Here is a 551,798-nt window from a genome sequence, read left to right as displayed (position 1 = left end):
ATGGTGTGGTCAAAGATTGCACACAGGTTGAGAAGAACGAGGAGGAATGATATGCCATTGTCACAGGCATCTAGCTTGCCATTTGTGACTTTGACAAGAGCTTTTCAAGACTGAGGCACTGTACCGTCCTCATGGGCAGTAGATTCCCGCAACTTTCTGCATTTTAAACAAAGATGCTTTCTTCTTATTGCTTCTAGACATTTCGCTGATCCCATCTTAAATTAGTGCTCACTGGTTCTTGACCTTTATGTCATGAGATGAACTGTCTAGATCCCTCAGCATTTTGCACACTTCTCAATTCACCTCTCAGCCTTCTCTGGAATGAAAAACTCTGATTGCTATTGCTTCACACGAACCACAGCAAAGCACAGGCCAGTGCTGGTATTTTTGTGTATATCCATGCTCAAGAAAATGGACCATTTAACTTTCAGGTTGTGGCATGCCTTTGAAGATAGTATACTGGCCTTTCTTGTTTCTGGGATGGTGAGGACGGGCTTCATGTTGTGGATGAGATTTGGCAACAAGTGTCCATGCCACCAGGACCTGGGCAGGCACTGCAATGTACAAATACCCCTGCAATAGCAAAATACTGTGGGATATGAAAGTTTGAAGTAAAAACTGGAAATACTGAGGTCTGGCAGCATCTGGATAGAAATATGGAAATAAACCTTTTTCCTGATGAAAGGTTAACACCGACTTCAAATATGTCTCATCTGGCAGAATAGTTGGACTCTTTTACACTGTGGTAGAACATTTGTTTTAAATTGCGAACTTACTCAACGTATACAAAGTTGTTTCATTGCCATGGTTGAGAACAGAACTCCAAAAATCTGCCCTGATGCCTGAGCCAAGGTTGAAGTACAAAGAAATTGAAATAAAATGCAAATTAGGTACTTCAGCATATTTAAGAAAAGGGCTAGTTAAAATTTGAATATTGATCCTTGGAACTATACATGGGAAGTTCTAATTTTTGGCACAATATTCGATTCTACAAACTTGCTTTAAAACTTAGCTGGACCTTCTCAGAGAAAATAACACATTTTACAATTTCGTTATTTTTAGTATGCATGCCTTTTGTAAATTAATTTAAGAGGTTTTATTTTGTCTCCATCCCTGTCATTGAAAAACAAATCTGTGGAGACTAACATGTGAAGGCAATATAAAGTTTCTATATTGTCTTCATTTTGGCATTTGATTTTGTCCAAATACCATATAATTGAGGAAGCTACATTTGTTGGCAGCTTTCCCACTTAGTCTGAAGTTTGCAGGTTCAAGTCCTGTTCCAGAGACTCCAGCACAGAAATTCAATTTGACACTCCAACGAAGTACTGAGGTAGTGCTGCACAGACATAATTTGGATAAGGTGTAAACTGAGGCCCCAATTGCCTTTTCTGGTGGGGATGACCAATTCCATAGCACTATTTCTAAGAGCAGCAGGTGCATTCTCCCCATTGTCCTGATCAATATATATCTTGAATATGGCTGAAGGTAGAGGCATGTTGATGAAGCTTTTCATCTTGCATTCTTGTACAACTACAAAAATGCCCAGTTGGCAAATTGTTTCTGGCCAAGGTGTTGCCATGAAGAAAACAACAGGGATTGATGGGCTTCCCTGGCTCCCACGTCATTCAAATAAGGTGCAAAGCTTCAACATTTTTTTTATTTGCAGAGAACAAGAGTCACTGTGTGAATGTATGTCACTTGTCACAAATGTAAATGAGCCATATTATGATCTCAATTATCAGAGCTTGGGGACCCTGCAGTTCTGTGCTAAATGGGATTTCAAACAGATCCAGCAACTCAAAACTGAGCATCCATGAGGCACTGTGCACCATCAACAGCAGCATTGTGTTTGAAAGCAATGGTCCAGCATATCCTCCACTCTACCATTACCATCAAACCAGGAGATCAACCCAAGTTCAACGACGTGTGTACACTGAAAAATGAGATATCAACCTGGTGAAGCTATAACACTTGTGTGCCAAAGAGTGCAAGCAGCGTACAATAGACAGATCTAAGCAATCTGGCAACCAGCAGATTGGATCTAAGCTCAGGTCCTGCCACATCCAGTCGTGAATGGTGGTGGACAATTAAACAACTAACTGGAGGAGGAGGCGCCACAAATATCCCCATCTTCAAAGATGGGGGAGTCCAGCACATAGTTCAAAAGATAAGGCTAAAGATTTTGCTTATTTGCGAGTGAATGATCTATCTTGGCTTCCTTTTGAGATCCCAGTGTAACAGACACCAGTCTTCAGTGATTTCAATACACTCCATCTGATATCAAGTAACTGTTGCAGGCACACCATACTGAAATGACCCAGGCCCAATCAACAATCTAGCAATAGGACTGAAGACGTGCTCCAGAACTAGCTGTGCCCCAACCAAGCTGTCCCAGTACAGCCATAATACTGACATTTGCGCCACAATGTGAAAAAAATGCTCAGCTATGTCCTGCCCACAAAAAGCAGGACCAATCCAACCCAACCAATTACTACCCCATCAGCCTACTGCAATGTGATGGGAAATGTCATCGATAGTGCTATCAAGCGGCACTCCCTCAGCGATAGCCTGCTCGTTGATGCTAAGTTTGAGTTCCACCAGGGCCAATCAGCTCCTAACCTCATTACAGCCCTGGTTCAAACATGGACAAAAGAGCTGAACCTGAGGTGAGATTGACTGCCCTTGACACCATGGCAGCATTTGACCAAGTATGGTATACCAAGATGTCCTAGCAAAACTAAAGTCAGTGGTAATCAGGGGGGAAACTCTCCACTGGTTGGCATCATACTTGGTACAAAGGAAGATGATTGCAGTTGTTAAAGGTCAATCATCTCAGTCCCAAGACATCACTTCAGTAGTTCATCAGGCTAGTTTCTCAGGCCCAACTATCTTCAACTGTTTCATCAATGAACTTCCCTCCATCATAAGGTCATAAGTGGGGATGTTCACAGATGATTGCACAATGTTTAGCACCGTTTGTGACTCTTCAGACACTGAAGCAGTCCATATACAAATGCAGCAACACCAAGACAATATTGAGACTTGGGCTGAGAAGTGGCAAGTAATATTTGTGCCCCCAGCCCCCTTACAATCAGTGGTATCATTGCTGAATTTCCCAATGTCAACGTTCTATGGGTTACCATTGACCAGAAACTGAACTGGACCAACCATATAAATACTGTGACTAGAAGAGCAGATTAGAGGCTAGGAATTCTGCAGAGAGTAACTCACCTTCTGATTCCCCTAAGACTGTCCATCTACAAGGCAAAGACAAATCCAACCTAGCCAGTTACTTGCCTATCCGTCTACTCTCAATCATCAGTAACGTGATGGAAGGAGCCATTAATTGTGCTATCAAGCAGCACTTACTCAGCAATACCTGCTCAGAATGCTCAGTTTGGGTTCTGCCAGGGTCACTCAGCTCCTGACCATATTACAGCCTTGGTTCAAACATGGGCAAAAGAGCTGAATTCTAGAGGTGAGGGGACAGTGACTGCCCGTGACATTAAGGCAGCATTTGACCATATATAGCATCAAGGAGCCCTAGCAAAACGAGTCAGTTGGAATCGGGGAAAGCCCCCACCGGTTGGAGTGATACCTAGCACAAAGGAAGATGGTCGTGGTCGTTGGAGGCCTATCCAAGGTAGGTGGTGTTGTGGATAGTTTGGAGGGATGTCAGAAGTTGCAGCGAGACATAGATAGAATGCAAGACTGGGCGGAGAAGTGGCAGATGGACTTCAACCCGGATAAGTGTGTGGTGATCCATTTTGGCAGATCCAATGGGATGAAGCAGCAGTATAATATGAAGGGTACCATTCTTAGCAGTGTAGAGGATCAGAAGGACCTTGGGGTCCGGGTCCATAGGACTCTTAAATCGGCCTCGCAGGTGGAGGATGCGGTCAAGAAGGCGTACGGCGTACTGGCCTTCATTAATCGAGGGATTGAGTTTAGGAGTCGGGAGATAATGCTGCAGCTTTATAGGACCCTGGTTAGACCCCACTTGGAGTACTGCGCGCAGTTCTGGTCACCTCATTACAGGAAAGATGTTGAAGCCATTGAAAGGGTGCAGAGGAGATTTACAAGGATGTTGCCTGGATTGGGGGGCATGCCTTATGAGGATAGGTTGAGGGAGCTTGGTCTCTTCTCCCTGGAGAGACGAAGGATGAGAGGTGACCTGATAGAGGTTTACAAGATGTTGAGAGGTCTGGATAGGGTAGACTCTCAGAGGCTATTTCCAAGGGCTGAAATGGTTGCTACGAGAGGACACAGGTTTAAGGTGCTGGGGGGTAGGTACAGAGGAGATGTCAGGGGTAAGTTTTTCACTCAGAGGGTGGTGGGTGAGTGGAATCGGCTGACGTCGGTGGTGGTGGAGGCAAACTCGTTGGGGTCTTTTAAGAGACTTCTGGATGAGTACATGGGATTTAATGGGATTGAGGGCTATAGATAGGCCTAGAGGTGGGGATGTGATCGGCGCAACTTGTGGGCCGAAGGGCCTGTTTGTGCTGTGGCTTTCTATGTTCTATGTTCTATCATTTTGGTTCCAGGAATCACTGCAGGAGTTCCTCGGGGTGGTGTCTTAGGCCGAACCATCTTCAGCTGCTTCATCGATGACTAATATCATGAGGTCTGAAGTGGGGATGTTTGCTGATTACACAATGTTCAGCACCATTCGCGACTCCTTCACTGAAACAATTCTGTCCAAATGCAGCAAGACCTGGATGATATCCAGGCTTGAGCTAATAAGTGGCAAATAACATTTGCGCCACACAAGTGCTAGGTAATGACCATCTCCAACCATTGTCCCTTGACATTCTATGCCTTATTGTTGCTGAATCCCTCTGTAATGACCTAGGAATGGAAAGAAACATAGTTTATTACAGAATGCAAAGTAAAACCACTACCATGGTGTACAAAATTAGTCTTGGACTGCACTTCAGTAGGCCCAGTCCTGGGCCTGCCTTATAAAAGGCTCAGGTAATTAGTTCCAGCTGGACAAGTCACTGCCTGTTCCAGGGAATTCAAACTCAATGTGCCCCACAGGGAGATCAATTAGTGATTCCACGTGGACCATGTCAGGTTATCACACCCCTACTTTGGACTAGCCATATAAATACAGTTGCTGCAAAAGCAGGTCAGAGGCTAAGAATCATGCAGTGAGTGACTCACCACCTAACTCACCAAAACCTGTCCACCATCTACTAGGCACAAGTAAGGAGTGTGATGGAATACTCTGCACTTGTCTAGATCAGTGCAGCTCCAACAACACTCGTGAAGCTTGATGCCATCCAGGACAAAGCAGTTCATGTAAGTGGTACCCATTCCACAAACATTCAATCCCTCCACTATCGTGGAACTGTGGGAGCAGTGTGTACCATTTACAAGATGCACTATAGAAACTCACCAAGGTTTCTTCAACAGCACTTTCCAACCCCATAAAGGCTATCATCTAGAGGAACAAGGCAGCAGATGCATGGGAATACCATATTACCATATGCAAGTTCCCCTTCAAGTCGCACACCATCCATCCTGACTTGGAACTGTACTGCTGATCCTTCACTGTCACAAAATCTCTTCCTATCAGCATTTGGATGTACCTGCCACAAATGAACTGCAGCAGTTCAAGAAGGCACTTCACTACCACCTTCTGAAGGGCAGTTAGAGACCGGCAATAAATGCTGGCTTACCCACCCCGTGAATGATATTTTTTAAAAAACTATCCGTCAATCAACTTCACAAAAGTGATCATCTGGTTATTATAACATCGCTGTTTGTAAATTGGTTACTATTGTTCTTACATTACAATAGTGACTACATTTCTCTGTAAAGTGCTTTGGGAGATCCTGATGTTAAAGGTAAGCCTTTCTAAGTAATAGGATCATAATCTAGCAAGATTTAATGTAGTAGGCTTTGTTAGTACAAATTTTAAATATGCATTACAGTTAATAGTTACAAATAGCAAAAATCAATTTGTTTCATAATTAAATTGAACCACTAAACTCAGAAACTAATTTAAAAGTTTAAAAATGTGCATATGAAATAAGTGCATTAGAGTGCACATAGAATTGACACTGAAGCAAGCAAAAAGTTGGTGGAGAGACTAGGATTCTGTGTGCTTTTTTCCAAGAAGGTATAAATGACTGGAACTGCAAAATGTTACAAAATATCATGGATGTACGACTGCTTAGATTTTGCAGTACAAGCAAGGGATGTGCTGTTCTAATGTGTAGAAAAGACAGTCCTCAATGAAATAAAGTGTATAGATAAATTCCATTTCAATTTATAGTTTATGTGGAAATGTATTTCAAATGCTTGTTCATTAAAAATGCATAGAAATGAATCACCATTGATTTATTTGTATAAATATACTATTCCAGTACTTTAAAATATTCAGTCAGGGAGTCCTATCATGAGTACATATCCCTCATATATTCATCAAACCTCTGTTAAAAGTTCTTAGAGGAGACCATGAACGAGTTCAAGAACTGATTTGTCATCTTTCTAAGGGGGTTGCGTCCTTTTTCCTAAACTCATCCAACAGTAATACCAATACAAGGGGTGATTTTCACTATACATAATACTTTTTTTTGTCAATAAAAATCTGTTCACCAAATATCCTCGCCTGGTTTAATAAGAGTCTACTTTCTAAAGATCTAGCAGAGACATCCAAAAAGTATAGCAACCTCAGCTACAGATGTGTAGTATAATTGTGTGTGTTCCTTGGCCACCTGTTCCTTTCACAATTCAACTTTCATACCTGTAACGATGACTACTTCAACATCCACTTTATGAACATTCGTTGGAGCTTTAACATTTTTTCCCCTAAAGTCTATAACTTGTTCATTTGACTTGTTTTCATTCCATTTAAGTCATTGCACTATATTATGAACCTCTCCACCGAGTCCCTTCTAGTTTACTTGTTGTTCCTGATGAGAGGGTTGGTTTAGCTCAGTTGGTTGGATGGCTAGTTTGTGATGAGGAGTGACGCAACAGCACTGATTCCCAATATTCATGAAGGCCTGCCTTTTCAACCTTGCCTCTTACCTGAGGTGTGGTGACCTTCAGATTAATTCACCACCAACCGATGATCATCTGGGATTCTGGCGACTTTATTCCTGATGAGACCCAGAGTACCGTATCAAATCGGCATTGTTCAGAATCGTTATCATTCTCTGACATTTGTGTAGAAGATGAAAAGCAAAGGTGAAAGTACACAACCCTGAAGAGATATAGTTTTCCTTAGGTTCTTGATTGGTCAGGGGATCAAAGGTTATGGGGAAAAGGCAGGAGAATGGGTTTGAGAAACCTACCAGCCTAAAATGGCCTAATTCCGCTCCGATATCTTATGGTCTTAACATGGGCTCCAAGTAGCTACTCTTACTCTTGCAACTCCCCCAACGTTGTCTACCTGATACGCTGCAGGAAAGGATGTCCCGAGGCATGGTACATTGGGGAAACCATGCAGACGCTACGACAACGGATGAATGAACACCGCTCGACAATCACCAGGCAAGACTGTTCTCTTCCTGTGGGGGAGCACTTCAGCAGTCACAGGCATTCAGCCTTAGATCTTCAGGTAAGCGTTCTCCAAGGCGGCCTTCACGACACACAACAGCGCAGAGTCGCTGAGCAGAAACTGATAGCCAAGTTCCGCACACATGAGGATGGCCTAAACCAGGATGTTGGATTTATGTCACATTATCAGTAATCCCCACAGCTTGCCTCCTGGGCTTGCAGAATCTCACTAGCTGTTCTGTCTGGAGACAATACACATCTCTTTAACCTGTGTTGAATGCTCCCTCCACCCACATTGTCTGTACCTTTAAGACCTGGCTGGCTGTAGAGATTTGCATTCTAATTAGTATTCTGTAACTTGATTTCTGTATCTGTGCACTGTTGGAGAACAGATATCCACTCCATCTGACGAAGGAGCTGTGCTCCGAAAGCTTATGGTATTTGCTACCAAATAAACCTGTTGGACTTTAACCTGGTGTTGTGAGACTTCTTACTCCAAGTAGAAGCCAGGGATTAACATCGGTTGGGTCCTGTTGTGAAGGAAATCACTGATCCAAAGTAACAAAGTAGGATTAACATCAAGGTTTTTCAATTTCTCAATAAGCTTAAAGAAGATGGTATTAGAAACTTGAAGAGAAATCAACAAAGGTGACGCAGATAGATTCTTGATTTAGTAAGGAGTTGGAAGGTTATGTGAAGTTGAGGTTAAAATCAGATCAGCCATGATCTTATTGAATTGTAGAGCAGGTTCAAGAGGCCGAGTGGGGTACTCCTGTTCCTAATTCATGTGTTTGTATGAGTATTGTTACCTAATCCATCCCTGTGCTGTTGGATTAAATGGATCGAGTCAGTGTAGCATCGTCCATGGACTTGAGGTTGAAATGCAGACTGTAAATGATTGATATGTGGAACAAGAGGATCTAAAATATGTTTTGACACAATACACTCAACACGCTTCTAGGGTATTGAGCAACTAATTGGTAATCATTTAGCCCAACAGGCCGCCACTTCTGAGCAACTGGAATAGCGATGGTGGATCTTCAATAGGAAAGAACAGTATATATGTCGAACAATTTCTGAAAGACAAGGGAGAAAGGAACTGCCAACTGATGAGCACGTTCCTTAAGAATTTTTCTGTTGGTCTGGAAGCATGCTTTCTGTGAACTCACTCATTTCAATTGCTTCTCTACCTGCCATTTTGTTGATAATAACATAAGAGCCTTCTAATTCACAAAGTGAAGCTTGCTGCAAAATCACATATTCTTCTAATTATTTTCAAACCAGCTAAAAATCCATTTAATGCATCCACAACATCACAAGGGTTGAGAGGGAAGTGGGGGGGGGGGGGGGGGCTGCATTAAGATTGATGAAAGGATATATCAAAAATGAGTACTGAGCAATCAGACACAATTCTGGAAAAGATGTTTCAGTGATAAGCAGAAATTACTAGATTGGACAGTAATGTAACTGAATTAGAGCATATGAAATTGGGCAACTGGGACAATATTACAGCACGGAAAATGAACAAAACCAAAAGATTCTGTACCAGCAATGGTGTTGTTATGGCCAGGAGAGAGAGACAAACTAAGCCTCTTCCTGTAAGCAAAGGTGTTCTGAATTATTGTTAAAGTAGATAATGATGTGTTTCCCCAGGCATTCAGTTTGTGTAGTCCACATTTACAAGTAACATGCAGCTAGCTCAGCACTTTATGATAAACTTAGAAGGTTAGTTTATTTCATATTCAAATCCAGGGAGGGGCGTTGATAACTTCTCTCTCTCACACTCACACACACAAGGCAGAAAGAAAAGAGGGGATGTTTTTACAATTATGGATAACACCAGTAAAAGAACCACAGAAATGAATATTCGATATTAATTCACACAGTTTCAAGAGCCCAGAAAGTTAAAGTCCAGAAGGTGTTTCCTTCGGGGTGCAGTTAAGTTCATATGAGTTTCCTGACTGGAGACAGCAGCACATAAGCACATGCGTGTGCAGCATGATGTGGTTTCTATGTCTATACTGCTTGACAGGCGAAGATCAGATGCTTTGAAAATAAATTAGGCTTTGAGGAGTTGAGAAATGGTGGCCAGAAGCCTGGTTGCTCTTTTTATATTGGAAGTAACCAGCAGTCTGATCTAGGAGGCTAGGAATGTAACATTAGCACTGTTCAAGAAGCTGGAAGCATAGGGCCACGTGATGTGTCCTATTCATGAGACATATGCAGCTTCACAAACAGTTTATATGCCTTTGGCCATTGTTTCCTTTAGGAGTACAGTGAGAAGGGGGGTGAGAACCAAAGCAAAGGTGAATTAACTGAAGGGGAACCAGAGAGTAGGGCCAGTAAGATTCAGAAAGAGCAGACAGGGTGTGGTTGCTAATCAAAGAGGATCTGGTGGACTGAAGGGCATTTGTTTCAATGCGAGAAGTGTAACAGGTATGGCAGATGAACTTAGAGCTTGGATTAATACTTGGAACTATGATGTTGTTGCCATTATAGAGACTTAGTTAAGGGAAGGACAGGATTGGCAGCTTAACATTCCAGGATACAGATGTTTCAGGCGGGATAGAGGGAGATGTAAAAGGGGTTGGGCGAGTTGCACTACGGTAAGGAGAATAACACAGCTGTACTGCAGGAGGACACCTCAGAGGGCTCATACAGCGAGGCAATATGGGTAGAGTTCAGGAACAGGGAGGGTGTAGTCACAATGTTCAGGGTTTGCTACAGGCTTCCCAACAGCCAGCGGAAGATAGAGGAACAGATTATGTCGGCAAATTTTGTCAATGTGTAAAAGTAACAGGGTTGTTGTGGTGGGAGATTTTAACTTCCCCTATATTGATTGGGACTCACTTAGTGTTAGGGGCGGAATATGTAAGGAGCATCCAGGAGGGCTTCTTGAAACGGTATGTAGATAGTCCAACTAGGGAAGGGGCCGTACTGGACCTGGTATTCGGGAATGAGCCCAGCCAGGTGGTCGACGTTTCAGTAGGGGAGCAGTGACCACAATTCAGTAAGCTTTAAGGTACTGATAGATAAGGACAAGTGTAGTCCTCAAGTGAAGGTACTAAATTGGGGGAAGGCTGATTACAACAATATTAGGCAAGAACGAAGAATGTAGATTGGGGGCAGATGTTTGAGGGCAAATCAACATCTGGCATGTGCAAGGCTTTCAAGTGCAAGTTGATAGGAATTCAGAACTGAAACATTCCTGTAAGGATGAAGGATACGCATGGCAAGTTTTGGGAACCTTGGATAACGAGAGATATTGTGAGCCTAGTCAAAGAGAAAAATAAAGCATTTATCAAGGCTAGGAGGTTGAGAACACACAAAGTAACTGTGGAATACAAGGAAAGTAGAAAGAAACTTAAGCAAGGAGTAAGGATGGTTAAAAGGGGTCACAAAAAGTCATTGGCCAGTGGGATTAAGGAAAATCCCAAGGATTTTTATGCATATATGAAGTGCAAGAGGGTAGCCAGGGAGAGGGGAGGGAATCTATGCATGGAGCCAGAGGAAATGGGCGAGGTATTAAATGAGTACATTGCATCAGAGAAGGACTTGGTGGATAATGAGTCTGGGGAAGAATGTGGAGATAGTTTGGATCATGTTGAGATCACAAAGGAGCAGGCATTGGGTTCTTCAGAAACATTAAGGTAGACAAGTCCCCAGGGCCTGATGGGATACACCCCAGAATACTGAGAGAGGAAAGGGAGGAGATTGCTGGGGCCTTGAGAGAAATCTTTGTATCCTCACTGGCTACAGCGGAGGTCCCAGAGGATTGGAGAATAGCCAATGTTGTTCCTTTGTTTAAGAAGGATAGCAAGGAAAATCCAGGTAATTATAGGCTGGTGAGTCTTACATCAGTGGTAGGGAAATTATTGGAGAGGATTCTTCGAGACAGGATTTATTCCCACTTGGAAATAAGTGGAAGTATTAGCGAGAGGCAACATGGTTTTGTGAAGGGGAGGTTGAGTCTCACGAACTTGATCGAGTTTTTCGAGGAAGTGATGAAGATGATTGATGAGGGTAGGGCAGTGGATGTTGTCTACATGGACTTCAGTAAGGCCTTTGACAAGGTCCCTCATGGCAGACTGGTACAGAAGGTGAAGTCGCATGGGATCAGAGGTGAGCTGGCAAGATGGATGCAGAACTGGCTCGGTCTTGGAAGACAGAGGGTAGCAGTGTAAGGGTGCGTTTCTGAATGGAGGGCTGTGACAAGAAGCGTTCCTCAGGATCAGTGCTGGGACCTTTGCTGTTTGCGATATATATATATAAATGATTTGGAGGAAAATGTAACTGGTTTGATTAGTAAGTTTGCGGACGACACAAAGGTTGGTGGATTTGCGGATAGTGATGAGGATAGCCAGAGGACACAGCAGGATATAGTTTGGTGGAGGCTTGGGCGGAGAGATGGCAGATGGAGTTTAATCCAGACAAATGGGTTCATGAAGGGCAGGTCATGTTTGACTAATTTGGTGGAATTTTTTGAGAACATTACATGTGCAGTGGACAATGGGGAACCTTTGGATGTGATGTATCTGGATTTCCAGAAGGCATTTGACAAGGTGCCGCACCAAAGACTGTTACATGAGATAAAGATGCATGGTGTTACGGGTAATGTATTAGCATGGATAGAGGATTGGTTAACTAACAGAAAGCAAAGAGTGGGGGTAAATGGGTGTTTTTCTGGTTGGCGATCAGTGACTAATGGTGTGCCTCAGTGATCAGTGTTGGAACCGCAATTGTTTATGATTTACATAGATGATTTGGAGTTGGGGACCAAGTGTAGTGTGTCAAAATTCGCAGATGACACTAAGATGGGTGGAAGAGCAAAGTGTGCAGAGGATGCTGAAAGTCTACAAAGGGATATAGATAGTCTAAGTGAGTGGGCGAGGGTCTGGCAGATGGAGTACAATGTCGGTAAATGTGAGGTCATCCATTTTGGTAGGAATAAAAGCAAAATGGACTATTATTTAAATGGTAAAAAATTGCAGCATGCTGCTGTGCAGAGGGACCTGGGTGTCCTTGTGCAGGAATCTCAAGGAGTTGGTTTACAGGTGTAGCAGGTAATTAAGAAGGCAAATGGAATTTTGTCCTTCATTGCTAGAGGGATGGAGTTTAAAAACAGCGAGGTTATGTTGCAGCTGTATAAGGTGCTGGTGAGGCCACACCTGAAGTATTGTGTACAGTGCAGTTCGGGGGGGTTTAAACTAGTATGGCAGGGGGGTGGGGATCAAACTATTAGGTCTATAAGTGTGGAGGCTGGGGACGAGTTTGGGGCTGGGACAAGGCTGGCAAAGAAGAAGAGCACTCTGGGGGAGGACGACCTCACTGAGCCTGGAGGTCTGGAGTGCTTATACTTCAATGCAAGGAGCGTAGCAGGTAAGACAGACGAACTTGGGGCCTTAATGCGCACGAGGAACTTGGATGTGGTTGCGGTGACAGAGACTTGGTTGAAAGAGGGACAGGACTGGCAGCTGAATATTCCAGGGTACAAGTGTTTTAGGCGAGACAGAGGAGGGGCCAAAAGAGGTGGGGGAGTAGCGGTATTAGTTGGAGAGCATATTACAGCGGTGCAGAGGGAGGACAATTCAGAGGGGTCGTGTAACGAGTCACTCTGGGTGGAGCTTAGAAACAGGAAAGGCGCAGTCACTATGTTGGGGGTGTACTACAGGCCCCCCAACAGCCCAAGGGAAGTGGAAGAATGGATATGTCAGGAGATACTGGATAGGTGCAGGAAATATAGGATTGTTGTAGTGGGAGACTTCAATTTCCCTGGTATAGACTGGAAATCGCTGAGGGCAGGGACTCTGGATGGGGAGGAATTTGTAACATGTGTACAGGAGGGTTCGTTGGAACAATATGTAGACAGCCCGACGAGAGAGGGGGCTATACTGGACCTGGTACTGGGGAATGAGCCCGGTCAGGTCTTCAAAGTTTTGGTAGGGGAACATGTGGCAAATAGTGACCACAATTCTGTTAGCTTTAGGATAGTGATGGAAAAGAATGAGTGGTGTCCCAAGGGTAAGGTGTTGGATTGGGGGAAGGCTAACTTTATTGGGATCAGGCAGAAATTGGCAGCTCTTGATTGGGAGAGGCTGTTTGAGGGAAAATCCACATCTGGTATGTGGCAGTCTTTTAAGGAACGTTTGTTAGGGCTACAGGACAAGCATGTGCCTGTAAAAAAGGATAGGAAGGGTAGGATTAGAGAACCGTGGATAACCAGGGAAATTGAGGGACTGGTCAAAAAGGAAAGAGAGGCGTATGTTAGGTCCAAGCAGCTAAAAACGGAGGGAGCTCTGGAGGTGTACAAAGAAAGTAGGAAAGTACTCAAACGGGGAATTAGAAGAGCAAAAAGGGGTCACGAAATGTTCTTGGCAGACAGGATTAAGGAGAATCCCAAGGCATTTTATTCATACATTAGGAACAAAAGGGTTGTTAGGGAAAAAATCGGACCTCTCAGGGACAAAAGTGGGGACTTATGCTTGGAGCCCAAAGAAGTAGGGGAGATCCTAAATGAATACTTTGCGTCGGTATTCACAAAGGAGAGGGATGTGTTGACTGGGAGTGTCTCTGAGGGGAGTGTTGAACCGTTGGAGAAAATCTCCATTACAAAGGAGGAAGTGTTAGGTTTGTTAGAGAATATAAAGACTGACAAATCCCCAGGGCCTGATGGAATCTATCCAAGGCTGCTCAGGGAGACGAGAGGTGAAATCGTTGGGCCTCTGACGCAAATCTTTGTCTCGTCACTGGACGCAGGTGAGGTCCCAGAGGATTGGAGGATAGCCAATGTGGTCCCGTTATTTAAGAAGGGTAGGAAGGATAACCCGGGTAATTATAGGCCGGTGAGCTTGACGTCCGTGGTGGGGAAGTTGTTGGAGAAGATTCTTAGAGATAGGATGTATGCGCATTTAGAAAGGAATAAACTCATTAACGATAGTCAGCATGGTTTTGTGAGAGGGAGGTCATGCCTCACTAACCTGGTGGTGTTTTTTGAAGAAGTGACCAAAATGGTTGACGAAGGAAGGGCCGTGGATGTTGTCTATATGGACTTTAGTAAAGCGTTTGACAAAGTCCCTCATGGTAGGCTAGTGAAAAAGGTTGGATCTCATGGGATAAAGGGGGAGGTGGCTAGATGGGTGGAGAACTGGCTTGGTCATAGAAGACAGAGGGTGGTAGTGGAAGGGTCTTTTTCCGGCTGGAGGCCTGTGACTAGTGGTGTACCGCAGGGCTCTGTATTGGGACCTCTGCTGTTTGTGATTTATATAAATGATCTGGAAGAAGGAGTAACTGGGGTGATCAGTAAGTTTGCGGACGACACAAAACTGGCAGGACTTGCAGATAGTGAGGAACATTGTCAGAGGCTACAGAAGGATATAGATAGGCTGGAAATTTGGGCAAGGAAATGGCAGATGGAGTTCAATCCTGATAAATGCGAAGTGATGCATTTTGGTGGGAAAAAAATTGTAGGGAGGAGCTACACGATAAATGGAAGAACCATAAAGGGTGTAGAGACGCAGAGGGACCTGGGTGTGCAAGTCCACAGATCTTTGAAGGTGACGTCACAGGTGGAGAAGGTGGTGAAGAAGGCATATGGCATGCTTGCCTTTATAGGACGGGGCATAGAGTACAAAAGTTGGGGTCTGATGTTGCAGATGTATAGAACGTTGGTTCGGCCGCATTTGGAATACTGCATCCAGTTCTGGTCGCCACACTACCAGAAGGACGTGGAGGCTTTGGAGAGAGTACAGAGGAGGTTTACCAGGATGTTGCCTGGTATGGAGGGGCTTGGTTATGAGGAGAGATTGGGGAAACTGGGGTTGTTCTCCTTGGAAAGACAGAGGATGAGGGGAGACTTAATAGAGGTGTATAAAATTATGAAAGGCATAGATAGGGTGAACAGTAGGAAGCTTTTCCCCAGGTCGGTGGTGACGTTCACGAGGAGTCATAGGTTCAAGGTGAAGCGGGGGAGGTTTAACACAGATATCAGAAGGACATATTTTACACAGAGGGTCGTGGGGGCCTGGAATGTGTTGCCGGGCAAGGTGGTGGAGGCGGACACACTGGGAACGTTTAAGACTTATCTAGACAGCTATATGAACGGAGTGGGAATGGAGGGATACAAAAGAGTGGTCTAGTTTGGACCAGGGAGCGGCGCGGGCTAATTGTTCTTTGTTTCTCGTTTCAAGGCTTCATTCTATGATCATCTTGCTGGTGCCAGTACAGAGCGAGACTGCGGACAGTTGGGAACCTGTCTCGGGGGCAGGGAATTCATATGGTGTTCGTGGAAGTGGAAATGAATAGGGTTGGGAAGCATTTTCCGATCAGGGCCAGTGTGATCTCCTGGACTCGTTTCGATCGCCTCAGGGGATCGGAGAGGAATTTCCCAGTTTTTTTTCCCCATATTGGCCCTGGGGTTTTCACTCTGGGTTTTCGCCTCTCCCTGGATATCACATGGTCTGGAATGGGGGGGTGGGGGTGAGTTAATAGGTTGTGATGAACAAAGCATCGTAGCTGTGAGGGACAGTTCGGTGGATAGGATTGGTATGTAGATAGGCTGGAAAATTGGGCGGGGATCCTGGATTCAGGATTCAATCCTGGACCGGGGAGCGGCGCGGGCTTGGAGGGCCGAAGGGCCTGTTCCTGTGCTGTATTGTTCTTTGTTCTTTGTTTTGGTCTCCTTACTTGAGAAAGGATGTACTGGCACTGGAGGGGGTGCAGAGGAGATTCACTGGGTTGATTCCGGAGTTGAGAGGGTTGGCTTATGAAGAGAGACTGAGTAGACTGGGGCTATACTCATTGGAATTCAGAAGAATGAGGGGAGATCTTATAGAAACATATAAGATTATGAAGGGAATAGATAAGATAGAAGCAGGAAAGTTGTTTCCATTGGCGGGTGAAACTAGAACTAGGGGGCATAGTCTCAAAATAAGGGGAGGCAGATTTAGGACTGAGTTGAGGAGGAACTTCTTCACACAAAGGGTTGTGAATCTGTGGAATTCCCTGCCCAGTGAAGCAGTTGAGGCTACCTCATTGAATGTTTTTAAGGCAAGGGTAGATAAATTTTTGATCAGTAAAGGAATTAATGGTTATGGTGAGCGGGCGGGTAAGTGGAGCTGAGTCCACAAAAAGATCAGCCATGATCTTATTGAATGGCAGAGCAGGCTCAAGGGGCCAGATGGCCTACTCCTGCTCCTAGTTTTTATATTCTTATTAAATGTGAGGCAATGCATTTTGGAAGGTCTAATACAGATGGGAAATGTACAGTAAATGGCAGAACCCTTAAGTGTATTGATAGGCAGAGGGATCTGGGTGTACAGGTACACAGGTCACTGAAAGTTGCAACGCAGGTGGAGAATGTAGTCAAGAAGGCATGCGGCATGCTTGCCTTCATTAGCTGGGGCACTGAGTTTAAAAATTGGCAAGTCTATAGAACCTTAGGTCGCACTTGGAATATAGTGTTCAATTCTGGTCGCCACACTACCAGAAGGATGTGGAGGCTTTGGACAGGGTACAGAAAAGATTTACCACGATATTGCCTGGTATGGAGGGCATTAGCTATGAGGAGAGGTTGGAGAAACTTCGTTTGTTCTCACTGGAATGACGGAGGTTAAGGGGCGATCTGATTGAAGTTTACAATATTATGAGTGGCATGGACAGAGTGGATAGTCAGAAGCTTTTTCCCAGGGTGGAAGAGTCAATTACTAGGAGGCACAGGTTTAAGGTGCAAGGGGTAAGGTTCAAAGGAGATGTACGAGGCAAGTTTTTTACACAGAGGGTAGTGGGTGCCTGGAACCCGCTACTGGGAGAGGTAGTGGAAGCAGATATGATGGTGAGTTTTAAGCGGCATGAATAGGATGGGAATAGAGGGATATGGTCCCCAGAAGGGTAAGGGGTTTTAGTTCAGTCGGTGCCGGGTTGGAGGGCCAAAGGGCCTATTCCTGTGCTGTAATTTGCTTTGTTCTTTGTAAACTTGTTGGACTTTAACCTGGTGTTGTGAGACTTCTTACTGTGCCCACCCCAATCCAACGCCGGCATCTCCACATCATCCCTTTGGAATGAAACGGTTGCTGTTAATGCCTCTTCAGCTCTAACGAGTTTCAGTCTTTGTTACCACCCCAGCTGGGGAGCCAGTTTACCAGTTCGTCTTCTCGTTTCTTGATTATAATGTGGTCTTACAATGGGGTGTGAGATTCTACAAGAATTAGAGGGCAACATTATTTATTCTTGTAATCTCTGAAAGTTTCCAGAACAGAAGGTCAATGTCATGAGTCATGAGACTTGTAGCAGCCTTGGTTCAGCAAAAGTCTATACCCAGCATAAATGAATAAAGTTTTAATGTGCACAGTTTTGATTTCTTTTCCTGTCATAATCACAAAAACATCAATTGTTTTTATTGTTTTCATTGATACTTGTAAGAGAGACATACTTCAATCTGAGCCATTGCAATCTCAGGATGTCCAAATGTACATTGCAGCCAATTATGTACTTTTGAAGTATCATCATTTATAACACCTGAGCATTGTTATGTACTGTATTCTGTTGAGAAAGTAGCAAAATTAAAATCATTATTTATAAACATTGTTCTTTATTTTCTCTTTTCTTTGATATACCATGAGATATTTTATCTTTGTACTATTTTCAACCTGTCTTATTTCTAACCAGTGCTGACCATGTGCCTATGCTTGGCAATTTTTTAACCGAACTGAAAAGAGGGCTCTTTTACCGTATTGTTATTGCAAATACAAGGTTTATAAAATTGTGTTCTTGCAGGACTGTCATTTTAGGGTAAAATGGAAGAGCGAAGCGTGTCATGTACCCTCGTCTGAATCTCTCAATAGCAAACTTGTCTGTTAAAGATTAAAGATGTGGAGATGCCGGCGTTGGACTGGGGTAAACCCTGTAAGAAGTTTAACAACACCAGGTTAAAGTCCAACAAGTTTATTTGGTAGCAAAAGCCACAAGCTTTCGGAGCCTCAAGCTCCTTCTTCAGGTGAGTGGGAGTTCTGTTCACAAACAGGGCATATAAAGACACAAACTCAATTTGCAGAATAATGGTTGGAATACGAACCCTTGCAGCTAATCAAGTCTTAAAGGTACAAATAATGTGAGTGGAGAGAGCATTAAGACAGGTTAAAGAGATGTGTATTGTCTGCAGACAGGACCCTGTCTGGAGACAATACACATCTCTTTAACCTGTCTTAATTCACCTAGTAAGCAAGTTCTAATTCATTGATCACCATGCAAGTCAATTCTGGGATTAGGAGTTACCTGACTGGGAAAAGGAAAAAAGTAAGCCCTCAGAACTGGTTCTGTGAAAATAGAGTGTCTATTTAAGGGACAGAGTAAAGTAAACCACGAAGGGAGATTTTCAATCATTCTAAATATTAAGTGAGGGATCTATTCCGTAGTTTAGGGGGTACGTTGCCTAATAAAATAGTGTTTAGCCGATGTTGCTTTTAGTTTGCTTATTGCCGTAAAAGTCTTGAATCATGAACTCCTGTTGCGTGACCTTTCCAGTTAGCCACTGGAAATTCAAATATCTTTCTGAGAGTTAGCAGTTTTTAGGGGATCATCATCTCATGTCTTTAGACTAAGAAGATTAATATAATAGTTGATAGCTATTTCGCTATGCTGTAGAACCGTGTCACACAGGATGGTTCTGGAACTGTTGTACCTCAACTAATTCAGAATCATACCATACCATCATCTTTTTAAAAAATTCATTTCTGGAATGTGGATGTCATTTATTGCCCATCCATAATCTCACTTGAGGTGGTGAATGGCCTTTTTGAACCACTGTAGTCCCTGTGGTGTAGGTAGATCTACAATGCTGTTAGTGAGGGGGTTCCAGGATTTTGAACCAGCAACAGTGAGGGAACAATGATATATTTCCATTAATGTGTTTGGAAGGTGCTGACAAAGGAGCTTTGGTGAGTCCCTGCAGTGTGTCTTGCAGGTGGTACATACTGCTGACACTGTTCTTTGCTGGTGGAAAGAGTGAATGTTCATGGAAGGGGTGCCAATCAAGTGGGCTGCTTTTTCCTGAATGGTGTTGAGCTTCTTGTGTTGTTGGAGCTGCGCTCATCCAGGCAAGTATTTGATCAAATGCCTGACTTGTGCTTTGTCGACGATGGAAATGCTCTGGGGAGTCAGGAGGTGAGTTTACTCGCTGCTGGATTCCTTGCCTTTGACCTGCTCAGGTAGCTACAGTATTTATAAGGCTGGTCCAGTTCAGTTCTGGTCATTGGTAACCCCCAGGATGTTGATAGTGACATGTTCAGTAATGGTAATGCCATTGAAGAAGAAATGGTTATTGACTGACCTAAGTGATCCTACAACCAATGGATAAGATCTAAGCTCTATAATCCTGCCACATTCAGTCATGAATGGTGGTGGACAATTAAACAAATAAATGGAAGAGGAGGCTCCATCAATATTAACATCCTCAGTGCAAAAGTCAAGGCTGAAATATTTCCAACCATCCTCCACCGCAAATGCTCAGTAGATGATCCATCTTGGCCTCTTCCTGAGGCCCCCAACATTACAGAAACCAGTCTTCAACCAATCCGGTTCACTCCATGTGATAGCAAGAAGCAGCTAAAGGTACTGCAAAGGCTATGGGTCCTGACAAAATCCAGGCAACTATACTTGAGACTTATGTTCCAGAACTAGCCATGCACTACACGAGCTGTTCCAATGCAGTTACAACACTGGCATCTATCCAACAATATGGAAAATTACCCAGATGTGTTCTGTCCACAAAAAGCAGGACTAATCCAACCCAGCAAATTACCTCCCCATAAGCTTCCTCTCAATCATCAGCAAAGTGATGTAAGGTGTCATCAACAGTGCTATTACCAGTACTTACACAGTAATAACCTGCTCACTGATGTTCTGTTGGAGCGGGGGCAGTGCCACTGGGCTCCTGACCTCATTACAGCCTTGATCCAAACATGGACAAAAGAGCTGAATTTCTGAGTTGAGGTGAAAGTTTTACACAAGGCTGCATTTGATCAAGTGTGGCATCAAGGAGTCCTGGCAAAATTTAAGTTAATGTGAATCTGTTTGGAGTCATACCTAGCACAAAGGAATATGGCTGGGGTTGTTGGAGGCCAGTCAGCTCCGACCCAAGTTCTTCCTCAACAACTTGTATTTATATCATGCCTTTAATGCAGTAATTTATTTTATTCATTCATGAGGTGAGAGTGAAACAACGCAGTCCCAAGGCCCCCCCTCCCCAGCTTACTCCTTGCAAATGACCAGTCTCTGGAAAACAAGCTAGATGAACTTAGAGCCAGACTCACTTTCCAAAGAGAACTGAGGGACTCCTGTGTACTCTGTTTCACGGAGACGTGGCACACTCCTGCTTCACCAGACAGTGCCCTACAACCAGAGGGTTTCTCAATCCATCGAATGGACTATGCAGCGGCCTCAGGCAAGGCTATGGGAGGTGGGGTCTGCTTCCTAATCAACACCTCATGGTGCCTAGATGTAGCAACACTGGCAACTTTCTGCTCCCCAGACCTAGAATACCTGACGCTAAAATGCTGCCCCTACTACCTTCCACGGGAGATCACCTCCGTTATCCTGATGGTAGTTTACATCCCACCCCATGCGGACGTGAAGATCATGCTGGACGAAATGTACACCACTACGAATAGCCTTGAGACAAAACATCCTGAGGCCTTGTTCATCGTGGCCGGGGACTTCAATCAGGCCAAGCTCAAGAGCGTACTACCAAGTTACCACCAACACATCTCCTGTTCCACCAGAGGCCCCAACATCCTAGACCACTGCTGCACAAATATCAAACATGCCTACTGCTCTATCACCCGCCCACACTTTGGCAAATCAGACCACAAGGCTGTGCTCCTGCTCCCAGCTTACAAGCAAAAACTGAAGCAGGAGAATCCGTAAAGAGAGTCGTGCAATGTTGGTTGAAAGAATCGGATGATCTCCTACGAGGCTGCTTGGAGTTAGTGAACTGGTCAGTATTTAAAAACTCTGCGGCCAGCCTGAACGAGTACGCCACTACAGTAAATGACTTCATTAGTAAGTGTGTAGAAGCCTGTGTGCCAAAGAAGCAAATCTGTGTGTTCCCCATCTGGAAACCATGGATGGACAGGGATATCCACTGCTTGCTGAAGTCCAAGTCTGAGGCGTTCAAGTCAGGCGACACTGACCTATGCAAGAAAGGTACTGTCTTTTGGCATCTTTGATGGATCTCCATCTAAAGGAGATCCATCAAAGATGCCAAAAGACAGTACCGGGCCAAGCTAGAGTCCCAGGCTAGCCACACCAACCCCCGCCGACTATGGCAAGGTCTGCAAGACATAACAGACTACGAGATGAAGGCACATAAAATCGCCAGCTTCAACGCACCTCTTCCTGATGATCTCAATGCATTCTACACCCGTTTTGAGCAAGAGGTCAGCGAGAGCATGCCCTCTACCCTGGAAGCCCTGGGTGAACCTGTATCTGGGGTCACCATTGCAGACCTCAGAGCCGCTTTCTTGAAGGTCAACCCACAGAAAGCAACTGGCCCGAATGGGAGACCCAGACGTGCACTCAGATCCTGAGCGGAACAGCTGGCAGAGGTATTCACAGACATCTTCAAACTCTGTTTACAACAATCTGAGGTCCCTATCTGCTTCAAGAAGATGACCATCATCCCGGTACCTAAGAAAAACTAACTAATGTGCCTTAATGACTATCAGCCGGTGACTCTGACATCCACGAATCAATTCCAGCCTCCTGGACTACCTGGATCCACTACAATTTGCCTACTGCCGCAACAGGTCCACAGCAGGCGCCATTTCATTGGCCCTGCACTCAACCCTGGAACACCTAGATAACAAGGACACTGATGTCGGACTCCTATTGACTACAGCTCAGCCTCCAACAATATTTTTCTCACAAAACTCATCTCCAAACTCCGTGGCTTGGGTCTCGGCTCCTCCCTCTGCGACTGGATCCTGAACTTCCTAACTCACAGACCACAATCAGTAAGGATAGGCAACAACACCTCCTCCACGATCACCCTCAACACCGGTGCCCCACAAGGCTGTGTTCTCAGCCCCTTGCTATACTCCTTGTACACCTATGACTGTGCGGCCAAATTCCCCTCCAATTCGATTTTCAATTTTGCTGACGACACCAATGTAGTGGGTCAGACCTCAAACAATGATGAGACAGAGTACAGGAATGAGGTAGAGAATCTGGTGAACTGGTGTGGCAACAATAATCTCTCTGTCAATGTCAACAAAATGAAGGAGATTGTCATCGACTTCAGGAAGCGTAAAGGAGAACATACCCCTGTCTACATCAATGGGGACGAAGTAGGAAGGGTCGAGAGCTTCAAGTTTTTAGGTGTCCAGATCACCAACAACCTGTCCTGGTCCCCCCATGCCGACACTATAGTTAAGAAAGCCCACCAACGCCTCTACTTTCTCAGAAGACTAAGGAAATTTGGCACGTCCGCGATGACTCTCAGCAACTTTTACAGATGCACCATAGAAAGCATTCTTTCTGGTTGTATCACAGCTTGGTATGGCTCCTGCTCTGCCCAAGACCGCAAGAAACTACAAAAGGTTGTGAATGTAGCCCAATCCATCACACAAACCAGCCTCCCATCCATTGACTCTGTCTGCACTTTCCGCTGCCTCAGCAAAGCAGCCAGCATAATTAAGGACCCCACACACCCCGGACATTCTCTCTTCCACCTTCTTCCTTCGGGAAAAAGATACAAAAGTCTGAGGTCACGTACCAACTGACTCAAGAACAGCTTCTTCCCTGGACTTACCTTGCATTAAGTTGATCTTTCTCTCCACCCTAGCTATGACTGTAAACTACATTCTGCACTCTCTCGTTTCCTTCTCTATGAGTGGTATGTTTTGTCTGTATAGTGTAGGTTTTAGGGCAAATCCTCCATGATTAAAGAACCCAGGGATAAGGAAAATGGCCGACTGGCTGTCAGGAACCTTTACAGCCACATGAATATGCAAGAGGCTGGGAATAATGAGAAGGTCGAGACAGGGATAATCTAATCAACAGGAAACAAAGGAGAAACCTTGGCCAGCAGACAAGGAGTAAATCGCCCAGCAGCAAGACAATGAGAACAGAGATCATTCCATGCACAGACAATACCAAGACTCAGCTCGCTGATGGGATTCCAATCAGGATGACTCAGAGAACATTTAAAAGACATTAAAATATCAATTAAGGGCGGTCCCGACAGTTCCGGCCCTTTTTGTTCCAGTCAATCGAAACTATCAATGATCAGAAACTGTTTTGTGTGAGAGAATCACTGGTTTAGGTTTTAAAAAGGGACAAGCAAGCTCTGGTCTCTCTCCACTCTCTTCTCCTGTTCCTGCCTGCCTCTCGTTCGTCTCCAGCACGCAGCCCGAAGCCCACTGAGCAATTTAAACTAGGATTGTGAGTATCCTCTGGTAATTCGCGAAGTTCCCGAGATCATCATAGTGGATGAGGCTTTGGGGAAAGGGGGGGGCTTTTGCATGCACCTTTCATAGTTTAAGACACTGGTAAACTTGTGTAAAGTAAGCATTCCCGTTGTGCCCGTTTTAGTATTCCTTCCATAGCTATAGTCTTATAGAGCATAAGGCATTGTGTGTTGTTTTCCTGGTGTTTGGTGATCTTGACCTTGATGTTTTAACAAATATATATATATCTTTGACTTCCATTGGAGTCTGTTTTGATCTTTTCAATTTCTCACCAACGATCTCTGACCAAGTCACAATATTAAATATCCCTTACCATAACTCCGGAGTCTAGAACTGAGGGTACTCTGGGCGCTTCGAAACTGCCCACTCAGGAAAGGCTGCCAGGTAGTGGATAGGCAGCAGTTTCCTTTTCTCTCTCTTGGGAGCGCTACTCTAGTGAAGTAGGCGCAAGGTGGCCGTTGTTCCATCGGCGAGAGAGAGAATCTCTCGGGCATTGGTGGGGTTTGGGTAACAGAGAAACAAACCTGAGATAAGCCCACGAGTGGAGTTAAAAAGAGGGATCCCGCTACAATACGCGCAGGAAACAATACTTTTCACTGTATCCTAATACATGTGACAATAATAAATCAAATCAAACCAAATCAAACATGTATTTGGTCAATCTGGTCAAAAGGAAAAGAGAGGCGTATGTTAGGTCCAAGCAGCTAAAAACGGAGGGAGCTCTGGAGGAGTACAATGAAAGTAGGAAAGTACTCAAACGGGGAATTAGAAGAGCAAAAAGGGGTCACGAAATGTTCTTGGCAGACAGGATTAAGGAGAATCCCAAGGCATTTTATTCATACGTTAGGAACAAAAGGGTTGTTAGGGAAAAAATCGGACCTCTCAGGGACAAAAGTGGGGACTTATGCTTGGAGCCCAAAGATGTAGGGGAGATCCTAAATGAATACTTTGCGTCGGTATTCACAAAGGAGAGGGATGTGTTGACTGGGAGTGTCTCGGAGGGGAGTGTTGAACCGTTGGAGAAAATCTCCATTACAAAGGAGGAAGTGTTAGGTTTGTTAGAGAATATAAAGACTGACAAATCCCCAGGGCCTGATGGAATCTATCCAAGGCTGCTCAGGGAGACGAGAGGTGAAATCGTTGGGCCTCTGACGCAAATCTTTGTCTCGTCACTGGACGCAGGTGAGGTCCCAGAGGATTGGAGGATAGCCAATGTGGTCCCGTTATTTAAGAAGGGTAGGAAGGATAACCCGGGTAATTATAGGCCGGTGAGCTTGACGTCCGTGGTGGGGAAGTTGTTGGAGAAGATTCTTAGAGATAGGATGTATGCGCATTTAGAGAGGAACAAACTCATTAACGATAGTCAGCATGGTTTTGTGAGAGGGAGGTCATGCCTCACTAACCTGGTGGTGTTTTTTGAAGAAGTGACCAAAATGGTTGACGAAGGAAGGGCCGTGGATGTTGTCTATATGGACTTTAGTAAAGCGTTTGACAAAGTCCCTCATGGTAGGCTAGTGAAAAAGGTTGGATCCCATGGGATAAAGGGGGAGGTGGCTAGATGGGTGGAGAACTGGCTTGGTCACAGAAGACAGAGGGTGGTAGTGGAAGGGTCTTTTTCCGGCTGGAGGCCTGTGACTAGTGGTGTACCGCAGGGCTCTGTATTGGGACCTCTGCTGTTTGTGATTTATATAAATGATCTGGAAGAAGGAGTAACTGGGGTGATCAGTAAGTTTGCGGACGACACAAAACTGGCAGGACTTGCAGATAGTGAGGAACATTGTCAGAGGCTACAGAAGGATGTAGATAGGCTGGAAATTTGGGCAAGGAAATGGCAGATGGAGTTCAATCCTGATAAATGCGAAGTGATGCATTTTGGTGGGAATAATGTAGGGAGGAGCTACACGATAAATGGAAGAACCATAAAGGATGTAGAGACGCAGAGGGACCTGGGTGTGCAAGTCCACAGATCTTTGAAGGTGACGTCACAGGTGGAGAAGGTGGTGAAGAAGGCATATGGCATGCTTGCCTTTATAGGACGGGGCATAGAGTATAAGAGTTGGGGTCTGATGTTGCAGATGTATAGAACGTTGGTTCGGCCTCATTTGGAATACTGCGTCCAGTTCTGGTCGCCACACTACCAGAAGGACGTGGAGGCTTTGGAGAGAGTACAGAGGAGGTTTACCAGGATGTTGCCTGGTATGGAGGGGCTTGGTTATGAGGAGAGATTGGGGAAACTGGGGTTGTTCTCCTTGGAAAGACGGAGGATGAGGGGAGACTTAATAGAGGTGTATAAAATTATGAAAGGCATAGATAGGGTGAACGGTGGGAAGCTTTTCCCCGGGTCGGTGGTGACGTTCACGAGGGGTCATAGGTTCAAGGTGAAGGGGGGGAGGTTTAACACAGATATCAGAAGGACATATTTTACACAGAGGGTCGTGGGGGCCTGGAATGTGTTGCCGGGCAAGGTGGTGGAGGCGGACACACTGGGAACGTTTAAGACTTATCTAGACAGCTATATGAACGGAGTGGGAATGGAGGGATACAAAAGAGTGGTCTAGTTTGGACCAGGGAGCGGCGCGGGCTAATTGTTCCTTGTTTCTCGTTTCAAGGCTTCATTCTATGATCATCTTGCTGGTGCCAGTACGGAGCGAGACTGCGGATAGTTGGGAACCTGTCTCGGGGGCAGGGAATTCATATGGTGTTCGTGGAAGTGGAAATGACTAGGGTTGGGAAGCATTTTCCGATCAGGGCCATTGTGATCTCCTGGACTCGTTTCGATCGCCTCAGGGGGTCGGAGAGGAATTTCCCAGATTTTTTTTCCCCATATTGGCCCTGGGGTTTTCACTCTGGGTTTTCGCCTCTCCCTGGAGATCACATGGTCTGGAATGGGGGGGTGGGGGTGAGTTAATAGGTTGTGGTGAACAAAGCATCGTGTCTGTGAGGGACAGCTCGGTGGATAGGATTGGTATGTAGATAGGCTGGAAAATTGGGTGGGGATCCTGGATTCAGGATTCAATCCTGGACCGGGGAGCGGCGCGGGCTTGGAGGGCCGAAGGGCCTGTTCCTGTGCTGTATTGTTCTTTGTTCTTTGTATGCATCGCTGGCTGGGCCAGCATTTATTGCCCATCCCTGAGGGCAATCCCGTGGATCTGGAGTCACATGTCGGCCAGACTGGGTAAGGATGGCTGATTTCCTTACCGAAAAGGACACTCATGAACCAGATGGGTTTTTACGAGAATGGTTTCATGATCATCATTAGACTCTGAATTCCAGATTTGTATTGAATTCAAATTTCACGATCTGCCATGGTGCGATTCGAACCTGGGTCCCCAAAGCTCTATCCTGGATATCTGGATTACTAGTTCAGTGACAATACCACTCTGCCACTACCTCCTTCTGTGTTTCACAGAAACACTAGTAATCAGAATTTGATGCTGAGCACTTTATTAGAGCAGGCAATCTGAAGCATAGTCAAAGAGTTTTACAAAGCATTTTATTAAAGGAGGAGCGAGGCAAAGAGGTTCTGGGAAAGAAATTCAGAGCTTAGGACCTTGGCAACTGAAAGCAATGAAAAACTGGGAATGTATAAGAGGCCAAAATTAGAGTCCTGACAAGTTGTAGGGCCGCCAGAGATTACAGAGATAGGGAATGTGAGGAGTCCATGATGCGATTTGAAAGCAAAGATGAGACTTTTAATTGCCAAACCATGTGCCATTGTAGGTTAGCATGCACCGGGGTAATGGGTGCCCGGGACTTGGCATAATCAGCAATAATGAGATAGAGAAAATGTGTGTAATATCTTATGATGTGGGGAAGTAGCAGTGTTTGCATGCTGTAAGAGTCCTGATTAATTGGAAATGGACCAGCACTGCATGCAATAGACTTTTGTATTGAATGGTGGCCTCTTGTTGATATTCTCCAAATTGAAACCCTCTTTAATGTTTTCATTTTGCGCAAGAAAATGTATTTATCTGCTGATCATTGATGTCATATCTATGTTTACTTTAGTCCAAAGGTTAGTCCAAAACTTGTAAATATGTATATGTCCATTCTGCCAAACGTGTCTTTATGCTACTCTGAACTGTTGAACTTGAAGCAGGGAAAGCCACATTTCCATCGGGATCTGGGAGATTCATTTCCGCCACGTCAAATGCACTTTGAAATGGTCAGCACCAATTTCTGTGTGCACACCAAACTCATTCCACAGAAACCACTTTACTGCGGTGGCGAAGTTGGTGCGCAAATGCATCTCTACATCAAAGAACGAGTGATATTCAGCTTTAATTCATTCCACTTTTAAAGCATTCATGCAACGGTAGCCCAGTTTCAGTGAACTGCAACTCCTTGCAGCAGCTCTACCAAAAGCTGATACATATGGCATATACCAACAGTGTAGCAAAGAATTCTGAATCTGGAGCACAGCTGAACATCTTGGCATTTGTGCAACTCTTCCAGCAGTTGAATGAAGCTGTATAATCAACACAGCAAAAGTACTGTGAGATCAGATGTTGGCTCCTCAAACGCATCTTCTGATTGCTAAAATTCATTCTGCATATGAAAATGATAGCTGATTGCTTCAGTGTATGAATTTTCTTGGACGTTTTCAAACAAATTCATTGTACAGTTTCAGTTATTTCCCTTGAACTCTGTATAATATTATAAAGTGTTTTGATCAATCAAAATAATAGTTAACTTGATACAGCTGTGTTCACTTCATTCAGCAAAGTTAATCATGAACTACTGAGAAAAGGTTGTCTTTGGAACATGGCCAGAAAAGAATGTTTAAGTTTTGATCTTTGACAATAGAAACAGCAAAGGCCATGCTATTTTCAAAAAAAGCATACGATGACCAAAAAAAGAAAATGGTGCACATAGAAATTTACAAATTTAGAATAAACCCATTTTATACATCTGACCAGTAGGAATAAAAGTAGACCTGTTCTGCACTTCAGTGAGATCCTAGCAAATCTGTGACCTAACTCCACATACTTGCCCTGGTCCCGCATCTTGCAGTAAATTTTGGTTACCAAAAATCCAACTTTTTTTTTACAATGAACGATTGATCTAGAACAGAGCTCCAAATTCCTACCAGCTATTATGTTGAAGAGTGTTTCCTGATTTCACTCCTGGCTCTGATTTTTGGGCTATGCTTCCTAGTCTTAGATGCTTCGACCAAAGCATATAATTTATCTACTTATCCTATCTGTTCCCATTAATATCCTGGGAAGTGTACTTAAATCACCCCTTAATCTTCTAAATTCTAGGAAATACTACTTCAATTTGTGTAATCTCTTCTCATAACTCTTGGAGTCCAGATATCATTCTGGTAAATCTATGCTGCACTCCGTTCAATACCAAAAGTCTTCCTAAGCTGTCGTGTCTAGGACTGCGCACAGTACACCAGATGTGCTCTAGACATGACTTTGTATCGTTGAAGCATGACTTCTATTCCCTTATGTTCTGGTTTTCTATATCTAAAGACCAGTATTCCATTAACTGTATCAATCGCGTTGCCCAGAAAATATACTTCAAACTACCTTTTTAAACAATATTTAAGCTTTTGTCAATAATTTACCAAATTTTCACTAGTTTGTACCAATGCCTCCTTTTGAGGCCTATTCCATGTGTATGCTATACTGTGCACCTTGTAATTAATTTTAAACTAAGTTTTCACCCTTTCTGTTTTGTAGAAACTGTGACTGTTAAACATGCTGGTGTTTATCCTCTTTATTACAATGTTGGATCCTTCTTTGTGAGCATTCCTAGTTCTGCAGACTTCCCTCATAACTCAATGCTCGCTATCAATTTATTTGTTCTTTGCTGCACCCTCTCCAGTGCCGACATGTCTGTCTCATAATACAATAACCAGAATTGTACACAGAATGCCAGACTGAGCTGGATCAGTGTTCTGTGTAAACTTTGAATCACTTCCCAAGATTTGTGCCTTTTTTTCTTCTGGCACCTAACACCCTATATTCTATTTACTGCTGCTATATGCTGTGCTGCTGATCAGCAATATACCCAAATTACTTTCATTGTCATGCAGAGTATTACCATTTATGGAATAGAACAGCACAGTACAGAAGGGGGCCATTTGGCCTATTGAGTCTGTGCCAGTTCTTTTGAAGAGCTAGTCCCACCCCACATTCTCCAAATCCCTACAATATTTTTCTTTATTAATTCTTGATACTAATTATTTCTTATTTGTCCAATTCCCTTTTAGAAAGCTGCTATTGAATCTGTATTTAATGCCCAAACAGGTAGTCCATTCCAAATCCTAACTACGTGGCCGAGGAACTGGTGTAGGGGGCAGGGTTTCAGATTTCTAGATCATTGGGACCTCTTCTGGGGCAGGTGGGACCTGTACAAGAGAGACGGGTTACACCTGAACTACAAGGGGACCAATATACTTGCAGGGAGGTTTCCTAGTGTTATTGGGGAGGGTTTAAACTAGATTTGCAGGGGGGATGGGAACCAGAGTGCCAGAGCAGATAGTGGAGTGGGGGTGAAAATAAATGATGTTAATAGTTCATGCAAAATCACAAATAGAAGGGTTGTGTGTGGTGGTAATAATCTTCTGAGGTGTGTCTATTTCAATGCCAGGAGTATTGTGGGGAAGGCAGATGAGCTGAGGGCATGGATTGACACATGGAATTATGACATTATAGCCATTAGTGAAACTTGGCTACAGGAGGGGCAGGACTGACAGCTCAATGTTCCAGGGTTCCGATGTTTCAGACGTAACAGGGGCAGAGGGATGAAGGGTGGGGGGGTGGCATTGTTCATCGGGGAAAATGTTACAGCAGTGCTCAGGCAGGACAGATTAGAGGACTTGTCTACCGAGGCCAAATGGGTGGAGCTGAGAAACAGGAAAGGTATGACCACATTAGTGGGGGTGTATTATAGACCACCCAATAGTCAGCGAGAATTGGAGGAGCAAATCTGCAGAGAGATAGCAGACAACTGCAGGAAACATAAAGTTGTGATAGTAGGGGATTTTAATTTTCCACATATAGATTGGGACTCCCATACTGTTAAAGGTCTAGGCGGGTTAGAGTTTGTAAAATGTGTTCAGGAAAATTTTCTAAATCAATATATAGAGGTACCAACCAGAGAGGATGCAATATTAGACCTCCTATTAGGAAACGAGTTAGGACAAGTGATGGAAGTGTGTGTAGGGGAACACTTTGGTTCCAGTGATCATAATGCCATTAATTTCAACTTGATCATGGATAATGATAGATCTGAGTTGGGGCTAAAGTGTTAGCATGGATTGAGGATTGGCTATCTAACAGAAAGCAGAGAGTCAGAATAAATGGGTGCTTTTCCGGTTGGCAATCAGTGACTAGTGGCGTGCCGCAGGGATCGGTGCTGGGGCCTCAACTATTTACCATATACATAGACGATCTGGAGGAGGGGACCGAGTGTAGGGTAACAAAGTTTGCGGATGACACAAAGATGAGTGGGAAAGCAAATTGCGTGGAGGACACAGAGAGTCTGCAGAGAGATTTGGATAGGCTAAGTGAGTGGGCAAGGATCTGGCAGATGGAGTATAACGTTGGTAAGTGTGAGGTTATCCACTTTGGAAGGAATAATAGTAAAATGGACTATTATTTAAACGGTGAAAAATTACAACATGCTACTGTGCAGAGGGACCTGGCGGTCCTTGTGCATGAATCACAAAAACTCAGTTTGCAGGTGCAGCAGGTAATCAAGAAGGCAAATGGAATGTTGGCCTTTATCGCGAGAGGGATGGAGTATAAAAGCTGCAACTGTACAAGGTACTGGTGAGGCCGCACCTAGAATACTGTGTACAATTTTGGTCCCCTTATTTAAGAAAGGATATATTAGCTTTGGAGGGGGTACAGAGAAGGTTCACCAGGTTGATTCCAGAGATGAGGGGGTTAGCTGATGAGGAAAGATTGAGTAGACTGGGCCTGTACTCATTGGAGTTTAGAAGGTTGAGTGGAGATCTTATAGAGACATATAAGATAATGAAGGGGCTAGACAGGGTAGAAGCAGCAAGGTTATTTCCACTTACAATGGAAACAAGAACTGGGGGCATAGCCTCAAAATACAGGGGGAGTCAATTTAGAACAGAGTTGAGGAGGAACTTCTTCTCCCAGAGGGTAGTGAATCTTTGGAATTCTCTGCCCAATGAAGCAGTAGAGGCTACCTCGTTAATGTGTTTAAGTCACAGATAGATAGATTTTTAACCATTAAGGGAATTAATGATTATGGGGAGCGGGCGGGTAAGTGGAACTGAACCCACTATCAGATCAGCCTGGATCTTATTGAATGGCGGAGCAGGCCTGAGGGGCTAGATGGCCTACTCCTGCTCCTATTTCTTATGTTCTTATGTTCTTATCTGGTCCTCGGGTTGAGGTTCTAAACTGTAAAAAGGCCAAATTTGAAGAAATGAGAAAGGATCTAAAAAGTGTGGATTGGGACAGGCTGTTCTCTGGCAAGGATGTGATTGGTATGTGGGAGGCCTTCAAAAGAGAAATTTTGAGAGTGCAGAGTTTGTATGTTCCTGTCAGGATTAAAGGCAAAGTGAATAAGAATAAAGAACCTTGGTTCTTGAGGGATATTGGAACTCTGATAAAGAAGAAGAGAGAAATGTATGACACGTATAGGCAACAGGGAGCAATTAAATGCTTGAGGAGTATAAAAAGTGCAAGAAACTACTTAAGAAAGAAATCAGGCGGGCTAAAAGAAGACATGAGGTTGCTTTGGCAGACAAGGTGAAGGATAATCCTAAGAGCTTCTACAGGTATATTAAGAGCAAAAGGATAGTAAGGGATAAAATTGGTCCTCTTGAAGATCAAAGTGGTCGGCTATGTATGGAACCAAAAGAAATGGGGAAGATATTAAATGAGTTTTTTGCATCCGTATTTACTAAGGAAACTGGCATGGAGTCTATGGAAATAAGGCAAACAAGTAGGGAGGTTATGGAACCTATACAGATTAAAGGGGAGGAAGTGCTTGCTGTCTTGAGGCAAATCAGAGTAGATAAATCCCCAGGACCGGACAGGGTATTCCCTCGGACCTTGAAGGAGACTAGTGTTGAAATTGCAGGGGCCCTGGCAGATATATTTAAAATGTCGGTATCCATGGGTGAAGTGCCAGATGATTGGAGGATAGCTCATGTTGTTCCGTTGTTTAAAAAAGGCCCAAAAAGTAATGCAGGAAATTATAGGCCGGTAGGTTTGATGTCAGTAGCAGGTAAATTATTGGAAGGAGTACTAAGAGATAGGATCTACAAATATTTGGATAGACAGGGACTTATTAGGGAGAGTCAACATGGCTTTGTGCGTGGTAGATCATGTTTAACCAATCTATTAGATTTTCGAGGCGGTTACCAGGAAAGTGGATGAAGGGAAGGCAGTGGATGTTGTCTACATGGATTTCAGTAAGGCCTTTGACAAGGTCCCGCATGGGAGGTTAGTTAGGAAGGTTCAGTCGCTAGGTATACATGGAGAGGTAGTAAATTGGATTAGACATTGGCTCAATGGAAGAAACCAGAGAGTGGTAGTGGAGGATTGCTTCTCTGAGTAGAGGCCTGTGACTAGTGGTGTGTCACAGGGATCAGTGCTGGGTCTATTGTTGTTTGTCATCTATATCAATGATCTGGATGATAATGTGGTAAATTGGATTAGCAAATTTGCTGATGATACAAAGATTGGAAGTGTAGTGGACAGTGAGGAAGGTTTTCAAAGCTTGCAGAGGGATTTGGACCAGCTAGAAAAATGGGCTGAAAAATGACAGATGGAGTTTAATGCAGACAAGTGTGAGGTATTGCACTTTGGAAGGACAAACCAAGGTAGAACATACAAGGTAAATGGTAGGACACTGAAGAGTGCAGTAGAACAGAGGGATCTGGGAATACAGATACATAATTCCCTAAAAGTGGCGTCACAAGTAGATAGGGTCGTAAAGAGGGCTTTTGGTACATTGGCCTTTATAAGTCAAAGTATTGAGTATAAGAGTTGGAATGTTATGGTGAGGTTGTATAAGACATTGGTGAGGCCGAATTTAGAGTATTGTGTGCAGTTTTGGTCACCTAATTACAGGAAGGATATTAATAAGGTTGAAAGAGTGCAGAGAAGGTTTACAAGGATGTTGCCAGGACTTGAGAAACTGAGTTACAGAGAAAGGTTGAATAGGTTAGGACTTTATTCCCTGGAGCGAAGAAGAATGAGGGGAGATATGATAGAGATGTATAAAATTATGATGGGTATAGATAGAGTGAATGCAAGCAGGCTTTTTCCACTGAGGCGAGGGGAGAAAAAAACTAGAGGACATGGGTTAAGGGTGAAGGGGGAAAAGTTTAAAGGAAATATTAGCGGGGGGGTGCTTCTTCACACAGAGAGTGGTGGGAGTGTGGAATGAGCTGCCAGATGAAGTGGTGAATGCAGGCTCACTTTTAACATTTAAGAAAAACTTGGACAGGTACATGGATGAGAAGGGTGTAGAGGGATATGGTCCAGGTGCAGGTCAGTGGGACTAGGCAGAAAAATGGTTCGGCACAGCCAAGAAGGGCCAACAGACCTGTTTCTGTGCTGTAATGTTCTCCGGTTCTATGGTTCTACTTGTTATATAACAAAGGTTTTCCCTCATATGAAAGCAAAGTACAGTTATGCTGAAAAGTCATTGGTCTGGAACATTAATTCTGTTTCCTTCTCCGTGCTTTCTGTCAGACTTACTGAGTATTTCCAGCATTTATTTTCATTTCAGATTCTCTCTCATGCTTTTGCCAGTCACCTTAAACCTTTGGTTATTGACCATCCAGCCATTGGAAATTGTTTCTCTTTAAAAACTTTTCTTTATTTTTCATGGGATGTTAGCATCGCTGGCAAGGCCAGCATTTGTTGCTGATCCTTAATTGCCCTTGAATTGAGTGGCTTCGTAGGTCATTTCAAAAGGAAATTAAGAGTCAACTGCATTGCTGAGAGTCTGGAGTCACATGTAGACCAGAACAGATAAGGTAAGGGTGGCAACCTTCCTTCCCTAAATGGCATTATTTGATTTGATTTATTATTGTCACATGTATTAGTGTACAGTGAAAAGTATTGTTTCTTGCACGCCATACAGACAAAGCATACCGTACCCAGAGAAGGAAAGGAGAGGGTGCAGAATGTAGTGTTGCAGTCATAGCTAGGGTGTAGAGAAAGTTCAACTTAATACTCGGTAGATCCATTCAAAAGTCTGATGGCAGCAGGGAAGAAGCTGTTCTTGACTCTGTACGTGACCTCAGACTTTTGTATCTTTATCCCAATGGAAGAAGGTGGAAAAGTGAATGGGGTCCTTGATTATGATTTTCCAAGACAGTGGGAAGTGTAGACAGAGTCAATGGATGGGAGGCTGGTTTACGTGATGGACTGGGCTTCGTTCTCGACCCTTTGTAGTTTCTTGCGGTCTTGGACAGAGGAGGAACAATACCAAGCTGTGATACAACCAGAAAGAATACTTTCTATGGCGCATCTGTAAAAGTTGGTGAGAGCCATAGTGCACGTGCCAATTTTCCTTAGCCTCCTGAGGAAGTAGAGGCATTGGTGGGCTTTCTTAACTATAGCATTGGCATGGAGGGATCAGGACAGGGTGTTGGTGATCTGGAAATCTAGAAGCTTGAAGCTTGAAGCTCTCCACCATTTCCACTTCATTTCTGTTGATGTAGACAGGGCCATATCCTTTTGATTTGATTTGATTTATTATTGTCACATGTACTAACATACAGTGAAAAGTATTGGTTCTTGTGTGCTATACAGACAGAGCATACCATTCATAGAGAAGGAAACGAGAGAGTGCAGAATGTAGTGTTACAGTCATAGCTAGGGCGTAGAGAAAAATCAACTTACTGCAAGGTAGGCCCATTCAAAAGTCGGTCAGTAGCAGGGAAGAAGCTGTTCTTAAGTCGGTTGGTATGTGACCTCAGACTTTTGTATCTTTTTCCCAACGAAGAAGGTGGAAGAGAGAATGTCCAGGGTGCGTGGGGTCCTTAGTTTTGCTGGCTGCTTTGCCGAGGCAGTGGGAAATGTAGACAATGGAGGGGAGGCTGGTTTACGTGATGGATTGGGCTACATTCAGGATCTTTTGTAGTTTCTTGCGGTCTTGGGCAGAGCAGGAGCCATACCAAGCTGTGCTACACGGGCGGCACGGTAGCACAGTGGTTAGCACTGCTGCTTCACAGCTCCAAGGACCTGGTTCAAATCCCGGCTCGGCTCACTGTCTGTGTGGAGTTTGCACATTCTCCCTGTGTCTGCGTGGGTTTCCTCCGGGTGCTCCGGTTTCCTCCCACAGTCCAAAGATGTGCGGGCTAGGTTGATTGGCCATTCTAAATTGCCCTTAGTGTCCCGGGATGCATAGATTAGAGGGATTAGTGGGTAAATATGTGGGGATATGGGGATAGGGCCTGGGTGGGATTGTGGTTGGTGCAGACTTGATGGGCCGAATGGCCTCTTTCTGCACTGTAGATTCTATGATTTCTATACAGCTAGAAAGAATGCTTTCTATGCATGCATCCGTAAAGGTTGATGAGAGTTGTAGCTGACATGCCAAATTTCCTTCGTCTTCTGAGAAAGTAGAGGTGTTGGTGGACTTTCTTAACTATAGTGTCGGCATGGGGGGACCAGGACAGGTTGTTGTTTTTCTGGACACCTAAAAACTTGAAGCTCTCGACCCTTTCCACTTCGTCCCCGTTGATGTAGACAGGGGCATGTTCTCCTCTACGTTTCCTGAAGTTGATGACAATATCCTTCATTTTGTTGACTTTGAGGGAGAAACGATTGTTGCCACACTAGTTCACCAGATTCTCTATCTCATTCCTATACTCTGTCTTGATATTCGGGTAAGCGTTCTCCAAGGCGGCCTTCGCGACACACGACAGCGCAGAGTCGCGGAGCAGAAACTGATAGCCAAGTTCCGCACACACAAGGACGGCCTCAACCGGGATATTGGGTTTATGTCACACTATTTCACATAAATATTTCTGCTTTTTTCCTCCTGAGTCTTTATCATGCGATCCTAGAATCAGAATTTATGTCACACTATTTGTAACTCCCACAGTTGCGTGGACCTGCAGAGTTTCACTGGCTGTCTTGTCTGGAGACAATACACATCTTTTTAGCCTGTCTTGATGCTCTCTCCACTCCCATTGTTTTGTTTCTTAAAGACTGGATTAGTTGTAAGTATTCGCATTCCAACCATTATTCATGTAAATTGAGTCTGTGTCTTATAAGTTCTGTTTGTGAACAGAATTCCCACTCACCTGAAGAAGGGGCTCAGAGCCTCGAAAGCTTGTGTGGCTTTTGCTACCAAATAAACCTGTTGGACTTTAACCTGGTGTTGTTAAACTTCTTATTGTCATTGTTTGACATCCTATCACTACGGTGGTGTCGTTGGCAAACTTGAAAATCGAAGTGGAGGGGAATTTGGCCACACAGTCATAGGTGTATAAGGAGTATAGTAGGGGGCTGAAAACACACCAGTGTTGAGGATGATCGTGGAGGAGGTGTTGTTGCCTATCCTTACTTATTGTGGTCTCTGAGTTAGGAAGTTCTGGATCCAGTTGTAGAAGGAGGAGCCGAGGCCCAGGCCACGGAGTTTGGAGATGAGTTTCTTAGGAATAATGGTGTCGAAGGCTGAACTATAGTCAATAAATAGAGCCTGACATAGGTGTCTTTTTTATCTAGGTGTTCCAGGGTTGAGTGCAGGGCCAGGGAGATGGCGTCTACTGTGGACCTGTTGCGGCGGTAGGCAAACTGTGGTGGATCCAGGTAGTCTGGGAGGCTGGAATTGATTCGTGCCATGACTGGCCTCTCGAAGCATTTCATAATGATGGATGTCAGAGCCATCGGACGATAGTCATTAAGGCACGCTGCTTGGCTTTTCTTTGGTACCGGGATGATGGTCGTCTTCTTGAAGGAGATAGGGACTTCAGATTGTTGTAAAGAGAGGTTGAAGATGTCTGCGAATACCCCCTCTACTACACTTCCTGAAGTCAATGACTATCTCCTTTGTTTTGCTGACAGTGAGGGAGAGATTATTGTCGCCGCACCAGTTCACTAGATTCTCTATCTCATTCCTGTACTCTGTCTCATCATTGTTTGAGATCCGACCCATTACGGTGGTGTCGTCAGCAAACTTGAAAATCAAGTTGGAGGGGAACTTGGCCATACAGTCATAGGTGAACCAGATAGGTTTTTACAATAATTGGTGATAGCTTCATTAACGAGACTAATATTATATTCCAACTTTTATCAATTGGATTTGAACTCATGTGCCCAGAGCATTAACCTGAACCTTCAGATCACTAATCCAGTGGCAATACCACTTTGCACTGTCTCCCCATGCTTACACTATCTAGACACTTTATGATTTTGAAAACCTCTACCAAATCTGCTCCTGACCTTCCCTACTGAAACGGTCAGGTAATTGTAATTCCTTATCCCTGGAATCATTCTAGTGAATCAGAACAAAAGAATAACCAAGTGGCTAATAAATAGTGAGGAGCTTAAAGCCGTCAATGTTAGCAGAGAAAACATATTAGAGAAACTTAAGATGCAAAAAGCCATCCAATCCTCACAAACAGATGTCCTATCTCCCTATGATTCTAAAAGAAGTGGCTGCAGAGATGATCTGGTCTTGATTTTTTGTCATTACCTAGATTCTAGAATGGTCCAACCAAATTGGGATTTACCAAATGTTCAAGAAAAAAGGGTGATAGAAAACAGGATGCCTGTTAGCCAGACATTAATCATCAGGAAAAAGCTGGAAAATTGTATTAAGGAAGTCCCAACAATGCCTTTTGACAATCACAGTATGATCAGACAGGGCCAACACAGTCGGGACGTTTTCCCGCCCGTTTTTTGGGCACACCTCGTGGGATGGATTTCTGGCACTCTGTGCATCACTCTGTGCCTCATCCTGCCCAACAGGCTGGCATCAGCACACTGAGCGGGCCACTGTGCATGTGTCAATCTGTCAGAAGGGAGATTAGCACATATGCACTGCCCCTTTCCCCCCCCATCACCCGCCTCCTGATCGCTAGCTTCCCCCACCCCGATCACTGGCCTCCATGACCCCAACACCACTCCGCCCCCCCCCCCCCCCCCCACCACCCCGATCGCCAGCTTCCCTGCCCCCCCTCCCCCCGGGGTCAGTCCCGATCACCAGCCCGAACCCCCCATGGCCAACCTGACCCCCACTCCATGGTCAGCTCCAATCACCCTCTTCTCGCCCAACCCCACCAATCCCTAATGCAAAGTGTGCAGAGGTCCCCCCCTCCCCCCCACCGCCACCATCGATCACACACCCCCACTCCAGTAGGCCCCAGACCCTTAGCCCCTTGGTGCCTGGTGGATAGTGCCAGGCTGGCATTGCCAGGGTGCCAGATTGGCACTGCCCAAGGGGCATCCCCTGCCCCCAATCTCCTGGGGGGCCCTCAATGGCCTCTGTCACCACCAGTGGGTTGAACATGTCTGATCTCCATTGATGGGGACCAGCTTTGATCCCCACTGGTGGGAACGTCTCCTGGTGAGGGTGGGGAGAGAAACATTAACGAGCCCAGACAATACCGTCCCAGTCCCGCTAATGATATGGAAATTGAGATTTCCATATTGTAATCAGCCTTGCACTGATTTCTGGCGCAAAGCTGATTACGTTGTGAAAATGAGCCTGAAAAAGTCACGATCCACTGGACGCCAGTCAGGACTCCCACTTCAGTCCCTCCGCTGACATTTCCCTGCCCGCTGGGCTAATCAAGCCCATCATGTTTGGCAAATTTATTAGCATTTTTCAGAATGTAATTGGTAGGGTAGATATAGGGGACCAATAGATGTAGTATACTTGGATTTCCAAAAGACATTTGATAATGAGCCACATAAAAGATTAAAGGCTTATTGATAGGGTACCTTTTTTCTTTAATTGGATGTGAGCCTTTGCTGACAAGGTTGCCTATCCCTGATTACTTGTGAGAAAGTGGTGGTGGGTTGCTTTTTTGGACTGTTGCCCTCCTTTATAGGTAGCCCAGTGTTAGGAAGGAAGTTCCAGATTTTTGGCCCAGTGACAATGAAGAAACAGTTATATAGTTCCAAGTCAATAAGGTATGTGCCTAAGAGGGGAACTTGCATGTGGTGGTTTTCCTATGTATTTGCTGTCCTTATCCTTCTAGGTGGTAGAGATTGTAGGTTTGGAAGGTGCTTTTCCAGGAGGCTTAGCAAGTTGCACATTAGCGTGATTGGAGGATTGATCAACGAAATGAAGCAGAAAGTGAGTAAATGGGTTGTTTTACCAATAGGCAGATTGTGGAGTGTCACAAGGATCAGTGCGGGAACTTAGCTATTTATAATTAAGGTGGAGAGTCCAAGGGTAATGTATCTAGTTTGTTGACAGTACTAAAATGGAAATGTGAGCTGCATGGAGATGGGAAGGTGGCAGTAAAATGATGGTGGAACACAAGAGGACACCAACATCTTCTTAGATCCAGGAATATGCAGGACAGTGATAGATAGGCAATGTAGACTCTGAATCAATTAATTTTTAACTGAATTTTAAATTTTCTGTGGGGTGCTCGGGTTCAATGATGCATCAGCAGCCTGTCTGCTCATAGAAGACAAGAGCTCAATGGCAGTTGAGTATTGGCTGAAAGTGGCAGCCGTTGAGTACAGCAGTTAAACCCATAACATGGCTCATTTAGAAATGGTAAGACGTCTCACAACACCAGGTTAAAGTCCAACAGGTTTACTTGGTAGCCCAAGCTTTTGGAGTGTCGCTCCTTCTTCAGGTGAGTGAAGAGTTGTGACACAACTCCTCACTCATCTGATGAAGGAGCAGCGTTCCGAAAGCTTGTGCTACCAAATAAACCTGCTGACCTTTAACCTGGTGTTGTGAGACTTCTTACTGTGCTTACCCCAGTCCAATGCCGGCATCTCCACATCATTTAGAAATTACATACATTCATAACAGGAACATGTTGTCTACAAACAAAAGGAATATTTTCAAGCCTTGCACCCATTTTTGAATTTCACGGGAGTTTGAAGTGACTATGGTTTCCCCATTACTTTCTCCATGGCGATGCCTTGGAACCAATCAGCACCCTTTTCTCTTGTCATATAGCTCGTGATTGGTTGAAATTTGGAGTTTATGTGTTTGTCCTGATGAGTACAAAAATAAAAACTTCAGCATCATGTCTCTTTTCAGCAATTATGATATTTGCATTGATTGACTTAAATGCAAAAGACATGAACAGTATTTTAAAATCATGTTGAAGTAGTAGAATGCATATCTACCCCTGCAACCCTTACACTGTGGCTTCTTTGATTGTGCCTTCAGTAGAAGGCATGGAACAGAAATTAAAGGCATAAAATTGGACATCAGATCAATGTGTGACGCTTTCAACAATTGCCTGCAGCCAGATGTGAAACAGTATACCAAGTGCATCTTGGCTAACTGTTCAGCTGGGGAATGGTCAACCTTTAAAACCAAAAATAGATCATTACAATACAGTTTGTGTACCAAACTTAATAAGCAATTACCACTTTAGTCTGCCTTTACCATAAGTAGAAATACAATAAAAATATCAAAGTGAAAATTGAAGCCTGTCCTTTTGAAGCCCCGATACATCAATAGTATTGATGCTCTTTAAAACAAAAGTTGCAGTTGGAAAGCTGTGTTATATTTGGAAAATATAAAGAGAACAGTTAACTTCTATCAGTGCCAGATGTGCTTTAACAGATGGAAAGCTAGTTCATAAGCACTAAAAGTAGTACATCTATATATTTTTGAAACATAATATACTGCAAGTGAAGTACCCTGAATATACATTTATGGAAGTTTAAAATCAGCAGTAATATGGCTTGTGATTTCTTTAGATATATAAACCTATGATCAGAAAACTTAAGATTACTTTAAAGACTAAACAGTGTCACTAATGAAGTCTTTCAAATACTGACAGTCTAAGTGGATGCCTTCTGATTTAAACCCCTGTGAAGTACGATTACAGATGTCATGATTGTTATATCATGGGACATGTAGGAGCAGTGTTTCCACTTTGGGCGTAATCGTGAAATTGCATCCAAAATGCACTCGAAATTGCACTGGTTTTTAAATGGCCACTAAAATTCATTTGCATAATCGCAAACACAGAATCATCCATGATCCAGCACGATCAAGCAACAATGTTTTTCCTCTTCCCATTAATAAGTATTCCTTGCTGCATTTAAGAGCAGTCATCCAACGCAGTTTTATTGATACAGTTGAAATTGGACTGATTGGCAAAAGTAGGAATTTAAAGTTGTCCATTGATCAATCCTCTAGTTGATTTAAAGTCATTTTACTGATTTTTTAAAAATATCATATAACAATATTTAGCAGTTTCGCTAGTGTTTCCTATTCAGTTTCTCAGTAAATTAATTCTTTCTCTGAAAAGCATTTTAAAATGCACCGACCAGCGCCGAAGAGAATGAGCACAAACTGAAAAGCCTTGATCAGAATGTCGCAATTTCAACCGGGGACAGTTTAGTGGGTGGGCGAATTTAATCTTAAACCAGTGTAAAAGATCACGGAAAACATAGACACAAACAAATTTGGACGTAACGCATTTGCATTTCAAATTGTCTAAATTTTGGACTGGTTCAGCCAATTCCGCTGGAATCTGGTGGAAGTATCAGCAATACAACCACGCGTTGTTCACAAAGCAAGTCATATGGAAAATTATTTGTGTCACGGTGGAGGGGGGGTGGGGGAATAGAGAGGTGCTTTTTTATGGAAGGGAATGCAAGTCAGATGAAGAACAATTAATAGTAGTTGAGAAAAATAGTTGGAATAATTAATTACGTAACAGTGTGATGTAAAATATTATATTTGGGGAATCACCTTAAGAAGATCCAGAACTTTTTTTTAGCTCTCCTTTAAATGGTAATTTTCCTGGGACCACCGAACCATCTTTATGTCCCGGGGCATAAGCTACAAGTGGCACAACTATGCTGACTTGAAAGTAAAACCACCTCCTTCCTCCTTCTGTCCTTCCCCACACTGGGATAATTGGGAGCCACTGATTTACATTGACAGAACAAATCAATTGGGCGGCATGGTAGCACAGTGGTTAGCACTGCTGCTTCAAAGCGCCAGGAACCCAGGTCCGATTACTGGCTTGGGTCACTGTGTGGAGTTTGCACATTCTCCCTGTGTTTGCTCCGGATGCTCTGGTTTTCTCCCACAGTCCAAAGACCATAAGACATGCTGGTTAGGTGCATTGGCAGTGCTAAATTCTCCCTCAGTGTACCCGAATAGATGCTGAAGTGTGGCAACTAGGGGATTTTCACAGTAACTTCATTACAGTGTGAATGTAAGCCTACTTGTGACACTAATAAATAAACTTTTACTTTACTTTTCCTTCCACAGTCTGAAGATGTGCAGGTTAGGTTAATTGGCCATGCTAAATTGCCCCTGGTTTCATGGGGATTAGTCGGGTAAATATGTGGGGTTGCGGGGATAGGATGGGATTGCTGTCAACCTCTTTCTGTACTGTAAGGATTCTATGAAATTCCATTTCATTAAAAGACTGGGATTTTATTGATGCTTTGGAGCTTGAATTCCATGGCTCTGTCCATGAATGAGTGGTGGTTACAGTGTATATCTTTACTTTTTCCTGTCACTTTAATTTATATCTCTTAACATTTCTGAAGCTGAAGATATAAAGGAAGATGGTAAGCACGATGCACCAATTGGGGGTAACAAGTATTTAACAGTAATAGGAATTTGCTGTATTGTTGAGAGAGATTGAGACCTTCGAGCAAAATCATTTGTAATGGAACTGAGAATGTAAACTCACCACACTGCAATTACACCCTAACACCAGTGGCGGGACTGCAGCCTCTCAGTTTGGTATCTCCAAACTAATGTTTATTTATTAGTCACAAGAAAGGCTTACATTAACACTGCAATGAAGTTACTGTGAAATTCTCCTTGTCACCACACTATGGCACCTGTTCGGGTCAATGCACCTAACCAGCATGTCTTTCAGACTGTGGGAGGAAACCGGAGCACCCGAAGAAAACCCACACAGACACAGGGAGAATGTACAAACTCCACACAGACAGTGACCCAAGCCGAAAATCGAACTTGGGTTCCTGGCACTGTGAGGCAGCAGTGCTAACCCACTGTGCCACCCTGCTTGTCCTGTATTCCAGAAAACCGTGCTCCAACATATTTGAAGTAAATTAAATTCAAAATGGAAGGAAGAGAAAAGCAGTCATTTAACATCTGTTTTTCTGACGTGGAACAGATTAACAAACACCTGTTGCAATCGGTAATTTTTCCATGCTAACAGAGATGATCAGCAAAAACAAAATCAAATCCCATGCAAATGATTGATAACAAAAATGAAAATTAGAGCGGCATGGTGGCACAATGGTTAACACTGCTGCCTCACAACCCCAGGGACTTGGGTTCAATTCCTGGCTTGGATCACTGTCTGTGTGGAGTTTGCACATTCTCCCCGTATCTGCATGGGTTTCCTCCGGATGCTCCGGTTTCCTCCCACACTCCAAAGATGTGCAGGTTAGATGGATTGGCCATGCAAAATTGTCAGGGGGACTAGCTAGGGTAAATGCATGGGGTTATGGGGATAGGGCCAGGGTGGGATTGTGGTCGGTGCAGACTTGATGGGCTGAATGGCCTCCTTCTGCACTGTAGGATTCTATGGGTTAAGCTTCTGACATGAGTTAGCAATTGATTGGGAGATGGGAGGCAGACTGTAGGGAGTTAAGGGAATGTTCTCTGATTGCTGATTGTGACATGTGCTGCCTCCCAAAGGCAATTGGAATTTTCAAGTGAGGTAAATAAATTGTTATAATGTAAGAATATCAAGGGGTATGGAGCAATAACAATTAAATGATGTTGGGCAACTGATCAGTCATAATCAGACTGAATACTAGAAGAGGCTGAAGGACTCCTGCTCACTTGTAAAAGCATGTCATCTTATTTGAAAGAATTAGTGAGCAGGTTCCATCATGGCTAAGTCACAAAACTTCAGCAGCAGTAGAATATAATCAGCAGCATATATTGCAATACCCCTCTCAGTCTCAAAGATCCTATCATGCAATTTATTTATTCACTCATGGGATGAGGGTGTCGCTGCCTAGGCCAGCATTTATTGCCCTCCCTAATTGTCCTTGAGCAGGTGGTAGTGCGTTTTCTTCAACTTCTGCAGTCCATATGGTGTAGGAACATCCACAGTTAGGGAGGGAGTTCCAAGATTTTGACCCAATGGCAGTGAAGGAATTGTAATATATTTACAAGTCACAACGGTGAGTGACTTGGAGGGGAACATCCAAGTGATGGTGTTCCCATGTGTTCGCTGCCCTTGACATTGCAGGTGGTAGAAGCCATGAGTTTAGAAGGAGCTGTAGAAGAAGCCTCAATGAGTTCCTGCAGTGCTGTTTGTAGATGGTACACACTGCTGCCATTTTGTGTCAGTGGTGGAAGGAGTGAATGGTTGCAGATGGGTTGCCAATCAAGTGGGCTGTTTTGTCCTAGATGGTGTTGAGCTCCTTGAGTGTTGTTGGAGCTGCATCCATTCAGTCAAGTGGAGAGTATTCCATCACACTCCTGACTTGTGACTTGTAGATGGTGGACAGGCTTTGGGGACTCAATAGGTGAGGTGCTCACCACAGGATTCTGAGCCCCTGACCTACTCTCACAGCCATAGTATTTTTATGGCTAGTCCAGTTAAGTTTTTGGTCAATGGTAACTCCCAGGATGTTAACAGTGTAGGATTCAGTGATACTAATGCCATCTTGTTGGAGATGGTCATTGCCTGGTACATGTGTGGCTTGAATGTCACTTGCCACTTGTCAGTCCAAGCCTGGATATTGTCTATGCCTTGCTGCATTTGGACATGGACTGCATCAGTGTCTGAGGAGTCACGAATGTTGTTGATCATTATGCAATCATCAGCAAACATTCCTAAGTCTGACTTTATACAAACATACAAAATAGGAGCAGAAGTAGGCCATTTGGCCCCTCAAACCTGCTCCACCATTCAATAAGATCAAAACTGATCTGTTCGTGTTTCTAATTCCACATTCCCAACTACCCTGATAATTTTCAATTCCCTTGCCTAACAAGAATCTATCTACCTCAGTCTTAAAAATATTCAATGAGCCCATCTGCACTGCCTTCAGAGGCAGAGTTCCAAAGTCTCTCAACCCACTGAGAGAGAAAAAAATCTCCTCATCTCTGTCAGGCCTCAACTACAAGAGGAAATAATGTTTTCCACCTTGTCAATCCTGTTCAGCATCTTATATATTTGAATCAAGTCACTCCTCACTCTTCGAAATTCCAGTGGAAACAAACCCTGTCTGTCTAACCTTAAGGCTCATTCCAGATATCAATCAAATAAACCTCCTCTGAAATGTCTCCAATGTATTTACATCCTTCCTTAACAAAAGGACCAAAACAGCACACAGTATGCGAGATGAGAGATCACATGACACCAGGTTATAGTCCAACAGGTTTATTTGAAATCACAAGCTTTCGAAGTGCTGCTCCTTCGTCAGGTGAAGTGGAGCGAGGTATGCAGGCACAGAATATATAGGCGGAGTGACGATAGACCGACGCTAACAGATAATCAAGAGTGTCAAAGGATAAGTACAGATAGTGAAGGCTGGCTGAATAACAGATCTTTACAAGGAGTCACGAATGCTAATAGGCAAATGCAAGCAGTTAAGTATAGTCAGTATGTGTGAAGTATCGACAGGCTGTATAACAAGTGAAGGGATGACCTAAGAACCGATAGTTTAAGGCAGAGAGATAATTACAGACAATCAAAAAGTAAGATACAAAAGGGTCCAGAGTGACAATTTTTTTTCACACAGAGGGTGGTGAGTGTCTGGAACAAGCTACCAGAGGTAGTATTAGAGGCGGTTACAATTTTGTCTTTTAAAAAACATTTAGACAGTTACATGTGTAAGATGGGTATAGAGGGATATGGGCCAAATGCGGGCAATTGGAACTAGCTGAGGGGTTAAAAAAAAGGGGTGGCGTGACAAGTTGGGCCGAAGGGCCAGTTTCCATGCATGACTCTAAGATGGTGCTAAACACTATGCAGCCTGATTCAGGCAGAGAGATCATCACCCGCAATCAAGGTATGCATGGTGTCAAAACAGGACAGTCAGGGAGATTGCTAGAACCATTCAAAATCTATCCCATTTAGCACGGTGGTAGTGCCACACAACATGATAGAAGCTATCCTCCTCTCCATAAGGCTGTGCGGTGGTCACTGTTATTAATACGTGCATCTGCAGCAGGCAGGTTGATGAAGTTGAGGTTAAATATATTTTTCCCACTTGTTGGTTCCCTCAACACCTGTTGCAGTCCCAGTGTGATGTGGAGATGCAGTCTAGCAGTTATGGCCTTCAGAACCCGACCAACGTGAGTTGTAGTGGTACTAGCAAGCCACTCTTGGTAATGGAAAGGAAGCCCCACCACCCCCCACCCCCCCCTTCCAGAGTATATTCTGCTGTGCCACCATCTCTGCTGGGTCTGCCCTGCCAGCGGGACAGGTCATACCCAGGAATGGTGATGGTGATGTCTGGAACAAAATCTATAAGGTAGGTGTTTGTGAGTATGACTACATCAGGCTGCTGCTTGACTGCTCTGTGAGACAGCTATCCCAATGTTGGCACAAGTCTCCACATCCAGGAGGACTTCGCAGGGTCGATAGGACTAATGTTTCCAGTGCGTAGACTGATGCCAGGTAGTCTGTCCATTTTAATTCCTTATCCAATTTTCAGTGGCTTTCTCAGGCATTACAGCAGACATTTAAGAGTCAAGCGCATTGCTGAGTTTGGAGTTACATGTAGGCCAGATCAGGTAAGGATAGCAGATTTCCTTCCTGAAAGGACATTAGTGAACTAGATGGTACACAGCAATCTTTTAGTATTTAGTTTAAAGCTTGAAATGTTGGATTTTTAAATACATTTTCACTACATTAGGCTGCATTGTAATTACAAGCATCTAAGCATGTATCTGTGTAACCTTTACTTCAAATCACAGTTTAATTTGGCATTTGTGCTGTGCCTTCCCCTCGGGTCACAGCTGTTCTCTGGGAGAATGAGTGGGAAGGAAAAGTGACTCTCCATATTGGCACCATTTATGAAGGTTTATGGAGTTGGTCGCCTGCCCTCTGAGCCAAAGAGGAGTGCATGAATACTAATGCTAATGAATTGGAAGCAGGGAGGAAACACAGCATAAGTTTAAAAAGATGTGTCCCTAATGACATCTCCTATATCAGTACTATGCACACCACATCAGGCAAATCAAATGAATTCACTAATTGACAACAGGTATGACCTACCACAAATGTATTTTTTGGAAATGAAATATCACCAGCCTCCGGCTAAGGAGTTGGCCAAAGGTTGTTTATTTAAAACAAACTAAGAGAAAAATGAAGAAAAATTGGAAAAATGTGTTCAAAGCAAGTGTTGATCGGGCACAGTGCACGTTGATAAGCTCCTCTGCTATTCTTAGACTATGCGTATTATTCTCTGAGCCACTAAACACAAACTTGGTGCCCACACTTTTGTTCTTCAAGAGCAACGTTGTGATATATAATGCAGCAACGCAATGGGTGACAGAACTGTCTTTTGCTTCAAGGATCAAGATCAAACTTTGCATGAACTGATATAAATCTCATTCCTCGGATAACTGATGTTACATAAAAGTGGAAAACAGTTATATCTAGGCTAACTCAGGTCCTGGTGGCTGAAGCTTTACTGCACAAATGCATTGGAATTGGCACTAACATGAAGCAAACTCCGAAAGTGTATCTGGCTCATGTCATTGGTAATTAGGAATTAAAGATTTGACAGCTTATAATGCCAAACAAGTCAAATTTCAAAACAAATCTGGACTTTATTTGTTGTTATAAACAGTGATGCCGGGTAGTTTTGTTACAAATTAAATAACTGTGTTCGCCTGTTATTTTTATGGAACCTAACCAAAGAGTGCATGAATATTACACAGAAGAGGATGGGGGTGCAGGGTCACTCGTTAATTTCCCACGTGGTGAATTTTCAACTATAATGCTGTAGATGGCAAGCAAAGGAAATTAGGATCTTCAATTATAGAAAAGGAAAAGCAGTGGCAGTAATCCCAGCCACTGTCTTGCAACTCTGAGTCAAATAACATTGGCAGAGGCTGTGGAACAGGTGTCCAATCCAAACTCAAAACAAAACTCTCCTTGCAGCAGAGAAGGTTAAGGGGAAAATTCATAGAAGTGTTCAAAATCACAAAGCATTTTGATAGCGTAAATATGGAGAAACTGTTCCTACTGACTGGAGGGTTGCTATAAACAGGGATTGAAGATAATTTGCAAAATAATGAGAGGTGAGATAAGAAATATTTTGACACCGTGCGTTGTTCTGTTCTGGGATGCACGACCTGCAGGTGTGGTGGAAGCAGATTCGATAGTAAATTTCAGAAGGGAATTGGATGAATAGCTGAACTGAAAAATTCTATAGGGCAAAAGGGGAAAGAACATGGGAATGGGGCCAATTAGATATCTTTTCATAGAGCCAGCATAGACACCATGGGACAAATGACTTCCTTCTGTGCTGTATCATTCCATGATTCTAAGAACATCTACCTGAAGTATTAACTCTTTTCTCTGTGCTGCCTGACAGGTTTATTGTTTCAAGATTTTTTATATACTTCAAATAAAAAAAATTTTTGATCAATTTCAAAGAAATGTCCAACATTACACAATAATACAACTTTTATCATCTCCATTATGAATTTTGATGTTAATATTTAGTCAAAGATTACAATGATGTGAGTTTACATAATAACACTCATGAAGCATAGTATCTCAAAATGTTTGCAGAAAGGTGAACACTAAACATGATACGATCCAGAAATCTATCTTGCAATTTCCAAACTTTAAAACCTTTTATTTCCACTTTCTTCCTCTCTACTGAATGAAATGCCTATTGTTTGAAGATGTGTCCAGACCACTGGTGTGGTGTGCCCATTGGCTTCCTGACTATCTCTCAGGGTTAGAGGGCTTGGGGCTGCAGAGAGGGGTGAGAAATTATGAAGGCTCTAGATAAAGTGATTAAGAGGGACTGATTCTTCTAGCAGAGAGGTCAATAACCAGGGGCATAGATTTAAAGTAATTGATAGAAGGATTAGAGGAGATTTAAGATTTTTTTTTCAACCAGAGAGTGGTGGGAGTCTGGAACTCACCGGCTGAAAGGATGGTAGAAGAAAAATGCTCAGCGTGTTTAAAAACACTTGGATGTGCACTTGAAGTGCCGTAACCTACAAGACTACAGACCACGAGCTGGAAAGTAGGATTAGGTAGAATAAATCTTTTTCAGTCAACTCAAACAGAGTGAATTGAACAGTCTCTTTTGCGCAATAAATTTGTTATGTTTCCATGAGACCAGACCAGGCCTAGACTTTCCCCTTTTACTTTTATTGTTGTGAGAATTAGCATTGATCTGTTCAGAGTCAAAAATTGGAAAAGGGCTGTTTACATTTAATTTTGCTAGATCAACTCATTCACAGGTGTAAATTTGGATGGCTCTAAAGAGCACAAAAGTGGTCCAGTGATAATTGTGTAAACAACAAATTTAAAATGTAAAATTAAAATGGAGTTTCACAATAAAGGGACAAAAGTTCTGGTAGTTTTTGAACAGCATCAGAAGGCATGGTGACTCAAAGACAAGATTGCTATCCACTGGCCCATGCCTGACACCTGGTAGCATCCTCTATACTCTGTACTATTCCATTTCTGAATCCTTCCTATAGTCGAAAGCCCTCTCTACACTTATTTATGTAGTGTCTTTAATATAACGAAAGGTTCCAAGACTTCAAAGGAGCATTGTAAATCAAAAATAACACCTAGCCAAAAGGGGATAATAGGTTAGATGGGCAAAAAGGTAGATTTTTAAAAGTGTCTTAAAGGAGAAAGGCAAGATTGAGAGATGGAAAGGAGCAGGAAGGGAATTTCAGAGATTGAAGCTTAGATAACTGAAAGTATGGCCACCAATGGTGGAGCAATTATGATTGGGAATGCACAAGAAATCAGAATGAAAAGAGGGCAGATATCTCAAAGCACCTGGTAGTGTTTTAAGTGGCCCAGGCAGATCTGGCAGTGGATGGCTAAACCAGTTGTCAGCCATCTTAAGTGAGTGGAAATGAGGGTCAGACTAGGGGAGACAGCCATAATGAGATAGAGAAATCGTCTTATTGGGAACTAGAACATCAAAGGTGGAGGTGAGGGTGTGATTAACTAGATCAACTTCAGAAAGCATAGTGGAGGTCATGACCCTGTCTACATCAATGGGGACGAAGTAGAAATGGATGAGTGCTTCAAGATTTTAGGTGTCCAGGTCACCAGCAACCTACTTTCTCAGAAGACTAAGGAAATTTGGCATGTCCGCTACGACTGTCACCGACCTTTACAGATGCACCATAGAAAGCATTCTTTCTGGTTGTATCACAGCTTGGTATGGCTCCTGCTCTGCCCAAGACCGCAAGAAACTACAAAGGGTCGTGAATGAACTCAAACCAGCCTCCCACCCATTGACACTGTCTACACTTCTTGCTGCCTCGGAAAAGCAGCCAACATAATTAAGGACCCCACACACCCCAGACATGCACTCTTCCACATTCTTCCATTGGGAAAGAGATACAAAAGTCTGAGGACACGTACCAACCGACTGAAGAACAGCTTCTTCCCTGCTGCTGTCAGACTTTTGAATGGACCTACCTTGCATTAAGTTGATCTTTCTTTACACCCTAGCTATGACTGTAACACTACATTCTGCACCCCCTCCTTTCTTTCTCTATGTATGGTATGCTTTGCCTATATAGCGGGCAATAGACAATACTTTTCACTGTATACATGTGACAATAATAAATAAAATTAAAGTGTGCCTTTAAGAAATGTATTTTTTAAAATCATATTCTCTGCAGTTATAAGCAGTTTTGGTTTTCTTCATTGTTGCCAAGCTTTCAGCTTAGAAGTTCTTTCATTGCTGCTTCAATGGTTTAAATGGGTTTCTGTTTATTTTTACTCTAGGCTTCTTGCAGTGTCTGGGATTTTATGACCTTTTGCATTGTTAAGGGGAAGAATGATTGATAGGTCAGGTGACAGAAGTTCTTTCATTTTCCGTTTTGGATTGCTGGCTGCTGTTTTAGTTTAGATGGTGTTTGGACATCAGACTGAAAAGCAGTGTTCTGTCTCTCCCTGGTATTTTAAATTCTGCTGGCTAGCTGGAAGTTGGTCTTCCTGCCTTTCTGGAGTGAGAACCCTGTCTCTTGCAGTGACTCGCTGGCTAAAAGCTAGAGACCAGCAGTGGCATTATCACTAGCTCGAGGGCTACTGGATGTTACAAGGCTGGGAAGTCAGAGTTTTAATTCTCCAACCAAAGGAATAAGTTCCAGCATCACATGAGCATTCTTATTTTCTGTGTTAAACCTGTGGCAGGTGTATGTTTGTAGGGAATTTTGTTTGGTTGGAACATTTCACATAGGTGTTAACGTTTATAAAATATCATGGTTGTTCTTTTTCTTGTGTGTACTTGGTAAAAGCTATTGTTAAATATTAACTGTATTCTTAAATAAACTTTGTTTGATAAAAGTTCCCTAGTGAGTCATTTGAATCATGCCTGAAGTGGAATATCTCATGCTCAGCCTAGCCAAATTCAAATTGCAAACCTTATGATCCAAGCAGACTTCATAAAAGGCTTTGGAGTTTCTGACCTGAATTTTAACAGTGCAGAAATGTGTTGCACAGAGGGCCAAAAGCAAATGGTCCAAATCTTGAATACACAGTTGTAAATTAACTGGGGGTAAATGTCTTCAAGAAAGAAGAAGGTAGAGTTGGGGCATGGAAGTGGGAGTTGAATGGTGAGAGATACACTTAGGTGATCAGAGATAGCCTACTTGGTGATTAAATCTACAGGTGTAGCGAGCTGAGATAGTGAGGTCCAGGGGATGGCTGTGTATTTGAGTTGGGAAGCTTACATTGAGGAAGAGATAAAGAGAGCATACAATGGAAGTGGAATCATGGAAAAAAAAGCACGTTGAGTTGATATGAAGGTTGTCATCAACAAGGATGATAACTCATAGGGTGCAAAGATTGGCTGGAAAGCACTGAAGAAATAACATTTTTATTGTGCTTTGAAAGAGGTGAGAGGGTGGAACAAGGTGAGATGTTCAGTGAAGGAGAAAATGCCATAGCAGTAGGCGGTCAGACCAAGGTGTGATCTTGTCATAAGCTCCACAACATCATTATGCCAGTCATGACGGGTGAGTGTGGAAGATGTAGCCAGGTGAGAAGGCTTCATTAAAGGGGAAGGTGTCATGACCTTTCTGTTAAGACTGCAACATTGTGCAATCATCCAGAATTAGTTCATGGATGGCAAGGGCCTTGTTCACAAGTGCACATTCTGGAAGGAGTTGGGAAGAGGGGATGGTGAAAGTTGATCTATCTTGCAGAGTCCGTAAGGTCGTCAGTGGGAAGTGGTGAGTTGGAGTGGAAGATAATTGGCAAGGTCAGCCCCCAATGGGTGCAGTGGTTGGGAAGATCAACAAGAGAATGGAGATGGGGAAATTGTGATTGCTGCTCATAATGAGCCAGTGCTGAATGCCTTGATGAGCCTATCAGAGGATTCCAAGAAATGGACAGAGAGAAGCTGGAGGCTAATCTAACACAGAGTCAAACCAGGAACAGCGACAAGAGAACAGGAAGGTTGAGCAATACTAAAGGGTTGGTTTGGGCAATTGGAAGGGCAGAGTTTCCATGAAAGTGGACAAGTGAAATACTCTAAATTAGATCTTACACAGGCTCATCATTACCTGTTGGTTATTCTACCTTTAGTTCAAGATAAAACCCAAAATTCTGTTATCTTCTTTCTACAGCCTTACCCTTAACTGAGCCAAAAAACAAAGATGCATTTAAGGGAAAGCTGGGTAAGCACATGAGGAAGGAAGGAATAGGAGAATATAATGAAGCAGTTAGATGAAGACGGGTGGGAGGAGGCTTTTGCAAAGCATTATAACTAGATTGGACCTGTTGGGCTGACTGATTGTGTCCGGCTGTAACAGTCTGTACAACGAGGGGAGACGATGGCCTAGTAGTATTATCATTAGATTCTTAATCCAGAAACTCAGCTAAATTCCGGGTTCGAATCCTGCCATGGCAGATGGTGGAATTTGAATTCAATAAAAATAATCTATAATTAAGAATCTACTGATGACCATGAAACCAAGGTCAATTGTTGGAAAAACCCATCTGGTTCACTAATGTCCTTTAGGGAAGGAAATCTGCCATTTTTACCTGGCTTTGGCCTACATGTGACTCCAGAGCTACAGAAATGTGGTTGAATCTCAACTACCCTCTGAAATGGCCTTGCAAGCATCTCATTTCAAGAGCAACTAGGGATGGGCAATAAATGCTGGCCCAGCCAGCAGCACCCACCTCCCACGAATGAATAAAAAAGAAAATTTATACTGCTTCCTCAAAATTACTATCTGATTTTCAGTATGTTTTGCTTTTTTTTTGCCATGTATATATACATCTGCTCAGCATTATGTCAGGTTGGAAGCAAGCAAACCATAAGCAACTGCACTGAACTACAATAATGTTAAGGAGCTTCTGCAAGATCAGTCTTTCAGATCATAAACAAAGTGATTATTTGACAAAGAAGGATGGTATCAACTCTTGTTCATATTCTACAAATGTGTATGAGATCAACTACAATTGAGTTATCTTCCAACTTGCAAAAACTGCCCCTTGCAATACAACAAAGCTCAGCAGTAACATCTGTCATAGGTTTGCACTTTGCAACTTCTGCAAATGTCAGCCCCACCATGTTTGCACCAAGTCCCATTCACTCATCACCATGTGCTTGCTGAATTACATTGGCTCCCGTTTAGGCAACATTGATTTTTATAACTCTCATCTATTTTGAAATCGCTCTGTAGCCTTGCCCCTCCTTATTTCTATAACCTCCTCCAGCCCTACAACCTCCCTCAATCTCTGAGCTCCTCCAATTCTGCCCCCTTGCCCATTCCCGACTTTTGTAGTTCACCCTTAGAAGCCTTACCTTCATCTGCTTAGGCCCCCAAGCTCTGAAATTCCCTCCCTCCACCTATTTACTTCTCTTTCTTTTTTAAAAACACTCCATAATACCTACCTCTTTGACTAAGTTTCAGGTCACCTGTCCCAATCTCTCCTTATTTGGTTTGGTGTCATATTTTGTTTGCTATTGCCCCTGTGAAGCACCTTGGAACATTTTATTACATTAAAAGTGCTGTATAAATGTAAGTTGTTGTTGTTGTGTTTATATTTTTGTTGTTGTTTCCTGCCTCTCAAGTTGTATTTACATCATCTTTCGAGAGTTAATGGCCTTTTTCCCCAAATAAAACGTTGTCAAAACTAATCTGTGTTTAAAATTTTACAGTAATTCATGAAATATTTTTGAGTTGGACAAACTCAAGTTGTGCTTCTGTTCATAGAAACCCTACAGTGCAGAAGGAGGCCATTCGGCCCATCGAGTCTGCACCGACCACAATCCCACCCAGGCCCTACCCCCACACATTTACCCGCTAATCCCTCTAACCTACGCATCTTAGGATTCTAAGGGGCAATTTTTAACCTGGCCAATCAACCTAACCCGCACATCTTTGGACTGTGGGAGGAAACCGGAGCACCCGGAGGAAACCCACGCAGACACGAGGAGAATGTGCAAACTCCACACAGACAGTGACCCGAGCCGGGAATCGAACCCGGGACCCTGGAGCTGTGAAGCAGCAGTGCTAACCACTGCGCTACCGTGCCGCCCGTTTACTACATTTGTCCTCTATAAAAACAGAGCTATATTTAAATAGACAGCATTTATCTTTATGTTACAACTGTAGAAATTCATCTATGGACATGTTTACAGGTTTAAATAAGGTAGAAAAAGTAAAGCTGTTCCCATTAGCTGATGGTGCAAGGACAATGGGGCACAGATTTAAAGTTATGGAGGAGAGATACAGGGGGGATGTATGGAAGATTTTTTATGCAGTAACTGGTAATAACTTGGAATCCACTGCTTCCAAGAGTAGTGGGAGTCAAGACAATGCATAACTTCAAAAGGATATTGGATGGCCACTTGAGGGAAATAAGCTTGTAGGGCTACAGGGATAGAGCAAGAAAATAGGAGTGACTGGATTGATCTGCAGAGAATGGCATCGACTCAATAGGCTAAACTGCCTCCTTCTGTGCCATAATTACTCTCTGGGTGAATTTTACAACACTCAGGCTGGCGTATTTTCAGATGGAGGGACACGTAAAATAGGACCAGATGCGAGTCCCCCACTTTCCCGCCCACCCCTGAGCTGTCTTCTATATTTCAGTAGGTGGGAAAAGCATCAGCAAGCCTGTCCAGCCTTAGGTCTATTGAGGCCTTTAACTGGCCCAGTTAATGGCCATTTAAATACCTGTTTTCACCCCAAAGCAATGAATGATACATGCAGCTGGGAAAGGTGGAATGGCACCCGGTGGGAAGAGGGATGAGGAAAGAGGAGGACCCCCTCCTGAACCTGCTCCTAGGCCTGGCCAAGCTTAACATCAACAGGTCCAGGCAACGGTTATCAAGGGGGTTGTTCGATCTGGCTGTCTGCCCCTCTATGGTGACTAAATTTGCAGCCAGATGTCCCTGGAGAGGGAGCACGCAGTGTCCACGGACATCATCGAGGCCTTCCATGCTTGTTGGGCACCACAGGGACTGTGTGTTTGTTAAACAGGAAGGAAGGATGGGAGCTGCTTTCTTTGAGGGTTACACTGCACTCATTGTGGGGATAGCCCTCACACCCTTGTCCCAGCCCCGGTATGTCCTCTCCCCCATTGTGACATCTCCCTGGTCTCTAAAACCTGACCACCCACCCTCTTCGATAAGAACCCTTGACTAATCAGTTCCTGTACCTCAGAACTGCTTGTCATTGCCCCAGGGGCCAGTACTGAGTTCTGGAGGGATTTCTCTTGAGGATGGGGCTTCCTTTTGCAGATGGACTGGAGTCCCACAATCACCGTGCTTAAGCACCCTCAGATCAGGGCTGGTGAGGGGGTCGGGAAGACTGGCGATCGGGAGAGGGACGTCAGCGATCAGGATGTGGTTCGGGAATAAACAGGAGGCCAACGATCGGAAGGCTGGTGATGCAGGTCCAGTGCATATGTGCCAATCTCCCCACTGACAGATCGGTGCATGCGCAGTGGCCCGCTCAGCACTATGCTGTTGGCCTCTCTGGTGGGATGAGCGCCCCCCCCCCCCCCCCCCCCCCGCCCCCCCCCACCCCACCAACCTATTGGTGTGAATCTCTCTGAGGCACTATAATGACAGAGTGTCAGAGATTCGTTCAGGTAAGTACGCCCAAAGATCGGGCGGGAAATCCTCCCATTTTCCCACCCGTTGGGAACTTAGTTTTTTGGGGGGAGAATCCCAGCCTATATAACAGTTTGATGTAGCTGCAAACTAAACTTGCTATCTTAATCAAGGCAATTTATGGTACCCTTTTTACTTTGAAATCCAAGTAAGGTGCCTGGACATTGCCCATTTCGGATGTGGAAGAATGGCCAGGTGATTACAGTGATACAGGTAACTACATGTGGGTACTCTGTAGGAAATTCAAGACTTTGATCTCCTGATGATAAAGGAGCGGTGACACATGTTTAAACTGGGAACCCTGGAGGAGAACTCAGAGGTTATTGTCTTCTTGTGATATTGCTAGTTTGGGCTTTTTGCAGATTTGAAGTCTGCATTTACAGCGAGTTTTAGAAATCTGTTCTCATTTTCTTATTCTCACTGCTTGTTCGAGCCATCTGCGATTCAGGCATTGACACCTTGTTAACAAAAGCAAAATACTGCGGGTGCTGGAATTCTGAAATAAAAACAGAAAATGCTGGGTAAACTCAGCAAGTCTGGTGGCATCGGTGGAGAGAGAAATGCAGTTAACTTCTGAGTCCATATGCCCTTTCTACAAAACCACCTTACAAAGCTACCCATAAGCAGAAGAGTCAATCGATAACCGTACCAGCTACTGCATGACTTATTTTCACTGTTCTCAGAAATGATGATAGGTGGTAACTTCTCAATTCTAACTCCACTGAGGGGGGAGTCAATTTGCAGTGAGACATAACTGCCAACATGTTGAATGCATCCAAGGTAAACTTAATGGCTGCAGAATAAAGCGTCAATTCTGGATAGTTTCACACTGGAAGCCGAAACAAAAAACCCTCCAATGGTTTGGAAGAATTTCAGTGCCCAGGCTGGAGTTGCTTCAATGCTAAACATTGTGGCAGGAACAGAACATTAGCAAGATGAGAAACAACTTCGAAATTGTAAAAGTAAAGTAAAGTTTATTTGTTAGTCACAAGTAGACTTACATTAACACTGCAATGAAGTTACTGTGAAAATCCCCTAGTCGCCACACTCCGGCACCTGTTTGGGTATGCTGAGGGATAATTTAGCACGGCCAATGCAGCCAACCAGCACATCTTTCAGACAGTGGGAGGAGCACCCGGAGGAAACCCACACAGACATGGGGAGAACATGCAGACTCTGCACAGACAGTGACCCAAGCCAGGAATCGAACCCAGATCCCTGGCACAGTGTGCCACCATGCCGCCCCAACTTCAATCAACTCCTCCACGCAAGTAGTCAGCCCCAGAGCTAATGACCTTAGTGCCCACTATTCTAAATCTAGTGGAACCATTTCAGGATAAACGTGTGCTGAGCTGGTGAAGGCCAGAGACAGGGAACGTTTTATATCCTGTTTTCTTCTATGTACTCTTCTTTAACTCTTCTCCCAGTATTTTGTAACTGGTGGCATCTGGAGATCCAATTGGGGGTTTCGTAGGTTTGTGTCCTGGAATAATGTGGTGCTTTCCAGCTATAGGTTGCCAGTTACCCGACGCATTCATCAGAAAATCTTAGTACATGTGTTGTTTGTCAACATCTCCACTCGGCTATAATTCTCATCCACACAGATATTTCCCAGAGTGAATAAAAAGCAGCATTGCCGGGGTAGCTAATGTGATACAAATGATAAGTTCATCAACTCTTCCACAGAAGAGTCACATTGACTCGAAGCGTTAACTTAATCTCTCTCTCCACAGATGCTGCCAGACCTGCTGAGTTTATCCAGCATTTTCCGCTTTTATCCCATCCAATAATATTTGTTTTACTCCTTTAATGATAAGACGCATCTCTTTTTTTTCCCCCTGTTGCAGCTGTTTGATAGACATGGCTTTTAATTTCTGAGGAGGTTTATTTGACCTGGACTAATCTTCAATCTCACAATAATCTTTGTGTGCATTGTTCATTGTTGCACCAAGAATTTCCCTAAAGGCTTGTTCTCAGTAATGCACCTTGAAGGTTACTTGGAAGTTCTTGCTCTTCATCCTTAGTGCCAATGCTTATCAGATGAAAACAATAGACCCTGTTGGACTGTCAGGTACTCCTCAGAGTTGGCCTTTTCCTAATATTTGAAAAGGTAACCCTCAGCAATGATATTTGGAACACGTTAGGCTTCCTTGGAAGTTTGCTTTTTATAGTGTGGATTTTGGTCAGAATTTATTTTGCAACAAAAGATGAAAAGAGGGTGGAGTGAAAGATATTTCAGTCCAGATTTCTTGCACTAAATACTGGCATTGAAACAAGATTGTCATTTCCTCAGTTTTGTAATTCAAGATTGGGAAAACAATATTACGTCATAGATTGGTTCTCAACCCTATCTCGTAACAATTAGCGACCAGAATCACACACTCACACAGCACATAGCAAAGCCATTCGGCCCATTGTGTCAGTATACCAACTTTTGTTTCATTTATTAGTGTCACAAGTAGGCTTACATTAACACTGCAATGAAGCAACTGTGAAAACCTCCTAGTCGCCACACTCCGGCGCCTGTTCGGATACACTGAGGGAGAATTTAGCATAGCTAATGCGCTTAACAGGTGCATCTTTCGTATTGTGGGAGGAAACCGGAGTACCTGGAGGAAACCCATGCAGACGCAGGGAGAACGTGCAGACTCCGCACAGACAGTGACCCAAGCTGGGAATCAAACCCGGGTCCCCGACGCTGTGAGGCAGCAGTGCTAACCACTGTGCCACCTTGCCGCTCCACTCCTCAGTCCTTTACCTGTAACCCTGCCTGCTCCCTACCCTGCCACACCCCCCCCCCCCCCCCCCCGCCGCAGCCATAAGCAGAGATCTAATTCTCATTTGAAAATTGCGATCGGATTGTCCCCCACCTTTCATGCAGCACATTCCAGAGCATAATAACTTGCTGCATTAAAAAATGTTGCCTCATCTCTCCTTTTTTCTAATTATTTCTAATCTGCTCTAATCTCTGGAGCTGAGAAATATGAGGGGTCATTTCTTTGAATTGTATGAAATTCCTCGAGGTTGACAGGGTGAACTCTGAGAGGCTGTTTCCCCTGGATGGCCAGTCCGGAACTCGGTAGCATGCTCTCCGGATGAGGGGTTGGTCATTTGGGATTGGGCTGAGGAGAAAACTCTTCCGTCAGAAGGTTGTGAATCTTTGAAACTCTATCAGAGAGCTTTGCTTGTTCAATGTTTGCATATGTTCAAAGCTGGAATGAATGAATTTGTGGATAGTACTGGAATCGATCGGATTACAAAAGGGCAGAAAAGTGTAATTGAGGTCAAAGATAAGCCATTATAAGACCATAAGACATAGGAGCAGAATTAGGCACTCGGCCCATTGAGTCTGCTCCGCCATTCAATCATCCCCATTCTCCTGCCTTTCCCCATAACCCTTATCCCCTTATTAATCAAGAACTTATCTATCTCTGTCTTAAAGACACTCAATGACCTGGCCTCCACAGCCTTCTGCGGCAAAGAGTTCCACAAATTCACCACTCTGGCTGAAGAAATTCCTCCTCATCTCTGTTTTAAAGGATTGTCCCTTAAGCCTGAGGTTGTGCACTTTGGTTCTAGTTTTTCCTACTAGTGGAAACATCGTCTCCACATCCACTCTATCCAGGCCTCGCAGTATCCTGTAAGTTTCAATAAGATCCCCCATCATCCTTCTAAACTCCAACGAGTACAGACCCAGAGTCCTCAATCATTCCTCATACAATAAGCTCTTCATTCCAGGGATCATTCTTGTGAACCTCCTCTGGACCCTTTCCAAGGCCAGCACATCCTTCCTTAGATATGGGGCCATTATCTTATTTTGAATGCTGAATCTGGCTTGAGGTGCCATCCAACTTATTGGTGCTATTTCTTATGGCCTTGAGCATTCATGTGTTCCTGACTCTGATTTCTCCCTAGTTACTCTGTCAAGGCCACTCAGAATTTCAAACACGTCAGTTAAATTTCCCCTGAACCTTGCCCGATCTCCGAAGAACAATCTGAATGTCTCTAGTCTCTCCTCATAATTGATACCCCCACATCCCTGGTACCATTCTAGTGAATAAAAGGCAGAAAATGGGTGGCACGGTGGTTAGCACTGCTGCCTCACAGCGCTAGGGACGCGGGTTCCATTACTGGCATGGGTGCCTGTCTGTGCGGAGTTTGCACCTTCTCCCCGTGTCTGCATGGGTTTCCTCCAGGTGCTCCAGTTTCCTTCCACAGTCCAAAAGACGTGCTGGTTAGGTGCATTGGCCATGCTAAATTCTCCCTCAGTGTACCAGAACAGGCGCCGGAGTGTGGTGACTAGGGGATTTTCACAATAACTTCATTGCAGTGTTAATGTACTCCACGCAGACATGGGGAGAACGTGCAAACTCCACACAAATAGTGACCCAAACCGGGAATCGAACCCCGGTACCCGATACTGTGATACAGCAGTGCTAACCACCGTGCCACCCCAGTGCATTTAGGGATGAACAATAAATGCTGGCCAGCCAGCGACGCCCATGTCCCACGAATGAGTAATAAAGTAACTTCGCTGATCCCAGTATCATTGGCCATTGGGGTATGTTTCACAATGCAGGTTTTTAAATGCCGTGGGATAATGTGATGTGTGTGTGGGAGAAAGAGTTGTGTTTGAAGCAAGCTTCCTTGTCAAAGCGTGTGAAACAGTCAAGTGGGAAGCCTCCAGCTTTGCCTTCACATCTCTCGTACCATTTGCAGCCGCTTAAACTCTTGCACACGTCGATTTTTATAAAGCGGGCTCTTCTGATGAACTTTGATGGTATTCTCGCCTGCAGTGGGTCGATTTAATGTGGCCATTTGCAAGAATTACCCCAAGCTTTAAAGCAGATTTTGTTCCAACGCGGCCAAATTCCGTCGCTGTGCATAAGTAATTCCAAGAGGAATGAAATTCACTCGTAATTTGGCCCCCTCTTAATGAGCAACAGACTCCCTGGGTTTGATCCCAGCGGCAAATTAAGTTGAAATCTAAAACGGTTCAGCCAGTTAAGCTGCAGCATCAGAAAGTGCCAATCTCCCGGAGCCACAGTCAAACTTGCATCAGCGAAGCGAACCAGGCTTTAGCTGCGATTTGAGATTTCTTCCACGTTACCCTGGTACAAGCGGCGGAGGATTGGGAGAGGCGGCGGCTCAGTTAAATCTGGCAGCTCCCTGATGTTGGTGGCCACACAAATGCACCATTCCAGAAACTCTTATACCTTGCACTTGTAACAAAATAGTAGTTTGCGCTTGTAACAATATGTATAAGGTGCTGGTGAGGCCACACCTGGAGTACTGTGTACAGTTTTGGTCTCCTTACTTGAGAAAGGATATACTGGCACTGGAGGGAGTGCAGAGGAGATTCACGAGGTTGAGAGGGTTGGCTTATGAGGAGAGACTGGGTGGACAGGGGCTATACTCATTGGAATTCAGAAGAATGAGGGGAGATCGTATAGAAAGATTATGAAGGGAATAGATAAGATAGAAGCAGGGAAGTTGTTTCCCGGGCAGGTAAAACTGGCTTCAAAATAAGGGGAAGCAGATTTAGGGCTGAGTTGAGGAGGAACTTCTTCACACAAAGGGTTGTGAATCTGTGGAATTCCCTGCCCAGTGAAGCAGTTGAGACTACCTCATTGAATGTTTTTAAGGCAACGATAGATAAATTTTTGAACAGTAAAGGAATTAAGGGTTATGATGAGCGGGCGGGTAAGTGGAGCTGAGTCCACAAAAGATCAGCCATGATCTTATTGAATGGCGGAGCAGGCTCCAGGGGCCAGATGGCCTATTCCAGCTCGTAGTTCTTATGTTCTTATGTTCTAATATAGCGCCTTCCCCCACAACAACATCCTCCCAAAGCCTTTTCCACAATGCTTTTGAAGTCGAATCAGTGTTGTAATATAGGAAACACAGCAAGATCCCACAAACAGCGGTGAGATAAACCGATCATCTATCACTTAGCAGCATTGATTGGGGGAGAAATACCAGCCAGGACCCCCTCCCCCAGGAATCCGGCCACTGGGCCTTCATACATCCCCTGGTTGGGTGTCTCTCAGCCCAAAGTAGGTGCCCGTGACAGTGCGGCACTGCCTCAGTGCTCCCCTGGGAGTGTCAGTCCAGCTCTGGAGAATCAAGGTCCTGAAATTGGGAATCACTGTGTACTAATACATGTGACAATAATAAATCAAATCAAATCAAATATTTCTTGTCCTTAGAGGCAAGACAGCTACACTGAGCCAGACTGACAGTGAAAAGCCAAAGTGTGTCACACGCCAGGAAGGGTAACACTGGAATTCATATCTGATATTTTAAAATGTTGCATCACTTCATACCCCTGAGTGCAGTTTCCACATCGGAAAATTGGATTTTAGTTTGTGGACGGAATTGGTGAATCGACCCTGGGGTTAATGCATGGTATTAAGGGCTTTTTAAAAATTCAGTGCAACATTTCAGCATCTTTCAAGCCTCTAGGGAAATTGTGTGGGTTTCCCGCGTGAAATGGAAACACTCTTTGAAATCCCCGAAATGTTGGTTTGGGCGGTGAGAAAGCTACTTGGGTCCTTAATGTCCTGAATCTGTGGCCAGGAATTGGCTTGGACACTGAACATCAGCAAGATCCACAACCCAACTCCAAGATGACACCAAAGTCGGTGGTGTGGTGGACAGTGAGGAAGGGTGTCGTAGTTTGCAGGAAGACTTAGACAGGTTGCAAAGTTGGGCCGAGAGGTGGCGGATGGAGTTTAATGCGGAGAAGTGTGAGGTAATTCACTTTGGTAGGAATAACAGATGTGTTGAGTATAGGGCTAACGGGAGGACTTTGAATAGTGTGGAGGAGCAGAGGGATCTAGGTGTATGTGTGCATAGATCCCTGAAAGTTGGGAATCAAGTAGATAAGGTTGTTAAGAAGGCATATGGTGTCTTGGCGTTTATTGGTAGGGGGATTGAATTTAGGAGTCGTAGCGTTATGTTGCAACTGTACACAACTCTGGTGCGGCCGCACTTGGAGTACTGTGTGCAGTTCTGGTCCCCACATTACAGGAAGGATGTGGAGGCTTTGGAGAGGGTGCAGAGGAGGTTTACCAGGATGTTGCCTGGTATGGAGGGGAGATCCTATGAGGAGAGGCTGAGGGATTTGGGATTGTTTTCGCTGGAAAGGCGGCGGCTAAGAGGGGATCTTATTGAAACATATAAGATGATTAGAGGTTTAGATAGGGTGGATAGTGATAGCCTTTTTCCTCTGATGGAGAAATCCAGCACGAGGGGGCATGGCTTTAAATTGAGGGGGGGTAGTTATAGAACCGATGTCAGGGGTAGGTTCTTTACCCAGAGGGTGGTGAGGGATTGGAATGCCCTGCCAGCATCAGTAGTAAATGCGCCTAGTTTGGGGGCGTTTAAGAGATCCGTAGATAGGTTCATGGACGAAAAGAAATTGGTTTCGGTTGGAGGGTCACAGTTTTTTTTTAACTGGTCGGTGCAACATCGTGGGCCGAAGGGCCTGTTCTGCGCTGTAATGTTCTATGTTCTATGTTCTATAAGTGCTCTGATCTCTCTGGAGATTTCAAATGGGGAGTGCGGGGGGAATGAATAAAAAGCGAGTCAAATATTTCCTTTGCTTTCACGTTTTGAGTGCCACTCCTGCTCATGAACTGAGTTCCAAAATGTGTTCCAAAAGTATTAATGAGACTAATAAAGATATGAGACAAAGATACTAGAATGTTATTTATTATTTCATGGGATGTGGGTGTCGCTGTCAAGGCCAGCATTTATTGCCCATTCCTAATTGCCCTTGAGCTGAAGGGCTTGCTAGGCCATCCCGGATCAGCCCAGAAACTTTGGCCAAGGTGGGATTGTGGTCGGTGCAGACTCGATGAGCCGAATGGCCTCTTTCTGCACTGTAGGGATTCTATGCTTATTTTATATTTTTAAAACAAAAAGGGCAGCACAGTGCTGCTGCCTTACAGCACCAAGGACCCGGGTTCAATTCTGGCCTCGGGTCACTGTCCGTGTGGAGTTTACACATTCTCCCTGTGTCTGCGTGGATTTCCTCCAGGTGCTCTGGTTTCCTCCCACAGTCCAAAGATGTGCAGGTTAGGTGGATTGGCCATGGTAAATTGATCCTAGCATCAGGGGGACTAGCAGGGTCAATACGTAGAGTTATCCAAAGATGTGCGGGTTAGGTTGATTGGCCAGGTTAAAAATTGCCCCTTAGAGTCCGGAGATGCGTAAGTTAGAGGGATTAGTGGGTAAATATGTGGGGGCAGGGCCTGGGTGGGATTGTGGTCGGTGCAGACTCGATGGGCCGAATGGCCTCCTTCTGCACTGTAGGGTTTCTATGATTTCTATGATTCTATGATGGGGATAGGTTCTGGGTGGGATTGTGGTCAGTGCAGACTCGATGGACCAAATGGCCTTTTTCTGCATTGTAGGGATTCTATCTATGATTTTAAGAGTTATTTTAAGAGTCACAGGTAGGCCAGACCAAGTAAGGATGGCAGATTTCCTTCCATTCGGGGAGATGATAATCCCGTGGTATTATCGCTAGATTATTAATCCAGAAACTCAACTAATGTTCTGGGGACCCCAGTTCGAATCCCAGCACAGCAGATGGTGGAATTTGAATTCCATTAAAAAATCTGGAATTTAAGAATCTACTAATGAACTTGAAAGCATTGTTGATTGTTGGAAAAACCCATCTGATTCACTAATGTCCTTTAGGGAAGGAAATCTGCCATCCTTACCTGGTCTGGCCAATGTGTGACTCTCGAGTCACAGCAATGTGGTTGACTCTTAACTGCCTTCCAAAGGCAACTAGAGACGGGCAATAAATGCTGACCAGCCAGGGACACTCATGTCCCACAAATGAATAAAAAAAAGTGAAGCAGATGGGTTATTACAATGATACATTATTATAATAATGAACCCGGGACCCTAGAACATTACACCAGGTTTCTGGATTGCTAGCCCTGTGCCAATGCCACTACACCACCACCACTCTCCCCAGTAATACCAATTATAAGACAACAACAGTGTCACTTGATATCTGAAATGCGGGAGGGATGGTAGCAGACAGTTTGATGTGAATGATCAGGGGTCAGATTTACCCGCGTTTCCCAACCCGTCCTTGCTTTTTAGTTTGTAGATTTGGCCACTTTAGCCAGCCACGTAAAAAATCCCTGAAAGTTGCTTTGAGTGGGTCAAACCTGGTGCCTGTGATCCTGGATGGCCCCGTCCATTAATTTATAATCTAAACTGTGTTGATGAAACAAATAAAGGAGCATTTCCCAGAAATAAAAAAACAAACGATGCGACAGAGAGAAGATCTATCTGGGGCCCCCTCGCTGACAGCTGCTGTAATCTCTAAATCCTTGAAGATGGGAATTGAGCAGCGACTCAACATTACCCCTTCACCCGTGACAATTCGGCAGATTTAAGATTCACCCCGGCTTCAGCAGTGGTCAGTGAGCTAGTCTTTACACAGTCTGGCTGCATCGAGTTATAGATTATATTTACAAAGCGGGGGCGCGGGGGGGGGGGGGTCTGGAATTCACTGCCTGAAAGGCTGGTTGACTTAGAAATTCTGCTAACATTTCAGGGGGATTTAAATGTTCACTTTTCCAAAAGCTGGAAAATGGGATTAGTGCAGTCAGACCTTTTTCTGACCAGCATGGACACGATGGACCAAATGGCCTCCTTCTGTGCTATAAATCTAGGAATCAGGTTCGCCCGAATGTACAACTCCGGGAGAACGGCTCCTCAAAGCTCAGACTTCGATTTACATTCAGCCTAGTTTGACTAACGTTTCCCCCATCCGACGGTGAAGTGGTTAATAAGATGTGAGGCTCCAGTATTCTGGCACTCGGCTGCTCTGGGTTCAGAATCCAGGGCTCAGTTTGCACCTTTCCACTTGGGTAAAATGCTGAAAGATGTCTAAAGCTGTCCCAGGCGATAGCCGAGTTGTCCCTTTTTCCAGCCGGATTCTGTCTCACCGAGAACCCACATTTATTCTGTGACTCGAGCGAGCGACTGGCTGCGATCAAAAAAAATCCAATCGCAGGGCGGTAGCACAGTCGAGGGTGGCTATTCGGGCGGTCGCGTTCCTGCCTTGCTCTCTGTAGGAGCCATTCATCCCCTGCTATCCCCCCGCACACACACACACACACATACAGACAGTGGTCCTGCTATTCCAGTCCTTCAAGTAATTGTCCAATTCTCCTATGAACAGCCACGATTGAATCTCCTTCCACTCGCCCAGGACATAGCAAATCCCCATGTTTGATAACTCCGAGGATTGTCAGAGTTCAGATACATTCAGTTATTTTTGTTTAAAACCCAGAGATGGTACATCTCCATCCACTCTGCAAGGTTGTTAAGAAATACTCGACAGGAGGTCCTAATTTAGCATTCTGTTAATACAGCAGGGCTAGGGCTGGATGTGATTGCATGCACCTCTTGAGGATTCATCTGTTATCATTGCTAGGCTGCCTTACAGGTGAGTTTCTCTTTCTCGCTCCAGTGTTTCAACCATGGGGCGAATTCATCCCAAAACACACTCGTGAAAGCAGTGTGACCGATTGGTGCGGTCAACTCGTCAGAAACAAAACTGCGAGGATTCCGCGCGAAATATTTAAAAACAGGGCAAGGAATTATTTCAAAACTGACTCTGCATTTGTCCCTTTTGACCAGTATATAGTCTGCATAGCGCAAGAAACAATACTTTCCGCTGTATGTGACGATAATAAATCAAATCAAATCAAACAGACTCGACATTAAATATGTTTTTTTATATATTTTGCAACTAGTACCCATTCAAAATGAGAATGAGCCCCGCAGACTGTACGACTCAATTTGACGCTGTGTTTGCAGGTTAATTCTGAGCGATAACAATGATACGGTCAGATTATGATAAACCAGTTTGCCAAGACAAGATATCTCAGAATTAGATCAGGGTATCAGAGTTAAGGAGTCATGTCGGAATGTGATCATTGGCTTTGATCGGATGTGTAATTGAATGGAAGATGTGCAGGTTAGGTGGATTGACCATGCTAAATTGTCCCCAGATGCGTAGGTTAGAGGGGGATTAGCAAGGTAAATATGTGGGGTTACGGGGGGATCAGGTCTGGGTGGGATGCTCTGTCAGAGAGTTAGTGCGGACTCGATGGGCCGAATGGCCTTCTGCGCGGTAGGGATTATCTGATTTTCCTTTATCTTGGCTTCACAGAGGCAAAAGAAGTGAGAATCCTCACCACGAGATACAGAGAAGATGAAAGATTGCAACACATGTTATAGGAAAATATAGGAGCTTAAATTTTGAACATTTAAAAAGTTTTGTTGAAGTTTCTACAAAGCGGAATGCTGGCAGCGGGGAAGATCCATCAAAGCATTGAGACAATACAACCTGATGAATTGAATTTGCAAACTCTAAGGTGCCGTTAAAACGCCCATCACGGTTTATGCTTTACTGGATTATTTGATTGTTTGAATGTCTTCAGTAAACTCGCCTGAATTTCGTAAACGTTTCTATTTGACTTTAATAAAAAGAGAATAAGAACACCCCTGTTCCCTATTTAAATGTCTCCTTGGAAAAAAATTCCTCTATTCGGTACTGGTAGGAAAATCGCCAACCCCTTCCAGAAATTGGGATTTAATAAAAACATAAACATCATCAATGCTTTTGGGATTATTCTGCAAAACCCGGGAAATTGTTAGTCCGTTGCGATTAGATTTCAATCTAGTTCCATATTATAGAGTGATATTTACAAGGCAAACATAATCACTTTCCGTTCATTATCGCCATTAAGCACTAACCTTGGCAGCAGATGACAGTCCAGACTTAGTCTCCATGTCTGATATGGGAAAAACAGGGAAAGGGTACAGAGCCATTATGGGCACTATTTTTAACGAAACGGTAACCCGCCGGTAATAAAGACACCTTTACGACTTTTAGTACCGGGGAGTAGCATTGTCACTGGACGAGTAATTCTGAGGCCCTGGGTTCAAATCCAACCATGGCATCTGGTGGAATTTAAATTCAGTTAATATAGGGAATAGAAATAGCAATAATAACATAAATCGGTCAACATTTGTTGTAAAAACCCATCTGAGTCACTCATGTCTCAAAGACAGTGCATTGGCCATGCTAATTTCTCCCTCAGTGTCGCCGAACAGTAGTAGAGTGGCGACTAGGAAATTTTCACAGTAACTTCATTGCTGTGTTAATGTAAGCTTACTTATGACACTAATAAATAAACTTTTACTTTTAATGTCCTTTAGGGAAGGAAATCTGCCGCCCTTACCTAGTCTGGCCTACTGTGACTCCAGACCCACAGTAATGTGATTGACGCTTAACTGCCCCTCTGGAATAGTCGAGCAAACCGTTAAGTTCAAGGGCAATTAGGGATGGGCAATAAATCCTGGCCTTGCCCACGAAAGTACTTTTTTAAAAAACATCTTAGCCCCTGAAGATTCGGGGCAATTAGATCAATGTAAAACCACAAATGAACTTTAATGACAAGATACTTGAAGATTGGAACTTGACTATGGTGTATGATAAAGTCCGACCCCCCTTGTTTCGGCTACAATGCGTTTCACTGCCCAAGAAAATGTCCTTTTAAAGTGTTTGAAAGTTGCCAGGAACCCTGTATCCCCCTCAGTAAAAGCAGAAAGTGAATCGTCTCCTAACTAACCGACTGTTAAGAGTGTAACAGGCAGAGATTTTGCGAGAGCGTTTTTTCTAATTCGGGGAAATGTGAAGCGCATTCTTTAGGAGGAGATATACAGTTTCGATACACAGAGCTTACACAGACACCATCTAAAGCGAAAGAGAATCCACAAAGAGGGGGAATCTAACCCGTGGGCGTATTTACCGATCATACAAGAAAAAAATCCATTCGGGACTGTCATCTTATTTTAACATCACAACAATTTGACATGAATTGCTGATTTCGCACCATTCACTTGAGCATTTATAATTTAAGGAAATATCTGATACTAAATACGCTTCGACCCGGAAAAGGGTCTGTTCTTGTCTGCAGTGGAGTTTAGCATTGCAATCTCCGTTGCTCAGATTAACATTGGGACCGAACTCCCTTTTCGTTCCTCTGTCCAGCCACAATTCCCTGTCGCCTGTGCCCTGATACCTGGTCCGGCTCTCTTGTAAAGTGACTTTACCACATTGCACGTTCATTAAATTGACTTCAAACTGCAAGAGTCTCACACACACACACACACACACAAAACAACTTTCCGCCTGTATAAAATACACAACGTGGAGCATAAACCTATTGTAGATTTATTGCAACTTTTGAGACGTAACATCCTGGAGCGCAAGTGAAAACCGCCGAGGTTTCTCCAGAATAGACACAGAACAGTTTTCAAGATCCTCCGCTTTTGAGACAAAACTGAACCACTTCTGGCGCCGTGCATCAATGTATATGTGGCGTCTCGAATGCCAACTGTTCTGTCCCTTTAACTTCAGCGCCTTTGTACCACAGTCTCCAGAGTGTCCTCATGACAACTTTTAGACATTGTTGGTCCGCTCTCCAGTCAATGAGAATGGTCGTATTTATAACGAGGTACATAATTACTGCCTGAGGATGCAACCGCCAGGACCTCTGCAACAGAAAGCCATGTCAGAAATATGAACCTGTTCTTTATTTCTTCCAGGAATTCGCTCAGACTGTTTTAGAACTGCTTATTAAATAAACAAGTGAAATATTGAAAGCTATACTCGCATGGCCCTCTGGACTAAGTATACTTACTTACTTTTTCAAGGGTGATTGATTAATAATTAAATGAAATGAAGCCAAAACTGTTTGTGTTTTTCAGCAGGTGATCGAATCATTTCCAATCCTGTCACTGTGTTTATTCAAACATTCTTTACTTCATCAATCAAGCTAAAATTAAAGTTTATTTATTAGTCATTAATAAATTGACACTGCAATTAAGTTACGGTGAAAATCCCCTGGTTGCCACACTCCGATTCGGGTACACTGAGGGAGAATTTAGCATGGCCGATGCACATCTTTGGACTGTGGGAGGAAACCGGAGGATACCCATGCAGACACGGGGAGAACATGCAAACTGCACACAGACAGTGACATAAGCCGGGAATCGAACCCGGTCCTTGGCGCTGTGAGGCAGCAGTGCTAACCACTGTGCCACTCTTTTTGTGCTGTCCCATTTACTAAAGGTATATTTTTTGTCCTATATCCCAGGTTAATATTTATGATTGAAAATTGTATTCTAGATCAATGTCCACATTAAGTTGCAACAATGCGAACGGGAAAAATAACCTGTCCATATTTTGCGTAAGATGGGAGCATCTGCGTGTGTGGAATGTAAGAAAATAATTAATTTAGACAATTGATTGAGACTGTACCATTCTCAACTCATTTATTTCCTTTTCTCCTGACCTTTCACCGAAGAACGAATCATGATACATGTGATATACACCAGCGGAAGCCTGGAAAAGAGGATTTTTTTTTAACTGCACAGTTATCTGAATATGCGTAGCAATGCTGGTGTTTGTATCTTGATACTCGATATTTAGAAAGTCAAAACTTTACTGTTATAAATCTGTGACTGATAACTGGCCAATCAGCCCCGGGCCGATACATGCAGTTCATGTATCGTTTCATAACTGTATAATGTCCTGTATTTAGTTCTTTAACCTCAGCAAGTAATGCCCTCAAACAACAGCTGGATGTAATTCAGGACATGGTAACTGCACATGGATTTTCCCCGGCCGCTTGAATTGGTCTGTTTCTGCTGAACTCTTGTGTTTCCCCTTCATACTGGAGTGTGTACATTTGCGTGTGTATGAAATGTATGCACCTACCCATTGTGTTATCTATATGTGTGTGTGTGTGTGGACACGTACTCGGTACATGCGCCAGACTTCCCGTTAGATAAACCCAACATAAGAATCGGTTTATTCCTCCATATTTTTACCGAAGTTCCATAACACGGTGGGTTTGCCTACACCTGACGGGCTGCAGCGTTTCAAGAAGGCGGCTCACCACCACCTTCTCAAGGGCAACTAGATGGGCAATAAATGCTGGACTTGCCAGCGACGATTACACGAAGGTGGGGGAGGGCGGGGGGGGAGAGAAAGGTTTAAGGGGCACAGTGAAAAATTCCTACCAGACGACATTTCAAGAAAATTAATTGCGAACAAACAAATACTGAGTGTTTAACAATTAAATAATTTGCGGGATACAATAAGATTATTAAAAGCCTGGCAGTATTTTGGCATCTTCAAAAATATATTAATTCTCCTGTAACTGTGGGTCGTTTTACTTCATACTGTATATCTGAATGTTTAAAACCAGCGTTACTAATGGACCAAATATGAAAATAATCTCAATATAAATGCAGACTTGGGTTTTTACATCCATACCTTGAAAGTACACAACATCCCTTTAAAAACAAGAGGTCACAAAGAAACAAAGATTACAGGCATCGTAATCCCGTAGTTACAGTACACAGTAAATAAATGTGATTTAATCCAGGGATTTAGGTCAAGAACTCATGAATAATTGGATAGGTATGAACTACATTATGCGTGCCTGTTGATATAACAATATCGGAGCAGGTATTCGTCAAAAGCGACCATCATCCAAATCTCCCTGTAAAATTATTCAGTTAAATCCACCCAGCAGGATTTGTACAGTGCTTATTCAGCCTATAAGGTGGCAGGCATGCCCATTTTAATTCAGTCCAAATGTTACCGGGGTGAAGGTGGCAAAGGGTATTCAGGGCACTGCAGAATTCGTGCACCCCCCGCCCTCCTCCCCCCCCCCCCCCCCCCATAACTTTCTATTCTCTCTGAAGAGTGTGAGAGTGGGCAGGGGGCTGGGATGTACATTACGAAACGCAGAGACCACACGCCCAGGCCAGGCTAGGTCCACAACACCATTCAACATGCAAATAGTCGGCTCTTAATCCCAAGTAAACTTCACTTTCCCGGCAACACCTTTTGAACACGGTGTGTCTCCTTATCATTACACTCCTCCCCAATTCCCCACCAACCCCGCGCTTCACTCCACCGACGCCTCCCCCAATCTCCACTCACTCCTCCTTTAGCCGCCGGTAAACTGAAATAAAATTCAATAAAAACTGAGAGGCGGATGAAAGATGTTAACGGAAACCTCCGTCTATTTTGTATGTAACTCCCTGACAGGGTTGAATATATTGAAGTTTTAACTGGGGAGCCTCATTCATCAAATGGTTCGCGGAATTGCAGCATTTGTTTTTAGAGTATTGCCGAGTTTCTAATTTAAACAACTTGCACCATTGTTTTGGTTCCATGATATAGAATGATTTATAGAGGATTCGAGCGCTCTGAAGTATGAAGAACCCCTTTGCTCCACTCAATCTTTTAGCCTTCCAAACCAATTATGGTATCGAATCACCAAAGTTGGGCATATTTATATTCCAGTTGTTGTAAGGGGCTGTTCCTTGGGCGAAGGCGTTTTTGTCATTCAATTCTTTCATGTGCATCTTGCTGTAATTACCGCCGACAGTTACAGCATGAATTGTGGAAACAAGTATACTGGATATCACCAAGAGGATTAAATGGAAAAAACACATACACGGGTGAGAAGAAAATGCGGGGATTGGGACGGGATGTGAGTGTAAAGGTCTTGGAAATCAGGACGCTTGGGTAGTGTATAAACAGCGTATAGGAGCGTGATAAATATTACAAAGAAAAGAACAAAGAAATGTACAGCACAGCAACAGGCCCTTCGGCCCTCCAAGCCTGTGCCGATCATGATGCCCTAACTAAACTAAAAAAAAACCTTACTCGGTCCGTATCCCTCTATTCCCTTCCTATTCATTCATTCCAGATGCCTCTTAAATGTTGCTAATGTGCCTGCTTCCACCACCTCCTCTGGCAGCGCGTTCCAGACACCCAACACTGCGTGAAAAACTTCCCCCGCACATCTCCCTTAAACTTTCCCCCTCTCACCTTGAACCTGTGCACAATTAGAGCTAAAATGTTAGACTTTGGGTTTAGTGCGCATGTGTCCTCTTTTCCTTTATTTTAATTTTACCTTCGCGATTTTAATATAATAAACGGTTTCTATCCTCCAGGAGACTGAGTTGCAGAGTTATTTCCCTTCTGTGTTTGAGTTGAGTCTCAATGTGGTCTGATGACTGAAAAATGTCTAAAAGTCTAATTGGTTAAAACTGCAACAGAAATGGGTATTAGTTAAGACTCCAAATGAAGATTGCATCATAATGTTGAGGAATCATCAGCCGATGGCTAATATTCAATGTAAATTTGGTAGTGGAAACAGGATATCGTGGATATTGACAGGGTGGCACAGTGGTTAGCACTGCTGCCTCGTAGCACCAGGGACGTGAGTTCGATTCCCGGCTTGGGTCACTGTATGTGCGGAGTCTACACGTTCTCCCCGTGTGTGCGTGGGTTTCCTCCGGGTGCTCCGGTTTCCTCTCACAGTCTGAAAGATATGCTTGTTAGGTGCATTGGCCGTGCTAAATTCTCCCTTGGTGTACCCGAACAGGCGTTGGAGTGTGGTCACTAGGGGATTTTTACAGTAACTTCATTGCGGTGTTAATGTAAGCCTACTTGTGACACTAATCATTAAATTTAAACTCTGGAAGGGACACAGTGACATTAGAAACTGTCTGACTGGGGGGGGGGGGGGGGGCACGTTTGTGTTTTCTCAACGATCTTCTGCCCGTAATAGAGGAAAAAAAAAACAACTTTAAAAAAACTCACTTCATTAGCCCGAGGATGGATTGGGAGAGAAAATCGCAGTCTCCTACAATATCCGTCAAGCTCTTGAACGTGAGAACGAATGCAGAATTCCATTCCGCCGTTTCACAGCGCTTCTGGCACCGTCAGTCCCTGGGAGGATGGCCGAGTTTAGGGTGGGGGGATTTAAAACCAGGAGTGTGGGCGGTTATGAGAACGGCCTCTTGTTTTTCCATCAGTGATAACTGGGTCAGAAATGTAACAGTCTTGTAACCTTCCCTCTCAAAAAAGATTAAGGGTCCAGCATTTTTAGCAATAAGGAGAATGCACCCCCAACCCAGTAAAAAAATCATTCAGGGGTGAGGAGAAATCCGTTAATAGTCGCGACAGAAGCCCAGTGGAAAATAAATCTCAGCAAGCCCCTCAAGAATGTTTTGATTGAGAACAATATTGTTACTTAATTTCTCTCTTTTGTTGTGTATTTATCTTTCGGAACAGGTGCTGTTTAGTTTGTAAATGTCGGGGGTCCATTGAACCTAACTGGGACACAAAGTGCAAAAGGTGAAATGATAAAAGGCATTTTTTTATTATCATTATCCACATGCTTCCAATCTCTCCCATTTAGTTGATTGGAAATAGAACAATATTAAAAAAACATTTTCTGTACATGAAAAAGCTTTGATTTTGGACAGGACTATGTATAAAAACGGTTTGAATTACATGGATGTGTATATTGTCTGTACTTTTTTTTCTGGTTATTTGTTTTTATTTTACACAAATATTCACAGCAAATTCAAGTAACGCGGAGTGGCTTCGCTGCAGATTCGCTCAATATTCCGCCCGGGGAGTGTGAGTTAAGCTGTGTCGCCGCAGGTCACAGTTACGTCGGAACACTTTGCCGCACTGTTCACAATTGTAGGGCTTGATGTCTGTATGGGTAAGAAGGTGAGTTTTCAGATTACTTCTTTGATTAAAGGTTCTTCCGCATGTGGGACATTTGTGAGGAGATTCCTGTTCAGATTTGAAGCAAGCAAAGGATTAATTCCCTTTTTTAAAAAAATAGGAAAATAAAATGAAAAATAAACCCCACTGTGACCTCCTTCTGTCTTACTGAAACCGTGAATCAATTGTGTGTTGTCTACATAACTTTTCCATGTGGCGTTTGAAAAGTCAATAATAATAAGTGTCAATTAGAAGGTCGCTATTAAAGGCGAGATTGTGGATTTTCCGGCCGCGCTCGCCCCAAAGACGGAAAATCTCGCCTTTCCATGGTCCGCCCCCCTTCCCCTTGCCCGCAACGATTCCCGTGACGGGCGGAACGGGAAAATTCCTGGGTCCAAAGACATGGATGACATGCACTTCCCCCAGTGTGAGTCAATTTTTCTGTGTAAGTTAGTGGAGGTCGGTGCAAAATTCCTAATCTTCCTCACCTCCCCCCCTTTCCAAAAATAACCCCTCACACACCCCCCGGTCACAGTTGAGCCTGAAATGAGAGGGAAACTTGCTGTTGCCCCTTACCTGCATATGTAGCGTTTTATGGACGGCTAAAGTCCTGGACTGACAGAATCCTTTGCCACACTCCTGACACTTGAAAGGTTTCTCTTTGGAATGAATATATCTGCAAATCAACGCAGTGGCAATTCTCAGTAATGCGTTCTGTAAAGCATGCGGCGTGGCCTGTTAAACTGTGTGTCGATCACGCTGGGCTGTGTGTTATTGTTGCTCAGTGAGTCTTGTCGCTGGTGAAGGATCCGCGGGTTTTCCGGCCGTTCCTGCGGCAGGCGCTGTGACAGCGCCCCCGTCAGTCGGAGCAGCGCAGCCCAGGGACCGACTGGCTTCGGGAGAGGGGCTCAATCATACCGGCTTTGTGTTAAGAGTAAACCCTGTCTAATTTCACACCCTCACCCACCTCACATCTTTCAGGGCCGTGTGCAGAAATTACTCTGGGGGTGGGTAAGGTGTAACAATCACACACAACACACACACACACACCAGGATGTTGCATTTGTGACCAACTTATCAAATCCAGCCAAAATTTCACTCGTTTCTCCTTGTTTGGAGGTTCAGGATCCCGTTGATTGATTTGTTTAAAATAAAACAACGGGGGCGGGCAGCAAATTAGGGGATGAATTACAAAAACATGTTCCTCTTTAAAAAAAAGATCTCCCATTCATGCAAAATCTACTGTATGTCAGCAATGATCTCCCCAATAGCTCCCACACACAAATCCTGATATAAACTCGCAATGTTATTGCTATGTACGAAATAACATCACCGTTCCCCGTGTGTGAAATATAGCCGGCACCAGGGAATGATTTAGTAAGGACTAGCTGAGTTTATTACCAGGATAGTGTGTGGTTTGAGTGAAGTCCCCGCTTGGCTACCAACCTGTGGTCCCTCAGGTGATCTTGTCTTCTGAACGCCTTGTGGCAGATGTCGCATGTGTAGGGTCTCTCGTCTGTGTGGGTCCTCTCGTGAATGAGCAGGTTGTAGGATTTTGTGAAATGCCGGCCACAGAACTTGCAGATGAACTCCTTTTTGGTCTTGGAGGGCAGCCTCCCCCTGGAGGGTTTCCTGTCCAGGGACAGTTTCCCAATCTCCCCGTGGGAGCCCCCCACCCCGCCGCCGCTGAGCTTCGGAAAGTCCCCCAGCTTTGGCGGGTCCTCTTGGGTGGCCGCCAGCGCCAGGTTGGCAAAGTCAAAGCGGGGCCTGTCCTTCTGCAGCGCCGGGATAACGTGGGCGACCGTCCCTTGCTTCGGGTGGAAGACGTGAGCGCTGAAGGGCAGGGCGGGGAATGGGAACCTGCCGTCCACGAAGCCTTGAGCTGCAGCCATCTCGGTGAAGGTGGACCTGGCGATGCCGTGCAGGTGAGGGTAACCCAGCGTCCACTGGTTCATGTGCATGGTCTGAACAGTACTCAGTCCGTACAAACCCTGCAGGTGGTCCACGGCGGATGGGAACGTGTTGACGGCCCGCAGGAAGGAATAGTTTGTCAGCTGCAGCGGCGGGTGCAGAGGGATTGGAGCGGGTAAAGTCTTGCTTCCCATATCGCTCGAATAACCAACACTCTGAGGTCTTGGCAGCTGCTGAACAATTCCTCCGCCAAGGTCTGGGAAGAACACAGAGAGAGAGAATGTAATCAGTGAAGGAGAGGGAGGCAGGCCTCAGAACCATTTCTAACAAGGAAGATTCAGGCTTGGAGAACTGAAATCGATTGTTGAAACCTTTTAATAGCCAGCAAAAAGAATGTCCTAGAATCACCGACACTTTATAACCCCCGATCATTAATTATTTTTATTCCAACGTAATGTTATTTACAATCCAATGTTTAGTTATTTACAATCCAAAGTTTAGCTATTTTCTATTCAATTTTCAACCCAATTTATACTTATTTTCAATCCATCTCTGTGACATGATCAAAACTATTCTCCCAGAGAGAATCATAGCAGAAAATGTAATCAAAACCATTTAACATTAAACAAGCCGGGACTGGATTAGTGTAACATACTCCAGAAATTCCAAAGAGATGGTTCATTGTTTATCAATATTGTGGTGTGTAAGTTACCTATCATTCCTCTCCGTGCCTAATGCGCTGAAGACATTTGAATGCTTGAAACTAAGATATCGTTTAAAGACCAATGATGTCTATCGAATAGCTTTTTTTTAAAAAAAAGCGACACATTCTATAATGTGAGTCCCCTGGCTTTGAAAGTGTGTTTTCTGGAGAGACGGGGGAATGCAAGCATTTCTCTATAATAACCCGGTTTCTCTCTCCACAGATGCTGTCAGACTTGTTGAGTATTTCCAGCAGCTTCTGTTCTAATTTCAGAGAGCCAGCATCCGCGGTATTTTGCTGTAAAAGTATTGGCTGCGTCACTAAAAGGAAAAGCCCCAAAAACAAAAGGTAACCGACTTGCAGATGGCAACTGAATATCTTGCGAGTCCCCGTGCTAACCCCACAGGCCCGCCCTGCATGCTGGAGAGATCTGAGGCCTCGCCACTTTAACTTTACGAGCAGTTTCGAAGAGTCCATAAACACGCTACGAACACAAATAAAATGAGACATTTCGAAAATGCAGGGAGGCAAATAAAAAAGATCTTTGTCCATCAGCATCTCGGGTGGGAGGAGATGGGAGGGGGGGACGGGACTCCTACCCCATTATATTAATGAAGACACGAGTTGGGCACTAAAACACTTCCTTACTCACACTCACACACACAGATCTCTTTCGCTGCAGCTTTGATGGACTCTCACCTTGCTCCCCCCCCCCCCCTCCCCGTGCGGTGTGTGTGTGTGTGTGTGTGAGAGACAGAGAATGTTTGAGGTTAATGCCATCCCCGGAGACACATCTCCGGGCGGTGGGAGGTGGCGGTCTCGGGCTGACGGGGGTGCTGAACTGAGCTGGTTATTTTTCTCCATTCAACAACAACTCATTCATCAAGATAATTGAAGACAAGGGAAAGAAGAAAGCACCACTTCACCAGCGCTTCACCACTTAACAACCCCACTTCCAGACTGAGAGTGAAGCTCGTGTGTCTGTTGTTTTGAGAGAGAGAGAGAGAATTTAACCTTTTGGAAAACTAAAATATATTTTATATGTATTTTAAAAGGCAGATTTTAAAAATAGTTCTGCATTGGAAATGCTTGATGGGATATTATCTGGGAATTACCTGCATTAACACGAGGACAATTTTAAATGTTAAACATTTCAGGTTTTTTTTTAAACAAGAGCAATATGTATTACTGCATATTCACCTCGTCCAAGTTGAACGGCGCTTAAACCTAATAATTCAGGTGACGATTGAAGCAATTATTTGACAGATTAATGTTGAAACCAGAAGCCAGAGCGATGTTTAGACGGCGAGCTAGGTTTCAGGATTCAGCAACCCGCTTTAAATATTGACACTGTGAATCTTCGCAAACCCCAGTCTTTTTACTTTTTAAAAACTGTTTGGGGATTCTGGCCGTCCAGATGCTGAGTTAGCTCCATTACCGAAAACTTGGTGTCCTCTGAAACGGCGTCAGAGTAACACCCTTCATTTTTTTTTAGAAAAAGGATATATTGTTACACGGTTTGGCCGTGTACTATCAGATAAATGTAACAGGCCGTCACCAGAATCGATGGCCTTTGAGGTTTTTTTTTCTGTCTCTTTTTCCAATCACATTCTGTCTGATCGTGATTTAGATCTGCCTCCCCCCCCCCAACCTCCAACCCCCCCCCCCCCCCCCCACTTCCCCTTCTAAACACAAGCAGTTCACTTCGAGTTTAGCCTGAATTCCTCTGCATTGACCTGGAAGAACCGAGCTGATAATATCGCCCTTGTCAACTTTCCATTTACAGAGTCATCCTGACTCCTACGGGGATCGGAGAGGGGAAGGGAGGGAGAGGGGGTAGAGGTTCTGCTATCTGTCCCAGCTCGTCTCCTGCTCATCAATTTGCCAGCGCCTAGTAACTTTTATCAACCCAATTTATTAAAGCCTATTGCCAATTGATTTCGACACGTCGATAAAATCAGCTCCTCGGGAATGCTAATCCCACTGTATTTACAGAGGCTCTCTAAACCCACTTTAATCTGACAACTCGCCGACACCTAAAAGGTCATTTAAATGAAATTAATTTCTACATTGTGTATTCGGGGGTAATTCGCCAGTAGGTTATTTCTTTACGAATCAGATTGCGTTATGGTGTGAAACCGAAGAAGTTTCAGTGGAGAAAAGTTTGTTCACTTCGTTTAAACGCTAAATTCAAATATGAGCCAACCCCAAAATATTGGGCTTGCCTCACCTGACTGTATTTTAAAAATACATTCCATCTCATCAACAGTAACTTACTCTGCTCTCTACTTTATATAATAAATATATACGTGGGTGAAACTCTTGTCTATTGTTTTCTGCTAAACATGTTTCACATAGAAAATCTGCTATTGTGCATATTTGGGCTGGTGTCAGTTGTACGGATGTCCCCCACATCAGGGTAAGGACTAAAGCCAATCCTTTCCTCCTTGGTTAATGCAACATCTGAGTGGGGACGAGTTGTTTTTTCTCTCTCTCGGTAAAGCCTGGGGAATATCTTCTTGTTCTGAAGTTAAGGAGAGGTGTGTGTGTGTGAGACTGTCAGCGGTTTCGTTCTAAGCATTGGAGCGAAACTGGGAAGTGTTTTTTAAAATCTGTTTAAGAATATTCCCAGCGAATGAATCTCTCACACACTAGTGCCTCCAGCTAAAAGCGATCGCACCCGTTCTATTCCCGTGATACAGAACTCGCAGCAAACGCACTCACTCCTTCTCCCTCATTGCAGTCCCCAACCTCCTGAACCTTGGGGCTTCAAATAACGTGTTTCAAATTTCACTAGTTTGAACTCATCCCCAACCCAAAAAACATGACAATCTGGGTCAGGCATGCTTCTACAGACTGCATATCGCAGAGCCACGAGGGGAAAGGGCGAAGAGAGTTGGGGAACATCATACAACTAAAGAGTCACTTTATCCAGAGGCCTTAACAACCGTGATCTAAAATCACCTAAACTTAATCAAGCCGCGACTGAATGAGGTGTCACAAATTTCATAAATTCCAAAGTTACCAGCAAGGTGATTTATTGTTCCCTAATATTGTGATGTGTGAGTGTGTTATTTCCCCTTGAGGTTTGTCAGTGTTAGGTGGGAAACAAGTAAGTGACACTCTCGTGTGGCTGGATCTACACTGGCCCACTCACTGAAGAGGGCCCACAATCGGTGCTGTGAAATTGTACTTTCTGTTGCAATCTAGGTCGTTTTACTTAATGTAACGCGATGTTACAATGTCAGTATTAATGGCACATTTAGATACAAGCTTGCATCGCGGTTTCATGTATATAATTTTGAAAAAAAAATTACCGATTTCTCTCACTCTGCGGTTACACTCAGACGGGAAATAACACGCAGCCGTTCTTACCAGTTCCAATTTAAATGCTTTCAGTTAAAAAAAACCATCCAGACTGCAAATACATTGCAAGGCATGCTCTCCAGAGTGTTTTAACTTCAGTCATTTTGTTTTCTGTGGGAAGTATTGTAGTGTAATGCAATCCCTAAAACAGCTGTAACTGCGAGGCAGATTCACTTAATAGTTACAATGAGATCTCGGCAGTTCCCCTCGCCTCCCCTGAGGCTGCACCGGGTTAAAGTCTCCGGATCGTCAATTTCCCATTCTTCCTGCTGGTGTGTGGGATTTGCGGGGTCCCCCCCCCCTTTTTTTTATACCTGCCAGGGTCCCCAAGAGCTTTACAGCTTCTCCCCGCCACTCCTACCGTTACTAACTGCGAAACGCCAAGTTCGCCTTACAGGCACTCAATCAAATGTGTTCAAATGCAAACTCAACTTCACACTTTAAACCGAGTTAAGGTACTTTTAATTTTCTCCCCTCCCCCCCTCCCTGTCAGGGCCAGGTCAACAGTCACCATGCACCCCTTTCCCTTAAACCTGGGTTATTTAACAATTATGCTACATAATTTACACACCGCAACAAAAGACCAGATTAAAAGTATAAAGTTTGAAAAAGGGCAAGAATAATTTCTCCAGACAGCTTCCTAAAATAACCAACCCATAATAATTTAAATACTTGATAATTAATGTCTTCGTTATAGAGAAATGATACAATGAGCAAGTCCTTATTCATAATTGAATATGGCTCTGCATTGAGAGGAAGGTTCTGGACTTTCAGGGAATAGTTTAACAAGCTATTTCTTGCACTCTGGCCTGGCTCGCTTAAGGAGATCGGTGCTGGCGGGCGAAGCCCATCTCGCTAAATGAGAATATTCGGCCTGCCTTTCAAGAATAGGAATTATCTCCAGAAAAATACCTCTCCCCAACTTCTCCAACCCGCTGGAGAATTAGCATAACATTATCCCCCTACTGTTGTCAGATTGACTGGGTGAATGAAAGGGGGAGAGAGAGAGAGAGACTGAGAGCGTGGGTGATGGGGCGAGGGACACTGGACGCGGCGATTTTCTCAATTCTTGGGGTTTCCAGTGTTAACCGTGTGAGATCACAACCCTGTCACTGCACCCAAATAACATCTCCACCCCCACACACACCCCCCCCCCCCCCACCCCGCTCTCCTTATCTGTGTAATCCCAACGCCTGAATTCAGAGAGTCAGCATAGCAGGGAAGAGTGCTTGGGAACATCTTCCACTCCATCCCAGTAACACTGCTGTAGGACTTTCAATCCTGAATCGTTTCACGGGGAAAAGTGTTTTTTTTAAAGAAAGGGAATGAAAGTCAGATACAAATGTGGTCGAGGGAGCGGTTTTCATATCGGGGGCAAACAGCCATCATCCCAGTTTCTGCGCAGCATTGTAGACTTTTCAATGATGCGGGGGGAGGGGGGAGGGGACCCCCCCCCCACCCCCCCCCCTAGGCTGCCAATATAAACACACACTCCGAAAATAACTTTTACAATAATTCATCAGCAGAAATGGCAAATAAACTTTACAATAAGAAGGGGCTGGGGTGCCATTTCTTATCATTACATTCCGAAATGGGACAAATCAGTGTTGGTTAGGGAAAGCAGATGCAAGGTGTGTGTGTGTGTGTCCCACTTTGACATGTCCTGCTTTGAGACTACCCCATGATCTCATCCACATACACACTCACCCGAGCCTCAGTTCAGTGTCACTGTAATAAATGACCAATTAATACAGTGACAGACACCTTCCCGTTTCCTATTGTTGGTGATTGAACAGAACTATCCCACTGTCACACACACACACACACACGGTACCAGTGCAGCGCTCCCCGCCGCAGCTATTAGCTGCTCTGGGCTGTACAATGTTTATTGGTCGTGGGGTCCTGGACTGACCAGAGTCCTTGGCCTCAGAGGCGAAAGCGAAAACAAAAAAAATGAAGCTTCAACCTTCCACGCCCATCTTTGATGTGAATAAACCCAGCAGTCCAGACACACTGTTGGAATTGTGCAAATAAATAAATGTTTCAATCTCGATAAAGCTCTCACTTCAAAACGTCATTGCAAACACGAAGGAATCTTAATTTATTGCAAAGGGTTTTGCCTCGGAATTTCTGATCCGTCCGGCAGCTTTCATTCCCAGGACTGTGTCCAAACAAAATCTTCCAGGTTGTTTTCATTGTTACAATATTTCAACACACACATAGAAACACACACACACACAAATACACAGAAACTCTCACACACAAACACACAGAAACTCTCACACACAGAAATACACAGAAACTCTCACACACAGAAATACACACACACACAAATACACAGAAACACTCATAGAAACACACACATAGAAACACTCACACATACACAGAAATACATCCACAATCCTTACCCGGTGACACAGACGATCCCCCAAAGTTTCCAACTCTTTCAGCAATGGGCAAAGACTGTGGACTTTAAACAGAATTGAAAAGGAAAATCAGTATTCTCTTTAATCCAGAGCAGCGTCAAGGGTGCGACATCCAGCCGACTTTAGTCAAAAGTTCTCCAACTTGTCCCTGCTGGGCGACTGCATTCTCAGCCAAGGAAGGGCTTGTCCTACAGGAGCTGTGGGAGTGTGTGGAGGTTTGTGAGGAGGCAGCCGGCTGACGGGCTGTGTGGATCGGGGCTGACGGTCTGTAGCTCTCCGATTTCCCTCTGAACACAACCTCGAACTTCCATCACATTTCACTGCAGCTCAGCGCCTGCGCACAGCCGGGGGGATGATTAACTCCAGCAGTGGTTCTGACATGGGTTCAATGTATCTGCGGCGTGTTTACTTGCTGTTTGGATAGCAACACATCCTTAAAGGGACGCCGTTCTTTTTTTAAAACACGATTTGTCTATAGGGGTCAAGACAAGTGTGTGTGTGTGTGTTGGGGGGGGGGGCGGAATATGAGGGGAGGAAAGGTAGAGAGGAGGAGGGGGAGGGAAATCTGTGCGAAATCTGAGCCAAAATAAAATCAACTCAATTAACAAGGGCGATCAAAAGATGTGAGGGGTGGGGGGGGGGGGGATGAAACACACACCAATTCACAGCCCCGATATTTTAGAATACAAATTGGGAAATATAAATCATTTGGAAATGATTTCAACAATGTATATATTTTAAAAACAATGTTAATCTCACATATAGAATATGTGGGCATGTACCCCCCCCCCCCCCCCCCCCACCCCCGGGGATATTCCTGTTCGGCAACAAGGAGAGGGATAACTTGTCAAAATCATCTGTTTAAACATTTCAGCTCACCACCTAACACACCCCCCCCCCTCTTCTCCTTCCCTCCACCCTGCCAACCTCCACCCTTCCCCGGGATCCCCCCCCACCCCCCAGGAGAAACTGACCTCGCCATTTGGACAAATACATTTCATCCCTTGTCGATTTCAGTTCCATTTACCTGCACACAATTACATTCATTCGGTATCTTTCCCTGTCTTCTTGCTATTCAGTCGAATCCAAATGTGCCTTAACACAGATAAAACCTTTTGAAACTTCCATTTAAAGTTCAGGTGGGCGCCTTAAAAACAAATTTTAAGAAGATATCAGCTCGAATTTCCTTGCGAATTTACAATTTTTTCATTGTTTTTAAGAAAGGACTCCAAGTGTTTGATTGGACCGATTCTCTGTTGGATTACAAAATATTGCAAGCAATGGATATGTTTGTGCAGAGCCGGCGCCGACACATTCAGAAAGAAATTGCTCCTTTTAGAACATTTCTATTTCCCACCAACTCTCCTCGTTGTGGTAAAATGGTACCAGTACTTTTATGTGTGGGGTACTTTTCACCCCACTGCCCGAAGATACAATGCAACTTATGCAGACCCACAGAACACACGCGTGGTGGTTACAAGAATAATAGATGTTAATGTTTATGAATTGGTAACAAAATAGGGTGGATTCAGTTGAAGCGACTGTATGTCAGTATCACGGCCGGAATAATAAGGGTTTGAGTTATTCTTATAGAAAGTAAAATTGTACCAACTCACGACATTTTAAATTATTTTCTGTATATTCATTTTGGGGAATTTGTTGGAGCGAATGGCTCTGGCGAAGCGGGCTGTTTCAGGTAAAAATCTCACAAATTACAAAACATCCTATCCCCCCTCCTCCCCCGCCCCCACACTCGCTTCCTCAAATGACCCATTAACCCTTTATTTCCAAAAAGATCCAGTTAGCTCTATTAAAGTTGTGCATTAATACTCTGAATAACTTTCTCTGATGATGGTAACCTTTTCCTAATGTTGCACTCTGCTGTACTGTTACATTTAATAGCCGAGGTTTCACTGGCGAATTGAACTTGCCTTGCGGTTAGTACGGCGCGCAGGTCAAAGGCATCTCGTTTTGACACAAGCTCCTGATATTGTGATTCACTCAGTGTACCCCCACCCCTCTCCCTCCCCAACACACACACACACACACAGAGGAATTTCGCACCACGTTAACGCAAGGGCGTAACGAAGTCACTGCATGTTTAGCGCGAAGGCTGCGAAACTTGAAAAAATGAAAGTGACCTTACCGAGTACATCATCTGGTGAGGTGGGTAAAGATTTGACATTAACCATGTATTTTTGTTCTGCGCCTGGATTTTTTTTAACACTAGTATTTGGGCCGCTAGTTTTTTTTTCTATTGGGGAGATTGAACATCAAGAAGCCCAGGCTGTAAATCTATCTTGAGAACTTAAAACTGCGATATGTGTGAGTATGTTTGGAAGTGAATGCTCGAATGTTCTTGATATGTCCTTGTAACTCCACACAGAGAGCATTGACATCCCACCCCCCACCCCCAGCACCTTACGTTTACACCTCCCTCAATGATAGCGAAATGTTTTTTTTCATTCCCCCTTCATTTCCCAAATACCTGTCAATTTTAGATCAGTAAGAGTTTTAACAACACCAGGTTAAAGTCCAACAGGTTTATTTGGTAGCAAATGCCATTAGCTTTCGGAGCGCTGCTCTTTCGTCAGATGAAGTGGATATCTGCTCTCAAACAGGGCATTCAGAGACACAAAATCAAGTTACAGAATACTGATTAGAAATTTTAGATCAATCAGGGACTCCCCAGTGAACTGATTTGATTTGATTTATTATTGTTACATGTATTAGTATAAAATGAAAAGTATTCTTGCGCGCTATACAGACAAAGCATACCGTTCATAGAGAAGGAAAGGAGAGGGTGCAGAATGTAGAGTTAGTCACAGCTAGGATGTAGAGAAAGATCAACTTAATGTAAGGTCGGTCCATTCAAAAGTCCAATGGGCGCATCTCCCACTGATTAGCAACGAGATGGAAACTATTCGTTTGCGATATCCACTGGGGTTAAGACTTATCGAGTAAATTCGACGGGGACAATGGAGCTCCAACAAGACCCCCTTGTAATCTTTATTCCCATCCAGTTTGGCGTTTTGCTTTGGAATCTAAGATGTGCCCAATGAGAACCAACGTAGATATTTCCGGAAATTTGGGTATTGAACCGAAACTGCTTTATTGGGCTTGGTCTTCGCCAAGAACCCCTGAACATTTCAATATTGTGCCTCTCTCCCCCCCCCCCCCCCACCCCCAACCCATTAAGGGCTGCATGAATTGCAGGCAGCCAAGCGTCAAACCTGACTTGCAATCAATTTAATAGAATTCTAACCTCAGCACACCACGAGCATCTTAATTCAGCATTAGCTAAGGGAAATTAGTTTAAAAAATAATCGAATAGCCCGATTACCAGGCTTTTCCAGTTCAAAAGTCTAAAGCATTTTATTTGTTTGTGGTTTAATACCGCCACAGTCATTAACATGTGAAAGTTAAAGCAATCTGCAATTTAAAACAATGTGGTTTAAATGCCATCCAAATGATTTTCGTTTTTGCAAATATACAAAGTATAACAAAATATCGCAAATTAGGGCTAAATGTCTATAAATATTTATAATTCATTTAAATATTTTCAGCTGTTTACTGCTTGCGCGGTTTTAGAATAGAATTAACCACATGAATTCCAAATCAATCAGTATCCGAATGTATCAGATTTATGATTGTGGTTTCGAAGGCGCAAAGACATTTCCCTCGGTGTTAATGCAACGCAAGTTTTGTTAATCAGAACAAGCGATTGTTTCTTAAAAGAAAGACAGTGAGAGTGATTGCTCATGTACCCACAGCAGTCCGTGCCTCTCACAATGCCAAGTGTCGGCAGACTTGAGATGGTCGGGGTTTCTCTCTAAAACTTAAAGGATGTAATTCTCTTGTCCCAGTAAACGAGTTGCCTTTTTGCTGACCCACCCGCCTTTCCCTTCCTCCCAACTCCAGCCATCGGAACCAATCTGCAAAAAAAAACCTGGTGAAATTCAGTGGCGAGGAAATGCCTTTTAACAGGCAAACTCGGTCTTAAATCGCGGGCGGAAGGCGCACAGTTGATTAAAGCTATTGCGGACCGTGGAAACTGTATCGAAAGCACATTTGGTGATTTATATTTTGGACGACTTCCTAAATTGAGAAACATTTTGATCTTTAAAAAGCACGGGGATTTAGCACTCTTTGTGAGGTAATATCCCTCATATATAATCTGAGCACCTAAAGCAGCCTATTTCTGAATATGTTGAAATAGACAAAAAGGTCCAGTGTTTCTGGGAGAGCCACAATGGCAGCATTTACTCTGTAGCGACAGTTCACTGTCTAAACAGAGTGGGATGAGAATGATTTCTTTATGGATTACCCTGTATTGGTCCCGGGGTCACTTCCATTTATTAGAGCCACCGCGAAAGGCTGTGTTTGAAGTGATTGTTTTTGATTCAAAGGCAATTATAAGATTCATTCTCCGTGGTTCCCTGCACCCCAGCCCAATCTTTAAGGGATACGGCTCACTTTCCTTTCTTGTGTCCCCCTTGTTCCCCAACCAGCTCGCAATAGAAGGTCGACACCAGTGCCAATTTGCAACCAGCAGGATCGAAACAAATACAAACATCGATCTGCGCACCGATTAAACGATTAGTGGAGACACAGAACCCTGAGATTATGTCAACTGTCAAGAAATGACATGAAACAACGAGCAGGTCTTTTGAAGCTACAACCTGCAGTGCAATTGCAGAATAATGTTTCAGAAGGCTCTTGCTCTGAGGGTTGGCTGCCAGGCATTATTCCCCCCCCCTCCTGAGGCAGAGTCTCTGGGTGTTGCAGTTGGATGTCCTGAGTCAGGACCTGTCACAAACCCGGCCTGGAGCGCCGCCCAGCGGCCAGTCTCTGACACTAAAGGGCGGGAGCGGAGGGAACCATAAAGTCTCTCCCCAAAAAGGTTGTTAACTTTAATATTTTCCACCGACTAATGCATGCCAGATTAAGAAAATCAATGATCTAAAAGGAAAAATATGAGCAAATTTGAACCAGAGCGAAATCTAACACGTGATTGCCCAGCGAAGCCTATCCTCTTCATATTTTACCTAAGGTTTGTGTTGGGTGGAATAACATTGGTCATGACATCGTGCGGACTCAGTGACAATCTGGTTACTTTAAAAGTTGTTAATTTTAAACAACACACGTTAGGACAACAAAGACATCAGATTATTGTATCAGGAGGAATGAAAAAGGCAGATGGCTTTCGGCATCGCTTAGTTTTTATTCTGACTATAACACATCTCTTTATTAATAAATGATTGTTTTTTAAAAAAACAGAATAAAATGTTGCATTTCGGCTGCACTGTTCGTTTCTGAATCTCCACTGTTACGGAATATTTTTCTTTGTGTGTAAGCAGGGTTTAATCCAGATGTAAAGAAATTCATTTGCCCCGTAAACCTGGTGTTAACGAAGTGTCAAAACGTGCCAAGCTGCAATTTCACTGAGCTCCCGTTACATCGCCCGAACGATGATAATTACTTATTAAGCAGGCGCGGGTTGCGTTGAAAAGACACAGTGGTTGCTTTACAAAACGATTTCGTTCCTAAAGTTTTTTTGCGATTGTGTCGAGGCAAAGGACATAAATGACCCAATCTGTGTCTCGTCACTGAACGCCTTAAAGGACGTGATTTAATGAACACAATAAAGAATTGGTGCACATCAAATGATGCCTCCCGCATGAAAAGAAACGAAATATCAGCGCCCAGTTGCGATTTGTCAATCGATGGTTTTCATTTTCAATATGAAATGCACCCTGGAGTCATTCCGACATTGTTAGAATCGCAGAGACAGCGACAGATGCTGACAATGTCGTGGTCCAACCTCTGCAGCCACGCGGCTGAGTGTCAGCTTTTGCCCGTCTCAAGTCCCCCTTTGAACCTTGCTGAAGGTGCTTCATAAATGCAAGTTGATGTTTTATTTTACACCTGTCCATTCCCGACCGCTGCGCCCCAGGGTGACTACTTTGGTTGCAATGAGACCCTGGTGAGGACCCAGTGAAGGGGGAGAAGGAGAAATTGTGGGGCGAGGGGCAGGCGAACCTCAAAATCCAACGCCAAACAAGAAAAAAGCAACATGTATGTTTTTTGAAGCGTGTTAACCAGTATGCAGGGGAGCTTCGCTGCGCTCAATTTCAGCATCCTCATTTTTAAAAGAAGGAATCAGACTTTATTCATCGCTAAACCATGTAGCAGACATTCAGGTGAACCTACAAGTGATTTTGTTTTCATCGACTAGTTTATTTGCACATGTTTTGCCAAACAAAGACGGATGCCAGGGAATTAAAATCAATAACCTCTTGACAATTTACGAATGTTATGTTGTTTTTTCTATATGATTGGTTTATAACCGATCTTTATCATTGAGGCTTATCCTATATTTTCAAGAGAGTTGAAAGACTGATATCCTAACCCTTAAAAGGCGAATCATCTCCTGTGGAGACAATAGGTATGTTTAGCTTTTCAGATGCAGCTCTTGCTCACGGAACTCACTCACAAAGCAAGAAGGAGGCAAATGTGTCTGGTGTTGGTCACCGGGCTAGCAATCCTTGGGGGTACCCAGGTTCGAATCCCAGCACGGTAGATGTTAAAATTTGAATTCAACTAAATCTGGTACTAAAAATGTAACAATGGCCATGAAACCCGTCAATTGTCATTACATTAAAAAAGGCTTGTTCACATTTGTCGTCCTTACCTGGTCTAGAACTAAAAGTGACTCCAGGCCCCACAGCAATTGTGGTTGTCTAAAATGGTCGAGCAAGCCACTGAGTTTAAGGGGCAATTAGGGATGGAGAACAAATGCTGGCCCAGCCAGCGACACCCACATCCCAGGAACGAATAAAGAAAAAACAATCAGTTACAACCGCACTAACGGCGCTATATGAATGCAAGTTGTTGTTGAAACGTTATCTTGTATTTTCCTTCCACGGATGACTTGTCAAGTGTATCTTTAATTCCCCCCCCCCCCCACCTCCAGTCAGATTTCAAACATTTATTTTGTGGCTTTAAACTTTAATGGTTGGTTTTAAGAACGCGTTCGTTAGACAGGCCCTCTGTGTTGTAGCTTCTAGCGGCAGCAATGTCACAGGTACAGTGAGTATATAAAGCACTTGCACCTTAATGTCAAACAAAATTACCAAACGAGATTCGGATTCTGCCTTTCGATGCATCAGGAATTTTAAGGTACTGGGCGAATTGGGAAGCCTCTGGGGCCAATTCCCATTCTGGCAAATACATTTCCTTCAACCGGCCACCTCAGTGAAACCATTAGTTTGTGTAGAAATCCAAATACTTCAGACCTGGGATTGCTTAGGAAAGTTCCAACGTTCCCTAATGTGCAATTCTCAACACGGCGCTTGTTTTGGCAAAATAGCGTGTCAAATATTTGTCAGTGAGATAATTCCCCCCTGGGTGCCGACACTTCGGGAAACGATCTGTTCCGCAACATAGCATTCCATCCTGCTGTTATCAACAACGTCAATCAACCCTTTTAATAACTTTACCAGGAACAGATGAATTACCCTGATGCAAGGGGTGGACGATGCTGAAGTTTTTTTTTAGCACACATGGCAGGTCATGTTTTAAATAATTTCACCGTTAAAGCCAAAAGGAAAGGAGGGTGAGGGATGAGGTGGAGAGTTCACACTCAAATCTTTGGGGAAAAAGTTTCATTCTGTGCCCCAGCAATAAGGACAGTCCCTTGTTACAAAAACAAATGTGAAGAATTGGTTTTTCTGGCCACTCTGTAACCTGTTTCGCTGTACTCGCAATTAGAAATAGCTCCATCAGTAACAAACAAAATTATTAAATTGTTTTTCATATCCCAGTTTTTCATTGGTTACTTTCCGATTGGAAATTCGTCCAAATGACTCCGATTTCAGGATTTTCCAGACTTTAGTGCACATGTTCAGTTACAATGGTGCAAAATAAACTCTGTTTTCTATTTTTTCTTTAACGAAAGGTATTGGTTTGAGGATGAGCATCGCCCTTGGTGATATCACTCACTGTACAGCATCCAGAGCGCTGAGCGTGAAAGGTCTAAACGCTGAACATGCTGAAAGCATTGTACAATCAACCTACATTACAGTTGATTGGAAAGAATGAGCCGCATATTTTGTTTTTCATAAATAAACTCCAAACTTTACTTTGTCTCGGTGGAAACTGCTCCACAGCAATGCCATGACAACACATAAACAACCAATCAAAACACAATGGACAATCCACTCCACCCCCCCCCCCCCCCCTGCCACACCCCAGGGAGGTCAACAACTCCAACTTGCATTGGGACAGCACTCAAAGTGGTTTAAGGGTAAAACAGTCAAAATACATGGAAAGACAAACTGGATGTTAATTTACAAAACACATAGGATGCACAACGGCGGCATGGTTTAGAATTTAGAACATAGTTTGCAACGTGGAATATTATTTTCCAACTGCAATCTGTCGGAAGGCACGAGTAAGTATGGAGGCTGTGTTATTGTTACTGGACTTATCAATAAAAACAAACTACCAAAGTATCGTGGCAAACCGTGTGCAAACAAATTGTACCAGGCAAAACAAATAGCGTTCAGAACGAGACTTCAAGGCAAGTGTCTCTGTAAGAGAGATCGAATAGATTGGGATCAGTCTTGCAGTGTAGCAATACAGCAAACTGTCGGGTAATAAGAAAAAAGATAGACTAAAGATAACCATAGACTAAAGACTATGTCGTCTTTCATGGCCACAGGGTATCCCAAAGCGATCTACAGCTAATCATGTGATTCTGAAATGCAGCCACTGTCACATAGCATTGTATATCTCCCACCTCCAATAACTCCGATTGAAAGCTGGAGAATACACCACACAACTTGGAAATAAATAGCTGGAATAGAAGCACATACCAGTCAGAAACGTATCTATCAAAAGAACATTAAAACAATTCAACCCATTTGCGGTACAGCGCAGTACATCAAAACAAAAGGCGAGAAGAAAGGTGGGTTTAACTGAAGAATAAACGGCACCAACTAATAGCATCCTTAGCGAAATTAAGGTACAGAACCAAACTATCACATAAATTAATGGACACACTGTATGATTTACAGAAGCTAGGTCCGTCTACCCCTTAGTCCAGAATCAATTGATAATGCCACCACACCATCATACCGGAGGACTGCCCAATTTGATTTACTCCTTTTAAAATTCAGCGAAAATAGATTAATTAAATATATTTCAAAATAAGGCGTTTTGTAAACTCTTCCAAATTCTAATTAAAAAAAGAAAGGTTTATTGAATAAGACAGCCTTCCAGAATAGAGTCTTACATATTATATAAATTGTAATCAGACTGTGTGTGCACACCCAGCACATTGATGTCAGGGTTTATCCATTCAATAAATCTGTCAGCTCAAAGAGATAATTCTATTAATGTTCTATTCTACTTTGCTATTTAAAAGTCGGAGATATTGTTGTATAACAGTGAGTGGTTCCGTTAGCTGTAGTTCGCTTTGTGCCGTCCTGTGGTCATGAAGTATTCTTGATTTTCTCATCAATCTTCAGTTTGCCGCAGTGTTATACTGCAATGTTAATTCCAGCCTGTTATTACGTTTTTTTTTATGTCCCCTTACCTCTCTGTCCCTGAAATTAATGGGTCTTGACCTCCCTTCATTCTCAGCGCTGCTTGTTACAATTTGTCCTCTTTTTAGGTCAAACCAAACCAAGTAAACAAACTCAGATTAAATCAGGACAAAGTAAAAGGGGCATCTCCCCAAAAAGGAGGGGGAACAGCCTGAACAGAAATCAAAGTACAAAGGAAACTTAAAAACATCAAATTAAAATGTGATTATTAGGGTCAATAATGCACCCCAGCCCCTGCGGTGCCCAGCGGGCGCAGAAAGCGTCAACCTTGCCCGTGGACACCGCATGCTCCCTCTCCAGGGACACCTGGCCGCGAACGTAGCCGCGGTAGAGGGGAAGACAGTCAGGATGGACGGCCCCCTCGATCGCCCGCAGCCTGGACCGGTAAATGGCGCGTTTTGCCAGGCCCAGGAGCAGGTTCACGAGGAGGTCGCCATCCCGACCCTCCCCTCTCCGCACCGGGTGTCCGTAGATCAGGAGCGTGGGACTGAAGTGCATACAATTTGTAACAAACATGGTTTGCCATTATCCTTTAGTATGCCTGTTTCTATCGATATATATTCAGTAGCAATGATGCAGTCAACAGGTTATTTGTGACTTCAGGTACATTATATTGTTCACAATGTTTCAACTAATTACTTTTGAAATAGTCACTTGTTCTATCTTCAACTCTTGTCAACAATGTGCTAAATTCTAAACTAAAGGCAAAATGCTGTTGGATGCTGGAATCTGAAACAAAAACAAAAAATGCTGGAAAATCTCAGCAGGTCTGACAGCATTTGTGGAAAGAGAACAGAAACAATGTCGTCTCTTTCCACAAATGCCATCAGACTTGCTTAGATTTTCTAGCATTTTCTGTTTTTGTACTAAATTCTAAACTATGTTTCTGTTATGCATGTGGAATGTTTTGTTTTGTTCCCAAATTAATATCTCCTTTGGATACCACTTTGTATAAATTGATTCATCTTGTACCATAAGGATCTTATTAATAAAAAAAACAGAAAATGCTGGAAATACTTAGTCTGGTGGTCTGGCGGCATCTGCGGAGACACTTGCTAACATTCCAGGTTAGTGACCTTTCATCAGACCTGGAAGGCCAGGAGAGTGGAAATGGTCAAGAGCGTCAAGTTTTTAGGTATCCAGATCACCAACAACCTGTCCTGTCCTTCCATGCTGCCGTTATAGTTAAGGAAGCCCGCCAACACCTCTACTTTCTCAGGAGGCTAAGAAAATTTGACATGTCCTATGACTCTCAGCAACTTTTACAGATGCATTATAGAAAGCATTCTTTCTGGTTATATCACAGCTTGGTATGGCTCCTGCTCTGCCTAAGACTTCAAAAAACTACAAAGGATCGTGAATGAAGCTCAGTCCATCAAGCAAACCAGCCTCCCATCCATTGACTTTATCTACACTTCCAGCTGCCTCGGAAAAGCAGCCAGCATAATCAAGGATCCCACGCTACCCGACATACCAACTTCCATCTTCTTCCACCTGGAAAAAGGACACGTACCAACTGACTCAAGAACAGCTTCTTCCCTGCTACCATCAGACTTTTGAAAGGACTGATCTTGTATTAAGTTGATCTTTCTCTACACCCGAGCTATGACTATAACACTAAAGTCTGCACTCTCTCCTTCTCTATGCATGGTATGCTTTGCCTGTATAGCGGGCAAGAAACAATATTTTTCACTGTATACTAATACATGTGACAATAATAAATCAAATCAAACGAAGAGGGTGGAGTAGGGCAGATGGGAAGGGAACAAATACAAAAGGGAAGATCTGTGAAGGCAGGAGAGATTAAATAACAAGGGGATGCTGGTGCGAGGCAAAAAGAGATGGAATGGGACAAGTAAAGAAATGGAAGATATGTCAGGGGACATTCAAATGGGGAAAGGAGACACAGCGCAATGTATATGCTTCATATAATCAATATCTGATGTTGAATAAGTTAATGTCATGCTGCAAATTTTTATAATATGAATCAGATAGAATCACATCACAGGTTAAATCTCATGGGATTCAGGATGAGGTATCTAAATGGATACAAAATTGGCTTCTTGACAAAATAAGAGTTTTAACAACACCAGGTTCTTGACAGAAGCCAGAGGGTGGTTGTAGAGAGTTGTTTTTCAAACTGGAGGCCTGTGACCAGCGGTGTGCCTCAGGGATCAGTGCTGGGTCCACTGTTATTTGTCATTTATATTAATGATTTGGATGAGAATATAAGAGGCATGGTTAGTAAATTTGCAGATGACACTAAGGTTGGTGGCATAGTGGACAGTGAAGAAAGTTATCTTCAATTGCAATGAGATCTTGATCAATTGGGCCAGTGGACTGACGAATGGCAGGTGGAGTTTAATTTAGGCAAATGCCAGGTGATGCATTTTGGTAGGTTGAACCAAGGCAGGACTTACTCAGTTAATGGTAGGGCATTGGGGAGAGTTACAGAACAAAGAGATCTAGGGGTACATGTTCATAGCTCCTTGAAAGTGGAGTCACAGGTGGACAGAGTGGTGAAGAAGGCATTCGGCATGCTTGGCTTCATCGGTCAGAACATTGAATACAGGAGTTGGAATGTCTTGTTGAAGTTGTACAAGACATTGGTAAAGCCACACTTGGAATACTGCGTGCAATTCTGGTCACCCTATTATAGAAAGCATATTATTAAACTAGAAAGAGTGCAGAAAAGATTTACTAGGATGTTACCGGGCCTTGATGGATTGAGTTATAAGGAGCGACTGGATAGGCTGGGACTTTCTTCTCTGAAGCGTAGGAGGCTGAGGGGTGATCTTATAGAGGTCTATAAAATAATGAGGGGCACAGATCAGCTCGATAGTCAATATCTTTTCCCAAAGGTAGGGGAGTCTAAAACTAGAGGGCATAGGTTTAAGGTGAGAGGGGAGAGATACAAAAGTGTCCAGAAGGGCAATTGTTTCACACAAAGGGTGGTGAGTGCCTGGAACAAGCTGCCAGAGGTAGTAGTAGAGGCGGGTACAATTTTGTTTTTTAAAAAGCATTTAGATAGTTACATGGGTAAGATGGGTATAGAGGGATATGGGCCAAATGTGGGCAATTGGGATTAGTTTACGGGTTTAAAAAAAAAGGGCAGCATGGACAAGTTGGGTCGAAGGGCCTTTTTCCATGCTGTAGACCTCTATGACTCTATGACATAATATGGCATATGAGTCAATCAGTTTTAATGAGGACATTATAATACAATGACAGTTAATTCATTTCCATACAAACATGTTGAGACTGCTGCCAATTCTCTCGATGACCTCAACAAGCTTATGTGCCAACAACATTAAAGTTAAATCTTTCAGTACAAAAATAAACTATCTTGTGCACATTGCCTAAAGCTTAAAAAAAATGAAACAACTCCCATCCACATGCTCGGGACTGTGACTTCCCTGCTAACCCCAGTCCTGTTTTAAAATGTAACTTTTGTCTACACAAAATGAAATCCTATTCATGGGACAGCAGTGGTGGATTGGACAAAGGTAGCTAACTGATTTTATGAACTTTCAGATACCATTGAGCTTCTATCAGGATACAGTGGCATTTATGAGGTGGTTATTAAAGGTGAAATTATCTGTGTTGTAAAAACACACGCTCTGCTATAAAAGAAACGTCACTACAATTATGATGGGAATAGATTTGCCATAATTACAGAGGTAACTAAAGGTGATGTGCAACCATAGAAAGCTCTTCTCTTCTGCAGTGGCATTCAAATTTTATGTGCATTTTCAAACTGTAATTCACTTCATAAATATTAACAAAGAAATGTCTTCAAAGATGCAAAAATTCGCCATGTAGTTGAACATTCTGGAGCTGGACTTAATGAATAATATGGAACACTCTCAACACCAGTCTAAATTCTAACTTTGTAAGAATAACAAATGTTATCGAATTGACAGTCCCATCAACAGCCTTTTTTGAAAAAATATTTCATGGGATGTGGGCATCACTGGCAAGACTGGCAATTTTTGCCCATCCCTAACTACCCTTGAAATGAGTGGCTTGCCAGGCCATTTCAGAGGGCAGTTACAAATGAATCATACTTCTGTGGTTCAGACCGGGTGTAGACCAGATCGGGTAAGGATGGCAGATTTCTTTCCCTAAGGGACATTCGTGAAACAGACGAGAGTTTACAACAATCGATGGTAGCTGCATGGTCACCATTATTGAGACTAGCATTCAATTCCCGATTTATTAATTAATTGAACTTAAATTCCACCAGAGGCCATGGTGGGATTTGGACCCTAACCTCTGGATTACTAGTCCAATGACATTACCATAATGTCACCACCTTCATCATAGTAAAGGGTACCATTTGTTATATAATTGCCTCTACCCAATCAATTTCATCTCTGGTGAAGACTTCTGAAACTTTTCTCCTTGTCTCCCTAAAAATGAATCAAGCAAAACTCCAGAATATTTACACAACCTGATAAAATTCCACGTTGTAACTTGTCCAAAGATGTGCGGGTTAGGTTGATTGGCCAGGTTAAAAATTGCCCCTTAGAGTCCTGAGATGCGTAGGTTAGAGGGATTAGTGGGTAAAATATGTGGGGGTAGGGCCTGGGTGGGATTGTGGTCGGTGTAGACTCGATGGGCCGAATGGCCTCCTTCTGCACTGTAGGGTTTCTATGATTTCTATGATTCTAAATGCATGGTAGCTTATCTTTTCATCACAACAACACACATTATCTGGCAATATTAAAGCAAAGTAAAATTATGAAGGAATTTGACAAGAAAGATGGAAGAAGATTGCTTCTGGAAATTGAAGGATCAATGTGGTGGATCAAGATTAAGAACAACTAATTTAGGACAAAGGCTGAGTAGATCTGAAACATTGTCACACACAGAGTTATGAAGCTGTGGAATTAATTTGCAAGGTTAATGGCTGTGACAGAAACATCTTGATATTGAATAGGTGGATGGAGGGATATAGGAAAGTACTTATAATAAAAACAAAATACCATGGATGCTGGAATCTGAAACAAAAACAGAAAATGTTGGAAAATCTCAACAGATCTGACAGCGCCTGTAGAGAGAGAATAGAGCCAATGTTTCGAGTCTGGATCAGAGCTGAAAGGCGTTTGTTCATATGGAGGATAAATACCAGCATGGATTGGCTGGATTGAATGAGCAGATTCCACGTTGTAACTTAAATGTACTTCTATGTAATTTCATGGCGAAATATCTGACTTTACATGATACATCCATGTTTAAGATCCTCACTCCTATTCTTAATTGGATAGTCATCTCATTCTATTCAAAGGTGTTAACTGTTTTATCTGGGAGTTCATAATCACATATCCATGATCCTACAGATGTAAATAAAACACTGGGAGAGTTTTTAGCGTGGGTATAAGGAGAAAGAAAACTGATGATTGAATATTAGTCATTGTTGCTTGTCTTGCTCGAGGGTGCAAAGTGGGCATTCAATTCACATCCATCAATTGTCAGCTTGAGTCAAAATTGAAAATTATTCCTGTTCTTTCTGATTTCAAGTCAATTGTAGCACTTTTAATATAGCAAAATCCAAGGCACTTCATAGGAACGTTATCAAACAAAATTTAACAATGAACTAGATAGGGAACTGTTATAGCAGGTAGATTTTAAGGCGAGTCTTAAAGGAGGAAGGAGGTTTGCGGAGGTGGAGAGGTTTTGGGAGGGTATTGCAGAGCTTCGGGAATTGGCAACGGAGGAGCGATGGAAATGGAGGTTGCTCAAAAGGCCAGAATCAGAGGATTGTAGTTATTCGGAGGGTAACAGGGTTGGAGGAGATTACAGTAATAGGGAGGAGCAAGACCATGGAGAGAATTGAAAACAAGGATGTGAATTTTAAAATTGGGATGTTGTTTAACCATGGGCCAATGTTGGTCAGTGAGCACAGGGGTGATGGGCAAAGAGACAGCAGAGTTTTGGATGAGTTTATCATCATGGGGGAAGATGGGAGACTGGCCGGGAGTGCATTTGAATAGTCAAGTCTGGAAGTAATAAAGGAGTGACCAACATTACTAAGAACAGATTATCTGATGGTTATCAAATAGCTGTTTCTGGAATCTTGCTGTCCACAAATTGGCTCCCCTATTTCCTACATTACACAGCTTCAAAAAAGCACTTAATTGGCCATAAAACACTTTGGGGCCTGTGGTCATTAAAGGCACTGTACAAATGTAAATTAATTCTTTGTTTCTTTCCTTCCTAATGTACTCCAGCTATGTGCTCACAGTTTAAGTTAAATATTTTTCTTTTACCTCTTATTATTCATTCTTTTCAGCATTTAAAAAATCTGGAATTTGTCTCCTTTTACTCGGTGTAATAAAAAACGTTTGGTCTATCAGTTTTTCTTCATTAGAAATTGTTATCTCATTGGTTATCCATTGTTGCACAGAAATCTCTAGTTTCCATAATATTACTAATTTAGCTGGTTAAGGAAGCAGTATTGACTGAAATGAAGACCTCAGGGGTCTCCTAGTCTGAGGAAGGACATTCTTGCTATTGAGAGAGTCCAGGGAAAGTTCACCAGACTGATTCCTGGAATGGCAGAACTGACACATGAAAATAAACTGGATCGACTGGGCTTGTACTCACTGGAACTTAGAAGAATGAGTGGGGATCTCATAGAAATGTATAAAACCCTGATGGGACTGGACAGGCTAGATGTGGGAAGAATGTTCCCGATGTTTGGGAAGTCCAGAACTAGGGGTCACAGTCTAAGAATAAGGGGAAAGCCATTCGGGACTCAGTGGAAAGGGAACTTCTTCACTCAGAGAGTTATCAACCTGTGGAATTCTCTACCACAGAAAGCTGTTGGGGCCAGTTCATTAGGTATGTTCAAGAGGGAGATGGGCATGGCCCTTGCAGCTAAAGGGATCAATGGGTATGGAGAGAAAGTGGGAGTGGGATACTGAAAGTGCACAATCAGCCATCATCATATTGAATGGTGGTGCAGGCTTGAAGGGACAAATGGCCTACTCCTGCACCTATTTTCTATGTTTCCTATTTGCTATGTTTCTACATTTTGCAACATTACCACATGGCCCTGATGAAACAGTGCATTCATGGAAGCATGAGACTATTCATTTACAATACTAGGAAAAAAAACAATCAGTCATCATGTAGGGGGTGAAAGATTCCTAGATCAGCATAAGGAATGAAGTGCAAATCAATCGATAGTGAGGAAGATAGGTAACATTACCTTGAATTGGTATAATAAGATCTTATGCCCTTATGTCATCAGAAGAAATTGGAGCGAGAGTATGCCATTTGGCCCATGTAAAGATGAAATGACTTTAAGCTTTTAGCAAGAACTGTTCTGAAAATTCCACAATTTTCAAACTCTCAGAATGATAAGTGATCTTGTTATTGCAAAATTTAATTGATATTGCTAGATTAAAGAAAACATGACTTGCATTAATATAGCATCTTTCATGAGTACAGGATATCTCATGGCACTTTACAGCTACTTAAGTACAATCATTCCTGTAATCTAATTCCTTGTCACTAATAGTGATAAGCTCTCCTGCAAGCTCCAGTGCCCACTCCTCAAAAGGGTGAGGACCCAGATTTCAGGCACACTACCCCCTGTCTTGGCCCTCTCCCAGCGGTTATGGCCAGATCTAATGTCGAGGGGTGGAGTTAAGAAGACTTTGTTCTTGTGTCATGTTCAGGCTGTTGAAGTGATTCCAGCACAAGGCCCACATACTGAGGATCATGGTGCAAGCATTGCCATTGTTCTCCCTCTAGGCCTGCTGCAAATTCTGTCTGGGAGTCTCCCTGTCACCCAAAGGAAACAGCATCTGCTTGCTTGCCCACACTTGCTCCACAAGCATCTGCATTGGAGAATTGGCGTACTTCTTCCTGAGACATTTGTAAGTGCACAATTGTCCCAGGTATTGATTTTCTTTCACCCGCCCCCACCCCACCACCACCCCCTCCAGAAGTCTTCAATCTCTTTTTCTGGAGAATACATGGCTGCTCAGGTGAGAATGGAAGGGTAGGAATGTTCACAAGTCACACATTGATGGACCAGTTAGTCTTTTCCTTCCTATCATTTTGTATATTGGTCAGCTGCTGCCACTTAGTGAATTTGAACCATTTTCTATTCTCTGGATGCTATTCCACACCTTGTTGCATCCACGCATGACAAATCGTGTGTCAGATGTGACTCCGTTGGCCTCTGAGTGCTACACTGCTGGATGTGATGCCTTTTGACTGAGGTGGGCATGAAAGGTCCCCTGACACTGTTTCCAAAAAGGGTGGGGGTGGGGGGACATAGATTGGGATCTGAATGTTGAAGGGTAGGTGACTTTAGGACCAATATTTATCCCTCAATAAACCTCATGTAAAAATAATTTATCTGCTCATCATCACAATGCAGTTTGTGGGAGTTTCCTGTAGGCAAATTGGCTGCTGCATTTCCTCCATTACAATAGCCACTACTCTTGGAAGTAGGCCATTGGCTGGAAAGCAGAAGGCACTATATAAATGCATTTTATTCAGGTGCAGGAGAGGGTTGGGAACTTGAGTTGGTCAGGTGTCCCTTAAACTTGTTGTCCTTTTTCTTTCCCAGGTGAAAATTGGACCTGAATTAGTTGAAGCAAAGATTACCAGATGTCCCAATTATGCTTCTTATAGTATCACCCTCCAATTATATGAGTGAGGCACAGTTTCATAGGGATTGAGCCCAGGTCCCCACTATAATTTTAGTTTTCTGATGCGGATCATGGATTGTCTCTGTTAAGACAGACCACAACCTTTTTCTTCAAAATACATCATTAAATTTGGATTCTAAAAAGGACAGTTGTACACATGGCAACATGTCCTATTAGTTTAAATCCCCATTATTCCATGCAAAGAACATTTTTGCAAAATGCTCCATTGATAGCTATGACAAATATTTGAAGCACATTTGTGAAACAGTCCAATCCAAACCGCAGGCTGCATTAATTTGTAAATTATGATAGCAAGTCCCACAATATATATATATAAAAAAACAACACGCCCAGAGCGGATGGACAATTCCAGGGAATTTTAAACAACCACACATCTGTTTTCACAGCCAAGTTGGAGACTCGTCTGCATCTTGTATATGAACTGTGTAGGAAAGTTACCGTGGTCACGAACTGAAAAGGACATTGGACAAGAAAATGATTAATTTGATTCCAAACCACATAGAAAGTTTTGTTTTGATTAGATGGAAAATTTATTGATTGTAAGTTAACAAAAAAAAGAAGAAAGCTGTGTGCCTTTATTGACTTCTCAATTTAAAACATATCCTCATTAGGACATCAAATGCAGGCTGCATGCAGCGAGTCAATTGAATTTTATCACAAAATGGGGATAATCTCTGCACACGAATCACAAATATTAAAATAACGCAGAAACTGAATATCTCAACTGGCAACTTTATTAAGTATGTTATTCTACATTGATTATAGGGCCGTACAATTTAATTGTAATCCTTTAGATCACAGAAACGCGCTTGCTCAATAGCACAATACTGCAAAACACCGATCTAAATTCATCCTAAGTTGCCCCTATTTCGAGGCCAAACACCTTTTATATCATCCCGGCTTGCTTGATATATTGCACTCTTCACATATCTTGTCCAGCTACAGGAATGCCGATCTCAATACTAAGTGAAAGCAAAATACTGCAGATGCTGGAATTTGAAATAAAAGAACAGAAAATGCTGGAAAATCTCAGCAGGTCTGGCAGCATCTGTGGAGAGAGAATAGAGCCAATGTTTTGAGTCTGATCCAGACTTGACACATTCACTGGAATTCCAACGCCCCGTCCGCCACGGAATCGGAGAGGGCGAGGGGTGGACAATGGAAATATTTGTTGACCTCGGGTGGGATTTTCCAATTGCGGGTCGAGTGAGGCCATAAAATCCCACCTGTTAGCTCTATTCTCTCTCCATAGATGCTGTCAGACTTGCTGAGATTTTCCAGCATTATCTGTTTTTGTTTTGGATCAAAGTACATTTGTTTTTCTGGAAACTTGGTTGGAAGCCTGCCAAAAATTCCCATCACCTCCAATCCAATTGAGACGTTGCTAGTCACATCCCCTCTGCTCACAGCAAATATTTTACCCTTCAGCAATGAGAAATAGTATGGTCAGCCACACCAGGACTTGATTCACCTGAATATTCTTGACCCCCTATGTCTTCTCCGTGCTTCCCCCGATGCCTCATTGTCCTTTTTATAACATGGCGATCAGAACTGCACACAGTATTTACAAAACTTCAATGTATGTTTAATAAAACTTCCCTACTTTTCAATTCTATCCCTAGTGCCTAGTGCTTGGTCTGATTTTCTTAAATGGAATTGGGAACTCCCTGTGCTTTTAAAGAAGTGTTTTCCAATATGGTGTGGACTATGAGACTATTAGAGTCATAGAGGTTTAAGAACATAAGAACATAAGAACATAAGAAATAGGAGCAGGAGTAGGCCATCTAGCCCCTCGAGCCTGCCCCGCCATTCAGTAAGATCATGGCTGATCTGACGTGGATCAGTACCACTTACCCGCCTGATCCCCATAACCCTTAATTCCCTTACCGATCAGGAATCCATCCATCCGCGCTTTAAACATATTCAGCGAGGTAGCCTCCACCACTTCAGTGGGCAGAGAATTCCAGAGATTCACCACCCTCTGGGAGAAGAAGTTCCTCCTCAACTCTGTCTTAAACCGACCCCCCTTTATTTTGAGGCTGTGTCCTCTAGTTTTAACTTCCTTACTAAGTGGAAAGAATCTCTCCGCCTCCACCCTATCCAGCCCCCGCATTATCTTATAAGTCTCCATAAGATCCCCCCTCATCCTTCTAAACTCCAACGAGTACAAACCCAATCTCCTCAGCCTCTCCTCATAATCCAAACCCCTCATCTCCGGTATCAACCTGGTGAACCTTCTCTGCACTCCCTCCAATGCCAATATATCCTTCCTCATATAAGGGGACCAATACTGCACACAGTATTCCAGCTGCGGCCTCACCAATGCCCTGTACAGGTGCATCAAGACATCCCTGCTTTTATATTCTATCCCCCTCGCGATATAGGCCAACATCCCATTTGCCTTCTTGATCACCTGTTGTACCTGCAGACTGGGCTTTTGCGTCTCATGCACAAGGACCCCCAGGTCCCTTTGCACGGTAGCATGTTTTAATTTGTTTCCATTGAGATAGTAATCCCATTTGTTATTATTTCCTCCAAAGTGTATAACCTCGCATTTATCAACGTTATACTCCATTTGCCATATCCTCGCCCACTCACTCAGCCTGTCCAAATCTCTCTGCAGATCTTCTCCGTCCTCCACACGATTCACTTTTCCACTTACCTTTGTGTCGTCTGCAAACTTCGTTACCCTACACTCCGTCCCCTCCTCCAGATCATCTATATAAATGGTAAATAGTTGCGGCCCGAGTACCGATCCCTGCGGCACGCCACTAGTTACCTTCCTCCAACCGGAAAAACACCCATTTATTCCGACTCTTTGCTTCCTGTCGGATAGCCAGTCCCCAATCCACTTTAACACACTACCCCCAACTCCGTGTGCCCTAATCTTCTTCAGCAGCCTTTTATGGGGCACCTTATCAAACGCCTTTTGGAAATCCAAAAACACCGCATCCACCGGTTCTCCTCCATCAACCGCCCTAGTCACATCTTCATAAAAATCCAACATGTTCGTCAAGCACGACTTTCCCCTCATGAATCCATGCTGCGTCTGATTGATCAAACCATTTCTATCCAGATGCCCTGCTATCTCCTCTTTAATAATGGATTCCAGCATTTTCCCTACTACAGACGTTAAGCTGACCGGCCTATAGTTACCCGCCTTTTGTCTCCTTCCTTTTTTAAACAGCGGCGTAACATTAGCCGTTTTCCAATCAACCGGCACTACCCCAGAATGCAACGAGTTTTGATAAATAATCACTAACGCATCCACTATTACCTCTGACATTTCTTTCAATACCCTGGGATGCATTCCATCCGGACCCGGGGACTTGTCCACCTTCAGTCCCATTAGTCTACCCAGCACTGCCTCTCTGGTAACATTAATTGTATTAAGTATTTCTCCTGCTGCCAACCCTCTATCGTTAATATTTGGCAAACTATTTGTGTCCTCCACCGTGAAGACCGACACAAAAAACTTACTTAAAGACTCAGCCATATCCTCATTTCCCACTATTAACTCCCCCCTCTCGTCCTCCAAGGGTCCAACATTCACTCTAGCCACTCTATTCCTTTTTATATATTTATAAGCATGTTTACAGCATGGAAACAGGCCCTTCGGCCCAACTTGTCCATGCCGCCCTTTTTTAACCACTAACCTAATCCCAATTGCCCGCATTTGGCCCATGTCCCTCTATACCCATCTTACCCATGTAACTGTTTAAACGCTTTTTAAAAGACAAGATTGTACCCGCCTCTACTACTACCTCTGGCAGCTTGTTCCAGACACTCACCACCCTCTGTGTGAACAAATTGCCCCTATGGACCCTTCTGTATCTCTCCCCTCTCACCATAAACCTATGCCCTCTAGTTTTAGACTCCCCTACCTTTGAGAAAAGATATTGACTATCTAGCTGATCTATGCCTCTCATTATTTTATAGACCTCTATAAGATCACCCCTCAGCCTTCTACGCTCCAGAGAAAAAAGTCCCAATCTATCCAGCTTCTCCTTATAACTCAAACCATCAAGTCCCAGTAGCATCCTAGTAAATCTTTTCTGCACTCTAGTTTAATAATATCCTTTCTATAATAGGGTGACCAGAACTGTACACAGTATTCCAAGTGTGGCTTTACCAATGTCTTGTACAACTTCAACAAGACGTCCCAACTCCTGTTTTCAATGTTCTGACCAAAGAAACCAAGCATGCCTAATGCCTTCTTCACCACTCTGTCCACCTGTGACTCCACCTTCAAGGAGGTATGAACCTGTACCCCTAGATCTCTTTGTTCTGTAACTCTCCCCAGTGCCCTACCATTAACTGAGTAAATCCTGCCCTGGTTCCATCGACCAAAATGCATCACCTTGCATTTATCTAAATTAAACTCCATCTGCCATTCGTCAACCCACTGGTCCAATTGATCAAGATCCATTTGCAATCCTAGATAACCTTCTTCACTGTCCACTATGCCACCAATCTTAGTGTCATCTGCAACTTACTAACCATGCCTCCTATATTCTCATCCAAATCATTAATATAAATGACAAATAACAGTGGACCCAGCACTGATCCCTGAGGCACGCCACTGGTCACAGGCCTCCAATTTGAAAAACAACCCTCCACAACCACCCTCTGTCTTCTGTCATCAAGCCAATTTTGTATCTATTTGCCTACCTCACCCTGGATCCTGTGAGATTTAACCTTATTGCCTCAGCTGAGGGAACAGATCCCATGGGCATCATTTCAAAGAAGAGTGGGGGAGTTATCCCTGGTGTTTTGACCTATTTTGATCTCTGGAACACCATCACCAAAGACAGATCGTTGGGACGTTATTTCAGTGCTGGTTGTGGGACAGTGCTGTGTGCAAATTTCCTTCTTTACTATTGCTACAAGCAGGATTTTCTATGTCCCCACCCCGGCGTGTTTTGCGGCAGTGTAGGTGGCCCACCATTGTTTAAGTTTATTTCTTAGTGTCACAAGTCGGCTGACATTAACACTGCAATGAAGTTATTGTGAAAATCCCCGAGTTGCCACACTCCGGCACCTGTTCGGGTACACTGAGGGAGAATTTAGCATGGCCAATGCACCTAACCAGCACGTCTTTCGGACTGTGGGATGAAACTGGAGCACCCGGAGAAAACCCATGCAGACACTGGGAGAACGTGCAGACTCCTCACAGACAGTCACCCAAGCCGGGAATCAAACCCGGGCCCCTGATACTGTGAGGCAGTAGTGCTAATCACTGTGCCACCCTGCCACCCAAGCTGGCGGCATCTTTTGATCTCATCGCTTTCAACAGGGTTTCCCGTTCTGTGCACCCTCCTCCTCTGGTTTGCCATCAGCGGGACCGAAGGATCCTGCCAGTGAGAACAGCCAGAAAACGCTGACCTACCTTTCAAAAGTACTTAATCAGTTGTAAAGCATTTTGTGATATATTGAGTTTGTGTAAGAAATTATATAAATGCAAGATATTTTTATTTTAAGCTGCTTCACAAGAGTGTAAAAAATGACAGTGAGTCAAATCTATAAATTCAAAACTTCCAATATTTCTTTCTGACCCAGCCAGACTAAATGGACTGGCATTGTATATCCATTTTAGAGGTTTGTATTGGAATAAAGTTCAGAGCGATAGGATGAAAGTTTGTGTGAAAATGAAAGACAAAGTAGCCTCCTGTATTAAAGCAAATAAATCCATGGAAATATCAGGAATGGGATAAAAGGATCAATCAAAAATGTGTTGACGAGAAGGAAAAGCCAACAAAAAATGTGAAAGAATAGGAAAACATAAAAGCAGTCTCAAGAGCAATGCATAAAGACTTTAGGGAAATCACAAAAAAAGTTGGATATGTAACTGGCAGATGCATCAAAGGAAAGAAATGGGAAGTCATGATGGAAAGGGACAAGTGTTTGCAAGATGGACTGAATACATACAAAACATATTTGAGGACAACATACAAAAGAAAAAGCCAACAATTAAGAAAAACATGAATGGTCCAAAAATCATGAAAGATAAAGTAAGAACAGCAATAATTAAGATGAAAAACAATAAAGGCAAAGCCCCAGATGAAATAGTCACAGAATAAATTAAAACAGTTAGAAGACTTTAGAATAGACAAACTGATTCTCATCTTTAATGAAGTTTACAACACAGGAGAAATCCCAGAAGACTTAAGTAAATCAATATTTATTGCACTCCTTAAAAAGCCCAGAGCAATTGACTGCGAACTCCATCAGTCTGATGAGTCACATTACTAAGATCCTTCTTTGAATACTGATGAATAGGGCCAGGGGCAAGATAAAGCCAGATACTTTAGCTCTTCAACATAGTTTTGTAGAAGATAGAGGAAGAAGAAATGCTATCTTTATGTTACACATAAAGAGTCATCGAGATGAAAAAAGATGTATTTATGTGTTTTATTGATTATATCGTAAGGTATTTGATAAGGTGAAACATGAAGAACTGTTGAACATGTTAGTCTCTTGACCTTGATGGTAAGGATCTTAGAGTGATAAGAAATCTTTATTGGGAGCAAACTGCAGCTGTAAAAGTTGAGAATGATCTGAGCAATTTTGTGAAGATTAAAAGAGGGGTCAGACAGGGATATGTTTCTCCCCACATTTATTCAGGTTGTATAGTGAAAATATTCTTAGTGAGATAGGAGACCTTCCTGGTTTATTAGTGGGAGGTTACACCCTTAATAATCTAAGATACACCGATGATGTTGTTTTTATTTCTGACTCTGAACAGAAACTGCAAAAGGTTTTGGACAAGAGTACTGAGTGAAAATGAGGAGAAAGGGCTGAGCATACGGAGTGTGAAAAACACTGTATAGTAGTCAAAAACAAAATCATGCCAGAATGGGAGATCACAGTGAAAAATGAAAAGATCAAACAGGCAGACAAGTTTTGTTACCTGAGAAGTATACTAACATTGGACAGAAAGTGCAACCAAGAAACAAGGTGAAGGATTAGAATGGCGAAAGATGCATCTAAAAAAAATTCAATCCATGAAAACAAAGCTGAGAATCCTGGAATACTATGTCACATCAATTTTAATGTACGGAAGTGACCCTTGGACCATCAGTGAAGCAATGTGGTAAAACAATGAGGCTGCAGAGTTGTGCTATTTAAAACAAATAATAAAGCTATCTTGACCAAGTCATACTACCAGTGAAGAGGCGCTAGTAAAATGTGAGACCAAAAGAACTGTTGAACATGATCAGGGAGAGACCATTGGAATTTCTTGGAAACGTAATAAAAATCATGATCATTTCTCGGCCTTTTGGCTGAGATTAAGTGTAGGATCAAGTCCAATATCAGGTTTAATGCCTTTTCATGTCAGCTTGGATCTAGTACCATGTGGGAACCATGAACTGGACTCAATTTGAATTTGAATTGGTGTTTGGAGCAAGCAAGGGGATGGATTAAGGGCTTGTCCTGTCCACTCTGCGCATTGGCTTTGTAACTCTGAAAAAGGATTAACATTTCTAAACAAAAAATCATGATTAAGTCTGATGCTGATAGGAAAGATTGAGGTTGACAAAGAATGATCTTTTGAAAGAGCCATGCAAACTAGATGAATGTACAAACAATGAAGATGATCCATGCCTCCAGAGTAAGATTAATATTGTCGCTAACGTTCTAGGGCATGGAATGTCAAGATAAAGAGAGAATGCTTATGGCACTGGTGTGCCATTGTAATTGTCAATAGTTCAACTCATGCTATAATAAATTGGAATTGGGCTTTGAAGAAGAGTTTATAGGGATTAAAAACGTTAACTGTGTTTCTCTCTCCACAGTTGCTGCCAGACCTGCTAAGTTTATCCAGCATTTTCTGTTTTCAGTTCAAATTTCCAGCATCCAAAGTATTTTGCTTTTATAAAAATTAGAAAACTACTTTCAATAAATCTTGTACCATGTGGATACAAGCACCTGATAAAATGACGATAAAAGCTGCTAAATTGCATTAAAAACCCTCACCTGATTAGGCCTACATGTAACTCTTAGTGGATTCATTGCTTTATCACAAATACAAATAAAGTAAAATGATACTAAATACTGAAATACAATCAAGTTGGTTAAGGGAAAGAAAACAAGTTATTGTGTTATACAATCCAAGACATACGAACATACAAATTAGGAGCAGGAATTGGCCACTTGGCCCTTCGAGCCTGCTCTGCAATTCAATAAGATCATGGTTGATTCAATTTTAACCTCAACTTCACGTTCATGCAGGAGATCTTGTGGCATACTGGGTAGCAGCTACCTTGCCTCTGAGCCAGAAGCTCTGGGTTTGGGTTTGAGTCCCACCCCAGCACTTGATGGCCAAGGAAGGTGCGTTCACAACATGATAAATGTTAGGAGGATGTTTGCACTCATGGGAGAGTGTAGGACCAGAGGGCATAGTCGCAGAATAAGGGGATGCTCATTTAAGATGGATTTGAGAAAGAATTTATTCTCTCAAAGAGTGGCGAAGCTTTGGAATTCTTTACCCCAGGAAGCTGTGGAGGCTGAGTTCTTGAACATTTTCAAGACTGAGATCGATAGGTTTTTAATTAGTGGGGAATCAAGGGTTCTGGAGATAAGGCAGGAAAGTGGACGTGGTGTTAGATCAGCCATAATCTTATTAAATAGCAGAGCAGGTTTGAAGGGCTGAATGCCCTACTCCTGTTCCTATTTCTTATGATCTAAATTGAGTTGAGAAAATTTTTCATGCAAAGAGTTATGGATCTTTGGAATTCTCGAACACAGAGGGCTATGGACATTGAATCATTGAAGGCAGGGATCAATAGATTTTTGTATAGTAAGGGAATGAAGAGAAATGGGGATAAGATGGGAAGGTGGAATTGAAGTAGCAGATCCTCATAAGCACAATGAATGGCGGAGCAGGTTGAATGATCTAATCTTGCTCCTATTTCTTAAGTTTTTTTTAATGTTTTGCACTTATTCTGGGCTGTAATCTCCAGATGTGACATAAAACATAGGGAGTCTCTGTTTTACTTTAAAAGAAATATTTGGCACTTGATCCATGTTTTAGCAGGGTTTTTGGGCAGTTCCCTCAAAAACTGGACATTGTCCAGACTTGGAAAGATTCCATTTAATGATTAATTGTTAGAAGATGGTGGCACACATTTAATCCATTATCTTCATTTGGGATGCTTGACCCATATTCTGAAAAGAAATCTCTTTCAAACTTTCTAATGTTATGGAAGTTGCTATTATTGCTCAAGTTATCCGAAGTTCTGAACAAACCCACAATAGCTAATATTGTTTTTGGCATGGCTGCACCATTGGTAATGTTTTTGTTTGTGCTCTGTGCCTTAGCAACTCTGCTGTTGCACACTGGATTGATCAGTTGTCACTGATTTGGACATCTTCATCAGAAATGTGTGCTATCATGCATTTTTAAATGAGTTACAGTGAGCTTTGTTGCAGCAAAGCCATGCTCATATCTTTCTAGTTTCCTCGCAACTCATATCTATTCTGTAGTAAAAGGCTCATTTTTGATGAATCACCTCTGGCAATAATGTTCTATATGTCTTTACTGTTTTCAGGCAAATTCCACTGAGGATTGTAGGGGTCTGGAACTCATTGCCTGAAAGCGTAGTAGAGACTCAGCTCTTTTAAAATGTGTCTACGATATGCCTGAAGTGCCGTAACCTGCAGAACTATGGACCAAATGTTGGAAAGTGGGATTAGGCTGAATGGCTCATTTTTCGGCAAGTGTAGACATGATGGCCAGAATTTTCCCATCCCACCCATCACTGGAATTGGAGCGGGCGAGGGGCGGACTATGGAAAGGTCTGTTGACCTTGGGCGGGATTTTACAGTTTTGGGACGAACGAGGCTGACGGGTCAAGTGGCTTTTTTCTGTATCATAAACTTGCCATGATTCTATTCAATAAATTTCTTCAGCTCACATAACCTTTTCTCATTTTGCATTGCAATAACTGAATCACAACATTATAGGACATTAAATCCTTAATTCTTCAAAGACACAGTTAGTTGTGTGTCTTGGGATTTAACGAATATCTCCCACCTTGGGAAAGGGGAAGAGCACAATCAGGAACATAAAATACAAATTGTGAAGCTCAACCATGTACATTTCTTTAAAATAGGCAAGGAAAGTCGGACCTCAAGATATTGCCACTCTTGCTGGTTTGCCGTTTCTTGAAAAAACTATCTTTGTATTCCCGATTACCTCGGAAAGTCCCTTTACAGTCAACTAAATATGTTTATATTTGTACTGTCAAGAAACGCAGTAGCCATTTTGCACATAGGAACCCACAAAAATTAATGAAGGCAGTCTTGTGGCACAGTGGATACCGAAGCCATGGGTTCAAGTCCCACCCAAGGACTTGATGGCCAAGGAAGGTGCATTCATTGTATGGCCAAACAAGTCCATTATCAACCTGCAGATCCTTACAACACACGACAGGTGGTAGAGTGCGAGAGATGCCTGGTCAGCCAAGTGATGGAAAAAAAGTTGGAGCCTCTACCATCTGTGACAATAGCTCCAGACTACAATATGCATGTAAAAATGCATGTTGCAAAAGCAACTTGATGAAGGTGATCTATCACACCCCACCACCACAAATAGAATGAGATAGTAATAACCAGCTAATTTGTTTTATTCAAGCTTGTCGAAGGATAAATGTTGGTCGAGGTTCAAGGCAGGACTTCCCTGTTCTACTTTGAATAATGCAAAGGGATATTTTATGTCAACCTGAGAAGGCATATGGGTTTTTGGTTTAAGATCATACTCAAAAGGCATTTTAAATAGAACGTCACTTTCTGAGGGACAGGATTAATCAACACCTGGAAAGGCAAGGATTGATCAGCGACAGTGAGCACAGATTTGTTGGTGGGAGATCCTGTCTAACTAATTCAATTGAGTTTTTTGAAAAGATATCTAAATATATTGATGAGGGTAGCACAGTTGATGCGGTTTACATGGACTCCAGTAAGGCCTTTGACAAGGTCTCATATGAAAGGTGGGTCCAAAAGGTTAGAGCCCAAGGGATCTAAGGCAAATTGGCAAATGAGATCGGAAATTTTCTTGTTTATAGGAGGCAAAGGGTGATGGTGGATGGCTGCCTTGTGATTGGAAGCCCGTGACCACCAGGATCGGGACCCTTGCTGTTTGTTATAAACATTAACCACTTGGACGTGAATGTAGAAGGTATAATTAGTAAGTTTGCAGATGACATAAAAATTTGTGTTATTGTTGATAATCTGAGGCTCTGGGCTGATTTTGATCAGCTGGCACGTTGAGCAGAGCAATTGCAGAAGGAATTTAATCCTGATAAGGATGAGGTGTTGCATTTGGGAAGTTTAATAAGGGTACGATATACCTAAAGAGTATTGAGGAACAAAGGGAACTTGGTATACAAGTCAATAGATCCCCGAAGTTGGCAGCACAGGTAGATAGGAGGTGAAGAAGGCATACAGAATACTTGCCTTCATTAGCTGGGGCATAAAATATCGGAGCAGGGAGGTCTAGGTATAAAAGAGGCATAGATACGGTAGATCGTAAGAATCTTTTCTCCATGGCAGAGGTGTCTAAGATCAGAGGGCATAGGTTTAAGGTGAGCAGTAAGTGGTTTAGAGGGGATCTGAGGAAAGATTTTTTCATCCAGAGTGGTAAATGGATTAGTATAGAATAGTATTTGATGGCCGGCATAGACGTGGTGGGCCGAAGGGCCTGTTTCTGAGCCGTATGACTCTGATTCAGTACTGCTTGAAATATCTGCCTAAACAGGGCATTCAAACCCCAGGGGTGTGTTTGTGAACCAAAATTCTTCAACTCAGAGGTGCTGCTGGATCAGAGCTGAATCAGTGTAGTTAAACTTCCTCATCCATGCTAGAGATATGTTTGTTCCTCAAAAGCCTCTTAATTCTCAAATAAGTACATCAAATATTTCAATAGACATTGCTATTAATTGCTTGCATTTGTATGTTGGGGGGGGGGGGGGGGGGGTGGTCAGAGAGAGAAAAAAATGTTTGTCTTTTGATAGGGATGATTTTTCCACCGTACAAAAATCTGAGGACATTTACCAACTGACTCAAGAACAACTTCTTTTGAATAGACCTACCTTATATTAAGTATGTTTGAGCAGAGAGTGTCCATTGTCTTCGGGATGGCCTATTTCTGTGTATTCCCAATGTCTAAGGCTGCGGCCCGCTTGTCTCAGTCCAATATTCATTTAGGGCTGCAGCCTGTTTGTCTCAGTTTTTACACACACTTGGCCATCCTATCCCATTATGCTTTGCAATCACCATCATTGGTGGCCCATTTGGCCACACCAGGGGAAACAACAACTTTATAATGTATAAGAGAGTGCTGATTGGCTGCCAAGTGAACTGTGATTGGTAGCAGCATTGCCATGGAGAATGTAATAGATAATGCTAACTGACAGTTAACTGCCAGGCATTGTTTGAAAATTTAAACCAGGCAGCTTGACTCTGATTGGTTAAGGCATTGCACTGAGGAATGAACCAACAAATGGCTATCATTTATTTTATTTAGCTGAAATATGTATCAAAAAACTCAATGAACTCAACCATTTGGATTCTTGTAAAGGAAATTAAAAGCTGGCAAGGTCTGTAAACACAGTAAGAAGTTTAACAACACCAGGTTAAAGTCCAACAGGTTTATTTGGTAGCAAAAGCCACACAAGCTTTCGGAGCTCTAAGCCCCTTCTTCAGGTGAGTGGGAATTCTGTTCACAAACAGAGCATATAAAGACACAGACTCAATTTACATGAATAATGGTTGGAATGCGAATACTTACAACTAATCAAGTCTTTAAGAAACAAAACAATGTGAGTGGAGAGAGCATCAAGACAGGCTAAAAAGATGTGTATTGTCTCCAGACAAGACAGCCAGTGAAACTCTGCAGGTCCACAAAACTGTGGGAGTTACAAATAGTGTGACATGAACCCAATATCCCGGTTGAGGCCGTCCTCGTGTGTGCGGAACTTGGCTATCAGTTTCTGCTCAGCGACTCTGCGCTGTCGTGTGTCGCGAAGGCCGCCTTGGAGAATGCTTACCCGAATATCAGAGGCCGAATGCCCGTGACTGCTGAAGTGCTCCCCAACAGGAAGAGAACAGTCTTGCCTGGCGATTGTCGAGCGGTGTTCATTCATCCGTTGTCGCAGCATCTGCATAGTTTCCCCAATGTACCATGCATCGGGACATCCTTTCTTGCAGCGTATCAGGTAGACAACATTGGCCGAATTGCAAGAGTATGTACCGTGTACCTGGTGGATGGTGTTCTCACGTGAGATGACGGCATCTGTGTCGATAATCCGGCACGTCTTGCAGAGGTTGCTGTGGCAGGGTTGTGTGGTGTCATGGTCACTGTTCTCCTGAAGGCTGGGTAGTTTGCTGTGGACAATGGTCTGTTTGAGGTTGTGCGGTTGTTTGAAGGCAAGAAGTGGGGGTGTGGGGATGGCCTTGGCGAGATGTTCGTCTTCATCAATGACATGTTGAAGGCTCCGGAGGAGATGCCGTAGCTTCTCCGCTCCGGGGAAGTACTGGACAACGAAGGGTACTCTGTCCACTGTGTCCCGTGTTTGTCTTCTGAGGAGGTCGGTGCGGTTTTTCGCTGTGGCACGTTGGAACTGTTGATCAATGAGTCGAGCGCCATATCCTGTTCTTATGAGGGCATCTTTCAGCGTCCGGAGGTGTCTGTTGCGATCCTCCTCATCTGAGCAGATCCTGTGTATTCGGAGGGCTTGTCCGTAGGGGATGGCTTCTTTAATGTGTTTAGGGTGGAAGCTGGAGAAGTGGAGCATCGTGAGGTTATCCGTGGGCTTGCGGTACAGTGAGGTGCTGAGGTGACTGTCCTTAATGGAGATGCGTGTGTCCAAGAATGCAACCGATTCCGGAGAGTAGTCTATGGTGAGCCTGATGGTGGGATGGAACTTGTTGATGTCATCATAGAGTTGTTTCAGTGATTGTTCACCATGAGTCCAAAGGAAGAAAATGTCATCGATGTATCTAGTGTATAGCATCGGTTGAAGGTCCCGTGCGGTGAAGAAGTCTTGTTCGAACCTGTGCATGAAGATGTTGGCATATTGAGGTGCGAATTTGGTCCCCATGGCTGTTCCGTGTGCCTGGATGAAGAACTGGTTGTTGAAGGTGAAGATATTGTGGTCCAGGATGAAGCGGATGAGATGTAAAATTGCATCTGGAAACTGGCAGTTGTTGGCGCTGAGCACTGAGGCTGTTGCAGCAATGCCATCGTCACGGGGGATGCTGGTGTAGAGTGCTGAGACATCCATTGTGACGAGGAGCGCTCCTGGTTCAACTGCTCCATGTGTGCCGAGTTTCTGTAGGAAGTCCGTCGTGTCGCGACAAAAGCTGGGTGTTCTTTGTACAATGGGTTTCAGGATGCCCTCGACATAGCCGGAGAGGTTCTCGCACAGGGTCCCATTGCCCGATACGATGGGACGGCCGGGTGTGTTTGCCTTGTGTGTCTTCGGGAGGCAGTAGAGATCTCCAACGCGGGGAGTACGTGGGATGAGAGCACGGAGGGTGTTCTGAAGGTCCGGATCAAAGGTCTTGATCAGAGTGTTGAGTTGACGGGTGTGTTCTTTGGTCGGATCTGCAGGTTACTGTCTGTAGTGTTCCTTGTTGTTGAGTTGTCGGTACACTTCTTTGCAGTAATCCGTTCTGTTCAGTATGACGATGGCCCCTCCTTTGTATGCTGGTTTGATGACAATGTTGCGGTTGGTCTTGAGAGCGTGGATGGCGTTACGTTGTGCTTGGGTGATGTTCGGGGCTGTCTTGTGAGTGCGGCTGATGAATTTGGTGTTGACGCACCTCCTGACGGCTTGGGCATACATGTCAAGTCGAGGGCAGCGGCCTTCCGGAGGAGTCCAATTCGACTCTTTCCTCTTCGGATGCACTGCGGATCTCTCTGTCGGCTGTTCCGGTTCATTGGCTGTCTCATTGTGTTCGTTGTTGGCCTCTTGGGGTTTGTGGAAGAACTCCCTCAGCCTCATTCGCCTGATGAATTCCTCTGTGTCTGCTGCGAGACTGATGGGGTCTATTTTGGTGGTGGGGCAAAAATTAAGCCCTCGGCTGAGAACTTCGATTTCATCTGGTTGAAGTGTGTAGTCGGACAAGTTGACAATGGACTTCCCTGCAGTGGTACTGTTTTCTACTGTGGTACCGGGGGAGGCTTGGTTGCTGCTGGTGGAGATGCCGAGTTTCTCAAGTTTCCTGTTCTTGGTGTGCATGTAGATGGTGTAGCTCCTTTGTCTCGTCTGCTTGGCAGAGTTTCGCAGCTGGTCTGCATCCTGAGCGCAAGTTGAGAATATGGACTCTATCTTGGTTTCCAGGCTGCGGCGTTTGCTGTAGAGTTGGTGTATGAGGTGGTTGAGGAGTGTGAGAGAGGTGCGACGGCAAAGTCTCTCAGCGTAGTCTGTGTTATAGGTTGACCTGAGTGGGTTCGTGATCCGTAGTCCTTTCGGTATCTTGTCTGCTTTCTTGCATTTTTGTAGAAACTTGATGTCTGTGTCGATATGCGCGATGTTCTTGGCGATCCTCTCCACTTGGAGCCGGCAGTTTGTGGTGTCGATGGTAGTCATGATGTGGAGATGCCGGCGTTGGACTGGGGTAAACACAGTAAGAAGTTTCTTAAAGACTTGATTAGTTGTAAGTATTCGCATTCCAACCATTATTCATGTAAATTGAGTCTGTGTCTTTATATGCTCTGTTTGTGAACAGAATTCCCACTCACCTGAAGAAGGGGCTTAGAGCTCCGAAAGCTTGTGTGGCTTTTGCTACCAAATAAACATGTTGGACTTTAACCTGGTGTTGTTAAACTTCTTACTGTGTTTACCCCAGTCCAACGCCGGCATCTCCACATCAAGGTCTGTAAACGCATGATATTACTTAATATACACTTTGGGTGCCAAACCAACAGGATTTCCTTGGGGTGCCAGGAATTTAAGACTTTTGTCCCTGACAGAACATTGCTGCAAGCGACCCAGTGAAAATTCAAAGGGGCCATTAAAAATTATTTGAACATTTTTGTTTGCTAATTATTAAAATAACAGTAGTAGCTGTTGAAGGTCAATGATTTCAGTCCCAGTAAGTACATAACCTGCAGGAGATCCTCAGCGTAGTGCTCCAGGCTCAACCATCTTCAACTGCTTTATCAATGACCTTCCTTAGCTCAGGAGGTCAGAAGTTCACTGATGATTGCACAATTGTTCATCACAATTTGTGGCCCTGAGATATTGAAGCAATCCATGTCCGAAAGCAGCAGGATCTGGCCAACGTTCAGACTTGGGCTAATAAGTGGCAAGTAACATTTGTGCCACACAAATGCCAGACAATGACCATATTCAACAAGAGAAAATCCAACCATTTCCTTTTGACATTCAATGGCATTACCACTGCTGAATCCCTATCAACAATTATGGTATTACCATTGACCAGAAACTGAACTGGACTAGCCATATAATACAGTGGCTACAAGAGCATAGTAAGAGTTTTAACAACACCAGGTTAAAGTTTCGGAGCGCTGCCCCTTCGTCAGATGGAGTGGATATCTGCTCTCAAACAGGGCATACAGAGACACAAAATCAAGTTACAGAAGACTGATTAGAATGCGAATCTCTACAGCCAACCAGCTCTTAAAGATACAGACAATGTGAGTGGAGGGAGCATTAAGCACAGGTTAAAGATATGTGTATTGTCTCCAGACAGCAAGTCCAGGAGGCAAGCTGTGGGGGTTACTGTCAGTGTGACATAAATCCAACATCCCGGTTTAGGCCGTCCTCATCTGTGCGGAACTTGGCTATCAGTTTCTGCTCAGCTTCTCTGCGCTGTCGTGTGTCGCGAAGGCCGCCTTGGAGAACGCTTACCCGAATATCAGAGCCGAATGCCCGTGACCGCTGAAGTGCTCCCCAACAGGAAGAGAACAGTCTTGCCTGGTGATTGTCGAGCGGTGTTCATTCATCCGTTGTCGCAGCATCTGCATAGTTTCCCCAATGTACCATGCATCGGGACATCCTTTCTTGCAGCGTATCAGGTAGACAACATTGGCCGAGTTGCAAGAGTAGGTACCGTGTACCTGGTGGATGGTGTTCTCACGTGAGATGATGGCATCCGTGTTGATGATCCGGCAGGTCTTGCAGAGGTTGCTGTGACAGGGTTGTGTGGTGTCATGGTCACTGTTCTGAAGGTTGGGTAGTTTGCTGCGGACAATGGTCTGTTTGAGGTTGTGCGGTTGTTTGAAGGCAAGAGGTGAGGGGATGGCCTTGGCGAGATGTTCGTCTTCATCAATGACATGTTGAAGGCTCCGGAGGAGATGCCGTAGCTTCTCCGCTCTGGGGAAGTACTGGACAACGAAGGGTACTCTGTCCACCGTGTCCCGTGTTTGTCTTCTGAGGAGATCGGTGCGGTTTTTCGCTGTGGCGCGTCAGAACTTTCAATCGATGAGTCGAGCGCCATATCCTGTTCTTATGAAGGCATCTTTCATCGTCTGGAGGTGTCTGTTGCGATCCTCCTCATCCGAGCAGATCCTGTGTATATGGAGGGCCTGTCCGTTGGGGATGGCTTCTTTAACATGTTTAGGGTGGAAGCTGGAGAAGTGGAACATCGTGAGGTTATCCGTGGGCTTGTGGTACAGTGAGGTGCTGAGGTGACCGTCCTTAATGGAGATGCGTGTCCAAGAATGCAACCGATTCCGGAGAGTAGTCCATGGTGAGTCTGATGGTGGGATGGAACTTGCTGATGTCATCATATAGTTGTTTCAGTGATTGCTCACCATGAGTCCAAAGGAAGAAAATGTCATCGATGTATCTAGTGTATAGCATCAGTTGAAGGTCCTGTGCGGTGAAGAAGTCTTGTTTGAACCTGTGCATGAAGATGTTGGCATATTGAGGTGCGAATTTGGTCCCCATGGCTGTTCCGTGTGCCTGGATGAGGAACTGGTTGTTGAAGGTGAAGACATTGTGGTCCAGGATGAAGCGGATGAGTTGTAAAATTGCATCTGGAAACTGGCAGTTGTCGGCCAACAGTGAACACAATGAGACAGCCAATGAACCGGAACAGCCGACAGAGAAATCCGCAGTGCAGCAACCGAAGAGGAAAGAGTCGAATTGGACTCCTCCAGAAGGCCGTTGCCCTCGACTTGACATGTATGCCCAAGCCATCAGGAGGTGCGTCAACACCAAATTCATCAGCCGCACTCACAAGACAGCCCCGAACATCACCCAAGCACAACGCAACGCCATCCACGCTCTCAAGACCAACCGCAACATTGTCATCAAACCAGCAGACAAAGGAGGGGCCATCATCATACTGAACAGAATGGATTACTGCAAAGAAGTGTCCCGGCAACTGAACAACGAGGAACACTACAGACAGTTACCCACAGATCCGACCAAAGAACACACCCATCAACTCAACACTCTAATCAAGACCTTTGATCCGGACCTTCAGAGCACCCTCCGTGCTCTCATCCCACGTACTCCCTGTGTTGGAGATCTCTACTGCCTCCCAAAGATACACAATGCAAACACACCAGTCCGTCCCATCGTGTCGGGCAATGGGACCCTGTGCGAGAACCTCTCCGGCTATGTCGAGGGCATCCTGAAACCCATTGTACAAAGAACACCCAGCTTTTGTCGCGACACGACGGACTTCCTACAGAAACTCAACACACATGGAACAGTTGAACCAGGAGCACTCCACGTCACAATGGATGTCTCAGCACTCTACACCAGCATCCCCCACGATGATGGCATTGCTGCAACGGCCTCAGTACTCAATGCCGACAACTGCCAGTTTCCAGATGCAATTTTACAACTCATCCGCTTCATCCTGGACCACAATGTCTTCACCTTCAACAACCAGTTCTTCGTCCAGACACACGGAACAGCCATGGGGACCAAATTCGCACTTCAATATGCCAATATCTTCAAGCACAGGTTCGAACAAGAATTCTTCACCGCACAGGACCTTCAACTGATGCTATACACTAGATACATCGATGACATTTTCTTCCTTTGGACTCATGGTGAGCAATCACTGAAACAACTATATGATGACATCAACAAGTTCTATCCCACCATTAGACTCACCATGGACTACTCTCCGGAATCGGTTGCATTCTTGGGACACACGCATCTCCATTAAGGACGGTCACCTCAGCACCTCACTGTACCGCAAGCCCACGGATAACCTCACGATGCTCCACTTCTCCAGCTTCCACCCTAAACATGTTAAAGAAGCCATCCCCTATGGACAAGCCCTCCGTATACACAGGATCTGCTCAGATGAGGAGGATTGCAACAGACACCTCCAGATGCTGAAAGATGCCCTCATAAGGACAGGATATGGCGCTCGACTCATCGATCGACAGTTCCGACGCGCCACAGTGAGAAACCGCACCGACCCCCTCAGAAGACAAACCCGGGACATGGTGGACAGAGTACCCTTCGTCGTCCAGTACTTCCCCGGAGCGGAGAAGCTACGGCAGCTCCTCCGGAGCCTTCAACATGTCATTGATGAAGACGAACATCTCGCCAAGGCCATCCCCACACCCCCACTTCTTGCCTTCAAACAACCGCACAACCTCAAACAGACCATTGTCCGCAGCAAACTACCCAGCCTTCAGGAGAACAGTGACCATGACACCACACAACCCTGCCACAGCAACCTCTGCAAGACGTGCCGGATCATCGACACAGATGCCATCATCTCACGTGAGAACACCGCCTACCAGGTACACGGTACCTACTCTTGCAACTCGGCCAACGTTGTCTACCTGATACGCTGCAGGAAAGGATGTCCCAAGGCATGGTACATTGCGGAAACCATGCAGACACTACGATAACAGATGAATGAACACCGCTCGACAATCGCCAGGCACTACTGTTCTCTTCCTGTGGGGGACCACTTCAGCGGTCATGGGCATTCAGCCTCTGATCTTCGGGTAAGCGTTCTCCAAGGCAGCCTTCACGACAGCGCAGAGTCGCTGAGCAGAAACTGATAGCCAAGTTCCGCACACATGAGGACGGCCTAAACTGGGATCTTGGACTTATGTCACACTATCAGTAACCCCCACAACTTGCCTCCTGGACTTGCAGGATCTCACTGGCTGTCCTGTCTGGAGACAATACGCATCTTTTTAATGTGTGCTTAATGCTCCCTCCACTCACATTGTCTGTATCTTTAAGACCTGGTTGGCTGTAGAGATTCGCATTCTAATCAGTATTCTGTAACTTGATTTTGTGTCTCTGTATGCCCTGTTTGAGAGCAGATATCCACTCTGTCTGACGAAGGAGCAGCACTCCAAAAGCTAATGGCATTTGCTACCAAATAAACCTGTTGGACTTTAACCTGGTGTTGTTAAAACTCTTACTGTGTTTATTCCAGTCCAACGCCGGCATCTTCACATCATGGCTACAAGAGCATGCCAGAGGCTGGGAATCCTGTGGCAAGTAACTCACTTCCTGACTCTAAAAGCTTGTCTACCATTTACAAGGCATAAGCCAGGAGTGTGATGGAATACTCTCCACTTGCCTTAATGACTGTAGCCCCATCTACACTAAAGCTTGACAACATCCAAGACAAATCAGTCCACTTGATTGTCTCCCCATCCTCAACATTCAAAATCCAATCTCTCATAGGATGGCAGGGTGACACAGTGGTTAGCACTGCTGTCTCACCTGGGTTCGATTCCCGTCTTAGGTCACCATCTATGCAGAGTCTGTATGTTTCCCCCGTGTCTGTGTGGGTTTCCTCCGGGTGCTCCAGTTTCCTCCCACTGTGCAAAAGACATGCTGGTTAGGTGCATTGGCCATGCTAAATTCTCCTTCAGTATACCCGAACAGGCGCTGGAATGTGGCGACTAGGGTATTTTCACAGTAACTTCATTGCAGTGTTACTGTAAGCCTACCTGTGACACTAATAAACTTTAAATATCGACACACAATGGCAGCAGTGTGTACCATCTTAAAGGTGCTTTGCAGCAATTCACCAATAGACATATCATCCAAACCCATGACCTCTACCACCGAGAAGAACAAGGGTAGCAGATACATGGAAACACCTGGACATTCTCCTCCTTCAAAAAAAAAGTCCTTTCTCAGATTTACAAAGCCAATGAGCACAGTAGGTCACTTTCTGTGTGGAGTTTTCACATTCTCCATATGTCTGCATGAGTTTTCTCCAGGTGCTCTGTTTTCTTTCCGCAGTCTGAAAGATGTGCTGGTTAGGTGTTCAATTCTCCCTCAGTGTACCCGAACAGGTGCTGCAGTGTGGTGACTAGGGGATTTTCACAATAACTTCATTGCGTGTTAATGTAAGGGTTGACAGGGCAAGCAAGCCCTTATTCAATCTCCTTGCTTGCTTCGAAAACCAATTCAAATTGAATCCAATTTATGGTTCCCAAGAAAGAGACATACTAGATCCATGCTGACAAGAGCAGGCATTATACCTGATCTTGGGCTTGATCTTAGTCAAAAGGCTGAGAGGAACCACAAACAGCCGCTCCTTAATAGCACTACTACCCCTGGACATTCCCCTCCAAGCAACTCACCAGCCTGACTTAGAAATATATCACTGGCACTTCACTACCGCCGGGGCAAAATCCAGGAATACCATCCTTTTCGGCACAATGGGTATATCTATACCACATGGAGTGCAGTGGCTCAAGAAGGCAGCTCAATACCAAGGGCAATTAGAATTGGGTAATAATTGCTGGCATAGTCAGTGACACCCACATCCCGTCAAAGAATAAAGAACATGGAAATGGGGAGAAAACGTTGTTTAAATGAATCATCCAATGGGGTAATGAGGGTCCCATCTGCTTTCTGATTGGCCTTGGGAAGGCGGGGCTCTGTGATGATGGACATGTTCCACCACCAATAGCAGTCTGTGGACGGGGCAGTTGTACAGTTAGGAGGGCAACTCCTGCAATATGTCCAGCCAGAGTGGGCAACCTTTCCAGACAGCCAATAGTGAAAGCTACAAATGGCAGACTTTGGTTTCGATGACATGTCCGCCTCATTTCCACCTCCCTCTTTTTAAAACTGAAGTAATCAAAGCTACACTTGTCCAAAGGATTGTCCCAGGGTGGCCGCTTTGCAAAACACCTTCGGTCCATTTGCAAGCAGAACCCAGACCTTCCTGTCACTTGCCATTTCAACACACCGCCCTGCTCTCCTGTCCACATCCATCCTTGGCCTTTTGCAACGTTCAAATGAAGCCCAACGAAAATTGGAGGAGCAGAACCTCATCTTCTGATTGGGCAATTTACAGCCTTCAGACTGATCACTGAGCTCAACAACCTCAGAGTGTGAACTCTCTCCTCCACCTTCGCCTCATTTCCATTTATTTTATTTCACTTCTTCTTTTCATCTTATTCGTCCAATTTTATTATTCAATATTCTTATTTTTCCACTTCTGAAATCTTGCTCTCCATCTTGTCTTCCAACACCCCAACCCCAGGTCCAACTGCCACATTCCTCAGCTTGTCCTCTTTGTTCTGCCATTCACACATTCCAATCACTTAATGGACGCTCTTCGCACCATTCTCAGCTTTTATCATCACCATTTACATTCTCTTTTCCAATTACAGCCTGCCCCATAGTAGAAACTTTGTCCTATTTTCTTTGTCTTTAGCTCTGACAAAGGGTCATCCAGACTCGGAACGTTGATTCTATTCTCTCTCTACAGATGCTGTCAGACCTGCTGAAATTTTCCAGTATTTTCTGATTTTGATCCACTGCCTCGGAAAAGCAGCCAGCATAATCAAGCACCACATGCACCCTGGACATATTCTCTTCCACCTTAATCCGTCGGGAAAAAGATACAAAAGTCTGAGGTCACGTACCAACTGACTCAAGAACAGCTTCTTCCCAAAAGAGAAAATGCTGGAAAATCTCAGCAGGTCTGGCAGCGTCTGTAACGAGAGAAAAGAGCTGACGTTTCGAGTCCAGATGACTCTTTGTCAAAGCTTCTTCCCTGCTGCCATCAGTCATTTGAATGGACTGACCTTATATTAAATTGATCTTTCTCCACACCCTAGCTGTGACTGTAACACTACATTTTGCACTCTATCAAGAACAAAGAATAGGACAGCATAGGAACAGGCCCCTTGGACCACCAAATCTGCGCTGACACAGATGACGGTAGCACAGTGGTTAGCACTGCTGCTTCACAGCTCCAGGGTCCCGGGTTCGATTCCCGGCTCGGGTCACTGTCTGTGTGGAGTTTGCACATTCTCCTCGTGTCTGCGTGGGTTTCCTCCGGGTGCTCCGGTTTCCTCCCACAGTCCAAAGATGTGCAGGTTAGGTTGATTGGCCAGGTTAAAAATTGCCCCTTAAAGTCCTGAGATGTGTAGGTTAGCGGGATTAGCGGGTAAATATGTGGGGGTCGGGCCTGTGTGGGATTGTGGTCGGTGCAGACTCGATGGGCCGAATGGCCTCCTTCTGCACTGTAGGGTTTCTATGATCTATGAACCTAATATTTTCTTGCTTCTATGTGGTCCATATCCTTCAATTTCTTGCCTATTCATGTACCTATCCAGATGTCTCTTGAACATTGTTACAAAATCTGCTTCCACCTCCTCCGACAGCACGTACCAGGCATTCACCACCCTGTGTGTGAAAAACACACCCTTACATCTCTTTTAAATTTTCCCCCTCTCACTTTCAACCTATGCCCTCGAGTAATTGACCCTTTCACCCTGGAAGAAAGAACAAAGAACAATATAGCACAGGAACAGGCCCTTCGGCCCTCCAAGCCCGCGCCGCTCCCCGGTCCAGGATTGAATCCTGAATCCAGGATCCCCGCCCAATTTTCCAGCCTATCTACATACTAATATCCTATCCACCGAACTGTCCCTCACAGCTACGATGCTTTGTTCATCACAACCTATTAACTCACCCCCACCCCCCCATTCCAGACCATGTGATCTCCAGGGAGAGGCGAAAACCCAGAGTGAAAACCCCAGGGCCAATATGGGGAAAACAAATCTGTGAAATTCCTCTCCGACCCCCTGAGGCGATCGAAACGAGTCCAGGAGATCACAATGGCCCTGATCGGAAAATGCTTCCCAACCCTATTCATTTCCACTTCCACGAACACCATATGAATTCCCTGCCCCCGAGACAGGTTCCCAACTATCCGCAGTCTCGCTCTGTACTGGCACCAGCAAGATGATCATAGAATGAAGCCTTGAAACGAGAAACAAAGAACAATTAGCCCGCGCCGCTCCCTGCTCCATACTAGACCACTCTTTTGTATCCCTCCATTCCCACTCCGTTCATATAGCTGTCTAGATAAGTCTTAAACGTTCCCAGTGTGTCCGCCTCCACCACCTTGCCCGGCAACACATTCCAGGCCCCCACGACCCTCTGTGTAAAATATGTCCTTCTGATATCTGTGTTAAACCTCCCCCCCTTCACCTTGAACCTATGACCCCTCGTGAACGTCACCACCGACCCGGGGAAAAGCTTCCCACCGTTCACCCTATCTATGCCTTTCATAATTTTATACACCTCTATTAAGTCTCCCCTCATCCTCCGTCTTTCCAAGGAGAACAACCCCAGTTTCCCCAATCTCTCCTCATAACCAAGCCCCTCCATACCAGGCAACATCCTGGTAAACCTCCTCTGTACTCTCTCCAAAGCCTCCACGTCCTTCTGGTAGTGTGGCGACCAGAACTGGACGCAGTATTCCAAATGCGGCCGAACCAACGTTCTATACATCTGCAACATCAGACCCCAACTTTTATACTCTATGCCCCGTCCTATAAAGGCAAGCATGCCATATGCCTTCTTCACCACCTTCTCCACCTGTGACGTCACCTTCAAAGATCTGTGGACTTGCACACCCAGGTCCCTCTGCGTCTCTACACCCTTTATGGTTCTTCCATTTATCGTGTAGCTCCTCCCTACATTATTCCCACCAAAATGCATCACTTCGCATTGATCAGGATTGAACTCCATCTGCCATTTCCTTGCCCAAATTTCCAGCCTATCTATATCCTTCTGTAGCCTCTGACAATGTTCCTCACTATCTGCAAGTCCTGCCAGTTTTGTGTCGTCCGCAAACTTACTGATCACCCCAGTTACTCCTTCTTCCAGATCATTTATATAAATCACAAACAGCAGAGATCCCAATACAGAGCCCTGCGGTACACCACTAGTCACAGGCCTCCAGCCGGAAAAAGACCCTTCCACTACCACCCTCTGTTTTCTGTGACCAAGCCAGTTCTCCACCCATCTAGCCACCTCCCCTTTTATCCCATGAGATCCAACCTTTTTCACTAGCCTACCATGAGGGACTTTGTCAAACGCTTTACTAAAGTCCATATAGACAGCATCCACGGCCCTTCCTTCGTCAACCATTTTGGTCACTTCTTCAAAAAACACCACCAGGTTAGTGAGGCATGACCTCCCTCTCACAAAACCATGCTGACTATCGTTAATGAGTTTATTCCTTTCTAAATGCGCATACATCCTATCTCTAAGAATCTTCTCCAACAACTTCCCCACCACGGACGTCAAGCTCACCGGCCTATAATTACCCGGGTTATCCTTCCTACCCTTCTTAAATAACGGGACCACATTGGCTATCCTCCAATCCTCTGGGACCTCACCTGCGTCCAGTGACGAGACAAAGATTTGCGTCAGAGGCCCAACGATTTCACCTCTCGTCTCCCTGAGCAGCCTTGGATAGATTCCATCAGGCCCTGGGGATTTGTCAGTCTTTATATTCTCTAACAAACCTAACACTTCCTCCTTTGTAATGGAGATTTTCTCCAACGGTTCAACACTCCCCTCAGAGACACTCCCAGTCAACACATCCCTCTCCTTTGTGAATACCGACGCAAAGTATTCATTTAGGATCTCCCCTACTTCTTTGGGCTTTGACTATTCACTGTATCCAAGCCTGTCACAATCTTGTAAACCTCTATCAGGTCCCTCCTCATCCTCTGATGTTCCAATGAAAACAATCCAAGTTTGTTCAACCTTTCTTCATAGTCTATATCCTCCAAACCAGGCAAGATCCTGGTAAATCTCTTCTGCAGCCTTTCCAATGCATCAACATCCTTCCGGTAGTGTGGCAACCAGAATTGTACACAATACTCCAAATGCGGCCTAACCAAAGTCTTATACAGTTACATGATTTTCTAATTCCTATACTCAGCGTCCTGACTGATGAAGGCCAGCATGCCATATACCTGAGTTTATACCTGAGGAAACTGTGGATCTGCACACCTAGATCCCTCTGTATGCTAATATTTTTAAGGGCTCTACCATTTATTGTATACTTTCCTTCTGCGGCAGACCTTCCAAATCGCATCACCTCACATTTGTCTGGGTTAAATTCCATCTGTCATCTTTTGGCCCAAGTCTCCAGCCGATTTATATCTTTGTATCCTTTGACAATCCTCCTCACTATCTGCTACTCCCCAAATTTTTGTATCAGCTGCAAATTTATTAACCTACATTTTCCTCCAAATCATTTATATATATATACATATATATATATATTGCAAACAACAGAGGCCCCAGCACTGATCCTGGTGGAACATGGCTTGTCACAGAAAAGTACACTTCCACTGCTACTCTCTGCTTTCTATGCCCAAGTCAGTTTTGTATCCATCTTACTATCTCACCTTGGATCCCTTATGACTTCACCTTCTATATCAGCCTGCCACGAGGAACCTTATCGAAGTCCACCTATACACCATCCACTGCCCTGCCCTGGTCAAATTTTCTCGTCACTTCCTTAAAGAACTTAATCAAGTTTGTGAGACATAAGAACATAAGGAGCAGAATTAGGCCACTCGGCCCATCGAGTCTGCTCTGCCATTCAATCATGGCTCATATTTTTCTCATCCCCATTCTCCTGTCTTTTCCCCATAACCCCTGATCCCCTTATTAATCAAGAATCTATCTAGCTCTGTCTTAAAGACACTCAATGACCTGGCCTCCAAAGCCTTCTGCGGAGTTCCACAGATTCACCACGCTCTGGCTGAAGAAATTCCTCTTCATCTCTGTTTTAAAATGGATCGTCTCTTTAGTCTGAGATTGTGCCCTCTGGGTCTAGTTTTTCCTGCTAGTGGAAACATCCTCTCCACTCTATCCAGGCCTCGCAGTATCCTGTAAGTTTCAATAAGATCCCCCCCTCATCCTTCTAAACTCCAACAAATACAGACCCAGAGTCCTCAACCATTCCTGATACATGATCTCCCCTTCGCATCGCTAATAAGCCCATTAAAATCATAGAAACCCTATAGTGCAGAATGAGGCCATTCAGCCCATCGAGTCTGCACTGACAACAATCTGACCCCAGGCCCTATCCCCACAACCCCACACATTTACCCCGCTAATCCCTCTATCCGACATATCCCAGGACACTTATAGGCAATTTGGCATGGCCAATCAACCTAACATGTGCATCTTTGGACTGTGGGAGGAAACCGGAGCATGCGGAGGAAGCCCACGCAGACACGGGGAGAACGTGCAAGCTCCACACAGCTGGGAATCGCTGTGAGGCAGCAGTGCTAACCTCCAGATGTGAGTACATCCTGTCCCCTACATATTTTATCAAAGGTATGCCTTGTCTGTATAGCACAAGAAACAGTACTTTTCTCTGTACATGTGACAATAATAAGTCAGATCAAAAGGCTCCACTTGGCCAAAGCATTGTCCCAGAATCCTCTATTGTATCCTGCAGCCAGTCCGGAGTGGGGGCGGGGCGATGAGAGGGACACGGGATCCTCCGGAAGTGCGTAGATGATTAACAGTTCCTCGCAAGCCACACAACCGGCGCACCGGCCAGGGTGACTTCCGGCGTGGGGGGCCAATGGGAATGTTGATGGGGGGCGGGGGCTGAGGCCGGCGGGGCGGAGCATGGCGGTGACGCAGCAGCTCCAGCTGCAGCCTCCATCAGCGGCGCGTGCCGTGACGTCAGGCGAGTGGTTGGCACTGCCGCCGGAACCATGGCAGTTTGAAAGTTCAACCGTCGCAACCGCCTTTTCAACCGTCACCCGTTTAAAAAGGCGCCATCGCAGCCATGGAGCCGTCGGCGCCGAAGAGGTACTGACAACCCTCCCCCCACCCTTCGGAGAGAGGGACGGCAAGGGGGCGGGCAGGCAGGCAGGCGGGCTGGGGGAAGGCGGCAGCTCCACTGCATGAAGTAGATTGCAGTGTGGTGGGTGTTTACAGGAAGGAGGTGGAAATTTTGCACAGATTTTTCTGTCCATCATGGCACTAAAGTTGCAGTGCTTTTAAATAGTGCCTGTTGCCGCCCAAATAGAAGCCACCACTGATTTTAACTTGTTTTCAAAACTGGTTTTGTTGATCTGTGCTATTTAAAAACCTGCTGATTGGGGAAGGGGGCTGAAAAGCATAAATTTGTACCAGGTCGATTACTTCGGGTGGATTATGTCCCTGACTTTTGGCACCTGGGTAGGGTGGTTTTAAAGTTTATTTATTAGTGTAGCAAGTAGGCTTACATTAACACAGCAATGAAGTTACTGTGAAAATCCCCCAGTTGCCACACTCTGATGCCTGTTCGGGTACAATGAGGGAGAATTTAGCATAGCCAATGGATCCAACCAGCACGTCTTTTGGACTGGGAGGAAACCGGACCATCGGGAGGAAACCCACGCAGACATGGGGAGAACGTGCAGAATCTGCGCAGACAGTGACCCAAGCCGGGAATCAAACCCGGGTCCCTGACGCTGTGAGGCAGCAGTGCTAACCACTGTGCCGCCCTGCGTCAATTTATTTGACTTCACTTTATATGGATGGTAACTTGAGAAGGAAGCAACACTTTGTCAAAGGACATCAAACAATTTGGGCAAAGGAAAAGGAGAGAAGTTGTATTCACGTTGTGCATGAATTCTTGGCCAATGATGTACTTTTGAAATGTTGGCCCTGTTATAATTGAACTAAATGTGGCAGATAATTTTTACAGTAAGAAGTCTCACAACACCAGGTTAAAGTCCAACAGGTTTATTTGGTAGCAAATACCATAAGCTTTTGGAGGGCTGCTCCTTCGTCAGATGGAGTGGAAATGTGCTCTCAATCAGTATTCTGTAACTCTAATCTGTGAAATGTGCTTTCTAATCAGTATTCTGTAACTTGATTTTGTGTCTCTGCGCACTGTTTGAGAGCACATTTCCACTCCATCTGACGAAGGAGCAGCGCTCCGAAAGCTTATGGTATTTGCTACCAAATAAACCTGTTGGACTTTAACCTGGTGTTGTGAGACTCCTTACTGTGTTCACCCCAGTCCAACGCCGGCATCTCCACATCATAGATAATTTTTACACAGGGAGATTCCACAAATTAAAAATGAGACAAATGATTATAAGTTGTGTTAGGGTGTGTTCATTGAGGTAAGTGTTCAAATTAGGCTCCAGAGACATAAGTACAAAAATCTAAACGGACGCTCTAGTGAAGGAATGCTGAATAGTCAGAGGTGCTTACTTTCTGCAAAGAAGTTGTTCTGAATCCCTGCCTTTCCTTGTGGTAGGGTGTAAAGATCTCATGCCACTGGAGAAACAACATCACTAAAATCAGATTACCTTGGTATTATGACATTGGTTTGTGGTAAATTGCCACATGCGAGCATACAAAATAGGATCAGAAGTAGGCCATTCAGCCCCTCAAGCATGCTCCACCATTTGACAGGATCATGATTGACCTGTTTGTGTTCTGTTCTGCATTCCCTATCTACCTCTGTTGTTTCCCTTGCCCAACAAAAATCTCTACTTTTAAAAATGTTCAATGATTCTGGTTCCACCGCCATCTTGAGGCAGAGTGTTCCAGAGTCTCACAGTGCTCTTGAGATGAAAAAAGTCTCATCTCTGTCCTATAAGGGAAGCCCCTAGAGTGCCCTCCTAATTCTGGACTCGCCCACAAGTGAAAACATCCTTTCTCTGTCGACCTTGACAGTACTGTTCAGGATCTTACATACTTCAACCAAGTCACTCCTGACTCTTCTAAGCTCTCGTGGAAACAAGCCCAGCCTTTTCAATCTATCCACATAAGACAACCTGCTCATTCATGGCTGCCATGATTCCAATACATCAAAAGTACTTCATTGGTTGTAAGTGCTTGTGACATCCTGAGATTGTGAAAGTTACTGTAGAAATATAAACATTTTTCCCTTTTCATAAACGTTTACTGGGACATCGATAGAAGTGTGAGGTGAGGCATTTTGGAAGGACTAACTAGGCCAAAGAGTGCATAATGAACAGTAAGATGCTAGAAAGTGCAGAGGATGAGAGGGGCCTTGGGGTGCATGTCCAAAGATCCCTGAAGGCAGCAGCACAGGTAGAGAAGGTGGATAAGAAGGCATATGGGATAATTGCCTTTATTAGCTGAGGCAGAGATGTTATGATTGAACTGTATAAAATGCTTGTTAGGCCACAGCTAAGGTACTATGTGTAGTTCTGGTTGCCACACTATAGGAAGTTTGTGATTGCACTAGAAAGGATGCAGAGGAGATTCACCAGGATGATGCCTGGGCTGCAGTGTTTCGGCTATGAAGAGAGGCTGGTTCGGCTGGGGTTATTTTTCTTGGAACAGAGAAGGCTATTTATTGACTACAGCTCAACCTTCACCATAATTCCATCACCATAAACTCATCTCCAAACTCCATGGCCTAGGGCTCTGCTCCTCCCTCTGCAACTGAATACTCGACTTTCTAACCCATAAACTGCAATCAGTAAGGATAAGTAACAACACCTTCTCCACGATTATCCTCAACACTGGTACCCCACAAGGCTGTGTTCTCAGCCCCTCACCATACTCCTTATACACCTATGATTGTGTGGCCAAATTCCCCTTCAACTCGATTTTCAAGTTTGCTGATGACACCACTGTCGTGGGTAGGATCTTGCACGATGATGAGACAGAATACAGGAATGAGATAGAGAATCTGGTGAACTGGTGCATCGACAATAATCTCTCCCTCAATGTCAACAAAACAAAGTAGATAGTCATCGACTTCAGGAAGCGCAATGGAAGACATGCTACTGTCTACGTCAATGGGGACGAAGTGGGAATGGTTGAGAGCTTCATGTTTCCAGGTGTCCAGACCACCAACAACCTGTCCTGGTCCCTCCATGCTGACGCTATAGTTAAGAAAGCCCACCATTGCCTTTACTTTCTCAAGAGACTAAGGAAATTTGGCATGTCAGCCACAACTCCACCTTTTACAGATGCACCATAGAAGGCATTCTTTCTGGTTGTATCACAACTTGGTATGCCTCCTGCTCTGTCCAAGACTGCAAGACACTGCAAAGAGTCGTGAATGAAGCCCAGACCATCACGCAAACCAGCCTCCCAACCATTACTCTGTTTACACTTCCCGCTGCCTCGGAAAAGCAGCCAGCATAATTAAGGATCCTACGCACCCTGGACATATTTCCACCTTTTCCGTCGGGAAAAGATACAAAAGACTGAGGTCATGTACCAACCGACTCAAGAACAACTTCTTCCCTACTGCCATCAGAGTTTTAAATGGACCTACCTCACATTAAGTTGATCTTTCTCGACTCCCTAGTTATGACTGTAACATTACATTCTGCACTCTCTAGTTTCCTTCTCTGTGTATGGTATGCTTTGTCTCTATAGTGCAAGAAACGATGCTTTTCACTATACTAATACATGTGACAAATCAAGTCAGTCCATCACGTAAACCAGGCTCACATCCTTGACTCCGTCTACACTTCCTGCTGTCTTGGAAAACAGCCAGCATAATCACGACCCTACGCACCCTGGATATACACACTTCCACCACCTTCCGTCAGGAAAAAGATACAAGAGTCTGAAAATATGTACCAACAGATTCAAGAACAGCTTCTTCCCTGCTGTCATCAGACTTTTGAACAGTCATATCATATATGAAGCTGATCCTTCTCTTCACCCTACTTGTAGCTGCAACACTATTTTCTTCACCGTATACTTTTCCTTTTCCCCGATGTACTTCATGAGTGGTATGTTTTGCCTGTATAGCATGCAAGAAATAATACTTTTCACTTTATCCCAATACATGTGTCTATAAATCAAGGCTGAGGGCGAACCTGATTGAGGTGTTCCAAATTATGAAAGACATAGGTAGATAGGAAGACATTTTTACCCTTACTAGAGGAGTCAATAACCAAGGGGCATAGATTTAAGATAAAGAGCAGGAGATTTAGAGAGTATTTGAGGAAAAAACAGAGGGTGATGGGAAACTGGAACTCTGCCTGAAAGTGTAGAGGTGGCAACCCTCACAAAATTTAAGAAATATTTAAATGAGTATCTGAAATGCCATAACATACAAGGCTATGGTCCAAATGTTGGAAATGGGATTAGAATAGATAGGCGCTTGATGGCCAGCTCAGACACAATGGGCCGAAGGGCCTTTTTTTGTGCTGTGAAACTCTGACTCTGAGAAGCCTGCAACTTTTTAACTTGTTGTATGGGATCTATTGTCCATCACTTGAGGGTAGATAGGACCTTGGTTTCACCTCTCATTTGAATGATGATATCTCCTAGATGTGGTCTCACCAACATCCAAAACAACTTTAGCAGAACATCCCTACTTTTATGAAAACAGAAAATGCTGATAATCTCAGCAGATCTGGTGGTAACTGTGGAGAGAAATAAAATTAATATTCTGATCTGTAAATACAGATTCGGAATTTTAACTCTGTTTCTCTCTCCACAGATGCCGACAAACCTGCTGAATTTTTCCAGCATTTTTGTTTTTATTTCAGATTTTCAGAATCTGGAGTATTTTATTTTTATCTCTACTTTTATACTTCACTTCTCTTTGCAATAAGTGACAACATTCCATTTGCTTTCCCAATGCCTGTAAGCTAACTTTCAGGGCACCCAAATCCCTCAGTATCACAGTATTTTGAAATCTCTCCACATTTAAATAATATGCTTTTTTTTTTCATTCTTTCTGCAAAAGTGGACGAGTTCACATTTCCCCACAAAATATTCCATCTGCCACTAACTCAACCTATCTTCGTCCCTTTGCAGAATCCTTATTTCTCTTTCCAACCTACTTTCCTATCTATCTTTATATCATCAACAAATTTAGCAACTATACTTTTGGTCCCTTCATCTAAGTCATTGACGTAGATTGTTTGAGGCTCTGGCATGGATTCCTGTAGTTCCACTGGTTACATCCTTCCAACCTGAGAATGACCCATCCACTATTTCCATTCTTCACGGTTTTTAAAATCCAAGCTGACACTGGCCCATCTATTTCATGAACATTCGTTTTGTTAACCTGACTTTTTATGTGGTACTTTGTCAAACACTTCCTTAAAATCTAGACAACACACTATCCAAGACAATATTTCCGAAACCTTGCTCTTGTCTGCGCTGGTGGGATCTTGTGGTCTTGCTGCCAATGCAGCCCTGCCGTGGGTTTCTTAGCAGCTAAAGCTGCGTTCAACGGGAAAACCTGTTGATAACAATGGGACCATAAGATCCTGCCGCCAGTGAGCCCCGCCGCCCCCTGTTGCTGCAAAACACGCCATGGAGTGGAGAAAAATCCCACCCTATGTCTTTATCAACCTTCTCTGATGATGCATCAAAAATTTGATTAGGTTAATCAAACATGATCTGTCTTCTACAAATCCATGCTGGCTATCCTTGACTAACATAAGCCTCTTGCTGATTTTTGTTTCTAAAACCATGTCAATCACTGATGTTAAACTGACCAGTCTGTAGTTACTGGGAATGTCCTTGCAACTTTTGAACTGAGTTGTCATATTTGCCATTTTCTAATCTTCTTGCAATATAGTCCTTCAGAATTATAAGAGCGCATGCATAGATTATGCATTAAGATTCTGTAGTGGATCTTGAGCCAGAACCTTCTGATTTATCACTTTTTTTAGTCATCTATTCCTACCATTGCAGAAGAATACTGATTGAGGTATGGCGCATCATAGAGCATTGTTGCTTCTGAAGTATTTTAAAAATTGCATGACCACATATTGAAATTTGTTTTTCTTCCATATATGTAGATTTTTAAAAATTAAAGTTATACATTATATTGCATAGAATTTATAAGGAAAAAACAGTCATTCAACCTAACTGGTGTATACCAGTAACTATCCTCCATACGAGCCTCCTCTCATCCTTCTATCCCTTTCTCCCTCAGGTACTTATTCACTTCCCTTTAAGTGCATCAATACTATTTGTCTCAACCACTCCACGTGGTAGTGAGTTCCATACTTTCAACACTGAAAATCCCCAAAAGTGGAAATACCTTCTCTTCTGTCCTATTGAATCTCTTCTTAGTTTTAAAGACATCTATTAGGTCACCCCCTAGACCTTTCATCCAAGGTGTATTTCATTCATTCATTCCTTATAGATTTGTGGCACAGTGGTTAGCATTGTTGCATCACAGCACCAGGGACCCGGGTTCGATTCCCAGCTTGGGTCACTGTGTGGAGTTTGCATATTGCTTCGGTTTCCTCCCACAGTCCGAAGATGTGCAGGTTAGGTGAATTGGCTATGCCAAATTCTCCCTCAGTGTACCCGAACAGGCGCTGGAGTGTGGCGACCAGAGGATTTTCACAGTAACTGCATTGTAGTGTTAATGGAAGACTACTTGTGACTAATAAATACAACTTTAACTTTATTCATTTCAAATCAACTTCCATCATGGTCAAGGGTTGAATTGAGGTAAGTTTTACAGTCATTCATTTTTGATCATTAGGTTCTTTGTTAGTTCAAGGTTTAAAGTTGAACAGTCATTAGAGTTTATGCATCGAGCAAATGAGAGATCTTAAATCTTGTTGTTTACATCTTAATTTAGTTTGTTGTTTTCAGTTCTGTAGCTCTCATATGCTTTGAGATCTGCCTGTGGGTAACAAGCAGTGATGTTCTGAGCTTGTCAGTATTCTCCTGAAAGAATGATAAAGTTGATTGAATCTGTTCTTGAGTGACTCTAGACCGCAATTATGTAAAAAGCATCTGAGTGACTATGGTAATCGGGTTCAAGAATTACTCTGTAAGCCCTTTTCGGACTGGTTTTATATTGATGCTTTGTCATTCCACATGACCACACTGGTGCTCTGTAATCCATTATGGGGTGAACAAGAGATGTGAAAATGCTTTCAACACCATTGCTTGAGGAGGAATGGTGTTTTGGCCTCTGTCATTTTTTGTAAAGCAATGCATCTCTGTGTAATGTGTCACATGGTTACATGGTGACATCATCAGAGGCATTTGGGAGATTTTCCCTCTCTTCAATTCTTGACTGTAAATAAGCAAACATTATCTAATAAAGCTCCACAAACTGGTTAAGTACCCAAAGTGTGACAACATTTCATTCTTTTATCTTTACTGTTAAAGTGAGCTGACTTTGATGCACAACATTAAAAGACAGAACTGGTGATGAAGATGTTTTTCCATTACAAATAGTCACAAGAAACCATTCAGCCCTGGACCTTGAGTCAAGGATTGATTTTCAGGAGAATACTCCGCCATTGATTGAAGTGCAGTAAATCTGTCTGTTGCTTAGCCTTTGCTAAGGGTGTACATTAACTTTAAAATTGATAAAAAGCATTCCACACCATTCCTTAATTTTTTTTACTTGACTGCGACATCAGGAGCACTCCGAGTCGGAGGTGGGAAAAGGAGAAAAAATTCAGCCAGCATGTCAACAGTAATACTAGCCGATTAACATAAATAGTGGGCTCAAAATCGCCTAGAAAATGTGCAAAGTAAGAAAATAAGGGAGTAGGCTGAGGGAAAAACAAGTTGACTTACTAAAGCTGGGAGTCTTTGCCAGCTGCATGGCGGGTTGCATCATCCGGTGTTTGAACTGAGTGAGAGAGAAAGAGAAACCTGCTTTTGGAGAAGCAACTGCTCAAAAAGGAAAATTAATAATGTGCTAGTAACCATGATTAAGCAGAATTAAAGCTGAAATCTCCTTTAAAACAGATTGGTGTTTGTAAAAAAAAATCTTAAAGCTATAGTCCAACCAAGAAAAAACATTTTTAAAGAAACAACAAAGAAATAATACAAATTAAATTGAAAGAGAAAGGAAATTAAAGAGGAGGAAAAGTTAAAGTATTGTTACCTAAGAACTGGCAACTGCAATGGTGGGAAAAAGTGGCACTATGGAACCGTTTGAGAATGTGGAATGATGGAGAACCGCTGAAGAAAGATTTCAATATTCTCTTGCTGAAACCAGGATACCAGATTAAATTAAAGTAGCAACTTCCTTGGGTTTATTAGGATGGAAAACCTTCACTCTATTAGAAAGTCTTGTCCATCATGCCAAACTTGCTGCAAAAACTAATGAGGAATTGATTAAGACCCTTCTTGCCCCAACCTTTAATCATATCAGATTTCATTGGATCCAAAAAGAGGACACACACATTCCACAATTTGTAGCCATATTACGGAAACTAGTTGAGAGTTTGGCCTCGAAGACACTGAGACAGAACTGTTTGTGGACTTTGAAATAAAGCAATTTAAATACGATTGCTCACCGAAAGCTCTTTAACACTAAAACCTGCTGTTGAGATTGCAGTGTCCATCGAATTGGTTGCTAAAGAAGCTTCCCAAATTGGAGCTGGCAGCAAAATACACAATGAATGCTGAGAAACGAAAATCTCTCAACACCCAAGCATCCCATAGGTATGCCCAGATGGGGCATTCTCCACAGGAATGTTCATGTTGAGAAATCAAATGTTGTAATTGTGGCAAGAAAGGTCACATAATCAAGGCATGTTGGACCAGACAGAATCCTCAAACCTTGAAGATGGGTAAATGCAAGAATGTACTCAAATCTACAAAAGTGTCTAAAATAACTGAAGACAAAGAAGATTCCCAGGAAGACACACTGTCTACAGATATCGAAGAACTCAAACTTGGTGTATTTTCGATGCAAGACCGAGATTTTGGGTCTATCTGAAACTAAATGGGAATGAAATTAAAATGGAAGTAGACAGAGGAGCTGCCGTATCTCTTATCTCTGAGAATTTATATCAACAAAAGCTCAAGGAAGTACTATTAAAGCTGTCTAATATAATTTGGAGAACTTAACACAGAAGTGATGAATCCAGTGAAGGATTGTATCATGGTGCAAGTTGAAACAAATGGTCAATCTGAAAATTTGCCATTACATGTTGTGAAAGGAAATTTTCCTGCACTTTTCGGAAGAGCATGGTTAAGCAAAATCAAACTAAATTGGCAAGCAATTAATCAATTGGTTGATGGAAAGAATACATTATAGAAGCTCTTAGAAAAATACAAGAATGCATTTGAAAATACTTTAGGGGAAATTACCAGATTTGAGCCACGACTTTAGATAACCTGACAGCAACCCAAAAAGCTCAAGAAATATGCCTTGCACTATCAAGCCATAAGTTGAAATGGAACGAGAAAAATTAATCCAACATGGAAAAGGTTCGGCACAACATCGTGGGCCGAAGGGCCTGTACTGTGCTGTACTGTTCTATGTTCTATGATCAAGTCCGTAGCCACGAGCGATGGCAACTCCAATTGTTAATGTCATTAAACTAGATTGTTCTATAAGAATTTACAGCAACTTCAAAATGACAAATCCAGTGCTGTGTGTCAACCAGTATCTTTATCATTAATTGAGGACCTATTTGCTGGATTGTCTGGGGGGGTTGGTTAGCAGTTCAGTAAGATAGACTTGTCCCAGGCATACCTCCAAATGAAGATGGCAACTGAGTTGCAATCATTGTTAACGATGGTTACTCCCAAAGGATTGTGCCAATATAAATGTCTAACGTTCAGAATAATAGATGCCAGCCTTAACGGTGCCCAGTGTTTTTTGGATGACATTTTAATCAAAGGCGAAGTGAAGATGAACATTTACAGAACTTAGAAGAAACACTGGAGCATCTAGAGAAGCACAATCTTCCTGTGAAGAAAGAAAAATGCAAAATGTTCATGTCATCAATAAGCAATCTAGACCATGTAATTAATAAAGATAGACTCCATAGGGAACCTAAAAAAATGATTGCAATTTTAGATGCGCCTAGACCGCAAAATGTATTGCAACTAAGATCTTTTTTAGGACTCATCAATTCCTTTGGAAAATTTATTCCAAATCTCGCTACCATATTAAAACCACTCCATATATTATTATGTGCGAACTAACAATGGACTTGGACAAAAGACTGAAAAGGCGTATAATTAAGTCAAAAATATGCTAATGAAATTGTTCATTTCAGCCTTAATTTAGAAACAGAACTGGCATGTGACGCATCACCCAGTGTGGGGGGGGGGTGTGTGTGTGTGTGCAGTTGTTTCTCATATAATGCCAGATGGAGATGAAAGACCAATAGCTTTCGCTTTGAGAATGTTGACAAGCGCTGAACAAAATTATGCTAAATTGGAAAAGAAAGCCCTGAGCATACTTTTTGGAATCAAGTGATTTCATCATGATCTGTATGGAAGACGTTTTATCTTGTTAACAGACCACAGGCTTTTAACAACGATCTTTGGTGCATACAAATGAATACCGGTTCCAGCTGTGAGTCATTTGCAGAAATGGTGCCTGAACTTATCAGCACCTAATGGAGGTTAAATACATAAGACCTGAGCAACATGTAAATGCTGATGCTCTTATCATGTCTACCAATTTGAAACAAAGCCGAATCACAGGAGAACTATGTGAACATCTTCTCCCAGGTTGATGATATACCTATGACAGCCTCAAGTGTAAAGATGCACCAGGTCAGATCCGTTAATAGGGATGGACATGGACAATTGTATTTAAAAGGATACAACTGGATAACAGGAGGAATCCAGAATTCAAGCCGTACTGAACAAGGGAACTTGAATTAACTGTGCGAATTGGTTGGTATGGGGGATTAGGGTGATCATTCCTCCATGCTAGGACCAACTTCATGAAGGACATCCAGGAGGCATATGTATGAAAGGACTTGCAAAGAGTTATTTTTGGCCAGGACTAGACTCTCAGATTGAAGAAAGAATAGAACAGTGTTCGACTTGTGCTAGGATACAAAATACCTCACTCCTTCAACCACTTTATTCATGGGATAGACTGAAAAAACCATGGCAAAGTGTTCATATTGACTTCACAGAACCAATTGAGGGATATATGTTTCTCATCCCAGTGGATGCACATTCCAAATGGCTCGAAATCATGTTGAAGTCAGCGACTACTGAAAAGATAATTGAATGACTTAGATGAAGTATTTGCATGGTTTGGCAGACCAGAGCAATTAGTTAGCAATAATGGAACACACTTTACATCAAGAGAATTCGTGGACTACCTCAGAAACCATGGCATATAGCATATCAGAATTGTGTTGTATCATTCTTCCACCAAGGATTAGTGGAGAAGTTGATGCAGTAATTCAAGAATGGCATGAAAGCATCAAAGGATGAAGGACTGTTAGCCAAAAGAGTAAATAACTTTCTCATATCCTACGGAAACACAGCCCATGCAACAATCCAAAACTCGCTGGAAGTTGAGAACCAAATTTGATTTACTCTCACTACCTGACACTTCTATCATAGAGCGACAACAACAAAACCTAGCTACTCACAGTGAACAGACATCAAAACCGAGACGTTTTGATCAAGGAAAAAAAGTTCTAGTGAGAAACTATTCTTGAAGTGAGAAGTAGGTACCTGCCACAATATTCGCTAAGACCCGACCTATTTCTTATACGGTGCAAACTGATGAGAGAGTTTGGAGGAGGCGCACAGATCAAATCCTTCGAAAGAGAATGTGCAGAGTTGGTATCTGAAAGGCCAACATCTGACACTCAAGGTTTGGAAATACCTGAACCTATGATCATGATTGAGTCGAATGAAGATTCTCCAACAGTATCTGCAGAAGCTGAAGAAGAACTAACTTTATCAGATGTGTCTAAACCAAGTGGTGAACAGACTTCTGAGAGTATGAAAACAAAGATTCCTGAGAAACAGCTTCTGCCTAAGTGTCCACCTAAAAGACACTCATACTGATTTGTATATATAAAACTATATATAATGATACTTGGTAAAATAATTATTGTTCATAGTGAAGAAGAGTTAAAGTTAATGTTAGTTGTCTTACTACTCGTGTAAAAGGGGAGGGATGTTAGGTATTGTAAACCAAAGCATCTCTGTCTTGTGTCACATGATTATGTGGTGACATCATCAGACATTTGGGAGATTTTCCCCCTCTTCAATCTTGAATGTGAACAAACAATACCTATCTAATAAAATTCCACAAACTGGTTAAGTAACCAGTAACTGTGTAGCAACCTTTTCTTTTATCTTTGCTGTTAAAGTGAGCTGACCACTTTGATACACAACAGCTGCAGAGGTGTGTTATCTTGATTAACGATAGGACTGAGGGGTACCATACATCCCATTTTAGAACTACCTGGATTAACAAATAAAACAGTTTGACACTGTTATGATGTTGGATTGTGACATTCAGTGACTGATTGAGGGGCTGGTTTGTTTCGAGAGATGCAGCTGTCAACGATAGTGGACTTATTGGGGTTAAGGTGCATTGATTCTCAATGGACCAGTTATGAAGTTGCTCAAGAACAGCTTGTATCAGAGAATCGATGCAATGCTACACTTTTCGATTTGCCATCTCCTTTCTAGAAGAAAGAACAAACATTGAGTACGAGAGTTGGGAAATCATGTTGCAGCTATACAAAACCTTGGTTAGGCTGCATTTGGAGTATTGCGTGCAATTCAGGTCACCACACTACCAGAAGGACATGGAAGATTTGGAGAGAGTACAAAGAAGGTTTACTAGGATGTTGCCTGGTCTCCAGGAGAGGTTGAATAAACTAGGATTATTTTCACCAGAAAGATAAGAGGTCTACAAAGTTATGAAAGGCATAGACAGGGTAGATGGCATAAAGCTTTTTCCAAGGGTGGAGTTGTCAGTTACAAGGGGGCACAGGTTCAAGGTGAAAGGGGGAATGTTTAAGGGAGATGTGCGGGGGAACTTTTTCACGCAGAGAGTGGTGGGTGCCTGGAAGGCGCTGCCAGAGGAGGTGGTGGAAGCAGGCACATTAGCAACATTTAAGAGACAACTGGATGGGTACATGAATAGGGAGGGAATAGAGGAATACAGACAGAGTATGGGCAGAAGAGTTTTTTCTTTAGGGCATCATGATTGGCACAGGCTTGGAGGGACAAAGGGCCTGTTCGTGTGCTGTACTTTTCTTTGTTCTTTGTTTATTTTATTTATTAGTCACAAGCAAGGCTTACATTAACACTGCAATGAAGTTACTGTGAAATTCCCCTAGTCGCCATTTGTTCTTTCTTCCCCTAGTCGCCTTTGTTCTTTGCTCCCTGATGGTTATAATCTCTCAGATCTGGTATCATCTGTGTAAATTTTAATTTGCACTTTCTCTGGTGCTTCTATTTTTTTAGAATATGGAGACCAGAATATTGAACCATATGCTGCAGTAATGGAGTGTGGGTGGATCAGCAGCCTAAATATTGAACATAGTTTCACAATGTATTGCAAAGATGGCCAAGACAAATAGAATCTTAATTTGTATAGGAAGAGGAGTAGTGTCAAATCAAATGATATCAAGCATCTTGCACAGTCAAAACGATTCCTATATTATAAAAACGCATTATTGTTTTTAACGTATAATTAAAATACACAAATCCACTTGTGGATCTGAGCACGACAAATTGGTAGTATCGTCTTTCTCTTGCTCCTAGTGGTACATGAGGCAATCCATGTCATCGTCTTCCACTTTCAGAAGATTATGGTGTAAGACAAAGACCCTTTTTAATGTGGGTTGACCGTTAGCCTGACCAGATTGTCTGCGTGGAGTTTGCACATTCGCCCTGTGTCTACTTGGGTTTCCTCCAGGTGCTCCGGTTTCCTCCCACAGTCCAAAGATGTGCAGATTAGGTGGATTGACCATGCTATAAATTGCCCCTTAGTGTCAGAAGGACTAGCTCGGATAAATGCATGGGGTTGTGGGGATGGGGGTTTGTGGTCGGTGCAGACTCGATGGGCCGAATGACCTCCTGCACTGTAGGGATTCTATGATTGTAATCCACTATTGATGACTACTTGAAAACTGGAGGTAACTGCTATCACTTGAATATGATGTGGTTAAATTGTGGATTTGTCCCTACCTGCCTCTGAAACTCTCAAATGTCCCTCAGTCATCTTCGTAATTCAGTACGGCATTTTGTTTTTTGGCTGATCTCTCATCCATTGTCCTGTACACTCAGCTCTCCTAAAACCTTGTCAGTATTCATAGAAACCCTACAGTGCAGAAAGAGGCCATTTGGTCCATCGAGTCTGCACCGACCACAAGCCCACCCAGGCCGTACCCCTATAACCCTACATATTTACCCGCTATTCCCTCTAACCTACGCATCTCAGGACACTAAGGGGCAATTTTAGCACAGCCAATCAACCTAACCCGCACATCTTTGGACTGTGGGAGGAAACCGGAGCACCCGGAGGAAACCCACGCAGACACGAGGAGAATGTGCAAACTCCACACAGACAGTGACCCGAGCCGGGAATCGAACCCGGGACCCTGGAGCTGTGAAGCAGCGGTGCTAACCACTGTGCTACCATGTCGCCTCAGCAGTTTCCACATTCAAAAGATCATCCTCTGCCATTTCTACACCATGATACCACCAGCAAACACGTCTTCTCCTCTCCCAGCATTCTGAAAGGATTGTTTCTTCTGCAAAATCCTGGTCCACTCCTCAACCACCCTCAATGCCTTGTCCACTACCCACATAATGCAATCGCATGTAACACCTGCCTTTTTACCTCTTCTCTCCTCATAGAGCAAGTGATTTCATGTGATTTACTTGATTTGATTTATTATTGTCACATGTATTATTATATAGTGAAAAGTATTGTTTCTTGCGGGCTATACAGACAAAGCATACCGTACATAGAGAAAGAAAGTAGAGTGTGCAGAATGCAAGGTTACAGTCATAGGGTGTAGAGAAAGATCAACTTAATGCGAGGTAGGCCCATTTCAAAAGTCTGATGGCAGCAGGAAAGAAGCTGTTCCTTGTACATCTTTTAGTATTCTGTATTTGCAGCTCACAATGTGGCCCCTCTACATTGGGGAGAAGAAACCCAGATTGGGTGACTGCTTGGCGGAACACCTTTGCTTGGTCTACAAGGATGACATCGAGTTTCTGGTTGCTTGACATTTTATTTCATTACCTTGCCCTTGCGCTGGCATTTCTGGAATAGGGTAAAGGATAGGAAATGTTAAATGACAAAGATGTCATGGAAAAGGGACTGGTAAGATGTAAAGAAATAAAGTATTTGTCCCAGAGCTTGTGTGTGAATGGCAGAATAACAAATAGCTCTGCCTGAAAGCAAAAGCATAAAGTATAAAGTTCAAACTGGCAAAAAAAAATGAGGGTCTGAGTTCGAGGTTTGAAATTGTTTAACTCAATCTGGAATCCAGAAGGCTGTAAAGTGCCTAATCGGAAGATGAGGTGCTCTTTCACACATTTGAGTTAAGAACACTGTAGCAGACCAAGGACAGAAATGCTAGTGGGAGAGCAAGGTAGTAAATTAAAATGGCAAGCCACCACAAGCTGAGTCATGCTTATGGACCGAGCAGAGGTGTTCTGCATAGCAGTCATGTTGATGGAGAGAAAAAAGCAGTTGAAATTCCAAATTTTATCATAAGGGCTGAAGAGTATAAAAGCCAAAAAATAACGTTGCTCCTACACAAAAACTTTAAAACATTTAGAATGCCATGTACAGTATTTGGCACCACACCATAGGAAGGAAATTGAGACTTTAGAATACAGTGTTCATTAAGTTGCTGTTCGGTATGGAAAATAAATATAAAGAAATAATACATTTGTCTGTTTCTTTTTTCGTTCATTGCAGATTGCAGTATGAGTTGAAATAATGGGATAGGGTGGACAGAAGCAGATTTTCACAGTATCTTCATTGCAGTGTTAATGTAAGCCCATTTGTGACACAAATAAATAAACAGAAGCAAACTGCTGAGGTGTGAAAAATGAGTGGCTAAAGATGCGCAATTTTTGTCAAAGATTCCGAAGTGAAGGCAGGAGATACTACTTCATACAGTGTTGTGATCTTGTGGAATTCATTTTGTGGTTGATGTAGAAACTGCACCAATGTTCTAGATTTAAATAGTTGTTGGATAAATTGGTGAAGGAAAATGGGTGACGGAATATGGGGACAAGGTCAAATGTGATCTGCTTGTTTGATCATTAATGAATGTCATTTCATTCATCTGTGCTCCACCTGAAAACAGGTCATTAGTTAATTGTCTGCTGATTCTCCCACCCTTGGAAAGGGTGAGGAGGCAGGTTCCAAGTCCACCTTAGCTGGAACAGGAATCAAACTGCTGTTGGCGTTATTCTGAACCCTGCAGTAGCCAACTGAGCTGACAGGCCACTGTGAATAAATTAATAATCTGTTTACTTGTATTGGAAGGTGAAAAAGTTGAACCATTTCCGTTTTTATTCATTTTACAGGATGTGTGTGTTGTTGGCGAGGCCAACATTTATTGCCTACCCCTAATTGTCCTTCAGAAGGTGGTGAACCGCTGCTGTCCGTGTTGTAATTCCTACCTATTTCTGTGTCTGTCTGCAGTTTGATATGCGAGGGAACTTTTCTGAGATTTTTGCCTTTTGCAATGCAAGTTTCTGAGAAATATCTTAATCAAGAAATTTTTTCTGAATTTTCAGATTTCATTTTTTTTTATTATTCATTCGTGGGACATGGGTGTCGCTGGCTGGCCAGCATTTATCGCCCATCCCTAGTTGAGAGTGAACCACATTGCTGTGGCTCTGGAGTCACATTTAGACCAGATCGGGTAAGGACGGCAGATTTCCTTCCCTAAAGGACATTAGTGAACCAGATGGGTTTTTCCAACAATCGACAATGCTTTCATGGTCATCGGTAGATTCTTAATTCCAAATTTTTTTTATTGAATTCAAATTCCACCATCTGCCATGGTGGGATTCAAACCTGAGTCCCTAGAACATTAGCTGAGTTTCTGGATTTATAGTCTCGTGATAATACCACTAGGCCATTGCCTCCCCAATTCTGTTAAAGGAGCAGTAATTGATATGCTATCAATTTTGATTCAAATAATGCAATAAAATGTAAATAATATAAATATTTATCTTTTCAAACTGTATGTTGCCTTTTCTGGTTCCTTGCATTGCTGATCGTTCATAGAAACAGCTGTCCAAATGCCAGGTACCACTCTATTCCCATATCTGTTTAATTCCCTTTCATATGAACATACAAAATAGGAGCAGTGATAGGCCATTCAGCTTTTCAAGCTTGCTCTGTCATTTAATAAGATTATGGTTGATCTGTTCGTGTTTTTAATTCCACATTCTCACCTACCACCACTAACCTTAGATTCCTGTTTGGCAAATGAGTCAATCTACTTCCGCCTTAAAAATATTCAATTACCTCACTCCCCCGGCCTCTGAGGCAGAGTTCTGAGGTTGCACAACCCTCTTAATGAAAAAACAAATCCTCATCTCTGTCCTAAAGGGGTGCTCCCTAACTGCTCCCTAGTTCTGGACTTCCCCACAAGAGGAAACATCCTTTTTGTGTCCACTTTGTCAATACCGTTCAGGATCTTGTATACTTCAATCAAGTCACCCCTCACTCTTCTAAACTACAGTGGAAACAAGCCTAGTCTGTCCAACCTTTTTTCAGAAGACAATCCTCTCATTCCAGGTAGCAATCCAGTAAACCTCTATTGAACCACCTCCGATGCATTTACATTCATTAAATAAGAAGACCAAAACTACACACAGTATTCAAGATGTCGTTTCATTAAGCCCTGTATAACTGAAGCATAACATCCTTTTATGTTCAATTCCTACAAACATATAGGAGCACTCGGCCCCTAGAGCCTACTCAGCCATTCAATAATATCATAGCTGATCTGAATGTAACTTCAACCTCACATTCCTGTCTACCCCCAGTAACCTTTCAACCCCTTGTTAATTAAAAATCCATCCAGCTCAACCTTAAAAATATTCAAAGGCTCTGCTTCCGCTGCTTTTTGAGGAAGAGAGTTGCAGAGACTTGAGAAATTTCTCCTCATCTCTGTCTTAAATGAGTGACCCCTTATTTTTAAACAGTGACACCTAGTTATAGATTTCCTGACAAAAGGAAATTTCTTCTCCACATCCACCCTAAGGATTTTAAAGGTTCTGATCAAGTCACCTCTTACTCTTCTAAACTGTAGTGGATACAAACCTAACCTCTCCAAACTTTCCTGCTAAGATAACCCACCCGTTCTTGGTATTAGTTCAGTAATAAAGGATGGCGTTCCATTAGCCTCCTTAATTACCTGCTGTACCTGCATACTAACTTTTTGTCACTCAAGCACTGGAACACCTAGATCCCTCTGCACCTAAAATTCTGCAGCTGTTCCCGTTTAAGTAATATTCTGCATTTTTATTCTTCCTGTTAAAATGAACGGCTTCACAATTTCCTATATACTCTATCTACCAGATTTTTGCCCACTCACTCAACCTATCTATATCTGTCTGCAACCACTCTGTCCTCTTCACAACAAATTTCCTACCTATCTTTGTGCCACATGCAAATTTGTGTCTCATGCCTTTGGTCCCCTTATCCACACCTTTGATATAAATTGTAAAAAATTGAGGTCCCAGCACGCACCACTGCAAGACTCCACTTGCCATATCCTATCAATCAGGAAAGTGTCATTTTTGCAGAGTCTCTGTTTTCTGCCAGCCAGCCAATCTTCCATCCCTGCTATTTTGTTACTTCCATTTATTTGCTGCAATAATCTTTGATGTGGCATGTATCAAATGCCTTCTGGATTACCTTGAGTTTTTCAAAGTGCCAAGTTATAAGCTCCTCAATGATAAATTCTAACACCTTCCCTATGACAGACATCAACCTGGTTGGCTTCATTGCAGGAGTAGGCTACTGCTAGCCCCTAATAATTTTCCAGGTTCTGTTGGAAGGTGGTTTGGATGAAATAGGATGCTTTGCCCCTGCACAAGATACTCCAATAATGGTCATGTTTTATCCAGATTTGTTACTGCATCTCATCTTCTATTTTCTATAAGTTTTGCAGTAAAACCATTAGCTTTTTTAATGGCTTTCTCTGCTTGAGGTGCTGCTCTTAAGGTATTATGAACCTGAACCAGAAAATATTCTGCTCTTCCACAGCACAATATTTCCAGTAATGTATAATCATTACATTATTTTTTTTAAAGCATGTAGCTCTCCACGTTTAGGAACATCAGAGCCATTTTTCCCATTTGTGTCTATTCTGATTCTCAGTTAGATACTGGATGATTCTATGTTAACTACAATTGCCATGATCTTAATCCAGCAGCTGCAAGAGACATACTGTGAACAAAGGTCACCACCATATATTGCCTTCATCTATCTTACCAAGGAAATTGACCATGTGAGCAAAGGTGGTCTATTTAAGCTGTTGGAGAAAGTTGGCTACTTACTGAAGTTTCTCAGTGTGATCTACCCTTTCTATGACAGCATCAGAATCCTTTGAGATCCTCAGTGGGGTCAAACAGGGTTGTATTCTGGCACTAACACACTTTGGCACATTCTTCTTTTTGCTGCAGTCATATTCCTTCAGGTCATCTTATGATGGAACACAGGAAATAAGGTCAGGAGTAGGTGATTAGACCTGTTGAGTTTGCACTGCCATTCAAACAGATCATGACTGATCATCCACCTCTATTTGTTTACTATCTCCATATCCCTTGATGTAATTAGAGTCCAGAAATGTTTTGATTTCTGTCTTGAACATGCTTAATAATTTAGCTTTAACAGCCCTCCTAAAATAGAGAATTCCAAAGATTCACCACCCTCTGAATGAAGAAATCCCTCCTCATCTCAGTCTTAAATGGCCTGCTGTTCAACACTGATGGAGCATTTAGCATGGCCAGTGCATCTAACCAGCACATCTTTCTGACTGTGGGAGGAAACCAGAGCATCTGGAGAAAACCCCCACAGATGTGGGGAGAATGTGCAGATTCCGCACAGACAGTGACCCAAAGCCGGAAATCGAATCCAGGTCCCTGCCGCAGTGAGGCAGCAGTGCGAACCACTGTGCCTCCAGCATAAACATATTTCCAGAGATTAAATAAAATAATAATATTGTTGATTATTATGATTTTCTAAATATCCTGACTACTACAATCATTGATTCCAACATTTTCCCAATGACAGATATTAGGCTAACTGGCCAATTGTTTCCTGTTTTCTGTCTTCCTCCTTGTTTGAATAGCAGTGTTGCGTTTGTGACTTTTCAATCCACTGGGATCTTTCTAGAAATCAGGGAATTTTGGAAGATTACAACCATTATCTTTGCAGCCATTTCTTTCAAGATTCTTGGATGTAGGAGGCTTATCAATTTTTAGTTCTATAAGTTTTTTTGTGCAGTTTTTCTCCAGTGATTGTGATAAGTTGCTTCTTCCCTGTTGCCCCTTAATTTTCTACAGTTCTTGAGATGTTTTTAGTATCTGATACTGTAAAGGCAGATACAAAGTACTTGTGAGAATCTCTGCCCCATTATTCTCCATTCTCAATTCTCCATTCTCATCCTCTAAGGGAGCAGTGTTTACTTTAACTGCTCTTTTTCTTGTATATTTGTAGAAACTTTTACTGTTTGTTTTAATATTTCTTGTTTGTTTACCCTTCTAATTTCTCCCTCTTTATTATATTTTTAGTCATCCGTTGCTGGTTTCTAAAATTTTCCCAATCTTCAGGCCTATCTTTTTGCATCATTGTATGCCTTTTGTTTCAATTTGCTGCCATCCTTAACTGCATAGAACCGTTCTTTTTCAATGGAATACAACTTTGTTGCAAGTTATGAACTTCTTAAATGTAGGAAAATGTGAAGTTATGCATGTTGGTAGGAGCTGAATATCATGTATATAGAGAAAGACTGCAGAAAACTGCAGCACACAGGGATTTGTGGGTCCTCGTGCATAAATCATAAATAGCTAGCACGTGTTGTGCTGCCGCACAGTCTGTTTTAACCCTTATACGGTGGACAAAGAATTGCGAGTAGACTTCTTGTTAGTACAACAATATTTATTTAAACACACAATCAATAATCACCCACCCAACCAACAAGTTATCTTACAGAAATACTAATGTTCAAGTCCAATACTAAAACTTGACTTGACTTTGCGTGACTGGCAAGTATCCAGGCAGATATCGGCCTTTATCTGTGCGCTGGTCTCTGTAGTTCTCTGCGTAGTCTGGTCTGACACTCTGGCTCTGATCTTCCTTCCTTCTCGGGTGTGGTCGCTCTCCTCGTGCTGGTCGTTGCTGGCGATGGTCACCGTTGTTGTAGCTCGTTCGTAGGGTCAGAGAGAGAGAGATTCTTGGTTGTGCAACACCCTTTATACCCTGTTGGTTTTTGCACCCCCTTTGGCCATTGCCAATCAATCGATCAGGACTTGATCACCCTGATTGATAAAGTCCAATTGGGTGCTGCCACACCAATTTCTGGGTGTATCCCCAACGGTCACGTCTGTAGGTGCTGGGGGCACGTAGGACACACATCTCCCTCCCAAATAAGGGGTTAAGGCGCCCCTATGTCTGGTAAACAACCCAGTTTGACCAGAAAGTCCCCTTTGTCCTGGAGGTGGCCCATATCCTGTGTATTCAGTCGTCTGAGCTGCAGTCTGTTTATCTCTGTCTTTTAGGCTGCAGCCTGCTGTTTAAGTTCTTGTCCAATTGTCCCAGAGTGCTTTATAAATCGCCATTTTAGGTGGCCCGTTTGGCCAGACATGCATGTTCAGCTAGTAATAGGGAAAGGAAACAGGATGTTGGCCTTTATTTCAAAGGGAATGGACTTTAAAATTGTGAAGTCTTGCTAAAACTATACAAGGCACTAGTTAGACCATACTTGGAATGCTGTGAACAGTTTTGGTCCCCTTTTCTAAGGAAAGATATACTGGTATTGGAGGCAGACCACAGAGGTTCACGAGGTTGATTCTGGGTATGAAGGAATTTTCTAATGTGGAGAGGTTGATTAGATTGGGCTTGTACTCATTGAAGTTGAGTTATGTCCTTTAGGGAAGGAAATCTGCTGTCCTTACCTGGTCTGGCCTACATGTGACTCCAGAGCCACAGCAATGTGGTTGACTCTTCACTGCCCTCAGAGATGGCCTGGCAAGCCATTCAGTTCACCACCACCTTCTCAAGGGCAACTAGGGATGGGCAATGTCGCACAAATGAATAAAAAAAAGTTTAGAAGAATGAGAGGCAACCTTATTGAAACATGTAGGATTCTCAGGTGGCTTAACAAGGTAGAATCTGAGAGGTTGTTTTCCCTTGGGGGAGACTCAACGACCAGAGGGTTGCCCATTTAAGACAGATGTGAAGGAATTTCTTCTCTGAGGGTGGTGAATCTGTGGAATTCTTTACTGCAGAGGGCTGTAGAGGCTGGGTCATTAAGTATGTTCAAGGCTGAGATACACAGATTTTTAATCCATAAGAGAATCAAGGGTTATGGGGATAAGGCGGAAAAGTGGAGCTGAGGACTATCATATCAGATCAATCATGATTTCATTGAATAGCAGAGCAGACTCTGTGGGCCAGATGGTCTACTTCTGCTCCTACGTGTTATGTCTTGTATCTTGTCATTATTTATTGTCTAATCTCTGAACCTATTTTCAAGGAATGTCAAAGGATTTTATTTGTATTAGTTTTCAGAAGGCATTTTATAAAGTCCCTCATAAGAGCACAAGAAATAGGAGCTGAATCAGGTACTTAACCATTTGAGCCTGCTCATGGCTGATCCTTCAGTCCAACTACCAACACTATCCCCATATTTCTTTGTTCTCTCCGTACCCAAATGTCTATTGACCTTGTGTTGAATATACTCAGTGGCTGAATTTCAAAGCTAACAGATTCCAAAAATCACAACCTTTCAGTTAACAAATTTCTCTTCATCCTAATGTTAAACGACCGACCCCTTATTCTGAAATAGTGATCCCCAGTTCTAGGTTCCCTTGCTAGATGAAACATTTTCTGAACATTTAAGCCTGATGAGGGCCTTTAATAATTTTAAGTGTTTCAATTAGATCATCTCTATTTATTATAAATTTAAGGGAATATAGATGTAATCTTCCTTCATAGGGCAATTCCCTCATCCTATGAAGCAGTCTCATGAGCTTTGGTTTGCACTCCCCCTGTTGCATTGAAAGGATGAATGTCCTTTCTTAGATAAGGGGACCAAAACTTCACAAAGTATTCCAGTGTGACTTCACTAATTTCTTGTATAATTGTGGTAAGGGAAAAATGCAATTATATAGCACTTGTGACAAGCTTTTGACATGAGTAATGAATTGGTTTGGGGGTCTTGTAGTGCATCCCTAACTCTGGGTCTGAATCCCCAGCTTCAAGTCCCACTTCAGGACTTGATGACCATAGAAGTTGTGTTCATAATCTGGCAAAACAGGTTGATCATCAGTCTATAATTGCTTCCAATATGATTGATGGTGCGTGTAAGAGCAGGAGAGTTTCCTAATAGCCATGCTGCAGAAGACAACGGTAAATCACTGCAGTACTTTGCCAAACATAATCATGGACCAATTTAGTGGTTGGCAAATCCCTTATAAGGCGTGGTGCCTGAAGGAGGAGGAGAGAATTGGTTAAGAGAAAGAGAGTACGAATAATGGGTATGCATTTCTATTGGCAGATGTGATTGGTGATGTCCTCCAGGGAGCTATCCTGGGGCTTCACTGTTCACTAATTATCAATGGCTTGGCGAAAATAATTGAGAGCCATATTTCCAAACTAACTGGTCGACAGGTTATTTCCAAATAATTAGTTATTTCCAAACTAACTGGTATGGGGGCAGAGTTGTAAAGGGACAGTTAATAGATTCAAATGGGTGGGTAAAACTGCAGCAAATGGAGGTCTAAGTGGGGAATTGTGAAATCATTCATTTTGGACGGAATATTTTGTAGCATGTGAGAAGTGAGGAACTGAGAAATTTAGGGGTCTTTGTACAGAATTCACTACTAGTTAGTGGATATGTACAAAGAAAATCATTAAAAAAAGGCTTTTATCTCCTGGTGGCTGAAATACCATGATGTGGAGATGCCGGCGTTGGACTGGGGTAAGTCCAGTAAGATGTCTCACAACACCAGGTTAAAGACCAGATTTATTTGGTAGCACAAGCTTTCGGAGTGTTACTCCTTCAGGTGAGTGAGGAGTTGTGTTCACAAACAGGGCATATATAGACACAAACTGAATTTACAAGATAATGGTTGGAATGTGAGTCTTTACAGGTAATCAAGTCTTAAAGGTACAGACAATGTGAGTGGAGAGGGGTTAAGCACAGGTTAAAGAGGTGTGTATTGTCTCCAGCCGGGACAGTTAGAGAGATTTTGCAAGCCCAGTCAAGTCGTGGGGGTTACAGATAGTGTGACATGAACCCAAGATCCCGGTTGACGCCATCCTCGTGTGCGGAACCTGGCTATCGGTTTCTGCTCAGTGATTTCTGTGTTGTCGTGTGTCGTGAAGGCCATCTTGGAGAATGCTTACCCGAAGATCAGAGGCTGAATGCCTGTGACTACTGAAGTGTTCCCCGACAGGAAGCGAACACTCCAGCCTGGCGATTGTCGAGCAGTGTTCATTCATCTCTTGTCGTAGCGTCTGCATGGTCTCCCCAATGTACCATGCCTCTGGACATCCTTTCCTGCAGCGTATCAGGTAGACAACGTTTGCCAAGTGGCAAGACTCTCTTGCTTAACCTCCTCTCCACTCACATTGTCTGTACCATTAAGACTTGATTACCTGTAAAGACTCGCATTCCAACCATTATCTTGAAAATTCAGTTTGTGTCTATATATGCCCTGTTTGTGAGCACAACTGCTCACTCACCTGAAGAAGGAGCGACACTCCGAAAGCTTGTGCTACCAAATAAACCTGTTGGACTTTAACCTGGTGTTGTGAGACCTCTTACTGTGCTTACCCCAGTCCAACGCCGGCATCTCCACATCATGGCTACCATCGACACCGTAAACTGCTGGCTCCAAGTGGAGAGGATCTCCAAGAAAATTGCGTACATCGACACAGACATCAAGTTTCTGCAAAGATGTAAGAAAGCAGACAAGATACGAAAGGATTACAGATCACGAACTCAGCCAGGTCAACCTATAACACAGACTATGCTGAGAGACTTTGCTGTCGCACCTTTCTCACACTCCTCAACCACCTCATACACCAACTCTACAGTAGACACCGCAACCTGGAAACCAAGATAAAGTCCATATTCTCAACTTGCGCTCAGGACCCTGACCAGCTGCGAAACACTGCCAAGCAGACGAGACAATGGAACTACGCTATCTGCATGCACACCAACAACAGGAAACTTGAGAAACTCGGCATCACCACCAGCACCAACCAAGCCTCCCCCGATACCACAGTAGAAAACAGTACCACTGCAGGGAAGTCCATTGTCAACTTGTCGGACTACACACTTCAACCAGATGAAATCGAAGTTCTCAGCTGAGGGCTCAATTTCTGCCCCACCATCAAAATGGACCCCAACAGTCTTGCAGCGGGGACACAGGAACTCATCAAGTGAATGAGGCTGTGGGAGTTCTTCCACAAACCCCAAGAGACTCACAGCGAACACAATGTGACAGCCAATGAACCGGAGCAGCCGACAGAGAGATCCGCGGTGCAGCAAACGAAGAGGAAAGAGTCGATTTGGACTCCTCCGGAAGGCCACTGCCCTCAACTCGACATGTATGCCCAAGCCGTCACGAGGTGCGTCAATGCAGATTCATCAGCTATACTCACAAGACAGCCCCAGACGTCGCCCAAGCACAAAGCAACACCATCTGCACTTTCAAGACCAACTGCAACATTGTCATCAAACTAGCAGACAAAGGAGGGGCCACTGTCTAACTGAACAGAACGGATTACTGCAAAGAAGTGTACCGACAACTGAACAACCAGGAACACTGCAGACAGTTACCCGCAGATCCAACCAAAGAATACACCTGGCAACTCAACAGAGCGATCAAGACCTTTGATCCGGACCTTCAGAGCACCTTCCATGCTCTCATCTACATGCGGATCCACAAGAGATGGATGAGATCCGAAATTAATATTTCTCATTCGTATTTACTGTTGAGAAAAGCATGAATGTTAGGGAACTTGGGGAAATAAATATTGATGTCTTGAGGAATGTAAATATTACAGAGAAGGAGGTGCTGGAAGTCTTAAAGCGCATCAAGGTAGATAAATCCCCGGGATCTGATGAAGTGTATCCCAGGACTTTGTGGGAGGCTAGGGAGGAAATTGCGGGTCCCCTAGCCGAGATATTTGAATCATCGATTGTCACGGGTGAGGTACCTGAAGATTGGAAAGTGGCAAATGTTGTGCCTTTGTTTAAAAAAGGCTGCAGGGAAAAGCCTGGGAACTATAGGCCAGTGAGCCTTACATCTGTGGTGGGGAAATTATTGGAAGGTATTTTGAGAGACAGGATTTACAGGCATTTAGAGACGCAAGTACTGATTAGGGACAGTCAGCATGGCTTTGTGAGTGGAAAATCATGTCTCACAAATTTGATTGAGTTTTGTGAAGAGGTAACCAAGAAGGTAGATGAGGGCAGTGCAGTTGATGTTGTCTACATGGACTTTAGCAAGGCCTTTGACAAGGTACCGCATGGTAGGTTGTTGCATAAGGTTAAATCTCATGGGATCCAGGGTGAGGTATCTAAATGGATACAAAATTGGCTTCCTGACAGAATGTGGAGATGCCGACGTTGGACTGGGGTAAACACAGTAAGAAGTCTCACAACACCAGGTTAAAGTCCAACAGGTTTATTTGGTAGCAAAAGCCACTAGCTTTTGTAAATTTGAGTTTGTGTCTTTATATGCCCTGTTTGTGAACTGAAATCCCACTCCCCTGATGAAGGAGCAGCTAAAGTCCATGTAGACTTTTGCGACCAAATAAACCTGTTGGACTTTAATCTGTTCCTGACAGAAGCCAGAGGGTGGTTGTAGAGAGTTGTTTTTCAAACTGGAGGCCTGTGACCAGCGGTGTGCCTCAGGGATCAGTGCTGGGTCCACTGTTATTTGTCATTTATATTAATGATTTAGAACATAGATAGAACATAGAACATTACAGCGCAGAACAGGCCCTTCGGCCCACGATGTTGCACCGACCAGTTAAAAAAAAAAACTGTGACCCTCCAACCTAAACCAATTTCTTTTCGTCCATGAACCTATCTACGGATCTCTTAAACGCCCCCAAACTAGGCGCATTTACAACTGATGCTGGCAGGGCATTCCAATCCCTCACCACCCTCTGGGTAAAGAACCTACCCCTGACATCGGTTCTATAACTACCCCCCCTCAATTTAAAGCCATGCCCCCTCGTGCTGGATTTCTCCATCAGAGGAAAAAGGCTATCACTATCCACCCTATCTAAACCTCTAATCATCTTATATGTTTCAATAAGATCCCCTCTTAGCCGCCGCCTTTCCAGCGAAAACAATCCCAAATCCCTCAGCCTCTCCTCATAGGATCTCCCCTCCATACCAGGCAACATCCTGGTAAACCTCCTCTGCACCCTCTCCAAAGCCTCCACATCCTTCCTGTAATGTGGGGACCAGAACTGCACACAGTACTCCAAGTGCGGCCGCACCAGAGTTGTGTACAGTTGCAACATAACGCTACGACTCCTAAATTCAATCCCCCTACCAATAAACGCCAAGACACCATATGCCTTCTTAACAACCTTATCTACTTGATTCCCAACTTTCAGGGATCTATGCACACATACACCTAGATCCCTCTGCTCCTCCACACTATTCAAAGTCCTCCCGTTAGCCCTATACTCAACACATCTGTTATTCCTACCAAAGTGAATTACCTCACACTTCTCCGCATTAAACTCCATCCGCCACCTCTCGGCCCAACTTTGCAACCTGTCTAAGTCTTCCTGCAAACTACGACACCCTTCCTCACTGTCTACCACACCACCGACTTTGGTGTCATCAGCAAATTTGCTAATCCACCCAACTATACCCTCATCCAGATCATTAATAAATATTACAAACAGCAGTGGCCCCAAAACAGATCCCTGAGGTACACCACTTGTAACCGCACTCCATGATGAATATTTACTATCAACCACCACCCTCTGTTTCCTATCCGCTAGCCAATTCCTGATCCAATTTCCTAGATCACCCCCAATCCCATACATCTGCATTTTCTGCAGAAGCCTACCATGGTGAACCTTATCAAACGCCTTACTAAAATCCATATATACCACGTCCACTGCCTTGCCCCCATCCACCTCCTTGGTCACTTTCTCAAAAAACTCAATAAGGTTAGTAAGGCACGACCTACCTGCCACAAAACCATGCTGACTATCACCTATCAATTCATTACTCTCCAAATAACTATAAATCCTATCCCTTATAATTTTTTCCAACATCTTGCCGACAACAGAAGTGAGACTCACCGGTCTATAATTCCCGGGGAAGTCTCTGTTCCCCTTCTTAAACAATGGGACAACATTCGCTAACCTCCAATCTTCTGGTACTATACCAGAGGCCAACGACGACCTGAAGATCAGAGCCAGAGGCTCTGCAATCACTTCTCTTGCCTCCCAGAGAATCCTTGGATAAATCCCATCCGGACCAGGGGATTTATCTATTTTCAGACCCTCCAGAATATCCTGCACATCCTCCTTATCAACTGTAATACTGTCTATTCTACTCCCCTGCAACCCAGTGTCCTCCTCAGCTATATTCATGTCCCCTTGCGTGAACACCGAAGAGAAATATTGGTTCAATGCTTCACCAATCTCCTCCGGTTCCACACATAACTTCCCTCTGCCATCTATAACTGGCCCTAAACTTGCCCTAACCAACCTTCTGTTCTTGACATACCTATAGAACGCCTTAGGATTCTCTTTAACCCTATCCGCCAAAGTCTTCTCATGTCCCCTTTTAGCCCTTCTAAGCTCGCTCTTCAACTCCCTCTTAGCCAATCTAAAGCTTTCTAGTGCACTACCCGAGTGCTCACGTCTCATCCGAACATAAGCCTCCTTTTTCTTTTTAACCAACAAAGAAACTTTTTTGGTGCACCACGGTTCCCTAGCCCTACCAATTCCTTCTTGCCTGACAGGGACATACCTATCACAGACTCGCAGTAGCTGCTCCTTGAAAAAACTCCACATGTCGGATGTTCCCAGTCCCTGTAATCTCCTAGTCCAACCTATGTTTCCTAATTCTCTCCTAATAGCCTCATAATTACCCTTCCCCCAGCTAAAACCACTGGCCCGAGGTTCATGCCTATCCCTTTCCATCACTAAGGTGAACGTAACCGAATTGTGGTCACTATCACCAAAATGCACACCAACTTCCAAGTCTAGCACCTGGTCTGGCTCATTTCCCAGCACCAGATCCAATATAGCCTCACCTCTAGTTGGCCTGTCTACATACTGAGTCAAAAAACCTTCCTGCACGCTTTGAACAAAAACTGACCCCTCTAACGAGCTAGAGCTATAACAATTCCAGTCAATATTAGTCAAGTTAAAATCCCCCATAACAATTGCCCTATTACTTTCACTCCTAAGCAGGATTGACTCCGCAATCCTTTCCTCAACCTCTCTAGAACTTTTAGGAGGTCTATAAAAGACTCCCAACAGGGTGACCTCTCCTCTCCTATTTCTAATCTCCGCCCATACTACCTCAACAGATAAGTCCTCATCAAACCTCCTCTCTGACACTGTGATACAATCTCTGACCAATAATGCTACCCCTCCCCCTCTTCTACCTCCTTCCCTACTTCGACTAAAACATTTGAACCCCGGGACCTGCAGCATCCATTCCTGCCCCTGCTCTATCCATGTCTCTGAAATAGCCACAACATCGAAGTCCCAGGTACTGATCCACGCTGCAAGTTCACCCACTTTATTGCGAATACTCCTGGCATTGAAGTATACACATTTCAAACCCTGCTCCACCCCACCTCTGCAATGCCGTGCATTGCAGTCCCCATCCATGCATCCCTCACTTTCAGCCCCACTACTCAGGATCCCTCCCCCCCCCCCGAATCAGTTTAAACCTCCCTGCATGGCCTTAGCAAATTTACCCCCCAGGATATTGGTCCCCTTCTGATTAAGGTGTAGACCATCCTTCTCATAGAGGTCACACCTTCCCCAGTACGAGCCCCAATTGCTTAAGTACCTGAACCCCTCCCTCCTGCACCATCCCCTCAGCCATGAATTCAAACCTTCCCTCTCCCTATTCCTCTCTAAACTATCCCGTGGTACAGGCAAGAGTCCAGAGATAACCACTCTGTCAGTCTTGGCCTTTAGTTTCCACCCCAACTCCATAAATCCCAGCCTAATATCCCCTTCCCCTATCCTCCCTATGTCGTGTGTCCCCACATGTACAATAACTTGTGGTTTATCTCCCTCCCCCCTAAGAGTCCTGAATACCCTGTCAGACACATCCCGGACCCCAGCCCCTGGTAGGCAACACACCAACCCTGAGTCCCTACCTTTAGTTCCGACCCTCCTATCTGTCCCCTTAATTGTGGAGTCCCCAATCACAAGGCCCAGTCTTTTACAGCCCCTAACCACCTGAGCTTTCTCACTCGGCTCACCCCCAGAGATCTGCTCTCTATGCTCAGTTGATTCCTCCTCAACTGTAGCCTCCAGCACCGAAAACCTATTATGGAGGATTTGGATGAGAATATAGGAGGCATGGTTAGTAAGTTTGCAGATGACACTAAGATTGGTGGAATAGTGGACAGTGAAGAAAGTTATCTCCAATTGCAACGGGATCTTGATCAATTGGGTCAGCAGGCTGACGAATGGCAGATGGAGTTTAATTTAGACAAATGCGAGGTGATGCATTTTGGTAGATTGAACCAGGGCAGGACTTAGTTAATAGGCGGCACGGTAGCACAGTGGTTAGCACTGCTGCTTCACAGCTCCAGGGTCCCGGGTTCGATTCCCGGCTCGGGTCACTGTCTGTGTGGAGTTTGCACATTCTCCTCGTGTCTGCGTGGGTTTCCTCCTGGTGCTCCGGTTTCCTCCCACAGTCCAAAGATGTGCGGGTTAGGTTGATTGGCCAGGTTAAAAATTGCCCCTTAGAGTTCTGAGATGCGTAGGTTAGCGGGATTAGCGGGTAAATATGTGGGGGTAGGGCCTGGGTGGGATTGTGGTCGGTGCAGACTCGATGGGCCGAATGGCCTCCTTCTGCACTGTAGAGTTTCTATGATTTCTATGAATAGTAGGGCGTTGGGGAGAGTTACAGAACAAAGAGATCAAGGGGTACATGTTCATAGCTCCTTGAAAGTGGCGTCACAGGTGAACAGAGTGGTGAAGAAGGCATTTGGTATGCTTGGCTTCATCAGTCAGAACATTGAATACAGGAGTTGGGACGTCTTGTTGAAGTTGTACAAGACATTGGTAAGGCCACACTTGGAATGGTGTGTGCAATTCTGGTCACCCTATTATGGAAAGGATATTATTAAACTAGAAAGAGTGCAGAAAAGATTTACTAGGATGCTACCAGGACTTGATGGATTGAGTTATAAGGAGAGGCTGGGTAGACTGGGACTTTTTTCTCTGGAGCGTAGAAGGCTGACGGGTGATCTTATAGAGGTCTATAAAATAATGAGGGGCACAGATCAGCTAGATAATCAATATCTTTTTCCAAATGTAGGGAAGTCTAAAACTAGAGGGCATAGGTTTAAGGTGAGTGGGGAGAGATACAAAAGTGTCCAGAGGGGCAGTTTTTTCACACACAGGGTGGTGAGTGTCTGGAACAAGCTGCCAGAGGTAGTAGTAGAGGCGGGTTCAATTTTGTCTTTTAAAAAGCATTTAGATGGTTACATGGGTATGATGGGTATAGAGGGATATGGGCCAAATGCGGGCAATTGGGATTGGTTTAGGGGTTTTAAAAAGAAGGCAGCATTAACAAGTTGGGCCAAAGGGCCTGTTTCCATGCTGTAAACCTCTATGACTCTATCCCACATACTCCCCGCGTTGGAGATCTCTACTGCCTCCCGAAGATACACAAGGCCAACACACCCGACTGTCCCATCGTATCAGGCAATGGGATCCTGTGTGAGAACCTCTCCGGCTATGTCGAGGGCATCCTGAAACCCATTGTACAAAGAACCCTCAGCTTCTGTCGTGACACTACAGACTTCCTACAGAAACTCAGCACACATGGAGCAGTTGAACCAGGAGCACACGTCGTCACAATGGATGTCTCGGCACTCTATACCAGCATCCCCCACGACGACGGCATTGCTGCAACTGCCTCAGTACTCGACGCCGACAACCGCCAATCTCCAGATGCAATTCTACAACTCATCCGCTTCATCCTGGACCAAACGTCTTCACCTTCAACAACCAGTTCTTCATCCAGACACACGGAACAGCCATGGGGACCAGATTCGCACCTCAACATGCCAACATCTTCATATACAGGTTCGAACAAGACCTCTTCACTGCACAGGACCTTCAACCGACGCTATACACTAGATACATTGATGACTTTTACTTCCTTTGGATTCATGGCGAACAATCACTGAAACAACTATATGATGACATCAACAAGTTCCATCTCACCATCAGACTCACCATGGACTATACTCCGGAATCAGTTGCATTCTTGGACGCACGCATCTCCATCAAGGATGGTTGCCTCAGCACTTCACTGTATCGCAAGCCCACGGATAACCTCCCGATGCTCCAGTTCTCCAGCTTCCACCCTAAACACGTTAAAGAAGCTATCCCCTACGAACAAGCCCTCCATATACACAGGATCTGCTCAGATGAGGAGGATCGCAACAGACACCTCCAGACCCTGAAAGACGCCCTCATAAGAACAGGATATGGCGCTCGACTCATCGATCGACAGTTCCGATGGGCCACAGTGAGAAACCGCACCAACCTCCTCAGAAGACAAACACGGGACACGGTGGACAGAGTATCCTTCATCGTCCAGTACTTCCCCGGAGCGGAGAAGCTACAACATCCTCTCCGGAGCCTTCAATATATCATCGATGAAGATGAACATCTCGCCAAGGCCATCTCCACACCCCAACTTCTTGCCTTCAAACAACCGCACAACCTCAAACAGACCATTGTCCGCAGCAAACTACCCAGCCTTCAGGAGAACAGTGACCACGACACCACACAACCCTGCCACAGCAACCTCTGCAAAACATGCCGGATCATCGACACGGATGCCATCATCTCCTGTGAGAACACCATCCACCAGGTACACAGTACATATTGTGACTCGGCCAATGTTGTCTACCTGATACGCTGCAGGAAAGGATGTCCCGAGGCATGGTACATTGGGGAGACCATGCAGATACTACGACAACGGATGAATGAACACCGCTCGACAATCACCAGGCAGGAGTGTCCTCTTCCTATCGGGAACAGTTCAGCAGTCATGGGCATTCAGCCTCTGATCTTCGGGTAAGCGTTCTCCAAGATGGCCTTCATGACACCCGACAACGCAGAATCGCTGTGCAGAAACCGATAGCCAAGTTCTGAACACATGAGGACAGCGTCAACCGGGATCTTGGGTTCATGTCACACTATCTGTAACCCCCACGACTTGCCTGGGCTTGCAAAATCTCTCTAACTGTCCTGGCTGGAGTCAATACACACCTCTTCTAACCTGTGCTTAACCCCTCTCCACTCACATTGTCTGTACTTTTAAGACTTGATTACCTGTAAAGACTCACATTCCAACCATTGTCTTGTAAATTCAGTTTGTGTCTATATATGCCCTGTTTGTGAATACAACTCCTCACTCACCTGAAGAAGGAGTGACACTCTGAAAGCTTGTGCTACCAAATAAACCTGTTGGACTTTAACCTGGTGTTGTGAGACTTCTTACTGGGCTGAAATACAAACAGGTGGAGACAAGCTACAGTTGTATAGTCTCTGGTTCGACTTCATCTGGAGTACTTTGTTCACATCTGGACATTGCATCTCGGGAAGGCTGTATTTGCCTTGAAGGGTTTGCAGTGCAGATTCACAGGAATGATATTGGAGCTAAAAGGGATAAGTTATGAGGACATAGACTAGCATGTGTTCATTTGCCTTTAAAAGATTGGTCTAACTGAAGTCTTTTAAGATGATTAAAGTTTCTGATAGGATTGATAGAGATAGAAAGTAACTAGTTCTGCTGGTGGGGGGAAAATAACCTTAACATTTAAGCTGGCTTCCTCCGGGTGATGTCAAAAAGCACTTCTTCACATAAATAATGGTGGAAATCAGGACAGTTGTCTTTTTTAAAAGTTACTGAATTTCAAAAATTAAAAAGATTTTTTTGGTAAGAAAATTAAGGAATGTGTCGCAAAGGAAGGTAACTGGTATTGAGGCACAGAGCAGCCAGAATTTAATTGAATGGCGGAAGGGACTTGAGGAGCTGATTGGTCTACTAAACGATCAAGGGAATTGCTATTCTAATTGACTCATTCATTCATTCATGTAGCAGGCATAGCCTCAAGTATTTTTACAGAGAAGAGTTGGCATCTGTACGAACAAGTACTTATGCAATAACCATTTCCAGACCAGGATGCTATGTTTTAAAGCTCTGATTTAGGCCTCATCATTCCACAATGGCAGCCATTTAGATTGCAGATGGTTTTACATGCTGTTTTACTTATGCCTGAATCCCGAGGTCTATGAGGACCTGTTGAACGTTCATTTCGGTTATTACTCAATTGTACAGTAGCCCTTTACTAGAATACATACTTGTATTCCTCTGCTCATAATATAACATGTATCATTACAATATGCTCAAAAACTGAAATAATGTGTAAAAGTATGTGTCAAAGAGAGGTTGAGGATTTCATTCATTGGGTGGGTAACTTAACATTTCCTTTTCAGTGTTGCCATGACAAATCTTAGTTTATAATTATTTTAAAACTCCCTTCCCCTTTTTTGGTGGAAAAATATCATCTGCTTCATTGTTGAATATGGATTATCAATGGGATTTCTTTTATTTGAAGTGACTTGTTCCTTTTCACTGAAGCTCCAGAAAATGGAGGGACAGTAATTTGCTATTTAATTTTTTCATTTCATCAAGTGTGTTGTTGCTCAGTTATTTAGACCCATTATCAATATTTAAGATAGTTACACATTCACTTACTTTTTTGCAGTTTTATAAAATATAGTACTGTGTTTAGGAAATTGTAAAGAATGTGAAATATATCAGGCCCAAAGAAACAATTGTTTTCTTCCCTGGAAATCAAAATGGTGGTAGCTGCTAAATAAAAGTGAAACCTTTTTATGGATCAAAGAAACCTTGCAACTAAGGACATTTGTGCAGCAAGATAACAGCAAATGACATAAATAATTTCCCTGCTGTCACTGTTCAAATTGCTATTGATGCTTCTTGACATGGAGGAAGAGGTCAAATTATGTGACAAGTAGTGAAATTGTTCAGTTGTTAATTTTCATACATATTGGAAAAAGGTCTTGTCACTATTGTCTTCACTTTTCATACAGAACAGAGTGAAGTTTAAAAAAAATCTATAAAGCAACAACATAAGAGAATAGAATGAGACATGGGTGTTTTTCATAAAGAAAGCACAGGATATATCTTTGGATACAAGCCCAGATAATTATTTATTAGATTAATATAGTAGATGAAGGCTGCAGAACAGATGGGCACAAGGTTGAAGTTATATGGAAATTCACAAGTTCCAGATGGATAGAATTTGTCATCTTAATTTTTCAGGTGATGGCTAATTCAGTCTTTCATGACCTCCTTTTCAATTGCAATGAAGAGAAAAGCCTAGATATTGCCAGTAGGTTGTGGTTATTAGTTGGCTACAATTAAAAGAGTACAGTTCAGAAGAAAAAACAAAGGAGTCAGATGTTTGATTTGAATTGTGTGGTTTCGGTAATTCCTCTTGTACTAAGTAAAAAGTCATGTGAGGTTGCAATCAAGATAATGGCTCTGCTGAGTATCATATTGCCCTGACCACTTGGTGACCGTACTTTAATAGTAACTTCAGGCTAGTTTCATTGATGCAGCAATCATTAGTTATGAGAAAAAAGTGTTTGTTTTTCCAGATAATACTGGTCAGTTGAAAGAATCGAAGAATAAACCACCTGCAGGATAGAATTTTAGTGCATTTCATATTGAGTACCATTGCCTGCGGCTCAAAAGGATGAAACAACCTCTGGCTGATGCCATGGATTGCTGCCAATCCAGATAGCTGGCAGATGTAATTTGCTTTCTGTGAACTAGTTATTATAATTTTATGGAATTTGTGGTAAAATTCTATTAAATGCCACAATCGGGAACCTGTCTCCTGTTTCTGTGTTGTGTATAGGTATTGTCTAAGGAATCCCTAAGATCTCAGTCTCTCCATGGAGCTTTTACTGTATGCTGAGGTCAGGTTGGATTATTTTACCCAGCAATTGTGTAAATCTAAAACCGAGAAATCAGATACGGCAGGATCTGTTAGATTTGGCTTCTATTTGGTTTTCATTTTAGAGATTTACTAGTTAGACTAAACTTGTGCTTGCAAATTTCACCTGCTTTGCTTTCATAGTATATTAGTTACATGTAGTGGTATGTGGTAATACACCAGCCCCATATTCATTTTCAGTGTTGCATCAACTTTTATTTGTGTTAAGTGAAAACATTTTTAACACCATACTTAAAGGAACCTAGGACATTTTATAAGCATTGATTGGTCCAACAAAGCTGTTCCTTTTCAGTTGACCTGCTTTCTTGGCTTCTTACCAAATCCCACAATCCATTCTTTCTTTAGAAATTTATCTAGTGGTCCCTTGAAGCCATTTATGGTTGCTTCAACAGCATTCATTGCTAATGTATTCCATATGTTTATTATGTTTGGTGTGAAAGTACTACTTGAATTCCTTTCTCTATTCCGAGTTTAAAACAAAACTGCTTAATTTTGTACCCTTAATGAATATAAACTGGGTGAACATCATCAAACCTCATGCAATTTTGCAAACTTCCCTTGACTCTCTTGGAAGTCTCTCTTTCATAAGATGTAGGAGCAGAAGTAGGCCATTTAGCCCATCGAGTCTGCTCTGCCATTCAATGAGATCATGACTGATAATCCTCAACTCCACTTTCCTGCCTTATCCCCATTACCCTTGATTCCCTTACTGATTAAAAATCTGTCTATCTCAGCTTTGAACATACTTAACAATCTGCCCTCGACAGCCCTCTGCAGTAAAGAATTCCACAAATTCATTATCCTCTGAGAGAAGAAATTCCTCCTCATCTCTGTTTCAAATGGACAACCCCTTATTCTGAGATTATGTTCTCTGGTCCGAGACTCTCCCACAAGGGGAAACAACCTCTCCACATCTACCCTGTCAAGCCCCCTGAGAATCCTATATGGCTCAGTAAGGTCGCCTTTCACTTTTCTTTACTCCAATGAATGCAGGCCTAACCTGCTCAGCCTCTCCTCATTAGAAAATTCCTCCATACCCAGGATCAAACAAGTGAACCTTCTCTGGACTGCCTCCAATGCCAATGTATCTTTCCTTAGATAAGCGGACCAAAACTGTTCGCAGTATTCCAGGTGTGGCCTAACTAGTGCCTCGTATAGGCTTAGCAAGACTTCCCAATTTTAAACTCCATTCCCTTTGAAATAAAGTGCAACATTCCATTAGCCTTCTCTGTTACCTGCTGAACTTGCATGCTAGGTTTTTGTGATTTATGCATGAGGATCCAATCTCAAACAATTATGATACAGAACACAGGAGGCAGACAGAAAGAGAATATGGTTAATTGGTGTGACAACAATAATCACTCCCTCAATGTCAGTAAAATAAAGGAAATGATCATCGACTTCTGGAAGCGTAGTGGAAGACATGCCTCTGTCTAGATCAATGGGGATGAAGTGGAAATGGTCGAGAGCTTTCAAGTTTCTAGGTGTCCAACTACCTGTCCCTGACCATGCTGACCCTTCATGCTGACCCTTCATGCTGACCCTTCATGCTGACCCTTCATGCTGACCCTTCATGCTGACCCTTCATGCTGACACATGCTGAGTTTTTTGAGGAAGTGACAAAAACGGTTGACGAAGGAAGGGCCGTGGATGTCGTCTATATGGATTTCAGTAAGGCATTTGACAAAGTCCCTCATGGCAGGTTGGTTAAGAAGGTTAAGGCTCATGGGATACAAGGAGAGGTGGCTAGATGGGTAGAAAACTGGCTTGGCCACAGGAGACAGAGGGTAACAGTTGAAGGGTCTTTTTCCGGCTGGAGGTCTGTGACCAGTGATGTTCCGCAGGGCTCTGTACTGGGACCTCTGCTATTTGTGATATATATAAATGATTTGGAAGAAGCTGTAACTGGTGTTATCAGCAAGTTTGCGGATGACACGAAGATGGCTGGACTTGCGGATAGCGATGAACATTGTCGGACAATACAGCAGGATATATATATATAGATAGGCTGGAAAATTGGGCGGAGAAATGGCAGATGGAATTTAATCCAGATAAATGCGAAGTGATGCATTTTGGAAGAACTAATGTAGGGGGGAGTTATACAATAAATGGCAGAGCCATCAAGAGTATAGAAACACAGAGGGACCAAGGTGTGCAAGTCCACAAATCCTTGAAGGTGGCAGCACAGGTGGAGAAGGTGGTGAAGAAGGCATATGGTATGCTTGCCTTTATAGGACGGGGTATGGAGTATAAAAGCTGGAGTCTGATGTTGCGGTTGCATAGAATGCTGGTTAGGCCACATTTGGAATACTGCGTCCAGTTCTGGTCGCCGCACTACCAGAAGGACGTGGAGGCTTTAGAGAGAGTGCAGAGAAGGTTTACCAGGTTGTTGCCTGCTATGGAGGGTCTTAGCTATGAGGAGAGATTGGGTAAACTGGGCTTGTTCTCCCTGGAAAGACGGAGAATGAGGGGAGACCTAATAGAGGTGTACAAAATTATGAAGGGTATAGATAGGGTGAACAGTGGGAAGCTTTTTCCCAGGTCGGAGGTGACGATCACGAGGGGTCACGGGCTCAAGGTGAGAGGGGCGAGGTATAACTCAGATATTTTACACAGAGTGGTGGGGGCCTGGAATGCGCTGCCAAGTAGAGTGGTGGAGGCAGACACGCTGGCATTGTTTAAGACTTAACTGGATAGTCACATGAGCAGTCTGGGAATGGAGGGATACAAACGAATGGTCTCGTTGGACCAGTGAACGGCACAGGCTTGGAGGGCCGAAGGGCCTGTTTCCTGTGCTGTACTGTACTGTTCTAAAGTTAATAAAGGCCAAAAATGCCTCTACTTTCTCAGGAGACTAAGGAAATTTGGCATGTCCACTACGACTCTCTCCAATTTCTACAGATGCACAATAGAAAGCATCCTTTCCAGATGTATCACAGCTGCTGCTCCAGATGGAGGAGAGCTACAATGAGAGGCAACCGTGTCCCAGACTTTGAGTAGGCCCTGGTCAAATACGGGCAACACCTGCATGAGTTACGAAGACCCCTCAGGACAACAAACGGGAGCTGCAAGTCATAATTCAGGCCATGCACCTTAGCTACCTGCCACTGTCAAGTAGACGGCTGTCGTTAACTTGCCTCTGACAAGATCACTTGGACAGTAAGTAGTCTCTCAACACCAAGTTAAAGTCCAACAGGTTTATTTGGTAGCACGAGCTTTCAGAGCGTTGCTCCTTCATCAGGTGAGTGGCGATGGCCTGGAAGCTGTGATCATTCTTTACTTTAAAATTTTCAGAAGGCTTCAGAGAACACCTTAATTTTGTGGCGGCGGCATGTACCTCAGCAGTGTCCACCACTCCTGGTGTGGCTGCCACCCTCTGAGCCTCCAATCTTGGAAATCCACTCGTTATCCTTAATTGGTTGAGAATGCTGAGGAGTCGTCTTAATCAACCACCCCCTGTAAGATCCTGACAATGTGTGGCCAATTGAAACCAGCAAAGTCAGGGCCGTCTTTCATGACAGCAGACAGGTTCAAAGCTATTAAGATCCCATTCCATGGCTCTGCTTGAGCTGGTCACCTCTAATTTTGAAACAGGACAAAAGATTTTTCCAAATGAAAAGACTGCATGTTCACAAGATAAGCTTAACTTTTATGCCAGGTGGGTCTTTTAACAGGGAGCGACATTTTTAATTTTGGCCTGATCTCTATTAAAACTGGAAAAGGCTTTGTGGTTTATATGGCTACTCCCATAAATTAATGTTTCTCAGTTGCCCATCTCTCATATATTTCCTTTTGTATTTTGTAACTAACGTGGGCAGTACATTTTACATATGCATTCTGTGTTAAGTAGTTGAACCCAAATTATGGAATGCTGTTGTTGATTGCAAGTGGAATGGAATATAAAAATAGGGATTTATTTTGCTGCAGTTGTACAGGGCATTGGTGAGACCACATAGAATCCCTACAGTGAATAAGGAGGCCATTTGGCCCATTGAATCTGCACCGACCACAATCTCACCCATGCCCTATCCCCATAATCCCATGTATTTACCCTAGCTAGTTCCCCTGACACTAAGGGGCAATTTAGCTTGGATAATCCACCTAACCCACACATCTTTGGACTGTGGGAGGAAACCGGAGCACTTGGAGGAAACCCATGCAGACAAATTTCTTCTTGAAATCAGACCACGTTTTGGCCTCAACTACTTTCTGTGATAGTGAATTCCACACATTCACCACCCTCTCCTCATTTCTCCTCACCTCAGTTCTAAAAGGTTTATCCCTTATCATCCAACTATGAAGTTGGTTCTGGACTCCTCCACCATTGGAACATTCTTTCTGAATCTACCCTCTCTAACCCCATTAGAATTTTATAAGTTTCTATGAGATCCCCCCTCACTCTTCTAAACTCCACGGAATATTATCCCAACCGATTTTAGTCTCTCCTCATATGACAGACCTGCCATCCCAGGAATCAGTCTGGTAAACCGTCACTGTACTCCGTTTATAGCAAGGACATCCTTCCTCAGATAAGGACACCAAAACTGCACACAATACTCCAGATTTGGCCTCACCAACACCCGATACAGTTGAGGCAAAACATCCCTATCCCTATACTCAAATCCTGACTATTCCTCTTTTTTTTCTCTTTAAATTCAGTAGTCTAGTTTAAAGGTCAATAAGCAACTGACCCAGTTAGCTAAGTGGCAATTATTTGTCAAGCAACTGAAGCCTGATTAGGGCCTCAATAGGTGTGAACACTTAAAAATTTTAAATTAGTGTGTGAGTCATCTCAGCTGTATATAGGCAGTGGTTTCAGCAAGTGCATGACCAGTGAGCTTGTGCAAGTCAGTGGGAGAGAGACTACAGCTGGAGTGAGATTCAGCCGGAGTGAGGGTATTGGGAATTTGGAGCTGAGTGGGAATTTGGTGCTGGGGGAAAGAGGAGGAACAGAGAGGCGGACCTGACTCGAGGGCAAGTTAGAGGTAGAAAGAAATTGAACTGTGTTGTCACAGCCAGCAGGTAAGTGATTGATTTTTCCTTTTTTCCTTTTTTTTTGGTCTTGGCATCGTAGTTCCTGTAAGTTAACAATGGTTAAGTCTTGGCAGGAGATCCCAGACCCGTGTCATGCTCCTCTTGTGTGATATAAGAATTCAGGAGTTCTTCCGGTGTCCCTGGCTCCTTCATGTGCAAGAAGTGTGTCCAACTGCAGTTCCTGTTACACTGATTGACGGCTCTGGAGCTGTGCATGGATTCACCTTTGGAGCATCCATGATGCTGAGGAAGTCGTGGATACTACATTCAGTGAGTTGGCAACACTGCAGATAAAAATTACTGAGGGAGATAGGGAATGGGTGACCACCAAACAGAGGAAGAGTAGGAAGGCAGTGCCGGGGTCCCCTGCGGTCACCTCCCTATAAAAAGGATATATGGTTTTGGATAATGTTGGGGGAGATAGCTCGCCAGGGGAAGGTGGCAGCAGACAGGTTCATGGCACCGTGGCTATAACATTAAGGTAGAAAAGTCCCCAGGGCCTGATGGGATATACCCCAGAATACTGAGAGAGGCAAGGGAGGAAATTGCTGGGGCCCTGAGAGAAATCTTTGTATCCTCACTGACTACAGGGGAGGTCTCAGAGGATTGGAGAGTAGCCAATGTTGTTCCTTTGTTTAAGAAGGGTAGCAAGGATAATCCAGGTAACTACAGGCCGGTGAGCCTTACATCAGTGGTAGGGAAATTATTGGAGAGGATTCTTCGAGACAGGATTTACTCCCACTTGGAAATAAGTGGACGTATTAGTGAGAGGCAACATGGTTTTGTGAAGGGGCGGTCATGTCTCAATAACTTGATTGAGTTTTTCGAGGAAGTGATAAAGATGTTTGAGGGTAGGGCAGTGGATGTTGTCTACATGGACTTCAGTAAGGCCTTTGACAAGGTCCCTCATGGCAGACTGGTATGGAAGGTGAAGTCACGGGATCAGAGGTGAGCTGGCAAGATGGATACAAACTGGCTCAGTCATAGAAGACAGAGGGTAAAAGTAATGTTAAAGGCATGACCATGAAATGGCCGACACATTGTACAGTGGTTAGCACTGCTGCCTCACAGCACCAGGGAGCCGGGTTTGATTCCAACCTTGGGTGACTGCGTGGAGTTTGCACATTCTCCCCGTGTCTGCATGGGTTTCCGCTGGATGCTCCAGTTTCCTCCCACAGTCCAAAGATGAGCAGGTTAAGTGGATTGGCTGTGCTAAATTACCCCTTTGTGCCCCAAGATGTATAGGTTAGGGGGACTAACGGGGTAAATATGAGAGGTATGGGGATAGGGCCTGAGTAAGATGCTCTGTCAGACTTGATGGGCCGAATAGTCTCCTGCACTGTAGAGATTTGATAAATTTGATTTGATTCCTTTTTGTCACATGTATTAGTATACAGTGAAAAGTATCGTTTCTTGCACGCTATACAAAGCATATCGTACATAGGGAAGGAAAGGAGAGAATGCAGAATGTAGTATTACAGTACTAGCTAGGGTGTAGAGAAAGATCGAGGTAGGTCCATTTGGAAGTCTGATGGCAGCAGGGAAGAAGCTGTTCTTGAGTCGGTTAGTACATGTCCTCACACTTTTATATCTTTTTCTCAATGGAAGAAGATGGAAGAGAGTATGTCCAGGTTACGCAGGGTGCTTGATTATGCTGGCTGCTTTTCTGAGGCAGCGGGAAGTGTCAAAAGACAGTGTCAACGGATGGAAGGCTGGTTTGAGTGATGGACTGGGCTTTGTTCATGACCCTTTGTAGTTTCTTGCTGTTTTGGACAGAGCAGGAGCCATACCAAACTGTGATACAACCGGAAATAATGCTTTCTATTGTGCATCTGTAGAAGTTGGTGAGAGTTGTAGTAGACATGCCAAATTTCCTTAGTCTCCTGAGAAAGTATAGGCTTTCTTAACTATAGCATTGGCATGGCAGGACTAGGACAGATTGGTGAACTGGACACCTAAAAACTTGATGTGTCTGGAATTAACCAGGAAACAGGTTATTTTAGACCTGGTAATGTGCAATGAGTCAGGATTAATTAATTTCCTCTAGTAACGATCATCTAGGTTGGAGTGATCATAACATGTTAGAATTTCGTATTCCGTTTGAACGTGAGAAATATAGGTCTGAAGCTAGTCTTCTGCTTAAATACAGGCAGTTACAATAGTGTGAAGCCAGAGTTGGCTCTTAGTGGTATGGGAAATGGGTTTAAAGGTAAGATGGGAGAGAGGCAGTGGCAGAATTTAGAATCGTAGAATTCCTACAATACAGAAGGAGGCCATTCAGCCCATCGAGCCTGCACCGACAACAATCCTACCCTATCCCTGTAACCCCACGTATTTACCCTGCTAATCCCACCTAAACTAGAGTCAATTTAGCATGGCCAATCAACCTAACCCGCACATCTTTGGACTGTGGGAGTAAACTGGAGCACCCGGCAGAAACCCGTGCAGACACGGGGAGAATGTGCAAACTCCACACAGACAGTGACCCAAGCCGGGAATCGAACTCGGGACCCTGGCACTGTGAGGCAGCAGTGCTAACCACAGTGCTACCATTTTGTCCCTTATTTAAAGATATATTTCATAACTCTCAGCAACCAATATTCCATTAAGAAAAAGAAAGACTCTACGAGAAGGCTGTACTATCACTGGCTAACTAAGGAAGTTTGAGGATTGTGCCAAATTGAAAGAAAAAGCCTTACAATGCTGCAAAGATTAATGGTAGCCCAGAGAATTGGGAAACTTCTCGAAACTAATAATGGATGACAAAAAAAAATGGACAGTGAAATTGAATTATGAGAGAAATATTAAAAGCAGACAGTAAAAGCTTCCTACAAGTTTATGAAAAGCAAAAGAATTTCTAAACTGAGCATTGGTCCCTTAGAAGATGAGACGGGAATTAATTTTGGGAAGCAGAGACTTTGAAAAAGCATTTTGCACCCATTTTCACAGTAGAAGACTCAAAAAGAATAATAGAAAACCATTGTTTAGCGTTTCATTTTCCGAACTGCAGCCACTTGACCTTTTGAGGAGCTGTGAGAGGATCTTAAATAGTTTCTGAAGTCATCCGATTTCTGTTCCATTTTCAAATGTTTGTGAACTTTGTACCGTTGACTTACTCATTGTAGCTTTTGTTGCAGAGCACTAACAATTTCATTTGTAGTAATAGCTCCATTCTTTTCATTGTTAGGGTGGGGAGCATGTAAATGTTTATAGTAGATTCCTCGGAATTCAGAATTCTTGGAGTCCTTATTCAATGAGCTGCTGTTAATAATTCAGAATCGGTTATAAGGTTGTCTGTTGCCTCATGAAGAGGTCTAAAGGCTGGTATGGCTGAACATATAGCATACAGTCCTGACTCGGACTGATTACATTGTAATGTAGGCAGTGCTGTTTCCCCACACCAATACTACAGATCAATCTTGTAAAGACTATCTGGCCCAGTGACCTCTACTAAAGAGAAATTTGGGCTCAGTGATATAATATCTGCTGTTTCAATGAAATCCACTAGGAAAACAAGCAGTGATGTTCATGTGCATCTGTAAATTTATTATACGAAAAGCTAATGATGAATTTTGATTTTCCTTGTTCTGGCTGTGTTGAAGTTATAAACCATTTCAGTTGAATTATGGCTTTATTGATCATTGTTGGCCATCTGTTAGCCTATATAGAGACAAATAGTGTCTATCCAACTGTATCTAACAGCATGTCCTTTTGGCTGTTCGCAATAGATCGGGTACTGACTGTACTAAACCAGTCCATGCTTGCAAAACTCAGAACATAATGTCTAACATTGGATTCCACAGTTGGGTTTTGCGCGTATGCTAAAAACTACACTAACAACAAAATGATCTGTTGAGCTTGCAATGCGGCTTACTTGTGCTTGCTAGATGAGCTACTTAGATTAAAATGCAGGGGCCTATCCTGTGCAGGAAAAAGGAACATATCCAGGCATTGCATCTTAAAATAAGCAAACGTTTGGGGGACAACAGCTCCCTGATGCATTCTCCATGACAATACATTGACCAATCAGAGGCTACTTGACAACCAATCAGCACCCTTTCCTCATGCAGAAAAATTGTTGCTTCTTTTGAAATTTGGCATTCTTGTGTTTGCCCTGGCAGTGCAAGATGAAAAGCTGCGACATGTATCTTTTTGTTACCATAATATGAGAAGAATTCAGTTGATTTAAATAAATACTCTAATTTGTGGGCTGTTGCGAGACTGTAATTGGATTTTATATTGCCTGACTTAACAGTGCGATTAGAAGTTGAGATATGAATGTTATTTCCTTTTACTCACTTTTATTGGTTTAGCTGAGGTCCTACTGTATGAGGCTATGTCTAATTTTATATTTATTCTAAGTGGTGGCATGGTATTGGGGCTGAAATTTAATATAACTGGCCATATGCCAAGGTGTCTGAACATTGATCTATTTTGACATTCATTTATTTTATTGAGCAACCTTTGCCACCAAGAAGAATAAAGGCAGTAGTTGTGTTGGAACAACACCTGACAGCTCCTCTCAAAGTCATGCACCATTATGACTTGGAAACATATCACTGTTTCTTCATTGCTGCTTGGTCAAAATCCTGGAACAACTGACTTAACATCACTATGGGAGCACTTTCAGCACATGGAATGTGGCAGTTCAAAATGGTGGCTCACCACCATCTTCTCCAGGACAATAAATGCTGGCTTCCCATTGATGTCCATTTCCCACAAATTTTAAAAAAGCATGTGTTTTACCACTTGAGTGCATTTGTACAACATTCTGTAAATACAATGCCTATTCAACAGACCCAAATTAAACTTCACATTGTGATCCGTACTCTTTTTTTTTTACAAGTCCACAGCACTTGGATCAATTACTAGGGGGCATAGGATGAAAGTAAGAGGGGGAAAAGTTTAAAAGAGATGTAAGGAGCAAGTTTTACACACACAGTGTGCCTGCTAGATGAGCTACTTAATTAAAATGCAGGGACCTATCCTGTGCAGGAAAAAGGAACATATCCAGGCATTGCATCTTAAAATAAGCAAACGTTTGGGGGACAACAGCTCCCTGATGCATTCTCCATGACAATGCATTGACCAGAGGCTACTTGGGTCTAGCTTAGAGGTTTTTTTTTAAAAAAAGGGTGGCATGGACAAGTTGGGCTGAAGGGCCTGTTTCCATGCTGTAAACTTTTATGACTCTATGGTCCATATCCCTCTATTCCCTGCCTATTCGTGTATCTATCAAGATGCCTCTTGAATGTTGTTATAGAATCCACCATCTCCTCCGGCAGCACCTTCCAGGAATTCACCACTGTGTGTGTAAAACTTGCTCCTTACAGCTCTTTTAAACTTTTCCCCCTCTTACTTTCATCCTATGCCCCCCCAGTAATTGACCCTTGGAAAAAGACTTTGACTGTGCACCCTATCCAAGCCTGTCATAATCTCGTAAACCTCTATCAGGTACCCCCTCATCCTCTGACCCTGGAATGAAAACAATCCAAGTTTGTTCAACCTTTCTTCATGGTCCATATCCTCCAAACCAGGCAACATCCTGGTAAATCTCTTTTGTACCCTTTCCAGAGCATCAACATCCTTCCGGTAGTTTGGTGACCAGAATTGTACACAATACTCCAAATGTCTTATGCGGCTGCAACATGGTTTTCCAATTTCTATCCTCGACACCCTGAACGATGAAGGCTGGCATACCATATGACGCCTTGTCCAGCTGAGTTGCCACCTTCAGGGAGCTATGGATCTGCATGCCTAGAACCCTCTGTATGCTAATATTTCTAAGAGCTCTACCATTTACTGTATACTTTCCTTCTGCAGTAGACCTTCCAAATTGCATCACCTTATATTTGTCCAGGTTAAATTCCATCTGCCATCTTTCGGCCCAGGTCTCCAGCTGATTTATATCATGCTGTATCCTCTGACAATCCTCCACACTATCCGCCGCTACCCCAATTTTTGTATCATCTGCAAATTTACTAATCGGACTACCTACATTTTCCTCCAAATCACTTATATATTACAAACTATAATAGAGGCCCCAGCACTGATCCTTGTGGAACACCACTTGTCACAGACCTTCAGTTAGAAAAGTACCCTTCCACTGCTACTCTCTGCTTTCTATGCCCAAATCAGTTTTGTATTCATCTTATCAGTTCACCTCGGATCCCACATGACTTTACCTTTGATTTGATATATTACTGTCACATGTATTAGTATACAGTGAAAAATATTGTTTCTTGCACACGATACAGACAAAGCATACTGTATGTAGAGAAGGAAAGGAGTGGAGAATGTAGTGTGACAGTCATAGCTAAGGTGTAGAGAAAAAACCCCATAAGAAATAGGAGCAGGAGTAGGCCATCTAGCCCCTCGAGCCTGTTCCGCCATTCAATAAGATCCAGGCTGATCTGATAGTGGGTTCGGTTCCACTTACCCGCCCGCTCCCCATAACCCTTAATTCCCTTAATGGTTAAAAATCTATCTATCTGTGACTTAAACACATTTAATGAGGTAGCCTCTACTGCTTCATTGGGCAGAGAATTCCAAAGATTCACTACCCTCTGGGAGAAGAAGTTCCTCCTCGACTCTGTTCTAAATTGACTCCCCCGTATTTTGAGGCTATGCCCCCTAGTTCTTGTTTCCATTGTAAGTGGAAATAACCTCGCTGCTTCTACCCTGTCTAGCCCCTTCATTATCTTATATGTCTCTATAAGATCTCCCCTCAACCTTCTAAACTCCAATGAGTACAGGCCCAGTCTACTCAATCTCTCCTCATAAGCTAACCCCCTCATGTCCGGAATCAACCTGGTGAACCGTCTCCGTACCCCCTCCAAAGCTAATATATCCTTAAATAAGGGGACCAAAATTGTACACAGTACTCTAGGTGCAACCTCACCAGTACCCTGTACAGTTGCAGCATGACCTCCCTGCTTTTATACTCCATCCCTCTCGCGATAAAGGCCAGATAAAGAAAGATTAACTTAATGCGAGGTAGGTCCATTCAAAAGTCTGGCAGCAGGGAAGAAGCTGTTTTTCAGTTCGTTGGTACGTGATCTCAGACTTTAACTTTCCAAATATTGATTGGAACCTTTGTAGGTCAAATAGTTCGGATAGGGCAGTTTTTGTGCAGTGTGTGCAGGAGGGTATCCTGACACAATATGTGGATAGACCGACAAGAGGTGAGGCCACATTGGATTTGGTACTGGGAAATGAACCGGGCCAAGTGTTAGATTTGGTTGTGGGAGAGCACTTTGGAGATAATGACCACAATTCGGTGTCTTTTGTTATTGCAATGGAGAGGGATAGGGCCGTACGGCAGGGCAAGGTTTACAATTGGGGGAGAGGTAATTATGATGCGATTAGGCAAGAATTAGGGGGCATAAGATGGGAACAGAAACTGTCAGGGAAAGGCACTGATGAAAAGTGGAACTTTTTCAAGGAACAAATCCTGGGTGTCCTTGATAGGTATGTCCCTGTCAGGCAGGGAGGAAATGGCCGAGTGAGGGAACCATGGTTCATGAAAGAGGTGGAATGTCTTGTGAAAAGGAAGAGGGAAGCTTATGTAGGGATGAGGAAACAAGGTTCAGATGGCTCGATTGAAGGTTACAAGTTAGCAAGGAACGAGCTGAAAAAGGGGCTTAGGAGAGCTAGGAGGGGACATAAGAAGTCCTTGGCGGGTTGGATCAAGGAAAACCCCAAGGCTTTTTACTCTTATGTGAGGAATAAAAGAATGACCAGGGTGAGGTTAGGGCCGGTCAAGGACAGTAGTGGGAACTTGTGTATGGAGTCAGTAGAGATGGGCGAGGTGATGAATGAATACTTTTCTTCAGTGTTCACCAAGGAGAGGGGCCATGTTTTTGAGGAAGAGAAGGTGTTACAGGCTAATAGGCTGGAGGAAATAGATGTTCGGAGGGAGGATGTCCTGGCAGTTTTGAATAAACTAAAGGTCGATAAGTCCCCTGGGCTGATGAAATATATCCTAGGATTCTTTGGGAGGCAAGGGATGAGATTGCAGAGCCTTTGGCTTTGATCTTTGGGTCCTCACTGTCCACGGGGATGGTGCCAGAGGACTGGAGAGTAGCGAATGTTGTTCCTCTGTTTAAGAAAGGGAATAGAAATGACCCTGGTAATTATGGACCGGTTAGTCTTACTTCGGTGGTTGGTAAATTGATGGAAAAGGTCCTTAGGGATGGGATTTACGACCATTTAGAAAGATGCGGATTAATCTGGGATAGTCAGCACGGATTCGTGAAGGGCAAGTCGTGCCTCACAAATTTGATTGAGTTTTTTGAGGAGGTAACTAAGTGTGTTGATGAAGGTAGGGCAGTTGATGTCATATACATGGATTTTAGTAAGGCGTTTGATAAGGTCCCCCATGGTCGGCTTATGATGAAAGTAAGGAGGTGTGGGATAGAGGGAAAGTTGGCCGATTGGATAGGTAACTGGCTGTCTGATGGAAGACAGAGGGTGGTGGTGGATGGAAATTTTTTGGATTGGAGGCAGGTTGCTAGCGGAGTGCCACAGGGATCAGTGCTTGGTCCTCTGCTCTTTGTGATTTTTATTAATGACTTGGAGGAGGGGGCTGAAGGGTGGATCAGTAAATTTGCTGATGACACCAAGATTGGTGGAGTAGTGGATGAGGTGGAGGGCTGTTGTAGGCTGCAAAGAGACATAGATAGGATGCAAAGCTGGGCTGAAAAATGGCAAATGGAGTTTAACCCTGATAAATGTGAGGTGATTCATTTTGGTAGGACTAATTTAAATGTGGATTACAGGGTCAAAGGTAGGGTTCTGAAGACTGTGGAGGAACAGAGAGATCTTGGGGTCCATATCCACAGATCTCTGAAGGTTGCCACTCAAGTGGATAGAGCTGTGAAGAAGGCCTATAGTGTGTTAGCTTTTATTAACAGGGGGTTGGAGTTTAAGAGCCGTGGGGTTATGCTGCAACTATACAGGACCTTGGTGAGACCACATATTTGGAATATTGTGTGCAGTTCTGGTCACCTCACTATAAGAAGGATGTGGAAGCGCTGGAAAGAGTGCAGAGGAGATTTACCAGGATGCTGCCTGGTTTGGAGGGTAGGTCTTATGAGGAAAGGTTGAGGGAGCTAGGGCTGTTCTCTCTGGAGCGGAGGAGGCTGAGGGGAGACTTAATAGAGGTTTATACAATGATGAAGGGGATAGATAGAGTGAACGTTCAAAGACTATTTCCTCGGGTGGATGGAGCTATTACAAGGGGGCATAACTATAGGGTTCGTGGTGGGAGATATAGGAAGAATATCAGAGGTAGGTTCTTTACGCAGAGAGTGGTTGGGGTGTGGAATGGACTGCCTGCAGTGATAGTGGAGTCAGACACTTTAGGAACATTGAGGCGGTTATTGGATAGGCACATGGAGCACACCAGGTTGATAGGGAGTGGGATAGCTTGATCTTGGTTTCAGATAAAGCTCGGCACAACATCGTGGGCCGAAGGGCCTGTTCTGTGCTGTACTGTTCTATGTTTTGTATCTTTTCCCCGATGGAAGAAGGTGGAAGAGAGTATGTCCGAGGCGCGTGGTGTCCTTGACTATGCTGGCTGCTTTTCCAAGGCAGCGGGAAGTGTAGACAGTGTCAATGGATGGGGGCTGGTTTGTGTGATGGACTGGGCTCCATTCACAACCCTTTGTAGTTTCTTGCGGCCTTGGACAGAGCAGGAGCCATACCAAGCTGTGATACAACCAGAAAGAATGCTTTCTATGTTGCATTTGTAGAAGTTTGTGAGAGTTGTACCAGACATGCTAAATTAGCCTCCTGAGAAAGTAGAGGTGTTGGTGGGCTTTCTTAACTCAAATGTCCACATGGAGGAACCAGGACAGGTTGTTGGTGATCTGGACACCTAAAACTAGAAGCTCTCGATCATTTCTACGTCGGCCCCATTGATGTAGACAGGGGCATACCCTCCACTACGCTTCCTGAAATCGATGACTTCTGTATCAGCCTGCCTTTTCAAATCCAAGAATACAACATCCACTGTCCTACCCTGGTCAAATTTTCTTGTCACTTCCTCAAAGAACTCGATCAAATTTGAGTCACGACCTCCTGTTCACAAATCCATGCTGCCTATCGTTAATAAGCCTATTTTCTTCCAGATGTGAGTGCATCTGTCCCTAAGAATCTTCTCCAATAATTTCCCCACCTCTGGAAGGCTCACAGGCCTGTAATTTCCTGGATTGTCTCTTCTGCCCTTCTTAAACAGAGGAACAATGTTAGCCACTCTCCAATTCTCTGGTACCTTGCTTGTGACTAAAGAGGATACAAAGATTTTGGCCAAGGCCTGAGCAATTTGTTTTCCCTCTCCTCTCTCGATTCTGGGATAGACCCTATCTGGCCCTGGGGACTTGTCCACCTTAACGTTTTACAAAACCTCTAGTAACTCCCCCCTTTTTATCTCAACTTGTCCTCGAATGTCAACATCCTCCTTTCTACGCTCACCCACCATATCCTTTCCTTGTGAATACTGATGCAGAGTATTCGTTAAGAACCTCATCTGGCCCCACACACAAATTCCCTCCACTGTCCTTGAGTGGACCTATCCTTTCCTTAGCGACCCTCTTCCTCCTCATCCTGTATCAGTCCCCCCCCCAACGATCCTGAACAGCATGAGCAAACACTCCCCTTAGGACATTGGTTTCAGTCCTGCCCACGTGCAGACCATCCGATCTGTACTGGCCCCCACCTCCCCCAGAACTGGTTCAAATTTCCCAGGAATTTGAATCCCTCTCTCTTGCACCATCTCTCAAGCCACGTATTCATCTTGGCTATCCTGACATTCCTACTCTTGACTAGCACGTGGCACTCGTAGCAATCCTGAGATTACTACCTTTGAGGTCTTACTTTTTAGTTTAACTACTAACTCCTTAAATTCAGCTTATATACTCTGTTTCACGGAGATATGGCTCACTCCTGCTTCTCTGGACCCGAGGGTTCTCAATCCAAGGAATGGACCTTACAGCAGCCTCAGGCAAGGCTAGGGGAGGTGGGTCTGCCTTCTAATTAACATGTCTTGATGCCTAGACCTAGGAACACTGGTTAGTTTCTGCTCCTCGGACCTAGGTTACCTGATGCTAAAATGCCATCCCTACTACCTTCTGTGGGAGTTCAACCTTGTTACCACCAACACATCTCCTGTTCCACCAGAGGCCCAAACATCCTACACCACTGCTACACAAATATCAAGAATGCCTACCACTCTATCACCCACACAAACTTTGGTAAATCAGACCACAAGGCTGCACTCCTGCTTCCGGCTTACAAGCAAAGACTGAAACGGGAGAATCCATTAAAGAAAGTTGTGAAATGTTGGTCTGAAGAATTGGATGATCTACAAGACTGCTTCGAGTCAGTGGACTGGTCAATATTTAAAAACTCAGCAACCAATCTGAACGAGTATGCCACTACAGTAACTGCCTTCATTAGTAAATGTGTAGAAGATTGTGTGCCAAAGAAGCAAATCTGTGTTTCCTAACCGGAAACCATAGATGAACAGGGATATCCACTGCTTGCTGAAGTCCACGTCTGAGGCGTTCAAGTCAGGCGATCCTGACATATACAAGAAAATCAGATATGATCTACAGAGATCCATCAAAGATGCCAAGAGACAGTACCATTCAAGGCTTGCCACACGGACTCCCACCGACTATGGCAAGGTCTGCAAGACATAACAGATTACAAGATGAAGGCATGTAAAATCACTAAAACCAATGCACCCCTCCCCGATGAGCTCAACGCATTCTATGCCCATTTTGAGCAAGAAGTCAGCGAGAGCACGCCCTCCATCCTGGAAGCCTCAGCCAAACCCATACCTGAGGTCACCATCACAGCCTTGCAGCAGTCTTGTCGAAAGTCAACCCACTGAAAGCGACTGGCCTGGACGAGCACTCAGATGCTGTGCAGACCAGCTGGTGTGTGGTAGTGGAAGGGTCTTTTTCCGGCTGGATGCCTGTGACTAGTGGTGTTCCGCAGGGCTTTGTATTGGGACCTCTGCTGTTCGTGATTTATATAAACGATCTGGAAGAAGGTGTAACTGGGGTGATCAGTAAGTTTGCGGACGACAAGAAAATGGCTGGACTTGCAGATAGTGAGGAACATTGTCAGAGGCTACAGAAGGATATAGATAGGCTGGAAATTTGGGCAAAGAAATGGCAGATGGAGTTCAATCCGGATAAATGCGAAGTGATGCATTTTGGTAGAACTAACGTAGGGGGGAGCTATATGATAAATGGCAGAACCATAAAGGGTGTAGATACGCAGAGGGACCTGGGTGTGCAAGTCCACAGATCCTTGAAGGTGACGTCACAGGTGGAGAAGGTAGTGAATAAGGCATATGGCATACTTGCCTTTATAGATCAGGGCATAGAGTATAAAAGTTGGGGTCTGATGTTGCAGTTGTATAGAACGTTGGTTCGGCCGCATTTGGAATACTGCGCCCAGTTCTGGTCGCCACACTACCAGAAGGACGTGGAGGCTTTAGAGAGAGTGCAGAGGAGGTTTACCTGTTGCCTGGTATGGAGGGGCTTAGTTATGTGGAGAGATTGGGTAAACTGGGGTTGTTCTCACTGGAAAGACGGAGGATGAGGGGTGACCTAATAGAGGTGTATAAAATTATGAAAGGCATAGATAGGGTGAACGGTGGGAAGCTTTTTCCCAGATCGGTGGTGACGTTCACGAGGGGTCATAGGTTCAAGGTGAGGGGGGAGAGGTTTAACACTGATATCAGAAGGACGTATTTTACACAGAGGGTGGTGGGGGCCTGGAATGCGCTGCCGGGCAAGGTGGTGGAGGCGGACACACTGGGAACGTTTAAGACTTATCTAGATAGCCACATGAACGGAGTGGGAATGGAGGGATACAAAAGAATGGTCTAGTTTGGACCAGGGAGCGGCGCGGGCTTGGAGGGCCGAAGGGCCTGTTCCTGTGCTGTATTGTTCTTTGTTCTTTGTTTGTTCTTTGTGTGGGTTATCGCGGACATCTTTAACCTTCCTTTGCACCAATCTGAGTTCCCTATCTGCTTCAAGAAGACGACCATCATCCCGATACCAAAGAAAAACCGAACAGCATGCCTTAAAGACTATTGTCTAGTGGCTCTGACATCTATCATTATGAAATGCTTCAAAAGATTAATCATCGCATGAATCAATTCCGGCCTCCCAGATTGCCTGGACCCACTACAGTTCATCTACCGCTGCAACAGGTCCACAGCAGAAGCCATCTCCCTGGTCCTACACTCAACCCTGGAACACCTGGATAACAAAGACATCTGTCGTACTCCTATTTATTGACTACAGCTCAGCCATCAACACCATTATTCCCACAAAACACATCTCCAAACTCCGTGGCTTGGGGCTTGGTTTCCCCCTTCTGCGACTGGATCCTAGACTTTCTAACCCACAGACTGCAATCAGTAAGGATAGGCAACACCTCCTCCACGATCATCCTCAACACCGGTGCCCCACAAGGCTGATTCCTCAGCCCCTGACTATACTCCTTGTGTACCTATGATTGTGTGGCCAAATTTCCCATCAACTTGATTTTCAAGTTTGCTGTTGACAACCCCGCAGTGGGTCGGATCGCAAACAATGGAGAGATGAAGTACAGGAAAGAGATAGAGAATCTGGTGAACTGGTGTGATGACAATGATCTCTCACTCAATGTCAACAAAACGAAGGAGATAGTCATCGACTTCAGGAAGTGTACTGGAGGACATGCCTCTGTATACATCAATGGAGACAAAGTGGAAATGGTCGAGAGCTTCAAGTTTCCAGGTGCTGACGCTATAGTTAAAGCCCAGCAACACCTCTACTTTCTCAGGAAGCTAAGGAAATTTGGCATGTCAGCTACGACTCTCTCCAACTTTTACAGATGCACCATAGAAAGCACTCTTTCTGGTTGTATCACAGTTTGGTATGGCTCCTGCTCTGTCCAAGACCGCAAAAAACTGCAAAGGGTCGTGAACGAAGCCCAGTCCATCACGCAAACCAGTCTCCCATCCATTGACTCTGTTTACACTTCCCTCTGCCTCGGAAATGCAGCCAGCATAATTAAGGACTCTACACATATCCTGACATACTCTCTTCCTCCTCCTTCGATTGGGAAAAGGATACAAAAGCCCGAGGACGTGTACCAACCGACTCAAGAACAACTTCTTCCTTGCTGCCATCAGACTTTTGAATGGACCTTCCTCATATTAAGCTGGTCGTTCTCTATGCCCTAGCTATGATTGTAACACTACATTCTCCACTCTCTGCTTTCTTTCTCTATGTACGGTATACTTTGCGCACAAGAACAATACTTTTCACTGCATACTAAACTATATTGTATACATGTGACAATAAATCAAATCAAATTAGCTATAACTATATCATAAAACTTCAATGAAATGCAAAATGGGATTTTTTTATTTGCTTATAAAATTATTTTGATAAATATGTAGTAGTTCAATTTCCTCCAACTGTTTGATCCACAAGAATATTCTTGGAACTCTTGAGGACATTATTCATTCTTATCCCATGAAAATATAATTTGTATAACTGATCCCACTGGATCTGAAACTGCTGTTTTCTAGCCAATTTTCTGTTCCTGTCCTTCCCATTTATCTCTTGTTCATTCATAATCAATTATTTGTATTTCCATCTGTTTCTCTTTCAAGTTTTAAAAAGCCTATTTTTATTTAATTTTGTATTTCTATAAATTTATCTGTTCCTTTACTCTTGCTCTATTGTGCCCTCTGACTTTGGAACTCTCTGCCTTGGAAGGAGTCGGAGGTGGCGGTCATTGAATATTTTTAATGCTGAGATAGACATTCTTGTTTGGCAAAGGAATCAAAGGTTATCGGGTGTAGATGGGAATGTGGAATTAGAAATATAAACAGATCAGTCATGATAATGAATGGTGAAGCAGGCTCAAGGGGCTGAATGACCTACTTCTGATCCTGTTTGTATGTTCATATGTCCTTTGCCATTGTGCTCTGCTGCACTGAATTCAATGTCATTGTTTTCTGCAAAGAAGTGTACCGACAACTGAACAACGAGGAACACTACAGCACAGATCCGACCAAAGAACATACCCGTCAACTCAACACTCTGATCAAAACCTTTGATCCGGACCTTCAAAACACCCTCCGTGCTCTCATCCCACGGACTCCCCGCGTTGGAGATCTCTACCGCCTCCCAAAGATACACAAGGCAAACACACCCGGCCGTCCCATCGTTTCAGGCAATGGAACCCTGTGCGAGAACCTCTCCGGCTATGTCGAGGGCATCCTGAAACCCATTGTACAAAGAACACCCAGCTTTTGTTGCGACACGACGGACTTCCTACAGAAACTCGGCACACATGGAGCAGTTGAACCAGGAGCACTCCTCGTCACAATGGATGTCTTGGCACTCTACACCAGCATCCCCCACGATGATGGCATTGCTGCAACGGTCTCAGTACTCAATGCCGTCAACTGCCAGTTTCCAGATGCAATTTTACAACTCATCCGCTTCATCCTGGACCACAATGTCTTCACCTTCAACAACCAGTTCTTCATCCAGACACACGGAACAGCCATGGGGACCAGATTCGCACCTCAATATGCCAACATCTTCATGCACAGGTTCGAACAAGACCTCTTCACCGCACAGGACCTTCAACCGACGCTATACACTAGATACATTGATGACATTTACTTCCTTTGGATTCATGGCGAACAATCACTGAAACAACTCTATGATGACATCAACAAGTTCCATCTCACCATCAGACTCACCATGGACTATACTCCGGAATCAGTTGCATTCTTGGACGCACGCATCTCCATCAAGGACGGTCACCTCAGCACCTCACTGTACCGCAAGTCCACAGATAACTTCATGATGCTCCACTTCTCCAGCTTCCACCCTAAACACGTTAAAGAAGCCATCCCCTACGGACAAGCCCTCCGAATACACAGGATCTGCACAGATGAGGAGGATCGCAACAGACACCTCCAGACGCTGAAAGATGCCCTCATAAGAACAGGATATGGCGCTCGACTCATCGATCAACAGTTCCGACGCGCCACAACGAAGAACCGCACCGACCTCTGAAGACAAACACGGGACACGGTGGACAGAGTACCCTTCGTCGTCCAGTACTTCCCGGAGCGGAGAAGCTACGGCATCTCCTCCGGAGCCTTCAACATGTCATTGATGAAGACGAACATCACGCCAAGGCCATCCCCACACCCCCACTTCTTGCCTTCAAACAACCACGCAACCTCAAACAGACCATTGTCCGCAGCAAACTACCCAGCCTTCAGGAGAACAGTGGCCACGACACCACACAACCCTGCCACAGCAACCTCTGCAAGACGCGCCGGATCATCGACACGGATGCCATCATCTCATGTGAGAATACCATCTACCAGGTACACGGTACCTACTCTTGCAACTCGGCCAACATTGTCTACCTGATACGCTGCAAGAAAGGATGTCCCGAGGCATGGTACATTGGGGAGACCATGCAGACACTACGACAACGGATGAATGAACACCGCTCGACAATCACCAGGCAAGACCTCTTCCTGTGGGGGAGCACTTCAGCAGTCATGGGCATTCAGCCTTGGATCTTCCGGTAAGCGTTCTCCAAGGCGGCCTTCACGACACACGACAGCGCAGAGTTGCTGAGCAGAAACTGATGGCCAAGTTCCGCACACATGAGGACGGCCTAAACCGGGATGTTGGATTTATGTCACATTATCAGTAACCCCCACAGCTTGCCTCCTGGGCTTGTAGAATCTCACTAGCTGTTCTGTCTGGAGACAATACACATTTCTTTAACCTGTGTTTAATGTTCCCTCCACCCACATTGTCTGTACCTTTAAGACCTGGCTGGCTGTAGGATTTGCATTCTAATCAGTATTCTGGAACTTGATTTTGTCTGTTTGCACTGTTTGAGAGCACATTTCCACTCCATCTGACGAAGGAGCAGTGCTCCGAAAGCTTATGGTATTTGCTATAACCTGGTGTTGTGAGACTTCTTACATTGTTTTCTCCAGCAGTGTCTTCCTGCATCACATTCCTTCATGAGTTTGAAAGAAAGAACTTGCATTTATTTAGCACCTTTTCATAACCTCTCGCCATCCCAAAGTGTTTTACGGTCAATTAATTACTTTTGAAGTGTAGTCACTGTTGTAATAGGTAGGAAGTGTGCAATCAATTTGTGTAGTGCAAGGTCCCACAACAGCAGTGTGATGATGAGAAGATGATCTTTTAAGGGATATTGGTTGAGGTATAAGTTGACTTGGAACATCAGCGAGTACTCCCTGTCTCTTCTTCAAAATAGCGCAATATGATGATTTCTGTCCTCGTGGTAAGTTCGAATTTCTCAACTAAAGATGCGCCTCCCAAGAATGTACCACTTCCTCAGTACTAAATTGAAGTGCCAACCTGGATTATATGTTCATATCTTTGGAATGGGACCTGAACCCACAACCTTCTGATTCAGAAGCAACTGAGTATGAAATATAGCAAAATAATTCAGCATTTTCATTGTTTTACACTGAGCCAAATTCAGAGTGTTTTTGGTAAATGAATCCAAATGTGTGACATTGGGTTTGGAAAGGGAAAGTAATTTTTAACATTCAAACATCTTATGTTATTTTATTATCCCTTTGGTATCAAGTTCCATGTGAGAAGATGTCATTACTATTTTCCTCTGGAGAGTGTTCAAAAATGAAGTCCTGCAAGATGTCATGGGACAAGCCATCTGTTGAGTTTTCTTTAATTGATAAAGGGATTTCAGTAAGTTTTTCCAGTAGAATCAGTGAGAACATTTTAACTGTTCTGTTTTCTTAGCTATTCTGCAATTCTGAAAGAAAGGCAGAAGGGATACTCATCATGTAAGCAGTGGTTCGATGCAGATCTGATGCTTTTCTACAATTTAAGTTCTGACAGTTTGACTGTTTAGTAAAGACTTGAAACTTCTTTACACAGAGGGTCGTGGGGGCCTGGAATGTGTTGCCGGGCAAGGTGGTGGAGGCGGACACACTGGGAACCTTTAAGACTTATCTAGACAGCTATATGAATGGAGTGGGAATGGAGGGATACAAAAGAGTGGTCTAGTTTGGACCAGGGAGCGGCGCGGGCTAATTGTTCTTTGTTTCTCGTTTCAAGGCTTCATTCTATGATCATCTTGCTGGCGCCAGTACAGAGCGAGACTGCGGATAGTTGGGAACCTGTCTCGGGGGCAGGGAATTCAGATGGTGTTCGTAAAGCAGAAGTGGAAATGAATAGGGTTGGGAAGCATTTTCTGATCAGGGCCAGTGTGATCTCCTGGACTCGTTTCGATCGCCACAGGGGGTCGGAGAGGAATTTCCCAGATTTTCTTTTCCCCATATTGGCCCTGGGGTTTTCACTCTGGGTTTTCGCCCCTCCCTGGAGATCACATGGTCTGGAATGGGGGGGGTGGGGATGAGTTAATAGGTTGTGATGAACAAAGCATCGTAGCTGTGAGGGACAGCTCGGTGGATAGGATATTAGGATGTAGATAGGCTGGAAAATTGGGCGGGGATCCTGGATTCAGGATTCAATCCTGGACTGGGGAGCGGCGCGGGCTTGGAGGGCCGAAGGGCCTGTTCCTGTGCTGTATTGTTCTTTGTTCTTTGTTCTATTTTTGTATGTGTATTTTTTTTGAAGGCCCACACTAGTGATTATGACAACTTTTTTGCATGGTGCACAATTTCCATGAGAATATAGCAGCGTAAGGCTAGATATTTGAAGCAGGTCAAGAATGGAGATGGATGGGCCCACAATTTTGCACTGTCAGCCGTTGTGCCAGTGTGGCACTGCAATCCTGAGCCCAGACCATTTTGGAGAGGCCAGGTTGAGGTTGCATAAGTTGTCCAAGAATGCAACACTTTCTCAGTACTACATTGAAGTGCCAGATGAGATTGCATGTTTGAGTATCTGGAGTGAGACTTGAACCCACACCATTCTGATTCAGAAGTGACACTTATACAATTAATGATATGGTATGAATATAGTAAAATACATCATTGTCATTGTTTTATGGTGGGGCAATTTGTGTGTTTTTGATAAAGTGATCCAAATGTATGACACTGGAACTGAAACAAGAAAGTAATTTTAAACATTAGAATGTCTTATTTTATTGTATTATCCCTTTGGTATCAAGTCACCTGTGAGAAGATGTCATTTCTGTTTTTCTTTGGAGAGTGTTCAAAAACGATGAAGTCTTGTATTTTACCTCGGCAAGTGGTGGTTGCTAATTGAGGATAATTCATGTCAATTACGGAGCCTCACCTGCGCACTGTCTTGCATTTCCAGTCACCAGAGTCACCATTTTCTTTTTTTTTTCATCCCAATTGGCCTGAATAATCTGTTTCCACTTGCATCCCCAACTCTATTGGCCCCAGGTGGGATAATGCATGTACATATTGTAACGAAAGATGTATCACAATAGCATAGGCTGGGCAGAATAATCGGACTGTTTCAAATGGAATTGCTCACATTGAGAAGTTTTGATGAGATAGATCAGGAAAAGGTTTTTCCATTGGTGAGTAACTAGGGTGTAAATTAGCATTGTAATCAGAAGAAGAGAGATTTGGAGATTGCCTTCTACAGAGGATGATTCAGAGAAGCAATGCCTTCTTTGAAGCAGTGGTGCAAGTAGATAACCTATTTTCAATTTTCTTTCAGAAATAGCTATGGGAGTTGGACAGGGTGTTTAGGGCACTTGATGGATGGCTTTCAGTTAGCCAGATGTAATGGGTCAAATTGCTGTCTCTTGTGATGTAAATTTCTAAGATTCTGTAATTGAACAATTGAACTGTACAAGATTAGTATAGCTTCGATTAAAATAGTAAACTTTGACTATGTACCTATATAAAAAGGCTGTGATCAAATCATTTTTATAAACACTTTTTTGAGAGGAAGGATTTTTAATTAATTAAATAAAATTGAAAGCATAAGAGAAATTAATGCATGTAAATAACTCAATACTCTGTTTTATTATGAGTTCATATATTATTAAGACCTCAAACAAGCACCCTTGGTTTATAAATTCCTTCTTAATCTGCTGGAATTGTCTGTGGAGGTCAATAAGTGCGTGGATGAGAAGTAATTTGTTAATATAACTGACTTGGAATTTTGTAAGATATTTGATCAATTTCCACTGCTGAGATTTATTTTGAGCGTGGAGGTTCATGGAGCTAAAGGTAAATTAGCTGGCATCATAGAAAGTTGGCTTGACAGCAGATAGTAATGATACTGGAAACAAAATTGCATTGAAGGAGGGACATTGCAAGGATTATCATGTGTACTTTGTGTCCTTGTGCCAGATACCTAGCAATTGAGAATGATCCTTTGTGATGTTATTCACTACAGAAACACAAAGCTTTTAATTTTGCAATTTGCAAATTGAAGTCTGTTTGCTCTGAAGATTGCTCGAGTCCATAAATATAAGTTGGTCACTTCTTTACCTGGAAAATGGTTAATTTATGTAAGTCACGATCATCAGGTGATACATTTAACAGAGAGCTAGATAAACACAGGAGGGTTTTTTTTTAAGTTAGGGCATCATGTTCAACACAGGCTTGGATGGTCGAATGGCCTGTTCTTCTGCTGAATTTTTCTTTGTTTTTTTGGATCAAGGGAAAGAAGGATAGCTTGAAGGGTTTGGAGGAGGCTCGTGTGAACAGCAAACACAGATTGACTTGTTGGGCCGAATGACCTTTTTCTGTGCTGTGTATATGTGTATCAAGAAGTGTAGCAGGTGATCTCATCTGCCCTCACCAAATCTCTGAGGCCGCATTCCCATCGTCTCACGGATGGGCGGATACCATTCAAATATCATATAACTATTTCTGGATGTGGTGTTATAAAATGTCTCTTGGAAGATGTGGAAATGTTTTGTATCCTTTTCTGACCAATTCACTGATTTGGATAGAATTAATTATACATGGCAATGAAAGCAGACTCAGCAGAATGAATGCATTTTCAGATTCCATGCTTCATAACTTTCCTTTTTTTTCTCTTTCATTTAGCAAGTTGAAAAAACTGAGTGAGGACAGCCTCACGAAGCAGCCTGAAGAGGTTTTCGATGTATTAGAAAAACTTGGTGAAGGGTAAGTGGCAAAGCTTTTGAGGTAGCTTCTTGTAGAATTAACTGGATCCTTCCCTTGCTATAGTACTGAAACTAGAAATTGGAATGGTTGCACAACTTTGAAGTGATTTTGTTTTTTAAATTTCCATGATATTACTGATGGAAACTTGCATCTACATTTTTTGTGGAGCTCATTTGCATACACTGGAATGCATGAAACAAGTGCGACCTCTGTATCGGCTGGATTTTCGTCTTCGAGTGGAGGTGTGAGTTGGGTTGTGAAATCCGGAATGTTGTTTTTCCCAGAAGAAAAACATGATTTTCCTCTGCCTTCCCAACCCCACACAATTTTGGTGGGTTATGCGTAAAACGCACACACACCTCTTTTGAGGTCAGGGTCCCCATTGTAAGGACCATCGAAACATTGTATTTCTTCCAGAACAATGTTTTCGTGTGCTAATTTAGGTTTTGTAAGCCCTAAATAAACCTTGGGCAGTTAGTGACCACAGGGGAATGCTGTTGAGTAGGGAACATTCTGCAAGGTAAGTGTAAAATATTTTGACACCTTCAAATGCCACGATTAGATATTTTATTGTTTTAATTCAGTGATTCATCATAGGGATCTGTCCTGCAAAAGTAAGCTGAATCTTACGTTGACCAGCATTGTCTAATTATTATTATTCAATACAACGCCTTTCTAATTGACACAGTAAGAAGTCTCACAACACCAGGTTGAAGTCCAACAGGTTTATTTGGACTTTAACCTGGTGTTGTGAGACTTCTTGCTGTTCCTACTCCAGCCTAACGCCGGCATCTGCACATCATTTCTAATTGACAAAAGAGCCATCATGCCTTTAAAATGTGAAAAGAAAGATTTGATACCCACTGCTGTCATGTTTTGTGTTGTGATTTAAATTGGCTGACAGCTCCGGATGTTTTGTTTTTAAAAAGAAACTGCTTTGGAAAATTGAAAAAAATCTCTATCTACTCCCTTCATTTGATTGACAGCCACCTTGTTTTGAAATGGGAAGAGGACTACAGTCTGTCAGTTTCAGGCATTGTATCATCATAGAATAATATATAGAGTCCTTACAGTTCAGAAGGAGGCCATTCGGCCCATCAAGTCTGGACTGACTCTCTGACAGAGCATTTTACCAAGACTCACCCCCCCCCCCCCCCGCCCTACTATCCCCGCCCAACTATCCCCGTAACCATTTGCATTTGCCTCGCTAATCCCCCTAATCCACACATCTTGGGGACACTAAGGGACAATTTAGCATGTCCAATGCACCTAACCTGCACATCTTACGGCTGGGAACTTTTGTTTTCAAAGCCGATGATGGCTTCAGCTCAGAGGTGGTCCAGTGATCCAAGACCTATTGAAACTTTTAAAAGGGTGTGATGTAATAACAGAATATGCTTTGATGTGTTTTTCCAAACCTACTCAGCATTTGAAGGATTACAATTATTTTTTCACTGGAGTAGTTACTTTTTCCAGTGTCAATGATGATGAGGGTGATTCTCCCAGCCCACTGCTGCTTTTGTTATGATGAGGAGATGCTGGCGTTGGACTGGGGTAAACACAGTAACAGTTTTAACAACAGGTTAAAGTCCAATAGGTTTATTTGGTAGCACATGCCATTAGCTTTCGGAGCGCTGCTCCTTCGTCAGATGGAGTAAAACTCTTACTGCTTTTGTAATGTAGCGGGCTGGGAGACTCGAGCGGCATTGTTTCGCGGGCTCCCCACTGACACCACGACCTCCGCAAGTCTAAATCCGGCTGCCGTCAGTTCTGTGCCAGAAAGCGGCGCGGAACTGCATAATTAATGCAAATTCTAATTTAAATATATTTTAAATAGCGTTCACGGGCCAGGGACTGAAATCTCCTGGCCCGCTGGCCTCTGCTTCTCCCCCACCTCCGGTCAGGAATGGTTCACTCCAGCGGGGTTTAGTATTTTTATTTTGAACTAACTATTCAAGCTGACAACTTTCTGCAACAAGGCTCCGTGAGGTCAACCATAGGTTTCCTCCACTAGTTGCAAGCTAAAGAAAATCTTCCAACTGTTTTTCCCTCACAAAACCAGACTGAACTGCCGGCTTCTGTCAGCAAACTGGGAAAAATTAAACAGAAGAAGCTCTAACGAAGGCTCCAGCTGGGATCACAATCCCTATGGCAATGTGGCATGCTTTGGGTTGATTAAGGCATCTTAGCTTGCAGCGAATCCTGTCACCCCTGTACTTTCTGATCTATGTTAACTCTCAGTCATGCAATAGCTTCATTTAAAAATTCTCATTGTTTTCAAATCCCTCTGTGACCTTGCCTCTCTCTAATTTTCTCCAACCCCACAACTCTGAGATATCTGCACTCCTCTAATTCTAGCCTCTTGTGTATTCCCAGTTATCACTCCATTATTGGAGGCCATGCCTTCTTTTACTTAGTCCCAGGTTCTGGAATTCCTCTCCTATACCTCTGTCTTTCTGCCTCACTTCCCTCCTTTAATGTATTCATTAAATCATATCTCTTAGACCAAGCTTTTGGTTTTGTGACCTGATATTTCCTTATGTGGTTCAGTGTCCTATTCTGTTTTATGATACTTCTGTAAAGTGCCTAGAGCCATTTCATTATGGTGAAGGTGTACTTTAAATTTATTATTTGTAAGTTAATATAAATCAGCTGGAATAATTCAAATTGACTTTATAACATTTTAAATAAACCGCTTCATACAGTGGCTTAATAAATGTGATTGAAAATGAATTATTTTTTGTTTTGTTTTAATTCAACCAAATGAACACATGAATTAGGAGCAGGAGTAGGCCAATGGGTCATTTGAACCTCACTGATCAGAATAAATTGATCCTATTGTTGCCACAGTTCCTCTTTCCAGTTTACCCTGTATACACCTTGATTCTCTTGTTAGCCAAGAATCTAACCCTGCCTTAAAAACCTTCAATGACCCTGCCTCCAATGCTGTTGAGGGAAGAATTCCACAGGCTTACCACCCTTTGAGAGAAAAAATGGTCTTTACTTAAATAGGAAACTCCATATTTTTAAACTATGTCCTCTCATTCTAGTCTTCCCACAAGGGGCAACATCCTTTCAGCATCCACCCTGTCAACTATCATCAGGGTAAGATCATCTCTCATTGTTCTAAACTCCAATGGATACAGGCCCAACATGTCCAACCTTTCCTCACAAGATAATCCCTTTATCCCTGGAATCAGTTGAGGCCTTCTCTCAAATGTTTTTCAGGGAATTATCTCCTTCCTTAAATAAGGAGACAAAAACTGTACACAGTACTCCAGATGTGGTCTCACCAAAGCCCTGTACAACTACAGCAAAAAATCCCTATTTTTATATTCTATTCTCCATACAGTAAATGGCAACATTCCATTTGCCTTCCTAATTACTTGCTGTATCTGCATACTAACTTTTTGTGAATCATGTACAAAAATACTCTGATCCTTCTATCCCAGAGTTTTGCAATTGCTCTATATAGTAATCTAATATTTAAATAGATCACTTCAACAAATAGAAAATTGTTTATGATAGAAAAGGTCTGGTGCAAATCCACAGCATCTTTTGTAGTGAATGTAACTAACTTTATCCATTATAATTCAGAAATGCGCATAGTTAATGAAGTTTGTTTTAAGGTATTAATTTGTTCTGCATGTATTTGAAAAAATCTTTTCTTTTTTTCCAGATCTTATGGCAGTGTTTTTAAAGCAATCCATAAAGAATCTGGCCAAGTTGTTGCCATAAAGCAAGTTCCAGTGGAGTCCGACCTACAGGAAATTATTAAGGAAATTTCAATAATGCAACAATGTGATAGGTATGAGCAGTGGAATGTGGTAATTTCATTTAACAGCATAGTGCATTTTACAGATGTTTAACCTCAAGTGTTATAATTTAGTGACCATGTAAATGTTTCGAAGAGTGAAAACTGCTGTCATATTATTTTTAGATCAAGTCCACCAAATAGAAGTAGAAGGGTTGCAACATGGGTTCATAACATCTGTCTTTAATTGCTTGCTGTTGTTCCTTGGTGTTTCTCTTTTGAGGATACTTTTTGAGACTGGTATTCTGAACAACCTTTGTTTTTGTGCACTTCTTTGGGACTACGATTAAAAGCTGTTCTATCGATAGCCAAATATCAAACTGTTTATGCTGCCTGTTGAATTCTTAGGGCTCTGCATTTGACTGCTTGTAAGCACTGAGATCCACCATTTGTTAGATTTTAAATGGTTTAGAGTCTCAAAGCATTTGAAATTTTTTTTTGTAAGCTTAGAGGTGCTCAGGACATTTGGTTTGATGCTAGAATTGTTCTCGTGTGGTTTTATATCCAGATTTTTATACAATGGATTTGTTTGAAGACCGGGATAGAGAGCTCCTATTTCTACTCCTTCAGGTAGGGTCCTCCTTCCACCCCAATAGCTTCCATAAACAACCGACCATTAGCTACCACTTCTGCCAACTTCAGACTGATGCAACCACTAAACACATCCTCACCTGTCCTATCCTTTCAGCATAGGGACCGTTCCCTTTGTGACACACTAGTTGTAATGCCCTAACTATGTTAGGTGTTGTGGGTTTTAACAAAAAGAAAAGGATGTGTTTACACATGTAAATTCAAACCAACATACAACAGGTTTATTGAAAGAGATGTTCTCTGTACTGCAGTGAGTACAAACTGAAAAACAGCAGCCTGTGGCAATACCCTAATGACATCACCATCAAATCATGTGATCCATTCTTAAAGCAACCCTGAACCCTTTTAAAGATATAACACTAGTTTACTCCTCAGTCTTTTCTAACCTTTCCGTGTAAGCATAGGAGATGCAATATCTGCCCTTTCACCACTTCTCCTCTCGCTATTCAAGGCCGCAAAACAGTCCTTCCAAGTGAAACAGTGATTGATTTGTATCTTTAAGTTAATATACTATATTTGCTGCTCAATATGGTCTCCTCTACATTCTGGAGAACAAATGCAGACTGGGTGACCACTTTGCCGAACACCTCCATTCAGTCTGCAAGCATGACCCCTGGTTACTTGTCATTTTAATTCTTCACCTCGCTCCCATGCTGACTTATGTCCATGGCCTGCTACTGTGTTCCAGTGAAGCTCAACGCAAGCTTATGGGGAGGCGATGGCCTAGTGATATTATTACTAGACTATTAATCCAGAAACTTGGCTAATATTCTGGGGGCCCGGCATGTGGTGGAATTTGAATTCAATAAAAAATATCGAATTAAGAATCTACTGGTGACCTGAAAGCATTGTCGATTGTCGGAAAAACCCATGGGTTCACTAATGTCCTTTAGGGAAGGAAATCTGCAGTCCTTACCTGGTCTGGCCTACATGTGACTCCAGAGCCTCGGCAATGTGGTTGACTCTCAACTGCCCTCCAAGGGCAACTAGGGATGGGCAATAAATGCTGGCCAACCAGCGAGGCACATGTCCCATAAATGAATAAAATAAATCTTGAGGCACAGCACCTTATTTTTCTATTCAACCCTCTACAGCCTTCTGAGTTCAACATCCCTGTGTCTCCTACAAGATGGCTGTGCAAGAGGACCACTGATGCATGCTTGTGTATGTGCACTTGTCCATCCATGTGCAGAAAACTAATGATATCATTTGCAGGGGACACAGGCCTGTTGGATCTTATTCAGCTCCTGAAACTGTTCAACCAGTTTCTGAGCCCTGCGGCAGATGGGCAGTCTGGGCATGGTCTTCCTGCAGTTTCCAGGACCGGGAGGGAAGGATTTTAATCCATCCCAATCTCAGCCATAATATCCAGCGTTTTCAACCCTGGGGCTTTTTCCTGCTGACAGGCCTGGGTTAAAGGGAAGAGGCTTCAGGGTGGAAAATTCAGAAATGCTGGGAGGCAGAGCCACAATTGCCTGCTCAGAAACCAGATGAATGGCTTCAGGATTCAAATAATTTCCAACCGGAAAAAACCCCGGAGCTGCAAACATGGAATATGGAAGTTGCAATCTGGAATTGCAGCAATCAATTGTGGTTCAGAAGCCTCCCATCCCAATCATTGCTCCACCATTTTTAATTAAGTGTTTGATATTGCACAGTGGCACAGTGGTTAGCACTGCAGCCTCACAGTGCCAGAGACCCAGGTTTGATCCCGGGCTTGGGTCACTGTCTGTGCGGAGTTTGCAGGTTCTCTCCGTGTCTGTGTGGGTTACATAAGAACATAAGAAATAGGAGCAGGAGTAGGCCATCTAGCCCCTCGAGCCTGCCCCGCCATTCAATAAGATCATGGCTGATCTGATAGTGGTTTAGTTCCACTTACCCGCCCGCTCACCATAACCCTTAATTCCCTTATTGATCAGAAATCTATCTACCTGTGACTTAAACATATTTAACGAGGCAGCCTCCACTGCTTCAATGGGCAGAGAATTCCAGAGATTCACTACCCTCTGAGAGAAGTTCCTCCTCAACTCTGTCCTAAACTGACTTCCCCTTATTTTCCTCTGGGTGCTCCGGTTTCCTTCCACAGTCCAGTGATGTGCTGGTTAGGTGCATTGGCCATGTTAAATTCTCCCTCAGTGTACCCAAATAGGTGCCGGAGTGTGGCGACTAGGGGATTTACACAGTAACTTCACTGCAGTGCTAATGCAAGCCTACTTGTGACACTAATAAATAAACTTTAAAACTTCTAAGCATCTCTGCACCTGGCCACTGCCTACTCTGTGGCTCATAATGATGTCTCTGCCTAAAACAGTATAACTGCATGAACAATGCAGCCACTCAACATTATGTCCAACAACTTTAGATCATAACCTCTGTCTCCATCTTGTTTATATGTTTATTTTCCCCTTTGTTTTGCTTGATTGGACTTCATCTTGTTTCTTTCTTTGTCCCTTCATATTGCGTTCAGATGCTTTTTGCCTCATTTGGACACAACCTTTGGTACTTTTCTGTATCGATTACCACTTTCTTTGGCTGTTGCATCAGGAAATCTTTTGTTGTTTAATCTCCTCTGGCATCCACTCTATAACAGACTTTCTCCTTTGTTCTTGCTGCCCGCTACTGTCTTAAAAACTCTTTAATTTGTTTCTATCTTCAGTTCTGATTAAACATTAACTCTGTTTCTGTCCAAAGATGATGTCTGACGTGTTTATTTTATAGAGCTTTTATGGTGCCTATTTCAAATTTGCAGCATCCAAGTATTTTGTTTGTTTTTAACTAGCTTGCTGTTATAAAGTTCTAAGTCTGTTAATCTTACTGTTAATTAAATTACAGCTTCAAAAGTTTACCAGAGACATTCCACCTGCACCAAATTTCCAAGTTAGCACTCGTCCCTCACTGCACTCCAAGCATATGTTTTTTTTCATTTATTCATGGAATGTGGGCATTGCCAGCAATTATTTCCCATCCTGAATTGCCCTTCAACTTTCAGAGCGCATTTAAGAGTCAACTGCATTGCTATGGATCAGCTGTTGTAGTGGGATTTGAATCTGGGTCCCAGAGAATTACTCTGGCTCTCTTGATTACCAGTCCAGTGACGATGCCACTGCCTCCCCTTCACTCTGTTGCCTCCACTCTGTGTTCCCATTCCCTATCGTCTGCAGTCTACACCCCATTCCCTGTCGCCTCCGCTCTGAGCTCCTATTCGTAGAATCATAGAATCCATTCAGTACAGAAGATGGCCAGTTGGCCATTTAGCCTGCACCGACAACAATCTCACCCAGGCACTATCCCCGTAACCCATGTATTTATCCTGCTAGTCCCCCTGACACTAAGGGGCAATTTAGCATGGCCAATCCACCCAACCTAATCTTTGGACTGTGGGAGGAAACCAGAGCACCGGAGGAAACCCATGCAGACACGGAGAGAATGTGCAAACTCCACACAGTCACCCGAGGCCGGAATCAAACCTGGGTCCCTGATGCTGTGAGGCAGCAATGCTAACCACTGTGCCTCCCTTTCCCTGCCATCTCCGCTCTGGCCTCCCATTCCCTACTGTCTCCGCTCTGGGCTCCTGGAATATTTGGGCTTTATGTGCACAAATCATTCAAGGGCAGGCTGAGAAAGCAGTTAATAAGGCACTTGGGATTGTGGGCCTTATAAACAGAGCCATAGTATACAACTGGGAAGTTATGGTGAACATTTTTAAAATACAGGTTCATCCATAACTGGAGCATTTTGTCCAATTTTGGGCACTATACTTTCGGAACGATGTGAAGGCATTGGTGAGGGAGTTTCTGGGGATAAAAAAACTTCAGTTACGTGGCTTGATTGACTAAGGTGGTTCATTCTGCTTGGAGAAGAAAAGGCTGAGAAGAGATTTGAGATGCTCAAAATCATGAGGGTCTGGGCAGAGTAGATGGGGAGACAGTGGCAGAAGAGTTGAGAACCAGAAGTCACTGATTGAAGGAGATATGTTAAAGAACCAGTGGTGACAGGAGGAAAAGATTTTTGAAACAGTGAGTGCCAGGATCTGGAATGCACAGTTGAGATTGTGATGGAGAAACATTTAGTTGTGGCTTCCAAAGGGAATTGGATAATTACCCGTAGAAAAATAATGTTGGGCAATGTTGAAAAGGCAGTCGCTGAGTTCCGGCAGAGAGCCAGCAAGACGCAATGGGTTGAAAGGCCTTCAGTGCTCTAACAACTCCATGATTCCTTGAAGTTAAGTTTATCGTAGAATAGAATCTTAGAATCCCTACAGTGCAGAAGGAGGCCATTCAGCCCATCGGGTCTGCACCGACCACAATTCCACCCAGGCCCTATTTACGTAACCCCATATACTTACCCCGCTATTTCCCCTGACACTAGGGTGGCCAACCAACCTAACCTGCACAGCTTTGAACTATGGGGAGGAAACAGGAGCAAACCCATGCAGATGTGGGGAGTTTATAGTTGTTTGAAATGGAAAAACATTCTATTGCCCAACATTAATATCCTGCTCCTTGATAATTGCAAATAAAATTTTAAGTGCCAAATTTGAGATACTTCCCCAGTTGCAAGACTCCAGAGACTTGAAAATTAATTCCTGCTATGTGCAACCTAATTAAAATAATACTAAAAGAAGAGGCTTTCCAAGCTTTGAGTATTTACAAGAGGTAAATTTCCCAACAGATCAATAGGCAGAGAGATGTGCACCTTTGTTTAAGGAGGAAAGCAAAACCAATTGAAAATGCTGTATTGCTTTTGTATGCTCTCTCTTGGTTTCTATAATCTCAACTCCACTATTTTTAACATATGTTATTGAGCATATGAGAAGTCGGGCACTTAGTTCCATGTGCTCTGCTCCTGTCTTCAAATTGCCTCATTCTGGGATGTAATATTTCACATAATCAATAGTATGGACTATTATTCAGTCATCTGTCTACCAGGATTATCCAAAATTGTACAACTTAATCCACCTGAAGGTATTTTCTTAAAATGTTGATGATGTAATGGATGCAGGTGCATCCGCCTCTTCTGGAAGTTGGCCAGTAGTCCCACTGGGATAACATGGTAAAGGATCTTTGGGACTGACCCCATTGAAATGGTTCTGTCTGCACTGTGGCTCATCCTTACTATTTTTAACATAACATGTGGGTCCCATTCTTTAAAAATATGCAATGCAGTGCATTTCTGCCCACTCAAATGGATGTTCCAAATGACTATGTCTTTTGGGACCAAAATGTAGTTTTTAAAAAGCTAACCTTTATTCCTCAGTGGTTACAGACCAGTAGCTTGTTTTGGTAGCACAACATTAGCACTAACATCAGATCTACATTCTGTGTTTTTATGGCACTCACAATTATACTTACACAATGGATGGGTCAATTTATGTCAAATTGCATGTGCTGATTGCCTTACAATGTGTTTTCAAACTACTCTAATTTTGAAACATGCCCATCCTAATACATTTAAAATAAATGACCCTTGTTTTGTTTGCTTTTAATCAATGTGAGATGAACCACAAACTGTGTGCACATAAACTTGTACGTGAATAACTAAATGACTGTAGTAAACTGGACTTTGTTCTCTCTTACATTATTTCCTCTGATTGAACCAATACCCGAACTGCTGTTGTGAAATTAAACAATACCCAAGGGTGGTTGTTATTGTATTTGTTCTGATAACACAATCTCCATATCTACATTTTTGATGCGTCTTCCTTTTTCCTCAACTGAGGTGGACTGACCATGCTAAATTGCCCCTTAGTGTCAGGGGGACTAGCCAGGGCAAATGCATGGGGTTATGGGGATAGGACCGGGTGGGATTATGGTCGGTGCAGACTCGATAGGCTGAATGTCCTCCTTCTACACGGTAGGATTCTAAGATTCACTCCTCAGTCACCCTGAACATCTGCTTCCATTTCCACAGGACTTTCCCATACAAGTGCAGAAAATTGAAAAAGTGCTATAGTTGCCTTTCTACCTCCTCCTCACTGCCCAAGGTCCCAAGCACTCCTTCCAATTTATTTGTAATTCTTTGAGTTTAGTGTACCGTATTGGCTGTACATACTGTGGTCTCCTCTACATTCAGGAGGCCAAATGCAGATTGGGAGACCACTTTTCAGAACTCCTCTTTAATTCACAAGAATGACCCTGAGCTTCCAATCACCTATTGGCACAGTAGCACAGTGGTTAGCACTGCCACTTCACAGCGCCAGGGACCCAGGTTCGATTCCTGGCTTGGGTCACTGTCTGTGTGGAATTTGCACGTTCTCCCCATGTCCGTGTGGGTTTCCTCCGGGTGCTCTGGTTTCCTCCCACATTCTGAAAGACGTGCTGGTTAGGTGCATTGACCTGAACAGGCGCAGGACTGTGGTGACTAGGGGAATTTCACAGCAACTTCATTGCAGTGTTAATGTAAGCCTCTTACTTTTAACTAATAAACAAACTTTAACTTTAACCTCTCATTTTAATTCTTCATTTCACTACCACTCTGACGTCAGCCTCCTGCACTATTCCAATTAAGCTCTAAGTAAGATGAGCAACCACACCTCATCTTTCAATTAGGCACATAAAAGCCTTCCAGGTCCACAGCAGATGCCATCTTCCTGGCCCCACAGTCAATTCTGAAACACCTGGATAACAAAGGCACTTATGTCATACTCCTTTTTGTTGACTACAGCTCAGCCTTCAACAGCATTATTCCTACAAAACTCCTCTCCAAACTCTGTGGCCTAGGGCTCGACTCCTCCCTCTGTGACTGGATCCTAGACTTCCTAACCCACAGACCACAATCAGTAAGGATGGGCAACAATACCTCCTCCACGATTCTCCTCAACACTGGTGCACTACAAGGCTGTGTCCTCAGCCCTTTACTATATTCCTTATACACCTATGACTATGTGGCCAAATTCACCCCCCGCCGCCGCCGCGCGATTTTCAAGTTTGCTGATGACACCACCGTAGTGGGTGGGATCTCAAACAATGATGAGACAGAGTACAAGAGAGAGAGCATTTGGTGATGACAATCTCTCCCTCAATGTCAGTGAAACGAAGGAGATTGTCATCGACTTCAGGAAGTGTAGTGGAGAATGTACCCCTGTCTACATCAACGTGGATGAAATGGAAATGGTCAAGAGCTTTTAAGTTTCTAGATATCCAAAACACCAACAACCTGTCCTGGTCCCCCCCATGCTGAAACTACAGTTAAGAAAGCCCACCAATGCCTCTACTTTCTCAGGAGGCTAAGGAAATTTGGCATTTCCGTTACAACTCTCACCTTTTACAGATGCGCCATAGAAAGCTGTCCTGGTCCCTCCACGCTGACACTATAATTAAGAAAGCCCACCATCGCCTCTAAGTTCTCAGGAGACGAAGGAAATTTGGCATGCCCACTACAACTCTCTCCAACTTTTACAGATGCACCATAGAAAGCATCCTTTCTGGTTGTATCACAGCTTGGTATGGCTCCTGCTTTGTCTAAGACCGCAAGAAACTACAAACGGTCATAAACGAAGCCCAGTCAATCACACAAACTAGCCTCCCATCCATTGACTCTGTCTACACTTCCCACTGTCTCGGAAAAGCAGCCAATGGATAGGAGCCTGGTTTGTGTGATGGATTAGGCTACATTCGTGACCTTTTGTCGTTTCTTGCAGTCTTGGGCAGAGCAGGAACCATACCAAGCTGTGATACAACCAGAAAGAATGCTTTCTACAGTGCATCTGTAAAAGTTGGTGAGAGTTGTAGCTGAAATGCCAAATTTCCTTAGTCTTTTGAGAAAGTAGAGGCGGTGGTGGGCTTTCTTAACTATAATGTCGGCATGGGGGGACCAGGACAGGTTGTTGGTGATCTGGACATCTGAAAACCTGAAGCTCTCGACCCTTTCTACTTAGTCCCCTTTGATGTAGACAGGGACATGTTCTCCTTTACGCTTCCTGAGACCTCGACCCGTATGGTCCCACTCTGCTTGATGACGTCTCATTCAATCCTGCTTTCTGTGCTGTCAACCTCTTTAGAGCCCGGCTGTCAAACAAATATTTCCAATCTTCGCCCTGCGAATTTCCGATATTGACCAGCTTGGAAAGTGGAAATTGGACTCTCATTCATCCCCAGTTCTCTAATCAGAGGAAAGGTGCTGTTTATGTTGGATTATACCAAGTAAAACGCTGCTTGTTGCGGACATTACTTGTGGTAAATCTGAACAGCCATAGAACATAGAACAGTACAGCACAGAACAGGCCCTTCGGCCCACGATGTTGTGCCGAGCTTTATCTGAAACCAAGATCAAGCTATCCCACTCCCTATCACCCTGGTGTGCTCCATGTGCCTATCCAATAACCGCTTAAATGTTCCTAAAGTGTCTGACTCCACTATCACTGCAGGCAGTCCATTCCACACCCCAACCACTCTCTGCGTAAAGAACCTACCTCTGATATCCTTCCTATATCTCCCACCACGAACGCTATAGTTATGCCCCCTTGTAATAGCTCCATGCACCCGAGGAAATAGTCTTTGAACGTTCACTCTATCTATCCCCTTCATCATTTTATAAACCTCTATTAAGTCTCCCCTCAGCCTCCTCCGCTCCAGAGAGAACAGCCCTAGCTCCCTCAACCTTTCCTCATAAGACCTACCCTCCAAACCAGGCAGCATCCTGGTAAATCTCCTCTGCACTCTTTCCAGCGTTTCCACATCCTTCTTATAGTGAGGTGACCAGATGCGCACACAATATTCCAAATGTGGTCTCACCAAGGTCCTGTACAGTTGCAGTATAACCCCACGGCTCTTAAACTCCAACCCCCTGTTAATAAAAGCTAACACACTATAGGCCTCCTTCACAGCTCTATCCACTTGAGTGGCAACCTTCAGAGATCTGTGGATATGGACCCCAAGATCTCTCTGTTCCTCCACAGTCTTCAGAACCCTACCTTTGATCCTGTAATCCACATTTAAATTAGTCCTACCAAAATGAATCACCTCACATTTATCAGGGTTAAACTCCATTTGCCATTTTTCAGCCCAGCTTTGCATCCTATCTATGTCTCTTTGCAGCCTACAACAGCCCTCCACCTCATCCACTACTCCACCAATCTTGGTGTCATCAGCAAATTTACTGATCCACCCTTCAGCCCCCTCCTCTAAGTCATTAATAAAAATCACAAAGAGCAGAGGACCAAGCACTGATCCCGATGGCACTCCGCTATCAACCTGCCTCCAATCCAAAAATTTTCCATCCACCACCACCCTCTGTCTTCCATCAGACAGCCAGTTACCTATCTAATCGGCCAACTTTCCCTCTATCCCACACCTCCTTACTTTCATCATAAGCCGACCATGGGGGACCTTGTCAAACGCCTTACTAAAATCCATGTATATGACATCAACTGCCCTACCTTCATCAACACACTTAGTTACCTCCTCAAAAAATTCAATCAAGTTTGTGAGGCACGACTTGCCCTTCACGAATCCGTGCTGACTATCCCGGATTAATCCGCATCTTTCTAAATGATCGTAAATCCCATCTCTAAGGACCTTTTCCATCAATTTACCAACCACCGAAGTAAGACTAACCGGTCTATAATTACCAGGGTCATTTCTATTCCCTTTCTTAAACAGAGGAACAACATTCGCTACTCTCCAGTCCTCTGGCACCATCCCCGTGGACAATGAGGACCCAAAGATCAAAGCCAAAGGCTCTGCAATCTCATCCCTTGCCTCCCAAAGAATCCTAGGATACATTTCATCAGGCCCAGGCGACTTATCGACCTTTAGTTTATTCAAAACTGCCAGGACATCCTCCCTCCGAACATCTATTTCCTCCAGCCTATTAGCCTGTAACACCTTCTCTTCCTCAAAAACATGGCCCCTCTCCTTGGTGAACACTGAAGAAAAGTATTCATTCATCACCTCGCCTATCTCTACTGACACACAAGTTCCCACTACTGTCCTTGACCGGCCCTAACCTCACCCTGGTCATTTTTTTATTCCTCACATAAGAGTAAAAAGCCTTGGGGTTTTCCTTGATCCGACCCGCCAAGGACTTCTCATGTCCCCTCCTAGCTCTCCTAAGCCCCTTTTTCAGCTCGTTCCTTGCTAACTTGTAACCCTCAATCTGCTCATAGTAACCTGTAACCCTCATAGCTTCATCTTTTCAATGTATTGATGTCACTCATCCAGAATAAACAATAAGGAATCCTTTCAAACAGCTGATGGGTGGACCAGAGACAGATTTAAGGTTACTGGCCAAAACAAAATCCAGTGGTGACGTGAGGGGAGGAAAAAACATTTTCACACTTGAGTGGTTAGGATTTGGCGTGAGCTGTCTGATAGGATGGTGGATGACTTTCAAAAGGAAATTGTATAAACAGTTGAATAAGATATAACATTGCAAGGGGATAGGGAACGAGCTGGGGAATGGAACTAACTGGATTGTTCTTCATAAGAACTGACACACCCTCCATGGGGTGAATGGCCTCCTATGTTGTATTGATTCTGACTTCAAGTGACTGCTGCCTGGAAAGAAAGCATATTACCCTTTGGAATGGCGTGTCTCTGGAGATCCAGCACACATGCAACTCGAAGCAAATTAAACACATTGTGGAAAGTTAGAAGATGCTTTCATCGACACATGTTCCTTACAAGTTTTCTTCAGAACAAGGTGCCCTGATGATTGTATTCCTGTATTGCCAAAATATATCACATGTTACCATTTGAATCTGTGATGGCAGAGCATTGCAATGGAGACCGCATCATGAGAAGAATGCCCCCTCAATCTAACTTCAATATCTAAATATTTTCTCTAGATATGATATTAGCGTGCTCTGTGAAACAAAGATGAAAGACATCACATTTGCAATTGCTTTTTGAGATCAATTGCCAATGATATTGTTAAACTGACATAAAAATAGGTCATCAGCCTTAAAACAAATTCACCAAAGGATAAATATACTGATACATGAAAGAAGGCTCCAAAACATGTAGCCCATATACACTGACCAAACGTTCATGGGATGTGAGTTTCAAAGCCAACACTTACTGCCCATCTCTAACTGTCCTTGAGAAGGCGTTACGTGTTTCAAGTAAAACACAACCATCACAAATGAGAATGTTGTTTAACATTAAATTTGTTTGTTGGACAGGTGAAGAACTGGAGAACATAGATCTAGATTAGATTCCCTTTAACATAAGCAATCAAAATCCAGCCAGGTTCTTGCGCTATACTGTTGAAAAGCATTTTTATGTGGTGACCTCCATGCTACTATTAGGAGATAAATAATGTTGGAGGAATATTTAGTTACAAGATTAGACCTAATATCACAATTTCATATTGTTGATAATGTAGCAGGAACATTGCTAGCAAGTGTGGCATAAATATTGTTCAGAGCTTTGGATATTTGAAGGATTACAATTGGCCCCTATTAGAGCATCTCTATCTCATTTTGCTGCTGAAGTAATTTCTTGTGTGGGAAGGATCCTGAGCCAGTGGTGGACTTAGACATTTGGGGGCCCCACTCTCTGCCTCCGTGCCAGGGCCCCTGCCTACCAGTGTTGTCAAGCTCTGCCCCAAATGACATAATTGCGCTCCTGACCACGCCCATCCTGCACTCAAACAATGTAATCCACAAAATACAGCAAAGAACACAAATCACTTCAGTGCTTTTTAACTTATTAAAACAAGCCTGTAATTGATTAATTCAAATCCATATGCAAGCCACATGGACACAAAAAGGTACAAGTACACAAATCACTGCTCTGCTTTGTAACTGATGAAAATAAGTCTGTAATTGATGAATTTAAATTCAAATCCACAATGCAAGCCACAAAAGTAAAAAAAATACATAAATTAAAGGTAAGGTTAAAATCACCATTGTCCCAGATCACTGTAGGCAGTGACTTATCCTGAGGTGCACCACACCACAAATGAGGGGCAAGGTTGGGAAGGCGGGACCTTCATGAATAACCTCAGCCAGCATAGGAATTGATCCCGTGCGGTTGGCATCGCTCTGCATCACTAACCAGTTGTCCAGCTAATTGATCTAAACCGGGTTTCTTCCCTCGCTTTAGCTGCAGAAAAATGAGCAGTATCTTGTAATTCCATTCTCATTTCAGAGTCTACTTCTTCCTCTTGGACTTGTTGTTCAACTTTTTCAGGCCATGTGGAATGTCCAGAACACATCACCCCCCCCCCCCCCCAAAAATAAAACCCCTCCTCCCTGCCTACACAGGAAATCCAGGTCAACGCTTTTTGAGTTGAGCAGATGGGTGGAAATCAGGAAACAAAATCAGACCAACTCACCAACTGATTAGATGGCATTTCTTACAACCTAAAGCAGTAATTTTAACCGCTACACGGTTAAATACATATTTTTGAAATGAATTAAATTTCATGGGAAACAAGAGGTGGGAAAGAATAAAATGTTTGAATGAAACTGATTTGGTGATTTGGGTTATTGATAGAGAAGTGAAAATCACAATTAGTCAGTTTAAAGATGGCGGAAATGTTTTAGAAATCACACCCCAATCATTAGATTGAAATATAAGTGAAAGTAATCTCTTTTATTGAAACAATTACCAAATCCTAAAAAATAATGTTTTTACTACAGAGTTAGTTGGACTGGGTGAGCTGGTTTGAGGAGCTGTCATGGTTAAGGGAGGAACAAGTAACATATATGTGTATATATGTATAAAAGCATGTAAGATCCACGCACAAATTCCACAGAATTAGAAGCAACCAAATCTCAAAATCCTTCTTCAATCATCAAAACATCATCACATAACTGTGTCCAAAAGAAACAAATTTCTGATAAAATGGCTTCACTGACTCCTGTCATATTTGTTAAAGGCTGAGAGGTCAGGTTTAATTCTATTTGGAGTTCTAATATTAAATGCTATCTTAGTTCCAGTTTCCAATAAGAACTGTGTCAGTCTCAAAACCTTTGTACAAAATTTCATGGCACACTTCCAACAATTCTTACAGCACACAGTAGGTCACGGTACATTGGTTGAAAACCACCATTCTGGAGGCATTCATTCCCCCATTATCAGCCTCCATTTTATCTTGCATCATCATCATTTATTTTGTCATTTAATCTCTCCAGTCTCCCATTCTTTCACAGAACTTCCCCTTTGTTCTTTTCTTCCCCTTCTCTTTTCTCAAAGTTTGTACTTACCTTAAACCAGTTACATCTCTAACTTTTCTCAGTCCTGGCAATAGGTCATTGCAACATTAAAACATTTCTGTCTCTCAACAGATGCTGCGTGTCTTGCTTGGTATTTTCACAATTTTCTGTTTTTATTTCAGGTTTCCATCATCTGCATGGTCTTGCTTTTATATAGAGGTTATCTGGACAATATAGTTTTGAAAGTTTATTTATTAGTGTCACAAGTAGGCTTATATTAACACAGCAATGAAGTTTCTGTGAAAATCCCCTAGTCGCCACACTCCGGCACCTGTTCGGTACACTGAGGGGGAATTTAGCATAGCCAGTCAACCTAACCCGCACGTCTCTCAGATTGTGGGAGGAAACCAGAGCACCCAGAGCAAACCCATGCAGACACGGGGAGAACGTGCAAACTCCACACAGACAGTGACCCAAGTTGGGAGTCGAACCCGGGTCCCTGGCGCTGTGAGGCAGCAGTGCTAACCACTGTGCCATCCCTTGAATAGCATTGTGTGAAATTCTTTCTTATTTATTCTTTAATTTGGGGGTGGGGATGGTGGGGTCAGTTGGTACTGTGGACAAAACTGATAAGGGGCAAGGGGGGTTAGCACTATGACTGGTTGTGCGGCTCAGCTTGAAGAGAGTTCAGGAACATTTATGTGAATGATGGGAAAGTTATGATTTTGAATTCTTGTTTTGTGGTTTTTTTTTCCACCCCCCTCCCACCAGTGCTTATGTAGTGAATTACTATGGCAGCTATTTTAAAAATACAGACCTCTGGATAGTTATGGAATATTGTGGAGCTGGATCTGTGTCTGATATTATCCGACTACGAAACAAAACGGTAAGTGTACTAAATTTATTAATGTAACTGAAATTGAGGTATTTTTCCTTTGCAAAACATGAAATAAGTTGTGACCTTAGTGATAAACTTTGTTTTCATGGATGGGATTTTACGGCTTCGCTTGTCCCGAAACCGTGAAATCCCGCCCGAGGTCAACGGGCCTTTCCATGGTCTGCCCCTCACACGCTCTGATTCCCGTGGCGGCCAGGACGGTAGAATTCCAGCCAATGTATGTTTTGCAAAATGACAATTTCAGACTGATGCATATTAAATCACATTTTTTCTATCACTGTTGAAATAACTTGCTTGCATACACTGGTTATGTGTGTTGGATGATTGCTGTTTTATTTCAGTCAGTCAGAATTTACAGCTGTTTTGAGATCAAGATGGTTTTTTTAAAAAGTCAAGATTTTTTTCATACAGCTTTGTTGAAAGCCAAAGAAATATTCAATATTATAGTGCCCTCTTCTGATTTATATTTGCCATTGCAAATTAGTTAAATACTGAAAACATTTTGTGTAAGTTTTCTTCATAAATCAAAAATTAATTTATGCCAATCTGCAATTTATTCTTGTCGCTTCTACCTCTTTTAAAAACTATCACAGAGGATTTTGTTTAGCCTTAATGGTGTCTTGTTTCTGACTTTGGGAGAAGAACTTTTTAAAAACGTGAGAGTGTTGAAAGCTGCACAGGGATTATTGACTTAGAGGGTCAGCTTGACAGCCCCAGGAAGCTGAATTAATAACATTCCGTACCTTAGCTTCAGTTATGCATGTTATTCAGTGCTGCCTGCAGCTCAGTTAGTAGCACATTTGCCTCTGATTTGCAAGTTTGTGGGTTCAAGTCCAACTCCAGAGACTTAACACCAAACTTTGGCAGAACTGAGGAAGTGCTGCATTATCAGAGAAGCTGTATTTTGGATGAAAATTTAAACTGGGGTGGATGTAAAAGATTTCACTGCACTATATTGAAGTGGGTGTCCTGGCCAATATTTATCATTCAAATAATATCACTGAGGCAGATTACATGGTCACCTTCAAATTGCTGTTTGTGGAAGCTTGCTATGTGCTGATTGGCACTCTGTTTCAATTACAACAAAGACTACACTTCAGAAAGTAGTTTGTTGGTAATAAAGCACTTTGGGATTTCTTGGGATTATGAAAGATGCTACATAAATATATATAAGACTATATATAAGCTATATAAGACCCTTGTCAGACCCCACTTGGAGTACTGTGCTCAGTTCTGGTCGCCTCACTATAGGAAGGATGTGGAAAAGATTGAAAGGGTGCAGAGGAGATTTACAAGGATGTTGCTTGGATTGAGTGGCATGCCTTATGAGGATAGGCTGAGAGAGCTCGGTCTTTTCTCCTTGGAGAGACGAGAGATGAGAGAAGACCTAATAGAGGTGTATAAGATGTTGAGAGGCATAGATCGGGTGGACTCTCAGAGGCTTTTTCCCAAGGTGGAAATGTCTGCTACGAGAGGACACAGGTTTAAGGTGCTGGGGGGTAGGTACAGGGGAGATGTTAGGGGTAAGTTTTTCACACAGAGGGTGGTGGGCGAGTGGAATCGGCTGCCGTCAGGGGTGGTGGAGGCGAACTCAATAGGGTCTTTTAAGAGACTCCTGGATGAGTACATGGAGCTTAATAGGATGGAGGGTTATAGGTAGGTCTAGAAGGTAGGGATGTGTTCGTCACAACTTGTGGGCCGAAGAGCCTGTTTGTGCTGTAGTTTTTCTATGTTCTATAAATGAGTCTCTCTTGCCCACCCACGTCCCATTGTCTTGTCCAGCCTCACGCGCTCTGACCCCTTCCCTTATGCTCTTTGAGACATTCTGTCACCCTCTTTGACTCCCCTCTCTTGTGCCTTCTTGTACTCAGCAGCTCTTCCAAGCTAGTGTCTTAAAGGATGCTATGTTAAAAATCTTTAAGTGAAGGATATAATAAAACTCCAATTTAACTCCTACTGGTGGATGACTTTGGCATATAAACATGCAGTTCCAGGAATGTTACTGCACAAGTTTGTTCGCATGTTTCCCCACTCTGAGTTTCCAGACTGAGTTTATCATACCTCTTGAACTTATTTCTGGAAAACTGCTTATATGAGTTACCCCTTCCTTCAACAGCCAAAGCACCAGTTTGCTCAGTGGGCAAAGGTTCTTTTGTACAAAAGAGACCTTACATTTCCATAGAATCTTGAGATGTCTGTCATTGCATCTCAAAAAATATTTTCTTACACAAAAGCAATTTGCATCTGCATAGGACATTCAACAGAGCAAATTGTTCTGGGTGCTTCATTGGAACATTATGCAATACAGTTTGACTCAAAGACATGTACCTGTCAACTGTGGTTCAGTGAATAGTTCTCTTGTCTCTAATTCAGGAGGTTTTTGGTTCAAATCCCACTCCAAAATTTGATCATTGCATTATTGAGGGAGTACCGCACTGTCGCAGATGGTGTCTTTCAGATGAGACATTAAACTGAGACACCATCTGCCCTCTTGGTTGGATATATTTCAAAGAAGAACAGTGGAATTATCCCTGACATCCTGGCGAAACTCCCAAGTATGGGTGAATAACTCCACTGTCTTGTCTTATGGATATCTTGGGAGAGTTGAAGGCTAAGGGAGTAAACCTTGACAAAAACTCTGGACAGGAACCCAAACGTAGACTGATTCCTAAATATGTCAGCTTTCCAGCAACTCCAGCAGCCAAGCTGATGCCAGATGTAGTGCTTTGCATTCCTTTGAACTCAATTGGGGAGGTCGAGAGAGTGGTCCTGATATTTGGGTAGCCAGGGTTTCCATAAATTCTGTCCTTGGAAAGGACAAGTAATGTTGTACGCCTAGTGTGCGCGTGAAAAAGAGTCTTTGTGTGCTAGTTTGATTTTTATTTTCATCCTACACCTCTGATGAGCAACAGCATGAGAAAGAGAACCACATGTCTCCCCCTGTCAGTACACAGTCTCTCTATTGACAAATCCTCAGCTGTGCCTCCTTGTGATGACTCACACAAATTGGGTGTCTCAGTCTCACGCAAAAGCTTTAGAGAAACTCTGAGGAGGTTTGGCCCCACAACATGCGGTGTGCATGTCTTCTGCCACTAATGTTAGGATAGAAAGGTTAATCTTAGGATAGAAAGGTAGAGAGAGATGGACATGTTTAGAGAGTGAATTCTGGAGCTTGGGGCCTCGGAATTTGAAAGCATGGACACCAGTGGTGGAATACTAAAATGTGAGATTGCAGAAGAGGCCAGAATTGGAGGAGCACAGCCATCTCAGAGGGCTGCAAGGCTGGGGAAGGTTGTAGAGGCAGTTGAAAGTGAGTTTGAGAATCTGGCGCATTTTTATGGGAATTACAGAGACAGTAATTTCAACGTGATGTCCATGATTGTTTTATGTTTTAAAAGGTTTACTGTAATGCATTGTATTGCTTTCTATAGATAGTGTGGTTCCTGAACCTTTTTGCTTCTGAGGCCCCCATCATTTTGTTATAAAATTTTATTCCTCTTGTAGCCCATGCAAGTAATTTTTCTGTGCAGAAAAGATGTTGCTGTCCTTATATAATTTATACTTGGTAATTAAATGTTTCTGGGTTTCACAGATTCATTGGACGGTAGTTATGCACATATTACGCGCTACAGTTCAGGTATATCAAATAAAAATAAAATTGCGGCTCAAGCAGCTGTTTTTGCAACCGTAATTTGCAGGTTTAATGGTGGCTTAATGCATTTTACTCATACTTTCTTCACCATCTCTGTATTCTTCAATCCTTAAGGTTGAACTTGATGGAGTTTTATGTCATGACCTGTGTTTTGTTGTTTTAACTTGATGGTCAAGTTAAGAGAAATATTCATATCTGGCATTTATTGTGTCTGTTTACAAATTGTTTTCTGTTCTTTGCAATTTATTTTGCTCCCACTGAAATAGCTCTGTTACACTTCATGTAACGAGAACATATTATGCAACATGAGAACGTGTTAATATCTGCACTTTCAGCATGTAATCAGCATGCACCAACTAGCATTTAGCATAAATCCAGCCCTGCCCACATCCTAAGAATCAAAATATACATTATATCCCTATCCTCACCTGGATGGTGAGTAAAGCATGATGTCCCATCCTCAAATGTGCAAACATACAATCAAATACCTCATAAGGAAGAGCAAAGCATCAGATATCCCAGGTGAGTGAACAAAGGATTAAGTTACTAGAACTGCTTCATCAGTTGCTGTTCCCGTAGATGTTGACCGACCACTATGTTACTGTTACAGTAATTTGATCTTTACTTCCCTTGTCAAGGGAATGCTTTGATAAGTTCTATAGAGAGTATGCAGCTCTTTAATTCCCAGTTCTAAGGAGGCTCTGCACAGATGAATTGCCAAGCCTGACCTCCTGCCTCATGGGTTATTGGTGTAGCTGCCTCCAGATGACTAAATAGCAATTCTAGCACAGCCAGAGTCTGCACAAGGGACAGTAGAGACTGAATCGACAGGAAGGGTCTGTGCAGAGTACATTTCATCAGCTTAACCATAAATATCACCCCCCGGTCTTCACTTTGCCAAACATGGAAATTGTGGTTTGCCGACAAATTGCAATCTTATTGTCTCCAGGAGTTTTGGTAGGATTATTCCAATCTGTTGATGTCTGTCTTCAAGTGCACACTGCACTTCTGCTGGTAGCTTCCATTCACCTTCTACTAACTAGAAGGTGAATGGATATGCTGATTTGTGAAAGGGTGGTGACATATTTCATTAGGACACATTGCTACACATCAGTGGACCTATTGAATCTTCTTGAGAATCCCTGTGATAAAACATATGCAATAAGAAATGCAAGCTGTAGGTAAAATAGTCATTAATGAATATAAAGGTTAGTGCTCTTCTGGATGTTAATTGGTCATTATTTAAGTAGAAACAATGTGCAGAGGTATGGGGGGGGAAAAAAAGGCAAGGGAATGGTAGTATGCCATGATGCTTGTTTGGAGAGCTGGTGCAGATATGATGGGCCACATTGTCTCCTGTGCCATAGCAATTTTGTGATTCTGAGTATGTAAAATCAAGCTGTCATATACTGACCCATTGGTGGTAGCTTTCCTAACTTTCCTGGTTTGTGCAGTGGTGGTCAATGGGAAAGAAAATCAGTTGTGCAACATTGAGATATATAATTGCTTTCAACTGCAAGAATTTCAAAGGTGTTTTTCTGTAAAAAGTTGTGTAAAGTTTATTTAAAGAGTTCTTGATCATGGAAATTGGCACCAAGCCTCAACACACACGGTAAATCATTCATGAACAGTGAATTCTTGGAGAATCAATTTGTAATTTTTTTTGCTGAATCCTGCTGATTGTTTGAGTGAATAGATAATTTAATAGATAGGGTTTTGAAGGTATTTTTCTGTAAAATCATTTCAGTATGTTCAAGACAGGGTAATTTATAATCAGTAAAGCAATTGAATGTTCCACACTCAGTGGAAACTGAGAAATGTGTGGAATGTTATGTTCCATGCCCTTCCATATGTTCACTGAAACCCCTCTTGAATTATTCAGTACAGGTTTACCTGAGGCTATGTTTTACAGAATGGTACACATAAGCCATAATTTAAAAGCTGCAGTTGCCATTCACATAGATGGTGAAGAGAGCTATTAGGAAACTTGTCAGCAATTTGTTTGGAAGAGTTAGCTGATGGTTGTGCATCTCATTATTCCACAATATATTTTCTAGGTTTTTCATTGGTATTCATTTAAAAATTTGGTATTCATTAATCAAGTACTTCTAAATATGTGTGGTTAACCACAGATTCAATGCATTCATGTTGTCAAAATGACCTTTCTTTTTGTCTAAATCTTTGTGTGTGAATAAAGCATGCTTTCATCTATGGAGCTTGTATATGCGTCAGGAGTCTTTTGACAAGTAACTAACTTTATACTCCGATTTGCTTTGTATAGATTCATGTAATGAAGTAGTCCATGTTGTGAGACTGCTGGACATTGGCACTGTGATGCTCATGATGTGGAGATGCCGGCATTGGACTGGGGTAAACACAGGAAGAAGTCTCACAACACCAGGTTAAAGTCCAACAGGTTTATTTGGTAGCAAAAGCCACTAGCTTTCGGAGCGCTGCCCCTTCGTCAGGTGAGTGGGAGTTCTATTCACAAACAGAGCATATAAAGACACAAACTCAATTTACAAAATAATGATTGGAATGCAAGTCTTTACAGGTAATCAACTCTTAAAGATACAGACAATGTGAGTGGAGAGAGCGTTAAGCACAGGTTAAAGAGATGTGTATTGTCTCCAGACAGACAGTTAGTGATATTTTGCAGGTCCAGGCAAGCCGTGGCGGTTACAGATAGTGTGACATGAACCCAAGATCCCGGTTGAGGCCGTCCTCATGTGTGCGGAACTTGGCTATCAGTCTCTGCTCAGCGACTCTGCGCTGTCGTGTGTCATGAAGGCCTTGGAGAATGCTTACCCGAAGATCAGAGGCCGAATGCCCGTGACCGCTGAAGTGTTCCCCAACAGGAAGAGAACACTCTTGCTTGGTGATTGTCGAGTGGTGTTCATTCATCCGTTGTCGTAGCGTCTGCATGGTCTCCCCAATGTACCATGCCACGGGACATCCTTTCCTGCAGCGTATCAGGTAGACAACGTTGGCTGAGTTGCAAGAGTATGTACCGTGTACCTGGTGGATGGTGTTCTCACGTGAGATGATGGCATCCGTGTCGATGATCCGGCACATCTTGCAGAGGTTGCTGTGGCAGGGTTGTGTGGTGTTGTGGTCACTGTTCTCCTGAAGGCTGGGTAGTTTGCTGCGGACAATGATCTGTTTGAGGTTGTGCGATTGTTTGAAGGCAAGAAGTGGGGGTGTGGGGATGGCCTTGGCGAGATGTTCGTCTTCATTAATGACATGTTGAAGGCTCCGGAGAAGATGTCGTAGCTTCTCCGCTCCGGGGAAGAACTGGACGACGAAGGGTACTATGTCCACCGTGTCCCGTGTTTGTCTTCTGAGGAGGTCGGTGCAGTTTTTCGCTGTGGCGCGTCGAAACTGTCGATCAATGAGTCGAGTGCCATATCCTGTTCTTATGAGGGCATCTTTCAGCGTCTGGAGGTGTCTGTTGCAATCCTCATCTGAGCAGATCCTGTGTATACGGAAGGCTTGTCCATAGGGGATGGCTTCTTTAACGTGTTTAGGGTGGAAGCCGGAGATGTGGAGCATCGTGAGGTTATCCGTGGGTTTGCGGTACAGTGAAGTGCTGAGGTGACTGTCCTTAATGGAGATGCGTGTGTCCAAGAATGCAACTGATTCCAGAGAGTAGTCCATGGTGAGTCTGATGGTGGGATGGAACTTGTTGATGTCATCATATAGTTGTTTCAGTGATTGTTTACCATGAGTCCAAAGGAAGAAAATGTCATCGACGTATCTCGTGTATAGCATTGGTTGAAGGTCCTGTGCGGTGAAGAGATCTTGTTTGAACCTGTGCATGAAGATGCTGGCATATTGAGGTGCAAATTTGGTCCCCATGGCTGTTCCGTGTGTCTGGATGAAGAACTGGTTGTTGAAGGTGAAGACATTGTGGTCCAGGATGAAGCGGATGAGTTGTAAAATTGCATCTGGAAACTGGCAGTTGTCAGCATTGAGTACGGGGGCAGTTGCAGCAATGCCGTCGTCGTGGGGGATGCTGGTGTAGAGTGCCGAGACATCCATTGTGACGAGGAACGCTCCTGGTTCAACTGCTCCATGTGTGTTGAGTTTTTCTAGGAAGTCCGTAGTGTCGCGACAAAAACTGGGGGTTCTTTGTACAATGGGTTTCAGGATGCCCTCCACGTAGCCGGAGAGGTTCCCACACAGGGAGTTACCCGCAGATCCGACCAAAGAACACACCCGTCAACTCAACACTCTGATCAAGACCTTTGATCCGGACCTTCAGAGCACCCTCCGTGCTCTCATCCCACGTACTCCCCGCGTTGGAGATCTCTACTGCCTCCCGAAGATACACAAGGCAAATACACCTGGTGGTCCCATCGTATCGGGCAATAGGATCCTGTGCGAGAACCTCTCCGGCTACATCGAGGGCATCCTGAAACCCATTGTACAAAGAACCCCAGCTTTTGTCGTGACACTACAGACTTCCTACAGAAACTCAGCACACATGGAGCAGTTGAACCAGGAGCACTCCTCGTCACAATGGATGTCTCGGCACTCTACACCAGCATCCCCCACGACGATGGCATTACTGCAACTGCCTCCGTACTCAACGCCGACAACTGCCAGTTTCCAGATGCAATTTTACAACTCATCCGCTTCATCCTGGACCACAATGTCTTCACCTTCAACAACCAGTTCTTCATCCAGACACACGGAACAGCCATGGGGACCAAATTCGCACCTCAATATGCCAACATCGTCATGCACAGGTTTGAACAAGACCTCTTCACCGCACAGGACCTTCAACCGATGCTATACACTAGATACATCGATGACATTTTCTTCCTTTGGACTCATGGTAAACAATCACTGAAACAACTCTATGATGACACCAACAAGTTCCATCCCACCATCAGACTCATCGTGGACTACTCTCCGGAATCGGTTGCATTCTTGGACACACGCATCTCCATTAAGTATGGTCACCTCAGCCCTTCACTGTACCGCAAACCCACGGATAACCTCACGATGCTCCACTTCTCCAGCTTCCACCCTAAACACGTTAAAGAAGCCATCCCCTATGGACAAGCCCTCCGTAAACACAGGATCTGCTCAGATGAGGAGGGTCGCAACAGACACCTCCAGACGCTGAAAGATGCCCTCATAAGAACAGGATATGGCACCCGACTCATCGATCGACAGTTCCGGCGCGCCACAGCGAAAAACCACACCGACTTCCTCAGAAGACAAACATGGGACACGGTGGACAGAGTACCCTTCGTCGTCCAGTACTTCCCCGGAGCGGAGAAGCTACGACGTCTCCTCCGGAGCCTTCAACATGTCATTGATGAAGACGAACGTCTCGCCAAGGCCATCCCCATACCCCCACTTCTTGCCTTCAAACAACCGCACAACCTCAAACATACCATTGTCCGCAGCAAACTACCCAGCCTTCAGGAGAACAGTGACCACGACACCACACAACCTTGTCACAGCAACCTCTGCAATACGTGCCGGATCATTGACACAGAAGCCTTCATCTCACGTGAGAACACCATCCACCAGGTACACGGTACATACTCTTGCAACTCGGCCAACATTGTCTACCTGATACGCTGCAGGAAAGGATGTCCCGAGGCATGGTACATTGGGGAGACCATGCAGACGCTACGACAACGGATGAATGAACACCGTTCGACAATCACCAAGCAAGAGTGTTCTCTTCCTGTTGGGGTCACGGGCATTCAGCGGTCACGGGCATTCGGCCTCTGATCTTCGGGTAAGCGTTCTCCAAGGCGGCCTTCACAACACACAACAGTGCAGAGTCGCTGAGCAGAGACTGATAGCCAAGTTCCGCACACATGAGGACGGCCTCAACCGGGATCTTGGGTTCATGTCACACTATCTGTAACCCCCACGACTTGCCTGGACTTGCAAAATCTCACTAACTGTTCTGTTTGGAGACAATACACATCTCTTCAACCTGTGCTTAACGCTCTCTCCACTCACATTGTCTGTACCTTTAAGACTTGATTACCTGTAAAGACTCGATTTCCAATCATTATTTTGTAAATTGAGTTTGTGTCTTTATATGCTCTGTTTGTGAACAGAACTCCCACTCACCTGACGAAGGGGCAGCAAGCTCTCTGAAAGCTAGTGGCTTTTGCTACCAAATAAACCTGTTGGACTTTAACCTGGCGTTGTGAGACTTCTTACTGTGATGCTCAGCAGTTGTATTAGTATGGTTACACTGAGGATATGGTTAGTGGGTTCCTACTATGGTCGGAAAAGTTAATCAATCTCTCGACATATTCTGCTTTCCTCAAAGGCTCGTGACAAAGAGGAAAAAAATCTATCATTGCCGTATTTCATTTGGCCATTTCATGCTTCTTATTTTTTTGACAGGATGTGGGCATCATTGGCTAGGCTACCATTTTTGTTGTTCACACCTAATTTCACAGGGGAATTTCACAGTAACTTCATTGCAGTGTTAATGTAAGCCTTACTTGTGACTAATAAATTAACTTTAATTAATTGGCCTTGAGAAGGTGGTGAGCTGCCTTCTTGAACTGCTGCTGTGCCAACTGTGCTGTACCAATAAAGCCCCTAACTCCATTAATTTGTAATGCTTAAAATTCATGTTCCATCTGAGGTGCCAAGAGTTGACTATGACTTTGTCTGGCTTCAAGACATGGGGGAGGTCACAACTTTATTAGTTTAAGGGTTAAATGAATCCATGCCCACAGACATCAGCCATCAGCTTTGCTTTGCTGTTACAAGATCACACGTTACAGTCATAGAGCACATCTTTCTGGATCTCTTTCTTCTGTTTTTAACTTCCATTTGCTTTACAGTCCTTGCATGTTTTATATCTTCTGTATAATGCAACTATAGTGCTTCACAAATGTTTCATTACCTTTATATACCCTGCATCAACTTGTACCAATCTTTCATCAAGAAGATCTAGTCGTGATCCCAGAGGCTAACAGGCTGGTGTTTGGAGTAAGTAAAGCATAGAATGTACCCTATTCTGGCTATGCTATAGATAGATTAATCTCAAAGCATGAACTGGGGAGTAAATTCAGAATGGGTTTCCTCCGGGTGCTCCGGTTTCCTCCCACAGTCCAAAGATGTGCGGGTTAGGTTGATTGGCCAGGTTAAAAATTGCCCCTTAGAGTTCTGAGATGCGTAGGTTAGCGGGATTAGCGGGTAAATATGTGGGGGTAGGGCCTGGGTGGGATTGTGGTCGGTGCAGACTCGATGGGCCGAATGGCCTCCTTCTGCACTGTAGGGTTTCTATGATGATTTCTAATTGAATGTAATCAGTTGTGTTAATCTCAAGAAGGGCTTTTGTGAACTCCACGAAGATTGCCACTGTCAATACAGTTTTAACTTTGAGGCTTAATACAAAATAGATTTCTTACTTGTTCTTGTTTACTTAACATCTATTCCTTGAATAGCTGACTAACATTATACATAATCCTAGTGCTATTGTATGTTCACAAATGACTTTGTATGTGGTTTTGGTAGATTTAATGCTTAATTTTGCCTGGAAACATGAGAGGTTGACACGGTTCACTTTATTTTTGGTATGCCATTAATAAATTTAGTAGAAATAACTTAATTCCCATAAATTGGGAATCTGGGTGGTTGTACTGCTGGTTTGCGGTGGACAGAAAGGATCGAGCATGTGGACATAAAGAAAGAGGATGTGTTGGAACTATTGAATGGCATCAAGGTTGGTAAGTCGCCGGGACCGGATGGGATGTACCCCAGGTTACTGTGGGAGGCGAGGGAGGAGATTGCGGAGCCTTTGGCGATGATCTTTGCATCGTCGATGGAGACGGGAGAGGTTCCGGAGGATTGGAGGATTGCAGATGTGGTCCCTATATTCAAGAAAGGGAACAGGGACAGCCCGGGAAATTACCGACCGGTGAGTCTAACCTCAGTGGTTGGTAAGTTGATGGAGAGGATCCTGAGAGACAGGATTTATGATCATCTAGAGAAGTTTAGTATGATCAAAAGTAGTCAGCACGGCTTTGTCAAGGGCAGGTCGTGCCTTACGAGCCTGGTTGAGTTCTTTGAAAATGTGACCAAACACATTGACGAAGGAAGAGCGGTGGATGTGGTTTATATGGACTTCAGCAAGGCGTTCGATAAGGTCCCCCATGCAAGACTTCTTGAGAAAGTGAGAGGGCATGGGATCCAAGGGGCTGTTGCCTTGTGGATCCAGAACTGGCTTGCCTGCAGAAGGCAGAGAGTAACTGTGGAGGGGTCTTTCTCTGCATGGAGGTCAGTGACCAGTGGAGTGCCCCAGGGATCTGTTCTGGGACCCTTGCTGTTTGTCATTTTCATAAATGACCTGGATGAGGAAGTGGAGGGATGGGTTGGTAAGTTTGCTGACGACACCAAGGTAGGTGGTGTTGTGGATAGTTTGGAGGGATGTCAGAAGTTGCAGCGAGACATAGATAGAATGCAAGACTGGGCGGAGAAGTGGCAGATGGACTTCAACCCGGATAAGTGTGTGGTGATCCATTTTGGCAGATCCAATGGGATGAAGCAGCAGTATAATATGAAGGGTACCATTCTTAGCAGTGTAGAGGATCAGAAGGACCTTGGGGTCCGGGTCCATAGGACTCTTAAATCGGCCTCGCAAGTGGAGGATGCGGTCAAGAAGGCGTACGGCGTACTGGCCTTCATTAATCGAGGGATTGAGTTTAGGAGTCGGGAGATAATGCTGCAGCTTTATAGGACCCTGGTTAGACCCCACTTGGAGTACTGCGCGCAGTTCTGGTCACCTCATTACAGGAAAGATGTTGAAGCCATTGAAAGGGTGCAGAGGAGATTTACAAGGATGTTGCCTGGATTGGGGGGCATGCCTTATGAGGATAGGTTGAGGGAGCTTGGTCTCTTCTCCCTGGAGAGACGAAGGATGAGAGGTGACCTGATAGAGGTTTACAAGATGTTGAGAGGTCTGGATAGGGTAGACTCCCAGAGGCTATTTCCAAGGGCTGAAATGGTTGCTACGAGAGGACACAGGTTTAAGGTGCTGGGGGGTAGGTACAGAGGAGATGTCAGGGGTAAGTTTTTCACTCAGAGGGTGGTGGGTGAGTGGAATCGGCTGACGTCGGTGGTGGTGGAGGCAAACTCGTTGGGGTCTTTTAAGAGACTTCTGGATGAGTACATGGGATTTAATGGGATTGAGGGCTATAGGTAGGCCTAGAGGTGGGGATGTGATCGGCGCAACTTGTGGGCCGAAGGGCCTGTTTGTGCTGTGGCTTTCTATGTTCTATGTTCTAAATTCTTGCCTGTGGATCTTGGATCTCTAATGTGCATTGGATTCTTTATTTTGCATGTTGCAAGTTTTTCTATTAACACAATGGCTGTTGATATTCCTTACAACACATTGATGATATTTACAACTTTAAAAGTAAAACCTTGCATTACCCTCCTTTTTATAGCTAATGTATTTATTTGAAAATTCATGGATCAGTACAGTTTGCAGCATTATGTTTACAGAACACTTGAATGAATTTCGATATATGGACTTCATTCAAAGCGAGAAGAGATAGACAAAGTGTAGGTATAAGCTCTCTGGCTGTTGAAATTAGTTCTGGCCCAGTGTCCCATAAAGACAAAAATGGAAGGAAAAGAAATACCCTCATGTTTTACAAAGGCCTAAAAACAAATAAACTCTGACATGAAGCTGTTTGAAAGCAGCTGTGTTGAGTTAGTGCTGCTGCTCAATGAACAAAAAATCACAGAATCAGTCAGGAGGAGGGATGGGGAGGCAGCGGAAATGGAAATGTTGGATACTAATAGAGAAAAATAAATGATGAATCCGTACTGGTTTTAGATTAGAGAAATATCTGGATGTTGTACTGGAATTGTTTCAATTATTAGACATTGAGTTGGCAAAGCTTATTTAGCTACTTTGGTCATTTTTTCTCAACAATTTTTTTTTTATTGTCCACAAACTAAGATTTCTGTTCAGTTATAAGAAAGTGTGTAAGATATCTTTGACCTGGCAATGGTGGAACTCTACTGGGATGAAATTTTGGGTGAAGAGGAGAAACCAGCAGTAAATATGAATGGCAACCTAGGTTTGTAGAATAGCACCTAGGAGATGTGGTGTTTAAATGTCACCCTGTCCTGGGATTTGAACTAGTGATCTTACTGACAACTCAGATTTTAAGATTAAAATCATCCTGTTTTTAATTTATTCATTCATGGGACATGGGCTTCACTGACTGGCCAGCATTTATTACCCATCCCGTGTTACCCGAGGGCAGTTGAGATTCAATCACATTGCTGTGGCTCTGGAGTCACATGTAGGCCAGACCGGGTAAGGGCGGAAGGAAAAGATTGTGGAGCTTAATTTGCGATGTAGATAATTTTTGTTAAACTCAGTAAATTAGTACTCTGTTAACACTTTGATGACTTTACATCCCATCTCAAGTAGCAAAGACGTACATTTCTATTACGTTGTGATTTTGTTTCACAACTCGTGTAAATGAGAAACTTTTCATTCCTTGATTTTTAAGCTGTTTTTAATTTTTAAAAATATATTATCTATTGTAAATTGTCTAAATTTGGAACCAATTAAGCTGCTTCTGAAAGTTAGAACTCAGCTATAACTTCCATGGAGTGACAATCACAGTTATTTACCCTAAAATACAATTACACCTTTCTCACCTGACATTCTAATTCTGGTCAGGCAAGAAAGTTGCAGTTCAGAGGCAGCTGCGTCGAAGGTAAGGAAGTTGCACCCCCTTTTTACAGTACTAGCTGCCATAAGGCTGGTAAGTTTAAAAGTAATTGGGGGGGTCAGGGTTGTGTTGGGGGTTTAGGTGGTCATGGAGTATGGTCACTGGGGGTATTCAGTGGGGTGGTGACAAGGATAGTTGGGGTTGCAGAGGTAGTTAGGGGGATGAGGAGGATAGTCGGAGAGGACAATCAAGAGGAGCGGGGGATCAGGGGGAACAGTAGGAGGGGGTGTGTGGGAGGTAGTTGGTGGTGGTGGGGGAGCCTCATTACAATTGTTACCAGGACTTGGATGTTGTTTAAATCCTGGGGAACTATTGCTGTTGGACAATCTGAACTAATTTAAATAAAGGATTGAAGGGATGGTGCCAAATTTGCTGATGACACAAAGACAGGTAGAAAACTAAATTTCGAAAAGGACATGAGGAGGCTACCAAAAAATGATATCAATAGATTTAGTGAGCGGGCAAATATCTGGCAATGGAGTATAATGTGGGAAAATGTGAAATTGTCCATTTTGGCAGGAAGAATAAAAAAGAAACATCGTATCTAAATGGTGAGAGATTGCAGAGTTCTGAGGTGCAGAGGGATCTGGATGTGCTACTGTATGATTCACAAAAGGCTAGTATACAGGTACAGCAAGTAATTAGGAAAGGTACTGGAATGTAATCATTTATCGTGAGAGGGAATTGAATACAAAAGTAGGGAGGTTAATTTTTAAAAAATCATTATGGGATGTGAGCATTGCTGGCTGGGACAGTTTGAACATCCCTCAGCTGATAAATCAGTATTCCAACATGTTGGAACACCATTTGGAAGCCCTGAGTGTCGCAAAGGAGAATGTACTCTGGGTTGGGGACTTTAATATCCACCACCGAGAGTGACTCGGTAGTACCACCACAGATCAAGTTGGCTGGATCCTAAAGCTGCTAGCCATAGCTGCTAGACTGGGACTGGGATAGGTGGCGAGGGAACCAACAAGAGGGAAAAACATTTTGACCTCATCCTCCCCAACCTGCCTGCCACAGATCCATCAGTCTATAATAGTATGAGTGACCACCGCACTGTCCTTGTAGAAAAGAAGTCCCATCTTCACATTGAGGATACACTCCATCTTGTTGTGTGGCAATACCACCGTGCTAAGTAGGATAGACTTTGAACAGATCTAGCAACTCAAAATTGGGCATCCATGAGGCGCTTTGGGTGGCAGCAGAATTGTGCTCAACCACAATTTGTAACCTTGTGGTCTGTCATATCCCTCGCTTTCCCATCTACAAGATGTACTACAGGAACTCACCATGGCACCAAACCCATGACCACTACTATCTGAACGGACAACGGCAGCAGATACCTGGAGCACCACCATGTGACTTGGAAGTATATTGCCGTTCCTTCACTGTGGTTTTGTCAAAATCCTGGAACTCCATCCCCAACTACACTGTGGGTGGTGTTCCAACACTTCGTGGACTGCAGTAGTTCAAGAAGGCAGCCTTCTCAAGGGCAACTAGGGATGGGCAATAAATGCTGGTCAGCCAATGTCACCCACATGCCATAAATGAATTTAAAAATCAATTTCATACCATATAGTCAACGTGGCATGGATTCTATTCCAGAATTATCTTGGCAACCTCACCCTAACGTCCCTATACAAACTCCATTCAACACTGGTTTCAGACTTGCTTTCACATCAATTGAAGTATTTTCCTCACTGTACCTCTTGTAGGCAACACAGGGATTGTGTGATAGCTTGTAAATTACTTTATTGGTATTTCCAGTTCTTGTATGAATATGGCACAGATTTAGTGTGATTTGGGTGATTTATGAAAGTACATAAAATGCTTCAAACCCAAATACTAAGCCCTCTGCTCTTTTATTATCTGCAAGCAATCCAAAGGGATGTATTTCTTTTGTATAAATGTATTTAATGTATTTGAAACTTTCATTAAACCTCCTGGCACCATAATCATTGCTGGAGTAAATTTAACTGGGGCACTCTGCATTCCCAAAATCTAATTTCATATGGAAAATGTATATTAACTGTTCTGTCTATACATTTTCAAAGGCTTTTTAAAAATTTGATTCGCGAGTCTTATGTAATCCAGCGATATTTGCAAATGACATCTGTCTTGATAATTAGAATGTGTGAATGAATAACATTTTTGAGATATCCTATGGGATTTGATTTCGGCTGTTGTAGCAGATTTTCAGTAAACAACTATAACACTGACCTTCTGGTATGTAAGCATACTGCCATTAATAAATGAAATGGTCTTTGCACCGTGTTTGTTTTTAGAGGGATATGACAATAAATTGTCAAAGAATGGATACCAGTTCACATGAAGCCCACTGCATAGTATTGTTTATTTCTCCATGTTTCTACTGCTCTATGTGATCATTATGTTCTATAGACTACACTGATGGTGTATACACAAACACTGGCTCAATCCAAGTACATTCAAGGCTATCTTTTAAATGTCAGAAGCACCTAAATAGCCTCAGAGCACACATGTTGTACGTTTAAATGCCAAGTTATCTTTTGAAGTGGATTTTATTGATGTAACTCATCAATTTAATTGTTTTGTTAAGGCAAACAGGATTTTTATGTCACAAGTGGGTTTATAGATGAAATGGTTCCTTTTTTTGCACAAAGTTGAAAAATGTCAAATTTAATTCATAATGAAAGAAGTACTGATATTAAAATTGCACGAGCTAGGAGTCACGTTCACTTAAGGTGATATTGTGGGCTTATATGTGACACCAAAGTAGATTTAAAATAAATCATATACTGTGTCTGAGGATCACTTATCAGATAAAACACAGAAGAATTCACAATGCAGCCCTATCAGAATCTTCACCAGATTTCATGGAAACAGGCAAAGACTAATTTTACCCCATTGCCTGAAATACTGAGCCCTTCATCAAGGTGAAAGCTGCTTAAATAAATCTAGCAGTTTCTAAGGTAGAGCTAGCTCTGGAGTGACGTTTGGGTTACTTTAATGCCATGGTGTAAATGAAGAAATGCTCCATTCTGGAGTGACCCAGTACAGAGTGCAACGACATGCAGAATTCTATGCAATTAGGAATTGGTACTTTCAAAAAATAAAAGTTTTCATTTTGAACACACAGTAAGTACAGCTAGGGCTATTCAGTGGAATTACACAAAAATCTGTTTTCTATTTACTGTCTGCCTTGACGTTCAGATCATGTACAAATTTTTGATTTTAAATCCAGTCTCTGCATGTAAGCAATTGAAAAACTGACTGCAATTTAGGTTCTTCTATTTAATTTGTACTGAATCTTGGAGCTTCATGGTGAGATTTTGGAGACAACATTAGGAATCAACTGGACCTGTAGTCGCATGAACAATATAGTGAATCTGATGGGTTTTTATGATAATGAACTATACTATATGAGAATATAGTTTTTATGATAATGAACAGATTTCATTTACTTATATCAAACTTGCACTGCTGTGGTAGGAATTGAACTCATGACCTCTCAGAAGCAAAATTAATTTGTGGAGTACCACCGATGAATGGGTGCATGCAGTGTCCCCTGCTTGTGCCAGGTATATTGGATTTGGCGTTATGCTGATGGTTCACAGTACAACTGGCTCATGTGATTACAGAATCACAAATTTGGACAATGTAGGTCCTCTCAGTGCCTGTATTGTCCACTCATGAAAAAGAAAATGTGAAGCGGCAAGATGGATCCTCAGCAGTGCTATTTAAAGGTCAATCATTCTCATTATGGAAAGTTGCATTTTTGGAAATGACGGGATACTATTACTCTTAAGAGACAGAAATCAGAGTTGGAGGTGCATTAACCGGCACCATAAATGTTCAGAATAAAATAATTTGTGCATTGTCTGACTTGATCTGAATCTGTTGCCAAATATTGGAGCAAATTAGTTTCTAATGTTTGTTCAGCCAGTGCCTTAACCAACCTACAGTGCCTCCTGAAAAGAAACTGTTTCAAAATGTGTCAATAAGAAAGATATGCCTTCATATAAAGCACTTCACACACTGAATTAGTTTGAAGCAGTGATTTTATATAAATGCAGTATCCATTTTACATACAGCAAAATCTTTCAGAAAAATGAGAGGAATGATCAATTAATATGTTCTTCTAGTGTTGACTGAAGAATCTTTGCTATTAAATATGTCATGAGATCTTTAATGGCTGCCTGAATCAGGGAGATATGGCCTATGTTTCAATAGAGTCATATTAGACCCTAAACATTAACTCTGTTTTTCTTACTCCCCATATGCTGCCAGACCTGATGAGATTTTCCAGCACTTTGTTTTTATTTCAGATATGGTTTCAGGGCCTTTTGAAAATGCAGCACTCCCTCAATGCTGTGTTCCATCAGCTTAGATTAATTTCATTCCTGGAGCTGGACTAGAGCCAAAACTTTCTTAGTCAAGGTTATGAATATATGAAAATGAAGGATAGGGAAAAATAAGCCATCAGGTCCATTGCACTTGTCTGTGCTGTCATGGTATGACTTTGATACATGACCAGCCCTATTTATCCACCAGTTTCACCAGCTTTGGAATCTCTTATGGGAGGCAAAATAAAGTAGGGCAATTTTTAGGAAAGGAAATACTGGGGAAATCCTCCGTTGACCCTGCTGCCCCCTCCCAAAGATGATCAGGTAGGTTACGCACTGCAGTGACTGAGATTTGAGATTACATTGGCTACACCCAGAAACATGCCAGCTCCCATTTCAATTGTGGTAGTGAACCTGCACTTACTCCATGTGCTGGCAGCTTGTTTTAGAGGTCTATGAAAATAAGTATCTAACTAAGTATCTAAGTGGGCGGCACGGTAACACAGTGGTTAGCACTGCTGCTTCACAGCTCCAGGGTCCCGGGTTCGATTCCCGGCTTGGGTCACTGTCTGTGTGGAGTTTGCGCATTCTCCTCATGTCTGCGTGGGTTTCCTCCGGGTGCTCCGGTTTCCTCCCACAGTCCAAAGATGAGCGGGTTAGGTTGATTGGCCAGGTTAAAAAAAAAAAATTGCCCCTTAGAGTCCTGAGATGCGTAGGTTAGAGGGATTAGCGGGTAAATATGTGGGGGTAGGGCCTGGGTGGGATTGTGGTTGGTGCAGACTCGATGGGCCGAATGGCCTCCTTCTGCACTGTAGGGTTTCTATGACTTCTATGATTTCATTCTATACATGTGAACATACCCTTGCATTTGCTGGTCTTCCCTAATCTATTCAGCTTCAGTAATCTGTCCATGCGTCAAATCTATTAATTATTTTGATTTCTTAATCTTACTTTTAAATCTACATTGTTCTAGAGTAGTGAAGTCCCACTTTTCTGAGTCTCTCATGCAAACTGCTCCATCAGTGACTTTTAAACTCGGTATTAACCTTGTAGTGCCCTTGTTGACTTCTGGACTATATTTCCTGAAATATGTTATGAGTTCTGGCATTTTGCAGGTTAGAATTTAATGAAACCAGCACTGTACTATCGATGATCCTACTGGTGAGATGCTGGACAGCTGGCTGAGGGAGAAAAACCTTTGATTCCTTACCCAGAATGGCAGCAGATGTCGAAGATCCTTTAATTTTTTTTCTGGCAATAATGCCCTTTATGGAAGGAATCTGCCATCCTTATTCAATGAAGCCTATATGATTCCAGTCCCACATTAATATGGTTAACTTGAGCTGCTCTTTAAAATAGCCTCAGTACAAAGAACAAAGAAAATTACAGCACAGGAACAGGCTCTTCGACCCTCCAAGCTTGCACCGCCCATGCTGCCCGACTTAACTAAAACCCCCTACCCTTCCAGGGACCATATCCCTCTATTCCCATCTATTCATGTATTTGTCAAGACGCCCCTTAAAAGTCACTACTGTATCCGCTTCCACTACCTCACCTGGCAACGAGTTCCAGGCAGCTACCACCCTCTGTGTAAAAAAATCTGCCTTGTACATCTAGTACAGTAGCTAATGTTGACAGTCAACTGAGGATTAATACTAAATGCTGGCTTTGCACTGATTTGCACTAATTATTTTAGTGGAAACTGTGCATAACCACAGAGTAGATCCTTTGTATATGGGAGAAACTGGCATTACAACTGTATGGCATGTATTTCAACAACTGATATTGACTAGAATGCAACATTTTTAAGGTATCAGAAATGATGGTATGGGTATTGCCGTTTGCAATATTATCACGCACTGTTTTTCAAAAGCGCTGACGGGCTTAACCATCAGCTTCAGGAAGACGGGATCACTCCAACCACCACCAAATTCTGACTATACCCCACCTGCTATAACTATCAATAACACAATCTTCAAGGCTGTAGATAACTTCACCTATCTTTGAAATACAATTTTCATAAATGTCTGTATCGACAGTGAGTTGGCAAACAGAATTGCCAGAGCAAGCTCAGTATTTGCTCATTCACACAAGAAAAATGTGGATGAAACAAGGTATCTAACTTATAACAAAATTTGGCATGTACAAAGCTGTGGTAATACTACTTTTCTATATGGCAGTGAGACATGGACTATCCAGTCCTACAGCTGAACAGGTTCCCCATTAAATGCACTGGAACATCATGAGCATCATATGGGAGGAGAAAGTGCCCATCAATGAGGTACTTCAGAAATGTTTGGAACTGAAGCACTCATCATCAGAGCTCAGCTCCAATGGAGTGAAGATGTAGAATGTAAGACTGATAACATTTCTAAGGCAATAAAATATTTATAACTTAAATGTGGACATCGGCTACGAGGTAGGTTGAGACTAAAGTTCAGGGCCTCCTTGAAGGTGAACCTCAGGAAGTGTGGCAGGTCCACCATGAACTGGAAGAAAATGCACAAGAAAGAACTACTTGGGAAGCTTTCATCAAACAGCAAAGTACAGACAACTCCCATCATTTGCAAACCCCTTCATCGCTTACCTGCACAAATGTAGTTGTACACATAATAGTGGTTCATGGCCCGAAAAGTCATTCATCCACGGTTTAGAATGTTAAACTTTCACCTTTCCTGCAGCAGTCCCATGTAGAAAGCACATGTGCCAACTCTGTGCATGCTCAAATTTGCCATCTGTGATTTCACATTTGCGGAAATGGAATGCCTGCGAATGGTCGGAGTTGACTGTATATAGTCATCTAAGGACAAAAGGCATTCTAGAAAGATCAGGCAGTCCCAACAAAATTAGATAATTCACCCTTTCCCACAGTGTAGAAAGCCATTATTTGGGTGCCGTTGCAGAAAACCATGGACAACAGCAAGATGGAAGTCCTTGAGGAGCAAGATCATTTGATGGCTCAATCCTCGGGTGAAGAGTTGAGACTTTTCAACCACTGTGATCTAATGGGTTGGTTTTGTTGAAGCACCGGCTGAGTAGCCCGAGTTCTCATTGCCACCTCTTGTTTCCTGCAGGTTCTGCGACAGAAGTAGAGCAGAGTGATCCTGCGCAGATATTGCTGGCCTCATCATTGGATGGAGACTCCATGGAGCCTGCAATATCACATCATATCTTCACACTATCCACCAGTGAAGATGCACTCACCTTAGTTGGGCCTGAATCAAGAATAGGATGAGGAGCACTAGGAGATCCACACCTCAAGTGAGCAGGAGTAAGAAGGTGATGCAGAGACAACTATGGATAGATGTTCCATTGGGAAGAGGTACTAGGCTTTGGATATCAAGCTTTGGGAGGATCTTTCTGGTGCATCAGAGGAGGATGAGTTCCTGAATGACAGAGATCCCTGAGCCATTGTAGAGCTATGGACAGTCAGTGGCACACCTGCTCTGAGATTTGAACACTGGAGCTCCTTCATTCAGAGAGTGGCAGCAACACTGTTGGAGAACCATGTGCAACTACTCTGACTGCAGGAGCAGTGGCTGACATGCACATGTGGAAGAGTGCTATGGATCACTCATGTTGCTGATGGAGCAGAGATGCATGAAGTGGATGCTAGTTGTGTCCCAGTTGATGGCCTCATTCAATGATCAAGGGCGCTATGAAACAGCTGACACAATAGAAGAGGCTGATGAGGTGGCCACTTCTCAGAGGGCACTGGTGTAATTTTTCATCTGCTAAGCCCATCGATGCAGCACCCATCCATGCCGCAAGATCTTGTGACAGTGGTTGCCCTTCATTGAGGGGGATCTGCCATGGGTACCTCCACATGACGAACCATGGCCATGAGTGTGAGTGCTTGATGGATCATCTGAACGAAGTTTTCGCTCTTCGTTTTTGTCATTGATTTATCTTGTCATCAGGATAATTTATTATGAAATTGATCAGACTTGTGTGTTTTTAAAGTTTGTCAAGAAAACTGAAAGGAATATTATAGGGCAGTGTTTGGGCTTGGTCCAGTTGCATGATCTGTGATAAAAAGAACAAAGAACAAAGAAAATTACAGCACAGGAACAGGCCCTTCAGCCCTCCAAGCCTGCACCGACCATGCTGCCTGACTGAACTAAAATCCCCTACCCTTCCGGGGACCATAGCCCTCTATTCCCATCCTATTCACGTATTTGTCAAGATGCCCCTTAAAAATCACCACCATATCCGCTTCCACTACCTCCCCCGGCAACGGGTTCCAGGCACCCACTACTCTGTGTAAAAAATCTGCCTCATATATCTCCTTTAAACCTTGCCCCTCGCACCTTAAACCTGTGCCCCCTAGTAATTGACTCTTCCACCCTGGTAAAAAGCTTCTGACTATCCACTCTGTCCATGCCTCTCATAATCTTGTAGACTTCCATCAAGTCACCCCTCAACCTCCGTCGTTCCAGTGAGAACAAACCAAGTTTCTCCAACCACTCCTCATAGCTAATACCCTCCATACCAGGCAACATCCTGGTAAATCTTTTCTGTACCCTCTCCAAAGCCTCCACATCCTTCTGGTAGTGTGGTGACCAGAATTGAACACTATATTCCAAGTACGGCCTAACTAAGGTTCTATAAAGCTGCAACATGACTTTCCAATTTTTAAACTCAATGCCCCGGCCGATGAAGGCAAACATGCCGTATGCCTTCTTGACTACCTTCTCCACCTGCATTGCCACTTTGAGTGACCTGTGTACCTGTACACCCAGATCCCTTTGCCTATCAATACTCTTAAGGGTTCTGCCATTTACTGTATATTTCCTTTCTGTATTAGACCTTCCAAAATGCATTACCTCACATTTGTCCGGATTAAACTCCATCTGCCATCTCTCCACCCAAGTCTCCAACTGATCTATATCTTCTGATGGTCCTCATTGCTATCCGCAAATCCACCAACCTTTGTGTTGTCCGCAAACTTACTAATTAAACCAGTTACATTTTCCTCCAAATTATTTATATATATTACAAACATGATGTGGGACAATGGTGGCACTGGAGATCCCGGTTGGAATTCTCCCAAAAAAATTCTAAGTGTTGAATTAGCAGGAAAACGAGCAAGTCATGCTGTTTTTTTTAGTGGGAGTTCACACTGGAATCTCCCACACTCTGTGCACTGCAGAAACCACCAGTGTGAATATCATTAGATTTCAGAGGGTGGGGCCTATTCCCACTGGAGAGGCTGAAACCAGCGGGTCTCTACGCATGCTCAGTGGCCCCGAACTGTCAGCCTCCTGTTTGCTGGCCAACTTGATCGCCGGCCAGCCGCGCAATCTCCAGAATGTCTCCCATGGCCCGATTGCGGCCCCCTCCCGACCATTCCCAGGCCAGCCTCGACCCCCGCCCCCCCCCACCATCCTAGACTGCCCCGATCTGCAGACCCCTACCCCCAGCCCTCCTTGATCGCTCGCTCCATCTTGCCCCCATCAATCCCAGTGGCAGCGGGCCACCCTGCCTCCTTGACACTGCCCTATGCCCTGTGGGCAGTGCCATTCTGGGCCCGGGAGGGGTAGGACTGTGGCGCCCCCTGGACATTGGCACTTTGCCCATTGGGTAGTGCCAGGGGGCCACGCTGGCACTGCCAGCATGCCCATGCCCAGGGGGCACCACAGCCCGACTCCACCTTGGGCCCAGACTGGCACTGCCAGGGTGCCCATGCCCAGGGGCACCACTGCCCAACCCCCTGAGGGACCCCGATTGGCTCCCCTTCACTCCAGCGGGGTCAGGCTGCTAGTTCCCTGAAAGTGGGGAGCTAGTGTACTCCCTGCTGGAGTGAAACACTCTGGCAGGTTGGAAGAAGCTAGTGGGTTTGGAGAATTCATTCCCGGGTGCGCTAATCTCACTTAAATTGTCGGGAAATGATTATTTAAATCATTTCCACATCTTCCTGCTGATTTCAGGCGTGGAGCAGACTGCGCTGAAAATCCAGCGCTGGGAGACGCAAGCGCGTTGTGAATGCTCGCGGGAATTAGTGCAGCGGGATGGGAGAATCGCAGCCCTCATTCTCAATGTCTTTAGGTGGCAGCGGAATTATTCAGATGCATATGTGTGTGAGATAACTTCTCTGTCCGATGGAAGGCGAGTTGCAGAGTCATCTGTCATTGGGCTGAGAGGCACTCTTATGAAGCATTACTTGAACAGTATGGCCCTTGTGGCCACGTTGGCCTTAATGAACTTCCTGCAATTGCATGGGCACTGGGCTCTTCTACAGTGCCACCTTCATCCTTTTGTCTCTTCCTGTCCTCTTCCAAGGAAGAGTGGCATATTAAGTCCTCCTCTTCATCCAGCTCCAGTCCCCTTTGATTCACCATGGGCATCCATGATGCACTGTGGGCCATGAGCCTCATGGCTCAGCATATCCCTCACTCAACCATTATCATCAGGCTCAGGGATCAACCCTGTTCAGTGAAGAGTGCAACAGAGCATGCCAGGAGCAGCATCAGACCTGCTGAAAAATGAAGTATCAACTTGGTGAAGCAACAGCACAGGACTACTTGCATGTCAAACAGCAGAAGCAGAATCTGATATAGCTAAGCAATTCCACAACCACCAGATCAGATCTGAGTTCTGCAGTCCTGCCGCACCTGTTCATGAATGTTGATGGACAATTAAGCAACTAACTGGAGGAGGAAATGCCACAAAAAAGTGTAAAAGACGAGGCCGAAGCATTTGCAATCACCTTCAGCCAAAAGTCACAAATGGATGATCCATCTTGGCCTCCTTCTGTGGTCACCAGTATCACAGATAATTCAATTCACTCCACCTGATATCAAGAAACAGTTGAAACCGCTGCATACTATAAAGGCTATGGGCCCTAACAGTATTCTGGTACTACAAATGAATAATTGCTCTCCAGAACTAGCTGTCTCCCTAGCCAAGCTGTTTCAGTACATCTATCTGACAATGTAGAAAATTTCCCCAGTGTGTCTTGTCCGCAAGAAGCATGACAACTCCAATCCAACCAATTACTGTGCTATCAGTCGACTTTCCATGATCAGAAGAATGATGGAATTTGTGGTTGACAGCGCTACCTTACACTGCAATAGCCTATTCACAGATGCTCAGTTTGGGTTTCCCCCTAAGTAACTCGGGTCTTGACCTCATTACAGCCGTAGTCCAAATATGGACAAAAGAACTGAACTTAAGGTGAGAGCGACTGCTCTTCAGATGAAGGCAGCATTTGAGGGTGTGGCATCACAGAGCCCTAACAAAATGAATCCGGGCAGGTGGATATCAAGAACATGTGGAAGGATCTTTGTTGTGTAAGTGCTTTGGGTGATCTGACAACTTCTGAATTTCAGAGTTTCAGTTACCTTACATTTGCAAATTTAATTTTCCTAAAGCTAAAAGTTATATGCCTACAATATATGAATCATGAAATTGAGACATTTATACAAAATAGCTCTATAAAATCTCCTCTCAATCTTCTCTTCACCAAGTAGAACAGTCCCAACTTCTCTAATCTATCTGCTTCACTAAAGTTCCTTATTTCTGGAGCCATTCACATTTATCTTTTCTGCACCTGCTGGTAAATTGGGCAGAGCGATTGCAGATGGAATTTAATTCTGCTAAGTGTAAGGTAATGCATTTTAGGAAGTTTAATAAGGGTAGGATAGGGAGCATTGAGGAACAAAGGGACCTTGTAGTATGCTTCCATAGATCACTGGAGGTGGCAGCATAGATAGATAGGGTGATGAAGAAGACATATCAAATGCTTGCCTTTATTAGCGGGGGCATAGAATATAGGAAGAAGTTTAACAACACCAGGTTAAAGTCCAACAGGTTTATTTGGTAGCAAAAGCCACACAAGCTTTCGAGGCTCTGAGCCCCTTCTTCAGGTGAGTGGGAATTCTGTTCACAAACAGAACTTATAAAGACACAGACTCAATTTACATGAATAATGGTTGGAATGCGAATACTTACAACTAATCCAGTCTTTAAGAAACAAAACAATGGGAGTGGAGAGAGCATCAAGACAGGCTAAAAAGATGTGTATTGTCTCCAGACAAGACAGCCAGTGAAACTCTGCAGGTCCACGCAACTGTGGGAGTTACAAATAGTGTGACATAAACCCAATATCCCGGTTTACCCCAGTCCAACGCCGGCATCTCCACATCATAGAATATAGGAGCAGGGAAGTCTTGGTACAACTTTATAAAACATTTGTTAGGTCACAGATAGGATATTGTGTACGGTCCTGGCTGCCATACGATCGGAAGGACGTCACTACTCTAGAGAAGGGGCAGAGGAGATTCACCAGGATGTTCGCTGGGATGGAAGGTTTCAATTGTGAGGAGAAACTGGATAGGCTGTGTTTGTTTTCCCTGGAGCAGAGGAGGCTGAGGTGGGATCTGATAGAGGTGTACAAAATTTTAAGAGGCAGAGGAGATAGAATAGATCACAAGAATCTTTTCCCCATGGCAGACGTGTCTAAGACTAGAGGGCATAGGTTTAAGTTGAGGAGTAAGTGGTTTAGATCTGAGGAAAAGATTTTTTACCCAGAGCGTGGTGGAAATATGGAACGCGCTGCCAAGAGTGTGGTGGAGGCAGGAACTCTCGCAACATTTAATCTGGATGAGCACTAAATGGTATTAGTATAGATTGATATTTGATAGTCAGCATAGACTTGGTGTGCCTCTTTCTGTGCCATCTTGACTCTATGACACTTTTGAATGCTTTCACATCCTTAAGAGTAGTGCCTGGAATGAGACAGAGGTCAAGCTAATGTTTTATACAGATTTAACACAACTTTTTGCTTTTGTACTGATAAAGCCCAGCATACTGTATGCTTTATTAACTGTGCACTCAACCTGTCCTGCCAACTTCAGTGTCTTAAACTTGAAACATTAATTCTGTTTCTCTTTCCACAGAAGCTGCTAGATCTGCTGAGTTTTTCCAGCACTTTCTGTTTTTAAACCACTATAAACATTCCTTCAGTCTGAAAAACAACCACTACTCTGTTTTCTGTCATTCACACAATTTTGTATTTATGTTGCTGCTGTCCTTTTTATTCCATGGGCTCTATCTTTGCTCTCAAGTCTGTTGTGTGACACCTTCTAGATCTGTCCTGTATAATGAGACAGTAATAATCAATGATCTCACAGTTAGGGATCCTCTCAGAAGGAACGATCACAGTATGGTTGAATTTAAAATACAGATGGAGCACGAGAAGGTAAAATCCAATATCGGTGTCTGGTGCTTAAACAATGGAGACTATAATGAGATGAGGGAGGAGTTCGCTAAGGTAGACTGGGAGCAAAAACTTTATGGTGGGACAATTGAGGAACGGTAGAGGATTTCCGAAGTGATTTTTCACAGTGCTCAGTAAAAGTACATATGAGTGATAAGGAAGGATTGTGGAAAAAGGATAATCAGCCATGGATATCTAAGGAACTAAAGAAGGATATCAAACTGAAAGAAAATGCATACAAAGTGACAAAGATTAGTGGGAAACTAGAGGATTGGGAAATCTTTAAAGATCAATAGAAAGCCATGAAAAAAGCTATAAAGAAAAGTAAGATGGATTATGAGGGTAAATTAGCTCAGAATATAAAAACAGATAGCAAAAGTTTCTACAAATATATAAAACAAAAAGGAGTGGCTGAGGTAAACATTGGTCCTTTAGAGGACGAGAAGGAGGATTTAATAATGGGAAATGAGGAAATGGCCGAGGCATTGAACAGGTATTTTGTGTCGGTCTTCACAGTGGAAGACACAAATAACATGCCAGAAATTGATGACAAGAAGGCAATGGAAGTGAGGATCTAGAAACGATCAGTATCACTAAAGAGGTAGTGTTAGGGAAGCTAATTGGGCTCAAGGTAGACAAGTCTCCTGGCCCTGATGGAATGCATACCAGGATACTGAAAAAGATGGCGGGGGAAATAGCCAATGCACTGGTGGTAATTTACCAAACTTTGCTGGACTCCGGGGCGGTTCCGGCAGATTGGAAAACAGCAAATGTGATGCCACCATTTAGAAAAGAAGGTAGACAAAAGGCAGGTATCTATTGGCCAGTTAGCTTAACTTCTGTAGTGGGGAAAATGCTTGAATCTATCATCAAGGAAGAAATAATGAAATATCGGGATAGAAATTGTCCCATTGGGAAGACACAGCTTAGGTTCATGAAATGCAATTCACGTTTAACTAATTTAGTGGAATTCTTTGAGGACATTACGAGCGCGGTGGACAATGGTGAACTGGTGGATGTGGTGTATCTGGATTTCCAGAAGGCATTCGACAAAGTGCTGCACAAAAGGCTGCGGCATAAGATAAAGGTGCACAGTGTTCTGGGTAATATATTAGCATGGATAGAGGATTGGTTAACTAACAGAAAGCAAAGAGTGGGGATAAATGGGTGTTTTTCTGGTTGGTGATCAGTGACTAGTGGTGTGCTTCAGGGATCAGTGTTGGGACTGCAATTGTTCACAATTTACATCGATGATTTGGAGTTGGAGACCAAGTGTAATGTGTCAAAGTTCACAAATGACACTAAGGTGAGTGGTAGAGCAAAGTGTACAGAGGACACCGAACGTCTGCAAAGGGTTATAGATAGTTTAAGTGTGCAAGGGTCTGGGAGATAGAGTATAATGTTGATAAATGTGAGGTCATCCATCTTGGTAGGAATAACCGCAAAATGGATTATTATTTAAATGGTAAAAAATTGCAGCATGCTGCTGTACAGAGGGACCTGAGTATCCTTTTGCATGAATCACAAAACGTGGTTTGCAGGTGCAGCAGGTAATTAAGAAGGCAAATAGAATTTTGTCCTTCATTGCTAGAGGGATGGAGTTTAAAAACAGGGAGGTTATGTTGCAGCTGTATAAGGTGCTGGTGAGGCCACACCTGGAGTTCTGTGTACAGTTTTGGTCTCCTTAATTGATAAAGGACATACTGGCACTGGAGGAGGTGCAGAGGAGATTCATTGAGTTGATTCTGGAGTTGAGAGGGTTGGCTTATGAGGAGAGACTGAGTAGACTGGGACTATATGCATTAGAATTTAGAAGAATGAGTGGGGGATCTTATAGAAACATATAAAATTATGAGGGGAATAGATAAGACAGAAGCAGGGAGGTCGTTTCCACTGGCGGGTGAAATCAGAACTCAGGGGCATACCCTCAAAATAAGGGGGAGCAGATTTAGGACTGGGTTGAGGAGGAACTTCTTCACCCAAAGGGTTGTGAATCTGTGGAATTCCCTGCCCAGTGAAGCAGTTGAGGCTAACTGCTTGCATGCTTTTAAGGCAAAGATATATAGATTTTTGAACAGCAAAAGAATTAAGGATTATGGTGAGCGGGCGGGTAAGTGGAGCTGAGTGCATGTAAAGATCAGCCATGATCTTATTGAATGGCGGAGCAGGCTCGAGGGGCCAAAAGGCCTATTCCTGCTCTTAGTTCTTATGTGACTATATGTAGCTTCTTGCACATGTAAGTGAGCCACATGGTGATCCCGATTGGTAATTTTAAATTGGTTGTTTGTGTAATTCTTGGCACAGTCAGGATTCTTTAGCAAATATTGCCCAATCACGGAATCACATTTAATGTTTGACACTATGTATTCTTACTCTGGGATGTTGCCTTATCCTTTTCCATAGCCAACGTAAAGCCTATGATACAATGATCACAGCCCATAATGTTCTTCGACTACTACTTGATACACTTGGCCCACCTCATTCTCAAGACCCATTTTTCACAATGTCTACTTTCTCATTGAACTGGAAACTTACCCTGTAGAACATTCATCTGAATATACTCCAGGAACGCTTGCTGCTATCTACCCTTTATGCTACTCCTATATTTGGATAATTAATTCCCCTCATTGTAACAGCTCTGTAATTCCTGCATTTCTCTCTGACTTCCTTGCAAATTTGTTCCTCTATATCTTTCCCACTTATTGGTGGCGAATACGCTGTACCACACAGTATAATAACACCCTTTTTGTTTCTTAGCGCTGGCCAAATAGATTCTATCCTTGACTCTTCTCAGATATCCTCCCTCTCATGCACTGCAGTGTTCCCCATGATCATTACTACCATCCCTCCTCTTTTCCTAACTTTCCTGAACAGCTTGTATCCAGGAGAATTTAATACCAGTCCTGTTTAGGCTAGGTCTCTGTCATCACCACCAAGTCATGTTTCCAGGTGGCTATCTACGCCTGCAACTCATCAATCTTATTTGCCACACTTCGCAATTTCACATCCTTGCATGATTATCCTAATTTGGACATCTAATACCTTACTATTTCCTACTCTGGACCTCACCTTTTCAAATTTGCACAGGCCCTGGCCTGCTCTAGCTACTGACACACTCCTCTACTTCTGCATTTAGAATTCAGCTCTCTGGTATTCCGGCCTCTTGTTCCCTCTGTCATTTCCATTCTTTATTTTGTAAAAGACTAGAACAGCACCTTTTCCCTCACTGCATAAGATTCCCTCCCTCACCAAATTTCCTGAGTTAAGTAAATACACTGCCTAGCAGGACTCAGTCGAGCTGGATTTTGTGCAGCCTCCTGTATTTAATATTAGCTGAAATTCCAGAGACCTGAGTCAGGTCCCACTGGCTGGGGAACCAATTCTATTTAGTCACCCATTAACTAACTGAACAGCTGCCACGAGCAGGAAGTTTGTTTACCACTGTTTAGGACTGAAGGAAACTAAAATTTGATGTTAGAATAAAATGTCTAGATTTTAGAAAGAGATCAACCCTTAAAATTCCATCATTCACCAAATTCCCCAAGTTAAGTAAGTATTCTGTCTTGAAGTACTCCATTGGACTGAACTTTGTGTAACTTACCTTACCTCACTTTCTTGGGAATTGGGTGAGGAAATGGAATTGATGCACCATAATCTTATTGAATGGTGAAGTCAGCTAAAGATGCTGTAGGGCCCGCTCCTGTTCCTATTTCTTACTACCGGTAAAATAACAAAGGGGTGGTTCTCCTTTTCGGGAGTATGTTATATATGTTTACTTATTTGTCACAAGTAGGCTTACATTCAATGAAGTTACTGTGAAAATCCCCTAGTTGCCACACTCCAGCGCCTGTTCAGGTACATGAGAACATAAGAACATGAGAAATAGGAGCAGGAGTAGGCCATCCAGCCCCTCGGGCCTGTCCCGCCATTCAATAAGATCATGGCTGATCTGAAGTGAATCAGTTTCACCTACCTGCCTGCTCCCCATAACCCTTAATTCCCCTACCAATCAGAAATCCATCTATCCGTGACTTAAACATATTCAACGAGGTAGCCTCCACCACTTCAGTGGGCAGAGAATTCCAGAGATTCACCACCCTCTGAGAGAAGAAGTTCCTCCTCAACTCTGTCCTAAACTGACCCCACTTTATTTTGAGGCTGTGCCCTCTAGTTTTAGTTTCCTTTCTAAGTGGAAAGAATCTCTCCACTTCTACCCTATCCAGCCCCTTCATTATCTTATATGCCTCTATAAGATCACCCCTCAGTCTTCTAAACTCCAATGAGTACAAACCTAATCTGCTCAATCTCCTCATAATCTACACCCCTCATCTGCGGTATCAACCTGGTGAACCTTCTCTGCACTCCCTCCAAGGCCAATATATCCTTTCGCAAGTAAGGGGACCAAAACTGCACACAGTATTCCAGCTGCGGCCTCACCATTGCCTTGTACAGATGCAGCAAGACTTCTCTACTTTTATATTCTATCCCCCTCGCGATAAATGCCAACATCCCATTTGCCTTCTTGATCACCTGTTGTACTTGCAGACTGAGTTTTTGCAACTCATGCACAAGGACCCCCAGGTCCCTTTGCACAGTAGCATGTTGTAATTTTTTTCCATTTAAATAATAATCCAATTTGCTATTATTTCTTCCAAAATGAATAACCTCGCATTTGCCAACGTTATACTCCATCTGTCAGATCCTCACCCACTCACTCAGCCTATTCAAATCTCTCTGCAGACCTTCTGCTTCCTCCACGCAATTCACTTTCCCACTTATCTTCGTGTTGTCAGCACACTTTGTTACCCTACACTCAGTCCCCTCCTCCAGATCATCTATGTAAATAGTAAACAGTTGAGGCCCCAGTACCAATCCCTGCGGCACGCCACTAGTCACCATCTGCCAACCAGAAAAGCACCCATTTATTCCAACTGAGGGAGAATTTAGCATGGCCAATGCACCTAACCAGCACGGCTTTCGGAAGTTGGGACTGCAGGGGGTGGGTACGGCAATGTGGGGGTCGTGGGGCTGGCCAGCGATCGAGCTGGCCGGCAGATGGGGGTCACTGCGCACGTGCCAATCTCTGCACTGACCAGAGTATGCGGAGTGGCCTGCTCAGCGCTATGCTGCTGGCCTCTCCAGTGGGAATAAGCCTCACCCCTGATTTTCAATATGATTTACGCTGAGGCACACTGCAGTGCATGGAGTGTAGGAGATTCATTTTGAAACTCCCACTGAAAAAATCAGCATGATTTACTACAGTTTTCACGCAAATTTGGCACGTAGAATCTTTTTGGGAGGATCGCCTCCCAAATGTGCAGCAGTTTAAAACCAGTTGTAATTCTCGCTCAGCAATTTTTCTGTTATAATTTCTTTTTGTAATTGGATAAGTTTGAAATCTTTCACCTGTTGTAAATAATCTGACTGATTAAAAATGAAGCTATGTTTTGGGTAGATGAAATTTGCATTTTAGTGAAAGAATCTGAAGTGAATATTCCTTGTCAGTAGTTTCCTCTGCTTTCATTTTTGCTATGCGTGATTTAACATGCTAAAGCAGGAATGCTGTACAGATGTTAATAATAATCTTATCAGCCTTTGAATTTTATGCTGTATTGCAGAAATTGATTTATTCTTGATTAGAGGAAGTTTCCTTTATTTTGTTTAGTCAGTTGCTTTGCCAATTCCACATTAGTGCTGTGTGGCATGGTTATTAATGCTTGTTGCTATGATAATTTGGTAATCTGATTTTACTGTTTGTGATGTGTTCTGCTTCATACAGAATAGTCTAATTTAGTCTGCCCCTAACCTACTTAGGCACAAACACTGGTCTTACACTGCATCTTCTTAGTTGATGAATACATTTAAAAATAATTTCGGTTTAATTTTAAAAAATTATTATTTTTAAGATCTTTGCATATCCTTTCAATTTCAAGTACTGAAGGAAATGCTCAATTTCCATGCTAAATTGGTTGATTATGGAATTGTTCTGCGATTTACATTTTTAAATTAAGTTTGATTTATTATTGTCACATTAATTGGTGTATAGTGAAAAATATTGTTTCTTGTGCGCTATACAGACAAAGCATATCATTCATAGAGAAGGAAAGGAGAGAATGCAGAATGTAATGTTACAGTCATAGCTAGGGTGTAGAGAAAGATCAGCTTAATATAAGGTAGGCCCTTTCAAAAGTCTGACAGCAGCAGGGAAGAAGTTGTTCTTGAGTTGGTTGGTACATGACCTCCGACTTTTGTGTCTTTTTCCTGATGGAAGAAGATGGAAGATAATATGTCAGGGGTGCGTGGGGTCCTTGATTATGCTGGCTGCGTTTCCAAGGCAGCGGGAAGTGTAGATGGAGTCAATGGATGGGATGCTGGTTTGTGTGATGGACTGAGCTATGTTCATAACCTTTGTAGTTTCTTGCAGTCTTGGACAGAGCAGGAGCCGTACAAAGCTGGGATACATCCAGAAAGGATGCTTTCTATGGTGCATCTGTTACTTGGAGTCAATAGAAAAAATAATATGAAATATATACATGTAAATAACTGTCATCAATCCTGTTTATTGCAAATTATTTTCATTAATTTAAGCATTTTTGACATTTTTGCATACTTATTTCTCAAAAGCACAATGTAGTCTGTGGTCAGTTTATGTAAAGAGGCCCAATGCTAATATCTGTTGCACTTCATTCAACGAAATTATTTCAAATGAATATCACAGTGTTAGAAAATCATGAGCTATACATTCGAATAGTTATTAAGTTGCAGGCACGGAATTTCAGGATGGCCTTTCAAATTGTGATCTGTAGACTTAACCATAAATGCATTGAACAATTGAAATAAAATGTCATTTAACAGGAGACTATATTGTTTTGTAATTCTTTGAGGTTTGCAAATTATTAGGCTAGGATGTGCATTTTTTGATTCCAGTGATCTGGTTACATGTGGAACTTGTTGTTGTATCTTACAATGAATCTGAAAGATCCTTCTTTTTGTTTCCTATAACTTTGGCTTCCAGTAGTGTTGTACATTCCAGTTATTGCAACTTGGTATTGTGTGATTACCACATCAAACAACAAATGGTAGCTGTGGTCCCTTGTGTTTAGTTGCCTTCTTGTTGAACTTGAGAGTGGGCAGTGCTTTTTTTCACTTGTACATGGAGAATGAGTGAAGCTGATGCAGTACCCAAATTGCATTTTATGTGTGGGTGTGGATATTTGTTGAGTGGAGTCTTTTTAAAAAAAAATTATTTCAAGTGCAGCTTGGTAACTTTTGAGAGGAGGTTTACTTCAGAATTGAAATTCAAATTTAACAATTTACCATTGTAACATTTGAATCTGGAACCCAGAATCACAGAATACTACAATACAGAAGAAGCCGTTCAGCCCATTGAGTCTGCACCGACGCATGAAATGCCCTGACCTGCCCACCTAATCCCACTTGCCAGCACTTGGCCCATAGCCCTGAATGTTATGGTATGCCAAGTACTCATCCAGGTACTTTATAAAGAATGTGAGGCATCCCGCCTCCACCACCCTCCCACGCAGCGCATTCCAGACTGTCACCACCCTCTGAGTAAAAAGGTTTTTCCTCAAATCCCCCTTAATCCTCCCACCCCTCACTTTTAACTTGTGTCCACTCGTAACTGACCCTTCAACAAAGGGGAACAGCTGCTCCCTATCCTCTCTGTCCATGTCCCTCATAATCTTGAACACCTCAATCAGGTCACCCCCTTGGTCTTCTCTGCTCCAGAGAAAACAACCCAGGCCTATCCAACCTCTCTTTATAACTTAAATCTTCCATCCCAGCCTGGTGAATCTCCTCTGCACCCCTTCCAGTGCGATCACGTAATTCCTATAATGTGGCGATCGGAACTGCACACAGTACTCCAGCTGTGGCCTCACCAAAGTTCTATATAACTCCATCATGACCTTTCTGCTTTTGTAATCTATACCCCGATTGATAAAGGCGAGTGTGCCATATGCCTTTTTCACCACCCTATTAACCTGCCTTTCTGCCTTCAGAGACTTATGGACAAACACACCAAGGTCCCTTTGTTCTTTGGAACTTCCTAGTGTCAGACCTTTCACAGGATACTTCCTTGTCAAATTACTCCTTCCAAAGTGTATCACCTCACGCTTTTCAGGGTTAAATTCCATCTGCCACTTATCCGCCCATTTGACCAATTCGTCTATATCTTCCTGTAACCCAAGACACTCAACCTCACTGTTAACCACCCGGCCAATCTTTGTGTCATCGGCAAACTCACTGATCCTACCCCCACATAGTCATGTATGTCATTTATGTAAATGACGAACAATAGGGTGCCCAGCACGGATCCCTGTGATACGCCACTGGTCACTGGCGTCCAGTCACTAAAGCAGCCATCTGTCACCCCCCTCTGTCTCTTACCGCTAAGCCAATTATGAATCCACCATATCATATCACCCTCTATCCCCTGTGCATTTGCCCTCTTAATAAGTCTCCCATTTGGGACTTTGTCAAAGGCTTTTCAGAAATCCATGTAAACTACATCAACCGTACTACCCTCATCCACACACTTGGTTACATGCTCAAAAAATTCAATCAAATTTGTTAGGCATGACCTCCCTCTGACAAAACCATGCTGACTATCCCTGATCAAACCTAGCCTCTCCAAATGGAGATAGATTCTCTCCTTCAGAATCTTCTCTAGTAGTTTCCCAAACACAGACGTGAGACTCACTTGTCTGTAGTTCCCTGGCTTGTCTCTACAAACTTTCTTCAATAGTGGGACCACATTAGCTGTTCTCCAGTTCTCTGGCACCTCCCCAGTGGCCAGAGAGGAATTAAAGATTTGGGTTAGAGCCCCTGCAATTTCCTCCCTTGCCTCCCACAACAGCACAATTCATCCGGACCTGGAGATTTGTCCACTTTTAAGCCCACCAATACCTCCAATACCTTATCACTCCCTATGATTTTTTCTGGAGCCTCACAGTCTCTCTCTCCCCAAGTTCCATAACTACCTCCTCACTCTCGTGGGTGAAGACAGATGTGAAATGTTTGTTTAACACCCTACCAATGTCCTCTGCCTTCACCCACAGATTTCCCCCTTGGTCCTTAATGGGCCTTACTCTTTCCCTGGTTATCCTCTTCCCATTGATATATTTATAGAATATCTTAGAATTTTCCCTACTTTTACCAGCCAGAGCTTTCTCATAGACCCTCTTTGCTCTCCTAATTGAGTTCTTAAGCTCCAAGGCGCACTTTCTGTACTCCACTAATGCCTCCGCAGACTTACTCCCTTCATATGTGTTAAAAGCCTCTGTTTTCCTTCTCATTTTATCCTGAATGCCTCTGGTCATCAGTGGCTCTCTGGGTTTGTTACATCTTCCTATTACCCTAGAGGGAACATGTTGGGCCTATATCCTTCCCATTTCATCTTTGAATACCTCCCACTGCTCTTCTGTAGATTTCTCCACAGGTAACTTGTTCCAGTCTACCTTGGCCAGATCCTGCCTTATTTTGTTAAAATTTACTCTCCCCCCAATCCAAAACCTTTTTCTGCAACTTGTCTATTTCTTTGTCCATAACAAATTTGAACCAAAATGCTCCCACACCAACACATCAACCACCTGTCCAGCTTCATTCCCCAGAATTAGTTCCAGAACTACACCATCCCTTGTTGGATCCTCTACATATTGACCTATGAAGTTTTCTTGTATATATTTTAAGAACTCCATTCCATCTAAGCTCTTAAGAAGATGGCTATCCCAATTAATGTTAGGAAAATTGATATTGTCTAATATACTTACCCTCTTATTATTTTTACATCCCTTCGCGAATTGCACACATATTTGCTCTTCAATTTCCCACTGACTATCTGGGGGTCTATAATAACCTAACAACGTAGCTGTCCCTTTTTTATTCCTAAGCTCTACCGACAAAGCTTCATTTGATGCCTCCTCCAAATATCATCTCTCCTTACTGCAGTAACTGCCTCCTGAACTAATAATGCAATGCCTTCTCTTCTTTTACCCCTCCTCTGTCTTGCCTGAAGATTCTATATCCTGGGATGTTGAGCTGCCAATCCTGCCCCTCACTCAACCACGTCTCTGTGATGGCTATTGTATCATAATTATACGTGTCAATGCTCGCCCTTAACTTATCTGTTTTACCTTTAATACTCCTGGCATTAAAGTAGAGGCCCTCCAGCCTTGTCTTAGTCCCTTGAAACTTACTACCGCTGTATTTCTTCTGACCTGATTGCTTTTCTATGCTATAGTGTGTTGCTATTCTGCTAACAGTCTGGGTCCCCTCCCCTTGCCAAACTAGTTTAAACTCTAACCATCAGCAAAAGCAAACCTGCCAGCAAGGACGTTAGTCCTGCTCTGGTTCAGATGTAGACCGTCCCGCTTGTACAGGTTCCACCTTCCCCAAAAATGGTCCCAGTGGTCCAGGAATCTAAACCCTCCCTGCTGCACCAAAGTAAAGTTTATTTATTAATCAAAAGTAGGCTTACATCAACACTGCAATAAAATTACTGTGAAAATCCGCTCGTCGCCTGTTCGGGTACACTGAGGGAGAATTTAGCATGGCCAATGCACCTAACAAGCACGTCTTTGGACTGTGGGAGGAAACCGGAGCACCCGGAGGAAACCCATGTAGACACAGGGAGAATGTGCAAACTCCGCACAGACAGTGACCTAAGCCAGGAATCGAACCCTGGTCCCTCGAGCTGTGAGGCAGCAGTGCTAACCACTGTGCCACCGTGTCACCAAAACTTAAGCCACGCATTCATCTGTGCTATTCTCCCATTTCTGTACTCATTAGCTCATGGCACTGGGAGTAATCAAGAGATTACAATCCAAGAGGTCCTGCTCCTTAGTCAATTGCCTAACTCCCTGAATTCTTGATGCAAGACCTCATCCCTCTTTTTACCTATGCCATTGGTACTAACTAGTACCATGACCTCTGCCTTATCACCCTCCCCCTTCAGGATGCCCTGCAGCCGTTCAGTGACATCCCAGACCCTGGCACCAGGGAGGCACCACACCATCTGGAGTCTCTTTCATGGCCACAAAAGTGCCTATCTGTGCCCCTGTCTATGGAGTCCACTATGACCATTGCTCTTCTGCGCTTTGACCCTTCCTGCGGAACAACAGAGCCAGCCTGTTTTCCCCTGATAGGCAAAACCACCCCCCCCCCCCCAACAGTATCTACCTAGAGAAGGGAACAGCCAAAGGTATTCCTGCACTGACTGCCTGCCCTTTCTAGCAATCACCCATCTATCTACCTGCACTTTGGGTTTGACCATGTCTCTGTAAGTCCTGTCTACAATGCTTTCCACCACCTGCATGCTCTTAACTGCTGCTCCAACCGAACCACGCAGTATGTGAGGAGTTGCCATTGGAGCATTGGTTTGGATTTGTGGTTTACCAGATCAGTGATGTATACCACTAGGTCACAGGAGGAATCTAGAAAAACCTCTGTTCACTTGGCAAATTCATTTTGATTCTTGATACATGCATTTTGCAGGGAAGAAACCAAAGAATTTGTACAGTGCTGAAGGAGGCCATTCGACCCATTGAGTCTGCACCCATTCTCTGAAAGAGCATCTTACCCAGGACCAAGCACCCCCCCCCCCCCCTCCGCAATTCTGCATCCCAGCACATTTACCATTGCTAATCTACCTAATCTACACACATTTGGAAACTAAGGAGCAATTTAGCAAGGCTAATCCACCTTACCTGCACATTTTTGGACTGTGGGGAGAAACCGGAGCATCCGGAGGAAACCTACGCAGACATGGGGAGAGAGTGTAAACTCCATACAGTCATCCAAGGCTGGAATTGAACCCAGGTCCCTGGCACAGTAAGGCAGCAGTACTAGCTGCTGTGCCACTCTGCTTGTGACTGTCTCACCCCTGGAAAAGGAGTTTATTTTTAAAACAAGCATTTAGCTTGCTACCTGGTCACAGTTTTGAAACCTCATTCCAATTCTATTGTTTGTGTTAATTGCTTCCTGCAGTGAGTTGTCTGAATGAACCTGGTTGATGACCCCCTGCTAATACAGGGTCCGTTGTCTAAAGTGGTCAGACTAAATGGTTGGTGAAGCCCAAAGTGAGGAGTTTAACTGTTGGTCTGCCGCCATCTGAATAAAGGGTTTATGTTTGGCTGTCTGTGAGTAGTTTGGTGGATTATAGAATCATAGAGTCACTACAGTGCAGAAAGAGGCCTTTCGGCCCATCGAGTCTGCACCGACCACAATCCCGCCCAGGCCCTATTCTCGAAACTCCACACACTTGCCCTGCTAATCCCCCTGACACTAGGGACAATTTAACATGGCCAATCAACCTAACCTGCACATCTTTGGACTGTGGGAGGAAACCAGAGCACCCGGCGGAAACCCATGTAGACATGGGGAGAATGTGCAAACTCCACACAGACAGTGACCCGAGGCCGGAATTGAACCCTGGTCCCTGGCGCTGTGAGGCAGCAGTGCTAACCACTGTGCCACCCTGCCGCACCTAACGGATGGGCCGTTCACGCTCATTTAAATTGATATTTCTGGTAGTCCACTTCCAGACAGCATATACATACTTTCTGATAGCTTTGTAATTTGCAAGGTTAAGTCATTAAATGTTTGGCCATTTTAAGAACTGCTGTTTAGACCACTTAAAAATCACTTTTGTTTGGCTTTTTAAAACTTATCCCGTGGTTTCAATCCACTCAGTAAATAATGCCATTTTTGATAAAACATGGCTTAATAACACTGTTAAATAAGGTTGCCTTGGCCATTGGCACATTCAAACATACATCCAGCCTAAAAATTGAAGTATTGTACTTGATCGCCTTGTTGCAGCTCAGTTCCAGTTTATAAAAATTAAATCTCCATCTAATTGTGGCATGAGACATACACCATGAGAATCATTGAATGAAAATTACTCATTTTTAACTTTATCAATGCCTGCATGATTTTTAACAGCTTGTATATTCCTGTTTCAGGCTGGAATAAACTTAACTTGAGTAAATTTTAGTTGGCTAAAATTAATGAAAAAACTGGACCTCAGACAGAAATTAACACATGAAGCTCCCTCACTCATTTGATTCAATAGCTCTCAGTGCAGCTTAACTTCCAGCCGCTGCCATGGTGGAATTTAAACCTGCATATCCAGATCATTAGCGTAGGCCTAGGGATTAGCAGACCATTGACATTATTACTATGCAACCATCTCCCCATGGTCCAACTCTGACACTTACCTTCCCTTCCTTAATATGTTGGTTTCCATTTCTGGTGATGTACCAAGATTTATTACGAGATCACCAATTCCCACAGCCAACTCAGCTGCACCACCTCACACCCTGCTTCCTGCAAGGAGTCCATTCCAATCTCCCAGTTGCTCCGTTTTTGTTGCTGCACTGTTCTATGTTCTATATTACTAACAGAATTGATAATGGGGTGGACATAGTGTACTTGGATCTTGATCAATATCCAATAGGAGGTTGGTTAGCTAAATTAAAGCGCATGGGATAGGAGGTAATATACTGGCACAGGTTAAGGATTGATCAATAAGAAATGAAACCTGATGGGGCACCTGGCATCAACCTCAGCAGTGGAAATGGCAAACTCAGCCCTCTCAACCCTGCAAAGTCCACCTGAGTCACATCTGGGGCTTGTGCCAATTTTGGGAAAGCTGTCTCACAGACTAGTCAAGCAACACCCTGACATAGACATACTCATAGAATTATACCTAACAGGTAATGTTCCAGACACCATCATCACCATCTCTGGGTATTTCCTGATCCACCAGGAGGACAGACTTAGCAAAGGTGGTGGTGCAGTGGTATACAGTTGAAAGAGAGATTGCCCTGTGAGTCTTCAACATCAATGCTGGAGTCTCTTGGCATCAGGATACCTCTTACTGATTAGCACCCTTTGCTGATGAATCTGTACTCCTTCCATGTGTGACACCACTTGGAGGAAGCACTGAGGATAACAAAGGTGCAGAACGTACACTGGTGGGACACCTCAATATCCATCACCAACAGTGGATGGTAGCACGTTACAGTCCTGTTACATATTGACCTGAAATTATTCTCTGTTCAGAGGTATTACTACCTAGCATTTCTGATGTATGTACTTCTTGTGAAGCTTCAGTGATTTCACTTCATGAGGCCAGTATCTGGTGAGAATGACATTGCCAAACCCTCCCTTCATCTGTCTATATGGTGTAAGACATTGGACCTGTTTTTGCTAGGAAAACAGCACTTGCTCATTTTTCTTGTTAATGCAACTTCTTGCTAGTGCTCATTCTCCCTGAATAAATATTCTCCTTTTAGAATCTTGTTCCCTCCTAACCATCTGTGCTTCAGATAGTCAGAAGCTTTTTCCCAGGGTGGAAGAGTCAATTACTAGGGGGCATAGGTTTAAGGTGCGAGGGGCAAGTTTTAAAAGAGATGTACGAGGCAGATTTTTTACACAGAGAGTGGTGGGTGCCTGGAATTCGTTGCCAGGAGAGGTAGTGGAAGCAGATACGGTAGTGACTTTTAAGGGGCATCTTGACAAGTACATGAATGAGATGGGAATAGAGGGATATGGTCCCCGGAAGCATAGGTTTTAGTTAAGTTGGGCAGCATGGTTGGTGCAGGCTTGGAGGGCTGAAGGGCCTGTTCCTGTGCTGTAATTTTCTTTGTTCTTTGTTCTTGGGGTCATCAACAGTACTATCAAGTGGCACTGTACACAGTACTTCAGGTGTGGTCTCACCTATACCCTATATAACTGAAATATAATCTCTCAACTTTTGTTTTCAGTTCTCTCACGATAAGTGAGAACTTTCTACTCGCTTTGGTAATTGCATAATTTTAACTTCTCCGTCTTTAATCTACTGGGGAGCTCTTAAATTTGGAGGCCCTTACATTCTTTTTCATAGGAATGTATCTACTTCATATATGAATGGTATCCTCTTCGAAGACTTCTCATAGCTCAGTTGCTGTTTTGGCTCCCACTTTTTGATGCCTGCCCACCTGTGCCCAATCCCTTCTCTACTCATTGAAGTTAACCCTCTTTAAGTTAAACATTTTTACCACTTGATTATATATTATCCATTATCATAACTACCAGTATTCTAACCTGTTCCCAAAATACTTTTTCACTAAATCTTTTTCACTAAAATTTTCGGACTGGAGGCAGGTTGCTAGCGGAGTGCCACAGGGATCAGTGCTTGGTCCTCTGCTCTTTGTGATTTTTATTAGAGGAGGGGGCTGAAGGGTGGATCAGTAAATTTGCTGATGACACCAAGATTGGTGGAGTAGTGGATGAGGTGGAGGGCTGTTGTAGGCTGCAAAGAGACATAGATAGGATGCAAAGCTGGGCTGAAAAATGGCAAATGGAGTTTAACCCTGATAAATGTGAGGTGATTCATTTTGGTAGGACTAATTTAAATGTGGATTACAGGGTCAAAGGTAGGGTTCTGAAGACTGTGGAGGAACAGAGAGATCTTGGGGTCCATATCCACAGATCTCTGAAGGTTGCCACTCAAGTGGATAGAGCTGTGAAGAAGGCCTATCGTGTGTTAGAACATAGAACATTACAGCGCAGAACAGGCCCTTCGGCCCACGATGTTGCACCGACCAGTTAAAAAAAAAACTGTGACCCTCCAACCTAAACCAATTTCTTTTCGTCCATGAACCTATCTACGGATCTCTTAAACGCCCCCAAACTAGGCGCATTTACAACTGATGCTGGCAGGGCATTCCAATCCCTCACCACCCTCTGGGTAAAGAACCTACCCCTGACATCGGTTCTATAACTACCCCCCCTCAATTTAAAGCCATGCCCCCTCGTGCTGGATTTCTCCATCAGAGGAAAAAGGCTATCACTATCCACCCTATCTAAACCTCTAATCATCTTATATGTTTCAATAAGATCCCCTCTTAGCCGCCGCCTTTCCAGCGAAAACAATCCCAAATCCCTCAGCCTCTCCTCATAGGATCTCCCCTCCATACCAGGCAACATCCTGGTAAACCTCCTCTGCACCCTCTCCAAAGCCTCCACATCCTTCCTGTAATGTGGGGACCAGAACTGCACACAGTACTCCAAGTGCGGCCGCACCAGAGTTGTGTACAGTTGCAACATAACGCTACGACTCCTAAATTCAATCCCCCTACCAATAAACGCCAAGACACCATATGCCTTCTTAACAACCTTATCTACTTGATTCTATTAACTTGCTTTTATTAACAGGGGGTTGGAGTTTAAGAGCCGTGGGGTTATGCTGCAACTGTACAGGACCTTGGTGAGACCACATTTGGAATATTGTGTGTAGTTCTGGTCACCTCACTATAAGAAGGATGTGGAAGCGCTGGAAAGAGTGCAGAGGAGATTTACCAGGATGCTGCCTGGTTTGGAGTGTCGGTCTTATGAGGAAAGGTTGAGGGAGCTGGGGCTGTTCTCTCTGGAGCGGAGGAGGCTGAGGGGAGACTTAATAGAGGTTTATAAAATGATGAAGGGGATAGATAGAGTGAACGTTCAAAGACTATTTCCTCGGGTGCATGGAGCTATTACAAGGGGGCATAACTATAGGGTTCATGGTGGGAGATATAGGAAGGATATCAGAGGTAGGTTCTTTACGCAGAGAGTGGTTGGGGTGTGGAATGGACTGCCTGCAGCGATAGTGGAGTCAGACACTTTAGGAACATTTAAGCGGTTATTGGATAGGCACATGGAGCACACCAGGATGATAGGGAGTGGGAAAACTTGATCTTGGTTTCAGATAAAGCTCGGCACAACATCATGGGCCGATGGGCCTGTTCTGTGCTGTACTGTTCTATGTTCTAACTTTCTCCATTTTATTTCTCAGAACTACATCCTAGAGATTTTCTTTTTTATTGTTCATGAAGGTTTGATGGCTGTTGAATGTTACTGCAAGTCATTATGAGAAGTATTTCAGAATTATATTTGAAATCTTGTAAATGGAAGATACAATTTTTAGCTTTTTATTTCATGGGAGTGTTTTTGGAGATGTATTTCTTTTGTTCTGTCTGATCTGATTGCTTTGGGGCATTCAAAGCCTGTTTTTATGCTCTTAACAGTAACACCTTCAACCAGCTTCTAGGAGGTGAAGCACCCAAAGAATGACAGCAGTAACTGATTTCTTTTTTGTTCCCCTCCATCTCTCCCACCTCTGTTTCTGCTCGCAACTTGTTCAATTGATGAGCCTCTGGTCAGAACGAAGTGGAATGGCACTCAAATCTGCATGTTTTTCTGCAGGATGGTAGTTGATAAAATATATTTTAAAGTTCCTTGCAAGATAATATGGAAAACAGTACAAGGTGCGGGCATATAAATTGGCAATGTGTATTTCATTAGAAGCAACTAAAAGCTGGTGGTCTGGGGGTTTAAATACTTATAGTATGAGGTTAAATAGGTTAAAATGTTTATTTATAGTAGTTTCATACTGTGAGCTAACATTTAGTAATGTTCTGATTATAGCTAATAGAAGATGAGATAGCAACAATTCTTAAATCCACTTTGAAAGGACTGGAATACCTACACTTCATGAGGAAAATTCACCGAGACATCAAAGCTGGAAACATCCTCCTGAATACGGAAGGGCATGCAAAGCTTGCAGACTTTGGTGTTGCAGGCCAGTTGACAGTAAGTAGCCAAAAAGATTAAACTTTAATAGCTGATGCAGAATAAAATTTCCTTCATGCGAACAATGTAATTCACTTCCTGCCTTAAGCAAGACTCCTTCTTGGCCACTGTGACATTAGTTAGTAGTTTTTCTCAGCAAATTGCATTTAATTAAATGTAAGTGCAGTGCATAAATTGTAATTGCACTTGAACAGACTTAAAGGATGCTGACTGATCCTCGTGTTTTAAGTTCAGAGATGAATGCTTGCAATGTTTCACTCTCTAAATACATATTAGACTGAGTAAATTGGCACCAATTCCTCTGACACCAACTGACTTTCTTGAATATGACGTGGTGACCACTCCCTGGCGGAAGCTCGGCTGCGAATTTCTAGATGTCTTTCACAGACCATATACTTTCATCGCCTGTTTTTGTCTGGATTCACCCACAGTGGAAGTCCCCTTTGTCAATATAATATAAAGGAAAAAAGAAAATCCTGAAGTATAAACAGAAAATACTGGAAATATTCGAAAAGTTGGAGAAACTTGACTTCTCTCTTTATAGATGGGGTGGCACAGTGGCATAATAGTTAGCGCTGCTGCCTCAGTGCCAGAGACCTGGGTTCAATTCCGGCCTCGGGTCGCTGTCTGTGTGGAGTTCTCCCCATGTCTGTGTGGGTTTGCTCTAGGTGGTCCGGTTTCCTCCCACAGTCCAAAGGTGTGTGGGTTAGGTGGATTAGCCATGCTAAATTGCCCCTTAGTGTCAGGGGGACCAACAGGGTAAATACGTGGGTTTACGGGGATAGGGCCTGGGTGGGATCGTTGTCGGTGCAGGCTCGATGGGCCACATGGCTTCCCCTGCACTGTCGTGATTCTGTGAGATGCAATAACAACATTTCAAGCATGTGCCCTTTGTTAGGACTTTAGACCTAATGAAGAGCACATTTGGAATATCATAATCTCGTCTTACAACGGTTAATGACCTGAAAGAAAGAAGGGTCATGTATTTCTATAGCACCTTTCATGATCTCAAGATGTCCTCAAGTACTTTATAACCAACGCAGTGTAGTTGCCACTGTAATGTCGAAAACATGGCAGCCAATTTGTATGCAACACACTTTTTTAAACTGCAATGTATTAAAGCCCAGATGATCTGTTTTACTGATATTTGCCAGGATAGCTATTTGCTAGGACACTAGGGATAGTACGCACGCTGTTCTTCAAAATAGTGTCATGTGACCTTTTCTGTCCACCAGAGAGAGCTGTAAAAAGCAGAGGAGAGAAACTGGATTAAATTTTTCCAATTGTCTGTTTATGGAGACTTGAGGCTAGATTTTGAATTTTCGTTGGGGGTGGGAACAGATGTGTGTGTAACTTGAAAATTGTGTTCTTGGAGAACGACACTGGATCGCACCACCTCCACAACACAATGCAATTTTCAGTGGGAGGGCAGGAAAGGAAGATTGGAACTCACCATGCCATCAATTAACTGCTTGTTAAGTTACTGTGCAGGCAAATGAAATGCCTTTACTGAGCCAGTTTTAATTAATCAGGAACAGGGAATATGCAATGTCTGGGATGCACCAGATGCACAAGTCAGATCCCATAATGAGAAATGGCTTGATAGAGCCTAACCTTTCTTTAGAAACTGGAGAGGAAAGTTACTGAACAAATTCATAGGCATCTGTTGATGAACTTTTAACACAGAAAATAAAATACTTATAAGAAAAATGTTACACCAGACAAAAAGTTTGGATAGATGATTCAATTTCTTCATATTCCTTTATGCAGCAATATCTTTACAGGTGCATAAACCAGTGAAGAGTTGCCACGAGCTTGACACAAAGCCTCCTTTCTTGGGACTGGTAAACGTGCAGACTGTTTTCTTCCATTCACCTGATGCTTCTCATCCAACTTCTATTGCTCCTTCAGACATCCAAAAATAACTGCACTTCAAGCTCACTATTTCAGTAGCAACACTGCTAAACTGATCATGTTATTGAGTCCTATAACTGACTTTTCATTTAACTATTGTCCCACTAGTCTTGTACCTTTCTTTTCTCAGAAAGCTGAAAATCCCTGTTTTCACTCTCCGACCCACACTGAACTCTCCTCTGTCTTTCTATGTGCCTCTGTCTTACTTAACCACTGTCACTAAGCAACAGTTGTCTTTTCTACTTTGTTTTTCCAAAATCACTACATTTCTCACCCCTTTTAACCCTTCTCTTTAACTTCAGGGGTTGTAAAGCCTCACAGAAAAAAGGTGTACACACATGAACAAACCCAGAAGATTGACCTTTCATTCACAGGGTCCACCCCGACTGCTAGACACCTAGGCTCATGAACAACTAAAAATGAAACTAAAACCATTTTACCTCTCTTAGCATGCAAATATATATTCAACTTAAAAATTATACACTGTTCCTGACAATGGAGGCACAGGTCAGACAAAATCACGTGCAGCTGCTCAGTGAGTGGCACAGAATTGCCATCGCTGGTGCTGAGAGGAGTGTGTTTTTCATTAGTGAGAGGTCCTGAGAGGAACATTGAGCTGCTGGCTTCTGCTGGCAGAGGGATTCCTATTACACAATCCACTGCCAGCTCAGAGATCGGAGATGGGAACAGGTTATTTGACATTGAGCAAAGCAGTGATGACGAGCCAGAGCAGAGGCATCCTTCTGATCAAGAGGAGACTGGAAGAACATGGAGAGTGGGTTGCAAGGGAAAAGGTGCAAAACCCATCTTGGTGTACCTACTAAGAGTCAACTTCTTGCAGATGACAGGGTGCAGGTGCCGAAGAAGAATGTGCCTATCCAGGCTAAAGGTCTTGAAGATTTGCATTATGGTGTGCAGTGACCTGATGTCTCATGGTCTTTGGCGGACTTTTACCTACAGCCATCAAGGTCATTATTGTCCTGAATTTTTATGCACCCAGATTGTTCCAGGGATCTGTAGAACCTGTGTGTCATTTCACAGTTGGCAGCAGATCAAGCAGGTCACAGGGCCCTATTTCAGAGCAATCACGGAATCCATACAGTGCCGAAGGAGGCCATTCGGCTCATCGAGTTTGCACCGACTCTCCGACAGAGCATCTTACTGAGGCCCACTCCCGCGCCTAGCCCAATAACCCCATATATTTACCCAGCTAATCTATCTAACCTACACATCATGGGACACTAAGGGACATTTTAGCATGGCCAGTCCACCTTGGACTGTGGGAGGAAACTGGAGGAAACCGACGCAGACATTGGGAGGATGTGCAAACTCCACACAAGATTAGAATTTAGATGGGCCCCTGGCGCTGTGAGGCACCAGTGCTTGCCACTGTGCCTTCCCACCGAGGGCAGGGTAATACATTCATTTTGACGTGGGGAGGCCATTGGCCTTTGCTGCCTGCCATCAATGGATTTTCCCAGGTCCAGTGGGTCATTGATTGTACCCACAAAGCCATCAGGGCACCAATGTACCAGCTGGCTAGATTCCTCAACAGAAAAATATTCCATTTATTGAATGTGCTACTACTTGTCTGTGCCCACAAGGGAGAGAATCTTGCTAGTCTGCACTTGGATCCTGGGCAACTGTCATGATTCCTTCACCCTGCAAGAGTTCTAGGTGGCTTAACTCTTCATACCAACATCCTGATTTGTGGGTAGCTGCTGGGGGATAAGTATTGCCCCATGAGAGGATGGCTCCTAACATTTGTTTGATATACTCACACTGAATATCTGCCTTGACAAGATTGTTGAGTGACATCAAGGATCCATCCAAAGTAACCCATGGAGTAGAAGGATACAACAGAGCGTACTACATTTCAGTAGCTTTCAGGTGTTTTCAAACTTCACTGAAGCCTCTGCACCTCCATTGTGTCATCACCGAGAAGCCTCGATAGAGACCCCAGCTCATGTCCTGGCCTCCTCCAACCCTCTTTGATGACCACCGAAGCTGTGAAGATGCATGACCAACATCAGGGGACCATTTCACTTTTATCAAGGAATCCACTCCAGACTTTCCACCTGGCTGTTCAGGCTTCCTTTGTCTTAAATGCTTTTACACAGACTCTGAGATGTAGTCATTGATTTTCACAGTTACTTCAACTCATGTTCCACAGGCTGTAGTAAAATCATATAAACCTGAAAATCACTTCAGATGTCATTTTGGCTTCTCAGTCTTCTCAGCTCTGTCTGTTTTACTGAACAATTCTCTGTCCCAGTACCTATCACCTCATATTTCTGGTAACTTCTCTTCATCTAATAGAGGTATACAAGATTATACCTTCATCTAATAGAGGTATACAAGATTATGAAGGGTATAGATAGGGTGAACAGTGGGAAGCTTTTTCCCAGGTCGGAGGTGACGATCACGAGGGGTCACGGGCTCAAGCTGAGAGGGGCGAAGTATAACTCAGACATCAGAGGGACGTTTTTTACACAGAGGGTGGTGGGGGCCTGGAATGCGCTGCCAAGTAGGGTGGTGGAGGCAGGCACGCTGACATCGTTTAAGACTTACCTGGATAGTCACATGAGCAGCCTGGGAATGGAGGGATACAAACGATTGGTCTAGTTGGACCAAGGAGCGGCACAGGCTTGGAGGGCCGAAGGGCCTGTTTCCTGTGCTGTACTGTTCTTTGTTCTTTGTTCATTTCTTTAGTTTTCTATCTAGCTGCTTTTTAGATCTCTACATTTATTTCCTTAAACATTACTCCATGGTATGGCTTTTCTTCTCGCAAAGCTGAGAGAGATGCTCCTCTTTAGCCTTCTAAAACCAACTCCTACTAGCAGAGCTGTGAGAGCTGCCTTCTCTTGCAGTACCTATCTTCCACTGCTATATATTCAGCTAAAACTACTCAAAAAAAAACCTTCCGACCATCAAGGTGTCCTGGTTGCTAAACAATGACTTGATGCTTCTGCCAGCTTGTTTATTTTTCATGCCACAAATCTCTCTAACCACAATAAAAGCACAGTTTGAACTGAGCAAACCCTCAAATATGCAAATCTTTATCTAGCGTGAATCTAACTATAGATTTACCCGTACACTGAAACTCTACATTACACCCACTTAAAACTAAACCTTACTTCTGCTGTTCAACGCTACAAATCTAAATCCCTTAAAACTACCACTGTTTTCCTGACAAACATGTTGGAGTTATGCTTTTAATAATATATTTTTAGAATTCTTTAATCTTTTTAGTAGCTAACAGTGCAGGGATAAAAAAAAAACCTTTCACCACAAATTCAGATTTCAACAAAACCAAATATAAATACTTTGCAGAGTCTAGAATTGCTCTGCATCCAAATTGTCTTTGTGCACCTTCGTGAATGTATCTAGATGAAGCAAATTCCTTGCATGAATTCCAATTAGAAGCAGATGGTTATTGCAGTGGGGACAGGCAAGTGATGACAGGACTACACTGGGGCAGTGTACATACCCGTAATAAAGGATCAGAAGTTGCCTGATTGCAGAATGGCATTCAACTGTAAGTTTTGTGCCCTATGGGAATAGTCAAAATTACATTGTCTGACAGACAAATTTTCTAAATTTGTTTATTTCAATTATGAAATGACATGCTGAATAATTTTCCCAGAATAGTAGGTTGATATTTACCAGAAGGCGACACACCTTGTCCTCATATTTACTTTATTCTACAACAAATGGGGAAAAAATATTGGATAATGAAAAATGCATAAGGAAAGGGTGCAATCAGTATAATTATCCCTGATGTGTCTCCTGAATCCACATGTCATTTCCACAGTGGGTTCTATTAACCCAAAGTGCTAGATTTGGTGATGATTGTTAACATTCCAACGGAAAATACTTTCCATCTCTTCTGTTATATCTATTTTATGTTTATTTTTGATAGATGCATTATGAATTGTGTGATAGTTGTGATGAGGTAATTGAATTGGGACTTTGAAAGCTGTTTCAGGAAGCTAGCAGAATAAGCAGTTATATAGCTCAATCAGAGAGAAATCAAAGGGAAATTGAAAAATGCTAATGTGATCAAGGTTAGGCACTCGAGCTCTGAGCAGATTGCCCTGGTGTATAATTGGAACATTTAATTCTGCATGTTATTAAGCAAGAATCTTTGAAAAAAAAATTTTTTTTAAAACAGAAGGTACTGCAGTGCTGACAAACTCAAAAACCCCTCACCCAGGTTCTGCCAAACCCAGAGCTAAAGCAAGGCATCATATCTGTGCTGCTACACCAGCTCTCCTGGTCCATTCCTCACAAATGAGATGTCGAACTTGGCTGATATATTTTGCATACAATCTTGTAGAATATTCTCACCTTTGAAACAGGTAAGAGATAAAAGTTATCACAGGTGCCAATCTTCAGCCAATTTGATTCACTCCATGCAATGTAGAGAAACTGCTAAAGACACTGAACACTGCAAATGTGACAGGCCCTGACAACATGCCGGCACCAGTCGGGTCCTGACCCAAGCTGTTTCAGTATAGTCACATCGCTGACATCTTAGCCGATAATGTGGGAAATTGTCCAGGTATTTTCTGTCCCCAAAAAGCAGGCCAAATCCAATTCGATCAAAGTGATGGAAGATGTTCACAATGCTATCAAGTTGCACTTGCATCAATAACCTGCCCAATGATGTTTGTTTTGAGTTCTAACAGGGCCAATCGGCTTTTTTTATTCATTTGTGGGACATGGGCATCACTGGCTGGCCAGCATTTGTTGCCCATCCCTAGTTGCCCTTGAACTGAGAGGCTTGCTCGGCCATTTCAAAGAGCAGATTCCTGGCCAGGGTGGGGTTGAGAGTCAAGCACATTCTCATTAAAACCTTTGTCCACAAGGCAGAACACCAGAGGTGAGGTGAGAGTGACTGCCTTTGACATCAAGGCAGCATTTGACAGAATGTGGCATCAAGGAATCCTGGCAAAGTTGAATTTAGTGGGAAATTCTCCACTGGTTGGAGTCACACCTAGCACAAAGGAAGATGACTGTAGTTGTTGGTCAGTGATCTCAGTCCCAGGACATGGCTGAAGGAGCTCCTCAGGTTGGTGTCCTAGGTCCAACCATCTTCAGCTGCTTCATCAATGACCTCCCTCCATCATAAAGTCAGAAGTAGTACAATGTTCAGAACAAAGAACAGTACAGCACAGGAACAGCCCACCAAGCCTGCGCCGATCACGCATATTCCCCCATATCCCTCCATACCCCGTTTGTTCATGTGCCTATCCAGTTAATTCTTAAATGTCTTTAACGTATCTGCCTCAACCACCCTACTTGGCAGTGCATTCCAGGCCCCCACCACCCTTTGTGTAAAAGAAACCCCTTCCCCCGCACATCTCCACTGAACCTTCCCCCCCTTACCTTGAACTTGTGCCCCTTGCAATTGTCATTTCTGCCCTGGGAAAAAGCTTCTAACTGTTCACTTTATCTATGCCCCTCATAATTTTAAAAACTTCTATCAGGTCGCCCCTCAGCCTTCGTCTTTCCAGGGAGAACAATCCCAGTTTATTCAATCTTTCCTCATAGCTAATACCCTCCATACCAGGCAACCTCCTGGTAAACCTTTTCTGTACTCCCTCCAAAGCCACCACGTCCTTTTGGTAGTGTGATGACCAGAATTGGTTTATAAAGTTTATTTATTTATTAGTCACAAGTAAGACTTACATTAACACTGCAATGAAGTTACTGTGAAATTCCCCTAGTCGCCACAGTCTGGCGCCTGTTCAGGTCAATGCACCTAACCAGCACGTCTTTCAGGATGTGGGAGGAAACCGGAGCACCCGGAGGAAACCCACGCAGACACAGGGAGAACGTGCAAACTCCACACAGACAGTAACTCAAGCCACGAATTGAACCCGGGTCTCTGGCACTGTTAAGCAGCAGTGCTAACCACTGTGCTACCGTGCCGCACAGTATTCCAAATGTGGCCTAACCAATGTTTTGTATAACTGTAACATGATTTGTCAACTTCTTTACTCGTTGCCCTGGCTGATAAAGGCAAGCATGCCATATGCTTTCTTCACCACCTTTTCCACCTGTGCTGCCACTTTTCAGGATCTGTGGACCTGTACTCCCAGATCTCTCTGTGTGTCTATGCTCCTGATGGTTCTACCATTTATTTTCTAGCTCCCACCTGAATTGGATCTACCAAAATGCATCACCTTGCATTTAACATAGAACATAGAAAGCCACAGCACAAACAGGCCCTTCGGCCCACAGGTTGCGCCGATCACATCCCCACCTCTAGGCCTATCTATAGCCCTCAATCCCATTAAATCCCATGTACTCATCCAGAAGTCTCTTAAAAGACCCCAACGAGTTTGCCTCCACCACCACCGACGTCAGCCGATTCCACTCACCCACCACCCTCTGAGTGAAAAACTTACCCCTGACATCTCTTCTGTACCTACCCCCCAGCACCTTAAACCTGTGTCCTCTCGTAGCAACCATTTCAGCCCTTGGAAATAGCCTCTGAGAGTCTACCCTATCCAGACCTCTCAACATCTTGTAAACCTCTATCAGGTCACCTCTCATCCTTCGTCTCTCCAGGGAGAAGAGACCAAGCTCCCTCAACCTATCCTCATAAGGCATGCCCCCCAATCCAGGCAACATCCTTGTAAATCTCCTCTGCACCCTTTCAATGGCTTCAACATCTTTCCTGTAATGAGGTGACCAGAACTGCGCGCAGTACTCCAAGTGGGGTCTAACCAGGGTCCTATAAAGCTGCAGCATTATCTCCCGACTCCTAAACTCAATCCCTCGATTAATGAAGGCCAGTACGCCGTACGCCTTCTTGACCGCATCCTCCACCTGCGAGGCCGATTTAAGAGTCCTATGGACCCGGACCCCAAGGTCCTTCTGATCCTCTACACTGCTAAGAATGGTACCCTTCATATTATATTGCTGCTTCATCCCATTGGATCTGCCAAAATGGATCACCACACACTTATCCGGGTTGAAGTCCATCTGCCACTTCTCCGCCCAGTCTTGCATTCTATCTATGTCTCGCTGCAACTTCTGACATCCCTCCAAACTATCCACAACACCACCTACCTTGGTGTCGTCAGCAAACTTACCAACCCATCCCTCCACTTCCTCATCCAGGTCATTTATGAAAATGACAAACAGCAAGGGTCCCAGAACAGATCCCTGGGGCACTCCACTGGTCACTGACCGCCATGCAGAGAAAGACCCCTCCACAGCCACTCTCTGCCTTCTGCAGGCAAGCCAGTTCTGGATCCACAAGGCAACAGCCCCTTGGATCCCATGCCCTCTCACTTTCTCCAGATTAAATTCCATCTGCCATTTCTCTGTCCAATTTTCCAGCCTATCTATATCCTGCTGTATTCTCTGACAACCTTCATCACTTTCTGCAACTCCAACAATCTTAGTGTCATCCGCAAACTTGCTAATCAGACCAATTACGTTTTCTTCCAAATCATTTATATATATTACAAACAACCGAGGTCCCAGCACTGATCCCTACGGAACACCACTAGTTACTAGTATCATTCACAACTTCTCAAATCTTCAATTTGTCACTACCAATATGCAGCAAGTCCTGGACAACATTCAGGCTTGGGCTTATAAGTGGAAAGTAACATTTGTGTAAGGTAATGAGCACCTCCAACATGAGTGAATTTAACCATCTCCCCTGACATTCAGTAGCATTACCGTCACTAAACCTCCCACCATCAACATCCTGGGGGTTACCGTTGGCCTGAAACTGAACTGGATCAGCCATATATGTTGTGGCTGCCTAAGAAGGTCAGAGGCTGGGAATTCTGAGGCAAGTAACTCACCACCTGACTTCTCAAAGCTCTCCACCATCTACAGGGCACAAATCACTTGTCTGGATGGGTGCTGTTCCAACAACACCTCAAAGAAGCTCAACAACGTTCATGATAAAGCACTCCACTTGATCAGCACTCCAATCATGCCCTCCATCATTGACACACACTTACAGCAGTGTATTTTGCATATAAGATGCGGTGCAGCAACTCCCGTTATTTAAGAAGGGTAGGAAGGATAACCCGGGTAATTATAGGCCGGTGAGCTTGACGTCCGTGGTGGGGAAGTTGTTGGAGAAGATTCTTAGAGATAGGATGTATGCGCATTTAGAAAGGAATAAACTCATTAACGATAGTCAGCATGGTTTTGTGAGAGGGAGGTCATGCCTCACTAACCTGGTGGAGTTTTTTGAAGAAGTGACTAGACTGGTTGACGAGGGAAGGGCCGTGGATGTCGTCTATATGGACTTTAGTAAAGCGTTTGACAAAGTCCCTCATGGTCGGCTGGTGCAAACGGTTGGATATCATGGGATAAAGGGGGAGGTGGCTAGATGGGTGGAGAACTGGCTTGGTCACAGAAGACAGAGGGTGGTAGTGGAAGGGTCTTTTTCTGGCTGGAGGCCTGTGACTAGTGGTGTTCCGCAGGGCTCTGTATTGGGACCTCTGCTGTTTGTGATTTATATAAACGATCTGGAAGAAGGTGTAACTGGGGTGATCAGTAAGTTTGCGGACGACACAAAATTGGGAGGACTTGCAGATAGTGAGGAGCATTGTCAGAAGCTACAGAAGGATATAGATAGGCTGGAAATTTGGGCAAAGAAATGGCAGATGGAGTTCAATCCTGATCAATGCGAAGTGATGCATTTTGGTAGAAATAATGTAGGGAGGAGCTATACGATAAATGGCAGAACCATAAAGGGTGTAGATACGCAGAGGGACCTGGGTGTGCAAGTCCACAGATCCTTGAAGGTGACGTCACAGGTGGAGAAGGTGGTGAAGAAGGCATATGGCATGCTTGCCTTTATAGGATGGGGCATAGAGTATAAAAGTTGGGGTCTGATGTTGCAGATGTATAGAACGTTGGTTCGGCCGCATTTGGAATACTGCGTCCAGTTCTGGTCGCCACACTACCAGAAGGACGTGGAGGCTTTGGAGAGAGTACAGAGGAGGTTTACCAGGATGTTGCCTGGTATGGAGGGGCTTAGTTATGAGGAGAGATTGGGTAAACTGGGGTTGTTCTCCCTGGAAAGACGGAGGATGAGGGGAGACTTAATAGAGGTGTATAAAATTATGAAAGGCATAGATAGGGTGAACGGTGGGAAGCTTTTCCCCAGGTCGGTGGTGACGTTCACGAGGGGTCATAGGTTCAAGGTGAAGGGGGGGAGGTTTAACACAGATATCAGAAGGACATATTTTACACAGAGGGTGGTGGGGGCCTGGAATGCGCTGCCAGGCAAGGTGGTGGAGGCGGACACACTGGGAACGTTTAAGACTTATCTAGATAGCCATATGAACGGAGTGGGAATGGAGGGATACAAAAGAATGGTCTCGTTTGGACCAGGGAGTGGCGCGGGCTTGGAGGGCCGAAGGGCCTGTTCCTGTGCTGTATTGTTCTTTGTTCACCAAGGCTCCTTCGACAGCACGTTCCAAAGCTGCAACTTCTACCACCCAGAAGGATAAGGGCAGCAGACTAATGTGCATACCTGCAAGTTCCCCTCTTAGCCACGCTCCATTGTGACTTGGAACTATATCACCATTCCTTCGCTGTCACGGTATGAAAATCCTGGAAATCCTATCTCAGCAGCACAATGGACTGTAGTCAGTCACCACCACATTCTCAAGGGTTGGGCAATGCTGGTCTAACCACCGATGTCCTCATCCCTTGAAAGAATGAAAATAAACTAAAAGCTTTCACTGAGTAATCTTCAATACACTACTACAAATCCTGGAACAACATTTAATATAAACTGATTTTAATCTATTCGGTCACTTAAATCAGCAAACAAGATGTTCTCCTTTATTCATGGTATTAATGTCATTATTGTTATCAAATAGCACCAGATAGCACCTCCCGCCATTCAAAAAAGGAGATATGACTATGACTGTGTGGCCAAATTCCCCTCCAATTCGATTTTCAAGTTTGCTGAAGACACCACCATAGTGGATCGGATCTGAAACAATGATGAGACAGAGTACAGGAATGAGATAGAAAATCTGGTGAACTGGTGCGGCAACAATAATCTCTCCCTCAATGTCAGCAAAACGAAGGAGATTGTCATCGACTTCAGGAAGCGTAAAGGAGAACATGCCCCTGTCTACATCAATGGGGACGAACTAGAAAGGGTCGAGAGCTTCAGGTTTTTAGGTATCCAGATCACCAACAACCTGTCCTGGCACCCCCCCATGCCGACACTATAGTTAAGAAAGCTCATTAACGCCTCTACTTTCTCAGAAGACTAAGGAAATTTGGCATGTCAGCTACGACTCTCACCAACTTTGACAGATGCACCATACAAAGCATTCTTTCTGATTGTATCACAGCTTGGTATGGCTCCTGCTCTGCCCAAGACCGCAAGGAACTACAAAAGGTCGTGAATGTAGCCCAATCCATCACACAAACCAGCCTCCCATCCATTATCTCTGTCTACACTTCCCGCTACCTCGGCAAAGCAGCCAGCATAATTAAGGACCCCACGCACCCCAGACATTCTCTCTTCCACCTTCTTCCTTTGGGAAAAAGATACAAAAGTCTGAGGTCACGTACCAACTGACTCAAGAACAGCTTCTTCCCTGCTGCTGTCAGACTTTTGAATGGACTTACCTTGCATTAAGTTGATCTTTCTCTACACCCAGCTATAACTGTAACACTACATTCTGCACTCTCTCGTTTCCTTCTCTATGAACGGTATGCTTTGTCTGTATAGCGCGCAGGAAACAATACTTTTCACTGTATGTTAATACACGTGACAATAATAAATCAAATCAAAATAGAGAGAAACCAGGGAACTACAGACTAGTGAGCCCAACGTCGGTAGTAGGAAAGTTGTGAGAGTCCATTATCAAGGATTTCATAGTTCAGCATTTGGAAAGTAGAGCTATAATCAGACAGTCAACATAGATTTACAAAGGGGAAAGCATGCTTGACAAATCTACTGGAATTCTTTGTGTAGACTTGACCAGTGAGAACTGGTGGATGTGGTTGATTTAGATTTTCAGAAGGCTTTCAACAAGCAGATAGCAGACGACTATGTAAAGTTAAAGCCCGTGGGATTGCGGGCTGTGTCTTCAGCTGGATAGAAAGCTGGTTGGCAGACAGGAAGCAAAGAGTTGGAATAAATGGGTCTTTTTCCGATTGGTAGGCAGTGACTGGTGGGGTACTGCAGGGATCTGTGCTAGGACCCAACTGTTCACATTGCATGTTAATGAATTAGACGAGGGATCTATATGTATTATCTCCAAATTTTCAGATAATATAAATTTGGGTGGGAGGGTGAGCTGTGACGAGGAACATAGAACATAGAACATAGAACATTACAGCGCAGAACAGGCCCTTCGGCCCACGATGTTGCACCGACCAGTTAAAAAAAAAAACTGTGACCCTCCAACCTAAACCAATTTCTTTTCGTCCATGAACCTATCTACGGATCTCTTAAACGCCCCCAAACTAGGCGCATTTACAACTGATGCTGGCAGGGCATTCCAATCCCTCACCACCCTCTGGGTAAAGAACCTACCCCTGACATCGGTTCTATAACTACCCCCCCTCAATTTAAAGCCATGCCCCCTCGTGCTGGATTTCTCCATCAGAGGAAAAAGGCTATCACTATCCACCCTATCTAAACCTCTAATCATCTTATATGTTTCAATAAGATCCCCTCTTAGCCGCCGCCTTTCCAGCGAAAACAATCCCAAATCCCTCAGCCTCTCCTCATAGGATCTCCCCTCCATACCAGGCAACATCCTGGTAAACCTCCTCTGCACCCTCTCCAAAGCCTCCACATCCTTCCTGTAATGTGGGGACCAGAACTGCACACAGTACTCCAAGTGCGGCCGCACCAGAGTTGTGTACAGTTGCAACATAACGCTACGACTCCTAAATTCAATCCCCCTACCAATAAACGCCAAGACACCATATGCCTTCTTAACAACCTTATCTACTTGATTCCCAACTTTCAGGGATCTATGCACACATACACCTAGATCCCTCTGCTCCTCCACACTATTCAAAGTCCTCCCGTTAGCCCTATACTCAACACATCTGTTATTCCTACCAAAGTGAATTACCTCACACTTCTCCGCATTAAACTCCATCCGCCACCTCTCGGCCCAACTTTGCAACCTGTCTAAGTCTTCCTGCAAACTACGACACCCTTCCTCACTGTCTACCACACCACCGACTTTGGTGTCATCAGCAAATTTGCTAATCCACCCAACTATACCCTCATCCAGATCATTAATAAATATTACAAACAGCAGTGGCCCCAAAACAGATCCCTGAGGTACACCACTTGTAACCGCACTCCATGATGAATATTTACTATCAACCACCACCCTCTGTTTCCTATCCGCTAGCCAATTCCTGATCCAATTTCCTAGATCACCCCCAATCCCATACATCTGCATTTTCTGCAGAAGCCTACCATGGTGAACCTTATCAAACGCCTTACTAAAATCCATATATACCACGTCCACTGCCTTGCCCCCATCCACCTCCTTGGTCACTTTCTCAAAAAACTCAATAAGGTTAGTAAGGCACGACCTACCTGCCACAAAACCATGCTGACTATCACCTATCAATTCATTACTCTCCAAATAACTATAAATCCTATCCCTTATAATTTTTTCCAACATCTTGCCGACAACAGAAGTGAGACTCACCGGTCTATAATTCCCGGGGAAGTCTCTGTTCCCCTTCTTAAACAATGGGACAACATTCGCTAACCTCCAATCTTCTGGTACTATACCAGAGGCCAACGACGACCTGAAGATCAGAGCCAGAGGCTCTGCAATCACTTCTCTTGCCTCCCAGAGAATCCTTGGATAAATCCCATCCGGACCAGGGGATTTATCTATTTTCAGACCCTCCAGAATATCCTGCACATCCTCCTTATCAACTGTAATACTGTCTATTCTACTCCCCTGCAACCCAGTGTCCTCCTCAGCTATATTCATGTCCCCTTGCGTGAACACCGAAGAGAAATATTGGTTCAATGCTTCACCAATCTCCTCCGGTTCCACACATAACTTCCCTCTGCCATCTATAACTGGCCCTAAACTTGCCCTAACCAACCTTCTGTTCTTGACATACCTATAGAACGCCTTAGGATTCTCTTTAACCCTATCCGCCAAAGTCTTCTCATGTCCCCTTTTAGCCCTTCTAAGCTCGCTCTTCAACTCCCTCTTAGCCAATCTAAAGCTTTCTAGTGCACTACCCGAGTGCTCACGTCTCATCCGAACATAAGCCTCCTTTTTCTTTTTAACCAACAAAGAAACTTTTTTGGTGCACCACGGTTCCCTAGCCCTACCAATTCCTCCTTGCCTGACAGGGACATACCTATCACAGACTCGCAGTAGCTGCTCCTTGAAAAAACTCCACATGTCGGACGTTCCCAGTCCCTGTAATCTCCTAGTCCAACCTATGTTTCCTAATTCTCTCCTAATAGCCTCATAATTACCCTTCCCCCAGCTAAAACCACTGGCCCGAGGTTCATGCCTATCCCTTTCCATCACTAAGGTGAACGTAACCGAATTGTGGTCACTATCACCAAAATGCACACCAACTTCCAAGTCTAGCACCTGGTCTGGCTCATTTCCCAGCACCAGATCCAATATAGCCTCACCTCTAGTTGGCCTGTCTACATACTGAGTCAAAAAACCTTCCTGCACGCTTTGAACAAAAACTGACCCCTCTAACGAGCTAGAGCTATAACAATTCCAGTCAATATTAGTCAAGTTAAAATCCCCCATAACAATTGCCCTATTACTTTCACTCCTAAGCAGGATTGACTCCGCAATCCTTTCCTCAACCTCTCTAGAACTTTTAGGAGGTCTATAAAAGACTCCCAACAGGGTGACCTCTCCTCTCCTATTTCTAATCTCCGCCCATACTACCTCAACAGATAAGTCCTCATCAAACCTCCTCTCTGACACTGTGATACAATCTCTGACCAATAATGCTACCCCTCCCCCTCTTCTACCTCCTTCCCTACTTCGACTAAAACATTTGAACCCCGGGACCTGCAGCATCCATTCCTGCCCCTGCTCTATCCATGTCTCTGAAATAGCCACAACATCGAAGTCCCAGGTACTGATCCACGCTGCAAGTTCACCCACTTTATTGCGAATACTCCTGGCATTGAAGTATACACATTTCAAACCCTGCTCCACCCCACCTCTGCAATGCCGTGCATTGCAGTCCCCATCCATGCATCCCTCACTTTCAGCCCCACTACTCAGGATCCCTCCCCCCCCCCCGAATCAGTTTAAACCTCCCTGCATGGCCTTAGCAAATTTACCCCCCAGGATATTGGTCCCCTTCTGATTAAGGTGTAGACCATCCTTCTCATAGAGGTCACACCTTCCCCAGTACGAGCCCCAATTGCTTAAGTACCTGAACCCCTCCCTCCTGCACCATCCCCTCAGCCATGAATTCAAACCTTCCCTCTCCCTATTCCTCTCTAAACTATCCCGTGGTACAGGCAAGAGTCCAGAGATAACCACTCTGTCAGTCTTGGCCTTTAGTTTCCACCCCAACTCCATAAATCCCAGCCTAATATCCCCTTCCCCTATCCTCCCTATGTCGTGTGTCCCCACATGTACAATAACTTGTGGTTTATCTCCCTCCCCCCTAAGAGTCCTGAATACCCTGTCAGACACATCCCGGACCCCAGCCCCTGGTAGGCAACACACCAACCCTGAGTCCCTACCTTTAGTTCCGACCCTCCTATCTGTCCCCTTAATTGTGGAGTCCCCAATCACAAGGCCCAGTCTTTTACAGCCCCTAACCACCTGAGCTTTCTCACTCGGCTCACCCCCAGAGATCTGCTCTCTATGCTCAGTTGATTCCTCCTCAACTGTAGCCTCCAGCACCGAAAACCTATTATGGAGGGGAACCGCCCCAGGGGATTGTCTTCCCGATTGCTTCTTACCCCTCCTCCTGGCATTGACCCAAGCCTCATTTCTAGGAGTTACTATTTCTCTATAACTCCTATCAACTTCCACCTCCGCCTCCCGAATTATGCGGAGTTCCTCTAACTCCCCCTCCATCTCCTTTACACGCTCCTCCAGAAGCTGCAATCTAATGCACTTCTTACAACTAAAATCTCCTGAAACACTACTGGATTTCCTCACCACATACATCCCACAGGAGATGCAGCATACTGCCTGAACTGCCATCCCTGAAGCCATTACCAGCAAGAAAAAAAGAAAACAAAAAACTTCCCCACACTTATAATTAGGTTAGAGGAGGATGGAAGGGTGGGATCCTCTACCAGTGTTGAGGATCGGGTATCTCCTCTGCACCAATTTATAGGGCTAGGGGCCCGAGAGAAAAAAAAAACTACAGCTACCGGCAGGCTTCGCGATGCGGCCTTCCGGTTTCCGTTAATTACAAAAAACCTCCCGAAAATTAGACAAAAAAAACCCAGAATTTACTCACAGTCCGCGCTCTCTCTCTCACCGCTCACAGTCTCCACCCCGCAGGTCCGCTCCCAGAGGAACACTGAGGCCGATACCCCGAGGCGAGTACTTATAAGGTAAGTGAGAGAAAAAAAAAACTACAGCTACCGGCAGGCTTCGCGATACGGCCTTCCGGTTTCCGTTAATTACAAAAAACCTCCCGAAAATTAGACAAAAAAAACCCCAGAATTTACTCACAGTCCGCGCTCTCTCTCTCACCGCTCACAGTCTCCACCCCGCAGGTCCGCTCCCAGAGGAACACTGAGGCCGATACCCCGAGGCGAGTACTTATAAGGTAAGTGAGAGAAAAAAAAAAACTACAGCTACCGGCAGGCTTCGCGATGCGGCCTTCCGGTTTCCGTTAATTACAAAAAACCTCCCGAAAATTAGACAAAAAAAACCCAGAATTTACTCACAGTCCGCGCTCTCTCTCTCACCGCTCACAGTCTCCACCCCGCAGGTCCGCTCCCAGAGGAACACTGATGCTGAGGTGCTTCAGCATGACTTGGGCGGACTGAGTGGGCGGCATATAAATGGCAAATTGAATATAGGTGTTGGGATGTCTTGTTGAAATTGTGCAAAACATTTGTAAGGCCACACTTGGAATACTGTATACAGTTCTGGTCACCTTATTATAGAAAGGCTATTATTAAACTAGAAAGAGTGCAGAAAAGATTTACTAGGATGCTACCGGAACGTGATGATTTGAATTATAAGGAGAGGCTGGGTAGACTGGGACTTTTTTCCCTGAAGCGTAGGAGGCTTAGAGGTTATCTTATAGAGGTCTATAAAATAATGAGGGGCATAAATAAGGTAGATAGTCAATATCTTTTCCCAAAGGTAGGGGAGTCTAAAACTAGAGAGCATAGGTTTAAGGTGAGAGGGGAGAAATACAAAAGGGTGCGGAGGGGCAATTTTTTCACTCAGAGGGTGGTGAGTGTCTGCAACGAGCTGCCAGAGGTAGTAGTAGAGGCAGGTACAATTTTGTCTTTTAAAAAGCATTTAGACAGTTGCATGGATAAGATGGGTATAGAGGGATATGGGCCAAATGTGGGCAGTTGGGATTAGCTTAGTGGTTAAAAACTGGGCGGCATAGACAAGTTGGGCCGAAGGGCCTGTTTCCATGCAGTAAACCTCCTATGACTCTAAACGCAGTATAATGTGGATAAACGTGAGATTATGCACTTCGGTAGCAAAAATAGGAAGGCAAATTATTATTTGAATGGGTGTAAATTGAGAGAATTGGATACTCGGTGAGAGTTTGATGTCCTTGTGCATCAGTCGCTGAAAGTAAGCGCACAGGTACAGCAGGCAGTAAAGAAAACAAATGGTATGTTGGCCTTCATAGTGAGAGGATTTGAGTTTGAGCGTTGGTGAGGGCACACCTGGAGTATTGTGTGCAGTTTTGGTGTCCTAATCTGAAGAAGGATGCTGTTGTTACAGAGTGAGTGTGGCGAAGGTTTACCAGGATGATTCCTGGGATGGCAGGACTCTCAAATGAGGAGACACTAAGCTGGTTAGGATTATTCGTTGGAGTTTAGAAGAGTGATGGGATCTCATAGAAACTTATAAAACTCTCACAGGATTATACAGGGTAGATTCAAAACAAATGTCCCCGATGATTGCTGAGTCCAGAACTAGGGGTCATTGTTTGAGGATAAGGAATAAATATTTTAGGACTGAGGTGAGGAAAAATTTCTTCAACCAAGAGTGGTGAATGTGTGGAATTCACTATCACAGAAAGTAGCAGAGGCCAAAACTTTGTGTGAATTCAAAAAGAAATTAGATATAGCTCTTGGGGCTAAAAGGATCAAGGGATATGGAGGGAAGGTGGGATCAGGATACTGAATTTGATGTTCAGCCATGATCATAATGAATGGCGGAGCAAACTCGAAGGCCAAATGGCCTATTCTTGCTTCTATTTTTGATGTAGGTTTCTATGTAGATCAAGTTCACAATGGACAAAGTGATGGGTGTTCGAAATTATACTTTAAAAAAAAACTTATTTTTCCTATAGTTATCAAGAAATTGGATTTCTATCAGCTATAATGTGTAATTGCTCATCTGAAGAAGAAACATGAGGCTCTAATTCCAGCATTCTCCTCCCCATTATTCTAGCGGGATACTGGCAGCAGTGGAAAAGTCATTGCTATTGTCTCACAAGGGATTCTGATTTCATCTCACCATAGTTGCTTGAAGATCGATGGAACCCTGATGGAATTTCATTCATAGATTAAATTATTTGTAGTTTTTTTTATGTAACACCATAAAATAAGATAGTTTGTTGAACATTTAAAAGGGGAAACCAAATTTCATTTGCTGTGACCTCTATCTTTTATCTTTAATTACTTTACTTTTGCAGAAAATGCTTAAAAATACAATGAGAATTTTAAGTACTTTTTTAATTAATAATAATGCTGAAAATGTGTTGTGACTTACAGGACACCATGGCAAAACGCAACACTGTGATAGGAACGCCTTTTTGGATGGCTCCGGAAGTAATCCAAGAAATTGGCTACAATTGTGTTGCAGATATCTGGTCTTTGGGAATCACAGCAATTGAAATGGCAGAAGGCAAACCACCCTATGCAGACATTCATCCAATGAGGGTAGGTAACAGCTTATTAATGGTCATTGTGGCAATTATAAATAATATCAGTTTTCTAACATACACCTGATGTAGTGGTTTTACGAATGGAACACACTATGGAAACTAGATATATAATCCTATACAATCGTAGAACAGTTAATATAACACCATTTTGTGATGGAAATTTACATATTGTGCATTAAATATGAAATTTACCGATCAGTACATGAGAAGGAAAAGAATAGCAGAAAGATTATAGCAAAGAGAATAGTAAATAGTAATAGCGTAGTAATATAATTCTATAGTCTATACAACAGTATATAATTATATAGTAATAGTAATAGCATAGTAAAGAGAATAGCAGGGGAGGCCTGCTAATCATAAGTAAATGTATTATAATGTGGTTCTTGTCATTGTGTAGAGAGAACCCAGTTATGTCACTGATGGGGGTGGGGACAATTGAGTGGGGGAATCCTGCTTGCGTAAATGCCGTTTTGGGACTCCTGCTCGATTCTCTGCTGCCTCTTCCAATCCTGCTTGCCCAAAATGGGGGTGGAAAATCCCTCCCATTGACTCTGGAATTGGAAAAGAAATATTCTTGCCTATGATGCTTTCCAATTTCACTAGATTTTGAAAAGACATATAAAACAAGATGACTCGATTTTCATTTAGGTTGTGAGTACCATCTTCTGACATGCTGTTCCATTTGTTAATTATATGACAATTTTTACAATGCATTGAAGTCATGTTTGAAACAAGTACGTTGTCCGACCAGAACTCACATTTATGCAGTGCCTTTTAACAGAAAAAAACCTCAAACTGTTTAATAGGAAGTTAAACAGATGAAAATTGGAGCTGAACCAAAGAAGGCAAAATTAAGACAATTATCTTAAAGCTTGGTAAAAGGGTAGGTTTTAATTAGGAAAGACAGAAGCACAGTGGAGAGATTTAAGAAAGGAATTAAAGTGATTAGTACCTAGCTGAGGGCATGACTGCCAATTGTAGGGAGAAGGAGTGGGGATGCATGAGAGGTTAGACTAAGAGGATTGCAGAGTTCTTGAAGTATTGCAGGGCTGAAGGAGGTTATGGTGATGGCAGGATTTGAATGTGAGGATGAGAATATTAAATTTGAGTTTAGTGGACCTGAATACAAAATAGACTAGTGAGCGTAGAGGTAACGGGTGAGTAGGTCATGGTGTGGGTTAGGGGACGGGCAGTAGAATTTTAATTGATCTCAAGTTGATGGAGTGTGAAAGTTGGGAGGCTGACCTGGTGACCATTTGGAGAGTTGAGTCTAGCTGTAGCAAAAGCATGAATCAGGATTCTGTAGCAGATGGGACAAGGCGAGGTGGCTAGAAACTATGTTCTGGAAGTGGAAGTAGGAGTAGAGAGCTCTTATGCTGGTGCATGCATGGATCAGAAGCCTTCTCAAGGGCAGTTAAAGGCAGACTGTTAATGCTGACCTATCCAGCAATGTCCACTTCCTGATATAAAAAAGCACCATTCAGCTTCAGATTGTAGCCGTTGAGGGGAATGGAATCGTTTGCAATGGAATGGAGTTTGTGGTGCTGTTAGGAAGCCAAAATAATCTGTGGAATTCACTACCCCAGAGTGTGGTAGATGCTGTGACATTGAGTAATTTTAAGGAGGAGATAGCCAGATTTTTAATTAATAATGGATGGAAGGGTTATGAAGAACGGGCAGGAAAGTGGAGTTGAGGCCGAGACAAGATCAGCCATTATCCTACGTGGCCAGGCTCAAGGTGGTGAAATGCCTACTCTTGTTCCTAGTTCTTATGTTCCTAAAGGTAGCTTTCAGGGATTTATGTTTGTGTTGGTAGACATTAGAAATAAGGTTTGGTTTTAGGTGGGTTTAATTTAAGGTTTCTGTGCCTGAAAGAAACTGATAGTTAGATTTCATGCTAGGCAAAGATATTTGTATATGTGGGAGTTAGTTTCAATTCCAGCTGGGAATCTGTAGTGCTTAAAGAAATATAGCTTGAAGAATAAGTACAGTTGCTTCTCAACTCGGGCCCTAGTAAGGGAAATCAAAAAGTTTTCTTTGTTCTGTAGTTTTAGCTGGTACCCAGGGGCAGTTGCAGACAGGACACAGGAGAGGGAACATCTCCCACAGCTCTGCAAAAAGCTAGAGTGGGACCAGCTCTCTCAGCTTTGCTGTTAGAAAAACATGTAGTAGGTTATCTAAAGAGCAGCAAGTTGAGGAAACTAGGGAAATGAGGAAAGCTTCCAGGTGGTCTGAGGAAAGGTACGAGAACAGAGGACTACTCAGTAAAGACATTTAGAGGTCAGAGGCAGCTGGATAGACATCTAAAGTGATTTCAGGTTCTTAAGATTTTTCTACAACCTGCAAAACATGAATTGAAATATCTGTGAGAATCAGTGGCTGAATCTCAAATGTGTAAAAGGAGTCCAGATAAAGAAATCCTAAAGGAGTTGGTGTAAAACCTAGAACACTGTCCAAAGAGACTTGGAGGTTCAGTTGAATCGATCTTTGAAATGCCATGAACAGCTGCAGAAAGTAATCAAGAATGGTGGCAGTTTAGGAAAAGGGGAAGTGCAACGTGACCTGGGGTGTCGTGGAACAGTCACTGAAAGTTGACATGCAGGTACAGTAGGCGATGAGGAAAGCTAATGGCATGCTGGCCTTCATAGCAAGAGGATTTGAGTATAGGAATAGGGAAGTCTTGCTGCAGTTATACAGCGCCTTGGTGAGGCCACACCTTGAGTATTGTGTGTCGTTTTGGTCTCATAGTTTGAGGAAGGACATTCTTGCTATTGAGGGAGTCCAGTGAAGGTTCACCAGATTGATTCCTAGAATGGCAGGATGACATATTGGTCGAAAGTCTACCACCTCCCCGCCACAGAATCGGCACGGATGAGGGCCCAAAAATGTAAATCTCCGTTGACTTCGGGTGGAAATTTCTGGTTTCGCCTGAGCGACTTGATTCTTCCAAGTATTTAGTTTGGAGGAAATTGCAGCTCATCCAGGGCTGAATGTCCGACAAACAAGTTGACAATTCAGGCAGTGAAGAAGTTGACAAAAAGCTGGTGAGGCAGAGTTTGGGATGACATCAGTGTAAGGTGAAACCTGATGTCATGCCTAAAGGTGATGCTGTTGAGCGGGGGCATGGAGATGAGAGATTGAAGAGATCCTAAGATAGATCTTTGGAGGAATGATGGATTGGATTGGAAGAGAAGCCAGCAATGAGACATCATCTGGCTTTGACTGGATAGCTAATAGTGGAACTAGGTGAAGGCAGTACTACTCAGCTGGACAATGGAAGAGAGGCCAAGAAGATTGAGGAGGGATGTCCGCAGCAGTTACAGGCACATAAGGGTATCATTTGAGACTTTGAATAGGGCCATTTAAGTGTTGAAGCAGGGTAGAAGCAGAGGTTCAAACATGGAATTGTATGGTGGGTAGGCACCTGACAACCCAGTGAAGAACATTCGAAATGAAAAGGAAGTTGAAGTCAGAGCAGTAGGCTGCAAGGGCAGTGGGGTCATGTGTAGGTTCTTTTGAAGTCTGAGTGATGATAGCAGATTTTAAAGAGAGGGCGAGGGTACCTGAGAGGGAGGACTGTTTAAAATGTCAGTTAAAATAGGGCCAGGAACTGATGTTATGATGCCAACAGTTTAGTGGGAATTGAGTCAAGCGAATAAGAGGAAGGTCTCATGGACAAGATGAACTTGGAGAGAACATGAAAAGTCAAAGAGAAACTAGAGATTGATATGACGACAAGGTTGTGAGAGGTGGGAACATTGGCTTGGTGGGTAAGCGTAAGAGAGGGATGAAGGCATCATCACTTGAGCTAGAGGAGTAATGAAGCAAATGCACAGTTGCAAAAAAGAAAAAGAAGTAAAGGGTTTTGCTCCAGTGCAGCACAAATGAATAGACACAGAGGAAGTTCAAGTTGCGAAGCCATGGTAAAGATTAGGATAGTTATGTCCTGGTTGTAAACAGAAGGTAATGAGGCGACACTAAGAGAAAGAGTTCAAAGTTGAAGTTAGAGTAAAAACAGAAAATGCTGGAAATACTCAGCAGGTTGTTTTGATGATGGCCAGTCTGATAAAAGGTCACGGGTCTGAAATGATGACTTTGGTTTTCTCGGCATAGATGATGCCAGCACTTCCAGCATTTGCTGACTTTATTACAGGTTTTCAGTATCTACAGTATTTTGCTTTTGCTTTAAAGTCACTGTCCTGTAGTGGGATGAAGTTGACTTGTAAATAGAGTGAAGTCACCTTGTAACACTGAACAACCAATACCCAGATTTGGAGACAGGTGTGGAGGAAGAATGAACATAGAACATAGAACATAGAACAGTACAGCACAGAACAGGCCCTTCGGCCCACGATGTTGTGCCGACCTTCATCTGAAACCAAGATCAAGCTATCCCACTCCCTACCATCCTGGTGTGCTCCATGTGCCTATCCAATAACCGCTTAAATGTTCCTAAAGTGTCTGACTCCACTATCACTGCAGGCAGTCCATTCCACACCCCAACCACTCTCTGCGTGAAGAACCTACCTCTGATATCCTTCCTATATCTCCCACCATGAACCCTATAGTTATGCCCCCTTGTAATAGCTCCATCCACCCGAGGAAATAGTCTTTGAACGTTCACTCGATCTATCCCCTTCATCATTTTATAAACCTCTATTAAGTCTCCCCTCAATCTCCTCCGCTCCAGAGAGAACAGCCCCAGCTCCCTCAACCTTTCCTCATAAGACCGACACTCCAAACCAGGCAGCATCCTGGTAAATCTCCTCTGCACTCTTTCCAGCGCTTCCACATCCTTCTTATAGTGAGGTGACCAGAACTGCACGCAATATTCCAAATGCGGTCTCACCAAGGTCCTGTACAGTTGCAGCATAACCCCACGGCTCTTAAACTCCAACCCCCTGTTAATAAAAGCTAACACACTATGTGCCTTCTTCACAGCTCTATCCACTTGAGTGGCAACCTTCAGAGATCTGTGGATATGGACCCCAAGATCTCTCTGTTCCTCCACAGTCTTCAGAACTCTACCTTTGACCCTGTAATCCACATTTAAATTTGTCCTACCAAAATGAATCACCTCACATTTATCAGGGTTAAACTCCATTTGCCATTTTTCAGCCCAGCTTTGCATCCTATCTATGTCTCTTTGCAGCCTACAACACCCCTCCACCTCATCCACTACTCCACCAATCTTGGTGTCATCAGCAAATTTACTGATCCACCCTTCAGCCCCCTCCTCTAAGTCATTAATAAAAATCACAAAGAGCAGAGGACCAAGCACCGATCCCTGTGGCACTCCGCTAGCAACCTGCCTCCAGTCCGAAAATTTTCCATCCACCACCACCCTCTGTCTTCGATCAGATAGCCAGTTACCTATCCAATCGGCCAACTTTCCCTCTATCCCACACCTCCTTACTTTCATCATAAATGAAAGTAAATGAGTCGAGGAATTTTTTTAAAGGGCAGATTGTCAAGTGATCGGACTGCCAAACATGGAGATCATGTTAAAAGATTAACACACGTGAATGTGACACACGCACTAATTTGCTATGTTGAGCCTGCACTCTTAGTTAGAACCCATTTATGTGGCAAGGTGAAAAATGCTTATTCTGTAGAAGCAAATTTTTTTGTGAAGAAATTTGGCCTAAATCAAAGAAATTACAGAATGTTTAGTAGAACTGATCAGCAAAATGGCTGTGTTTAACTCATGTAATGTCAATACTTGGAAACTGTTGAGATTAGAAATTGTAGTAAATCCTTAGTCATTATTCTTGATTAAATTGGAAAGCTGTGTACAGAATTCACAAACAAAATCAGAGTTAAAATATGAGGGGTGATTCTCCCCAAAAAATTCTAAGGCCTTGATTTTACCGGCACGGCCACCCAAGGCCCGTAAGATTGCGCCCGAGGCCAATGGGGAATGCTGTTCTGCGAACCTCGTCTGCCTCAATTTTGGGGCGGCCATACCAGTAAAATCAGGGCCCAGGTGTTGAATTCACACACAAACTGGAGTAAATCCCGCTGGTTTTTTCAGCGGGAGTTTCAAAATTAATCTCCCACACTCTGTGCACTGCAAAGTGCCTCAGCGTGAATCATGCTGAAATTCAGTGGGAGGGGCCTATCCTCGTTGGAGAGGCCGGGCAGCATAGCGTTGAGCAGGCCACTGCGCATGCGTCGATCTGTCAGTGCCAAGATTGGCGCATGTGCAGTGGCCCCACACAGCCGTCCTCCCAATCACTGGCCAGCTTGATTGCTTGCAACCCTGCTGTCCCTCCGATCCCGTTGTGGCCCGATCGCTGGCCCCCTGAACATACCTCCCCTCCTCCCCCCCGCCATGGCCAGCCCTGATCACTGCCCACTCTCCCTCTGTTACTCAGCCAAATGCAGAGTGGCAGCAGGACCTCCAACTCCCATTGATTTCGCCCCCATTAGGCCTCACCCCATTGACATTGCCCAATGCCTGGTGGCGGTGCCAAGGTGCCCCCTTGGGCATTGGCACTTTGCCTTTTAGGCAGTGCTGGGGGCACCCCTCCTCCCCCTTCCCGGTCCCGTTCACTCTGGGGGACTCGATGGCCCCACCCTTTACTCGAGTGGGGTCGGGTCACCAGCTTCCCGCAAGTGGGGAGCTATACCTGCACACTCTGCTGCCAGGCAATGTGCCACGGGGTGGGGGGGTATGTGGTCACAATCAGCTGGACCAGAAGATCCCGCCAACAGAAAGGACTGGAAAATTTCGGCATCAGTATTTGAAAAGTGATCATTGCTACATATCATCTTCCAATATCTGTTGACCTAATGCTGTTAAAAAATAAATTTAAAACATTAAGTTGCAGTTTTTTCCAATTAGCGTTTTTTCAGTGTTATTTGACCTGACTTCATAAAGCTTGGAAATGTTAATGTTTTTGTATTTTGTCATAATTAGGATATTTAATTATGAAAGGCAAGCCTGAAAGCCCAGGCTAATTTCTCATGCTTTTCCTGAAGCTAGTTGAAAGTTTGTGCTCTTTAATGCTAAACTGTGTAACAGTAGAACAGACACTGAAGTAGTCTTGTGTCCTACTTTGCTCTAGGCCTGTTGGCATATCCACAAAGGAACTGAACTGTCAGTATGCTGTTTTCCCAGTTAGCTACATTTATCCTTGTGTGGAACCATTATCTACATGAGGTTCACAAGGCAGGAAATAGCAAATACAATAAAAACAAGCAGAACTTCTCATCACTGTCAGACACTGCTACAGATATGGCATATTTTAAGAACCAGTTCAAACCTTAAAGACAGCAAAAGTTCAAGACATAAAAAGGCTGAATAACTAATAGAAGGCTTAAATCTCAACATGAAATGAATGCAAGTGAAGTATATTTGCAGTTTATTCTCCCTTGAAATTTGACTTGCAAACCTGGTATTTCTTTTGCCACTTAAATTACTGAAGTATGATGAGTAAACGGAAAGCTTACACAATATTGGTGCAAGATGTTTCCAAGTTAGATGTTGGCATTTCAGTCAAACCTTCCCAGCTGTGGTAATGTTGTGAAGGCTATCCCAGATACTAGAGGAATTCTAACCAAACTTCCTTGTTTTCTTGAGAAATGTGCTGACTAGAAACCGGATCTTTGTATTCATAACATAAAATTATGACCGTTCTATACTTCTTTGAACTTTTGACGTACTTGATGTGTGATTTCCTCTTATTGAACTTTTAAAGTAGGCATGTTGGGATTTGTCATGTTTCTACATCAATGAATACCAACTAACTTGCAACTTCAGTGCTTTAAATGGCATATTTTAATGATACATTGGAAAGAAAAGGTGAAAATGCTGTACAGTAGAATCCCTACAGTGCAGAAGATGGACCAAATGCCCTCTAAGTCTGAACCGACTCTCCGAAAGAACATCTTACCCAGGCCCACCTCCCACCCTATCTCCATAACCTTGTGCATTTACATCACTAATCCCCCTAACGTACACATCTTTGGACACTGAAGGGGCAATTTAGCATGGCCAACCGATCTAACCCGCGCACCTTTGGAGTGTGAGAGGAAACCAGAGCACCCGGGGGAAATCCACGCAGACATGAGGAGAACGTGCAAACTCCACACAGACAATCACCCAAGGCTGGAATTGAGTCAGGGTCCCTGGCGTCATGAGGCAGCAGTATTAACCACTGTGCCTCCATGCCACACACAATTGTACTTAATTGTGCTTAAACTTGGCCAGAAAGGTTTGGTTTTTGATCATTTGTTCTAATAACCCTTTGTGGTTTGGTGTCCAAAACATCTGTTTGATGACGTCCTTGTGTAGTGCCTTGAGAAATTTTATTACGTTAAATGCACTATATACATCCAGATTGTCTATGTAAATGGTGAACAGTTGTCTGAGCACCGATTCTTGTGGCAGACTGTTTCCAATCTTTTGTCAGATTGACTAACTACCTTTAATCTTTACCCTCAGGTTTCTGTTTTATAGCCTGCTTACTATCCATTCTGTTACAGGTCCCCAAGTGTTCTGACCTTAGTGAGTCTGCCTTGTGATATTTTATCAAAGGGCTTTTAAAAGTCCAAATATATTCCATCTATTGCATTACCCTTGTCTACTCTTTAAACTCTGATTTGCAGAGCTGTTCAATAAATTAGCTATTAAACACATGCAGCTAATTAGAAATCCAATTGTGGTTAACTGCATTTACGATTTGTAAATAAAACATGAGTTATCATTGGGAAAGTGATCTCCATGATCGTTCACTCAGTGTATGAATGTGTAGTTGAAACTTTTATGCATTATCTGGTAAAATGACGAGATGAAATCCAGAATTCTATAAGTGTACTTTACTTCCTTGTTCACTGAATATTGTGGATGTTTGTTATTGCTTACACAATACTTACAGCACAGAAATAGTCGATTTAACCCAGCAGCATAAACATCAACCTGAGCCTTCTCCCATCCTTTTTGATCTGATTCCATCATCATATACTTCTATGCCTTACCCTCTGTTGTGTTTATCCAGCGTCCCCATAAATGTATTGATGCTTTTTGCCTCAACTACTGCTTCTGGTAGGAGTTCCACATTCTTTGATTTGATTTATTATTGTCACATATATTAGTATACAGTAAGAAGTATTATCTCAGACAAAGCATACTGCACATAGGAAAGAAAGGGAGAGGGTGCAGAATGTAGTGTAACAGTCATAACTAGGGTGTTGAGAAAGATCAACTTAATGTAAAGTAGGTCCATTCATTAGTCTGACAGCAAGGAAGAAGCTGTTCTTGAGTTGGTTGGTACGTGATCTCAGACCCTTGTGTCCTTTCCCCGACGGAAGCAGGGCTAATTCAGTGATTTAGAGAGATCTGCCCTAGGTGGTTTAGAAACAAAGACTAGCAAATAAAATAGTGAATGAGAAACGGGAGGCAAGAAAATAGGATGGGCCAGAAATGTTGAACATTGATGCCCACATCGTATGAAGGAATGAAAAAAATTCAGACACGCATCAACAAATCGTTCAAGGTGGTAGACCAGTTGAAAAGCTGCTTTAAAAAGTTAGTGGATGCTTGGCTTCATATACAGAAGAACACAGCAAAAAAGGAAGTTAGAGGGATTAGCGGGTAAATATGTGGGGGTAGGGCCTGGGTGGGATTGTGGTCGGTGCAGACTCGATGGGCCGAATGGCCTCCTTCTGCACTGTAGGGTTTCTATGATTCTATGATCCAAACCTCTGTACTTGTTGACCAGCACTGGCTTTCTACGTGGCAAAAATCACAATTTTAAAATTCTCACCGTCATTCAAAATCCCTCCATGACCTCACTCATCTGTAACCTACTTCAGCTCTGCTGCTCAAGACTTCCACACCTCTCCCATTCTGGCCCCTTGTGCACCCCCAGGTGGACGAGAGTATGTCCGGGGTGTGTGGGGTCGTTGATTATGCTGGCTGCTTTCCTGAGGCAGCGGGAAGTGTAGACAGAGTCAATGGATGGGAGGCTGGTTTGCATGATGGACTAGGCTTCTTTCACGACCCTTTGTTGTTTCTTGTGGTCTTGGACAGAGCAAGAGCCATACCAAGCTGGGATACAACCAGAAAGAATCCTTTCTATGGTGCATGTGTAAACGTTGGTAAGAGTTGTAACAGACAATCCAAATTTCCTTAGCCTCCTGAGAAACTAGAGGTGTTGGTGGGCTTTCTTAACTATAGCGCCGGTGTGGAGGGACCAGGACAGGTTGTTGGTGATTTGGACACCTAGAAATTTGAAGCTGTTGACCATTTCCATTTCATCCCCGTTGATATAGACGGGGCATGTCCTCTACTGCGCTTCCTAAAGTCGATGACTATCTCCTTTGTTTTGTTGACATTGAGGGAGAGATTATTTTCATTGCACCTGTTCAACAGATTCTCTGTCTCTTTCCTGTACTCTGTTTCATCGTTGTTTGAGATCCAACCCACTATAGTAAGGGGCTGAGGAAACAGCCTCGGGGGGCACCGGTGTTGAGGATGATAGTGGAGGAGGTGCTGTTACCTATCCTTACTGATTGTGGTCTTTGGGTTAGGAAGTCTAGGATCTAGTTGCAGAGAGAGGAACTGAGCATCAGGCCATGGAGTTTGGAGATGAATTCTGTAGGAATAATGGCGTTGCGGGCTGAACTGTAATAAATCACTAGGAGGGACCTGGGTGTGCAAGTCCACAGATCCTTGAAGGTGACGTCACAGGTGGAGAAGGTGGTGAAGAAGGCATATGGCATGCTTGCCTTTATAGGACGGGGCATAGAGTATAAAAGTTGGGGTCTGATGTTGCAGATGTATAGAACGTTGGTTCGGCCGCATTTGGAATACTGCGTCCAGTTCTGGTCGCCACACTACCAGAAGGACGTGGAGGTTTTGGAGAGAGTACAGAGGAGGTTTACCAGGATGTTGCCTGGTATGGAGGGGCTTAGTTATGAGGAGAGATTGGGTAAACTGGGGTTGTTCTCCCTGGAAAGACGGAGGATGAGGGGAGACTTAATAGAGGTGTATAAAATTATGAAAGGCATAGATAGGGTGAACGGTGGGAAGCTTTTCCCCAGGTCAGTGGTGACGTTCACGAGGGGTCATAGGTTCAATGTGAAGGGGGGGAGGTTTAACACAGATATCAGAAGGACATATTTTACACAGAGGGTGGTGGGGGCCTGGAATGCGCTGCCAGGCAAGGTGGTGGAGGCGGACACACTGGGAACGTTTAAGACTTATCTAGACAGCCATATGAACGGAGTGGGAATGGAGGGATACAAAAGAATGGTCTAGTTTGGACCAGGGAGCGGCGTGGGCTTGGAGGGCCGAAGGGCCTGTTCCTGTGCTGTATTGTTCTTTGTTCTTGTTCTTTGAGTCTGACATAGGTGTCTTTGTTATTTAGGTATTCCAGATTTGACTGTAGGGACAAGGACATGGCGTCTGCTGTGGATCTGTTGCGGTGATAGGTGAACTATAGTGGATCCCGGCAATCTGGGAGGCCAGAATTGATTCGTGCCATGACTAACCTTTCAAAGCATTTCATAATGATGGATGTCAGAGCCACCGGACAATAGTCATTAAGGCATGCTGCCTGGCTTTTCTATAAAACTCTTGGTGAAAGCTCTTCTCCTGAATTCTATAATGGGTTTATTAAGAACAAAATACATTTATGATCCCAGGTCTGGTCTTCCTTGCAACCAGAAACCTGTTGTCTTTTTCTATACTATCAAATCATTTCATAATTTTAAAAATGTCCACCAGATCACCTGTCTGTTTTCTTTCTTCTTTCCTGATAGCTATGACTTTCCAGTTCCCATGTAAATAATGTTTTGCACCTTTTACACACTGTTTTACAGCCTGTTCATGGTACTACAGGTGTGGTCTAACCTAAATTCTGCACTTCTCTGCTTTTCAACTCTGTTCCTCTAAAAATGACTTCCAGAATTTTTTTAAAGGTCTTAAGAACCTGCAACATTACCTTAGTAATTTGTGTATCTGCATCCCCTGACCTCTCTAGGTAAGTGGGGTTAAGGAACACATTTTCCAAGGTATGTGGCCTCCTTATACTTTATTCCTAACTGTACTACCTCATACTTCTTAAATTTTTAAAACTTTAGCTTGTATAAATCTAGATTTAGCTTTTATAAATCTAATTTGTTAATGATATGCTTATTCTGAAAGTTGAATAATCTCTTCCTGTTTTCGTTGCAGTCCTCAGATTTAAAGGAGTACAGTTTTAGAGCGTTTTAGGGAGAGAATTCTAGAGCTTTGGGCCTAGACAGCTGATGCCGCAGCTGCCAATGATGGAGCAATTTAAAGTTGGGGGTGCACAAGGGGCCAGAATGGGAGAGGTGTGGAAGTCTTGAGCAGCAGAGCTGAAGTAGGTTACAGATGAGTGAGGTCATGGAGGGATTTTGAATGACGGTGAGAATTTTAAAATTGTGATTTTTGCCACGTAGAAAGCCAGTGCTGGTCAACAAGTGCAGAGGTTTGGATGAGTTGTAACTTCCTTTTTTGCTGTGTTCTTCTGTATATGAAGCCAAGCATCCACTAACTTTTTAAAGCAGCTTTTCAACTGGTCTACCACCTTGAACGATTTGTTGATGCGTGTCTGAATTTTTTTCATTCCTTCATACGATGTGGGCATCAATGTTCAACATTTCTGGCCCATCCTATTTTCTTGCCTCCCGTTTCTCATTCACTATTTTATTTGCTAGTCTTTGTTTCTAAACCACCTAGGGCAGATCTCTCTAAATCACTGAATTAGTCCTCTTTGTTTTTGCATGTTGATTGTTCCTTTGTTCTTGTCCTTTGCCATAGCTCCTCTAAAATTAATGACATTACGATCACTGTTTCGCAGAAGCTATTTCATTGAAACATGATGCACTTTCCCTATTTCATTCTGAACTAAGTTTAAGTTTATTTATTAGTGTCACAAGTAGGTTTACATTAACACCGCAATGAAGTTACTGTGAAAATCCGCTAGTCACCACACTCGGACGCCTGTTCGGGTACACGGAGGCAGAATTTAGCATGGTCAATCCACCTAACCAGCACATCTTTTGGACTGTGGGAGGAAACCAGAGCACCTGGAGGAAACCCATGCAGACACGGGGAGAATGTGCAAACTCCGCACAGATGGTGACCCAAGCCGGGAATCAAACCCAGCACTGTGAGGCAGCAGTCCTAACCCCTGTGCCACCGTGCCGTCTAGATCCTGCAGTGCTTTCTTCTGTATTAGGCTGGAAACATACTGATTATCAAAAAAGGTTCTGTGTACTGTAACACCTCCCTCTATATACATCATCCTGGCTAATCTGTAAAATTATTTTTTTAAAAACTGGACAAAGAGTGTAAAATGCTGACTAGCTGTGGCTCACACAAAAGGATTTTCTGGCTGTCAGAAACATCAGTGACCTTGTAATCTCTGAGGATGTGCGAATTCCTCTTTTTACTGCAAAGATCAAAACCCAAGGAGTTGTACAAAAACCTGGGAGTTATGCTGTATGCAACCATCCCCCCCCCTTCCTCTCCACCGCCACCACCACCATGGAACCTATGATAATACCGTCTGAGGCTAATTGAAGAAAATTGCTATTTTCCATCTCACAGGCACCAGCAGAAAAGATTTAATACCCGTTTTCTATTAGAATATCAGAATTTCTGTACCAGTGCCTCTAAGACTAATTCATCTCTACGTGCCTCTCCCATTGTAGAAGTCATTGTTACAGGAAAAGTGGATTTCCCAGCATCAACTTCAGCCGTACAATCTCTGTGAAGGAGTATACCATTGGATTTTTGATTCTGGACTCTGGATTCACATGAAACAATAATTCTTAATTTGTCTGTGCTCTTTTTTCTGTACCTCTTTTTTCCCCCTTATTCCTCTTTTATTGTATGAATGTACATAGTGACACCCACTCCTTGCATTTTGTGTGTGTAACATAATCCTCTGATTTTACCCTATCTCAAGTTTGCTGTGGGATTATCAATAGGGGACCACTCTAAAACGGAGTGGTTGGGCAAACACTCCATCACATATAATCAGAAATTAAAGACACCTTCCTATTTATGGGTGAGTGGTGAGAGGAGAAATCACTGCTGTTTAAATTAAGCCCCCTGCTGTCTGTAACAGTACATTTCAGGAATTATTCACTCCGTCGTCTACACTATTTTTTGCTCCAGTCTACATGGGCATAATTGAAGTCCCCTATTGAAGAACCACTACTGTGGATTCTTCAATTTTTTATTGTACATGAAATTTTAGCATCTTTATTCATTCTTTTGGATATCAGCAAAACAATGGTGAAACTGGTGGAGTGGTGCAACAAAACAGGGAAAAGTATAGGCCCAGATTTTGTTGAAGAATCTTGCACCATGCCCCATTTAAGTTGGAAATTTTTCCCTCATTCTTCAGCTCAAATATTTTTGTTGTGCACATTACTGAAAATGCAAACTGCTAACATCTGGGACATTAATAAATGATGCAATCCAAGATGCATCTCCTTAACCAATACGATTCGAAGATTGAAAAGAAACAGGAAAGATGGAGAAGGAAGTAGGTAACTTTACGCGTGCAGAAAGAGAAAGAGAGGGAAAGAAAAACTGGATGAAGAAGGAGGAAAGCGTTTGAAAAAAATTAATTTTTTGCAAAACAAACATCTATTATACCCCTATTTGCCTTTAATATGACAATGCAGTTGATGTATATGACAGCTAAATATCATTTGGACTGATTGGTTTCTGCAGAATTAAGCTGCCATCTTGCATCTTTTTGTGTAATAAAGTAGCACACTGCCAAGGGCATAAGTATTTGCAATTTGATGACCTTAATGAAATGCTAATTGGGATAACATAGTATATAGTGATTTCCCTTTTTTCCACCAGAATAAGGTTTCAATTAAATGTATGAGCTCATCTTTTCTGGTCAAGATGCAATTACAAAGGAAATTTGAACCATGTATTTGAGTTGATGAATGGATTTCCTATATTTTGATTAATCATGCTATAAAGTAAGCAAGGATTTATACAGTAATTGAAAGATTACTCTAGATGCATTTATAGAACATTTTTAACTGAAGCTATGCTTTTTTTGAAAGTGAATTGTGTTGGGTAATGATGTTTTACTTTTCTATGTCATAGCTACTTAAAAAGATTTTTATAATGGAAAAACTAGGAGTATGCTTTGTCATTGTTAGAGTCAAATTTAGTTCTTTCAATAGAACTAAGAGGTCAACTTAGACTTCCATTTCAAAATAGAAAAATATCAAATTAATATTTTATGTGCAATCTTTGGCTTTCATCTTGAAATTTCTATTCCAGCATTGAAGTTTCATGGAGAAATGAAGAAAACTATTTTAAGTGCAATAGTTCAGCAGTCCTTACTATATGTTTAAAATATGTTATAACTTTTGGTTCTGCAATTTGCACTAAGCCAGTGCAGAACTATAGTTAAAAGTAAGTTGGCTCCGACCATAAAGTCATAGAATCCCTACAGTGCAGAAAGAGGCCATTCGGCCCATCAAATCTGCACCAACCACAATCCCACCCAGGTCCTATTCTCGTAACCCCATGCATTTACCCTAGCTAGTTCCCCTGACACTAAGGGGCAATTTAGTATGGCCAATCCACCTAATCCACACATCTTTGGACTGTGGGAGCAAATTCCACACGGACAGTGACCCAAGCCAGGAATCGAATCCGGGTCCCTGGCGCTGTGAGGCAGCAGTGCTAACCACTGTGCCACCGTGCCACCCTGTTATATAGTGAGGTTCCAGAGATAGTGTGAAGCCTGAAAAAAGCTCCTGTTACGTTTAGCTTTCATTGATTTGAAAAAGTATAAAAACAATTTAAAAGCAAGTTAAATGGTAGAGATAGAAATTGCATTGAAAGTGAGTTTTTAGAGCAGTTGGCAGGATTAGGTGTTTTTACAGAGGCAGAGAGAATATAGGGTTGGAAGCTCAGGTCAGGTTCAACCAGAATATTAAGGTTGTGCACAGATTGGTTTAGCCTGACAATGTTTGCTAGGCAAGGTGTTCAAGTCAGTGACTAAGACATGGAATTTAGGCCAGAGTTAGTGACTGTCATATTCCTAGCATATCATAGGATAGTTACAGCACAGAAGGAGGCCATTTGTCTGGTTGTGTCTGTGCTGGCAGAAGGTTAGGGCTTGTGCTTAGATCCTCACAATGCAGCACTGGTAAGTTATAGGGGCATGGGAAGGGTGGGTGGGGGGATGTTTGAAGGAAGCCAGACTGTAGCTTATAGGGTGCAGTATGTTGTTGTGGTCTCATACTGTGTGCCCAAGGGAGGCAGTTACACCACAAACATGGCAGGTCAGCAGTCAGGGAAGGGATCTTGAGTTTAAAGCAGGGCCTTTACGGGGAGGAAATCAATGTTCTCTGTGGGAGGGTCAAGGAAAAATGAAGGCAGGTGAAGGGTGATTGTTGACTCCTTGAGGGATGATTGAGGGAAGGAACAGGTTAACGCAGGGAAATATATGGGAGATGGGAGGATGCTTGAGGTTAACAGAGTGAGGCTGGAGGTGGATAGGGTTCAGCTATATGGTCACAGTGTTAGAGTCCATTGTTTATGGCTGCTAAAATATTGCTACCTTTCTGGAGATGAGGTGCTGCCAAGAAACTTTCTCCTCACAGGAGATTAGGGAGTGACCCATACGAGGGCCATGCATTCTCATTGGTCAACTGCAGTTGCTCCAGGAATGAAAGCCATGTCAACGGAGGTGCTGAAGACTTTGCCTGGCTTCTTCATGCAGTTCATTTTGTGGATCTGCAATGGGTCTCATATATCCAATCTTTTTATCAACTTGCATAGTGGAGGCGAGGACTCTGAAGAAAAAGGCCACATAGGCCACAAGGCTATTGGCTGGCTCCAGTCAAGGGGCAAGGAAGTCAGGGGGAAACTCAACCAGTTTAAATATGAGGCATGAAGGATTATGCTCTTTCAACCAGATCACCAGATAATTGCGGGCAATGGAAACGATTTTGTACATCTTAATGAATTAATCCTGAAAGGTATTTAAATCACTCCATAAGACAACTAAATGTTTCTCAAATAATGTTCGGGTTTTTGGATAAGAGGGCAAGAGCAGCAGATACCTGGGAACACCACCATCTGGAGGTTCCCCTCCAAGTCACTCAACATCCTGACTTGGAAATATATCGCCGTTCCTTTGCTGTCGCTGGGTCAAAATCCTGGAATTCTCTCCCTAACAACACTCAGTATGTACCTACATGTTAGGGACAGTGGCAGTTCAAGAAGGCAGCTAAGCACCACCTTCTGAAGAGCAACTACGATGGGCAATAAATGCTGGCCATTCATCAGAAAATACACAACTAGATCTGGAAATCCATTTCAAATTTTGGTCACTTTGTGCGAAGAAGACTGACTTCTTTGATTTCATTGTCCTTTGTAGTTTGGTATCATCTGCAAAGTTGTCCCTTTTGCAATGAGTTTCTGAATTCATAGCATATATTTAAATTAAAGACAATTGTGGTTCCAGCCCAAATCTGGATCATTTAGCCATTTGTTTCCCAACCAACAAAATTTTCCTAACAAGTGTTTTTTTATTATCCATCAGCCAATTTCCAAAGTATCCTGAATCCCACAACTTTGAGGTTAACCAGTATTATGTGCAGCTTTGTCAGATGCGTTTTGGAGTTCGAGGCAACATATGACTTTGACTACATTAGTGATTTATTGATTTTCTCTGAAGCGCTTGAAACACCACTCCATAACTTTAGAGGTCAAATCAATCGGTTGCTTGAGCTTTACATTGCATTAATGTCCCCAGGGAAAAATAAAAATGAGAATAATATTACATCCATACCACATCTATACTGGTCTGAAAGACGTGTTGGTTAGGTGCATTGGCCATGCTAAATTCTCCCTCAGTATACATGAACAGGCGTATGAGTGTGGTGATTGGGGGATTTTCACAGCAACTTCATTGCAGTGTTAATGTAAGCCTACTTGTGATATTAATAAATAAATTGTAAACAATACTTAGGAGCACAGTGTGCCCCATAGCAGTGGAACAGAAAACTTTGATATTGCTGCTGCTGTTAGTCTTCACTACACTGCTGTATGATTGTGATGAGTAAATATCACTTGTATATCTAGTTACTAATTTGTGACTGGCTCACTTGTTCTATCGATTACTTGACCTTTGTGGTGAGGAAGAACATGGTGAAGAATGAACTGAAAGGAGATTCTGTCATCTTTGTTTGCACTGGTATCGGATCGTGTTTTCGGGATCCTTAAGGGGGAGGGGGACCAGCCCCAAGTCGTGGTCCACATAGGCACCACAGACATAGGTAGGAAAAGGGATGGGGATGTAAGGCAGAAATTCAGGGAGTTAGGGTGGAAGCTTAGAGCTAGAACAAACAGAGTTGTTATCTCTGGTTTGTTACCCATGCCACTTGCTAGCGAGGAGAGGAATAGGGAGAGAGAGCAGTTGAACTACAGGGATGGTGCAGGAGGGAGGGATTCAGATACCTGGACAATTGGGGCTCATTCTGGGGTCGGTGGGACCTCTACAAAAGGGATGGTCTACACCTGAACCAGAGGGGTACCAATCTCCTGGGGAGGGGGGGGGGGGGGTGAAATTTGCTAATGCTCTTCGGGAGGGTTTAAACTAATTCAGCAGGGGTATGGGAACCTGAATTGTAGCTCCAGTGTACAGGAGGTTGAGAGTAGTGAGGTCATGAATAAGGTTTCAAGGTCGCAGAAGTGTACCGGCAGGCAGGAAGGTGGTTTGAAGTGTGTCTACTTCAACGCCAGGAGCATCTGGAATAAGGTGGGTGAACTTGCAGTATGGGTTGGTACCTAGGACTTCGATGTTCTGGCCATTTCGGAGACATGGATAGAGCAGGAACAGGAATGGTTGTTGCAGGTTCCGGGGTTTAGATATTTCAGTAAGATCAGGGAAGGTGGTAAAAGAGGGGGAGGTGTGGCATTGTTAGTCAAGGACAGTATTACGGTGGCAGAAAGGATGTTTGATAAGGACTCGTCTACTGAGGTAGTATGGGCTGAGGTTAGAACAGGAAAGAAGAGGTCACCCTGTTGGGAGTTTTCTATAGGCCTCCGAAAAGTTCCAGAGATGTAGAGGAAAGGATTGCAAAGATGATTCTGGATAGGAGCGAAAGTAACAGGGTAGTTGTTATGGGGGACTTTAACTTTACAGATATTGACTGGAAATGCTATAGTTCGAGTAGTTTAGAGGGGTCAGTTTTTGTCCAATGTGTGCAGGAGGGTTTCCTAACACAGTATGTAGATAGGCCAACAAGAGGCGAGGCCACGTTGGATTTGGTACTGTGTAATGAACCAGGCCAGGTGTTAGATTTGGAGGTAGGTGAGCACTTTGGTGATAGTGACCACAATTCGGTTACGTTTACTTGAGCTGTGAAGAAGGCCTATAGTGTGTTAGCTTTTATTAACAGGGGGTTGGAGTTTAAGAGCCGTGGGGTTATGCTGCAACTGTACAGGACCTTGGTGAGACCACATTTGGAATATTGTGTGCAGTTCTGGTCACCTCACTATAGGAAGGATGTGGAAGCGCTGGAAGGAGTGCAGAGGAGATTTACCAGGATGCTGCCTGGTTTGGAGGGTAGGTCATATGAGGAAAGGTTGAGGGAGCTAGGGCTGTTCTCTCTGGAGCGGAGGAGGCTGAGGGGAGACTTAATAGAGGTGTATAAAATGATGAAGGGGATAGATAGAGTGAACGTTCAAAGACTATTTCCTCGGGTGGATGGAGCTATTACAAGGGGGCATAACTATAGGGTTCGTGGTGGGAGATACAGGACGGATATCAGAGGTAGGTTCTTTACGCAGAGAGTGGTTGGGGTGTGGAATGGACTGCCTGCAGTGATAGTGGAGTCAGACACTTTAGGAACATTTAAGCGGTTATTGGATAGGCACATGGAGCACACCAGGATGATAGGGAGTGGGATAGCTTGATCTTGGTTTCAGATGAAGGTCGGCACAACATCGTGGGCCGAAGGGCCTGTTCTGTGCTGTACTGTTCTATGTTCTATGTTCTAATAGAAAGGGATAGGTATATACCGCAGGGCAAGAGTTATAGCTGGGGGAAAGGAAATTATGATGCGATTAGCGAGATTTAGGATGCATAGGATGTGGAAGGAAACTGCAGGGATGGGCACAATTGAAATGTGGAGCTTGTTCAAGGAACAGCTACAGTGTGTCCTTGATAAGTATGTACCTATCAGGCAGGGAGGAAGTGGTCGAGCGAGGGAACCATGGTTTACTAAAGAAGTTGAATCTCTTGTGAAGAGGAAGAAGGAGACTTATGTAAAGATGAGACATGAAGGCTCAGTTAGGGCGCTTGAGAGTTACAAATTAGCCAGGAAGGACCTAAAGAGAGAGCTAAGAAGAGCCAGGAGGGGACATGAGAAGTCTTTGGCAGGTAGGATCAAGGAAAACCCTAAAGCTTTCTATAGGTATGTCAGGAATAAAAGAATGACTTTAGGGTAAGATTAGGGCCAGTCAAGGGCAGTAGTGGGAAGTTGTGCGTGGAGTCCGAAGAGATAGGAGAGGCGCTAAATGAATATTTTTCGTCAGTATTCACACAGGAAAAAGATAATGTTGTTTAGGAGAATACTGAGATAGAGGCTATTAGACTAGAAGGGATTGAGGTTCATAAGGAGGAGGTGTTAGCAATTCTGGAAAGTGTGAAAATAGATAAGTCCCCTGGGCCGGATGGGATTTATCCTAGGATTCTCTGGGAGGCTAGGGAGGAGATTGCAGAGCCTTTGGCTTTGATCTTTATGTTGTCATTGTCTACAGAAATAGTGCCAGAAGACTGGAGGATAGCAAATGTTGTCCCCTTGTTCAAGAAGGGGAGTAGGGACAACCCTGGTAATTATAGACCAGTGAGCCTTACTTCTGTTGTGGGCAAAGATTTGGAAAGGATTATAAGAGGTAGGATTTATAATCACCTAGAAAGGAATAATTTGATTAGGGATAGTCAATACGGTTTTGTGAAGGGTAGGTCGTGCCTCACAAACCTTATTGAGTTCTTTGAGAAGGTGACCAAAGAGGTGGATAAGGGTAAAGCAGTTGATGAGGTGTATATGGATTTCAGTAAAGCATTTGATAAGGTTCCCCACGGTAGACTATTGCAGAATATACGGAGGCATGAGATTGAGGGTGATTTAGTGGTTTGGATCAGAAATTGGCTAGCTGTAAGAAGACAGAGGGTGGTGGTTGATGGGAAATGTTCATCCTGGAGATCAGTTACTAGTGGTGTACCGCAAGGATCTGTTTTGGGGCCACTGCTGTTTGTCATTTTTATAAATGACCTGGATGAGGGCATAGAAGGATGGGTTAGTAAATTTGTGGATGACACTAAAGTCGGTGGAGTGGTGGACAGTGCGGAAGGATGTTGCAAGTTACAAAGGGACATAGATAAGCTGCAGAGCTGGGCTGAGAGGTGGCAAATGGAGTTTAATGCGGAAAAGTGTGAGGTGATTCACTTTGGGAGGAGTAACGGGAATACAGAGTACTGGGCTAATGGTAAGATACTTGGTAGTGTGGATGAGCCGAGAGATCTGGGTGTCCATGTGCATAGATCCCTGAAAGTTGGCACCCAGGTTGATAGGGTTGTTAAGAAGGCATACGGTGTGTTAGCTTTCATTGGAAGAGGGATTGAGTTTCGGAGCCATGAGGTCATGTTGCAGCTGTACAAAACTCTGGTGCCTACTTGGAGTATTGCGTACAGTTCTGGTCGCCTCATTATAGGAAGGATGTGGAAGCATTGGAAAGGGTGCAGAGGAAATTTACCAGGATGTTGCCTGGTATGGTGGGAAGGTCTTATGAGGAAAGGCTGAGGGACTTGAGGCTGTTTTCGTTAGAGAGAAGAAGGTTAAGAGGTGACTTAATAGAGGCATACAAGATGATCAGAGGATTGGATAGGGTGGACAGTGAGACCCTTTTTCCTCGGATGGTGATGGCTAACACGAGGGGAGATAGCTTTAAATTGAGGGTGATAGATATAGGACAGATGTCAGAGGTAGGTTCTTCACTCAGAATAGTAAGGACGTGGAATGCCCTGCCTGCAGCAGTAGTGGACTCGCCAACATTAAGGGCATTTAAATGGTGATTGGATAAACATATGGATGATATTGGAATAGTGTAGGTTAGATGGGCTTTAGATTGGTTTCACAGGTCGGCGCAACATCGAGGGCCGAAGGGCCTGTACCGCACTGTAATGTTCTATGTTCTATGGTGTTAATGGGTTGGAATCTGCAAATGATTACTGTGAAACTGAAATGATGCAATCTTGTGCATTATTTTGTGATGGCCAGAGCTTGGGATGGGAGCATTTTATTCTTGGCAAGAAACCCAAGTATCGTAAATTATTTTTTAAAAAATGTATTCTTTCATGGGATGTGGACTGCTGGCTAGGCCAGTGTTTAATGCCCATCTGAATTGCCATGCGAAGATGATGGAGAGTTGTTGTTTCGAGTCCAATATAAATCTTCTTCGCAACTGATCAGAATTTAACAGGTTTTATGCTGTTGAAAAAGTGGGGAGGGGCAAGTAGAGAAAAATTGAAGGTTCAGAATCTCATGGAACACAAAGCAAAGGAAGTCGTGATGATAGCATTAAAGGTACAAAAGCATTGGTCCAGAGAAGGTGTGAATAGCACAATAAATGTCAGTGTTGTCTGAAAGTAAAATGGCAGAATGTGTTAATTGGACAATGACCCCGACCTGGCGGTGACCCAGTGGACCACAACACATGGACCCACCCACTGGCTCATCCACGACCCCAGGCACGTCATCCATTTACCGACCTTCGACACATCCACGCCGGATTGTGGTCTGCTCATTCCACTGACCTGCAAAGCCAAACTGCAGCCTGACAGCAACCCGGAATGTCCGACCACACAGACCTATTTACCGACGCAGAAAGCGCAAGCATGGCAACAAGTCCTCCATCCATACATCGACCAGAGCAAAGAACCTGATTGGACACAACTATACCCTTAATACCACATACTACTCTCACTGTCTCCCAGGCTTGAGATGAAGCAGTCACTCGTAGAAGTGTGGAAAGCCTGCGGGTGCGAGTTGTCCTTGCAAATGTCCAATCTCTGGAAAACAAGCTAGAAGAACTTAAAGCCAAATTCACTTTCTAAAGAGAACTGAGGGACTGCTGTGTACTCTGTTTCATGGAGACATGGCTCACTCCTGCCTCACCGGACTGTGCCTTACCCCCAGAGGGCTTCTCAATCCATCAAATGGACCATACAGCGGCCTCAGGCAAGGGTAAGGGAGGTGGGGCCTGCCTTTTAATCAACACCTCGTGGTGCCTAGACATAGCAACACTGGTGAGTTTCTGCTCCCCGGAGCTAGAATATCTGATGCTAAAATGTCACCCCTACTACCTTCCATGGGAGTTCACCTCGGCAGTTTACATCCCACCCCACGCAGATGTGAAGATCGCGCTGGATGGAATATACACCACTACAAATAGTCTTGAGACGAACATCCTGAGGCCTTGTTCATTGTGGCCGGGGACTTCAATCGGGCCAAGCTCAAGAGAGTACTACCAAGTTACCACCAACACATCTCCTGTTCCACCAGAGGCCCAAACATCTTAGACCACTGCTACACAAATATCATGATGTGGAGATGCCGGCATTGGACTGGGGTGAACACAGTAAGAAGTCTCACAACACCAGGTTAAAGTCCAACAGGTTTATTTGGTAGCAAATACCATAAGCTTTCGGAGCGCTGCTCCTTCGTCAGATGGAAATGTGCTCTCAAACAGTGCACAGCGACACAACATCAAGTTACAGAATACTGATTAGAATGCGATATACACAAATATCAAACATGCCTACCGCTCTATCGCCCGCCCACACTTCGGCAAATCAGACCACAAGGCTGTGCTACTGCTCCCGACTTACAAGCAAAAGCTGAAGCAGGACAATCCGTCAAAGAAAGTCGTGCAATGTTGGTCTGAGGAATTGGATGATCTCCTATGGGACTGCTTAGTCAGTGGACTGGTCAGTATTTAAAAACTCTGCGACCAGCCTGAACGGGTATGCTACTATAGTAACATAAGAACATAAGAAATAGGAGCAGGAGTAGGCCATCTGGCCACTCAAGCCTGCCCCGCCATTCAATAAAATCATGGCTGATCTGAAGTGAATCAGTTCCACCTACCTGCCTGCTCCCCATAACCCTTAATTCCCCTACCAATCAGAAATCCATCTATCCGTGACTTAAACATATTCAACGAGGTAGCCTCCACCACTTCAGTGGGCAGAGAATTCCAGAGATTCACCACCCTCTGAGAGAAGAAGTTCCTCCTCAACTCTGTCCTAAACTGACCCCCCTTTATTTTGAGGCTGTGCCCTCTAGTTCTGGTTTCCTTTCTAAGTGGAAAGAATCTCTCCACTTCTACCCTATCCAGCCCCTTCATTATCTTATATGCCTCTATAAGATCACCCCTCAGTCTTCTAAACTCCAACGAGTACAAACCTAATCTGCTCAATCTCCTCATAATCTACACCCCTCATCTGCGGTATCAACCTGGTGAACCTTCTCTGCACTCCCTCCAAGGCCAATATATCCTTTCGCAAGTAAGGGGACCAAAACTGCACACAGTATTCCAGCTGCGGCCTCACCATTGCCTTGTACAGATGCAGCAAGACTTCTCTACTTTTATATTCTATCCCCTCGCGATAAATGCTAACATCCCATTTGCCTTCTTGATCACCTGTTGTACTTGCAGACTGAGTTTTTGCGACTCATGCACAAGGACCCCCAGGTCCCTTTGCACAGTAGCATGTTGTAATTTTTTTCCATTTAAATAATAATCCAATTTGCTATTATTTCTTCCAAAATGAATAACCTCGCATTTGCCAACGTTATACTCCATCTGCCAGATCCTTGCCCACTCACTCAGCCTATTCAAATCTCTCTGCAGACCTTCCGCTTCCTCCACGCAATTCACTTTCCCACTTATCTTCGTGTCGTCAGCACACTTTGTTACCCTACACTCAGTCCCCTCCTCCAGATCATCTATGTAAATAGTAAACAGTTGAGGCCCCAGTACCGATCCCTGCAGCACGCCACTAGTCACCATCTGCCAACCAGAAAAGCACCCATTTTTCCAACTCTCTGCTTCCTGTTGGATAGCCAATCCCCAATCCACGCTAACACCCTACCCCCAACTCCGTGTGCCCCAATCTTCTGCAGCAACCTTTTGTGAGGCACCTTATCGAATGCCTTTTGGAAATCCAAAAACACCACATCTACCGGTTCCCCTCCGTCACCCGCACTAGTCACATCTTCATAAAAATCCAGTAAGTTCGTCAAACACGACTTTCCTCTCATGAATCCATGCTGCGTCTGCTTGATCAAACCATTCTTATCCAGATGGCCTGCTATTTCTTCTTTAATGATGGATTCCAGCATTTTCCCAACTACAGACGTTAAGATAACCGGCCTGTAGTTACCCGCCTTTTGTCTTCTTCCTTTTTTAAACAGCGGTGTAACAGTAGCCATTTTCCAATCAGCTGGCACTACTCCAGAGTCCAGTGAATTTTGATAAATAACTACTAACGCATCCGCTATTACCTCTGACATTTCTTTCAGTACCCTGGGATGCATTCCATCCGGGCCCTGGGACTTGTCCACCTTCAGTCCCGTTAGTCTACCAAGCACTGCCTCTCTAGTAACAATAATTGTATTGAGTACCTCTCCTCCTACCAACACTTGATCGTTAATATTCGGTAAACTATTTGTGTCTTCCACCGTGAAGACCGACACAAAAAACCTATTTAAAGTCTCAGCCATTTCCTCGTTTTCCACTATTAAATCTCCCCTCTCGTCTTCCAAGGGTCCAACATTCACTCTAGCCACTCTATTCCTTTTTATATATTTGTAAAAACTTTTACTATTATTTTTTATGTTTAGAGCTAGTTTAGTTTCATCATCTATCTTTCCTTTCTTTATCGCTTTCTTAGTCATTCTTTGTTGTTTTTTAAAGCTTTCCCAATCTTCTAAGTCTCCACTATTTTTGGCCATTCTGTACGCATCGGTTTTTAATTTAATACTCTCCTTTATTTCCTTCGTTATCCACGGCTGGCTATCCCTTTTCTTACAGTCCTTCTTCATCACCGGAATATATTTTTGCTGAGTACTGAAAAAGATCTCCATTGTTCCTCAGCTGTCCGACCTACCAGTCTGCTCTCCCAGTCCACCCTAGCCAATTCAGCCCTCATCCTATCGTACTCCCCTCTGTTCAAGCAGAGGACATTGGTTTGGGACCCTACTTTCTCCCCCTCCATCTGCACCAGAAATTCGACCGTATTGTGATCACTCGACCCAAGAGGGTACTTCACAAGAAGATCCTTAATTCTACCTGTCTCGTTACACATTACCAGATCTAAGATAACTCGTTCCCACATAGGTTCTGTAACATACTGTTCAAGGAAACTATCCCGACAGCATTCTAAGAACTCTTCCTCCATCCCACCACGTCCAACTTGAGTCAGCCAATCAATATGCAGGTTAAAATCCCCCATGATTATTGCCGTTCCGTTTTTGCACGCATCCATTATTTGTTTGTTTATAGCCCTCCCCACCTCAACATTATTATTTGGGAGCCTATAGACCACGCCTACTAGTGTCTTTCTCCCCATACTGTTCCTTATCTCCACCCATAATGATTCCACGTTTTGCTCCTTAGAGCCTATGTCATCCCTCACTACTACCCTGATGTTATCCTTTATTAACAGAGCTACCCCACCACCTTTTCCATCCTGTCTATCCTTCCTAAATGCCTGATACCCCTGGATATTCATTTCCCAGTCCTGGTCACCCTGTAACCATGTTTCTGTAATGGCCACTAGATCATACCCATTTGTGCTGATTTGTGCCATCAACTCATTTACTTTGTTCCGAATGCTTCGTGCATTCAGGCAAAGTGTCCTTATTCCAGCTTTTATCTGGACCCGAATTGTTGAAATGTTATTAACCTCCTCCCTCTTACACTGTCTATAACCCTTCTCTGTTTGCGAGCTAACTTCCTCGCTCCCAGTCACCTCGTCTCGATCCCCTCCCCCCAACCTATCTAGTTTAAATTCTCCCCAGTAGCCTTAGCCAACCTTCCCGCCAGGACATTGGTCCCCCTGGGATTCAAGTGCCACCTGTTTTTTGTGTACAGGTCACACCTGCCCCTGAAGAGGTCCCAATGGTCCAGGAACCTGAATCCCTGCCCCCTGCACCAGTCCCTCAGCCACACATTCATCCTCCACCTCACTCCATTTCTGTCCTCACCTTCCCGTGGCACAGGCAGCAATCGTGAGATGACTACCCTTGCTTTCCTTCTTCTCAGCTGTCTTCCTAATTCCCTATACTCTCTTTTCATGACCCCTTCCCCCTTCCTACCCACATCAGCGGTACCAATATGTACCGCTACCTCTGGCTCTTCTCCCTACCACCTCAGGATTTCTGGGACTCGCCCAGCGACATCCAGGTTCCCGGCCCCAGGGAGGCAGACCACCATCCGAGACTCCCGCCTGCCTCCGCAAAAACATCTGTCCGTCCCCCTTACTGTCGAGTCCCCGATCAACACTGCCGTCCTCCCCTTTTCCTTAGCCCTCTGAGTTACAGGGCTGGCCTCCACTCTGGAGACACGACCACTGCTGTCCCCCCCAGCAGTACTCAGGCAGGAGTACTTGTTGTGTATGGGCACATCCACTGTCACCCGAGCTTTCCCCTTCCTGGCTGTTACCCACTTGTCTGACTCCCGTGGCCCCGGTGTAACCATGTTTCTGTAACTGGTATCAATTGTCTGCTCAATCTCCCTCATAAATAATTAAAGTCGCTCCCTTACCCTTTTTACTGTAACCACCAAACATCCTCTCTCTCTTGCTCCAGATGAACAATGAAAGCCCTCCGCCCAGGTAAGTAGCTTTTAAATAAAAAACTACAAAATGTCCGCCCTCGTGACCCCGCGCCCGGTCTACTTCCGGTTTAAACTTAAACTTTTAAATCACTACAACCCCACGAAAAAATAAATAATTAAAGTCGCTCCCTTACCCTTTTTACTGTAACCACCAAACACTCCTCTCTCTCTTGCTCCAGATGAACAATGAAAGTAACTGACTTCATTAGTAAGTGTGTAGAAGACTGTGGGCAAAGAAGCTTCCTGTCGGATAGCCAGTCCCGGTTGAGACCAGGATATTGTGTTCATGGCACACTATTTGTAACCCCCACAGAGTTTCACTGGCTGTCTTGTCTGGAGACAATACACATCTTTTTAGCCTGTCTTGATGCTCTCTCCACTCACATTGTTTTGTTTCTTAAAGACTTGATTAGTTGTAAGTATTCGCATTCCAACCATTATTCATATAAATTGAGGTTGTGTCTTTATATGCTCTGTTTGTGAACAGAATTCCCACTCACTTGAAGAAGGGGCTTGCAGCTCCGAAAGCTTGTGTGGCTTTTGCTACCAAATAAACCTGTTGGACTTTAACCTGGTGTTGTTAAACTTCTTACTATACAAGAAGGCCAGATATGATCGAAGGAGATCCATCAGAGATGCCAAAAGACAGGACCGGAACAAGCTAGAGTCCCAGGCTAGCCATGCGGACCCTCGCCGACTATGACAAGGTCTGCAAGACATGACAGGCTACAAGATGAAATGTAAAATCGCCGGCCCCAAGGCACCCCTCCCTGATGAGCTCAATACATTCTACACCCTGTTTTGAGCAAGAGATCAGTGAGAGCACGCCCTCCACCCTGGAAGCCTCAGATGAACCTGTATCTTAGGTCACCAATGCGGATGTCAGAGCGACCTTCTCGAAGGTCAACCCGCAGAAAGCGACTGGGCCAGCTGGGGTGCTCGGACGAGCACTCAGATTCTGCGCAGATCAGCTGGCGGGGGTATTCGCAGACATCTTCAACCTCTCTACAACAATCTGAGGTCCCTGTCTGCTTCAAGAAGACGAAGTACCAGAGAAAAGCCAAGCAGCGTGCCTTAATGACTATCGTCCGGTAGCTCTGACATCCATTATTATGAAGTGCTTCGAAAGGTTAGTCGTGGCAAGAATCAATTCCAGCGTCCCAGATTGCCTGGATCCACTACAGTTTGCCTACCGCCGCAACAGGTCCACAGCAGATGCCATCTCCCTGGCCCTACACTCAACCCTGGAACTCCTGGATAACAAAGCCACCTATGTCAGACTCCTATTTATTGACTACAGCTCAGCCTTCAACACCATTATTCCCAAGAAACTAATCTCCAAACTCCATGTCCTGGGACTCAGCTCCTCTCTCTGTGACTGGATCCTGAACTTCCTTACCACAGCCAGTGAGGATAGACAACAGCACCTCCTCCACGATCATCCTCAACACTGGTGCCCCACAAGGCTGTGTTCTCAGCCCCCTACTATATTCCTTGTACACCTATGGGGCCAAATTCCCCTCCAACTCAATTTTCAAGTTTGCTGACGACAGCACCATAGTGGGTCGGATCTCAAACAATGACGAGACAGAGTACAGGAAAGAGATAGAGAATCTGGTGAACTGGTGCAACGACAATAATCTCTCCCTCAATGTCAACAAAATGAAGGGAGATTGCCATTGACTTCAGGAAGCGTAGTGGAGAGCATGCCCCTGTCTACATCAACGGGGACGAAGTAGAAATGGTCGAAAGCTTCAAGCTTTTAGGTTGTCCAGATCAGCAACAACCTGTCCTGGTCCCCCCATGCCAACATATAGTTAAGAAAGCCCACCAACACCACTACTTTCTCAGAAGACTAAGGAAATTTGGCATGTCAGCTCCGACTCTCACCAACTTTTACAGATGCACCATAGAAAGCATTCTTTCTGGTTGTATTACAGCTTGCTATGGCTCCTGCTCTGCCCAAGACCGCAAGAACCTACAAAAAAGTCATGAATGTAGCCCAATCCATCATGCAAACCAGCCTCCCATCCATTAATTCTGTCTATACTTCCTGCTGCCTAAGAAAAGCAGCAGCATAATTAAGTACCCCACGCACCCTGGACATACTCTCTTCTACCTTCTTCCATCGGGAAAAAGATACAAAAGTCTGAGGTCATGTACAACCGATTCAAAAACAGCTTTTTCCCTGCTGCCATCAGACTTTTTAATGGACCTACCTCGCATTCAGTTGACCTTTCTCTACAGTCTAGCTATGACTGTAACGCTACATTCTGCACTCTCTCTCCTTTCTTTCTCTATGAACGGTATGCTTAGTCTGTATAGCACGCAAGAAACAATACTTTTCACTGTATACTAATACATGCGACAATAATAAATCAAATTAGAAATAATGTTCAGCGCCACCTGTGAGCTAAACCTTGAGAACAGGATACAGACTCGCACTTGGGAGTGGGTGGGGGAGGACAAAATTCAAAATTGAGGACATAGTTCATGGTCTGAAGTTATTGAACTTACAGTTGAGTCCAGAAAACTGGAAACCAAGGGTGCGATCTTACGAAAAATGTTCTAAGCACCAAATGAGTGAGAAAACAGGAGAGTTTCTTATTAACGATAGAGGGTTGGCAGCAGGAGAAATACTTAATACAATTAATGTTACCAGAGAGGCAGTGCTGGGTAGACTAATGGGACTGAAGGTGGACAAGTCCCTGGGTCCGGATGGAATGCATCCCAGGGTATTGAAAAAAATGTCAGAGGTAATAGTGGATGCGTTAGTGATTATTTATCAAAACTCGTTGCATTCTGGGGTAGTGCCGGTTGATTGGAAAACGGCTAATGTTACGCCGCTGTTTAAAAAAGGAAGGAGACAAAAGGCGGGTAACTATAGGCCGGTCAGCTTAACGTCTGTAGTAGGGAAAATGCTGGAATCCATTATTAAAGAGGAGATAGCAGGGCATCTGGATAGAAATGGTTTGATCAATCAGACGCAGCATGGATTCATGAGGGGAAAGTCGTGCTTGACGAACATGTTGGATTTTTATGAAGATGTGACTAGGGCGGTTGATGGAGGAGAACCGGTGGATGCGGTGTTTTTGGATTTCCAAAAGGCGTTTGATAAGGTGCCCCATAAAAGGCTGCTGAAGAAGATTAGGGCACACGGAGTTGGGGGTAGTGTGTTAAAATGGATTGGGGACTGGCTATCCGACAGGAAGCAAAGAGTCGGAATAAATGGGTGTTTTTCCGGTTGGAGGAAGGTAACTAGTGGCGTGCCGCAGGGATCGGTACTCGGGCCGCAACTGTTTACCATTTATATAGATGATCTGGAGGAGGGGACGGAGTGTAGGGTAACGAAGTTTGCAGACGACACAAAGATAAGTGGAAAAGTGAATCGTGTGGAGGACGGAGAAGATCTGCAGAGAGATTTGGACAGGCTGAGTGAGTGGGCGAGGATATGGCAAATGGAGTATAACGTTGATAAATGCGAGGTTATACACTTTGGAGGAAATAATAACAAATGGGATTACTATCTCAATGGAAACAAATTAAAACATGCTACCGTGCAAAGGGACCTGGGGGTCCTTGTGCATGAGACGCAAAAGCCCAGTCTGCAGGTACAAAAGGTGATCAAGAAGGCAAATGGGATGTTGGCCTATATCGCGAGGGGGATAGAATATAAAAGCAGGGATGTCTTGATGCACCTGTACAGGGCATTGGTGAGGCCGCAGCTGGAATACTGTGTGCAGTATTGGTCCCCTTATATGAGGAAGGATATATTGGCATTGGAGGGAGTGCAGAGAAGGTTCACCAGGTTGATACCGGAGATGAGGGGTTTGGATTATGAGGAGAGGCTGAGGAGATTGGGTTTGTACTCGTTGGAGTTTAGAAGGATGAGGGGGGATCTTATGGAGACTTATAAGATAATGCGGGGGCTGGATAGGGTGGAGGCGGAGAGATTCTTTCCACTTAGTAAGGAAGTTAAAACTAGAGGACACAGCCTCAAAATAAAGGGGGGTCGGTTTAAGACAGAGTTGAGGAGGAACTTCTTCTCCCAGAGGGTGGTGAATCTCTGGAATTCTCTGCCCACTGAGGTGGTGGAGGCTACCTCGCTGAATATGTTTAAAGCGCGGATGGATGGATTCCTGATCGGTAAGGGAATTAAGGGTTATGGGGATCAGGCGGGTAAGTGGAACTGATCCACTTCAGATCAGCCATGATCTTATTGAATGGCGGGGCAGGCTCGAGGGGCTAGATGGCCTACTCCTGCTCCTATTTCTTATGTTCTTATGTTTCAGACCTGCTTTTTGGCGAGTTCGAAAATGCAATCTTATGTCACTCTGTCACTTTGATAGAAGAGCGACTCTCACCAGTTTTGGGGGGGGGGGAGTGGCAAGAGCCTAAACTCGCTGGTGAAGCTGGCTGCACACTGCCCAGGGCACTGTTGCGCAGGTGCCCCGATCACCGAGTGAACTGGAAGACCCGTGCCACCCCATCCCTCTGCTGGTCTCTCCCCTTTCCCCTTGCATACCCCCTGCTGATCACCTCCCTTTGGAGACCCCCCCACCAATCACCGCTCCCTTGCATGTCCCCCTGCCAATATCCGCCTGTCGGCAGAGCCACCCCCTGCAGAGCTCCCCCTTTGCTCCCTACCCCAGTGCATAATTAAGTACCCCACGCACCCTGGACATACTCTCTTCTACCTTCTTCCATCAGGCCGCACCCCTTCAGCACTGCCCCGGCACAGTTATGGTGGCCAGTGCCAGGGTGCCCCGCACGAACCGGAGTTTTGGCCTCGCACACCATCTTACCGGCTCGCCGGGCTGATCGACCGATGCAGCGATCCATTAAGATTGTGCCCTAAGTGGCTATTTGGAGGATGAGATACTGTTTCTCTAGCTTGCGTTGGACTTCACTAGAACATTGTAGCAGTTCGAGGACAGATGTGAGCATGAGGGCAAGGTGGTAAATGGAAATGGCAAGTGACCAGGATGTTGGGTGATGCTTGCAGACTGAGTACAGGGTGTTTTAAAAAGCGGTCATCTAGTCTGTGTTTGGTCTTCCCTTTGTGGAGATCAGATTTATCATTTGTATCTGTAATTGCTGAACTCTGATGTTAAACCCCATCACGGCAGAGGAATGTCTGCACCTCAACACCTCAGCATCTTTCCAGTATTTCTTGGTTGCTGGTTCCACATTGACATTTCATGATTACATCAACAAAATAATTGCTGCATGAATTTGCAAATCAAAGTTTCATGTCAAACTGAATTTTTTTACCCCATGTGGCTAAAGATAACCCTTAGATTTTGTTAAGAATTGTTAAATAAGACTAATAGTTCCAACTAAAACATTTGAATACTTTTTCGGGTAAACATTGTAAAGTTATACATAGAGAATGTAGTTAATGATGCATGGTCCTCTGCATAGCCCTGTGTATTTCTATCATGCTGTAAAGAATACTGACAGGAAATAAAGCTATTGATTACAGATTCTGCAATTTCTTTGGAAAACTGTGTAGTTAATGTGCTACTGATTTTCCAGTAAATTGTTTTCATGCCACGAAGGAATGGTCAATTTTAATGGTAGATTTAAACAGCGTTTACTTAATTGGCTTCACTATTACAATGGTCGACTGTACTTAAATATATTCAAATGATTTTTTAAATTATTATATGTTGTAGGCATTGCATTCTATACCTGTTCAAAAATATAAACTGAACTCTGATTCGAGTTGACATGTACTAAAGTTCCATTGTTGCATTTTGCTCTGTTAGTTCCATATTCAAACAGCCTAAGTTTAAATCAACATTAAATTATTTTTTATATTTTTCTGTAATATTTTGGGCATTGACTCATGGTAATGAAGATTTCTTGATAGCACCAACTCGTTAAACTGCTACGCTAATGCAGTTTTTACAACACAGTTTCATTAGGTATGCAGTAGTTGACTCCTGTTTACATATCGAGGTTACAGAAGAGGCCAGTGTTGAAGGAACGAAAAGTACTAAGGGGTTTGGTGGGGGGAGGTGGTGGCTGAAGTACTGTGAGAGATTACATAGGTGAGGAATGACTATGTTGACTATGAGGAGAGGTTGAATAAACTAGGATTGTTTTCACTGGAAAGAGGTCAACAAAATCATGAGAGGTATTGACAGGGTGGATAGTCAGATAGTCCTAGGATGGAAGTGTCAATTACAAGGGGGCACAGGTTCAAGGTGAGAGGGGGAAAATTTAAGGGAGATGTGCGGAGGAAGTTCTTCACGCAGAGAGTGGTGGGTGCCTGGAATGCACTGCCAGAGGAGGTGGTGGAACATTAGCAACTGTGCTGGTGTTATGGAACTGGAAATAGGCAGTCTTTGTGATGGAGAGCACTTGGAGTCAGAATTAAGTTAAGCGTATGTTGAATACAAGACCCAAGTGTAAAGCCTGGTGCAACTTTAAATACAGGCTATGGAGCTTGATGGAATTGGTGGTACGGATGTGGAATTTATGGTGATGCCTTTGATCTTCCCAAAGTTTAACTGGACAAATTAGCCACTTGTCCAATATTAGGCTCAAGTCTGGCAACACAGAGGAACTTTAAGAGAGATGTTGAAGATGTTGAGATGATAACCTGATATCTGGCCACCTATAGCGATTTTGATTATGCCATTAAGGAAAATGGTTATTCAAGATGGAAGCACATGTTGGAGGTGAGATTTTTGAACAAAAACTGCTATCACCGACTGTTGGCTCAAGATTTTTTTTATTTGTTCAGAGGATGTGGGCATCGCCAACTGGGCCAGCATTTATTGCCTTTGAACTGAGTAGTTTGCTTGATCATTTCAGAGAGTATTTAAAAGTCAACCACCTTGCTGTGGGTGTGGAGTCACATGTAGGCCAGACCAGGTAAGGGTGACAGATTTCCTTCTCCAAAGGACATCAGTAAACCAGATGGGTTTTTATGATAATTGATAATGGTTTCATGGTCATTATTAGAGTCATAGAGTCACAGAGGTTTACAGCATGGAAACAGGCCCTTCGGCCCAACTTGCCCATGCCCACATTTGGCCCATATCCCTCTATACCCACCTTATCCTTGTAACTATCTAAATGCTTCTTAAAAGACAAGATTGTACCCGCCTCTACTACTACCTCTGGCAGCTTGTTCCAGTCACTCACCACCCTCTGTGTGAAAAAATTGCCCCTCTGGACACTTTTGTATCTCTCCCCTCTCACCTTAAACCTATGCCTTCTAGTTTCAGACTCCCTTACCCTTAGGAAAAGATATTGACTATTTACCTTATCTATGCCCTTTATTATTTTATAGACCTCTCCAAGGTCACTCCTCAGCTCCTATGCTCCAGAGAAAAAAGTCCCAGTCTATCCAGCTTCTCCTTATAACTCAAACCATCAAGTCCCGGCACCATCCTAGTAAATCTTTTCTGTACTCTTTCTAGTTTAATAATATCCTTTCTATAATAGTGTGACCAGAACTGCACACAGTATTCCAAGTGTGGCCTTACCAATGTCTTGTACAACTTCAACTAAAATAATCGTTAGAATGCAACTGTCGATATACGCGATCTTCTTGTAACCAATCTAACCATTATTTTGTAAATCGAGTTTGTGTCTTTATATGCCCTGTTCGTGAACAGAACTCCCACTCACCTGACGAAGGAGCAGCGCTCTGAAAGCTTATGGCTTGTGTTACCAAATAAACCTGTTGGACTTTAACCTGTGTTGTGAGACGTCTTACTATACCTCCCCTGTAGCCAGTGAGGATGCAAAGATTTCTCTCAAAACCCCATCAATTTCCTTCCTTGCCTCTCTCAGTATTCTGGGATATATCCCATTGGGCCCTGGGGACTTGTCTACCTTAATGTTTCTCAAGAACCCCAATACCTCCTCCTTTTTGATCTCAACATGACTCAAACTATCTACACACTCTTTCCCAGACTCATCATCCACCAAGTCCTTCTCTTTGGTGAATACTGACGCAAAGTACTCATTTAATACCTCGCCCATTTCCTCTGTCTCCACACATAGATTCCCTCCCCTGCCCTTGAGTGAGCCAACCCTCTCCCTAACTACCCTCTTGCTCTTTGTATATATATAAAAAGCCATGCGATTTTCCTAAACGCTCAATCTTCTAAACTCAAGGGGACGCAAATATAGTTTTTTAAATCTTTGCTCTTAATGCAACCCTTTAAGGCATGATATAATTTGGTGAATCTTTACTGTACCTCTTCCAAGGCCAGTATATCTTTCCTGATGGACCTAAGCATCAACCTTTTCTTTTGAAATTTGTCTTCCTGATGCTGATGTTCAAACCATACTCTTTATAGGCATGAGGGAGTCTGTCCATTCACCACTGAAGATGGTCCTTGGTCTGAAATGCCTGTGCAGCATTATCAGCGTAAAGCAACTTTCTGATGAGAATTTAGTCCACTTTTGTTTTGGATCTCAGGCGAGCAAGCTGAACAGCTTTCCTTCCAATCTGGTATATAAGTAGGCACCATTTGTAGATGATCTGAAGATTTATGACAGCAAAGAGAAGAATATGCCCAAGAGTGTCAGTGCTAGAATGCAGCACTAAGATCAGCAGTGCAGTCAAACAAAGGATATTGTTGTTGCCCCATTATAGTTCCCTATCATGTCCTGGAAAAAGGAGATCACAGAGAGAAGTAATTCTCTCCAAAAGCTTAATTGACCACCTCTGCTCATGTGTGGATGAAGGCAATATTTGGTGGTCTCCTTTGTTCCCAACATTTCTCTTGCAGCTGCCAGACTGAGAGTATCAAATGTAAATCTTCCAGTTCCGAAGCCACACTGAGATTTTGAGTCGATACGTTTGGCCAAGATCTGCAGACTGTCGAGGACAACACAAGCAAATACTTTTTTCTCTATGCTCAGCAGGGTGATGCCTCGATAATTGTTGCAACCACTTGGCCACCCTTGTTCTTATACAGGGTCACAATCTTTGCACCAGGCATATCCTGGGGCAGAAACGGAGAAGCTCGAGCAGATACTGCAGTAATGCTAGTTTTCTCATGCTTTGAGTTTAGGTAGCATAGCATCAGCACTTGGAGCTTTGCCCATGGCATGTGAGTCACTAGCTTTGCTGAGGGTTTGATATCTAGCCCTCCCATGACAGGCAAGCTTTCTATGGTGTCTACAGCTACCTTAGGTGACAGTGTTCTCCTTAGAGTACAACTCAAGGTAGTGTTCCACCTGTTTCTCCAACTGTTTATTGTAGTTGGTGTGTGTGTGTGCCTATGTGCGATCGTGGTGTTATACAATGTAAAAAACTGTAACAAACCCAAATTAATGAGTTAAGAATGAAAACATATTAACAGTATACTGATGAGCTTTCCTTGAATTTGTTGTCCTGTATAAAAATGTGAAAAATACTTTGGCAGAATAGACAATGTTGATGCTCAACAAATTTGGAACATGTAGAGGCATTAAATCTTTTAAATTGAATGAATTATGAATAAACCATGTAGCACAGAGGGCGGCACGGTAGCACAGTGGTTAGCACTGCTGCTTCACAGCTCCAGGGTCCCGGGTTCGATTCCCGGCTCGGGTCACTGTCTGTGTGGAGTTTGCACATTCTCCTCGTGTCTGCGTGGGTTTCCTCCGGGTGCTCCGGTTTCCTCCCACAGTCCAAAGATGTGCGGGTTAGGTTGATTGGCCAGGTTAAAAATTGCCCCTTAGAGTCCTGAGATGCGTAGGTTAGAGGGATTAGCGGGTAAAATATGTGGGAGTAGGGCCTGGGTGGGATTGTGGTCGGTGCAGACTCGATGGGCCGAATGGCCTCCTTCTGCACTGTAGGGATTCTATGACCCATAAGAAATAGGAATAAGTGTAGGCTGTTCGGCCCCTTGAGCCTATTCCATCATTCTCATATAAATAGTATCTTTCCTTAAATAAGGGGACCAAAACTGCTCTCAGTACCCCAGATGTCGTCTCACCAGTACCTTGTACAGTTGCAGCAAGACTTCCCTACTCATGCACTCCAGGCCCCTTGAAATAAGGGCCAACATTCTATTAGCCCTCCTGATTACCTGCTACACCTGAGTGCTAGCTTTCTGTGTTTTGTGCACAGGTACCCCCAAGTCCCTTTGTGTTGCAGCTTTCTGCAGGTTTTCTCCATTTAAGTAATACTGTCTGCGTGGGTTTCCCCCGGGTGCTCCGGTTTCCTCCTACATTCTGAAAGACATGCTGGTTAGGTGCATTGACCCGAACAGGCGCCGGACTGTGACGACTGGGGGAATTTCACACTAACTTCATTGCAATGTTAATCTAAGCCTTACATGTGACTAATAAATAAACTTTTACTCTTCTTTTGCTCTCCCTTCCAAAATGGCATTGTGGGTCAACCCACAGAACATGGACTGCAGTGATTCAAGAAGGCAGCTCACCACCACCTTCTCAAGGGCAACTAGGGATGGGCAATAAATGCTGGCCAGCCAGCGACGCCCATGTCCCACGAATGAATTAAAAAAACTCACATTTTCCCACCTTATAGTCCATTTGTCAACTTTTTGCCCACTTACTTAACCTAGGGCGGCACGGTAGCACAGTGGTTAGCACTGCTGCTTCACAGCTCCAGGGACCTGGGTTCGATTCCTGGCTTGGGTCACTGTCTGTGTGGAGTTTGCACATTCTCCTCGTGTCTGCGTGGGTTTCCTCCGGGTGCTCCGGTTTCCTCCCACCGTCCAAAGATGTGCAGGTTAGGTTGATTGGCCAGGTTAAAATTGCCCCTTCGAGTCCTGATATGTCTAGGTTAGAGGGATTAGTGGGTGGGATATGGGGATAGGGCCTGGGTGGGATTGTGGTCGGTGCAGACTCGATGGGCCGAAGGGCCTCTTTCTGCACTGTTATGTATGTATGTATGTATGTATGTATGTATGTATGTATGTATGTATCTATCTATCTATCTATCTATCTATGTATCTATCTATCTATCTATCTATGTATCTATCTATCTATCTATCTATCTGTATCTCTTTGTAAACTGTTTGTATCCCTCTCGCAACTTGTCTTTCCACCTATTTTTTCCTATGGTTAAATTAATATAGGTCAACCTTTTAAGATTGTTTAAATTATACCACCACTTTATAGAGTAAAAAAAGCTGATGGATGGTGAGATTGGTAAAGGTCAAAGATAGCAAATTCTTAACAATGGATAGATAGTACAATGTGTTCTAGTTGAGACAAGTTAGTTGGTTTTCTGTGGGTCATTATGACCTGCTAGATAGTAGACAGAACTTGTATTAATAATATGTATATGTTTAGTCAACTACTGTCATCTGGTCTATGTTATTGAGAACAAACTGAGTGTCCTGCATTGAATTAGCTAAATTGTAATACAAATAGAACCCTGCATAGCTCTGGTCTTATACAGGAAAGAGAGAGGGTTGGACAGATTGTTCTGTTTGATAAACTGAAACTGAAGATGTAGGAAAATGGTCTCAGTGCATAATTTGTACTTCCTCTTATTTCGTTCTTTAGAGATTTCTTGCCATCTCTCATGAACATCACCATGAACTATGTTCTAATGAATTTTGTGTCCCCCTGTAACTGTTCTTTTGTTTGCTTTTTATATCAAAGAATCTGATTCTGCTTTTGGTTTGTAAACTTAGTTGCTTCAGGAACTTATAGGCTTTGTTTGCTGGAAGAAGGTTGCCGCAAGTTTGATTCTCCTCACCATTTATGTGCATCAGACATTTTCTAATGTCACTTTAGAGGCTATTTTGTTGACTTTGAATAGCCCATGTTGATTGAAGTTTGCCAAAAAGAGGGAATCTCTGATCAAAGCGTATGGAGCAATGCAGGGAACTTCAGCTCCAACTTCAATTATAAAGCAAAATGAACAATGTGAACTTGCTTATATAGCTTTAACAAATTGCTTTAAATACATTTTCCTCTTAGATTTTATTTTGTAATTGTATAATTAATGCAATGCTTTATTCTACAGATTTTTCTGTGGGTTACAGGAAATTACTGAGCCAAGTTTGAAGCATTTAATTCTTCAACTCAAGCTGGTCGATAAATTTAAAGATCACTTGTGGCTAATAGTTTTTTTGCAAAAATATGTTGAAGGAACTTAAATCTTAAACATTAACGTCCACAGATGCTGCCAGACCTGCTGAGTTTTTCCAGCATTTTCTGTTTTTATTACCTAGAATTATTTTGCTGACAGTGTTACAATTGGTTGAAGTTTTTGGTAGCAGGTCTTGTTGATGGTCCTGATGTCATGATAAGTACTCAGCATAAATAATGAGTAATATTCATTGGTACAAATGCTGCACCTGTCCTGAAAAACTTTGGCCAGTAAGAATTTGTAGCAAGAAAGATACCTTGGGTGACACATTCCTGCATTCAGCAGTTACATTATCCTGAACAAAGCAAGTAGAAGTTATATTACATAATCTATGATACAACAGTGAAGTCGGGGAGCTGGTAGGATTTGCAAAGTTACACAGATCTTCCCTTTTTAAATATTGTGTGACTATTATAGACACAGCCAACTGGGGGTAGGGGTACTTTACTTCCTTTTGGCCTTGGCTCAAGGAGCTGGTGGCTTGTTATGGTTTGTGTTACAAATTTTGATTTGATTTATTATTGTCACATGTGAAAAATATTGTTTTTTGTGCACTGTACAGACAAAGCATACCTTCATAGAGAAGGAAAGGAGAGAGTGCAGAATGTAGTGTTACAGTCATAGCTAGGGTGTAGAGAAAGATCAACTTTTAACTAGGGCCAGTAGTTTGATCTATTTGGAGATTTCTGATGTGTAAATTTCCTGCATAGGATCAGCAGTTCAATGCGTTTACTCTGTACCTATGAAGTTCGGAGCACAGCACGTTGCTGCAGGTATACAACCATTAGAAATAGAAACATAGAAATTTGAAGCAGGAGTAGGCCATTTGGCCCTTTGAGTCTGCTCCGCCATTCATCTGGATTATGGCTGATCATCGAATTCAATATCCTGATCCCCCCCTTCCTCCCATATCCCTTGATCTCTTTAGCCCCAAGAGAAATATCTAATTACTTCTTGAAATCAGACAACCTTTTAGCCTCAACTACATTCGGTAGTAGTGAATTCCACACATTCACCACCCTCTGGATGAAGAAATTTCTCCTCACCTCAGTTCTAAAAGGTTAACCCCTTATCCTCAAACTATGACCCCTAATTCTGAACTCCCCCACCATTGGGAACATTCTTTCTGAATCTACCCTGTCTAACCCTGTTTCTATGAGGTCCTCTATCACTCTTCTAAACTCCAGTGAATATAATCCTAATTGACTTAGTCTCTCCTCATATGACAGACCTGCCATCCCAGGAATCAGCCTGGTAAACCTTCGCTGTACTCCCTCTATAGCAAGGACATCCTTCCTCAGGTAAGGACACCAAAAATGCACACAATATTCCAGGTGTGGCCTCACCAACACCCGAGACAATTGCAGCAAAACATCCCTATCCCGATACTCAAATCCTCTCACTATGAAGGCCAACATATCATTTGCCTTCTTTACTGCTTGCTGTAACTGAGCGCTTACTTTCAGCGACTGATGCACGAGAACTCCAAGGTCTCATTGAGTATCCACCTCTCTCAATTTACACCCATTCAAGTAATAATCTTTCTTCCTATTACTATTATCAAAGTGGATAACCTCATATTTATCCATATTATACTGCATCTGCCTTGCAGATGCCCACACACTCAGTCTGCACAAATCATGCTGAAGCATCTCTGCATCCTTCTCACAGCTCACCCTCCCACCCAACTTTGTATCGTCTGCAAATTTGGAGATAATACATTCAGTTCCCTCTTCCAAATCATTAATATATAATGTGAACAGTTGGGGTCCTAGCACAGATCCCTGCAGAACCCCACTAGTCACTGACTGCCAATCAGAAAAAGACCCATTTATGCCAACTCTTTGCTTCCTATCCGCTAACCAGCTTTCTATCCATCTCAAGACATTACCTGCAATCCCATGTGCTTTAACCTTACATAGTAGTCTGTTATGTGAGAGCTTGTCGAAAGCCTTCTGAAAGTCTAAATAAACCACATCTACTGGTTCTCCTCAGTCAACTCTACTACTTACATCCTCAAAAAAATTCCAATAGATTTGTCAAGCGTGCCAAATTATGAAATTCTTGATATTGGACCCTCGCAACTTCCAAAGTAGCGACGTTAGGCTCACTGGGTCATAGTTCCTTGTTTTCTCTCTACCTTTTTGAATAGTGGGCTTACATTAGCTACCCTCCAATCTGTAGGAACTATTCTAGAGTCCAAAGAATTTTGGAAAATAACCACCAATGGATCCAGGACCACTTCCTTAAGTACTCTGGGATGAAGATTATCATCACCTGGCGATTTATCCACCTTCTATCCCATCAATTTCCCCAAAACTATTTCCCTACTAATGCTGATTTCCTTCAGCTCCTCACTAAAACATCTTTCTCTCAGCACTTCTGGCACATTATTCATGTCTCCCTTTGTGAAGACTGAAGCAAAGTACAAATTTAATTCTTTAGCCATTTCTTTATTCCCAATTATGAATTCTCCTGTTTCTGACTGTAAGGGGCCTCCATTCATTTTTGTTAATCTTTTTCTCTTTACATATCTATAGAAACCTTTACAGTTAGTTTTTACGTTCCCTGCTAGCTTACTTTCATACTCCATTTTTCTCTTCTTAATCAATCCCTTAGTCTTCCTTTGTTGAATTTGAAATTGCTCCCAATCCTCAGGCCTCTTGCTTTTTCTTGCCAATTTGTATGCTTTTTCCTTGAATCTGGTACCCAAATAGCTGTTTCGTGGGACACTAGAGATACCTGGTCAATAATGTAAGTGCATCTTTACTTGCCCAATATAATAACAATTCTAGAAACCCGAGATTTGAAAAGAACCCTCATCACTGTTGTTTAGCATGTAATGCACGTCAATGCATAGTTTACTTGACTTCAGTGGGTTGAATAAAAGCATACCATCAAACATGATTATAAACCACAACTCAGATTTATTGGACATTAAAATAAGTAAACAGTACTAAATGCAAATTAAATCTATAGTAATTGAAGATTTCACACATTCTGAGAATAAATGAAACAGCAAATGTGCTTCATCTGCACTGATTGAAATTAAAAACATAACTTAAAGTCTGTGGCTTTTTGTAAACCGTAAGACCATAAGACATAGGAGCAGAATTAGGCCACTCGGCCCAATGAGTCTGCTTCACCATTCAATCATGGCTGATATTTTTCTCATCCCCATTCTCCTGCCTTTTCCCCATAACCCCTGATCCCCTTATTAATCAAGAATCTATCTATCTCTGTCTTAAATGACCTGGCCTCCACAGCCTTCTGTGGCAAAGAGTTCCACAGATATGACTTGCCTTTATCCAAGGTAACTTCAGATTGCCTTCTGACTTTGTGTATATCAGTCCAAGATACTGCCAAATTTCTTTACAGACGATCGGGAACAAATGACATGGAAACTTCTGTACCTCAAACTCGGGTAACTGCCAAGCAACACATACTTCAAAACAATCCATAGAGTATCAAATAAACAATGTTTTTTGGATTCAGATCAGGACTGTAGCTGTAAGACAACTAGATTGAATAATGTTGTTGCAATAAACATATAAAATCACTTTTTGTTCCATGGTAGCAACCTCATTTATGAATACTTTGCATCTGTCTTTTTTTATTCAATTTTGGGATGTGGGTGTCACAGACTGGGCCAGCATTTATTGCCCATCCCTAATTGCCCTTGAACTGCTGGGGTCATTTCAAGGGCAGTTAAGAGTCAACCACTTTGATTTGATTTATGATTGTCACATGTATTGGGATGCAGTGAAAAATATTGTTTCTTGTGCACTATACGGACAAATAATAGCATTCGTAGAGTACATAGGGGAGAAGGAAAGGAGAGGGTGCAGAATACAGTATTACAGTCACAGAAAGGGTGTTGAGAAAGATCAGCTTAATATATGGTAGGACCATTCAAAAGTCTGATGGCAGCAGGGAAGAAGCTGTTCTTGAGTCAGTTAGTACGTGTTTTCAGACTTTTGTATCTTTTTCCGGATGGAAGAAGGCGGAAGAGACTATGTTCATGATGTGTGGGGTCCTTGATTATGCTGGCTATTTTTCCAAGGCAGCGGGAAGTATAGACAGAGTTAATGGATGGGAGCTAGTTTGCCTGATTGACTGGGCTACGTGCACAACCCTTTGTAGTTTCTTGCGGTCTTGGTCAGAGCAGGAGTCATACGAAGTTGTGATACATCCGAAAAGGATGCTTTCTATGATGTATCTGTAGAAACTGGTGAGAGTCTTGGCAGACATGCCAATTTCCTTTGCCTTCTGAGCAAGTAGAAGTATTGGTGGGCTTTCTTGATTTATAGCGTCAGTATGGAGGGTCCAGAACATGTTGTTGGTGATCTGGATATCTAGAAACATGAAGCTCTCGACCATTTCTACTTCATCACCTTTGATGTAGATGGGGGCCTGTCCTCCACTATGCTTCTTGAGGTCGATGATTATCTCCATCGTTTTACTGACATTGAGGGAAAGATTATCGTCATTGCACCATTTCACCAGATTCTCCACCTCTTTCCTGTACTCCGTCTCGTCATTGTTCGAAATCTGACCCACTATCATATCCCTTTAGCCCCAAGAGCTGTATCTAATTTTTTCTTTTGGAGAGTTGGTGCAGATTTGGAATAATTGGCAAAAGAAGCAAAACAAAGTGAGAAGTAGCTTTTTCACTGAACAACTGATTAAGGTCTGGAATGCACTGCTTGAGAAGGTAGTGGATGCAGGTTAAATTGAGCATTCAAAAAGGGAATCAGACTTCATTTGAAGAAATGATGCTTGGGAGAAGGTGTGGGAATGGCACCAGGTGAATTGCTCATTTGAGTATTGTTGCAGACATGATGGGCCAAATGGCGGCCCCTCCCACACTAGAATAGAAATCACAGAATTGTTAGAATGTATCATTTGCGCAGAGGCCATTCCTTTAACTGAACTTCAGTTTCATTCTGAGGTGACCTTAACAAGGAAGAAAAACAACAAAAAGTATTTTGTTTTGACAGACTACATTTTTTTACACCTGTTCGTTCACATCAGACTTCCACACAACATTCTTCCCAACCCAAGTACCTCAATAGTCAATTAGAGTAGCAACAATAACTGATTTTATCTCTTACCATGTCCAGTTGTCTACATCTCTACGTCAGCCATAGCTGAGCCCAGATGAATTTCCAACCTAGAACCTTCTGTCTGTATGCTTCAGTGTTGTAGCAGTAACTGTAGAAAAATCAGTGTGGAAGCCTTTGCCTGCAGACTATTTGGGAAATTGATAAACAATAATGGTGGGTGGAAGCATTCTTTGCCTAATTATAGGCAACTGAATGATGTGACTGACAATTTTTTTTGTTGTTTATATTTTCATTTTGGTAGTACTGCTTCTGACAAGATATTTATAATTTAATTGAACTACGCTAATAACTATGATTTTAGAAGTGGGGTGTGTCTCCTGTATTTCCATTAATTTCTTATTTTAAATAAATATAGTACTGTTTTCAGTCTTTCCTTCAACTGGTTCATTTCAGTAAGTCACCCTGTTACCATGATGCCATCATCAGCAAATGAACCCAGCTGTACTTGACTGAAATGACAAATCTGTTTTCACCATTCAATGGCATGTAATTAAGAGCCTTGATGGGTGCAAATATTTTTTTGCTGAAATGTTGAACAGCATGCTTCCACACTAATTTTTCTACGGAGACCTTTGGCAGTCTATTCTGAGCCATGATTAAATAACAAATGTATGATTTATTTCTTTGCTAGTGGTTTAACACTTACCATATAATTAGCAATCAATGTTTCCAAGCAGTGTTAGCTTCCAGTTTAAGTGCTAATCTTGTAAAGTAATTTATGTAATGGTGAGGGAAGTAAAAAGATCACTGCTGGGACTGTCTATGAAATTGAATTGAACATTTATTTTTCATTCTAAATCACTGCTTCCTAAACTATTTTCCGATACGACCCCATTTTAAAACTTGAAAATTAACATGATCCTAGATGCAAAAAGAAAACAATTCAGCAGCATTGTAACATTCAGTATATAACCATTAAAGTATGTGTATCATAGATCAATCTATAATACATCATAGAAATCTGGAAACTGTTTTTAAAATACTTTGTAATAATGTTATTATTTTATGTACTCAGCAATACATTACTACATTTGAGCTGCTCCAGCTTATGGACCTTTGTCAGAAAACTGGATACTATTGATATTTGTATTTGCCTTCAGCATTACTAATTGATTGGCCATCACAATGTAACTAACTTACCTGAATGTGGAGCTGTGCTTTTCCCAAATCAGGCTGGGCTTTATGGGGAAAGTGGAATGCCTCTGAACAGGCATTGGACGTAATGCACAGTTAATCTTCCTAACTAAGTGCTCCTTGTTTTCGTTGGAGGTGAGGGTTGCTAGAGAAGGCAGTGGAGGAGGGATTTAAAAGACAATTGATAGTAGAGAAAAGAAAACCATGGATTATTTTTGTATTCCAGGCTGATCTTGGAGTAGTGAGCATTTTTAGCAGAGGAGTGCAGGGCCTGATGATGCTGTATGTGGTCCAGCTAGAGCTGACAATGAATAGCTAAAGCAGTTCTGTGCACTAAACATTTAAGTCCATGTTATTTGGATTTAAGGGAGTGGAGATGGGGAAATGGCCAGCTTTGAAATGAGTAAGGGTTATACAGGAGAGAAGGGTAACATTGAGCAGATTGATACCTGCCGAAGTATCATGGCTAATGGAGCTCTGTCTGTAACTTGTTTCTTCTGGTGCTTAGCTTGCAGGGAACTTCACTAGGTTGATGCATCATTCTGAGGTATACTTGATACTCCTGCTGGCATGTCCTTCTACATGCCACATCAATTCAAAGTTAATCTGCTGGCATAATGGAAATGCTCATCAGAAGCTGCGCTCCGAAAACTCATGATTCCAAATAAACTTGTTGGACTTTAACTTGATGCTGTGAGACTTCTTACTCTGCCCACCTCAGTCCAACGCCGGCATCTCCATGTAATGTAAATGGAGGAGTGAGAAATGTCTTGGTCCATGAAGTTACGCATTGAGATATACATTTCTGTACCTCAGTTTTGGGTTGCTACATCTTTCCTTAATCTGCCCTACTTAGCACATGGAAAGTTCCACATTACGCAGTGTAGATTGTCGTCATAGTGAAGACTAGACTTTGTCTTTGCAAAGGTTGTGCAGTGATCATTGCGAGCAGTGCTATTTTGGACAGACATGAGGTTGACATAAATTAGAAAGCAGAATACTATGGATGTTACCAGAATACTATGGATGTGCCAGAAGACTGGAGGATAGCAAATGTTGTCCTCTTGTTCAAGAAGGGGAGTAGGGACAACCCTGGTAATTATGGACCGGTGAGCCTTACTTCTGTTGTGGGCAAAGATTTGGAAAGGATTATAAGAGATAGGATTTATAATAATCTAGAAAGGAATAATTTGATTAGGGATAGTCAGCACGGTTTTGTGAAGGGTAGGTCGTGCCTCACAAACCTTATTGAGTTCTTTGAGAAGGTGACCAAAGAGTTGGATGAGGGAAAGCGGTTGATGTGGTGTATATGGATTTCAGCAAAGTGTTTGATAAGGTTCCCATTGGTAAGATATTGCAGAAAATACGGACACATGGGATTGAGGGTGATTTAGTGGTTTGGATCAGAAATTGGCTAGCTGTAAGAAAACAGAGGGTGGTGGTTGATGGGAAATGTTCATCCTGGAGTTCAGTTACGAGTGGTGTACCGCAAGGATCTGTTTTGGGGCCATTGCTGTTTGTCATTTTTATAAATGACCTGGATGAGGGCGTGGAAGGATGGATTAGTAAATTTGTGGATGACACTAAAGTCGGTGGAGTTGTGGACGGTGCAGAGGGAAGTGGCAGGTTACAGAGGGACATAGATAAGCTGCAGAGCTGGGCTGAGAGGTGCCAAATGGAGTTTAATGCGGAAAAGTGTGAGGTGATTCACTTTGGAAGGAGTAACAGGAATACAGAGTACTGGGCTAATGGTAAGATACTTGGTAGTGTGGATGAACAGAGGGATCTGGGTGTCCATGTGCATAGATCCCTGAAAGTTGGCACCCAGGTTGATAGAGTTGTTAAGAAGGCATATGGTGTGTTAGCTTTTATTGGTAGAAGGATTGAGTTTCGGAGCCATGAGATCATGCTGCAACTGTACAAAACTCTGGTGCGGCCGCACTTGGAGTATGGCGTAAAGTTCTGGTCGCCGCATTATAGGAAAGATGTGGAAGCGTTGGAAAGGGTGCAGAGGAGATTTACCAGGATGTTGCCTGGTATGGTGGGAAGATCGTATGAGGAAAGGCTGAGGGACTTGAGGTTGTTTTCATTAGAGAGAAGAAGGTTAAGAGGTGACTCAATAGAGGCGCACAAGATGATCAGAGGATTAGATAGGGTGGATAGTGAGAGCCTTTTTCCTCGGATGGTGATGGCTAACACGAGGGGACATAGCTTTAAATTGAGGGGTGATATATATAGGACAGATGTCAGAGGTAGGTTCTTTACTCAGAGAATAGTAAGGGCGTGGAATGCCCTGCCTGCAGCGGTGGTGGACTCGTCAACATTAAGAGCATTCAAATGGTTATTGGATAAACATATGGATGATATTGGAATAGTGTAGATTAGAGGGGCTTTAGATTGGTTTCACTGGTCGGCGCAACATTGAGGGCCGAAGGGCCTGTACTGTGCTGTAATGTTCTATGTTCTATGTTACAAATCTGAAATAAAAGTAGAAAATGCTGGAATTAGTCAGCAGGTGGTATCTGGATGGAGTGAGAAATAGAGTTCATGTTTCATGTCAGTGACCTCTCATTAGAACTGGGGAAATTTGGAAATTTAGTAAATGTGATCATTCTGATCTAACTTTTCCCAGTTCTGATGAGTCTTTGAATCAAAAGTTAACTCTGTTCTTCTCTTCACAAATACTGCCAGATCTGTTGAGTATTTCCAGTGTTTTCTACCTTTGTTTCAGATTTCCAGCACATATTCCTTTATTCTTTCATGCAATGTTTTTCTTATAGTATGAAATATACTTCGTATTGAAACCATATGAAATGTATTACTTATTGATTCCGCTTTTATTCATATTCACTATATAAAGGTAGATAAGACTTTGGCATTACATCTCATCCATAGGACAGCCCCTCCAATGGTGCAGCATTCCCTCAGTATGGTACTGGAATATCAAGCTTGGGTTGACAAGTGGCAAGTAACATTCGTGCCACACGAATACCAGGCAATGACCATCACCAATAAGAGACACTCTAACCACCGCCCCTTGACATTCAATGGTGTTACCATCACTGAATCTCCCACTGTCAACATCTGAGCCACTGAGGCAGCAGTTATCTCACAGTGCTTTGGCTCTGGTGACTAGTGAACAGTTAAGGAAAACTAACACCACTACTGGTTCCTCTCTGCTTAAAAAAGCAAGGTCTTCGCATTTTTCCGTCAAATGAAGTTTCGTACTGTATAAAAGCAGGGAGGTCATGCTGCAACTGTACTGTGAGGCTGCACCTAGAGTACTGTGTACAATTTTGATCCCCTTATTTAAGAAAGGATATATCAGCTTTGGAGGGGGTACAGAGAAGGTTCACCAGGTTGATTCCGGAGATGAAGGGGTTAGCTTATGAGGAGAGATTGAGTAGACTGGGCCTGTACTCATTGGAGTTTAGAAGGTTGAGGGGAGATCTTAGAGAGACATTTAAGATAATGAAGGGGCTGGACAGGGTAGAAGTAGCGAGGTTATTTCCACTTACAATGGAAACAAGAACTAGGGGGCATAGCCTCAAAATACGGGGGAGTCAATTTAGAACAGAGTCGAGGAGGAACTTTTTCTCCCAGAGGGTAGTGAATCTTTGGAATTCTCTGCCCAATGAAGGAGTAGAGGCTACCTCGTTAAACGTGTTTAAGTCACAGATAGATTTTTAACCATTAAGGGAATTAAGGGTTATGGGAACTGAACCCACTATCAGATCAGCCATGATCTTATTGAATGGCGGAGCAGGCTTGAGGGGCTAGATGGCCTACGCCTGCTCCTATTTCTTATGTTCTTATGTGAATGCTATCCTGTTATTTCAGTGAGTCAAAGATGATATGCATGAAAAACAGTGGTGGCAGATTTGGCGTTGCCAGGCCAAGTGGTGCTTTGTTGCATTCAGGCATCCACAGTAGAATTTGAACATAGTAGCTCTGTCCAGGAAGGCAGTTATTGGTAAATACTTTTATGACTTTAAAGATATGAAATGTTAGCTGTTGTTTTAAAGGAGGCTGGAACTTCATGGTTCAGATCTATTGCTTTTGTGAATTTTAATCACAACTTGTGTTCATCCAATGTCTTTAAAGTAATTAAACTTTGGATGTTTGCCTGGTTTGACAGGTGGTCCACAAAGTAACGCCATTGACTCTCGCTGATATTGCAGCCTGAAGTCGATTGGAATTGTTTTAGCAGGTTTGCTGACCTCTTCCAAAGAGTCCATCATGAGTTAGGGTTAAGATATGCTGTGGCAGATCTCAAAGACCTGTTGTAGCCTCATGCTGTGGTCAATATAAATCTGTCCCAAATTTTTAAATCCATATTTTAAAATGTAACTTATTTCCTGGAAGGGGTAATCCTGTTTTGTTACTATGAGTCAGCTGACTGGAAATATGCAGTTGAGATATATTTCTGTTATTTGGTTATATTGTGAATTAACTAGTTTTATTCAGATATATTGGAAAATTTTGACTACCATTTAGTGTGAAATATGCTTACATATAGCAGTCTGAAAGTAAGTGACACTTCTTGTATTTTTATAGATTATTTAAACAAATAACATTACTGAGCAGTTTAATGCTTGTTGTAAAATTCTTGTAAAATAACTATAAAACAATATAGAGTCTCGTAAATCTGTAACATTGTACTGTTTTGAATTACAGTAGTGTGGGATTGTTAATTTTATTGCATTTCAGTAGTACATGAGGTTGAATTCCTTTTTCAGACCATTAGCAATACCTGTTTTTTCTGATCTGAAGGAACATTTTTATTACATACATGTTTTTTAAAAGCTAGAGATCATAAAACAGTTGTTCCAAAGAGGAAAAAATCTCATATAATAACTTTCTATGGCCTTCAACTTCAGCACCCTGCTCCTGATATCATTTGGCTGAATTTCCAGATTTCCTGTTTTATGATTACAGGGCAGTTAACAAATGTAGTTACCATAATTCTACTGAAGTATTTGTGGCTGAAGTATATCTACAAAATAGCTTGCCTGTTGTGCTATGGATTCCATTTGAGGGGCTGGCCTTCGTAGCATGTGATTTGTTTCTCTGCTGCTTCCCTACCATTTGCTTGTCTACGAAATTAAGTACTTCCACTGTTACAATTCTTAAATAGTAAATTTTGGAGCTGTAGCATACTTTCTGTGCTTGCAGCTTAATTTATCACGAGAGACAAAATTACTGAGCTTTTGGGGATGAAAGTATGGATTTGTGGAGAGGAGGTCATGTCTGACGTTGAATTATTTTGTGTGGTTGCTAACCTTGTGGATAGGGGAGTCTCCATAGATATCATCAACTTCCAGAGATCATCAGCAACGTGAAAACATGTAAGATTGGAGGTAATCTTGTGGCATAGGTAGGAAATTGGTTGGGAGATAGGAGACAAAGTAAGGATAAATGGGACCTTCTCTAATGAGCAGGATGTGACCAATGATGTTCCCAAGGGATATGTACTGGGACTTCATTTTCTTTCTCTCTCGCTCTTGCTCTCTCTCTCTCTTGCTCTCTTTCTCTCATACATAGTTGAAAATACCTAGATATACTTTAAAGCTAATTTTAGTTTTGGGAGGATTAAAGTTTAACTGTAGAAAATCGGATAATTGCAACTAAAGCAGCTTGAAGATTATTACACTTAAAAGGTTGGTACCAGGTTGACTTAAGTGGGTAATAGCTAGACAGCTAAGGTTATAAAAACAGGCGGGCTTACTGAGCTGGAGAACTGGAGATGAAGTTTTTACACTGCTTGCAAAAAATACTGAAAAGGTGCTGCTGTTTGCAGGCTCCAGGCAGCAAATGTGTAGCTAATAACCGGCTGTGTAACTGGGGCTCGGGAACTCCCAGTAGCTTTTTGATAGCTTTGTGTAGAGTGAAGTAAAATACTGAGCAGGTTGGCTTTGTGCTGGAAAGAGATAGGTCACAAGAGAAGTTCTGGGAGCATTTATAGCTTGGCACAGTTGAGGTGGGGAAGTGGTGACATAGTGATATTGTTATTGCACTAGTAATCCAGAGACCCAGGGTAATGGTTTGCGGACCTGGGTTCATATCCCACAATGGCAGATGGTGAAATTTGAATTCAATAAAAGAAACCTGGAATTAAAAGTCTAATGATGACCAAGAAATCATTGTTGATTCTTGTAAAAACCCATCTGGTTCATTAGTGTCCTTAAGGGAAAGAAATCTGTTGTCCTCACCTGGTGACTCCAGATCCACAGCAATGTGGTTGACTCTTAAATGCTCTCAGGGATGGGCAATAAATACTGGCCCAACCCAGTGGTGCCCACATCCCATGAATGAATAAAAAAAGCTTGGTGAAATCCAGGAGCATGCCAGGCCAATTAAACTAACCAGCTACTAAAGAACTGAAGTTGCGCACATGAGTAGAAGCTGGAGTGTTGACTCAGAAAACCAGAGGAATAGAGTCTTGGGAGACAAGAGTGAAACGCCTAGAGGTCTGCAGTTGTTGAGGCAGCCCAAGTTTGAGTGGCTTTGATGGAATTCAGAGGTTTGATCTTTGAAAGTGAAAAGATTGCGTCCTTCATGAGTGAGAGTGTTTACATTAGATTAGTGTTTAGTGTTTATTGACATTTGGGTGGGCTGCTGAGAAATCCATGGAATCTGTCTTGGTCACATTTGCTATTTATTATACAGTCTGTTGTATTCAACCATGGTTTGCCCGTTCATTCACATGTACTTTATATTAGCCCTGAGTATTAGTATATAGATATATATTGTAAAGTGTTTATCCTTTCAATCTTGTGTAGTAAAATTTGTTTTTGGCTGTTCAAAACCTATGGGATCTTGTGGTTATATTCTTATAAGCAAGTGTCGTGAATTTCAAACTTTAAACTACTTTAAATAAAAGCTTATTGGCCCCTAACTGGATCTTACCAAAAACTTGGAGGTTTCATTTCGGATGATGACTACATATGAATTACTAGATTGAAAAAATGGAGAGTTTTATATTCAAGTTTGCAGTTGATACAAGCTGCTTCCTGACCGACCATATCTTCTTGTCCCTCCTCTTTCAACCTTGGTGGTCTTCATGTACCTGACTTTAGCTCTTCAAAACTATACAAGAGAAAAATCTTGGATTTATGTTCCAAAAAAATGAACTAAGAGCAGAGATGTGCATTTATTAGAAATACGGTACTTTTTCAATTCCTGGTGTGTCAGATGTTACTTTCAGTGATGTTCAAAGGTTTGTTGGTCCAAAGATACCAGTTTATTATAGTTAATAGGTAAACAAACCAATAATTAAATCACTAGCAACTGCAGTAGTCATTAAAAGGTTGCTACCAGTATTTAGAACAGTCCATCCACCCTGTTACTCTTGTGGGAACATGGTCAGATACAAATATTTCCCAGAATCTTACCGACTTCTCTTCAGATTTCAAGTTGTTCATAAAGTATTCCTGAGTAATACTCCATTGAGAAAAGATTTTTGAGTAATTTGACTAGGAAATATTTTCGGCGACCAAGAAATATACAGATAAAGATGCTGTGTTTATATCTTAAAAAAAAGCTTTACTTGTGATGCAGGCAAGATAATTTGAAGGGGAGGGTGGTGATTTTTCTTTGAGGGGTATTCTTGTCTTTAAAATGATTCAGATGCAGGTTAATATTTACAATATACAATTTATAATATTTACATGTCAAGATAAAAATCTCTGGCCTTGGACACACCATTATCTTGCCTACCCAACTTAGGGCCCTCTCTTCCTTTATCATCCTCCTTGAAATCTATCTTTGACCAAGCATTTAGTCACCTGTCCTAAGATTTTTTCCTTTGCCTCGGTATCAGTTGCTGTTTGATTATGCTTCTATGAAGCATTGTTTTTCTACGTTAACGGTTTGGATGCTGGTAGTTATTGAGTGGCCTGATGAGTTTGAGTCACTCCTTTTATACCTGGGATCTGAATTTGAATTCCGCCTAGACCGCAGCAAATGTTTTTTATTGATGGCTGTTAAAGGGCAACTCGAGCATGAACAATTTCTTCTCAATACTGAAAAAAATCATTAGTTTGTGGCATGAGTTCCATTTGAGGTGTATGGTAATAAATTGCTTCTGGCAATTAATAGCAATCCTTTTACACTGACTCTCACTATTTCACTCTTTGTTGCTGAATGACATTATATTGAAATCTTCTTGTGTATTTCTTTTAAGTTACTTAGAATGTTGTCAACACACAAATAACTTTTCATTGATGTTGCAAATAAAATCCAGTTCAATAAAATCTTCCAATTAAATGGCCTCTCTTACATGATTTTATTTTATCAAGCTTTTCAAGATGACAGTATTAAGTGGAGCAACTGATGACAAAGGCTATCGACAATCTCTCCAAATTAGTTGTTACTATCAGCAAAAGGAAAACATTAATTTAGAAGCTTGTTTTTAATCACAGAAAGATAAATAATTGTAGTGCTTTTTGTATGCATGTTTCAACCATTCTGAGAAACTGTCCTTAATTCCTGATCTCTGTTTCATCCCTTCTAACTGGTTTTTAATCCCATTATACTACCTGTCAACCCTCTTCATTTCATACTTGATGATTTTTCCAATTGTGCCCTTTAAATACTTCAAGGTTATTTAAACTTCTTGTGCACAACATCTGTGGTTAAACTGTGTATGGAAATTACTCTTTCCATTTCACCTTAGTAAGCTCATTGCACATCCTTCTAAATCGGCACTATTCCAATCTAGTGCTCATTGATCTGTTCTTTTCTCCCTTTTTGTCCTTTAACCCTTACTGCGTGGAAGATATTAAATAGAAGTTCGTAGTGTTGCGATATTGGTTTTGACTCTATATGTCTTTTCAGACCATTTTGTAAATGAGCTCTCATTCTCTATGAACATTTACTTTTACCTGACCAGCTAATTTGATTATCCACTCTATCCATGCCCCTCATAATCTTGTAGACTTCTATTAGGTCGCCACCTCAACCTCCGTCGTTCCAGTGAGAACAAACCAAGTTTCTCCAACCTCTCCTGATAGCTAATGTTCTCCATACCTGGCAACATCCTGGTAAATCTTTTCTGTACCCTCTTCAAAGCCTCCACATCTTTCAGGTAGTGTGGCGACCAGAATTTAGCACGATGGGTCCGAAACGGGCACGAAAACGTGGTAAAGTCAGGTGTGAGGCCATTAACACGATCCGTCTGAGCAGATGGCCACTTTCCCGAGGCCCGGGAATGGCTGTGATCCGATTCGTGCCCAAAATGGGCGCAACGGTGATTTAAATGCATTTGCATGCATTTCAGTTGAATTAATGAACTACCCGCCCAACTTTATCAGCATTCCCCCCTTTACCACTGTGTTCGCCAATCCGGAATCGCGCTGAAATGAACATGCTGAATAAAAGTCTGTTTCGGGCGCTCCAGTTGCTGAAGAGGCGAGTTCAGAGCTTCCAACGGCTCTCTGACTCAGATCGGTGGTGGGAGGGAAGGTGGCGGGCCAGATCATTCGCTGGTGGGGGGGGAGGGAAGGAGGAGGGAGGCCCGATCGCTGTCTGGTTGGAGGGGGGGGGCAGATGGTTGTCTGGTTGGGCGGGGGGGGGGGGGGGGGGAAGGAGGCGGGTCAGATCATTCTCTGGTGGCGGGGGGAGGGAGGGAGGAGAGAGGCCCAATCGTTGCCTGGTTGGGGGGGGGAAGAAGGGCAGATGGTTGTCTGGTTGGGGGGGTGGGGGGAGGGAGGCGGACCAGATCATTCTCTGGTGAGGGGAGGGGGAGGGAGGAGGAAGCTGGTCAGATGTACCTCTGGGTGGGGGGGTGAGGCCAGATCATTCTCTTGGGGGGGGGGGGGGGGGGCGGTGGGGTGGCAAGAGTGAGGCCAGATCATTTTCTTGGGGAGGGGGGGAGGCCAGATCATTCTCTGGGTGGGAGGGGGAATGAGGCGGATCATCCTCTGGGGGGAAGGGGTGTGAAGCCAGATCGTTCTCTGGAGGGTGGAGGGTAAGATGTATCTCTGGTGGGGGGGGGTCCGCTGCCACTCTGTGGGCGATTTCTGGTGGGGGGTTCAGGGCAGGGGGCCGCGATCAGTCTGGGTAACGGCGGGGGGTGGTGAGTGGATAAGGGGGACGGTTATGTTGTGGGGGTGGGGTGATGTCTGTGGGGGCTATTGCTCCCGCTTTTCGCTCCCGGGCCACTTTCTCCGCTTTCTGCGGCTCGGGAGAGATCAGACACGGGCGCGCTTTTTCAAATTTTTTTCTAAGTGCGCATGCGCAGTTCAAAGCTCCGATCGTTTCAGGCGCGCTAAGCCTCACCCACAGTACGATTCAAACTCGTGATTTTTTTTTCAGGCTAAGTGGTATGGCGGCGCCTGAAGGTAGATTTCCAAGTCGGTTCTGAATTGCGCCCAGATTCAGCACTTAGAATGAAAATGGTAAATTCAGGCCCTATATTCCAAGTGCGGCCTAATTAAGGTTCTATAAAGCTGCTACATAACTTGCCAATTTTTAAACTCAATGCCCTGGCTGATGAAGGCAAGCATGCTGTATGCCTTCTTGACTATCTTCTCCACCTGCGTTGCCACTTTCAGTGGCCTGTGTACCTGTACTCCCAGATCCCCCTGCCTATCAGTACTTGTAAGGGTTCTGCCATTTACTGTCTATTTCCCATCTGTATTAGACCTTCCAAAATGCATTACCTCACATTTTTCTGGATTAAACTCCATCTGCCATCTCTCCGCCCAAGTCTCCAACTGATCTATATCCTGCTGTATCCTCTGACGGTCCTCATTGCTATTTGCAATTCCACCAACCTTTGTGTCGTCCACAAACTTACTAATCAAACTAGTTACATTTTCCTCCAAATCATTTATATATATTACAAACAGCAAAGGTCCCAGTGCTGATCCCTGAGGAATGCCACTTGTCACAGCCCTCCATTCAGAAATGCACCCTTCCATTGCTACCCTCTGTCTTCTGTGACCAAGCCAGTTCTGTACCCATCTTGCCAGCTCACCTCTGATCCCATTCGACTTCACCTTCTGTACCAGTCTGCCATGAGGGGCCTTGTCAAAGGCCTTATTGAAGTTTCAATGTGATCACTTTTCAATCTTCTAAATTAAGGGAATATAGGCCTGTTCTACTGAATCTCATGATGTGGAGATGCCGGCGTTGGACTGGGGTGAACACAGTAAGAAGTCTCACAACACCAGGTTAAAGTCCAACAGGTTTATTTGGTAGCAAATACCATAAGCTTTCGGAGCACTGCTCCTTCGGAGTGCTCCGAAAGCTTATGGTATTTCCTACCAAATAAACCTGTTGGACTTTAACCTGGTGTTGTGAGACTTCCTACTGAATCTCCTCATTGGATTGTTTCCTCATCCCAAGAGTAATGAATTTCCTCTAATGCACTTATATTCTTTCTTAAGAAGACCAAAACTGTACATAGTACTCCAAGTCTGCTCTCACCAAGGTCCAGACAATTGCAATAAAACCTTTATACGCCAATCTCTTTGTAATAAAGGCTAACATACCATTTTCTTTCTTAATTGTGTGCTGTGTATGCATATATCTTGTTGTACTTGGATGGCGAAATCAACCATTGCCTGGCAAAAGCAAGTTCAGCACTTGGCAAGGTCATTCTCAGACTTTGAAAGAGATCAAAATGATTTTACATCATGAAATCACGTATTTATGGATGTTAGACTTGGCCAACCTACCACATCACACTACGAGAAGCATTCCATCTTCACTGTCTGAGATCTATTTGTAATATCAGGTGGCAGAGCAAAATCTCCAGCACAGCATTGTGAGCATGCGCATTAGGACTCCGTTTTGCAGGGTTGGATTGCATGGAGGATTCTGCGTACCCAAGTTAACACTCTATAGCCAGCTGAGCATGGGAACTGACCACAGAATGTCCTGAATTTAGATATAATGACAGCTGAAAGCCAATCTCAGAGGTTTGCTAGCTGACTCCCAATATGTGGGAAAAAACAACCTTGGACCGACCCAAATAGAGCCATCATTGTTATCAAATAATTTTGACATTTGAAGAGAACAGAGTCAAATAAAGGGCGGCATGGTGGTATACTGGTTAGCACTGCTGTCTGACAAAGCTAGGGACCCAGGTTCGATTCCCGGCTTGGGCCACTGTCTGTGCGGACAGAGTCTGCACGTTCTCCCTGTGTCTGTGTGGATCCCTTCTAGGGGCTCCGGTTTCCTCCCACAGTTCTAAAGATGTGCTGGTTAGGTGTATTGGCCATGCTAAATTCTTGGACCGGGGATTTTCACAGTAATCTCATTGCAGTGTTAATGTAAGCCTACTTGCACTAATATAAGCACTATAAGCACTAATAAATAAACTTTAAACTCCGGACAAGTGAGCATGACACAAATTCAATTTATTTAATCCATACCTCCAATATTGACTTCATTGATTGTATTTGCAATCGGTTCTGCAAATCAAAACATGGCCTAATATCACACATGAGGTGACTTATGTTAAATAATCCTGAGCTGTTGATGTATCTCTGTGCGAAATTTGCCCCCAATAACAACAAATTACATTTGTGTCGCACCTTTAACATAATAAAATGCTCCAAAGCACTTCAAAGAACAAAGAATAGTACAGCACAGGAACAGGCCTTTCGGCCCTTCGAGCCTGCACCAATCAAGTTTACCTATCTAGACCAACCCTTTATATCCCTCTATTCCCTGTTTGTTTATATGTCTATCAAGATAAGTCTTAAATGTGGCTAACATAACTGCCTCAACCACTTCACTTGGCAGTGCATTCCAGGCTCCCACCACCCTCTGTGTAAAAAGAACTTTCCCGCACATCTCCATTGAACCTTTTCCCCCTTATCATGAACTTGTGCCCCCTTGTAATTGTCATTTCTGCCCATGGAAAAAGCTTCCAACTGTTCATCTCTATACCTCTCATAATTTTATTAACTTCTATCAGGTCGCCTCTCAGCCTCTGTCTTTCTGGAGAGAACAATCCCAGTTTATTCAATCTCTCTTCATAGCTAATACCCTCCATACCAGGCAACATCCTGGTAAACCTTTTCTGTACTCTCTCCAAAGCTTCAACGTCCTTCCGGTAGTGTGGTGACCAGAACTGGACACTATTCTCCAATATTCCAAATGTGGCCGAATCAATGTTTTATACAACTGACATTTCGTGGACCTCTTTTTGTCCTCATAACTCCCTGTTTGAGCTCTTTTCTACTTTCCCTGTATCCTTCAAATTGTTCATATGTTTTTAGTTGCCTAGACCTCATGTATGCATCCTTCTTCTTTTTGACTAGACTCACAATTTCCCTGGCCATCCACAATTCCTTAATCCTGCCTTTCCTGTCCTTCCATTTCATAGGCACATGCCTGTCCTGCACTCCGATCAACTGCTCCTTAAAAGACTCCTAAATGTGGATTTATTCTCAATCAGCCTCTCCCAAACGACAGCCTCCAAATCCTGCCTTATCTGATTGTAGTTAGCCTTCCCCCAATTTAGCACCTTAACCCTAGGACAACACTCGTCCTTTTCCACCAGTATCCGAAAGCTTAAGGAATTGTTCGCCACATGTTCCCCCACTGCAACTTTGATGACCTGGCCAGGCTCATTCCCTCGTACTAGGTCCAGTATAGCAGCCCCGTCTCTAGTCACTATCCACATATTGTTCCAAAAAGCCTCCCTGGACACACTTAACAAATTCCTCACCATCCAGACCCATAGCCCTCAGGGATTTCCAATCAATATGAGGAAAATTAAAGTCTTCCACTACAACAACCCTATTATTTCTACATCTATCCAGAATCTGCTTACATATCCGTTCCTCAACTTCCCGTGGGCTGTTGGGAGGCCATAGTGCCCCCTTCCTGTTTCTGAGTTCTACCCACAGCGTCCACTTAAAGACAAAAGAGGGAATTTATGTGTAGAACCAAAGGAAGTGGGTGAGATCCTTACATGATTCTTCCAAGGCGTCCTCCCTCTGTACAGCTGTAATATGTTCCTAACCAGTAATGCAACTCCCTTACCTCTTTTACCTTCCCCTCTGTCTCACCCGGAATATTTAGCTGCCAGTCCTGTCCCTCTTTTAACCAAGTTTCCGTTATCGCAACCACATCCAACTTCCATGCAAGAATCAAGGCTCTAAGTTCATCTGCCTTAGTTCATTGAGCAAAACGGCTGCTGAAATTCTTCAGCCTCTATCATGGCTGCCTACTGCACACAAATTTTAAAAAATACTTTAAAATAAATTCTGTTGGTGATACCTGAAGAAACAGAAGTACAGTCCTCAACTCCACAGTTCTGATGATTGTTTCTCCACTCCATCCACCTCACCTCACTCCACAACATGAGGCCAACAGAAGTCCTGAAGATATAGATGAAGATCAATATTCAATTATAGGACTTACTCAAACTTTGATAAAGCTTTGATAGAGGGTCATCTGGACTTGAAACCTCAGCTCTTTTCTTTCCTTACAGATGCTGCCAGCCCTGCTGAGGTTTTCCAGCATTTTCTCTCTTGGTTTCAGGTTCCAGCATCCGCAGTAATTTGCTTTCATCCTCAGACTTCTCTGCTCAGGCATTTGATGCTTACGTAGAGGTGAGTGTGGACTTGGAAAACGCCTCAAACTAATTTCTACCTTCATGGGTTGGATTTTATGTTTTTAGGTGGAGTGACTTGAGACAGGAAGGTAAGTGAGTGGTCAACTCGTTCCTGTTCCTGCTGTCTTAGCTCAGCGAATTGAGCACTAATGGCCTGTCAGCAATGCGCCAATTGAGAAGTCAGGCTGGGATGTGATGTGGTAGAGGGGTTATGCCGTGACCAGGAAGTTGTTGACAGCTTCAAAACCCTGTTATTTCAGTATTTCTTTCTTGTGGCAGGCTCAAAAATGTTTAGAAAATGAAGTCAAAAATCATACAAATGCTGCCACTTTCACCAACAAAATCTACTGCTACAACTGCCATGGACCCAGTGGCAGGTCTTTTGCACCTATGCCACCTCCTCAAACCTACTGTAAAAGGCTCCCAAACTTTTCCAGCCCTTTGTGTGCAAATGCTTCATTAAATTGTATTTAATATTGTTCTTTGCCTCCAAACTGAAGGTAGGAGCTAAGTGACAACACTAACTCCTATTGATTGACTACAGCTCAGCCTTCAACACTGTTATTCCCATGAAACTCATCTTCAAATTCCGTGGCCTGGGCCTTGGCACCTCCCTCTGCGATTGGATCCTGAACTTCCTAACTCACAGACCACAATCAGTAAGGATAGGCAACAACACCTCCTCCACGATCATCCTCAACACCGGTTCCGCACAAGGCTGTATTCTCAGCCCCCCACTATACTCCTTATACACCTATAATGGTGGCCAAATTCCCCTCCCATTCAACTTTCAAGTTTGCAGACGACACCACCGTAGTGGATCGGATCTCAAACAATGATGAGACAAAGTACAGGAACGAGAAAGAGAATCTGGTGAACCGGTGCGGCAACAATAATCTCTCCCTCAATGTCAACAAAACGAAGGAGATTGTCATTGACTTCAGGAAGCGTAAAGGAGAACATACCCCTGTCTACATCAACGGGGACGAAGTAGAAAGGTCGAGAGCTTCAAGTTTTAGGTGTACAGATCACCAACAACCTGTCCTGGTCCCCCCATGCCGACACTGTAGTTAAGAAAGCCCATCAACGCCTTTACTTTCTCAGAAGATTAAGGAAATTTGGCATGTCAGCTACGACTCTCACCTACTTTTACAGATGCACCATAGAAAGCATTCTTTCTGATTCTATCACAGCTTGGTATGGCTCCTGCTCTGCCCAAGACTGCACGGAACTACAAAAGATTGTGAATGTAGCCCAATCCATCACGCAAACCAGCCTCCCATCCACTGATTCTGTCTACACTTCCTGCTGCATCGGCAAAGCAGCCAGCATAATTAAGGACCCCACGCACCCTGGACATTCTCTCTTCCACCTTCTTCCTTTGGGAAAAAGATACAAAAGTCTGAGGTCACGTACCAACAGACTCAAGAACAGCTTCTTCCCTGCTGCTGTCAGGCTTTTGAATGGACTTACCTCACATTAAGTTGATCTTTACACCCTAGCTATGGCTGTAGCACCACATTCTGTACTCGCTCGTTTCCTTCTCTATGTACGGTATGCTTTGTCTGTATAGCGCGCAAGAAACAATACTTTTCACTGTATGTTAATACATGTGACAATAATAAATCAAATCAAACTACACTTCAAAAGTACCTTATTGACTGTTAAGTGCTTTGGAATGTCTGCTGGACATGAAAGGCACTATATAAATGCAAGTCTTTTCTTTTTTTCTAAGATACAATTGGCTGACAGCCCAGAACAAAACACGATCCTTTTTTTCGTTAGAGTCTTCAAAATTATCTTGGGATTCATTATTTTAATGGTAACTTTTGATTCAACTAAGAAAATTGTGTGGAATGCAGCTATTAATACACTTCTTGGCTTTAAGTGCATTGAACACAGATAAGATCATTCATAAGTAGAACAGGACAACCCCCTTATTGATAAAATAAGCCTATGTTTAATGACATTTGAACTTTCTCTGTAAAAGTACTGTGCCAGGGTGTACCTTGAGCATAAAGATGATTTTACACACACCATATAATAGGATAATTTTCACCACCTTTGGACTTTGGTTGACCAATGATTGAAGCTCAAAGGCTGAACTTGCATGAAGTGTAATAATCATTTGCTGTGTGTGAGGTGAATCTCTATTGCAACTTGCATAGAGAAGAAAAAAAAACAGTTTATTTTTCATCCTGTATAATAATACCAATAGCTTCTCAAATGATGATCTGCAATATTTTGTGAAGAACCAAATAAGGCTCAAGTCTAACTGTACTAAAGCAGTCAAGTGATTAACTTCAGACAAATGTACTGTGCACACTTGTTTTATGCTGCCAATGCACCGCAATTTGTATGGTACAATAAACTCTGAGCAACAAAATCAGTAACAAGCAGGAGGCTCATTTGATGAATCACACACATGCTTGTGCTTGGTGTTACAATTCAGTTCATTGGCCGGGTAAATTTTTGTTACTCTGATAATGCTGACAATCTGAACAGCCTTCATTTTAATGTGCACTCATTAACTCAGAAATGTCAGTGGCTGTTACAGTGATAGCAACAGTTTATATCTTAACAATGTACAGACCTATAAAATCAGACTATTATAAATGTTTATTTACCTCAACTGTAAAGTAGTTTAGATTCAGATGGATGAGCATGTCTTCATTTCCTGGCAACTCCAACTTGCTTGGATGTAATTATGTTTCCTACGATGGGAAATGCATTAATCAAGTATTTTTAAAGTTGCAACGTGATGATTGGAAATGATGAAAGAAGCTGTCAGAATGGTGTCCAAGTGATATAATTTGAGAGATGAGCTTTGTTGGTTTTTGCTCAATGTGGCTAATTCACAAGGCAGATCCACAGAATGCAGAGGTCAATTGTACCAGTTCAGCTTATCTCATCACTATTAAGCTATGATTATATATTTACCATTTGATAAGTTACATTGATTGGAAATCGGAATTTATGATAAGTAACTTGCTCTGTATGATTCTTTTTCAGTGCCTACACAGCATTTGCATTGCAGTAACGATTTAGCAATGTGAGAAAACCATGCCAGAATAAGGGTGTAACTATATTAGATATTTATAATTTTGCGATCTTGCACTCTTCGCAAATATTGGCACATGATTAGGGGATTCATCATCAGACTAAGTGGCTGAAATAATATGAACAGTGAAATTGCCAGTGTGTCAGAACAGAGCAATGAGGTGGTGGGGGGAGGGGGACATTATTCCCCTCAGCACGTTGAGAATAAGGTTAAAATTTCAAACATCAGAAAACTGAGTCCAATGTGCCTTCAACCTGCCTCTTCGTCTTTAGGGGTAGTTTGATTGGTGGGTGACTAAACTGCCCTTGGGTAGTGGACCCATCATTTAAATATTTTAATGAGACTGTGTGCCTTAAATTTTATGGAGTTTTAGATTTGGGCTTTTAGATTTAATGCCTCCAGTCCTGGTTTCCTTGGCCTCTAGAAACATGGCTTCTGAAGGGAGGTGAGAACAGCTGGATCAGTGTTCAAGTGCCTTGCTAGCACTGCTTTTAGACTAGAAGGAGCAGGAAGGAGTGCCTTCCCCACCTCCACAGTCCTCTAACCTAACTTGCTTCCATATTTGTGATCTGCTAACTCCCACCCACTGCTCTCTTTTCAGCCAGACATCTGGTTCCCAGCCACTGGCTGAATTCTGCCATTCTGTAGTCTAAATCGGTGGTGAACATGGAAGTGGGAGTGTTTCCCACTGGGGGGACGGGTTTAAAGTTTATTTATTACTGTCACAAGTAGGCTTACATTAACACCACAATGAAGTTACTGTGAAAATCCCCTAGTCGCCACACTCTGGCGCCTGTTCAGGTACACTGAGGGAGAATTTAGCATGGCCAATTCACCTAACCAGCACATTTGTCGGACTGTGGGAGGAAACCGGAGCACTCGGAGGAAACCCACGCAGACACGAGGAGAATGCGCAGACTCCCCACAGACAGTGACCCAAGCCGGCAATCAAACTCTGGTCTCTGGCATTGTGAGGTAGTAGTGCTAACCACTGTGCCACTGTGGGAGGGAGTGGGATACCACAGAGAGAGGTGTTTTGCTGTGGGAACTTAGTAGGGATCCTTAGTTATTTGGGTGTTTAATGAAAGGTCCATTTACTCATGTGCTTTGCAGAAGAAGGCAACCATAACCTGAAACTCAGTTTCTGAGTGAGCTTGCACTCAATGATGAGGTCCTGAAAAATGTGGACCTTTCTCTGTACATTATTTTGGGAGCTTCATCTTGACAAATAGGCAGACATAGACAAAGGAATTCAACATCGCCTCTTTGACAGGTCAACCTTGAGCTAACTAAGGAAAAGAGCATTGACAACAAGGATTTCAAACCTAAATGACTCCATGATTATGCTTCATAGACTTGGAAAACCTACTACAGGCACCTTAAAGCATTGGAGAAATGCCACCAGTGGTGTTTGTGCAAAATTCTTCAAATCCAATGGTAAAGAAAGCATTCCAAGTGCATCGTATTTTCTCAAGCCAACTTGTTTAGCATCAAGGCTCTGCTGGTTGCAATGTGTCTTTCATATGCCTGACACCAGACTCCTGAAGCAATTGCTCTACTCAGTATCCTTGTCGTGGCAGGAAGACAGTGAAAGCACTTTCAGGATGTCCTCAAAGCATCTTTGAAGAGGTTAAACATACCAAACAACTTATGGGAGACCCTGGCTTGTGACCAACCAAATCCGAGAAGGCTAATTTAGGAAGGCACTGAACATGTTGAGAAATATTGTCAGGATCATGCAGAGGAGGAGCTGAGTAGTTGGGTGGAGTACTCAACCCTCACTCAACCCTTCGAGCACCTCCTGCCCCACGTATGGCAGAGTCTGCAGATCGCACATTGAATTTATAAGCCAGATTAGAACCATCGAACTGGAGTGGAAGCAAGTCATCCTTGATTTCCAAGGACTGCCTCAGAAGAAGATTGTAGCACCAGCATAGGTTCCTGTTTGCACATGCTCTCTCTTTGTGTTTGAGGAAGGATTTATCATGTCACTAGTATAAGTTTAGAAATATGAGTTTAGAAGAATGAGAGGTGATCTCATTCAAACATACAAAATTCTTACAGGGCTAGACTGGATAGATGCCGGAAGGATGTTTCCCGTGGCTGGGGTATCTAGAGCCAGAGAACACTGTCAGAATAAGGGGCAGGTCGTTTAGGACTGAGATCAAGTGGCTGGAAAACCTTTGGAATTATCTGCCCCAGAGAGTTTTCTGACCCAGAATACAGTCTATAGATTTCTACATATTTAAACCATCAAGAGATAAGGGTAAAGTACAGGAAAATGTGTTGATGCAGAAGATAGCTGTGATCTTGCTGAATGGCAGAGTGGACTCGAAGGGCTGAATGGCCTACTCCTGCTCCTGTTTCTATGTTTTTCTAAATCTGGTGATAACATAAGTTGATATCCTCGTACTATTATTGGCCAGCTCATAGAAGGTGCTGGTCTGGCATTTGTTGACATTGCACCAAGCTGCAATTTAACAGATTGAAACTGCACCGTTTGCTACAGTGATTTATTAAATGCCACTACAACATCATCATACTGGCCTAAGAGTCCGGTGCTGGTTGCCTTGTGTTAAGGCGTAGATTACTGCATACATGGATTCCTCATGTCCCACGTCTCAGTCGCACTATTGAATTTATGAAGACTGCATATTGTAAGTTGAAGTTAAAATCTTCAGAATCTAGAAAGTCCATCTCACATGTGGGAAGGAGAGATCGTAATATAGATTTTAAACTTTTTAATCGTCCTATCACAATTACTGCTAATGCACTTTAATCACAGGATGAGTACAACCTGGTACAAGTCCAGCTTCAAAACGGGTTCATAACTTACTATGAGAGACTGACAATATCATGAGCCAATCAAAGAGCAAAACCTAGATCGGGAGGTACATCATTCGATCAGATAACCTATCTGAAGGTTTTGTTTGCTCAAACAACCTTATCTAAGGGCTTTGTGCTTTTGCACCCTGCCTTTCAGGTCAAGACAGCAGTCGAGCTAATCAAGCTCCTTAGCATTTTATGTGAATCTGCCCTATTGTTACATTTCAGTTTGCTAACACATTGCAGTGTACTGACAGCATATGATTGACTATAAGTGAGGATTTATCTTGGACAACATTAAAATTCTTCCACCTCAATCATTTTGCAGATAAGAGTTATTGTTTGAGGTGGACTCTAGGTCATTGTGAATCCTCCGCCCTGACTGGGGCACCTATTCTGTTTGAAGAAAGAAGTGCTGACAGTAAAAGTAAATATTAATATCTACTGCGAGGCTTGTGATGGAACCAGTTTAACAGATAAAATTGCAATGTCTTTTTTGCAGCTGTAACCAATTGTCTTGCATAATCCTCTAGCAATTAAGTGCTTGTATAAATGTTTTATTGGATTTTTAACCTCCCAGTGCAACTAATAAACTAATGGTCAGTGGAAATTCAAGCCATAATATTTGAGATGAGCATTAATAATTGAAGTGGAATATGGAGATTATTCTACTCTTAGTTAAGACCTGATAACCTGAAACAAACAAGTTTTACGTAGATTTTTACGTTTATGCAATGGAGAGATTATTAAGTGAGAAACCACCTATTTCTAAACAAAATGTGTGTTTTCCAGGGTCATCCTATTCAAAAGGTAACCATGTGGATAGCTGAGTGCATAGCTATGTTATTGTTAAAGGTAATAAAATGTGCAATTGATTCTCTCTCACACTTGCCATTTGGGTTTGTGTTATGCTAAAATAATCCATAATTTGCAGTTTTTTTCACAAGAATGCAGGTTTGTGTCTGTAAAGCTCCAAATTGTCTTGACATTTAGTTCAGTGATGTCAACATTTCTCAATCCTCTCATTTTCTCAGCAATGACTAGGCCCTATCCCCATAACCCCAGGTATTTACACTGCTAATCTCCCTGATGCTAAGGGGCAATTTGCATGGCCAATCAACCTAACCAGCACATCTTTTGGACTGTGGGGGGAAACCGGAGCACTGAGAGGAAACTCACGCAGACACGGGGAGAATGTGCAAACTTCACACAGGCTTCTTTTGCTAAATATCTTAAATCTAAGCTCTCTTATTCTCTATCCATCCACTAATTAAACCATTTCTTCCTATCTACTCTGTCCGCACTTGTCATGAATATGATTGCCTCTGTCAAACCTCCCCTCAATCTTCTTTTCAAGGAGAACAATCCCAACTTCAATTTCTGTATGTAAGAATTTCCTCATTCCAGGAACCATTCTTGTGAAGTTTTTCTGCATCCTCAGTATAATGCCTTTATTTGCTTTATAAATTGTGATGCCCAGAGCTGGATGCAGTATTCCAGTTGAGGCAGAATCAGTATATTACACAGGGTTTAACATAACTTCCTTGCTTTTGTACTCTATGGCCACATTGATAAAGGCTGCTTTTTTGACCCTCTGTCAACTTGTCCTGCTAGCTTCAATAATTTATGCACATATACATCTAGATTCCTCTGTTCCTGCACCCCCTTTAGAATTGTATCCTTTATTTTATATTGTATCTCTGCATTTATCCAACCAAAATTAATGATCTCTCACTTTTCATGCCACGTCTCCGTTCATTCCACCAACTATATCCTTTTGAAGTTCTACACTATCCTCCTCATGGATCACAATACTTCCAAGTTTCATATCATCTGCATATTTTGAAATTGTGCTCTGTATATCAAGGTCTAGATCACTAATATATATTAGGAAGAGCACCCATCCGTTCACCACTACTGTTTGTTTCCTGTCACTCGGTCAATTTCATATCCATGTTGCTACTGTCCCTTTTATTCCATAAACTCTAACTTTGTTCACAATCTTGTTTTGTGACACTTTATCAAATGCCGTTTGGAAGTCCATGCACACTACATCAACAACATTACCTTTATCAACCCTCTTTGTTACCTTATTGAAAAACTCAAACAAGTTAATTAAACATTATTTGTCCATAACAAATCCATGCTGGCTTTCCTGAATTAACCACATTTGCCCAAGTGACTATAATTTTTCCCAAATTATTATTTCTAGAAGCTTCCCCACCACCAAGGTTAAACTGACTAGTCTGTACACAAGAACCATAAGAACTAGGAGCAGAAGTAGGCAATTTAGCCCCTCGAGCCTGTTCCACCATTTAATTCAATCATGGCTGATCTCATCTCAGCCTCAACTCCACTTACCTCCCCATTCACCATAGCCTTTCAAACCTTTGCTAATTAAAAATCTGTCCACCTGTTCCTTAAATTTACTCAAAGTCCCAGAGCTATGTGGTAGTGAATTCCACATACTCGCGACCCTTTGAAAGAAGTAATTTCCCCCATTCTGTTTTAAATCCCTATTCTAAAACTATGATCTCTTGTTCTAGATTGCCCTACAGAGGAAACATCCTCCCCGCATTTACTTTGTCAATCCCCCTTATCATCTTGTACACCTCAGTCAGATCTCCTCTCATTTTTCTAAACTTCAGGGAGTATCGGCCTAAACTGCCCAATCTCTCTTTGCAAGACAAACCCCTCATCTCTGGAATCAATCTAGTGAACCTCCTGAACTGCCTCAAATGCAACTACATCCCTCCTCAAGTAAGGGTACACAATATTCTAAATGCGGTCTCACTAATGCTTTGTACGTTTTTGTACAGTAGCAACAAAACTTCACTACTTTTATATTCTGTACCTTTAGCAATAAATGCCAAGATTCCATTTGCTTTCCTTATTACCTGCTATACCTGTAGACGGGTGCTCTGTGATTCAGACACGGGGGTAACCAGAACCTTTTGCGCCGAAGCACTAAGAAGTTTCTCTCATTTAGATAATTTGCCTTTTTATTTTTTCTACCAAAATGGATAGCTTCACACTTATCCACGTTAAACTCCACCTCCTATCTGTATCCATTTGTAAATTTCTTATTTCATTATTGCAACTTACTTTGCCACCTATTTTAATGTCACCTGCAAATTTGGCTATGGTATCTACTATCCCTGCTTCTAAGTCATTAATATAGAATGAAAATAGTTGGGACTTGAGGGCTGAACCTTGTGGCACCCCTCTAGCTCTGTCTTGCAGTCGTGGTGACTGAGCCGACTTCTCCCAGAATGCTCCTCTGCCGCCTCTGTTGGGTGGCTCTTCCACCTGTTTATCACTGGAGGGGGAGAAATTCTTCTGTGGCCCACTGTTCAGTTGTGGTGACTCAGCCAACCTATCCCAGAATGCTCCTCTGCCACGTCTGTCGAATGCTCTTCCTCCTGTTTATCATTGGGGGGCTTCTTCCACGACCTACTGTTCAGTGGTGGTGACTGAGCTGACCTTTGCCCAGAATCCTCCTTTACCCTTCATGAAACCATGCTGACTCTGATGGATTGCATTTTGATTTTCTAAATGTCCTGTTATTACTTCCTTTATAATGGATCCTAACATCTTCCCAACGGGAGATTTTAAATTAATTGCCTCTTTCCCTTTTTGAATAAGGGAATATTAGTAATTTTCCATTCCACTGGAACCATTCCCGCATTCAGGGAATTTTGGAATATTGTAACTAATGGAGCCACTATTTCCAATGCCACTTCCTATAAGACCCTAGGATGTGGGCCATCAGGCCCTGGGCACTTGCTTGCCTTCAATTCCAATAGTTCGCTCAGTACTTTTTCTATAGTGATGATGATAGTAAGTTCCTCCCTTTCTATAACCTCTGCATTTTCTATTACTATTGGAATGGTACTCTTGTCCTCCACCATGTTATCACTGGGCTTATCCTTTTTTGAACAAGGATATAACATTTGCAATTCTCCAATCCTCTGGCACCACCACTGTATCTGAGGAAGATTGGAAGATTTTGGCCTGTGCCTCTGCAGTTTCACCTCCTCGTCTTCCCTTAGCATCCTTGAATGCATCAGATCCGGTCCTGGTGCCTCACCAATTTTAACTGTAGAGAGTCTTTCTTATTCCTCTTTCTTATCGATTTTAAATTCTTCAAGTGCCTGACCTACCTCCTCTTTCACCAGTAGCTGACCAGCATCTTCTTTCTTGGTAATGGTATTTGAAACGGATTAATTTAATACCTCAGCCATGTCCCCTGCCTACATGTGTAAATCGTCTTTTTGGTCCTTAATTGGGTCCACTTCTCTTACGACCCTACTATTATTTATGTGCCTACAGAAGATTTTTGGATTCACTTTTATGTTAACTGACAGTTTCTTCTCATTCTACAATCACAAAAGTGATTGGCAGTCAGTGACTAGTGGGGTTCCGCAAGGTTCTATGCTAGGACCCCATCTGTTCACATTATATATTAATGATTTGAAAGAGGGAACTGAATGTAAAATCTCCAAATTTGCAGATGATGAAAAGTTGGGTCGGAGGGTCTGCCATGAGGAGGATGCAGAGATGCTTCAGCGTGATTTGAACAGGCTGTGTGTGTGGGCATATGCATGGCAGATGCAGTGGATAAATGTGAGGTTATCCACTTTGGTAGCAATAACAGGAAGACAGATTATTACTTGAATGGGTGTGAACTGAGAGAGGTGGATACTCAGTGAGACCTTGGTGTCCTCATGCATCAGTTGCTGAAAGTAAGTGCACAGGTACCGTTCGGCCCTCCAAGCCCGTGCCGATCATGATACCCTAACTAAACTGAAAAAAACCTTCTGCCCTTACTCGGACTGTATTGCTCTATTACCTCCCTATTCATGTACCAATCCAGATGCCTCTTAAATGTTGCTAATGTGCCTGCTTCCACCACCTCCTCTGGCAGCGCATTCCAGGCATCCACCACTCTCTGCATGAAAAACTCCCCCCACACATCTCCCTTTAACTTTCCCCCTGTCACCTTGGACCTGTACCCCCTTGTAATTGACACCTCCACCCTGGGAAAAAACCTTTTGACTATCCACCCTGTCTGTGCCCCTCATAATTTTGTAGACCTCTATCAGGTCTCCCCTCAACCTCCGTCTCTCCAGTGGAAACAATCCTAGTTTATTCAACCTCTCCTCATAGCCAACACGCTTGAGACCAGGCAACATCCTGGTGAACCTTCTTTGCACTCTCTCCAAACTTCCACATCTTTCTGATTGCGGGGCAACCAGAACTGCATGCAATTCTCCAAATGCGGCCTAACCAAGGTTTTATATAACTGCAATATGATTTGACAACTCCTGTACGCAATGCCCCAGCTGATGAAGGCAAGCATGCCTTATTTCTTCTTAATCACCTTGGCCACCTGTATTACCACTTTTAGGGAACTGTGGACCTGCACACCCACCCAGATCGCTCTGTATGTTAATGTTCCTAAAGATTCTGCCATTTACAGTATAATTCACACCTAAATTTGATCCTCCAAAGTGCATCACCTTGCATTTGTCCGGATTAAACTCCATCTGCTATTTCTGTGCCCAAGTCTCCAATCTATCCATATCCTGTTGTATCCTCTGACAGTCCCCGACACTGTCAGCAACTCCACCAATCTTCGTGTCATCTGCAAACTTACTAATCAGACCACCCACATTTTCCTCCAGATCATTTGTATATACTACAAACAGCAGAGGTCACAGCACTGAACCTGTGGAACACCACGAGTTACAGATCTTCATTCTGAAAAACACCCTTCCACTGCTCCTGTCTGTATCTATATTTATCTGCACTAGATCCTTTCTTGCCCCATTGAAATTAGTTTTCCTCCTGTTAATTATTCTTACTCTGGATTTCTCCTTGTCCCTTTCCACAACCAATCTAAACCTTATGATAAAATGATCACTGTCCCCTCAATGTTCCCCTACACACATTTGATCCACTTGGTCCACATCATTCTCAAGAGCTAGGTCTGGTAATACCTCCTTTCTATTGGACTGGAAATAAATTGCTGTAGAACATTTTCTTGAACACAATTTAGGAACTCTTGCCCTCTTTCCTTTACAATACTACTATCCTAGTTTTTATTTGGGTAATTAAAGTTTCCCATTATAACTACTCTATAATTCGCCTTTTAAAAATTTGGTTATGTGTACAGGTGTCGCTGGTTGGGCCAGCATTTGTTGTCCACTCTTGAGGGCAGTTGAGAGTCAACCACATTGCTGTGGGTCTGGAGTCACTTATAGGCCAGACCAGGTAAGCACAGTAGATTACCTTCCCTAAAGGTAGTGGGTTTTTCTGACAGTCGACAGTGGTTTCATGATCATCATTAGACTTTTGATTCCAGATTTTTATTGAATTCAAATTTCACCATCTGCTGTGGTGGGTTTCGAACATGGGTCCCCAGCACAGTACCCTGGGTCTCTGGATTACTATTTCAGTGACAATTGCACTATGCCACTGCCTCCCCATAGGTAGTACAGACCTTGAGTATTTCTGAAAAAAGACATCTTGTCAAAGCTTTTCATCCTGCACTCATCAGGATAATTGCAAGAATACCATAGAACCATAGAAACACTACAGCACAGAAGGAGGCCTTTTGTCCCATCTTGTCCATGCCAGCCTGGGGACACCCAGCTGCCCTTTCTAATCTTACTTTCCTGCACCCGATCTATAGCCCTGCAGCATACAGGTCTTAAGATGCAGATCCAGGTACTTTTGAAAAGAGTTTAGGGTCTCTGCCTCCACCATTATCTTGGGCAGCGAATTGCAGACATCCACCTACCTATTTCTTCTTAACAGCCTGTGGTCATCCTTTCTTTGTCTGCCTGCATACAATTGTGGGGTTGACCACATCTATAAGCAGCAACCTACAAAGTTTTCAGAATTGCAGTGAATTGTAGTGTTGCTAGCTATTTCTCAGGCTCCAAAACCCAGGCTAGAATTACTGTCCCTGACTGCACTTCCTGCACAACTGCTTATCCAGGATATGGGAAGTGTCCTAGAATTTTCACATTTGTATTCTTTCATGGGACGTGGGCATTGATGGCTGTGGCAGCATTTTTATTGCCTACCCCTAATTGCCCTTGAGAATATGGTGGTGAGCTGTCTTCTTAAATGTTGACATCCATGTGGTGTGTGGGTATACCCACAGTACTGTTGGGAGGGAGTTCCAAATTTGGAAATGGTGTTTTTGATTCCAAAGTTCAAATCATGTAAATTGTGAACAGCAGTGGTCCCAGCACTGATCCTTGTGGAGTGCCACTTTGTACTTTATGCGACTCTGAATAACTACCCTTCACTTACAACTCTGTTTTCTGCCTTGAAGCCAGCTAGCAATCCATTCTGCCACTTGTCCTCTGACTCCATATTCTCTGACCTTATACATTAGTCTATTATGGGGCATCTTATCAAAGTTTTATTTTGAAAGTCTCAACAACTACTGCATTACTATTGTCTATTCATTTACCTGCTCCAAAAATTAAATTAAATTTATCAAGGAAGATTTTCCCTTTTGAAATCCATGCTGACTCCTCATTATTTGATTTCTTGTTTCTAGATGTTCTTCTATTCTATCCTTCAGTATGGATTCCAATATTTTTCCTATCACCAGTGTTAAGCTGACTAGTCTGTAATTCCCCGGGCATGTTCTGCCCCCTGTCTTAAATATAGTAATTCATTTGCTATCTGCCAGTCTTTTGGCACTACACCTTCTGATGTATTATTAAAGATGTGTAGTAATTCCTCTATTTCTTTCCTAGATTCTTTTTATAACATGTGGATGCAATCCAACTATACTGGGGGTATTTATCCTTCTTGAGTGTATTAGTTACACCTGGTTTTTATTTTAAATGCAATTATTTCATTGCTCATCCCTCAATTCAATGTGCGTCAGTTCTATCTCCTGTGGAAATACCAAACAAAATAATTTAATATTTCTGCCATCTCTCTGTCATTATCTACCGTATTATCCTGTCCACCCTTTGATGATTCTATTCCCATCACAGCCCTTCGTTTTTTATTGATGGGCCTGCATATTTCACCAATTTGTTTTATATTTCTTCATGTTTTAATTCCACATATCTCCTAATCTGTTCATAATCTCTCTTATCATGCACTCCTCTGCTGGCTATGTACTTAATGTATGCCTCTTTCCTCAGTTGTTCCCTTATGTCTTTATTCATCCGATGAGTCCCACTAGTGTTTAATTATCCTCTTCAGCAGAATATATTTTTTGCGCACTCTGTCACCATTTTAAATGTTTCTATGCTCTTTTTTGCCAATTTACTTTCTCATTTCCCAAGCTCTATTCTCAGCTCCTCAGTTCAAATTTTCTCAAACCTATTAATTTCTTTTTCATTGTACTTATGCTCAATTCTATCATCATCTTAAAATGTATAATATTATGGTCACTATTGCTTAGTCACAGACATGGAAGAGATAGTCCATGTGTTTTTGTGGCTGTGTTTCTTGTGGGTACAGTATCCTCAACATGGAGGCGTTTTCTGATCAGAACACAATATGTTTTTGACTTTACATTCAGTCTTGAACATTTGTAGAGCTTGCTGTGTGACCTAGTATACAAGAAGGCTCCTTCCATATCTGCAGGCAAGGCAAAGGTCAGGAGCCTGGAGAAGAAGATACCAAAGAAAGTGAGGGCTAGGATACAGCTCTGTGTCAAAAATGGTGCATGTTGTAAGAGAAGAAGCAGATCAGATGGATGGCAGCAAATTTCACCAAAGCCTTGTATTATGGCCATATCCTGACAAGACAAATTCACAAATGTAGCAGTCCCCTCAAGTCTGAGCTCCCAAGTTTGTTAGCACTTACTACACAGAGATGGGTTTGTTGGCTCCGGCAAGTTCACGAGATGGAAGATGGTTGTACACCCAAGGACTTTCTGTATGGTGAAATAGCCAGAACCAGATGTTCAGTAGGATGCCCGAATCCTCGCTTTAAGGATGCTTGCAATCAAAACATGAAGGCCTTAAACTTCAGGTATCACCTCTGGGAGTCATCATCTGACAATAGAGGAAAATAAAGGGTACAACTCTAAACGGGGTGCAGAAGCAGTGGAACCTGGGTTATATGTGCATAAGTGATTGAAAGTGGCAGGACAAGTGGAAAGAACAGTTAATAAAGCATACAGTATCTGAGGCATAGAGTAGAAGAGCAAGGAAATTATACTGAATTTGTATAAGACACTAGTTTGGACTCAGGTGGAGTATCATTTCCAGTTCTGGGATTTGCACTTCAGGAAGGATGTGATGGCATCAGAGAGAATGCAGAAAACATTCATGAGAATGGTTCTATGGACGAGGATCTTCAGTTTTAAAGTGAGGTCTGTCTTCCTTGAACAATAAAAGCCTGAGAGAAAATTTGATAAAAGTATTCAAAATCATGAATGGTCTGGACAGAATATCCAGGGAAAAACTTATGAAAGGATCATGAACGAGAGGGCGCAGATATAAAGTAAATGGCAAAATGAGCAAAAGCTGTTCCGAAATATGAGAAAAAGTGTTTTTACGTAGCGAGTGGTTAAGGCCTGGAATGCAGTGCCAGAGAGCGTGGTGGGGGCAGGTTCAATTGAAGCATTCAAAAGGGAATTAGACAGTTATTAGAAAAAGAAGAATGTGATGGGTTATGGGGAGAAGAAGGATTGGGCGGAGGGGAGGAGAATGGAACTGAGTGAGTTGCTCATTCATAGTCATAGAGGTTTACAGCATGGAAACAGGCCCTTTTGCCTTGTCCATGCCGTCCTTTTTTTTTAAAACCTCTAAGCTAATCCCAATTGCCCGCATTTGGCCCATATCCCTCTATACCCATCATACCCGAGTAACTGTCTAAATGCTTTTTAAAAGACAAAATTGTACTCGCCTCTACTACTACCTCTGGCAGCTTGTTCCAGATACTCACCACCCTCTGTGTGAAAAAATTGCCCCTCTGGATACTTTTGTATCTCTCCCCTCTCACCTTAAACCTATGCCCTCTAGTTTTAGACTCCCCTACCTTTGGGAAAAGATATTGACTATCTAGCTGATCTATGCCCCTCATTATTTTATAGACCTCTATAAGATCACCCCTCAGCCTCCTACGCTCCAGAGAAAAATGTCCCAGTCTATCCAGCCTCTCCTTATAACCCAAACCATCAAGTTCCGGGAGCATCCTAGTAAATCTTTTCTGCACTCTTTCTAGTTTAATAATATCCTTTCTAAAATAGGGTGACCAGAATTGCACACAGTATTCCAAGTGTGTCCTTACCAATGTCTTGTACAACTTCAACAAGACATTCCAACTCCTGTATTCAATGTTCTGACTGATGAAACCAAGCATGCCGAATGCCTTCTTCACCACTCTGTCCACCTGTTACTCCACTTTCAAGGAGCTATGAACATGTACCCCTAGATCTTTTTGTTCTGTAACTCTCTTCAACGCCCTACCATTAACTGAGTAAGTCCTGCCCTGGTTCAATCTACCAAAATGCATCACCTCACATTTGTCTAAATTAAACTCCCTCTGCCATTCGTCAGCCCATTGGCCCAGACAGCTGGTGCAGACATGATGGGTTGAGTGGCCTGCTTCTGCACGGTGGCACAGTGGTTAGCACTTCTGCCTTACAGCACCAGGGACCTTGATTCCCGGCTTGGATCACTGTCTGTGTGGAGTCTGTGTCTGCATGGGTTTCCTCTGGGTGCTCCGATTTCCTCCCTCAGTCCAAAAGATGTGCTTGTTAGATGCATTGGCCATGCTAAATTCTCCCTCAGTGTACCTGAACAAGCGCTGGAGTGTGTTGACTAAGGGATTTTCACAGTAACTTCATTGCAGTGTTAATATAAGCCTACTGTGACTAATAACTAAATAAATAGCTTAATGATTCTGTGATTTGAAGGCAACACTTCCTGTGGGCTGGTGTTCCCTCTTATCTTTTCTAAATATGCTAGAAGCTGCAATGTTTCATTTTCAGTCCTGATTTCTCTGCCACCATGTCTCAGTAATTCCTTCTTTGACTGGTTCCTCCTAACACACGATTGCTTCCAGGAGCTCTGTTTTGTTATGGCACCCTGTACATTGCTGTAAAGATATTTTAACTTACTTTTATAGGATTTCATCTCACTTTATGTTTATATAACTCCATTTATCCCCTTGACACAAGACGTGCTGGTTGGGTGCATTGTCCATGCTACATGTTTGTAATATATAAATGATTTGGAGGAAAATGTAACTGGATGATTAGTAAGTTTGCGGATGACACAAAGGTTGGTGGATTTGCGGATAGTGATGAGGACCATCAGAGGATACAGCAGGATATAGACCAGTTGGAGACTTGGGCGGAGAGATGGCAGGTGGAGTTTAATCCGGACAAATGTGAGGTAATGCATTTTGGAAGGTCTAACACAGATAGGAAATATACAGTAAATGGCAGAACCCTTAAGAGTATTGATAGCCAAAGGGATCTGGGTGTACAGGTACATAGGTCACTGAAAGTGGCAATGCAGGTGGAGAAGGTAGTCAAGAAGGCATACGGCATGCTTGCCTTCTTCGGCCGGGGCATTGAGTTAAAAATTGGCAAGTCATGTTGCAGCTTTATAGAACCTTAGTTAGGCCGCACTTGGAATATAGTGTTCAATTCTGGTCGCCACACTACCAGAAGGATGTGGAGGCTTTGGAGAGGGTACAGAAAAGATTTACCAGGATGGTATGGAGGGCATTAGCTATGAGGAGAGATTGGAGAAACTTGATTTGTTCTCACTTGAGCGACGGAGGTTGAGGGGCAAGCTGATAGAAGCCTACAAGATTATGAGAGGCATGAACAGAGTGAATAGTCAAAAGCTTTTTCCCAGGTTGGACGAGTCAATTACTAGGGGGCACAGGTTTAAGGTGCGAGGGGCAAGGTTTAAAGGAGATGTACGAGGCAGGTTTTTTACACAGAGAGTAGTGGGTGCCTGGAACTCGTTGCCGGGGGAGGTAAAGGAAGCGGATATGGTAGTGACTTTTAAGGGGCATCTTGACAAATACATGAATAGGATGGGAATAGAGGGATATGGTCCCCGGAAGGGTCGGGGATTTTAGTTAAGTCGGGCAGCATGGTCGGTGCAGGCTTGGAGGGCCGAAGGGCCTGTTGTTGTGCTGTAATTTTCTTTGTTCTTTGTTCTTTATTCTCCCTCAGTGTACCCAAACAGGCGCCGGAGTATGGCGACTAGGTTATTTTCACAGTAACTTCATTGCAGTGTTAATGTAAGCCTACTTATGATACTAATAAATAAACTTTAATTTTATTGTCTTCCCTTACTCTTTCTTTGCTCTCCATTCGTGTTTTCTTTACATCTAGGTTGCATATGTCTCTTGTTGTTCTCTCACTGCATTCTACTACTTTATAACCTTTGCTACCTCCCAGATTGGCGTGTAATTTGTTGAAGTGCAGGTTTTCAAAACACTGATCTTATTGAGCTAATTTGAAAAACAGTTGGGGTCTCTGTGTCACAAATGTGCATTTTGTGGAAATAATGTCATGCTGTAGATATGCAGATTTTAATGTAGATAGAACTGACATAACTTAGCAACTGCACTGAACTCAAAATTGAAGTTGAGGCTGGCCACCATTCGGACAAGTTCCCGGATATGAAAACCACTCTAGAACAAAAACACATTATTAGAAAGCACTCTAACCAGGGATAAACATAAAGGTAAAGTCACCATAGTCTCAGATGACAATAGGCTGTTCTCCCCTTTTGAGAGGGAGAGCTGACAGGTGGTGATCTTTATTTATTGCATATATGTTTGCTCAAGATTGACAAAAATATGTATCTTGGTGATTATTTTTCGTCCTATGACATGCCAATCTTCATTATTTTTCCATTGTTCCTGATATAAAATCGCTAGCATAAATGCTAGCGTAGAGTCTCACCTTAATATTATCATTTCTTTGACCAGACGTTGCCAATTAGTTAGTTACATGTGCTTCCCAGACACTAACATATGCAATTCTGTTTGCCACATGTGCTTACCACAAAATTGCCAGGTATTTCTGGGTCAGGCTATGTACTGCAACACTTGCACACAGCAGGCTACTTAAATAGTAAGTGTTAGCCCATGCACTCATCACAAGACGTTTGGGTTTCTCTATGTCCTGCTGTGTGTTGTAATGCCAAATACTTAACCTTAATCTACCATTCACTATTCTGTTTTCCACATGTGCTCACCACAAAAAGTACCAGTGATGTTGACACAAAGTCATGGTGTTTACTTACATTGACATGTTCCTGTTCATTAACTTAGCCTCCCTTCTTTCCAGTGAGATCTTATTTTCTTCACCAGTTCTCAGTTGTTTCACCTAATGAAAAGGCTGCAATGGAAGTATCATAACCTTACTGTGGCACGGCAGATAGCACTGTAATGTTTGAGTTTTAAAGTTGTGATTGAAATCCTATACCAGAGACTTGAGGATGAAAGTCTACATTAACACTCTAGTGTAGCGGGTGTTGCATTTGTGGAAGTGTTGTCTTTTGGATACAAGATTAAACTGTGGCTCCTCCTGCCCTCTTGGATCAATATAAATGACCCCACAGCACTATTTCAAAAAGCAGGGAGTCTTAGCCAATTTTTTTGCCTCAGCCAACATGGCTTTTAAAAAAAGATTATCTGCTCACTCACGCATTATTGTGTTTAGGACATGCTGTGTGCCAGTCGACTTCTGTATTTTGCTACATTACAACAGTGATTACACTTCAAACGTAAACTAGCTGAAAGTGCTCTGGGATATCCCGAGGTCATGAAAGGTGCTGTAAACATGCAACTTCTTTCTTTTTTGATGTCACTCGTGATTACTGCATCACCTGCCACCTGTTTCTTATTGCTGCATTCTGTTCGTAAGATGCAAAATGGTCACAGCTGATAACATATGCTATGTGTTGTCTGCTGCATGGTTTTGATTATTATATTGTCTTGCTTATTCCCTTTCCTCATTACCAAGTCTTATACTTCACAAGCCAACAATGGGTCCAGAGAATCTGTTGGATTGTGTCCAAAATAAAGGCAGTTATCTCCAACTGTGCAGACAAATACAAATTGATTTTCTAATTTGCAGAAAAAAAACCATATTTATGAAGCTATTTAAAGGGAACCTGACAGCTTAATTTTCATGTACACAAAAGCTTTGGGAGCACATCAAAATGTGAGATCAGTGGACAAGTTTCCCTGTTGAAACTACAATTAATATATCTCCCTTCTCCGAATACAAAAGAAAATGTAGTGGAAATTATGGGAAAAGAAAGGTCTAGTGAGAGTGAGGAACTTAAATTATAACAAAAAAGAAATAGAGCTATTAATTGAATTAAAAGCTGACAAATTCCCTGGACCTGACGGCCTATAAACTCCATGTTTTAAAAGAGACGCCTGCAGAGATAGTAGGTGCATTGATTGTGATCTTCCAGAATCCCCTAGATTCTGTCACAGTAGATTGAAAAGTAGAAAATGTAACCCTGCTATTCAAAAAAGAACAGAGTTGGAGAGACAGGAACTATATAGAACAGTTAGCCTGAGATCAGTAGTTGGGAAATGCTAGAAGCTATTATTAGGGAGGTAGTACAGATCACTTGGAAAATGAGCAAAGCTGAAGTTATCTCAGAGAACCACATTGCAGACTGGATATACAAATATTCCAGCCAGTCATGTGGTTTTCTGGAGTTCAGCCCTGTGCTTCCAACATTCAGGTTGATTTCAAGAAGCATCTCTTGGGGACAGATGCAATAGGGCTTTCCCTGTTAGTGATTGGGAAGAGACCAATTAACATCTATAGAAAAGTCCTTTTCCTGTTCTTATTAAGGCATTAAACAAATTTATAATAATTCTATCATTTTCTCCAATAAAAATACTAAATAAATTATCCTTCCCTTTTCACCCCATGACATTCTTCCTTCATCTTTAAATAATAAGGTAAAGTGTAAATACAAAGGACTGTTCTTTATTATTTCAGGGTATATGGCCATCGCTGGTTGGGCCAGCATTGATTGCTCATCCCTAATTGCCCTTGAATTTACCCTGGGTGTCTGGATCACTAGTCCATTGATAATACCGCTATGCCACCACTTCCCCACCACTATGACCTTTGAGCTTGCTCAGCCATGGCTGACCGAGGATAGATTGGCAAAGCGTGGTTGCTCTCTTCAGAGAGAGAAGATTAAGAAAAGATTATCGAAATGTTTAAAATCATTAATCTGGACAAAATAGATAGGGAGAAACTGGGGGTTGGGGGTGGGGGGGGGGGGGGGGGGGGGAGCTGGCGAAGACAGGGGTGGGAATATGGAAGAACTGCTTAAAGAGCAGGGGAAGGGCAAGGGATCACTATGGCAGGCACAGAGGCAAGGAGGTGGATGAAGAGGACAAACAATGGAAAGCAGAGGAAAGATGGAGGAAGGGGAAGTTGGACCCTTACAAGGCTGCATGAAAAGCTGATAAACAAGGGGGTCAGAAGGATACCACATTGTTTACTAGTAGGGGATGCACAAAGACTTTAGATGTGATGGTAGAAATCCAAGTGGGGCATGGGCACTTTGCAGGTTATGGTGTCAGGGTGTTTGAATCGAGGAACAGATTTCTTCTTGAGGCTGCTAGCCTCTTCCCTCTAGATTGCGGACATCCTGCATGGTCTGATGAAAACAGGTGGGCTGGAGAGAGTGTTATGAGTGTGCTGGACTGGTGTTTAAATATGGCACTAGGACCTTTGAATCCGCCAGCTGACAATGAGCAGACAAATCAGATGCCGACCTACCAGGAAATTCAGAGGGGAGCCTACCTGTGCATAACTAATGAGGTTCCAAACGCAGAATCTGGCATGGGATCCCACCATTCTTGTCAGCGAGAAAGTTGCTGTTTGTTACTACACTTAAGAGTCTCAAAAACGGAGAATTCCACCCCACGTCCTCAAGCTAATTTGATGCTCAGGTTCTTTAGCCTAAGAATTATTCTAGAGTAACTCTCCTTTGGGCAGTTTCCAAGTGGTATTATCAATGGACTAGCAATCCATCATCTATTACATGGGGACCAAACTGGGCACAGTATTTGTAGAATATATTTGTAAATAATGGGGCCAAATCTTTTGATTTCCCACAGTGTTACTGGTGCAGTGGAACTTCCAGGCACCTTTAGTAAATGTTGTTGATCCAGCTACATTATGCATGGATGGAGAAAGTGCATCAACTATACCCATCCTGCCGGAGATTTGGAATGCCAGAATGGCTCCATTCTGCTGTAATGTGGCACACAAGACTCAGCAAGTTCTCATTGTCTAACAGCTGCACAAAGTTGGGCTCCCTCTGTAGGATGATAGATTTTACCTTTTCCCTCTAACACCTTGTGGCCTTTGGAAAGTCCATAATAGAACCTTGCAACATTTTTAATCAAATAGTTGAATGTGGTGACCATTTGACCATAAATATTTGAACACCTTGGCTCTGAGGAATGGGATGGAATCAGGGGGTTTCCAATGGGGAAGTGAATAGTGTTGGAAGTACCATGCAACCATATTAAAATCGTCGATCAGGATGAGTGGAAATTTGGGGTCTTGGTTTTACATTGAGAAACCTAAGTTGAAGGCCTGGAAGGGCACCATTCTGAACAGATTCAGTGAAAAAGTCATCCTCTTTGACAGCCCTCTGTCTTGTGAGATGATGGTTTGTGCCTTGGTGGTCAGGTTTGTACTAAACATCGACTGGTGCAGCGCAGAAGCTCCATTGTGTCATGGCAGCCTCTGCCACATTTGCTGTAGAGGAAGGAGATAGAAGATTTGCTGGCCTCTATTTTCTCTGGGAAGAAGGAAAGTAAGTTAAATCAAAAGGCTTTGGGCTCAAAAGCCTGTATGTTGTAGAAGAAAAGGAAGAATGCAATTTTAAAAAGGGAGATTGTTAGTAGATCTCTAACTGCATGATGACATCTGTGAATACTTAGCTGCCTTTTCTTTTGTGACTCTCTTTGAGAATTGCTGCTCCTCAACTTGACTTCCTCAAAATGTATTTTGACTCATCTTATTTTGCTTTATGATTGAAATATCCCAAGTAACGCTTGGTGAGATTTCATACTTAGTGGCGAGTACTTGGCATTGAAAGCTGTTCCACAAAGATCTGGAAATCTCTGCTGCATGGATTTCTCCTTTCCCAAAATTACTTTAATTCCACTGTCGTAGTTTCTGTGGATCTTTGGCATTCAACAACAGTGATATTCACCTTTGTTCTCATTAATAGTGTACCATTGGACTTTATTTGAGACACTTTTGTTCAATTGCCTTGTACAATAGGGAGGAAATTCTTGCAAAAGGACCAATTTATCGTTGCTTGCTGAAATAGAACGGGACCACACTACTGATATGCGAGAGCTGATCTTGCTGGATTCAGCCAAGCCAGTTCATCAATATCATTTGAATCAGTACTACGATTGTCATTGTATCCAGAAAGCACCGGCTGGTGTTTTCTATTCAGAACTCGTCCTTTTTAACTTGAGGAAATCTGCCATGTTAGCAGTGAATGGACAGGGGAAATGACTGAACTTTTAAGTTCCTTCAATGAAGAAACCTTGAATGTTTTGCCCAAGGAGCCATGTCTGGGGATGATTTGAGTACTATCATGCTAGTTAATCAGGATCAGTATTTTCTGTGCACATTGTGCTAAGAAAGGATGTAACTTACTGATTGCACATTGTGTTGAAAAGCCCGTTGAAGCTTTCTATGCCGATAGTCATTGACAGAATTCTTATCATGAAAGTGCTTATCATGTGTTCAGCTGAATGGAGTTTGTGGATTTTGAGGAAGTATCAACTCTGACCTAGCTGTGATTCACAACTCAGTATAGAATAGCTTTGGAGGTAGACTATCTGAACTTTCTTTTGACTTAATCCCTCTGCTTAGGACAGATATAGAACATAGAAAGCCACAGCACAAACAGGCCCTTCGGCCCACAGGTTGCGCCGATCACATCCCCACCTCTAGGCCTATCTATAGCCCTCAATCCCATTAAATCCCATGTACTCATCCAGAAGTCTCTTAAAAGACCCCAACGAGTTTGCCTCCACCACCACCGACGTCAGCCGATTCCACTCACCCACCACCCTCTGAGTGAAAAACTTACCCCTGACATCTCCTCTGTACCTACCCCCCAGCACCTTAAACCTGTGTCCTCTCGTAGCAACCATTTCAGCCCTTGGAAATAGCCTCTGAGAGTCTACCCTATCCAGACCTCTCAACATCTTGTAAACCTCTATCAGGTCACCTCTCATCCTTCGTCTCTCCAGGGAGAAGAGACCAAGCTCCCTCAACCTATCCTCATAAGGCATGCCCCCCAATCCAGGCAACATCCTTGTAAATCTCCTCTGCACCCTTTCAATGGCTTCAACATCTTTCCTGTAATGAGGTGACCAGAACTGCGCGCAGTACTCCAAGTGGGGTCTAACCAGGGTCCTATAAAGCTGCAGCATTATCTCCCGACTCCTAAACTCAATCCCTCGATTAATGAAGGCCAGTACGCCGTACGCCTTCTTGACCGCATCCTCCACCTGCGAGGCCGATTTAAGAGTCCTATGGACCCGGACCCCAAGGTCCTTCTGATCCTCTACACTGCTAAGAATGGTACCCTTCATATTATATTGCTGCTTCATCCCATTGGATCTGCCAAAATGGATCACCACACACTTATCCGGGTTGAAGTCCATCTGCCACTTCTCCGCCCAGTCTTGCATTCTATCTATGTCTCGCTGCAACTTCTGACATCCCTCCAAACTATCCACAACACCACCTACCTTGGTGTCGTCAGCAAACTTACCAACCCATCCCTCCACTTCCTCATCCAGGTCATTTATGAAAATGACAAACAGCAAGGGTCCCAGAACAGATCCCTGGGGCACTCCACTGGTCACTGACCGCCATGCAGAGAAAGACCCCTCCACAGCCACTCTCTGCCTTCTGCAGGCAAGCCAGTTCTGGATCCACAAGGCAACAGCCCCTTGGATCCCATGCCCTCTCACTTTCTCAAGAAGTCTTGCATGGGGGACCTTATCGAACGCCTTGCTGAAGTCCATATAGACCACATCCACCGCTCTTCCTTCGTCAATATGTCAATAGGTTTGATATTGTTCCTCCTTATGTTATCCATCGGACTCCTAAATGAAAAGATCAGGTTAACCCTGTTACATTGTGTCCTTCACAGTCAAGAGGCCCCTGTCAAATGGGTATTTATGACAGCACTACCACACTGATAGGAAAAGGAGAAGATAATCTGGAAGATAAAGGTGGAGCACAGCAGCTCAAAGTTCATCTACTGTACATAGAACATAGAACATAGAACATTACAGCGCAGAACAGGCCCTTCGGCCCACGATGTTGCACCGACCAGTTAAAAAAAAAACTGTGACCCTCCAACCTAAACCAATTTCTTTTCGTCCATGAACCTATCTACGGATCTCTTAAACGCCCCCAAACTAGGCGCATTTACTACTGATGCTGGCAGGGCATTCCAATCCCTCACCACCCTCTGGGTAAAGAACCTACCCCTGACATCGGTTCTATAACTACCCCCCCTCAATTTAAAGCCATGCCCCCTCGTGCTGGATTTCTCCATCAGAGGAAAAAGGCTATCACTATCCACCCTATCTAAACCTCTAATCATCTTATATGTTTCAATAAGATCCCCTCTTAGCCGCCGCCTTTCCAGCGAAAACAATCCCAAATCCCTCAGCCTCTCCTCATAGGATCTCCCCTCCATACCAGGCAACATCCTGGTAAACCTCCTCTGCACCCTCTCCAAAGCCTCCACATCCTTCCTGTAATGTGGGGACCAGAACTGCACACAGTACTCCAAGTGCGGCCGCACCAGAGTTGTGTACAGTTGCAACATAACGCTACGACTCCTAAATTCAATCCCCCTACCAATAAACGCCAAGACACCATATGCCTTCTTAACAACCTTATCTACTTGATTCCCAACTTTCAGGGATCTATGCACACATACACCTAGATCCCTCTGCTCCTCCACACTATTCAAAGTCCTCCCGTTAGCCCTATACTCAACACATCTGTTATTCCTACCAAAGTGAATTACCTCACACTTCTCCGCATTAAACTCCATCCGCCACCTCTCGGCCCAACTTTGCAACCTGTCTAAGTCTTCCTGCAGACTACGACACCCTTCCTCACTGTCTACCACACCACCGACTTTGGTGTCATCAGCAAATTTGCTAATCCACCCAACTATACCCTCATCCAGATCATTAATAAATATTACAAACAGCAGTGGCCCCAAAACAGATCCCTGAGGTACACCACTTGTAACCGCACTCCATGATGAATATTTACTATCAACCACCACCCTCTGTTTCCTATCCGCTAGCCAATTCCTGATCCAATTTCCTAGATCACCCCCAATCCCATACATCTGCATTTTCTGCAGAAGCCTACCATGGTGAACCTTATCAAACGCCTTACTAAAATCCATATATACCACGTCCACTGCCTTGCCCCCATCCACCTCCTTGGTCACTTTCTCAAAAAACTCAATAAGGTTAGTAAGGCACGACCTACCTGCCACAAAACCATGCTGACTATCACCTATCAATTCATTACTCTCCAAATAACTATAAATCCTATCCCTTATAATTTTTTCCAACATCTTGCCGACAACAGAAGTGAGACTCACCGGTCTATAATTCCCGGGGAAGTCTCTGTTCCCCTTCTTAAACAATGGGACAACATTCGCTAACCTCCAATCTTCTGGTACTATACCAGAGGCCAACGACGACCTGAAGATCAGAGCCAGAGGCGCTGCAATCACTTCTCTTGCCTCCCAGAGAATCCTTGGATAAATCCCATCCGGACCAGGGGATTTATCTATTTTCAGACCCTCCAGAATATCCTGCACATCCTCCTTATCAACTGTAATACTGTCTATTCTACTCCCTTGCAACCCAGTGTCCTCCTCAGCTATATTCATGTCCCCTTGCGTGAACACCGAAGAGAAATATTGGTTCAATGCTTCACCAATCTCCTCCGGTTCCACACATAACTTCCCTCTGCCATCTATAACTGGCCCTAAACTTGCCCTAACCAACCTTCTGTTCTTGACATACCTATAGAACGCCTTAGGATTCTCTTTAACCCTATCCGCCAAAGTCTTCTCATGTCCCCTTTTAGCCCTTCTAAGCTCGCTCTTCAACTCCCTCTTAGCCAATGTAGAATGTTCCTCATCAGAGGAACTGGTTTTATCTGTTATGTACATAATAAACTTATTATAAATTCTGATTAAAATTGAAAGCAAACAATTAATAAAAGATGTGGCTACACTGCAATTTTCTGTATTCTGAGAAATGCAATCAAATGCTTTGCAAACTTCTACTAATGCCGTGTGAAAGGTGGTTATCGCACTGAGTTGGATGTTTTTTACAAGTAGCATCCTAAAACACAATATAATTATAAACTACTCCATGTGCAGCCCAGTGAAATAAAGGCACTATAATGTAATGTGACAAATCATTCCTGAAAAGCTTTAATAAAATTATTTAGAGCAAGTAAGAAGCCTTGTTTGTGTCCTGTGATATTGTAGACAAAGGACAGTGACGTTAAAAGGCATTTTAACAAAACTAATTTCTAAGGGTTCGAGGAATATTTCTTTTCAGCCGAGAGAAGCTGGTGTCAAAACCTTCAGATCCTGTCTAAAATGATCTAATCATTTTATGGTTGCAGTGCTTGTTATTGGCCACTAGAAGCTGCCAACAACTCACAATGCTTTGGCAGCCTCTTGTGGCTCTAATCGGTAGAACAACACTACCATCTCCAACTTTGCACTTTAGACAAAGCTCTTTTAGTCATTCTTTGTTGCAACAAGTGTATAATTCTGGAATAGTGCAGTTTTTAACATGGGTTTGCCCAAACTTTCAAATAATCTCATTGGTGTCATGGAGAGCTTTGCTTCACTCACTGGTATCGAAGCTGATTCAAAATTGCAGCAGTTCACGTGGGGGACTTTCTGTATGGAGCTAGGGCTGCAGCAGTTGACTATAAAAAGACTGGGTGGGATTTTACGGCAGTGCTCGTCCCAAAACCGTAAAATCCTGCCCAAGGTCAACGGACCTTTCAATGCTCCACCTCTCGCCCGCTCCGATTCCCATAGCATGTGGGACGGTAAAATTCACCCCTAAAATTCTGATAGCCGTTGTCTAAGTGGAAAGAGATAGGACAGAGAAGATTGAAGGGAAAGGAAATCCAAGGTGTATCCATGAACCGTTAGGCAAGGGATGGAACAGTCCTGCATCTGCCCCTGTTTCATGGTTGCTGAATCAACAGTGCGTTGTATGAGGTTCTTTTAAAATTGTGTCACAATATCTGACTCTGTGTCAATCCATACCATTGTTGGATGTTGGAGCGTGCTTGAAAGGAGTAGGAATCTGGTCACAGATTAATCCTCAAACAAAGCAAAATTGTTAATCTCTGGCTTCTTGTCCTCTAAACATTTTAAAGGAGAATGTCCTTTGAAAAACCCATTCGTACCAATAATGCACTGGAGGCAAAAGTCAAATTACAATGATTGGAATGTGTCAAAATGCTACAAAAATAAGAAAAATAAAATGGTTAAGAAGTGGCTGAAATAAATTTATTTTCCATATGCTTGCCACTGGTTGGCAATATCAGGTGGCCATTTCATGTGAACTTGAATTTGACCTGATTTACTGTACGACAGAATGTGCAGGACATTCCCATCCAAAATTAATATTCAACCCCCGGGTACCCACTTCAGTGAGGTGATTCCAATCCCATCATTTCAGGATTCAGAGTGGACAGAATTCCAGAGGATTTACTGTTTGTTTTCCATCCTCAATTCAATTCAGGACCCTGGGAAGTGCCGAGGATCAGAGGGAACTTGGTGTGCATATACACCAGTGCCTTAAGATAACAGAACAGAGTTAAGAAGACACATGGTATACTTGCCTCTATGAGCTGAGGTGTGGGGTTTTCAAACAGGAAGGTTATGCTGGAGCTATATAAAACGTTGGTTAGGCCACAGCTAGAGTATTGTGTGCTGTTCTGGAATCCACATTATAGGAGGGATGTGACAGCACTGGAAAGGGTGCTGAGGAGATTTACCAAGATGTTGCTTGGTGTGGAAAGCTCTAATTATGAAGAGAGATTGGATAGTCTGGGGTTGTTTTCCTTGGTGTGGAGATGCTGGCGTTGGACTGGGGTAAACACAGTAAGAGTTTTAACAACACCAGGTTAAAGTCCAACAGGTTTATTTGGTAGCAAATGCCATTAGCTTTCGGAGTGCTGCTCCTTCGTCAGATGGAGTGGAAATCTGCTCTCAAACAAGGGCATACAGAGACACAAAATCAAGTTACAGAATACTGATTAGAATGCGAATCTCTACAGCCAACCAGGTCTTAAAGATACAGACAATGTGAGTGGAGGGAGCATTAAGCAGAGGTTTAAGAGATGTGTATGGTCTCCAGACAGGACAGCCAATGAGATTCTGCAAGTCCAGGAGGCAAGCTGTGGGGGTTACTGATAGTGTGACATGAGCCCAAGATCCCGGTTTAGGCCGTCCTCATGTGTGCGGAACTTGGCTATCAGTTTCTGGCTCAGTGATTCTGTGTTGTTGTGTGTCGTGAAGGCTGCCTTGGAGAACGCTTACCCAAAGATCAGAGGCTGAATGCCCGTGACTGCTGTCACCAAGGACTACTCTCTGGAATCAGTTGCATTCTTGGACACACGCATCTCCATTAAGGACGGTCACCACAGCACCGCACTGTACCGCAAGCCCACAGATAACCTCACGATGCTCCACTTCTCCAGCTTCCATCCTAAACACATTAAAGAAGCCATCCCCTACGGACAAGCCCTCCGTATACACAGTATCTGCTCAGATGAGGAGGATTGCAACAGACACCTCCAGACGCTGAAAGATGCCCTCATAAGAACAGGATATGGAGCTCGACTCATCGATCGACAGTTCCGACGCGCCACAGCGAAAAACCGCACCGACCGCAGAGGACAAACACGGGACACGGTGGACAGAGTACCCTTCGTCGTCCAGTACTTCTCCGGAGTGAAGAAGCTACGGCATCTCCTTCGGAGCCTTCAACATGTCATTGATGAAGACGAACATCTCGCCAAGGCCATCCCCACACCCCCACTTCTTGCCTTCAAACAACCGCACAACCTCAAACAGATCATTGTCCGCAGCAAACTACCCAGCCTTCAGGAGAACAGTGACCACGACACCACACAGCCCTGCCACAGTAACCTCTGCAAGACATGCCGGATCATCGACACGGATGCCATCATCTCACGTGAGAACACCATCTACCAGGTACACGGTACCTACTCTTGCAACTCTGCCAACGTTGTCTACCTGATACGCTGCAGCAAAGGATGTCCCGAGGCATGGTACATTGGGGAAACAATGCAGACGCTACGACACGGATGAATGAACACCGCTCGACAATCACCAGGCAAGACTGTTCTCTTTCTGTGGGGGAGCACTTCAGCGGTCACGGGCATTCAGCCTCTGATCTTCGGGTAAGCGTTCTCCAAGGCAGCCTTCACGACACACAACAACGCAGAATCACTGAGCCAGAAACTGATAGCCAAGTTCCGCACTCATGAGGATGGCCTAAACCGGGATCTTGGGCTCATGTCACACTATTGGTAACCCCCACAGCTTGCCTCCTGGACTTGCAGAATCTCATTGGCTGTCCTGTCTGGAGACAATACACATCTCTTAAACCTCTGCTTAATGCTCCCTCCACTCACATTGTCTGTATCTTTAAGACCTGGTTGGCTGTAGAGATTTGCATTCTAATCAGTATTCTGTAACTTGATTTTGTGTCTCTGTATGCCCTGTTTGAAGGCAGATATCCACTCCATCTGACGAAGGAGCAGTGCTCCGAAAGCTAATGGCATTTGCTACCAAATAAACCTGTTGGACTTTAACCTGGTGTTAAAACTCTTACGTTGTTTTCCTTGGAGCAGAAGAGACTGAGGGAGGACATGGCGGGACTGATATATGAGGAGGGATGTATGAGGAGGGATGGCGGGACTGATGTATGAGGAGAGATCGACTAGGATAGGATTGTTTTCACTGGAGTTCAGACGAATGAGGGGGGATCTCATAGAGACTTATAAAATTCTAACAGGACTAGACAGGGTAGATGTGGGGAGGATATTCCCGATGGTGGGGGATTCCAGAACCAGAGATCACAGTCCGAGGATTCAGGGTCGATCATTTAGGACGGAGGTGAGGAGACATTTCTTCACCCAAAGAGTGGTGAGCCTGTGGAATTCATACCACAGGAAGTAGTTGATGCCAAAACATTGAATGTATTCAAGAGGTGACTGGATATAGCACTTGGGGCGAATGGGATCAAAGGTTATGCGGAGAAAGCAGGAATAGGCTATTGAGTTGGATGATCAGCCATGATCATGATGAATGGCGGAGCAGGCTCGAAGGGCCAAATGGCCTCCTCCTGCTCCGATCTTCTATGTTCCTATGTTTTTATGACATGATTGAGAGGTATAAGATTATGAGGGACATAGATAGAGTAGACAGGAAACAACTTTTCCCCTTGGTGGAGGGATCAATAACTAGGGGGCATAGATTTAAGGTAAGGTTTAGAGGGGATGTGAGGAAAAACGTTTTCACCCAGAGGGCGGTGGGAGTCTGGGACTCAATGCCTGAAAGGGTGGTAGAGGCAGAGACCTTCATAACATTTAAGAAGTATTTAGATGTGCATTTGGATGGCAAAGTACACAAGGCTGTGGACTAAGTGCTGGAAAATGGGATTAGAATAGTTGGGTGGCTTGTCATTGATCGGTGCAGACTCGACGGGCTGAAAGGCCTTTTTCTGAGCTGTAGACCTCTATGATTCTAATTCGTGCAGGTAGGATGGGCGGCTGAGAACAGAAAATCTGGAGTAGAGAGTTCCAACATAGATGAAAATAACTTGTGACTTAACTGCAATTGTGCCTGAATCCTTGGATTACATATTAGTTTAGGATTAGTAAAGCATGACGTAGTTTTGTAAGCATTGATATTTGGAAGAAAAGTTACTTAATTGTGGCTCCAGTGAAAAGAGGAGGTACTTCTGATAATTTTGATCAAACAGATATGATATGTTGTTGAAAGGATTTATAGAAATTTGATTACAGCATTGCAGCTGTGAGCAGTGAGTTGGCCTTGTGGATGTGACTAAACCGAACATACAATTCTGTCTCCTGCGTAACCATTTAGGGAATTGGTTGGTACTGTTAAGCTGGTTAATATTTCATAGAGTCATAGAATCATGGAGGTTTACAGCATGGAAACAGGCCCTTTGGCCCAATTTGTCTATGCCACCCTTTTTTTTTAAAACTCCTAAGCTAGTCCCAATTGCCCGCATTTGGCCCATATCCCTCTATACCCATCTTACCCATGTAACTGTCTAAATGCTTTTTAAAAGACAAAATTGTACCCACCTCTACTACTACCTCTGGCAGCTTGTTCCAGACACTCACCACTCTCTGTGTGGAGAAATTGCCCCTCTGGATACTTTTGTATCACTCCCCTCTCACCTTAAACCTATGCCCTCTAGTTTTAGACTCCCCTACCTTTGGGAAAAGATATTGACTATCTAGCTGATCTATGCCCCTCATTATTTTATAGACCTCTATAAGATCACCCCCAAGTTTCCTACGCTCCAGGGAAAAAAGTCCCAGTCTATCCAGCCTCTCCTTATAACCCAAACCATCAAGTCCCGGTAGCATCCTAGTAAATCTTTTCTACACTCTTTCTAGTTTAATAATATCCTCTCTATAATAGGGTGACCAGAACTGTACACAGTATTCCAAGTGTGTCCTTACCAATGTCTTGTACAACTTCAACAAGACGTCCCAACTCCTGTACTGTATTTAATGTAGTGACCAATGAAACTAAGCATGCTGAATGCCTTCTTCACCACTCTGTCCACCTGTGACTCCACTTTCAAGGAGCTATGAACCTGTGCCCCTAGATCTCTTTGTTCTGTAACTCTCCCCAATACCCTACCATTAACTGAGTAAGTCCTGCCCTGGTTCAATCTACCAACATGCGTCACCTCGCATTTATCTAAATTAAACTCCATCTGCCATTCGTCAGCCCACTGGCCCAATTGATCAAGATCCCGTTGCAATCCAAGATAACCTTCTTCACTGTCCACTATGCCACCAATCTTGGTGTCATCTGCAAACTTACTAACCATGCCACCTACATTCTCATCCAAATCATTAATATAAATGACAAATAACAGTGGACGCAGCACCGATCTCCAAGGCACACCGCTGGTCACAGGTCTCCAGTTTGCAAAACAACCCTCTGCAACCACCCTCTGGTTTCTGTCATCAAGCCAATTTTGTATCTATTTAGTTACTTCATCCTGGATCCCGTGAGATTTAACCTTATGCAACAACCTGCCGTACGGTACCTTGTCAAAGGCCTTGCTAAAGTCCGTGTCGACAGCATCAACTGCACTGCCCTCATCTGCCTTATTGGTTACCCCTTCAAAAAACTTAATGAAACTTGTGAGACATGATTTTCCACTCACAAAGCCATGCTGACTGTCCCTAATCAGTCCTTGTGTCTCTAAATGCCTGTAGACCCTGTCTCTCAGAATACCTTCCAACAACTTACCCACCACAGATGTGAGGCTCACTGGCCTGTAGTTCCCAGGCTTTCCCCTGCAGCCCTTTTTAAACAAAGGCACAACATTTGCAACCCTCCATTCTTCAGGCACCTCACCTGTGACTATCGATGATTCAAATATCTCTGCTAGGGGACATGCAATTTCCTCCCTAGCCTCGTACAGTATCCTGGGATACACTTCATCAGGTCCCGGGGATTTATCTACCTTAATGCACTTTAAGACTTCCAGCACCTCCTCTGTAATATGTACACTGCTCAAGACATCACTATTTATTTCCCCAAGTTCCCTGACATCCATGCTTTTCTCAACAGTAAATACTGATGAGAAATATTCATTTAGGATCTCACTCATCTCGTTTCAAAGTTGAATATGGAAAACATTTTATTTTCATCAGTACATGTGGTGTATAATCATTAACACCGAAAATTGTTGAGAATTCAGAATACTTCTGTGCTCCATGGTGTCATTGGGGTGTATCCCAATGATGTGCAGGCGAACCACCCCAACCCCTGGAGGTCCCAAGGTAAGGGCTGCACGGCAATTGCCCAGGAACTTCAATTGCCCCGCAATCGGAAACATCTGAAACTCATCTCTAACTTTGGATGGTTCCAACTGCCTTAAGGCAGTAGTCACCGAGAAAATGTTCAAAGAATTTCAAACCACTTCTAACTCCTGGGTAACTATAGCACTGATCACCCCCCCATTCATGGCACTCCCATCCCATGGATCACCCCCCCGACTACGTGACACCCCTTTGACCACTTAACCCCACACTGACCCCATCAACTCTCCAAACAACTGCACCCAGCCCCCCGATATACCCAGCCCCCACTGAAAATCCTACCCCCATTGACCACCGTATTTTCCCCCGACTGATCAACCTATCCTTCCCAACCACCCGCTCCTTGACCATTCCTGACTGCATCCCACCCCTTAATCCTACCCACTTACTTGACAAGCCTATCTTCTCCATAGCTTCTGAAATTGGCTGGACCTTTAAACTTACCTGTTGACAGCTCGGCGCCGTTAAAAAAAAGAGGTGTGGGGTCCTGGCCACTAACTCAGCAACCCTGGGCTGAAGGTCTCAGGAAACGCGGGGCCCTACGCAGTTCTTGCCTGGCTTGAGTTGGAAAGCCTTGTGAGAAAGAATTGCCTGGATTTCCAGGTAAGAAACTGGGAGCAGAGTGACAATCGAGCCTGCCACTCTGCAGAAGTTCAGGCCCGTTGTATTTAGAAATAGATACTGCTGACTCAGCAACCGTGCTCTCGAAAGGCTGAGATCCAGTAAGAGTAATTATTTAGGTGGGAAATGATCCTGGCACTAAACAGCAGTCTGTTGGTTTTATCTGTTTGGTCAGGAAGTGCCTTTGGTTCTACTAAGCAGGTCAAAATGGAAAGCTTCTCTGGAGACTGATAAACAATAATAGATAAAATAAAGTATGAAGTGCTCAATGAGGTTCAGTTTGCACAGAGGAAATTTAATGGGAAATAGCTACATTGGTAGCAGATGGAGTAGTTTCCTGAACCTCATTCCTGATAGAAATTCTAGATCAGTAAAAAATGTGTACATCAGATTTACTGTCAGATAGAGAAGGTGAATAAAAGGATTTGTTTATTTGACTGCACTAAAACTCAGATGATTCTGATTTCCATGTCCAACTGATTTTCCCCCTTCCTTTTCTTTTAAAAATAGGCTATTTTTATGATTCCCACCAACCCACCACCAACATTCCGGAAGCCAGAGCTCTGGTCTGATGAGTTCACAGATTTTGTCAAGAAGTGTCTTGTGAAGAATCCAGAGCAAAGAACTACTGCCACACAACTATTGCAGGTTTGGCACAAAATGTTTTTCAGTGAATCTTTGTTAGTTTTAAGCAGGAAAATAAATCTTGCACTTCTGATTTATGTAGAATTCATGCAGAAATTGCAGCTTTAAGCACAAAATTAGCTCAAAACATCATGATTTTTTTTCAGGCTCTGACTGGGCACCCGGCTTTTGCATGTTCGATTTTGAGATAGTTTTCAGCATTTCTACGCGACTGCGCTACCTATGTATGCAAACTCATTAACAAACACAAGTTAAATGTGGAGATAGTCTGTGGAATTCTTTACTGCAGAGAGCTGTAGAGGTTGGGTTGTTAAATATGTTCAAGGCTGAGATTTTTAATCAGTAAAAAAATCACGGATTATGGGGATAAGGCGGGAAAGTGGAGTTGAGGATTATCACATAGGATCAGTCATGATCTCACTGAATGCAGAGCAGACTTGATGGTCCAAATGGCCTGCTTCTGCTCCTACGTCTTATGGTCTCTCACACTGTTGCATGGCCAAAATAAGATCTACTTTGTGATGGGCTGACATCTGCAGTTGCAAGCCCCTTTTGCACTCTGTACATCTACAACTATCCTAAGAACGCTGTGTACTAACCGTATCTGGATATATCAAAGGAGACTTGTCCTTGGCACCTCCATTTTACTGTAGATGCAAAGGCTAAGCTATACTACCTGTTGCAGCTTTGTGGAGTCAATGTCAAGGACTAGGACAGCTTAAATAAAAGCAAATGACTGCGGATGCTGGAATCTGAAACAAAAACAGAAAATGCTGGAAAATCTGAGCATGTCTGACAGCATCTGTGGGGTGAGAATAGAGCCAACGTTTTGAGTTGAGATGACCCTTTGTCAGAGCTGAGAGCAGAGACAATCAGCAGAGATTTATACTGTGAGGGTGAAGGTGGGGGTGGAATGGGACAAAGGGAATGTAAATGAGGATACAGAAGGCTGAGAAGGTGCTAAAAAGTGTCCATTAAAGTGATTAGAATGTGAGAATGGCAGAACAGAGGTACAGATTGTTAAAGGACTGCCTGAGGAATGTGGCAGTTGCACTGAAATGAGGGGTGGGGAGAGGCAAGAAGGAGAGCTGGAATGGAGAAGTGAAAAAATGGAAGTGAAAAGGAAGGATGATAAAATGGATGAATGAGATGAAATGAAGTGAAATAAAAATAAATTAAAAATAAATGGAAATGGGGTGAAGGTGGAGGGAAGAATTCATCCTTCGAAGTTGTTGAACTCAATGTTCAGCCCGGAAGGCTGTAAAGTGCCCAATCAGAAGATGAGCTGCTATCCCTCCAGTTTGTGTTGGGATTCGCTAAAACATTGCAGAAGGCCTAGGAGGACAGGAGAGCAGGGTGGTGTGTTGAAGTGGCAAACGACAGGAAGGTCAGGGTTCTGCTTATCCAGTTGTTGTCAATGTCACCACAGCAATAAAGAACGCAACAGGATTTTTCCACACTGCAGAAAATGTGCAGTTGATATCCATATCCACCAAGTGACTGAACAAAGAACAGTACAGCACAGGAAACAGGCCCTTCGGCCCTCCAAGCCTGTTGCGCTCATTGGTCCAACTAGACCATTCGTTTGTATCCTTCCATTCCCAGACTGCTCATGTGACTATCCAGGTAAGTCTTAAACGATGCCAGTGTGTCTGCCTCCACCATTCCAGGCCCCCACCACTCTCTGTGTAAAAACCGTTCCTCTGATATCTGAGTTATACCTCGCCCTTCTCACCTTGAGCCCGTGACCCCTCGTGATCGTCACCTCCCACCTGGGAAAAAGCTTCCCACTGTTCACCCTATCTATACCCTTCATAATTTTGTACACCTCTATTTGGTCTCCCCTCATTCTCCGTCTTTCCAGGGAGAACAAGCCCAGTTTACCCAATCTCTCCTCATAGCTAAGACCCTCCATACCAGGCAACATCCTGGTAACTCTTCTCTGCACTCTCTCTAAAGCCTCCACGTCCTTCTGGTAGTGCGGCGACCAGAACTGGACGCAGTACTCCAAATGTGGCCTAACCAGCGTTCTATACAGCTGCAACATCAGACTCCAGCTTTTATACTCCATACCCCGTCCTATAAAGGCAAGCATACCATATGCCTTCTTCACCACCTTCTCCACCTGTGCTGCCACCTTCAAGGATTTGTGGACTTGCACACCAAGGTCCCTCTGTGTTTCTGTAGTCTTGATGGCTCTGCCATTTATTGTATAACTCCCCCCTACATCAGTTCTTCCAAAATGCATCACTTCGCATTTATCTGGATTAAATTCCATCTGCCATTTCTCCGCCCAATTTTCCAGCTTATCTATATCCTGCTGTATTGTCCGACAATGTTCATCGCTATACGCAAGTCCAGCTATCTTCGTGTCATCCACAAACTTGCTGATAACACCAGTTACACCTTCTTCCAAAACATTTATATATATCACAAATAGCAGAGGTCCCAGTACAGAGCCCTGCGGAACACCACTGGTCACAGACTTCCAGCCGGAAAAAGACCCTAAGACTGATACCATGTTTGCTCGGAAAAACATTTATTACTTTGCCAGTGTAAATAAAAGACTAACTAGAGGGGCTGCAGAGCTTTTATAACCAAGAGTTCCAGGGATAACAGAAGAAATCCATGTATTTGTAGGACAAAAACAGGTTATTTGACCCAATTTCTCCTTCAAGCTTAACTGCAACTATGTTTTGTTTTAATTCTTTCATGGACTGTGAGTGTCACTGATACAACCAACATTTGTTGCCCATCCCTAATTGCCCATGAGAAGGTGATGGTGAGCTGACTTCTTGAATTGCTGCAGTGCACCAGTGATGGAGGGAGTGAGCATAGAAAAAGGAGTAGGCTATTTGGCCCATCAAGTCTAATTCATCATTCAATTAGCTCATGACTGACCATCTAGAATCATAGAATCCCTACAGTGCAGAAAGACGCCATTCAGCCCATCAGGTCTGCACCGACAACAAAGACCATCCAGGCCCTATCCCCTTAACCCCACTTATTTACCCTGCTGACTCCTCTGACACTAAGGGGCAATTTTATATGACCAATCAGCCTAACCTACACATCTTTGGAGTGTGAGAGGAAACCGGAGCAACCGGAGGAAACCCACGCAGACAGGGGGAGAATGTGCAAACTCTACACAGTCACCCGAGGCTGGAATTGAACCCGGATCCCTGGTACTGTGAGGCAGCAGTGCTAACCACTGCCACCGCCCACGCTATCTTCATATCCCTTGATGTCATTAGTATCCAAAAATCTATTAATTTCTGTCTTGAACATGCTCAATGATGGAGCTTCCATACACCTTTAGGGTAGAGAATTCCAAATATTCACCACCCCCTGAAATGGCCTACCCCTGATCCTGAGATTATATTGGTTTTAGACCCTGGAGTGAAGGTTAGGATGGTGGATGGGTTACCGATCAAGCTGATTACTTTGTTTTTGGTTGGTGTTGAACTTCTGAGTGTTGTTGGAGCTGCACTTGTCCATGCACATGAGAGTTTCCCTCATACTCTTGACCTGTGCCTTGTAGATGCTTAACTAGTTTTGTGGATTCAGGAACTGAGTTACTCATCACAGAATTCCAAGCCTCTGATCTGCTCTTGTAGCCACAGTATTATATGGCTGGTCCAGTTTCTGGTTAATGTTAGTCCCCAGAATGTTGAAGATGGGGGATTCAATATTGCAAATGCCATTGAATGTCAAGGGAAGATGGTTAGATTCTTTCTTCTTGGAGATGGTCATTGCCTGCCACTTATGTAGCATGGATGCTACTTTCCACTTATCAGCTCAAGCCTGAATGTCATCCATGCCTTGCAGCATATTGGCAGGGCTTTCTTCAGTATCAAAGGAGTTGTGAATGGTACTGAACATTGTGCAGTTGTCAGTGAACATCCTTATTTTTGACCGTATGATGGAAGGAAGGTAACTGATGAAGCCGATAAAGATGGTTGGGCCTAGGACACTACCCTGTAAAATTCCTGCAACAATTTCCCGGGGCTTAGATGGTTGACCTCCAAAAAGCATAGTCATCTTTCTTTGTACAAGATATGGTGGAAAGTGTTATCTTTCATTTTTTTGATAAGTACCACTCTTATTCAAATACTGTTTTGATAAGAGGAGGCGATGGCCTAGTGGTATTACCACTAGACTATTAATCCAGAAACTCAGCTAATGTTCTGGGGACCCCGTTTCAAATCCCACCATGGCAGATCTACTGATGGCCATGAAACCATTGTCGATTGTTAGAAAAACCCACCTGGTTCACTAATATCCTCGTTTAAGAAGGGCAGCAGGGATAATCCAGGAAATTATAGGCTGGTGAGCCTTATGTCAGTGGTATGGAAATTATTGGAAAAGATTCTTAGGGACAGGATTTACTCACATTTGGAAACAAATGGACAGTGATAGACAGCATGATTTTTCGAGGAAGTGACGAAGATGATAAATGAGGGAAAGGTAATGGATGTTGTATACATGGACTTCAATAAAGCCTTTGACAAGATAGCTCATGGTAGACTGGTATGAAAGGTGAAGTCACACGAAATCAGAGGAGAGCTGTCAGGATGGATACAGAACTGGCTTGGCCATAGAAGACTGAGGATAGCAATAGAGGGGTGCTTTTCTGAATGGAAGGCTGTGACTAGGTGTGTTCCACAGGGATCAGTTCTGGGACCTTTGTTGTTCATAGTATATATAAATGATTTGGAGGAAAATGTAGCTGGTCTGATCAGTAAGAAATTAGAAATTGGTTGAGTTGCGGATAGTGAAGAGGATTGCCAGAGGATACAGCAAGATATAGACCGGTTGGCGACTTGGGCAGAGAAATGACAGATGGAGTTTAATCCGGACAAGTATGAAATAATGCATTTTGGAAGGACCAATGCATGTAAGAATTATACAGTAAATGGTAGAAACCTTAGGAGTATTGACAGGCAGAGAGATCTGTATGTACATGTCCACTGGTCACTGAAAGTGGCAACACTGGTGGATAAGGTAATCAAGAAGGCACATGGCATGCTTGCCTCCATCGGTCAGAGCATTGAGTATAAAAATTGGCAGGTTATGCTGCAGCTGTACAGAACCTTAGTTAAGCCTCATTTAGAATATTGTGTACAATTCTGGTCACCACACTACCAGAAGTATGTGGATGCTTTGGAGAGGGTGCAGAAGAGGTTTAACCAGGAAGTTGCCAGGTCTAGAGGATATTAGCTATGAGGAGAGGTTGGATAAACTCAGATTGTTCTCACTGGAATGATGGAGGTTGAGGGGTGATCTGATCGAGGTTTACAAGATTATGAGTGGCTTGGACAGATTGGATAGTCAGATGCTCTTTCCTAGGGTAGAAAAGTCAAGTACTGGGGGACATAGGTTTAAGGTGTGTGGGGGAAAGTTTAGAGCAGATGTGCGAGGCAAGCTTTCTACACGGAGGGTGGTGAATGTCGGGAACGCGCTGCCCGGCAAGGTGGTGAGAGCAGGTACGATAGTGGCATTTAAGGGGCAACTAGATGAATACATGAATAGGATGAGAATGGAAGGATACGGACTCCATAAGTGCATACAGTTTTAGTTTAGCCAGGCATCATGATCGACGCAGGCTTGGAGGGCCGAAGGGTCTGTTTTTGTGCTGTACTTTTCTTTGTTCTTTGAAATCTACCGTCCTACCTGGTCTGACCTACATGTGACTCCAGAGCCACAGCAATGCCCTGTAAGGGCAACTAGGTATGGGCAATAAATGCTGATCAGTCAGCGACGTCCATGTCTCACGAATAAGTTAGCAAAAAATATTAAAGGATAGTCACTGTTACCTCACCTCTTGCATTTAGCCCTTTCTCCATGTTTAGACCAATGTTACAATGAGGTCTAGATCCGAATGGCCCTGGTGGAACTCAAATTGAGCATTGGTGAGCAGATTATTACTGTGTCGGTACTGCTTAATAGCATTGTTGACAGCACCTTCTATCATTTTGCTGATGGTTGTAAGGAGGCTGACGTGACAGTAATTGACCAGATTGGATTTGTCTTGCTTTTTGTGTTCTGGGCATACCCCTGAAATTTTCCACTTTGTTGAGTATCTGCCAATGTTGTAGCCATATAGGAGCAGCTTGGCTACAGGCACAGCTAGTTCTGGAACACAGGTCCTCAATATAACTGTTGTGATATTGTCAGGACCCATAGTTTGCTGCTTCCAGTGTATGCAGCCATTTCTTGTTATCATATGGAGTGAATCAATTTGGTTGAAGACTGGCTTTTGTGATGCTGAGGACCTCAGGAGGAGGCAGAGATGGGTCTTCCAATTGGAACTGCTGGTTAAAGTTGGGTGCAAAATCTTTAGTTTTGTAGTTGAGGTGAATGCAAAAAAACTGAGTTCCAACAGTTCCAACTGAATTCCACTTTCTAACTTATCTCTGGATAAAGACATTCTGCTGATTTCCTTATAGAACTTGTTAGTACTGTTTTGTATTTCGAGACCAGAGTTATAGTTTTCCCCACAAGTGGAAACATATACCCTGCCAACTCCTTCATAACTAAAATTAAAAAAACATACATAAAGCTACCTATGTACAGGAGAGTAGAATTTTCTTATTTACCAATTATTATATTTCTTTGCAGGCAGATTTCAGAAAAATCAACATGTTAATGTCACGTTGTCTTCACATCTGTGATGCCAGCTATCAGTTCCATGGTGTCTGAAATCAGATATGCAAGTTTTACAAATGTGAAGTTAGAGATCTGTGTTCTATAAAATTTAAAGTCTTGTTCAAATGCAGACACAAATTTGGATTTGTTGCAACTGACAGTTAAAGTAATCCAAAACACCCAACATAATACTTGAGTTATACACTCCAGTTGCATGACATCAGAGTAAGAAGTTCCATGTCTTGGCATTGATGCGTGTCTGGGCTATAAAGTCTAAAATTCTCTGAAGGTTGGGTTAAACAGCTTGTTGTGAATCTTATGTTGGAACCGATCCAAATGAATTGCAATTGTACAAATCTGTGAGGTAAACGGTACCTTATGGCATCTGAATTGACCTGTGGACAACCACAATGTAAACTCTGACGGACTGCATTCAATTTGGATCATCTGGACCTCCTCTATGGGATTATATGGAGTTGTCATTATAATTGTGATATGAAGTATTTCACGTAACAGTACTTGGAGAGCACTGGTAAGTGGCTTAACAAGAATGGGAAGGTTATTCCCATTGGCGGAAGGGGCAAGAACCAGAGGTCACAGATTTAAGGTGATTGACAAAAGAACCAAAGGCAAAACTTTTTTCATGCAGCAAGTGGTTGTGATCTAGAATGCACTAGCTGAGAGTGTGGTGGAGTCAAGTGCAAGGGTTTTGGGGAAAGAGAAGGGGAGTGAGCTAACTGAATTGCTGTTGCAGAAATCTGGCACAAATTCAACGGGCTGAATGGATTCCTTTGTAACGAATATTTAACCAACATAGCAATTTGTATCATTTTGCAATTTTGTGCTGTAAAAGGTAAAGGTAAAGTCGCCGCAGTCCCAGATGACCATAGGCTGTAGTCCAAATGACCCTCTCAAAAGGGAGAGCTGATTGGTGGTGATTTAACCTGAGGATCACCACACCTCAGGCAACGCTGAGAAGGCAGGGCTTCATGAATATTTTGAGCTGGTACAGGAATTGAGCCTGCACTGTTGGCATCACTGTACATCACTAACCAGCTGTCCAGCCAACTAAGCTAAACAACCCTCATGAAGGCCCCACCTTCTCAACCTTGCCCTTGCCTGCGGTTGGCAATCCTTGGGTTAAATCACGACCAGTCAGTTCTTCTCCCTCAAAGGACAGAGCAACCTGATTTTGTGCTTTATCAGGATGATGAATCGAACATAAACTCGCTTTGTTGTCTGGACTTCACTTGCTTCACCTGTCACCAAACTCAGGCTTGTTGATATTTCATGCTGATTACACAGTTCCTAAGTCGTCATTATTCCACCATGGGATCTCCAACTTTAACTCTACACTCCTATTATCTCCATCTATTTCCTATTGTCTGTTTACCATCATGTTTTTATGTATCCTAATTTTTCTGTGGTATGTAACTTGCGCTTTCCTTGAATCTTTTTGCAAGCGCTTTTTGGTTGCTGCTCCATACCTGAGCCGATGAGCTAAATCTTACATAAACTTGGCAGAGTGTTGTTTTTGGCAAGGAAACCGGTGTGTTTCTCTCTAGATCCTACCACACTCTGCCAGAAAACGTCAAGGGGACGTGATTCATGCTGTCATACAGGGAGTTGGGGTCTAATGCGCTGGCAAAACCTGGTTGCTCAGAGATCGGGGAACCATCAGAACTACAATAAACCTCCCCCTACCTAACCACGGAGGCCTTAGGGGCTCTCTGCTCATCCCCAATTGGAGCCAGCATTCACTCTGACCCCTCATGATCGTTGGCTCCTTCTCTCCACCCCCCACCAAACGACCTTTGCCGGCACCCCCTGCTCATTGCACTATTTCCGGCCCACAACCACATCTGCATGAATCCCCCAATCACCCCACCCCTCCACCCTCCATGAACATAGAACATAGAACATTACAGCGCAGAACAGGCCCTTCGGCCCACGATGTTGCACCGACCAGTTAAAAAAAAACTGTGACCCTCCAACCTAAACCAATTTATTTTCGTCCATGAACCTATCTACGGATCTCTTAAACGCCCCCAAACTAGGCGCATTTACTACTGATGCTGGCAGGGCATTCCAATCCCTCACCACCCTCTGGGTAAAGAACCTACCCCTGACATCGGTTCTATAACTACCCCCCCTCAATTTAAAGCCATGCCCCCTCGTGCTGGATTTCTCCATCAGAGGAAAAAGGCTATCACTATCCACCCTATCTAAACCTCTAATCATCTTATATGTTTCAATAAGATCCCCTCTTAGCCGCCGCCTTTCCAGCGAAAACAATCCCAAATCCCTCAGCCTCTCCTCATAGGATCTCCCCTCCATACCAGGCAACATCCTGGTAAACCTCCTCTGCACCCTCTCCAAAGCCTCCACATCCTTCCTGTAATGTGGGGACCAGAACTGCACACAGTACTCCAAGTGCGGCCGCACCAGAGTTGTGTACAGTTGCAACATAACGCTACGACTCCTAAATTCAATCCCCCTACCAATAAACGCCAAGACACCATATGCCTTCTTAACAACCTTATCTACTTGATTCCCAACTTTCAGGGATCTATGCACACATACACCTAGATCCCTCTGCTCCTCCACACTATTCAAAGTCCTCCCGTTAGCCCTATACTCAACACATCTGTTATTCCTACCAAAGTGAATTACCTCACACTTCTCCGCATTAAACTGCGGAGGCCCCCATTGGAGCCCGCCCCTTGGCACAGGTTGGTATTACCAAGGTGGCCCAGTTCCAACCTGGCAGTGTCAATGGGCAGTGCCTTGGGACATTGCAAGGGCACTGCTTGGCCATGTCCCTCTCCCCTGGAAGCTATACTTACTTTTGTACCCCCGGGGAGACCCCTCTGGACAGGCTCATGTCTGTGTAAACCTGTTATAATGATGTTGGTATAGTTTGAAGATATGGTGATGGGTCAAGATATGGCAGGGGTGGCAGGCAGGTTAATAATATTGAATTGAATGGAAGTCCATGCAAATCATGTCCATTATGGGCATGATACTGATGATGTTGTCTTCTGGATTTTGAGCCCCCATTGGAACCTCGCAGATGGCAAACGTGGGCTCTAGATACAGCCCTGTCAGTCTATTTTCACTTTTACTCCTTTTTAACTTATTTTCTCTTTACCTCTACTAGACCTTTCTCCATTGTCATGTCTCCTTTCAATTCTCCACTCTTAAATCCCCTATTGTTCCGATCCTCCTCCACCCCAACGCTTCAGTACTCCTCAACCTTCCTGCTCTCTTGCTGGCGTTCAGCTTTCCTCTGTGCATTTCTTGGCATCCTCCGATAGGCTCATTAAGGCATTCAGCCTTAATGCCTTCTGTTTACCCAACAGTGACCACAATTGCCCTATCCTGTCCTGTCTTCAGTCTTCCTGACCATTGAACTCACTTGGGGGTCTAACCTTGAATCATATAATCCTTACAGTGCAGAAGAAGACCAATTCAACCCATCGAGTCTGCACTGACTCTGTGACAGAGCATTCTACCCAGGCCCTATCCCCTTAACCCTGCTTATTTACCCTGCTAATCCCTCTAATCCACACATCCTGGGACACTAAGGGACAATTTAGCATGGCCAATCAACGTAACCCGCACATCTTTGGAGTGTGGGAGGAAACCGGAGCACCCGGAGGAAACTCACGTGGACATGGGAAGAATGCGCAAATTCCACACAAATAATCACCCAAGGCTTGATTCAAGCCTGGCTCCCTGGCACTGTGAGGCAGCAGTGCTAACCACTGTGCCAATCTTGCCAATCATCATCTTGACCAACTCACCACTGCTGACTTTGTGAACTCTGCAGCAGATCAGCTCTCACCGCCCGTTATGAATCTCCAACCAGAATGTCCATTATGATAATAAGGCCCTTACCATCCATGAATGTATTGTGGATGATTGCATCAACAATATGGCTTTAATGGAAACCTGGCTAAGGAGTGTAGACACCTTCTCACTTGATAAACCCTCACTGCCTGACTGTCACTTCCACCATTCAGCTTATTAAGAGCATCACAGTGGCGGTGTGGCATTTATCACTAATCATGGTCTGATTCCCTGCTGCTCTGGCACTTTCATCTCTTTTGAGCCTCTCACAGTGCTCCATCCCTATTGCCTCTTTCAAAATCATTGTTCTGTAACCCCGTCCCACATATAATAAAAATGAAGATTTCTTCATTGCTTTCCTCCCTTAGCCTTTGCACCAAATGACTTCTCACCCTCAGAAATTTCAACCTCCATCTCAACTCATCATGTTCTCTTTCCTCTGAGTTCACTGTCCTCTTATCAGCCTAAATCTCTTCCTCCATGTTAACTCCCCAATTCATATGACCGCCTTCTTAATTTTAATCTCGCATTCCCTTGCCAGTCCTATTGAATCAATTATAGATAAGACTACTAGAGTTACAGATGACATCTGTGGAAAGCTGAGAAACCTGCCAGAAACAGAGAGAAAAGAACATGAAGGGGAAGGAAGAAGCAAAGATTGAGTATGTGAAGGCAACATGTGTGTACAAATTGGATGCAAATTTAATGAAATTCTTAAAATCAGGCACGTAGCACCAAAAAAGTAATCAGGGTAATAGAAAAGGATGTTGGGGTGAGGATTTGTGTAGGACTTGAACTCATTGTTCAACATATCCCAGAAACACACTGGCAGAACAAAATGAGTGGAGTTGAAAGAAAAAGTTGAAATGGTTCATATTGACACAGGATGTGGACTAGCTAGGTTGCTGTTCAAGGAAGAAATGGAAAGCATACAGACTGCCCGGTGAAGGATGGAATTTGCATCCATGATAGAAAGATTAATGTTGTAAAATCTGAAATTGTTAAAGCAGCAGAGGGAAATCTGAGCTTATAGGTGGGTAGAATCTGGATGGTATTGAGGGGGGAGAATAGTATCAGGATGAGTGAATATTAATTTGATGCAGTTTGGAAATCAGGATTCTAAACTGCTTGCCAGCTGTCATTCATTGTGGTGTTTTGTGGCATATTGCATTCCCAGAAACAAACATTTGACAGTAGTATTAGTTATGATGCATAGTTGTGACAGTTGAGACTTGTGCAGAATAATGTGTGCATAACACAACATTAAGTGAAGTGAAATCTGTCGAGTTTTGAGCTCATTTCATTAAACATAATTATTACAATCTTTTGAATGTTTCAGTTGGAGCCCTGATTATATAGAAATCATTTTGAATTACTTCCAGACTTTTTATTATTGGAAGTGTTTCACTGACAATACATCATGAGCTTGGAGCATTGCGTGTTTTCAGTAGTCGGGTAGAAGAATCGCAATGCCACAGTGCCTGTTTAATTAATGTAGAAATTTAACCATTTAACTCTTAGTTCAGAAAACGTTGCATGATGTCTGCTATCAGTGTGGGGTAAAATATGTTCTTGGTCTTAGTAGTGGCTGGAGGTTAAAGATTCTTTTAAAAAAACTTTTAATCCACTTTGTCAGATTACCCTGTATCCCATGTGCATTTACCTTCTTTCATTTACAAGTCTCTCATGTGGGACCATGTCAAAGGCTTTGCTGAAATCCATACAAACTACATCAACTGTACTACCCTCGTCTACACGCCTGGTCACCTCCTCAAAAAATTCAGTCAAATTTGTTAAGCATGACCTCTCTCTGATGAAGCCATGCTGACTATCCCTGATAAAGCTTTGCTTCTCCAAGTGGAGATAGATGCTGTCCTTCAGAAGTTTCTCCAATAGTTTCCCTACCACTGAAGTCAGACTCACTGCTCTGTAGTTCCCCGGTTTTTCTCTACAAGCCTTCTTAAATAGCGGAACCACATTAGCTGTTCTCCAGTCATCTGGCACCTCTCCCATGACCAGAGAGGAATTGAAAATTTGGGTCTCCTCCCTTGCCTGCCACAGTAGCCTGGGGCACAATTCATCCGGACTTGGAGATTTATCCACTTTCAAGGCTGCCAACACTTACAATACCTTGTCCATCTCTATGTCAATTTGCTCAAGAACCTTACATTCTCTCTCCCGAATTCCATACCATCGCCCTCATTCTCTTGGGTGAAGACGGGTGTGAAGCATTCATTCAACACTCTATCAATGTCCTCTGGCTCCACCCACAGATTGCCCCTTTGGTCCCTAATAGGCCTTACTCTTTTCCTGGTTATCCTCTTCCCATTGATATACTTATATAATATCATGGGATTTTCTTTACTTTTACCAGCCAGAGCTTTCTCATATCCCCTCTTTGCTTTCCTAATTGATTTCTTAAGCTCCATTCTGCACTTTCTATACTTTACTAATGCCTCCACGGATTTGCTCCCCTTGAACTTGTTAAAAGCCTTTCTTTTTCTTCTCATCGTATCCTGAATATCTCTGGTCATCCATGGTTCTCTGGGTTTATTACTCCTTCCTATCACCCTTGAGGGAACATGCTGGGCTTGTACCCTCCCATTTCTTTTTTGAATGCCCCCCACTGCCCTTTTAGTAGATTTCCCCATTTGTAGCTGTTCTCGGTCTACCTTAGCCAGATCCTGCCTTATTATTAAAATCCACTGTCCCCCAATTCGAAACTTTTTTTTTCAACTTGTCTATTTCCTTGTCCATAACAAGCTTAAATTGTAATCTGAATGTTAATCTGATAACTTCACTTTCCTGTCTGTTCCCCATAACCCTCAACTCCCTGGTCAGTCAAAAATCTGTCAAACTCAACCCTGAATGATTCAGACTCCAGTGCTCTCGGTGGAAGAGAGTTCCAACGACCCTCTGAAAGCAATTCCTCCTTAAAACTCTTTAAAGGAGACCCTTTATCTTTACACTGTGCTGCCTTGTTCTAGATTCCCCCATGAGGGGAAAGATCCTCTCAGTATCTACCCTGTCAAAACCCCCTCCGAATCTTTTCTGTTTCAATAGGGCCACCTCTCATTCTTCTAAAATCCATAGAAGATAGCGTAGGCCCAACCTGCTCAACCTTTCCTCATAAGACAACTTCTTCATCTCAGAAATTTAGTGAACCTTCCCTCTTGCCTCCAGTGCAATTATATCCTTCCTTAAGCTGTGGTCTCACTCAACGCTCAAGAAGCTCAACACCATCCAGGACAAAGCAGACCGCTACTCCTTCCACCAACATTCAATCCCTCCACCACCAACAAAAGGTGGCAGCTGTGTACACCATCTACATGATATATTGCAGGAACTCACCAAGGTTCCTCAGGCAGCATCTTCCAAACCCACTACCATCTAGAAGGATGAAAGCAGCAGATACCTGGGAACACCACCACCTGGAGGTTCCCCTCCAAATCACTCACCATCCTAACATGGAAATGTATTGCTGTTCCTTCATTGTTGCTGGGTCAAAATCTTGGAATTCCCTCCCTAACAGCACTGTGGGTATACCTACACCACAGCAGCAGTTCAAGAAAGCAGCTCACAACCACTTTCTGAAGGGCAACTAGGGATGGGCAATAAATTCTGGTCTAACCAGGGAATCCCACATCCAGTAAATGAATGAAAAAAAAACTGACTGGGCTACCTGTTCGGCCACCATTTAATAAGTTCATGGCTAATCTGAATTATGAATATGTTTTGGATTTTTTTCCCTCCCATACTTGGAAGTATTTGTAATAAAGAGGAAAAAATGTCAGTACAATAGAAAATACGATGTTACAATCATCATCAAGAATATTCGTGATCATAATATGGGACAGCCATTTTTATGATTTGTTATCACCCATAATTAATACTGGTGAAACTGTTCAGGAGCCTTTTGTTTCTCTCTTCCTTGTCTCTCCACTCCTCCAGAAAGCATTCTCGCCCTTAACATGGTGAAACGTCATGATACAGTTCCAATCTGAGCTAGCAGTCCTCTGCCACCTCATTAAAGAAGTTGTTCTTCATGCATACATCTGATTAATAGCTGTCGGAGTCTATTTTCGTGACACAGCCAGTGTCAGGCGGCACGGTAGCACAGTGGTTAGCACTGCTGCTTCACAGCTCCAGGGTCCTGGGTTCGATTCCCGGCTCGGGTCACTGTCTGTGTGGAGTTTGCGCACATTCTCCTCGTGTCTGCGTGGGTTTCCTCCGGGTGCTCCGGTTTCCTCCCACAGTCCAAAGATGTGCGGGTTAGGTTGATTGGCCAGGTTAAAAATTGCCCCTTAGAGTCCTGGGATGTGTAGGTTAGAGGGATTAGCGGGTAAATATGTGGGGGTAGGGCCTGGGTGGGATTGTGGTCGGTGCAGACTCGATGGGCCGAATGGCCTCCTTCTGCACTGTAGGGTTTCTATGTTTCTATGTTTTCTATGTTTCTTTCTAACTATGCCCTTACCAGGCAGCAATGCAGACCCAATTTCAAAAGAGATCAGATATTGAAATCAATTCAGAATCTACGTTGTCACTTCAAATGACCCTGTAAAAAGCAAGTATTGGTCTGCTACAGTATGTATTTACTTATTGAGCCAATAGGCAGCCCGGGATGCCTGTTATTCACTATTACTTGTCTTTTTCAAGGAAAATGTATTGCAAGTGCTATGTCAATATGCACTTCATCAGATTGTTTGGAAGTGTTGAGAGTTAACCGTGCTTGTTAATCAGTTTGCTACATTTCTTTCTCTTGCTGCAGCACAATTTCATTAAAAATGCAAAATCTGTGTCAATTCTGAGAGATTTAATCATTGAAGCAATGGAAATCAAAGCAAAAAGACACCAGGAACAGCAAAGAGAGCTTGAAGAAGAAGATGAGAACTCAGTAAGTGCGGCAATGACTTGTTCTAACTATACCTTGTTTATTTAATTTTATTTATCACAGTACATTTGTGCAAGTATGACTTGATTGAGCTTATTCCCAAAAGCTGTCTTTTGAACTAATTCAAAATAATTATGTTCATTTTTATTTAACATTGCTTTCATTCCTGCCTTGGTATATCTCTGGTTTCCACGCCCATGTCATCTGGAGTCAAGGGGATAAACAGCTTGCACCCAGGAATCTTTTTCTATTCCATTCTATAATTGTTCATTAGTTAGCCTCGTGACTTCAAATGTTGCATCAATTTGAGTTCTTAAAAATTCATTTATGGGATGTGGGCGTCACTGGCTAGGGTGTTTGTTAGTGCTGTCCATAGATCCATAGAATCCTTACAGTTAGAAAGAGGCCATTCAGCCGAGTCTATTTTAAAAGACGTGATAACAGAACATTTTGAAAGCAGTAACGGGATTGGACAAAGCAAATCATGCTTAATAAATCAATTTTATTTATTCATTTATTATGGCTCACTCAGTGCTATGCTGCTGGCCTCTCCAGCTGGAATAGGTCCCACCTAGTGAACTTCAGTGTGATTCATGCTGAGGCACTTTGCACTGCACAGAGTGTGGGTGATTGTTTTTGAAACTGCCACTGAGAAAACCAGAATAATTTACTCCAGTTTTCAAGTGAATTCAAGACTTAGAATTTTTTTGGGAGAATCGTTCCCCCCACATCTTTTTCTTTTTGTGCAAAACCCACAACCCCTGACATAGTTTGGACATTACACATCTCCCTCAAGGGTCCCTTACCACGTCAGGTGTCTGGTCACACACCCCCCAACCCACAACCCCATGGTAGTCCTCCTCCCTTGGCTTCTCCATCAAGATTCCAACCACTTCTCAACCCGCTTGGGTTTCACCTCCCCTTTTCCCGTGCGATCCTCCCCCTGCACTACCCGGCCCTAAACGCCAGGACTTATAATATGGGTTCTACGGATTCGTGAAGGGCAAGTCGTGCCTCACAAATTTGATTGAATTTTTTGAGGAGGTAACTAAGTGTGTTGATGAATGTAGGGCAGTTGATGTCATATACATGGATTTTAGTAAGGCGTTTGATAAGATCCCCCATGGTCGGCTTATGATGAAAGTAAGGAGGTGTGGGATAGAGGGAAAGTTGGCCGATTGGATAGGTAACTGGCCGTCTGATCGAAGACAGAGGGTGGTGGTGGATGGAAAATTTTCAGACTGGAGGCAGGTTGCTAGCGGAGTGCCACAGGGATCAGTGCTTGGTCCTCTGCTATTTGTGATTTTTATCAATGACTTGGAGGAGGGGGCTGAAGGGTGAATCAGTAAATTTGCTGATGACACCAAGATTGGTGGAGTAGTGGATGAGCTGGAGGGCTGTTGTAGACTGCAAAGAGACATAGGTAGGATGCAAAGCTGGGCTGAAAAATGGCAGATGGAGTTTAACCCTGATAAATGTGAGGTGATTAATTTTGGTAGGACAAATTTAAATGTGGATTACAGGGTCAAAGGTAGGATTCTGAAGACTGTGGAGGAACAGAGAGATCTTGGGGTCCATATCCACAGATCGCTGAAGGTTGCCACTCAAGTGGATAGAGCTGTGAAGAAGGCCTATAGTGTGTTAGCTTTTATTAACAGGGGGTTGGAGTTTAAGAGCCGTGGGGTTATGCTGCAACTGTACAGGACCTTGGTGAGACCACATTTGGAATATTGTGTGCAGTTCTGGTCACCTCACTATAAGAAGGATGTGGAAACGATGGAAAGAGTGCAAAGGAGATTTACCAGGAAGCTGCCTGGTTTGGAGGGTAGGTCTTATGAGGAAAGGTTGAGGGAGCTAGGGCTGTTCTCTCTGGAGCAGAGGAGGTTGAGGGGAGACTTAATAGAGGATTATAAAATGATGAAGGGGATAGATATAGTGAACGTTCAAAGACTATTTCCTCGGGTGGATGAAGCTATTACAAGGGGGCATAACTATAGGGTTCATGGTGGTAGATATAGGAAGGATGTCCAAGGTAGGTTCTTTACTCAGAGAGTGGTTGGGGTGTGGAATGGACTGCCTGCAGTGATAGTGGAGTCAGACACTTTAGGAACATTTAAGCGGTTATTGGATAGGCACATGGAGCACACCAGGATGATAGGGAGTGGGATAGCTTGATCTTGGTTTCAGATAAAGCTCGGCACAACATCGTGGGCCGAAGGGCCTGTTCTGTGCTGTACTGTTCTATGTTCTATGTACTTATAGTGCCAGCCCTGGTTATTGGTGCCGTTGGTACTACATTGCTGCCAGCCGTCAGATTGGCTGGCAGATCTCTGATGTAGGAGGGGCTGAAGTCCTGTCTCCAGCTAATCAACTCTCCTCTGTAGGGCTGCTGTGATTGGTGGGGCTACATTCCCTCCTAACTATTTGGCTGGTGGGATGAAAAAGCCTGCCATGCAGAAAGTCCTTCCCATGAAGAAGTTATTGAAATTGTAAAACTGATTTGCATGTCAAAAGGAAAGCTTTTCCATCTGTACCTTTTTCTATTCATTCATGGGACATGGGCGTCGCTCGCTGGCCAGCATTTATTGCCCATCCCTAGTTGCCCTTGAGAAGGTGGTGGAGAGCCGCCTTCTTGAATCGCTGCAGTCCATATGCTACGGGTTGACTAACAGTGCCATTCGGGAGGGAATTCCGGGACTTGAACCAGCGACCTGGTCATTCATTGGCTTCATTTTTAAATGTATAGATTTTAAAGTTGCTTTGAATGAACAAACCAAAAATTTATCTTGCATTTTTCTTAAAATTAATAATCACGCAGAATGGCAACTTTCTCAAAATGTAAACAACTTTTAATTCAGTCATACTATAAATGTCCAAAAGTGGATTCATTTAAAAGATACACTCAATAGCTAATTGAGAGCAGTTAATAAATGAATAGGTATAGCATCCTGAAATTATCGTTACACAGATGATGGGTAACTAAGGAGATGGGAATGCATTCTGACAAAATGGTATGTTTTGATAGCTGTACTGCTCTGTTGAGGTAATTGTGCAGGCTGTTTAAATTAAGAAAAAATACAAGCAGTGTCCTACAGAAGGTTAATTCCAATATCAAAGTTTAAATGTTAGTTTAAGCATTACTACACGTGGTTGCTTTTTTCCCTTATGTGTTTTGTGAGGTATGATGTGAATCTAATATCCAGTGTGAGCAACTGCACCGTATGGATCTGTTGCCTGGCAGCTTGCAGGAACATTTTTAAGTATTTATACCACTGGACCCTCAAAGGGATGGACTGATAATTTCTGCTTTATCTGCCAATCTTGAGGTGTTCTGTGGGTTTACTTTGGGATAAGTGCATTTGCTGCCATTAACAGTTAAAGGTAATGGAACAAGACTGATACAAATAAGGAAACTACAAAATGGACAACAAGACTTATTGTCCTAATGATGTATTTTCTTTAACCAGTGATACAAGTGGGGAGACAGTTGTGTAGCAGTGTACATCACCGTTGAAGGGCAGAGGGATTGAAGAATATGTTTGAGCATATGCTTAAGCACAAAACAAGGAGTACCTTACAAACACTGAAAATCTTGCTGGCAGACATTGATTGCCAAGGAGAGTTTCAGTGATTGAAAGCAGCTGATGCAATTGTAAGCCATTTTCAACCATTAGAAATTAAAAGGTGGCACAGGAAACGACCTGAGGTTTTTTTTTAACAATAAGTTTATAAAGTTTGGTGTACATTACTAATTGTGGGACCACCTATCCAAGCAATATCTTGAGTGCCACAAACATGCCAAATGAACAACAGTGGTTTACATCAAAGTGTGATGAAGACGGCACTATTCCATTGTAAATCCTGCAGCTTAACTGGTGTATTAGTGGTTTGAGTCAGACTGTAGTTACTTTTACAGCATCCTCAATTTTAAAAGGGAATCAAATGTACATCAGTAACATGATTATTACCTCCATCATCGTTAACGAAAATAATTTTTTTTCTGGAAGTTCAGTGCACAAATATCCAATTGAAAAAAAAGTCCAATGGAACAAATCATATTTGTCAAATAAAAATCTGTACAAGATAGCCTTATTACTGAGGTTTCCAACATTATTTCTGTTAGCTTGTCTTTTAAGTATATGAAATGTAAAATCAAATAAAATCAATGGGCGGCACGGTGGCACAGTGGTTAGCACAGCTGCCTCACAGCGGCAGGGACCCAGGTTTTATTCCCGATTTGGGTCACTGTCTGTGTGGAGTTTGCACGTTCTCCCGTGTCTGCGTGGGTTTCCTCCAGGTGCTCCGATTTCCTCCCACTGTCTGAAAGATGTGCTAGTTAGGTGTATCGGCCATGCTAAATTCTCCCTCAGTGTACCCGAACAGGCGCCGGAGTGTGGTGACTAGGGGATTTTCACAGTAACTTCATTGCAGTGTTAATGTAAACCTACTTGTGACACTAATAAATAAACTTTAACTTTAGTATAGCATTTTGAAGGAAAAAATAATGAGATGAATGAGTGGGCCAGTAGTTCTAGCAATAATGCTTTGTTCTCCCATCCAGAGGACCTTGAATCACATCTTTGACTGGTATGTGCACATCTTGCCAGTTTTTAGATTTGCTGCTGGATAAAACACTGCAGGCAATTGATTGCTTCATCTCAGTGAGGTTTGCCAAGTATGTTTTACATTATGTCCAGCAACTAATGTCACATTATGAATCTAGCTTGTGGAGCTTTTACTTATAGGTAAAATATAGCCGTGCCTTCCATACTGTGCACATGCACATTGGTAAATTCTCTAGTTTGAGATTGATGAACAAGCAAAGGTACAACCGAGTGCCTCAACTCCATGAATGATACATGCAGTTCTTCTTACATGATCTCATGAGACCCCTTCTTGAATCTGGATGAAATCATCGTAGAGATCATAGAAACCCTACAGTACAGAAAGAGGCCATTTGGCCCATCGAGTCTGCACCGACCACAATCCCACCCAGGCCCTACCCCCATATCCCTACATATTTCACCCACTAACCCCTCTAACCTACGCATCTCAGGACACTAAGGGGCAATTTTAGCATGGCCCATCAACCTAACCCGCACATCTTTGGACTGTGGGAGGAAACTGGAGCACCCGGAGGAAATCCACGCAGACATGAGGAGAATGTGCAAACTCCACACAGACAGTGACCCAAGCCGGGAATCGAACCCAGGTCCCTGGAGCTGTGAAGCAGCAGTGCTAACCACTGTGCTACCGTGCTGCCCTGTGTTCAGGAGGGCTGTGACATCGTGGGGCAAAAGTCCCTCCTCCACTTTCTACCATTTTCCTGAGGCCAGTTAGAGAGCATGCCTTTCCAACTTCACTCCTATTAATAAAGTAATTTAGATCATTGTGTACTCATTAAGAACCCATTCCCCAATAAGTTTCCAGTTTTCAGTTTAGCAGCTGTTGGGAATCAGAGCAGCTCAATGGAGTGCGTGGACAGGGTTGGCTGCCAGCCTGTGTGAGGAGACGCAGTTCAAAGTGGCAGCACGGAGGTTGAGCATGGCAGAAGGGTCTTATTTTTTATATAAAAAATAACTGGTTTTAAAAATGCATTACCAGCATTCACTGGTATATCCTGCTGTCCTCCAAAATGTGGGAAATTTGAACTTTAGCAACTTCCCACCTAAAACATTAATGTCTGGGGCAGACTATGGCTCTGATGTCCCACCTCTATTCCTGCATGCTGGCCACTAATTGGATGTGGAGATGCTGGCGTTGGACTGGGGTAAACACAGTAAAAAGTCTCACAACACCAGGTTAAAGTCCAACAGGTTTATTTGATAGCAAAATTGGATGGCAGACCTATCTCTCGAGTCTGCTTTCTGAGAGGCCAGCAACAGACATGGATTTGTGACTCCTGGAATTTAATCTTTGATTTGATTTGATTTATTATTTTCACATGTATCGGTATACAGTGAAAAGTATTGTTTCTTGTGCGCTATACAAAGCATACTGTACATATAGAGAAGGAAAAGAGAGAGTACAGAATGTAGTGTTACAGTCATAGCTAGCGTGTAGAGAAAGATCAACTATGGGCCCGATTTTACCAAATTTTCTGGGCGTGAAATCGTGGTAAAGTTGGGCGTCGGGCCTAAAATGCGGTCCAGACCCGACCCAAGGCCAATCGCGCCTTTACCAACGGCCGATCCGGCGCACGCCCGAATTGGCCAGCGGGCCGATTTAAATGCATTTGCATGCATTTAAATCGGCATAATGAAGCCTGCGCCCAATTTACCCAAGGATTCCCACTTTAAGAGGCTCCAATCCAATCGGCCCCCCCCCCGGGAAGAGACGTCATCCTACATCAGGACCCCCAGAGCAAGGCCAGGATCACAAGATGCTTTCAACGGACACCAGCAATCAAGGGGGGGGGGGTAGGATGACGTATCTTCCCTGGTGGGGGCGCGGGGGGGGGGGGGGGTGGGTAGGGGGGATGTGACACCTCTTCCCTGAGGGGGGGTAGGGGGGATGTGACATCTCCTCCCTGAGGGGGAGGGGGTGTGACGTCTCTTCCCTGAAGGGGGTGGGGGGGGGGGTGACGTCTCTTCCCTGAAGGGGGGGTTAGGGGGGGATGTGACATCTCTTACCTGAGGGGGGGTTAGGGGGGGATGTGACATCTCTTCCCTGAGGGGGGGGATGTGACATCTCTTCCCTGAGGGGGAGTTAGGGGGGGATGTGACATCTCTTCCCTGAGGGGAGGGGGGGGGATGTGACGTCTCTTCCCTGAGGGGGGGTGGGGGGGACGTGACGTCTCTTCCCTGAAAGGGGGGGGGGAGGGGGGTAGGGGGGGGATGTGACATCTCTTCCCTGAGGGAGGGGGGTAGGGGGATGTGACACCTCTTCCCTGAGGGGGTGTGGTGGGGGGGGTGGGGGATGTGACATCTCTTCCCTGGCCGGGGGGGGGGATGTGGCGTCTCTTCCCTGAGGGGGGGAAGGGAGGGGGATGTGACGTCTCTGCCCCAGGGAAGAGACATCACATCCCCCCCACCCCCCTTCAGGGAAGAGAAGTCAGATACCCCCCCCCCCCCCCCCCCAGGGCAGAGACGTCACATCCCAACACCCACCCCCCCAGGGAAAGTCAAAGGCAACGCAGACAGCAGTGCTGTCAGCACTGCCTTTGACCTTCGCGCTCGGGCGCGCTGAGTGCTGGCGGCTTCGAACTGCGCATGCGCAGTTCGGTGCTCCGACAGATGCAAATGCTCGAGACCCCGCTCACTGGACCCGCACCAAATAAAGGCGTATGGGGGCGCTGGAGCGCGGCTGCCGGGCGCGGGTCTGATTCACGGCTGCACCCGGCACTTAGAGCCGATTTGGTCAAATCGGCCCCTTAGTGTGAGGTAGCTCCATTCAAAATTCTGTTGGCAGCAGGGAAGAAACAGTTCTTGAGTCGGTTGGTACATGTCCTCAGACTTTTGTATCTTTTTCCCGACGGAAGAAGGTGGAAGAGAAAATGCCTAGGGTGTGTGGAGTCCTTGATTATGCTGGCTGCTTTTCCAAGGCAGCGGGAAGTGTCAATGGGTGGGAAGCTGGTTTGCGTGATGGACTGGGCTTCGTTGACGACCCAATCTGCCTCCCAATTCCTGCTTCCAAGGGAAAAGTCCATCCCCTGGTCTTCTGTGCCTATTTTAAATTGCCAGACAAAGATTGACGTTCTCTTGTATCACATGCGACAACTTGTGCAAATTGCTTTCTTATCAAACCAGAGAGATAACAATGTTTTCAGAGCAGAAACTCTCCAGAGGTGAGGTATATTCTGCTAAATTGTCACACACTTGGAAATGTTATCAAAGAAGATACTTCGGGAATCAATGAATGGTTATAACACAGGTGGCAATGAGTAAATTTCCAGCTGGGAGGATGGCTGTCTGGATTGCACATTATTTTCTCACTGCTTAATTTCCAATTTGGGTGAGTAAGGCTCCTTGTCAGGGGTACAAAGTCAGAAAATTACTCTCCAACGTTTTTCTCCGTCCCACAACGTTTGTCCTGCTCTAGAACTGCAGGGTAGAAGCAAGATTTTTGCTCTTCTCTGATTTAATGAAGTAAGTCTCCAATGACGTGATTACAAACAGCAGATTGTAAGCAGCTTTCTTATCCATGCTTCACATGGATGAGTTCAACACACAATGTATTTTTCAGTCAATTTATAGCAACAATTTTTGAAGATTAAATAGTGTAAGTGAGAGACAGTGTTAATTTTGCAGCCATCTCACGTTGGCATTTGTATCATGGAACATGTGAGTGAAGCATACTGAAAGGAGGTTGGATAGAAAGGAGGTGGGGCACAGCAGTACAGTACGTGGAGCAAGAAGGAATGAAGATACTGTACAAATACTTTGAGTCACATTATCCTTAATAGCCATTGATGGCTGATTAATTTGTTAAAGATGCCTAATTCTAAGAAAAAACTGTCACACTTTTGTATTTTACTTGTACCACTGTGCTTACAATTGTTTCAATTATTCGTTGAAAAATTTAACTGGATAGGCATACATGTTCCCCTTATGCAGATTTCCAGTTTGATTACTTGGATCTTGCTAGCAACAGAACAATTAACTGTTGATTGCATAGCTTGCTACTGTATGCACATATTGCTCATGTGAACAGAGACAGAGCATCACTGAAGACAGCTAGTGAACCTTTAAGTCTTAGTAAATAACTGGCTGTCCTTTTAACAAAATCACTTTGAGTCCCTTGTTGTACATGGAGGTTACTCCCCACCTCCCACACCCAGATTCTACAATATTGCTATAGCAAGCTCTGTCAAATAGACACATCTGATGTATAATTGAACCAAAAGCCTAACTCCTTCCTGAGGGAAAGATCTATGAATTGAATAGCCGTGACAGGAGGGGGTAGGGGGTAGGTGGAAGTGGGGTGGAGGAGATGCAGCTTAATCATAGAATCCTACAGTGCAGAAGGAGGCCATTCGACCTATCGAGTCTGCACCGACCACAATCCCACCAAGGCTGTATCTCCATAACCCCATGCATTTACCCTAGCTAGTCCCCTTGACACTAAGGGACAATTTAGCATGGCCAAATTCCTTGGAGTTTGTTTGGAGAAGTGTCTTTGTGCAATGTGGCCATTGGCTTACCATAGTCATGTATTCTCTGATATAATCTTTGGTGCATAAAGGCTTCAGGGCAGAAGCCATTTCAGCCACCACTTGGAGCAGAGTTACTTCCAGTCAAACTTTTGCGATGCACTTTTGAGTTAACAGTCTAATTTTCTTCATTATCAGTTAGAATTCAAAACTGGACAGGTTATGCGAGAGTTAATATAAGTGGAAAAGTACCTATAACTTGTACAAATACTTCACTGTGGCACTGAGTTTTTTGAACATTTCCTCCTCTATTGCCCTCTAGTGTTGATGACAACCAATATTCAAAATCGAAGAAAGCATCCCTGTTGGGAGTTACACTTACATGAAAAATAGACAGTGATTAATTATCTTTGTATTATTCATTATTGTTTCTAAATCCTTGGACAGAGATTTGGATCAAATTTGAAAAATGATCGGGGTAGTAACTAAGAATGCTACTTTGGGGAATCATTTCCTTCTGAAATATTTCTAACACAACTATTGCCAACTTTTTAATGTTTTATTGGGTTGCCAAGTTTTGAAGCTATTGCACTGAGACATTTATTATTTATATGAACCTTCTTCTGAAGTTTATCATACGTGAAGTTGAAACCCTATTGTAAGGAGGGGCCGTTAAGTGACAGATGAGCATCTATGGAATTCTTTCAGCAGCTAAATTAAAATATTACTATCAAAGCTGTGAACCTAAAAGTGAGAAACCTCAGTGATAACAACGTTTGTGAAAAGCTTTTAAGAAGTAAAGTATGAGAAGATAAGCTTGTTTAAATTGCTCCTGGTTTCTCCCATATTTCAATCGGTTGAAAAATGATTCCAACGCCCTCTAATTTAAAAAATTTGAAAGCCACAGGACTTTTGGTATTTTTTTTGCTTTGGTGAGGCGGGCCTATTGAATTGTCGGTTAAATCTCTCGATGCAACTTCTTACAGAGGGGAGGGGTGGAAGGGAATGTGTTGACATTGTCAGGCTTGTTTTGCTTAAACCACATCTGATAACAGACTGATATTGAGAGAAAGAAAAGTTTTATTACTCAATGTGTCCCATCCTTCTGGAGGGAGCCAGGAAGCATAATAATAATCAGGTTTTCAGAAGGAAATAATGAGGGAAAAATGGGATTAACCATTGCCATATGCCTATGTATGCAGCACTGGGAATTGAGAATTCTGATTGAATGACAAGAGCATCAGGTCAAGTTCTTCAACTCACATCTGTCTATTTTCATTTCCCATGAAACGTTCTGGTGGAAGTTTATTGTTTCTGTTTATCACCTCTTTCTGTAAAAGCTCAGCAAATTAGTTTGAGATTTTCCCTTGCTGCTCTTGTTATTGTGTCTGTTTCATGTAAAGACCGTAAAACATTCTCATCCAGGGTTACTGTTGATTATGAATCAAAGTATGTGTCCTCCTTTATGGTGAGTTTGGTAGTGGGAAGGTACTTAATTGAATGGGAGGGTGGCAAGTGGGGACTCTGCCACCTTCCCAACTCCACCCTGATGAACTCCATGGTGGGAAGACATGTGGAAGGCTTTCATGCCCCGCTAGCAATAGAGGCCTTTAAGTAAACAATTATTCTGCCTGATCAATGGACACAGCATTGGGAAGAAGAGTACCCATTGCTCCTACTGCCGATCCCCTTCCTGCCATTACTCACTTGTGCCTATGTCCTTCTTTAATCCAAGGCCTGAGGTGGATGTCCCAGCAGCGGCAGTGTCCCCACTCCTGAGTATAGAAGAGCTCTGGCCTCTAATTGGCTGGAACCTCTGCCTCCCTGGGGTCCTTGACTCTGGGAAAGGACTGTTAATTGGCTGAGTGGCACAAGATATGGCGGGCCTTCCCAAAAGAGGCGATGCAGGGGCCTCGCTGGCTCTTCAGCTGATGCCAAGAACACTGTGGCCGCATAAGATTCTGCCCTTTATTATGCACTTAAAAATACAATCTAAAAGTAGTCAAGAAGGATGGGATAGAGCTTCATAGCTAATAAGTGGTAAGTAACGCAATCCAGGCCGTAAATGTCTCCCACCAGTGTTCACTAATGTGAATCCTGCATATGAACTGAAAATCATTTATCTGCTTTGGCAATTTCTACCAAATAAATTACACAATGAGGAAGCCAAGAATTTGCCAGTTTACTATCAAAACAATCTTAGCAAGTTGCATCGGAGCCAACATAATTAATTCAGTGTCAAGAGGCAGCTATCCACTTTGGTGGCAAAAACAGGAAGGAAGATTATTATCTAAATGGTGGCAGTTTAGAAAAAAGGGAAGTGCAATGTGACTTGGGTGCCATGGTGGAACAGTCGCTGAAGGTTGGCATGGAGGTTCAGCAGGCAGTGAGGAAAACTAATGGCATGCTGACCTTCATAGCAAGAGGATTTGAGTATTGGAGTAAGAATGTCTTGCTGCAGTTATACAGGCCTTGGTGAGGCCACACCTTGAGTATTGTGTGCAATTTTGGTCTCCTAGTCTGAGGAAGGACATTCTTGCTATTGAGGGAGTCCAGTGATGGTTCACCAGACTGATTCCTGGAATGGCAGGACTGACATATGAAGAGAGACTGGATCGACTGTGCTTGTACTCACTGGAATTTAGAAGAATGAGAGGGGATCTCATAGAAATATGTAAAATCCTCATGGGAATGGACAGGCTAGATATAGGAAGAATGTTCCCGATGTTGGGGAAGTCCAGAATTAGGGGGTCACAGTCTTAAGAATAAGGAGAAAGCCATTCAGGACTGAGATGAGGAAGAACTTCTTCACTCAGAGAGTTGAGAATCTGTGGAATTCTCTACCACAGAAAGCTGTTGGGTCCAGTTCGTTAGATATGTTCAAGAGGGAGCTGGGCGTGGCCATTGTGACTCAAGGGATCAAGGGTTATGGAGAGAAAGCAGGAGTGATACTGAAAGTGCATGATCAACCATGATTATATTGAATGGTGGTGCAGGCGCAAAGGGCCGAATGGCCTCCTCCAGCACCTATTTTCTATGTTTCTAAAAATGAGGTCCCCCATCTATAATATAAGTCTGAAACACAACAAGAGTGTGGTATAACTCTGAAACTGAAGTGAATGACCCGTCTCACAATAGTTGGAAGCTCTGTGCCAAAGCATCCACTGTGAAATATGTTAAATAGCAATGTGTCTGCAATAATATTCTTATGTCAAGAGAAGATAAAAGAACTTTAGAATTTTTCTCTAATTTTCAGTTGTGGAAAAAAAAAGAATGAGTTTCTACCTGTTGAAAAGGCAGCAGTTGTGAAAGAACTACTTTTTTAAAAAAATAGTTGAAATGAAGAACAGAAAATGCTGGAAATACTCAAAGCATCTATGGAGAGAGAAAAAAGTCAGAAAATCTTTTTATTCTTCCATGGAATGTGAGTATCGTTAGTAAGACCAGCATTTGTTGTCCATCTATAATTGCCCTAAACTGAGTGGTTTACATGGCCATTTCAGAGGGGAGTTCAGAGTCAAGCACATTGCTGTGGACCTGGACCTGGAATTACATGTAGGCCAGACCAGGTATGGACAGTAGATTTCCTTCCCTAAAGGGCATTAGCAAATCGGATGGGTTTTTACGATAATCGACCTCCTTCCATACTTTACCTTCAATACCACTAAAACTCCAAAGCTCTATTGAATTTGTGCCCCGTGTTCAAATTCTCACTTGTAAAAAACTTTGTCATCTACATCCATTTCTTTAAAAGCCTATTTCATCTGCCACTCCTTACCAGTCACCCTTTTCTTTCTGACCTCCATTGGCTCCACTTGCCCTAACACTGGTTTCAAGATACTCATCTTCATTTTCAAACCTTAATGGACTCACCTCATCTTATTTCTGCAGCGTTCTGCAATGAATTGTTCTAATTTGTCCCTTCTGCTCTTTTTTTATTCAAACTACGGTCTTTTCATCCTCCAGTTTTGGTGCATAACTTTTTAGCCATCATGACCTTGGAATCTTCCGAAAGTCCTCTGTCTTACTATATCTCTGTACAATTTTAAAAGTTTGTTCAGAATCCCTCTCTTCACCATGCCTCTTATTGTCTGCTACCTGCAGACATGAGTAAGTTTCTGAGTGTTTAAGTGACAAGTGCCTAGGAATGTAAAACAACTAGTGATACAGAATTCAGTCCAATTGGTTCAAGTTGCTGTGAACATTGGTGCTTGTGTCTTTTATAATAACCTCTGATCATCTTTTAGATAATTGTCAAACTTTATATTAGCTCACGATATTTTAGTAATGTAGAGTAGCATTTTTTGTTATTTATGTGGAGTCTGAATATTAGATACTCGTCTATTTTTTGTTATAAATGAGCAGAATTCTGATAATGAATTAGCGACCTATTTTACATCACATTTTATATGGGAAAAATAATAAGGTGTAGTGTAATACAGACTGTTGGTTCACTATTGGCTTATTTTGTTCGGTTGACCTGAGTTCTGTTACTAGTGACTTCTGTCACGCTGACTTGGCTGAGTCACGTTGTAATTTTCATTGGTGCATAGCAAACTAATTGACCGACAGGTCTTAATAGCAGTTGAGGATCAGTGGGGATTTCAGCAGCAATTAGAGCGCCAGGGTGATTTAGCAGATGTTTGAGTATTTTACTTTCGCTGCTGATTTGTGGAGACAGCTCAGTTGGCTATTTTGAGTGACAAGGCAGACATTTCATTGAGTTTGTTTGTGTGGGTGGGATTGATCGCATTCTGCATTGATGGCACAGTGCAGATGAAGGGATAGACTAAAGTAGAAATCTAAAGTCAGTGAACTTGGATTTTTTTTCTAAATAATTGATAGATTTGGTAATTTGCAAACTGTAGAAAATAACACTCTGCATGAAAACAGGTCCAGTTCAGAATCTTAGTCTGACAGGATATGCAGGGAAGAATTCTGCTCAATTACATGTGGTGAAATTGCAAACATGTTCTTTTTGGATGCTTATATTATTTTTCTTGCTGAATGGATATAATAGTGGAACAGGTAACTATTTTGTTGAACTACCACATAATACATGAATGAGACCTCTGCCTTTTCTTCACTTCTGTGATTCACACCTCAAAACCATTGACCAGAAGTAGCATGTTAAGAGACAACTTGTGTAGGATCCTACCGATGGTGATCAGGGAGCTGAAAGTCCCGTGGAATCCTTATAGTACATCCCTGCATAAAGAGTGTCAACCAGGATTATTTACTCAAGTCTCTAGAATTCAGCTTGGGGCGGCACAGTGGCATAGTGGTTAACACTGCTGCCTCACAGTGCCAGGGATCCGGGTTCGATTCCCAGCTTAGGTCACTGTCTGTGCGGCATCTGCACGTTTTCCCTGTGTCTGCGTGGGTTTCCTCTGGGTGCACCTAACTAGCACGTCTTTCGGACTGTGGGAGAAAATCCATGCGGCCACCATGCATTGGCCATGCTAAATTCTCCTCAGTATACCCGAACAGACGTCGGAGTGTAGCGACTAGGGGATTTTCACAGTAACTTCATGGCAGTGTTAATGTAAGCCTACTTGTGACACTAATGAATAAACTTTAAACTTGAACCTAACTTGACTCAAAGTCAAGAATACAACCAACTGAGCCACAGCTCAGACCTTGCAGTTGTGTACTGGTGTCTTGCCTCTTTTAATGAAACGAGACATAAGAATATTCCCAGTGTCTGTCACCCACATCGACTCATATGTGGTACAATTGCTGCATGCAATTCCTGAACAACTGCAACAAGCAACTGATTATTGGCCACTCATGTGCCACTTCTGGCAAGTTTCAATTTTGATTTGATTTATTATTGTCACATGTATTAATATACATGTCCTTTCATAATTCAGTATTGCAATTTTTTTTTGGCTGATCTCTCATCCATTGTCCTGTACACTCAGCTCATCTAAAACCTTGTCAGTATTACCCCAGCAGCTTCCACATTCAAAAGATCATCGTCTGCCATTTCTATCACCATAATACCACCAGCAAACACATCTTCTCCTCTCCCAGCATTCTGAAAGGATCGTTTCTTCTGCAAAATCCTGGTCCAGTCCTCAACCACCCCCAATGCCTCGTCCACTACCCAAGCAATGCATTTGCATGCAATACCTGCCTTACCTCTTCTCTTCTCACAGAGCAAGCCTCCTTCCAGGTGAATTACTTGATTTAGAACAAAGAATAGTACAGCAGAGGAACAGGCTCTTCGGCCCTCCAAGCCTGCGCCGATCATGATGCTGCTTAACCTAAAACCGTATGCACTTATGGAGTCCTTATCCTGCCATTCCCATCCTATTCATGTATTCGTCTAGTTGCCCCTTAAATGCCACTATTGTACCAGCTCCCACCACCTCCCCGGGCAGCGCGTTCCAGACATTCACCATCCTCGGTTAAAAAAGATAAAAGTTGCCTCGCGCATCTCCTCTAAACTTTTCCCCATGCACCTTAAACCTATGTCCCCTAGTCCTTGACTTTTCTACCCTAGGAAAGAGCATCTGACTATCCACTCTGTCCATGCCAGAAATAATCTTGTAAATCTTTATCAGCTCACCCCTCAACCTCCGTCATTCCAGTGAGAACAAACCGAGTTTATCCAACCTCTCCTCATAGCTAATACCCTTCAGACCAGGCAACATCCTGGTAAACCTCTTCTGTATCCTCTCCAAAGCATCCACATCCTTCTGATAGTGTGGCGACTAGAATTGTACATAATATTTTAAATGAGGCCTCAATAAGGTTCTGTACAGCTGCAGCACGACCTGCTAATTTTTATACTCAATGCCCTGACCGATGAAGGCAAGCATGCCGTGTGCCTTCTTGACTACCTTATCCACCTGCGTTGCCACTTTCAGTGATTAGTGGACATGTATGCCCATATCTCTCTACCTGTCAATACTCCTAAGGGCTCTACCATTTTCTGTATAATTCCTACAAGCGCGGGGACAACGTGCAGACTCCACACAATGACCCAAGCCGGTCCAAAATTCATTATCTCACATGGGCGGCATGGTGGCATAGTGGTTAGCACTGTTGCCTCACAGCTCCAGGGACCTGGATTCTATTCCCGGCTTGGGTCACTGTCTGTGTGGAGCCTGCATGTTGTCCCTGTGTCTGCGTGGGTTTCCTCCGGGTGCTCCGGTTTCCTCCCACAGTCCAAAAATGTGCGGGTTAGGAGCATTGGTCATGCTAAATTGCCCCTTAGTGTCCCGGGATGCATAGGTTAAAGGGTTTAGTAGGGTAAATATGTGAGTTACGGGTATAGGACCTGGGAGGGATTGTGTCGGTGCAGACTCGATGGGCCGAATGGCCTCCTCCTGCACTGTAGGGTTTCTATTCTATTCTGTTCCACACTTGTCTGGTTTAAACTCCACCTGCCATTTCTCCGCCCAAGTCTCCAACCATTCTATATTTTGCTGTATCCTCTGACAATCCTCTTCACGATCCGCAATTCCATTAATTTTGTGTCATCGACAAACATACTAATCAGACCAACTACTTTTTCCTCCAAATCATTTATATATACTACGAACAACAAAGATCCCTGAATTGATCCCTGTGGAACGCCACTAGTCACAGCCTTCCATTCAGAAAAGCACCCCTCTACTCCTCTACTGCTCCCCTCTGTCTTCTATGGCCAAGATGTGGAGATGCCGGTGTTGGACTGGGGTAAACACAGTAAGAAGTCTAACAACACCAGGTTAAAGTCCAACAGGTTTATTTGGTAGCAAAAGCCACCAGCTGAAAGCCTATTCCAAAAGCTCGTGGCTTTTGCAACCAAATAAACCTGTTGGACTTTAACCTGGTGTTGTTAGACTTCTTTCTATGGCCAAGCCAGTTCTGTATCCATGTTGCCAGCTCTCCTCTGATCCCGTGTGACTTCACCTTTCATGCCAGTCTACCACGAGGTACCTTGTCAAAGGCTTTACTGAAGTCCATGTGTACAACATTCACTGCCTTTCCTTCATCTATCATCTTCGTCACTTCCTCAAAAAACTCGATCAAGTTGGTGAGGCACGACCTCCCCTTCACAAATCCATGCTGTCTATCACTGATGAGTCCATTTGTTTCCAAATGTGAGTAAATCTTGTCCCTAAGAATCTTTTCCAATAATTTCCCTACCACTGATGTAAACCTCACTGGTCTATAATTTCCTGGATTACCCCTTCTGCCTTTCTTAAACAATGAAACAACATTGGCTATTCTCCAGTCCTCTGGAACTTCACTTGTAGACAATGAGGATACAAAGATTTCTGTCAGGCACCAGCAATTTCCGCCCTTGCCTCCCTCAGTATTCTGGGGTAGATCCCATCAGGCCCTGGGGGCCTATCTACTTTAATTCTTTTTAAGACGCCCAATACCACCTCATTTTTGATATCGACATGACCCAGAATATCTACACACTCTACCCTAGGTTCCTCATCCATCAAGCTACTGGTGCCGTAGGTGCTGTTGAGACTATAGAGCCAGATTGGTCTGCAGCTCTCTGAGGCAGGACTTCCACAAATTCATTCCACCATAAATTCATTCTTGATATCTATCTAATCAGCTATCTTAAAATAAAAGCTCTATTTAATTTGATTTAGTATTGTCACATGTATTAGTCTAATCAAAAAGAAAAAAGAGGCATACATGAGGTCCATGCAGCTAAAAACAGATGGAGCACTGGAGGAATACAGAGAAAGTAGAAAAGAACTCAAATAGGGGCTTAGAAGGGCAAAAAGGGGGCACGAAATGTCCATGGCAGACAGGATTAAGGAGAATCCTAAGGCATTTTATACATACGTTAGGAACAAGAGGATTGTTAGGGAAAGAATCGGACCTCTCAGGGACAAGGGAGGGGAATTATGCTTAGAACCAAAAGAAGTAGATGAGATCCTAAATGAATACTTTGCATCAGTATTCACAAAGGAGAGGGACATGTTGACTGGTAGTGTCTTAGAGAGATGTGTTGACCCGTTAGAAAAAATCTCATTACAAGGGAGGAAGTGTTTGGTTTTTTAGGAAACATTAAGACAGACAAATCCCCAGGGCCCGATGGCATCTATCCTAGAGATGCAATTGCTGGGCCTCTAACAGAAATCTTTGTCTCTTCACTGGACACAGGTGAGGTCCCAGAGGATTGGAGGATAGCAAATGTGAACCCGTTATTTAAGAAGGGTAGCAAGGATAACCCGGGTAGTTATAGGCCGGTGAGCTTGACGTCCGTGGTAGGGAAGTTGTTGGAGAAGATTCTTAGAGATAGGACATATGCGCATTTAGAACTGAATAATCTCATTAGCGATAGACAGCATGGTTTTGTACGAGGGAGGTCATGCCTCACAAATTTGGTTGAGTTTTTTGAGGAGGTGACAAAAACGATTGACGAGGGAAGGGCCATGGATGTCGTCTATACGGATTTTAGTAAAGCGTTTGACAAGGTCCCTCATGGCAGGCTGGTGCAAAAGGTTAAAACTCATGGGATAAAAGGTGAGCTAGCTCGATGGGTGGAGAACTATGCGAATACTTACAACTAATCAAGTCTTTAAGAAACAAAACAGCATGAGTTTCTTAAAGACTTGATTAGTTGTAAGTATTCGCATTCCAACCATTATTCATGTAAATTGAGTTTGTGTCTTTATAAGCTTTGTTTGTGAACAGAATTCCCACTCACCTGAAGAAGGGGCTTGCAGCTCCGAAAGCTTGTGTGGCTTTTGCTACCAAATAAACCCTGTTGGACTTTAACCTGGTGTTGTTAAACTTCTTACTGTGTTTACCCCAGTCCAACACCGGCATCTCCACATCATGACTAGTGGTGTTCCGCAGGGCTCTGTACTGGGACCTCTGCTGTTTGTGATATATAGAAATGATTTGGAGGAAGATGTAGCTGGTGTGATCAGTAAGTTTGCGGACGACACAAAGATTGCTGGAGTTGCGGATAGTGATGAACATTGTCAGAGAATACAGCAGGATATAGATAGGCTGGAACATTGGGCGGAGAAATGGCAGATGGAATTTAATCCAGATAAATGCGAAGTGATGCATTTCGGTAGATCTAATGTAAGGGGGAGCTATACAATAAATGGCAGAACCATCAGGAGTATAGACACACAGAGGGACCTGGGTGTACAAGTCCACAGATCCTTAAAGGTGGCAGCACAGGTGGAGAGGGTGGTCAAGAAGGCATATGGCATGCTTGCCTTTATTGGATGGGGCATAGAATATAAAAGTTGGCATATGATGTTGCAGCTGTATAGAACGATGGTTAGGCCACATTTGGAATACTGCGTCCAGTTCTGGTCGCCACACTACCAGAAGGACGTGGAGGCTTTGGAGAGAGTACAGAGAAGGTTTACCAGGATGTTGCCAGGTATGGAGGGTCTTAGCTGAGGAGAGATTGGGTAAACTGGGGTTGTTCTCCCTGGAAAGACGGAGGATGAGGGGCGACCTAATAGAGGTGTATAAAATCATGAAGGGCATAGATAGAGTGAACAGTGGGAAGCTTTTTCCCAGGTCGGAGGTGACGAACACAAGGGGTCACGGGTTCAAGGTGAGGGGGGCAAGGTTCAACACAGATGTCAGGGGGACGTATTTTACACAGAGGGTGGTGGGGGCCTGGAATGCACTGCCAAGCAAGGTGATTGAGGCGGACACGCTGGGATCATTTAAGGCTTATCTAGATAACCCCATGAACAGACTGGGAATAGAGGGATACAAACGAATGGTCTAGTGGGCACATGAGCGGCGTACTTGGAGGGCCAAAGGGCCTGTTCCTGTGCTGTATTGTTCTTTGTTCTATACAGTGAAAACTATTGTTTCTTGCACGCTATACAGACAAAGCATACAGTATATAGGGAAGGAAAGGAGAGTGTGCAGAATGTAGTGTTACAGTCATAGGGTGTAGAGAAAGATAATCATAATGAGAATTTAAAAGAGTTAGAATGAAGTTTTTGAAGCATAGAACGAGAATAAAAGAATTAGAAGGTTAGCTGGGCACAGCTTGCAACAAGTTGCTACGCTCCAGCGCCATCTTGGTTTTTGATCTGGGTAGGAGGAGTTGAGGGACAGATTATGGCGTGGGTAGCCTGGCAGGTCACATGGAGTGGGGAAGAGAAGTGCCCCCTCCTTCAATCCCCCTTTCCACATAAGATTGCCCCTCCCTGGATTTGACCCCACAGGTAGTCCCTTTTCTCCCTGTCCTCTCCATCAAGAGCCCCCTCTCTTTTCGGCCCCACCTTCCCCCTGTGAGAAAGTAGTCCTGAATTCCAGGTTTCGAATTCTGGGACTGCTTGGAGTCCCAGTCCTGGCTACTGGTGCTATCGGTGCTACAGGCGCTGTTGGGACTACAGAGTCAGATTGGTCTGCAGCTCTCTGAGGCAGGACTCCCATATAATACATAGACACAGACTCAATTTACAAGATAATGCACCTGTAAAGACTTGATTACCCGCATTCCAACCATTATCTTGTAAATTGAGTCTGTGTCTATATATGTTTGTGAACCCAATCCTCCACTCACCTGATGAAGGGGCAGCGCTCCGAAAGCTCGTGCTACCAAATAAATCTGTTGGACTTTAATCTGGTGTTGTGAGACTTCTTACTGCACCATAAATTCATTCTTTATAATCTGTCTGATCATCTATCTCAAAATAAAAGATCTATTATATTTGCCAAAGGTAATCTTGTCTTTACCAACTTGGCTATCCTTGATTATTATGCATTTGTAAATGTTCACCAATTTTACCTTGAAGTCACTGCATGAAAAATTCTGCAAACAAATCTTGTTGTTATGTATCTAGCCAGAAATTATAAATCATAAAATGCAGGAAAAGATGAGTAGTATTTTTGCACAAGTTTGTCTCCTCATAATATTAATATCCTAAAGCACATTGAGTTCTCTTTTATTAGTGTTCCGTGAGCAATCTAAAATGATATCCAAACCACAACATAATGATAAACAATTAACTGGATACAAGTTTCATTTCTTCTCATGTGGTCAACACCTGTTTCTTAGAAAAATGGCAAGTAGATGTAAAATACAGTTTCTAATTTACACATTTAATTATCGTGTGTTGATCTTTGGATTTGTTTATATAAATTTCTTGTCAAACAAAGCATAACAACTTCATGTGGCCCAGCCTTGATCCTGAAACATTCCGTGACTAAACTATGAAGTTTTAACCTGTTTTAAACCTACTTTAGAGAGACTGTCAGGAAACAATTGCTGGAAAGGCTGAAGGTTATAGATGATGTTGAAGACAGAGTAAGTTCAGCCAAGTCCTTGTCTAGAATTCATAAATATTTCAAAGTATAACATCATCACAGAAATGAAATTATTGAGAGTTGTTACTTCAATGCAGTAATGCAATCTGCTTCTCTTGGGCTTTGTGAGTCAGGGCAGATGAACTGCCCAAACATGTGGCAAACCATCTTTAGTAGATGCCATTTACGGTATGTATTGCGCAGTTGGTACTTTGCAGATTAATTAGAATGTAGCTGCCTGTAGGAGATGAGAGATGGAGAGCTTTGAACCCATGAAGGGATTTTAAAACGCAGTTGAGAAGTGGTTGTTCAACTGTGAGCCAATGTAGGTCAGTGAGTGTGCTTAGCTCTGGCATGACCTATTATCTGAAGATTAATTTAATAATTACAATTTTTCAAATCTACAGGAAGGATAGAACATAGAACATAGAACATTACAGCGCAGAACAGGCCCTTCGGCCCACGATGTTGCACCGACCAGTTAAAAAAAAACTGTGACCCTCCAACCTAAACCAATTTCTTTTCGTCCATGAACCTATCTACGGATCTCTTAAACGCCCCCAAACTAGGCGCATTTACTACTGATGCTGGCAGGGCATTCCAATCCCTCACCACCCTCTGGGTAAAGAACCTACCCCTGACATCGGTTCTATAACTACCCCCCCTCAATTTAAAGCCATGCCCCCTCATGCTGGATTTCTCCATCAGAGGAAAAAGGCTATCACTATCCACCCTATCTAAACCTCTAATCATCTTATATGTTTCAATAAGATCCCCTCTTAGCCGCCGCCTTTCCAGCGAAAACAATCCCAAATCCCTCAGCCTCTCCTCATAGGATCTCCCCTCCATACCAGGCAACATCCTGGTAAACCTCCTCTGCACCCTCTCCAAAGCCTCCACATCCTTCCTGTAATGTGGGGACCAGAACTGCACACAGTACTCCAAGTGCGGCCGCACCAGAGTTGTGTACAGTTGCAACATAACGCTACGACTCCTAAATTCAATCCCCCTACCAATAAACGCCAAGACACCATATGCCTTCTTAACAACCTTATCTACTTGATTCCCAACTTTCAGGGATCTATGCACACATACACCTAGATCCCTCTGCTCCTCCACACTATTCAAAGTCCTCCCGTTAGCCCTATACTCAACACATCTGTTATTCCTACCAAAGTGAATTACCTCACACTTCTCCGCATTAAACTCCATCCGCCACCTCTCGGCCCAACTTTGCAACCTGTCTAAGTCTTCCTGCAAACTACGACACCCTTCCTCACTGTCTACCACACCACCGACTTTGGTGTCATCAGCAAATTTGCTAATCCACCCAACTATACCCTCATCCAGATCATTAATAAATATTACAAACAGCAGTGGCCCCAAAACAGATCCCTGAGGTACACCACTTGTAACCGCACTCCATGATGAATATTTACTATCAACCACCACCCTCTGTTTCCTATCCGCTAGCCAATTCCTGATCCAATTTCCTAGATCACCCCCAATCCCATACATCTGCATTTTCTGCAGAAGCCTACCATGGTGAACCTTATCAAACGCCTTACTAAAATCCATATATACCACGTCCACTGCCTTGCCCCCATCCACCTCCTTGATCACTTTCTCAAAAAACTCAATAAGGTTAGTAAGGCACGACCTACCTGCCACAAAACCATGCTGACTATCACCTATCAATTCATTACTCTCCAAATAACTATAAATCCTATCCCTTATAATTTTTTCCAACATCTTGCCGACAACAGAAGTGAGACTCACCGGTCTATAATTCCCGGGGAAGTCTCTGTTCCCCTTCTTAAACAATGGGACAACATTCGCTAACCTCCAATCTTCTGGTACTATACCAGAGGCCAACGACGACCTGAAGATCAGAGCCAGAGGCTCTGCAATCACTTCTCTTGCCTCCCAGAGAATCCTTGGATAAATCCCATCCGGACCAGGGGATTTATCTATTTTCAGACCCTCCAGAATATCCTGCACATCCTCCTTATCAACTGTAATACTGTCTATTCTACTCCCTTGCAACCCAGTGTCCTCCTCAGCTATATTCATGTCCCCTTGCGTGAACACCGAAGAGAAATATTGGTTCAATGCTTCACCAATCTCCTCCGGTTCCACACATAACTTCCCTCTGCCATCTATAACTGGCCCTAAACTTGCCCTAACCAACCTTCTGTTCTTGACATACCTATAGAACGCCTTAGGATTCTCTTTAACCCTATCCGCCAAAGTCTTCTCATGTCCCCTTTTAGCCCTTCTAAGCTCGCTCTTCAACTCCCTCTTAGCCAATCTAAAGCTTTCTAGTGCACTACCCGAGTGCTCACGTCTCATCCGAACATAAGCCTCCTTTTTCTTTTTAACCAACAAAGAAACTTTTTTGGTGCACCACGGTTCCCTAGCCCTACCAATTCCTCCTTGCCTGACAGGGACATACCTATCACAGACTCGCAGTAGCTGCTCCTTGAAAAAACTCCACATGTCGGATGTTCCCAGTCCCTGTAATCTCCTAGTCCAACCTATGTTTCCTAATTCTCTCCTAATAGCCTCATAATTACCCTTCCCCCAGCTAAAACCACTGGCCCGAGGTTCATGCCTATCCCTTTCCATCACTAAGGTGAACGTAACCGAATTGTGGTCACTATCACCAAAATGCACACCAACTTCCAAGTCTAGCACCTGGTCTGGCTCATTTCCCAGCACCAGATCCAATATAGCCTCACCTCTAGTTGGCCTGTCTACATACTGAGTCAAAAAACCTTCCTGCACGCTTTGAACAAAAACTGACCCCTCTAACGAGCTAGAGCTATAACAATTCCAGTCAATATTAGTCAAGTTAAAATCCCCCATAACAATTGCCCTATTACTTTCACTCCTAAGCAGGATTGACTCCGCAATCCTTTCAATAGTACATTCTAAACAAGGTTTCTGAGGAAGCAAAGTTGCCAAGTCTAATAATTTAAACTTGGGACCAGGACATTCGTGGGCCATGGATGTCACTGTCTGGCCAGCATTTATTGCCCATTCCTAGTTGGCTTGGTTCAGAGGGCAGTTGAGAGTCAACCACATTGCTGTCAACCACATTGGTGTTTCAGTTAATCTGTTCTGTTAGATCATGAACAAAGAGCAAAGAAAGTTACAGTACAGAACAGGCCCTTAGGCCCTCCAAGCCTGCACCGACCATGCTGCCCAACTGAATTAAAACCCCCTACCCTTCCGGGAACCATATCCCTCCATTCCCATCCTATGTATTTGTCAAGACACCCCTTAAAAATCACTATCGTATCTGCTTGCAGTACCTCCCCCGGCAGCGAGTTCCAGGCACCCACCACCTTCTGTGTAAAAAATTTTTTGCCTCGTTCATTGCCTTTAAACCTTGCCCCTCGCACCTTAAACCTATGCCCACTAGTAATTGACTCTTCCACCCTGGGAAAAAGCTTCTGACTATCCACTCTGTCCGTGCCCCTCATAATCTTGTAGACTTCTATCAGGTCGCCCCTCAAGCTCCGTGGTTCCAGTGAGAATAAACAAAGTCTCTCCAACCTCTCCTCATAGCTAATGCCCTCCTTACCAGGCATCATCCTGATAAATCTTTTCTGTACCCTCTCCTCCCTGTAGTGTGGCGACCAGAGTTGAACACTATATTGAGTGTGGCCTAACTAAGGTTCTATAAAGCTGCTAGGTGACTTGCTAATTTTTAAACTCAATGCCCTGGCCGATGAAGGCAAGCATGCCGTATGCCTTCTTGACTATCTTCTCCTGACTGACTGATCTGTATTCAACTCCATGGACCCCCACCTTTGATCCATATCTCTTGATGCCTCTGTTAATAAAAACAAGTCTGTTGAAACTCAGTCTCAGCAATTTTAATTGAACCAGTAGCAATTTTAATTGAACCAGTATCCACAACCTTTTGATCCTTGGACAGGAGTGCCTGATTTCCTCTATCCTTTGTGTGAGAAAGTGCTTCCTAATATCAATGCTGGATGGTCTAACTTGAATTTTAAAATCATTCTAGGTTTCTTTAACAGAGGAAATAGTTTCCCTGCATCTACTCTATGAAATCCCTTCATTGTTTTAAACACCTCTCTCTATACTGTCTAACTCAAGTGAATAGAAACCAAACTTATAATAATCTATAATATCATTTAATTATTAGTTAATAGTTTAACCTTTTAAGACTGGTATCACTCTAGTGAATCTATGTGACAGGAAGACCAGTTTGCCCTTCCTGAAGTACGATGCTCAAAACTAAATAAAATACTAAAGAAGGAATAGGTCAAGGCTCTGTACGATTAAAGCATGACTTCTTTCCCTTTGCATTCCAGCTTGTTTGAGTGAAATGCTCGCATTCTGTTGACTATTTTGATTACATTTTGGAACTGTACATCTGGTGATTTTTGTATCTGAAAACTCAAATTCTTTGCTTCTCCACAGATACTACTATCTCACAATTAGAAAAATATTTTGTTTTGTTTTCTTGGATAGCCCTATGCCTCCCCACATTGAACACCATCTTCCAGTTATTTTTACTCACTTAGTCTATGTCCTTTTGTAACTTCCTGCTCCCATCTGTACATCTTGCTATGCCTCCTTTATGTCATCTGCAACCTTGGGCACACAACACACTGTCTTCAACCAAGTCATCAATATAAATGGTGGAAAGCTGAAGTCTTGGGTTCGGTCCCTGGAAACATTGTGTGTTCCATTCCTCTGAGTATATTTGCTTTACCCCTGTTCTCTGTGGCATACCTCTAGTCAATTAGCAATCCATTAGAACGCTTACCTGAAGATCAGAGGCTGAATGCCCTTGGCTCCTGAAGTGTTCCCCAACAGGAAGGGAACACTCCTGCCTGGTGATTGTCGAGCGGTGTCCATTCATCCGTTGTCGTAGCGTCTGCATGGTCTCGCTAATGTACCATGCCTCGGGACATCCTTTCCTGCAGCGTATCAGGTAGACAATGTTGGCCGAGTCGCAAGAGTATGTACCGTGTACCTAGTGGATGGTGTTCTCATGTGAGATGATGGTATCTGTGTCGATGATCCGGCACGTTATGCAGAGGTTGCTGTGGCAGGGCTGTGTGGTGTCGTGGTCACTATCCTCCTGAAGGCTGGGTAGTTTGCTGCGGACAATGGTCTGTTTGAGTTTGCACGGTTGTTTGAAGGCAAGTAGTGGAAGTGTGAGGATGGCCTTGGCGAGATGTTCATCTTCATCGATGACATGTTGTCACGGGGCGGCACGGTAGCACAGTGGTTAGCACTGCTGCTTCACAGCTCCAGGGTCCCAGGTTCGATTCCCGGCTCGGGTCACTGTCTGTGTGGAGTTTGCACATTCTCCTCGTGTCTGCGTGGGTTTCCTCTGGGTGCTCCGGTTTCCTCCCACAGTCCAAAGATGTGCGGGTTAGGTTGATTGGCCAGGTTAAAAATTGCCCCTTAGAGTCCTGGGATGCGTAGGTTAGAGGGATTAGTGGGTAAATATGTGGGGGTAGGGCCTGGGTGGGATTGTGGTCGGTGCAAACTCGATGGGCCGAATGGCCTCCTTCTGCACTGTAGGGTTTCTATGATTCTATGATTTCTATGAAGGCTCCGGAGAAAATGTCATAGCTTCTCCGCTCCGGGGAAGTACTGGACGACGAAGGGTAGTCTGTCCGTCTACGTTTACTTGCATTTCAATAATCTAAACCTAGACTCGCTTTGGTCTACAAATACTAGGTTGTTTCTCCATTTGTCAACTTTCACACACCCTTCTTCTTACCTATTAACACTAATTACACCTATAGTATAATATTACATTGCATGATTAACATGCGAATTAACTGCATAGCCTTTCAAAAACAGTGTTGTTTTAAATGTCTTTGGTTTACAGTTGTGCGGATAAAGGATATTGGACCTGCAGTGATCTCTTTAGTAGAACCTTGTCGACTGCCTTCTTACGGACCATATAAACAATATTGAAGCCCATGGGATTAAAGAGAGCAGGAGCTGTGTGAATAAAAAAATTGGCTAAGAGGCAAACAGCAGAGACTGGTGGGACACAGTTGATTTTCAGACAGGTAGAAAGTATAGTATATACATGTCTCCCAAGGATCAGTATTGAGACCACGTCTAATTTGGATGTGTATTAATAAACCCGGGTGTTGACATACAGGAAAAGTTTCAACCTGGATGAAGGTTTACAAGGCAGAGTTTCAAAGCTTGCAGATGACACACAACTCAGAAATTTAGTAAACAGTGAGGACTTCAGGAAGACACAGGCTGGTGAAATCAGCAGGTACGTCATGGATAAAGTTTGACGCAGAAGTGTAATGTTGGAGGAATAAAGAGAAACAATATAAACTAAGGGGTATAATTTTTAGTGACCTGTAAGATCAGAGTGACATACAGACATATGAATTAGGAACAGTAGTCCATACAGCCCTTCGAACCTGCTCCCACATAGGGGTTCACATACATAACAAAGAACAAAGAACAATACAGCACAGGAACAGGCCCTTCGGCCCTCCAAGCCCGCGCCGCTCCCTGGTCCTAACCAGACCATCCGTTTGTATCCCTCTATTCCCAGTCTGTTCATGTGGCTATCTAGATAAGTCTTAAATGTTCCCAGTGTGTCCGCCTCCACCACCTTGCCCGGCAGCGCATTCCAGGCCCCCACCACCCTCTGTGTAAACTACGTCCTTCTGATATCCGTGTTAAACCTCCCCCCCCATCACCTTGAACCTATGACCCCTCGTGAACGTCACCACCGACCTGGGAAAAAGCTTCCCAGCGTTCACCCTATCTATGCCTTTCAAAAGTGGTTGGGAAAAGTTGGGAAAGCTGTTTAAAAATGCAGATGAGATCTTTTGGCTTCATAAACAAAGGCATAGAATTCAAAAGCAAGGACATTATACTAAACCGTTACAAATCTCTGATTAACCTCTGCTGGAGTACCCTGTCTAATTCTGGGCAACACATTTTAGGAAGGATGTCAATTCCTTAAGGTAGGAGAGGAGATTTAACAGAATGACACAAGAGATGAGGGCTCAGTCACGTGGAGGGACTAGAGAAGTTGGGCTTGTTCACCTTAGAGCGCAGAAAGCTAAGTAGAGATTAATAGACACATTCAAAATTGTGAATTATGTTTTTAGTAGAGTAGATGAGGTGAAACTGTTTCTATTGGCAGGAGGGTTGGTAACTAGATGACACAGATTTGAAATAATTGACAAAAAACCCAGGGGGGAAATGATTTTTTTTAATGCAATGAGTTTTTGATTTGGAATTTTCTATTTGAAATGGCAAAACCGATTCAATGGTAACTTTCAAAAAAGACTTGGATATATACTTGAAAAGATGGCGATGGGGACAGGACATGGGAGTAGGAAAAATTAGTTTGTCCTTTCAAAGATCTGACAGAGACATGATGAGCTAAGTGGCATTCTTCTATACTGTGTGATTTTATGATCTGAATGAGAATTGATTAAACTCAACAAGTTGGTTAATTAGGTTGAGACATTCAATCGTAGAACCTAAGTTTGACATCTTCTCATGAAAAAGAAAAATGTTCTACAGCCTCAACTCTAGGTGGATATAAATCCCTGCTTTTAGTTATGGGGCATAATCCCTTAAAAAGACATCCAGCTCTGACTTCTATTTTAAGCAAAAAATTCTGATCTAAGTAAGAAGTAAATTGAAAATATAATCACTACGTAAGGTGATTTTTCGGTATTTTCAGTACATTTTAGGTTAGGTGGATTGGCCGTGCTAAATTGACCCTTAGTTTCAGGAGGGCTTAGCTAGGGTAAATGCATGGGGTTATGGGGATAGGGCCTAGGTGGGATTGTGGTCAGTGCAGACTCGATGGGCCAAATGGCCTCCTTCTGCATTGTAGGATTCTGTGATTCTGTTTTTGTTTTTAATGTGAAAAATTTCACCACTTCAAGTGTCAAGAAAGAGGAGCAGGATAGGATTGTTGGCATTGAACTGACCCAGTGATTATTTTTTGCATTGGCGTGATGGTTGAATGTTTTACTGTAGCACAGGTTGTCTACTTGAAATTCTTACCTGTGCAAGACTTTGACACAGGCAGACATTCAGTTGATTATAGTTTTTTTCTGTTGGACTGCTAAGACTTTTTAGAATTGATTTTTAAAAAAATCTTAAACATAATGCAGCTAAAGTAATTTGCCCAACATTATAAACAATTTTTCTGAAGAAATTTGTTACTCTTATGTGAGGAATAAAAGAATGACCAGGGTGAGGCTGGGGCCGGTCAAGGACGGCAGTGGGAATTTGTGCATGGAGTCAGAAGAGATAGGAGAGGTGATGAATGAATACTTTTCTTCGGTGTTCACCAAGGAGAGGGGCCATGTTTTTGAGGAAGAGAGGATGTCACAGGCTGATAGGCTGGAGGAAGTAGATGTTTGGAGGGAAGATGTACTAGCAATTTTGAATAAACTGAAAATTGATAAGTCCCCTGGGCCTGATGAAATATATCCTAGGATTCTTTGGGAGGCAAGGGATGAGATAGCAGAGCCTTTGGCATTGATCTTTGCGTCCTCACTGTCCACGGGGGTGGTGCCAGAGGACTGGAGAGTGGCGAATGTGGTTCCTCTGTTTAAGAAAGGGAATAGAAATGACCCTGGAAATTATAGGCCGGTTAGTCTTACTTCGGTGGTCGGTAAGTTGATGGAAAAGGTCCTTAGGGATAGGATTTACGACCATTTAGAAAGATGCGGATTAATCCGGGGTAGTCAGCACGGATTCGTGAAGGGCAAGTCTTGCCTCACAAATTTGATAGAATTTTTTGAGGAGGTAACTAAGTGTGTAGATGAAGGTAGTGCAGTTGATGTCATATTCATGGATTTTAGTAAGGCGTTTGATAAAGTCCCCCACAGTCGGCTTATGAAGAAAGTAAGGATGTGTGGGATAGAGGGAAGTTTGGCCAATTGGATAGGTAACTGGCTATCTAACAGAAGGCAGACGGTGGTGGTGGATGGAAAATTTTCGGACTGGAAACCGGTTACCAGCGGAGTGCCACAGGGATCAGTGCTTGGTCCTCTGCTCTTTGTGATTTTTATTAATGACTTGGAGGAGGGGGCTGAAGGGTGGATCAGTAAATTTGCTGATGACACCAAGCTTGGTGGAGTAATGGATGAGGTGGAGGGCTGTTGTAGGCTGCAAAGAGATATAGATAGGATGCAGAGCTGGGCTGAAAAATGGCAAATGGAGTTTAACCCTGACAAATGCGAGGTGATTCATTTTGGTAGGACAAATTTAAATGTGGATTACAGGGTCAAAGGTAGGGTTCTGAAGAATGTGGAGGAACAGAGGTTTTGGGGTTCATATCCATAGATCTCTGAAGGTTGCCACTCAAGTGGATAGAGCCGTGAAGAAGGCCTATAGTGTGTTGGCGTTCATTAACAGGGGGTTTGAGCTTAAGAGCCGTGGGGTTATGCTGCAACTGTACAGGACCTTGGTGAGACCACATTTGGAGTATTGTGTGCAGTTCTGGTCACCTCACTACAAGAAGGATGTGGAGACACTGGAAAGAGTGCAGAGGAGATTTACCTGGTTTGGAGGGTAGGTCTTATGAGGAAAGGTTGAGGGAACTTGGGCTTTTCTCTTTGGAGCGGAGGAGGTTGAGAGGAGACTTGATAGAGGTTTATAAGATGATGAGGGGGATAGATAGAGTGAACGTTCAAAGACTATTTCCTTGGGTGAATGGAGCGGTAACTAGGGGGCATAACTATAGGGTTCATGGTGGGAGATATAGGAAGGATGTCCGAGGTAGGTTTTTTACTCAGAGAGTGGTTGGGGTGTGGAATGGACTGCCTGCAGGGATAGTGGAGTCAGAAACTTTAGGAACATTTAAGAAGCTATTGGATAGGCACATGGAGTACTTCGGGATGATAGGGAGGAAGTAGCTTGATCTGGGTTTCAGACAAAGCTCGGCACAACATCGTGGGCCGAAGGGCCTGTTCTGTGCTGTACTGTTCTATGTTCTATGAAATGTTAGTGTTGCTTAATTTATTGACACAACTATGATAAATGGAAAATTTACTTAGTTAAATTTAACCTGTGTAGACCAACAACAGTGTTTTTGGTTCAATATATAAAAGCAATCAAAATAATTAAAAGCAGAGCAATTTTAATGGTCCGTCCAGTTTTAAATGTTGAAGAAGTTAGTTAGGAAGATTCAGTCGCTAGGTATACATGGGGAGGTAGTAAATTGGATAAGACACTGGCTCAATGGAAGAAGCCAGAGAGTGGTTGTGGAGGATTGCTTCTCTGAGTGGAGGCCTGTGACTTAGTGGTGTGCCGCAGGGATCGGTGTTGGGTCCATTGTTGTTTGTCATCTATATCAATGATCTGGATGATAATGTGGTAAATTGGATCAGCAAGTTTGCTGATGATACAAAGATTGGAGGTGTAGTGGACAGTGAGGAAGGTTTTCAAAGCTTGCAGAGGGATTTGGACCAACTAGAAAAATGGGCTGAAAAATGGCAAATGGAATTTAACGCAGACAAGTGTGAGATATTGCACTTTGGAAGGACAAACCAAAGAAGAACGTACAGGGTAAATGGTAGGACTCTGAAGAGTGCAGTTGAACAGAGGGATCTGGGAATACAGGTACACAATTCCCTAAAAGTGACATCACAGGTGGATAGGGTCGGAAAGAGTGCCTTTGGTACATTGGCCTTTATAAATCGGAGTATCGAGTATAAAAGTTGGAGTGTTATGGTAAGGTTATATAAGGCATTGGTGAGGCCGAATTTGGAGTATTGTGTACAGTTTTGGTCACCTTGTTACAGGAAGGATGTAAATAAGATTGAAAGAGTGCAGAGAAGGTTCACAAGGATGTTGCCGGGACTTGAGAAGCTGAGTTACAGAGAGAGATTGAATAGGTTGGGACTTTATTCCCTGGAGCGTAGAAGATTGAGGGGAGATTTGATAGAGGTGTATAAGATTTTGATGGGTATAGATAGAGTGAATGCAAGCAGGCTTTTTCCGCTGAGGCTAGGGGAGAAAAAAACCAGAGGGCATGGGCTAAGGGTGAAAGGAGAAAAGTTTAAAGGGAATATTAGGGGGGACTTCTTCACACAGAGAGTGGTGGGAGTGTGGAATGAGCTGCCGGATAAAGTGGTAAATGTGGGGTCACTTTTAACATTTAAGAAAAACTTGGACGGGTTCATGGATGAGAGGGGTGTGGAGGGATATGGTCCAAGTGCAGGTCAGTGGGACTAGGCATAAAATGGTTTGGCACAGACAAGAAGGGCCAAAAGGCCTGTTTCTGAGCTGTAATTTTCTATGGTTCTATGGTTCTAAGAATGAGAGCACCTGTGAATTTCATATGATATTAAAAGCTGCAATAGAAGGTGAACGCTTAAGAAACAAATTCTATTGGGGAAGTAGTAATTTTCCCCAAATTGATTTGCCAGATCAATATGTGCCATGCATGACATGATTAAATATAAACTTGTCTGACTTACCAAATTGGACAGCTTGAATAATTGTGCATGTGTTAGATTGTAGATTGCAGTGCAATGCCCTGTTCAGGCAATGCATTTTATGATGGGCTCTTGTCTCTCAATACAGCACATTCTTTTAGAATTAGAATGTGAACCTGTTTTTACTTTCCTCCAAAATTTGCATCCTATTTTTTGATTTTCATCTTTAGGATGGTTAATATTATACTTTGGAGTGTTTTCTATCCTGCTTACTCTGAATTAGGTTCAGCCTTTGAATGTTAGAATGCAGTCAAAACGTAAGAGGACAGAATTAATCTCCAGAACTAGATGAAGTTCCAAGGCCTGCTATATAATGTCTGCAGGTGATTATGATTAGGTTTGACCCCAAAGGGAGAAAGAGGAACGTGATGATGAATTGCCCAGGGGCGCAATGTTAGACTAAAGATTCAAATTGCACAAGCAGTTAAATTCGATGTACTGGCATGTGGGGTTCCTGAGTTTTAAGTGGAACGATTTGCCTGCATCTTGCATAGATTACACCAATGTTTTTCAACAATATTTAACACTGCATCATTTCTAACAACCATGATCACACATATCTAGGCCAGCAGACATTCATTCCTAAAATAGACTTTGTATGTTATTGTCAGGCCCCGCGAAGGCATATCCTATTCATAACTTCAAACATGGACTGTGTTCCTGTAGGAGTTTCTGGAACTATCTTTTATATTTTAAAATGGACTCTCACAAGGTGGAGGCTAAGAGTCAAGGAGACATAGAAACATAGAAACCCTACAGTACAGAAAGAGGCCATTCGGCCCATCGAGTCTGCACCGACCACAATCCCACCCAGGCCCTACCCCCATATCCTTACATATTTACCCACTAATCCCGCTAACCTACGCATTTCAGGACACTAAGGGCAATTTTTAGCACGGCCAATCAACCTAACCCGCACATTTTTGGACTGTGGGAGGAAACCGGAGCACCCGGAGGAAACCCACGCAAACACGAGGAGAATGTGCAAACTCCACACAGCCAGTGACCCAAGCCGGGAATCGAACCCAGGTCCCTGGAGCTGTGAAGCAGCAGTGCTAACCACTGTGCTACCGTGTCGAGACCTTTACAATTTCAACATAGATTAGCTCAAGCTTCTGGAAAGTTCTGAATTGAATCATACTGTGTGGGGTCAACCCCTTTGAATGGACATGTCGAGACAACACCTCTCTGTGGAATTCACACTTGCCATTGTTTGTGATTTACAGAATCAATGGACTCCTTGATTCTATGGTCAGAATTTTTGTGCAGATGGAAAGACCGTCTTAGTGAAAATGGTGGTGGCAGCCTAGATCTGGAAGCCCTGTACCTGCCTCGGCCATTTTCGCAGTGCTGGGGGGGGGGGGTTGGAAGGGAGGGGGTAAAGGGGGCAGATTCTAATGTATACATCGGTGGTTCGCAGAAACAACTGCGCATTTTAAAATATAACTGCCTTAGTCAGGCCTGAATTTGGCTTGTGGATGTCCAAAACTTCACTTGCGATTTTCAGACCTATTGGTAGAAGATCTAAAGCTGCTGGAGTTCTTTGGAGAGCTAGGGTAAGGTACCCTTTGAAGAGAGGCCAAGTGCCCTTTCGGATTGTTAGAGTAGAAGTGAATGATTGTAAAAAGTGCATCAACTCACCACAACTGCCAAGAGAACTGTCAAGGCATTTAAATATACTGCCATTTAAATATTAGTAAAAAGCTATCTGCAGCATTTTTTAAAAAGTGCTTGCTATTTCATTCTGTATTTAAATCAAGTATGCAGCTACAGAAAGCAGTAAGGAAAGCAAATGGCATATTGGCCTTCATTGCCAAAGCACTTGAGTATAGATGTAGGCATGTCTTACTGCAGCCGTACAGGGCTTTGGTGACACCACACCCGGAGTATTGTGTGCAGTTTTGGTCATCATATTCACTGAAGGTGACGTCACAGGTGGAGAAGGTGGTGAAGAAGGCATATGGCATGCTTGCCTTTATAGGACGGGGCATAGAGTATAAAAGTTGGGGTCTCATGTTGCAGATGTATAGAACGTTGGTTCGGCCGCATTTGGAATACTGCGTCCAGTTCTGGTCGCCACACTACCAGAAGGACGTGGAGGCTTTGGAGAGAGTACAGAGGAGGTTTACCAGGATGTTGCCTGGTATGGAGGGGCTTAGTTATGAGGAGAGATTGGGGAAACTGGGGTTGTTCTCCTTGGAAAGACGGAGGATGAGGGGAGACTTAATAGAGGTGTATAAAATTATGAAAGGCATAGATAGGGTGAACGGTGGGAAGCTTTTCCCCGGGTCGGTGGTGACGTTCACGAGGGGTCATAGGTTCAAGGTGAAGGGGGGGAGGTTTAACACAGATATCAGAAGGACATATTTTACACAGAGGGTCGTGGGGGCCTGGAATGTGTTGCCGGGCAAGGTGGTGGAGGCGGACACACTGGGAACGTTTAAGACTTATCTAGACAGCTATATGAATGGAGTGGGAATGGAGGGATACAAAAGAGTGGTCTAGTTTGGACCAGGGAGCGGCGCGGGCTAATTGTTCTTTGTTTCTCGTTTCAAGGCTTCATTCTATGATCATCTTGCTGGTGCCAGTACAGAGCGAGACTGCGGATAGTTGGGAACCTGTCTCGGGGGCAGGGAATTCAGATGGTGTTCGTAAAGCAGAAGTGGAAATGAATAGGGTTGGGAAGCATTTTCTGATCAGGGCCAGTGTGATCTCCTGGACTCGTTTTGATCGCCACAGGGGGTCGGAGAGGAATTTCCCAGATTTTTTTTTCCCCATATTGGCCCTGGGGTTTTCACTCTGGGTTTTCGCCTCTCCCTGGAGATCACATGGTCTGGAATGGGGGGGTGGGGGTGAGTAAATAGGTTGTGATGAACAAAGCATCGTAGCTGTGAGGGACATCTCGGGGATAGGATATTAGGATGTAGATAGGCTGGAAAATTGGGCGGGGATCCTGGATTCAGGATTCAATCCTGGACCGGGGAGCGGCGCGGGCTTGGAGGGCCGAAGGGCCTGTTCCTGTGCTGTATTGTTCTTTGTTGTTCTTTGTTGTTGTTGTTGAAAAGACAGAGGCTAAGGGGAAACCTGATAGAGGTCTACAAAATTATGAGAGGCATAGACAGGGTGGATAGTCGGAGGCATTTTCTCTGGGTGGAAGTGTCAATTACAAGGGGGCACAGGTTTAAGGTGAGAGGGGGGAAGTTTAAGGGAGATTTGCAGGGCAAGTTTTTCACGCAAAGAGTGGTGGGTGCCTGGAACACTGCCAGAGGAGGTAGTGGATGCAGGCACATTTTCCACGTTTAAGAGGCATCTGGATGGGTACATGAATAGGGAGGAAATAGAGGGATACGGACTAAGTAAGGGCAGAAGGTTTTTTTAAGTTGAAGACCGGTCCCAGGTCTGCAGCCTTTGCACATGATAGCTTCTGAACACTTTCCATGGTCTCCTGCCATGAATCTCGTTTTCACCAACAATCCCTTCCCCAGACCAAAATTGGGACACTTTTTCCCAGATAGGGTTTGGGCAGCTGGGAATTGGCCAGATTCCCCACTGCAGACCTGGGAGCAAAAATTCAGGCCTCAGTCTCCAAGTTTTAATTTTAACAAAAACGAATTGACAAGTCCATTTATCCACAAGTTAAGTGTGAAAGACCACTGTCTATTTCCTATCATTTAGTCATGTGTTTTGATTTCCACACCATTCTGGTTAGACAATCCTAATATTGGTCATGTGACCAAAACCGGTTTGAGATAACAAGCTTTATCTAAAGGCTGCGTCTGTGTGGGTTTCTTCCGGGTGCTCCAGTTTCGTCCCACGGTCCAAAGATGTGTGGGTTAGGTTAATTGGCCATGCTGAATTGCCCCTTAGTGTCAGGGGGATTAGCTAGGATAAATACATGGGGTTATGGGGATAGGGCCTGGGTGGGACTGTGGTTGGTGCAGACTCAATGGGCCGAATGGCCTCTTTCTGTACCGTAGGATTCTATGATCTATGACCCAGAGAGTACAAAGAACAATACTGCACAGGAACAGGCCCTTCGGCCCTCCAAGCCCGCACCGATCATGTGTTCCTAACTAGACCATCCGTTTGTATCCCTCTATTCCCAGTCTGTTCATGTGGCTATCTAGATAAGTCTTAAATGATCCGAGCGTCTCTGCCTCAACCACCTTGCTTGGTAGTGCATTCCAGGCCCCCACCACCCTCTGTGTAAAATACGTCTCCCGTATATATGTATTGAACCTTGCCCCCCTTACCTTGAACTTGTGACCCCTTGTGTTTGTAATTTCCGACTGATGCACCATCAGTCGAGCAAAGATTAGTTTGTATGCAAGAACAAATAGGCTTTTATTAGCAAAAGACTTGGAGCACACCCATGCCAATGAACTGGTCCAGACTGAGGCAGGGGGGTGGGGAGCAGTTGGCTTTATACCTGGACCGGGGAGGAGGAGTCTCGGGTAGGGCCGGCAGGGATGTGTCCAGGCATGTCACATATGCAGGTAATAAGCTAACAGTGGTTTACCAGACCGACCTGGGAAAAAGCTTCCAACTGTTCACCCTATCTATGTCCTTCATAATTTTATAAACTTCTATTAGGTCGCCCCTCAACCTCCGGTCTTTCCAGGGAGAACAACTTTAGTTTACTCAATCTCACCTCATAGCTAATACCCCCCATACCAGGCAACATCCTGGTAAACCTTTTCTGCACTCTCTCCAAAGCCTCCACATCCTTCTGGTAGTGTGGCAACCAGAACTGGACGCTGTATTCCAAATGTGGCCTCACCAACGTTCTACATAACTGCAACATCATATGCCAACTTTTATACTCTATGCTCCATCCAATAAAGGCAAGCATGCCATATGCCTCCATCACCACCTTTTCCACCTGTGTTGCCACCTTTAAGGATCTGTGTACTTGCACACCCAGATCCCTCTGTGTGTCTCTACTCCTGATGGTTCTGCCATTTATTGTATAGCACCCCCCTGCATTAGATCTACCAAAATGCATCACTCCGCATTTATCTGGATTAAATTCCTTCTGCCATTTCTCCGCCCAATTTTCTAGCCTATCTATATCCTGCTGTATTCTCTGACAATGTTCATCACTATCCGCAACTCCAGCAAACTTAAATCGGGCTTTTTGTATAAGACACTGAGCAAGAGAGCAGCTGCAGAAATGGCAGTGTCATCTTTGCCTTTTAAGAACCTGATGATTGTAAAGTCTTTAAAAGCTTCCTAATCTGATACAATTTTTAAAGAAATTGGATCTCCTGATACGAAAGCCACAAGTGCCTACCTTCATGACCTGCTGAACATTCATCTCCTTGAGGGAATCCTACAATAATTTTGGTATTTGATTTCAGTTATCTGAACTTATCTAAACTACAATTCAAGAGAACAAAAGACTTCCTGCTTTACCAGACTCTCAAAAACTGTTTTCCTCCAATATGCTAGATATGTGAACTATGAACCACTCTTTTGTTTTCAGCTCGTAAAAGAAACGAAAATGCGGTATTTTTTTCTCAACTGGGTGTGTGTTTGATAGAGCGATTGATGTGGCATTTGGACTCAGGTGTGCATGTGACTAAATACATTTCTGCCTGATTTTTGCTGACCTTTCACCAGAGGTCGTCAGAAGTTCCAGGCAGCCATGCCACCTTATTGCTAATATTTTATGCATTCTGCAGGATGAAGATGAGGTGGATTCCTACACCATGGTGAAGACTAGTCATGCGGGCACAGGCACCATGAGAGCAACCAGTACCATGAGTGAAGGTGCCCAAACCATGATTGAGCACAACAGTACAATGCTAGAGTCAGATCTGGGGACCATGGTAATTAACAGTGATGAAGATGAAGAAGATGGGACCATGAAAAGTAAGAAAAATGCATCTTCTTTGAGTAAAAGAAATTTCAACAATTTGCATTTACCTGGAGGCGCTGTTGCCTCAGCGCCAGGGACCCGGGTTCGATTCCCGGCTTGGGCCACTGTCTGTGTGGAGTCTGCACATTCTCCTCAGGTATGCGTACGGTTGCTTCAGTTTCCTCCCACAGTCCGAAAGATGTGTTGGTTAGGGTGCATTGGCCATGCTAAATTCTCCCTCAGTGTACCCGAACTGGCGCCAGAGTGTGGCAACTAGGGGATTTTCACAGTAACTGATTTTCACAGTAACTTCATTGCTGTATTAATGTAAGCCTACTTATGACACTAATAATAAATAAACTTACCACCTCATAATATTCAAAATAACTTCATGAAGGTGTAAACAGGTTGTCAAGCCACAGGAACAGATATTTGGAAGGATGAGCCAAACGGATGAGCAAAGAGACCCTGGACAAAACTAAGGAAGGTGAACAAATTTTGGAAGGGAATTCCAGAGTTTGGTGCCTAGTGGCTAGAGGCCCAGCTACCAAGTAGAGGCAAGGAGAGGACAAGATGTAGAACAGAGCACTAGCAGATGAATGGGGAGTTTGAGTGGATTGACATTCTAGATGTGGTTCCTGAAATGTGGGTAAGACCATGCAAGGATGTTAGTTTAAAGTTTGAGACATTGGGAAACTGCGAGCCTGTCAGGTCAGGGAGGATAGAAATGATAGACAAGAATGACTTTGTACAGGATAGGACTGGGCAGCAGAGTTTTTAATAACAATCACAGAGCATGGAGAATTGGAGGCCAGCTGGGAGCACTTAAGTAGTCAAGACTGAAGATGGGCGATGTTTTGAGATGCAACTGCAGAATGTGGGAGCTTCTGGATATTTGTGTGAACAAGGGCAAATACATCTGCAGTAAGTGTTTGTGGATGAAGGAACTTCACCTTAAGAGTTATTGAGCTGGAGGATGAGCTGAAAGCACTGCGTCACATCAGCGAGAGGGAATGTTACCTGTACACTTTATTCCAGGAGGTGGTCACACTCCTTAGGATAGGGTCTTCAGTGAGTTGATTTGGTGAGTGGTCGGGTACAGGAGGATGTGACTGCAAGTGAAGCAGGTACTGGGTACCCAGAGGGCAGGAGTGCAGGACCCTTGGCCTTTGCAATTCTTCAACATGTCTGAGATTTTTTCAGCTTGTTTGGATGAGTGAGGGAGCTGCAGGATTGGATGAGCTAACTGGCCATGGAACCATGGTACAGGAAGACATTCAAGCAGGGGAGTAACAAACAATGTTTTTAAAAATCCATGTTTAATATTGTGTCAATCTTTATCTTTATGAAATTTTCTCATTGGCCCCTTGAATGAGATATATTTTGAAGTGTGCCCCCAACCCCACCCCTGCATGCAAAAGATTCAACAAGCCAGATCTAAATTGATGATATTTAGAGGGTTGGTACAAAAACAGAAGGATCTGGGGTCCATATTCACAGGTACTTAAAGTTGGCAGAACAAGTTGGTAAGGCAGTTAAGAAAGCATATAGGATACTTGCTTTTGCAATTGGGGCATTGAGTACAAAAACCTTTGTAAATCGTGTTAATTCTCAACTAGAGGACTGCTTTCAGTTCTGGGCACCATACTTTAAGAAGAATGCCAAGGCCTTGGAGAGGCTGCAGAAATGATTTACTGGGATGAGGAACGATTTCCCCTGTCAAATGGATCAGTAACCAGAGGTCATAGATTTAAAATGTAATAGAATCACTTAGATGTTATTGTGTAGCACATGTTGGCTCCTAAATAACATATTCTGAATTTCAGTCAGTCTGTGTGAGGTGTGGAAAATCACAGGATAACTTAATCCAGAGACAGGAATCAGAGAGGCCCCAGTAATCTCATGAAGAGAGTGGGCAGGTCAGTCAGGGAGTGGGCAGGTAGTCAATGTCTGGGAAATGTGGAAAGGCAGAGGTGCTGCCAAATGTTTTACTTAATTCTCTGCATGGCAGCCAACCGAATTGAGAGGAAAAGGATGGGAAAGCCTGTTGCACAAGGCTGTAGATGGAGACAAGAGGAAGGAGGGAGAGATTGGTAGGGTAGTTGAAATTCATGGGAGAAGATACAATGGATTGCGGAGAGGTTGGGTCTAGCAGTCATGAGAAGGAAAACACATTGTGGCAGGTCTTGTTTGCCCTGTCCACAGGCAGTGCTGTAAAAGTACACGCCTACCGGATCCGGCAGTTCTCGCCCTCCCTTCAGCTGCCAGTTTCCTGAGCCTGGGGAAGAGCATCGTTCAGCAGATAAATCAAATGACTGCTAAAATCCCAGGCATTCAGCCTCATTTAAATAATATAATTACCGACGCACCTTCTGAAAGCAGGTTACTCACCCACCCCCAATCCACCTTTTCTCATTTTTAAGAATTAACCCTCACCAGTCCTGGCGTGAGCGGAGGAGGTGATATTCTCCTAAGACACAGTGTGAGATATGAAATTTGTATTCCATGCAAGAGTATGTTTCCTACAAGTGTTTGTATTCTACTTGTTCTGTATCAGAGGATTGCAAGTTATGCATTTCACCAAATCATGGTCATAAAGAGAAGAAAGTTAATTCCACTCATGGGCACTTTGACAGGTTATTAGTGTCATTGGTAATAGGCAAGTGGCACTCCATTCGTGTACCCTCTAATATAAAGCTGGCAATCTCCAGAGCTCAATGCCATTGAATACCTGCATTTTTATGGGTCCCATGAGCTGGCATCTCTTTAAGAGCTTTGAGCTGAATTTCATTGTAGTAATCTAGCACTTGGCCTTCAGTGGGAGTTAATTTGAATTGATAGCCAGGCAAAAAGCGAAAGGAGGAATAGCACACTCCAACTTCATTCTATAAATGCCTCTGTAATGCCACAATTTAATTGCCTCTTGCAATGAAATGTACTGGCAGAATTTACTTGAATCACTTTCAAAACAGATGCCTCAATTTCTCTGGGCTGTGTGTGGGGCTTGGCGTGGAGTATTGATCAAGCTTCCCATTCAATGCCATTCCAGCGACCAATCATTAAAACATATGTTTGTGGTATGTGGATGCTCAGTGGGCTCACTGTCGTGTTCCTCTGCATTTGAAACAGCCTGCTGACATTACTGCACATAAATATTACTAATGAACATTGGCACTCATAATACCAGACCGTAGTCGGTATGTTTTAGGAAAAGTGGAGAGGACATTTGTGTGAGGTGAAATAAACCATAACTTTTAATTGGCAATACATTTTGCAGTAACAAATAACGAAGAAAACTGGATCTTCAAGTAGTTTTATCCAGAATGAAAATAACTTACATAAAGAAATCTTAGCAAAGATGTTATGAAAAGGTTTCAGTTTGTAGAATATGCTGTTGTCTTTTTTGAACTCAAATTTGCTTTCTTTGGACATGAGTTTGAGCCGCATTACTGGGCGTTTCGATGGTAGAGATTTCAAGATGATATATTTCCATACATAAGTATGTCTTCAGTCTTCACATTATTTAGCTGAGGGAAATTGTAGTTAGTCCAACAAAATGTCAGACAAACAGCCTGACAGCACCAAGACTGAAGTCTATGAATGCAAGTTGTAGCCTTATTCATGTCATTACTTCTTGTAAGATTATTTTCTTCACTGAAAATGGTGCACTTTAAAGAAAAATATAAAGGCCCATATCTTCCAATGGCAACAGTGGCAAATGTGGACGTATTCGCTGCTATTGTGCGTCAGGACCCTGAGGAGGTCCCAACCTGTGCATCTGCATGGTATTTACCTGGGACATTTATACTTCTGATTTGATGCTCAGGCCCCTCTGAGAATGTCTCCAACACTGACCTTGGCATCTGAGATTTGGTGCCTGGAACTTATTCAAAAATTTACCCAATGATTCTCCCACTGTTAATAACAGGCATTAGACCTGGGCTTACATTGATTAACAACAGGAACTGTATTGGGTAGGCCCCAAAAAATTTAAAACTTAACCGACCAGTTAACACCTCTCTCATTCCCCCACCCCTTTTTATGCAGCAACCTTTGAAAAATTAGAAGTAGTTATTAAAGGAACCCTTAAGATCTTTTTTTAACAACTCGCTATAATACTGCAAGCATGCTGATCTTGACTTGAGCTGGTAACATCAAAAGGGCGCATGGCCTCTGCTGCTGTTCCTCACCAATCCTCTGCATGGAACCCCACGTAAGTGGCTCGCTCCTCGCATGGGACAAGAAGTCCTGGCTGCATCAGTGAAAAAACGATAGCAGCATACTTTTAATCCACCGTGGCATCACTGTTGACTGGAAGATCAGGTCCACAATACTGTCAATACGGGAAATCTGAAACAAAAACAGAAAATGGTGAAAATACGCAGCAGGTCAGCACTGATTTGTGGACAGAAATTTTGGATGTGGACCCTTTGCCATAATTTAGTTCTGAAGAAACTTAGACTTGTCTATTCTCCCCACAGATGCTGAGTGCCTGCTGAGTTTTTCCAGCATTTTTGGTTTTTGTTGCACTTGAAAGTGCATTTTGTTTAGTGCACTTTGGGATGTCCCAACTTACTGCGTGAATGTTACTTTGTGCTTCCAGCTAATAAAATATTTGTTCTCTTTTGGCCTTGTTACAGCAAGATAGGAAACTTGTTTAAACTTTTTGTAGCTTCACTCTTTTGGTGGCTTCAGCTTTTGCTGCTCTTGTTGTGGAGCAGATGTACATCCTCTACAGCTATTTTGGATAAATGATTGGCTGAAACAACTTCTTCCTGTACTTAATATGAAATGTGATTTGATCACTGTAATGATGATTGAAGGTAATTTGGAACAGCCACATCAATGGTCATGGGCCAACGCTTGCAGATTGAAACATGGACCGACCATCATATGCAACACCTGTGATGGACGCGGATACAAAGTTTTTGGCATGAACTGATGCTCTTGGGTATGCAGCTGGTGTGTAACTGAAAATCTGAAAATAGCATTTACCCAATGTTGACAGTCCTGGTATTTCCCGTTCAAACATTTCAACAGAATACATTTCATGTTGATTTTTGTTTCCACGCTTTACTGCTTTAATATAGAATTAATTATGTGCAATGTAATTGAGGCAGCAACGTAATGTTTGATTATATTTCAGAGCATCATAGAATCCTTACAGCACAGAAGGAGATCATTTGGCCAATCGAGCCCATGCCAACTCTCTGCAAGAGTCATTTAGCCAGTTCAACTTTCCGTGCTTTTTTCCAAGCAATTTTTATTCGCTTTTGAAAACCACAGTTGAATCTGCCTCCACCACACCCTCAGGCAGTGCATAACAGATCCTAACCATTTGCTGTCTAAAAAGCTTTTTCCTCATACCTTTGGTTCTTTTGCCTTCTAATTCTAAACCCTTCTGCCTACAGGAACAGCTCCGTCTCTGTCGAGACCCCTCATGATTTTGAACACCTATATCAAATCTCTTTTTAATCTTCTCTAAGGAAAACAATCGCAGCACCTTCAATTTTTCCATGTAATTCTTCCCTGGAACCATTCTCGAAAAACCTTTCTGCATCCTCTCACAAGCCCTCTTCTCCTTTTCAAAAGGCGATGCCCAGAATGGGGCACAACGATCCAATAGAGGCCAAACCAGCATTTTGTAAAGATTCATCATAGCTCCGACAAAGAGTCATCCAGACTTAAAACATTCTGTTCTCTCCACAGATGATGTCAGACCTGTTGAGATTTCTAGCATTTTCAATTTTTGTTTCAGATTCCAACATCCACAGTAATTTGCTTTTATTTTATATTTATCATAACTTCCTTGCCTTTGTCTTCTATGTCATTATTTATAAAGCTCAGGATCCCATGTGCCTTTTTTCTGAACCAAAATGAAAGAGATTGTTGTCGACTTCAGGAAGCGTAGTGGAGAACATGCCCCTGTCTACATCAATAGGTGCGAAGTAGAAATGGTCGAGAGCTTCAATTTTTAGGTGTCCAGATCACCAACAACCTGTCCTGGACCCCCCATACCGACACTATAGTTAAGAAAGCCCAACAACACCTCTACTTTCTCAGAAGACTAAGGAAATTTGGCATGTCAGCTATGACTCTCACCAACCTTTACAGATGCACCATAGAAGGCATTCTTTCTGGTTGTATCACAGCTTGGTATGGCTCCTGTTCTGTCCAAGACCACAAGAGACTACAAAAGGTCGTGAACGTAGCCCAGTCTATCACGCAAACCAGCCTCCCATCCATTGACTCTGTCTACACTTCCCGCTGCCTCGGCAAAGCAACCAGCATAATTAAGGACCCCACGCATCCTGGACATTCTCTCCTCCACCTTCTTCTGTCGGGAAATAGATACAAAAGTCTGATGTCATGTACTAACGGACTCAAGAACAACTTCTTCCCTGCTGCCATCAGACTTTTGAATGGACCTACCTTGCATTAAGTTGATCTTTCTCTACACCCGAACTATGACTGTAACACTATATTCTTTGATTTGATTTATTATTGTCACATGTAATAACATACAGTGAAAAGTATTGTTTCTTGCGCGTTATACAGACAAAACATACCGTTCATAAAGGAAGAAACGAGAGAGTGCAGAATGTAGTGTTACAGGCATAGCTAGGGTGTAGAGAAAGATCAACTTAATGCAAGGTAAGTCCACTCAAAAGTCTGACAGCAGCAGGGAAGAAGCTGTTCTTGAGTCGGTTGGTATGTGACCCAGACTTTTGTATCTTTTTCCCGAAGGAAGAAAGTAGAAGAGAGAATGTCCAGGGTGCAGGGTCCTTAATTATGCTGGCTGCTTTGCCGAGGCAGCGGGAAGTGTAGACAGAATCAATGGATGGGAGGCTGGTTTGCGTGATGGATTGGGCTACATTCATGACCTTTTGTAATTCCTTGCAGTCTTGGGCAGAGCAGGAGCCAAACCAAGCTGTAATACAATCAGAAAGAATGCTTTCTATGGTGCATCTGTAAAAGTTGGTGAGAGTTGTAGCTGACATGCCAAATCTCCTCAGTCTTCTGAACAAGTAGAGGCGTTGGTGGGCTTTCTTAACTATAGTGTCGGCATGGAGGGACCAGGACAGGTTGTTGGTGATCTGGACACCTAAAAACTTGAAGTTCTTGACCCTTTCTACTTCGTCCCCGTTGATGTAGACATTCTGCACTCTCTCGTTTCCTTCTCTATGAACGGTATGCTTTGCCTTTACCTGAATGCACGTAGCATTCGAAACAAAGTGAATGAGTTGACGGCACAAATCAGTACAAATGGGTATGATCTAGTCATGATGTGGAGATGCCGGCGTTGGACTGGGGTGAACACAGTAAGAGTTTTAGCAACACCAGGTTAAAGTCCAACAGGTTTATTTGGTAGCAAATACCAAATTTAGGTATTTGCTGCCAAATAAACCTGTTGGACTTTAACCTGGTGTTGTTAAAACTCTTACTATGATCTAGTCGCCATTACAGAAACATGGTTGCAGGGTGACCAGGACTGGGAACTAAATATCCAGGGGTATCAGACAATTCGGAAGGATAGACAGGAAGGAAAAGGAGGTGGGGTAGCTCTGTTAATTAAGGATAACATCAGGGCGGTAGTGAGAGACAATATAGGCTCTAAGGAGCAAAATGTGGAATCAATGTGGGTGGAGATAAGGAATAGTAAGGGGAAAAAGTCACTGGTGGGTGTAGTCTATAGATCCCCAAATAATAACTTCAAGGTGGGGCGGGCTATAAACAAACAAATAACAGATGCATGTGAAAATGGGACAGCAATAATCATGGGGGATTTTAACCTCCATATTGATTGGTCAACTCAAGTCGGACGCGGTGGACTTAAGGAAGAGTTCTTAGAATGCTGTCGCGATAGTTTCCTCGAACAGTATGTTACAGAACCTACGAGGGAGCAAGCTATCTTGGATCTGGTCCTGTGTAATGAGACAGGTAAAATTAATGATCTCCTTGTGAGGATCCTCTTGGAATGAGTGATCACAATATGGATGAATTTCTAATACAGATGGAGGGTGAGAAAGTAGGGTCCCAAACCAGTGTCCTCTGCTTGAACAAGGGGGATTACAATAGGATGAGGGCGGAGTTGGCTAATGTAGACTGGGAACACAGACTAATTGGTGGGACAGTTGAGGAACAGTGGAGGATTTTTAAGGAGATTTTTCTCAGTACTCAGCAAAAATATATTCCAGTGAAAAAGAAGGAATGTAAGAAAAAGGATAACCAGCCATGGATAACTAAGGAAATAAAGGAGAGTATCAAATTAAAAACCAATGCATACAGATTGGCCAAAATTAGTGGGGAACTGGAAGATTGGGAAGGCTTTAAAAAACAACAAAGAACTACTAAGAAAGCAATAAAGAAAGGAAAGATAGATTATGAAAATAAACTAGCACAAAATATAAAAACTGATAGTAAAAGTTTTTACAAATATATAAAACAGAAAAGAGTGACGAAAGTAAATGTTGGTCCCTTAGAAGATGAGAAGGGGGATTTAATAATAGGAAATGAGGAAATGGCCGAGGCCTTAAACGAGTTTTTTGTGTCAGTCTTCACAGTGGAGGACACAAATAGCTTACCAATAATTGACGGTCATGGGACTGTAGGGGGTGAGGACCTTAAAACGATCACTATTACTAAAGAGGTAGTGCTGGATAGGCTAATGGGACTAAAGGTAGACAAGTCCCCTGGTCCGGATGGAATGCATCCCAGGGTACTAAAAGAAACGGCAGAAGAAATAGCAAATGCATTAGTTGTAATTTATCAAAATTCACTGGACTCTGGGGAGGTGCCAGCTGATTGGAAAACAGCTAATGTAACGCCACTGTTTAAAAAAGGAGGTAGAGAAAAGGCAGGTAACTACAGGCCGGTTAGCTTAACATCCGTAGTTGGGAAAATGCTGGAATCTATCATTAAGGAAGAAATAGCAGGACACCTGGAAAAGAATGGTTCAATCAAGCAGGCGCAGCATAGATTCATGAAGGGAAAGTCATGTTTGACTAATTTACTGGAATGTTTTGAGGATATAATGAGTGCTGTTGACAGAGGGGAACCGGTGGATGTGGTGTATTTAGATTTCCAGAAGGCATTCGGTAAGGTGCCTCACAAAAGGTTGCTGCATAAGATAAAGGTACACTGAGTTGGGGGTAAAGTGTTAGCGGGATTGAGGATTGGCTATCTAACAGAAAGCAGAGAGTCGGAATAAATGGGTGCTTTTCCGGTTGGCAATCAGTGACTAGTGGCGTGCTGCAGGGATCGGTGCTGGGGCCTCAACTATTTACCATATACATCGACGATCTGGAGGAGGGGACCGAGTGTAGGGTAACAAAGTTTGCGAATGACACAAAGATGAGTGGGGAAGCAAATTGCGTGGAGGACACAGAGAGTCTGCAGAGAGATTTGGATAGGCTAAGTGAGTGGGCAAGGATCTGGCAGATGGAGTATAACGTTGGTAAGTGTGAGGTTATCCACTTTGGAAGGAATAATAGGAAAATTGACTATTATTTGAACGGTGAAAAATTACAACATGCTACTGTGCAGAGGGACCTGGGGGTCCTTGTGCATGAATCACAAAAACTCAGTTTGCAGGTGCAGCAGGTAATCAAGAAGGCAAATGGAATGTTGGCCTTTATCGCGAGAGGGATGGAGTATAAAAGCAGGGAGGTCATGCTGCAACTGTGCAGGGTACTGGTGAGGCCACACCAGTACTGTGTACAATTTTGGTCCCCTTATTTATGAAAGAATATATTAGCTTTGGAGGGGATACAGAGAAGGTTCACCAGGTTGATTCCAGAGATGAGGGGGTTAGCTTATGAGGAGAGATTTAGTAGACTGGGCTTGTACTCATTTGAGTTTATACAGTTGAGGCAATATCTTATAGAGACATATAAGATAATGAAGGGGCTAGACAGGGTAGAAGCAGCGAGGTTATTTCCACTAACAATAGAAACAAGAACTAGGGGGCATAGCCTCAAAATACAGGGGAGTCAATTTAGAACAGAGTTGAGGAGGAACTTCTTCTTCCAGAGGGTAGTGAATCTTTGGAATTCTCTGCCCAAAGAAGCAGTAGAGGCTACCTCGTTAAATGTGTTTAAGTCACAGATAGATAGATTTTTAACCATTAAGGGAACTAAGGGTTATGGGGAACAGGCAGGTAAGTGGAACTGAACCCACTATCAGATCAGCCATGATCTTATTGAATGGCGGACTGGGCTTGAGGGGCTAGATGGCCTACTCCTGCTCCTATTTCTTATGTTCTTATGCCTGTATAGCGCACAAGAAACAATACTTTTCACTGTATACTGATACATGTGACAATAAATCAAATCAAATGCGCTCTGCCGTCCTTAATGTTTGTGCAAATATATCCTAGCTCTCTCTCTTCCTGTGCCGCTTTTAGAATTGCACTCTTTAGTTTATATTGCCTCTCCTTGTTCTTCTTACCAAAATGTATTCCTTCACACTTCTCTGTCTTCAATTTCATCTGCACGTGTCTGTCCATTCCACCAGCTTTTCTAAGTTCTCTATCACTTAATGCGCCTCTTCACTGTGCACAGTATTTCCAAGTTTTCTGTCATCTGCAAATTTTGAAATTGTGTCCTGTATGATACATCCAAACTCTGGCAATTGCAAGTTTAATTGAGGAAAGTCCCATCAACAGGAAAGCCAACGGCCTGTAACACAGTCTTGACATCTCATAACATATTAAAAGTTTGCTCCATTATTTTCTCTCTTTTTAGAAAGGCAGCTTACACAACTTATTCATTATCTTCTGCCATAAGCTGGGTAGAACCCTGGAAGCTATGTGGAAGTATAGCTACTTTATTTGACTGAAAAGGTTGATCAGTATATTGACCTCGGTCTTTCAGTCAGCGTTTAATGTAAGCATTAATTAAATCATAAATATTGGATGATCTTGGAGTTAAAATAACAGGAACTGGGAAGTTTGACCTCGTGGGTTTAATGTTCGCTAAATGCTGCAATACACTGATACAATTCATGCAAAAGTGCACAATTTTTACAAATCAATGCAGACCAATTACCATTTCAACAATAAAGACTGAACCTATTAATTATATACTTTAATACTGTAATTGTTACCACTTTAAAATGATAAAAGTGATCTGTGCAAATACTGAAAAATTAAGTTTTTAATCATTGCTGATAGAGTGCCACCCACTGGCAGTTTCAGTGCAGTACAAAATGGTTATTCGCAAGTAAAAATCAAATTGCCCCTCCCGTTTAATGATCATCAGAGTGCGATTCCTTGTCATCTGGAAAGTTTATTTTGTGGAGCTCAGTTTTTATTCAGTGTTTCTAAACTGCACACAATGGAGGGGATTTTATAGGGCCTGCAAGAGCAGGAAATGTGGCAGGCAGGGTGACTTAATTAGGCAGGAGCTGAAAGTTTACTTTCCTCACTGCAGGTTCAGATTTAGAGATTAAGTCAGTGGCAGGTTGGCCTGTGGTGGGTTCTTTCTTGTTGTACATTTGCATACCATGAACTATCATTATGTATTAACTTTTTGTAATTATTTCCTATCTTCATGATAGAGTCAATAATGCATGATAAGCTCATGACACATGGTTCACATTCGTTTAAGGTGATGTGCAGTCAGCTTTGTGTAGTTATGACTGAAGTTAGCAGTTTTCCTAGAACAGTTTCACTCTATGGCTCTATGAGTGAGGGGAGCAGGAGAATAGCAGCTTGTATAGAGGCTTGTGACAGGCAAGTGCAAATCAGTGTTGAGAGGAGGTGTGGAGTGAAATCAGGGACATGGAGGAGTGAAGGAGGGATCCAAGGGAGGCTCAATGGTGAATCGGGGTATGGAGGAGTAAATGGGAAGTGGTTTTGGTGGAGGAGTGGGAACAGTCAAGATAAGAAAATGAGGGACCTAGAAGGCAATGTAATTTCTGTTCCCACGTGGATCCATCTCGGGGTGTTCACTGGCAGAGTCCTTGCAGGGCTTTGAGTTCATCTGCATTTCAATTATACCTGCTGAGAGTGATCTTGACAACGCCCTTTGTAATCCATAAAAGGGAGAGCCAGCAGAGCTTGCAAATTCAGCCATGGCCCACAGCGTGCTGAGTGACACTGAACATGAACATTCAATAGAGAGTGAACACAAAAACATGGCATCATTTCTTCCAGAATAAAGAAATGTCACTTACTCCCTTGTAGTCATCAGTGCTTGCCAACCATGAGGGGTGTCAGTACATTTGGCTCTCTGGCTAAGCTAGTCTCAGCAAATAACAATGATACACATATGAAGAAAGTGAAATCGCAATGTAATGAGAAATATTTATGAATGAACTTTAAATTTGAAAAGCACCCAAAGCACCTTAGTGCTCTCAATAATTCTTATGTTAAAGAAAGTAGAGATGTGATATCAGGCCTGTATCTGCTGCATTATCAGCTAACGGCAGGTTTTATCACTGAAAAGCTTCCCCTGTAATGTGATTGCGTATGTCTGTCATGTTCGCTGCCAGTATTTTTAATTGCATGGCAAACAGGAAAAAGTAAGAGCGCAAGTGGTCCCCACTTCCCATTCCGCTGTTGGAAATAGCTCACCAAGGTTAAAATTCCAAGCAGTGTTTTCATTAAAGGAAGGTTGATAGAAACCAAGCTCTATGGTCTGGAACAGGACAGACCACATTTAACGTGAAATACATTGGCTTTGAAAGAGAGCTCACTCCCCATATGATTTGTGTAATTTCCTGCACATTGTGGCACCATGTGCTGGAATGTTTTTTTTACCAAACTTGAGGGGTGTTTTTGCTGTGGATTCAGTTATGTAACTGTTTATTATTTAGTTTAATAGTGCAGGGTTGAGTTAATTCAGAAATAGATTTCAGCTTTTTTAACTCATTCACAGGATGTGGGCGTTGTTGGCGAGGCCAGCATCTGTTCTCCATTTCAAATTGCCTTTGAGATTGCTCTTCATCCAATGATTGGAAAGATGTTTAAATTTAGACACATTTGTTTCAGAAATACTTTGTTTCTATATAACACATTTAGAGGGCGTTTCTCCCATTCCGCTGCGCTGCTTTTTTAGTGATTTTGCTTTGAAGGTCCGGATCAAAGGTGTTGATTGGTCTGTTGAGTTGACGGATCTGCGGGTTACTGTCTGTAGTGTTCCTCATTGTTCAGTTGTCGGTACACTTCTTTGCAGTAATCCGTTCAGTTCAGTATGACGATGGCCCCTCCTTTGTATGCTGGTTTGATGACAATGTTGCGGTTGGTCTTGAGAGCGCAGATGGCGTTGCGTTGTGCTTGGATGATGTTCGGGGCTGTCTTGTGAGTGCGGCTGATGAATCTGGTGTTGACGCACCTCCTGACGACTTGGGCATACCTGTCAAGTCGAGGGCAGCGGCCTTCCGGAGCAGTCCAATTCGACTCTTTCCTCTTCGGTTGCTGCACTGCGGATCTCTCTGTCGGCTGTTCCGGTTAATTTGCTGCCTCATTGTGTTCGCTGTTGGCATCTTGGGGTTTGTGGAAGAACTCCTGCAGCCTCATTCGCCTGATGAATTCCTCACTGTCTGCTGCGAGACTGATGGGGTCTATTTTGGTGGTGGGACAGAAATTGAACCCTCGGCTGAGAACTTCGATTTCATCTGGTTGAAGTGTGTAGTCCGACAAGTTGACAATGGACTTCCCTGCAGTGGTACTGTTTTCTACTGTGGTACCGGGGGAGGCTTGGTTGCTGCTGGTGGTGATGCTGAGTTTCTCAAGTTTCCTGTTCTTGATGTGCATGTAGATGGCGTAGTTCCTTTGTCTCGTCTGCTTGGCAGAGTTTCACAGCTGGTCAGCGTCCTGAGCGCAAGTTGAGAATATGGACTCTATCTTGGTTTCCATGATGCGGCGTTTGCTGTAGAGCTGGTGAGGTGGTTGAGGAGTGTGAGAGAGGTGCGACAGCAAAGTCTCTCAGCGTAGTCTGTGTTGTAGGTTGACCTGAGTGGGTTCATGATCTGTAGTCCTTTCGGTATCTTGTCTGCTTTCTTGCATCTTTGTAGAAACTTGATGTCTGTGTCGATATGCGCGATCTTCTTGGAGAGCCTCTTCACTTGGAGCCGGCAGTTTGCGGTGTTGATGGTAGTCATGATGTGGAGATGCCGGCGTTGGACTGGGGCAAACACAGTAAGAAGTCTCACAACACCAGGTTAAAGTCCAACAGGTTTATTTGGTAGCAAAAGCCACTAGCTTTCGGAGTGCTGCTCCTTCGTCAGATAAGTGGGAGTTCTGTTCACAAACAGGGCATATAAAGACACAAACTCAATTTACAAAATAATGGTTGAAATGCGAGTCTTTACAGGTAATCAAATCTTAAAGATACAGACAATGTGAGTGGAGAGAGGGTTAAGCACAGGTTAAAGAGATGTGTATTGTCACCAGACAGGACAGTTAGTGAGATTTTGCATCCCCAGGCAAGTTGTGGGAGTTACAGATAGTGTGACATGAACCCAAGATCCTGCTTGAGGCCGTCCTCATGTGTGCGGAACTTGGCTATCAGTCTCTGTTCAACGACTCTGCGTTGTCGTGTGTCATGAAGGCCACCTTGGAGAACGCTTACCCGAAGATCAGAGGCCGAATGCCCGTGACCGCTGAAGTGTTACCCAACAGGAAGAGAACAGTCTTGCCTGGTGATTGTCGAGCAGTGTTCATTCATCCGTTGTCGTAGTGTCTGCATGGTCTCCCCAGTGTACCATGCCTCGGGACATCCTTTCCTGCAGCGTTTCAGGTAGACAATGTTGGCCGAGTTGCAAGAGTATGTACCGTGTACCTGGTGGATGGTGTTCTCACATGAGATGATGGCATCCGTGTCGATGATCCGGCACGTTATGCAGAGGTTGCCGTGGCAGGGTTGTGTGGTGTCGTGGTCACTGTTCTCCTGAAGGCTGGGGAGTTTGCTGCGGTCTGTTTGAGGTTGTGCGGTTGTTTGAAGGCAAGAAGTGGGGGTGTGGGGATGGCCTTGGCGAGATGTTCGTCTTCATCAATGACATGTTGAAGGCTCAACAGGTTCTGACGCGCCACAGCGAAAAACTGCAGTGACCTCCTCAGAAGACAAACACGGGACACGGCGGATAGAGTACCATTCATCGTCCAGTACTTCCCCGGAGTGGAGAAGCTACGACATCTTCTCCGGAGCCTTCAACATGTCATTGATGAAGACGAACATCTCGCCAAGGCCTTCCCCATACCCCCACTTCTTGCCTTCAAACAACCGCACAACCTCAAACAGACCATTGTTCGCAGTGATGTCATCAGTGTACTTGTGGAGCCTGATTCCATGCCTTCAGATGAATCCAGCTGACAGCTTGATCAGAAACTCTGGAGCTGTGAAGCAGGCAAATTGCACCTTAGGTCCTTATAAGCTTTTCTGCACACATAGCTGTACAATTTTTATATATTTGTCACAGTTCCGTAGTCTCATCACTAATAACGCACGGTGAACTCACCAGTCTCATTGTGTGGGACATTGTGTGGGACACTTACAACTGACAATGGGTTTAAAAGTAGCATTAACATATGCCTTGGTGCAAATAGTTATTTGGCTGCCATTTAAGTTAAGGAAACTGGATGGAAGCAGGAAGCACCAAAATTGAAAAATGAAATAACATTTTAAAGGAAAAATAATTGCAGTTATACCTTTTGGAATTCAAGTAAAATTCAAATACAGCTTTGATAAAACTAAGAATGTGGTTTTCACTGCATTTACATTTTGTGTGCAGATGTTCAGTGAGCTAGTGATTTGAGTTAGGACAAAGAAAATGTACTCGGTACGATTTTTAATTTAGATCTGGTATTTTTGTGTTTCAGTTCCTGAATAAGAGAGCCATTTATTTATTAGCATTGGCGCTGTATTTTTATCTATACTCAGGAGACATTGAAAGCCCCTGAATCATCAGAATTGGTGGGTTTTCTAAGTTTCTAAAAGAATACTCAAATATTAAATAAATTACAATATGTGGTACAAGTAAAATGTTGCAATAATTAATGATGTGGAGATGCCGGCGTTGGGCTGGGGTAAACACAGTAAGAAGTTTAACAACACCAGGTTAAAGTCCAACAGGTTTATTTGGTAGCAAAAGCTTTTGGTAGCAAAAGCTTTTGTGTGGCTTTTGCTACCAGATAAACCTGTTGGACTTTAACCTGGTGTTGTTAAACTTCTTACTGCAATAATTAATGCCAGAGATGTTCTCTGGCAAAATATCAGCTGTTAATTGCATTGCTTTTGCATCATCAACCACCTTCTTTGGCAATCCCTCAGGATTGAGGATGACTGTGGTTGGATGGATTCTGAGGTGGTTGATAAGGTCAGTGCGCAATCTGCCAACTATGCAACATGCGGGGCAGGTAGTGCTTGAAGGATGGGGCAGATATGGTGTTTGAAGGTTTGTGCACACTCTGCTGCCTCAACTTCTTCTGCAGGCCTCCCAATGAAGTGCCTCGGTGTGTTCAGTGCCTTCCTGAATGAATATTCTGGTCAGTCATAAGGCAGGGATGTTGATCACTTCAAGGATGCTTTGATGACATTCTTAAAGCATTTTGACCATCCTCCTGGGTGTCTTCTGCCATGAGCAGTTCTGAGTAGAACATTTGCTTCAAGAGTATGACGTCTGGTATATGAACACCATGTTCCACCCAGTAGAGCTAGAGTGATTAACGCCTGAATGCTGGGTATGTTGGCTTGGGAGACAGCACTGCTGTTAGACTGCCATTCCTGCCACTGGATTTGGATGATCTTGCAAAGGCACCACTGATGGTATTTATTCAGTGCAGTTCTGTAGGGTGCCCAAGTCTCTGAAGCATGTAAGTGTGGAGATCACTGCTGCTGGGTAAACCATGATTTTGATCTTACTTTTGGATTTGAGATCCCGGTCCATTTGACTGAGTGTGGCATCAAGGTGCCCTGGCAAGAGAGAATCTAGTCAACGCCTCATGATATTCATTGACATTACCATCACTGAATCCTCCACCAACAACATCTTGGGTGTTACCATTGACCAGAAATTGAACTAGGCCAGTCATATAAATACTTAGGTTACAGAACGATTTTCATAAATCTTTTTTGTACTCTCCCTAATGCGTTCACATCTTTTTTGAAATGCAGTGCCCAGAATTGGACCAAATATTCCAGTTGAGGCCAAACCAGTGTTTTATAAAGGTTGCTCATAACTTCCTTGCCTTTGTACTTGATGTTTAATCTTTGAAACTGTACTGACATCATCGGCATTTTAAAAGAAACATTCTGCTGAGAAGGGTATGATTCTTTTAAAAATATTTTTTTCACTATTGCAGTGACGCAATTACAAAGATTTACTGCTAATATTGTCTGCAGTTATGTCACATGGTGAGGAGGACAGTTTTCCTTCAAATTTTGCATCTGTGGCTAATTAAAAAAAAAAAAATTTATGGGATGTGGGTCTTACTATTGGGCCAGCATTTATTGCCCAGCTCTAATTGCCCTTGAATTGAGGGTGTGATAGGTCATTTCAAAGGGCAGTTAAGAGTCAACCACATTGCTGTGGATCTGGAGTCACATGTAGACCGCACCAGGTAAGGACATCATATTTCCTTCCCTAAAGGACACGAGATCAGGCTGGTCAGCTCATTACGCTACCAGGATAGGGGGATAGTGTTTTTAATATCCTGTGGGCCCAGAGTTGACATCCAAAATCTTGGGGCCGGTGAATTTAATATTTTCTGCAGGCCTTTCTGCCCCTTGTCATTTTGGTGCAACCAGTATTCTTGTCTCAGTGGGGAAATAGGAGGTAAGGGGTATGTTGGTGTGAAATTTTGCCTTGCTGACCTGGAGCTAGGCAAGTGAACCAGGAGGGAACTGGGATGAAGGACCAGCAATTTAAATTTGTCACACACACATCAGCTTGTAAAAAGCTGGGTGGTTCAACCTCTGTGACAACTCTGTCTAGGCATAAATTGTATGTCTGTATAGTGTTCTTAACTCTTTTGAAACACCATAGAACAGCTTTAAACAATTTTAAATGACTTCATTAACATTAAGACGAGACATCTTTCCTGATAAAGATGCTGTACACCCTTATCTGGGGAACTCACAACACATAATTGATCAATTTGTTTGTTCTGGAATTTGACAGGTTAATTATCTTCCACAACAATTTCTGTGATTGTCTCTTTGATCTCCTAAAATCACTGTAAGCCTGTGTTTTAATATGGTTTTTAACTGGGTGAGCAGGTTGGTGTTTTCCCTTTGTTGCCAAGGCCCGCTGATAGCTGTGTTATCTCCGACCTTGTTCTGCTTTGCTTATCTCTCCTTTGTCCTTCCCTTCAGAGAAGCAGTCTACCCAAGCAATAATAAAATCCATGAAACTTTTCTGACTTGTCCAAACTGAATAATAGCCCGGCATGCTTTCTGAATTTGGTCAAGTTTCCATAGTCCTTCCTGTGCTGTTTCAGGACAACCAATCACAAGGCCTTCAATCCCAAATTATTCTGCTTGCAATTTTGTCTCAATCACATTGACTGCACATGAATCATTCTTAAATTGCTGTTGTGATTCATAGTGCATGACTATCTTGGTAATTCAGGGTTTCATCCTTTCCAATCCATCTCACAGTTCCAGGGCAAACGCCGCCCTGACCATAGAACTTGCTTTATTTCTTCTTGATGTGGAGATGACGGCGTTGGACTGGGGTGGGCACAGTAAGAATTCTCACAACACCAGGTTAAAATCCAACAGGTTTATTTGGTAGCACGAGCTTCATCAGGTGAGTCTCCTTGTTTATTTCTCCTTGGAACAGCTCAAGAAAAGTCCAATATCCTTGGCTTGCTTCATGCATTGTGGTGGAGCAATAGGGAGGGGAGAAGCAGTGCCTCCACCACTATTTCAAAATTTTGGAATTGACTCAGCAAAGGGTAAAATAAAGGACAATCCAACTAACAGGACTTCCGCCCTTGCCTAGATGATACAAAAGTCACACTCGTAAACATGATGATTTGAGGGTTTCGTGTTTCCCCAGTTTCAGAAGAAATATTTTGCAGGTTTCCAATTTTTCTTGGTAGATTTGTAAACATTTTATAAGTATTATTTTACTTTTTGTGGAAATGAATGTAAAATATAATTATGTTGGTCAGTTGCAAACTCCAAATAGGAAATTAAATTGTTTGTAGTTATATGTTACAAATATTCCTGACTGTATTTTGACCCACGTAACTTGGACAAAGTTCCTAGTTTCAAGCTTCATATGAGAATAGAAAGCGTCCAGTGCTTGATCTTTATAGATTTTTAGTGATTTTGACCCTAATGTGCTTGTGCTGCCAGAAGGTTACATGCAGTGAAGCTTTTTCTTGGATTTGCACTTGTTCAAGCTCTGAGAGTTGTCTACAATATATCAATGGTTTGGTCCTGGGAAAAGGAGGCAGATAACACAAAGCTTAGAAATATAATAAACAGTGGAGATTAGAACATAGAACATAGAACAGTACAGCACAGAACAGGCCCTTCGGCCCACGATGTTGTGCCGAGCTTTATCTGAAACCAAGATCAAGCTATCCCACTCCCTATCATCCTGGTGTGCTCCATGTGCCTATCCAATAACCGCTTAAATGTTCCTAAAGTGTCTGACTCCACTATCACAGCAGGCAGTCCATTCCACACCCCAACCACTCTCTGCGTAAAGAACCTACCTCTGATATCCTGCCTGTATCTCCCACCACGAACCCTATAGTTATGCCCCCTAGTAATAGCTCCATCCACCCGAGGAAATAGTCTTTGAACGTTCACTCTATCTATCCCCTTCATCATTTTATAAACCTCTATTAAGTCTCCCCTCAGCCTCCTCCGCTCCAGAGAGAACAGCCCTAGCTCCCTCAACCTTTCCTCATAAGACCTACCCTCCAAACCAGGCAGCATCCTGGTAAATCTCCTCTGCACTCTTTCCAGCGCTTTCACATCCTTCTTATAGTGAGGTGACCAGAACTGCACACAATATTCCAAATGTGGTCTCACCAAGGTCCTGTACAGTTGCAGCATAACCCCACGGCTCTTAAACTCCAACCCCCTGTTAATAAAAGCTAACACACTATAGGCCTTCTTCACAGCTCTATCCACTTGAGTGGCAACCTTTAGAGATCTGTGGATATGAACCCCAAGATCTCTCTGTTCTTCCACAGTCTTCAGAACCCTACCTTTGACCCAGTAATCCACATTTAAATTAGTCCTACCAAAATGAATCACCTCACACTTATCAGGGTTAAAATCCATTTGCCATTTTTCAGCCCAGCATTGCATCCTATCTATGTCTCTTTGCAGCCTACAACAGCCCTCCACCTCATCCACTACTCCACCAATCTTGGTGTCATCAGCAAATTTACTGATCCCACCCTTCAGCCCCCTCCTCTAAGTCATTAATAAAAATCACAAAGAGCAGAGGACCAAGCACTGATCCCTGCGGCACTCCGCTAGCAACCTGCCTCCAATCTGAAAATTTTCCATCCACCACCACCCTCTGTCTTCGATCAGACAGCCAGTTACCTATCCAATCGGCCAACTTTCCCTCTATCCCACACCTCCTCACTTTCATCATAAGCCGACCATGGGGGACCTTATCAAACGCCTTACTAAAATCCATGTATATGACATCAACTGCCCTACCTTCATCAACACACTTAGTTACCTCCTCAAAAAATTCTATCAAATTTGTGAGGCACGACTTGCCCTTCACGAATCCGTGCTGACTATCCCGGATTAATCCGCATCTTTCTAAATGGTCATAAATCCCATCTCTAAGGACCTTTTCCATCAATTTACCAACCACCGAAGTAAGACTAACCGGTCTATAATTACCAGGGTCATTTCTATTCCCTTTCTTAAACAGAGGAACAACATTCGCCATTCTCCAGTCTTCTGGCACCATCCCCGTGGACAGCGAGGACCCAAAGATCAAAGCCAAAGGCTCTGCAATCTCATCCCTTGCCTCCCAAAGATGGGATGTATGTGGTGAGGAAATCCAGTAGTGTTTCAGGAGATTTTAGTTGTAAGAAGTGCATTAGATTGCAGCTTCTGGAGGAGCGTGTAAAGGAGCTGGAGGGGGAGGTAGAGGAACTCCGCATAATTCGGGAGGCGGAGGTGGAAGTTGATAGGAGTTATAGAGAAATAGTAACTCCTAGAAATGAGGCTTGGGTCAATGCCAGGAGGAGGGGTAAGAAGCAATCGGGAAGACAATCCCCTGGGGCGGTTCCCCTCCATAATAGGTTTTCGGTGCTGGAGGCTACAGTTGAGGAGGAATCAACTGAGCATAGAGAGCAGATCTCTGGGGGTGAGCCGAGTGAGAAAGCTCAGGTGGTTAGGGGCTGTAAAAGACTGGGCCTTGTGATTGGGGACTCCACAATTAAGGGGACAGATAGGAGGGTCGGAACTAAAGGTAGGGACTCAGGGTTGGTGTGTTGCCTACCAGGGGCTGGGGTCCGGGATGTGTCTGACAGGGTATTCAGGACTCTTAGGGGGGAGGGAGATAAACCACAAGTTATTGTACATGTGGGGACACACGACATAGGGAGGATAGGGGAAGGGGATATTAGGCTGGGATTTATGGAGTTGGGGTGGAAACTAAAGGCCAAGACTGACAGAGTGGTTATCTCTGGACTCTTGCCTGTACCACGGGATAGTTTAGAGAGGAATAGGGAGAGGGAAGGTTTGAATTCATGGCTGAGGGGATGGTGCAGGAGGGAGGGGTTCAGGTACTTAAGCAATTGGGGCTCGTACTGGGGAAGGTGTGACCTCTATGAGAAGGATGGTCTACACCTTAATCAGAAGGGGACCAATATCCTGGGGGGTAAATTTGCTAAGGCCATGCAGGGAGGTTTAAACTGATTCGGGGGGGGGGAGGGATCCTGAGTAGTGGGGCTGAAAGTGAGGGATGCATGGATGGGGACTGCAATGCACGGCATTGCAGAGGTGGGGTGGAGCAGGGTTTGAAATGTGTATACTTCAATGCCAGGAGTATTCGCAATAAAGTGGGTGAACTTGCAGCGTGGATCAGTACCTGGGACTTCGATGTTGTGGCTATTTCAGAGACATGGATAGAGCAGGGGCAGGAATGGATGCTGCAGGTCCCGGGGTTCAAATGTTTTAGTCGAAGTAGGGAAGGAGGTAGAAGAGGGGGAGGGGTAGCATTATTGGTCAGAGATTGTATCACAGTGTCAGAGAGGAGGTTTGATGAGGACTTATCTGTTGAGGTAGTATGGGCGGAGATTAGAAATAGGAGAGGAGAGGTCACCCTGTTGGGAGTCTTTTATAGACCTCCTAAAAGTTCTAGAGAGGTTGAGGAAAGGATTGCGGAGTCAATCCTGCTTAGGAGTGAAAGTAATAGGGCAATTGTTATGGGGGATTTTAACTTGACTAATATTGACTGGAATTGTTATAGCTCTAGCTCGTTAGAGGGGTCAGTTTTTGTTCAAAGCGTGCAGGAAGGTTTTTTGACTCAGTATGTAGACAGGCCAACGAGAGGTGAGGCTATATTGGATCTGGTGCTGGGAAATGAGCCAGACCAGGTGCTAGACTTGGAAGTTGGTGTGCATTTTGGTGATAGTGACCACAATTCGGTTACGTTCACCTTAGTGATGGAAAGGGATAGGCATGAACCTCGGGCCAGTGGTTTTAGCTGGGGGAAGGGTAATTATGAGGCTATTAGGAGAGAATTAGGAAACATAGGTTGGACTAGGAGATTACAGGGACTGGGAACGTCCGACATGTGGAGTTTTTTCAAGGAGCAGCTACTGCGAGTCTGTGATAGGTATGTCCCTGTCAGGCAAGGAGGAATTGGTAGGGCTAGGGAACCGTGGTGCACCAAAAAAGTTTCTTTGTTGGTTAAAAAGAAAAAGGAGGCTTATGTTCGGATGAGACGTGAGCACTCGGGTAGTGCACTAGAAAGCTTTAGATTGGCTAAGAGGGAGTTGAAGAGCGAGCTTAGAAGGGCTAAAAGGGGACATGAGAAGACTTTGGCGGATAGGGTTAAAGAGAATCCTAAGGCGTTCTATAGGTATGTCAAGAACAGAAGGTTGGTTAGGGCAAGTTTAGGGCCAGTTATAGATGGCAGAGGGAAGTTATGTGTGGAACCGGAGGAGATTGGTGAAGCATTGAACCAATATTTCTCTTCGGTGTTCACGCAAGGGGACATGAATATAGCTGAGGAGGACACTGGGTTGCAAGGGAGTAGAATAGACAGTATTACAGTTGATAAGGAGGATGTGCAGGATATTCTGGAGGGTCTGAAAATAGATAAATCCCCTGGTCCGGATGGGATTTATCCAAGGATTCTCTGGGAGGCAAGAGAAGTGATTGCAGCGCCTCTGGCTCTGATCTTCAGGTCGTCGTTGGCCTCTGGTATAGTACCAGAAGATTGGAGGTTAGCGAATGTTGTCCCATTGTTTAAGAAGGGGAACAGAGACTTCCCCGGGAATTATAGACCGGTGAGTCTCACTTCTGTTGTCGGCAAGATGTTGGAAAAAATTATAAGGGATAGGATTTATAGTTATTTGGAGAATAATGAATTGATAGGTGATAGTCAGCATGGTTTTGTGGCAGGTAGGTCGTGCCTTACTAACCTTATTGAGTTTTTTGAGAAAGTGACCAAGGAGGTGGATGGGGGCAAGGCAGTGGACGTGGTATATATGGATTTTAGTAAGGCGTTTGATAAGGTTCACCATGGTAGGCTTCTGCAGAAAATGCAGATGTATGGGATTGGGGGTGATCTAGGAAATTGGATCAGGAATTGGCTAGCGGATAGGAAACAGAGGGTGGTGGTTGATAGTAAATATTCATCATGGAGTGCGGTTACAAGTGGTGTACCTCAGGGATCTGTTTTGGGGCCACTGCTGTTTGTAATATTTATTAATGATCTGGATGAGGGTATAGTTGGGTGGATTAGCAAATTTGCTGATGACACCAAAGTCGGTGGTGTGGTAGACAGTGAGGAAGGGTGTCGTAGTCTGCAGGAAGACTTAGACAGGTTGCAAAGTTGGGCCGAGAGGTGGCGGATGGAGTTTAATGCGGAGAAGTGTGAGGTAATTCACTTTGGTAGGAATAACAGTTGTGTTGAGTATAGGGCTAACGGGAGGACTTTGAATAGTGTGGAGGAGCAGAGGGATCTAGGTGTATGTGTGCATAGATCCCTGAAAGTTGGGAATCAAGTAGATAAGGTTGTTAAGAAGGCATATGGTGTCTTGGCGTTTATTGGTAGGGGGATTGAATTTAGGAGTCGTAGCGTTATGTTGCAACTGTACACAACTCTGGTGCGGCCGCACTTGGAGTACTGTGTGCAGTTCTGGTCCCCACATTACAGGAAGGATGTGGAGGCTTTGGAGAGGGTGCAGAGGAGGTTTACCAGGATGTTGCCTGGTATGGAGGGGAGATCCTATGAGGAGAGGCTGAGGGATTTGGGATTGTTTTCGCTGGAAAGGCGGCGGCTAAGAGGGGATCTTATTGAAACATATAAGATGATTAGAGGTTTAGATAGGGTGGATAGTGATAGCCTTTTTCCTCTGATGGAGAAATCCAGCACGAGGGGGCATGGCTTTAAATTGAGGGGGGGTAGTTATAGAACCGATGTCAGGGGTAGGTTCTTTACCCAGAGGGTGGTGAGGGATTGGAATGCCCTGCCAGCATCAGTAGTAAATGCGCCTAGTTTGGGGGCGTTTAAGAGATCCGTAGATAGGTTCATGGACGAAAAGAAATTGGTTTAGGTTGGAGGGTCACAGTTTTTTTTTTAACTGGTCGGTGCAACATCGTGGGCCGAAGGGCCTGTTCTGCGCTGTAATGTTCTATGTTCTATGTTCTAAAGAATCCTAGGATACATTTCATCAGGCCCAGGGGACTTATCGACCTTCAGTTTATTCAAAACTGCCAGGACATCCTCCCTCCGAACATCTATTTCCTCCAGCCTATTAGCCTGTAACACCTTCTCTTCCTGAAAAACATGGCCCCTCTCCTTGGTGAACACTGAAGAAAAGTATTCATTCATCACCTCGCCCATCTCTACTGACTCCATACACAAGTTCCCACTACTGTCCTTGACCGGCCCTAACCTCACCCTGGTCATTCTTTTATTCCTCACATAAGAGTAAAAAGCCTTGGGGTTTTCCTTGATCCGACCTGCCAAGGACTTCTCATGTCCCCTCCTAGCTCTCCTAAGCCCCTTTTTCAGCTCATTCCTTGCTAACTTGTAACCCTCAATCGAGCCATCTGAACCTTGTTTCCTCATCCCTACATAAGCTTCCCTCTTCCTTTTCACAAGACATTCCACCTCTTTCGTGAACCATGGTTCCCTCACTCGGCCATTTCCTCCCTGTCTGACAGGGACATACCTATCAAGGACACCCAGGATTTGTTCCTTGAAAAAGTTCCACTTTTCATTAGTTCCTTTCTCTGACAGTTTCTGTTCCCAACTTATGCCCCCTAATTCTTGCCTAATCGCATCATAATTACCTCTCCCCCAATTGTAAACCTTGCCCTGCCGTACGGCCCTATCCCTCTCCATTGCAATAACAAAAGACACCGAATTGTAGTCATTATCTCCAAAGTGCTCTCCCACAACCAAATCTAACACTTGGCCCGGTTCATTTCCCAGTACCAAATCCAATGTGGCCTCACCTCTTGTCGGCCTATCCACATATTGTGTCAGGAAACCCTCCTGCACACACTGCACAAAAACTGCCCCATCCGAACCATTTGACCTACAAAGGTGCCAATCAATATTTGGAAAGTTAAAGTCCCCCATGCCAACTACCCTGTGACCCCCACACATATCCACAATCTGCTTAGCAATTTCTTCCTCCACATCTCTATTACTATTTGGGGGCCTATAGTAAACTCCTAACAACGTGACCGCTCCTTTCCTATTTCTAACCTCAGCCCATATTACCTCAGTGTGCAGATCCCCCTCGAAGTGCCTTTCCGCAGCCGTTAAACTATCCTTGATTAACAATGCCACTCCTCCACCTCTTTTACCAGCTTCCCTACACTTAGTGAAACATCTATACCCCGGAACGTCCAACAACCATTCCTGTCCTTGTTCTACCCACGTCTCCGTAATGGCCACAACATCGTAGTCCCAAGTACCAATCCACGCCCCAAGTTCATCTACCTTGTTCCGGATGCTCCTTGCATTGAAGTAGACACACTTCAACCCACCTTCCTGTCTACCGGTACCCACCCTTGACCCTGATACCTTCCCCAATACCTCACCACCCTCACTGACTTCTGGACTACAACTCCTTTTCCCACTTCCCTGACAATTTAGTTTAAACCCCCCTGAAGAGCCGTAACAAATATCCCTCCTAGGATATTGGTGCCCCTCTGGTTCAGGTGCACCCCGTCCTGTTTGTACAAGTCCCACCTTCCCCAGAATGTGTTCCAATTAGGATTGTAGGAACAAATTTAAGGAGGATGTAGAGAGACTGGTGAAATAGGCAGACACAGTCAGGCCAAGAAAATGGTTGGCTTTGGGAGGGGTGGTGGCTGTGGCTGGATTGCCTAGGTCCAGGGGTCATTGACTGTACTCATGTGGCCATCAAGGCTCCCTTAGAGTAGCCAGACACCTTTGTGATCAGGAACGGGTTCCACTAATTGAATGTTTAGGTTGTCTGCAGCCACCATTGGCAGATACTGCAGATGCGAAAAAGGTCTCAAGGAAGCTGTCAAGATTCCTTCCTTGGACAGCCCCAGTTGCCTCAACTCTTCAGCCTACCCAAATACCTTTATGGCTGGATCCTGGGGGACATGGGGTATCTACTGAAAACCTGACTTTTGACCCCTGTACACAACCCCAACACACAGGACACATACAACTATTGCCATATGACTGCAAAGGCCACTATCGCCCAGGCTGTGAAGATGACTGCTGGAATTTTACTGGCATGCCCCCCCTGCAATCAGGGTGGATGAGGCTCGCAGAACGGCATTCTCTGTTGGCCTCGGGCGGATGAGGTGGTAAAATTCCAGCTGACGTTTCAATGCCTCGATCTAGGGAAGCCTAGATTCATATTCATGCTTAAGGGTATTCTGCATAATTGGTATAAAACAGAAAATGCTGGAAACACTCACAGGTCTGACAGCATCTGTGGAGAGAGAAACAGAGTTAATGTTTCAAGTCCATGTTACTCTTCTTCAGAGCTAAAGTAATGGATTTTATACTGTTTAAGAGGGGATGAAGCAGATTATAATGTCAGAGCTGGATGGGAACTAGGATTTGACAGCTGTTATGGACACAAGACACAGAGGGTGGGATTATCCGGCCGCGCTCACCCCAAAACCGAAAAATCCCGCCCGAGGTCAATGGACCTTTCCATTGTCCGCCCCTCGCCCACTCCGATTCCCGTGGTGGGCGGAAGGGGAAAATTCGCCCCAGAAAGTGGCAACACAGGTGGAGAAGGTGGTGAAGAAGGCATATGGTATGCTTGCCTTTATAGGACGGGGTATAGAGTATAAAAGCTGGAGTCTGATGATGCAGCTGTATAGAACGCTGGTTAGGCCACATTTGGAGTACTGTGTCCAGTTCTGGTCGCCGCACTACCAGAAGGACGTGGAGGCATTGGAGAGAGTGCAGAGAAGGTTTACCAGGATGTTGCCTGGTATGGAGGGTCTTAGCTATGAGGAGAGATTGGGTAGACTGGGGTTGTTCTCCTTGGAAAGACGGAGAATGAGGGGAGATCTAATAGAGGTATACAAGATTATGAAGGGTATAGATAGGGTGAACAGTGGGAAGCTTTTTCCCAGGTCGGAGGTGACGATCACGAGGGGTCACGGGCTCAAGCTGAGAGGGGCGAAGTATAACTCAGACATCAGAGGGACGTTTCTTACACAGAGGGTGGTGGGGGCCTGGAATGCGCTGCCAAGTAGGGTGGTGCAGGCAGGCACGCTGACATCGTTTAAGACTTACCTGGATAGTCACATGAGCAGCCTGGGAATGGAGGGATACAAACGATTGGTCTAGTTGGACCAAGGAGCGGCACAGGCTTGGAGGGCCGAAGGGCCTGTTTCCTGTGCTGTACTGTTCTTTGTTCTTTGTTCTTTGATCATGTTAAAGACTAAAGAAGATGCTGACACTGGCATAAAGGTAAAAGCGGAATGTGTTAATGGCAAAACAAGGCAAAACTTAAAAATAAGTGACAGATGGCGCTCCAGGGGAGGGGGCACTGAGATGCACAAAAAAAATCAAAATAATATTTTTAAAAATGGGATTAAAAAAGGAAGTCAAGTTGAAGGAGAGAGGTCACAGTCTGAAATTGTTGAACTAAATGTTGTGTCCAGAAAGCTGTAAAGTGTCTAATTGGAACATGAGATGTTGTTTCTGCAGTTCGCATTGGGCTTCACTGGAACATTGCAGGAGGTCATGTGGACATGAGAGCAAGATGTCTGTGTGGAGTTTGCACGTCTCCCCGTGTCTGGGTGGATTTTCGCCGGGTGCTCTAGTTTCCTCCCACAGTCCAAAAATGTGCAGATTAGGTGGATTGTCCCTTAGTGTTCTAAGATGTGTAGGTTAGATGGATTAAGCACGGTAAATGTACTGGGTTATTGGGATCGGGTAGGAGGGAGAGGGCCTGGGTAAGATGCTCTGGCAGAAAGTCAGTGCGGACTCTATAGGCTGAATAGCCTCCTTCTGCATTGTAGGGATTGTGACGCTACTGTGCCTTTAAGAAATGTATTTTTAATCATGTTCTCTGCAGTTTGTAAGTATGCCTGTTTTTTTGGTTTTGACACCATGAGGTCTGTCGTGGCATCTTTTATTGCTGCTTAAATGACTTAAGTGGGGTTTTGTTTATATTTAATCTGGGCCTAATGTACTCGCTGGGATTTTACAACCCTTTTTGAAGTGTTGTAGGAGGGTTGATTGACAGGTCAGCTGGGACAATTTTTTTCCTCTCCTAAGAGTTCTTTCATTTTCAGTTTGGCTGTTGGTTAGTTAGAAGCTGTTTGGACTGCAGACTGGATCCAGTCTTTCTTGCCTCATTCTCTGGAGTGAAAATTCTGCTGTCGGTGGTTTGCTAGCTAGTAACCAGAGGCAAGGATTGCCTCTGTCTCTTGAAGTGGTTTGCTGGCTAAAAGCTAGAGGCCAGCAGTGGCATTATCTCTACCTCAAGATCTGCTGGAAGTTACAAGGCTGGGAAGTCAGAGTTTCAATTATCCAACCAAAGGACTAAGTTCCAACATCACGTGAGCATTCTTATTTTCAGTGCTAAACCTGGGACAGGTGTATATTCATAAAGAGGCTTGTTGTGTTGGAACAGTGCATTTAGTTGTTAAGGTTTATGCAATATTATGTTTGATTCGTGTTTGTAACTGGTAAAAGTTATTGCTAAATTTTCTTTCTATGTTAACTGTATTCTTAATTAAACTTTGTTTGATAAAAACTCCCTAGTGAGTGATTTGAATCATACCTGATGTTATAATTCAGGTCAGAAACTCCAAAGTGTTTTATGAAGTCTGCCTGGACCATAAATTTTGCACTTTGAATTTGGCTAGGGTGAGCATGAGATGTTTCACTTCAGGTATAATTCAACTGACCCACAACAGAGCTTTTATCAAACAAAGTTTATTTAAGAATACAGTGAACATGTATAGAAAGAAAATTAGTAATAACTTTTATCAATTACGAACAAAAACGAAACCACTACGATAATGTATAACCCTTAACAAATATATCTAAAATGTTCCAATCAAACAAAACTTTCCATAGACAAAACCCTTTCCACAGGTTTAACACAACAAAGGCTAATGCTCATGTGGTACTGGAACTGAGTCATTTGGTTGGAGAATTGAAACCCTGACTTCCCAGCCTTGTAACTTCTAGCAGCCCTCTGAATACACACAGAACAGTTTGAAGTCAGAACAGCTTCCCAGAATACCAGGGAGAGAGAGAGACTCTCTAGGCAAGCTGGTCACCAACAGCAGATTTTCCACTCCAGGAGGACAAGACACCTTGCTTTCAACTAACCAGCAGAATTTCCAAAACCAGGGAGAGAGAAACACTTCTCTTCAGCTTGAAGTCCCTTCTAAACTCAAACTGCGGCGAGCCAAACGGAAAATGAAACCTTAAGTTCATTAGGAAGAAAGTAAACTGTCTAAAACACATGACCTGCCAACCAGTCTTCCTCCTAACAATGCAGGATCATAAAGGATCCCGAGTAAAAATGAACAAAATCCCATTTAAACCACTGAAGGAGCAATAAAAGGACTTCTACAGACGGCCCGGCAACAATGAGAGCTGAGGCTGTGAGAGCTGCAGAGAACATGATTTAAAAAAAGAATACCTCTTAAAGGTACACTAATGTCACACTGAAGTGAAACATCTTATGCTTACCCGTGCCAAATTCAAAGTGCAAAATATATGATCTATGCTTACTTAATAAAACACCTTGGAGTTCTTGACCTGGATTATAACAGGGATTCTAACATGGTGAGCTGAAATGGCAAGCGATAAGGAGGCCAGGGTCATACTTGCAGACTGAGTGAGGGTGTTCCGGAAAGCTATTACCCTACCTTTAGACCCCAAGGTAGAGGAGACCTCATTGGAAGCAGCAAATGCAGTAGACAAAATTGCAGAGGTTCGGCTCCTCGCTCTGTCACAGAACACAGAGATCTGCACAGGCACAATGGTGCCCTCTGCTGCTATCTGCTGGCTTTTGGTGAGTCCCCGCCCCCGGCTGGCAGAAAACAGATTTGGCTTCATTTTTTTGAGAGAGTGAGGTAAGATTCCATTTTTGTCTCACCCAAAAAACAGCCTGATTCTCTCCCATTTTCACGCTCGCTTGGCACTTAGAATCTTTTTGGTAAGATTGTCCCCTAAATCACCCAAAAATGTTATGAATGTCATTTTGAATATTGGGGTGCCTGAATTCAAAACTATACCTAACATTACTGTGGGAGTACCTTCATCCCTCGACCGCAGCTTGTTAAAGAGAAGATTCACTTCCACCTTCTCAGATTCACGGGCAGAAGTTTCATCCTGACATGGGGCAAAAACAGAGGTGGGTGGACATGTAATTTTGTTCCGCTTGCCAGTTTGTCGCTGCTATCCTGTCCGAAACATTTTCCATTGGTAAGATTGAGAGGTGAAGGGCTACCCACCTGTAAGCAGTGGGTAGCTACCTGAGGTCAGCTAAATGGTCATTGTTGCAAATTATCAGCGGAAGCTGAAGGTGGCAGGGTGGTTGGGATGGATTGGGGTTTGGCCAGTAGGCAGATTCTGAGGTCTTCCCCGCCTACCTGGCTTAGCTCTGGAGGATTTCCTTCCAGGTCAGGTAGGGCTTGGCAGTGAATGAGGTCATGCCAGCATTGCCCAGACCCTGAGAACACATTTGTTTTGCGATTTAATTGAACTTGAAGGGAATATGTTCATCTAATTACCTTGACTTTCACTTGTGTTTATTGACAGAATATGACTTATTTTTGCATACATTAATTTGTTAAGTCAATTTATGCTGCAAAAATAATTTTATTAAGTCACTTGGTCTTCGATTTATTCCTGGTGTTATCTTTCAATTGCCTTTATGGAAATTGATTTAAACTATTAAAGCACACAGCATTTCCTTATTCGCAGCATACATGTTAATGTTTTGCACCTATTGGTAGAACATTTGTCACAAATCAAAATAATATGTCGGTAACAGAAAATTTCCAATGGTTGACTGCATTCTACTGATACCTCAAAAAATAAAGTTTTAATACCACTATCTATACATAAAAATGACATGTCATATCTTCATAGAGATTAGTCATAAGAATACAATCTGCTTCAAACTTAATTGTCTTCTCTGTATTGACTTTGATGGTGATCGTGTTTGCTTTATTAATGGGCTTTTTAACCAAGATTTGCCTTGCAAATGCTATCAACTGAAACAGTATTTGCTTCAAAATAAATCCGGAGTGTTTTGCAAGCCGTAGAGCTAGATATGTAATTCAGAAAAAAATTAGAAAGGATTAATAGATACAAATCATCTGTATTCAGGTGTGATATCTGTGCAGTGTAGAGACTGCAAAAGGTTTCTGTAATACCATACTTGTCTAAGTTTGTTCTTGGAGCATCATGAAGTGTATGCAATTTCGAAACATTTATTTGCGATCATTCAATGAGAGCAATTTTGAGAAACGCTTTTTACTCAGGCTAAAAGGACTCACTCCAAAATTGTTGTATTTTTTAAATGGCAGTTTCCAATAGCATCGGCATTAAGCAAAGAACAGGCATGTAAGTGAAGTAGGTGACCAAAATTTTTACCCTGACATGTGGCAAGAACAGAGATGAGTGGACATGTAATTTTGTGCTGCCAGCAGTATGCTGGCTTGCTGTCACCATCCTTCCGAGCCATTTTCCCAGAGATTGTATCGAGGAATGAAGGGCAACCTATTCACAAACAGCGGGTAGTTCGTTGAGTTAAGCTAAAGGCCAATTAACGCTAATTGTCAAAGGTCAACTGGAGATGCCCTCATAGCAGTATATTGGGGTGGGGGTGGCAGCGCTCTGGGCTCTAGGCCAACTAAAGACTCTCCCTCACCTACCTGGCCACAGATGCCTCCCCCCCCCCCCCCCCAAACAGTGATGGCCCGGCAGCTGTAGCCGTTTTTTATTTGCAATTCTCTAGTACCTGCAATGAAAGACTGCAGCTGCTTTCATACTGGAAGGCCTTCTATTGACTCTCCAGCTTACAGAAGCTACCTGTTAACCTTAATTGAATTACAACCACATTATCTGGCCACAAATTCACCAGTCAAGTGAAATTCCCTGTGGGGAGATGACTCCTGAAACATTGTGGGGTTCATCTAACCCTGACACCGGATCCCGATCCAAAATGCAAAGCCCTGTCCCAGATGTCAGTCATTTCTGTTGAGGGGAAAGTAACAGAAAAACGGTTAAAATCCTTTCTTATCGGGGAGTGTGAGTTACCTATACATCGAGATCCTGCGTTTCTGGTATAGGGTCACATTAGGGTAAAAGCAAAATACTGTGGACACTGGAAATCTGAAGTAACATTGTCAGCACTGACTCACTGTATTCAGAGCCTTCCTGGGCTTTGGTTCCATTTCATGCTTTGCATCATCAGAAGTTGTAACAGAAATCTTCTTCTGATTGGCCATCAAGAACATCAAGCTTCCATAGCGCTCAGATAACATTTTCTGTTTCATTTTGGCTCAAGAAATGTAATTTCCAAAAAGAAAAGAACAAAATGTAACTAAGAACATACTTTTAGGAAAATAAATTGTTCTGAATGAGAGCAACATTATTCATAGGTTTACTTTTTCCTCTCGTGACTACATTAATAAGAATATGGGCCATTGCATTCTACTGATTTTACAGATTTTAAACTAAAGTAATTATCGTTATGTGATGTTTTCCATGAGTTTTGAGAATCGTGAAATAATTTTCAGATAATTAGTTATTTTGAAGTGTAGTCACTGTTGTTTGATCCCGATTGTTGGGACGCTTTATTCAACAGAATGTGTGCATTTCTGTATCTCTGGTTCTGGAGAAGAAATTTTTAATTTATTTATAGGTAAATAGCACTAAGTGGGACTTGAACACTTGAAGAAAATGGTACTTTTCTTTTTCCTTGCAGGGAATGATGCTCCAGAGCAGCTACAGAGACCAGCTTTTATGGATTATTTTGACAAGCAGGAGAAAAATACCAACCCTCTGGGAAATTGTAACCAGAATCTGCAGGAGCCTTTCCACAAATCAAAACATCCTTTTCCTGATAATTGGAAGGTACCACAAGATGGGGACTTTGACTTCGTAAGTAGAGATTTTGAATACATTTTTCTGATGTATAGTCCACCGAACAGGGAGACAGTGTCAATTCTTAATGTTCATTTCAACATCTTTTGCTGATGTGACTGATGTAAGTACATGAGAACAAGTATCACTATGAGGTTCATAACATCCAGACTTAGTATTGCAGATGCTGGACAACTGAACTAAAAACAGAAAATGAAACGAAAGGAAAAGGGTAATTGTAGTGGTAAAGAAGCAAAACATTGGCCCAGAGTAGATTATAATAGCAGAATAAAGGTCAGCTCTGTCTGAAGGCAGAATCATGAAAACTCATTATAATCTGGCACTTGAGTGTGTGGGGCTGGGGGGGGGGGAGTGAAGTCAAAATGGAGAACAGAATTCGTGGTCTGAAGTTGTTGATTGCAGCACTGAGTCCAGAAGCAAAAACAGAATGCTGGAAAAACTCAGCAGCTCTGGCATCATCTGTAGGGAGAGAAAACTGAGTTTACGTTTCAAGAAGAGGATGCACAAATGCTTCAGCGTGATTTGGACAATCTGAGTGAGTGGGCAAATGCATGGCAGATGCAGAATAATGTGGATAAATGTGAGGATTTCCATTTTGGTAGCAAAACAGGAAGACTGTTTATTATCTGAATGGCTATAAATTAAGAGCAGAATGTGCAAAGAGACCTTGTATACCAGTGTCCTTGTATACTAGTCGCTGAAGGTAAGCATGCAGGTGCAGCAGGCGGTAAAGAAGGCAAATAGTTTGTTGGCCTTCATAGCGAGAGGCTTTGAGTACAGGAGCAGGAATGTCTTGCTACAGTTGTACAGGGCCTTGGTGAGGCCACACCTGGAATAGCGTGTGCGGTTTTAGTCTCCTTATCTGAGGAAGGATGTTCTTGCTGTAAAGGGAGTGCAGCAAAGGTTTCCCAGAATGATTTCTGAGATGGCGTCTGATATATGAGGAGAGATTAAATCAGGTAGGCTTATATTCGCTGAAGTTTTGAAGGATAAGGGGGGGTCTCATTGGGACCTATATAATTCTAACAGGACTAGACTGGGTAGATGCAGGAAGGATGTTCCTGATGGTGGGGGGTTTCCAGAGCCAGGGGATGTAGATGAAGGATACAGGGTAAACATTTTAGAACTGAGATGAGGAGAAATTTCTTCACCCAGAGAGTGAAAAGCCTGTGGAATTTGCTACCACTGAAAGCAGTTGAGGCCAAAACGTTGTATGTTTTCAAGAGGGAGTTAGATTTCGCTCTTGGTGCCAAGGGGATCAAAGGATATGGGGGGGAACATGGGATCAAGCTATTGATTTGGATAATTAGCCGTGATCATAATGAATGGTGGAGCAGGCTCAGAGGACTGAATGGCTCACTCCTGCTGCTATTTCCTATGTTTCTAAGTCCGTATGACTCTTCTTCAGAGTCCAGAAGGCTGTGAAGTGCCTAGTTGGAAAATAAACTACTGTTTTTATGATGGATCAAGGTTCAACGTGCCTGAATCAGACCCTGCCCCTGGTCACAGCCCCAAGTCAACATTGCATGATTCCGCCGATTGTTCCAGGAGGCTCTTCAAATTGTGCCGATTTCTTCGGCCTTTTGTCTTTTTGTGTCTAAAAACATTTAATTTTTGAAGAAACTGATTTGTGTACACCAGTGAAACAAATAAATAAATGCAGATAGTTTTTTTAAAAAGTGGTTTTCCTTCAAGTCCTCCTTAAATCAGGTTACTCACAGGAAGACTGGATGTTCTCAATAAAAGTGCTTATATTTGGTGATAACCTCATTTTAGCTGTGTTAATAATACTGCAAGCTCTTAAACACATCAAGGAATACTTTAAAAAGAAACAATCATTTTCAATTATACTGCTGAATTGCACAGGTTCAATGAAAATCTCGCAGGCTGGGAGAATCTTGCAGCGGGAGATGCACGAGTTTCACACTTGTTTTTCCGCCACAATAGCTGGATTTCCGGCAGTGTCTGCTCCACGCTGGAAATTGGTGGTGAGATTTGGAAATGATTTAAATAATCATTTTCATGTAATTCAAATGCGATTTGCGAGCCTGGGACTGAAGCCTCCTGGCCCGCTAGCCTCTCCCACCTTGCCAGAGTGTTTCACTCCAGCAGGGATTACACTAGCTCCCCACTTTTGGGGAACAGGCGGCCCAAGCCCGCTGGAGTGAAGGGAGGGGCAATTGGCTCCCCTCCAGGGGGCCGGGGGGGGGGGGTGGTGCACTCGGGGCATGGACACCCTAGCAGTAAGAGGTTTAACAACACCAGGTTAAAGTCCAACAGGTGTATTTGGTAGCAAAAGCCACACAAGCTTTCGGAGCCCCAAGCCCCTTCTTCAGGGAGTGGGAATTCTGTTCACAAACAGGGCATATAAAGACACAAACTCAATTTACATGAATAATGGTTGGAATGCGAATACTTACAGCTAATCAAGTCTTTAAGATATAAACAATGTGAGTGGAGAGAGCATCAAGACAGGCTAAAGAGATGTGTATTGTCTCCAGACAGTGAGACTCTGCAGGTCCTTCACAAGGCGGCCTTCACGACACACGGCGGCGCGGAGCCGCTGAGCAGAAACTGATAGCCAAGTTCCACACACATGAGGACGGCCTCAACCGGGATATTGGGTTCATGTCACACTATTTGTAATCCCCACAGCTTGCCTGGACCTGCAGAGTGCATTAGAGTCAACTACATTGACTTCAGAGGGCATTAGAGTCAACTACATTGACTTCAGAGTGCATTAGAGTCAACTACATTGACTTCAGAGGGCATTAGAGTCAACTACATTGCTCTGGGTTTGGAGTTACATGTAGGCCAGATCAGGTAAGGATGGCAGATTTCCTTCCCTAATGGTCATTAGTTAACTAGATGAGTTTTTACAACAATCGACAATGGTTTCATGGTCATCACTGGACCATTAATTCCAGATTATTATTGAATTCAAATTCCACTATCTGTCATGGTGGGTTTCAAACCTGGGTCCCCAGAGCATTACCCTGCATCTCCGGATTACTAGTCAAGTAACAATACCACTAAACCACTGCCATCCTAGTAGAACAAGAGACTTAATTTTAAATTAATTATGCATTTGAAACTGTTCTTAGAAAACTTTTTGTCACGCAGAAGATAATCATTTGTAATCCTCTGACAGAAAATGTGGTAGAATCAAAGACATTAGAGATGTTCAAGATGCTTGGACATAATTGAAATTTTTTAAAAATTCATTTGTGGGACATGGGTGTCGCTGGCTGGCCAGCATTTATTGCCCATCCCTAGTTGCCCTTGAGAAGGTGGTGGTGAGCTGCCTTCTTGAATCGTTGCAGTCCATGTTCTTTGGGTTGACCCACAATGCCGTTAGGGAGGGAATTCCAAGATTTTAACCCAGCAACTGCGAAGGAACGGCGATATATTTCCAAGTCAGGATGGTGAGTGGCTTGGAGGGGAACTTGCAGGTGGTGGTGTTCCCATGTATCTGCTGCCCTTGTCCTTCTCGATGGAAGTGGTCGTGGGTTTGGAAGGTGCTGTCTAAGGATCTTTGGTGAATAGTCCCCCTCACACTAAGGGACAATTTAGCATGGCCAATCAACCTAACCTGCAATCTTTGGAGTGTGAGAGGAAACGAGAGCACCTGGAGGAAACCCACACAGAAATGGGAAGAATGTGCAAACTCCACATTGACAGTCACACAAGGCTGGAATCGAACCCGGGTCCCTGGCGCTGTGAGGCAATTCTGGTGGAATGAGCATAATGGCTCAAATGATTCTTCTAAATTGTTAAATATTTGTTATATTTTATTGTTATATGCTACGTGCAGTGAGACTGTGGTGGTGTTTGTCATGTTACGAAGAGAGAAGTGCCACATTGACTCAAGGCAGCAAGGTGGCACAGTGGTTAGCATTGCTGCCTCCAGCGCCAGGGACCCGGGTTCTATTCCAGCCTTGTGTGACTGCCTGTGTGGAGTTTGCACGTTCTCTCCATGTCTGTGTGGGTTTCCTCCAGGTCTTCTGGTTTCCTCTTACACTCCAAATGTGCAGGTTAGGTTGATTGGCCATGCTAAATTGTCCCTTTGTGTCAGGGTGCCTAGCAGGCTAAATACGTGGGGTTACGGGGATAGGGCCTGGGTGGGATTGTTATCTGTGCAGGCTCAATGGGCCGAATGGCCTCTAATGTACTGTAGGGATTCTGTGTGTCCTCTCTGTGTTCTGGTATTCAACACAATCATTCCATGTCTGTGTTTGTGCTCCATTCAATATTTGGATTTCACTCCTTAAATAAATTTCTCCATCTCTCCAGCTCTCCTTCACGCCATTCCTTAATATCCAACTCTAACTAAGCTTTAAGTCAGTTTTCCTGATAATTCCTTAGGCTCTATGTCAATTTTACCTGATTACAATCCTGTGAAGTGCTTTAGGAGGTTTTTCTCTGTTAAGAGCTCTGTAAGTACACACAAGTTATTGTTCTGGGTCCAATGACTGTCACCTGAATTTTATTACTTTTTAGCATATAATGCCCATAATAGCTACTTCAATAGAATCTTTGCTCAGATCGCTGAGCCAGTTACAAAGCACAATCACATACATAGAGGCAAGGAAAGATAAAAGATTAAATTCTGTAGAAGGAAAAGCAGTGTAACAAAGAGGGTGCAAAATATTAACTACCTTAGTACAGTTAAGGGATGATTCATGCTTCTCTGTGTTCTCTTATATTACCAAATGAGTTGAAGTGAACACATTCTTGTGGGAAAAAGTGTGTACGATAAACGGCTTGTTTGATATTTGAATTAAATGGCGACAACACTTCCTGCAAGGAATCCATTTTGAAGGACAAGTGAAGTTGATCCCTGCTTATCAGCATTTTGAATGGACCTAGCTTATATTAAGTTGATCATTCTCTACACCCTAGCTGTGGCTGTAACACTATATTCTGCACCCTCTCCTTTCCTTCTCCCTATGTACTCTATGAACGGATGGTGAGTGACTTGGCGGGGAACTTCCAGGTAGTGATACTCCCATGTGACTTCTGCCTTTGTCCTTTTAGGTGGTAGTGGACATGGGTTTGGAAGGTGTTGGCTAAGGAACTTTGATAAGTTACTGCAGTGCCTCTTGTTGATGGTGCATTGCTGCCACTGTGCATCAGTGGTGGAGGGAGAAGTACAATTGAGTTGTAGGCAAGCCATTTCAGAGGGCATTTAAGAATTAACTACAGTGCTGTGGATCTGGAGTCACATATAAGCCAGACCAGGTAATGGCAGCAAATTTCCTTCCCTAAGGGATATTAGTGAACCAGATGGGTTTTTATGACAATTGACAATAATTTATTGGTTTTCATTAAACTTTTGATTCCAGATTTTTATTGATAGAATTCAAACTCCACCATCTGCTGTAGTGGGATTCAAACCCAGGACCCTGGAGCATTACACTGGGTCTCTGGATTACAAGTCTAGTACAATGCCACTACATCACCATCTCTCGAGAATACAGTTGAACCAGCCCATATCGTTAAAAGGCTCGCCTGAAAATCAGAAACCCTGGGAATGGGGTCAGGAATCTGGGAAGCATGTCCTGGTCGCCATTTTAAAAGGGCTCCCAAGACTTGTTGAATATCCAGTCCATTGTTTCACACTTGGAAACAATACGAATTGTGAAATAAATTGTATTAAAAAGTGCTATAGTTTACGAGGAATTGTGAGTATTATCCCTAGATAAATAAGAACCCTGATCATTTATTTTATCAAGGTAAATCTGCTGGCATGACATTTTTGGCCAGTCAGGGTTTGAGCTTCTAAAGTTGTACTTTCAGCTAACCAAGCAGCTTTTCAGATACTATTTCAATTGGCAAAGGTAACAATTCCAGGAAGATAACAGGCTATAACATTTGAAAACCACATTTCTGCCAATGATTTGATTAAAATAAATCTTGATGTATGCAGTACTTAATTTCCAGATGTGATTGATTATTCTGATGATGTGGCTTGGTGGGGCCAGGTGGGGTAATAGGGATAGCAATTACATTCTGTTGACTTTTCGTTACCTTAATTATTTTTCACCCTGTTACATTATCGCTTCTCCAAACATTGAGACTTGCAGAGAATTTGCAAAAAGAATCACTTTAAAATTGTACTTAGTAGAAGACAGGAGGTTTGAGAAGCTTCAAAGCCATGTACATGCATTGAAACAGATATGGAATAGTCAGCTGGACTTCACAGGGCTCAGAACATCCAACAGTCCAATTTCATGATTTCAGAAAATTAGTGCAGTCATGAAGTAGCTGAATCTATTAACACTAACACCAAGCTGTTACCACATCTATGATGAGTTCAAAAGTTATGATTCATTTTAATGAAAGTTACAGCTACAGTTTGAGTGGGAGTTATTTAACCAGCACCACTGTTCAGCCCCTTGACTCCACCAGTTACCAGTTTGCAGCTGCTGGATACAACAATCATTTATATTTTCCCTTGCAAATATTGAGTGCACGTGTGCCTGGTTTTTAAAAAGTTTTCTTTTAACATATGAAATAACAGGAGTTGGAGACTATTTGGCTGCTCGAGCGTGCTCCACCATTCAGTAAGGTCATGGCTGATCTTCTACCTCAACTCCATCATCCCACGTTATGCCCGTATTCATTAATTCCCTTAATATCCAAAAATCTGTTGACCTCTGTCTTGAATATACTCAATACCTGAGCACCCATAGCTCTTTGGAGCAGACATTTCCAAAGATTAACAATCTTTGTGAAGAAACTTTTCCCCGCCTCGGTCTTGATCCTGAAACTGTAACCCCATCTTCTAAACTCCCCAGCCAAAGAAAATGTTTTCTCGGTATCTACCCTTTAAGGCCCCTTAAAAATGTTCTGTATTCCAATTAGATCATCCCTTGTTGTTCTTAATTTCAGGCAATAAAGGCTAGAGTACTCAATCTTTCCTTATTGAACAGAACTCCCCTCTGCCCCCATCCCAGGAATCTATTGAACTGTGGGCCTTACTTGCATTCTCTCTAGGGCAAGTGTGCTGTTATTAGCTTATTTCCCAGAATGACACATCTTCCCTAGCAAAAAGGATTTGAAAAAATATTTTAGGCTGTACTCTTCAATTAAATGTCAGATCAGTTTTATCTCGATGTTTCTGTTAACAATCTTACCTACATTTTATCATTGGCTTTATGTTAACTTTAAACCATTATTAATTTGGCTTCAGTTACCATATTGATTTAGAATTATTACAGCACAGAAGATGGCTCATTGTGCCTGTGTAAGCTCTCTGAAGGAGCCCCCCCCCCCCCCCCCCCGCCTTATCCCCATAGCCTATTTTTTCTTTTAGATAATAATCCAATTCCCTTTTGAAAGCCTCAATTGGAACTGTCTCCACCACACTCAAGAGTCCACCACTTGCTGTGTCAAAGTTTTTTTTAATATTGCTGTTGATTCTTTTGCCAATTATCTTAATTCCATGCCATCTATGTTCTTGATCCTTCCACCAATGGGAGCAGTTTTTTCCTTATCTACTTTGTCCAGATGCCTCGTAGTTTTGAATACTTTCATTAGATCTCCCCTCAACCTTGCCTGCTCCAAGGGAAACAGTGCCAACTTCTCCAACCTATTGGTAACTGAAGTTCCTCATCCATGGAAGCATTCTCATGAATCTTTTCTGCAACCTATGCCAGTATATTAGCCCCATCCTACATGCTCTAATTTTGCTTAGTGACCTCTTGTGTGGGACCTTATTGAGAGCCTTCTAAAAATCCAAATACCCCACATTCTCTGATCCTCCCTTATCTATCCTGCTGGTAACATCCTCAAAAAACTCCCAACAGTTTTGTCAAAACATGATTTCCCTTTCATGAATCCGCGTTGACTTCTGCCGAATGAATATTTTCTAAGTGCCCAGATATCACATTCGTTACAGTAGATTCTACTACTGATGTCAGGCTAATAGGTCTGTAGCTCTTTTCTTAATAGAGGGGTTTCACTTGCTACCTTCCAATCTACAGGCAGCTTTCCAAAATCTATAGAATTTTAAAAGATGATTTCCAATGCATCCACTATCTCTACAACCACCTCTTTCAGCACTCTAGGATGTAGATTGTCAGGTCTAGAGGATTTATCAACTTTCTGACCCATTAATTTCTCCAGCACTACTTCTCCACTAACAGTAATTTCTTTCATCTCCTGAATCTCATTAGTCACTTGGCTCCCCAATATTTCAGGGAGATGTATTTGTATCTTCCTCCATGAAGATAGACATTGTTGTTCCTTATATTTTTTTTATTCATTTGTGGGACATGGGCGTCTCTGGCTGGCCAGCATTTATTGCCCATCCCTAGTTGCCGTTGAGAAGTTGGTGGTGAGCTGCAGTCCATGTTCTGTGGGTTGACCCACAATGCCATTAGGGAGGGAATTCCACGATTTTGTCCCAGTGACTGCGAAGGAACAGCGATATATTTCCAAATCAGGATGGTGAGTGGCTTGGAGGGGAACTTGCAGGTGGTGGTGTTCCCATTTATCTGCTGCCCTTGCCCTTCTAGATGGAAGTGGTCGTGGGTTTAGAAGGTGCTGTCTAAGGATCTTTGGTGAATTGCTGCCGTGCATCTTGTAGATAGTACGCACTGCTGCTACTGAGCGTCAGTGGTAGAGGGATTGAATGTTAGTAGATGTGGTGCCAATCAAGCAAGCTGCTTTGTCCTGGATTATTTCAAGCTTCTTGAGTGTTGTTGGAGCTGCACCCATCCAGGCAAGTGGGGAGTATTCCATCACACTCCTGACTTGAGCCTTGTAGATGGTGGATAGGCTCTGGGGAGTCAGGAGGTGAGTTACTCGCCACAGTATTCCAAACCTCTGACCTGCTCTTGTAGCCACTGTGTTTATGTGGTGAGTCTAGTTGAGTTTCTGGTGAATGGTAACCCTAAGGATGTTGACAGTAGGGGATTCAGTGATGATTACACCATTGAACGTCAAGGGGCGGTGGTTAGAGTGTCTCTTATTGGTGATGGTCATTGACTGGCATTTGTGTGGCCTGAATGTTACTTGCCACTTGTTGACCCAAGCCTGAATATTGTCCAGATCTTGTTGCATTTGAACATACATGGACTGCTTCAGTATCTGAGGAGTCACGAATGGTGCTGAACATTGTGCAATCATCGGCGAACATCCCCACTTCTGACTTTATGACGGAGGGAGGGTCACTGATGAAGCAGCTGAAGATTGTTGGGCCTAGGACACTACCCTGAGGGACTTCTGCAGAGATGTCCTGGAGCTGAGATGACTGGCCCTCCACAACCACAACCATCTTCCTATGTACCAGGTATGACTCCAACCAGCGGAGAGTTTGCCCCCTGATACCCATTGATTCCAATTTTGCTATTGCTCCTTGATGCCACACTCGGTCGAATGTGGCCTTCATGTCAAGGGCTGTCACTTTCACCTCACTTCTGGAATTCAGCTCTTTACCCATGATAAATCCTTAATTCTCTGCCTGTAATGAGCCCACATTTGTCTTTACTAACCTTTTCCTTTTTTCATACCTATAGAAGCTTTTACAGTTTATTTTTATGTTCCCTGCTGGTTTACTTTCATATTTTATTTTCTCTATCTTTATCAATTATTTGGTTCTCCCTTGCTAAACCCTTACTACTTTATTGGTAACTTAATATGCCCCTTTCTTTGATCTAACATAATCTTTAACTTGTAGGGAAGCTGGTAAAAGAGGTGGAGGAGTAGCATTGTTAATCAAGGATAGTTTAACGGCTGCGGAAAAGCACTTTGAGGGGGATATGCACACTGAGGTAATATGGGCTGCAGTTAGAAACAGGAAAGGAGCGGTCACGTTGCTAGGAGTTTACTATAGGCCCCCAAATAGTAATAGAGATGTGGAGGAAGAAATTGCTAAGCAGATTATGGATACGTGTGGGGGTCACAGGGTAGTTGTCATGGGGGACTTTAACTTTCCAAATATTGATTGGAACCTTTGTAGGTCAAATAGTTTGGATGGGGCACTTTTTGTGCAGTGTGTGCAGGAGGGTTTCCTGACACAATATGTGGATAGGCCGACAAGGGGTGAGGCCACATTGGATTTGGTACTGGGAAATGAACCGGGCCAAGTGTTAGATTTGGTTGTGGGAGAGAACTTTGGAGATAGTGACCACAATTCGGTGTCTTTTGTTATTGCAATGGAGAGGGATAGGGCCGGACGGCAGGGCAAGGCTTACAATTGGGGGAGAGGTAATTATGATGCGATTAGGCAAGAATTAGGGGGCATAAGATGGGAACAGAAACTGTCAGGGAAAGGCACTGATGAAAAGTGGAACTTTTTCAAGGAACAAATACTGGGTGTCCTTGATAGGTATGTCCCTGTCAGGCAGGGAGGAAATGGCCGAGTGAGGGAACCGTGGTTCACAAAAGAGGTGGAATGTCTTGTGAAAAGGAAGAGGGAAGCTTATGTAGGGATGAGGAAACAAGGTTCAGATGGCTCGATTGAGGGTTACAAGTTAGCAAGGAATGAGCTGAAAAAGGGGCTGAGGAGAGCTAGGAGGGGACATGAGAAGTCCTTGGCGGGTCGGATCAAGGAAAACCCCAAGGCTTTTTACTCTTATGTGAGGAATAAAAGAATGACCAGGGTGAGGTTAGGGCCGGTCAAGGACAGTGGTGGGAACTTGTGTATGGAATCAGTAGAGATAGGCGAGGTGATGAATGAATACTTTTTTTCAGTGTTCACCAAGGAGAGGGGCCATGTTTTTCAGGAAGAGAAGGTGTTACAGGCTAATAGGCTGGAGGAAATAGATGTTCGGAGGGAGGATGTATTGGCAGTTTTGAATAAACTGAAGGTCGATAAGTCCCCTGGGCCTGATGAAATGTATCCTAGGATTCTTTGGGAGGCGAGGGATGAGATTGCAGAGCCTTTGGCTTTGATCTTTGGGTCCTCGCTGTCCACGGGGATGGTGCCAGAGGACTGGAGAGTGGCGAATGTTGTTCCTCTGTTTAAGAAAGGGAATAGAAATGACCCTGGTAATTATAGACCGGTTAGTCTGACTTCGGTGGTTGGTAAATTGATGGAAAAGGTCCTTAGGGATGGGATTTACGACCATTTAGAAAGATGCGGATTAATCCGGGATAGTCAGCACGGATTTGTGAAGGGCAAATCGTGCCTCACAAATTTGATAGAATTTTTTGAGGAGGTAACTAGGTGTGTTGATGAAGGTAGGGCGGTTGATGTCATATACATGGATTTTAGTAAGGCGTTTGATAAGGTCCCCCATGGTCGGCTTATGATGAAAGTAAGGAGGTGTGGGATAGAGGGAAAGTTGGCCGATTGGATAGGTAACTGGCTATCTGATCGAAGACAGAGGGTGGTGGTGGATGGAAAATTTTCGGACTGGAGGCAGGTTGCTAGCGGAGTGCCGCAGGGATCGGTGCTTGGTCCTCTGCTCTTTGTGATTTTTATTAATGACTTAGAGGAGGGGGCTGAAGGGTGGATCAGTAAATTTGCTGATGACACCAAGATTGGTGGAGTAGTGGATGAGGTGGAGGGCTGTTGTAGGCTGCAAAGAGACATAGATAGGATGCAAAGCTGGGCTGAAAAATGGCAAATGGAGTTTAACCCTGATAAATGTGAGGTGATTCATTTTGGTAGGACAAATTTAAATGTGGATTACAGGGTCAAAGGTAGGGTTCTGAAGACTGTGGAGGAACAGAGAGATCTTGGGGTCCATATCCACAGATCTCTAAAGGTTGCCACTCAAGTGGATAGAGCTGTGAAGAAGGCATATAGTGTGTTAGCTTTTATTAACAGGGGGTTGGAGTTTAAGAGCCGTGGGGTTATGCTGCAACTGTACAGGACCTTGGTGAGACCGCATTTGGAATATTGCGTGCAGTTCTGGTCACCTCACTATAAGAAGGATGTGGAAGCGCTGGAAAGAGTGCAGAGGAGATTTACCAGGATGCTGCCTGGTTTGGAGTGTCGGTCTTATGAGGAAAGGTTGAGGGAGCTGGGGCTGTTCTCTCTGGAGCGGAGGAGATTGAGGGGAGACTTAATAGAGGTTTATAAAATGATGAAGGGGATAGATCGAGTGAACGTTCAAAGACTATTTCCTCGGGTGGATGGAGCTATTACAAGGGGGCATAGCTATAGGGTTCATGGTGGGAGATATAGGAAGGATATCAGAGGTAGGTTCTTCACGCAGAGAGTGGTTGGGGTGTGGAATGGACTGCCTGCAGTGATAGTGGAGTCAGACACTTTAGGAACATTTAAGCGGTTATTGGATAGGCACATGGAGCACACCAGGATGGTAGGGAGTGGGATAGCTTGATCTTGGTTTCAGATGAAGGTCGGCACAACATCGTGGGCCGAAGGGCCTGTTCTGTGCTGTAATGTTCTATGTTCTATGTTCTAACTTCTCTAGTTAGTCATGGTTGAATTGTTTACTTTCATATTAGCTGGACTGAGGAGTCGGGTTCGGTGAGTGTTTCCAGGTAATGTTGGGCAGTGGTGGAAGCTTCGTGAGCAGCATTGGAGAGCAGGAGAGGGAGTGCAGTGCCAGGGGCACTAGCATGCTTTAACACTCCTATTTATAAGGCTGTGCTCTTGAGCAGGCTTCACACCTGCTAGAAGCATCCCTAAATAGATTAGTGTAAATAACAGAGTAAGTGTGAAATAAGCAACCCAAGTTTACTGGCTGACAATATTCCAGTGGAAATATCTCAGGGTTCACCACTGTTGGTACCTGAAGATCTTGACCGATGTTCCCCCAGATTACTTTTGCATTTATCTCCCTAAATGTTCCAGCTATGTTCTGTTGTTCTACTGTTCTAGATATGATGAAACAGCTTGGCATGATCTACATTATCTAGTCTCCTAAGAAGTCTAAAGCCAACCATCATATCACCTGTCAAACTTCTCTTTTCGAGTGAGATCATGTTCATATTATATGACTAAATTTGTTAAATATACGGTAACTTTGATATCGAGCATAAGTTTTTCGACTGTAGTTAAGAGAATTAAGAGAAAGGAGAAAATCAGTTTTGAATTTATGTAGCACCTTTCATGAACACAAGATGCGCCAAAGCATTTTACAACCAATGAAGTACTCTTGAAATGTAGTCACTGTTGTAATGTAGGAAATGCAACACCCAATTTATGCACAGCAAGCTCCCACAGACAGCAATGTGATAATGACTAGATAATCTGTTTCTTTTATGTTGATTGAGGGTTAAATATTGGCTAAGATAGCAGGATAATTCCCCTTCTCTGGGGCATCAGCTTTGATTATATTTGCTCAAAGTCCTAATGACTTGACTTCAGTGCCTATATAATAATTATAATAATGTTTTGGGGACCCGGGTTCAAATCCGGCCACGGCAGATGGTGGAATTTGAATTCAATTTTTAAAAATCTGGAATTAAGAATCTGCTGATGACCATGGAACCCTTGTTGATTGTCGAAAAACCCATCTGGCATGTCCTTTAGGGAAGGAAATGTGCCGTCCTTACCTGGTCTGGCCTATATGTGACTCCAGAGCCACAGCAATGTGGTTGACTCTCAACTGCCCTCTGAACAAGGGCAACTAGGGATGGGTAATAAATGCTGGCCAGCTAGTGAAGCCCATGTCCTGCGAATGCATAAATAAATAAATAATTCTCAAATATTAATAAAGGTGAAGGTATAATTTGGCAAAATGGTAACTCCCTCACTCAGGATTATACTGAAATCCTGTGATGATTGGCTTGGTATGTAGCCATTAATATGCTTGGTTTGGTCCAATAAACAGGCCAGAGGAGAATTAACTTGGGTATCTTCTCAACGTTAGACGTGTATCATAGAAATTGATTATAATTTTTGTGTATATGTTTTAAAAAAGGATAAAGACTTGCTTGATATCCTTGAACCCAGTTGACTATTGAATATATAGTTAAACTATCTTGCATACCGGATGTGATTTGATAACGTACAACCAAATGAAACAAAATGTATTATTTTCCATAAATTTTAATTAAGTACATTCTGGAAGTGTATGTTGCCTTCTAACACAAGGTATAAATAGTATGAAAACAGATTAGCATCATATTAATTGAACCAGTTATGTGGAAATATTCATTTCATTGAACATTTAGTTGTGTGGCGAAATATATTGTTAGTGACTATTAAAAATGCAATTATTTATAGTTTTCTGAACATTTGGTGTTGCTCATTTTTAAAATTTCTATTCCTGTTTCTTACCCAACAAGATGAGTGCAATTAGAGTGCTTATTAATTGTGCGGAAATCATAATTATGGGACGGGCATTTTCCCACTGAAGCTATATAATTACGTTGGAATAAATGTAAACCTTCCAGCATGCAGAAACCCGTGACACCCACCAAAAGATCAGTATTTTTAAAATGTATTCTTTCATGGGATGTGGGTGCCACTGGTAAGACCAGCACATTTTGCCTATCCCTAATTTCCCTTGAACTGAGTGGCTTGCTCGGCCAGAATAAACCAGATTGCTCTGAGTCTGCAGGCACAGAGCAAGTAATATTGTTTCATGTGGGTCCGGGGTCCAGAATCAAAGTCTAATGAGTCATTCCTTCACAGTGGTCAACAGTCTGAAAACTGATGCTGTATAATTCACTTTTCCAGTGGAATTGACTTCACGTGATGAGATAGGCAAGCAGAGATAGGTCAATCTTGTAGGCAATGGTACAGAAATTCTAGCAGAAACAGTGTAGACCAGTTATTCAATCTGGGCAGAACTCCTTTTCTGTGATGCTGTCAGATGGTAAAATCAGTAAGGAGTCTAACAACACCAGGTTAAAGTCTAACAGGTTTATTTGGTAGCAAACGCCACTAGGCGTTCCACATCTAGATATTCCACATCATGACAGATGGTAAAATGGCAGACTGAGTTTGTAGTACAAGACAATATAACTGATTCTACCAGCCAGAGGTCCATGCCTATGACTCCCACTTCTCCACGTTGTCTTTGAGAAGGGATGTGTGTTCCTTGTTCCCAAGACGGTTGAATGTCTCAACCATTTAGATTTAAAGGGAAGCTTGTCCTAGCAGATGAGTAGACTCTGGTTGATCAGCCTGGGTTACGAAATGCAGATGACCTTTATATAACTCTTTTTAAATTTGGTTTGTACAGCCCATAGGGGTGTCTCTTCAGAGATAACGAGATGTGAGTTTCCTTGATACTGGAAAATAGCTGCTTTCATTTGAGGGTCACAGACAGATATAGCTTCAACCATTATAAAAAGGCCTTTGTTCAGTTTTTAACATTTTTGAAATGTCTATGAAGATATCTATATATATTTTACAAAAATATGCAGTGTTAGGTCTTAGGCCCCTCACAGTATCTATTTGGTATTTCTGTCCTCCCTTAACTTTTCTCTGCAAGGTTGCCTTTACTTCTCAGTGCCCCCTTTTTCATCTCATGTTTACTGCACTAAAGTATATTTTTGCATTGTTCTCTTTATTCTCTCTAGTTAAGTCTTATTTAAGTTTGTTTTGCTATGGAAGACGGTAACAAGATGAGAGATTTTTGCAATTACATGTTGTCACTAGGAATATAATAACACAAGAGATACGAGATTCTTATACCATGTCTGCATAATTTTGAAAATGAACCATCAGGGGTCATGGGCTTTGTAACAGTCGGGCAAAGTTTTCAGGTGCATCACTTGTTGTATTACTGAGAGGACCAATTTATATTGATGAATTAGAGCTATCTCAGAAGGAAAGTATCACAACGTAGGAGTGCCAGCTTAAGTGCAATCTTTCCTGCAGTAGTTCAGATGCAAGATAATAAATAAATCTGGTGCCAATGCTGTGTATTGATGTAATTCTTAGTGATGCACCACATACGCATTCTGGAGCACTGTATTTTATTTTCCAGTTTGATTCTGGGAAATAGTGTCATACAGATGTTGTTAAAACAACAGTTCTTTTAAATAGCACTTTTGGCATGTAGATAGATATTTTAGAATAGTTTATCATGCAATTATTCACACTACATTTTTCAATAGTTTACCTGGCAGTCTGATGATCTGCCACCCATCAGGAGCTCGACTGCCAACATCTTGTCCTACTCAACTATCTTTGTTATTCTTGTTAATCTCACTAGCTTCCTACTCTTCAGTATATTGATGTCCAAATTCTGATTTTTGTCCATAAGTCCCTTCCTAGGCTTGCTCCTTCTACAATAACTTCTATCAACTATGATTCTAACTATGTCTTAGTTTACACCTCTAAAATCTAAAAATCTATTTGCTTAATGCCGCCACCTCTAATTCTCCTATGACTGTTTCTTTCTGCTCTGTGAAGCATCTTGAAATATTTAATGCATAAATGCAAATACAAAATGTTTGACCTGCCTCTTAAATTGATTTCAGAAAAAATACTGTGAGCTTAACTTTTTTTTAAAATTCAAAGGCAAAAAAGTATTTCCAGTTAAAATAGCAAAAAGCCAGGATTTAATTGTCATTTAATTGATTTAATTGACATTTCAATTGTCTGTAAAGGGCATTCACATTTCTGTAATGCCAATCAATTCAATCACATATTAGTGCTGGAGGAATTCTATGATATCTCTTTATTACCTATGTTGCGTTTGGAACAATGATGAAGACTCCAGCTATACAATTTAGTCCTAATTTATTGCAGAAGATTATACAGTAAAAGCTCAGACTAAGACCATTCTTTAGAGTTTCTAACATCATTAAAACTCAGTGATCAAAGTTCCACATCTATGCCTCATATTTCATTGCCAGAATCATTCCTTTTGGATTAGTTGTTCTGCTGGATGATATCCTGGGATAAACAGGTTATAAAGAGGGCATGACTGAAATTCAACATATGGCAATATTTCTGGAACAATCTGCAAAGAGCAGGGGAATTAATGTGAATGGAGTAATAAAATTGAAGGTACAGAATCAGAATATTAAACATTTGAGCATTCTAATTTTAGTGACTGATCCATTACTTGTCAGGATTTTCAGAGTTTGCCATTAGTCTTTTTTACTTTGGGGAATTACTTCAAAAGTTCAAAACTGTGCAGTCTTTGTATTTGAAAGTCTGGAATTAGAGATAAAAGCGCAGAACATGACATGTAAAGTAAGAGTTACAATGCATTGAAGGTTCAAAGATTAAAGTTTAAGTTATTCTGTGTATTCTTGCTGCTAAGCTCTCAACTTGCCATCTGCATCTGAAGTCTGCAAGTTGTCATTTCCTAAGCATTTACAGTGGACAAGGATAATGTTAATCTCGTGGACTTTAATAGTCATTTCTCTCCTCTCCGGCATAGCTTGTCTCAAATAAAGTATAGATATATTATTTCTCCTCCACACTTTTCTCCCTCGCCTTAGCTGGAGTACAGATCCTAAATACCAATCGCCCTCAGATGCTTTGCCCAATAATGAATGAGGTTCAGCAGTAAGTGACAACAGGAAATTTGATCATTGAAACTTAAGAACTGAGTACAATTCGAATCCCATCCACACACTATATATTTTGCAGCAAGCGATAGGGGTTATGGATTTGGAAGGTGCTGTTGAAGATGGTACACACACCAGTCAGTTCCCGCAGGTGGTGGATGGAATAAATATTTAAGATGATGGATGAGATAGCAACCAATTGGTTGCTTTGTCCTGGATAGTGTTGAGCTTCTTGAGTATTGTTGCAGTCACATTCATCTAGGCAAGTAGAGAGCATTGCATCACACTCTGACTTGAGCTTTATAGATGGTCGGCAGACTTTGGGGAGTCAGGAGGTGAGTTACTAGCTTCTGACCTGCTTTTACAGCCATAGTATTTATGTAGCTGGTCCAGTTCAGTTCCTGGTAAATAGTAACTGCCAGGTTAATAATGGAAGATTCAGTGATGTTAATGTCACAAACTACGCTGATGTTATCTGCGAGGGTGTCCCAACTTGAAACACCAGTTCATGGTGGTGTATAGTTTTGCCTTTGGAATGGTGCGAGGAGTCACGTGAAACCCCAGTGAGAGGAATCAGTCTAGTCATTGTATAACAATTATTAAAGACTATTTATTAAATTAAAGAAAAGTCAAATACAGATGAATAAGACTACAGTGCTCTCTAAGACAATTTAGTATATGAATCATTAAACACACACGCAGTTTATGTAGAAATTATCCCCTTATTCCAAAATATCAATGATCCCTGAAGTACTTAAGACTTTCCCATAGAAATCATAGAAACCCTACAGTACAGAAAGAGGCCATTCAGCCCATCGGGTCTGCACCGACCACAATCCCACCCAGGCCCTACCCCCATATCCCTACATATTTTACCCACTAATTCCTCTAAACTACGCATCTCAGGACACTGAGGGACAATTTAGCATGGCCAATCAACCTAACCCGCACACCTTTGGACTGAGGGAGGAAATCGGAGCACCCGGAGGAAACCCACACAGACACGAGGAGAATGTGCAAACTCCACACAGACAGTGACCCAAGCCGGGAATCGAACCCAGGTCCCTGGAGCTGTGAAGCAGCAGTGCGAACCACTGTGCTACTGTGCCGCCCTCAGATTCAACTTTCCCCTCACATTCCCCTTCCAAAACAAGACCCAAATCAAATAAATCTATAAGTCAAATCCAGTTTATAGTTACCACACAATACAAGGCTGAGGATCAAGTCTTTTCCTGGTCCAGGGAAAATATTTAAACTGCTTTCACAAAGGTTTCTGCACTGCTTTGGCTCTAAGTCTTAGATGTAGGCCTAGTCTCCTGGTTGTGAGTTGTGGACTGGCTTCTCAGGCTGTTAGATGTGAACTGGCCTGCTTGTGTCTGAGGGTGCTGGCAATTATACTATTTTCCTCTTTGATCCTTCTGTGCATTTGGCTGTCTGCATTTCTCAAATTCTTGACTCTAGAAATTAGCATGTGTATACTCCCATTGATCTCTCAGTCATCTAGGTAAGCTGTTACCTACTAGGGCAATTTGCACTATCTGCCCGGATGCCTGCTAATCTCATACTGGGAAAGTCACATATCATCATGCCTTTTGAATGTTGGCTATTGCTGTCAATAGACAGATTTCTATCTGTTGCTGAGCAGATCACATCCTATCAGGCCTTGTTAAATTCTTGTTACTCCTGCTACTAGGCAAATCCATGATAGTAATGCCATTGAATTATGAGGGGGGAGAGTTAGATTCTCTCTTGTTAAAGATGGTAATTGCTTGCCACTTCAGTGATGTGAATGTCATTTGCCATGTGTCAGCCCTTGCCTAAATGTTATCCAAATCTTACTGCAAGCAGGTACAAATTATTTCTGTATCTGAGGAGTTATCTCATTGAAACCTACAGAATACTGAAAGGTATGGATAGAGTGGATGTGGGAAAGATGTTTCCATTAGTAGGCGAGACTTGGATCCGAGGGCACAGCTTCAGAATAAAGGGAACGGCCCTTTAGAACTGAGATGAGAAGAATTTCTTCACATCAAGAATTTCTTCAGCCAGAGAGTGGTGAATCTGTGGAATTTATTGCCACAGAAGGCTTTGGAGGCCAGATAGTTGTTAGCACTGCTGCCTCACAGCGCCAGGGATCCGGGTTCGATTCCCGGTTCGGGTCATTGTCTGTGCAGAGTTTGCATGTTCTCCCCGTGTCTGCGTGGGTTTCCTCCAGGTGCTCCAGTTTCCTCCCACATTCTGAAAGACGTGCGGGTTAGGTGCATTGGCCATGCTAAATTCTCCCTCAGTGTATCCGAACAGGCGCCGGAATGTGGCGACTAGGGGAATTTCACAGTAACTTCATTGCAGTGTTAATGGAAGCCTACTTGTGACACTAATAAAAACTTAAACTGTAAAACTTTTAAACTTTATAGTTAAGAGAGCAATAGATAGGTTCTTGATAGGTAAGGCGTTCAAAGGTTATGGAGAAAATGTGGGAGAATGGGGTTGAGAAACTTATCAGCCATGGTTGAATGGCGGAGCAGATTTGATGGGCCGAATGGCCTATTCTGCTCCTATATCTTATGGTCTTATGGAGTTGAAAATTATACTGAATATCGTACAATTATCATCATCTCCAGTTGCAATCTTGTGATGGAGGGAAGGTCATTGATAATGCAGCTGTCAAGACTAAGGAAATTAGATATAGCTCTTGGGGTTAAAGGGATATGGGAAGAAGGGGGGACCAGGACATTGAATTCGATGATCAGCCATGATCAAAATGGATGGCGGAGCAGGCTCGAAGGGCTGAGTGGCCTACTCCTGCTTCTAGTTTCTATGTTTTTAACAGGCTTCTGCATTTTTGGTGCATATTCATGTAGTATGATGAGTTAATATTAAATATCATAGAAATCATAGACTCATAGAAACCCTACAGCACAGAAAGAGGCCATTCGGCCCATCGAGTCTGCACCGACCACGATCTCACCCAGGCCCTACCCCCATACCCCTACACATTTACCCGCTAATCCCTCTAACCTACGCATCCCAGGACACTAAGGGGCAATTTAGCATGGCCAATTAACCTAACCCGCACATCTTTGGACTGTGGGAAGAAACCGGAGCACCCAGATGAAACCCACGCAGACACAGGAAGAATGTGCAAACTCCACACAGACAGTGACCCAAGCCGGGAATCGAACCCAGGTCCCTGGAGCTGTGAAGCACTGTGCTACCGTGCCGCCCACGGATATGTGAATATATAGGCCACAATTTTCCGGCCACATCGTACCCATGCAGATCGTGTTGGAGCAGAGCTGGCCCAGAGAACTGTGGGTGAGGGGCTGAGTGTGTTCAACACTGGCGCAAAACACCATTGCAATCCTCCCAGCCACTGCGCCTGCATGTAATCTGGTTCCCAGATGAAATTCTGATTGGAATTCAAAAGTGAGCAAGTGATGCTTCAATTATACAGACCCTTGGTCCAGACCTAATCTGGAGTACTGTGTTCCATTTATGACCATTCAACTTCAGGAATGATATGACAGTCTTGAACAAGTACAGGGCTTATTCACCACAATGACACACGAGTTTACAGGGTAAAATTAGGAGGACTTGTTTCCTTTGAGTTTAGGAAGTTGAGAGGTTGTGCAATCAAGCTATTCAAAATGATAAATTGATTGTGTAGGACAGAGAAGGAAAAAAATATTTCCTCTGATGATGAAATCCAGAACAAGATGGCATAATCTTAAAATTCGATTTGTGCATTTTGGAATGAAATCAGGAAGCTTTTCTTCACACAAAGGCTGGCGGAATTTGGAACTCTCTCCCCAAAAGATCAATTGAAATTTTTATGACCAAAGTTGATAGATGTTTGCTAATTAAGGGCATCAAGGGATATGGAACAAAGGCAGGTTAATTGAGTTGAGGTACAGATCAGTTATGATCTAATTAAAGAAGCAGTATGAACTCCTCCTGTTCCTATAATCACCTCTGTGTAAAGAAATATATCCTGACCTTGTCTTAAATTTGACCTCATTTCATCTTCCTTTTGCTTTGGCATTAAATCTTTTTTCCTCTACTCCATGTTGGCCGAAAGAAATTCATTTCCTTTATTAATCCAAATTCCATAAATTAGAAATTCAAATAAATGCTTAAATTTTATATATTTCATGGTTTTCATGAGAACAAATTGCATTTTTCATGAGTTCAAATTCCAGATGCTGGGACAATTCTTATAGTTGTTCTTAAAATCTCATTCATTACCTCTGTGCATTGTACTAATTACACAAAACTAGAAGCAACATAAAAATGCATTGGAATAATTATGAGCATCACATGTTAATATAGATCTGTAAGAAGTTTAACAACACCAGGTTAAAGTCCAACAGGTTTATTTTGGTAGCAAAAGCCACACAAGCTTTCGGAGCTCCAAGCCCCTTCTTCAGGTGAGTGGGAATTCTGTTCACAAACAGGGCATATAAAGACACAAACTCAATTTACATGAATAATGGTAGGAATGTGAATACTTACAACTAATCAAGTATTTAAGAAAGAAAACAACGTAATATAGATCTGCTCAGACTCAATCATATTATTTTTACACATTATTATTTGCATATATTGGACATGATCATACTGGCTCACTGCACTGGTCAATCAGCATGGCAAGCCGGAAAATCGTTTAGGAGGCCAAAAATCCAATTGGATCGCTATCCTGCCAGCCCCTTTTTACTGGCGAGAATGAAGAAATTTAAAAGTAATTAACTGGTTTGGCATGGATACTTCTGCCTCTCCGGATGCTTCCAACCTTGCCGGCCAACAAGAATCACGACCGCTTTGCAATAACTGGGACCAGACACCGTGGCCATGCTGCGGGGGTTGGAGACAAGCAAGCCCCTGGGTGGTAGGGGGCATGGACGTGCAGTGCCCACCCTGGCAGTGCCCAGTTAGGCACTTTAACCTGGTGTTGTGAGACTTCTTACTGTGCTTACCGCAGTCCAACACCGGCATCTCCACATCTATTGCAAAATGACAGGGGGCTTATGCAAGGGGGAGCTCTGCAAGGGGGTGGTCAGCAAGAGGGACATGCAGGGTGGGCCGGGGAGGTGGTTGTGTGGGGGGGGGGGGGGGGGGGGTATGTCGGAGGTCCACCAGGAGATTTCTTGGGAGGCTCCTTGATTTGATTTAATTTGATTTATTATTGTCACATGTATTGGTATACAGTGAAAAGTATTGTTTCTTGTGCATGATACAGACATAGCATTCAGTTCATAGAGAAGGAAAGAGTGCAGAATGTAGTGTTGCAGTCATAGCTAGAGTGCAGAGAAAGATCAACTTAATGCGAGGTAAGTCCATTCAAAAGTCTGATGGCAGCAGGGAAGAAGCTGGTCTTGAGTCGGTTGGTAGATGTCCTCAGAATTTTGTATCTTTTTCCGACGGAAGGTGGAAGAGAGTACGTCTGGGGTGCATGGGATCCTTAATTATGCTGGCTGCTTTTCCAAGGCAACGGGAAGTGTAGACAGTGTCAATGAGTGGGAAGTTGGTTTGAGTGATAGACTGGGCTTTGTTCACGACCCTTTTTAGTTTCTTGCGGTCTTGGACAGAGCAGGAGTCATACCAAGCTGTGATACAACCAGAAAGAATGCTTTCTATGGTGCATCTGTAAAAGTTGGTGAGAGTCATAGTGGACAGACCAAATTTCCTCAGTCTTCTGAGAAAGTAGAGGCGTTGGTCAGCTTTAACTATAGTGTTGACAAAGAGGGACCAGGACAGGTTGTTAGTGATCTGGACACCTAAAAACTTGAAGCTCTCGTCCATTTCGACTTCATCTCCATTGATGTAGACAGGGGCATCTCCTCCAGTACACTTCCTGAAGTCGATGACTATCTCCTTCATTTTGTTGACATTGAGGAAGAGATTAATATCGTCGTACCAGTTCACCAGATTCTCTATCTCTTTCCTGTACTCTGTCTCATCATTGTTTGAGATCCGATCACTACAGTGGTGTCATCAGCAAACTTGAAAATCGAGTTGGAGGGGAATTTGGCCACACAGTCATGGGTGTATAAGGAGTATAGCAAGGGGCTGAGGACACAGCCTCATGAGGCACTGGTGTTGAGGATGATCGTGGAGGAGGTGTTGTTACCTATCCTCACTGATTGTGGCCTGTGGGTTAGGAAATTCAGGATCTAGTTGCAGAGGGAGGTGCCGTGGCCCAGGCCACGGAGTTTGGAAATGATTCCCGGGACCTGATGAAGTGTATCCCAGGACACTGTGGGAGGCTAGGGAGGAAATTGCAGGTCCTCAAGCAGAGATATTTGAATCATCGATAGTCACAGGTGAGGTGCCTGAAGATTGGAGGGTGGCAAATGTTATGTCTTTGTTTAAGAAGGACTGAAGGGAAAAGCCTGGGAACTACAGGCCAGTGAGTCTCACATCTGTGGTGGGTAAGTTGTTAGAAGGTATTTTGAGAGACAGGATCTACAGGCATTTAGAGATGATTAGGGACAGTCAGCATGGCTTTGTGAGTGGAAAATCATGTCTCACAAATTTGATTGAGTTTTTTGAAGGGGTAACCAAGAAGATAGATGAGGGCAGTGCAGTTGATGTTGTCTACATGGACTTCAGCAAGGCCTTTGACAAGGTACCTCATGGTAGGTTGTTGCATAAGGTTAAATCTCACAGGATCCAGGGTGAGGTAGCTAAATGGTTACAAATTTGGCATGATGATAGAAGCCAGAGGGTGGTTGTAAAGAGTTGTTTTTCAAACTGAAGGCCTGTGACCAGCGGTGTGCCTCAGGAATCTGTGCTGGGTCCACTGTTATTTGTCATTTATATTAATGATTTGGATGAGAATTTAGGCATGGTTAGTGAGTTTGCAGATGATACCAAGATTGGTGGCATAGTGGACAGTGAAGAAGGTTATCTCAGATTGCAACAGGATCTTGATCAATTGGGCCAGTGGGCTGACGAATGGCAGATGGAGTTTAATTTAGAAAAATGCAAGGTGATGCATTTTGGTAGATCGAACCAGGGCAGGACTTAAGTTAATGGTAGGGCGTTGGGGAAAGTTATAGAACAAAGAGATCTAGGGGTACAGGTTCATAGCTCCTTGAAAGTGGAGTCACAGGTGGACAGAGTGGTGAAAAAGGCATTCAGCATGCTTGATTTCATTGATCAGAACATCAGAGTTGGGACGTCTTGTTGAAGTTGTATAAGACATTGGTAAAGCCACACTTGGAATACTGTGTACAGTTCTGGTCACCCTATTATAGAAAGGATATTATTAAACTAGAAAGAGTGCAGAAAAGATTTACTAGGTTGCTACCGGGACTTGATGGTTTGAGTTATAAGGAGAGGCTGGATAGACTGGGACTTTTTTCTCTGGAGCGTAGGAGGCTTAGGGATGATCTTATAGAGGGCTATTAAATAATAAGGGGCATAAATCAGCTAGATAGTCAATATATTTTTCCAAAACTAGAGGGCATAGGTTTAAGGTGAGAGGGGAGAGATACAAAAAGATCCAGAGGGGCAATGTTTTCACACAGAGGGTGGTGAGTGTCTGGAACAAGCAGCCAGAGGTAGTAGTAGAGGCGGGTACAAATTTGTCTTTTGAAAAGCATTTAGACAGTTACATGGGTAAGATGAATATAGAGAGATATGGGCCAAATACGGGCAATTGGGACCAGCTTAGGGGTTAAAAAAAAGAAACGGGATGGACAAGTTGGGCTGAAGAACCTGTTTCCATGTTGTAAACCTCTATGACTGTATGAGTTTCGTAGGAATAATGGTGTTGAAGGCTGAGCTGTAGTCGATAAATAGGAGTCTGACGTAGGTGTCTTTGTTATCTAGGTGTTCCAGGGTTGAGTGCAGGGCCAGGGAGATGGCGTGTGCTGCGGACCTGTTGCAGTGGTAGGCGAACTGTAGTGGATCCAGGCAATTTGGGAGGCTGGAATTGATTCGTGCCATGACTAACCTTTGGAACTACTTCATAATGATGGATATTGTAATGGGAAAGTGACAATGTTGCTGGTGATGGGGTGGTGGGTTTGGGATGAAGTCTGCCAGCTCAGTAGGAGTTTGGGGTGCCCTGCGCAATGACGCCCAAGTTCTCTGAAGCCGGTTTCCCTGGCATACTTGGGCTCTCTCTCACTGCACACCCCCCACCACCTCATGCTGGCACAAAGCTCCCAGCTGTCAGAAAAACTGACAGAATGCCGAAAGGTTGCAGTGCCAAGCTCGCCCAAAAGACTGGTGTGGAACACTCCTATTTTCACACTTGGAATTTGTTTGGGAAAATTCTGCCCATTATGTTCTCATTTTTATATAATTGATTTTGAAGAATATCAAGGCTCAGAAGAAGACTAGTCAGGCCATCTAGAATGCACTGGCTCGTTTGAAGAAGAATTCAAGTTAGTCCTACTCCCCTGCCCCTTCTGCACACCGCTGCATTTTTCTTTCCTTAAACGTTTATCCAAGTCTACTATGAACTCGTTTCCACCTCCCCTCCTTTTTGAAGTGAAAGTCCAGAAGGGAGCAGACCTGCATTTGGAGAGACCCCAAGCTATGCTAATAGCCTGGAATATGGTGTGCTTAGTAACCAGGACAAAGGGGCCTTTGTTTTTGAACCTCTTATGAAAATCAGCAATTTTGTTTTGGATTAATTCTATCTGTTCTGACAATGGGTCAGTGTCCCCAATTTTAACCAGTCTTCTGTATTTTCTGACATATTAGGGACCTGCAGTACATTTCCAGCATCTTTTTAAAATTCAGATCTTTTATATTTGTAGTTTATATTTCACTCAATTCCATCAATCACTTTCAACATTCTGAAAAACTCCTAAAGGCAAAATACTGCAGATGCTTGAAATCCAAAATAAAAACAGAATTCTAGAAATACTGAACATGTCTAGCAGCTTCTGTGGAGAGTGAAACATAGTTAATGTTAAGGCGAGGCAATGACCTTATGGTATTATCGCTAGACTATTAATCCAGAAACTCAGCTCATGTTCTGGGGATCCGGGTTTGAAGTCCGTCAGGCAGATGATGGAATTTATCATAGAAATCATAGAAACCCTACAGTGCAGAAGGAGGCCATTCGGCCCATCGAGTCAGCACCGACCACAATCCCACCCAGGCCGTACCCCCACATATTTTTACCCACTAATCCCTCTAACCTACGCATCCCAGGACTCTAAGGGGCAATTTTTTTTAACCTGGCCAATCAACCTAACCCGCACATCTTTGGACTGTGGGAGGAAACCGGAGCACCCGGAGGAAACCCACGCAGACACGAGGAGAATGTGCAAACTCCACACAGACAGTGACCCGAGCCGGGAATCGAACCCGGGAGCTGTGAAGCAGCAGTGCTAACCACTGTGCTACCGTGCCGCCCTACATGATGGAATGATATTGAAAATGTTACTGTTTACTTCCCGTGATAATCAATAAACTTATGCTGTAGCCATATCCAATATGGTTATTCAATAATCCAGTTACATTAATAAAAGCTCAAAATAGAACGACAGCTATACTGTTATTGTGTGAAAAGCTAACCTTGAAACATTGGCACATTGGGCGGCACGGTGGCACAGTGGTTGGCACTGCTGCCGCACAGAGCTAGCGACCCGGGTTCGATTCCAGCCTTGGGTAACTGTGTGGAGTTTGCACATTCTCCCCGTGTCTGCATGGGTTTCCTTCGGGTGTTCCGGTTTCCTCCCACAGGCCAAAGATGTGCAGGTTAGGTGGGTTGGCCATGCTGAATTGCTCCTTCGTGTCACGGAGTTTAGCAGGATAAATACATGAAGTTACGGGGATAGGGCCTGGGTAGGATTGTTGTCTGTGCAAGCCCGATGGGCCGAATGGCCTCTTTCTGCACCGTAAGGATTCTATGAATTTAACTTCAATAAAAAAAATATCTGGAATTAAGAATCTACTGATGACCATAAAACTGTTGTGCCTGCCGCACAGTCTGTTTTAACCCTTATACGGTGGACAAATAACCGCGAGTAGACGTCTGGTTAGTTCAATCAATATTTATTTAAGACACACAATCAATAATCACCCACCCACCCAACAATAAGTTATCTTTACAGAAAATACGAGAGTTCAAGTCCAATACAAGACCTTGACTTAACTTTGCATGACTGGCAAGTACCCAAGCAGATATTGGCCTTTATCTGTGTGTTGGTCTCGGTCGTTCTCTGTGCAGTCTGGTCCTTTGGTCTGGTCTGGCACTCTGGCTCTGGTCTTCCTTCCTTCTCGGGTGTGGTGGCTCTCCTTGTGCTGGTCGTCGCTGGCAATGGTCACCGGTGTTGTAGCTCGTTCGTAGGGTCAGAGAGAGAGAGAGAGAGAGTTTCTTGGTTGTGCAGCACCCTTTATACCCTGTTGGATTTCGCGCTCCTTTTGGTCATTGCCAATCAATCGATCAGGACTTGATCACCCTGCTCGATAAAGTCCAATCGGGTGCTGCCACACCAATCTCTGGGTGTGTCCCCAACGGCCATGTCTGCAGGTGCTGGGGGCACGTAGGGTTCACACCTCCCTCCCAAATAAGGGGTTACGGCGCCCTTATGTCTGGTAAACAACCCAGTTTGACCAGAAAGTCTCTTTTGTCCTGGAGATGACCCATATCCTGTGTATTCATTCAGCTGGGTTGCAGCCTGTTTATCTCTGTCTTTTAGGCTGCAGCCTGTTGTTTTGTTCTTGCCCAATGGTCCCAGAGTGCTTTACACATCACCATTTTAGATGGCCCGTTTGGCCACAGTCCCCCCTTTGATCCTGAACGCGAAGCGTGATGGATCACAAACTCAGGACCAGTATCTGTCAGGAATTCCCCAGTCACTCAACAGTCAAGTAAGGCCCAGGCATTGGCATGCACAGTGATAATACATTCCTACAACATATTCCAGAAGCTACAGACAATAGCCCTCTACAAATACAAACAACCACATATTCTAAACCCCATTATTACAATAAATACAGACACAAATACAGACAATCAGATATTTCAAACACCATTATTACAATAAGCTAATTACCCACAAATACAGACAATCAGATATTTCAAACACCATTACTACAATAAGCTAATTAGAAACGAACATTCAAACAAACATTAGAATAAAGTATTCATAGATCTGAGGCACATTTGGTAGTAGAATTTCCAACGGCTCATTAGTACAAATCGCAAAATGGCAGGCTTCCTGTAAACATTGCTCTACTGAATTAGAGGGGACCATGGTTCAAGGGCGGACCCTACGTTCTGCCTCTGGGTGATCCTCTTTTTCCATCGGCTGAATCGGACTGTGAGGATGATTAGGTATACCAGGGTGAACAAAATCTGTACTACCGCCAGGTGTGACATTATGCGAACAAATGGGTGGATTTGGATGTTTGAGCCCCAGTTCCAAAGGTCATCCCACCAAGAGGTGACTTTAATTTCTTTAATCCTCCTTTTCACCTCTCGGGTCTGCTGTACTACTTTGGTGAAGGTTCTGTGGGCTGTAGCCAATTTTGCCCGAATCAGGTTCAATTCCTCCGGCAGGAGTTTTAGGCTTGTGTCATATTTCTCATGGTACTCCCCTAGAGTCTGTCAGAGCTTGTCAGTGGCGTTCAAATCTACCCTCTCCCTCTTATGAATGTCTATTAGTTGAATGAGACCCACCCTGGCTGGTATGTCTGGTTTGATGCAGAATGCAGTGTTAGTAATGTCGCAATGCGTCGTGCCATACTGATACTGTTTCAGGGAGGTGGTGAGACAGTATCTCCCTGCTCCCTTGTAAGCTACCCGAGTTATGTCTGTGTCCAGGCTACGAGCTTCTACTGAGCAATTTAGGCTAGTGTTTGTTCTGAAGCCACACAGTGCATGCTCATTCAAGTAAACTGGGTACAGACGTGCGATTATTTCATCAGTTTGCTGACATCTGTCCAGAGTAGTGCCTATGAGCCTCCCTTCTTTCTCCACTGCGTATGTTAATGTGCCGTCGTGCCCTATCCAGATATCCTCATGGATAGTCCCTATATTTTCCACTTCAAAGACCCTCAGTCCGACCCAGTCATCAGTGATTATGGGGAGCGATATGGAATTTCTGCTTGATGCCAAACATAGCCATAACGTTCTGCATCACCCGCCCAGTGAAATGTGTCCCTTGGTCGGACTCTATGCTGCGGGGAAGACCCCATCGTGTAAACACCTGCTGGGCTAATATCTTTGCGGTGGCCTTAGCTGTGTTGGATCTAGTGGGGAATGCCTCGACCCATTTGGTGAAAGTGTCTGCTATTACCAGGACGTATTTAAATCCATTCCTACATGGCAGCAGTGGGCCGATATAATCAATTTGGAGATTTGTCCAGGGGCCTTCTACTGGGCATGTGTGTCTTAGCTCCGCTTTTCTGGCATAGCTATTGGGGTTGTTCTGGGCACAAATTAAACAACTGTCGGTATAATGGGCAACGTCATCGTGCAGTTCGGGCCACCAACATAATACTTTTAATCGCTCGATTGTTGTCTCAATGCCCTGATGGCCATGTCCGTCATGGTACTGGTAGATGAGCTGATTTCTGTCCTGGATAGGGACTACGTATGTGCCTGCCTTTAATATCAAACCATCCTGAATCTGTATTTTGTCTTTCTATTTCTCATATGGGGCTGGGTATACTCCGTCTAAAATTTGTTTTAGGGAACTGTCAGTGCGCTGCGCCTGGACCAGGTCGGCTATATTAGTTTGGCAAATGGTCACAGCGTTTACTCGCTCTCCTACAGGTGGCTGCCAAAACTGTCCTGTATGAGCACCGGCTTTGGCTAGTGCATCAGCCTTACAGTTACCAGGTGGGGAGGTCCTATGGTGGCTTCTAACCTTAATGATCCCATATGTGTGCTCTTCGGTGGCCTGCAGAACGTATTTTAATAAGGCGGCTGACGGTAGGGGCTTTCGGTCTGCAGATACGAAGCCTTTGGCTTTCCATAACGGTAGGAACTCAGTCAGGCTGTTGCACACGTACATACTATCGGAGTGTATGTTGGCGAGGGTTGGAAATAGGTCTGGGTGGCTCACTACGTATGCGACTGCTGCTAGTTCGGCAACTTGAGCACTCAAATGGCTGGGTAGTTTGAGGGCGAGTTCTATTAGTGGCCGTCCCTGTTGATTTTCCACATAAATGCCACATCCTGTGATTCTGGTCCCATTCTCTATGGTGGATGAACCGTCTACACAAATTCTCATGGTTGAGTCTGTCCGTTGGGTGGCTGTTTGTTTTGCCCCTGATCGTCTCTCCTGTTGTTTCGGGATAAACGGACCTGTGGGGTCCTTTGTGGCTATAATCTGACATTCATGCGGATCTCTCCCATAATTTAAATTATCTGCCAGGAACGTGGGCACTTTAGCTCGCTTTACAGTGATGTCCCTACCATGCAATAGTAGTGTCCACCGGGCAGCACAGACCTGGCTTACTGAGCCGTCTTTAAGGCGGCCATCCAGCAGAAGCTGGGTTGGGGTGTGTTCAGTGAGGACGGTGTGGTGAACCACTGTAACTACATGCGTATGTCTGGACACAGCCATGCCGCACCTGGCCCGAGACTCCTCCCTTTCCACCTGAGACTCCTCCCTTTCCACCAGAGCGAGGTATAAAGGTGATGGTTCCTCCTCCTCACCTCAGTCTAGGCCAGGTCAGCTACAAGGGTGTGCTCCTGTTCTTTGTGAATAAAAGCCTGTTAATTTCACTCACTCACTGGAGTCTTCGTATCATGATTGATAGTGCATCAGACGGTTATTGGGTTCAGTCCGGTGATATAGGCAAAGTGCTGCACGGCGCAAAATACCGCGAGCAGGTGTCGTTCACACTTGGAGAAGCCTTGTTCGACTGGGTCTAATACTAGCGAGGCATAGGCTACTGGGCCTGGTTTACCATGTCTTTCTTGTAATAGTACTGCTGAAAGTGTGTGGTCGGTGGCTGCAACTTCTAAGGCGTATGGTAGATCTGGGTCAGGGACCAGTAAGGCTGGTGCTGTGGCGAGGGCGCACTTTAAATCGGTTACTGCAGCTGTCCACTTCCAGGTTGCGTTTTTCTTTAGCAATTCGGAAAGTGGGGCTGCCTTGGTGGCGAAGCCGTCTATATGGTTCCAACAGTACCCTACTAGACTTAGGAAAGATTGGAGGGCACTCACATCTCGGGGCAGTGGAAGGTGCACTATGGAGTCTATCCTTTTCTGTTCAATCTCCCTCTTCCCATGGGTAATCACTGTACCTAGGTATATGTAACCCCCTGCTGATCACTATATGGGGCTACTATTTAACTGTTCGATTTAGAGGATCCTGAATTCCTAGCAGTTGATGGTGAGCTGGCTAAATTTCCTGTTTACCCATAAATGCCAGTACAGGCTTGCATGAAAAGGATTTGAGTATGTTTAGCGCGGTGCCTCCAAAAATGTTATTGAGATAAACCTTATAATGAGAAAAGGTTTGGAACAACAAGGTAAACGGAATAACAAAAAAATGTAATAACAAATATAATTAGCAGATATAAACAAGTAAAGAATCCCAACTGAAGATTTTCCAATTAACAGTTTCAACCTGAGAAATGTTCAGAATATCACCAAGCACTTTGAATTTTAAACGTTGGGGCCCATCCGTTGGTGCACATCTGAAGAAAACCACATTCTGTTACCGTTCCTGTCTGATAGTACTCACTTAACCCCGACACACACACAGTCCAGACGGGTCTACGAGAGGGAAGATGATGGAGCAAGCACACGAGGCAGAGGTGCCGCGAGCTATCTGTGTAGTAATGCAGGTCCAGTGCGCTGAAGGCTGTCCTCCTCGGCAGTCATGAAAAACCAAGCAGTTCTACCTGAGAAAGATTCACTTCGAACTGACTTTTTACTGCCTCTGAAAAGCTTCTCTTCAAAAAATGTGGCTGTCCCTCTTCTGCACACTCCCTCCTCAGCTCTGCAGCTGCTTCGCTCCCTGGCGCCTTTTTTTTCTTCCTGCCCCCAGAGCAATCCCATTGGCCCAGCCCACATCACTCAACCAACAGCATCCTGTTCACAGCACCCGCCCGGCAAACAGGACACTGAAACCTACAAGGGACAAAGAACACTGGTAAACGTCTTCCCCACAAATTTTCCTCAGTCCCTTACATATATAACCTTGGGTTGCAAAATTCGGGTCTTTTTCGGGTTGACTTTGCAGCCTAATGAGTGGAGCAGTGCGAGTAATTCATCCAGCAATGTTATATGTTCCTCTTTGGTGTTAGTCTGTAACAATAACTCATCTACATATTGGACCAAACACTCGGGTTGGGAAAATTTTTCTAGTCCGGTAGCTAGTCGCCTGTGAAAGATGGACGGGGAATTATGGAAATCCTATGGTAGGCAAGTCCAAATATATTGCTGTCCTTGGAAGGTAAAGGCAAACTTATACTGGCAAGACCGATTTAAAGGAATGGACCAGAAGCCGTTACTAATATCTAGTACCGTGAAAAACTTTGCCTGAGCTCCCTGTCTCATCATGGTGACGGGGCTTGTGGCTACTGTGGGGGCCTTGAGTGGGGTAACCTTATTTAATTCCCGGTAATCGACCGTTAACCTCTATGATCCATCTACCTTCTGCACAGGCCATATCGGCGCATTATTTGTGGATGCCACTCGTCTCAACACCCCCTGCTGTAATAGACTATCAATTACTTTGGCCACCTCCCCCTCTGCCTGTCTGGGGAAACCGTATTGTCTCTGTGGTTTCGGATCCGGCCCTTCAATTAACACCTCCCCAGATATCTGGCCACAATCATGTTTATGCCGCGCAAACACCCCATTGTTTCTTTGAAGCACCTCCCTGATGGCTGGATCACTGCTAATCGTTAAGGGATCAAACCAGAATTTCCCTATTGTGCTAACCCTATTAGCATATGTCCCGACTGGAATAATTGATGGCGCTCTGCTAATCGTAGCCATCTGCCAAATGCATCGATTAGCTGGATCGGATGAAAGATTACATTTATTCATATAATCGGACCCCAGGATGTGTTCAGCGCTTGTGGGAAGGTCAACTAACACTACCGAATGGTCACACACCATGTTACCTAGACGGACCTGTACAGGGCTTGTAATGTGTCCCTCCTGCACGTGTCCTGTGAATCCACTGAGTGTAATTGTGCCCGTAGTTGGCCAAGGGATGTCTGTTTTTAATTTTGATACATTCAGGGTAGTTTGGGAGCCTCCGGTATCCCAAAGGAATTCTACGAGGTGGCCTCTTACCTCGCCGTTAACTAGGGGTCTCCCTACGCTATCCCACCTGGTGCTACAGACCCAGGTTGGGGAGGCCGGGCACCGTCAATCTAGAGTTCCATAGGTGGGGACAGTTGGATACAGTGATGGGCTTGTGCTTACGGTATGCATGGGGTGACCGGGACCTTCCATCGGTGGTGGGCGGTGTTCTCTCTCGTACCTAGGAGCTGCCCTAACTGGTGGAGCCGGTGGTCCTGATAGTCTCGGGGACCGTGTATATGGTGGCGGGAGTCTCCTACAATCTCGAGCGAAGTGTCCTGGCTGCCCGCAATTAAAACATGTCCCTCTATCTCTCCCTGGGGCTGCTGTGTAAGGTGGAGCTGTATTTCTCTGGTATTGGTGATCCCCTCTACCCTCGTTTCTCCATACTGGACCCTGGCTAGCCCTCATCGGAAGCATTCTCGCCTCCCTTTCTGACCGTGACGTTGGGGCTCCCTGAACTTCCTGTTCCCAGACTCAAGCTAAGTGTCGGAGAACTCATGCTTCATTGTGTGTGGTTTCTGCGGGGTCAAAATTAGCGCATGCTTTCTTGCCTTCCTCTGTGGTGTGCGAGACTAATGTCCTAACCCATTTGGATGAATCAGTTTCATTCAATCTAGCCCGATCTAATTCCCCACATACTCCCGTGAAGTGGATCCATAAACGACCAGCAAAGGCAGTCGGATGTTCCCCTTTCCTCTGTCTACATATATTTAACCCATCTACAGGATCCCCTTTATTAAATCTGACCGCGGTCAATATCGCTTCCTTAATTTCACTTCAGGTTCCTTCCCTGACATTTTGAGGGGCTGGCAAGGCAGACCGTACAGACTTGCTTAAGCACATGACTATCAGCTTCACTTCTTCCCTTTCATCGAGCCCATGCATTATCATCTGCTGCCTAACATTCTCAACGAAACTGTGTGGATCAGCCAATGGCTCAAAGGTTGTGATTTTATTTGCGATTTCGGCCAGTTGTGCCACCATAAACTGGGTTGTATATGTAACAGCTGGGGTCTGAGACTCTCCTACCCGACGTTCAGTCGTCACTGGGTGCATCGGTACTGGAGGTGAATCTGGGGGTGCAGTGGGTATGACTTCCCCTGGGAAAGATGGTGGTGGACCCCAATCCTCGGTTTGCGTAACGTAAAGTCTAGCATTCTCCTTTAACTCTCCCCAATCCGCATTCTCTTCCTCTACTGTCCCGAAGATGCACATAAATCCGTTCTGAACCGATAATAGGGATTCCAGCCGTGAAATTCCTTGCTGGCATTTGGAGTGGTCAGCGGTTGCCTGTCTCTGTTCTTTACTGGCTTGATGTAGCGTTTTTATTGCCGCCTGCAGATCAGTGCACTTAGCTTCCAATCGTGCTACTACCTGCTCGGCTTCACCTTTGGCCAAGATAGTGCGCTGGGCGTCTTGGTAGGCTCTCTCATACTGGGTTTGAAAATTGCCCAGATGTACTAAATTTGCCTGGTTGGTTCTACTTAATTCATCCACCTCTCTGTCCTTTTCGGCTCTTATCTGCTCTATCCTCTCCTGCTGCTGTTCCCTTAGTTTCTTAATCTCCTCCTCCTTTTCCTCCTGTGCTCGCTTCGATTCCTCCAGTTCCTTATGAACTGTTTAATTCCTTTTCTGTTCCTAGCAGATGTCCTAAGCAGCTCACAATGGCAATTTCTTTCTCACTTTTGTCTGCCCATTTTCCCTGAACTTTCCTTAGATCATCCCAATACTTCTGCCCGAGGGATCCGGTCCTGTCTCAGTATTGGCGCAAGATCCTGCCCATAGGGGCCACCCTTTCTTCTTAATGAATTCCCTGATTTTTGTTTCCCATATGGAACACTTCTCTGTCTCTGTGCTGTTTCCTGCCATTCTATATTCAACGACAAGGGGTAGGGAGTTCATCGGACTGCGGGTACGGCTTTGGGCTATGTTCCGGTCCTAACTCCTCCGGATTCTAATGTAAGCCTACGGAGTTTACCCTATCCTCCTTGTTAGTAACAATGCATGCAGAATAAACAATTTCCCGAAAGCAGTTATTTGTCCAATAAGGAGTTTACACCTGTTGGCTCTGAGTTTTAAATAATCGTTTAATATAGATTCTGCGGGATTCGATATCGGAGCAACAAAGTTACTTCTTGTCGATGTCCTGGTGGAGTCGACAATTGTTGTGCCTGCCGCACAGTCTGTTTTAACCCTTATACGGTGGACAAGTAACTGCGAGTAGACGTCTTGTTAGTTCAATCAATATTTATTTAAGATACACAATCAATAATCACCCACCCAACCAACAATAAGTTATCTTTACAGAAAATACGAGAGTTCAAGTCAAATACAAGACCTTGACTTAACGTTGCGTGACTGGCAAGTACCCAAGCAGATATTGGCCTTTATCAGTGCGTTGGTCCCGGTCGTCCTCTGCGTAGTCTGGTCCTTTGGTCTGGTCTGGCACTCTGGCTCTGGTCTTCCTTCCTTCTCGGGTGTGGTGGCTCTCCTCGTGCTGGTCGTCGCTGGCGATGGTCACCGGTGTTGTAGCTCGTCCGTGGGGTCAGAGAGAGAGAGTTTCTTGGTTGTGCAGCACCCTTTATACCCCATTGGATTTCGCGCTCCTTTTGGCCATTGCCAATCAATCGATCAGGACTTGATCACCCTGATCGATAAAGTCCAATCGGGTGCTGCCACACCAATCTCTGGGTGTGTCCCCAACGGCCATGTCTGCAGGTGCTGGGGGCACGTAGGGTTCACACCTCCCTCCCAAATAAGGGGTTACAGCGCCCTTATGTCTGGTAAACAACCCAGTTTGACCAGAAAGTCTCTTTTGTCCTGGAGATGACCCATATCCTGTGTATTCACTCGTCTGGGTTGCAGTCTGTTTATCTCTGTCTTTTAGGCTGCAACCTGTCGTTTTAGTTCTTGCCCAATTGTCCCAGAGTGCTTTACACATCACCATTTTAGATGGCCCGTTTGGCCACAAAACCATTGTTGATTGTGGGAAAAACCCATCTGTTTCACTCATATCCTATAAGGGAGGAAATCTGTCGTCCTTATTGTTCTGGCCTACATGTGACTCCAAAGCCACAGTAATGTGGTTGACTCTGAACTGCCCTCTGAAATGGCCTAGCAAGCCACTCGGTACTAGGGCAACAAATACTGGCCAGCCAGTGATGCCCATGTCCCACGAATGAATAAAAAAACAGATAGATGACCTTTTGTCAAAATTCTTGTTGGGTTGTCTTGACATGACAAGGCGAGAAACCTGATTAGTGTTTGTTTTTGTTCCAGAGATCTGCCTCGGTTGGGAACCTGACTAAGTTTGGGATATTTCTGGGGATGGGCCCTTCATTCGGTTGAAGAGGGGCTTCCTGTCCAGTTAAAGCTAATGGGTCAGGAATGGAGGCAGGTTTCAGAAATCCATGACAGCTATCACTGAGGTTCTGAAGGAGAGTTGTTGCAAAGAGAGTGCCTACTTCACAGGGACCGCAGTAGCATAGGTGAGCTAGAGGCCTGCCATTCATGAGGGAGAGGAGGAAAGTCCTCTTTCCAGGGTGTGGCAGGAGGAGGCCAACTTGTAATGTAGTAAGGGCATCTCTCTGTTCAATGTCATCTCACTATGCCTGAGGGCCTTGCAGAGAACCACCTGACCGTACCAAGCTCAGTGAACTCACAACTCGTGCCTCACAAATTTGATAGAATTTTTTGAGGAGGTAACTAGGTGTGTTGATGAAGGTAGGGCGGTTGATGTCATATACATGGATTTTAGTAAGGCGTTTGATAAGGTCCCCCATGGTCGGCTTATGATGAAAGTAAGGAGGTGTGGGATAGAGGGAAAGTTGGCCGATTGGATAGGTAACTGGCTATCTGATCGAAGACAGAGGGTGGTGGTGGATGGAAAATTTTCGGATTGGAGGCAGGTTGCTAGCGGAGTGCCGCAGGGATCGGTGCTTGGTCCTCTGCTCTTTGTGATTTTTATTAATGACTTAGAGGAGGGGGCTGAAGGGTGGATCAGTAAATTTGCTGATGACACCAAGATTGGTGGAGTAGTGGATGAGGTGGAGGGGTGGTGTAGGCTGCAAAGAGACATAGATAGGATGCAAAGCTGGGCTGAAAAATGGCAAATGGAGTTTAACCCTGATAAATGTGAGGTGATTCATTTTGGTAGGACAAATTTAAATGTGGATTACAGGGTCAAAGGTAGGGTTCTGAAGACTGTGGAGGAACAGAGAGATCTTGGGGTCCCTATCCACAGATCTCTAAAGGTTGCCACTCAAGTGGATAGAGCTGTGAAGAAGGCATATAGTGTGTTAGCTTTTATTAACAGGGGGTTGGAGTTTAAGAGCCGTGGGGTTATGCTGCAACTGTACAGGACCTTGGTGAGACCGCATTTGGAATATTGCGTGCAGTTCTGGTCACCTCACTATAAGAAGGATGTGGAAGCGCTGGAAAGAGTGCAGAGGAGATTTACCAGGATGCTGCCTGGTTTGGAGTGTCGGTCTTATGAGGAAAGGTTGAGGGAGCTGGGGCTGTTCTCTCTGGAGCGGAGGAGATTGAGGGGAGACTTAATAGAGGTTTATAAAATGATGAAGGGGATAGATCGAGTGAACGTTCAAAGACTATTTCCTCGGGTGGATGGAGCTATTACAAGGGGGCATAACTATAGGGTTCATGGTGGGAGATATAGGAAGGATATCAGAGGTAGGTTCTTCACGCAGAGAGTGGTTGGGGTGTGGAATGGACTGCCTGCAGTGATAGTGGAGTCAGACACTTTAGGAACATTTAAGCGGTTATTGGATAGGCACATGGAGCACACCAGGATGGTAGGGAGTGGGATAGCTTGATCTTGGTTTCAGATGAAGGTCGGCACAACATCGTGGGCCGAAGGGCCTGTTCTGTGCTGTACTGTTCTATGTTCTATATGTTCTATGTTCTACAACGTCCCATCACTTGTGATTCTGATGTGTTATCCAGCATCGGTGGAGATGGAATCTGTTGCCTATGAGATGCGGCAGAGGTCCACAGTTGACAAGGGCATAGTTGCCTGTCATCACTTGCCCAGAGAGCTGCAGTATCCTTTAGCACTGGTTCTGAGTCATTAAGTTAAGAACTCTTTATCCCTGTCTGTAGACCCTGTGCTCAGGGTGGGTGTCTCCTTCCTTTATGCCCCTTGTCTCTCTCCTCCAACTTCCTGAAACCTGGTGCTCTGCCCCTCCTGTGCAGGTTGCCTACCTGGTGCTCAGGTGGAGGCCAAACAACAATGCCCACTGTTTGTTCCTGGGATGCCAGGAGTGTGACAACCCTCTGAAGTGACAAAGTTCTTTATTCTCACTTCTCCCAAGACCTGCAATGGAACTTTAAGTAAAAAACTCTTCAAACTTTGAAAACTATTTTTACTTGACTTTTAAAACTTCCCCACCATCATGACATGTCCTCACCTCCATGCAGCTAGTCTGAAACCCAACAGCTACTGAACTATAGCTGTCTCACTGAAAATTAGAAAGCTATCAGGAACCGGCTCCAAACGATGTAAATTGTCTTGTTAATAATAGAGGGCCAATTCTGAAACCACTCTCAAAATCCAGACCTTCCGCTTTTCAAACAGAAAGAAAAATATATACTTTGCCTTCCATTCCCCAAGAATTGAAGAGATGATGGCTCCATCCAGAAGCTCATGCTTCTGGATGGGGTTATCGAGTCCATTCCAGACATACCCCTGTCTACATCAATGGGGATGAAATAGAAATGGTTGAGAGCTTCAAGTTTTCAGGTGTCCAGATCCGAACAATCTATCCTGGTCCCTCCTTGCTAACACTATAGTTAAGAAAGTCCACCATGCCTCTACTTTCTCAGAAGACTAAGGAAATTTGGCAAGTCCACGACGACTCTCACCAACTTTTACAGATGCACTATAGAAAGCATTTTTGCTCTGTAGGGTTGTGAACGAAGCCCAGTCAATCACTCAAACCAGCCTCCCATCCATTGACTCTGTCTACACTTTCCGCTGCCTTGGAAAAGCAGCCAGTATAATTAAGGACCCCATGCACCCTGGACATTCCCTCTTCCACCTTCTTCCGTCGGGAAAATGATACAAAAGTCTGAGGACACGTACCAACTGACTCAAGAACAGCTCCTTCCCTGTGCCATCAGACTTCTGAATGGACCTACCTTGCATTAAGTTGATTTTTCTCTACACCCCTAGCTATGACTGTAACACTACAGTCTGCACTCTCTCGTTTCCTTCTCTATGTTCAGTATGCTTTGTCTGTATAGCGCGCAAGAAACAATACTTTACACTGTCTGCTAATACATGTGACAATAATAATCAAATCCAATCATCAGGAATATTAATGGATGGAAGATCTTTGGGGTGCACTGACGAATTTGTAAAATCAGCTTGTTGCATTATTCTTGTTACCTAATGTCACACCATTGCAAGGGCCACAATATTGTTTCTATATCATAGTAACCCATACTGTGCACAATATTTGAAGTAGGATTTAACTGCTGACTCAACAATAATAACATGACTCTCAATGCTTTACAAGCCTTAATTATACTGATTCTTCAGTTCTTTGGCTCCAGTTGAATTAGCGTCATCCGGTTGTGGGAACAGAAGGTTCTTTGCTTTTGTGACATCACTCTGGAGTGATGTTTAGCTCCTTCTTTAATGATGAAGATTTTGATTCTGTAAGACTGAGCTCAAATAAAAAGAACTGGCATCTATTCAGATATTTAATTCATCAACTTTCCAGGGAACAACTCAGGTTAAGGCTTCTATCAATATGATAAGGAATGTCAATTTGTCGAAGCCGGGGATTGTGTCAAGGGAAGTGTCCTGTATGAAACTAATTTTATAATATTAATGCGACTCAAACTATCAACACTATTCAAATTGACTTTTATTAAATTCTAATGCTGATGTTCCATAGCAGCTGCTGCACAGAATATAACAGATTGAATAAGTGCACAGTGTTCAGTTTAATCTAACAGAGTCAAAATGTATCATCAATCAGAATGTTTATCCATTTATTGAAATTGATCAGCAGCAAATTCAAGATGCAATCTGTAGCTGCAACAGGGCAGAACGGTAGCACAGTGGTTAGCACTGCTGTCTCACGGTGCCAGGGACCAGGGTTCAATTCTGGCCTTGGATGACTATCTGTGTGGAGTTTGCACATTCTCCCCGTGTCTGTGTGGGTTTCCTCCCACAGTCAAAGATATGCAGGTTAGGTTGATTGGCCATGCTAAATTGCCCCTTAGTGTCAGGGAGACTGGCAGAGTAAATAAGTGGGGTTACGGGGATAGGGCCTGGGTGGGATTATTTTCGGTACAGGTTCAATGGGCCAACTGGCCGCCTTCTGCACTGTAGGGATTTGATGATTCTATGATCAATTGTGCTCATTCTGATTAAAATTGATGAATGGACTATCTGATCAGCAATCTTGATCAGTTGCAAAATGGTCCATTTGAAAGAAAGTTAGACTTGCAATTATTTAGTGGCTTTTCATGAACACTGTCTCGAAGTGTTTTACAACCAGTTAAATACTTCTTGATCTTCTACTTCAACCCAAGAAAGAAGGTGGGGCCTGAGTTTAACATCTCATCTGAAAGACAGTGCAATCTCCCCTCAGTACTGCACTTGTTAGCAGTGTTAGCCTTGATTTTCGTGCTCAAGCCCTGGAACTTGAGAGGCAAATTGGCAACCATGTAAATCATGGCTGAGAAATCTGAAAAGCACACGATAAATTTGAAAGCAAGTCAATATAATAATGCGCCTGAAATAATCTGTTTAAACAAACAAGTCAACTATATCCATGGCGTTATTAGTTATAGGGTTAGAAATTTATCTTTGAATGTATAGTCACACCTTGCTAGATCCATTTTATACTCAGTCTTTTTATATAAGTGATAAAATGGCATTTCAATCCACTGTCATAGCCAGCATTAGTAGAAATAAATCAACGCTGAGAAAATGCCTCTCTTCATAGAGAGAGCAAATAGAGCGAGTCTGAGTCACTAACAATAGTTCTTCAGCATTTCTGATCAGTTTCCAAATACTTTCTGGATTTTAAATAGTTTTGATTTTAAATGCATTGTGCAGCAGTTTTTTAGCTCAGACTATTTTGACACATCTTGACCATTTCGGCATTTTCTTAACAGCATGTCTAAGATGTGGCATTCTTGCCAAGAGTTAAGCTTCTGATGCTGTTATCTCCTGATGAAACAATGACAAAGCTATCATGATTCTCAGCTTGCATAGTCTGTGAAAGCGTTGTGTATTGCATATTAAAGACAGTTATACACTGTGCCACATAAGAAACCTCAGATCATGACAACTACAGTTTGACTTTCCTGCCATTTTTGTTCCTTTTAACTTGTCATAAATCTGTGCCAATCAGTTGGTATTTAATACATCTTCACATTCTCATTAAGGTCTTTCTGAGTAGATTACTTAATGGTGAAGAGGGGAACTTGAAAAGTCTTAACACAAACAAGATGCTGCTTTAATGAAGGATGAGTTTGGCTCAAGTATATGAAAGTAATAAAACTACAATTAAGAGACTCCTCCCTCCTCTGCCATATTTTACTTATTAAGAAGTCTCACAACACCAGGTTAAAGTCCAACAGGTTTATTTGGTAGCAAATACCATAAGCTTTCGGAGCGCTGCCCCTTCGTCAGATGGAGTGGATATCTGTTCTCCAACAGTGCACAGAGACACAGAAATCAAGTTACAGAATACTTAACTTGGTACAGTAACTTGATTTCTGTGTCTCTGTGCACTGTTGGAGAACAGACATCCACTCCATCTGACGAAGGGGCAGCGCTCCGAAAGCTTATGGTATTTGCTAACAAATAAACCTGTTGGACTTTAACCAGGTGTTGTGAGACTTCTTACTGTGCTTACCCCAGTCCAACGCCGGCATCTCCACATCATATTTTACTTATAACAGTTGGAGGCCCACACCCAGTGAGTAGCCCAGCAGCTTTAGCTGTATGGGCTGGTGTCATGGAAGGGGAGATACCTGCTTTTGTTGGTCTCCATCGATCAACCCTTCTCATTCCCATCAAGGTCATACCCATTTTAAGTTCCCTCCAGTCTTCTGAAATCTAGCCCCACCTCAAACCCCTCACTTCCCTCGCTGGGATCATGTCGGTCAGGCCCCACTGATATCCTGGACTTATTCCCTCCTCCATGAACCTAATCCGCTACTCACTCGGTCCCTGAGTCACTGGTGTAGTTGCCTGTCTCCTCACACATGCGCCTGTTACTGACTGTGCGGTTTGAAAAGCCTGTCCCTTTTACAGATCCTCTGATCAGTCACTAACTAGTATAGCTTCCTGCCACAGTAATTAACACCACTTGAACCAATTGCTTTCAGATGATTGACAAATATCTGCCACTCTAGGAAGTTACCCACTTAACAAGCTAGCCTAATGTACCAATTCTTATTCTTTGATTTTATTTTATTTATTATTGTCACATGTATTGGGATACAGTGAAAAGTATTGTTTCTTGCACGCTATACAGCCAAAACATACCGTTCATGGAGTACATAGGGGAGAAGGAAAGGAAAGAGTGCAGAATATAATGTTGCAGTTACAGATAGGGTGAAGAGAAAGATCAGCTTAATATATTGTAGGACCATTCAAAATTCTGATGGCAGCAGGAAAGAAGCTGTTCTTGAGTCAGTTGAAACGGGTTCTCAAACTTTTGTATCTTTTTCCCGACAGAAGAAGGTGGAAGAGAGTATGTCCGGGGTGCGTGGCGTCCTTGATTATGTTGGTTGTTTTTCCGAGGCAGCGGGAAGTGTAGACCAAGTTAGTGGATGTGAGACTGGTTTGTGTGAAGGGCTGGGCTTCGTTCATGACCCTTTGTAGTTTCTTGTGGTCTTGGACAGAGCAGGAGCCATACCAAGCTGTGATTTATCCAGAAAGGATGCTTTCTATGGTGCATCTGTAAAAATTGGTGAGAGTTGTAGCAGACATGCCAAATTTCCTTAGCCTCCTGAGCAAGTAGAGGCATTGGTGGGCTTTCTTAACTATAGTGTCAGCGTGGAGAGACCAGGACAGATTGTTGGTGATGTGAACTCCTAGAAAGGTGAAACTCTTGACCATTTCCACTTCATCACCGTTGATGTAGTCGGGGCATGTCCTCCACTATGTTTCCTGAAGTCAATGACCATCTCCTTCGTTTTACAAGTTAAGCCTGAAAAGGACCTAAGAACCGAATTCACTGCTCACTTGGTCTTTGTCTCTCTCCGGTGTAAGACCATTAGACATAGGAGCAGAATTAGGCCACTCGGCCCATGGAGTCTGCTCTGCCATTCAATCATGGCTGATATTTTTCTTATCCCCGTTTTCCTGCGTTTTCCCATAACCCCTGATCCCCTTGTAGTGGCCTGTCTCCTCACTTGTCTCTTATGCCAACCCCAAATCACCCTGATCATTGTTTCTCTTGCCACCTCACCTGCTGCCCTGCTCACCACCTCACTCGCTATCAGGCTCTTAAAACTTTAATTACCCTTGCGCTGCCCTGTTTGCTACCATGCTCATTATTTCCCATTAATTTTCATTTTTCCCTTTTCAGGCATTCCCCAACCTCCAAAAATTGCTTAAGACCTTTTCCAGGCTCACTAGGGTTTGTGTTCCAAAGTTCCTGTGATCAAGACATCATCCAGGTACGCCGCTACCTGAGGTAAACTTTGGAGTATGTTCTCCATGACCCGTTGAAAAATGGCGCATGCAGACAAGACCCTAAAGAGCAGACGAGTGTACTCGTATAGACCTTTGAGCGTTTTAATTGTTATGTACTTTCGGGAAGGCGCGTCCAATTCAAGTTGGAGATATGGCTGTCTCATGTCCAACTTAGAAAATGTTTGCCCTCCAGTTAACCTGGCATATAGGTCTTCGATCTGGGGCGTGGGTTATCTGTCAAGTTTAGAGACACTAATGACCATAAGCTTAAAGTCTCCCCAAAGTCCACTTACCCAGCTTAAAGACAGAAACAAAAGGTTCGGTCCACTGCGAACTGTATGGGCGTTGTGATGCCCAGCTTTTCCAGGTGTTTTAGTTCTGACTCTACCTTTTCCAAAAGGGAGTATGGGACTGGTCTCGCTGTAAAATACTTAGGCATAGCATTGCTTTCGACATTAATCTTAGCTTTGGCTCCCCTTATTTTCTCAAGTCCTTCTTGGAAGACTTCAGATAACATATTGATGACTTTGTACGGTCATCGCACACCTAGCCTAAAGATCTGCAGCCAGCTCAGTCTGATACATTTCTCCCAATAAGGCTAGGTCCTTGTCTCTGTACAACGATGAGTGGAAGTCGAGCCAACAGCAGCCTGTAAGTCACTGGTGTCGCCATGGTGCCCTTTATCTATAATGGTTCCACTGTGTAGGTGGCCAGCCTGGCCATTGAGCTTTGCACGTGTGGGTTCAAATTCCACCCTCATCGCCAATGCAATAATCTTACCGAGGCCAGTCTTCCATCACTAATCACCCTTTTATTTGAAGTGATACCTGAATGTCTTTCAATAGCTACAGAGTGCAGATCTGTCCCGAGTCTATCGACTGCCGGCCTGAGTGGAGCCAGTTGGTTTTAAATCTCACGCTGCTCTTTCCCTATTGGGCCAGCCTCCAATCGCCTAATAGGGGAGTTCATATTCAACGAGGCACATGAGGAGATCTACTGATGATCCCCCATGACCACCATAACACCCATTCTGTCTTTTGTGCTTATTCTTGTTTTCGCTTCCTGTGACTCTGCATAGATTCCCAGCCCCTGGCATTTTAGTTTAAACCCTCCATAACCACTCCAGCAAGTATTCCCCCAAGGACATCAGTTGCGGTGCAACCCGTCCGGTTTTTACTGGTTCCATCTCCCCCAGAACCGGTCCCAGTGTCCCAGGAATCCCAAAACCCTCCGCCTCGCACCATCTCTTCAGCCAAGTATTCATCTGATATATCCTGCTATTTTTGCTCTGACCAGCACATTGCACCGGTAGTAATCCTGAGATTGCTACCTTTGCGGTCCTACTTTTTAATTCTCTATATTCTGCTTTTAGGACCTCATTCTCTACATGTACCAATGTGTACCAAGACCGCTGGTTGTTCACGCTCCCCCTCCAGAATGTCTGTAGCCACTCTGAGACATCCTTGACCCTAGCACCAGGGAGGCAATATACCATCCTGGAATCTTGTTTGTGGCCACAGATCCTCCTATCTATTCCCTTTACAATTGAATCCCCTATAACTATTGGATTCCCACTGTTTTAACTCCTCTCCCATGCAGCAGCGTGAACCGTGGTACAACAAATTTGGTTGCTGCTGCTTTCCCCTGAAAGGCAATTCCCCCAACAGTATCCCAAGTGTTGGGGATTGGTCACAGGAGATTCCTGCCTAGTCCCCTTGCTCTGTCTGGTGGTCACCAATTCCCTTTCTGTCTGTGGAGTCTTAGCCTACTGTATGACCACCTCTCTATACATGCTATCCATTCGCGGATGCTCCACAGTGTCCCCAGTCACCACTCCAGCTCCAAAACCCGGGCTTCCAGGAGCTGCAGCTGGATACACATACTGCACATGCTGGGTCTCACCAAATCAGCTACTTCCACTTCCCCAGCACCACTTTTAAATCCTGGTGTCAGTTCAGGAGCTCCAAAGTCCAAGTTAGCAGTTGGATTTCTTCTTGCACTTGCACTGTTTTCAATCTCCTCTTGCACAATGACAGAGGAGTCATGCATGCGCCAGTGGGCAGCGTGGATGCCAAGTTCCTGTTCCGGTTCTGTGTCCGGAGACACAGTGGCCTAACTCTTATCACCTCGTCCATCATGGAGCGGGCGAGCATCCGACAGTGGAAATCTCTGTTGACCTCGGGGGGAATTTCCCAAGTGAGGCCATAAAATCCCACCCAGTATTTCTAAAGTACATTGCACTATATTATGGATAGTATGATGCATAGGTTTTGCTAACAGGCTTATTTGTGGTGCACTGCAGCCTTGCTTTGACAGACAGAAATAGGTCCATCCAGACTACCTATACCTTCGAGACCTGACACAACCTTTCTCTTAAATAGTTTACACTTGCGTTCTCTGGTCCTCCCTCATCTGTTAATCTGGCAGAGGCAATAAGTAGAAGTGCTCTCCAACTCTTTAATTATTTTTTGGACCACCATCAGGCCCATCTCTAACACTGCTCTAAAGTAAATTAACCAAAGTGCTTGAGCCTACCTTAGTAGTTGAGGTACATTTTCCGAAGCCATTATATCATCCATTATAGAGGGGAACCAAAACTGGGTGCAGACCTCTTGTTGCAGTCTGACCAGCACAATTTTAAGTGTCAATATGATATCCTTTAATTAATGCTGAATGTTTCTCTTAATGCAACCCATGACTCTGTCAGCTTTGGCCCTAGATTCTCTATGGTATGTTAGTGATTTTGAGTTTGGTTATACCAAGATCATCATCTCCCGCAACCTTTTTTAGTTTTGTGCTCTGCAAATGTGTGTGTTCTGTGTTCTGCCTCATATTCAAAATTATTATCCTTGTGTTCAAATTTCTCTATGGCCTGGCCTTTCCCAATTCATTAACCTCCTGCAACCCTACAGCCTTCTATAAACTCTGCATTCCTCAAATCCTGGACTTTTATGCATTGCTGATTTCCTTCACTGAGCGATTGATGGTTTGCTTTCAGCTGGAATTCCTCAACTCTGGAATTCCTTCCTTAATCCTCTCAAAATCTCTATTGCTCTCTCCTCTTCTAAGATCCTCTTTAAAACTTAGCATTGGACTGTCCTAATATCTCTGTATGTGGCTCAGTATCAAAGTTTCTTTAGTGACACTCCTGTGAAGCACCTCGAGCAGCTTTAATACATTAACAGCATTATACAAATGCAAATTGTTATTTACACAAATCTAACCTAGTAGAATTCAAAGGATGTGACCAAGAGATCAGGCCACACCAGATCTGGATTAAAATGCTGTTGACAAGCATCTGAATGTTCAGTTCTAACAGGCAATTTATGTTAGCTCTTGCACCAAGAAGAATTTCAAGTCCATTAATTGATCATTCTGAAGTTTGTAATTTAGGTTGCACCATTTGTTTATAATCTGCAAGACCATGTTAATGCAGCAACTAATGTAAGAGCTGGCCAGTGTCCAGGATACAGAATGAATACTGCTCATTTTCAACTCTCACGAGCTCATGTTGTTTTATAATTTCTTTGCTTGAAATGAAAGCAACAGTTAGATTTTGAAAAAAATGTGACCAGTTACAACAATCAACTCAGAAAGCTAACAAAGGAATTCATGCAATCTATCAGATCTAAATCGCTGGTATTTAGTGACATATAAGTGGGCAATTAATAAGCTCAGCAGTTCTGGCAGAATCTGTGGAGAGAGAAACAAAGTTAATGTTGTGAATCCATATGACTTCTTCAGAGCTAAAAGAGGGAGAGATGTGATGGATTATATATTCTATAAGAGGAAGTGGAGCAAAGTAGAATGTCTTGGATAGGTGGAAGCTCGGAGAGATTGTGAAGAACACAAGACAGACGAAGTGTTAATGGCAGTGTGAAGGACTATATAAGGTTCGGATAGTGGCACAAAGACAGCAGAATGCGTTAATAGGAAAACAAAAGTCAATGCCCAATGAAAACAAAACTTAAGAAAAAATGATAGATGGCCCAACGGTGGAAGCGGGTATGTGAGAGAGGTGAGCATGTGTATGAGAGAATGGTGCATGAGAGAGAGGTGAGTGTGTTTGTGAATGAGAGAGAGGTTAGTGTGTATGTGTGAGAGACAGGTGAGTATGTGTGTGTAAAAGGGGAATGTGTAAGAGGTGTGTGCGTGTAAGAGAAGTGAGTGTGTGTGAGAGAGAGAATGGTGAGTGAGAGTGGCGTGTGTGTGAGTGAGAGAGGCGAGTGTGAGAGAGGTGAATGTGTGTGTGTAAAAGAGAGTGTGTGTTTCTGTGTGTGTGTGTGTGGGGTTTGTACTACTTTTGGGTGTGTGTGTGAAAGAAGGCTCCAGCTCTCCAGAACTCTTAAGTATTGAATAAATTTGTGAGCAAAAGATCAGAATCACTCCTTCCATTAAAAATGACAAAAAGCTAAGACTTTGAAGTATCCGTTGAATAAATTATCTTAATAAATGTAAACATAAGAAATAGAAAAAACCATCTATAAATGTGTTTTTGTATGTTTGTACCTATCGTGCAATAATATTTTTTTGTGGTATAACTGGTCAATATGGTAAGGTTTCTTAGGGATTCTGTCAGTACTCTTGGGAGGTCAAAAAAGTTATGTCGCTGGAAATTTTGGGAAATCCTGCAGTGGACCAAATTGAAGGAGGTGCAAGTGAAATTTAGCTTCCCCTGCAAGGAGTATTTGGAGCCTCGAACAGTGAAGACGGAGGAGGAAAAGGGCAGGTGTTGTAGATTCAGCAATTGCAAGGGAAGGTGCTGTAGAAAGGCAATGAGTTAGGGGTGATGGAGGAGTGGAGCAGGGAGTCATGGAGGGAATGGTCCATGCGGAATGCCGACAGTGGGGTGAGGGGAAGATGTGTTTCATGGTGGCATCATGCTGAAGTTGGTGGAAATGGTGGAGGATAAAACTGAGGACAGGGGAACCCTACCAAATGTCGTACATTTCTCACATTTTTGGGAGAAAGGTGCTGTGAGGGATTTAACCATTTGCAGCTTACATTATATCCTCTCCACCCTGCCAGCTGTTTGCTTATTTAATAACAAGAAAAGCTGTCAACGTATTGCTGAAACAAATATCCACACACGCCACCTCACTGATCTCTACTAAGCCCCAATGAAATGGAAAACTAATTGTATGTTGATGCCTATTTCAAGTTGATGTCAACACATTTGTGCCCGAGGTATTAATTAAGCTGAAAGATGTAAATCCGCAGCAACCTGTGGTTGAAACATAACTCATACGTTTCTTTGCAAGAGGTTTAAAACAGCCTTTGCTTTCAAGAGATGTTTGTTTTTTGAGTGCTAACATAGCCGTTGGTTTAATAATGATGATCTGGCAAAGCCAGGAGCTACACAGTCACCTGAAATAAACTCAGCAATCAAATAGCGGTGTGTGTTTTATCTGTACGTTCTTGTCTAAGTAGAGTTAATTATGGAAATCTGAACATGACCTACATATTTCAAGGCTAATTTAAATTATCAGTGGTTTATTGTGCGTTGCTTTGTTAAAATTTTGCAAAATTACCTGATTGCAATAAGCTGCCTTTTGAACTCAATTGTTGCATTGCAGCTGTACTTAACATAGGATCCTACAGTGCAGAAGGAGATCATTCCACCCAGCGTGTCTGCACCGACCACAATCCCACCCAGACCCTCTCCCCATAACCCCATGCATTTACCCTAGCTAGTCCTCCTGACACTAAGCGGTAATTTAGCATGGCCAATCCACCTAACCTGCACACCTTTGGATTGTGGAAGGAAACCGGTGCATTGATTCAAAACAATAGGCATGTTTAGCAGTATTACTGAGGGAGATGTTTTCATCTATGTGCTTCAATATGCTTTAGTTGTGCTTCTTCCCAAGTTCTTAAATCTCGATAAATTCTGCTTTGGTGTGAAACATCTTTCCCTAATTGTCAACAGGAAGAATCTGGCTTTTAAATGTAAAACATCTGGAAAGTTCTCGTTAAGAAATTTTTGTTTAAAAACCAGCCCATCTATGTGATTTTGCACCTAAGAAGTGCCAGTAAAGTGTAGTCTTCAGCAGAAGTGGTCTAATTAAATCAGGGCACACAGATGCAATACCGTTTTGAAAGTCCTAAACATTTATTTTATGTGGCTGTTTGGGAAATGAAGTAGTAAATTGCAGTATAAGAATTTCTTTGCAGTACAAGTAATATATATTATATTATCACATGTTAAGTTGATCTTTCTCTTCACCCTTTCAGTAACTGCAACACAATTATGCACCCTATCCTTTCCTTCTCCATATGTACTCTACGAATGGTATGTTTTGGCTGTACAACGTGCAAGAAACAATATTTTTCACTGTATTCCAACACGTGACAATAAATCAAATCAAATCAAAGTCGATGAGCGTGAGATGCAAAACCAAGGCGGTACAATATCATCACTGACAGAAAATGCATCACGCATGGCACACTTACATAATGAAGATCACAGCAGAGGAGACCATTTGGCCCATTGAGTCTGCATTGGATATTGTGACCAGAAATCAAGTTAGTCCTAACCGCATTTCTCAATATACCTGCAGATTCTTTTGCCTTCAAGTATTCATCCAATTCTCTTTTGAAGGCTACTACTGAATCTGTATTTCCCATCCCATTGGAAAGTGAATTCCAAATCCCTAGTCATTTATTTTTCTTCAAGTTGCCTCTAGTTCTTTTGGCAATCACTTTAAACATGTACCCTCTGCATATCGGCCTTTCAGCCATTGGAAACAGTTTTATTTACTGCATCTAAACGCTTGATGATTTTGAAGATTTTGATGGGTGTATAGTGTGTCGGAATTTATAACAAGCAAACTTGTCAAGATGTGTCTGCAGACATAAGGGGGCGAATTTTCCTCTTCTGCCCGCCACGGGAATCGTAGCAGGCAAGGGGCGGACCATGGAAAGGTCCGTTGACCTCGGGTGGGATTTTCTGGTTTTGGGGAGAGCACGGCCAAAAAATCCTGCCCAAGATTTTTGAGTAAATAATTGAAATATACAATTTAGAGTGAAGTTTTGTGAATTAAAATTAAATTGAAAGTGTAGGCTTTGACTTTTATAAATTTGGATGTTATGTGACAGAAAAGAAGTGATAATAAATATGTGCAAACAATGATTATGCCACAGTTTTGAATGGTCTATTATATTAAGGACATAGAGTGCATGCAGTTCAGTTCACCAGGGCCATGCCAGGGTTAAGAAACTATAAATATGAGGAGATACTTGAGATTCCGAAACATTTGCAGTGCTTTTTTATAATTCATTCACAGAATGAGGATGTCAGTGATAGCAATACCATTGAATGTCATGGGGAGGTGGTTAGAAAGATGGCCCTTTTCCACTAATTTAGCTACCTCCTAAATATAGAAAGCAAGTTACTGCTTACTTAGACAGAACTGTGGAAATATATACTAAAGAAATGTTTTTCCATATGCTAATAAAATAAAATTAAAATTACATTTTTCTCACAAAAGCAAAATACCGCGGATGCTGGAATTCTGAAGTAAAAACTCAGTAGGTCTGGCCGCATCTGTGGAGAGAGAAACAGAGTTAACGTTTTGAGTCCAACATGAGCTCCTCTTCAAAATGGTCCTGGAGAAGAGTCATATGAATTTTAAATGTGGGGTGGAATTTTCCCAAAAAATGGCAGTGTCAGGTTAAGCCTGCAAACCAGTATGTTTCTCGCCAGAGGAACCGTCAGGTTTTCTCTCCAAATCTTCTGAAGAAAAGCAGGCGTGTGTTTAGCTTGAGGGGCAGGGTCTAAAGACCTCGGCAAGCCCAGCTCCGCAGAGATCGGGACACCTATTTTACTTGCTTTGTGTTTATGTACTGAATTACTCAAATTGCGTCTCGTTTCCCCAGAAGTTTATGCAAAGAATCAAACTTCATGTGCATGAATAATGTCTGTTTTTTTGAACAAGTAATGAACTACCTTTTCTTAGTGTCCCAATTATGACTCTAAAGATGTACAAGAGGCCCATTGTGCAAAAGGAGAATTTTAAGATGAAGGGAAAAACGGAATGAAACAAGATTATCTTTTCAAATTTTACTTCACCATTTTGGATTAGATAATTTCTACAGTGATGCAACATTGCTAATTTCATCCCATTAATGATATACAAATAACTATTTCTGTAAATTTCAGCAGATTCACTTCAGAAATTCTGTTCAGGTGTGATCTTATAAGTGTGTACCCATTTCAGCTGATGATAGTCTTGTTTTTTGGTGTTTTTCATATATTTTGTTGCGTTTTTCTCCATAAACTCATTAACTTTGTGGAGCAGTCTGATTTCAGCACTTTTCTTTCTGCCACCAGTTCCCGTTGTTATTCATGATTCCTCCTGCTATTCAAATCACATCATGGAAAATGATAAAGCTGAAGTTTTCTTTGAGGATTCTGAACGCATTGCATGATTTGGATGAGCTCACAAAAGAACAAAGGAATGAATTTCAAACCTTGTCTGAGGCATTTTGTTCATATTCATAACTACCTTGAAACCTGGTAACTGAAGGATTGTTCTTGGGAGAGAAAATCTAGCAGTCTGCATCCAAAGCAGTTTATCCCATTTAGAAATGCCTAAACAAAAGAGGGAAGCCTTTATATGATTAAATTATTGATCTCCAATTAATTGTCACTGCAACATGCAATCTATCATTTGTGCTGGTTGAAAACTGGGCTCTGTTCTAGGTCTGCTACTTGACTATTTGTCGACATTATTGAGCAAGGTTCTTCCATTAAAAAGTTACCTGATGACAACAGGTGGTGTGGTCAGGTAACAAGTAGATGAAAGAACTATGGTTGAATGAGTCAACACTTATTGAGCAGCTTGGCTAAGGAGTGACAATATGACTGAATTTATAAAAATAATGTTGCATGTGTTATTAAGAAAGAACCTTCTTTCGCTCACTACTAAGGCAGTTTTTGAAATATTGAAGTGGATTTTGTCAAGGTGCTGGAGACCCAGCTATGGGTCTGTAAGCAGTGGAAACACTGCCTTGGTCATTTGGGCCGCTCTCCCCACCCTGCAAAGCTGGTTTTTAGGCCCATTGTGCAATTAGTGAACTGTCTTCAGGGCTCCTCTCCCTTTAAGGGATGAACGTCTGCTTCAAAGAGCTGTTAGCCAATCAATGGCTAGCCATTCCAGCCCCAGCAGTGCCCCCGGGACTGCACCCGCCTGGAAAAGCAGGAGAATACTGCCCTATCAGCTAGGAGAGTGCTGTTGGAGCTCGTCAGGGTATGTGTGTGTGTGTGCACAGTCCACCAGCATCCCCTATGGACCCCACAAGGTGGCAGCCAGAATCATGAGGTGCTATTCTAAATGGCAGAAGGTCCCCTGCTGCAGGCAGAATGAGAGCAAAGAGATTGTGATAGAACTGTGTAAAACACAAGTTAGACTGCAGAATGATCAATAATCAGGGTCCACAGATTTTAAATAATTGGTAAAAGGATGAGAAGGGATTTGAGTAATGTTTTCATCCAGAGAGTGATGGGAATCTGGAACTGCCTGAAAGAGTGATAGAGGCAGACATTGCATTAAAAGAAACACAGATATGAACTTGAAATGCTGCTACAGACCAAGAACTGTAAGGTGGGACTGGATAGTTCTCTCTCAGCTGGCCGGATTTTATGTTCCCATTCCTGAATGTGCCCCTAGAGGGAGATAATAAACAGCTATTACCTGGATGTTGGGAATAGAAAGAGATATGTGGATAAGGGCTACTTTGCTATTCAACACATATCCATGAGTATCTAACTCAAAAGTGGCACCAATTAAACCGAATCAGTTTTGTGATTAAATCCCATCATGACTGCGGCTTCTTGGACTTTCTCAGAATGTTATTAAATTCATCACTGAAGAGTTATCTATAGAAAGTTAAGAGGGAATAAATGTTATTGGTTGGTTTCCTTCCTAGACTGCTCAAATATGCCTCTTGACAGTTAACTTAAAATTAGCACAATGAAGGAAATGGCTGCAGTGTGATAAGAAGGACAAAAAGGTGATTGGTTGGAGGAAGTGGTGAGGAACAAAACAGGGCTTCGTTGTAAAGGTAAAAAGAGAATAAATAACGGTATTTGTTGTTTTAAATCCAATGTACCAGGTTTCTATTTGCCTTGTGAACACAGAACAATTATATAATTGATTGATTGCCAGGCTTTTCTCAGTTACAATTTATTTCCAATGCCATAATTGGACAGCAGATTATGGGGGTGATCTTACCTACTCGTCACACTGGTTAGTTGGCCTGGTGAGCCAGTAAGATTGCGAGAGAGGCAAAAAGTCTTGGAGTCTGAATTATTGAATGGTTTCAAGAGGGAGATAGACATATTTCTAATAAAAAAAAGGGAAAGAGGGATCTGAGGAACAGGTGAGGAAGTGGATTTGAGACCAGACAGAGATTAGCCATGATCTGATTGAATAGCGGAGCAGGCTCGAAGGGCTGAATTTGCCTACTTCTGCTCCTAATTCCTATGTTCCTATGAAAAACCTGGTTCGCGCCTTGTTTCTTGCCTCTTGCGATGATAGCAGCACTGGATTGCCTGAAAAGGGTGCGAGGTTGATAAAGTAGTTAAGTCATAATTTTAATACTATGAGTGAGCCCAGGATGTAATCGTCCGAACTCACTGGCCTTAACGGCCTCGCTGGTGTAGGTCCTCGCCCGTGAGGATTATGTATGGTCCCCAACAATGGGGACTAGACGTGTTGGCCTCACCGGCAGGACCGAAGGCCATTGAGGCCCCTCAGGTGGTTGGGGGCAGGGGTGGGCGGTGCAGTGCCAGCCTGGCACTGCCAGCCTGGGACCCTGGCACTGCTCACTGGACACTGGGTAGTGTCAAGGAGCGGGACCTATGGGGAGGGCTGGTGTCTAAGGGGAGGGTGAACGGAGGGGGGTGGCTGAACGGGGCTGCAATGGGCCAGAGGGGGAATCGGGGGGTAGGATCTGGGGGGTGATCTTCCAATGCACTAATGCACTGGGAGATCATACGCATGCGCAATGGCAATCTCTAGCAATCAGCAGCTGGCTTCCCAGCCTGAATAGACTCTGTCCACTCCCCCTACTGGCGAGAATCACACTTTTCCTCATTTTTTTCTCTAAGTGGCATAAGATATTAATTTTTCTTTTGCCGAAAACATGGGTGCAATTCTCTCCTGTTTTCTTGCTCATTCGGCACATATAATATTTTTGGTAAGATCTGTGTTATTCTTTACAGGAATTGCTTCATAATTGTGTAAATCATATTTTGTATTAACAGATAATGTTTTGTTTTTTGTTTTGTAGTTGAAAAACCTGAGTTTTGAAGAGTTACAGATGAGGTTGAGTGCCCTGGATCCAATGATGGAACGAGAAATTGAGGATCTGCGACAAAGATACCAGGCTAAACGACAACCCATTCTGGATGCCATGGATGCCAAGAAACGGAGACAGCAGAATTTCTAGCTGAATTCATCAGACATTCAACTCTCATCCAACAGAACCTGCTCAGTCTACCCTGGGTAGCATGGTCTGTAATATATCTATACCGTCAGCAATGCGCTCTCTAATTCCTTTTTGTAGTGCGTGGATAATTAAGTGCGCGGGGCCTTTGCTCTTTATTTGTCAGGCCATGCACAAATAGTAACTTAAAGGGACTGACTTGTGCCCGGCCCGTGCCAGACCTTTTGGGTTGTTGCCTGTCCACAACCCTGCGCAACTCTGAAGAAGCATTGACTGTCAAAACAATTAACAAACCAAAAATACTTAAACACTGGTAGAATTATGTTAATTATGATCTGCAGTTCATCCCATAGGCATTGAAGCAAACAGTTTATAGCAATGTACTGTATGTCCATTTTTTTAGCACTACTTGTTTTTTTCATCTCCACAGCTTAGAACACTATAAAGTAATTGCAAATTAGTTTGGAACGTAACACACCATTGACTGAGGCAATTCCATTAACAGCCTCAAATGCAACAAAGATGGCAATGTCACAATATTTACGACCAGCACAAAATACCAGATACACCATATGCTGATTAAGCATGCTAGGGTATCAAGAAAATCTCAAAAGATTAAAATATAACCTGAATAGTAACCGAGGTAGTATTCTCTGACTCCTCAAATCAACTTGTTAAATGCACCACATGTTTGTTGAGTGTGTCAATGTGTCACAATCATAATCTTTTACATGTAAAAACTGGACTTCTGCCAAGTAACCTGTATACCTCTAATGTTATGCTTTTCTGCTGCAAGTAGTTCTACAATGTGCTGAAGCTACTGCCATTTTGTAATTTGCCTTCAATGTTTAGACCACCAATGGCAGTTCTGAAGTATCTGAGTGCAGGAGTACACATGCACAATTGTTCAAAGGTCACAATATGACGTTATCGTTTCAGGCTTTGGACTTGCCCACTTTTGGGATAGGTCTGCATAAGTCTGCCATATAAAAATTACATTCCTGACCTGTGCAGGAAGGTTAAACAGTCAAAACTGCCAGGTTGCCATGCAGCACCTCATGCCGCTTGTAGCAACTATTGGCTTAAAGTCAGCAGTGTTTTACTTCTTATGGTATAGAGAGAGGCATTTTTTTTTCTTAAAAGATAACACTTCGTGTTACCGAACATACCCACATCTCTGATTATATTAGAATAGAGAGTCAGGACTGCTTCTGGCAAGAGTACTTTGATGTAATTGTGTCCACTGCCGCTGAAAAGAACATTTTAATTCTGCTGGTCCTTAGAGATCTCTTTCATGTTTACTTACTATGTGCACACCTGATGTAATGTATTTGAGCAGGCTTACTGATAAAACTAGACTTTGGCCCACAGACAGTTTAACACTAAACTAATACACAACAATTGGTATTGCATTAACCACTGCCACTGATTTATATAAGATGAGACAGAATGCTTCATTGCCCATCTTAAAAGTGTACAGGAACCAGATCCCCAGAGCACAGAAGCAAGCTAAAGATTGTAGTTATTTTTAAGTGAATACTGAATTTATTGGTGCACATGAGCATTTGAAAAAAATCAGTAGGTGCCAATTTTCTTGTTTTTATTATATTTTGATGTCTTCTTAAAAGTTTATTTCTTAACTTATTAGTCTCACAGTGTGTTTATCAAGTTGAGCCTCATCAATACAGCAGCAGGTTGTAAGCAGATGCACTGACTGGATTGACTTTGTTAACCTACAAAAGGAACTTCCTATGATGTAGATGATCTCCGGAAACGTAAGACATTAATGCTGTATCAACTAAACTCTGCTGATTTTTCTCACTGTACGTGTACTATTTTGTAAGAGCCACTTTCCAAAGTATTGATGCCTTAACCATTTGGTATGTCATTTGCAAACAAGATTTTGTGAGATTGCCTTTCAGTTTCAACTTCCATTTATAAACTTAACATTTGATTGAACCCTTCTAAACATTGAGTCCAATCCCTGTACCACTTGAAAGTTTGGGTGATGTCCAAATAAGATCATGTATAACCTTTATTTAATTTTCAAAATAATATAAAGCTATTGTTCATTTATCCTTTAAAATGTTACTGTTAGTTTATTCAGTGAGTATGAACCCGTACTGTGCACTCATTGCAGAGCCTCACCAACTAGACCATTCTATCACCTGTTATACCACCTCATAATGCTCAATGGGTTTACCAAGCCACTATTTGATCTTATAATATTGTATGTGTACAAACCTGACGTGTTAATTTTGTTAAAGGAGAAATTGACACCAGACACTTGAGCTGGACAACAGTGAGCTGACATTGATTTATCAATTGTCAACCAAGATTAGTTTTAGAAGTAGCTCTGCAAGTTAGATAATTCATCGTTTTGTGCTGTATTGCAATTAATCATATCTCGAGCTTTGAAAGGTTTTTCCATTTATGTGTTGACTTATCAAATCAAGGCAAGGATGATGAGCACTTAGATTTTTAGCTAAGATAGGACTGTCCACTTGATTGCACTTCTAAACTACTCTGAATATTCTAGACTCCTAATCCTCTTTGATCACTTTACATGCTGCTCCCCTAGAATCCATAACTCTTTTGCCACTACATGAAGCATTGGCTGCTGTATTCAAATGGGCTTTCAGCTGAAGATTAAAACTCTTATGTAAGCAGTGTGCTACATCGTGATAGAAAAGGACTAGACTAGGTTGCTTAGAAATTGGGTAGACAATACTGAATTGATGATGCCAAAGATTCGTTCGTGTTCACAGAAAAGTCAATCAAGTCGACATACATTCCTATTTGAAAATGATTATCCAGATTATAATTTAAACTTTTAAAGCTCTTTCCATCTAGAAACTTCAATAAAACTTTTGATTGCAAGAATCACAGTAAATTGCCTTTCAGTGCCTTTTAAATAAGTTCAATCGATTAATGTATTATGTTTCAAGTTGGGATGAACTGATAAAATATGATGCTGCTCAAAATCTCTGAAAGGGACATGCATTGAAGAACTATAATTAATGAGTTTGATGAAAACAGAATGATTTGCACACTGGTCAAGTTAAATATGTACCCGTCCAGGACAGGACACTCCAAAAAACATAGGACTGTATTCTCTGACCTCGCCCGCGGTTAGGATTCTCCGTTCCTGCTGCAGTGAATGGAGATTTGGCTGAGCGCCAAATTCTCCGTCCTCATTGGCAGCAGTAGCAGGGCATGAACGGCCAAGAATTCCAGCCATAATCTCTCACTTTAAACAAACACGTTGTGAAGGTTATGAAAGTGTTCTATTGAAGGTTCAATTCAGGAAAAGTACAATCCACTTTCACATTTGTATAGCTTTTGCTATATCACAATGTTGACTATAAGAGGTGATAATGCTAAAATAATCTCACCACTTGCTAAACATAGAAACCTAAAACATTGAGCGATATGTAAACCTTTGAAGACTTTGTTTAAGCAATACATTCAATATGATTTAAAATGGGTGCCCTTCTATTTTATGCAGAGTTAAGATTAACTAGTGCCTGCCCATATGACTTTACTGCAGTATTGTTTTTCTGCACTTTTAAGAATGTGGTTTTAGCTTTTTATGAATGTGATGAAACTTTCTCAATAATTAACACCAACAGTAAAGAAAATGAATCTTTCAATTGTAACAGCTCTCAAGATTGATCAATACAGTGTATTGGCAATTACTTTGCAATTGCTGATGGCTTCACTACATTCTCTTTCACGGGATGCGAGCTAAATACATGAGAAAGGATTAAACAGATATGTTGATACAGTGAGATGAAGTAAGATGTGATGAAGCTTGGTGGAGCATAAACACTGACATGCATCTGTTGGGCTGCATGACCTTATTTTCTGTGCTATGATTCTGTGTAATTATGATTACATACTGTTCTGTCAGCAACCAGACTAACCCCCGTCCACACACTTTCCTTCTGCTGTTATGAATTTCTGTTCTGATCTCATCAAACTGAAAACAACTGACAGTCCAAAGCATCAACTTCCATTCCAAACACTTGTGTCTGTCAGCTCATCAAATGAAGCAGATGTTTAGAATGTCCCCAAGTCCATGTGGGAAAGTATTGCTGGTCCCAACATCTGCGGATTTATCGTGTTAATTCCTCGTGGTGATGGTGCGTTTCACTTATACTGCTATCTGCCCAAGAGAATTTCTTAACTCAGTAATAAGCAATCATAATCCATTGTCATCAGTTATAAGGCACTACTACTGACTTGAATTATAAATGTATTTATCAGTGGTGTTGTCAACCTTTTTGAGTCTAAATGTTGCATTTTTAAAAAAATAATCATTGAGTATGCTTGTGTTATTTTCACTCAGAAGTTATATGCAATTTTTTGAGTTTTGTATGTTCATTTCCTTGATATGGAACACTAACTTATTTTATGATGTGTAATTTCCATTGTATGTCACAATAAAGTGAATCAATATCAGTAGTCAGGTGTTTTATGATTGATGTTTATATTTTGTAATGATCCCATTGAAACCAATAGTTTTAAAAAGATATTTGAATTTCCAGTGACTGACTGGATGATCACGCAACAAGATTTCAAGTTTTAAAACTTTTCCTGTTACAAACAAACTAAAAACAACATTGACTAAGCACAATTTTTGTGGGCAACTTAAACTCTTGTAAGAAATTATGATTTTTAAGAATCGTATATAAATCTTACGGAACTATCTGGCACAACATTTATTTATTTCTTCAAAAAATAAACAATTCTACGGGGTCAGGGACCAAGACAAGGTAGAGATAAAGGTCACAAAGATTTTGTCTCCTACAGTGAAGTCTCTGGACTCTGCAAACATTCCTGAATGATAACAGGAATGCTGACACCCTGCGTACCCCAGTGACCTCAAGCCAGGGTAGTGATTGAGGGGGGGTGGGGGCATGACTACCCTGATATCTTGGGTACCTGTCCTGTATCCAAACGTCTGAAAGGTTTGAACAAGTGATTGAGACTGGGTAAGCTACCAGCCCCAGAAATGAAGTACATAAACCAGTGGTCATCAGGCAACAGTCCTTGTCGGGGGCAGTCCTAGTCTGGCAGTGGTTTTGCTCAGATGAAAGATGGATCAGGAAGAGTGAGGAAGACGGGAAAATAATTTTCTCAGTCAGGCTAGGGAGAAGAATGCAGCAAGCTGCTGAGATCAACACATCCTGTGCCAACTGTCCAATTGTTGTCGAGAGTCATAAGGCCCGATTTTACTCTCGTGTTGTGCCCGAAAACTTGGTAAAGTCGGGCGTGAGGTGAGGAGTGCAATCCGCACTACTCCATGCCGGTTCCCCCTTTACTCAGGCCCGAAAATGGCTGCGATTGGACCGCGCCCAAAACGGGTGCGACAGCCATTTAAATGTATTTGCATGCATTTAACTACAGGCCGGTTAGCTTAACACCTGTAGTTGGGAAAATGCTGGAATCCATCATTAAAGAAGAAATAGCAGGCCATCTGGATAAGAATGGTTCGATTAAGCAGACGCAGCATGGATTCATGAGAGGAAAGTCGTGCTTGACGAACTTGTTGGATTTTTATGAAGGTGTGACTAGTGCGGTTGACGGAGGGGAACCGGTGGATGCGGTGTTTTTGGATTTCCAAAAGGCGTTTGATAAGGTGCCTCACAAAAGGTTGCTGAAGAAAATTGGGTCACACGGCGTTGGGGGTAGGGTGTTAGCGTGGATTGGGGATTGGCGATCCGACAGGAAGCAGAGAGTCGGAATAAATGGGTGCTTTTCTGGTTGGCAGATGGTAAATAGTGGCGTGCCTCAGGGATCGGTACTGGGGCCTCAACTATTTACCATTTATATAGACGATCTGGAGGAGGGGACTGAGTGTAGGGTAACAAAGTTTGCAGACGACACAAAGATAAGTGGAAAAGTGAATTGTGTGGAGGGCGTAGAAGGTCTGCAGAGAGATTTGGACAGGCTGAGTGAGTGGGCGAGGTTCTGGCAGATGGAGTATAACGTTAACAAATGCGAGGTTATTCACTTTGGAAGAAATAATAGCAAATTGGATTATTATCTAAATGGAAAGAAATTACAACATGCTGCTGTGCAGAGGGACCTGGGGGTCCTTGTGCATGAGACGCAAAAACCCAGTCTGCAGGTGCAACAGGTGATCAAGAAGGCAAATGGGATGTTGGCCTATACCGCAAGGGGGATAGAATATAAAAGCAGAGATGTCTTGCTGCATCTGTACAGGGCATTGGTGAGGCCGCAGCTGGAATACTGTGTGCAGTATTGGTCCCCTTATTTGCAGAAGGATATATTGGCCTTGGAGGGAGTGCAGAGAAGGTTCACCAGGTTGATACCAGAGATGAGGGGTGTTGATTATGAGGAGAGACTGAGCAGATTGGGTTTGTATTCGTTGGAATTTAGAAGGCTGAGGGGGGATCTTATAGAGACCTATAAGATAATGAAGGGGCTGGATAGGGTAGAGGTGGAGAGATTCTTTCCACTTAGAAAGGAAACTAGAACTAGAGGGCACAGCCTCAAAATAAAGGGGGGTCAGTTTAGGACAGAGTTGAGGAGGAACTTCTTCTCTCAGAGGGTGGTGAATCTCTGGAATTCTCTGCCCACTGAAGTGGTGGAGGCTACCTCGTTGAATATGTTTAAATCACGAATAGATGGATTCCTGATCGGTAAGGGAATTAGGTGTTATAGGGATCAGGCGGATAAGTGGAACTGATCCACTTCAGATCAGCCATGATCTTATTGAATGGCGGGGCAGGCTCGAGGGGCTAGATGGCCTACTCCTGCTCCTATTTCTTATGTTCTTATGTTCTTATTTAAATTGACTTAATGGGCTGCACGCCCAACTTTTCCGGCACTTCCCCCTTTACCACCGCGTTCGCCCATCCAGTATCGGCGTGAAACGGACATGCTCCATATAAGTCCGATTCGGGTGCTCCAGTTAGTGAGGAGGTAAGTGCCTAGTGTCCGACGATTCTCTGCTTGAGATCAGTGGGGGCGGGGGGGGGGGGGGGGGGGGGGTTGGTGGCGAAGGGGGGGTCCACTGCCACTCTGCTTGAGATTGGTGGGGGGGAAGGGGGGTCCACTGCCACTCTGCCTGTGATCAGTGAGGGTGAAAGGGGGTCCGCTGCCACTCTGCCTGAGATCAGTGAGGTGGAAGGGGGGATCCGCTGTCCCTCTGCCTGAGATCAGGAGGGGGGAGGGGCCCGTGATTGGTCTGGATGGTGGGGTGTTGGGGGTTAAAGGGGTCAGTAATGTTGTGGGGATGGTGCAATGTCTTTGAGGGCCGGGGGAGGCATTATCCGGCCCGGGAGGGATGTGGCAGGGGAGCAGCATTCTATCATTTTTTTTCTGCGCATGCGCAGTTGGAGGTGCCTATCGGAGCTGCAGGGTTTCGGGCACGTTAAGCCCCGCCCACAGGCTTGTGCAGCGCGATTCGGAATCGCTGATATTTTTTCAGGCAGAGTGTGTATGGAGACGCCTGAGAACAGGTCTTAAAGTTGGATCTGAAACACTCCCACTTCCAAATCTTCCAAGCACTTTGAATCAAAATGGTAAAATAGGGCCCATAGCGTCATACTGTGCAGAAAAGGCCCTTCGGCTCATCAAGTCTGCACCGACATCACTAAAAGGCGCACTAATCCTGGGGTCAGTGAACTGCTCTCAACTGTCACGGGTTGTGTACTTTACTATCTATTTAGTTAGTGCATCATGTTTAAACTGTTACTTAATAAACGACCTTAAGAATTACTTATGAATACTTGAGTGCCTATCTTAGCTTTCTGTAGCTCCTGAATCCAAGATCTTACACTCCAGACTACAGAATATAACTTTTAAGATGAACAAAAATACACTGCCACAGTTATATTTTACTCTGTCCTTTAGGTGGACACTTCATTCTCCAGGAACCAGTCATTCTCAGCTATTCAGAACTATTCTCAGCTCCCAATGGCTTGGTTGCTTTTTCCTTTTTCTAGCCAGATAACATATAATTCATGAAGTGACTTTTATGGTGAGGGTTACCATAGAGATTTCTCCCACTAGCCAAACGTAATTGAATCCTCCAGACCATTTCGATCCTGATGAACTTGGTCTCTTCAATCTGAGCATGAACTCCCATCTGCATTCTGCATGGCGAACAGTAGAGACTGGCTGCCTCTCTCTCGCTCTCTCTCTGTTTTTCTCTCAGATTCTTGTAGACTGGCTAGTTTCTGTCAGGTTCAGTGATATCTTAGAAAACCCTGTGAGCTGATACTACAACGGCCTTCAATGGACTCATCCCCTCTCAAAACCCATGTCTGTGGCAATCACTTGGGCTTTGATTCCAGGTAGAAATGCTAATTAGCTTTCCTCTGGACCTTCAGTCCAATTCTATCTTGGAATTAAATAGAGTTTATAGAAAAACGGTTTGTATAAATGGAACTGCCTCACACCTCTGTGAGATTTTTGTAGAGTTAGGAACACTCAGCAGCCCTTTAGAAATAATGGGGAGAGGGGCAAGGTCCTGTATGTAGAAGTCACATCCTATATTTACCAGTATGGAAAAGGGGATGGGATATGAATCACACAGGAAGGAATCCCGAACTCAGCAGCATCATTTTAACTTAGTGCTGAGTTCAAACAGAGTCCATTTTGGCTGTTGCAAAAGCTTTAACCCACAGTGTGAGGGAGCCACGGATACCTAAAGTATTCATAGACGCTCTTAAAGGATGAATAAGGCCTGTTTAACAGTCATGATCTGAAGTGTTTTAAACCCCCAATTTTTTAATGCTAAAAGAATATTGACTGCAGCTGTCAGTGATTGTTTAAAAGAACAAAAGCAAAATACTGTGGACGTTGGAAACCTGAAATAAAAGCAAAAGTGCTGGAAATGCTCAGCTGGCCAGGTAACATCTTTGGAGAGAAACAGGGTTAGTGGTTTCAGGTTGATGTGTCCTGGAATAGTAGGTTAGAGGGATTAGTGGGTTAAATATGTGGGGATAGGGCCTGGGTGGATTGTTGTGAGTGCAGATTCAATGGGCCAAAAGGCCTCCTTCTGCACTGCAGAGTTTCAATGTTTTATGATAAGTCACAAGTCACCTGCCTGAAATGTTAATTCATTTTCTCTTCACTGGTACAGCATGATTTGCTGAGTATTTCCAGCAGTTTTTACCTCTGCTGGACGGCTTTCATTGATAGGCCAACTGGCATAGTAGTTTTAGAGTCGATTTAATAGAGTTCTTTGTTGATATGTTCCTTGGGGCTATTCTTTATGAACACATGGCTGAATTTCAAAATCCACAATTATCTCAGTGTAGCGTTCTGTGTTCACAGTTTGACAACTTGAGACTATTAAAGGATTGGTGGTATGAACAGCAGTTTGTTTTTATAAGAGATTTGCCTCATCTCCATGTGGCTCCTGAGGTCTGCCCATGATGGATACTGAATCAGTGGCTATGAAGTTGGCATGGAGGGCATGAGAGGGTGGGAAGGATGCGTGTTAGAGGGCCTAAGGCAGCAGAGAACTAATTTGAGTCTTCTAACAACCTGCCTTGGCAATCACCCACCCGTGTGGCCACGTACACTCCACTTCCAGGGTAAGCAGATTGGACTCCATACTGCACTCATCCAGTGAAGTGAAAATCTTGTGACTTGGAATATTTTTTACTGAGGTGGTTCTGGCAAGTTGGCAACATTAGATTCTTGACTGACAAGGGATTCAAAGAATATAAAGGATGCGATAGAGAAACATCTGTAATTATGGGTGACTTTAATTTGCATAAAGATTGGGCAAATCAAAGTAATAACAATGCCATAGAGGGCAAATTCCTGGAGTGCATACGGGATGGTTTTCTGGACCAATACATTGAGGAACCAGCTAGACAACAGGCTATCCTGGACTGGGAATTGTGTAATGAGAAGGGAATACTTGGCAATCTAGTCATGTGAGGCCCCTTGGAGATGAGTGACCATAATATGAAAGAATACTTCATCAAGATGGAGAATAACATAATTGATTCTGAGACTAGTGTGCTGGATCTGAATGAAGAAAACTACAATGGTATAAGGCATGAATTGGATATGATGAATTGGGGAACATTGCTTAAAGAGATAGGCAATGGAAGCATTCCAAGAGTGGATGGGTGCACTGCAACAATTGTTTATTCCTGTCTGGTGCAAAAATAAACAGGAAAAGTAGTCAAACTATGGCTTAAAAGGGAAATTAGGGACAGTATTAGATCCAGAGAGAAGTATACAAATTGGCCAGAAAAAAAACCCAGACTCAAAGATTGAGAGCAGTTTAGAATTCAGTGAAGGAGGACAAAGGGACTGGTTAGAAAAGGGAAAATAGAGTAAAAAAATAAGTTTGCGGGGAGCATAAAAACTGACTGTAAAAGTACCTATAGGTATGTGAAGAGAAATAGAATCATAGAGTGCAGAAAGAGGCCACTCAGCCCATCGTGCCTGCACCAACTCTCTGAAAGAGCATCTTACATCATCCCTATAAATCTGCAGATTTACCATGACTAATCCACCTAACCTACACATTTTTAGATGCTAAGGGACAATTTAGCATGACCAATACACCGAACCTGCATATCTTTGGATTGTGGGAGGAAACAGGAGCACCCAGAGGAGCAGAGACAGAGAATGTGCAAACTCCACACAGGCAGTCACCCAAGGCTGGAATCGAACCCCGGTCCCTGGCGCTGTGAGACAGCAGTGCTAACCACTGTGCCACCATGGATTCATAGATTGGCGAAGACAAATGAAGGTCATTTACAGTTGGAAGCAGGGGAATTTATAATGGGGAGTAACTAAATACATTGGTTCTATCTTCACAAAGTAGACACAAATAACGTACCAGAAATGTTGGGGAACACAGTTTTTGGGAGAGGGAGGTACTGAAGGAAATCAGTATTAGTTGGGAAATTGATGGGATTGAAAGCCAATAAATCCCCAGGACCTGATAATTTACATCCCAGTGTACTTAAGGAAATGTCCTGAGAAATAATGGATGCATTGGTGGTCACCTTACAAGATTTTATCAACTCGAGAACAGTTCTGACAGATTAGAGGGTAGTTAACATAACCCCTAAATTTAAAAAGTTAGAGTGAAAACAGGAGATTATAAACCAGTCAGCCTGATATCAGTGCGGGGAAAATGCTAGCATTCATTGCAAAAGATATAATAGCAGAGCACTTGTAAAAGAGTGGCAGGATTGGACAGAGTCAGCATGGGTTTATGAAAGGGAAATCTTGTTTAACAAATCTATTGGAATTCTTTGAGGATGTAACTGGTAGTTGATGAAGGGGAGCAAGTGGATGTGAACAAAAACAGAAAATGCTGGGAATCTCAGCAAGTCCGACATGTGTGGAGAAAGAACAGAGCTGTGACGAAGGGTCATCCAGATTCAAAACATTGCCTCTATTCTCTCTCCACTGATGCTGTCAGAGCTGCTGAGATTTTCCAGCATTTTCTGTTTTTGCTTCAGATTCTAGTATCTGCAGTATTCTGCTTTTAAGCTAGTGGATGTGGTTTATTTGGACTTTCAGAAAGCTTTTGACAAAGTCCTGCACAAGGGATTAGTGTGTAAAATTAAAGTGCATGGGATTGGCAGGCAGTGACTAGTGAGGTATCGCAGAGGTCAGTGCTAGGACCCCAGCTATTCACAACATTTATTAATGATTTAGATGAGTGAACTAAATGAAATATCTCCAAATTTGCAGATGACACACAGCTGGGTGGGAGGGTGAGCTCTGAGGATTTAGAGGTGCTTCATTGTGTGCAGTTTTGGTCTTATCTGAGGAAGGATGTTCTTGCTATAGAGGAAGTGCAGTGAAGGTTTACCAGACTGAATCCTAGAATAGTGGGACTGAGATTGAGTTCGTTAGAATTATATTCGCTGAAGTTTAGAAAAATGAGGGCAAATCTAATTGGAACCTATAAAATTCTAACAGGACTAAACAGGGTAGATGCAGGAAAGATATTCCCGATGATGGGTCTAACGATACAGGGTGAACCATTTAGGACTGAGATGAGGAGAAATTTATTCACTCAGAGTGGTGATCCTATGGAATTCACGACCACAGAAAGCAGTTGAAGCCAAAACATTGTATGTTTTCAAGAAAGAGATATAACTCTTGGGGCTAAAGGCATCAAAGGTATGGGGGGAAAGTGGGAAAAGATTACTGAGTTGGAGGATCAGCCATGATCATATTGAATGGAGTAGGTATAAAGGGCCGAACAGCCTACTCCTGCTCCTATTTTCTATGTTTCTTTGTATGTGGGAGACAGGATGTTGGGGCCAATCGGATCAGCCATTGGCAAATCAGTGAGCAGGCTCAAGGAGCTGAATGGCCTACTCCTGTTCCAAGTTTGTATGGATGCAACTGCCTCAGTAGCCAAAGCCTGGCCCCAAAAGTTAATCCACCATCAGCATAGCTTCACACCTTATTCTTGATAAATCAATCTGGGCCTCACTGCCCCCATAGCAACCAGACTTGTTGTCAAGCTAGATTTAGTTGCGTGAACTGCTTCGCAACTCCATTTTATCACAAACCGTTGGTAAACATAAACTTACAAGCTTCCTATTTGTCACTATTTTAAATTTTCAAAGAGCAGTTTATGGATTCTTACAACTAATTCAAGTCTTGAGACTACAGTTCACCCATTCTCTGTCAGAAAATGTATCAATTTATTAACTATTTCAACGGTCAGATAAATATGCAACTCCTGCACAGAACCAAACTGAACTGCAGGCACCAGGTTAGAATAAAATATTTAAATGTCACAGTCTTTGTAGTGTTCAAGGTACAGATAGAAACCAATATTGTAATTAGTTTCAGTCCCTTCTTTCAACTTTCCATCTGATTTAATACATTTCTGTTACCTCTTTTCTTGAAGGCAATGTCTACTGCTGGCTACAGTTCCATAGGCAACTGCCGTTCTTGTGAATAGAGCCTGTAAGTATCCCTGGACTCTCCAAAATGATATAGATGCGTTGGTGGAGTGGGCAGTAAAGTGGCAGATGGATTTTAATATAGAGAAGTGTGAGGTCACTGCATTAAGGGAGGTCAAACAGCGAGAGGGAATATACAATAAATGGAAATATACTAAGAGGGGTAAAAATCATAGAAACCCTACAGTACAGAAAGAGGCCATTCGGCCCATCGAGTCTGCACCGACCACAATCCCACCCAGACCCTACTCCCAAATCCCTACATATTTACCCACTAATCCCTCTAACCTATGCATCTCAGGACACTAAGGGCAATTTTTAGTATGGCCAATCAACCTAACCCGCACATCTTTGGACTGTGGGAGGAAACCGGAGCACCCGGAGGAAACCCACGCAGACACGAGGAGAATGTGCAAACTCCACACAGACAGTGACCCAAGCTGGGAATCGAACCCAGGCCCCTGGAGCTGTGAAGCAGCAGTGCTAACCACTGTGCTACCGTGCCGCCCAAAGGTACAAAGAACAAAGAAAATTACAGCACAGGAACAGGCCTTTCGGCCCTCCAAGCCTGCACCGACCATGCTGCCCAACTGAACTAAAACCCCCTACCCTTCAATGATGAAGTGAGAGATCTTGGTGTACAAGTACACAGGTCCCTAAAGGTAGCTGTTCAAGTAGACAGGGAAGTTGTAAAAAAGGATCTCCTTCATTAGCAGTGTTATAAAATATAAAAGTAAGGATATAATGTTGGATTTGTATAAAATATTGGTGAGGCCACAACTGGAGTATTGTGTGCAGTTCTGGTCACTATATTACAGGAAGGACATAAGTGCTCTGGAGAGAGTGCAGAGGAGATTCACAAGAATGTTGCCAGGCTAGAAAAGTGCAGCTAAGCGGAGAGATTGGATAGATTGGTGTTATTTTTCTTGGACCAAAGAAGGCTGAGAGGTTACTTGATTAAGGTGTACAAAATTATGAGGGGAAGAGATAAAATGGACAGGATAAAATTGTTTCCTTTGGCAGAGAATTCTAGAACCAGGGAACATAGATTCAAGATACGTGGCGGTAGGTGTAGAGGGGACATGAGGAAGAACATTTTGCACGCAGAGGGTGGTGGGTGTCTGGAATTCGCTGCCCAAGTTGGTGGTGGAGGCCGAGGCCCTAAACTCTATTAAAAAGTACCTGGATCTGCACCTTAAGCGCTGTAAGCTACAGGGCTATGGGCCAGGTGCAGAAAGGTGGGATTAGAAAGAGTACTTGGGTGTCATAGAAACTGAAAGCAGGAGTAGGCCATTAGGCCTTCGAAAATTAATTTTGGTCATGGCTGATCATCGAATTCAATATCCTGATCTCCACTTCTCCCCATATCCCTTGATCCCTTTAGACCCAAGAGCTATATCTAATTTCTTCTTGAAATCAGACAATGTTTTGGGCCTCAACTACATTCTGCGGTAGTGAATTCCACACATTCACCACCCTCTGGGTGAAGAAATTTCTCCTCACCTCAGGGGCGATTCTCCCAAAAACATTCTAAGTGCTGAATTGGCGGGAAAAATTGTGTAATCCATGATTGTTTTTTCAGTGGGAGTTCAGACTTGAATCTCCCACACTCTCTGCAATGCAGAGGTCCCAGTCGTGAATCTCATTAAAGGCTGTGGGGTGGGGCCTATTCCGCCAGAGTCTGACAGTTCTGGAACTCTGCGCATGCGCAGTGGCCCCGAACTGTCAACCTCCCGTTTGCTGGCCACCTTGATCACTGGCCAGCCTGGGACCCTCGCAGTGCTGCCCCTCCACACCCCATGTCCCAATCACAGCCCGCACAAGCATTCCCGGGCTGGGCCAGCCCGACCACTACTCTCCCATCCCGGAGCCTCCCGATCTCAAGCCTCGCCCCCCCTCACACCCCAGCAGTGACAATCCCCCCCACCCGCACCACCGGGAGTCAGACCACCCCCCCCCCACACCCCCCCCCCCCCCACCCCCCTCCACCCCCCCCCCCCCCCCGCCCCCGGCAGACCCCCCCATGGGAGGCAGAACCCCCGGTCAACCACACCGCCCAGCCTGCCCCAATCAATGGCCTTCCCCAATCAATGGCCTCCACCCCACCCCGACCGATCCCCATGCAGAGTGGCAGCGGGACCCCGCACCTCCACCAATCATCCCTAGACCCTGCCCACAATAGTGCCAAGCTGCCCTTGGGCATGGGCACTTAGTCCCTTGGGCAGTGCCAGGGGCATAGGCTGGCACTACCAGGGTGCCCATGCCCAGGGGGCACCATCTCTCCACCGCCTGATTCCCCAATTGCCCCCCCTTCACTCCAGCGGGGTATTCCGCTAGTTCCCTGAAAGTGGGGAGCTACTCAAAACCCCGCCGGAGTGAAATTCTGGGGGAGGATGACCTCACTGACCTCACTGGGCCTGGAGGTCTGGAGTGCTTATACTTCAATGCAAGGAGCGTAGCAGGTAAGACGAACTTAGGACCTTAATGCTCACGAGGAATTTGGATGTGGTTGCGGTGACAGAGACTTGGTTGAAAGAGGGACAGGACTGGCAGCTGAATATTCCGGGGTACAAGTGTTTTAGGCGAGACAGAGGAGGGGCCAAAAGAGGTGGGGGAGTAGCAGTATTAGTTCGAGAGCATATTACAGCGGTGCAGAGGGAGGACAATTCAGAGGGGTCGTGTAACGAGTCACTCTGGGTGGAGCTTAGAAACAGGAAGAGCACAGTCACTATGTTGGGGGTATACTACAGGCCCCCCAACAGCCCAAAGGAAGTGGAAGAACGGATATGTCAGGAGATACTGGATAGGTGCAGGAAAAATAGGGTTGTTGTAGTGGGAGACTTCAATTTCCCTGGTATAGACTGGAAATCGCTGAGAGCTGGGACTCTGAATGGGGAGGAATTTGTAAAATGCGTGTACAGGAGGGTTCTTTGGAACAATATGTAGATAGCCCGACTAGAGAGGGGGCTATACTGGACCTAGTACTGGGGAATGAGCCCGGTCAGATCTTCAAAGTTTCGGTAGGCGAACATGTGGCAAATAGTGACCACAATTCTGTTAGCTTTAGGATAGTGATGGAAAAGGATGAGTGGTGTCCCAAGGGTAAGGTGTTGGATTAGGAGAAGGCTAACTTTAGTGGGATTAGGCAGAAATTGGCAGCTGTTGATTGGGAGAGGCTGTTTGAGGGTAAATCCACATCTGGCATGTGGGAGTCTTTTAAGGAACAGTTGTTAGGGCAACAGGACAGACATGTGCCTGTAAAAAAGAAGGATAGGAAGGGTAGGATTTGAGAACCGTGGATAACCAGGGAAATTGAGGGACTGGTCAAAAAGAAAAGAGAAGCGTATATTAGGTCCAGGCAGCTAAAAACGGAGGAAGCTCTGGAGGAGTACAAAGAAAGTAGGAAAGAACTCAAACGGGGAATTAGAAGGGCAAAAAGGGGTCACGAAATGTCCTTGGCAGACAGGATTAAGGAGAATCCCAAGGCATTTTATTCATACGTTAGGAACAAAAGGGTTGTCAGGGAAAAAATCGGACCTCTCAGGGACAAAAGTGGGGAATTATGCTTGGAGCCCAAAGAAGTAGGGGAGATCCTAAATGAATACTTTGCGTCGGTATTCACAAAGGAGAGGGATGTGTTGACTGGGAGTGTCTCGGAGGGGAGTGTTGAACCGTTGGAGAAAATCTACATTACAAGGGAGGAAGTGTTAGGTTTGTTAGAGAATATAAAGACTGACAAATCCCCAGGGCCTGATGGAATCTATCCAAGGCTGCTCAGGGAGACGAGAGATGAAAACGCTGAGCCTCTGACGCAAATCTTTGTCTCGTCACTGGACGCAGGTGAGGTCCCAGAGGATTGGAGGATAGCTAATGTGGTCCCGTTATTTAAGAAGGGTAGGAAGGATAACCCGGGAAATTATAGGCCGGTGAGCTTGACGTCCGTAGTGGGGAAGTTGTTGGAGAAGATTCTTAGAGATAGGATGAATGCGCATTTAGAAAGGAATAAACTCATTAACGATAGTCAGCATGGTTTTGTGAGAGGGAGGTCATGCCTCACTAACCTGGTGGAGTTTTTTGAAGAAGTGACCAGAATGGTTGACGAGGTGAAGGGCCGTGGATGTCGTCTATATGGACTTTAGGAAAGCATTTGACAAAGTCCCTCATGGTAGGCTGGTGAAAAAGGTTGGATCTCATGGGATAAAGGGGGAGGTGGCTAGATGGGTGGAGAACTGGCTTGGTCACAGAAGACAGAGGGTGGTAGTGGAAGGGTCTTTTTCCGGCTGGAGGCCTGTGACTAGTGGTGTTCCGCAGGGCTCTGTATTGGGACCTCTGCTGTTTGTGATTTATATAAACGATCTGGAAGAAGGTGTAACTGGGGTGATCAGTAAGTTTGTGGACGACACAAAATTGGGAGGACTTGCAGATAGTGAGGAGCATTGTCAGAAGCTACAGAAGGATATAGATAGGCTGGAAATTTGGGCAAAGAAATGGCAGATGGAGTTCAATCCTGATGAATGCGAAGTGATGCATTTTGGTAGAAATAATGTAGGGAGGAGCTATACGATAAATGGCAGAACCATAAAGGGTATAGATACGCAGAGGGACCTGGGTGTGCAAGTCCACAGATCCTTGAAGGTGACGTCACAGGTAGAGAAGGTGGTGAAGAAGGCATATGGCATGCTTGCCTTTATAGGACGGGGCATAGAGTATAAAAGTTGGGGTCTGATGTTGCAGATGTATAGAACGTTGGTTCGGCCGCATTTGGAATACTGCGTCCAGTTCTGGTCACCACACTACCGGAAGGACGTGGAGGCTTTGGAGAGAGTACAGAGGAGGTTTACCAGGATGTTGCCTGGTGTGGAGGGGCTTAGTTATGAGGAGAGATTGGGTAAACTGGGGTTGTTCTCCCTGGAAAGACGGAGGATGAGGGGAGACTTAATAGAGGTGTATAAAATTATGAAAGGCATAGATAGGGTGAACGGTGGGAAGCTTTTCCCCAGGTCGGTGGTGACGTTCACGAGGGGTCATAGGTTCAAGGTGAAGGGGGGGAGGTTTAACACAGATATCAGAAGGACATATTTTACACAGAGGGTGGTGGAGGCCTGTAATGCGCTGTCAGGCAAGGTGGTGGAGGCGGACACACTGGGAACGTTTAAGACTTATCTAGACAGCCATATGAACGGAGTGGGAATGGAGGGATACAAAAGAATGGTCTCGTTTGGACCAGGGAACGGCATGGGCTTGGAGGGCCGAAGGGCCTGTTCCTGTGCTGTATTGTTCTTTGTTTTTGTTCTTTGAAATTGCACAGGCAAGGTGGGAGATTCTATTGGGCCGGGAGAATTCAGTCCCGGGCCCGATCATCACATTTAAATTACACTGAGAATAGATTAACTTGACTGACCTGGTCTTCCCGCTGGTTTCCTGCGTGGTCCTGACCGCGCCTGCCCTCCAGTGGTGAGAGGCGCGCATATGTCGGGAATGCATGTGCGAATCCCAAGAATCGGCGCACGCGTGTATCTCCCATTCCGACTCACCAAAAAACTAGCTGGTCGGAATGGGAGAATTGCTCCCCCCCTCAGTTCTAAAAGGTTTACCCCTTATCCCCAAACTATGACCCATGATTCTGGACTCCCCCACCATCGGGAACATTCTTCCTGAATCTACCCTGTCTAACCCTGTTAGAATTTTATAAGTTTCTATGAGATCGCCTCTCACTCTTCCAAACTCCAGTGAATATAATCCTAACTGACTTAATCTCTCCTCATATGACAGATCTGCCATCCCAGGAATCAGCCTGGTAAACCTTCGCTGTACTCCCTCTATAGCCAGGACATCCTTCCTCAGATCAGGACACCAAAACTGCAAACAATATCTCCATTTGTGGCCTCACCAATGCCCTATACAATTGAAGCAAAACATCCCTATCCCTATATTCAAATCCTCTCGCTATGAAGACCAACATCCATTTGTCTTCTTTACTGCGTGCTGTACCTGCGCGCCTACTTTCAGCAATGGATGCACGAGGCCACCAAGGTCTCGCTGAGTATCCACCTCTCAATTTATACCCATTCAAGTAATAATTTGTCTTTCTGTTAATGCTACCAAAGTGGATAACCTCACTTTGTCCTCTCGCTGGTATGAACAAGACGACCGAATGTCCCCCCTCTGTGCTGTAACTTTCCTGTGGTTCTAGGTTCCTTTGCCTGGAAGTCAGTCCATTTGACAGGCTGGGCTTCCGGTCGAAAGGGGAACACTGGAGAAGAGGTTGCAGGACCAGGTAGATAAAATCCCAGTGAGGAGCAGAAGGGTGATTCAATGTTTGACTTCAGGGGAGGAGGTGGAGGAGGCGTGGGTGTGCATTTTATGCAAAGCAGGTTTAATTCCAAGGCTTCCAACCTCATAGCTTACCTCCTGGGAGTGTGCCGGTTGGCTGTCCCTTATCCTAATTGAGCAACAGCCGGAAGTCAGGAGGTTAGATCAACTTTCTCAATGCGTTCCCATTAGATATTTAACCCTCCCAACTGCACCCACTTCGACTGGCTCCCCATGTTAAAATTCTCCCATTGTTACTGATGGGAGGTTTAACATGGACAAATTGACTGCTTAGTGTTTCCTTCATTACAGCAGTGACTGCATTTCAAAAAGCATTTCTGGGATGTCCTGAATTCATAAAAGGCACTATTTAAATAAGTCTTTCTTCATTCCTCTCTGCTTGACTTAGGTCCATTATTTCTACTATGCCATCTACAGAGCTAATATTTCTATCAAATCGAGGTACATTCGCTTGGAGATTTGTGACTGAAAAAGCTAATCTTGAAGTTAGCATTGGGGGAAATAATTTTTGCAGTCCAATTTCCTAGCCCAAAACAAAACCGTGAGCATCAAATCTAGCATCCTGTTTATAGAGAGTATATGATGTGGAGTTGCCGGCATTGGACTGGGGTAGACACAGTATGTAGTCTCACAACACCAGGTTAAAGTCCAACAGGTTTATTTGGTAGCATGAACTTTCGGAGCACCGCTCCTTCCTCAGGTGAGTGCAGCGAAACAAACCCTGCACTCACCTGATAAAGGAGCGGCGCTCCGAAAGCTCGTGCTACCAAATAAACCTGTTGGACTTTAACCTGGTGAAGTGAGACTACTTACTATAGAGAGTATAGTGAGGCTTTAACATGTTTAAATAGTAACTGAATGTTTGAATAATCCTCCCTTGCTTATTTTTTTCCACTCCATCTGACGAAGGAGCAGCGCTCCGAAAGCTAATGGCATTTGCTACCAAATAAACCTTTTGGACTTTAACCTGGTGTTGTTAAAACTCTTACTGTATTTTCAAAGCACCAGCATGCATAATCTAAATCTTTTAAGCATTTAAAAAAAATGCCTTATAGCAAGAGATGTCAAAATTACTACAATTTGCAAGAGGTAGTGGGGGAATTAAGGAACTGCCTAATGTGAATTAAACTGTCAAAAGCAATATGAAGTCAGAAAAGTACTAATACAGCTAAAACAAAAGTTCAAAACCTGTCAATTCCAATCCATCATTCAGATTCATCAACCTGTGTATACAAATCATCATCTAAACCATGTTCAGTGTCTGTATAGTACTTGGCATCAGTGTCATTGTCATTTTTGACCCTGATCTGACTGAGATTTGCCTCCCTCTCACAGAACATCAGCTGTTGTGCTAACTGTGGACCTTGATGTGAAGCATTTCTTGAGTAATAAACTGCGGATCATTCCATCATCTTAAACAGCGAATTCTGCCTATCTACTTTTACAGGATAGTTCCTTACCATGTTGGAGTTCACGTGATCTTCAGCAGTGAAGATGCATATGCCGTCAGCAATCTATTTTGCTTCACTTGCAGAATGGTTTCAAAGAGTTAATTTCTACATCGAGTGACTGCAAGCTAAGCGTCATTCCAGGTGACTTCTTTTTAAACAGTTCTTTCATGGCATCAAGGTAGCAGCAAATTGGAGATTGTTTAAAAGTTAAGCATAACATTAATAACCAGCACAATTCTGATTCAATCTAGCACGGTGACTCATCCAACACAGTGACTCACTTGGAATGTACTTTCAAAGGAGCAGATTCTGGAAATGTTACTGTCGACTGATGGCTGGATTTTTGCAGAGTGCTAAAGCCGCCACGGTCCTTAAAAGTGCTGGGCAGGGCCCGGCTGCAAAAGCTCTACCCCATTTCTGACATCCAATTTTTTCTGATGCAGAAGTGGGTGGGGTGTGATTCACAAAGCGCAGAGACCCAATCTCACCAGGGCCATTTGAACTTAGTGCTGACTTCAAACAGACCCCATTTTGAATGTTGCAAGGGTCTTAACCCATGGTTTGAGAGTCATAAGTTGATATAGTCGATGTAAATGTTATGGATGGATAAGGTTTATTACTGTCAGGATCTGAAGTTTTTTTTCAATGTTCCATTCTTTAAACTTAAAAAAAGGCCACTACTGTCAGTGAGTGTTTGAAAAACTCTCTCTGCTGGACTACTTTAATTGACAAGTGGATGTTAGGAAAAGAGTAGCATCTGGTCTTGCAATTTCAATAGAGCTCTTTGTTGACATTTCCCCGAAGTCTGTTACTATGTCATGATGAACACTTGGCTAATTTAAAAAGCTACCATTAGCAAAGGCTTCTGAGTTCTCAGTTTGATTATCAACTTAAATAAGCCACTCAAAGATTTTCTGTCTTTGATAAGGGGGTGAATAATCATTTGTTTTATAAGAGATTAATTACTTGAGGAGATTTTAAAACTTTGAATGGATTTTATGAATGGGAAGGTATTTTAGTATCAACTGGGTACAAGTTAGAGTTGTATAGATTGTTATAAGTTTTTTTTTGTCTTCACATGATTCCTGAGGTCTGCCCATGGTGGATACTTGACATGTAGCTGACCAGAATTCTGTCAGATTTTGCGCTTGGAACCTCATGAATTTTGCACAGACGAGTTCCCCTCCGACTCTCGTGGTGGGGCGGCAGCTAATTTGGCTGGCCGCCCTCAGCTGACGGTCTCAAAAGCCCTGACACCATATTTAAACACCAGTCGAGCACACTCATATCACTCTTTCCAGTGTTTTCACCAGACCGTGCAGCATGCGGGCAATCCAGAGGGAAAAGGCTCAAACCCTCAACACAGAGTTTGTTCCTCGATTCAACCATCTTTCCCTGGAGCTTATCACTTCTGAATCCACCTAACTGACACATTTTTGGACACTAAGGGACAATTTAAGTTTAAGTTTATTTCTTGGTGTCACAAGTAGGCTTAATATTAACACCGCAATTAAGTTACTGTGAAAATCTCCTAGTTGCCACACTCCGGCACCTGTTCGGGTACACTGAGGGAGAAGCTAGCATGGCCAATGCACCTAACCAGCACATCTTTGGAGTGTTTGAATTTAAGTTTATTTATTATTGTCGCAAGTAGGCTTGAATTAACACTGCAATTAAGTTACTGTGAAAATCCCCCAGTCGCCACACTCCGGTGCTTGTAACTTCATTGCAGTGTTAATGTAAACCTACTTGTGACATTAAAAAATAAACTTTAAACTTTACAACTTAACCTTCGAAGAGAGCAGTGGGGGTGGGGTCATTGAATATATTCAAAGCTGAGCTGGACAGATTTATGATTGACTTGGGAGTCAAGAGTTATGGGAGGACAGGCAGGAAAATGGAGTCAAAGCCACAATCTGATCACCCCTGATTTTATTGAATGGTAGAGCAGGCTAAAGGGGCTGAATGGCCTATTCCTGCTCCTGATTTGTATGTTCCTATGATCAAAGGATGGTCAAAAAGTGTTTATTTAATGTTTAGAAATGGTTGTAAATGTCAGATTAGTTTTCCTTTTACTTATTTGAATTTATTACACAGTTGGGGTTTTAAATATTCAGTGTTATAATTGTGCTTTATTTCCATTGTTTTTTCCCCTATTACGCCATTTCTATTATTTTCAATATTCCTATTATATGTTTCTTAATCTTCATTCGTAATCTTCTCAACATTTTACACAATTGTCCTTAATTTTATTTCATTGACATTTGTGACATTAATTATTTGTATTGTTGAAATAATCCTTAGAATTCATGGAATCCCTACAGTGCAGAAGGAGGCCATTCAGCCCATCAAGCTTGCACCAACTCACTGAAAGAATATCTTAACCAGGCCTAACCCCCTTCTGCCCTATCCCCATAACCCCATGCACTTACCATGGCCAATCTACCTAACCTACACATCTTTCGACACTAAGGGGCAATATAGCATGGCTAATGCACCTAACTAGCACGTCTTTCGGACTGTGGGAGGAAACTGGATCACCCGGAGGAAACCCACACAGACATGGGGAGAATGTGCAAACTCCACACAGACAGTCACCCAAGGCCGGAATTGAACCCGGGTCCCTGGCACTGAGGCAGCAGTGCTAGCCACTGTGCCACCGTGCCGAAATGTAGTTGTGATGTGTGGGAGACTCTGTTCTATAACGCTATGCAATCATTTGAGGACTGTTGATTTGAAAGGAATGTATTGAACCAACAGACAGTTCTGAAAAGTAAATATCACCTCAAATGCTCGTTCAAATGGATTGTGGTGAATTTGTCTAATGTGTACTGTTCTTCAAATCAATACTGCAAATTAGGTTAATATTTCTGCCTGTTCGGAGTGTTCACTGTAAAAATAGCTATTGAAATAGTTTGCGAGTCTGTGGTTGATTTTAATCCCCTGACAGGAAATAGACTTGAATGATGCAGTGCTGGTTATTACACAATATGTTAGTCTTTAGAAAGTGAAACCTTTGTAATACATTCGGGAGACGGTGGTGTAGTGGTAATGTCGCTGGACTCGTCATTCAGAGGCCCAGGCTAATGATCTGGGATCATGGGTTTAAATCCCGCCACCAGTTGTGTTGCCCATCTGGCTCACTAATATCCTTTAGGGAAGGAAATCTGCTGTCCTTACCTGGTCTGGCCTGCATGTGACTCCAGAGGCACAGCAATGTGTGGTTGATTCTTCACTGCCTTCTGAAATGGCCGAGCAAACCACTCATTTCAAGGGTGATTGGGGCTGGCCTGCCAGTCACGCCCAAATTACAAGAAAAAAATGTTACGGTTGTACTATTGTTGTGAAAGAACCTGCAGAGCAGTTACACCCGAGATCTGGGAGAAACCACAGCTTTATTGCTTATCTTCTGGGTGATAGCATTGGTCATCTGCTGAACACAACCATGGGCTGCACATTCACTGATCAACCTGGAATGAAATAGAAGCAAAGACGTTCATAGTTTTAGGATAAGGGTTGGAAGGTTTAAACAATGATGAGGAGAAACTACTTCTCCCAAAGGGTGGTGAATCTGTGGAATTCACCACCCCAGACTGCGGTGGATGCTGAGACATTTTGAGTAAATTTAAAGAGGAGATAGACGGATTTTAAATTAATAATGGGTTGAAGGGTTATGCAGAACGGGCAGGAAAATGGAGTGGAGGTCGAGATGAGATCAGCCACGATCATATTGAATGGCCAAGCAAGCTCGAGGGGCTCCATTGCCTCCTCCTGCTCCTAGTTCTTAAGTTCAAGGTGTTAATAACTTTGATTTCATCACGCAATGCTGAACCAGTAAGCTGCAGGTGTTCTTGAAGGATGTGACTCAACTGCCACTGTCCCCTTGGAGAATCAAAGTTTCCTGAAGCAATATTCCTTTGAGGACGTGGGCTTGTTGTTCTGGGTTTGTAAACTTGGTTCAGAGAGTAAGCTTACCTCCAGGCACACCTCCTTCTATCTGCAATTCTATTAATGAAATTTCCGTTTGTTCCTCGGCCTCTCACAGGGATTGCCAGAAGTACATCAATGAAGAGACAAAACTCAATGCCAGAGGGTGCGTTACAGTGCAGGGCCCACAATGCTGGCTAGAATAACAGGGTAAAAATACACAGCTACTGCAAGGGAAATATCCATGAAAACTCTTCATAGCTTTATGAGAGAGCAACTGGGGAGAACTGGGGAGGGTTGAACCTTCTGCTGCTGAGAGTTGGTGGCAATCAGTAAAATTCAATAATAGTGTAGGCATCAAAGTGACATCACTTGACCCAATTCATAAAGTTCCTGCCTGCTCTAAATGGGAGCACTTGCCATTAAGAAATATTGCCCTCACACCTCCCATGGAAATCAGGTGATATGTAAATAAAGCTTAAGGGGGAGAGTAGGTGTTGAGAGAAGACATCTGATTTTTTTTACCTGCCAGTGCCCCCTCATGAGAATAAAGAAAGTAAAATTGAACCCTCTATCTCCTTTAGGAGTGATTGCACATTGTCTGGGTACAGTAGGTTGGTTATTTTGCCAAAGGTATGTACAGCCACCGAAGGAGTAATTTAAAAAAATACTCCAACATTCATCAAAAAGGGGGAAAAATAAACCAAAGGAAAACTTGCAATGTGCTATACCAATTCAAAACAAAGAATCACGAATGAATACAATGTTGTATGTACTAATGTATTCTGGTCTTGTATGGAATGCTGGAGGCTCCAAGTAGATTATAACAGGATGCTGGTACAGTGTCTCAAAACCAGCCAACTTGACACCAAGTTCATGCCAGATTTTGAATCTTGCCAACTTTTGGATGAGGCAATTCGGGCCAGGATGGTCGGGGTCAAGGGTCTTTCGAACCACTTGGTGAACCACTTGAAACATGTGGTTTGCATTCCTTTCTGAATTGAAGCCATCATGCTTTATTTTTGTCTGATCACTCCTCTGCTTGGCTTTTTTGGCCTTGAGAAAATGTTCCCACCTCCAAGGTGCTTTATAAATCTTAGTTATTAATAATTATGATTGATTCGGTCTGAAACGTGTTTTAGATACAGTTTAAACTTGATAGTTCCCCAGGACCAGGTGGGATGCATCCAAGGATAGTGAAGAAAGTAAAAGTTGAAGTTGTGTCTATAATCTTCCAATCCTCCTTGGATAAGGTGCTGGAGAACTGGAGGATTTAAAATATTGCACCTTTATTCAAAAAAGTGTGTACAGGTCAATGCAGCAACTACAAGCCAGTCCGTTTAATCTCAGTGGTCAGAAAGCTTTTAGAAACAATAGTCCAAAGCAAAATTAACAGTCAGTCAGACAAGAGTGAATTAATTAGAGAAAGGCAACACAGATTTGTTAAAGGGAAATCATGTTTAACTAACTTGATTGAGATTTTGACAAGTGATGTAGTTGTTGTGGTGTACTTGGATTCAAAAAGTGTTTGACAAAGTTTAAATTTATTTATTAGCGTCACAAGTAGGCTTACATTAACACGGCAATGAAGTTACTGTGAAAATCCACTAATCGCCACACTCCAGCGCCTGTTCAGGTACACTGAGGGAGAATTTAGCACGGCCAATGCACCCTAACCAGCACAGCTTCTGGATTGTGGGAGGAAACCAGAGCACCCGGAGGAAACCCACACAAACACGGAGAGAACGTGCAATCTCCACACAGACAGTGACCCAAGCCGGGAATTGAACTCAGGTCCCTGGCGCTGTGAGGCAGTAGTGTTAACCACTGTGCCACCATGTTGCCATAAATACCAGCAAAGCTGAAGCCCGGTGAACAAAGGAGCATCAGCAGCATGGATATGAAGTTGGCTGAGTGACAAGAGAGACCTGTGAGTATGTGTGCAAAAATCATTGAAGGTGGAAAGGCAGGTTAAGAAATCAGATAAAAAGGCACACAGGCTTTAGAACTTGAAGCAGAGAGGATAACAGTGAGGAGATTACGATGATCCTTTTGTGATGATACTGTGCCTTTAAGAATGTTTCTATGCAGGCTTTTTCAAGCAGCTCCTAGCATTTTAATTTGGCACTGTAATGTCTGTAGCCGGTGTCCTCTAGTTGTTACTGAAGGAATATAATTGGAGACATGTTTATTTTAATCTGGAGTAATGCAGTGTTCTGGGGTTTTAATCACCCCTTGGGATTGCTGGGTGGAGCATGATTGACAGCTCAGGTGCTGCCTGGGGACAGTTTTTTCCAGAGAAAAGTCTATGTTTTTAGTTTCAGTTCATAGAATCATACAGTGCAGAAGGAGGCCAATCGGCCCATCGATATGCACCCTATCTCCACAACCCCATAACCCCATGTATTTATCGTAACTAGTCCCCCTGACACTAAGGGGCAATTTAGCATAGCCAATCCACCTAGCCTGCGTATCTTTGGACTGTGGGAGGAAACCGGAGCACCCGGAGGAAACCCAAGCAGACACAGGGAGAATGTGCATGTGTTCAGTTACTGTTAGAAGCTGGTGGTAGAAGGCAGTGTGTTTCTGTCTCTCTCTCCAGAGGCATGCTGATTTGATTTTGATTTTGATTTATTATTGTCACATCTATTAACATACAGTGAAAAGTATTGTTTCTTGCGCGCTATACAGACAATGCATACCGTTCATAGAGAAGGAAATGAGAGAGTGCAGAATGCAGTGTTACAGTCATAGCTAGGCTGTAGAGAAAGATCAACTTAATGCAAGGTAAGTCCATTCAAAAAAGTCTGACAACAGCAGGGAAGAAGCTGTTCTTGAGTTGGTTGGTATGTAACCTCAGACTTTTGTATCTTTTTCTTGACCGAAGAAGGTGGAAGGGAGAATGTCCGGGGTGTGTGGGGTCCTTAATTATGCTGGCTACTTTGCCGAGGTAGCGGGAAGTGTAGACAGAGTCAATGGGTGGGAGGCTGGTTTGTGTGATGGATTGGGCTATATTCACAACCTTTTGTAGTTCCTTGCGGTCTTGGGCAGAGCAGGAGCCATACCAGTGATACAACCAGAAAGAATGTTTTCTATGATGCATCTGGAAGTTCAAGGACTGAGAAGCCTCAAAGTTTTAATCCAACATTCAAAGGACCAATTCACAGCAGGTGTTTAAAAGCTGCAAAAACCAGCATCACGTGAGCGTACTTGCTTTGTGTGCCAAGTCTAGAATGGGGTGTATATTTGTGGGTGTTGTTTTACTTGGAACATCTTAGTTAGCTAGCTGTTAAGGTTTATCATAGTTGATTCTTGTAATTAGTAAGTGTTATGCTGAATCTTGTTATTATATTCTAACTGTGTTCTTAAATAAACTTTGTTTGATAAAAGCTTACCTGTGGGTCACTTGAGTCATACCTGGAGTGAAACACCTTATGCTCACCCATGCCAAAATCAAATGTAAAACTTCAGGTCTAGGCTATCTTCATAAAACACCCTGGAATTTCTGGCCTAGGTCTTAACACTTTAAAAAACATTGCCTCAGTCTCAACTGGTTCCAATGCTGGGCACTGCACTTTGGAATTGAGAAATAAGCAACGGATTAGCTCTGGTTGGAGTGATTGGAAGAAGTACAGTGGAGGGTAATGTGATAGAAAGGTTCCACTGAAACTGAAAGGCAGAATCTACAAGCCAGTTGGCCTTGTTACATATTGCAGAAACTTACATGACATCAAGAAGAAAGGACATCAACTGGATACCAATGAGATGCAGAAGCTGAGATGGACGTGAAAGGACAAAATCAGTTCTTTGTGACGGTATGGTCAGTGTTGTGGAGAGGGAGAGTGAGAGAGAGAGAGATGTGGTGAGGCGAGTGATGGAGATGGGGCTGCCAGGAAGAGGAAGGCCTATGAACAGATGGAAAGATGCGGTGGTGAGAGACTTAAACACAGTGGGATTGGATGGAGAAAGGTGACTGACAGGAGGAGATGGAGGAGGGGGAGATGGAACTAGCATTGTGGTGACCCCAAGTAAAATGAGAGAAGCATAAAGAAGAAGTAGCAGTGAAGGCATGAGGGAGGGTGCAGAAATGATTTTATGTGGATATATTTAAGAAACTGGGTTGTCCTCCTTCGGGAAGAGTAGGTTAAGAAGAGATTTAATAGAGATGTTCCAAATCATGATATGTCTAGAGAGGGTAGCTAGAAAGAAATTCTTCACATTGGCAAAAAATCAAAAATCAGAGGATACAGGTTTAAGGTGATTGACAAAAGAACCAAAGGCAATTTGAGGGCAAACCTTTTCACACAGTAAGTGGCTAGAATTGGAAATATACTGCCTGAGAGGATAGTGGAAACATTCACTTGTGGCTTCAAAAGAGAATTGGATTGGCACCTGAAGAGAAAACATGTTCTGGGATACTGGGAAGGGTGGAGGGTGAGTCCAGTTGATTTACTCTGGCAGAGATCTGGCATGGCCAGCATGGTCTCCTGTACTGTAACCATTCTAAGATTCCATGATACCAAAACATTGGTCAAGTTAGTGCAACACGTTCACAAACGTTGAGCTAAAATGTCATTCAGGTCATCAAAACTAGAACCAGGAATCTCAGTAACCTCACAGTCAGTTGCCGGAATTCTACTGCCCTGTCGCCACGGAATTGGAGTGAGCGAGGGATGGACAACGGAAATGTTCGTTGACCTTGGGTGGGATTTTCTGGTCTCACTTGAGTGAGGCTTTAAATTCTCGCCCAGAGTCTTTTTTTCAGATCTCCTGTGGGTTTATCCTCAAAATCTCTCAGTCTCACTTCAGCCCACATTAGAATCATAGAAGAATAGAATCCCTACACTGCAGAGGGAAGCCATTCAGCCCATCGAGCCTGCAGTGACAACAATCCCACCCAGGTCCTATCTCTGAATTCACCCTCCTAATTCCCCTGACACTGAGGGACAATTTAGCACGGCCACTCAACCTAACCAGCACAGCTTTGGACTGTAGGAGGAAACCGGAGCACCCGGAGGAAACCCTTGCAGACATGGGGAGAATGTGCAGACTCCGCAGTGACAGTGCAGTGCCGAGGTCCCTGGCGCTGTGAGGCAGCAGTGCTCACCGCTGTGCCGCCTAGAACATCCAGCAATTCTCTATTCAAAGTAAGAAGGATTTATTCTATGTGGAAGTCAGGTCGCTTTGAGGCTGCCAGTTCCTGGGTGATCCAGAGAGTGAGCCATATCTACATACTTCTTTGATGTTTCCACTTGTGAAGGAGTCCAAAATCTAGGAGCCATAAAAGTAACAGTCACTAATTAATCCAAAAGGGAATGCAGGGGAAATGTCTTTCCCCAGGGAGCGGTGAGAATGTGGTGTTGCTGCGCCTGCCGCAAAATGTGTGTTTTAACCCTTATACGGTGGACAAAGAATGTGAATAGGCATCTTGTTAGTACAATAATATTTATTTACGCACAATTATTAATCACCCACCCAATCAACAATAAGTTATCTTATAGAATACTGAAGTTCAAGTCCAATACTAGACCTTGACTTAACTTTTGTGTGACTGGCAGGTACCCAGGCGGATATTGGTCTTTATCTTCATGTTGGTCTCCGTAGTCCTCTGCGTAGTCTGGTCCTTCGGTCTGGTCTGATACTCTGGCTCTGGTCTTCCTCCCTTCTCAGGTGTGGTGGCTCTTCTCGTGCTGGTCGTTGCTGGTGGTGGTCACCGTTGTTGTTGTCCATTCATTGAGGAAGAGAGAGAGCTTCTTCTGTTGCGCAGCACCCATTATACCTCATTGGTTTTCGCGCCCTTTTTGACCATTGCCAATCAATCGATCAGGACTCGATCACCCTGATCGATAGAGTCCCATCAGGTGCTGCCACACCGATCTCTGGGTGTGTACCCAATGACCAAATAAACCTGTTGGACTTTAACCTGGTTTGTTAAACTTCTTACTGTGTTTACCCCAGTCCAACGCCGGCATCTCCACATCATGTGTACCCAACGGCCATGCCTGTAGGTGCTGGACACATGTAGGTCACATGCTTCCCTTCAAAATAAGGGGTTACGGCGCCCCTATGTCTGGTAAACAAACCAGTTTGACCAGAAAGTGGCCTTTATCCTGTGTATTCCAGCTCTTGCAGTTCTTTATCTCTGTCCAATTTCTTTTGAGGCTGCAGCCTGTCTGTTTCAGTGCTCATCCAATTATCCCAGAATGCTCTTGCAAAGCACCATCTTAGGTGGCCCGTTTGGCCACAGTGGAATTAGTTGTCAAGTGAAGCAGCAAAGGCTGATAGTGTGGAAGGGTGAGCCAGATAAGTACACGAGGGAGAAAGAAAGTGAAGGCTATATTGGCTGGGTTAGATGGAGGTAGGCTCATATGAGCATAAACAGCAGTAGAGAGGGCCAAACGGCCTGTTCCTGTACTCTAAATTATATGTCATATTTGAATCTGATTAATTTTTTGCAGAGCAGTAGCAGGAGAAGCAGATATTAATATTTGCTTTCCATGAATATGTAAAACATGCTTCTCATCTATATTAATGCCACTAATAAATATTACACAGAATTATATTATCTGCTGCTGTGACCTAATTAGATCACTGAGAATTTGTCATGTGTGTAGTATGTCTGAATAAAAGCGACTTTTGCAAAAGAAACGTGCTCTCTCATTCATGGAGCATGTCCCAAGTTTTCGAAACAATTGTCAAGTTCTCCCTGGGGCTGCATCTTATTAAAATGGATAATCGCTTTATTATGCTCGCAGGCATTCTTGTGATTTTTACATTTGTCTGTCACATCTCATCCCGAGTGTAGACCGTTTAATTTCACCCACTGAAAAAGGGATTAGTTCATGTAGGGATGATTGATGTGATTTGTTTTTTACCAATAGATGTCATCCAAAAAAACATTTCCAGTTCTTTTGAATGACAATTGATAGCATACAAATACTGAGAAATATATCAACCCAGACATTTCTGCCAAAATAATAGTGGGGCTAATGGCTCTCTCTGTTATTTAAGTACTGAGAAACTGTGGGCGAGGTTCAGATGGAAGCGGCAATGTAGAAATTGATACTTCGCAATGGGAGATGGGCTGTTCCGCTGTTGGCTTTGTGTAAAGGAGGCAGTGGCTCGTGTTAATATCGCTGGACTGGTACTTCAGAGCCCAAACTAATGCTTTGGCGACCAGGGTTCAAACCCCATCATGGCAGAATTCAAAGTCAATTAATAAAACCTGGAATTGAAAAAGGTCGTCTCAGTAATGGTCACTATTGTCGATTGTTGTAAAAACCCATCTGGTTCACTAATCCCTCTGCCACCCTTACCTGGTCTGGCCTACATGTAACTGCAGACCCACAGCGATGTGGTTTACTCTTAACTGTCCCCTGAAATGGACTAGCAAGTCACTCATTTTAAGGGCAATTAGGGATGAGCAACAAATGCTATCCTTGCCGGTGACGCCCACATGAAAGAATAAATAAATGAAATGGCATCTTTCTGTCATGGCTCCCATCCACTAAATCATCGAGGCAAAGTAAACTTGTCCATTTCAGTCTAATTATTCTTATAAGAACATGATGAGTCCACAATTTGCGAGGTTTCTTTGTGCGATTTCCTAGGCAGTGAGTAATAGGAATTTATTGAATTATGGAGAAATCACATTCTCGCCCAATTCCGACATTTATATTTGTATTTCCAGCAAACGAGTCAGAACCAGGTGTGATTCCCCTTTGAAATGTATATGGTCTCACTTAGTATTTACAGGACAGAAACAAGCCATTCGACCCAGCTAGCCCAGGCTGGCATTTATGCTCCCCATGAACCTTCTTCCACCCTGCTCTGTCTGACCCCATCACTTTATCCTTCCATCGCTTCCTGCCTCGTGAGTTTACCCAGCTTCCTCATACGTACAGCCATGTTATTCACCTCTAACACTCCTTACGGTAGTGAGTTCCACATTCTCACTCCCTCTCTGAGTGAAGAAGTTTCTTCTGAATTCCCTGTTGGATATATTATAAACTATCATCTATCATGTATATCCCCCAGTGCTGGTGTTGGCTGCAAATGGAAAATCCTCTTGACATCCAAACTGTTCAAACCTTTCATAATTTTAGGACACCATGGTCACTCCTCCGTCTTCTCTTTTCTAGATAAAAGAATCCCAACTTACATAGAAATTAGGAGCAGAAGTAGGCCACTTGTCCCCTCGAGCCTACTCAGCCATTCAATAAAGTCATTGCTGATCTGATTGTAACCTCAACCCCACATTCCTGCCTCCCTCCTGATACCCCCTCTCCTAGCTTGTATAATTTTGGTGAGTTGTTTTTGCATCTTTTGGATATAGTGTGCATTATTAACAGCCTTTTGGGTTAGAGTTAGGGCACAGAGAATGTGACCTTCTAGTTGCTTGCTATATTTCTCGAAGCCATCAGAGGAAGCCAGTCTTCATTTCTCCAGTTAAATACGTTTGATTTTTTAGTTCAAGAATTAATTTCAAAAGAGAAAAAACATACCAAACGCAGGGACAAATTAGTAATGCATAAAACAGGGTGAAATGAAACCACGTGTTTAGCATTTAGAATGCATTCTTTATTAAAATTCCTGTGGAAGACCAGATTTGTCTGTGATGTATGGTGAAAAGTTCTGGACAAAAGATTCATAGTAATATAGTTTGGATAGAACATTAGCAGCAAGGATCTACAGCATTTTCAGTAACGCACCTTCCAGGCAGTTCATGCAGTTTAAAGTTCAGAGTTTGACATGCATACTTTTCCACAAATATATCAAACTGCACGACAAAAACAGCAACAGATATAGGTTCAGTGAGGAATACTAAACCCACCCTCCTCTGTTTGACAGATTCAGACTGATTCTGATTTTCTCATGATGAATGAGTAAAGGTTATTTTCTTTCTATATTAAAGCACAGTTCTTTATACATTTCAGCAGTGATGACATTTTTACAGAGTACTTACAGTAGCACACTTTGAGTCTACTGTACAATTTAGAACATTACAGCAGGGAGAGATATCCAATTTCCCAAGCGCCAGCTATCACTCAGTGGCTAGCAGCACTTTTGCCCTTTAGGACCAAAGGATCATAGAATGGTTAAAGCACAGAAAGAGGCCAATTAAGCCCTTTCAGTCAGGGGTTGCAGGTTCAAGTCCCAATCCAGAGACTTGGCGCAACAATCTTGGCTAATGCTCTGGCGTAATATGGTGCTGTCTTTTTGGATGGGGCATTAAACCAAGGTCCTGTCAGCCATCTCAAGTGGACATAGAATATCCCAGGGCACAGTTTCAAAGAAGAGTAGGGGGCTACTGTTTGGACATATTCAGTAATCTGGACAGTTCTATCTGGTAGCCAAGAGCATTTCAGTGTATGTGAGTCACATCGGACTTATTTATAAAATGATATTTTAATTAGTACTCCATTATTGTCTGGGGAGTGCTTTTCAGAGCATTAAGTGGTCAGATCACCTATAACTTTATGCATCACAGTACAGCATAATGAAACTAGGATCTCAAAAGTAAACAGCCTTGGAATTAATATTTTCAATATGGGTACGCATCAACTTAAGAACAAACTATGATTAAAATAAAGGCTGCTGCTTCCAGCAAAGACTCATTCCAAGTCTTCATCGTTGTGTTCAAAATTCTCCATGGTCTCCTCGCTCCCCATCTCTGTAATCACCAGATATCCTCTTTCCTCCTATCCTGGCCTCTTGTGCATCCCCCATTTAAATCG

At 43.4% G+C, this 551,798-nt stretch overlaps 2 protein-coding genes across 6 annotated transcripts; one reads left to right on the top strand and one right to left on the bottom strand.

Moving 5' to 3' along the window:
- Positions 1-4,633: 4,633 nt before the first annotated feature.
- osr2 (odd-skipped related transciption factor 2) lies at positions 4,634-84,808 on the bottom strand. Of its 5 annotated transcripts, none has more exons than XM_078217008.1 (4): positions 84,462-84,808; positions 77,520-78,240; positions 76,650-76,749; positions 75,695-76,142 (listed from the first exon to the last, which is right to left on the bottom strand). In XM_078217008.1, the coding sequence occupies exons 2-4, from the start codon at positions 78,176-78,178 to the stop codon at positions 75,960-75,962; spliced, it is 942 nt and encodes a 313-aa protein (XP_078073134.1). In that variant the 5' UTR covers positions 78,179-78,240; positions 84,462-84,808; the 3' UTR covers positions 75,695-75,959. The 5 variants fall into 5 exon arrangements, with proteins under 5 accessions (XP_078073138.1, XP_078073134.1, XP_078073137.1 ...); XM_078217011.1 differs by having other exon boundaries at positions 75,695-76,060; XM_078217010.1 differs by lacking the exon at positions 84,462-84,808 and adding an exon at positions 82,368-82,483 and having other exon boundaries at positions 75,696-76,142.
- Positions 84,809-130,674: 45,866 nt separating this feature from the next.
- stk3 (serine/threonine kinase 3 (STE20 homolog, yeast)) lies at positions 130,675-521,872 on the top strand. Its single transcript, XM_078215647.1, has 11 exons — positions 130,675-130,865; positions 193,363-193,443; positions 197,123-197,251; positions 211,722-211,836; positions 257,269-257,433; positions 277,286-277,453; positions 373,607-373,744; positions 389,010-389,135; positions 427,673-427,862; positions 461,441-461,616; positions 517,251-521,872. The coding sequence occupies exons 1-11, from the start codon at positions 130,843-130,845 to the stop codon at positions 517,407-517,409; spliced, it is 1,470 nt and encodes a 489-aa protein (XP_078071773.1). The 5' UTR covers positions 130,675-130,842; the 3' UTR covers positions 517,410-521,872.
- The last annotated feature ends 29,926 nt before the right edge of the window (positions 521,873-551,798 follow it).

Source organism: Mustelus asterias, chromosome 7 (genome assembly GCF_964213995.1).
Source record: "Mustelus asterias chromosome 7, sMusAst1.hap1.1, whole genome shotgun sequence".
Lineage (NCBI taxonomy): Eukaryota > Metazoa > Chordata > Chondrichthyes > Carcharhiniformes > Triakidae > Mustelus > Mustelus asterias.
This window is presented reverse-complemented; position numbering and strand designations above follow the sequence as displayed.

What these genes read in the sequence shown, in the direction of transcription:
- osr2 (XM_078217008.1), bottom strand. Translation starts at nt 78,178, where the DNA reads ATGGGAAGCAAGACTTTACCCGCTCCAATCCCTCTGCACCCGCCGCTG. An exon ending in GATCACCTGAGGGACCACAG is followed by an intron (nt 76,750 to 77,519) that starts GTTGGTAGCCAA and finishes GTTGATTTGCAG; the next exon opens with ATATATTCATTCCAAAGAGA. An exon ending in ATAAAACGCTACATATGCAG is followed by an intron (nt 76,143 to 76,649) that starts GTAAGGGGCAAC and finishes AAATCTGAACAG; the next exon opens with GAATCTCCTCACAAATGTCC.
- stk3 (XM_078215647.1), top strand. Translation starts at nt 130,843, where the DNA reads ATGGAGCCGTCGGCGCCGAAGAG. An exon ending in GAGCCGTCGGCGCCGAAGAG is followed by an intron (nt 130,866 to 193,362) that starts GTACTGACAACC and finishes TCTTTCATTTAG; the next exon opens with CAAGTTGAAAAAACTGAGTG. An exon ending in AAGAAGAAGATGAGAACTCA is followed by an intron (nt 389,136 to 427,672) that starts GTAAGTGCGGCA and finishes TGCATTCTGCAG; the next exon opens with GATGAAGATGAGGTGGATTC.